Below are 576,716 nucleotides of genomic sequence, written 5' to 3'. Positions count from 1 at the left end.
GTAACTCCTTCCAAAACAAAGTCCCTATTCTTTAAAAAAAGAGAGCAAAATCTAGGCATACAACAGACATTTACAATGTCTAGCATCCAATCAAAAATTATGAGATATACAAAGAAATAGGAAAGGTGATCCCAAATAGGTGAAAACTGTTGATAGAAACAGAACAAGAAGGAAGGAAATGAGAGACTTCACATACAAGCATATTAAAACAGCTATTAAATGTGCTCAATATATTCAAAGGTTTAAAAAGGAAAACATGAATCTAAAGAGAAAAAAATGGAAAATTCAAAAAACAAAATGGAACTTCTAGAAATAAACAAAGAATATCCAAAATGATTTTTCTGTCACACTGAGAATGTGAATGAAGAAAATTTTACTGGCTAGGCTTAACAGCAGGTTAGACACTTCAAAAGAAAGAATCAGTGAACTTGACATCGCAGCAGAAACTGTCCAAACTGAAACAGAGAATAAAGAAGTTTGTAATGAACAGAGCTTCAGTGACTTACAGTACAATATCAAATGGTCTATCATACCTGTGATTGGAGTCCCAGAAGGAGAGGAGCAAGGTAATGAGTGGAAAATTTTTAATTTGAAATATTTTGATAAAAATTATAAACGTACAGATCCAAGAAGTCCAATAAACACCAAGCAGCATGAACACAAAGAAAACCGCATCAAGGCACTTCATAAGCACACTGCTGAAAACCAGTGATAGAAAACTTCACAGTCAGCCGTAGAAAAGGAGACACATTACATATCCAGGAACAGGATAATGATCTGCAAATTTCTTTGGAGAAAGTATGCAAGCACAATGAATGACATCTTTAAACTTCTTCGAGGTGTCAATTAAAAAAAAAAACTTCCAAAAACAAAGGAAAAATATTCAGAAAAGCAAAAACAATCACCAGCCAATCTGTATTATCAAGAGGTTAAAATATGTTCTGCAGGCAGAAGGAAATGTCAGATAGAAATCTGGATCTTCACAAATAAACGAAGAGCATCAGAAATGATAAAAATAAAACTTTAAAAAAACATTTCTAAATTTTTCAAAAGAAAATTGACAGTTTAAAATAATGTGCTGTGGGGTTTTTTACATATGTAAAAGGGAGAGATAACAAAAATAATACAAAGGATGGAAGAGGGGAAACGGAAGCACACCCTATACAGAATCTAAAGTGAAAAAGAAGTGGGATGATGGTATTTAAAGGTAGTCTACGGTAAATTAAAACGCATTTTATAAACCCTAGAACAAAGAGGGAGAAAATGAAGGTCAATACTTGAGATAAAATAGAATACTGAAGTATACTCGGGCAGGAAAAAAAGGACTGAAGAATAGGACAAATAGAAAACAAATAGCAAGTTGGTAGTTTTAAACACAACCGTGTGATAATTACATAAGAAGAAAATGACCTAAACATTCCAATTAAAAAGCCACATTGTCAAGCTGGATTTAATGAATTTATTTATTTGTTTGTTTGTTTGTTTTGAGACGGAGTCTAGCTTTGTCGCCAGGCTGGAGTGCAGTGGCGAAATCTCGGCTCACTGCAACCTCCGCCTTCAAGGATTCAAGCGATTCTCCTGCCTCAGCCTCCTAAGTAGCTGGGAATACAGGCATGCGCCACCATGCCCAGCTAATTTTTGTATTTTTAGTACAGACGGGGTTTCACCATGTTGGTCAGCCTGGCCTCGAACTCCTGACCTCAGGTGATCTGCCCACCTCTGCCTCCCAAAGTGCTGGGATTACAGGCTTGAGCCACCACGCCCGGCGAAGCTGGATTTTAAAAAGTAGATCCAATTCTGTGCTGCCTACAAAGATAGAGAATCCCACTTTTAAGAAAGATATAGGCTGGGCGCCGGTGACTCACGCCTGTAATCCCAGCACTTTTGGGAGCTGAGGAGGGTGGATCACCTGAGGTCAGGAGTTCGAGACCAGCCAGGCCAAAATGGTGAAATCCCGTCTCTACTAAAAAAGCAAAAATTAGCTGGGCGTTGTGGCAGGCGCCTGTAATCCCAGCTACTCCGGAGGGCTGAGGCAGGAGAATCGCTTGAACCCGGGAGGTGGAGGCTGCAGGGAGCTGAGGTCACGCCATTGCACTCCAGCCTGGGAAACAAAAGTGAGACACCATCTCGAAAAAAAAAAAAGGATACAGATACAGATAGATAGATTTAGAAATTAAAAGGATAAAATACATATAAACACATATCATGCAAACACTAATAGTAAGAAATCTGCAGTGGTTATTAAGATACAAACAAAGAAGACTTCAGAACAAAGAATATGACTAGGGATAAAGAAGGAAATCCGATGCCCAGGGTCCTGCTGCCCGATTGTGCACTACTGCAGCAATCCTGGGTGGTGTCCAGAGGCGAACATAATCAGAATTACCTGAAGGGCTTGGGAAATCACGGATTGCTGGGCCTCACCCCCAGACCCAGACTTTCTGATTCCTTAGGTCTGGATGGGGCCTGGGAGTCCGCATCTCTAAAAAGTTCCCAGGTGACCCGCTCATTCTACTGGCCTTTGGATCCACTCTAGAACCACTGGTTGACTGACCTCTTCTTCCTCTTCAAAATGGACATAAGCCTATCTTGAATGGATAGTGTAACAATTAGAAAGATAAAATAAGGGAATGAGGCGCTTGAAAGTGTAGATACTGATTTCCCTTGCGATTAATTGAGATTGAGATTGGGATTTGGGATAAAAGGAAGCCTAGGATTCTGCTTTAGCTAATCAGTCAACTTGGGAGGTGGGCAGGAAATAGAAGAGAAATCGATTTTGAGTGAAAACACTGAGCTCAGGTTTGGATTTGCTGAATTTTCAAGACAGTACTCATATATCTTTCTCACTTTTAAAAGCCTGTACGGTGGACATTGACTGGCTTAGACATTTTGCCAAGGTTTAATTTTGTGCCTTAAATGGGCACTTGGGAGCTTTGTAAAAATCAATGTGTTTGCTGGCCCCCATCGGGCCTCTGTGACCTCCGCGTTTGCATCCTATCTGGCCCGTGGGCTCTGAGAAGGAGCACGTGTGTGTAGGGCAAAGGTCCAGTCACTGGGACCAGGGATCTGAGCCACAAACGCGCCCCGTGTCCTTTGTGGCAGAGGTCGCTTGCAGATGGCAGATGAGGATGAGGCGCGCAGATCTTCCTGAAATACTTCCTAATCAATAGTCATGATGTTACGTTGTTCTCACAGAGGGAATTAATATTGGCCTCCTTCTCCACAAATCTTGCCAGCACTGCGTGAAATGTTTTCGTGGCTTCTCTATTCTCAAGGTTTCGTATTATTTTACCAAGTCGGAAAATAGACGGCGCTTACATGTTTTTTTCCTGAAAAGACGAGGACTGTGATCACTAAGATGTTTTTAAATCTCCAGCGCAGAAGCCTGCGGTGCCACAGGGACAAGGCCCAGAGAGCAGTCGCTCCGAGACCCCGGGCCGCGAGGGGTCCCCGCCTCCGCACGCGCCCTCCGCCCTCCCGGCCTCGCTCCTGGCGGAGTGTGGGCTTCGCCGGCCCCCGGTCCCCGTCGTTCAGCAACGTCGGGGCAGCCTTCGCCCTGTTAGTGGCGACGCGGCATCGCGAATTCGCACAGGTATTCCTCGTTTCTCCGCCGTTCCCCACCTTGGCAGGAGGCGTCCGAGGTGTCCCTTGGCGCAGGGCGGGAAGCACGCGTGCCCCAACGGCCCAGGCGCTGGCGCTCACCCCGGGGAGGTTATTGCCTGAGGCTTCAGGGAGCCCGCGCGGACCGCGGACCCGTCCCCCAGACCCCTCCCGCGACCCCAGCCCCGACCCGCCCCGCCCCCAGATCCCTCCAGTGATTTCCCCGGCCCCTCCCCCACCCCTCCCGTGACCCCGCCCAGTCCCCCAGACCCCGCCAGTGATCGCCGGCCCCGCCCCCCAGATCCCTCCCGCGACCCCCGCCCCGCCCCCCAATCCCTCCAGCGGTCCCGGTCCCGCATCGCAAGGCCCCTCAGTGGTCCTCCGGCCACGAGGGGTCTGGGCGGGCGGGCGCGGCGGGGTCGCGGTCCTTTGCTGGGGCAGGGGGCGTGGGCCCGAGTATGGGGCGGAGAGCGGGGGGCGCGGGCCCGGGCGGGGCCGGGGGCGGGGAGCGCGGAGCCCTGGCGCGGGAGCCCCGATGACGCAGCAGTGACGTCGGTGGCGGCGGGCGGGATTTCCCGGCCCCTCCCGGGCTCCGGGCGAGACCCCGCAGCGAAGTGGGCGCGGCCAGCGTGGAACGGGGGCGGGGAGGGTCGCAGGGTCGCCAGCTCCCCCCGCGCCTGGGCCCCCACGGCAAAGGGGGCCTAGCAGAAGCCCCCAGCGTCTGAAACTGGGGGAGGGTCCGCCCGCACCTCCAGGCCCTCGTGGTCGGGCCCTGCAGGGCGGGAGGCGCGGCGCGGGGCGGGGCCGGTGACGGGACGCGGAGACCCCGCGGGCGGCGGGAGGGGCTCGAGGCGCGCGTTTCACCCGAGCCCGGCCCGCGCCCCGATGCGGAGCGATGCCGCTTGGCCTGGCCGTGCCCCGCGAGCACGGCGCCGGAGACGAAGCCCGCGCGTGACCCCGCTCCCGGTAAGTAGGCGCCCGGCCCGCGCCCGAGGTGTCCGCGGGGAGAACCCAGCCCCGGTCCAGCCCGACGCGGAAGGGAAACTCGGGGAGAAAGTCTCCAGACCAGGGGAGACGGCTCTGGCGCCGGCGTCCTCACCCGCCAGCTGCTGCACGCGACACAAAGACCCGTGGTTCCCTCGGCCTCCTCTCCCGAGACCTCCCGCCGGGCCCCGGGGAAGCACGCGCGCGGGCGTGGACGGCCCCCTCGGAGCGCGTCCAGGGGCTCCCGGGCCTGGGGGCGCCCGGTCCCTCTAGCATGAGGCAGGCGGGGGCTAGGGCGTCCCCTCTTCCAAATATAGGTCACGGAGCGTTTGCTGTTCTCCCCGCGGGGATGTCCCCCGTGGAAAAGGACCTCAGTGGCGGGAGATGGCTTGGCTGGTTGGGCGTTTTCTTTGGGGAAATGTTTCTGGGGAGTGCCTGAGGAAGCCCTCCCGGCTCTCCAGCAGCCCGGACGCCGCGTCGAGAGCATTCGGGGTGACGACGGAGCCTCCGCCGCCGAGAGTGGTTTCCTCCCCTCCTTGATGGCGTCTGTCCCCGATGCTGGTGCTGAAATGTGCTGCGCTCGCCGCGCGCGCCCAGCAGCAACCGTGAAGCTTTGTTTGGCTTAATTTTTTTTAATTGCCTTGGAAATAACGCTAAACGGCGGGAGGGTGAGGTGGGGAGGAGGACAGAGCGTCATGGGGAAAGACTCCTTAATTTAGGATTTGCTTCATTTCGAGTATTTGGGGCCAAGGTGTAAGGAAACCCAAAAACGTGAAAGTTTGATTAAGTGATAAAGTGGGTGATGGACGCCGGGCCTCCCGCCGTCTCTCCAGCTCCCGCAGTTGCCGGGTCTCTCCTCTGCCCGTTGCCTCCAGGGACTAAAATTCTGGCACCGGGCCCGGTCCTCGCAGCCGGAGCAAAAGGCTGCCCAGGCTGCGCCCGTGTTCCCCATTAAAACGTGCCAGTCCTGTCGTCTGCTCAGGGGTGAGGTGTGCCGCTTCCCACAGTGGACAGGAAAATTGCCGTGGCGACTGCCTCACAGCAGCGAGGAGGACCTGGGGTCTGCGGCCGGTTTCTCGATTCCTTCCTCAACTCCTTTTCCTGATGTTTGTGTGCGGCGGGGGAGGGGAGCCCGCCGCCATCTGATCTGGCCCTGTTCCCTGCAGGAGGCAACTGTAAGGACAACTAAGTTGATAAATGGAAAGCCGTTTCCAGGCCCGGAGAAACAGACAGAGTACTTGTAAACTGGATTGTTTTTGAAATGTGGGGTTTGCTCAGTGACCGGTCAGGATAAGAGATGGCTGTGGCACTTAATAAATAGGTGTTAATGCAAATACAAGGTTTGCTGTGATGCCTTGCTTGTTAATGAGCAGCCTCAGCATGGGGTTATTTAGGCTGAAATGACTATTTAGGACAATGGACTTCCTGTTGGCTTCCATCCCCATGCACAACTGCAGTGCTCATATGCCTTAAAATAAAATGGCCTAACAACTGCCAAAAAAATTAGCCGGGTGCAGTGGCAGCCACCTGTAATCCTAGCTACTGGGGAGGCTGAGGCAGAAGAATCGCTTGAACCCTGGAGGTGGAGACTGCAGTGAGCCGAGATCATGCCACTGCACTCCAGCCTGGGTGACAGAGTGAGACTCTATCCCAATAAATAAATAAATAGGCCCAGGGAAGCCCGTGAAGGATGCGGGGCTGGCTGAGAAACAGCACAGCAAAAGGGTTATTCCTGGTAATCCCGTGATGGACTGGGCAACTGCCTTTGACATTTCTCATGCAAACTGTTGGTGGAGAAACCAGGAAAAAACAAGCATTTCCTAGATTCACTTTGCAGTTTTTAAAGCAAAAGTGACAGTCCCTGAAGCCCCTCAATAGTCAGTGCATTCTTTGAAATGGTAGAACATCAGGTGGGAACATCGCCTGTAATCCCAGAACTTTGGGAGGCTGAGGCAGGCAGATCCCTTGAGGTCAGGAGTCCCATCCTGGCCCGGCCAACATGATGAAACCTTATCTCTACTAAAAATACAAACAATTAGCCAGGCATGGTGGTGCACGCCTGTAATCCCAGCTACTTGGGAGGCTGAGGTACAAGAATCGCTTGAACCCGCGAGGCAGAGGTTGCAGTGAGCTGAGATCATGCCACTACACTCCAGCCTGAGCTACAGTGTGAGACTCTGTCTCAAAATAAATAAAGAACATGAGGTGGGAACATGGACCCGGACCCCTGGGGAAGCAAGTGCCACAGCTGTCTCAGGAGGGCAGGAACACCGTAGAATGTGTACAATGCCCCTCCCCCCAAGATCTACATGCTAATACCCACGCTTACCACACAGCTACTGCTTATGGAGAAAGCAAAGACTAAGGTCTGTAACCAACAACTTATTCTTTTATGTATAGCTGTATCTCACTATTTCACTATCACGTTTTTCTCAGTTTGTCTCAGTGTCTGCTTGGAGAGGGCAGAATGCCTCATCCTGTATGTCAGAAGATTGCCCTCTCTTCATGGAATTTTGAGGCAGTGACTAAAATATTACCTGATTTTTGTTCTCAGAACATCTTTTGAGCATATACTGCTATCTAATCTTGCTGGCTTTCCTTTTTTTCAATTTGGTATTTTTGTTTGTTTGTTTTTTTGAGACGGAGTTTCGCTCTTGTTACTCAGACTGGAGTGCAATGGCGCGATCTCAGCTCACCGCAACCTCCGCCTCCTGGGTTCAGGCAGTTCTCCTGCCTCAGCCTCCTGAGTAGCTGGGATTACAGGCACGCGCCACCATGCCCAGCTAATTTTTTGTATTTTTAGTAGAGACAGGTTTCACCATGTTGACCAGGATGGTCTCGATCTCTTGACCTCGTGATCCACCCACCTCGGCCTCCCAAAGTGCTGGGATTACTGGCATGAGCCACTGCGCCCGGCCCTTCAATTTGGTATTTTCATTCTTTGTAGGTATACTTAGGCATAGAGACTTGTATTATTTGGGTAGAGAGAGTATTTGTTTCTTTTTTAAAACAGGAAACCAAAATGTAACTTCTTTAATACAGTTTAATTGCCACATAAATATCCTATCAACAATGGTTAGCAAGGATATTTTAACGAAAGTCAGGAAACCTAAATGAGTATCAGGGGAAAAAAACAAGGAGATTACAGGCTAATACTACTGAAAGACTGTAAGAACTGGTTAAAAACATCTAAAGAATAAGCCAAAGACCGTTAAAAAAATGATCAAAAGTAAAAACGCAAATGAAATTTTCACTCTAGGAAACATTAAGAAATAGAGGCGAAAAAAGCTGCCAAAAGGAAGAATTACTGCAGAGAAAACAATGGGTGTCTGAAAAGAGATCAGTTCCGTGTGCCTGCTGGGGTGCTCCGAAGTCCTCTCATTGCCAAGGCGCTTCTGTTAGGCTGGGTGGAGCCTGGTGGGCAGTCAGGTTCCCTGCTGGAACTTGGCAGGCAGAATAACAGGTGCCATGCAGATAAGGGGAAGCGGGCTGTGTCGAAGACGAGGTGCTCATTGTGGAATGGGCCCTGGGGGCCCAGGAGGAGTGAGGAAGTCCATGGAGCTATGGAGGAACTGTTCATCTCCACGGCCCTGAGGTCTGTGGGCCACCAAAGCCCCAGTCTCCAAGGATCAGGTGCGGCAAGGAGCCCAGGTTAGTGAGCCACAAGGGGAAAGAAGGGCAGGCTTGGGCGGGACGTGTCAGGTGGATGATCTCTTTTGATCTTCACAGGATACCTGCCAAGTTTCTAATTTGCAAAAAGCAGCAGTGACTGCTTGTGCCCTCTCTGTCCAGGAGTGTTCTGCCAGTGAGTTTGGTGAGTGGTGGGAACCTTCCCCCCACCCCCAAGATGCAGTCTTGCTCTGTCACCCAGGCTGGAGTACAGTGGCGTGATCTTGGCTCACTGCAATCTCCGCCTCCCAGGTTCAAGCAATTATCCTGCCTCAGCCTCCTGAGTCTGGGATTACAAGCACGTGCCACCACACCCGGCTAATTTTGTATTTTTAGTAGAGGCGGGGTGAAACTGCCTGTTGTTCAGGCTGGTCTCGAACTCCTGACCTCATGATCCACCCACCTCAGCCTCCCAAAGTTCTGGGATTACAGGCGTGAGCCACCACCCCCAGCCAGGAATCTTTTTTAGCTGATGTAAGAAAACAATGCACAAATGACAAGTGAAAGTGACAGAGACACGTAGAAGAGAAGAAGGTGGAAGACTACAGAGAGACCCACACTCAGGCACTGCACACGGGCTCCGTTCCCAGGAGGATTTGTTTCTCTTGCTTCTTAGATTTCTCATACCGTTTCTCTCTGAGTTGCCAGGTTGGCTCTCTGTGGTGTGACATGTGTGCTCTGAGTCCATAAAAACAGCACTTTAAGTATCCCTCTGGGCCAGAGAGATTGTTTCTCCCCCAGCATCCCTGTGCACGAGGTGGGGCAACAGCCGTGCTCTGTGATACCAGCTGGCACTAACTGTGCCTTGATGCCTTTCTCATCAGCCCCCGGGCCTCCTCCCGGTGCTCCTGCCTAATGGACAGCTGTAAGGCCTTGTCTTCTGCCCCTCCCTATGAGCTCCAACAAAGAAAGAGAGGCAGGGCGATGGAATAGGAAGAAGGAAAGCATTTTTAACTCTTTTGAACATTCTTATTCAAGCACCTCTACAACTACAGCTGAAAAAGTGTTTCCATGTTCCCCCAAATTCCAGCACCCAAACTCACTCTTGTTTCTTCTGGTGTTCCACCACACAGATTGTAAAATCAAGAGATTTCTAGCAAGGCAGTGCCCGTGTATGAAGGCCCAAAGAGGATAGATGGACGGGCTTAGGTGGATGGGCTTAGGTGGACGGGCTTAGAGCAAGAGGCTGCTGAGATTGGGGTGGGAGGCAGGGCAGGGCAGGGAGGCTGCTGAGATTGGGATGGGAGGCAGGGCAGGACAGGGAGGCTGTTGAGATTGGGGTGGGAGGCAGGGCAGGGCAGGGAGGCTGTTGAGATTGGGGTGGGAGGCAGGACAGGGCAGGGCAGGGAGGCTGCTGAGGGCTGAGAGCGGGTTCTTCTCCATGGTGGCCCAGCAGGACTCTGGCTCAGGTCCAGACACTGATGAACAGGAAGAGCAGATGGGGTGGTCATGCCCCATGCTGGGACTCTGTCTTCCCAGAGGGTCAGGCTCTTGAAGGCCAGAGGCCAGCGGTCAGGCAGCAGTACAGGGAGTCATCAACACACCTTGGAAAGGCCTATGTGTTACCCTTCTACACACACATCCACGTGGGCCCTGGGGCTCTGGCGGCCCAAGGGAGAGAGGGCCCTCCTCATCGGTGGTCTTGGCCTTTCCATGGCTCCCTGTCTGTGTGAAGGTCCAGGTACACCCAACAACTGGCTTCCTCCTCCTGGCTGTCTCTCCAGCCGATCCAGGGAGCCATCTGCCTGCCCTGCGGCTCTGGGGTACCCGCCCTGCACATACCCTGGATGGAAATTTCCAGCAGGGCTTTTCCGCCGCCCCTAGCCTGTGGCCAACTAAACCAGCGTGAGTCAGTCCTTATTTGGCTTTAGTTTTCCTTCCGTAATCTTGGGAAAATTCTGTTTCTCTCTGTGCCCCAGTTAACTTTGCATATCGCCCGGAAGCTGCACCAGTCTAAAGGTGCTTGTTTATCCCCTGGTCAGCTGTGGGGCCACATGCGGGGTATTAGGGGCCGTAGCCTGGTTAAGGAGACCCAGTGACTTCAGTCTACAACGTGCGTGTGTTTGATGGTGTGTATGGGGGAAGAAGGTGTTAGCAGGATGTAGACACCACCAGGCTTCCTCGTGCATGAGGGCAGTGGTAAGCCTGGAATGTGGGCATGGAGGTGGCCAAGGGGGTCGCACGGTGGATGTGAGTAGAGAATCCCAAAATGTTGACCTCAAGGGAAATAAAGTGGAACTGGCAGTGGTGCTGACCCCTGAATTCTCTCTGGAACAGGGTGAGGTGCAGATCCAGGGTGAGGCCTTTGGCGTTCTCACACACTTCCTCCCACTGTGGCTGAATTTTTTTTTTTTCTTTTGAGACAGAGCCTTGCTCTGTTGACCAGGCTGGAGTGCAGTAGGGCGATCTCAGCTCACTGCAATATCTGCCTCCTGGGTTCAAGCGATTCTCCTGCCTCAGCCTCCCAAGTAGCTGGAACTACAGGTGTGCACCACCACGCCCGGCTAATTTTTGTGTTTTTAGTAGAGACGGGGTTTTACTATATTGGCCAGGATGGTCTCGAACTCCTGACCTTGTGATCCACCCAACTCACCCTCCCAATGCACTGGGATTATAGGCATGAGCCACTATGCCTGGCCGTGGCTGAATTTTTCTGATGGAGACAGAGTCACTGGTGTCTTCTGCTGACCTGGACCCCTGGGTGCCCAGGTCCCTGCCACCTACCCATCTCTGGAAGGCTATACCTGTCAACCTTTCAATAGGAGTTTGGCGTTTCACTGCCATTCTCCTCCACTTGGTTGACCTTGTCGAATTGTGCCTTTTGGGACTCTCTCGGGCAGACCTTTTTGTGTGTGCTCTGTCCACGCTGCAGCAAGTGTGCCTGCAGCCCCTGCTCTGCCGTTTCCCCGCCTTTTTGGGTTTGCTGTGCTCACTGATGGATGCCAGCGTCCTCTGAACAGGTTTCTCTTTAGACCCTCTCCTTGTGCTAGAGTTTGTTGCAGTCAATAGTGTCTGAAAGAAGCTGATTGCTGGTCTGAACCCAGGCACGTTTTTATTCAACAGAAATTTTTTTTTTGTCATAGATTTGCCATTCTACCTGATCCTCACCGTGGATCTTCATGGTGTTTTGAGCTTTGCTATCCATGACTGCTCCACGCCACATTCCTTTTCATTGCTGGATGCTGTGGAAGGACTTTTTCAACATAGATATATTGCTAGACACGATGGATGTGTTCATAAAAGCCTGTGTGTGAACCATACGTTTGTAAGGTGTTCACTGAGTACATGCGTGATAACCACCCGCAGTACACATATGCACTCGTGACAGACAGACAAATAATATATGGTCACACACTCCAGAATGCCCAGAACCTAGAGGGGGATGCATGTGTGAAAACAGCCCACCTTCCCTTGGTTAGTGCACAGAGAGTGGGAGCATTAGTTCTTCCTGAGAGCAGCGCAGAAAAGGAGTGACAGCAGAGGATGTGCCAGACAAATGAGAAAGCCTTTCCAAGTGGGGGGGAGGGGAGGCGGTTGGGCCAGAGTCATGAAAGAGAGGAGCAGAAAGAGCAGAAAGACTGATCAGAGCCCGGGAGTGAAGACGGGACTGACCGTGAAGAATGGGGAATCCAGGGCTGTGGTCCCGGCAGAAGCAGGATGCAGCAGGCCCCGCCTAGGCCCTCTGGCTGTGACTGGCGTGTAGCAAAGGACAGAGGCAGGAGGCAGGAGAGAGAGGGCAGGGAGATAACACCGGAGGGTGCCCTGGCCCCAGCGGCAGTTGGGGCAGCCGTCCGAATGGAAGTGGAGGGGCAGGGAGAGGCTGGTGTCTGGGATCCCAGACCGAGCCTTGATGGACGAGGGGTACTGTGTCCTGGTTTTGTGAATGAAGCTGGGCAAATAGAGAGAGGGTGTATGACTTGCCAAGTCAGGAGGTGACATCCAGGGGGCGTGTGCGTGCAGAGCTGAGCAGAGGTCTGGCTAGACCCAGGCTGGAGGATGGAGTTGTTGATACCCAGGTGAAGCCACACGGTGGACCAGATTGCCCGGGGTGATCCAAGGCGCAGTGACGAAGCCGGGAGGCCTACGCCTCAGACAACACACAGCAAGTTTAGGACAAAGCAAATATCCTTCTGTAAGAGGCACACCCTTTCCCACACAGACTTTCATGCACTGGATTTCTTTATAAGAGACCCTCCAGCCCCACCCTGCCCTCTCCCCGGCCCCGTGCCCATCCTGCCAGCCTCTGCCAAACCACAGCCAACCCGCCACCTCCTTGCCATCCTGGATGACTCACTCCTTCTGCATTGAAACAGTTGCGGTTCTGCCTCTTGTTTATGATTCCTTTGTCCCCCTGAGGCTTACGGATTGGCTTGGACACTGTTAGCACCGTCTCTTGCTGGGGGCCGCCGTCGGGAAATCGAAGTGTATCATCCTTCTGTGCGAGCGTCTCCATTCGAGAGGGAGTTTCTGTTCTGTTTTGCTCAGTCCTTCCGTCACTCTTTCCCACCCCAAGCGCCGGTGGTCTCGAGGCAGGAGGGCTGGCCCTGGCGCTGCTTCATGATAACCGCGGCCGCTCACCCACGACACCTGCACAGGGGCCAGGTTGACACCTGAGACACCTTCCCAGCCTCCTTCGGGTTCTTCCGCCCTGCGTTCTCCGCGGACCTCTGTGGTTAGCTACGAAGCGTCCCTGGGGTCTGGTTTTCTCTCCTTTTTCTCACAGTTCTTTTACTGTGTTTTGTTGCTTTTCCACGCTGTACTTTCGAAGCTCCAGGGCTAGGAAAATACAGGCAGTTCGTTTGGGAGATCTTAGCGGGGAAGCGAAAAATCCCCGTCCGCGTAGAAGTTCCATTATGGTGGAGGAATCAGACCAACGATAAGAAGTCAGAAAATCAAGAGTAGTTTAAACAAGTACATGAATAAATAAGCATTTAAGATATAGTAAGTGCATGAGAGAAAAATCAAACAAGGCTGGGAGGTGGAGAATGCCGGGGAAGGAGTGCTTCGTGTTTTAAATAGGCTGCTGGCGGGAGGATCTGCTGTGTTGATCGAAGGTGAAGGCGACCTCCCAAATGAACTTTCTGATGCACGGGGAGCCAGCAAAAATAGAAGCAGGTGAAAGTGTTGACGGATTCACAGATTATTTATTTATTTTTTTTTTAGATGGAGTCTCGCTGTGTCACCCAGGCTGTAGTGCAGTGGTGTGATCTTGGCTCACTGCAACCTGCGCTTCCCAGGTTCAAGTGATTCTCCTGCCCCAGCCTCCCTAGCAGCTGGGATTACAGGCATGTGCCACCACACCTGGCTAATTTTTGTGTTTTTAGTAGAGACGGGGTTTCGCCATGTTGGCCAGAACTCCACGTTGGTCTTGAACTCCTGACCTCAGGTGATCTGCCCACCTCAGCCTCCCAAAGTGCTGGGATCACAGGCATGAGCCACTGCGCCTAGCTGATTATTTATTTATTTATTTTTAGAGGCAGGGTCTTGCTCTGTTGCCCAGGCTGGAGTGCAGTGATATGATCATAGCTTATTGTAATCTTTAGCTCCCCGGCTCAAGTGAGCCTCCCACTTCAGTCTCCTAAGTAGCTGGGGCTGCAGGTACCTGCCACCATGCCAGGCTAAATTCTTTTAAAAAATTTTTGTAGAGGCCAGGCACGGTGACTCACACCTGTAATCCCAGCACTTTGGGAGGCCAAGGTGGGTGGATCACAAGCTCAGGAGATCGAGACCATCCTGGCCAACATGGTGAAACCCTGTCTCTACTAAAATACACACACACAAAAACTAGCCAGGCATTTTGGCGTGCACCTGCTACTCGGAAGGCTGAGGCAGAGGAATAACTGGAACCCAGGAGGCAGAGGTTGCAGTGAGCCGAGATCATGCCACTGCACTCCAATGTGGAGACAGAGCAAGACTTCCATCTCAAAAAAAAAAAGGTTGTAGAGATGGAGTCTCACTATGTTGCCCAGGCTGGTCTGGAACTCCTAGCCTCACGTGATCCTCCCACTTTGGCCTCCCAAAGTGCTGTAATTACAGGCATGAGCCACTGCACTCCGCCTACAGATTGATTTATGCCCAACTGCCTTCCTGACAGAATAAGTTTTTGGTTTCCCCTACTGCTCACCCCTAGCATATGAGAAAGCTGCATTAACCAAAAGCAGCATTTGGTTAATACAGTGTAACTTAAGGTAGAGGAAGAGACAGATTCTTTATTTTTATTTTTATTTTTTTGAGACAGAGTCTCACTCTGTCACCCAGGCTGGAGGGCAGTGACATGATCTTGGCTTGCTGCAACCTCCACCTCCTGGTTCAAGTGTTTCTCCAGCCTCAGTCTCCCAAGTAGCTGGGACTACAGGTGCCTGCCACCACGCCCAGCTAATTATTTTATGTTTAGTAGATACGGGGTTTCCCCATGTTGGCCAGGTTGGTCTCAAACTCCTGACGTTGGGTGATCCTCCCATCTCAGCCTCCCAAAGTGTAGGGATTACAGCCGTGAGCCACCACACCCAGCCGAGACAGATTCTTTTTGCAAAATGACACACAAGAGGTAGCCCCTTCTCACTCCAAAGTGGGCCTCTTCACAGTCTGGCTGTTTTGTGGGTGCTCCACCCAAGCAGGGACTGGGGCTGCTGGGCCCGTGACCTCTGACCTCCCAGGCGCCAAGCAGCCACAAAAGGGAGAGAGAGCTCTGGCCCACTGGGCAGTTTGACCCGTCCTAGAGCCCTGCAGCGGGTGGCGGCTCCGAGGGGCTGGAGCAGAGACCCTCAGGTATGAAGGTCTGGTGGGCTAAATGAAGTAGAGAGGCCGCCCTCAGCTCCACCCTGCTGGGATTCATGCGGGCTAGAAGACAGCTTGGCGAGGACTGTCTTATATATTCATCTTGATGTGTGGCCTGAGGTTCCTGGTGGGTTTGTTGAGTGATGCATGCATCGTTCCTTGTTTTACACACCTGTTTTGAGAACCATTTACTTGTATCACAGTCTGTCTGTAAAGCCTAGGGTAGATGCAGCCGTGGTTCCCAAACCTGGCTCCAGAAATTTTGGGTAGTTTTTAAAATATCACTTCGTGCCGGGTGCAGTGGCTCACGCCTTAATCCCAGCACTTTGGGATGCCAAGGCCAGCGGATCACCTGAGGTCAGGAGTTCAAGACCAGCCTGACCAACATGGAGAAACCCTGTCTCCACTAAAAATAGGAAAAATTAGCTGGGCATGGTGGGACATGCCTTTAATCCCAGGTCAGGAGGCTGAGGCAGGAGAATCGCTTGAACCCAGGAGGCGGAGGTTGTGGTAAGTGAGATCACGCCATTGCACTCCAGCCTGGACAACAGAAGCGAAACTCCATCTCAAAAAAATCACTTCTTGAGCCTCACACCCTGGACATTCTGACTTAGTGGGTCTGGACTAGGGTCTGGGAATTCATCTTTGAGTTTTGCAGCCACCAGATTTGAGAAGCATTGAACCAGATGATTTCTGAGGGTCCTTCCTGATATCTGATTCTCCCTAACCTGCCTAAGCATCCCTGGGCTCCTGTGTCCTGTGCCAGCCTCTCGCACTCCTAATGGGACTGTGAGGGTTTAACCACCATAAGCACAATGTGCCTGCGACACCAGGGCTCCTCCCCAGGCAGGACACCTGGATCTGTCCTCCCCTGGCTGGGGTAAGAGGGAGCCTGCTCTGTGGGGAAACCAGCTACCACCCCGAAGAACTGCCTCTGCCAGAGCACAAGACACCCCCATACAGACTCGCCCACCACTGCTTCCCTCCCGCAGGCAGCAACGGCAGCGCTGAGGTTCTGGGCATCCCAAAGGACACAGACCTACCTTCCCCGATTAGCCATCCAGGAGACATTTGACAGCTACTGTGTGCCATACCCTGGGGGTAGGAATGCAGAGATAAGTCAGAGGCCATCTCGGCTCCTGAGACATTTACAATCCAGTGAGGGAGACAGACGATTATAACAACACAGAATTAAGGACAACACCTACCTCAACACAGCAGGATACTAAGCCAGGCCCAGAAGGACAGGGAAGGCTTCTGGAAGGAATTCTCGTTATTTGGCCAGATGTAACCATTGACGCACAGCCAGTGCAAGGCAAAAGCCTCCCAGGCTGGGGGCTCCGTTTGAGCCAGTGATGCTGATTATGGCTCACACTATTTAAGTGCTTACTGCAGGCCGGGCTCTAAGTGTCTTATGCTGTATAAACTACTTATTCCTGATGACTACTGTGGTAGGCAGAATCACGGTCCCCAAAGAAGGCCACACTCTAATCCTTGGAACTTGTGGATCTGTTACCTTACACAGCAAAAAAGATTTCGCAGGTGTGATTAAGGGAAGGATCCTGAGGTGAGGAGATGATCCTGGAATACCTGGCGGGCCCAGTGTCGTCACTGTGATTCTCGTAAGAGGAAGATAGGAGCGTCCAAGAGAGAAGGTGGAGGACACTGCACGGCTGGCTTTAAAATTGTAGGAGGACCCATTACTGGGTATATACCCAAAGGATTATAAAACATTCTACTGTAAAGACACATGCGCACATATGTTTATTGCAGCACTATTCACAATAGCAAAGACTTGGAACCAACCCAAATACCTATCAATGGTAGACTGGATAAAGAAAATGTGATACATATACACCATGGAATACTATGCAGCTGTAAAAAAAGAATGAGATCACGTCCTTTGCAGGGACATGGATGAAGCTGGAAGCCATCATTCTCAGCAAACTAACACAGGAATAGAAAACCAAACACTGCATGTTCTCACTCATAAGTGGAAGATGAACAATGAGAACATATGGACACAGGGAGGGGAACATCACACACCGGGGCCTGTCGGGGGATGGGGGGTCAGGGAAGGGAGAACATTAGGGCAAATACCTAATGCATGTGGGGCTTAAAACCTAGATGATGGGTTGATTGGTGCAGCAAACCACCATGGCACATGCATACCTATGTAACAAACCTGCATGTTCAGCACATGTATCTCAGAACTTAAAGTGAAATTTTTTTAAAAAATGCAGGAGGAGCCACAAGCTAAGGAATGCAGATGGCTCTAGACACTGGAAAAAGCGGGAATACGGGCTCTCCCCAGAGCTTCCACCCACAGCCCTACTGGCACCTTGATTTTAGTCCATCGGGACCCATTCCAGACTTTTGAACCCAGAACTGTAAAATAATAAAATTGCTTGTTTTAAGCCATACTTTTATGGTAATGTGTTGTAGCAGCAATAGAAAACCAATACAGCCATTCCTCCATTTTTTTTTTTTTTTTGAGACAGTTTCACTCTTGTTGTCCAGGCTGGAGTGCAGTGCAATGGTATGATCCCAGATCACCACAACCTCCGCCTCCCAGGTTCAAGTGATTCATCTGCCTCAGCCTCCCGAGTAGCTGGGATTACAGGTGACCACCACCACACCCAGCTAATTTTGTATTTTAGTAGAGATGGGTTTCTCCATGTTGGTCAGGCAGATCTCAAACTCCCAACGTCAGGTGATCCACTTGCCTCGGCCTCCCAAAGGGCTGGGATTACAGGTTTGAGCCACTGTGCCCGTCTCATTTCTCATTTTGAAGGAAAGGAAATGGGAAGTGAAGGAAATTGCCCAAAGTTCCGGAGGTAGAAAGACTCCAGGGCCCGCACCTGCCCACTCAGCTCTCTTCTATTCCTTTTGCCTGGAAGGGATTTAAAAACAGCAGTCCAGCAGCTGGAGCTTATCCGGAGACCAGGAGCATTGGAAGATGAAGCTGGCCAGATGAGGAGGCAGGAGCCGGGGTCTGGAAAGCTCTTCCTGGCTGAGTGGAGGGAAGTGGCCTTTGCTGGCCACTGGCCTGGGGTCCATTTCGGTGGTCTGCTCAAGTCCGTGCTGGACTGCAAGTGCCACCGGAGCAGAGGCCAGCTCCTCGGGCCCAGCGCACCCACACCTGGCATCAGCTGCAGACTGAGCCGTGTGCCCATACAGACTGCGCTGCCTCTCTCCATTGTCAGATGGTTTAAAAGTACCACTCCGGCCAGGTAGTGAAGGGCAGACATCTGGTTAAGTGCCTGCAGCATCCTTATGCATCGAAAATTCAACTGTGTTCAAACATCTGTTTCTACCTCATCATTATTTTCCTTGTTCTAATTTGTTGTTGTTGTTGTTGTTGTTGTTGTTGTTGTTGTTGTTGAGACAGGGTCTTGCTCTGTCACCCAGGCTGGAGTGCAGTGGTGCAGTTTCGGCTCACTGCAATTTCCACCTCCCAGGTTCAAGTGATTCTCGTGCTTCAGCCTCCTGAGTAGCTGGGATTACAGGTGCGCACCACCACGCCCAGCTAATTTTTCTATTTTTCGTTGTTTTTTCATGGAGAGAGGGTTTCGCCATGTTGCCCAGGCTGGTCTTGAACTCCTGACCTCATGTGATCCTCCCGCCTTGCCCTCCCAAAGTGCTGGGATTGCAGGCGTGAGCCACCGTTCCCAGCCTCGTTCTAATTCTTTAATATAAAGCATCCCCCATGTTCCAGCGTTTGACTGAAATAAGTGGTCAGAGGAATTTTTAGGTAGTGTTTTAAGGTGGTTTTTTTTTTTTTTTAAATGGAGTTTCGCTCTTGTTTCCCAGGCTAGAGTGCAATGGCATAATCTTGGCTCATTGCAACCTTTGCTTCTCGGGTTCAAGTAATTCCCCTGCCTCAGCCTCCTGAGTAGCTGAGATTATAGGCATGCGCCACCATGCCCAGCTAATTTTGTATTTTTAGTAGAAACGGAGTTCTCCCCATGTTGGCTAGGCTGATCTCAAACTCTTAACTTCAGGTGATCCTCCCACCTCAACCTCCCAAAGTGCTGGGATTACAGGTATAAGCCACCACACCCACCTAAGTATTGTTTTTCTAAATAAAGGACACATAAGCATAACGTAAAACTACTCCCAATATGTCTGCTCAATTTATATTCCAAGTATTGTACAGGCTGTGCTTAGATTTTCAAAGGAGCAATCACTAGCATTTGATGAGCATTTTGCAGATTGCTAAAAGCATTCATGTACCCTGTCCACTTGATCTTTACAGAAATGCCAGGAGGCAGGGATCTTTATCCCCATTCTTGAATGAGGAGACTGTGGTTCAAAGGAGAGTCACCATCAGGCCGAGGTGCATAGCAGAGCAAGGATGGTACCCCAGGGCTTCCGCTCAAACCCCACACCGCTCCTGTTGCATCCTATTGCCTCTTAAGGGCAGCTGGGGTTGCGAGGAAAGACCCAAAAGGCACTTACAAGGAAATAGAGTCCCAGAATCCAGTTCAGATGTGTCCCTCCCAAGCACAGAAGTACCATGCTGGGGCATCCACATGCCACCGCCTGTCAGTATCGGGGACCCCACCCTGCTTTGGGGGTTCATCAGATCTCTGGTCCTAACATGAGACTGTTGTGTGGAGTAATTTGCTTGAGTGCGTGCTGGAGGCCCCATGGTGATAAGCAGGTCTCTGATGGGAGGCCTCAGCGTGTGTACCGTGCCCTGCATGGCCATGGCTTGCTGCAGCCACTGCTCCCCATGTGACAAAGATGAGGGGATGCAGGCCTGCTGCTCAGCGCCAGCTGCTTCCCTCTACATGGGTCTCCCTAGACCTTGTCCCAGGCCTCACCATGGGCCCCTGTGCCTTTGGGGCTGCCCTTTTCTGAGACCCCAAAGAGCCTTCCTCAAATAAAAGCTTGGGTGTCTAAAACTTGTTCCTGAGGAGGGTTTTCAGAACCCACTTTGGAAGTAAAAAGCAAAATTACTCTTTGCACCTTTTTTTTTTCTTTTTGAGATGGAGTCTCACTCTGTTGCCCAGGCTGGAGTGCAGTGGTGCAATCTTGGCTCACTGCAACCTTCGCCTCCTGGGTTCAAGCAGTTCTCCTGCCTCAACCTCCTGAGTAGCTAGGATTACAGGCTCACACCACCATGCCCAGCTAATTTTTGTATTTTTAGTAGAGATGGGGTTTCACCATGTTGGTCAGGCTGGTCTCAAACGCCTGACCTCAGGTGATCCACCCGCCTCGGCCTCCTAAAGTGCTGGGATTACAGGCGTGAGCCACCACACCTGGCCTGCATTTATATTTAATCATCCTCATTCCCCTTGAGACAGTGCGGATACCTCTGGCTGGTCAGAGGAGGGGCAGGTATGAGGAAGCATGGTGAAAACAGCCCAGCCCTGTCGGTCAGGATATTCTCCCTCCAAGGAGAGAGAGCCAGTTTCTCCCTACACTAGTCTGGGCTCACCTGTCCAGCGAGAGGAAGGTTCCTGACCATTACCTGGGTGTCACCTGGCAGTGCAGCAATACCAGGTTCTCAGCTACTAATTGGCTGGTTAAGGAGGTTAAGTTACCTTCCGTCTTCTGACCTTCGGCTTCCTCAAGGTGAAGGCTGGGGCTTCAGAGCCACTGCAAGGGGTGCCCAATCCAGGAAACCTGTGTAGAGTGATTGCAGACTGCCACGTGTCTGTATCCTGCTAATTAATTTGCAAGTGTGCATAGACGCCTTTCAGATTAATAAAAATGAATTTAAGGCCGGGTCTGGTGGCTCACACCTGTAATCCTAGCACTTTGGGAAGGCCGATGTGGGCGGATCACGAGGTCAGGAGTTCAAGACCAGCCTGACCAACATAGCAAAACCCTGTCTCTACTAAAAATTAAAAAAAAAAAAAAAAATTTAGCCAAGTGTGATGGCACACACATGTAGTCCCAGCTACTCAGGAGGCTGAGGCAGGAGAATCTCTTGAACCCAAGAGGCCGAGGTTGCAGTGAGGCAAGACCATGATTGTACAGACTGGGTGACAGACCAAGGCTCCATCTCAAAAAAAAAAAAAAAAGAAGAATTTAAATGTATTTACTGAATTAATCACAGCTTTGTCATGTTGTATCTTCTGAGTCAACAGATATTAAAAGTACAGCCATGTATTCGTCAGTTTTGTGTTGCTGTAAAGAAACACCTGAGACTCAGCAATTGATAAAGAGGTTCATTTAGCTCACAGTTCCGCACGTTGCACAGGCATGGCACCAGCATCTGCTTCTGGGGAGGCCTCAGGAGGGTTTTACTCATGGCAGAGGTGAAGAGGGAACAGGTATGTCACATGGCGAGAGAGGCAGCAAGAGAAATGGGAAGAGGTGCCGGGCTCTTTCTAAACCACCAGCTCTCCTGTGAACTAATAAAGGCAAAACTCACTTGCTACTATGGGAGGACACCAGGTCATTCATGGGGGATCCACACCCATGACCCAAACACCTCCCATCAGGCCCCGCCTCCATACATTAGGAATCACATTGCTTTTCTTTTCTTTTCTTTTTTTTAAGACAGAGTCTTGTTCTGCCAGCCAGGTTGGAGTTCAATGATCTCGGCTCACTGAAACCTCTGCCTCCCAGGTTTAAGCCATTCTCCTACCTTAGCCTCCCGAGTAGCTGGGATTACAGGCACCTGCCACCACACCCAGCTAATTTTTGTATTCTTAGTAGAGACAGGGTTTCACCATGTTGGCCAGGCTGGTCTCAAACTCCTGACCTTGTGATCTACCTGCCATGGCCTCCCAAAGTGCTAGGATTACAGGCATGAGCCACCACGCCCGACCAGGAATCACATTTCAACATGAGATTTGTAGGTGACAAATATCCAAACATATCAGTTTGATTAGACATAAGTCTGATTAGAAGGGATCTAACCTCTAAATGTTTAAAACTTTGTGCTTTAAAACCATTAGAACCATGGTTTGCAAAATCCTTCCATTTCTGGTACTCCATGGTTCCTTAACAATACCATATTCTGATACATTTTCTAAACCATAAATGTATTCACTGTCTATACCTGGTTTTGTATTGCCTTCCTCTGCCAGCTACTGACTTCAGAAAGGGAAGTATTTCTTTTTCTTTCTTTCTTTCTTTTTTTTTTTGAGACAGAGTTTTGCTCTGTCACCCAGGCTGGAGTGCAGTGGCACCATCTTGGCTCAATGCAACCTCTGCCTCCCAGGTTCAAGCAATTCTTCTGCCTCAGCCTCCCAAGTAGCTGAGGCTAATTTTTTTATAATTTTAGTAGAGACGGGGTTTCACCGTGTTAGGCGAGATGGTCTCGATCTCCTGACCTCATGATCCACCCACCTCGGCCTCCCAAAGTGCTGGGATTACAGGCTTGAGCCACTGCGCCCGGCCCAAAGGAAGTATTTCCAAACAGCCTTACTGTGGGGTCCTAATTAGGAACAAGAAGCCAGTCTGGTGGGAGCAAGAGAAATCAAAAAGAAAATACAGTTAAGCTATAACTCTGCATTTCTTCATGGTCCAGGACATGTAGCCCCCTGCGCAAATAACTCACGATCTTCCTGCACCCAGCTATCACCAAACCCTCGGCTGATAGACAAGTGTGAGTTAGTTCATCGCAGCCTTGACATCATCAGCACTGCACTTAGCCCTCTCCAGCGCGTAGAACAAGCTCCATCCTGTAAAAGCTCCAGCCGGCAGCCTTTGTCTCCTCCAGTCAGCTCTTCTCTTGCTGACTTGCTTGTTGCTTTCTTGCCACATACTTCCACGCTTTTGCTAATAAATCTGCGTTTCTTTACCTATGACCATCTTGGTAAATTCTTTTTACTGCCAGTGCCACTGGCCCCAGATAGTAACCACCCGTGACACAAGGGCATTGACTGGGAAGCTTTACAAAGGGTGAGTCTTCCTGGTGCAGAGATGGAGGGTAATTTGAGACTGGCTGATCCCTCACTTTCCCTGGAGAAGTGGAGACTGGTTAGTGATCAGTGACGCTAACTGTGCCACCCTGTAGGACCCCAATCTCAGCTTTCTCTGATTTTAAATTCTCATCTCCCACCATGAGCCTTTCTAGAACCAGAGCCTCATTTTTCTGCTTCTCACATTTGGATACTGGTCTTTTTATCCTTCCCTATATGCTTATAAAGACTGTCCATGAGCTGGGCCATGTGCACAGTTTTCCTGCTTTTTGGGGCCTTATCCTGGATTTTTCCCATCCAGGTGCATCTTCACTCATGACCAGGTGACTTCTGGTTGAGAGGAGAAATTGGCTGAGTGCAGTGGCTTACGCCTATAATCCCAGCACTTTGGGAGGCCCAAGTGGGAGGATTGCAAGAGGCCAAGGGTTTGAGGCCAGCCTGGGCAAGAAATTCTGTCTCTACAAAAAAATTTAAAAATTAGCTGGGCACACTGGCATGCCCCTGTAGTCCAAGCTGCTTGAGAGGCTGAGGCAAGAGGATCACTTGAGCCCAGGAGTTCAAGGCTGCAGTGAGCTGTGACTGCACCACTGTACTCCAGCATGGGCAACAGAGTGAGACCCTGTCTCAAAAATTTTTAAAAAAAAATTAAATTTTAAAATACAATAGAGAAATAACCAGAGCCAGCCTCCCTGGCAGACTGTCTTGCTCAGAGGGTTCTCAGCCCTGTCCCGCCATATGGTACATGAGAAGTCCTATCATTCCAGGTGCTTCACGTAGGGGTGCCAGCACAGAGGGCAGATCCTGTCATCTGCGGCTTTTTTGGCTGCTGGGAAGAAGTGGAACTTATCCCTGCTTGTCTCCATCCCGAGCCTGCCACTCATACCGCCAGCTCTGCTGCTCTGGGACGAGTCTCCACGAACAACCATATCGCAGGGATCAGCAGCAGGTGTCACTCGTTAAAACAACAACAACAACTGCGTCAGACTCGACATCATTTTTCCTGGAAAGTATCCAGATTATTTCCAGGCTTTTTAAATGAGTCCTATTTTTTCTTTCTTTTTTTTTTCTCACTGCTGCCAAAATACTCTCTTCCATGGATGGCGTATTTGAGCAGCAGACATCAGCCTATCTGCAAAGCCTGAATAGCCACCTTAGATCCTTTGAATGTATGGAACAGATGAGCGGCAGTGTCAGTGGGTGACAGCCTTCAAAATCAGATCTTCCTTCCTCTTTGAAAACAATTCTCTGAATAGTAATTCAGTCTTATCCATGCTTCTAATATAGAATGAAAACTATGGGACTACGTTTTTTCTTTTGCTTTTGTTTTTTCAGAATCAAGCCATTAAGTTGTTACTTAATCTCAACAAAGGCTGATGACAATGGCTAATATTCTATGAATTTGCCAAGTTGTCTGCTTGGTTTTGTTCACAGCTGAGGCATTTTACTTAATTCTAATCGTTTCGGGGCAGGAAGATGACAAACAGTTACAAAAGGGAAGAATAAAATGCAGAGAGAAAAACCTTGCTCAAAGTCATGCAAATAATTTTTAAAAATAGAAATAGGATTAAAAGCAAGTTTCCTGGCTTCTCATCCACTCTTCCTGTCTGAAAAATGCTTTTTCCAGTTGGTTAAACCACATCTCCAGAACCACTTCTCTGTTCATTCTTGTAAGGCAGATTTTCTAATTCAATTCTGGAAGCTCGTTTTGCAGCCTAGGTATTCAGTCTTTGCACACAGATGAAAAACATGTTGGCCAGGTGCAGTGGCTCATCCTGTAATCCCAGCACTTTGGGAGGCCAAGGCAGGAGGATCGCTTGAGCCCAGGAGTCAGAGACCAGCCTAAACAACCTAGTGAGACCCTGTCGCTACAAAAAATAAAATAACTAGCTGGGCGTGGTGCTGTGCGCCTGTAGTCCCAGCTCCTCGGTGGGGAGGCAGGAGGATCACTTGAGCCCAGGAGGAGTTTGAGGCTGCAGGGGCCTGCCACTGCACCCCAGCCTGGTTGACAGAGCAAGACCCTGTCTCTTAAAAAAAAGAAAGCAAGAAAAACATGTCAACTAAGCCTCTCCTTGCATGAAGTGCTGTTCAGCTGGGAAGCAGCGAGACTTATCACATAGCCCTCTGCTGCTGACCTCCCATGCCCGCCCAGGCTTGACTTAAACTCTGCTATTTGAGGTGTGCGCAGAAGGAAGTATTCTTGCTGTCTTGGTTAACTGAGAACTCATCCATGTATCGCCACTCATAGGAATTAGAAAAAAGTAGGACTGGGCATGGTGGCTCACACCTGTAATCCCAGTGCTTTGGGAAGCCAAGGCAGGCAGATCACCTGAGGTCAGGAGTTTGAGACCAGCCTGACCAACATGGAGAAACCCCATCTCTACTAAAAATAGAAAGTTAGCCAGGTGTGGTGGTGCATGCCTGTAATCCCAGCTACTCGGGAGGCTGAGGCAGGAGAATCCCAGCTACTCGGGAGGTGGAGATTGCGGTGAGCCAAGGTCGCGCCATTGCACTCCAGCCTAGGCAACAAGAGCAAAACTTCGTCTCAAAAAAAAAGACAAAAGGAAAAAGCTATGCTGGGCATGCAAACAGTGTTAATGCTTCTACTTTAACTGCCATTTGAGGGTCCAGGCACAGTGCCTCCTCTCATGACATCAGTGCCCATGAGTCCTCAGTGCTGCATACTCCAGGACAGTGGTTCCCAGGGGTTCCCAGTGGATACAGCAGCGTGTAACCAGCGTGGAAAGATCAATGTAGGCACATTAAAATTTTAGAGAGCTTATTCGAACAGAGGGTGATTCATTAATTGGGTAGCATCAAACTGCAAGAGGTTAGGGCTCCACTGAGGGATAAACATTTATAAGGTGTTCTTGGAAGCAAGACAAAGAAAAAATATTTGATCAGTTAAAGTGGAGAGTCTCAGCTGGGCGTGGTGGCTCACACTCTGGGAGGCCGAGGCTGGTGGATCACGAGGTCAGGAGTTTGAGACCAGCCTGACCAACATGGTGAAACCCCCTCTCTACTAAAAATACAAAAATTAGCTGGGTGTGGTGGCGCGTGCCTGTAATTCCGGCCACTCAGGAGGCTGAGGCAGGAGAATTGCTTGAACCAGGGAGGTGGAGGTTGCAGTGGGCTGAGATCATGCCACTGCACTCCAGCCTGGGCGACAGAGTAAGACTCTGTTTCAAAAAAAAAAAAAGTGGAGGTCTCTCGTTAGAAGTTAGCTGGTGGCTTGTGATTGGTTAGGCTTAGTTTCATTTTACTCTTGACATTGAGTTGGGTTTAGTTTGCTTAGGTCAGAACCCTAGGCAAAACAGCCGTCTCTGCCTCTGGCCACCCAATTAATTTTGTTCTAACATCAGCTACAGTAGTGTTGCAGAGCTTCTCCTCCACAGCCTGTGTCCCTTGAGTCTATGGGCCATGTGTCGAGGTTATTCTGAGCTGTGTCCACACTCCCGTGGTGGCTTTTCTGGTCATTCCTAGGGCAGCTTGAGCCATCAGGCAGGCCTTGTGTATGACAGGCAGCCCTGCTCCAGGGGCCTTGAATTGCTGTCTCAGGCTGTGCTGGCTGGCACTTTGCAAACTCTGTGCTCTCTTCAGAATTCCCGGGACGAACAAAACACCTGGCTTTGGCTGCTCAGCCTTGCTGACGGCATCTGATAAGAGATGACAGTGGCATTATCAGGCTGTTGGTCTTGATTATTCAAGTAGTTGAGCCATAGGCTGCTGTTTTCAGCAGCAAACATTCAAGTACTTAAGGCATTTGAAGATGTGTATCTGGCAGCCTTAAGGTGCTGACAATTTGCAGATCTTTCTGAAATAGTCCCATAAGACAATTCTTGAATATCTTGAATAAAGATGACCAGCCTCTTTCGTGAGAGTGTGTGTTTGGTGTATGTGAAGTTATGGGAAATGGAGGCTACTCGCGTTATGTTTTAACACACAGGGAAGGGTAAACGTGTGGCATCTCTACCCACCAACTCTAACCCCATTATAGTATTTTTTTTCAGATGGAATCTCACTCTGTCGCCCAGGCTGGAGCACAGTGGCACAATCTCAGCTCACTGCAACCTCCGTTCTCCTGCCTCAGCCTCCCCAGTTGCTGGGACTACTGGCACGTGCCACCACGCTTGGCTAATTTTTTTTTTTTTTTTTGTATTTTTAGTAGAGATGGGGTTTCACCGTGTTAGCCAGTATGGTCTTGATCTCCTGACCTCATGATCCACCTGCTTCGGCCTCCCAAAGTGCTGGGATTACAGGTGTGAATCACCACCCCCAGGTCCTATTATAGTATTTACCCTGGAAAAATTCTCATGCAAGAGACATGCTCATAACATCGTTGTACAAAACAAAATATTGGAAATAACTCATTGTCCATCAACATGAGAAAGGATAAGTAGAGGTGAATAATGCGCTGAGGACAATAAAAACCCGGAAGTGTCACAGAAATGAAGGAGAGTGCTCAGGTCCAGGGATCAAGGTGGCTGTTGAGCTCAAGAAGGCTTTGAGCTGGGCACCATGGCTCACACCTGTAATCCCAGCACTTTGGGAGGCTGAGATGGGCAGATTACCTGAGGCCAGGAGTTTGAGACCAGCCTGGCCAACATGGTGAAACCCCGTCTCTACTAAAAATATAAAAATCAGCAGAGCATGGTAGCATGCGCCTGTAATCCCAACTACAGTATGCTGAGGCAGAAGAATTGCTGAAACCTGGGAGGCAGAGGTTGCAGTGAGCTGAGATTGTGCCATTGCACTCCAGCCTCAGCAACAGAGGGAGACTCCATCTAAGAAAGGAGGAAGGAAGGGAGGGAGGGAGCGAGGCAGGCAGGCAGGCAGGCAGGAAGGAAGGAAGGAAGTAAAAAGACACTTAAAGAAAGAAAGCTTTGAGAGGCTGGTAGCCTCAGAATGAACCCTTGAAGATGGGCAGAGGTGGCTTTTCGCAAGAGTTGGGTGCTGAGTTAAGGAGGAGTGGAGTAAATAAAATAGCAGAAGCAAAAGCATGCAAGTAGAAAAGGTCTATGTCCCTGAGAGTAAAGGCAACTGCACTGAAATTATTTAATTTTTTATACCATATGGGAGAAGTTGGGACCAATTTTTTTGTTTCTTGTAATTGCATTTGACGTTTCAGAAGAATTATCCCAGCCTGGTGTGGTGGCTCACACCTGTAATCCCAGCACTTTGGGAAGCCAAAGTGGGGGGATGGCTTGAAGCCAGGTGGGCAGCAAAGCAAGCCCCTGTCTTTATAAAAAGAAAAAATATGTATGTATTTTAATTGGCGGGGCATGGTGGCAGGTGCCTGTGGTCTCAGCTACCCAGGAGGCTGAAGCGGGAAGATCTCTTGAGCCCAAGAGTTTGAGGCTGCAGTGAGCTGTGATCACACCCTTGCACTAGCCTAGGCAACAGAGTGAGACCCCATCTCAAAAAACAAACAAACAAAAATCAAGCAAGTGTTTGACTTTATCGCTTCCAAGGAGAACAAGTGCCAATTTTGCTCAGAGAGGAAACGCATGTCCATCTCCCAGGTCCTGCTCAGAACCAAAGGAAGCTGAAGACTCTGCAGACACAAAAGTGAAGCGAATGGCAACCCGTGAGAGGAAGCACAGAGAGAAAGGAGGCTGGGCTTGCTGCAGGGAAGCTGTTAGGGCCGCCGCCCTCACACCTGTAATCCCAGCACTTTGGGAGGCCAAGGTGGGTGGATCATGAGGTCAGGAGATCGAGACCATCCTGCCAACACGGTAAAATGCCGTCTCTACTGAAAATACAAAAAATTAGCTGGGCGTGGTGGTATGTGCCTGTAGTCCCAGCTATTAGAGAGGCTGAGACAGGAGAATCGCTTGAACCAGGAGGCGGAGGTTGCAGTGAGCCGAGATTGTGTCATTGCACTCAGCCTGGGCAACAGAGCAAGACTCTGTCTAAAAAAAAAAAAAGTGCCACCACCTAGTACCTACGGATGAAAGTGAATAGGGATGATGTGAGTGAGTTTCAATCCACACATTCGAATATGTGGGGAAAAGTGACTTTTCTAAATTTTTTAAAACTCGAATTGAAGCATGCATTATCCTGCCTGGTTGGCCTGCTTGGGGTTGCCTCAGTGTTTCCCCAGAACTGACGCAGGGCCAGGCATCTGTCCACTGGGTGACCGGTGGGACACCATCATCTGGGTGTGGGCTCTCTAGGCTGGTTGCTTTTGGTGGTCTTGGGTCCTGCTGGGGGCACAAAACTCTCCACAAGCCTGCCCATGACCTCCTCCACTTCAGGGCACTCAGTGGCCATTTTGTTCTAGGGTCTTGCAACCACCCCCCCACATCTCCTAACAAGGCTTCGTGGCCCCCAACCACCCCAGCTTGCAGACAGGGTCATTCTCTCGTCCTGGAGGCAACGCTCTTCTTCCTGCTTCTGGCCAAGACATTTTCCCCCCTATGCTCTGAATTCTTTCTCATCTCTGGAGTTTAGGCTTTTGGAAACAAAAGCCAGAAAGACTCTTGGGCCATGTCTGTGTTTTAACCCGTCACACCCATCCCTTCCTTGAGTGGGGAAGTATTGGTTGATATCACAAAATATTACCCCGTCTCATGCAGTTGAAACTAAGGAACTCGGTTTTCCTTTCCAAGAGTTCACTATACTCCAGTCTTCCTCTCAGATGAAGTTAACATCCCCGGAAGCTTGCAGTTTCCAACAATGTCCTGGGGAGAGGCCGTCATAACAGTCTGCCGCACAAGTTGAAAGCGCAGATTCACGCCGCGGCTGGTTCCTGCGTGCATCCGTGGTGATCAGAGCTGCCACCTCCTTACGGCCCCCATGCCGTGACAGACAGTTTTCTAAACTCTTCACCCACATGATCTCATTTAATCTAAAACTGTATCATGGGGTAAGTGCATGTTACCTATTCCACAGGTGTGAAACCCAAGCTTGGAGAGATTAGGCAACTTTCGGAAAGTCATGCTGCAGTGACACAGCCTCCCTTCAGCTCTGTTAGTAGCGACGGTGCATTTCTCCTCCTCTTGTTTATCATGAGAAAGTCTCTCAGTCCCAGAGACAGTTTCTGATTTGGGTTCTAAGTTGGTGTTCTTTTCTTTTTCTTTTTTTTTTTTTAAATCTGAGAGATGGAGTCTTGCTCTGTCACCCAGGCTGGAGTGCAGTATGGTGATCTCAGCTCACTGCAACCTCTGCCTTCTGGGTTCAAGCGATTCTCCTGCATCAGTCTCCCAAGTAGCTAGAATTACAGACGCCCACCACCATGCCCAGCTAATTTTTGTATTTTCAGTAGAGACAGGGTTTCACCATGTTGACCAGGCTGGTCTCGAACTCTTGACCTCAGGTGATCCACCCACCTTGGTCTCCCAAGGTGCTGGGATTACAGGCATGAGCCACCGCGCCCGGCCTGGTATTCTTTATGAAGCTGCTGTCTGCGCAGCAATGGTCCATGAAAAGGTCCTATCAGAGAGTGACAAATTTGCTTAGTAGACACTGGGGCGGGTAGGCCTGGACATTAGTGCAGCTGAGGTCTGAATACATCAGCAGGGCCAGAATTAGGTGAGAATTTAAAGAGGCGCTTGTTCGTGTCACATCATACATGCAAGGCCCTGAGATTGAACCTCTTTAAATTCTGTTCTAGGACCCTCACTAGCCTTCCTCTAGTCCAGGCCCTACCCTTGAGCTTTGTAAAGTTTGGGAAGGTCAAGAGAATGAGCAGACGAGACACAGATAGGGAGGAAACATTTGCAAGACATATCTGATTAATGCTGTTACCCAGAATACAAAAGAACTCAAAACTCAACAGTGAGAAAACAAAACAAAACAGAATCCTATTAAAGATGAGCAGAAGTTTTGCAAAGGCATCACACCAAAGAAGATACAAAGATGGCAAATAAGCATTTGAAAAGAAAGTCAACATCATGTCATTAGGAAAATGCAAATGAAAAGGAGGAAATAACTCTACACGCCATTTAGAATGACCAAAATCCAAAACCCTGAGATACCCAGTGCTGGCCAGGATATGGAGAAACAGACACTCTTGTTCATTGCTGTTGGGAATGCAAAATGCAACAGCCACTTTGGAAGATAGTTTGGCAGTTTCTTACAAAACGACACCTCCTTCCCATACGCTCCAACAGTTGCACTCCATGGAATTTTCCTGAGTTGAAAACTCATGTTCACACAAAAACCTGCACACAGATGTTTATAGCAGTTTTATTCATAATTGCCCAAACTCGGAAGCAACCAGGTTGTGCTTCAGTAGGTGAGTGAATAAACCGTGAAACATACAGACAATGGAATAGTATCCAGTACTAAAAAAGAAGAGCTGCCAAGTCATGACACGACCTGGAAGAGACTTAAATACCTATTGCTGAGTGAAAGAAATCAGTCTGAAAAGGCTACATACGGATTCCCAGTGTATCACGTCCTGGAAAGGCAGAGGTATGGACACAGTACAAAGATGGGTGGTGGCCAGCATTCGGATGAATAGGTGGGGCAGGAAACTCCTCTGTGTGACAGTGTAACAGTGAGCACATGTCATTAGACATCTGTCAAAGCCCATAGAATGCGCAGTGCCAAGAGCGAGCCCTGTTGTGAACTATGGACTTCAGGTGATAATGATGTGTCAGTGTTGGTGACTGAGGGTCACAAATGGACCACTCTGGTGCAGGATGTTCGTGGCGGAAGGCTGTGCCTGTTTGGGGACAGGAGATATATGGGAACTCTGTACTTTCTGCTCACCTTTGCTATGAACCTAAAACTGCTCTAAAAACTAATTTCTCTTAAATGCCTGGAAGTTTGCAAAAGAAGGCTGGGAAAATGGGGAAGGAAGAAATGTACTGTCCCAGGACAGGAGAAAGCAAGGGAAAGAGATATCATTCCTGTGGCTTTGTGTGGGTCACAGGGTTGGTCTACAAAGATGCCAATCATCATTCCTTCTTCCAATGCCTCAGAGCCCCTTTGCCATGCTGGGGCCCTGACCTGCTTCTGGCAAACCCTTCCTCATCAGCCTGGCACTGCCCGCATCCACCAGTGCCTCAGTGTGGGTCCTCAGCAGGCTCTGGTTCCTCCTTGGACCTACATTTGAGGTCAGCAGTTCCCCACATTCCAGAAAGTCAGCTGTGTGTTGCAGACTTCCCCACAAGCTGCAATTTACCGGCAGCCCTCTTCTCCCAGTTTTCAGGCGCCTGTTGGCAAATAGCACTCTTGGCCAAGCAAATAACCGGTTGGCCAAAGAGCTGGGAGAGGAAATAGTAGTGGAGCCAAGACAACAAGGAAATCTTCTCTGATCTTAGTGCTAAAAACCTCGGAGGAAGCAAATAAAATGGGAAGTAAATTTACACACACACGATGTAAGACAAAACCTTGATACTTCAGAACAAAGCCATCCTGTTGTTTTAAAAAGTTAATTCTTCAGGAATGTGAAAATGGTTTGCCCAAGGAATGTTTATAGAAAACTCATTCTTCTTGAATAATGCTAGGAGCTGGAATATGACAGCTTTTGTCATTTCTTCAGTTAAAAAATTAAATGGAAAACTCAAAATTATCATTTTCCTCTGTCACTTTCTGCTTTGTAAAAATAGCCTTTCTGTTGAAACAATGTCATGTCAAAATGGAATCAGTGGCCGGGCACAGTGGCTCACGCCTGTAATCCCAACACTTTGGGAGGCCAAGGTGGGCAGATCACCTGAGTTTAGGAGTTTGAGACCAGCCTGGCCAACATAGTGAAACCCTGTCTCTACTGAAAAAAAAAAAAATGCCAGGAGTGGTGGTGTGTGCCTGTAATCCCAGCTACTCAGGAAGCTGAGGCAGGAGAATCACTTGAACCCAGTAGGCAGAGGTTGCAGTGAGCCGAGTTCGCGCCACTGCACTCCAGCCTGGGAGACAGATCAAGACTCCGTCTCAGAAAAAAAAAAAAAAAAAAGGAATTGGCCATATGGCCATAGACTGAAGTACTAGATTATCTTTGAGAGGGCTGCTAGAGCCATGGTCTTCAGGCTTGTGTTTTTCATCTGTACTCTGGCCAGGCAAAAGCTCAGAGGATCCTCCATCTTTGGCTCACAGCATTTAAACATTGTGGAGTCTTTGTGTTATTGTGATTACTATTTTTAGATGTCCATTCTGTCTCTTTAGTAGAGAATCAGATAAATAATAGAAATAATCATTCTTCCATCAGCTTTCCGCAAGCTGGGCATGCAGCGATGTGCATGAAAGAGGAGGTCTTTCTCCTACCCGAGCTGCTGGTTGCTGGGGAGACAGACAGCACGATAAGGGCTCTGCTAGGGGCTGCTGTGATGGAGGCACCGCCCCCGACCCCCCTTCCCTGGCTCTGAATTTAAAAGGTGAAAGTGGTCAGGAAAGATCCCCTGGAGGTCAGGACAGCTGATGCAAGTTATGGGGGTGGAATAGGTGCCCAGCAGACAAGCGTTCTGGGCAGAGGGAGTCGCACAGAGAGCCTAGGATGGAGCAAGCCCTCCGCAGTCTGTCTCTTCTGCGGACTGCAGCAAAGACGCTGGAAAAACAGAAAAAGCAACTCCCTGAGGACTCAAAAAGCACACAAGAGCATGTGGATTTCAGAGGACAGGCAGAAGCCGAGAGATGACCTGTGTGGATGGGAGTTTCCTTTCTGTTTTCTCCTTATTCTTGTGGCTTTGCCCTGAGCGGGTGCAGGAGCAAAGCTGCAACCATGGTCGTGCAGGTAGCGAATGTTCTGATGGAAAATGACATGGCTGCCAGAGGAACTGGGGCAAGGGACCCCCGTGATCCTTTTTTTTTTTTCTTTTTCTCCTTTCTCTCACAGCTTTGCCCCAGGAATGGGTCCCAGTTCAGAATCGCACAGTGGTGACTGCACACAGGCTAAATCTCTAAGATAAGCCCTGTCTTTCTGGTCAGGGAAATAGGAAAAGGTACCCTTGTGAACTGGAGAGTACGGCAGAAACCCTGGAGAGGAGAGAAGGAAAGAAACGGATCATCTCATGCTTTTTTTTTTTTTTCTCACTCTTGTTGCCCAGGCTGGAGTGCAATGTTGTGATCTCGGCTCAACCACAACCACCGCCTCCCGGGTTCAAGAGATTCTCCTGCCTCAGCCCCCTGAGTAGCTGAGATTACAGGTGCCTGCCACAGCGCCCGGACAATTTTTGTATTTTTAGTAGAGACAGGGTTTCACCATGTTGGTCAGGCTGGTCTCAATCTCCTGGCCTCAAGTGATCTGCCAACCTTGGCCTCCCAAAGTGCTGGGATTACAGGTGTGAGCCACCACACCCGGCCTCATCTAACTCTTTTTATGAACCACAAAAGTTCAGCCTCACCCCTCAGCTGCATATGCTTAGCACAGAACCAAAGTAACATAGCAAAAGCAGCTTTGATAACACAATTAGGATTCATACTACTACTCATGTGTCTTGGAGTTGCAAAGACTAAAAATTAAGCTGAGATCAGAATCTAACCCCACCTAGTCTAACAGCACACTCCATCTCTTGACCTTGTGATCCGCTCTCCTTGGCCTCCCAGAGTGCTGGGATTACAGATGTGAGCCACCAAGCCGGGCCTGATGCTACTTTTAATGACTAAGAATAGACCATTTTTCTGTATAAGGAGATTGAAAACTCACTTGGTTACACATGGTGACTCACTCCTGTAATCCCAACACTTTGGGAAGCCAAGGTGGGAGGATCACTTTTGGTCAGGAGTTCAAGACCAGCCTGGCCAGCATGGTGAAACCCCGTCTCTACTAAAAATACAAAAATTAGCTGGGCTTGGTGGTGTGCACCTGTAATCCCAGCTACTCAGGAGGCTGAGGCAGGAGAATCTCTTGAACTCAGGAGGCGGAGGTTGCAGTGAGCCAAGACTGCGCCTCTGCACTCCAGCCTGGGCAACAGAGTGAGACTCCATCTAAAAAAACAAAACAAAACAAAAACCCTCAGGCACTGGCGATGAAGCAGTACTCCTGTCAATCATACACACGAATCAGTGTGTGAACACAGCCCCTGGGCTGGAACTGTGGGCACCACTAAGAAAGGCCTCTGGAGACGCTGGCTCCCCGCAGTGGCTAAAGAATCTCACGTTGTCCATATGATTGTAATAAATCAATTCACCTGGTGAGCCCTGCAGGCTAGCTCTCCTGGAAGCCAGAGTTCTGAGGCAAGGGCTCCACAGTGCCTGAGGCTGGCCCACAGTTTTACATTTTCTGGACAGAATTAGAGCAATTCATATTCATATTCAATTCAACATAGGATTCAACTTTTTGGGGGAAGGGAGGAAGTGGTAACCTGGACAGGGTGTTGAAAGCTCGTCTGTAGCATAATCATTAGGGTGGCCATTCTGCAAACATCTGCAGTGCCCCAAACAAAGCTCGTGACCTTACATTTCAGAGACCCCTGTTATTCATACTTCTATTTATAGAAGTAGCAAATCTTAAATTTCGCCTGCACTGATTCCATTTCTGATTACCCTTGTTTAAGCAGAGCATAAACTGCATTCCAATTCTACCCGTCAGCTTGTCACTGTGCAGACATCTCAACAAGGGGAGGAGAGCCTGTGCAGTCCCCTTCCAACACAGACGTCTGAAATATGCCCAGAATGTGCTTCTAGGGAGGCAGCTCCCAAGTATTTCTTTTCTTTTCTTTCTCTCTCTTTTTTTTTTTTTTTTTTTGAGACAGAGTCTCACTCTGTCACCCAGGCTGGAGTGCAGCGGCACAATCTCGGCTCACTGCAACCTCCATCTCAAGGATTCAAGTGATTTTCATGTCCCAGCCTCCCAAGTAGCTGGGACTACGGGTGCGCAGCAACACATCCAGCTAATTTTTGTATTTTTAGTAGAGACGAGTTTTTACCATGTTGGTCAGGCTGGTCTTGAACTCCTGACCTCAGGTGATCCACCCACCTTGGCCTCCCAAAGTGCTGGGATTGCACGCGTGAGCCACTGTGTCCGGCTTGCAAGTCTCTTAGAAGATAGGAGTGGGGAAGGGAAGTGGAAATCACAGCAAAACATAGTGTTTCCTTGTAGACTCTCTGACCCTCCATTCTGTCAGTGCTGACCTGAGAGAGGAGGTCCAGGCAGCCACATTACCTCCATCTTAGCTCACCTGGACAGCCATGGAACCCCCGGTGCTGCCCCCAAATCAATGCCCAGCATTCCAGTAGGAGCAGATGAGCATCATGACAAGACACAGAGCGTCCGTTTCACTTCCTCTCCCACTCCGGACGATCCTGGCCTCCCCTCTCACCCTGCTCAGATGAGAGGTTCTCTTTGAGAGAAATAATGGGCAACTGAGCAGACTTTGAAAACATGGGAGGGATTCCTGCATCTTGTCTGTAAGAAGAGGTGAACCCGTTTCAAAACTGGCCAGCTGGAGGTCCAGGATGCCCAGCTAGAGTCATGGGCCCCAGACTATGAATTCACCTCTTGATATTTCTAACCAAGTTATAACCACTGGCTCTGTTTTTGCTTTGTCGGGTAAAGAATTCAAAATCTTTCAGCACTGGACCAGGCGGGGTGGCTCACAGCTGAATTGCAGCACTTCAGGAGGCTGAGGCAGGCGGATCACCTGAGGTCAGGAGTTCAAGACCAGCCTGGCCAACATGGTGAAACCCCATCTCTACTAAAAAAAAAAAAATGGCAAATTAGCCAGGCCTGGGGTGGATGCCTGTAATTCCAGCTACCCAAGAGGCTGATATAGGATAATCGCTTGAAGCTGGAAGGTGGAGCTTTCAGTGAGCTGAGATCACAGCACTGCACTCTAGCCTGGGCGACAGAGTGAATATCCATCTCAAAAAAAACACAGAAAAATCTTTCAGCCCTGGTTCCAAGGGAAAGAAGGCAGGGTAATCAGAGAAAAAGGCTTGTCTTGTAAGCTGCATTCAGGTTCCAGAGTCATGGAGAGAAAAGGAGGTGAGGAGAGGGTGAGAGGTACTACCTGGGGACTGGTTACCAGGGACGCTTCTTCCTAGGATCAAGCATTTTAAACAGCACTGACATCTGAAGGCAGGAATACAGTCTGTGGAAGTTTTTCTGTTTTGTTTTGTTTTGTTTTTTGGTTTTTTGAGACAGAGTCTCACTCTGTCATCCAAGCTGGAGTGCAATGGCGCGATCTCGGCTCACTGCAACCTCCGCCTCCCAGGTTCAAGTGATTCTCCTGCCTCAGTCTCCTGAGTAGCTAGGACTACAAGCATGCGCCACAATGCCCAGCTAAAATTTGTAATTTTTTTAGTAGAGATGGGTTTCACCATGTTGGCCAGGCTGGTCTTGAACTCCTGACCTCAGGTGATCCGCCCCTCTGCGCCTTCCAAAGTGCTGGGATTACAGGCATGAGCCACAGCACCCAGCCTCTTGCAGTGCTTTTTTATCTTGACAGAGATGCATGGCCAGAATGAGAGAAAGAGGAAAACAGAAGTTTGGTAGGAATTTGAAACAGGAGCCTTATTCTAGCACTTTGAAAAGGCAACAGTAGGAGAGCAAGAAATTAGTCAAAAATGATAAAAACATTCAAGAAAGACGCAGGAACCAGCTTTAAGGGGTTCCCACTGGCCAAATCCAGAACAATTTATGCATCACAATAAATATTGATAGTAATGAATTGTTGCCTACTGAATAAAACAGAAAAGCTTGAGTGCCAATTGATAGCAACCAATAATTGAATATATTGAAAGTTTGATAAGGAACAAGTTTAGACAGTTTCAAGGTATCTTTCCAGAAGTTCTTATTCATCACAAATAAAAAGTAACTCTCCAGTGAAAACCCTTGGCAGACACCACCTTAATCACGTGATGACAATGAACATCATAATAGCCAAAAGATGGAAACAGCCCAAATGTCTATCAGCAGATGGGCAGATAAGCTAAATGTGGTGCACCTGCATAACGGAATACATTCAGCCATGAAAGGGAATGAAACACTGACACATGCTGCAACAGGCACGAACCCTGAGAACACTACGCTAAGTGAAAAAAGCTGGCCGGGTGCAGTGGTTCATGCTTATAATCCCAGCACTTTGGGAGGCTGAGGTAAGATGATCGCTTGGAGCCAGGAGTTCGAGACAAGCCTAGACAGCAAAGTGAGACTCCTGTCTCTATTTTTTTCTTAAAAATTGAGGGGTCAGGCACAGTGGCTCACACCTGTAATCCCAGCATTTTGGAAGGCCAAAGTGGGTGAACCACCTGAGGTCAAGTGCTACAAAAATAAGGCTGGATCATGCCTGTAATCCTAGCACTTTGGAAGGCTAAGGCAGGTGGATTGCATGAGCTCAAGAGTTTGAGACCAGCCTGGAGAACACGGTGAAAACCCGTCTTTACTAAAATACAAAAAAAAAAATCAGCTCAGTATAGCAGCATGCACCTGTAATCCCAGCTACTCAGGAAGCTGAGACAGGAGAATTGCTTGATCCAGGAGGCACAGGTTGCAGTGGGCTGAGATTGTGACATTGCACTCCAGCCTGGGTGACAGAGTGAGACTCCATCACAAAAAAAAAAAGAATACAAAAATTAGCTGGCGTGGTGGTGGGCATCTGTAATCCCAGCTACTCAGGAGTCTGAGGCAGGAGAATCACTTGAACCTGGGAGGCAGAGGTTGCAGTGAGCCGAGATCATGCGCCTGCACTCCAGCCTAGGCAACAGATCAAGACTGTCTCAAAAAAAAAAAATTAAGTAAAAAAGAAAACAAAGGAAGAATCCAGTCACAAAAGACTGCATATTTTGTGATTTTATTTATGTGAAATGTCCACAATAGGTGAGTCTGTAGAGACCGAAAGCAGACTGTTGGCTGCTAGGATCTGGGAGGACCGGGAAGTGGAGACAGCTGCTTCGTGGAATGAGGCTTTATTCTGAAGCTGTGGAAGTGCTTTGGAACTAAATAGGGGGGCGGTTGCACAACATTGTGAATGTACTAAATGTCACTGAGTTGTTCATTTTAAAATGATTAATTTTATCGTAAGTGAATTTACCTCAATACTTTTTTAATTCAAGCATTTTAATGTGAATTTGGTAATTTTTAAAAAGGAAATGGTCAGAGTAAAACGTAGGTGGCAGCAGCCTTTAGAAAGAGCATTTCCTGTAGCTGGTCCCGGAGGATGGAGCCACCTCGTCTTACTTGGACAACCTTGAAGTCCCACCTCAGAGTGGACCATAGTGAGGGGAGGGGGCTGGGCCCTGGGCTGGGCAGGAGAAACCCTCCAGGGGAGAGGCAGGGAAGCTGGCCTCACGGCAGCTGCTAGTGTGGCTCTGCTCTGAAGTCGGAGGCTGCACCCTAACCCCAGCAAGATGACTGAAAAACCGCGCTGATGGGATGGGATGAAAGAGAGTCAGGCTGGGAGGAGTGGATGGATGAGCTGCCGTGAACTCATTCGCCCTGATCAAAGCATGACCCACTAAATTCGTGCTGGTGGTTTTGTACTACAAAGTCTGTGAAGTACAATGCATATGCTTCAGATAATTCACGGAACCGGCTTGTCCGCATGGTTTCCGCTATAGATGGATACCTCCCAAGAGCAGGCCCCATGTTGCACCCAGCGGTGATGGCCAGCAGCCTCATTGAACAACACACTGTCCATCCGTGCTGCATCATCTGATGTCCGTGGTGACACCACAGCTCATCTGTCACTCTCCATTCAGCACCATTTTACTATTTGGTCTGTAAATAATCGTTTATTAGTTTTATTGGCACTAAAATCTTTTACCTCCACAAATCTGAAAAGTGCAAACTGAAGACCATAGAAAGAAACCTACTAGGCTGGGCACGGTGGCTCACGTCAGTAATCCCAGCACTTTGGGAGGCCGAGGCAGGTGGATTATTTGAGGTCAGGAGTTCAAGACCAGCCTGGCCAACATGGTGGACCCCATCTCTACTAAAAATACAAAAAAAAAGTAGCTGGGTGTGGTGGTACACATCTGTAATCCCAGCTACTCAGGAGGCTAAGGCAGGAGAATTGCTTGAACTCAGGAGGCGGAGGTTGCAGTGAACTGAGATCAATCCACTGCACTCCAGCTTGGGTGATGGAGTGAGACTCTGTCAATAACAACAACAAAAAAGGCTGGAAGTGGTGGCTTATGCCTGTAATCCCAGCACTTTGGGAGACCAAGGCAGGCGGATCGCCAGAGATCAGGAGTTCGAGACCGGCCTGGCCAATGTGGTGAAACCCCATCTCTACTTAAAAAAAAAAAAAAAAAAAATGCAAAAATTAGCTGGACATGGTGGTGGGTGCCTGTAATCCCAGCTACTCAGGAGACTGAGGTAGGAGAATTGCTTGAACCTGGGAGGCAGAGGTTGCAGTGAGCCAAGATCGCACCACTGCACTCCAGCCTGGGTGACAAGAGCAAGACTGTCAAAAAAAAAAAAGAAACAAAAGGGAGGGAGGGAGGGAAGAAGTGAGCACAGGACTTCCTCTTCCTCATGCTGCTTTCACCAAGGCTCTGCACCCAGCCCAGCCTTCTGACCCGTGCTCCCCCTTCCCGTGAGCCTCCCACAGCCAGGACTTCCACTGCTCCTGCAAGTCATGAGTTGCTCATCTCCATCTTCAGCCCAAACTCCCTGTGAGCTCCATCCCTATCTGTCCTCCTGTCTGCTGGCTGTGTTCTTTTCAGTCTGGCCCCATGTGAACTCACAGCACACCCTATTCCACTTTCTCTTTTCCTAAGTGCACTGAACAGCACAGCACTATCTCCCTGGTGGTCAGTCCAGATATGCCTTCCTTTCCCACATCCCACATGCCTGTAGTCCCAGCTACTCCAGAGGCTGAAGCAGGAGAACCGCTTGAACCTGGGAGGTGGAGGTTGCAGTGAGCCGGGATCACGCCACTGCACTCCAGCCTGGGTGACACAGCGAGACTCCATCTCAAAAAAAAAAAGGAATCATATTCCAGCTTCACCCACTTTCTCATTTATTCAGTGGCTTAGAATCACACGGTTTGCAGTGATTTGTTCTTGCAACTCTAGGAAGCTGAAACACGGCCCAGCCACGCCGTCTCTGAACTGCCTTTGCATCCCCTGTGCGGTGATCTGCCCACCTTGGTAGAGCTGCGATAAGACTTGAATGAATGAAAATGAATTCATTCTAGACTGTAGGGTTTACAGATTGTACAAACACACAGGGCATGGGTTCGTGTTCTTCCTAACAAGTTACTCAAACTGGACTACAGTGTTGTCTTGAATAACCCAACAGTTAGAAAGAATTAACATCGCACTCAGTGAGGGCTGATGTAAAGGCCTCAGGCCACAAGTAGGCTCCTAACATCTTCTCCTGTCAATTAAGATTTTTTGGTTTCTACCTGCAAGGCCAAAGCAATGGTCAGGGAGCATCTGGGTGGCCAAGGCAAGGGAGTGGATGGCGTGAAGGGTCCCGCGGAAGGTGGATCTAGTTTCTCTTTCTGTTGTTTATTCTGCACTAATTTGTCAAATGTCCTTAAGTATAACCGCTGGTTTGCCAACCTTCACTAATTTTCTTGACCTTAATAAGAACCAGATAAGGTGACAGGTGACCAGCAGGACCCAGCATCGTTCAGACCCCGTGTGCTCTTCCTAAGAAACTGTGGTTGTCTCTCAATTCTGTTACAACCCATGCCGTGCCCAAAGCTTCTAATCCCTGGACTTGTTTAACATCTGTATGGTTAGGTGTGATTAGATCAGCCAGATGCTATCAGGCAATCAGGATGTAAATTGAGTAATTGCGAACCATACTGTAAAACACATCAAGCTTGCCAAAGTGGTTGAAGTCGGAGTGGGGAAGAGTCATCCCCCTGGAGGGGGACTGTGTTCCGACCTCAGATGGAGCCCTGGGTGTCCGGGTGGGAGGGCACTTCATTCCCTGCACTCCCTTCAGGGGCCAGGACATTCAACTCTAGCATAGGGCAACTGAGAAACAGCAGAATTGGTCATGTGGTGCTAAAATGCCACCTCATACGTCCATGTGCACAGATAGAGAGACTGTGTCCTTTGCTGCCACAGTGATTACAACATCCAGGTGAATTAGGACTTCCCCTGCCTTTTATCATTATTATTTTTTTTATTGAGATGGAGTCTTGCTCTGTCCCCCAGGCTGGAGTGCAAGTGACATGATCTCGGCTCACTGCCACCTTCGCCTCCCAGACTCAAGTGATTCTCCTGCCTCCGCCTTCTAAGTAGCTGGGACTACAGGCACCTGCCACCACACCTGGCTAATTTTTGTATTTTTAGTAGAGACAGGGTTTCACTATGTTGGCCAGGAGGATCTTGAACTCCTGACCTTAAGTAATTTGACCACCTCTCAAAGTGCTGGGATTACAGGCGTGAGCCACCACGCCCGGCCCTCCCCTCCCTTTAGATCCCTGTGTGGATGGGAATGTGACCTCCGTTCTTGGGGGAACTCCAAGATGTCAACTCAGTGAAATAGTTGTGACAATTCAAAACCAATGTATCTGAAAGCTGAAAAGGGGGAAATCTGATCAATGCTCTCGCTGACCATTTGCTAGGAGAACCCAGCCTGAACTCTGGTGCAAAAGCAGTGCTATCTTGTGGCCTAGCATCTAACAGAATTCTAGGGTAAAATGTTAGACCCTAGAAGCAAACACAGTTTCACTAGCTGGAATCCTTGTTAGACTTGAGTGACTTATTATATTGAGTTTCCCAAATAGCAGCTCTTAAATGAGGATTTTTGACTCAGACTTAGCATTTTCAAGGCAGCCGTCCCCGTATACTAACCCCCGTTGAAGTACCATATCGGCTAATGAGAGGGAAAGCTGCTGCGACAGAGACCCAGAAACACAGTGAATTAAAGAGTGTGGAAATGTGTGGAAATGCATTTCACTTTTTCATACGAGCCCAGAAGTAAGAAGCCGGGCTAACAGGCCCGCTCAGCTCCAGCGGGGATTTGGGGACATGGGCTCCTTCCATTTTGTTTCTCTCTCTTCCTCAGGACCATGCTTCTCAGATTCTCTTGAGCATCAGAACCACCTGGAGGACTTGTTAAACCCTTCCCGCTCCCAGAGCTGCTGCTTTTTTTTTTTTTCCAGTCGGAGTCTCGCTGTGTCGCACAGGCTGGAGTGTAATGGCACGATCTTGGCTCACTGCAACCTCCGCCTCCTGGGTTCAAGCAATTCTCTGCCTCAGCCTCCTGAGTAGCTGGGATTACAGGCGCCTGCTACCACGCCTGACTAATTTTTGTATTTTTAGTAGAGACAGGGTTTCACCATCTTGGCCAGGCTGGTCTTGAACTCCTGACCTTGTGATCCACCTGCTCGGCCTCCCAAAGTGCTAGGATTACAGGCATGAGCCACTGCGCCCGGCAGAGCTTCTTTTTTCCTTTTTTGAGACGGAGTCTCGCTCTGCTGCCCAGGCTGGAGTGCAATGGCATGATCTCGGCTCACTGCAACCTCTACTTCCTGGGTTCAAGCAATTCTCCTGCCTCAGCCTCATAAGTAGCTGGGATTACAGGCACCTGTAAACATGCTGGGCTAATTTTTGTATTTTTAGTAGAAACAAGGTTTCACCATTGTTGGCCAGGCTGGTCTTGAACTTCTCAGACTTCAGGTTATCCACCCGCCTTGGCCTCCCAAAGTGCTGAGATTATAGGTGTGAGCCACCACGTCCGGCCCCAGAGCTTCTATTCAGTAGGTCTGAGTGGGCCCAAGCATTTCCATTTCTCACATGCTCCCAGGTGACATCAATGCTTCCGGTCCAGGGACCACACCTGGAGGCACCACTCAGGCCACTGTCCTCGTCTGCCCTTGTTAAAGTTAAGCTGCAGACACTTCCACGTGTGATGGGAAAGAGCTCAGAGGTCCCCAGATGGGATTTGAAAGCCCAGGCCTGGAAGCGGCACCCATATTTCCACTCATTCATCATTGCCATCTCTGTTAGCAAGACAGGAATCACAAAGCCACATGTAACTGCAAGCGACCCTGGGGAAAATCTAACCCAGGGCCACGTGCCCTACCACAATGACATCCCTGCGAGGGGAAGTGGGGCATGGATTCTGTGGACAACCAGCCCACATACACCAATGACAATATATACGATCATTGCTTCTTTATATATCTCCCTCTCAGCACCTGAGCTCTTTGAGGGCGAGCAAGTCTCATTCCTTTTTATGGTTTCAGAACCTATTATAGAAAGCAACTTAGATGCTAGAGTCCAGGTCACTTTCTTTGGTTATACACTGAGAGGCAGGCGCCTCCCTCGTAAGAATGCATTCATTAATCAGCGTGGTGATTCCAGCAGTCCATGGCACCCCTCACCAAACAGTAAGCTTTGTGAAAGCAGAGATCCTGCCTGTGCCTCAAAGCCTAGCACTATTTAGAGGCTTCTCTTTTAGATGATTTAATTAATTCTAATGGCCCCATCTCTCATCCATTGTTTAGAATGGATGAAACTCACCAACCTATCCCATACCCTAAGAAGGAGTTTTAGACACCTTCCCTGTATCATCACTATTTCTCAAAATAAGACAAGTTGTTGGGGCCATCAGTACATTTGTGTGACTCTGGGTCATTATCCTTCAGGGATAACCCAGGGAGCCAGTTTAGCTTCATTTAAGAATTGAAACGGCCAGGTATGGTGGCTCAAGTCTGTAATCCCAGCACTTTGGGAGGCCAAGGCCGGGGCGGGGGGTATCACTTGAGGTCAGGGGTTCAAGACCAGCCTGGGCAACAAAGTGAAACCCCCATCTCTACTAAAAAATGCAAAAGTTAGCCGGGCATGATGGCAGGTGCCTGTAATCCCAGCTACTCGGGAGGCTGAGGCAGGAGAATTGCTTGAACCTGGGAGGCAGAGGTTGCAGTGAGCCGAGATGGTGCCATTGTACTCCAGCCTAGGTGATAGACCAAGACTCACTCTCAAAAACAAAAACAAAAAAAGTATTGAAACAACAGCAGCCATGGGGAATTAAAGTCACTGCTGAAGCCTGAGTTTATTCTTTCATGCATACGAGAGTCACCTTTCTATGGACTAGCTACTGCATGCCGCCCTATCTTGGCAATGGGGGCACAGAAGCTAAGAAAACAAGGCCTTTGCCCTTGAGGGGCTCCCGGTCAGCTCATGGCCAGCCGGTGAGTCTTCTCACCACCTCACAAGGAAACACAGCAATTTGTTCAAAGATGAATATATTTTCTTTTGAGGGAAGAAAAGCTTTTGAAAACATCCTGGTAAAATTTACTGCAGCCCAGAGTGGTGGCTCGTGCCTGTAATCCAGTCCTTTGGGATGCCAAGGCGGGAGGATTCTTTGAGCCAGGAGTTCAAAGCCAGCCTGGGCAATACAGTGAGTTCCTGTCTGTACAAAAAATTTAAAAATTGGCTGCGTGTATTGCTAACTACTCCAGACGCTCAGGTTGGAGGATCACTTGAGCCTGAGAGATTAAGGCTGCGGTGAGCTTGATTGTACCACTGCACTCCGGCCTGGGTGACAGAGCAAGACCCTCTCTCTTAAAATAAAATAAAAAGCCAGGTGCCATGGCTCATGCCTGGGATTATTCAACACTTTGGAAGGCCAAGGCAGGCAAATCACTTGAGATCAGGGATTTGAGACCAGCCTGGCCAACATGTTGAAACCCCATATATACTAAAAATACAACAATTAGCTGGGCATGGTGGTACATGCCTATAATCCCAGCTACTTGAGTGGCTGAGGCAGGACAATCTCTTGAACCTGGGAGATGGAGGTTTCGGTGTGCTAAGATCGTGCCACTGCTTCACTCCAGCCTGGGCGACAGAGTGAGACTCTGTTTGTCTCAAAAAAAAAAAAAAAAAAAAAAAGCTTTCTTCAGCAACCAGATAAAGGAATCCAAGAGCTAAATGCCCATCAGCTCCAACAACCTGTGTTCTTTTGAGAAATAGTAATGATACCAGGGAAGGTGTCTGAAATCACTTCCTGGGGTAGGCTGGTGGGTTGACATCTAAAATACATTTCAAACATTGGTTGGAAGATGCTGTGCAAATGGCAAGCGGACAAGGAGAAGTTGATAGTGTCTTTTCTGAGGTGTGGCCTCTCAAAGAGCTTCTAGTTAGTAAGTCATCTAAAAGAGGACTCCAACAAGCTGATGGGGCTGTGAATGACGTTCAGGGTCAGGAGAACAGCAGCTCTGCTGTCCACCACTGTTAGGACGGACTCCTGTGTCTTCAGCCAGGCTCTTCCTCTTGGACCCTGTATAAGGCAGTACTGGGCCCCGCTGGTCTAGCTCAGAGCGTCTCAAACTCTAACGTATAACTGAATCACCTGGCTTAAAACACAGGTTTGCCTGGGTGAAATGAATGGCTCACACCTGTAATCCCAGCACTTTAGGAGGCTGAGGCAGGCGTTAATCCCTTGAGGTCAGGAGTTTGTTATCAGCGTGGTCAACGTGATAAAACCCTGTCTCTACTAAAAATACAAAATCAGCCGGGCGTGGTGGTGCATCCCTGCAATACCAGCTACTCAGGAAGCTGAGGCAGGAGAATCGCTTGAACCTGGGAGGTGCCGGTTGCAGTGAGCTGAGATCACGTGTCTGCACTCCAGCCTGGGCAACAGAGCGAGACCGTCTCAAAACAACAACAACAAAAAACCCTGCAGATTCAACTCAGTAGGTTTGGGGAGGACTGAGATTCTGTATTGCTAATGAGTTCCTGGGGATGCTGATGCTGGTGTCTCCCACCAGGCTGTGAGTAGCAGCATCCAGCCTCCCAGAGGCCCCCACCAGTCCTGTTGTGTGAGAGCCTGAGATCCCCAGGCTGACACACACCAGAGTGTGGGACCCTCCAGCTAGATGTAGACCTGAGCAGTGTGTCTCAAACATGGCTGCACATTGAAATCACCTGGGAAGGCCGGGTGTGGTGGCTCATGCCTGTAATCCCAGCACTTTGGGAGGCTGAGGTGGGCAGATCATGAGGTCAGGATATCGAGACCATCTTGGCCAATATGGTAAAATCCCATCTCTACTAACAATACAAAAATTAGCTGGGTGTGGTGGCAGGTACCTGTAGTCCCAGCTACTCAGGAGGCTGAGGCAGGAGAATCACTTGAACCAGGGAGGCGGAGGTTGCAGTGAGCCAAGATCATGCCACTGCACTCTAGGCTGACAACAAAATGAGACTCTGTCTCAAAAAAAAAAAATGTAAAAATTAGTCAGGCACAGTAGTGCATGCCCGTAGTCCCAGTTCCTTAGGAGGCTCAGGTGGGAGGATCGTTTGAACCCAGAAGTTCAAGGCTACAGTGAGCCACGATTGTGCGACTGCACTCCAGCCTGGGCAACAAAGTGAGACCTTATCTCAAAAAATAAATACAAAATAAAAAGAGAGAGCTTTCGAGTTGTCTGCTCTCTTCTGTGCCAAATGTCCTTTGGCTGAAATCAAATGTGTAATGTCTGTAAGTGTATTATGCATCAACAGGCTAACCATGGTTATCTCTGGGAAAAGGCATTATCATTGGTCTTTATTTGATATAATTTTCTTTATCTGCACGTTTTTCTATAATAGGTGTATATTTTTAGAAGAAGAAAACACACATGACCTGTTTCTATTTGGCACGGGTTTGGAAGTAGCTGGGTCTGCTTGTGTTGGGGGGCAGAGCAACTGGGCATGCTGGTTTGCGGGGGCCAGGGGAACAGTCTGGTGAGGCCTGGGGTGGCCTGTGGCCTTGAAGTTGTGTTCCCAGTCTGCCCTGTGCCAGATCTGAGGGTTCTCTGTCTGCCTTGAGCTCCCCATCTCCCCAAGGTCTGATATGGAGTCCCCAGGCTAGCGGGGAAGGCTGCTGAGCTTGAGGAGAGGCTAACTGTGTTATGGGGTGGGTGGGGGTTCTGGAGCAATGCCAGGGGGTCCCCATACCTCTAGACACATCTCTGGTTGTGCTTTCAGGTGACCTCAAAGCAGCAGCTCTGAATCTGCCTCTCATTTGACAACTGACCGCTGCTGCTGCCGCCAGCCTCTGTCTCCTGCCCAGGCCTGTCACGGGGCTGCCTCTCAGCAGGTAAGAGGGGGTGACTTACCCCGTGCAGGGGCAGAGGGAGAGCAGTGTCTTCGCCAGGAGCGTGTGTGGGGGCCTAGGTGACACTCAGCTCTCAGGATCCTTGATGGTGGGCAGGTCCTCAAAGCATCATTTTCTTCTAGCAACCATCGCTGTCCTGTCGCCTTCTCCCACCTCCATGGAAGAACACAGGGCCCTTAGAAACCTTTTGCCACCTCCCGTTATCCCCTGTGTGAGTGGATGTGCCCCTCCTGGGGGAGCAGGGGAGGAGAACGAGCCGAGAGCTGCTGGGCCTTGGCTGGGGAACCGTGCTCTATGAACAGAGCTGCTATTGTGGTGAGCGTCCTTGTTCAGCAAGGATGAGACGAGGTCGGCCACCTGCTCCCTCCCCACCCTCAGTTTAAGCTGCTGGGTCCCCTCAGCTTCAGGGCTCTGTCATCACTGGCAACAGCTGTCTTTCAGGCGTTGTCCGGGAAGGCCGGCTTCTGTACTCCGCTGACAGCTACTTATCCACAGCTCATGGACAGAAGTCATAGTTAGGGAGGATGGCCTCAAAGGCACAATGCCATCCATCTTCCAGAAATTCCAAATACTGTGCCCCAAGTCAAGTCTGATGAGAAGCACTGGGGAGGCGAGCGCCTTGCTTCTGTCTCCCAGCCCCAGCTTTGCATTTACTGAGTTGTGTGCCACAAGATGCAGCCCATCAGAATGTTACAGAGCACAGCCGGGCACAGGGGCTCACGCCTGTCATCCCAGCACTTTGGGAGGCTGAGGCAGGCGGATCACCTGAGGTCAGGAGTTCGAGACCATCCTGCCTAACATGGCGAAACCAAGTATCTACTAAATATCCAAAAAATTAGCAGGGGGTGGTAGTGCATGGCTATAATCCCAGCTACTCAGGAGGCTGAAGAGAAGAATCACTTGAACTCGGGAGGTGGAGATTACAGTGAGCACAGATCATACCACTGCTCTCCAGCCTGGGTAACGGAGCTAGACTCCATCTCAAAAAAATAAAAAAGAATGTTACAGAGCAAACTGAGATCTGCTTGCCCAGCGTGGTAAGACCAGATATCCACACTGAGTTTTTGCAGTGAGAGTAAGGAGGGTTTTTAGTGGATATGGGGTTTCACCATGTTGGCAAGGCTGGTATTGAACCCCTGATCTCGTTAGCCACCCACCTCAGCCTCCCAAAGTGCTGGGATTACAGGTGTGAGCCACCACGCCTGGCAAAAGGAGGGTTTTTAATTGCAAGGCACCAAGCAAGGAGGACCAGGCGGCTCATGCTCAAATCCTGATGAGTGGCTTGCAGGTAAGGGTTTTTTAAGTCAGAGGAAATTTTCAGGACAGCAGAAGTTACAGGTAGGATCGTAAAATCAACATATGGCGGTTACACACTGGTTTTGGCCTAAAAGGGCAGGATTTCTTGAAGCCAGGGCTTACAGGTCGTGGATAGATTGAAAGATCTTCTGATTTGCAATTAGTTAAGGAAGAGATGCTTTGTTTAAAATGGTTCTTTTTTTTGGTTTGTTTGTTTTTTGTTTTTAGACAGAGTCTTGCTCTGTTGCCAGGCTGGAGTACAGTGGCACAGTCTTGGCTCACTGCAACCTCTGCCTCCCAGGTTCAAGCAATTTTCCTGCCTCAGCCTCCCGACTACCTGGGACTACAGGCACATACCACCATGCCTGGCTAATTTTTTGTATTTTTAGTGGAAGCCAGGTTTCACCATGTTGGCCAGGATGGTCTCAATCTCCTGACCTCCTGATCAGGCCTCCCAAAGTGCTGGGATTACAGGCGTGAGCCACCACGCCCATTGGAGCCGTGAGCCGCTGTGGCCGTTAAGAAGGGTTCTGTCCTAATGGCCTTTCTGTGTTGACAGAGGGGCTGAGGTCCTCTGCTGAGGAGGGTCAGAGGCCATGAGGAAGAGATGAAGACTGGAAGAGGAAGATGAAAGAGGGGGAGATGATTTGGGGCAAGGGGTCCTATTGCTGGGTAGCTCTGAGGACCCCGTGAAGGCTGGAGTGTGGATGTCTGATGGACAGGGTTTGGGGGGCCTCTCCAGCAGCGCTGAGCAGCCCCTCAGTTAGTGTGGAGAGGGGAGGAGTTGGGTCCATACCGAGGTAGGGTTTAGCACCAGAGGAAAGGGCCAGACAGGCAGACGGCTCTTGGGAAACAGTGGTGGCAGCATTGGGTCATGCTGTGGAGGCTGAGTATGGAGCCAGGAGAGGAGGAAGCCACAGAGGAGGGGTTGAGGGAGAGGCTGGGGTCCGAGAACTCAGCCCCAGCTGGAGGCCAGGTCCAGGGGCCTGGGCTGCACGTGGCAGGCATGGGCTGGAGGGTGGGCACACACACAGGTTCTGAGAGGGAGACGTGGAGGGATGGAACCCTCAGAGGGGCCCCCACCTGCTTCTTTTGTCTCCTGGACACAACAAAGAAAGCACAGTGCGCTGGCGGGACCTTCCCATCGGCAGCCTCCAGCCAGAACTCTCCTCTGCAGGGAGGGCAGGACGGGCGGAAAATGGCCCTTCCTGGTGAACAGAGGAAGAATGAGGAAGGGCTGGGGGATCAGGGCCATGTACACACGACCCCGGAAGGAGCGAGGCGGGGCAGCTGCAGGGGCCTGATGGGGCCGAGGGTCGACTCTGCTGCTTCTGCTGGTAACATGAGCTGTGCCCTCCGCCACATGCCCTACCTGTGAGAATATCAATTTGTATCATTTTAACTTTGAGTTATGATTGATGCTTTACATACTCAAATTAATACAATAAAGTCCAACAATTGTGAGGTGGGGGAACAAACCTGAAACCGAAATAAAATATAAACAGAAGCAAACAAATAAAAGATGCTAGCCAGGGCTGCCTCCTACCTCATCTGTACCATTGGGACCTAGTGTCACTTGTGTTTCTGCTCACAGTGGCCTGTCCCCAGCTCTCAGGCTCTAGTGGTTAGGCTTCCTTTGAAGCAGATTCTCATTAGAGGGGGTAACAGTGACGTGGTAGCACGTGGTTTCTGTGAAACAGGTAGCATTACAGTGGTCTTAGTGATGGGGCATCAGTGTGTGTTGGGTTAGGGAGAATTTCTTCCGCCTCCCTCTAGAAAACAAATCTATGCTTGGGATAGAGGTGACAGAGAGAGAGTGTGTGTGTGTGTGTGTGTGTGTGTGTGTGTGTGTGTGTGTATGTGTGTGTGTATTGTTGAAAACAAACTCCCAACACAAAGTCTGTAAACTTTTTGGAAGTACAGCAAATTAAAATGAATAATAAAGCAATTTTCTTCACTAGAAACGTGTGCTTCGAGCCATAGATTGCTCGGAGAGGCCATTTGAGACACTCAGCTGGCTTCAAAGCTTTGAGTTTGGGTTCTGCATCCACAAATGTTGGCTGTGGGACCTTTGACTTAATTTCTCTGATTTTTGCACTTTCTTCATTTGCAAAACAGAAGTTAATATTGTCTCACCAACTCTATGGGCTGCTAGAGGAATGAATGAGCAAACATGTGAAAGTGATTGATGACTCACAAAGCACCATACAAATGTCCAAGCATGACTGATGGTCATGGTGGTGATGGTGGTGGCAGCGGTGGGGGTGATGGAGAAGTCACTCCGGAACCATCTGTTCTCTCCTCACTCTTCCCAGGACTGAGAAAGTTTTTCCAAACAAAAGCATCATGTTCTCTTACTCTAGTGAGGCATTTGTTTTATCCCAGGAGGGTTTTCTGCCAGATGCTGCCCATGCTCCCAGATGCTCCCTGGTTTGGAAACAGTGACCCTTGGAAAAGGAGCTCTTCTAACCCGTTAACTTTGGTTACTTCTAGGGGCAGTAGAATGAAAGAGGGCATGTCCAATAACAGCACCACTAGCATCTCCCAAGCCAGGAAAGCTGTGGAGCAGCTGAAGATGGAAGCCTGTATGGACAGGGTCAAGGTAAGCGTGCGTGCGTCAGCCCCACCCTCCACCCAAAGCTCAGCTCAAAACATCCCTCCTGCTTCCAAAGCAGGCTTGAGAGAGTTAACACGTCACCCAGCAGAGCATCCAGCCAACCTTGGCAGCTGTAACATTTACAAATGAGTGTTTGCTTCAGAGTTCTAAGCGTGCCCAAGGGTTCAAAGGATGCAGAATACACAGTGTGCATGAATTCCGTAAGGAGTCTCCAAAAATAGACTCATAATTCATCTCGGCTCTATTCAGCTCCGTTGTCATGCCAATAAGCAGGAAAGAGAGTTTAGCCATGATGTCAATCACTCTCTGCTGTGTGATACAGTGCCTTTGAGGTTCCACACCATCGGATATTTTGACAGGATTATTGTTGAGGGGGAGCTCTGAACCAGGCCTGGGTTTGTCAGATACTCCTTTGGGGAAAGTGAAGAAAGGCTCCAGACACCTCCCATCGTATTCATTTTGCTGATGGGTGCAGGTCTCTCCACGCTGGGAGGACTGAAGCCAGATGAAGTCACCTCTTCTCCAGATGCCACTCAGAGGGGAGCAGGAGGCTAGGCAAAGCGCGTGCTCTGAACGAGTCTGTGAATGTGGAGCTAACGAGCCACGTTTGTTAGCATGGCTCAACTGTAATAGAGTTGAAAGGAACCCCAACTCTGATATCAGCAAGCTGATGCCAGGAAGTTCAGTATGTCAGTGGGCTTGGGGAGCACAAATCAGGGGTCTCACTTGGGCATCTGGGATTCAACAAACAGAATCCATGGCAACGGGCGACTCCTGAAGCCTTCTCATGCTAGTGTGCGGTGGGATAGCACCAATACTCGCCTCTGTAAGGACAGTTATTCTTCACCCTGGAGCTCTGGGAGTACAGCCTCTCCAAGGAGGCAGAAAATATGCACAGAAAGTGCCAGGAGGGTGTATGAAGCAAGGAAGGAACACAGTGTGATGTAAGTTGGTCTCACCAGACCTATGTTACTGGAGCATCCTTGGTCTCTAGGCTAGAGGAGGGAGCAAGGTTGGCACCCAGAAAACAATTATAAGACAGAATGGGCCCCAGTAGCATAGAAAGGGGTGCTTCAGCAGTGCAGACAGGAAGAACAGCTGCTCAGAGGATGATGACTGTGGTGAAAGGCGTTCCTGGGCACCAGCTCTGCACTTGCAGAGTCCTGGGAGAGACATGTGAAGGCGATGCTCTCCTCTATATGGCTCAGAGACTTCTTGGAGTTGTGAGCTGTGGCTGGTTCTAAGCTGATGGTGGAGGAGGAAAGGCCAGTGTGAGCTCATCATGGCTCGTGTTGAACAGCTGGGCAGCTGGAGGAGCTGCAGGTGGTGCTGGGGAGAGAGCTTTGGGAGGAGGGTGCCATGCACACAGGTGCAGAAGCAGGAGCCGTGAGGTGACAGGTGTTTGAGATGAACCAACCTGTCAGCAATAGACGGAGTTGTCAGAGGTGAGGAGGTAGTTGAAGCTCTGAGTAATCAGGAGAGGCAAGGAGGGGTAGAAATCAGGTACAGAGCGGAGCAGACAGCAAAGGTCGGATTGGAGAGGCAAACACCAAGAAAATCAACAGAACTTGGAGAGTAAACATGGGAGGCACTAGGAAGAGAGAGGTTAGAACCCAACTGTCAAGCCCATGGCCAGAGGCCTGAAACAGGGGGCCCCAGTTTGGGCTATAAGACAGATCTGCTTTGCCCGGGAGTTCTTTTCTGGCAAGGAGGATAAATTCTGTAATAGCGTCTTCACCTGCCACAAACGCTGCCCCAGGAGCCCCTGTGGGCACCAGGTGTCCTCACGAATGAAGGCTTCTGCAAGAGTCATTTCGGCACACACACTGTCACTAAAGGAGGAAAGTCAAAGACAAATGAGTTACTGTATTAGTTCCTTCTCACATTGCTGTAAAGTAATACCTAAGACTGGGTAATTTGTAAAGAGGTTTAATTGGACCATGGTTCAGGTTCAGGTGGTCCAGGAAGCATGACGCTGGCATCTGCTTGGCTTCTTGGGGTGGGGTCGGGGGGGCCTCAGGAAACTTACAATCATGTCCGAAGGTGAAGGCTGAGCAGGCACATCTCACATAGCAGGAGCTAGAGAGAGAAGGGGAGGTGCTACACACTTTTAAACAACCAGATCTCTTGAGAACTCACTCACTGTCACAACGACAGTACCAAGGGGGATGGTATTGAACTCTTCATGAGAAACCACCCCCATGAGTCATGTGATCCAATCACTTCCCTCCAGGCCCCACCTCCAACACTCGGGATTACAATTCGACGTGAGCTTTGGGCAGGTACACAGATCCAAAGCATATCAGTTACTTAGGCGGTATTCAAAGGGATAGGCAGGCTGTACGTGGCGGCTCGCACCTGTAATCCCAGCACTTTGGGAGGCCAAGGCGGGTGAATCACCTGAGGTCAGCAGTTCAAGACCAGCCTAGCCAACATGGTAAAACCCCATCTCTACTAAAAAATACAAAATTAGCCCAATATGGTGGGGTGCACCTGTAATCCCAGCTACTCAGGAGGCTGAGGCAGGAGAATCACTTAAACCCAGGAGGTGGAGGTTGCAGTGAGCCAAGATCATGCCACTGCAGTTCAGCCGGGGCAACAGAGCAAGACCCCATCTCAAAAACCAGCAACAACAACAGCAAACGGCGTAGGCCGCCGTGTTGCCGTGCTGACTGTAATGGAAGCATGGCTGCGAGATTCCTCAGAGGGCCTGCCAGAGGCTAATTCAGATTCTGTGGTAATTCCACGGAGTAGTCCAGCGGCAGCTGTGTCAGATTTGGTTCAGAAACAGAGTTGGCAGAAACAGAATGTTATCACTGAAGAGAGAATCTAGGAACTGCGTCTGTCCCAAAGACGCATGGGCACACATGGGTGGTGGTGTTATGTTGTTTTTTTTTCTTGGGCAACGTTGAACATCTATTTTTTTAGTTGTGGTAAAATATATATAACACACAGTTTATCATTTTAACCATTGTTAAATGTACAATTCAATTCAGCAGTATTAGGTGCATTCACAGTATTATGCAACCATTGCTACCATCCATCTCTACACTTTCTCATCTTCCCAGACAGAAACTCTGTACCCATTCAGGGCCAGCTCCCCATTCGCCCTGCCCATCCCTGGCGATTCCCATTTGACCTTTTCCTCTGTGAATTTGACTACACTGGGTATCTCGTATAAGTGGGATCACACGGTATTTGTCCTTTTGTTCCTGGCTTATTTCACTGATTTTTCTCACAATCCAGCTATGTTGTAGCCTGTATCAGAACGTCATTCCTTTTCAGGGCTGAGTTATATTCCATTGTGTGGATAGTCCACATTTTGTTTATCCATTCATCCGTTGATGGACACTTGGGTTATCTCCACCTTTGGCCTGTTGTAAATATGCTGTTATGAACATAGGCATGCAAGTATCTGTTAGAACCCTTACTTTAGTTCTTTTGGGTACATACCCAGAAGTGGAATTGCTAGATCATATGGTAATTCTATGTTCAAACTTTTTACCTTTTGTGTGTGTGTGCATGTGTTTGTTTTGAGAGATGGAGTCTCACTCTGTCACCCAGGCTGGAGTGCAGTGGAGGGATCTCAGCTCACTGCAAACTCTGCTTCCTGGGTTCAAGCAATTCTCCCACCTCAGCTTCCCAAGTAGCTGGGATGACAGGCATACGCCACGACACCCAGCTAATTTTTGCATTTTTAATAGAGACGGGGTTTCATTATATGTTGGCCAGGCTGGTCTCAAACTCCTAACCTCAGGTGATCCGCCTGCCTCAGCCTCCCAAAGTGCTGGGACTGCAGGCATGAGCCACCGCACCCGGCCTTATGTTCAGCCTTTTCAGGAGCTGTCTCACTGTTTCCACAGAAGCTTCATCATGTCACATCATCACCAGCGGTGCACACGAATTCCAGCTTCTCCACATCCCGGCCAGCACTTGTTTTCTGTTGTTGTTGTTGTTTTTTTTTTTAATTAATGTATTTATTTTAATTGACAAGTAAAAATTAAATTCACTCACTGTCACAACAGTACCAAGGGGGATGGTGTATATTTATTGTGTACAGCGTGATATTTTGACATATGCATACATTTGGAATTCCCTTACATACTTAGTTTTTTGTGGTAAGGACACTTAAAATCTATTCTCTTAGGTTGGGCTTGGTGGCTCATGCCTGTAATCCCAGCACTTTGGGAGGCCGAGGCTGACAGATCACCTGAGGTTGGGAGTTTGAGACTAGCCTTATCAACATGGAGAAACCCCGTCTCTACTAAAAATATATAATTAGCTGGGCATGGTGGCTTATGCCTGTAATCCCAGCTCCTCAGGAGGCTAAGGCAGGAGAATCACTTGAACCCGGGAGGTGGAGGTTGCAGTGAGCCGAGATCATGCCATTGCACTCCATCCTGGGCAACAAGAGCGAAACTCCGTCTCAAAAAAAAAAAAAAAAAAAAAAGCCGGGCATGGTGGCATGTGCCTATAGTCCCAGCTACTTGGGAGGCCGAGGTGGGAGGATCGCTTGAGCCCAGGAGTTCTGGGCTGTAGTGCGCTATGCCGATCGAGTGTCCACACTAAGTTCGGCATCAGTAAGGAGCGGGGGACCACCAGGTTGCCTAAGGAGGGATGAACTGGCCCAGGTTGGAAACGGAGCAAGTCAAAGACTCCCATGCTGATCAGTAGTGGGATCACGCCTGTGAATAGCCATGCACTCCAGCCTGGCCAACATAGCGAGACCCCGTCTCCAAAAAAATTAAAAAATTGTAAAAACCCTATTATCTTAGCAATTTTCAAGTATACAATACATTGTTATTAATTGTAGTCACCATGATGTGCAACACATCTCTTTAATTTATTCCTTCTAACTGAAATTGTGTGTCCTTTGACCAGTATCTCCCTAATCTCACCACTCCACAGCCTCAGGTAGCCACCATTGTACAGTCTATTTCTGTAAATTTGACTTCTTTATACTCCACATATAAATGAGATCATGCAGTGTTTGTCCTGTGCCTGGTTTATTTCATTTAATATAATATCCTTCAGGGTTATCCATATTTTCGCAAATGACAAGATTTCCTTCTTTTTTAGGGCTCAGTAATATTCTGTTGTGTAAATATACCACATTTTCTTTATCCATTTTCGTTGATAGACACTTAGGTTGATTCCATAACTTGACTATTTTGACTAATGCTGCAATGAACACAGAAGCACAGATACTTCTTTGACATACTGATTTCATCTCCTCTGGTTATACCTAGTAGTGGGATTGCTGGATCATATGGTAGTTTTATTTTTAATTTTTGAAAAACTTCCACACTGTTTTCTAAAACGGCTGACTAATTTACATTCCTGCTAACAGCACGTCTGGGTTCCCTTTTCTCTAAACTCAGCAACGCTTGTTATCTTTTGTATTTTTCATAATGCCCTCCTAACAGGTGTGATGTGATATCTTGCTGTAGCTTTAATTTGTATTTCCCTGATGATCTAGTGATGTCTGTTTTTTTAAATAATAGTCATTCTAGTGAGTGTGAAGCTCACTCATGGTTTTCAGCCCTAGACATCCTTTGTTTCAGGGCACAGTGTGGCTTTGGAGAAAAATCTATGTGATGTGATGCTTGGCAAAAGAGGTGCATCTTGGTGTCAGCCAGACTGTAAGAATGTGGGAAGAAAGGGGAGCTCTCGCGGACAGTCCCAGTGACCTTATCAAGGGCCTTGAGGAGGGAAGAAAGAGGCAGTCACCAGAGAAAGGCAATGGCCTTTCTGGGATGGGTACGAGGTTACTGCCAGAGAGGGGGAAGGAAAAAGGGAGCCTGGGCAGTGAAGGACAGAGGGCAGCCCCAGGGAAGGAGGAGAGGAGCAGTCTGTAGAAGCCACTGAACTCACACACACTGTGCCAGAAACACCAGGGTCAAATGGAAACATTGAGAAGGGCCGGGCATGTTGGCTCACATCTGTAATCCTCGTGCTTTGGGAGGCCAGGGCGGGCAGATCACCAGGTCAAGAGTTTGAGACCAGCCTGACCAACATAGTGAAACTCCATCTCTACTAAAATTACAAAACTTAACCTGGGTGATGGCGTGTGCCTGTAGCCCCAGCTACTCGGGAGGCTGAGGCAAGAAAATCGCTCGAACCAGGAAGTTGGAAGTTGCAGTGAACCGAGATCATGCCACTGCATTCCAGCCTGGGCAACAGAGCAAGACTCGGTCTTAAAAAAAAAAAATGAAAACACTCAGATGGATTTTCCAAGGAAGAAGAAAAGGCCAGGCCCCTACTAACCACATGGTGAGAATGCAGAGCAGGTGAATGTGCACACGCAGGGGAACAGGCTGCATGGGGACCAGCTGGAGGGCCCATGGGAGGAATCATGGCAACTCCCAGGCCCATAGAGCTGGCTCCCAGGTGACAGCACGACAGATGGGGACCCAGAGAGGACATCCCAGGCGAGGGCAGGTGCCAGCAGGAAAATAAGGGAGTCCCCGGAATGGCATGGTGTATGGCCAACTACCAGGCCCACCGCCAGGCTCTGTAGCTTACTGTGCACAGGAGACCATCTAAGGAGGAAGGAAGGAGAAGATGGCATTTGCTGCCCCAGAAAATAAAGTGGAGGTCTGCCACTGGGAAGAGAAAGGAAAATATAACTGCATTAAGCAGTTCTGGGGTTGCAAAGGTAAGAAACAGTAATAGCGCCAACTCAGAGAGCTTTGCATGATTTGTGGAGGAAAATGTAGCTGAAATATTCATTATCGTCTTGAAGTTCTGTTTGTCCCCATTTGCACAAAAGCACAAGTGCAAATATAGATTTTTTTTTTAGTAGGGGATGTAGATCGAGGCTTTATACCACATAGCCCACAGCAAGACCTTAAACCCACACCCAGTGTGGTTCAGAGATCTCCTCCCTACCTCCATTCGTTTAATGTTTATTGAGAATCCCCTGCTGTTGGCCTTTCTCCCAAATTACCACGCCACCCCATGTGACTCTTTTCCATCTTGCCTAGAAGCACATCAAAGCATTTCCCAACAAAGATGTGTGTTCTTTGCAAACTCTTATCAGCAGCTAAAAACATGTAATGTTCTCTAGGTTGTCACAGGCCTGAGGATTCACCACAGAACCTGTATAGCCTCACAAAAAAGCACAAAGCTTAGAAAATAATACACAGATTTCTAAAAAAGAAATAGGCTGGGCACAGTGGCTCAGGCCTGTAATCCCAGAACTTTGGGAGGCCAAGGTGGGCGGATCACCTGAGGTCAGGAGTTTGAGACCAGCCTGACCAACATGGTGAAACCCTGTCTCTACTAAAAATACAAAAATTAACCAGGCGTGGTGGCAGGTGCCTGTACTCTCAGCTACTCGGGAGGCTGAGGCAGGAGAATCACTTGAACCTGGGAGGCGGAGGTTGCAGTGAGCCAGCCTGTAAGATAGAGCAAGACTCCATCTAAGAAAGAAAGAGAGGAAGGGAGGGAGGGAAGGAGGGAGGGGAAAAGAGAAAAAGAGCACATGAAAGATGAATTTTGGAAACTATATGGGTTCTCAGGGAAAGAATACCATCACAACCTTATTCTTTTTCTCACCCATTAGAAGTTCAAACAATGTAAAACTCTATTAGAAAACTACATATATGACATTGATGACTAAATAGAGAAAATCTGACAAGTGGTTATGGCAGGTCTGAGCTGAGCAAAGTGCAAGAGGCCTCACTGGAGAAAACAGTTCCTGAAGCCAGCCTGTGCAGCCACAATGCAGAGTTCAGCCTCTGGGAAGTGTTCTCCCATGCAGAGCTCCCAGGCGGGCTTCCACGCTGCCTTCCACTTGACCTCCCTCAGGGTACCCTGATTCTCCTGCCCCAGAGGAAAGGGAAATTGCAGACAATGGGGTCAACCCCATGACTGTGACTCAGGAGGCTCTGGGGTGGACAGACACCCTTGAGCAAGCCCAACTTTCAACCAGGGACCAGAAGCAACTGATGGAATGGCCAAGGAAAAGTGGCCAAGGAACATTATGCCCAGCCTCATTTGCCCTGGCAGGTAACTTCAACATTCATGGGATCGGTGTGCTCACCATTGCTACAAGGGCTGCCCTTAGGCTGGGATTAATTTTGTGAGCACAAGCTTTATTTGCTGAGTGTTGACAGATCAGTGTACTGTTGGGCCTGTGCTCTGTAGACTACTGGAAATATGAGTGCGGGAAGAGAATTTCAGGTGATGTTTAGGAGATCAGTCAAGGTGGTGGTAAAAATATTAAAGGAAAAATATTAATCTCAAACCCTTTTAGGAGGCCTAAAGGTTTTTTATACAGTTCTTGGCTGAAGGCAGCCCTGTCCCCTTAGTTAAATAAATTAAAGCAGAAACCAAGGAATTTGAGGAGTTTACCTAACTGTTTACTCATGTAGTCTTAAAACTAACAAGGGATTCTCCTGCCTTAGCCTCCTAGGTAGCTGGAATTACATGCCTGTGCCACCACACTCAGTTAATTTTTGTATTTCTAGTAGAGACAGGGTTTCACCATGTTGACCAGGGTGGTCTTGAACTCCTGACCTCAAATGATCCTCCCATCTTGGCCTCCCAAAGTGCTGAGATTAGGTACTTGTTTTAAAATTTTTGGAAAATGATGATGAGTATAAAAAGGATAATTGGAATGATCTATAATCGCTACCTTTTGATGTTTTTCCATCGATATGTTTTATATTTATTATAAAACTGTGGCCATAATGTACATTTATTACTTTTTTATAACCTGATTTATCACTGAACAGTATATTGTGATCATATATCCAGGCCGGGAGATAGTCTCCTAAAACGTCCTTTTTAATCTCTATTTTCCCCATCATCTGATGTACAGTAATTTATTTAACCGGTCTCCTATCCTTAGGCATTTCAGTTATTTCCAACTGTGAGTCTTATTTTTAGGGAAGCGCTGCAGCAAGCTGATAGATAAAATTTCCACGTCTGATTATTTCTTTAGGATAAATTCCTAGGGACTGAAAATGTCTTGGCCAAAAGAGATATATATATACTGTTAGGCACTACATAAAAAATGTTTTAGTCAATGACAGACTGCATATATGGCAGTGATCCCATAAGATTCTAGTACTGTATATTTTTTGGCCTGGCATGGTGGCTCATGCCTGTAATCCCAGCACTTTGGGAGGCCGAGGTGAGCAGATCACTTGAGGTCAGGAGTTGAAGACCAGCCTGGAAAACATGGCAAAACCCTGTCTTAACTAAACGTACAAAAATGAGCCGGGTGTGGTGGCACACCTGTAGTCCCAGCTTCTCAGGGGGCTGAGGCATGAGAATCACTTGAACCCAGGAGGCAGAGGTTGCAGTGAGCTGAAAACACACCACTGCACTCCAGCATGGGTGACAGAGCTAGACTCTGTCTCAAAAAAGAAAAAAACAAAACAATTCTGGTATTGTATTTTTACTGTACCTTTTCTATGTTTAGATACATAAATACTCACCATTGTGTTAGAATTGCCTGCAGTATTCAGTACAGTCACATTTCTGTAATCCCAGCACTTTGGGAGGCCAAGGCAGGAGGATCACTTGAGCTCAGGAATTTGAGACCAGGCTGGGCAACATAGTGAGACCCTATCTCTACTAAAAATTCAAGAAAGTTAGCTGGATGTGGTGCACACCTGTAGTCCCAGCTACTTGGGAGGCTGAGGTAGAAGAATTGCTTGAGCCCAGGAGTTCCCTGATTATGCCACTGCACTCCAGCCTGGATGAGAGAGTGAGACCCTGTCTCAAAATAATTAATTAATTAATTAAAATTTTAAAAGTGTGTAGCCTAGGAGCAATAGGCTATACCCTATTGTGTAACAGAATAGGCCATCTAGGTTTGTGGAAGTATACTCTATGATGTTCTTACAGTGGTGAAATTACCCCACAAGGCATTTATCAGAACACATCCCTGTCATTAAGCAACACATGACTGTGTACATAAGAAAGTGTTTGAATCGATATCAAATTTCCTTATGGAAAGGGATACCAATTTATATTTTTATCAGTAATGTATGTCTGTTTTCCCAAATTCTCCCCCAAAACACCATTCATTATGCCATACCAATTTAACAGATAATAATAATGGCCAACACTTACTGAGTATTCACTATGTGCTGTTCTGAGCAAGTCACATTAAATTCACTCAATTCTCATAGCAGTCCAATGAAGTGGATACTCATTATATAAAGGAGGAAACTGAGGTCTATAAAGATTAATTAACTTGCCTAAAATTCAGCAGCTGGCAAGTGGTGATAGCCCAGGGCTGGGAAATCAGGGAGTCTATCTCCATAGCCTTCACTCTCAGCCTTTATGTCATACCATCTCTTTATTGCTGACACCTCGTTATTTTAACATATATTTCATTGACTGTTACTGGGGTTAAACTAATTAATTCTTCTTTTGCTAATTGGCTATTCCTACCCTTTACCCAATTTTCTACAGTAGTATTGTAGAATTTTTTAAGGCTGGCACAGTGGCTCACACCTGTAATCCCAGCACTTTGGGAGGTCAAGGGAGGAGGATTGCCTGAACTCAGGAGTTTAAAACCAGCCTAGGCAATATGGTGAAAACCCATCTCTACTCCATATGTGTGTATATATATATATATATACACACACACACACACACACACAGAAAATGAGCCAGGTGTGGTGGCATGTACCTGTAATCCTAGCTGGAGGCTGAGGCGGGGTGATCACCCGAAGTCAATGTTAAAATGCATGCTCTGAATGAAGAGAGCCCCCAAAACAGGCTTTGTGTGAGCAACAAGGCTGTTTATTCAACCAGTGCAAGTGGGCTGAGTCCAGAAAGACAGTCAGTAGAGGGCGGTGGGATAGGAGTTGGCATTATAGGTTCAGGTAGGCAGTGGAAAGTTACAGGTTACAGTTCAGGGCGTTTTTTGCAAGCTGGGAAGAGGTCGTAGGGTCTGGAGTCACGAGGTTGACCAAGGTTGGTTACAAAGCCCAATTGCCTTATCAATTGAGGTGGGAATAAGGAACAATAGAAGAATGTCTCAAGTTAATTAGGTGCCACAGGGTGGATCATTTCTTCTCCTTTTGCGGTTTTCCAATTACTTCAGACTGGAACTTCAGTTCCAGGAACTTATCTGGAGTGTCCGTGCAGGTCACAGAGGTTACCATGGCGTCCATGGCGCCATCAGTCAAGCTTAAAAGACCTTACACTCAGGAGTTCAAGACTAGCTTGACCAACATGGTAAAACCCTGTCTCTACTAAAAATACAAAAATTAGCTGGGCATGGTGGCGTATGCCTGTAATTCCAGCTACTCTGGAGGCTAAGGCGAGAGAATTGCTTGAACCCAGAAGGCAGAGGTTGCGGTGAGCTGAGATGGCGCCATTGCACTCCAGCCTGGGTAACAAGAGCAAAACTCCATCTCAAAAAAAAAAAAAAAAGAAGAGCTGAAACTAATGAGTTGAAAAGGGAGGTAAAAAAGCTAAGGATAGAATTGGAGGGGGATGGGAGCACCATTGGAAAGAGCAGAGTGTCACACATGCTGTGGAAAACCGCAGGATCACCTAGAGCAGGCTTCAGAAAGGCACCCAGGAAACGAAACAGGTGGAGTGTCAGACTGGAGCAATTAGAAGGTGATAGAAATCCAGACTGACAACAGCATTCCCACATTTGTATTCGAATGTTCCTGGCAGAGAGAATAAATGGAATAGAAAATACTCAAGTATTTTCCGTAAAACAGCTTCATTAAATAAAAGAAGACCTGAATCTGCAGGTCCAAACTGTTTGCGATATTCCAGAAAAGAGTGTGAGAGAAATGATCAACACTGAGACACAAATACTGCTGAGGTACTTAATCTCAAAAGGAAAGAGTCACCTCCCCACCAAAAATCAGTCAATAGCAAAAAGCAAAACAAAAACAATACTACTAATAAAGAGCCCATTAAGAATCTAGGCAGAAGAGAGTGGACACGGTGGCTCATGCCTGTAATCCTAGAACTTTGGGAGGCTGAGGCGGGTGGATCATCTGAAGTCAGGAGTTCGAGATCAGCCTGACTAACATAGTGAAACCCTGTCTCTATGAAAAATACAAAAATTGGCTTGGGGTGGTGGCAGGCGCCTGTAATCCCAGGGAGGCTGAGTCAGGAGAATCACTTGAACCCTGGGGGAGCAGGTGGCAGTGAGCTGAGACAGCACCATTGCACTCCAGCCTGGGCAACAAGAGCAAAACTCCATCAAAAAAAAAAGAAGAATATAGGCAGAAGAAGCAGTCATTTAGGACAAATACCCCTAACTTTGATTACATTTTTTTTCTTTCTTTCTTTTTTTCTTTTTTAAGGCAGGGTCCCATTCTGTGGCCCAGGATGGAGTGCAGTGTTGCAATCTTGACTCATTGCAGCCTCCACCTCTCAGGCTCAAGCAATCCTCCCAACTCAGCCTCCCAAGTAGCTGGTACTACAGGTGTGAACCACCACACCCAGCCAGTACAAATTTTTGTACTTTTGTAGAGAACAGATTTTGCCATGTTGCTCAGACTGGTCTCCAACTCCTGAGCCCAAGCAGTCTGCCCGCCTTGGCCTCCCAGAGTGCTGGGATTACAGGCATGAGCCACCACACCCAGCCTGGATACATTCTTAATATGTGTTAGGTGCTTCAATTTTCACAACAGCCCTGAGATGTTGGTGCTATGTGTATCACATTGCACAGACAAGAAACCAGGCTCAGGCCAGGTGCAGTGGCTCACGCCTGTCATCCCAGTACTTCAGGAGGCCAAGGCAAGAGGATCACTTGAGGTCAGGAGTTTGAGACCAGCCTGGCCAACACGGTAAAACTCCGTCTCAACTAAAAATACAAAAATTAGCCGGGCATGGTGGTGAGCACGTAGTCCCAGCTACTTGGGAGGCTGAGGAAGGAAAATTGCTTGAACCCAGGAGGAGAAGGTTTCAGTGAGCCAGGATCACACCACTGCACTCCAGCCTGGACAACAGAGCAAGACTCCGTCTCAAAAAAGAAAAAAGGGGGCTGGGAGTGGTGGCTCACACCTGTAATCCCAGCACTTTGGGAGGCCAAGGCAGGTGGATCACAAGGTCAGAAGTTTAAGACCAGCCTGGCCAAGATGTTGGAACCCCGTCTCTACGAAAATACAAAATGTATCTGGGTGTGGTGGCGGGCACTGTAATCCCAGCTACTCGGGAGGCTGAGGCAGGAGAATTGCTTAAACCCCGGCGGGTGGAGTTTGCAGTGAGCCGAAATCGTGCCACTGCACTCCAGCCTAGGCAACAAGAGTGAAACTCTGTTTCAAAAAAAAAAAAAGAAAGAAAGAAAGAAAACAAGTCCAGAGTTGTCATTTAATGAAGAAATGATACAAACCCAGAACCTTGGGTACTATCATTACGCTACACTGCCTCACCCACAAAGAGGAAAATATCAATCTGGACAACACTTCACTGCAGTTCTGAAGTTGTCAGCCTAAGAAGAAACAGCGTCTACAACGAATCCTCTACCCAACCAAGTGGCCATTTATGTCCATGGCAACATAGATATACTCTCAATTATGCAACAATTTAAGTATAATGCAAACATGTGCTGCTTTTCTTTAGCAAACTTGTTTCATTTTATTCCATTGAATTTCACTAAAGGAGATACAGATGTGCATGATTATGTTAATTTACACATAATAATATACATTAAGATTATAAGAAAGCTTCTGAGAGAATTCTTGCTCAGTCAGAAGGTCCTCCCGAGCAGGGGCTGAGGGTCTTGCACGTGTCTGGACCCACACACGGAGTCATAGGAGGCATTGGTCACACCAAAGGATGGGCTTCATGTACTTGGAACAGCTCAGTCAAATATTTTAATACAGGGTCTGTTGCAGGTATGATGGCTAGGGCCAGCATCATGGGCACTAAAGGAATTTGCCAAGGCAGTCATAGTTTTTTTAAAAAAAAAAAAAAAAAAAGCAAATTTATTAGAAGGAAAGTATGTTGCAAGAACGCAATGGGCAGCACAGCAGAAAAGGAACCGTCTTCAAAGAGGCAGGGGCTGGAAGTTGTATAAGTTGTATAGGGTCATGCTGGAGGGGTTTCGTGCAGATAGAGTCCTGCTGCTGGGGCTGCGTGCAGAGTGAGTTATTTGGGAACAGGATGTCGTGCAAGCAGGCTGTTTGTGGTTAGCCACCTCCCAGAACAATTATTCGCCCCAACCTGGGACCCCTTCCTCATCGCTGCTTACTTATCAGGATTCCACAGGGCCCAAATCAGTATTATAGAAACAGGATCAGGTGAGACAATCCATGTGTCACCTATGAATAGACTCAAAAGAATTGGAAGTGAGGTCTTGAAGAGAGATCCGTACATCCATGTGACTAGCAGGTTATTCACAATAACCAAGGCATTGAAGCTATCTAAATGTCTATCGACAGACAAATGGGTAAACAAAATGTAGTATATACATACAACACAAAATTATTCAGCCTTTAAAAGGAAGGCAATTCAAACACATGCGACAACATGAATGAACCTTGAGGACATTATACTAAGAGAAACCAGCCACAAAAAAAGACAAAATATTGAATTCCACCTATATGAGGTACCTAGAGTAGTCAAATTCATAGATACAGAACAGAGAATGGTGATCTCCAGGGGCTGTGGGGAGGAGGGAATGGAGAGTTGTTTAATAGAGGCAGAGTTTCAGTTTTGCAAGTTCTGGAGAGGGATGGTACTAATAGTTGCACAAGAATGTGAATATACTTAATCTACTGAACTGCATACTTAAAAATAGTTAAGATGATATGTTTTATATCATGTATGTTTTTATAGAAATACACATATGTGTATATATGTACACATATATTTGTATAAACATATGGTCCTATAATTAAACATTTTTTATGCTGGGTGCAATGGCTTGTGTCTGTAATCCTGGCACTTTGGGACGCCAAGGTGGGAGAATTGCTTGGTCTCAGGAGTTTGAGACCAGTCTGGGAAACATAATGAGACCCCATCTCCACTAAAATTTTTTTTTAATTAGCTGGATATGGTGGTATGTGCCCACTCAGGAGGCTGAGGCAGGAGGATCACTTGAGCCCAGAAGACAGAGGCTGCATTGGGTTCCAATCACGTCATTGCACTCCAGCCAGGGCAACAGAGCAAGACTTTATTTCAATAATAATAATAATACCTTTTAAAAAAAAAACAGGCTGGGTACAGTGGCTCACACCTGTAATCCCAGCAATTTGGGAGGCCCAGGCAGGTTGATCATGAGGTCAGGTTTTCAAGACCAGCCTGATCAAAATGGAGAAACCCCATCTCTACTGAAAATACAACATTAGCTGAGCATGGTGGCACATGCCTGTAATCCCAGCTACTCAGGAGGAGGAGGGAGGAGAATTGCTTGAATCTGGGAGGCAGAAGTTGTGGTGAGCCAAGATCACGCCATTATACTCCAGCCTGGGCAACAAGAGTAAAACTCCATCTCAAAAAAAAAAAATGTTTTCAAGACGAAATTATCTCCAAATCCAGTTTCCATCACTATAGAGCATTTAGAACCAACAAGTCTTCATGCTGTTGGATCTGCTATGGCAGAGGACTTCATGTTCATCAGGATAAATATTAGCATCCCTCTGAGTCTGCATGGGATTGGGCTTGATGTATCCTTCAGAGCCCTTGTCAAGGCACCACTCATGCCCAGATCTTTTGTGCTGGCACCATTGCATTCTCACTAGATAGCACTGCCATTTTCCCCGGTCTCTCCTGTCTTTTAGGGCAGCGGTCCCCAACCTTTTTGGCACTAGGCACTGGTTTCATGGAAGACAGTTTTTCCACAGGCGGTAGGGGCTGGTTTGGGGATGATTCAAGCATGTTACATTTATTGCACACTTTACTGCTATAATTATTACATACTCACCATAATGTAGAATCAGTGGAAGCCCTAAGCTTGTTTTCCTGCAACTGGACAGGACAGGTGTTGGGAGACAGTGACAGATCATCAGGCATTAGATTCTCATAAGGAGCATGCAAGCTAGATCCCTCGCACGCACAGTTCACAACAGGTTTCACGCTCCTATGGAAGTCTAAGGCCTCGCTGATCTGAGGAGTCAGAGCTCAGGTGGTAATGCTTGCTTGCATGCCGCTCGCCTCCGCTCTGCAGCCTGGGTCCTAACAGGCCACGGACTGGTCCTGGTCCATGGCCACAGGGTTGGGGATCCCTGTTTTAGAGTACTGTTGAAAGACAGAACACCCACGATTTCACTCACCATAGAGACATTACTCTGAGTCATCACCCTCCAAACGTGATCTGCCTCAGAAATCTATCGCTGGGATCCAAATGGTCTTTGCCAGTTTATAATATTCAGTCCTAGCATTCTGCTTCATTCTTTATCAGCGTGATAGAGGCAGTCTTCGCAATTCTTACTCTTAATAGCCTTCGGATTTGGGCATCAGACAACTTTCTTACTCCATTGACTGAAGGTACCAAATGGTAAAAGGGACCTCTGTCCATCTGTGTCTGCTCATGGAATGCACACACATCAGTAGCAGCAGCAAAAACAACACAGTTCACCAGTGAGGCTGATGTCGAATTCCATGGGAATGACCGGGCAGTCTGCTGCCTTCAGCACTGCCTCGTCTTTCAAAAGTTCCACCCTGAGAGGCTGTCGAACGTAAGCAAACAGGCCGACAAAGAGCTTGCATCAGCCCATTGTGGTTGTTCTTTATTCCCAGGACCGCTGGGGTTCTTCTAGTCACTGCCACATTGTGTTTTTGTTTGTTTGTGTTTTGAGATGGAGTCACATTCTGTTGCCCAGGCTGGAGTGCAGTGGCACAGTCTCGGCTCACTGCAACCTCTGCCTCCCAGGTTCAAGTGATTCTCCTCCCTCAGCCTCCCGAGTAGCTGGGATTACAGGCACCCACCACCACCAAGCCCAGCTAACTTTTGTATTTTTAGTGGAAATGGGGTTTCATCATGCTGGCCATGCTGGTTTCAAACTCCTGACCTCAGGTGATCCGTCTGCCTTGGCCTCCCAAAGTGCTGGGATCATAGGCGTGCCACTGCACCCGGTCGACTGCCACGCTGTTTATTTAACCTCTGACTTGTTCAGAGACAACCTTCCTGTTCAGGATTCTTGCCAGCACCATGGCCCAGGTGGTCTCGTGCTTCCTCTGGACTCTGCGTGTACACATGTATAACATGGGATCCAGGCAGCTGACTGAATTGAAATAATTTCCACACCAGGATGGCATGGTATGAAAGAAAGTACAGTGGTTATTCAATCAATGTAAACTTAGAATTAAGAGTAACTATGGTGACCACTTTTACAAAATGCAATTTTTATCATTCTCCTCAGAAATCTATATGATGTAAAAATAAGTATTTGCCAGTAGTAGACTGCGACAATTCTAGAAAATACGTACATTAGGCCAGGTGCGGTGGCTCACACCTGTAATCCCAGCACTTTGGGAGGCCAAGGCGGGTGGATCATGAGGTCAGGAGTTTGAGACCAGCCTGACCAACATGGTGAAATCCCATCTCTACTAAAAATACAAAAATTAGCTGAGTGTGGTGGTGCACATCTGTGATACCAGCTACTCAGGAGGCTGAGGCAGGAGAATCGCTTGAACCTGGGAGGCGGAAGTTGCACTGAGCCTAGAGTGCACTACTGCACTCCAGCCTGGGTGACAGAGAGAGAAAAAAAAAAAAACTTACATTAAAATGGGGGAGGGAGAAAAGAGGAGGGTAGAAATATGGCAACCTGTAAGTCGAAGGATCTTTGTTACAAATAACAGAAGCTTACCCTGGCTGAGTAAATATAAATGAATTTATTTAGTTAGTTGGTTAGTTTCAACTTCAACTTTAGGCTCAGGGGTACATGTGCAAGTTTGTTATGTGGGTAAATTGCATGTCGTTGGGGTTTGGTGTACTAATGATTTCATCCCCCAGGTAGTCAGCAGAGTACCCAACAGGCAGTGTTTAAGCCCTTACCTTCCTCCCCATCTCACCCCTCAAGTAGGCCTTGGTGTCTCTTGTTCCCATCTTTGTGACCATGTGTACTCAATGTTTAGCTCCCACTTATAAATAAGAACACGTGGTATTTGGTTTTGTGTTCCTGCATTAATTCAATTAGGATAATGGCCACCATCTGTATTTATGTCACTGCAAAGGACACAATTTCATTCATTTTGATAGCTGCATCGTATTTCATAGTGTATATATACTACATTTTCTTTATCCAGTCCACGGTTGATGGGCATCTCAGTTGATTATAAAAGGAATTTATTAAAGGAGTTTTGAATAGCTTGTAAAATTGTTAGAAAGTCTAGAGAAGTGGGCTTAAGATTCATATTCAGGCCAGGTGCAGTGGCTCACACCTAAAATTCCAGCACTCTGGGAGCCCGAGGTGGGTGAATCATGAGGTCAGGAGTTCAAGATCAACCTGATCAATATGGTGAAACCCTGTCTCTACTAAAAATTCAAAAATTAGCCAGGCATGGTGGCATGCACGCACCTGTAGTCCCAGCTACTCAGGAGGCTAGGCAGCAGAATCGCTTGAACCCAGGAGGCAGAGGTTGCAGTGAGCCAAGATCATGCCACTGCACTCCAGCCTTGGCGACAGAGTGAGACTCTGTCTCAAAAAAAAAAACATTCATCTGGGAACAGCACTCAAAATAACACTGCAGAACAGTCTGAGGATGGAACTGCTGCAATCACCAGCCCGCACTACATGCTACAGTTTGAACCACTGTCACTCTGAGCCAGGAACTCAACCTTCTAGCCAGGGCTACTGCCACTGCCACCAGAACAAAAGCTCCTAATGTCTTCCCTCTCAGATCTTTCATCAAAGTCTGCCACATGTGTGTCAGATAGACAGAAACAAAGTCACACATGCCAAGCTGCAAAAGATTCTGGGAAGGTGAGTATTTAACATTTTCAGATCTATTAAAACAAATAATTGTTTCCCCACGGTAGGACTCATAAAGTAGATAATTCCGCCAACCAGAGAAGGGGGTTAGTTGCTGGAGGAAAACATGCATGATCAGTGTAGCCAATTTCCTCATATTTCATAGGGGTGAGTCAATAAATATAACTTCATTTCTGAAATTGATTAACATTATAAACATATTAAGGCTATAAAGATAAAATGCTTTTTTTTAAGACAGAGTCTCACTCTGTTGCCCAGGCTGGAATGCAGTAGAGCAATCTCTGCCCACTCCAACCTCTGCCTCCTGGGTTCAAGCAATCCCAGGTAAGCACCACCATGCCCAGCTAATTTTTGTATTTTTAGTAGAGATGGGGTTTCACTATTTGGTCAGGCTGGTTCAAACTCCTGATCTCAGGTGATTCACCTACCTCAGCCTCCTGAAGTGCTGGGATTACAGGCATGAGCCATCATGCCCAGCCTATACTTCTTAATTTCTGGAGGACCAGAAATAAAGACCATGGAACATAAACTAGAAAACAAAAAAGAATGTAAAAGTTTCAAAAAGCAAAATAAAGCAGGAACAATACCAGATATGTCTATCTTAATAATAACTGTTAAGTGGGAAAACTAATTTAGATTCTCAGATTTAACCTTTAGAAAGAATATATTTTGCATTAGACATAGACTTAAAATAAAGTGACTCAGGTTGAATGTAAAAGGATGGGCAAAAATATACCGGATATACTCAGTATGCAAAAGATGTATATGAGGAAAATTACAAAACTCTGAGGAAAGAAATCAAAGATCTAAATAAATGGAGAGATAGTCCATGCTCATGGATAAGAAGACTCGATACAGTTAAAATAGCAGTTTTTCCCAACTCAATCTATAGAGTCAATGTGATCCCAATAAAAATCCCAACAAATTTTCTTTCCTTCTTTCTTTCTCTTTTCTTTCTCTCTCTCTCTCTCTCTCTCTATCCTTTCATCTCATTTTGTTGCCCAGGCTGGAGCTTGGCTCACTGCAACCTCCGCCTCCCAGGTTCAAGCAATTCTACTGCTTCAGCCTCCTGAGTAGATTATAGGCACATGCCACCATGCCCAGCTAAGTTTTGTATTATTGGTAGAGATGGGTTTCACCATAATGGCCATGCTGGTCTTGAACTCCTGACCTCAAGTAATCCACCTGCCTCAACCTCCCAAAGTGCTGGGATTACAGGCATGAGCCACTGCATCTGGACCCACAGTCCCAGCAAATTTTATCTTATGGATATTGACAAAATGATTTTAAAGTTTATATAGAAAGGCAAAAGACCCAAAATAGCCAATAAAATACTGAAGGAGAAAAACAAAGTTGGAGGACTGACACTACCTGACTGAAAGACTTACTATAAAACTACAGTAATTAAGACAATGTGATATTGGCGAAAGAATAGACATGTAGATCAGTGGAACAGACTAGAGAGCCCAGAAATAGACCCATAAAAATATAGCCAACTTTTCCTTCCTTTTCACATACAAAGAAACAAAAACAAAAGAAAAAAATATATAGCCAACTGATCTTTGACAAAGGTGCAAAGCCAATACCATGAAGGAAAGTCTTTTCAACAAATACCACAAGAACAACTTAACATCCACGTGCCAAAAATGAATCTAGACACAGACCTTTTATATTTTATAAAAATTAAAATGAATTATAGACATAAATATAAAAGAGAACACTACTTATGTTTTAATTAGCTTGTGCTGCTGTTAACAGAATGCCACAGACTGGGTAATTTATGATGCACAGAAATTTATTAACTCATAGTTCTGGGGGCTGGGAAGGGGTTGCATCTGGTGAGGGGCTACTTCCGTGTTACCCCATGGCAGACGGCAGAAGGGCAAGGAGAGAGGCAGAGAGAGGCAAAAGGGGCCAAATCCATCCTTTTGAAAGGAGCCCATTCCCATGTTAACAGCATTAATTAATCCATTCATGAGGACAGAGCCCTGATCACCTAATAACTTCTCATTAGGCCTCACCTCCTAACATGGTTGCACTGTTTCCAGAACATGCTTTTGAGAGACAACACTTTCAAACCACAGCAATGTATAATGGCATCCATTTAGCCACAAACCCGCAGGTGTTGCCATTCTCATTTGTAGGAGTGAAAGCTGAGTGCCTGGAGTATCCATCTCGTCCAGGATGGTAAACTTGCAAAATGATGGAATTATGGCTTTCTTTTTGGAAATTTTGGGAATATCAAAACTGAGAGATAGTCAGAGGGGACAAACACGGACCTGTCGAAAGGGCTTGAAGTCAAGGTCCAGGGCGGATCTAGGTCAATCATATTCTAAACAAGTGAGGGCTTTGCTCTTCCTGTGCTGAAGGCTGTGTCAGAACTACACTTACTTAAGTTGATTTGATGATGTTACAAACTCTCCTTAAGCATCTTAGATTGAGCCCCCAATGTGCAATTAACTTTTGATGTGGAGAAGCCTATGCTGAAGGTAGTTAACAGTGGCTAGTCCACTCTTATGGACATTTGACTTAAAGATTCAAAGACAGACTCTATTGAATTATTCTTCTATTCATACATATTGCCCACTCTCCGCTCTCTGGTTTTCACCTTCAGGTATAACCTAACCCACTCTCAGCTTGATGTTGTCTGTGGCCTAGGACCCACCCACTGGGTGGAAGCCTCTCCCCACACAGGCCATTCACCAACAAGTGAGCATTGCCCGTATTGACCGGAACACTACAAAGTAGTTACTGGGATGCACTGAAAGCCATAATGTCAAAGCATCTAGCCCGGTGCGGTGGCTCACGCCTGTAATCCTAGCACTTTGGGAGGCCGAGGCGGGTAGTTGCCTAAGCTCAGGAGTTCGAGCCCAGCGTGAACAATTTGGTGAAACCCCATCTCTAATAAAAATACAAAAAATTAGCCAGGCATGGTGGTGTGTGCCTGTAGTCCTAGCTACTCAGGAGGCTGAGGCAGGAGAATTGCCTGAACCCAGGAGGCGGAGGCTGCAATGAACTAAGATGGTGCCACTGCACTCCAGCCTGGGCAACAGAGAGAGACTCTGTCTCCAAAAAAAAAAAAAGTAAGACAATATCTAGAGATTGCCCCTAGGAACTGGTGTGTGCGTCTCAAATGCTTCCCAATGTTAGGAGGAAAAAAAAAAAAGCACAAGAATTCACCCTGCAGTGCTTGCTGAGAATTTAGAGGGGAGGTATATACCTGTAATGTCCCGAGGATCCCGCTGAGGATAAGCAGTGTATGATGTCTTTTAGAGGAGTGCGCACCAAATTTGACCTTGTAAAATAGACCATTACACCATGCTGGCTGCAATCTGGCTGTGCCATTAACTGTAATCTTGCTTTGTTTTCTTGGGGTAGAAGGAGAAACAGACAAAGCCAACAAAGATGCTTTTAATTGATTCCCAGTAGTACTGTGAAATAGCCCAGGATTGCTTAGAAATAGGTGTGGGTCTCTGTACTTTAGATGGAAAGGATAAACGCAGTGGCTGTCACAGCCAGAATAATAATTATGTCATCTGTCTTGTCATGGAATGTGACTATAGTAATTGCAGCATTTTCTCCCATCATTGAAGCTTGTAATTATAGTGCAACTAACAGGATTATGTGCTAACTTGGGCTGTTTTAATCACCTCTTTTACTCTGAAATGTAATGGCAAAATTCCACAGTTGTTCCCAAGCTACCGATTCTTTTCAACATCTGTTATCTTGTAACTCTGACAGTTCAATACTAAGACGGGGAGGCACAGAGACGCTCCAGACATTTCATCACAGCAAACTTAAGGGAAAGCCGAATTCAGGCTTGATGAGAAAGCATACACAGTAAAGGAATTTTCAATTTTCTGCCAGATGTTAGATGTTTAATGGGATCTGGCGGTGTCTGCAACCCCTATTTGGTATGTGTTGAAGGAAACCTCCCACCATAAACATCAATCTAGGGCTGATTACCAGCACACTCCCTCTCAGTGGAGGGAGGAGGCTTAGATTAATTAATACCTGGATACTGAGCTATTTGTTGGGATGCCACCTTTCATGTGTCAGGCTCATTAAGACAGTCATTACCTATGTTTATCTTTTTAGATCACCTTATAATAAACTTCAGGGGTTACCCAAGCAACATACTTTGGTTATACAGATTATATAGGACTTTAGGCACTATGTGAAAAGAGGGGGTGATGAAGGTGGAAAACTCCCTTGACTATTTTGCTGTAAGATGACTTATACTCTATTAGACACAGCTGTGTGTGCATAAGTGGGCCGTTCTTCACAGAGTTACATTTCAGTAATTCAGAGTGCTGTAGTATAGTATAGCTTAGCTTCAAATTCTGGCTTCCTCTCTTTTTTTTTTTTTTTTTTTGAGACAGAATGTTGCTCTGTTGCCAGGCTGGAGTGCAGTGGTGTGATCTTGGCTCACTGCAACCTCCGACTCCCTGGTTCAAGTGATTCTCCTGCCTCAGCCTCCTGAGTAGCTGGGATTACAGGCACGTGCTACCATGCCCAGCTAATTTTTGTATTTTTAGTAGAGACAGGGTTTTACCAGGATGACCTTGATCTCCTGACCTTGTGATCTGCCCACCTTGGCCTCCCAAAGTGCTGGGATTTCAGGCGTGAGCCACCACACCCAGCCTGGCTTCCTCTCTTAATAGATGGGTGACCTTCTTAATCTTTGTGCCTCAGTTTCCTCATCTGTAAAGTGGTTTTAAGAATAGTACTTATGATGTATACTTGAAAATTGCTTGCCAGACACAGTGGCTCATGCTTGTAATCCCAGCACTTTGGGAGGCCAAGGTGGGTAGATCACCTGACGTCAGGAGTTCAAGACCAGGCTGCCCAACATGGTGAACCCTGTCTCTACCAAAAATTTAAAAATTAGCCAGGCATGGTGGCAAGAGCCTGTGATCCCAGCTACTCAGGAGGCTGAGGGAGGAACACTGCTTGCACCCAGAAGGCAGAGGTTGCAGTGAGCTGAGATTGCCCCACTGCACTCCAGCCTGAAGACAAAGTGAGACTCCATTTTCAAAAAAGAAAAAAAAAAAAAAGAAAATTGCTAAAAGAGTAAATTTTACATGTTTTTACCACAAAAAAAAAAAAGTATGTGAGGTAATGGATGTGTCAGTTAGCTTGATTTAGCCATGCTGTAATGTATACATGTCTAAAAACATCACGTTGTACACCATAAATATATTCCATTTTTATTTGTCAATTATAAATAAATAAATAGGAATTGTACTTTACTTTTAGAGAGACAAGGTCTTGCTCTGCCACCCAGGCTGGAGTGCAGTGGTGCAATCACAGCTCACTGTAGCCTTGACCTCCCAGAGTCAAGGCCATGTCCCTGCCTCAGCATCCTGAGTAGCTGGGACCACAGGTATGCACCAGTATGCCTGGCTAATTTTTCATTTTGTGGTAGAGTCTTGCTATGTTGCCCAGGCTAGAATCGTACTTATAGAAGAATTAAATGAAATAGTATATCTGATGCATTTAGCACAGTGCTGGCACCTGAAAAGCACTCAGTAAATGTAAATGTTAGCTACTGTTTGTATTATGGTTTTATACAGCTGCCTCCTGTGCTTGTTTAATATGGGTCGGCCACATGAGATGACCTATTCTGAATGTGCCAGGAAATTGTGTTTCTGGGCCAAGAAGTCCAGTGATTGCCCTCTGGAGAAAGAGGGCAGATTCACCAAGGTGTCCACGACTGTGTGGGAGTGGACAGGTTGTCAGACGCCCCTGTCTCCTTGCCTCTCATCATGGACCCACAGTGGCGTGCAAGTGTGCTTTTGTGACATTTCTGCACACATGGATTATTATAATGACTTCATCATGTTTGAGATCACAATGAGATCTTCTAGAGAGCAAAACTCTTGCCTTGTTCTTTCCCTTGCATCCTCTGAATTAGCTAAAGGGTAGATAGTGAATACTTCCTACCTGAATGAGATAACGAGGCTTATAGAAAATTCAGATGAAACTGGAGCATGTCCAAGAAAAATGAAGTAGCTGAGAAAAGTGAAAACTAGAAAACTGAAGAGGGCATGATAGTCAGATGAGACATTCTTTTTTTTTTTTTTTTGATGGAGTTTCACTCTTGTTGCCCAGGCTGGAGTACAGTGGCACAATCTCAGCTCACTGCTTGAACTCCCAGGTTTGAGTGATTCTCCTGCTTCAGCCTCCTAAGTGGCTGGGATTACAGGCATCTGCCACCACACCTGGCTAATTTTTTGTATTTTCAGTAAAGGCAGTGTTTCACCATGTTGGCCAGGCTGATCTCGAACTCCTGACCTCTGGTGATCCACCCACCTTGGCCTCCCAAAGTGCTGGGATTACAGGCATGAGCCACTGCACATGGGCAAGCCATTCTTAAATGGAGCTCCTGGAAGGGCTCACTGGAATCAGGGGCCCAGTCCTACCAAACCCAAGAGGACAGTGGCTCCTAGGGGAGGAAGGTGGTTGTTCCAGCATTGCAGCCCTTGTGTGTGTTGCCCAGGCAGCAGTGAAGACCACTGCCCAGGGGTTGCCAGAGAGGGCCACTGGATGAATTTAGTAGCTGTCCTAACATGGTGGCCATGAGGAAGACCCCAGACCCCAGCAATTTCTGCATCTCTGGGCATGATGAGAAACCAGAGTGGAAACTAAGGAGGTCATGACTCCAGCAGTTGGAGAGGGGCTCAGCTTTCCTTAGAAGGTGGCAGCAAGGGAGGGCTCAATCTCCTGGGCCTGATGGCCCGAGCTGCAGCACTCACCATGTGATTCCATTCACTTGTGTGCCATTGCAGTTCTCTGGGCCTCAGAGTCTGTTTCCCTAAACTTGTGCTCTAGCTCCTCATGATGGCTTCACAGGCCCCCCACAGGCTCAAGTTTCCCCTAGGCCTCACCCAAATTCCTATATGGGCATTCTGTAAAACACTGCAAACTTCAAACACTCCCATTCAACTCAACATACATACTTTTAGGATCTTAAATACTGACCATGATTCTATTAAAGGTAGAATCATAGACTTTTTAGAGCAAATGACACCTTAGAGCTCTCTAACGCTCCTGAATTTTACAAATGAGGGGCGTGAAGCTCAGAAAGGTTGAGCTACTTACCCAAGGTCACACAGCTGGCTTAGGGGCAGGGGTAGAACTAGAAGGCTGATGTTCCCAGGAATTCATTCCTGCATGCCACGTTCCTAACAAATGTAGGCTTTGTCAGTATCTAGACTGACTCATCTGCTCAACTTCAAGCTGGTTTCTGTGAGTGATGTGTTTAGTTGATTCATTGTATATCTCTGCTAGAATTATTTGTGGTCATTGCCAAAGTCTGGGCTGAAAAGCAGAAAATGTTGTAAAATGTTGAAAGATGAGCCGATTTTTAAAACTCAGAAGGGAATGTGTATGGCCTGTGTAGCTGGAGGCTTCTAAACACTTTTTTCTTCATCTATGGAACATTTTTTTATCATTCTGGGGAAGATTTAGACATTGAATATACTAGAAGGATTTCATTTGACTGCTGTGTACTTACCCCTGCCTGTAATCCTCTAATAAACACTCGCAGGCAGAACAGCCTAACTGGCAGGATAAGTTAACGCACAGGCCGTGTATTTGCCAAGCACATGACACAGACCATGAACAAAATAAGCTGGGAACTTCCTCTCCCTCTTAGTGAATGCTCGTCCGCACCCTGCCCTTTCCCACCCCTCTTCCTCTGGGCTTGAGCTTGGGAACAGTTTGATGCACAACTGCCATGTGCCCGTGGGCTTCAGGTAAGCCTGGAAAGAAATGGAGGGGAAAGATGTTTCTGGTCAGGAGCACCTCTCTCAGCAGGGGAGTAGCCACTCCAAGTTAAAACCTGTGTGCCGGCTGGGCACAGTGGCTCACGCCTGTAATCCCAGCACTTTGGGAGGCTGAGGCGGGCAGATCAACTGAGGTCAGGAGTTTGAGACTAGCCTGGCCAACGTGGTGAAACCCCATCTCCACTAAAAATATAAAACTTAGCTGGGCATGGTGGGTACCTATAATCCCAGCTACTCGGGAGGCTGAGGCAGGAGAATTGCTTGAACCCAGAAGATGGAGGTTGCAGTGAGCAGAGATTGCACCACTCCACTGCAGCCTGGGAAACAGAGCAAGACTCTGCCTCAAAAAATAAATAAATAAAAATAAAACATGTGTGCTTCTAAAACATAGCTAAATATGAGTTCTGTTGAAGAGGATGAAGTGTCTCTCTATGTGGGTCACAAGAATGGATTGCAATAAAGCAACTAATAATAATGTTGGAAATAGATGCTGAAACAAAGCATCTTTCAGCAACGCAATTTTTACTTTCTGGACTGCAGGAAGGATACCCTCACTGCCGTGAGAGTACAGTGAACAAAGGATAGCAGATATATTTATTCCTTACGCATTTGGGGTTGTGCTGACTGCTGTGTCTGATCTCCGTTGACTGGAACCAGACCTCACAATCTAAACTAAAACCCAATTGGCTAACAACTTAAAACTTTTCTAAACAGGTGAAAGCAATGGAGAGCCGGGACAAGCCTGTGAACATGTCCAGCACAGATATCTTGGTTAAAATACAAGGACATAGAATATACTATGTGCCTGTAAGCATGGCATGTCTAACAGCTACATAGGATAGGGCTTAACAACAAGTTATTAGCACACTTATGATTTATTCTTTAACAAGAAAGAAAACTTTAAAGAGGAACTTTTTTATTCCCCGCAAATAATAATAAATATGATCACTGGCTTGGCCCGGGGCTGCCTTCTGCTTTATTCTTCCAGAAATGGTTTAGCAAAGTCATCGTGAGACTGCTGTGCTGAGCGTCCACTCCGCACCTACTGGAGAGTGCAGCAAGCCTGTCTGGGCCTTCCTGCTGGCCCTCAGTCCTGTCTGCATGCTGACCTGCCATACGAGGGCAGCCTCCCTTGCTTGGAGGCACCCTTCGAACCAGTCTCCTGGATTTGCACAAACCCTCCCTCCAGCCTGGGCATGACCTTGTCGTAGGCTATGCACACAATATAGCCCATCCCAGGGCTTGCCCCTCTCTACGTGGACACCTCTTCCCTGGACCCACTCTGTGAAGGGGCCTTTAACCCAGCGCCTATGCTCTGTGTCCTCACAGGTCTCCCAGGCAGCTGCGGACCTCCTGGCATACTGTGAAGCTCACGTGCGAGAAGACCCTCTCATCATCCCAGTGCCTGCATCAGAAAACCCCTTTCGCGAGAAGAAGTTCTTTTGTACCATTCTCTAACCCTGTTGGTGATGAAATGCCTCCTTTTCTGACCGTCAAAGTCCCCTGTAGAGACCATGCATGCTCTAAGCCTTAGGGAGCGAGACCCACACCCATCCCTGCCCAGCCGAGGGTGTCTGGGGCCTGTCTTGTGTTTTCATCTGTTTTCTTCGTGGCATTCAATTTCTTTTTTTTTTTTTTTTTTTTAATTTTCGTGTTATTTTCGTTCTTGGGAAAGAAAATTAACACTTTTGTAGCCAAATAACAAATGTGCCATGTGAAAATAAGTCTGGACTTAAGAGTTTAAAATTTTTAAACATCAATTCCCAAATTTATATCACATTAATACATTTCAGTGGATAACTTATTAAAAAAAAACTATGCCTAAATATCCCTTATTTACAATATTCAGTATCAAATTACAGCATTTTGACCAACTGAAATATATAAAGTTTTTATCTCCTTTCCTGGAGAAAGCAGCTGCGGAAGTTCTCAATTCCCTGTTTTCCATCATCCTAGTAAAAAGACAACAACTCACAGGATTGGAATGGTTTTCTCTTCTTTTCTTTCCTTTTCTTTCTTTCTTTCTTTTCTTTTCTTTTTTTTTTTTTTTTTTTTGAGCAGGCTGGAGTGCAATGGCACAGTCTTGGCTCACTGCAACCTCTGCCTCCCGGGTTCAAGCGATTCTCCTGCCTCAGCCTCCCACATAGCTGGGATCACAGGCATAAGGCACTGTACCCAGCCTGGAATGGTTTTCTTAGCGTGTCCTCCCAGGGCCGTGGTGCCCAGAGCCCGGTGAATGTCCCTTATTTCCCATTGGGTGTGGATGGTCCTTCTACAAAGGTGGACGGTGGGGGACAGCAAAGCCAACTTGACTGCGAAAGTGCAGCATGCTGCTGATGTTCCGGAGCAGACCTGTGTGCGCAGTCTCCCCTCTCCAAATGCCGCCTCTCCCTGCTCCCTCCTCTTTTGGCTCATACTCAGTAGTTCCAGCATGGGCTGCATTAATATAAGAACCGGTTCTGGACACAGCACTGGGCCTGTTGGGGTTTTACTAGGGCAGCCCCTCCCCTGCAGGAGCAAGTCATGGTGACAGCAGCCTCCTGTGGGCTCCCCAGTCATCTGAGCATTGCTGTGCGTTAAGGTACTTAATCTTCTAACAATAAATACCATAAGAGTATGTCTATTTTATTTTACTTATTCATCTTTTTGAGATAGAGTCTTGCTCTGTCGCCCAGGCACTATCTCAACTCACAGCAACCTCCACCTCCCAGGTTCAAGTGATTCTCATGTCTCAGCCTCCCTAGTAGCTGGGATGACAAGCATGTGCCAACATGCCTGGCTCATTTTTATAGTTTTAGTAGAGACAGGGTTTCTCCATGTTGGCCAGGCTAGTCTCGAACTCCTGGCCTCAAGTGATCTGCCCACCTCAGCCTCCCAAAGTGTTGGGATTACAGGCGTGAGCCACCACACTTGGCCATATGCCAGGTTTAGAGTGAGGGGAAACTGAGGCACAAAGCGTTTATGTAGTTTGCCCAAGGTTACAGATGGTAAGCATGAAAACTGGGATTTGAGGGCAGGCAGTCTGGCCCCAGAGTTCCCTTAGCCCCCTGAACTGTGCTACCTTCCAGGTCTACCTGTTTGCAGGTAGGGAGACCCACAAACAATCTTAACTGCACACCATGAAGCAAATACCTTTGTTGCACCAACCCCCGGTCCACATCTTTGTTGCAGCAACCCATGGGGCACTTTGCTTCCCAGGTTCACCAGAAGGAAGCCGTATTCTGGCAGTTTAAGGAAGGGTGATTCATGGATGCCCCAGGGAAAGGCTAGACATCAATGAATTTGCTCTTGGATTGTCTGAGATCAACCTGAAGGCCCTATCTAAACCAAACTCATACGGCCCCTGATGAAAGAGGAGAATACACCGTGGGAGCAGAGAGCTCTTTGTCTAAGTTTGTTCTGTTCTGTTTATTTGGAAACTGCCTCGCTCCCTAGTTCTGACAGAGACTTGCTGTGTGATATTGGGCAGGCCATTGTGTGCCTGAAATGTTCCAACCTGCAAATTGGAGATAATGGTAATTATCCTGCCTTTCTGTCTGGGAGGAAACAGAGAGATGCTACATAGATGAAAGCTCTGATTATCATTTAAAACAAATAAATGTACTAAACGCCATGGTATAATATAGGGAAGAACATATGACTTCAAAGAGAGCATGGTTCTGTTGGATAAATAATATAAAATTGCCTGCAAAGAGGCAAATATAATTTCCAGATCAATTAATGACTTGCTGCCCTCATAAATGGATTTAGGACATTTTTATTCCTTGCTTCTTTTGTTAAAACCCATTCTTAGTTTCATTTTCAGCTCACTGATAATACCAGTGTTGTTAAAATGCCGTGTGCTCAAACTAGAGCAGAATTGTGTGATGGATGTGACGCTGAGACCTCAGATCCTTTGATAGTGCAGTTTATGAGCAGGATCTCATTATTCCGTGGTTCGTGTCAACATCATCAACCCGATGAAGCAAAGCCCAAGTCGGAAAAGCACATCAGAGAAGCCCAGAAAGCGAGGCAGCACAGGGCGCGCCAAAATGAGGTCAAGAAAAACACGCTGCTTTCCTCTTCCACCAAACCTTCTCCCCGTTGTTTTTACGTGTCCTGTCCCTCCAGATTCAGCCGCGCTTTTCCTTTTCCTCCTCTATTCCTTACCTTCCCCTAGGAGATGCCTTTCTGCCCTTTTACTGCACCTCTTTCTTCCAAACCTATGGCATTTGGGGGTGGGTCACCCTTCCTAGAGTGATCCTAAACCCAGCTTCCTCTTCTTTTTTTTTTTTTTTTTTTGAGACGGAGTTTCACTCTTGTTACTCAGGCTGGAGTGCAATGGTGCGATCTCGGCTCAGTGCAACCTCCGCCTCCTGGGTTCAGGCAATTCTCCTGCCTCAGCCTCCTGAGTAGCTGGGATTACAGGCGCGCGCCGCCATGCCCAGCTAATTTTTTTTGTATTTTTAGTAGAGATGGGGTTTCACCATGTTGACCAGGATGGTCTCGATCTCGTGACCTCGTGATCCACCCACCTCGGCTTCCCAAAGCGCTGGGATTACAGGCGTGAGCCACCGTGCCCAGCCTAGCTCCCTCTTCTTAGATGCAGGTTTCTGCACATGAGCTGTGAGAGCCACAGACATGTGACTGACCTCCCCCGCTCTGACAGTCAGTGGAAGATGAATGGAATAAAGCCTGCTTGCATTGTGGAGTGCAGCTGTGCGGACACTTGTCATTTCTGTGTTTTCAGCTTGACTTCCTATAGCAGGGACATCATGCCTTAGATGTAAACTGAGTGGTGTGCAGTACCCACCGTGGAAGCTGAAGAAGGGAGGTATTCCCTCTCTCTCAGGCACACCCCGCTTCCAGCCCCATACCAGTGGGGAAGTGGTCAGTGACCTGGGGTGGGCTACCTGGACCCCTGCTTGGGGCTGTGAGCCTGGAGAATGTGACACAGAAATGAAGGGATGCTGAGACTCATTTCAAGGAAGGCACCGTGGTCTGAGGTTGGTAGTCATCCAGTAAGGCAGGAGTCTAGGGCTGGCAGGCTGCAGGGATGGTGTGTCCGCTGGTAGCAACGTCCAGGGATGGCAAGGTCCTGGGAACGCCTCCGCTCCTTGGACTCGCTGAGCTGTCTCCGCCTCCATCTATCTTCCTACAGATCTCCTAGTTTTCTGTCAATTCCTTGAGCCAGCAAGCTCCATCCAGTACATTCCTTATTCTTTTATGAAATAGGCTGAGTTGGATGTAAATACATATGACCTAACAATTCCACCCCTAGGTGTATACCCAACAGAAATGTGTAGACGTATTCATCCAGAAAAACACTCTAAATGTTCACAGAAGCACTCTTCATAATAACCCAAAACGGGAAAGCACCCAAATGCCCATGTTGGCTGGATAAGCAACTTAGGGTATTTTCACACGATGGAATCCTAGCCTGCAATGAGAGTGAGCTGCAGCTCCACCCACAATTTGGTGTGTATTCACCAGCCTAGTGTGTACAAGATAAGGCAAAAATGCACCATAGGATTCCATTTATATAAAGTACAAAACCCAGCAAAACTCATCCATGCGGTTGCAAGTAGAGATCAGTATCCTGAGAGGATAGTAACCAGAAGGGGGCCTGAGGGGTGCTTCTGGGATGTTCTGTTTCTTGACCCAGTTGCCCGTTCCCTGGGTGCATTCCGTTTGTGAACATTCTTGGAGCTGTATACTTTTCATCTGGGCACTTTTCTATGTATATGCTATACTTCAATAAAAAGTTGGGTTTTGTGACTAGCAATCAAGAATCATACTTTTATTTTTTTCTTCTTTGGCACTTTGCTCAACTTTTTATTCCTCTTTAGATATGATTAACAGTACATTAATGACAACTCACATCATTAATGGGGCATTTGAAGAGCATGCTTGGCGTCATTTTGAAATACAGAATACGATCCTCAGCTATCTGGATGGAGAATAGGCCGTCAGCACCATGCAAGTGGGTCCCTGTGAACAGGATATGCAAATGCTGTGGAATTTGTGTCTTTTGAGAAAACAATGAGGTATCCCGTTGGGAGTTCCCACTTGATGACAGAGATGATGTCCTCTCAGGCTCTCCTGCCTTTTCTGACCATCAGGAATGGAGGGAGGAGATGGCCCACTGCAAAACCCTGTCATCAGACGCCATGGTGGGGGAGGGAGCTGCAGCACAGGCCCCAGGCGGCTCTTCTATGATACCTCTGAATGCAAGCTCAGGTCGCCCAGGTCGCCCAGCCCATAGGTATTAATACACTGGGACCGGAATTCCTTGCCTCTCTATTAATACGCTCCGGTATTAACACGCGGGGGCCATGCCTTGCTCCTTCCACTCGGCTCACATTTCTGGGGCTCTGGCCATGCTTCTGAACCTTCGATTGTCTCTGAGCATCTCTCAGGGTGTCTCCCTTGTTCTCAGCTACCAAGTAGCCTCTACCGTCACCCTGTGGCAGCTCTGACATGTTGAGTTCCAGGGTGATCACAGAGCAGCTTCACGCTGGGACTCCATGGCATGAGTCAAAAGGGCTTGCCTCTGATCCTGAGCTCCAGTCCCCATGGAATTCAACCACAAACCTGAATTGTCAGCAGCCCCCTGCTGCTGGGAGCCAGGGGAGGGAGCAAACCAAAGGGCAGAAGGAAGTTTGTTCTGGTGACTCTTCAGATTTGAGATGAAAATAGTAAGAGTGACGCTAACAAGCAACATTTGATCTGATGTTAGAGGCATGTGGACCAAAGCAGCTCCACCTTGAATAGGGGCTGGGTAAAATGAGGCTGAAACCTACTGGGCTGCATTCCCAGATGCTGATGGCATTCTAAGTCACAGGATGAGATAGGAGGTCAGCACAAAATACAGATCATAAAGACCTTGCTGATAAAACAGCTTGCAGTAAAGAAGGTGGCTAAATCCTACCAAAACCAACATGGCCACGAGAATGACCTCGGTCATCCTCACGGCTACACTCCCATCGGCGCCATGACAGTTTACAAATGCCATGGCAACATCAGGAAGTTACCCTATAAAGTCTGAAAAGGGGAGACATGAATAATCCACCCCTTGTTTAGCATATCATCAAGAAATAACCGTAACAATGGGCAGCCAGCAGCCCTCGGGGCTGCTCTGTCTATGGAGTAGCCATTCTTTTATTCCTTTACTTTCTTAATAAACTTGCTTTCACTTTGCACTGCGGACTAGCCCTGAATTCTCTCTTGCATGAGATCCAAGAAGCCTCTCTCGGTGTCTGGATTGGGACCCCTGTCCTGTAACACTGAGAAGAGCATGGATGATGGCAATGCATTAGACAGAATTATTCACACGTACATCTCCTCAGCTCTTCCGGGGATAAGACACCAGATCATGGGCAGGCTTTTTTTTGGTTTTTGTTTTTTTCTTGAGATGGGATTTTGCTCTGTTACGCAGGCCAGAGTGCAGTAATGCCATCACAGCTCACTGCAGCCTCGAGCTCCTGGTCTTAAGCGATCCTCCAGCCTTAGCCTCCTGAGTAGCTGGGACTACAGATGCATGCCACCATTCCAGGCTAATCATTTTTATTTTTATTCTTTTTATTTTTTTTGTAGAGACAGGTTCTCACCATGTTGCCTGGACTAGTCTCGAACTTCTGGGCTCAAGCAATCCTCCAACCTCTGCCTCCCAAAGCACTGAGATTACAGGTGGGAGCCACTGCACCCTGCCATGGGCTGTTTTCATGACAGATCAAAGGATGCCCTCTACCTCCCAGCTTCCAGCCACATCTCCTGGGTGGCACACTGCTCTGCCGTCTCCAGGATGTAGGCCCAGAGCAGCAGAGGTGGAGGATGCTTTTCATGTTTTTAGAGATGTGTGGACAAACCAGTGACACACTAGTACCATCCTGCATTCCATCTGGTTTCTAGGAAAACCCTCACAACTTGATTCAGTTTGAGCTATCCATAATTTCCTAACTTGTAAAATGTTCAAACCCACATATGATCATTAACCGCATGCTCGTATTGTAGCCACTTACTTCAGAGATGCCTCTAAGGCCCTGCCTGCCGTGACTCCCACTTACTCTCCAGGGTCACTTTCACACCTCACTACCCCTCAAAACCCAGTGCTCCGTGCTGGCCATGATTCAAGCTGACCTTACTAGCCATGCTCCCTGCTGCCACATGGCCTTTGCACCGGCAGCTTCCTCTGCCTGACACTCTCTCCCCACCTCTGGACTTATTTGGTAGATCTTGACTCAAGCATCACTGAAGACTCAAGCCTTCTCTGACCTCTCTGAGGTCAAATCTATCTTTAGGTTCTTATTCACTGTGAGGCTCTCCTCTGAAGCCCTTGTCACAGCTGCAGTTTTACATTTGCTAAGTGATGAGACTCAAAGAAGATCTGTCTCCCCCATGATGCCATGAGGCCTCTGAGGGCCAGGGGGGTTCTGGCTGTGAAAGGAAAAGAAATCTCCCCAAAATTAGTAAGCCAGAGGGAAAAGACAAGCTGGGAACTGTGTCTGGCAAACCTGCCTCCTGTTCTATTCCCAAATAAGATAGCTACTTACCCTCCCTCTCACAATTTGCCCACAAGGAAATTCTTTAAGGACAAAGGACGAGCAGAACTCAAAGTCATCCTCTACTCACGTGAGACAAATGCAAATCTGATTGCTTCCTTTGCCCTATTGTTTCACTAAGCCAGACTAAGTCATAAGGCATGTTGGTCATAAGTGACCAGCCTGACCAACATGGAGAAACCCCGTCTCTACTAAAAGTACAAAACTAGCTGGGCGTAGTGAAGCACGCCTGTAATCCCAGCTACTCAGGAGGCTGAGGCAAGAGAATCCCTTGAACCTGGGAGGCAGAGGTTGCAGTGAGCCGAGATCACGCCACTGCACTTCAGCCCGTGCAACAAGAGCGAAACACCATCTCAAAAAAAAAAAAAAAAAAAAACAAAGATAACCAAAAGGCTCTCCTGTCCTCCACACCCCATTTAAAGAGAAAATGCAGGGCCAGGTGCAGTGGCTCACACCTGTAATCCCAACACTTTGGGAGGCCAAGGCAAGCAGATCACTTGAGGTCAGGAGTTCGAGATCAGCCTGGCCAATATGGTGAAACCCTATCTCTAAGAAAAATACAAAAATTAGCCGGGCATGGTGGTGTGTGCTTGTAATCCGAGCTACTTGGGAGGCTGAGGCAGGAGAATCGCTTGAACCCAGGAGGCGGAGGTTGTAGTGAGCTGAGATTATGCTCACTGCACACTCTCTTTTCTATCTCTGATGGAATCTACAGCTCAACATTTTTTAAAGCCACAGGCTTTCATGGACTTAACATTACTATTGGATCAACATTTCTCACTATCTGCCCCTTCTGCCAATTAAAATTCCACTTTACATCCAGCTACCACTTTGGCTTTGAAGCCACTGCCCGATATTGACACTTCGTGGATGTAGTATGACTATTCTCATACGTCTCTATCTACCGATGAGGATTTGCTTTTTTAGTATAAACAGTACCGTTGACTTTCAATCAATTAGTTTCAGTAATATCCAAAAGAGAGTTATCAACCTGACACTAGCCCTAGTAACTGACACCTTACTGGCTCTATTACTAACAATAATTGCATTTTGGCTCCCACGACTTAATATTTATATGGAAAAACCCAGCCCCTCTGAATGTGGATTTGACCCTAAAATGCTTCCTAATAGCCGTCACATTCCTCCTCTTCGACTTAGAGATCACTCTACTACTCGCCCTGCCATGAGCCCTTCAACCAACCAACCTGACACTAATAATCACCACAGCCCTTATACTAGTTACCATTTTAATCCTAGGCTTGACCTATGAATGAGCCCAAAAAGGATTAGACTGAGTTTAATTGGTAAATAGTTTAAGTAAAAATAAATGATTTCCACTCACTAGATCATGGTAAACCATGTTTACCAAATGCCCTCTATTTTTATCAATATTATGTTAGCAGACACCATATGACTGCTAGGGATATTAGTCTATCGATCCCACCTAATGTCATCCCTATTATGCCTAGAAGGCATAATACTATCAATAGCTGGCCAGGTGCCGTGGCTCACGCCTGTAATCCCAGCACTTTAGGAGGCTGAGGTGGGTGGATCGCCTGAGGTTGAGAGTTCGAGACCAACCTGACCAACATGGAAAAACCCCATCTCTACTAAAAATACAAAAATTGGCCAGGTGTGGTGGCGCATGCCTGTAATCCCAGCTACTCAGGAGGTCGAGGCAGGAGAATTGCTTGAACCTGGAAGTCGGAGGTTGCAGTGAGCCAAATTGCACCATTGCACTCCAGCCTGGGCAACAAGAGAATTAGTCTCAAAAAAAAAATACTATCAGTAGTAATCATAAATACTCTTATAGCTTTAAACATACATTTATTTCACTCCAGCATCCATAATACCCATCATCCTCCTAGTATTTGCTGCCTGCAAAGCCACAGTGGGTCTTGCCTTACTTGTTTCAATCTCCAATACATATGGCCTAGATTACATACAAAAGCTAAATTTACTTCAATGCTAAAAATTATTATTCCAACAATCATACCATTACCAATGACATGATTCTCTAAAAATTCTATAATCTGAATCAACATGGTTATCCACAGCCTACTCATCAGCCTCATCAGCCTACTATTTTTTAACCAATTCAATGATAACTCATCCAACTTCTCATTAATTTTCTCTTCTGACCACCGACATCACCCCTTCTAATCTTAATATCCTGACTACTGCCTCTTACAGTTCTAGCAAGTCAATATCATCTGTCCAATGAATCACCCCCACGAAAAGAGCTCTGTATTTCTATATTGATTTCCCTACAGACTTCTAAAATCATAGCATTCACAGCCACAGAACTAATTATATTTTACATCCTCTTTGAAGCCACACTAGTTCCTACCCTAATTATCATCACCTGCTGAGGCAACCAACCCAACCACTTCAAGCTCATACTCCTTATTCTGCACACTAGTAAGATCCCTTCATCTACTTGTAACACTGGTTTATAGCCAAAGTACCTCAGGTTCACTAAATATGCTAATAATACTCACTACCCAACAGCTATTAGGCTCCTGATCCAATAATCTTATATGATTAGCATGTATTATAGCTTTCATAGTAAAAATACCTCTATATGGACTTCACTTATGACTCCCCAAAGCCCACGTAGAAGCCCTGTTGCCTGCTTCATAGTACTTGCAGCAGTACTCCTAAAGCTAGGTGGTTACAGTATAATACAACTTACTTTTTTTTGGAGTTTCACTCTTGTTGTCCAGGCTGGAGTGCAATGGCACAATCTTGGCTCACCGCAACCTCTGCCTCCCAGATTCAAGTGATTCTCCTGCCTCAGCCTCCCAAGAAGCTAGGATGACAGGTGGCTGCTACCACACCCAGCTAATTTTGTATTTTTAGTAGAAATAGGGTTTCACTGTTGGTCAGGCTAGTCTCGAACTCCTGATTTCAAGTGATCCACCTGCCTCAGCCTCCCAAAGTGCTGGGATTACAGGCATGAGCCACCATGCCCAGACTTTTTTTTTTTTTTTTGAGACGGAATCTCACTCTGTCACCAGGCTGGAGTGCAGTGGCAGGATCTTGGCTCACCGCAACCTCCAACTCCCTGGTTCAAGCAATTCTCCTGCCTCAGCCTCCCAAGTAGCTTGGACTACAGGTGCATGCCACCACGCCTGGCTACTTTTTATACTTTTAGTAGAGACAGGGTTTCATCATTTTGGCCAGGCTGGTCTGGAACTCCCAAACTCGTGATCCACCCGCCTTGGCCTCCCAAAGTGCTGGGATTACAGGCATGAGCCACCATGCCCAGCTCTTACATATTATATTAACAGTATTAGGCTGGGCGAGGTGGCTCACGCCTGTAATCCCAGCACTTTGTGAGACTGAGGTGGGAAGATCACCTGAGGTTGGGACTTCAAGACCAGCCTGTCCAACATGGTGAAACCCTGTTTCTACTAAAAATACAAAAAATTAGCTAGACATGGTGGTGCATGCCTGTAATCCCAGCTATCCGGGAGTCTAAGGCAGGAGAATCAAACTCAGGAGGCGGAGGTTGCAGTGAGCTGAGATCATGCCACTGCACTCCAGCCTGGGCAACAGAGTGAGATTCCGTCTCAAAAAAAAAACAGACAAAAAGAAAGTATTAAATCTTCCTTTACACAAGAAAATATGTTAATACTTTTACATCTTGTGCCTTATTTTCCTATTATCCTTAAATGCTAAAATTATTATGGGGTTTGCATGCTGTAGCTATAGTTTAACCAAAACATTAGATTGTGGATCTAAAAATAGACACCTGCAATTTCACGCCTACCGAGAAAGTATGCAAAAACTGCTAACTCATGCCCCCAAGCCTAACAACATGGCTTTCTCAATTTTTAAAGGATTAGAGTTGGTCTTAGAAACCAAAAACATTGGTGCAACTCCAAATACAAGTAACAAACATGTATTCTTCCACTGCAGTCACAGCCCTAATCCCCTTAATCTTACCAATTACTATTACCTTAGCCAACTCCCGCAGAAAAGGTTCATACCCAAATTATGTAAAAACATCTATGGCATGCACCTTCGTTATTAGCCTCATCCAACAACAATGTTTATACGCACAGACCAAGAAGTCATTATCTCAAACCAGCATTGAATGATGATCCAGACTCTCAAACTCTCACTAAGCTTCAAACTAGACTACTTCTCCACGATATTTATGCCAGTAGCACTATTCATTGCCTGATTTACTGTAGAATTCTCAATATGATACGTAAACTCAGACCCTAACATTAATCAATTCTTCAAATCTTACTTGTTTTCCTCATCACAATATTAATTCTGGTTACCGCCAACAACTTCTTTCAGCTCTTTATCGGATGGAAAGGTGTAGGAATCATGTCTTTCTTACTAATCAGCTGATGGTATGGCCAAGCAGATGCTATACAGCACCTCTCCAGGCAGTCCTATACAACCGCATTGGTAATATTGGCTTTATTTTAGCTATAGCATGATTTCCCCCTGTCCTCCAACACATGAGAATTTCAACAAACATTTATGCTTGACCCTATCCCCAACTCTCATTAATTAGCTTTCTCTTAGCAGTAGTAGGCAAGTCAGCTCAATTCGGCCTCCACCCTTGACTTTCACCTGCCATAGAAGGCTCAACCCCGCTCTCAGCTCTACGCCACTCCAGCACTGCGGTTGTAGCAGGAGTTTTCCTACTCATCCGCTCCTACCCTTTAATAGAAAATAATCGGGCCGGGCACAACCTCCGCCTCCTGGGTTCAAGCAATTCTCCTGCCTCAGCCTCCCGAGTAGCTGGGATTATAGGTGCCCACCACCACACCCGGCTAATTTGTGTAGTTTTAGTAGAGATGGGGTTTCACCATGTTGGTCAGCCTGGTCTCGAACTCCTGACCTCAGGTGATCGGCCTGCCTCAGCCTCCCAAAGTGTTTGGATTATAGGTGTCAGCCACTGCACCCCACCTTTATTACCTTTATTGCCACCTCCTTGACAGTTGTCTACAGTACCCATATTATTTTCTTCACTCTAATAGGGCAACCTTGCTTCACAACTCTCATTATTATTAACTAAAATAACCCCTTCCTAATCAACTCAATTAAACGCCTAACAATTGGCAGCATCTTCGCTGGATCCATCATCACCAACAGTATTATTCCCCCAAAACGACCACACCACCCCACCAGAAGCTCACAGCCCTAGGTGTGACCACCTTAGGCTTCTCGCTAGCAATGGAGCTTAATCTCATAGCCAATAACCTTAAACTAAAATACCCACTACAGACATTCAACTTCTCCAGTATACTAGGATTTTATTCAGCCATGATTCACTGTACAATCCCTCACTCAAGCCTATCCACAAGCCAAAATCTGGCTTCACTTCTACTAGACCTAATTTGACTAGAAAAGTCTATATCAAAGACCATTTCACAAACCCAAATTCCAGCGTCCATTACCGTATCTACTCAAAAAGGCCTAATTAAACTCTACCGTCTCTCTTTTTTTATTCCATCACTTTTAATCTACTCCTAATTATTTATTACCCCGAGTAATTTCAGTCACAACATAAATACTAACAAATAATCATCAACCAGCAACTACCACTAATCAACACCCATAACTATACAAGGCAGACACACCCACAGAATTTTCACGAAACAACCCACCCCTTGCCCTCAAAAATTATCTAACTCCAGCCAGGTGCAGTGGCTCATGCCTGTAATCCCAGTACTTTGGGAGGCCAAGGCAGGTGGATCACCTGAGGTTGGGAGTTTGAGACCAGCCCGATCAACGTAGAGAAACCCCGTGCCTACTAAAAATACAAAAGTATCAGGGCATGGCGGTGCATGCCTGTAGTCCCAGCTACTTGAGAGGCTGAGGTAGGAGAATCACTTGAACCCGGGAGACAGAGGTTGCAGTGAGCTGAGATTGCACCATTGCACCAGCCTGGGCAACAAGAGTGAAACTCCGTCTCAAAAATAATAATAAAATAAAAATTTTAAAAATCATCCAACTCTCTACACTATTAAAATCAGTTGTGACCCCCACCCCATCATGCTCAACTATTCACCAAACCAACACTAACTCCTGTAATAGTCCTAATGATAAAGCCCCTCGGATGTCAATACTCGACTCTCACGTTTCAGGATATTCCTCAGTAGCCATCACTGTGGTATAGCCAAAAAAACCATCATGCCACCCAAATAAATAAAAAAGACTATCAACCCCACAAAAGCCCCACCAAAATTCAGCACAATGCCACAACCTACAGCACCACTAATAATTAGCCCTAGGCCTCTATAAATAGGAGAAGGTTTCAAAGAGAAACCTACATACACTATAACCAAAAGGACACTTAATAAAAATATAGTATATGCCATTATTCCCATATGGACTATAACCATGACTAATGACATGAAAAATCATCATTGTACTTCAACCATAAGAACACTAGGCTGGGTGCGGTGGCTCACGCCTGTAATCCCAGCACTTTGGGAGGCTGAGGCGGGCAGATCACCTGAGGTCAAGAGTTCGAGACCATCCTGGCCAAAATGGTGAAACCCCGTCTCTACTAAAAATACAAAAATTAGCTGGGCATGGTGGCACATGCCTGTAGTCCCAGCTACTCGGGAGGCTGAGGCAGGAGAATTGCTTGAACTCAGGAGGTGGAGATTGCAGTGAGCTGAGATAGCAGTGAGCTGAGATCGCACCACTGCACTCTCCAGCCTGGGTGACAGAGCGAGACTCTGTCGCAAAAAAAAAAAAATCACTAATTTTTTTTTCAATAACCACAAAACACACTCACTAATAAAAATTATTAATTACTCATAATGTGCACTCCAGCCTGGGCGACAGAGTGAGACTCTGTCTCAAAACAAACAAACAAATGCAGTTACTAGTGAACCATGAAAGCACACTTTTGTTGTTGTTGTTGTTTTTCTGAGATAGGGTCTTGCTCTGTCTCCCAGGCTGGAGTGTGCACACTATTGACCTCATAGTATTGTTTTTTTTTTTTTTTTTTTTTTGAGACGGAGTTTCGCTCTTGATACCCAGGCTGGAGCGCAATGGCGCGATCTCGGCTCACCGCAATCTCTGCCTCCTGGGTTCAGGCAATTCTCCTGCCTCAGCCTCCTGAGTAGCTGGGATTACAGGCACGCGCCACTGTGCCCAGCTAATTTTTTTGTATTAGTAGAGACGGGGTTTCACCATGTTGACCAAGATGGTCTCGATCTCTTGACCTCGTGATCCACCCGCCTCGGCCTCCCAAAGTGCTGGGATTACAGGCTTGAGCCACCGCGCCCGGCCGACCTCATAGTATTGTTATACTTCCTTGCCCTTTAAAAATCAAAAAGCACCTGCACTCTGTAAATGCACCGCCATGCGGTGTAGCTGAGTACTGTTTAATTGTGGTAATTAAGGCCAGGGGAAGGCCACTGCTGCTAAGAAGTGAAAGAACAGCTCGAAGAGGAAAGAAGCATGGTCCCCTGAAGCACAAAGGTAACCTGGTCTGTTTAGTTCACACATGAGCCCTGTTATTAGGAGTAGGGAGTATCTGAAGTGTTTCCGTGAGAAAAAAGACCTATTATTACCACCGCCAGGTGCGCGTACAAGTATTCATTCTCTGCTTTTTCTTTCCAAATCATTTGGTAAAATTCTTATCACTTAGTACATTTTATTTCATCTTTTGTTTTTCAGTTAAATTAGACTTCATTCAATTTAATCTTACATATAAACCCATCCCTGGGGCAAAATAAAGGAACTAATTAGTTTGGATAAATCCAGTACTATGTAGCAGATGCCACTCTTCTTTACGTATTTATTTTTGCTTTGTTTTGTGTTTTTGAGACAGGGTCTCGCTCTGTCACCCAGACTGGAGTGCACGATCATGGCTCACTGCAGCCTGTACCTCCTGGTATTAGGCAGTCCTCCCACCTCAGCTTCCTGAATAGCTGGGACTACAGGCACACGCCACCATGCCTGACTAATTTTTCTATTTATTATAGAAATGAGGTCTTGCTATGTTGCCCAGGCTGGTTTCAAACTCCTGGGCTCAAGCGATCCTCCCACCTTGGCCACCCAAAGTGCTAAGATTACAGGCGTGAACCCCTGTGCCTGGCTTTTGATGCTGCTTTTCTAATACCTTTCACTTGGTCAAATAATTAATTGTTTCATCTTAGCCCTTACTGATACGTAACATTTGGAAGTGCAGATCCACATTGGCCCAGCTTCCTTTAGTTAGAAATTACAGCCGGGTGCGGTGGCTCACACCTGTAGTCCCAGCACTTTGGGAGGCCAAGGCAGGTAGATCACCTGAGGTCAGGAGTTCAAGAACAGCCTGGCCAACATGGTGAAACCCCATCTCCACTAAAAATACAAAAATTAACCGGGCATGGTGGTGCGTGCCTGTAATCCCAGCTACTTGGGAGGCTGAGGCAGAATTGCTTGAACTCAGGAGGCAGAGTTTGTAGTGAGCCAAGATTGCACCATTGCACTCCAGCCTGGGCGACAGAGTGAGACTCCCGTCTCAAAAAACAAACAAAAAAACAGAAACAAAAGGTATAGCGTCTCCTCAGACTTAAGAGCTGTCAAATTTGTCAATTTTTTTTTCCTCTGAGAGTTCATGATATTACACAATTTGCTTTTTCTTTTCCTTTTCTTACTGAAGCCTTCAGTTAAAGCAGTTCGAGTAGCCGTGACCCAGTTACTTTTGTTCAGGTACAGCCTGGGAGCGCTGGGTCCCCTTTCTGTTCTTTTTCCCCTCTTGGATTATTCTTCCTAAAAACGGATGATAGTGGTTGAAAACACAGGATCTGAATCAGGTTTTCTGGGTTCAAATCACAGTTCCCTCCATTTACAGATTGTGTGACTAGGAACTTGAGCAAGTGACTTGATTGGCTAGTGATTCAAGTCAACATCAGGAATGTTGCAAGCCTGAGGATGTTACCTTGGTAGCTTGAAAGTGGCTTTGGTTGGGAGTATTTACTGATTTGCTTGAAATTGACTTTGGTTGGGAATATTTACCAATTGTATGACCAGGAACTTGAGCAAATGACTTGTTTGGCTAGGGAATCAAACCAACATCAGGAATGTTGCAAGCCTGCTGATGTCATGTTGGTAGCTTGAAATTGACTTTGATTGGAAGTATTTACACCGTGGAAATTGGCAAATGCTGCAAATCAGTGCCTGCCCGATTCCCCAACCTAGGCATTACTATTTACCAGCACATCGAGTTTAGTTTCCTCATCTATAAAATGGGAGCAATAATAGTACCTGCCTTATGGAGAATTTTGTGATGGTTTCATTGGATATGGTAAATACTTAGTGCTTGTGAGCTGCTCTTAGTATTTCCCTCATTTTACAAGGTCCAGCATCTTTCTGTTTCATGTGCCCCATTCTCACACAGCTTCAAACACAGGACCAGCCAGATCTAGCACATGCCTTGGTAATAAACGTTTTTTGTTTTTTTTTTTAATTACTTAGTGGGGCTGGACGAGATGGCTCAAGCCTATAATTCCAGCACTTTGGGAGGCCAAGGTGGGCAGATCACGAGGTCAAGAGATCAAGACCATCCTGGCCAACATGGTGAAACCCCATCTTTACTAAAAATACAAAAATTAGCTGGGCATGGTGGTGTGCCCCTATAGTCCCAGCTACTCAGGAGGCTGAGGCAGGAGAATTGCTTGAACCCGGGAGGTGGAGGTTGCAGTGAGCCAAGATTGTGCCATTGCACTCCAGCCTGGCACCTGGCGACAGAGTGAGACTCTATCTCAAAAAAAAAAAAAAATTACTTAGCTGGATTACTTAGTCTTCAAACAACCAGCTCATAACTGGTAGGAAATGTGTGGTCTTATCTTGTTTCTAAGGTAGACATTGGTGACACATATGTTATAAAATTAGAATTCTTCTAAATCTAGCACTGATTGCTTTTGTTATACATATTTCATTTGGCTGGGTGTTAGAAAGAATTTCTACTTTGAGATTTCTATGATTTTTCTCCCGATTAAGGCAAAGACTGTATAGATAGTTTATTACGGCATTTGGTGGTTCAGGAAACAAACATGTTCTAAAAAGTTTAAATAGCTGTGTTGAAGTAAAACATGTGTCCCAAATTCACATGAATTATATGCAAGTTAATACTTTGGTGAGCAAATAAACTCTTGGTAATATATTGCTGTCAGCTGAGTGCTAAAAATATAATATATATTATAAATATCTGACAATTTATCATGAATGAGTTAATCACTTATGCGTATTTAAATATAAATATTATAATGGCAAAGCTTAAGTTCAATATTTTCTTAAATGAGTTCATTTACTCTCAATAGGTTTGGGGCCTTTATTTACTAATAAAATAGATTCATGATTACTGGAATATGTGTATTTTTTAAACATTTTTATTCTTTTGAGACAGGGTCTTGCTCTGGCACCCAGGCTGGAGTGTAGTGACATGATCATGGCTCACTGCAGCCTCAGACCCTTGGGCTCAATTGATCCTCCTACCTCAGCCTCCCAAGTAGCTGGGACTATAAGCACGTGCCATCATGCCAGTTATTTTTTTCTTTTTTGAAACAGAGTCTAACTCCGTTGCTGAGGCTGGAGTGCAGTGGCGCAATCTCAGCTCACTGCAACCTTCACCTTCCAGGTTCTGCAAACCAGAACACACAATAGGCAGGAGAGCTCAGGCCTAGGAGGTCCATGGCAGGAGCCTCACGAGCAGGAGAGGTGGTGGACTGTGGTCAGAAGGACATTACAGATGCTTAGACAGGGTGATGACCACTGCCTCCCACCTAGCTCAACTTCATCAGCAGGTACTTAACAATCATTTGTTAAATTAAATGTGTGTTTTTGTTCTGTTTTGTTTTGTTTTGAGACAGAATCTCCCTCTGTTGCCCAGGTTGGGGTGCAGTGGCACAATCTCAGCTCACTGCAACCTCCTCTGCCTCCCAGGTTCAAGCAATTCTCCTGCTTCAGCCTCCCGAGTAGCTGGGATTACAGGTGCCCTTCACCATGTCCAGCTAATTTTTGTATTTTTAGTAGAGACAGGGTTTCACCATGTTGGCCAGGCTGGTCTTGAACTCTTGACCTCAGGTGATCTGCCCACCTCAGCCTCCCAAAGTGCTGGATTACAGGCATGAGCCACTATGCCCATCCAAATTTAAAACCAGAATATTTTAATAAAATGTTTAAACAATTTGAATGTCAAGACATTATAAAGTCATAATATAATGATGTCAAAAGATGTGATAATCTGCACAACTGTGAGAAAGCTATGGGTTAGCTATTTGTGATGGATCAGTCACCCAGGTTGTGGGGGTAGGATTCGAAATGATAAGGGTGTTTTAGCATAATGGATTTTCAGCCATTACGGAGACATGGACTGAAGTGCTGAGTACGGAAGTGCAAAGATAATGGAGGTGTGATTAAGTCAATTCTGAACAACAAATGCAAACTCACGTCAAGGTTATATGATAGACATAAGACACAGGTTATGAATTCAGATTCAGATGTCTCACTCCCATTGCAACCTTCCAGCCTTCTAGCTTGTCGCTTGCATTATTCACCCCTCATCTTCATCCTCTCAGAGGCCTCCAGCACACTGATTCCTCTACTTCCTCCTGCACGCACAGCATTTCTTTTCCTCATTTCTCTCCCTGATCAAATTGGTCTATGACCCATCATTTCAATCTCCCTCTTGCCTTTCAAAGCTTAATGTTCTTCTTTCCCACCTCCTGTGCTGGTGAGCTGGGCTTGAAACCTTCATAAAACATTCTACCTTTTTCTCTTAAGATCTAGAACTTACATTCATTCTCTTACATTCTAGAACTCTCAAACCTGCCTTCCGGGTCATACATCCTCTTCAAAGCCTTCCTTAGCATTCCCAAATTCCATATGTTCCAGTAGCGGCTGGGCTTACTTTCATCATAGCGCTGATCATGCTGCCTGGGACCACCCCCCACTCGTCTTGACTTCCTTAGTCTTTCCTGCTGCATGGTACACTGGGCGACATTTGTGGGCAAGGAAATGGGAGAGGCAGGCCTAGGCATACAGACTTCTCTTCAGCCTCACCATGGTCCTGTTTGCCTTTAGAGAACCAAAACCTCTTTTGAGCAGAAGACAGAAGACTCCCCCAAGCCCAGTCTTATCCCCCCAAGCCTGTGGGCAGCTCAAGAGAAATTCAAGCAGAGAAAGCCATTGTGGCTCCTTCCCTCCTCCCGCCAAACCCTCCGCCTGCTCCAAAAGTGGCCTGGTGTGCACCTTGCAAAAGCTCATGTTTTTTCCCCTTGAATCATATCAGAGAGTAAAACAACGGATCAGGGAGAGGCCTTAAAGTCCTCCCTGAGGCCAATCAAGAAAATCTGTGTGAGTCTATTAATTTGTAGTTCAAGGCCGGGCACAGTGGCTCACACCTGTAATCCCAGCACTTTGGGAGTCCAAGACAAGAGGACTGCTTGAGACCAGGAGTTCAAGACCAGCCTGGGCAACAAAGCAAGACCCCATCTCTACAAAAAAGTAAAAAATTAGCTGGTTGTGGTGGCATGCACCTGTAGTCCCAGCTACCTGGGAGGCTGACATGAGAGGATCACTGAGCCCACGAGGTCGAGGCTCCAGTGAGCTATGATTACACCAACACACACCTGGGTGACAGAGTAAGACTGTCTCAAAAGAAATAGAAAACAATGTATGTAGCTCACAGTTCTTCAGGAAGCTGGTGTGGACCCTCTGCCTCTTTGTTTTGTTTTGTTTTTTGAGACGGAGTCTTGTTCTGTCACCCAGGCTGGAGTGCAGTAGCACAATCTTGGCCCACTGCAACTTCCACCTCCCAGGTTCAAGTGATTCTCCTACCTCAGCCTCCCAAGTAGCTGGGACTCCAGGCCTGCGCCACCACACCCGGCTAATTTTTGTATTGCCTCTGCCTCTTTGTAAATGTCATGCAATAAATATGTTACAGCAGGGAAGTTATTTTAATCGTCGTTTATTTTGTCAAATCATTAAGTGATTCGCCCACCTCGGCCTCCTAGAGTGCTGGGATTACAAGTATGAGCCACGGTGCCCAGCCTATAGTTTTTAAAAATGTTTATAATCTTCAATAGCAAGGTCCCCAAAAGTATACTGAAACTAGACTTGACTGAAAATTGACATTGCAGAGGCTGCCGTCCTTGTCGACCCTTACTGTCCCAGTCACTGTTCTCTGTCCGTTCTGACTGCATGCCCCTCTCCATTGCTCCCTGAGCTCACAGGATGCCAGTTCCTTGCATTTTATTAGCCTGGCCCTAACCTAGCACAGTCCCCTACCATAAGGTCAGGGAGCTATTTCGCTTCTCCCAGAAATGGCACGTTGTCCCCAATCCTTCCCTGTCCCTGTATCCATACCCTCTGCCATGTGATCTTGCAGCACCCCCCACTGGAGGTGCACCACCCAATGCTGGGCTCAGCCTATGCGTGGAAGTAACACCGTCCGGTGCTGAGCCTGGGCCTTATGAGGCCATGTGCTTTTGCTCAACCCTCCTGTGTGTCTGCTTCTCCCATGAGAAGGACTTGCCCTAGGTAGGAACTGTCCCTTCTGCATGGACCTCAGAATGAGACGAGCAAGACAGAGCCACCCCACCCACCCACAGTCTATATCAGTCACCCCAGCCAATTCCAGATGCATGATCAAGAATGAACACTGGGGCCCATGGCACACACCTATAATCCCAGCACTTTGAGAGGCTGAAGTGGGAGGATTGCTTGAGGCCAGGAGTTCCAGACCAGCCTGGGCAACATAGGAGACTTTGTCTCTAAAACAAACAAACAAAAAATAGCCCAGAGTGGTGGCGTGCCTGTAGTCCTAGCTAATCTGGAGGCTGAAGGGGGAGGATCACTTGAATCCAGAAGTTCGAGGCTGCAGTGAGCTATGATCATACCACCGTACTCCACACTCCAACCTGGGTAACACGGTGAGACTCTGTTTCAAAAAAAAAAAAAACAGTGTTGAGTGTCGGTCCTGTGATTTCATGTGGTTTGACACAGCAGGAGCTAATAACCCTCTTCACATTCTTCTTTCCTCTTGCTCACAGAGGAAAGGGAGTCTAACATTTTCTAAGGACCGACTACTGCTGAGTACTTTCACATATGGTGTTAGATTTTCTTTTTTCATCCTATGGGGTAGCATTCTGCAGACAAGGAAACTAAGGCTCAGGGAAATTAGGTAGCTTCTCTAAAGTCAAGATTTTAGTAAGTGACAGAGTTAGGATTCCAAACCAAGTCTTCCGGCTTTTTGCAAAACCCTATTTTCACTGCTGAATAGGTTATAAAGATCAGACGACGTCTCTAGGGTATCCAATTGCCATCTCCACTGAAGATAATTAAAGTTTTTGTTCCCAAACACTAGTTCATCAGGGGAAGGAGACATTCACCTCATTGTATATGAACCAGGAGGAAAAACTGTATATTAGTGTGTAGGAGTAGAATCTGGCCCCATCATCACAGAGGAAATGCCCCCTAATACTTACACCAACACGAATAATGAACCTTATGCATAATCAGCTATTTGGAATTGCCCTTTTATCTTTTAAGATCAAAATATCCTGTCCTCTGACTCAGAATGGCTCTAAGCTTTCCTTGCTGAATTAATGTAGCATCATTTTGAAAACATAATGTCATCCTCTCTGCTAGCATTTGAAATTAATTTATTATAAAACAGGCTCTGCAATTTGGCACAAGACTTCTGTACACACATTTTGGTCTAAAAGCTTTGCAGGAATTGCAATGGTGTGTCTTGAGCCAATATAAAAACAGTGCGGATTGTTAAAGGGAAGACAAACATGTGAGAGAAACTTTTTCTTCGATCTCCTAAAAGCAAGATCACATCTCAAAATACAGAATGAACAACGGAAACAAGATTTCAAAATCAGAGGAGAGGAGGGTACGAACAAATCTCTTCCTGTGTGCATAAACCCAAATCACCCTATTCAGCTGTGAAAAGAAATATTAAGGACCAATCCTTTTAGAAAGCTCTCAGATGAGTCAAAGTGAAAAAGTGTAGAATCTGTCCTTAAAAGGGATTTAGTATATACTCAAAGTGGGACTGGGGTGACTGAAGACAATTAAGCACTAACGAGAAAGAGACCAAATTTTAGTTAGGATTTTTAAAACTTGCTCATTAGAACAACCTATTTAATTATTATTATTACTATTATTATTATTTAGACGGAATCTTGCACTGTCACCCAGGCTGTAGTACAGTGGTGCGATCTCAGCTCACTGCAACCTCTGCCTCCCAGGTTCAATCGATTCTCCTGCCTCAGCCTCCCAAGTAGCTGGGATTACAGGCACCTGCCACCATGCCCAGCTAATTTTTTATATTTTTAGTAGAGACAAGATTTCACTATGTTATCCAGGCTGGTCTTGAACTCCTGACCTTGTGATCTGCCCACCTCAGCCTCCCAAAGTGCTGGGATTATGGCCACCCATTTTTTAAGAGTGTCTCTTTTAAACATGATGCGCTTTATGGAATCCTACTGCCCATTCCAATATGGAAAGCTCCTTTTGCCCATGTCACAGTGCAAATTACTTCATCATGTTGAATATACTCAGTGTCCCAAAAGGGTTTTCTTCCCAGTGTCATGGCGGCTTTCTTCCTTGATTACTGTCTAGATTATTTCTGCTCCTTCAAATTGACCTCTTTGCTTTCAATACACCTCACCTTAATTCATTTGACACACAGCCACTGGTCATTCTTGTCAGCAAGTCTGCTGTTAGGTGTGCAGGAGCTCTATGTGACAGGCTTTACTGTAATCAGACCCCTGGCGCACAACTCAAACAAAGTGGCATTTCCCTACCTACCCACTGAAACTGAGCCACATGGAGGGGCTGTGTGGCTGCCAGTCAGATGCATTAAGGCAACACGGGCAGGAGTTTCAAATGTGAGCCGCATATGAGAAGCCCAAGGGCAGTCTCTGAATACAGAACAAGATGATGGAGCCCGCTGGAGAGGAAGGGAGAGCAGTGATTTCTTATTTAGCAATGAGGTCTCCTGAGCAATCCTGGGAGACTAACTCATTGTTAATTTTTCTGTTTTACTATAATTATTTATAATTTTAGTAAATCATAAGTAATTTACTAAAGTAAATAATTATAAAAATGCAAATCTGGGTTTTGAATTCAAATTTGTCTGCTGGGCCTACAGAGAATAATTTGGTTCTGTTTTTTCTGTTACAAAGATTTCTGATTTTTAAATGTTATGACATTAGATTCTGCCAAGACTGCCTGAATAATGTGTACTCTCACTTTGCCAGTCTGAACTTCTAAAATTTTATATTTTTGGACATCTAAAGAAATCTTTGGGTTTCTTCTTAAAGAGAAATTAGATGGTAATGCCTGCAAACCTGCCAGTTCTTCTTTTCAGGGGGAAGCCTAGTTGTGTTTGTTCTTTGTGTACCTTCCCCCACTAGAATGGAAGCTCCTTGAAGACAAGAACCAAGCTTGTTTGATTCTCATTTGTAACCTTGATGGTGCCAGGCATGCATAGACACAGAGGAAATGTTTGTTAAAAGAATGAATGAATGAATGAATGCTATTCAACTCGGGCAAATTTTTGCAATGGGTAAACTTTGTTTCCATGGTGATATCATACCCCATTTCTTTCACTTCCAGTGGTCTTTATCATTTCCAGCACCCACCTCCCACTAGCTCTCCTCCCTATTCTCCTCTCTTTATATTTCTCAAACTCACTACAGACTTTAGCCATTGAAATGTTCAAGGACCAAGGAGTCAACCAGCTAATGAACGAAGTCATCTGTGATACTGGCAGAAAGCCAGACCTTCCCTTAGTAATAAGGGCATTTGAGGAAGTCTTATAGAGACAATGGATGCTTCTTATTTGTGATCTCATTAGTGACTCTAGTTTTGATCATGGCTGGCTGAAGGATATTTCTCAGCTACTATGATCTACTGTATGGAGTAGTCTCTTCCAGGACTCAGGCCACATTCCATGATATTTGATACGATTGATATTGCGGATTGCTTTTAGCGTTTCTTTTATGCCAACGTGGAGAGAAAGAGGAAACAAAGAAAGTAACCGGGTTCATTCAATGAAAAAGGCAGAGGACTCTCAGGAGAAGGAATCTGAATTCTAGCACTTATCCAAACATGCAAAGAACACCCTCTGTCCCCAGATTCCCTTCTAGGAAAACCGCTCTCTGTGTCAAGCAGTACCTAGAATATTGGATCTGAGGTGTGGAGTTGAAGAATTACTGAATTAAGGTATGTCCAAGGCTTTTTGGTTTTGTTGTTTTGTTTTTAAGCAATTATTAAAATTAGTATTTTTTCCTTAATCATTGGGATATATTTTCCAAAGGTTAAGGTTGCATACACTTAATTTTAATCTGGATGTCTTCATATTCATGTTTAAGGAAAAGAATGAAAATAACATGTATAGATTTTACCAATATGTTTTCTCATTTAATATTCAAAACAATCCACTGAAGTGCATCCTGTGAGTTTTATTTCACAGATTAAGAATCTGAGACCTAGAGATAAAGCATTTGCCATGCTCCAGGCCACATAGCTAATGAATGCAGATCTAAGTTTTGAACTCAAAGTTGTTTGCTGGACCTGCAGAGAATATTTTGATTCTGTTTTTCTCTCTTACAAAGATTTCTGAATTTTAAATTTTATGATGCTAGATTCTGCCAAGATTGTCTGAATAATGTGTGCTCTTTCACTTTACCATTCTGAACCTCCAAGACTTCTTAACTTCAGACATCTCTAGTCCTATAACAAGAAATTTGCTGTTATGTGTCATAGTTTATTTTATTTTATTTTGTTTTATTTTTAAGACATAGTCTCACTCTATTGCCCAGCAGGCTGGAATGTAGTGACGCGATCTCGGCTCACTGCAACCTCTGCCTCCTGAGGTTCAATTGATTCTCCTGCCTCAGCCTCCTGAGTATCTAGGATTACAAGCGTGTACCATTATGCCCAGCTAATTTTTGTCTTTGTTTTTAGAGATGGTGTTTTACAGGCTGATCTCGAACTCCTGACCTTAAGTGAGTTGCCTGCCTCAGCCTTCTAAAGTGCTGGGATTGCAGGTGTGAGTCACAGTGCCTGGCCTATAGTTTTTTTAAATGTTTATAATCTTCAATACAGACCCCCAAAGCCTATTGAAACTAGACTTGACTGAAAATTTACATACACAAATAAGAAATGTGTGCATATAGCAATGCATGTGCTAACATTGAAGTGATAGGCTGGGTGTGGTGGCTCATGCCTGTAATCCCAGCACTTTGGGAGGGCAAGGCAGGCAGATCATTTGAGGTCAGGAGTTCGAGACCAGCCTAGCCAACATGGTGAAACCCTGTCTCTACTAAAAAAAAAAATACAAAAATTAGCCAGGCATGGTGGCAGCACCTGTAATCCCAGCTACTCAGGAGGCTAAGGCAGGAAAATCTCTTGAACGCAGGAGGTGGAGGTTGCAGTGAGCCAAGATCATGCCATTGCGCTCTAGTCCAGGTGACAGAGCAAGACTCTGTCCCAAAAAAAAAAAGTGAAGTGATAAAATTAATGGAAATTATTCTGTATTAGGAAGAAGACAGAAGTTCATCGTTTTAAAGATAAATGACTCAGTTTGAAAATGCAACATATTTTATAATTACTCAAAAATTATTTTTTCTTTGAGAACCAAGAGATACTCTTTTTCATAAAAACCCATATGAATTTTCCCAAAGTAAATTCTAAGTTGAAATCGATTTTGAGTTTAAGCCTGTGGCAGTAAACTTTATCAATCTTAGTTGCCATCCAAAATCTCTAATTAAATTTTTCTTAAAAAAAAAAGAGGCAAAAAGAGGCAAGCTCTTTACTGCCACCTACCGTCAGAAAAAAATAGCCCGCTAAGTGTAAGGAAAAATGACTTGCACGGAAAACTTGAGGTATGACCATATGGTCTGGTTTGCAGATAGTTCCTGTTGCCTTGACATTTATCCACGTTGCCCTGCCCCCTTTTTCTCTCAAAACCCTGATTTGGATTATAAATTATATGGTTGTTACTGGCTCTTTCCATACATCATTTAAAATGCTCAAATTAGGCTTATCTCTCCCATCTAAATGCACACACACGCACTTCTTCAATCGGAGGCTTCTTCCCAGTTCCTATTCCTTCTTGTTCCGGTCTTCATGACCAAACTTCTCAAAATAGCAATGCAGACACAATTTCCACTTCATTACTTCTCATTCACTCCTCAACTCACAGTACTCTCCCTTCTGCCCTATTCCTTGAAACAGCTAGTTACTTGCCTGCTTTCAAATCAGCAGACACGTTTCTGCCTTTATTTTGCTTCATATGTTGGCAATAGGCGTGCGCCATAATGCCACGCTAATTTTTTTGTTTTGTTTTGTTTTTTTAAGAGACGGCATTTCACCATGTTGGCCAGGTTGTACACTGTTGTCTGCACTCTCTCTGCCATCTTACTTCTTGTCTTGGGTGACGCATCCTTTAGTTTGAGTTCTTGTCAATGTCCTTTATAATTTTCTCTTCCTCTGCTCACACCTAAACATTGGCATGTTGGCATCTCCATTCATCATCGCTCTACAGACTATGCCTGGGTAATCTCACCTATGTGTTCTACTGCAATCAACTTGCTAAAGATTCCCAAATTCATGCATTCACTCATTCATTCACATTCACATTCACATTCATTCATTCATTCATATTTATTGAATAAATATTTGTTCAATAAATATTTATGGAGCACCTACAAAATGCCAGTGACTTCTCCAGGTTCTGAGATATGTCAGGGAACAAAATGGAGGGGAGGAAAAGTTTCTGCCCTGTGTAGACAGTAAGACAATAAACTATAAACAAAATAAATAAGTAAATTGGACAGGAAGTTTAAGAGTGATAAGTGATACATGGCTGGGCGCGGTGGCTCACGCCTGTAATCCCAGCACTTTGGGAGGCCAAGGCGGGCGGATCACGAGGTCAGGAGTTCGGGACCAGCCTGACCAACATGGTGAAACCCTGTCTCTACTAAAAATAGAAAAATTAGCCAGGCATAGTGGTGTGCGCCTATAATCCCAGCTACTCAGGTGGCTGAGGCAAGAGAATCACTTGAACCCAGGAGGCAGAGGTTCCAGTGAGCCAAGATTGGGCCACTGCACTCCAGCCTGGGTGACTCCCTCTCAAAAAAAAAAAAAAAGAGAGAGAGAGAGAGAGATCAGTTATACAGAATACAGTAATAGAGATTTGGAGTGGTGGACGAAGGATTTTTAATGGAAGGGACAGGGACGGCCTCAAGGAAAAGGCGACATGTTAGTTGACTTGAAGGAGGAGAAGGAGTGAGCTATGAAAATATCTGGAAGAAGAGCAGCAGAAACAAAGTGCAAAGATTCCAAGGAAAGAATGCACTTGTCCTATTCACAGGGTGAAAAGGAGGCCAGGATGTTTCTGGAGCAAACTGAGTGAGAAAGAGGGGAATAGGGGCCGAGGTTAGAGGGGTGCAGGCCTGTAGATGAGAACAGCCTGCAGGCCACTGTAAAGACTCTGCTTTCCTTGTGAGAGAACTAGGGAGCCATTGCAGGGTTTTAGGTAGAGAAATGACATCATCTTAGTATTATTATTTTTTTTAGAAATGATGTTTCACCATGTTGGTCAGGCTGGTCTTGAAATCCTGACCTCGTGATCCACCCGCCTCTACCTCCCAAAGTGCTGGGATTATAGGCATGAGCCACCACGCCCGGCAGATATCATCTTATGTTTTAACAGAATCACCGTCTTGGGTCAGGTTTCCAGTGAAACATACTCTGAAACACAGGAGTTTACTGGGCCTGCTCTTGGGAACACCACTAAGGGAGTGAGGAAAGCAGAATTGGGCAGAGGGAGAAGACGGACTGTGACACAGTTGCAGCAGACGCCATGGGACGGCTCTTCAGTTATCCCAAATATTTACACCCCTCCTTAACTAGTCATTGGATGCAGGTTGTCTCTTGGGAGGAGCTGTACCCTTGGGCGAGGCAGCCACCTTCAGCCAAGGGCAATTCCCAGAGAGAGACATTAAATTGAGACTCCTTTGCAGTCAGCACTTTCCATCCTGAATTGCAGAGACGCACAACAGCATCTCTTAAGAGTCGGCCCCTGCACCCTCGGATAGATCAACTCCATATAGAAGCATCCAGGATCCCTCCATCTTCTGGTTGGCTCTTGGCTACTGCGGTTTGTCTCAAGACAAATGATACTCATCATCTCCTCTACTCCGCATGGTAGATTTTCCCCACCCCCAGTCAGTCTATTCGCCACGCAATAGCAATGTGAGTGATCCTGCTAACATATAAGTCAGATCATGTCACTTCTTTTTTTTTTTTTTTGAGATGGGGTCTCGCTCTGTCGTCCAGGCTGGAGTGCAGTGGCACAATCTTAGCTCACTGCAACCTCCGCTTCCCAGGTTCAAGAAATTCTCCTGCCTTAGTCTCCTGAGTAGCTGGGACTACAGGCGCCCGCCACCACACCCGGCTAATTTTTTTTTTTTTCAGTAGAGACAGGGTTTCACCATATGGGCCAAGCTGGAGATCATGTCACTATTTTTGCTTAAAACCCACCACATAGGCCGGGTGTAGTGGCTCATACCTGTAATCCCAGCACTTTGGGAGCTGAGGCAGGTGGATCATTTGAGGTCAGGAGTTCAAGACCAGCCTGGCCAACATGGTAAAACCCCGTCTCTACTAAAACACAAAATTAGCCGGCCTTGGTGGCACACGCCTGTAATCCCAGCTACTCGGTAGGATGAGACAGGAGAATCGCTTGAACCCGGGAGGCGGAGGTTGCAGTGAGCAGAGGTCGCGCCACTGCACTCCAGCCCAGGTGACAGAGCGAGACTCCGTCTCAAAATAACAAAATAAAACAAAAACCTGCCATGTAACTACTTCCCTTTCATTTCAGAGTAAAAACCAAAATCCTTATCATGATTTACATCACCTCCTTGCTAGAGACCACGTCATCCCCTATCACTCTCCTCACCACTCACTCTGTTCCTGTTACCCCAGCCTCCCTCCTTTCCTTGAGCACATTTTTGAAGTCTAGTTTGGCAGTGTCTATTTTACTACTCTTCATGGAGAAGCCCTGAACCTGAATTATCATCAAAATACAAGTCAAGATGCTTTTGGACTGAATGTTAATAATTCTATCTGCTAGTGTAAAATAGCTGTCTTCTGCAAAGATGATCTGGTAGTTACATCACATGCATTTAATTTAAAAGAATTCAGCTATTGGCTAAAAAAAGAAAGAAGTAATCATTAAATAGCACACTTTACTAGGGCAGCGTGTACCCACCCAAGGCAGAGTGCCAGTAGTCCTGAAAAGAACATCTGAATGATTTTAAGGTTTCCCAACTATTAACCACACACACAAAAAAAAAGAAAGTGAAATTTGTTGTTTAGGTGACTAAGTGAGATGATTTCCTTGAGGAAGAAAGTGAACAACTGAAGCCTGAAGAGAAACTTTAATGATAAAGAATTAGAGGGCCCGGCACACTGGCTCATGCCTGTAATTCCAGCACTTTGCGGGGCTGAGGTAAAAGGATGGCTTGAGGTCAGCAGTTCGAGACCAGCCTGGGCAGCATAGTGAGAGCTCATCACTACCAAATAAATAAATAAGAATTAGAGGAATAAAAAAAACTTCTACAGAATTACATATGCAAAAACATACATACTGTATATTTTAGGCTATTTAAGATATTTTCAAGGGCAATTTTTACTTCATTGATGATCAAATTGAGGTCAGTTCAAGACCAGCCTAGCCAACATAAAGAAAAGAGAACCAGCAAGAAGTGACCCTCATATGGAAGGGATGAGAAGGCACTTGGAAGTGTCATTAAGGGGCTGGGGTGAGGCCTAAGGCAAGAGATAGCCAGTGGGGAACTCTACTGGGGCACCATGGGAACAAGTTTATCTCATACCTAGTTTAAAAGTTTTCTGTCTGTATCTCCTCAGGTTAAAGCCTTTTAAAAGTCTGTTAAACACGACGGCCATGTCTTAGCTGTGATTTGGGGAATAAAGGGAGGCACTATGTCTGTGTTTGGGGTCAAAGCAGAAGGATCTGGGGCTGTGGCCTAGAGAAGTGGTTGTGAGTTGAAATGGTTGATAGAGAACACTAGAGCAGTCTGGAACAAGAGGTGGCAATGATGACCTTGTAGAAAACAGAACACGCCTCAGCACTTATAAATATTTAGAGACGGGACTAGAATTTCTGGAGTTACACAGGTTAAGGGAACAGATTGCATTCATGGGGATTGAAAAGGAGGTTGCTTCATCCCTTTCCATCACTGGAAAAGTAAAGGGTTTGGAAAAATTCAGAATATATATATACAAGAAGAAATATCTGGGCTATAGTGGCTAAGTCTGGAAAGAAAGATTGGGGTGGGCTAAAGGATTCTAACATTATATTTTTTGTTTGCATTTGTATTACATTACTTGTGTTTGTTATGATAACCATGCATTAGTTTTTTGTTAAACATAAGGTTTAGGGGAAAGTAGAATAACTATACAAATTATTGTAAAATTCATTAGAAATAGACCAGGCTCACGCCAGTAATCCCAGCACTCTGGGAGGCTGAGGGAGGTGGATCACCTGAGGTCAGGAGTTGAAGACCAGCCAGGCTAACATGACAAAACCCTGTCTCTACAAAAATACAAAAATTAGCCTGCTGTGGTGGTGCACTCCTGTAGTTCCAGCTACTCGAAAAGCTGAGCCAAGAGAACTGCTTGAAACTTAGAGGCCGAAGTTGCAGTAAGCCCAGACCTGGAGGACAGAGCGACACTCTATCTCAAAAAAAAAAAAAAAAAAAAAAGAAAGACTATATATGTGACAAATAAGAGTATTGAGAGGAAGAATTTCTCTCTGGATTACAAAATATTACACAACTACATTCACTAGAGTATTATGGTGCTGATGAAAGGACAGATGAATGCAAAGCTATGGCTTGGAAACAAATACTATTATGTTAAACAATTTTTTTTTTTTTTTGAGATGGAGTTTCTCTCTTGTTACCCAGGCTGGAGTGCAATGGCGCGATCTCGGCTCACTGCAACCTCCGCCTCCTGGGTTCAGGCAATTCTCCTGCCTCAGCCTCCTGAGTAGCTAGGATTACAGGTGTGCGCCACCACGCCCAGCTAATTTTTTGTATTTTTAGTAGAGACGGGGTTTCACCATGTTGACCAGGATGGTCTCGATCTCTTGACCTTGTGATCCACCCGCCTCGGCCTTCCAAAGTGCTGGGATTACAGGCGTGAGCCACCGCACCCAGCCTTATGTTAAACAATTTTAATAAATTGAGGTGATGTCATAAAGTAACAGGACAAATAATGGGCCAGGATAATCGTTAGCTATATGGAAAAAATTAATTAATTTTGAGATCCTTGCATTACATCGTATTCCAAAATACATTCCAGATGGATTGAAGTTAAATAAAACAAACAAGAATATTGACCAGATCTCGTGATCAGAAACACCCCAAAATATGGGGAAAAAATTAAATATTGATAATTTGAAATTATGAAAAATTTAAAGTGTTTTTGTCCTAGAAGTTATAAAATTAGAAGGCAAGAAAACTGAGGAAAAATAAAGAGCTTATACAAATGGATAAAAGGCAAGATACATGAATAATTCACAAAAGAACTAGAAACAGCTAATGAACATAAAAATACTCAATCTCATTAATGAAAAAAGTTTTGTCCTTTGAATTAGTAAAGATTTTTTTTAAATGAGGGTAAGTGGGATAAGAAAAACTTGCATATTGAAGGCAGACATACACATTGAAACAATGGCAGTATGAATAAGGAAGCTTAAAGATAATATCAGAAAAGGAAATTATCTGAAATGTGGGAAAAGTTTTGTGCACAGAAGCGGCAGTATTACTTATTACAGTGGAATAATGGAAACAACCAGTATGTCCAATAACACGGGACCAGATAAGAAGTTATAGTGCATTAGTCTTCATGCATGACCCAAAAGGAAAAAAAAAATAAATTATAGAATGGACAAATGATTAAAAGTTATATTTTCTGAGATTACTAATTAAATATAAGAATGCTTATAGGTTAGGTGAAAACAAGTGGATATAAATTATTTATAGTATGAATGCCAAATTTTTTTTAAATGAAAAAACTTTAAAAAAAAAAAAAGGTTGAATTGTATGTAGTATGACTTCTTATATTATTCTATGTTTTCTTTTTTTTTTATAGACAGGGTTTCGCCATGTTGGTCAGGCTAGTCTTGAACTCCCGACCTCAGATGATCCGCCCGCCTTGGCCTCCTAAGTGCTTGGATTACAGGTGTGAGCCACCACGCCCAGCCCGTATTCTATGTTTTCCAAAACATATTCCTTTTCATGATCATGTATTACTTTTGCAATCAGAAAAAGAATTGTTCTTTACAGCCTTCACAATCAAGTCCAAATTCCTTAGCATAGTCTGTGATTACAACCTGGCCTCTGCCTTCTGTTTACCTCATCATTGCCCTGTTCCTAACTTGCACTAAGGTCGTACCAATTGCTTACATTTCCCAAATTGCCATGTCATCACTAGCTAGGTTCATTTCTTTATTTACTTATTTTTTGCCCACAGTGCTCTTGAATGCCCTTCCTACTTTCTGGCCTTGTTAACTGGCCACTTTGATTTCAAGCCCCAGCCCTGTATTTTCAAGGGATAGCTTCATCTGGGGACTCTTGAGTAGAGTTAAATATAGTTGGCGTTCCATATCCCTGGGTACCACGTCTATGAATTCAACCAACCTCGAATTCAGGAAAAAAGCAAATTTGAATTTGCTGCATGCCATTGAATCCATGTGAAGTGATGGGTAGACATCATTATTAGGGGCCATGAGTAATTTAGAGATGATTTAGAGTATATGAGAGGATATGTGTACATTATATGCAAATATTATACCATTTTATATAAAGGACTTGAGCATCCATGAATTTTGGTATCCATAGAAGGTCCTAGAACCAATCCCTTATGAGTAGAGACAACTGTACCCCCTGCTTTGTGCTGCTCTAACATCCCATGCATTCCTTTCTCAGAGCACTTACCACATTGAATTGCCACTCTGGTTACCAACCACCCTAGTTTGTCTCTCCCTAATTCTAATTCTGTTCACTTGTTCCCACTTATATTACAAGCCCCTTGACTCCATGGACTGTTTATATCACTGCTGATTATTATTTCCATTATACATACTGTCACTCTTACCATTTTCTTTTTTTTTTCTTTTTTTTTTTGGAGACAAAGTCCCACTCTGCCACCCAGGCTGAGTGCTGTGGTGTGATCCTAGTTCCCTGTAACCTTGAATTCTGGGGCTTAAGTGATCGTCCTGCCTCAGCCTCCTGAGTAGTTGGAACTACAGACATATACCACCATGGAGACACCTAATTTTTAATTTTTTTTATAGAGATGAGGTCTTGCTATGTCGCCCAGGCTGGTCTTGAACTCCTGGACTCAAGTGGTCCTCCCATCTCAGCCTCCTAAAGTGCTGGGATTACAGGAGTGACTCTCTTGCAATCTTTTTTTTTTTTTCTCTTTTAATCTTAACTCACTTTAGTGATGAGATTATTAGGGGATAGTAGAAAACAGGTAAGCGGAAAGGTCACTGGTCCTATCAACAAGTACTATAGATAGCTCCCACTGTGATGTGATTTGAAGGATGTTAAAAAGTTATTTAAAATTATTTTGGTTACAAGACTGTCAGAGTGCCAGTGAAAAATTTCCCCTCTAGCTTTTTAAGTGAAACAACACCTTGATTATTTAATATATTAAGATGATTTTTGTTTATTCTTCCCTTTAGTGCTCTTTGTAACTTTGAACAGTTGTTTAAATACTGCTATTTAATATTGCAATCCATCTCATTTCAATCCCATACTCCCCTATCCTGCCCTACTTGTTATATTTTCCAAAGCACAAATCATCTTCTAACATGCTGGTTGAGTATATTTCTCTATTTCTATAGTCTGAGCCCTATTCCCCATCACCACAGGATAAGGATCTTTATTTTGTTCACCAGTATATCTAAAGTACCTACAAAAGTGCCTGGCACATAATAGATGCTTAATAAGTATTTGTCAAATGACTAGCTCTGCCAAAATGAGGGATGAGTCCTCTTTTTGGGACAAATCATTCTAATTATTCACAAAATGAAAATTTTACAATATCAACAGAGGCCATTTACTACCTTGCTTGAGGATAAAAATAGTATTCCCTTTCTGGCAACCAATTATCACCTTCTTGATTTTTTTTTTTTTTTTTTGAGACACAGTCTTATTCTGTTGCCCAGGCTGGAGAGTGCACTGGCACGATCTTGGCTCACTGCCTCCTGGGTTCAAGCGATTCTCCTGCCTCAGCTTCAGAGTAGCTGGGACTATGGATACCCACCACTAACTCCAGCTAATTTTTGTATTTTTAGTAGATGGAGTTTCGCCATGCTGGCCGGGCTGGTCTCAGACTCCCGCCCTCAAGTGATCTGCCCACCTCGGCCTCCCGAAGTGCTGGGATTACAGGTGTGAGCCACCATGCCAGCCCCTCTTGACAATTTCTTTAATTGAAATGTTGAAAACAAGTCAACAGGTCCGGCACAGTGGCTCACACCTGTGATCCCAGCACTTCAGGAGGCCGAGGTGGGTGGATCACCTGAGGTCAGGAGTCCGAGACCACCCTGGCCAACATGGTGAAATCCCATCTCTCCTTAAAATCAAAAATTAGCCAGGTGTGGTGGCCCATGACTGTAGTCCTAGCTACTCAGGAGTCTGAGGCAGGAGAATCGCTTGAACCAGGAGGTGGAGACTGCAGTGAGCCAAGATCATACAACTGCACTCCAGCCTGGGCAACAGAGCAAGACTCTGTCTCAAAAAATAAAAAATAAAAAAAGAAGTCAACATAGTGTCTAAACAAAGAAGAACTTCTACAATTAATTTCTAGATATTATATAGCCTCCTTCCTTACTGCAATGTGTACACAATGTCTGGGAAAGGGGCATTGCAGATCTTGGTGACATTTGTCCAAAAACCACAATAATTACATCCTTTTTATTTCCAGCTGTTTATAAGAAAAAAATAAGTATTCCTTCCTGTCTTCAGGGTCCATGAAGAGGGGCCCTACAGACTTTCGAAATTCTTAAAACAGTAGTGTTTCTCAAATTTGCACAGTACACTGCAGTAGTCAGCCTCTAAGATGGCCCCCAGTGATCCTTGCCTCCTGATATTCACATCCTTGTGTGGTCCCTCCAACAGTGAATCAGGGTTGCTCTGTGTGACTAACAGAGGAAAGAAGTCATGATATGTTTTCCAAAGCTTCATCATAAAAAGCACTGCAGAGTCTGCCATGTCAGTCAGTCACCTCAGAAGCACATTCTCCAGCCCCACTCAAACCTTCAGATGACTGCAGCCCCAGTTGACATCTACCTGCAACTTTATGAGACCCTTAACCAGAACTTAGCTCTCAAATTCTTGACCTACAGATATTGTGAGAGGTAACAAATGATTACTATTATTTTAAGAGTTTTTGGTTAATCTGATAGATAGCAACAGATAAATATACAAAACCCTTTTAAAGTAAAAACAAAGATTTCTGGCCCTTATGAGTTAAAATCATCTATATTCTTTTACTTAAACACAAACGTGGAATAAACTCCTTAGGCTTATAGCTTTTGTACAACTATCAAAGCAACCAGATGATCACATTAAAATATAATACAGCAAACAGGCTAGGCATGGTGGCTCACACCTGTAATCCCAGCACCTTGGGAGGTCAAGGTGGGCAGATCATGAGGTCAGGAGTTTAAGACCAGCCTGCCCAACCCCATCTCTACTAAAAATACAAAAATTAGCTAGGCGTGGTGGAACACACCTGTAATCTCAGCTACTTGGGAGACTGAAGCAGGTGAATCGCTTGAACCCAGGAGGCAGAGGTTGCAGTGAACTGACATCGTGCCACTGCACTCCACTCCTGAGCAACAGACTCCGTCTCAAAACAATATATAGATATAGATAAATTTTTTTTCAGCAAACAATATTATAAAACAAATAAGATGTAATTTCAACAGAGGATTGGTTTGCTGAAACTACTATGCCCCTCATTGAGACAATGGCAGGGCCTGGGGAGTCTACTGCTGACTCTTCAGTCAGTTACTCAAAGTATTTTTTTTCCTTAAGCCTGTTCGAGGTGAATCTTCTATCATCCAAGACTTTTTCTCAACAATACAGCCACATTCTGTTTCCACAACTTGTGGAACTTAAAAAAAAAAAAAAAAAAAAAAACCACGACCAGGTGCGGTGGCTCAAGCCTACAATCCCAACACTTTGGGAGGCCCAGGCGGGCGGATCACTTGAGGTCAGGAGCTCAAGACCAGCTTGGCCAACATGGTGAAACCTCATCTCTACTAAAAAAAAATACAAAAATTAGCTGGACGTGGTGGTGGGCACCTTTGTAATCCCAGCTACTCGAGAGGCTGAGGCAGAAGAATTGCTTGAACCGGGGAGGCGGAGGTTGCACTGAGCCCAGATCGCGCCACTGCACTCCAGCCTGGGCGACAGAGAGAGGCTCCGTCTGAAAAAACAAACAAAACAAAAACGCCCCATAGCCCAGCCGCTCGTTCTCACCCTTCTTTCCCATCCTCACCCCAGTGCCCTCACCGCCTGAGGTCCCTGCTTTCCCGCAGCCTCGGCGCGGGCCCGGAGGGCCAGGAGGTCTCCCGCTCAGGGCACAGCCGCACAACGCGGGGCTAGCATTCTGCCTGGAAGGCGCGCTGCGGCCGCCCTTCCCCAGGTCTCCGGAGCCCACGTTCTCCCAGCTCGCCCGGCTCCTGTTTCGCTACCAGCTCCAGTTTGAACCCGGAGCACGTGCAGTTCTATCCTATTTGGCCTATCGCCATCCTGCTCCAGTCTAGTGCCCCGCTCGCTGTCGCCCTGAGTTCCCAGAGCACAGAACCGGGCAAGGAGCCGAGAACCCACTGCACCAGAGCTAGTCCCTGATGTTTCACAGCCTCAGACGCGGGCACTCGGGCTTCCTCGCCCCGCGCTCTTCGGGCCAAGGAGACGTCAGCAGGATCCCACCATCCACAGCAAGCGAACAAGCGAGCACCCAGAACAAAGGAGCTCTGGGTGATTTCATACAAGAGCCGCTCAGATTTTCTTCAAATCCGAGGCAAACCGCAATCTCAGTCAGCGCATTTCCCTTCGTGGCTGGGGGAAGCCTCGGAACGCCGGGTAGCCGGCACTACCTCCCCTGGGCCGTAGGTGGCAGCAAATGTCAAGAGGAGATGCGCATGCTCTGTGTGGGACTTCGCGCTTTGCTTCCGCGGCTGCCGAGTGACGGAACGCATGCTTAGGATTATGGGAAATGTGGTTTTTAAACGTTAGCATCCCGCGGGCGCCCCCTGCCTGGGCCCGGAGCGGGACTTCAGCTCCCGGCCGGCCGGCGGGCGCGGGTGGGAAAGCGGGAGGAGAGGGCGGGGCGAGTGGGAGAAAAGGTGGGAGGAGCCGGTGGAAAAGCTGGGTGGAGAGGGCGGGGCTTCGGCCGGCCAAGCCGCCGCCGCTGCCGCCCGCGATCTGAGGAACCGGAGGAGCGGGCCGGGAGCTGCGAGGAGCTCCAGACGGCGCGGAGCGCGAGAGCGGGCGTGCTCGGAGTGGTCGCGCGGGCGTTCGCCGCCGCCCCTCAGTCTCCGCACTTGCAGGTCCCCTCCTTCTCTGCCGGGACGCGGGAGAGCCCGGTTCGCGGCGGGGGCGGCCAATGCGAAACTGGCTGGTGCTGCTGTGCCCGTGTGTGCTCGGGGCCGCGCTGCACCTCTGGCTGCGGCTGCGCTCCCCGCCGCCCGCCCGCGCCTCCGGGGCCGGCCCTGCAGGTGAGTTCCTGGGGCCAGGCGGGCCGGCGGCCGCTGGGGGCGAGAGGCCCGGCTCCGTGCCGCGAAGCTCCGCTGGGAATTGCTGGAGGGGGGGAAGGGCCAAACGCGACGGTCCCCAGACGAAACAAACGGCTCTTTTCATCCTTGGAGCGTTAACATCGGGCAAACTTGAGGGAGCTTTTCTCTTTTCGTGTCCCCGCGGCTTCTCACCTCCCCGTTTCCCGTCACGGCCGCAGAGCGGGTACCCGCAGCTGCAAGTGCTTCGCCCGTCCGCAGGCCTGGTCGGTGATGTCCGACGCCGCCCGCTTGCCCGGCGGGGGGAACCTCGTGTGCCCTTCAGCCTCCAGCGCCTGCTGCTTTGGAAGTTCGGGCTCTGAAGTTGGTTTCTTCCTCCCCAAGTTGTTGGTCTTTTCTCGGTCAAGACTCTGGGGTTTTAGTGCCATGGATAATGTGTGTGCGTGTTTTCAGAGGTAGCTGGGTTTTGCTTTTAAGGAATAACTTTGCTGGAAGAATATACTGTAGTTCGTATTCTTGGATCGTGATGTAAGTCGGTTAAACAAATCTAGACATGAAATAGGGCATGGCCGTGAATGGAGTTGTTCCTGTGAGTTTGGTTCGCATAGCCTGCTGATGCCGTTTATATGGAAATATCAAATTCTTTAACGATCATGTCCATTTGCTCTAAAACTTCATCTCTCTCAGGAATGAAACCTTTGTTCTTGTTTCGCGTCACAGCCTAATAGAATGCTTTACTCGCAGTGGGTGCCCAGTGGATTATTTCGTTAATGGGTTCCACCACCCTGAACACTACTTTAGGTTTCCCTATTTTGTCTTCTTCCTTAACTTGCCCTAGGACATAAAAGAAACCTAGAAAGCTCTTTTAAAGATAATATAATAGTTATTTTGTAACTATACTGGGACTTATTTTTTCCCCTTCTCTCTCTCCAAAACAGCTGTTTTCTTATCCAAAAGTTCTTAAAATTAGAATTATTTGCAGTTCAGCACTCTATGCCTTATAAGTAGAAAGTATTCAGCAATCCTCAAAACAGTCTCGGTTATATGAAATTATATTGAGGTTATTTTGCAAACAGTCTTTTCCTATTAGATCACCAGCTCTTTGAAAAGGGTTTGTGTGACCTGAATAGAATTAAACAGTATTTAAGTGATTTAATGAAAGTACGGTGTTACAGTATACTTAACCAGTTAACTGGTCAGGGTTTTGTTCAGTGTTGTTTTTTAGGTTTTTGTAAAGTGAACTGAGAAGAGAGTGCCATATATTAAAACTGCTTTGTAACATCTGTTTGTGTGTTACAGGTTTCTCTCTTTTGTTATATGAGTCAGCCCAGCTGGAATCTATTACAGAGCGTCTTTAGTATACTTATGACCTTAACGGTTGTTTAGGGTTCAGTAAAACAAAAACCCTGCCTTCAGAGTGAATTCTTAGTGGACTTGTTAGGCAGTCTTTTAGTTTGAGACAAATTTTTCCTACTCCCTTACTGCAGACGAAGGATGATACCTTTATTTGCCATCCAGTTAGACCAGGCTAGATTTAGGAAATGAAGAAGTAGACTATAGAAAAGGACAGGGTAATAATGTAGGTAAGAAGATCAATACTAGTTATGTGAATTTGGCTTTGAATGAGTACTGTGTATCTGGTCAGATAATAAGGTTTTGTTTTGTTTTTTTTTAAGTTCCTGGATACGTGTGCAGAATGTACAGGTTTGTTACATTGGTAAACGTGTGCCCTGGTGGATATTTTAATAATCTAAATTAAACATGACTCACCAGACGCAGTGGCTCACGCCTGTAATCCCAGCACTTTGGGAGGCCCTGGTGGGTGGAGCACCTGAAGTGAGGAGTTCAAGACCAGCCTGGCCAACATGGTAAAACCCTGTCTCTACTAAAAATACAAAAATGAGCTGTGTGTGGTGGTGCACACCTGTAATCCAGCTACTCGGGAGGCTGACGCAGGAGAATCACTTGAACCCGGAAGGCGGAGGTTGCAGTGAGCCGAGATCGTGCCATTGCACTCCAGCCTGGGCAACAACAGTGGAACTCAAAAAGATTCATTCATTCATTCATTCATTCAACATAACTGAGTCCTACCTTTCTTTTTTTTCCTTTTGGTACTTTCAAAACTAAAAGCGTGGAAGCATCTTAAATGCTAACATTTCCTATAGTTCCTTTACCATTGTGCTGTTACCATGTTTAAACTAAAATAGCTGCATGTGTTTACATTTTAACCCTTATACTTTAAGCCTAACAGGAGAGAAAAAACCCAAGATTTTGCTAAGTATTCTTTTCTTGAATTAATATTAAAAAAATTTTTTTTTTCTTCTTCTTTTGCTTTGTCTGTCTTCAGTCTCATTAAGTCATGGCAGTTTTTTTTTTAAAAGAGATTTACCTTCCCTGAATATTAAAAAAAAAAAAAAAAAGCTCTCTGGCTGGCAGTTGCTTCAGCAAATATTTGAGAGCCTACTGTGTGCCAGCTCCTGTTGTAGGTGTGGAATTAGAGCAGTAATCAAGCTAAACTCCCTGCCCTCAGGTAGTTTACAAATTAGAAGAGAAGACAGAGCATCAGGAAATAATTATAACTATCACAGCGGATGGTGATAAGTATGGTGAAAAAAGATAAAGCAGTGTTAAGAGATTAAAGAGATGGTTTTTAAATAGGTCATGGAAGTCCCTTCCATTCTGAAGAGATAACAGTTGAGGAGGGACCTAAATGAAGTGAGTGAGTACCAGAATCTGCAATTTTTGTTTTTGTTTTTGTTTTGTTTTGTTTGTTTGTTTTTGAGATGGAGTTTCGCTCTTGTTACCCAGGCTGGAGTGCAATGGCGCGATCTCGGCTCACCGCAACCTCCGCCTCCTGGGTTCAGGCAATTCTCCTGCCTCAGCTTCCAGAGTAGCTGGGATTGCAGGCATGTACCACCATGCTCAGCTAATTTTTTGTATTTTTTTTTAGTAGAGACAGGGTTTCACCATGTTGACCAGGATGGTCTCGATCTCTTGACCTCGTGATCCACCCGCCTCGGCCTCCCAAAGTGCTGGGATTACAGGCGTGAGCCAGCGCGCCCAGCCTGAGTCTGCAATTTTTTTTTTTTTTTGAGATGGAGTTTCGCTCTTGTTACCCAGGCTGGAGTGCAATGGCGCGATCTCGGCTCACCGCAACCTCCGCCTCCTGGGTTCAGGCAATTCTCCTGCCTCAGCCTCCTGAGCAGCTGGGATTACAGGCACGCGCCACCATGCCTAGCTGATTTTTTGTATTTTTAGTAGAGACGGGGTTTCACCATGTTGACCAGGATGGTCTCGATCTCTTGACCTCGTGATCCACCTGCCTTGGCCTCCCAAAGTGCTGGGATTACAGACGTGAGCCACCGCGCCCGGCCTGCAATTTTTTTAATGTGATGGCTTCCCTTAAACCAGTGAGGGAAAGCAACCAGTAAAGAGGAAGTGAAATCCAGCACACCTAAGAGTGACAGAGAAAAACAAAGGTGGAGATAACCATCAGACTGAGGAATCTAAACATAGGATATCTTGATGACAAAATACTTGTTTTGAGTAATGCCCTAAGTAGGAATTATTTAATGGTTAATTTAGAAAAACAGTGTGACAAAAGAAGGCATCTCTTTCTAGTGTATCTGGAAAGAAAGAAACCAAAAGAAAGCAGCATAGTCACTCAACAGATACATAGTCACTCAACATAGCTTCTATGCTGGATGCCTAGTCCCTGCTCTCAAGGTGCTGCTCATGGTGTCTAATGGAAACAGACATAGGGCAAGTAGAATATCAAAAAACAAATTGAGCTTGCTTTGTAATTTCGTTTGGGGCAGTTTCTTCCAAAATTATCCCTATATGCTAATCGTGTCTCTGTGCTTCACTTTCCTTATTTATAAAATGATGATCTCATAGACTTACTGTGACAATTCAATTAGTGAAACATGCAGAACAGTGCCCATTTCCTAGTAAACACGCCATAAGTTTTAGACAGGAGCAGCAGTCTGATGGCAGCTGATGCCTGTGCTAGTGTGGTGTTTTGGGAGGTGCCTTTGGTATTGTGTATGATAATAATTGTCCTTATTGTTAGATCTGTGATAGATTTCCTTTTTTTTTTTTGATACGGAGTATCACCCTGTCACCAGGCTGGAGTGCAGTGGCATAATCTCGGCCTACTGCAACCTCTGTCTCCCAGGTTCGGCTGCCTCAGCCTCCCAAGTAGCTGGGACTACAGCTACGCACCACCACACCCGGCTAATTTTTTGTATTTTAGCAGAGACGGGGTTTCACCATGTTAGCCAGGATGGTCTTGATCTCCTGACCTTGTGATCTGCCTGCCTCTGCCGCCCAAAGTACTGGGATTACAGGTGGGAGCCAAGGCGCCTGGCCTTTATTTTCAAGATTTGTATCAATTTGTGACTGATCTCTTCCAAAGCATGCATATGAGAGTGGAATTTTGGTTTGATTTTTAAGACTCTTGGGCTTATTTTGAGCAATCAATTTTGATATCAGCCTTCCTCAGACTTCTTTTTTTTTTTTATTTTGAGACATGGTTTTACTCTGTTGCCCAGGCTGGAGTGTAATGGCAAAATCTTGGCTAACTGAAACCTCTGCCTCCAGGTTCAAGCCATTCTCCTGCCTCAGCCTCCCGAGTAGCTGGGATTACAAGTGTGCACCACCACACCCAGCTAATTTTTGTATTATTAGTAGAGACTGGCCATGTTGGCCAGGCTGGTCTCGAATTTCTGACCTCAAGCGATCCACCTACCTCAGCCTCCTGAAGTGCTAGGATTATAGGCCTGAGCCACCACACTGGGCCCTCCCTTAGACTTTAATGTACTTTTGGATGTCTGCTCTCAGTGCAGAGTAAGGCAGGTTGCCAGACTCTCAGGACATATTACATATTAAAGAAAATAAACAGTCCTTAATGTAGGGTCTCAGAAAAAGACGATACCCCAAAGTAAGGCCTCAGAAGCAGCTCTCTCTAACCTGCTGCTGCTGTCCTCTCTCTGGCTTTGCGTGAGGCTAGCCATAGAAACTAAAATTCCTCTTCCCCAAAGCCAACCATAAAACGTAAAAATATTACTCTGACTACCCTCACCACCACCTTTCTATATAAAAATTACCTAGTCTACCTTCTTTGATTACAGGTTATAAGAACCTGGGTCCTATCCCATACCCAGAAGGAAAGAATATAATTCAGGACAAGAAGACTCCAGACAGACAGGCCTTGCTGGGTTTTCTCACTCTGTCTATTAACATTAGTTCTTACCCTTTCTGTCCAGTCTTACAACATAGCTGTCCATACTTTGTTGAACCTAAGCATAGGAATGGGCAGTTTCTCCTCTATCTTTGGGTCTTCATTCTGAAGGCTTCCATGTCATATAAAACTGATCAAATAAATTTATATACCTTTTCTCCTATTAATCAATCTCTTGTTAGTGATTTTCACTGAACCTTCAGAGGGAAAATGTTCCCTTGGTCCTTACATTACCATCAGGGAGCTTGCTTGGGATTTTGATTTATTCCTGACATTATGAAGATTTTGTTTACTACTGTATCTGTGCCATCTAGAACAATGAGTATAGGAGATGCTCTATCATTTGAATGACTAAATCAAGAGAATAAAATTGGTGCAGCTTGATATATTTTCACAAATTGATAACACCCAACTAATCACCACCCAAATTTTAAAAAAGAAAACTATCAATGCTTCAGAAGTCCCCTTCATGCTGTGTTCTGTTGCTGGCAGGGATGGTAACCAGTGGCAGAAATTTGACTACTTCTGTACTTTATATAAATGGAACCATCTAGTATGTACATAGTTCCTATAGCATGTTTATCTTAATATATTAATAGAATAATGTTTAATGATGCAATTAACATGTAATTTTAATGGCTGCATGGTATTCTGTCATACAGCTACACCATAATTTATTTAACAAGTTCCTTATTTATGCATTTAGGTAGCTTGCAGTCTTTCACTATTAATAGGTGACACTGTGATTAATAAAAATCTTTGAGTGTATCATTGATTATTTCTTTAGAATGAGTTCTTAGAATTGCTGGACAAAGTTATACCATTCTAAATTATTTGACATGTGTTGCCAAATTGCCCTGCAGAAGACTGTACCAAATTACATTCCTTCCAGCAATGAAAGAGAGTAGACACTTTCTTGAAATCACTAACATTTCCTTGAAGTACCCATCATTTAGTTATTTAAGAAGACATATGTCAGCTTAAATGTAGGAGAAAACTGGTATCTCGTTGCTCGGATTCAAACTTGATTCCTAGTGAAGGTGGACATTTTTTCCATAGGTTTGCTATTTACCTTTCTTCTTTTGTGAATTATCATGTCCTTCTGTATCATGTTTACTTCTTAGCACTTTTTTTCTGTTTCTAGACACCAGAATCAACTAGGCACTCTCTTCTTGTAGCATATAACAGGTGATAAGAGTTTAGAGCCAGGTTGGTAAGGGGAGCTAGGAATTTGAGCAACATTCTAACCCAAGTATTTATTATGCATCTACTTCGGGTTTTGTACTGTGTGACACAGTAGTCAGGAGTCTATTGAACTAATTTACATTAATGGTATGTGGTTAAAAAAACCTGTATTTCTGAAATTTGACTTTGGTATATCTGGAAGTAGTTCCCTAAAAGACCACAATATCCCGTGTTACTTCCCTTCTGCAAGAAAAAGAGAAATGCATGTAAAGTAAAGCAGTTGAACAGAAGCAGCTTAGACATGGATTAGAAGCAGGGAGGATTGACAGTAACAGAGAGGTAGAATAAGATCAAAAAGTAGTTTACATCCATAATCTGTGGGATTTTCACATGCCACATGTTTATCTTTGTATTTATTATTTTTAGAAAAATCTTGTTTGACAATAATATGGAGAAGTCAGGTAAAAGCCAGTTAGAATGCCCTTGTCCTGGTCCAGGTGAAAAAACAGACTTAACTAAGCAGCAGCTAGAATTAATGACAAAGGGGTAGATTTGAGAAATTTTCTTTTTTTTTTCTATTTCTTTCTTTCTTTCTTTCTTTCTTTTGAGATAAAGTTTTGCTCTTGTTGCCCAGGCTGGAGTGCAGTGGCATGATCTTGGCTCACCGCAACCTCTGCCTCCCGGCTTCAGCAATTCTCCTGCCTCAGCCTCCTGAGTAGCTGGGATTACAGGCATGTGCCAGCACGCCTGGCTAATGTTGTATTTTTAGTAGAGATGGGGTTTCTCCATGTTGGTCAGGCTGGTCTCGAACTCCCAACCTCAGGTGATCTACCTGACTTGGTCTCCCAAAGTGCTGGGATTACAGGCATGAGCCACCTCACCCAGCCTAGATTTGAGAAATTTTCATGAAGATTTTGAGTCTTTAATCAAGAAAATATTAAATTATGTTCTATGTAATCTATTTCTAAAAGATTTTCTTTGATTAACCATTAAAAATAAGGTAGTAAATGTTTGACATTAAAAGGGATGTTTAAGATATTTTGAAAATTTGCTTTTGTGCAGCATCCTTATTTTCTGATGATGTCAGATAAATGAGTCATTTAGATTAAATGTGATTTTTGCTCTACAGCTTTTAATCTTTTGAGATGAGACTTTGAAACAAATGAAATAGAATATCCAGAGACTTTTGTTGTATCAGTTTTCTCTAAGAAGCTGAAGCACAGGGATTTAAATAACTTTTTACTAAGGTAATACAAAATGTTGGCTGTGGAATCAATGTCAGAACTGGCTGGTCACCACTACCTTTGCCTCCTTCCTGACACTAGAATGTACTTAATATTTCTCTCTGAAAAAGGTGAGGAGTCATATTGTCAATTTTACATAATCATTTAAATTAGTCTCCAAATTCAGACACTCATTTAGAGTGAGTTCCAGCACTAGGTACAACTTACATCATACAGTTACGTATCTGAGAAAAAATGTTCTGGGCCATGAGTTGAAAAAAACTGATGTGTTAACCAGCATGTTCAGTGATCTGCTTATTGCTAATTCAGTTGCACTTGTATTATGGATAAAAAGATCAGAATTTAGACTCAGATAAGCTATATTAAGCTGTATAGCTATAGAATAGAACAGTGATAAAGAATGGAGTTAGATTGCCTGGGATTAAATCTTAGCCCAGCCATTTCCAAGCTGTTTGACTTATGGCAAGTTACTGAATTCTCTGTGTGTTTCATTTGTTCAACAAGTACCTACTTCATAGGCTTGTGAACATTAAATTATATTCTATATGTAGTGTGTTTCACAGATTAGGTGTTCAGTAAACATGGCCTATTAATAAGCTTACTCCGTGAAAATTTGAATTTATTTAAAAATAAATTCTGTCTTTATAAAAGAACTCACTTTAGTACGAGACTCATCATAGGGTGAAATAATAAATACCTCTATTCCATTTGGAATGGAACATTTTAAGAAATATATTTATTGTGGAAAATAAAGTACAGAAAAATTTCTGTATTATAGTATCATTAAAATTATCCTAGTAGAAAGATCTGTTTTTATTATTTGGGCCTTTTGAAAAAAAGATCAACGTGGTTTTGTTGTCTTTTAGACTGAATACTTAGATCCCCTGGTATATAAAAACATTGCATTTAATGTAGTAAAGATTCTGGGCTTCAATAATTTATTTTTGGAAACATTTTGGATCAGTTCCCACCACTGGAGAAAGAGATGAAATGGATACCTCATCAGAGCTATATATAAGCATGTAGCTCTCAGGCCTTAAAACTGGTGATGAAAAACAAGGGCAAAGTATATCTTTCTCTTCTGTCTGCTAAGGACTAGTTTTAGATGGAAATGTAATCCTGCCCATTAGACCTTATGACAATAAAAAATAAGCCGTTCAGAATGACTTGTTACTTTATTTTCTTACTAAAAATGTTGCTTTCCCCTCATTCTTTAGAATATTTAGTAAGTAGTAAAAGATTTAGTGGCCATAGAAAATTTCATTGACATAAATAAAGGTTGCATTACTTTCCAGTAGGGAAGTCCCTCAACTTCATCCCCTAAACGTAGTAACTAACATTAATGTAGGAGTTCGCTTTTCAAAGCAATTTTTTTTTAGTTGCCATTAAATGCCTCCTATATGCCTAATATCAAGCCAAGAACTTTATACATGTTATCTCATTTAACTTTTACAACAGCTTCATGAGAAGTATTATAACCATTTTGTAGTTAAGGAAACTGAAGTCAAGAAGCTAAGTAACATATAGCTAATATACAGAGAGCCCAGATTCTAACTGTGGCCTAAGTGACTCTTACTGCCTACTATTATATGTTTTTATGCTACATTGCGTTTTGAAACAGATTCTTACCACAAACATCTTGTTTGTTTGGAAGAATTTATATACTTATGTGAGCATGAATATGTACATATACATGAAAGACAAAAAGACTCTACACCAAAATGTTACTAGTGGTTATCTCTGGATAATGGGTTTATATGTGATTTAAATTTTTTTTTCATTGTATTTATCTGAATTTCCTACAAACATAAGCTTATTTTGTAATAAACTTATGATACCTATTGAACTCACAGTAATTGAGACATGACTTATTTCTGATTTATTGTTCTTATTCCTAGATCAGTTGGCCTTATTTCCTCACTGGAAATCTAGTCACTATGATGTGGTAGTTGGCGTGTTGTCAGCTCGCAATAACCATGAACTTCGAAACGTGATAAGAAACACGTGGCTGAGGCATTTGCTGCAGCATCCCACATTAAGTCAACGGTAGGTTTTCTGAGTTGTTACTTTGCCTGGTTTATTGAAATAAGGGTTCTGAAAAACCTAGCGAGGCATGGTGGTACATGCCTGTAGTCCCAGCTGCCTAGGAGGCTGAGGTGGAAGGATTGCTTGAGCCTGGGGAGTTGAGGCTGCAGTGAGCTGTAATTGTACCACTACATTCCAGCCTGCACGATGGGAGTGAGACCCTGCCTAACTTTAAAAAAAAAAAAAAAAGTTCTGAGAAACCTTATTTTGAATAGAAATGTTCATTCAGCTATGTGGCCTCTTCCTGGGAGAAATGGCAGTTTTATTTGCTTTTCTTCCATATAGTTTGGGCCAAAAGTAAATTTAACCAAGATTTTAAGAAGAGAGTATATTCATTGGTTAACATATGTAGTATTTAGATACCCAGTGTGGTTTGTTGTTTGCTTACTTTAATTTAGAATAGCAATTCTTAAAAGGTTCTATTCCAGAACATCTTAGACACTTGCACGTGTCTAAATATACTTTTCACTAACTTCACAGAGGTAAATTTAATTTTTTTCAGTTTTGTAGTATTTTTTACTTACATGATCTGCAGTATGTGTAATATGCCATGCTCTTTTTTCTGACTACCCTTCCAGAACTGAGCTTTGGTAATCCATCTCATGCTGACATTAAATAGCTCTCAGTTACTAGTTAGGGGTCCAAAGCCTTAGTCTGTTCCCAGCGAGACCCGCCTCTGAAGACTCTGTGGTGAGGAACTAGGGGAAGAAATGCATGGAAAGTTGACTTCTTTTTATGTGAAGACTCAGGTGATAAGCAGAGAAGGCCCTTTCAGGATTGAATTGCATTGGCACATTTGTGACTGAGTAGCTATACAAGCAAATTGCAGTTGTGAATTTTCTTTTCTTTCTTTCTTTTTCTTTTTCTTTTTTTTTTTGAGATGGAGTTTTGTTCTGTCACTCAGGCTGGAACGTAGTGTCACGATCTTGGCTCACTGCAACCTTCACTTCCCGAGTTCAAGCGATTCTCCTGCCTCAGCCTCCCAAGTAGCTGGGATTACAGGCACCTGCCACCTCGCCCAGCTAATTTTTATATTTTTAGTAGAGACAGGGTTTCACCATGTTAGCCAGGCTGGTCTCGAACTCCTGACCTCAGGGGATCCGCCTGCCTCGGCCTCCCAAAGTGCTGGGATTACAAGGGTGAGCCACTAAGCCCAGTCTAGTTGTGAATATTCTTGTCACTGGTAGTGCTTACTCACAGCAGCTTTCATTCCTTTTCAAGACAGGTTTCCTTAGTTCATGATTGCAATAATAATACAGCCTATTACACAGCAAATGAAAGACCTCAGAATCATTACTACTGTCAGAACCATGTCCAAAAGCTGTACTTTGTGTAGCCTTTCCCTGTTAGAAAAGAATGACTCCTCCACCAGTTGCTCAGACCAAAACCCTTGGTGTTATCCTGACTTTTCCTTTCATATACTGCATCTAGTCCATCAGCATACCTTCTAATGCTACTTAGACCATACCCAGAATCCGACTTCTCACCACCGTTACCACTACCATCTGATATAGGCCACCACTACTTCTCACCTGGGTTATTGCAGAAGCCCCCTACTCTGAGTTTACTGCTTCTACCTTTGACCCCCTACATTTTATTTTCCATACAGCAGTCAGAGTGATCCTTTTAAAATTACTGAAATTATGTCAGTTCTCTATTCATACCCCTCCATTGACCTCCTTTCTTGCTCAGAGTGAAACCACAAGTCTTTATTGTGGTCTTTGACCTTATCTACATCTACTTTCCCTATACTGGCCACCTTACTGTACTTTCATACACTAAAAGTGCTCCTGCCTCAGGCCCTTTGCATTTGCTCCTTCCTTTCTCACTAATGTCCTTGTCACTCACTTCCTTCAGGTCTCTGCTTAGATGTTACTCTAGCAGACAGCCCTATATTAAATAGTAGGTCAGCCCACCCCTGTCCTGTTTCTGTCTTCCTTTAGATGGCTTTAATTTTTTTTGTAACACTTATCACCAACTGGCATCTGTACTGTATTTAGTTGTCAAATTGTTTAGCTTTCTCCACTTGAATGTAGGTTTCATGAACACTGGGGCTTCAGGTTTTTTCACTGGGGTATTCCCAATACCTAAAACCTAGCTTGGTGCAGACTAAGGACTCAACAGCTATTGAATGAATGACTCAGAATTAAATGTAATGAGTAAAGTTAATATTTGGACATTCACTAATTTATTTGCCATCATAACAGTCTTGCTTTAAACCTGGTAAGCTTGATTTGTGTTATGAAAATGATTGGCTATTTCTATAAAAATAGGTATTAGGCAAAAACACCTTCCTGGGTTACAGTAATTTTGTGGATCTAGTAAGAATATCTAGTAAGATGGCTAAAAAACCGAATTTGGTACATACTTGCAATAATTTAGTTAGCAGATTTATTCATTTCTGTTTATATTTTTATTCCAAATGCTAGTTGTCTATGGAAGGTATTCTGCCTTAATTGGTTATTAGTAACAGAAAGTGTATTTCTGTGGTTATGGCATATTTTCCATTCTTGGATTTCTCCAAAGGAGCCAAACTCAACGCTAAGTACTTCTGTAAGCAGATAGTGTAGTATGTGTGGTAGAATACAAAGATAAATACAGTATAGCCTGAGTGTTTGGGAGGGGCTTGACATTTAGTAGAAGGAAATAGGTGTAATAGTGTAAATAAAGAGAGGAGAAGAGGAGGGAAGCATTTGACTGTGAGAGGCAGACAGTGAGCAGATCATGTAGAACCGGCATGCAGAGGGTTGAGTGGAAGGGTGAGACCTGTTGAGGCAAGGACTGCTGAGGGGCTGATCTGCAGAGGTGACCTTGAATATAGAAAATGGAGGAGGAGGCTAGGAAGATTGCTAGTGTTCTGACTTGGAGAATAGTGGAATCATCAATCAAAACAAAAATACTGCATGAGAAGAGCAGGATTCATGGGAAAGAAGCTCAGTTGTGGGTTTGTTGACTTTGAAGTTCCTGCAGGCAATGGTATACTGATAAAGATTTACTAACTGGCTCTCTGAGAAAAAGGATGCTTATATGTATATACATGTTTATTATACATTTTATTGACATAAAGGATATACAGCATGTAATTGACAGACTCTCCTATCTATGACCAACTTGTGGTTACAGTTAACAAAAGAGTGTAGTTCTGGCAAAAGTCTTTCTTTCAAGTAAACAGTGAAGACTAAAGTGACAACTAAGATATGTCAGCTTTATGCTTAGTCAATAAAGTCAGTGACTTCTATGCTGTATCAGGTAATAGTCTTTGAACACTGGAATCGTATTTCCTTGACTTATTTTCGTACTACTCACTATGTAATAGCTATAGATAGGCACATCACATTAAGCTTAATTTGCATTATCAACATTTTCTCTATACTCTCTTAAGTCTAGCCAACCAACAAAACAATAAACCAAACCCTTATCTGTATTATTTACCAGTTTCTATGGTGTGAATATTCCCACCATAGCCAATTCAAGGAACTAATGTGACATCACAGAGCACAGAGTGGGGGAAAGATAAGCAGTAGCATGCCATATATACTATTTCCACCATGTAGATAGATGTAGGAAATATAAATGACCTCAAGATCATAGATAATAGCAAAATGGAGTAAAACAATAAGTGATTGAGTATTTTCTTTGTTTTTAATATATATTTAATTTTAAATAAAGGCTATGTTTAATAACCATCTCACAAAATTTCTGAAAAGTTGACAGTTGGCTCTCAGAAGCCAGCAGGCAGACCAGGTGCGGTGGCTCATGCCTGTAATCCCAGCACTTTGGGAGGCCAAGGCGGGTGGATCACGAGGTCAAGAGATCGAGACCATCCTGGTCAACACGGTGAAACCCCGTCTCTACTAAAAATACAAAAAATTAGCTGGGCACGGTGGCACGTGCCTTTAATCCCAGCTATTCAGGAGGCTGAGGCAGGAGAATTGCCTGAACCCAGGAGGCGGAGGTTGCGGTGAGCCGAGATCGCGCCATTGCACTCCAGCCTGGGTAACAAGATCTCAAAAAAAAAAAAGAAGCCAGTAGGCTTCAGCAAACAGCTGTCTGTGGGCCATCTAGGTGAAGATGTCCAGTGAATTTACAGGTCCTTTACTTAGAACATGGGCCTAAACTAGAGTTACTAATTCAGGGCCGGGCACAGTGGTTCACACCTGTAATCCCAGCACTTTGGGAGGCCGAGGCAGGCAGATCGCTTGAGGCCAGGAGTTTGAGACCAGCCTGGCCAACGTGGTGACACCCCATCTCTACTAAAAATTTAAAAATTAGCCAGATGTGGTGGCACATGCCTGCAATCCCAGCTACTCAGGAGGCTGAGGCAGAATTGGTTGAACCTGGAAGACGGAGGCAGCAGAGAGCTGAGATTGTGCCACTGCACTCCAGCCTGGGTGACAGAGCGAGACTCTATCTCAAAAAAAAAAAAAAAAGAAAAAAGTAGAGTTACTAATTGAAGAATCATTCTCATGCTAGTTGAAGCCTTGGGAATAAATAGTACTGTCTAGGGAAAGGAAGTAAAAAAAAAAAAATGAGTAGATTGAGAAGAGACCCAAGAGCAGAGCCCTGGACTAATACCACTCTCAGTGGACAAGCTGAGGAGGAAGAACCAGTGAAGATGACTGAGCAGGCCACTGAAGGAAGGGAAGAGAGCATTTTAGGGAGATGGGCAGTTTTGAGCCATGGAGAAGCCAGGAGGGTAAGAGTTGAAGAATATCTATTGATTTTTAGCAGCAGCTCATTGGTTACGTTAGTGGTAATCTCAGTGGAAGTGGTGATGTTAAAGCTAAAACTCCTGTTTTATAAAATAAGTGGGAAGTAAGAAACAAGAGGCTGCAATTTTAATTTCTTTGTAGGACCTCAGTGTAAAGTGTGGTGGCAAGGAAGGATGGTAGGTGAAGAGAAATTAGAGTCAGGACTTTATCATGTTTATAATATAGAGGGAAGGAGCCACTTGTTTTAGAGGTAACCAGTGAACCAAAGTCTAGGAGAGAAGGGGATTTCCTCTTGGGTGGAAAGACCTAATCTTGAGCAAAAGGAACACCTTCTGAAATAGAAGAAGGCAAAAAAGGAAAATTTTAGGTACAGATATGTTTTTAGGTATGGGCATGAGAAGCTGACTTGACCATAGTTTGCTTTTAAATGATACGAACATGCTGGTAGCGAGGCCAGACGTATTCATACTTGCTTTAATATACCATTGCAATAAAGGATTCATGCATAAGTAACTTGGCAGTTAGCAACTTTTAGTTTGCTTGTTCCCCCATTTTGCTAGACTAGATGAATAAAGGTAGAGAATTAATCGTCATAAACACTTGTGTCTCAAAAGTAAAAGCTCTGAAATGGGCGTGAGGAAACGTGCATGTGCAAGGTGAAGATCAGTAACTGATGTTAATGCCAACACATCTCTCAGTGTGCTTGTGAAGTTCATAATAGGTGCTCATGGCTGTGAAGTGCCTGTGGAAGACAGGGAGGATCCTTATTCCTGTAAACTACTCAACATCACAAACCCAGGTAAGTCACCTTTTCCCTCCACTGCCATACACAAGCTTGATGTTCAGTAAAAGTTGCTAAGCTTGATGGTATGGAGTCTGTTTTGTTATTATTTTATTTTATTTACTTATGTTTTTTAAAGACAGGGTCTTGCTCTGTCACCTAGGCTGGCGTGCAGTGGCACAGTCATGGCTCACTGTAACCTCAAACTCCTGGGCTCAAGTGATCCTCCTGCCTCACCACCCTGCTAGGACTACAGGCGCGTGCCACAACACATGGCTAATTTTTAAATATTTGTAGAGATAGGGTCTCGCTGTCTTGCCTGGGCTGATCTTGAACTCCTGCCCTCAAAGGATCCACCAGCCTCAGCATCCCAAAGCACTGGGATTGCAGGCATGAGCCACCATTCCCTGGAGTCTGTTTTTAACAGACTAAAATGCCTTTCATCCAAATTTATGTTTTCATCTTTTTTTTTTTTTTTTAAGATGGAGTCTTGCTCTGTCACGTAGGCTAGCATGCACTGGCACCATCTTGGCTCACTGCAACCTCTTCCTCCTGGGTTCAAGCGATTCTCCTGCCTAAGCCTCCCGAGTAGCTGGGATTACAGGCATCTGCCACCACACCTGGCTAATTTTCGTATTTTTGGTAGAGATGGGCTTTCACCATCTTGGCCAGGCTGGTCTTGAACTCCTGACCTCACTGGAGTCAGCTAGGGAGATAGTCAGGTCTTGTGATCCACCCTCCTCAGCCTCCCAAAGTGCTGAGATTTACAGGTGTGAGCCACTGCACCTGGCCTGTTTCATCATTTTTGACAGATTGACTTGGGGTATCTGTAGAGATTCTTTACAGAATTGAAACTTCAGGATCCAGGAGACTTTATTTTTCAGTGTGATTCATATATATTTGTAAGTTCCTTATGCTAAGATAAATCCTGAATTACCAAATTTTGAACTTTTGGAAAACTGCTGATTTTACCAGTTAATTTATAATAACCTTGAAGAAACAAATATTGTGAATCAACTTTCTCTTAGAATTATTGTCTAGTTTATTTCTGTAAAAGAAACAAATAGTAAAAAAATTTAAAACACAAGTAACATTATTTATGCCTTAAAATTAAAAGTTTGTAAAAATTCTGGTGAGGATAAAGAAGGCTGCTCCAGCACTTTGGGACACCAGTGCAGGAGGAGGAGCCCAAGCCAGCCTGGGCAACATATTAAGTCCCCATGTCTGCAAAAAAAAAAAATTAGCAAAGGTTGGTTGCTCATGCCTGTAGTTCCAGCTGCTTAGGAGGCTGAGGTAGGAGGACTGCTTGAGCCTAGCAGTTTGAAGCTGCAGTAAGCTATGATCTGCTCACACTGCTGCACTCCAGCCTAAGGGACAGAGCAAGACGCTGTCTCAAAACCAAAGAAGAAAAAAACAACAAAGAAAGCTGATCCTAATTAGGTTCTCTGTGTGTCACTAGGGAACCAATTTTAGGAAGTTGATAAATTTATAACTCTGTGTTTATTAGTACTTCCTATTATGTTCAGCTGTGTTTCTAAGGGAGCTTAAACTTCTAAGTCTTAAATATGCTGATTAAGACTTCTGGCATTTTAAGGTTTGTTAAAACTGTGTAATTAAATAACACCTCACTTTTATAAGCAGGCTCCATGGCTCTAAATCCAAGCTCTGCCATTTCCTAGCTGTGTAACCTCCTCTGCCTCAGTTTTATCACCTGTAAACTTGGGATGAAAGAATCTTCCTCATGGGGATTGACATAAGGGTGAAATAAGTTGATAACATGTAATGTATTTAGAATAGGTCCTAGAAGGTGGAAGGTACTTAACATTATTTTAAAGAGCCTGCCATTTTATAAAGTTGGGTTTCAAACAGCTTTTTAAATAAATTGGACAATATATTCAGGTCTGTATTATAAAACAGGGGCTTCTTTCTTAGGATCTCTATGAATTCAGTTAACATTGTAAGCAAATTTTATGTATGAATTGTGTTCGGGGGAAAACGTCCTTTGGCTTTCACTGGAGTCTTAAAGGGATCATAAATCTTATAGAATGTTATATCACGTGATGATTCGGTATTCCTTCAACAAATTACAATTGAAAATCAAAATGAAACAAAAAGAAGCCCTTCACTTTTAAATTAACCATACTTTTATTATCTTAAGTGCTGTTATTTATTAAAAGTAAAGAAGTAGTTTTTTATTAATAGAACATTTTCATATATGTAATACCCCTAGGTTATGAATTTTTTAAATGTGTATATAACTAAGTTAACATTGAACCTAATCTTATCTTTTCAATGATCCAAAGGGCAGTTATGGTTATTTCAGTACCTGAAGGTTATGATAAGCATTACTCATATGACACTGTGGCTGTGGTAGAAGGTTTGGTTAATAGCACTGTAAAGTAACGGGATTTCCTGTGTCCACATAACTTGAAGCTCAAGGCACATTTGTTTTAGATAAGAAAATATCTAAAAATGCTATATTATAATGTGCTTCACATACTGCTTTTAATAAAGAGGTTTCTAATATGGATATCTTTTATTTACTGAATATCTTTTAAAAAATGGTATTGTTATCCATTATGTTGTAGTCTAGACTCTCCGGTTAATGCTTGCCTAGCCCATGACAAAAAACTGTATTCTCCCTTTTTTCCCCTCCTGCTCATGTCTCTAATGAGGTATGAGTCATCACGTTGCTTTAGTCCCATTTTACTGGGCATCTACTGAGTATAAAGAGTTTCTAGGAACTCTAATGTGGGCATCCAAATGATCTGCTAGAGTGTAGGAAGAAAATAGAAGTTTAGTTTTTTTTTGAGACAGGGTCTCGCTCTGTTGCCCAGGCTGGAGTGCAGTGGCACAATCTCAGGTCACTGCAACCTCTGCCTCCCAGGCTCAAGCAATTCTCATGCCTCAGCCTCCCAAGTAGCTGGGATTGCAGGTGCACACCACCACACCCAGCTAATTTTTGTATCTTTAGTAGAGACAGGGTTTTGCTGTGTTGCCCAGGCTTAGAATTTCTATTTATCTGAAAATAAGAAAATACAATCTTTATTAGTACTGAATATATAGATTCACCACAATATATGCATATAATTTATAAGTAAATGGCTGTGTGTACAAATTTTTTTAACTGATGGGGTTGTGTAGTCAGTAAAATTTGAAAACCACAGCTCTAAAAAATACAAAGAATTTTGATGATCTTTTAAAATAGGGTTTTATATTATTAAAGTAGCACTGATATTCTCTGCCATATTAACTGCTTTATTTAATGTATCCTAATTCATTTATGATAATTAGAAAATTTATTTCAAGACTGGGCACAGGGGCTCATGCCTGTAATTCCAGCACTTTGGGAAGCTGTGGTGGGAGGATTGCTTGATGTCAAGAGTTCAAGACCAGCCTGGGTAACATGATGAGACCCCCTCTCTACAAAAAATTAGCCAAGCCTGGTGGTGTGTGCCTGTGGTCCCAGCTACTCAGGAGGCTGAAACCGGAGGATCCCTTGAGCAAAGGAGGTCAAGACTGCAATAAACCATATCCATTCCACTGTACAGCAGCCTGGGTGACTGGATGACTGTCTCAAAAAAAAGAAATACATAAATGAAAGAAAAGAAATCATTTGAAAATAACTGTTATGGCACTGATTAGACAGCTGCTGGGGAGTGGAAAGAGGACTGACTTTGGAATCACTAAACCGGGCTTGATTCTTGGATCTGCCACTTTCTGTGACCTTAAGTGAATTGCTTAATCCCTTTGGGCCTCAGTTTCTTAATCTGTAAAGTGGAGATAATGCCACAACCACAGAGTAGTTGTGAAGATGTAAATGTGATAGGGAATGGTACATGGAAGGTGGTTCAGAACTGTGTTTGATACACTTATCTTTTATCAATGCTGTACAGGAAGAGTTTTTCAAACATTATTTGAAGTGACTTTAGTTGCTTATTTATACTGTGATAATTGCCTGACGTATCACATATATTTTAAATTGACTAATAAGGGCCAGGCGTGGTGGCTCATACCTGTAATCCCAGCACTTTGGGAGGCCAAAGCAGGCAGATCATGAGGTCAAGAGATCAAGACCATCCTGGCCAACATGGTGAAACCCCATCTCTATTAAAAAATACAAAAATTAGCCGGGCGCGGTGGCTCAAGCCTGTAATCCCAGCACTTTGGGAGGCCGAGGCGGGTGAATCACTAGGTCAAGAGATCGAGACCATCCTGGTCAACATGGTGAAACCCCGTCTCTACTAATACAAAAAATTAGCTGGGCATGGTGGCGCGTGCCTGTAATCCCAGCTACTCAGGAGGCTGAGGCAGGAGAATTGCCTGAACCCGGGAGGCGGAGGTTGCGGTGAGCCGAGATCGCGCCATTGCACTCCAGCCTGGGTAATGAGAGCGAAACTCCGTCTCAAAAAAAAAAAAAAAAAAAAAAATACAAAAATTAGCTGGGCGTGGTGGCATGCGCCTATAGTCCCAGCTACTCGGGAGGTCGAGGCAGGAGAATTGCTTGAACCAAGGAGGCGGAGGTTGCAGTGAGCCGAGATCGCACCACTGCACTCCAGCCTGGCGCCTGGTGACAAAGTGAGATGCTGTCTCAAAAAAAAAAAATTGCCTAACAAGAAGTAGGATTTTTGGAATTTGCAGAGTAAGACCAAACTTACTGATTATTTATGACTACAGTCAGTACTGTTTTTATTATTTCTATTTATCCAACCCTTCCAAATAGATGCCTTCCAGTTGACTTAAATTTAAATATCTCCTGTGACAGTTATACATGCACACATGTATGCAAAAAGCTATCGAAGTAGTTCTGATAATTAATTTACTTAGATGTAGCTGAAAACTTTATTTTTCAATTTCAAAGATGTTTATATAGAAGCAGCCATGTTTCTCAAGTATTTTTTAAAAATTCCTGCCATTTGTGAATTATATAGCAAATAATTACCTAGGTTTTGGCATTAAGTCCACTTCACTGTTTCCTACTAGTAAAACAAAGGATTCTATTTGTTCAATTATATAAACCTGTTCTCATTACTTAGTTTTGAATCAGGAAATTGAAGCTTTCAGTCTGTCCGAAGAGACTTCATCAGGGCTCTCTGAGGATCGAGTTGTCAGCGTGAGTTTCCGAGTTCTCTACCCCATCGTTATTACCAGTCTTGGAGTGTTCTATGATGCCAACAATGTGGGTTTCCAGAGGAACATCACCGTCAAACTTTATCAGGCAGAACAAGAGGTATGCACTGCTTTGTACAAGTTTTTTTCTCTTTTTTCTTTTTCAAAAACATCAACTTTTTCTTATGACATAGAGTAAGTAATTAGAAGACTATATAATTCTCTCTGGTTTAAGAGACTTTCCCCTTCCTTCCCCTATTGACTAAATACACTGTAATGTGATATAAGACTGGTTTGCGGATAGGCTATCTGTGAATAAGTGTGCTGTTGCTATATCTAGAAAAGAAGGAGTTGATAGAATAGAAATCTCCAACCTAAAATTCCCTAAAGCCTAGGGAATTTCAAAAGTTGGTAATGGATATAAAAAGTTTAGGACTGTTAGGATAAGTGAGTATTATTGTCTCTTTCTTCCCACTGTAAAAGTCCGTAATACAAGGCTAATAGCTGCTTCACATCTTTTTTGTAATAAGGATGTAGAGGGAATAAAAGTTTAAACCATTGAGGTTTCTCTGTTCCTGATACGTGGGGAAATCTGATTTGCTCACAGAGTATATCTGAAGGAGTAGCATGGAATTGTATTTGAAAGATCTGATTTTTAGTTTTTAACATGCAGAAAACTTGGAGGAATTATTCAGTAAACACCCCTATAGCCACTAACTATACATCTACAATAGTTAACATTTTTCTGTTTGGTTTATTACATATATATATATTCACTCATCAACCTATGTTTTTTTAAAATGTATTTCAGAGTAAGTTGCAGTCATCAGTACACTTCAAACCTAAACACTTCAGCATGCATATCATTAATTAGACTTTAATATTTGTTTATGGTTTTTAAAATTTACATACAGTGAAATGTGCATTCCCTTTTTTTTTTTTTTTTTTTGAGATGGAGTCTTGCTCTGTCACCCAGGCTTGAGTGCAGTGGCACAATCTTGGCTCACTGCAACCTCCACTTCCTGAGTTTGAGTGATTCTTTTGCCTCAGCCTCTCTAGTAGCTGGGACCACAAGTGGGTGCCACCATGCCTGGCTAATTGTTGTATTTTTAGTAGAGACAGAGTTTTACCATGTTAGCCAGGCTGGTCTCAAACTCCTGACCTAAGGTGATTGTACTGTATAAACTGGTATAACCCGAGTGGCTATCAAGATATGAAGCGCCGGGCGCGGTGGCTCACGCCTGTAATCCCAGCACTTTGGGAGGCCGAGGCGGGTGGATCACGAGGTCAAGAGATCGAGACCATCCTGGTCAACATGGTGAAACTCCGTCTCTACTAAAGATACAGAAAATTAGCTGGGCATGGTGGCGCATGCCTGTAGTCCCAGCTACTCGGGAGGCTGAGGCAGGAGAATTGCCTGAACCCAGGAGGCGGAGGTTGCGGTGAGCCGAGATTGCGCCATTGCACTCCAGCCTGGGTAACAAGAGCGAAACTCCGTCTCAAAAAAAAAAAGATATGAAGCATATCACGCTAGAAAATTGCCTCTTATTTCTTCATAGTCAGTTCCTTCCCCGTCTCCCAGAAGCAACCACTGTTCTGATTTTTTGTTTCACCATAGAGTAGTTCTGGGACTTCATATATAAGTGAAATCATATAGTAAATACTCTATTGGGTAAGGCTGCTTTCACTCAACATCATGTTTTTGAGACTTGTCCATGATATTATATGATTGGTGAATTTTTTTTTTTTTTTTTTTGAGACAGAGTCTCACTTTGTCACCCAGGATGGAGCGTAGTGGCATGATCTTGGCTCACTGCAGCCTCTGCCTCCCAGGTTCAAACAATTTTCCTGACTCAGCCTCCCAAGTAGCTAGGATTACAGGTGCATGCCTGGCTAATTGTTGTACTTTTAGTGAAGATGGAGTTTTGCCATGTTGGCCAGGCTGGTCTGGAACTCCTGACCTCAAGTGATCTGCCTTCCTTAGCCTCCCAAAGTGCTGGGATTTCAGGCGTGAGTCACTGCACCAGCCCTGGTGTGCTTTTTTTTTTTTTTTGATCTGTTTTATTCAGGGCTTGCAACATTTCTAGTATCTGTAAAATGTATGTCTTTTACCAAATTTGGGGGATTTTCAGCTATTAATGTCCAGAACCTTTTCTGACTTCACTCACTCTCTGCTCCTCCTGGAATTCTAATTACGTGTATGTTAGATCTTTTGGTATTGTCCTACAGATCACAGAGTGTTCATTTTAGTCAATGTTTTTTCTGTTTTTCAATGTAGATAACTTCTGTTAATCTGTATTCAAGTTTAGTGACTCTTCTGTCATCTCAAATCTGAAGTTAAGCCTATCCAATGAATTTTTATTTTAGATGTATTTTAAATATTACACTTTTTACTTCTTCAGTTTCCAATTAGTTCTTTTTTACTGTTTCTATTTCTCTAAAATTTCCTGTGTGTTCATTGTGTGAGCATGTTTTTCTCTACAGGTTTGACCATAGTTAGCAGCTTTAAAATCTATGTATCATTACTCTAAGTCATCTCAGCATCTGTCTTTATTGATTATCTTTTCTCTAAAATATGGGTGACATTTTTCTGTTTTATGTTTAGTATTTTGGGGGGTTTTTGGTTTGGGTTTGGTTGTTGTTTGACAGGCTCTCACGCTTTTGCCTGGGCTGGAGTGCAGTGGCACATTCACAGTTACTACAGCCTTGAACGCCTGGGTTCAAGCTCTCCTCCCCGCTCAGCCTCCTGAGTAGCTGGGACTACAGGTGTGTGCCACCATAACCAGCTACTTTTAAAATTTTTTGTAGAGACAGATCTCACCATGTTGCCCAGTCTGGTGTCAGAGTCTTAGCCTCAAGCATCCTCTTGCCTTGACTTCCCAAAGTGCTGGGATTACAGGTGTGAACTACCACGCTTGGCCCTTATCTTCGCCTTGCATCCTAGATACTGTAAATAATTCATTGTAGGAATTCTAGATCCTATTATATTCCTCAAAGAGTATTGATTTTTTTTGTTTGTTTGTTTTAGCAGGCAGTTAAATTGGCTGGACACAGACTCTAAACATTGTCTCGCTTGCAATGCAAAGCAGCTAAAATCTCTGTTCAGTTTACGTTTTGGCCTTAGGTGGGCTACTTGGGTTCTGCCTTGATTGTATATTTCATGAGTCAGCCACAGATGGGCAGAGTTAATATGAAGAATTTATGCCTCTCTCTCTGTGATCTTTTCTTTTCTGGGAGGTTCCCCCAACCCATTTTATAGACTGATGTGTTTGCCCCAACTCTGTCTTCTTAATTTTTCAAGAAGCAAGACTACAGATTTTCATTCAAATTTCTAGTTGCCCTAGAGTTATACCCTCAGACAGAGTCAAGAAGTGGACTAGGGAGGAGAAGCATATTTACAGCCTTTTCCTTCTTCCAAGTACTGTTTCTTCTCCAGTTTCTACCTGTTTTTTTGAATTCCAGTGCCTTTAAATAATTGTTTTTTATGATTCATCCAGAGTTCATAATTATACCTATCGGAGAATTGGTCTAATATTGCTGGAAGCAGAACTCTGTTCAGTTTTTTAAAATGTGTTATTAATGTTGATTATTAGCAATTAATACAGTAGTAGAGACTTACCAATAAATATACAAATAAATTGAGATGAAATTTCTTTTTTGTAATTTGCCCTGTTCTTCCTCTAAATAATCTGTCTGGTTTGTTTATGTGTTTATAGACATAAATACAACACAGAGGGAAGAGTAGGATTTCTACTGATGATACCAGCCATAATGATTATAGTGAGAAAAGATTTGTTGTTACTCAACTATAGGAATTCATATATGATTGTAGTTAATAGTTTCATTGATGCTGTAGATCAAATAGGTAACTGAAATAACTCAATGAGTATCACTGTTATCCTTATCTAGAAATTAGAATTTATCTTGAATTTTTTTTTGAAACAATTGTTTAATCATCTTTGTATGGCACAGTTTTAAAAAAACTATTAGCCAGGCACGGTGGCTCACGCCCCAGTATTTTGGGAGGCCAAGGCAGGTGGATTGCTTCAGCCCAGGAGTTTGAGACTAGCCTAGGAAACACAGTGAGACCTCGTTTCTACAAAAAAAAATTAAGAAAATAGGCAGTTGTGCTGGCATATTCCTGTAGTGCCAGCTACTTGGGAGGCTGAGGAGGGAGGATCACTTGAGCCCAGGAGGTTGAGGCTGCAGTACAGTGAGCCATGATCGCACCACTCACTCCAGTCTAGGTGACAGAGTGAGACTCTCTCAAAAAACAAAACTATTTGTACTGTGTGAGTTATCAATCAAGTAGCTTGGTTCAGACATAAAATATTTTGATCATGTTGATATAACTTTTAGTTGCCATATTTTTAGCCAGGGAGGAGTTAATCTTTGTCCTCAAGCAAGGACTAGTCTAAGTTGGATGCTAATGGGTTCATGGGTAGTCACAATGCAAAAAATATTCTTACACTGCATTGCAAAGAACTGGTGTTCATAAAAGAAATAGACAGTAATCTATTGAAATGTGCTTAATTTTGAACCCCTGCATGGTTTTAATAGCTTAACAGAAGATTCCCCTGTGGTAAGTTGGTCTATAAGAATAGGCATGAGAATGAGGAAATGTTACCTAGAGGAAATGAGAGGGTCCAAGCAAACCATAGACATATCGTTGTTTTTTTTTGAGATGGAATCTGGTTTGGTGGCCCAGGCTGGAGTGCAGTGGCGCAATCTCTGCTCACTGTAGCCTCCACCTCCCAGGTTCGAGTAATTCTTCTGCTTCAGCCTCCCAAGTAGCAGGTACCTGCTGCCACACCCAGCTAATTTTTGTATTTTTATTTTTATTATTTTTTTGAGAAGGAGTTTCACTGTTGTCACCCAGGCTGGAGTGCAATGGCGCAATCTTGGCTCACTGCAACCTCTGCCTCAAGGGTTCAAGCGATTCTCCTGCCTCAGCCTCCCAAGTAGCTGGGATTATAGGTACATACCACCATGCCTAGCTAATTTTTGTATATTTAGTAGAGATGACGTTTCACCATATTGGCCAGGATGGTCTTGATTTCCTGACCTTGTGATCAGCCCGCCTCAGCCTCCCAAAGTGCTGGAATTATAGGCATGAGCTACCGCACCCGGCCTAATTTTTATATTTTTAGTACAGATGGAGTTTCACATGTTGGCCAGGCTGTTCTGGAACTCCTGACCTCAAGTGATCTGGCTACCTCAGCCTCCCAAAGTGCTGGGATTACAGGCATGAGCCACCATGTCTAGCCCCAATCCTCTTTTATATTCCCTTTTTTGTTTTGTTTATATTTTCTTCTGAAGATTCTTTTTGAAGGGAGTTTCCTGAGTGCTTTTGTTCCAGTAGAAATCTGTGGTCTTTCCTTTCAGTCTTAACTTTTTGAAGGAGTTTTGACACTGTAATATGTTGGCTTAATTTAACAACACCCCTCACTTCCCTTAATACTTTTTCTTTCAAGGTGGGTTTTTTTTTTAAGGTTATGTGGATTATGTTTAGTATTTGAGAACTTCGTGACAACTTTGATTACCTGAAGTGTCATTATTTAATAACTATGACTGCACTAGAAAACCCAAATGATGCCAAAACCACAGTAGAACCATGTTAGTAACCATGGTTAGGGCCATTGTGAATTTAGCTAACCAGGATGAAAGGTGTTTGAAAACTTGTTGCATATGCAATGTATAATATGAGTTACTTTTTCTTGTCTTTTTCTCCCAATTTGTAGGAGGCCCTCTTCATTGCTCGCTTCAGTCCTCCGAGCTGTGGTGTGCAGGTGAACAAGCTGTGGTACAAGCCCGTGGAACAGTTCATCTTACCAGAGGTACAGGGTGGCATGAAAAGACTATAGGACCAATGCAGTCCTTCATAGGAGTGGGCATGTGCTTTCAGGGGCAGGCACTTGATATTCTGTTGTGCCAGGCAGCACTCCAGAGTGAGAGATGAAGGTCCCAACTGTGGATGTGCTAAAACATAGCACTCTGCATTCAAACCTCCTGAGGACTTCATGATACCTCAGGGGTTCCAAAACCACTTTTTGAAAAACGTTGCACGTTGCCGTAGTTTATTTAGTGGAGTTGAGAACTGCACAACTGTTTTAACGACAAAAGATAGTGTTAGTGCGGATTGATGGAAAGACCAGACAGAGAAACCATTTGGGTAAAATTAAACAGTTTGCTTATCTAAAGAATGAAAAGAAAAAAAGTTAGCTCAGAGGTGGAGCACGTTTCCAAGTTAAATAAAATTTCTCCAAAGGGCGAATAGTTGTGGATGATGGCCTGAAAATGTACCTGTCACCTCTGGGTCCAGTCTTAAGTAGATATGCACTAAAGCATGCCTCACCTGCCAGGTGCACTCATTAGTCCTAGAGTTAAACTACAGTGTGGTTGCAGAGTGGGACAGAATCAGGATCAGACATTATTCATCCATCAGCTTCAGTCTTTCTAGGCTTTTTTAGTCTAGACTGAGTACATTCCTGAACTCGGTGCTCTGGCACCACAATTGGGGTCAGTTTCCTAGACATCTCTGGGACTCACTTTAGATCACCTATAGAATTCATCCCACATCATCACAACTGAGTTAAGATGTAGTCTAGACAATTGACCGGCCCTAGTGACTAACCAAGAAACTTTTTCCTACATAGTCTGTGGGGTGCTATTCACAATTTGTTCAACAGTGGTAACCACACATTTTTATAACATACTATGGATCTCTGGAATTGAGTACACATAGTTGAAACTGTATGTTAATTCTGCCAATGTCAAAGGGATCTCCTTTTCATCTGTATATGAACTTCCATTTTAAAAACTTTTGAATACGCTACTCTCAGCATACTGCCTATGGGGTAGCCTCCTCCTCAAGAGAAGTCAAAAAATAAAAAATAAAACTTTTGAATAAAAGCCAAGCTAAAACGGGGGATGGAAAAAAAAATGCAGATAAGCTAAAGGAAAACAAGACTACTAGAATCTCGTCATTTGGAAATAATCATGTTTAACATTTTTGCTTCTGTGTGTATATAGTTACTAGGATTATGTCATTCATCCTACTTTATAATTTACTTAAACATATCAACATCTTTTGATATCATATGCGCATTATTTTTAATGGCTCTGTAGAATGACATTGTATGAAAGTATTGTCATTTAACTCTGTATTTGGGTATTGATATAGTTCCAATTTTTTGGTGTTATGAAAAGACTGTAGTAAATATCACTGCACCTCTGTTTTATGTGTATAACTGGTTATTTTCTTAGGATGAATTGTTGGGTCAAAGGGCATACACATTTTTAAGTCACATGATTCCTTCCTGGAGGGAAGTTTAGCAATTTGTATCAGTGTGAACAATTATTAGCAATATATGAGAGTGCCTGTTTCCCTATGTCCTTTTATTCTTTTTAATTTCACATATGAACTTTTTTCCTTTTTAAGTGCAGTATGTACCATGAAAGTTATCTTTTACTTTAAGAATAGTGGTTCATATCCAAGCTACATAGTGTTGGATCTCAGTTTTTGCAGGAAGCCATTCCTTTGGTTTGTTCATTCACATAAGGTACTTAACCTCACCATGTCTATTTCCTCCTCTGTAAGATCGTAAGATCAAAGTGCTACACCACCCATTTCAGATGGTTATTCTGAGGGGTAAATGATTTAACACATGTGCACTGCTTAGAACATGCTGCCACATGGTACACATTCAGTAAATCAATAGATTCTATCATTATCATTGCTACTCCTCATCTGGATTGGGGGGCCCTATTCTTTAAGAGCAGTATTTTTTTCACCAGGGGCAATTTGCCCTCCGCAGAGCAGTGATGGAGACACTTTCAGTTGTTAAAACTGGATGTGGGGTGATACTGGCATCTAGTTGATAAAGGGACAGGACTCTATTAAACATCTTGCAGCCACAGGACGCTCCCCCCCGCCCCCCTCCACCAGCAAAGAATTATCTGGCCCAAAATGTCATTGGTGCTGAGGTTGAGAAACTGTATTCCAGAGGAAAGTCACATGAAGTGGGGCAAAGAAGAAGAAAATAAACTTTAATACTTCAAGCTAATTGCAATTTTATGGAGTCTGCTCCATTATCTTGGTCAGCCTTATAGAAAGAATTGCAAAATTTGATTAGTTCATAAAAACATTACCTTCGCTTAGAATGTCCTTGTTCTTGGGAAATACATGCTGAAATATGTAAAGTTAAAAGGTCATGATATCTGCATTTTATTTTCAAGTGATCCAACAATCGAAAAGTATGTGTGTAGAGAGAGAAAAGGCAAATGTGGCAAAATGTGAACAACTGATGAGTCTGGGTGATTTGAATGGTAATTTGAACTATTCTATAGGTTTGAAGTTTTTCAAAATAAAAATTGTGTTGGGGGAGAGGGGTTTTTATTTTTGAGACAGGGTCTGGCTCTGCTGCTCAGGCAGAAGTCTAGTGGCATGATCATGTAGCTCACTGGAGCTTCAACCTCCTGGGCTTAGTTGATCCTCCTACCTCAACCTCCTGAATAGCTGGTTGGCACTACAGGCACCTGCCACCATGCCAAGCTAAAGTTTTTCTTTCTTTTTTTCTTTCTTTTTTTTTTTTTGAGATGGAGTTTTGCTCTGTCAGCTCACTGCAACCTCTGCTTCCCAGGTTTAAGTGATTCTCCTGCCCCAGCCTCCCAAGTAGCTGGGATTGCAGGCGTATGCCACCATACTTGGCTAATTTTTGTGTTTTTAGTAGAGATGAGGTTTCACCAGTTGGCCAGGCTGGTCTCAAACTCCTGACCCCAGGTCATCCACCTGACTTGGCGTCCCAAAGTGCTGGGATTATAGGCGTGAGCCACCGCGCCCGGCCTAAATTTTTTAGTGTGTCACTATGTTGCCAGGCTGGTCTCGAACTCTTAGCATCAAGCAATCCTCTCACCTCCCAAAGGTCTGGGATTATAGGCTTGAGCCACCACACCAGGTCTAGTTATTAAGAGTTTTAATGACTATAGCCTTGTGCTTTTTATTTCCCTTCAAGGTTTAAGCTAAATAGACTTTTGATTTTATTACTTTTGTTAATTTTGTATATATATATATTTTTTAAAAAACAAGCAGGCTAGGTGTGGTGGCTCAGGCCTGTCCTCCCTGCACTTTGGGAGGCCAAGGCAGGCAAATCATTGAGCCCAGGAATTTGAGACCAGCCTGCGCAACTTGGTGAAACCCAGCCCCTATTAAAACAACAAAAACAACCACACACACAGAAAAGCAAGCAATTATTTAATTGCTTGCTTTTTTTTAACCTCCCAGGTGGCTACACCTGGGAAGAGCTAAGATTATGGATGATTTTTATTTTCTTCTTTTTGTATATCTATCTTCTAAGTGTTCCATAATAAATATATATTAGCTTTATATAATAGAAAAAATAAACTTTTAGCAATTAAAAAAATTCTCTCTTGTTGTACAAAATTCTATTTTTGTTGAAAATATGTTTAATTTTAAATACTCTTCTTTGCTGCATCAAGGGTGATTGGGTTTATTCACTCGGAAAAATGATAGTGATGGTTTGCTGGCATATCAACAAAGAGTAATAGAAGAAAAACAGGTAGTGTATTCCATTTGAGAGAGGAAGTTCATCATCTTATTCCTCCACACTTGGAGATTGCCTGGAATCACATGTCAGCAGGATAGCTTGTCCAGTAAGCAGATTGCCTGTAAGGTTTTCATTGTGTAGTTCACTAAAGCATAACCCTCAGTGGGCGTCATAAGTTTAAGTGAAGACTACTGTGTGTTTCTCTTAAAATATTTATGTCTCCAATTTTATGTTTTCCTTAATACTACATTTGGAACCTGAAACTAATTTCAGTAAAAAGCAGACTATTTTTGTTCATCTGAGTCACTAGTGACATTATTGTTAGCATTATGGAGCATTATGGACACTTATATCCTTTTTTAAGTCAGAGTTTTACTCCTGTTGCCCAGGCTGGAGAGCAGTGGCACAGTCTCAGCTCCCGGCAACCTCCACCTCCTGGGTTCAAACGATTCTCCTGCCTTAGCCTCCGGAATAGCTGGGATTACAGGTGCCCGCCTCCACACCTGTCTTTTGTATTTTTAATAGAGACAGGTTTCACCACGTTGGCTAAGCTGGTTTCGAACTCCTGACCTTAGGTGATTCACCCGCCTTGGCCTCCCAAAGTTCTGAGATTACAGGCGTAAGCTGCTGCACCCAGCTTATATCCTTATTTTTTATGAAGGTTGAAATTCTTTAGACATAGTAATTTCTGTAATCCACAAGAAGTTGTTAATGTTTATAGGCACAGAAGTACTGTGTATATTTAAGCTACTTTGTTGTCTAGATGAGAAATTAGAAGTTTTATGCAAAAGAATTAATACATGAAATGAGTTACAGACCACTTGGCTTATATTATGGGAGAGATAATACATGATATCTCATTTTTCCAACCTGTACCTTGCTTTTTTCCTTTTATTTTGCTTTTTATGATCTTAGCAGGGAATTGCCATAAGCAAGTTGTTTTGCATCTTAAGAGATACCTGGCTTCATAACTGCCTTACATCAGATAAAAAAGTAGGAGAGCAGAGATGAGGAATAGAAATTAAACTGTGTTGTGGAGCAGAAACAGGTACAGGAGACAGGCGGAAGATACAGCTCCTTCCTTGCTTAGTAACAAAACAGCTGATAGGTTATGTAAGTTCCGCGAATAAGTCAAGATCATTTAGGGGGGACTAGGGAATTGTTCTGGTAATTACTCAATTATTCAATATTGTTGACATTCTTGTATCATGGCCTAATCACAGACAGAATGGAGTTGAGTGCCAGGAAGGACCCACTGTGAAGTAGCATGTCACATGTCTTGTCAATTGAATAGACAGTACAGAGAATTACTCTTTTTATCATCATCTTTTCTAGATTTGTAGTTTCAAGGTGAGGATTTTTATCTGGTCACTATACTTTTGGTATGATTCATTATTTCCTTTTTTGCTTTCCTCTCAAATATTAATCATTAGGATTTGCAACCTAGCCTTCTATTTTACTCATTCTTCTCAGGCAATTTCATTCATTACTGCCTGTATGCCGAAGGCTGTTAAATCTATAATTACAGCCTCACATCTCTTGTGAACTCCAGACATGCTTTGAACTGCCTGCTGAACTTCTCCACTTGAATGTTCTGTGGGCTTTCTAATGGTAACAGTGTCTCCATCCCACCCATTCTCATCTCATGTATTTTTAATCTTGGGCAACCATATCTCGTTTTCCTCAGTCACCTAAACCAGAATCTTGGGAGTTATCCTTACTCTCATATCCAGGTACTCACCAAGTCCTATCAATTCCTTATCCTAAGTATATACACTATCCGTCCTTCTAAACTTCATCACTATTAAAGTTTTAGAAGAAAATAGAGTATACCAAGGGCAAGAGGTGGTAGTTGCAAGGAGAAAGAGACATGATTAACACAAAGCAGCCTCACATGGTCAAGCATATTAGTCCATTTAGTGTTTCTACAAAGGAATACCTGAGGCTAGGTAATTTATAGAGAAAAGAGGTTTATTTGGCTTATGGGTCTGCAGGCTATACAAGAAGCATGGCAGCTGCACACAGTGGCTCATGCCTGTAATCCCAGCACTTTGGGAGGCTGAGGTGGGCAGATCCCTTCAGGTCAGGAGTTCAAGACCAGTCTGGCCAACATGATGAAACCCCATCTCTACTAAAAATACAAAAATTAGCTGGGCGTGGTGGGCATGCCTATAATCCCAGCTACTCAGGAGGCTGAGGCACAAAAATCACTTGAGTCCGGGAGATGGAGGTTGCAGTGAGAAGAGATTGTGCCACTGCACTCCAGCCTGGGCCACAGAGCAAGACTCCATCTTGAAAAAAAGAAAAGAAAGATGGCATCAGCATGTTTCTGGTGAGGGCCTCAGGAAGCTTCCACTCATGGTGGAAGGCGAAGGGGAGTAAGCAGTGTCACAAGGCGAGAGAGGGAACAAGAGAGAGATGCCAGGCTCTTTTAAACAACCAGCTCTCATAAACGCATAGAACAAGAACTCACTCATTACTGTAGGGGAGGAGCCAAACCATTCCTGAGGGATCAGCTCCCATCACTCAAACACCTCCCACTAGGCCCTACCTCTAGCACTGGGGGTCACATTTCAAATGAGATTTGGAGGGGCTGTGTATCCAAACTGTGTCATCAAAGGGTCTGGGACTTAGCAAGGTCCTAACACTGACCTTCCAGTTCACTTAGAGATGATCAGATTCATCATCTCTGAGAAATTACACATTCATGTATAAGTTCACAGAAAATCAGTGCATAAACCAAAATGTCAATTCATTCATCTTTAATGCTGTTGGCTCATTCAAGTGATTTCAATGCTCAGGTTCCGTATCTGGGAACCTCCTACCTAGTATGTCAAGGTACCTAAAAAGCTAAATCTGAACTGTGCTAGATTTGGGCATTGAACTTGATTACAACAGTGGAAGAGTGGGTGTTTTAGAGTGCTATTTTATCTAGGTAGAATGTGACCAAAATGCTTATCTTCCAATTACTGCATCTTTCTACACCTCGACATTGCTACCTTGCCAGAATTTTTCTCTTAACCCAACCTTCCTATAGTGGCCAGTTGATATGTTTTGATACATTGTCTTAAGATACTGATTTTACTAATTAAGCTTCAATCATGCTGTTCTTCCCAATTGTTAGAAATGTTGTTTCCTCTGGGGCCGGGCATGGTGGCACATGCCTGTAATCCCAGTACTTTAGGAGGCCGAGACAGGCAGATCACTAGAGGTCAGGAGTTCAAGACCAGCCTGACCAACATGGCAAAACCCTGTCTTTACTAAAAATACAAAAATTAGCCAGATGCAATGGCATGTGTCTGTAGTCCCAACTGCTCGGGAGGCAGAGGCAGGAGAATTGCTTGAACCCAGAGGCAGAGGTTGCAGTGAGCCAAGATCACATCACTGCACTCCAGCCTGGGCAACAGAGTGAGACTCATCTTGAAAAGAAACAAAAACGAGGCTGGGTGCAGTGGCTCACACCTGTAATCCCAGCACTTTGGGAGGATGAGGCAGGCGGATTGCCTGAGCTGAGAAGTTTGAGACCAGCCTGGGCAACACGGTGAAACCCTGTTTCTACTAAAAAAATACAAAAAATTAGCTGGCCGTGGCAGCGTGTGCTTGTAGTCCCAGCTACTTGGGAGGCTGAGGCAGGAGAATTGCTTGAACCCAGGAGGCAGAGGTTGCAGTGATCCGAGATTGTGCCACTGCACGCCAGCCTGGTCCACAGAGCGAGACTGTCTCCAAAAATAAAAATAAAAATAAAGAAATGTTTCCTCTTATGTAGGAATTTAATTTTCAGATTTGACCTCAAGTTTAAGAGAATGTTAAGGCCTACAGAAGAAATAGGATTGAAAAGAAAAAAATAAATCTTTCAAAAGAGAATTAAGGCCACCTACGGAACGTATAGAAACAATCCAGCCCCTTCAAAGATACGAAAATGGAATCTTTTTTTGTTTTTTTTTGAGATTGAGTCTCACTCTGTAGCCCAGGCTAGAGTGCAGTGGCGTGATTTTGACTCACTGCAACCTCTGCCTCCCAGGTCCTGGTTTGAGCAACTCTCCTGCCTCAGCCTCCCGAGTGGCTGGGATTATAGGAACATGCCACCATGCCCAGCTAATTTTTGTAATTTTAGTAGAGACAGGGTTTCACCATGTTGGCCAGACTGGTCTTGAACTCCTGACCTCGTGATCTGCCTGCTTCAGTCTCCCAAAGTGCTGGGATTACAGGCGTGAGCCACCATGCCCCGCCGAAAATGGAATCTTTTAAAGAAGAAGTTCAATTTCTGTGTGCCTTTTGATGATAATAAAGGTACTATTTTACTAAGCAAAGGCACTTCACCGTATATTTTATCACTTCCAAATAGTCCTTTGAGAATTGGTATCATTTTCTCTCTTTTAAAGATTAGGAAATCATGACACTGCTTTAAGGTATATCTGCAAGATCTGCTCTGAGAACCCCAGGGCCCCACACAGTGCATCGGAGTTTCACAGATAATGAAGATTAAGTATACATTACCTGAATAGAAAGTGATAAATTGCCTGAGGAATCCAGACTATTGGAATATTTTTACCTGTTTCGGTGGAGAAAAAAAGGATTATTTCTTTTAAAAAAAAAGAAAAAGTTTATATCACTCTGTATAGAGGGGAAAAAAGTTTACAAAACTACCCTAGCTTATCAGACAAATTTAATTTTGTGTGGTTTCCCTATAATGCTGGCTAAAGTGAGACATTATTGTACTTTATCTCTTAATTTTAACATATGAAAGTTTTTAGAGTATTAGAGCTGTATCTTGCATTTAATCCTCTATGTCATAGTCAATTCTAGTTGATTTTTAGTTCAACATTATTCAGCAGACGTTTTGAGTTTTCAGTTATGTCAGGCCGTGCTAGATGCTGAGGATGTTAGTGGTTGCTCCGAGAAGCTCTTTCCTGTGCTCCAGGTGCTTGTCTTCTAGTAGAGGCAGTTAGTTTAATAATAAGAAAATAAGAAATACCAGAGTGATAAATGGTATTAAGAAGATAAAACAGATTGATGTGATAGAAGTTGGGACTTGGAGCCTTCTGTAGGACATCTGGAGAAAGCCTCTCAGAGGAGAAGATTGTGGAACCTGAGACCCGAGCAGGACTAAGGAGCCAGGTGTGCACAGAATTAAAAATGAGATCATGGAGAAGTTAGAAGACATTAAGATTTCAGTGTATATCAGACCTTAGGACGGGGGCGGCATAGCTCTCTAAGCTCAGAATTGAATAGTAATAATCACAAATGAAAAGTTCATCAGATTTGCCAAGGAAAAATTTATGGACTTCTGAATTTCAAAAATAACATTAAGTAGCAAATGATAAACTATTTTAGCATATAAAATGTGCACAGGATTAAAATAGTTACTCTATTAAAAGCTTGCATAGTTGAATAAGAAAAATAGAAAACTCAGAGCCCAAATGGCAAAGCAGCATGATAAGGCATTTCTCAGAAGACAACATGCAATTCATAAACTTCACTAGGAATCAGAAATCCAACTAAATGATGCCAGGTGAGGCGGCTCATGCTTGCAATTCCAGCACTTTGGGAGGCTGAGGCCAAAGCTGGCAGATCACTTGAGGTCAGGAGTTCCAGACCATCCTGGCCAACATGGCAAAACCCCATCTCTACTAAATATATGAAATTTAACCTGGTGTGATGGTGAGCGCCTGTAATCCCAGCTACTCAGGAAGCTGAGGCAGGAGAATCGCTTGAACCCAGGGAGCAAAGGTGGTAGTTAGCCAAGATTGCACCATTGGACTCTAGCCTGGGTGCCAGCGCAAGGCTTTGTGTCAAAAAATAAAAAATCCAACTAAATGAGGAATCATTTTTTAAAAATCTAGTATATGGCTTGGTGCGGTGGCTCATGCCTGTAATCCAGCACTTTGGGAGGCTGAGGCAGGCGAATCAAGAGGTCAGGAGTTCGAGACCAGCCTGGCCAAGATGGTGAAACCCTGTCTCTACTAAAAATACAAAAACTTAGCTGGGCATAGTGGCAGGCACCTGTAATCCCAACTACTCAGGAGGCTGAGGCAGGAGAATTGCTTGAGCCTGGGAGGCGGAGGTTGCAGTAAGCCGAGATTGCATCACTGCACTCTAGCCCAGGCGACAGAGCGAGACTCTGTCTCAAAAAAAAAAAAAAAAAAAAAAAAAAAAAAAACACCTACTATAGTAGGTTAAACTTTTTTAAACTTTTTTGTTTTTTGAGACAGAAACTTGCCCTGTCACCCAGGCTGGAAGGTGTGATCTCAGCTCACTGCAACCTCCATCTCCCCTTGGGAGGAGATCTCCTGCCTTAGCCTCCTGAGTGAGTAGCTAGGATTACAGGGGTGCACCTCCATGCCTGGCTAATTTTTTATTTTTTATTTTATTTATTTATTTATTATTATTATTTTTTGAGACGGAGTTTCGCTCTTGTTACCCAGGCTGGAGTGCAATGGCGCGATCTTGGCTCACCGCAACCTCCGCCTCCTGGGTTCAAGCAATTCTCCTGTCTCAGCCTCCTGAGTAGCTGGGACTTCAGGCGTGTGTCACCATACCCGGCTAATTTTTTTTTTATTTTTAGGGACAGGGTTTCACCATGTTGGCCAAGCTAGTCTCAAACTCCTGACCTCATCATCTGCCTGCTTCAGCCTCCCAAAGTGCTGGGGTTGCAGGCATGAGCCACGGGCCAGGCCCTGAACTTTTCTTTTACCAATATCCCATACAAGGGAAAGTACAGTGCAATTGTCATCCTCATAAATTGCTGACAACCCTATAAATTAGTAAAAATTGCTTTCAAAAAGCAGTTGACAGTGTTTACCAAAATCCACAAAAAATACCTCTTTCTTTTCCCAGTAACTTCACCTCTGGGAATTTAAGTAAAAAACAAAATGTTACGGATAAATAAACATTTACACCAAAATATGTCTACATTAATTTAGTAGATACTTAGTAGATATTTTAGTAGACATTTAGTAGCAACCAAATGGGGAAAATGTTTGAGTAAATCAGGATGCATCTGCTCATTGGGATGTTACACACATCAGGAAGAATGGTTGTGACAGCTGCAACATCATATGGAAATGCTTTTGATACAATGGGAAATGGCAAACAGCAGCATGCAAAATTGTGCGTATACTCCTTGTAATTGGTTTTTTACATGTGCATGGAAAAAAATGGTCAATGTAAATGTTAACAATGGTATGCCAGAGCTGTGGGGTGAAAATTTTAAATGATATGTCTTGGGAAAAAATTTTCTCCAAAATCTTACCTAAAAACATACTTAAAATCTAAATAACAACAATAAGGAAAATGAATCACTATTCATCTTTTCACAAAAGAGCTTTGAAGGTACAATCGTGTGGGAAAGCCAAGACCTCCACGGCCTTGTGTCAAGAAATCTTCACAAAGTGACAGTGAATGATGGAGGGGGAGTTCTCAGAGTCATTACAGTAAGTCTTTTTTTTTAAGGTTTAATTACATACTTTAACTCTCTTTTTTTCTTTTTCTTTCTTTCTTTTTTTTTTTTAACTTCCTGTTGATTTGCATTCTTTAGCTCTTTTTAATACATAAATATGTTGTAAAATTTACTTTAGAGCCCAGGCAGCATGCAGCAATGATGACTCTTGTGTGTTTTACAACATATATAGTAGAAAATGTTGTTGACTCATCATGGTAAAGGGAAAAACTCAAATATGATTCTGTAACTCCAGCATTAGTGAGTTAACAGTTTTGCCTTAAGATTGGTGCATTTTGGCCAGGCGTGGTGGCTCACGCCTGTAATCCCAGCACTTTGGGAGGCTGAGGCGGGCGGATCACGAGGTCCGGAGTTTGAGACCAGCCTGACCAACATGGTGAAACCACATCTCTACTAAAAATACAAAAATTAGCCGGGCAGGGTGGCAGACACCTGTAATCCCAGCTACTCAGGAGGCTGAGGATTTTTTGTAGAGATGGGGTTTCACCATTTTCCTAAGCTGGTTGCAAACGCCTGAGGTCAAGTGATCCGCCCACCTAGACTTCCCAAAGTGCTGTGTTACAGGCATGAGCCACTGCACCCAGCCTATTTCTCAGTAATTTTTAAGTTAGCATTCTTTAAGAGCATTTGCTCAGTAGTAGTCAGAGTATTCACTATCTCACCTTGAAAATAAAATGTTAAAATATTATAGATAGCCGGGCATGGTGGCTCACACCAATAATCCCAGAATTTTAGGAGGCCAAGGTGTGCAGATCACTTGAGGCCAGGAGTTCAAGACCAGCATGGGCAACATAGCAAGACCCCATCTGTACTAAAAATACAAAAAATTAGCCGGGCATGTTGGCGCACGCCTGGAATCCCAGCTATGCAGGAAGCTGAGGCATGAGAATTGTTTGAACCTGTGAGGCAGAAGTTGCAGTGAGCTGAGATCATGCCACTGCACTCCAGCCTGGGTGGCAGAGTGAGACTCTGTCTCAAAAAAAAAAAAAAAAAATCAAAATACTACAGATACAAATATTGGAAAACAAGGCAGGGTGTGGTGTGGCTTATGCCTATAATCCCAGCACTTTCAGAGGCTGAGATGAGCAGATCACTTGAGGTCAGGAGTTTGGGACCAGCTTGGTACAACATGATGAAACCCTGTCTCTACTAAAAATACCAAAAAATTAGCCAGGCATGGTGGCACATGCCTATAATCCTAGCTACTCGGGAGTCTGAGGTGGGAGGATTGCTTGAACCCCAGAGATGGAGGTTGCAGTGAGCTGAGATCACACCACTGCATTTAAGCCTGGGCAACAGAGGGAGACTTCATCTCAAAAAAAAAAAAAAGAAAAAAAAGAAAGAAAAGATTGAGTACTTTCATTTATTTTGCTGGAGCAACCCTGAGATTTCTGACTCTCATATTTCTCATTCAGATTTGCTTTAAATTTAAAACAGTTTGACAGGTGAATTTCTCAGTATAAATGTAGGACAATAGAGAAGATGTATGAAGACTTAAAATGAACTTTAGTAAACAAGTGATGTGTATGGTGGAATCATAGACAACCTTTTATTCTCCTTGATCTCCAGTCTCATGATTAGGAATATACTTGGCATATAAATTCACAAGCTTAGTGATGTTATTAAATATTAACCTCATTGACAGGAATTAATTTCTGAGTTTGAAATGAATATTATGTGATATGTTATTACTCATTCAAAAAACATTTACTGCACACCTGTTCTAAGGCAGACACAATGGCAGGGTAAAATAGACATACTAGTGGCCCGCAGTGGAACTTACAGTCCAGTGAGGAAGAAAGACATTAAACAAATAGACCTATAAATTCATATGTAATTATACATTTAGATTTGTAGGCCATGTTTAGGATTTTATTCATGTTTAAGATTTAGGATTTATTATGACAGGTAAATTTAACATAGTAAATGTAGGAAAATAAAGATGGTGTTTACTTTAGTAAACAGACACACCACTTGTTTACTAATGTTCATTTTAAGTCTTATGAAAAAATTTTTATTTAAGATAGAAAGTTTTTTGGAATTTAATTATAACGTTTTTATTTCCTTTTGAATTTTCAAGGCAAATACCTTTATTATCTTGCCTCCTTTTCTATTTATGAAACTTTAAAATATCCAGCATATGCCAAAATTCTATAGTACTGGTTACACTAAAATAAGTTTACTTCTGAGTTGAGAGCTAGATTAAAATGTAGAGACTCAAATGATCTGCTGTGGGAGTAAAAATTATTATAGAGGGCTAAAGACAGCTTAAATAAGGCCGGGCACGATGGCTCACGCCTGTAATCCCGGCACTTTGAGAGGCCAAGACGGGCAGATCACGAGGTCAGCCTTGACCAACTTGGTGAAACCCCATCTCTTATTTTAAAAAAATAAATTAAATTAAATTAAAATATATATATATATATATATATTCAGTAGGGTTCCATTTGAGTATTTGGGACAGACTGTTGATTTTGAGCTTTTCTCTGCATGGTCACTTAACTTTAAAATGTGCCAAGATATATTTGAACTCATCAGAATTTTTAGTTTCCAAAAAATCAAAAGTAGTAATACATATTTTTTAAGTAGTGGGGTTGGGATGTAAAATAAATTGCTTTTTGTACTATTAAAGTAGCAAGTAACATAAAAATGATTCTGTGTAAGTTGCAGTTCTCAACACCTTAGGGACTGTTGGGTTTACCTTATCTTTAGTATTGTTATTAGATAACAAAAATAGTAGAATACCGTATGTCATCCTGATATTGTAAGTCTCTAGTGCACCAGCATCTCAGATGCATTTATCTGCTGCAAGTGGAGTCATATTATGACTTTTGTCAAATCGATTTTAAAATGTGATACATGTAATTTTAGTAACGAAACATTGAGTACACTTCTATTCTTATTCCTTTCAGGCCGGGGAGGGTGCATTGCCTCATGAATTCTTGGAAGGTGTGGAGGGAGTTGCAGGTGGTTTTATATATACTATTCAGGGTAAGTTGGCTGGTTGAAACATAAAAAGTACACTGAATCTCATACACTTAATCCTTGTACTTGATGTAAAAGGAGTCTTTTTTTTTTTTGTCATTTAAGAAACTTTATTCAGATAAAATTCACCCTTTTAAAGTGGTTAATTGAGTGGTTTCAGTGTATTCATAGAGTTCTACAACCTGCTCCATCTCCCAAAAGGAAACCCCACAACCCATTAGCAGTTAACTTATTCTTCCCTCCCTCACCTCCAACCCTAACAACTACTGATATACTTTCTCTGTTGATTTGCCTATTTTGAACATTTCACATAAATGGAAATGTACAGTATGTGCTCTGTGTGTCTAGTTTCTTTGATGTAACATGTTTTCTAGATCCAAGCATTGTGTATGTGTCATTCTTTTTTATGATGATATAATATTCCATATCATAGATAATACACTATTTCATTCATTAATTGATGGACATTTAGATTGCTTCTGCTTTTTTTAATATGAATAATTCTGTAGTAAACATGTAGGTGCAAGTTTTTGTGTGGTCATATGTTTCCATTTCTCTTAAATAGGAGTAGAAGTTCTGGGTCATATAGTTCTGTATTTAATCATTTGAGGCACTGCCAGATTGTTTTCTACAGCAGCAGCCCATTTTACATTTCCATAGTCAGTATATGAGGATTCTAGTTTCTCCAAATCCTTATCAACACTTACTATTGTCTGTTTTTTAACATATACCAATCCTAGTGGGTTTAATTGTTACTTCATTATGATTTTTATTTGTATTTCCATAATAACTAATGATGAGCATTTTTTCCATGTGCTTATTGGCCATTCGTATATCTTCCTTTTTTTGTTTTGTTTTTCTTTTTTTGAGACAGGACCTCACTCTGTTGCCCAGGCTAGAGTGCAGTGGCGTGATCACAGCTCACTGCAGCCTTGACCTCCCTGGGCTCAATGATTTTCCTATCTTAGCCTCCTGAATAGCTAGGACTACAGGTGCATACAACCATGCACAGCTAATTTTTAAATATTTTGTAGAGACCGAGTTCCGTCATACTGCTCAAGCTACACATTGTTAAAAGGGTGAATTATGGCCGGGCACGGTGGCTCACGCCTGTAATCCCAGCACTTTGGGAGGCCAAGGCGGGTGGATCACGAGGTCAAGAGATCGAGACCATCCTGATCAACATGGTGAAACCCCATCTCTACTAAAAATACAAAAAATTAGCTGGGCATGGTGGCGCGTGCCTGTAATCCCAGCTACTTAGGAGGCTGAGGCAGGAGAATTGCCTGAACCCAGGAGGCGGAGGTTGCGGTGAGCTGAGATCGCGCCATTGCACTCCAGCCTGGGTAACAAGAGCAAAACTCCGTCTCAAAAAAAAAAAAAGAAAAAGAAAAAAAAAAGGGTGAATTATTAGGGAGGGAGGGAGTGAGGGGTGGAGGAAGGGAAGGAATAAGAGAGGGGATAGAGATAGAGTCATTTGTATGTCTTTAGAGAAATATCTGTTCAGATCCTTTGCCCATTTATAAAATTAGAGTATTTTGTTATTGTTGAATTATAAGCGCTCTTTATGTATTCTGGATACAAGTCCCTTATCAGGTACATGCTTTGCAAATGGTGCCCTTTAACACACACGTTGTAAATTTTGCAGTCCAATTTTGTCATGTGTTTTTGCTGTCATATATAAGGAACCATTGTCTAATGTGAGGTTACAAAGATCTGTGCCTTTGTTTTACAGTTCCAAGAGTTTTATAGTTTTAGCACTTAAATGTAGGTCTTGGATCCACGTTCATTTTCATATATGGCATGAAATGGAGGTTTAGCTTCATTTTTTTTGCATGTAGATATCCAGTTGTCCTAGCACCCATTTGTTGAAAATCAGTGACTGTAAATATAAGGATTTATTTCTGGACTCTCTATTCCATTGCTCTATATGTCTGTGTACTACAGTGTCCTGATTATATAGCTTTTTAGTAAGATTTGAAATTGGGAAATGTGAATCCTCCAGCCTTGTTCTTTTTCAAGTTTGATTGGCTATTCTGGGTCTCTTGTACTTCCATGTGAATTTTATGATCAGCTTGTCAATTTGCACAAAAAAGAAAAAACCTAGCTGGACTGTTTTAAGGATTTGCATTCATGTATATATATATATATATATGTGTGTGTGTGTGTGTGTGTGTGTGTGTGTGTGTGTTATATTTTAATTTACTAGGTTTTGGGGGAGCAAGTGGTGTTTGATTTCATGAATAAATTATTTTTATTTTTTTTTAGTTTTTTTTAGTTTTTTTTTCCGAGACGGAGTCTTGCTCTGTCACCCAGGCTGAAATGCAGTGGTGCGATCTTGGCTCACTGCAACTTTTGCCTACCAGGTTCAAGAGATTCTCCTGCCTCAGGCTCTTGAGTAGCTGGGATTACAGATGTGCACCACCATGCTGGGCTAATTTTTGTATTTTTAGTAGAGACAGGGTTTCACCATGTTAGCCAGGCTGGTCTTGAACTTCTGACCTTGTGATCTATCTGCCTCAGCCTCCCAAAGTTCTGGGATTACAGGCATGAACCACCTCATCCAGTGAATAAGTTCTTTCGTGGTGATTTCTGAGATTTTGGTGTACCCATCACCCTACTGTAACCAACGTGTAGTCTTATCCCTACCCGCCTCCCACCCTTTCCCCACCAAGTCCCCAATATCCATTGTATGATTCTAACGCCTTTGAATTGCAAATTCTCCTGTTATAAACATGCATGTGCAAGTATCTTTTTTGTATAATGACTTACTTTCCTTTGGTAGATACCCAGTAATGGGATTGCTGGATCAAATGGTAGATCTACATTTAGTTATTTAAGGAATCTCCACACTGTTTTCCATAGTGGTTGTACTAGTTTACGTTCCCATCAGAGATTGCATTCTATCTGTAGATCAACCTGGGAAGCATTGCCATGTTAACAGTATTAAGTCACTGAACATCCATGTCTTATCAAATTTCCTTCAATCACGTTTGATTTTCAGTATAAAAGTCTTGAACTTATTTTGTTAAATTTATTCTTTTTTTTTTTTTTTTTTTTTTTTGAGACAGAGTCTCACACTGTCCCCCAGGCTGTAGTGCAGTGGTGCTATCTTGGCTCACTGCAATCTCCACCTCCTGGGTTCAAGCAATTCTCCTGCCTCAGCCTCCCGAGTAGCTGGGATTACAGTCATGTGCCACTACACGCAGCTCATTTCTTTTTATTTTTAGTAGAGACAGGGTTTCACCATGTTGGTCAGGACGGTCTCGATCTCTTGAAATTTATTCTTAAATGTTTGTCATCTTTTTGATGCTATTGTAAGTGGAATTGTTTTTCTAATTTTATTTCAAGCTTCTTGATTGTAAGTTCTAGAAATACAGTTGGTTTTGTGTATTGATCTGTGTGCTGCAATATTGCTGAACTGGTCCATGTATTATTTAATCATTGTATAGTTACCTTATGATTTTCTATATGCAAGGTCATTTCACCTATAAGAAGAAATAGTTTTGCTTCTTCCTTTTCAATCTGGATGCCTTTTATTTTTCTTATCTGATTGTCCTGGTTAAAACATATATGTTGAACAGAAGCGGTAAAAGCAGACGTCTTTTGTGTTCCTGACATAGTAATTTATACTCATATTTTTCAGATACATGCAGTTGAAACAAAATGTGTTGCTAGTCTATAAGGCTTATATTTCATTTCTGTGCTCCTGTTGTTACCAGCCATTTTCCTGTTACTACAATTTTATAACACTTTCCTTCAAGTGTTAAATTATTACACATGCCCCTTGACTTATGATGTTACATCCTGATGAACCCATCTTAAGTTAAAAATGTGTGTTGAAAATGCATTTTTTTAAATTGCATTTTAGGTTTTGGGGTACATGTGAAGAACATGCAAGATTGTTGCATAGGTACACACGTGGCAGTGTGATTTGCTGCCTTCCTCCCCTTCACCTATATCTGGCATTTCTCCCCATGCTCTCTCCCCAACTCCCCACCCCCCACTGTCCCTCCCCTATTTCCCCCCAACAGACCCCAGTGTGTAGTGCTCCCCTCCCTGTGTCCATGTGTTCTCATTGTTCAACACCCGCCTATGAGTGAGAACATGTGGTGTTTGATTTTGTGTTCTTGTGTCAGTTTGCTGAGAATGATGGTTTCCAGGTTCATCCATGTCCGTACAAAGGACACAAACTCATCGTTTTTGATGGCTGCATAATATTCCATGGTGTATATGTGCCACATTGAAAATGCATTTCATACACTTAGCCCACCGAATGTTATAGCTTAGCCTCACCTACCTTAAACTTGCTCAGAACACTAGCCTACAGTTGGGCAAAATCATCTAACAAAAAGCCTATTCCATAATAAGGGTTGAACATCTCTCATTAAATTAAATAGAATTAAAGACTGTAGTCACATGAGAGAATGGTTGCATGTGTACTCAAAGCATGGTTTTGGTGAACACATATTGTTTTTACATTATCAAAGTCAAAAAAGTATAAGTCTAAATAGGAGGTCATCTAGCCCTGTGTTTCTTTTTTTTTTTTTTTTTTACAATTAAAACCAGGGTAAACCCATATTTATTTACTAGCACTGTTAAAACATTACACAAAACACATTCAAGTGGCAAGTAATTATAATGCAAGTCCTTGCATGGCAATCCAAATTTATTGAACTACTGATGCTAAGTTATACAAAATTGCACCACTTTAATTAAGGCTTTTAGTTTACATTTGGCCACCGCAAAGTAGTTGTAACATTAGGTTGGTCAATTTAAATACTGTGGCTCCCTGTTGGATAGACACACAATCTTTACATCCAAACGTTAATGCATACAAAGCAACAAGGCATTGTTAAATAAAACAGCAATAGTTACTGCAAATTAGGCCTTGTGACCAATTACATATGATTAAAATTACTTCCCACATTCACATCCACAGTACTTGTCCACCATTTAACATCTCAACCAAAACGTTACACATGTGAAACAATCACTAACAGGCAAAAATACTAAACTTGTACATTTGGTATTGCAAATACACTTATGCATGAGCAAGCAAGGGATTCACAGTGAGACTCTACAGCTGCAGAAGCCTGAAAATGATTTACAAAAATTGTTAAATCATTAAAAAATTGTTTGAAAATATACACTTCTTGTTGTAGACCCCCACTGTACACACGACTATAAACATTGTTCCCTATGTAAACAAAAAAGGAAACATATAATAAGAGATTTGAAAAGTCTGGACATTTCCTTCCCAACAGATATTAAAAGCAACGTCTTTAATCTAAGACATTATACTGAAAGGACTATCATATTTTAAAGACAAGATCACTGTCTCCACAGGTTTTTTAAAAATTAAAAAAACTATATAGCTGTGTTAATCAAAGCGTTTATTTTGTACAATAATAATGACCTTGAATTTCTTAAAAAAAATTACAATAAGCTACAAGTATCAAAGAAGCGAAGATATCTGGAGTAGTCTATATAGGAGCTCTTTGGACTTTCTTTTATTATGCTAAAGTAGTGGTGCTTTTAGGATTTACATTATTGTACTCTCCAATACAAAGTATGGGGCATGTTAAAGTATACAGTACACCATTTTCATACATGTACAACTGGTGGATGAAGAACGTCTCTTAGCAGTAATACTGGATGTAGCCTCTGGTTTTACCAGCTATATACTCTAGGACTATTATATAAGTAAAAATCTCTCTTGTGATACTAGAAAGTGATTAGAATGTGCAAACTGATATAGTAGCTTTCATCCGCCTCTTAAAGGGTACCACCACAGCAAAGTCCATTTAAGATGTTGGTAGGTTTAACAAAGTTGGAATGCTGGCACTGTTGAATCGGGCAACAGTTCTTCAGACCTGGCTCAGAGCTACAATGCATTTAGTATATTAAGGCAGCTGACATGACAACTTTTTGCGAGCCTTCCCAGGCACTGGAGTGTTTCTGTTAATTTGCCCCACTAGGTCATAAAAGATCTCATTAACATTTATTTTTGATTTTGCAGAAGATTCTAAGAATGTATAGTTGTTCCACTGTCTTGCTAGATTTTGACCTTGTTCCTTCCCTACAACTCTTTCATCTTCCAAATCACACTTATTACCAAGAAGAATCACTGGAACATCATCAGTGTCTTTAACTCGAAGAATCTGTTCTCTCAGGTCTTGTAAATCGTTAAATGTGGACTGTGCCGTGATGGAATAAACTAATGCAAAGCCTTGCCCATTTTACATGTACCAATCCCTCATTGCTGTAAATTGTTCCGTTCCTGCAGTATCCAAGATTTCAAGCATACACTGTTGTGCATCTACTTCAACTTGCTTTCTGTAAGAATCTTCTATCGTAGGATCATATTTTTCAACAAAAATTCCTTGAACAAATTGTACAGTCAAAGCAGACTTTCCAACACCTCCTGAGCCAAGAACGACTAGCTTATACTCACGCATGATGCAAACTTGTCAAAACCTAGTACCTCTCACGCTGTCACCGGGTCCCTGCAGCCAGCGTCGCCCCGCGCTCCCTCCGGGTCGCTACTCTCAGTGCCGTGGCGGTCCTGCCACTGCCGCCGTCACCCAGCCCTGTGTTTCTTAAAGACTGGTCTTTGTTCTGTCTGTGATTTACCTGCATCAGGGTTGCAGCAGTGGCCATTAAAAATATCGATTCCTGGGAGCAGGGGAGAGGGAAAAAAAAAGATTCCTGGGCTCCACCCCAGACCTACTGAATCTTTAGGCTTAGGGCCCAGGAATCTGCATTTCAGCAAGCATTCCCAAGAATCACTGATTGAATCCAGCTCCATTTTCTACAGGTGAGACTGCTGTGGTCTAGAGACAGTAGAATTTGTCCAGTATCTCACAAGTCATGGCAGAGGCAGAAGTCAGATACAGGCCAACTCCCCACCTCATCCTTTCCATTTGCAGTGACAGAGTGCAGTGCTAAATTACATTTCATTTCCTTTGCCACCCTCAGCAGCTCACTTTCTTTATATTTTTCAGAATTTTTCTTTGAGACATTTTTAGAAAATCCTGACTTCTGCCACAGTGAAAGAATTGCCTTAAATCAGTAGGTTCCAGGGACAGTCCCTGCATGTACGTGACAAGTGACTCATTAACTTATGAAGTGGCAAATAAATTGTCTTTTAAGCACATTAATAATCATTTTTATTATGAAATATCATGGCTAAGCACAGTGGCTTTTGCCTATAATCCCAGAATGGGAGGCTGAAGCAAGAGGATCTCTTGAGCCCAGGAGTTTGAGACCAGCCTGGACAATATTGCAAGACCCCATCTCTACTAAAAACTTAAAAATTTGCCAGGTGTGGTGACAGGTGCCTGTAGTACCAGCCACTTGGGAAGCTGAGGTGGGAGGATCACTTGAACCCAGGAAGTTGAGGCTGCAGTGAGCTGTAATTGCACCACTGCATTCCAGCCTAGGTAATAGAACAAGACACTGTCTCCCCTCCGCCACCCCCACCAAGAAAAAAAAGGAAAAAAACAAAAAGAAGGTACCTCAATGTTTATATTTTTTCATATTTGCTTCTGATTTTTTTTTTTTTTTTTTTTTAAAGAAACAAAACATGCGTCCGGGCACGGTGGCTCACATCTATAATCACTTTGGGAGGCAGGTGGATCACTTGAGATCAGGAGTTCAAGACCAGCCTGATCAACATGGTGAAAACCCATCTCTACTAAAAATAAAAAACTAGCCGAATGCGGTGGCACATGCCTGTAATCCCAGCTACTTGGGAGGCTGAGGCAGAAGAATTGCTTCAACCCAGAAGGCAGGAGTTACAGTGAGCCAAGATCGTGCCATTGCACTCCAGCTGGGGCAACAAGAGTGAAACTCTGTCTCAAAAAAAAAGAAAGAAAGAAAACATGACTCGGCATGGTGGCTCATACCTTTAATCCCAGCACTTTGGGAGGCTGAGGTGGGTGGGTCATCTGAGGTTAGGAGTTCAAGACCAGCCTGGCCAACATGGCAAAACCCCACCTCTACTAAAAATACAAACTATTAGGCGTGGTGGCTGGTGCCTGTAATCCCAGCTACTCACGAGGGAGGCTGAGAGGAGAATCCCTAATCCCTGGAGGTGGAGATTACAGTGAGCCGAGATCATGCCACTGTACTCCAGTCTGGGTAACAGACTGAGACTCTGTCTCAAAAAAAAACCAAAAAACATATATGCCAGGTGTGGTGATTCATGCCTGTAATCCCAGCACTTTGGGAGGCGGAAGCAGGTGGATCACTTAAGGTCAGGAGTTTGAGACCAGCTGGCCAACATAGTGAAACCTCGTCTCTACTAAAAATACAGAAATTATCCAGGTGTGGTGGCACATGCTTTTAATCCCAGCTATCGGGAGGCTGAGGCAGGAGAATCACTTGCCGGGAGGTGGAGGTTGCAGTGAGCCGAGATCACACCACTGCATTCCAGCCTGGACAACAGAGTGAGACTCTGTCTCAAAAATATATATATTGTAGGTCTGATTGAAACCTTCCCCTTGTGGTTCTCCGCAGACACATTCCTCTTCCTTCTCCTCAAAGGTGCCACTTTCCTAAAATTCATGTGTACCCTTCCCATTCTTATTTTTCTACTTTCAACATATTTACATCTCTTTATTTGAGACAGTCTTGCTGTGTTGCCCAGTCTGGAATACAGTGGTGTAATCATAGCTCACTACAGCCTTGAACTCCTGGGCTCCAGGGATCCTCCTGCCTTGGCCTCTTGAGAAGCTGGGACCCGAGGCGTGCACCAGTATGCCTGGCTAATTTTTAAATTTTAGTTAGAGATGGGGTCTCCCTTTATTACCTAGAGTGATCTCAGACTCCTGGGCTTAAGCGATTCTCCTACCTCTACCTCCCAAAGGGCTGGGACATGATAAGCCACCACACCTGGACATGTCTTTAAATAACATAGTTTTGAATATTTTATAACTGATACCTATGGTATCATATTGGATATATCACTTGGCAGTTTTCACTCAACTTTATTTTTCCATGCCAATCCTTTTAACATGCAAGATCAGGTTAATTTTTTTAACTGCTATATTTCATTATGTGAATATACCACAACTTGGCTATTTTTCTTTTTTCTCTCAGTGGACATTTAGGTTGGTCCCATTTTTCTTCCACAATTACAAACAATGCTATAATTAATATCCTCATGACCATGTAAAATAACATTAGTAGGTATATATTTACAAGTGGCATCAACTGAGCCATAAGGTTTACACATTTTCAGCCTAAATATTGCCAAATTGCTCTCCAAAGTGGGAGCCTCCACCTAATTCTCCTACTGGCAGTGTATGAGAGTTCCTATTTCCCTACCTAAAGCTCCAAACAACTGTTTGTATTCTGTTAGGTTGCCTTGGGAAAAGAACTTTAGTGTATGTCATAAGTTCTCAGTGGTTAAGTATACAATAGCATTTTGCTCCAACTGTCAACTTTTCCTTTTTAGAAGGTGATACTCTCTTACACAACCTTCATTCTCGGCCTCAAAGACTTGTTGATCACACAAGGAATCTCCATGAGGAGGACGCATTACTGAAGGAGGAAAGCAGCATCTATGATGATATTGTTTTTGTGGATGTTACCGACACTTACCGTAATGTTCCTGCAAAATTATTGAACTTCTATAGATGGTAGGTTGTAAAAATGTTGGGTAGCTAGAAGTTGTTTTATTGTTAGTTTCTTTTTTGGTAGGGGGGTGTTAGGCTGGTCTTGAACTCTTGGGTGCAAGCAAACCTGCCTTAGCCTCCTGAGTAGCTGAGATTACAGACACATGCCACCGTGCCTGTCTTACCGTTCTTTTGCTATAGAGACAATTTATCAACTTCAAACTACTGAGATTTCAACAAACAAAAACCTAAGGCCACTGAGCACCTGGGATATGTATCCTGGCTCCTTGTGAAATCTGCACTTCTAAGATGCTGCCACTTTATTTTGATAAAGATCCATAATGTGATATTAACCTATCAAAAACATGGCAAAAGTTACCTGATCAAATGGTGGCTTATGCCTGCTGGCAGCACTTTGGAAAGCCAAGGCAGGCAGATACACTTGAGGTCAGGAGTCCGAGACCAGCCTGGCCAACATGGTAAAACCCCGTTTCTACTAAAAATACAAAAATTAGCTGGGTGTGGTGGCACATGCCTGTAATCCCAGCTGCTCAGGAGGCTGAGGCAGGAGTATCGCTTGAACTCGGAAGGCAGAGGTTGCAGTAAGCCAAGATCAGACCACTGCACCCCAGCCTGGGCAGCAAAGTGAGACTCTTGTCTCCAAAAAAAAAAAAAAAAAGCAGGCTGGGTGTGGCAGCTCACACATATCATCCCAAAGTGTGGGTGGACCACCTGAGGTCGGGAGTTCGAGACCAGCCTGGCCAACATGGAGAAACCTCATCTCTCCTAAAAATACAAAATTAGCCGGATGTGGTGGCACTTGCCATTACTAATCCCAGCTACTCAGGAGACTGAGGCAGGAGAATTGCTTGAACCCAGGAGTCGGAGGTTGCGGTGAGCCAAGATTGTGCCATTGCATTCCAGCCTGGGCAACAAGAGCAAAACTCCATCTCAAAAAAAAAAAAAAAAGTTGATTCATTTTGAGTCATTTCCACTTGCCTCGGTTGTCTCAAGCCAGCATTAGATGAAAATCAGTGAGTTTGGGAATGGTCCATTTTTAATTGTATTTATACCCACCTACCCAAATTCCCCAGTTATAGTCACAATCAGGTTACTGATAGGAATTTTCTTCTACTGAATATCCACCTTATATTTCCAGTCTTACTCCATCCATTTAAAAACTACTTGCCCTGATTCTAAAACTCTTAAATAGCTGGCTTACTGAAATTCCACAGCTCCCAGAGTCTATCACATTTACAATTTCCCGGACCTTCCAGTGTTTCTTGAAACTTACTTGTAATTCCTACTTCTATAACAATAACAGTAACAAAATATAATAATAGTAACTTATTTTATATTTATATGATATTAACATGTATAGTTATTAGTATGATTAGTTTACTCTAGAATCTCAGAGTTTTCTGTTGAGTCTCCTAATACTGTCTATCCTGACCATGGAACTAAAACCTTGAAACTATCTCTGATTAAATCAGTTTCATTTTTATTTTATTTTTTCACTTTTATTTTTTAAAACCTTATCTTGTTCCTTGGTGAGGCCCAGGGTCTGTTTCTTTTCTTCTCTGTTGCCCTAGGCAGAGTGGGAAGTTACCAAGAACAGTACTTTACAGATACGGTTCCCTGGTCCTGAGGGCTAGATGGTCTAAATGGTGTATGGAAGGTAGTTTTTCTTAGCTGGGGCAAATTATTTATTTTTATTTTTTTAATAGAAATGAGATCTTGCTCTGTTGGCCAGTCTGGTCTTGAACTCCTGGGCTCAGTCTTCCTGCCTCAGCCTACCAAAGTGCTGGGATTATAGGCATGAGCCACCATACATGGCCAGCTGGGGCAAATTAATGTAATTTGGGATTCATCCTGTGGATAGAGGGAAGAGATAAATGAGGGTTGAAATCTGGGTTTTTAGACAGCTATAGTAAGAAAAAGAACCTCCTTTTAATTCGGGGCCATAAATGAGAGTTTGAGAGCAATTGGAGGTAGGGCAGAGGTGAGGAATGAGCATGGAGGTCCAGAGGGTGGGGTGTCAGGACTGTGAGGTTCTAGGACTCCCTTTAGAGCAAGATATCCAAACGTGGAAGGAAGTATCTTAGCTTCTCCCTTAGTCTCTGCTGCCACTATTCTGGCATGCCACCTTCTCTCCCTGGATCGCTGCAGTAACCCTCAACAGGACTCTGATTTGGGACCTGTGTCCCCATAGCTGGCATTACCCATCTCCCTCCACACTGAAAATGAGTTTCATTATTTTTTCCTCTTTATTCAGTTATCAGTGACCTAAATATTCTTTTTATCATGAAAATTTATTTCTAATTAGCAAATAAATATGTATGCCTTCTGCTGTTAATTAGAAATAAACTTTAGAAACATGGAATAATGCTATTTGGTGTGGACCCATTCTTTGACCTAATGAAATTCTAAATTTATTGAGATTTCTGACATGACTGCCTCCCTAGCAAAACTGCATTTTTAAACAGAGGTACAGGGATTGTGAATGTGAAATGAAGGAGTCAATTTTGTCTTTAGTCACGATTCTATATTTCATGTCTAGATAAATGAAGTCATTCTTCTTTGCCTTCCAGAAGGTCATTATAATGGTTTAATTGCTGGAAGTTGTTTCCAAGGGAAAATATGTTTCAATGTAATGTCAGGTTTTTTTAAAGCCATAAAATATCTTTAGTATAAATAGCATTGGATGCGTCTTGTACAATGGTGTGCTGTGTGAGATGCCCAGGTGTAACACCTAATTCATTATCCTGGGCCTTTGTTATTAAGAACACATGGGGCGGGGCCAGGTGCCATGGCTCATGCCTGTAATCCTAGCACTTTGGGAGGCTGAGGCAGGCAGATCACCTGAGAGTTCAAGACCAGCCTGGCCAACATGGTGAAACCCCGTCTCTATTAAAAATACAAAAAAATTAGCTGGTTGTGGTGGCAGGTGCCTGTAGTCCCAGCTACTCGGGAGGCTGAGGCAGGAGAATCATTTGAACCCAGGAGGCAGAGGTTGCAGGGAGCCAGTTGCACCACTGCACTCCAGCCTGGACAACAAAAGCGAAACTCCATCTCAAAAAAAAAAAACACATGGAGAAGCGTTCAGACATTTAATAGATTTGGCAGCAGGACTTGAATGATGCCTAAGAAGCATTTGTTGAACATATATTCCACTTAAGCCAGATATTTTCCTTCATGCTTTTCCTTTACCTGTTAAAATCAGCTTAGTACTTCTCTGTGTTACACCACTTAGTAAATACCAAGTGATGGCCTTAGTTGATAACAGCAAAATTTTGTTAGAGCAGATGTTATCAACATTTGATGAATAACAAATACAGATAATAACAGATAGTTTTGAATGAAAGCGTCAGTGATGCCACTGCTTTGGTGTTGCTTTGTTTGGCTGTACTGACTTTCATATCCCTTTTGTGTCAACAGGACTGTGGAAACAACCAGCTTCAATTTGTTGCTGAAGACAGATGACGACTGTTACATAGACCTCGAAGCTGTATTTAATAGGATTGCCCAAAAGAATCTGGATGGGCCTAATTTTTGGTGGGGAAAGTAAGTTAACCATTCTCAGCCCATTGGCATTCATGTACTTGATCAAATGTAATTAATTAAGGATAAGATTTTAGGTTAATTATTTTTTCAAAAATGTGGTTGAGATATACAATTTCTTACTAGACTCCTGGGTTAATGTATATTTCATTACTCTAGGTCAGTCATTCTGGCTCACATCTGTAATCCCAGAGTTTTGGGAAAGCTGAGGTGGGAGGATCCCTTGAGGCCTTGAGTTCAAAACTAGCCTGAGCAACATTGCAAGACCTTGTCCCTACAAAAAATAAAAAAGATGGCATGAGCCTGTAGCCCCTAGCTACTTGGGAGGCTGAGACAGGTGAACCATGATTGTGCAACTGCACTCCAGCCTGGGCAACAGAGGAAGACCCTGTCTTAAAAATAATAATAAATTTTTTGTTACTGTACAATGAGAGGAAAATATTTTTTAAATGAAAAGCCTCAGGCTAATGTAGTAATGGAGGGAAAACAATGTGGCTTTTATTCTCATGCCAAAGAAATAAATGGTATTCACACGAGAAGCTACTGTGTATTTTGTTAGAATAAGTTTGTGACACATCTCTGAAACCATTTTCTTTGCTTCCTCAGGAGTATAATATGGATTAGTGATTGACTTTTTTTGTTTTCATATATACTAAAACACAGGGTGATCTTCTAGTACTTCTCATTCAGAAACTCTACAAATGCAACTCTGAGAAAATTTAACATACCAATCTTTTATCTACAACACGACTGGACAAATAATTCCTTTCCTTAGATTAAAAAAATTTTTTTTTCTTGGTATGAGGTAGAGATTTTAAAAAAAATTCTGGTGAGGCTCAATGGCTTATGCCTGTAATCCCAGCACTTTGGGAGGTCGAGGTGGGTGGATCAGCTGAAGTCAGGAGTTCAAGACCAGCCTGGCTAACGTGGTGAAACCCTGTCTCTACTAAAAATACAAAAAATTAGCTGGGCATGATGGCAGGTTCCTGTAATCCCAGCTACTTGGGAGGCTGAGGCAGAAAAATTGCTTGAACGCAGGAGGCGGAGGTTGTAGTGAGCCAAGATCACACCACTGCAAAGCAAGCACTCTAGCTATTTTCTTTCCTCGCTTCTACAAGCTTATTCCTTTGTAGTGATGATAAAGGAGTCAAGTGTAATAGTGGCAGGATATGTGTCAGACCAACACAAGAGGCCACATTATTTTCCATCTCAGTTTCAGACTGAATTGGGCAGTTGACCGAACTGGCAAGTGGCAGGAGTTGGAGTATCCCAGCCCCGCTTACCCTGCTTTTGCATGTGGGTCAGGGTATGTGATCTCCAAGGACATCGTCAAGTGGCTGGCAAGCAACTCGGGGAGGTTAAAGACCTATCAGGTAATTAAGAATTTCTTAGCTGGGCATGGTGGCTCTTGCCTGTAATCGCTGCATTTTTGGAAGGCTAAGGTGGGCAGATCACTTGAGCCCAGGAATTCAAGAGCAGCCTGGGTAACATAGCAATACTCCATCTCTATAATAAAAAAATTAAAAAAAATTAAGGAATCACCTCTCAAAGGTTAAGGATGCAACCCTATGTCCCTCAAATCTTGGCTTTAAATTCTATTCCTTAATCTTTTTTGAGCCTACTTACTATGTTTTCAGCCAGTATTTACTAGTATAGTCCCTGGAGACTGGGCACATGGCTCACACCTGTAATCCTAGCATTTTGGGAGGCTAAGGCAGGTGGATCACTTGAGGTTAGGAATTCGAAACCAGCCTGGCCGACATGGCAAACCCCATCTCTACTAAAAATACAAAAAATTAGCATAATGGTGCACACCTGTATTCCCAGCTACTTGGGAGGCTGAGACAGGAGAATCACATGAACCCGGGTAGGCAGAGGTTGCAGTGAGCCGAGATCAAACCACTACACACCACCCTGGCTGACGGAGACGCTGTCTCAAAAAAAAGTATAGTCCCTGGATGAATAGAAAGATTTTTATTCCTAAGGAGGAACCCAAAGTGCTTCCTGGAGGCTTAAGGTACATGAGAAAGATGGGCGATCTACTCGCGGTTTCATATCATTACCTTGTGGGGGTGCTTCATACTAAAGGCCACTAGCTTTGACTTTGTGTAAATCTACTTTTGCTATTTCATATTAGAATAATAACAGAGCAAAAAAGTAGAAAGGTGGTATATGATGGGAGTGGGCATGGTTTTGTCTTTACAAATAAAATGGCATTTAAAACTTTTACATTTAAACTTTGTGGGCCATGTATATAGGGTGAAGATGTAAGCATGGGCATCTGGATGGCAGCCATAGGACCTAAAAGATACCAGGTAAGTCTTTGGGAGTGGCCTTGGGATTCTTAAGAGTTGAGGAGGTGAGATTTCTGTATACAGGTTGAGTGTCCCTTATTCAAAATGCTTGGGACCAGAAGTATTTAGGATTTCAGAATTTTTTTGGATTTTAGAATAATTGCATTATACTTTCAAGTTCCACATCCCAAATCTGAAAATCTGAAATGCTTCAGTGAGCATTTCCTTTGAGTGTGTTGCTAGCTCTCAAAAAGTTTTGGGCTGGGCACAGTGGCACACACTTGTAATCCCAACACTTTGAGAGGCCAAGGTGGGCATGTCACTTGAGCCCAGGAGTTGAAGACCAACCTGGCCAACATGACGAAACCCCCATCTCTACAAAAAGTACAAAAAATTAGCTGGGCATGGCAGTGCCTGCCTGTGGTCCCAGCTACTCAGGAGGCTGAGGTAGGAGGATCACTCAAGCCTGGGAGGTCAAGGCTGCAGTGAGCAGTGACTGCACCACTGCACTCCCACTTGGGCAACAGAGTGAGAGGGACCCTGTCTCAAAAAGAAAGTTTTGGATTTTGGAGGATTTTAGATTTGAGATTTTTGGATTTGGAATTCAGCCTGTAATGTATATCACACCATGGACAGAAAGAATGAGGATCTTCTACCATAAGTTGATGCTGTTACTTTAATTCACAATAATCCACCTAGGTTATTCCTCATCCAGTATTTTTCTGAGTTTAAAGCAAAAGGAGGAATGAAAGTTTCCCTACCTACAAAGAATTCAGTTTCCATAGATGCAATCAGAAATTATTTGCAGCTTTAAAACTTAATGACAGAATCCACGAGCGTGGCAATCTAAGCATCCTTCAACCCTTCTGACCGATAAAAATAAGACACTGCATGAAATATAAGACATCATTTAAAACATAATATTGCTGAACCAGAAAAAAAAAAAAATGAATCTGCAGAGACCAAAACGGAAACTCAGAGCCCTGGGAAGAAAGCAAGCACAAAGGTGGCTTTTGCTTCAGAGATTTCTGTTGAGTTCTGGATGCTTGCAGCTTCCACTTTGGCCACCGAAGGTGCAGGGGACAGAAGGCACATGCAGTGTCTGTCAGTTAAGGGCTCTGCATAAGGCGGGGACCCCAGAGCAGCTCTCAGTCCAGGACAAGAAAGAAACCTACCTCTACATGGTCCATTTTGATAATCTGATTCCTTTGTTGTTACTTTCAGTCTCATCTTCGAATAGAATTCTTTTCTGTATCTGGTAATAGTGGGATCTGTAGTCTTTGCTGGGTCTGATTCTGCAGTTTGGTTTTTTTTGGTGACCGTGTCATGTCTTTGGAAACTGAATCCTATATTTAAAATGCATTTTTTTTTTTTTTTTTTTTTTTTTGAGACAGAATCTTGCTCTGTCACCCAGGCTAGAGTACAGTGGCCGTCTCAGCTCACTGCAACCTCTGCCTCCCCGGTTCAAGCGATTCTCCTGCCTTCTAAGGCAGTGTCCAGTCCCACCTGAGTAGCTGGGACTATAGGTGTGTGCCACCACGCCCAGCTGATTTTTGTATTTTTAGTAGAGATGGGTTTCACCATGTTGGCCAGGCTAGTCTCAATCTCTTGACCTTGTGTTCTGCCTACCTCAGCCTCCCGAAGTGCTGGGATTACAGGCATGAGTCACTGTGCCTGGCCTATTTCTATTTTTAGTAGAGACAGAGTGTCGCCGTGTTGGCCAGGCTGGTCTCGAACTCCTGACCTCAGCTGATCCGCCCACCTCGGCCTCCCAAAGTGCTGGGATTGCAGGCATGAGCTACCATGCCTGGCCTAAAATGCATTCTTACAAAGAGGATTTACATTTTTTTCTGCCATGCACCTGCAAGTACTGCTATCTATGAATACTTCAGATTTACGGTTTAGAACTGTTGGGCCTGCACAGACTGTCTACCAGCCCCAGACCCACCTAAGTGCAAGCTGTAGTTAGACGCTCAGGGGAGAGAGACCCCTTTCCATCCCACTGAGGGACAAGACTGAAACAGACAAGCTGAGTTTATTTTCTTATAAACTCCCTGAGGCTGTGGCCCTCAGGGATCCCAGCTCTGTCAGTCTCCACTTAGTCTCCTGTCCCTGGGCTTAGCCTTTCAAAAACCCAGGGATCAGCAGATACCTTCAAGGCACATGCTGACTCCACTTGCTCCTACCATGTGTTCTTTCACTGAGGAGTTCAGCCATGCTTTATAAAGGTTTTTAACTTTATCCAGCATTTTTGTGTTGTCTAACTGAATGAGTTTCTGTGTGTTCTGCTCTGTTGCTGGAAACAGAAGCCAATTTATGTGCTAGGAAATAGTCTAGTGGTTAAGAACTTGAGCTAGGGAGTCTTTTAATTCCTCCTCTTCATTTAGCAGCCCTGTGACCTTGAACAAGTGATTTAACTCTTTCTCAGTTGTAAGAGGGATATAATTCCTACCTTACAGCATTATTGTGAGAATTGAAACATTTACAAAGCACTTGGGTACAGTCTCCACATTACTGTAAGCGTTCCATCAGATTAACAGATGTTACTAATTCTGCCATAGAACCACCTTTAACTGCAAACATGAAACTCACTTGTGGTTTCTAAAATCTTTCATCACAGAATTGCATTTGATGACTCTTAATCCACACAGCGCCTTGCTTCTGTATGCCACAGCCACAGGACTGTGGGGCCTGGTGCTTTCCCAAATCAGGAGCTGCCACCCCCAAACCTCACCAGTTGGTCCACACATGGAGTTATCCTTGAAATAATGTCAGCATCATTAGAATACATAAAAGCTATCTATATGCATACTTTCTTAGGCTCTTCAAACAATTTCACAGCTCTCAGATCAGCTTCTGTTTGGTTTTTCAACAGGACAGCCTGTGGCTGTGTGAGAAGACTTGTGAGACAGGAATGCTGTCGTCTCCTCAGTATTCTCCGCAGGAACTGACAGAACTGTGGAAACTAAAGGAAATGTGCGGTGATCCTTGTCGATGTGAAACAAGATAACAGGCAAATCAGGGCAGGCAAATGATAATCTGATTGCAAGTGTGAGGAGGCCCAGGGTTTAGCAGTAGACTGTACTGTCTTTCAGGAGAGTTCTAGACCGGTACTTTTACCCAGAACCAGTGCGGTGTTTCTTAATGTTTGCACAAATTTCCTTCTTAAAAATCAACTGGTACTGTAGCATAAAAAAAGTTTTTATTCATATATGGGAAGATTATCAGAAAAATACCAAATTATTTTATAAAAGAAAAGAAAAAATATTTCTAAATCCTGATGCATCGTGACTAGTCATTTATCATTACCTATAATTTTTGGTTAAAACTTGGCCTAGTTCAGAAATCTGGAGTAGTAACTGAGTTTGAATTTCAACCTGGATTTTAGGATAGTTCTGTAGAGCTGAATTAGGATAATTAGACAAAAAGAACTCACAGGAATGCTGTATGATCATATAATCAAATATTTGAGCAATGGTCACTTATACCAAAGTTTGGGGTTTCTGGAAATGTCAAATTTTGTGGATCACTGAAGTGAGCAACTTGAACTTGAAAAGGAACCAATATGATTCTCAGCTCTGAACCTTGCTTTTAAAGAAGTTCATTCATATGGTAGACTAGTAACCAAATTTTCTTTCTGCCATCTAACATAAATCCTGAAGGTCAGAGTTTAGTACTCATATTTTTTACATGCTCAATTTTTGTGGGTATGAATAAAAGCAAAATACCTCTCAGGGTTTTAGTGCCATCAGGAAGGATATTTCTAAATTGTTGACATTTTGAAAGAATTTTGCTTTCCTCCTATCATTGCCTAATGTTTACCTAACATGAGTAACATTTCAATCCTCTGGTAATCTTCTACAGAAGAAGATACACTCAGCTTAGGTATAACTATAGGGAAAAGCATGTGATTAAGTACTCTTAAAAAAATAGTGCACCTGAGAAGAGAGATAATAGCATATGTGTCATACATTACATAGAGGATGTGTCTCCCTAAGTTTAAGGGACATTTCCCAAAATGACCAACCAAATCATTTTAGCAACCCTTTAAAATAGTAGTATCAATAGAGAATTCCATTAAAACTAGTCTTATGACAGACATTAACTGTGTTCAGATTTTATTAGGTAGCTAGTTTCTATTTAATATTTAAATCTTATAATGAAATGCAGTGATGAACTATAAAAATAAATATGAAATAAGATCAGAAAATCATTAGTAGGTTCAAAGCCTTTATTATAGCTATTATGTATTAGCCTAGAAATGGTCGCTTCCCAACAAAAAATACATCCATTGTTAAAATACAGCCCTTGTTATACTTAGGGCAAGTAGTAACCCACCTTTTTTTTTGACAGAATTGTTCCAGTGAATCATTTATTTCTGGTGAACCCCAGACATAAGCAGTGCAGTCTCTAAATTTTATTAGTTGGTTACCATCGCACTAACAGACAATCTCCATTTTCCACAGAATAAAACTGTAATGACTTTAGGTCATTTTCCAGCTCAATTTCTCTGCCCGGCTTCTAAAATTAGAACAAAGGTCGGAAAGGATGTGATTAAGACAGATCCGATAACGTATGTTATACATACTCTCCCCACCACCCCATCCTCAGGCAGTAGCTTACCCTTAATACCAAACAGATCTGTGGCCTCCATTTAGAATCAAACTGTTGCTATCTGGAGACAGTTTAATGTCATAGTATGGGGATTAAGCTTGACTTTGTATTTTGCTGAGCAACTTACCTCGGGACTTTCATAGGACAACAGAAGGTCTGATACCGGAACTTTGAGAAGACGTGACAGCAATCCCTTCACCTTTTGAATTGTCATGGAGCCTATCAAAAGACGAGAACAGTCCGTTAGTTCTCTCAGACGACAGTTACCTGTAAACTAGCTCATGTGATGAGACCACAGAGTCACTGCAATGATAGCTGTATCTGTCATTTTTCAGTGTCAGTTTACCCAAGTCAGTAATTAGGGGAAAGCCTGAGTCTTTCTACCACCTGTTCATTTGGGGAACTGTGGGAAATGGAGCCAACGGCCCTAAGTGCCCTTTGACAGTGCATTTCATACATTTCAGTAGAGAATTTCTTTCTTAATCTGAATAAACCAGACATGATACTCAGCACAGAATAATGGGAGTGAAATCAGTAAGTTTTCTTTTTGAACCTTTGTGATGACTTCCTTATGAATGACTGAGCAAACACTGGAATGGTACTCAGGTGTCCTGAGGACATCTCCCAACCTCTCTGGCCTGAGTTCCCCCTCTGTAAAATGAAGGTGCCAACTAAATGACCTACAAGGTCCCTTTCAGCGGGGCCATTCTGTCCTTACGTAATTTGTAACTGTGTTAAACATACATGGGAATGTAACTTCAGAGTAAACGCTTTGTTTTGTTCAGAATACACTATGAACTTCTTTCCAAAGATGGGTTGTGGTAAATAGTGGATATTTTGATTATGAGAAATACAGTTTCCTTGAAGCTTTAGCTGGAGATACAGCAATAGTGTGGTGTTCCTACAAATATCACAATGTATTCAAACATATTTTTCTATCAATCAGAAATCATTTTTGTAAAAGCTGTGTGTTTTTATGCAACTTGTGATAATAAATATTATCTTTATTTTAGAATAAAAACTGGCCTTTTTGTATGTAATGAATATAGTTCATAGAATTTATAATTTTAATTAACCAAATTTGCTCTTTCCTGTGTGAATATGTGATAGTGTAGTCTTTTCAAAAGATTTAGATGGACTGGCTTTCATTGTCTGGATGATGGTTAGAGAAGGGTTAACCACTGCACACCAGTGGGAAATAGCATACTCCTAACATGCCATTTCATGCCAGAAACAGAGTTTGGTCATAAAGCAATTCTAAGAAATCTGCCTGGCCTGCTCACGCTATAATCCCAGCACTTTGGGAGGCAGAGAGATCAAAGCCTAGGAATTCGAGTCCAGCCTGAGTAACACAAGGACACCGCATCTCTACAAAAACTACATTAGCCAGGCATAGTGATGTATGCCTCTAGTCCCAGCTACCTGGGAGGATCACTTGAGCCCAGGATGTCAAGGCTGCAGTGAGCCATGATCACACCACTGTACACCAGCCTGGGTAGCAAAGCGAGACCCTATTTCAAAAAAAAAAAAAACCTGCCTACTCACACTAGTTCTATGGAAGACAGTGGTAATTTATATGTAATAAATAGCATTACCATGTTTAATATAGTTAAGTAACATTCAGAAAATATGGAGATAGCTAATTATTTCTTTTCACCTGCTTATGACCACTGTTAAAAATTTGAGAGGTATACCTCTAGGCCTTCTTTTCTCTCTGTTTATATGGATGGTATAGGTTTTAAGCCAGGCACAGTGGCTCACGCTTGTAATCCCAGCACTTTGGGACACCGAGGCAGGTGGATCATCCGAGGTCAGGAGTTTGAGACCAGCCTGGCCAACATGGTGAAACCCTGTCTCCACTAAAAATTAAAAAATTAGCCAGGCACCTGTAATCCCAGCTGCTTGGGAGGCTGAGGCAGGAAGAGTTGCTTGAACCCAGAAGGCAAAGGTTGCAGTATACCGAGATCATACCACTGCACTCCAGCCTGGGCAACAGAATGAGACTCGGTCTCAAGAAAAAAAGATATATAGATTTTATAATATATTGACCTACTACATTTGTATTTCTTTATTACATGATGGTATAGCTTTTCATGCCATGTTCTCTAGACATACACTGCCCAATATGGCAGCCACATGTACTGAGCACCTGAAATGTGGCCAGTATGACTGAAGAATTGAATTTTTTATTTTATCTTAATGAATTTAAATAACCACGTGGTTATTGCAACCACCCTGGACGGCACAGCTCTAGACCCCCTTCATTCTCCTCAGTGATGTGTGACAGTGCCTTGTGTGCTGTGTGGTTCTACCAGAGTTTATTCACCATTCCCCCACCGGCAAGCATTTAGAGTCCTACTATCTTTACCATTACAAATGCTGCAAGAGAGAATGCTTGGTCGGAGCATATGTGTATTTTTAATTTTTTATAGTAATTTCTACATGACTTTACAAAAAGGGTATACTGCTTTTTCATGCCAGTTATTATTTTCTTTAATTTTTGCTCATCTAATGGAGTAAAAAACTGATACTGCAGTATTTTCTTTTTTTTGAGACAGGGTCTCACTCTGTCACCCAGGCCGGATTACAGTGGCTCAAACTACCAGTCCCGGCTCTCTTTGACTAGTCTGTCTCCACGGGCGCCTTTATTGGCAGTATTCAAATTTGAAAACAGAATAATTTAGAGAGACATCACTGATTCTAATCTAAGGCCTTCTGTAAGCAATACCATGATCAGCTTGATCTGACAGAAACTAATTTAAAAATCAATGTGAATTTACTGCACTGATGGGCAAACAAAGAAACCCAGTGTACCGGAGTCGTTTAGGCTGATGTGTATGTATTTCATTTATTTAAATCCTCGCTGCTCTAAATTTACCGTTTATATTTTAGCATTTAACTACGAATCAAGTTTAATCTTGAGAATTCACAGTATCATGGCATACTCAAAAATAGACTATAATTTTTCTTTTGAGGGGGAAAATTTAAGGTAAGTTATGTTGATCTAATTTGTTGACACAAGCGTATTTATTTTCCAAACAAAAGTAATTCAGTTCCAGTATCACAATTTTTTTTTAAGTTTTAGAGTAGTTTTCTCAAAGAAAACCATTTCAGGGTGTCCATTAAAAGAGCATTTGTGAATTGTTTTTTTTGCAGGGACTCCTGATCAGTCAGGAGCAGGAGGTAAGTAGAATGTAAGCAAAGTTACAAATCTCCCACAACAATTCAGTTCACCAGGACATACCTCTTCTCTTAAGGGATGATAAGCAGACCCCAAATCCAGTGCACAGTCTCCCTAGAAACAGCAGCAGGCTTGGGGAATGCTTCTGAAAGGCTATGCCATTCAAGCTCTCAGGCTTTCGTTAAAAATACAATTATAGGGAGTTGGGGAGAGATATCATGGGGAGAAATGCCAGATATAGGTGAAGGGGAGGAAGGCAGCAAATCACACTGCCACGTATGCACCTATGCAACAATCTTGCATGTTCTTCACATGTACCCCAAAACCTAAAATACAATAAAAAATAAAATAAACATAGATATTAAAAAAAAAAAACACAATTATAGGCCAAGCACAGTGGCTCATGCCTGTAATCCCATCACTTTGGGAGGCCAAGGCAGGCGGATTGCTTTGAACTCAGGAATTCGAGACTAGCCTGGGCAACACAGCGAAACTCCGTCTCTACAAAATACAAAAATTAGCAGAGCGTTGGTGGCTCGCACTTGTAGTCCCAGCTACAGGAGGCTGAGGCTGGAGAATTGCTTGAGCCTAGGAAGCAGAGGTTGCAGTGAGCTGAGATGGTGCCGCTGCACTCCAACCTGGGTGACAGAGTGAGGCCCTGTCTCAAAAAATTATTTTATATATATATATATGAGAAATAGATGTGTGTGTAATTACATGCAGGGGGCTTCCAATTTTAACAAAACTGTTTTCAGTTGATAAAGTTATGGGAGACCTGAACTTTTGGGGTTATTGGGGAGTGATATTAGCATGACTGATTGTATTTTAGAATATAAAAGACTAATAAAAACCTGTAAGCTCTAAGGTCCATACTTTGAGACATGAGTTAAAGGTTTTAATTTTAGCTGACTCATACCTAGGCTGATGATTCAGAAGTTTAAGGAAGAAAAAGATAGGCTCATTCTTCTTACCTGGCAGTTGTTTCTCTAGGACTTTCTGATCAAGTTGATGAGGGTATTTTATCTTCAGTGCTTTCAGAGAAACAATGAAAAAGACTAATTGATATCTACTATTACATGGTAACCACACACGTTAATATATGGCCAAATGATAGAGCTATTCAGTGCAAATTGGCAGGTCTAATCAATGTTTACAATTGTTTCTATTAATACTTCCATGAGGCTAGGCGCGGTGGCTCACACCTGTAATCCTACCACTTTGGGAGGCTAAGGTGGGCAGATCACAAGGTCAAGAGTTTAAGACCAGCCTGGCCAACATAGTGAAACCCTGTCTCTACTAAAATTACAAAAAAAATTAGCTGGGCATGGTGGCGCACGCCTGTAGTCCCAGCTACTCGGGAGGCTGAGGCAGTAGAATTGCTTGAACCCAGGAGGCGGAGGTTGCGGTGAGCCAAGATCGTGCCATTGCACTCCAGCCTGGGTAACAAGAGCGAAACTCCATCTCAAAAAAAAAAAGCAAAAAAAAGCCAGAACTGGTGGTAGGTTGCCATTGCACTTCAGCCTGGGCAACAGCGTGGGACTCCATCTCAAAACAAAGGAAAAAAACCCTCCATGAATTGCTAACAAAAATAGCTGGACCAACACTTTCCCTTTCCCCTCTTAGTACTTCTTTCCTGACAGTTTAGCTAGGTTTTCAAGTCACAAATTCACAAATCACAATTTGGTTCACAACTCCAATACCTCCCACATTTATTACAGTATTAAATGAGTTTAAAACAGGAGTTGTGGCTGGGTGCAGTGGCTCACACCTGTAATCCCAGCACTCTCAGAAGCCGAGGCGGGCGGATCACAAGGTCAGGAGTTCGAGACCATGGTGAAACCCCGTCTCTAATAAAAATACAAAAATTTAGCCAAGCATGGTGGTGGATGCCTGTAAAGCTACTCCAGAGGCTGAGGCAGGATAATGGCTTACACCCTGGGGGCAGAGGTTGCAGTTAGCTGAGATCCCACCATTGCACTCCAGCCTAGGCGACAAGAGCAAGACTCCGTCTCACAAAAACCAAAATAGTAAAAAAAAAAAAAAAAAAAAAAACCATAGGTGTTGCAAAAATGTTCAATATAAGAATTTAAATATGTTTTAAAGAATTCATTTCTGGCCAGACACAGTGGCTTATGCCTGTAATCCCAGCACTTTGGGAAGCCGAGGCAGGCAGATCATGAGGTCAAGAGATCAAGACTATGCTGGCCAACATGGTAAAACCCCGTATCTACTAAAAATAGAAAAATTAGCTGGGCATGGTGGTGGGCACCTGTAGTCCCAGCTACTTGGGAGGCTGAGGCAGGAAAATCGCTTGAACCCAGGAGGGGGAGGTTGCAATGAGCCGAGATAGCGCCACTGCACTCCAGCCTGGCGACAGAGGATACTCTCCAAAAAAAAAAAAAAAAAAGGCATTTAAACTCAAAGCATTTACTTAGGTACTTAGGGATACACACTACACACTTAAGAGAAACACTAACACATTGTCTGTTTCAGCATCTAAGGACTCGAATACAAATAAGTAATTTGGAATCTGAGATTCTTACTTAGTAGCTGGTTTTTGAGCATAAGTGGTTGTCTTTTGAGTTCTCCATCTTCAGGTGCACCATATTCTGTTTAAGAAATTAAAAGAGATGAGTGATAAACCAAAGGCCACTATAAGAAAAAAAAAGGATAGGTAAATGTGCAGAGAGCCTGTGCCTTTCCCAGGACACATCAAGCTCTCTTTATTCCACTTGATTTTTAGGAGTGATGGACAAGCACTTCCAAGGGCAGAATCCTCTATCTACCCAGAGCTGCAGACTCTGTAACTCATCTAGCTCATTGTTAATGACCAGTGAAATTCAACAAAAGACAATAAATGAAAAGCAACATGTTTACGTGTGTATTACATCGTTGTTCCTTAGAGACTGACAGTGTCCTGACTCAAACTAGCAAGAGAAGACTGCGTTCAAAAACTTCAAATGTCTTCTCCGAATGTCACCTTTGGAAACAGTTCTCTTTCTGCACTGAGAGAAACCTGGTCTGTACCTGAGACGCAATCCAGAAAACACCTTCACCAAGTTTCAACCAGACCGTGCAGTGCCAGGCTGGGCACTCAGTAACACACTGCAGCCCAGTTCCTCGGCCTGGGCCACAGCCTCCATAGGAGAGGACGAAAAGCTGTACGTCTTTCCTGCTCTAGGCCAAACAGCGACAAAATTTCTCTAAATCCCCTCACATATCTGTGCTTTTGTCTTCTAGCATTAGCAGTGAAATACTGAACAATACCTGCCTGGCTGCTTCAGGATCTTCCCTTGCTCACCCCCAAGTGATTCAGAATTCACCAAGCATGGCCAGGAAATTGGGCCAGCTAATGGAGTAATTTGAAAGTGATTCCCACAGGCAGCTCTTCATCCTTAAAGATACTGTTCAAGCCTAAAGCGTTTATACAGTGAGCTTCTTGCATTAAGAAATATAAAAAAAGGAAAATCACATAAAAGTGAAATGTGGAATAATAATGAAGTCAAAACAAAATGGAAAGTACATCATGGACAAAGACTCATGAATTCTTAGCTTCAAAGCCTGAAGAACGAGGCTGGAGGATTTAAGGAACCACCGTGCAGACCAAGTGCCAACCTTGGTAGAACAGGCAGTGAGCCCTCCGGACAAGAGAGCTTACTAAAGAACTACACTCATGCGAACTTTCCTGTTCTCTACAAACACCTGGGGGGCTTTAAAAAATACAGATGTTGGCTGGGCACCATGGCTCATGCCTGTAATCCCAGTACTTCAGGAGGCCAAGGTCGGCAGATCACGAGGTCAGGAGTTTGAGACCAGCCTGGCCAGCATGGTGAAACCCCATTTCTACTAAAAAAAAAAATACAAAAATTAGCCGGGCATGGTGGTATGGACCTGTAGTCCCAGCTACTTGAGAGGCTGAGGCAGGAGAATCACCTGAACCCAGGAGGCGGAGCTTGCAATGAGCCCAGATAGTGCCACTGCACTCCAGCCTGGGCAACAGAGTGAGATTCCATCTCAAAAAAAAAAAAAAAGAGTACCTTCCCACCAGGGGCAGTGGCTCATGCCTGTAATCCCAGCACTTTAAGAAGCCGAAGCAGGTGGATCACTTGAGGTCAGGAGTTCAAGACCAGCCTGGCCAATATGGTGAAACCCCATCTCTACTAAAAATACAAAGATTAGCCGAGCATGGTGGTGCACGCCCGAAATCCCTACTACTCGGGAGGCTGAAGCAGGAGAGTAACTTGAACCCAGGAGGCAGGGGTTGCAGTGAGCCAAGATCGCTCCAGCCTGGGTGACAGAGCAACACTCCATCTCTTAAAAATAAAAAACTGCTTCCCACTCCCCAAATGCAAATCTCTCCATTTCAAGAACCAGTTTCCTCCTACTGAAAGATACTGCTCTTGCCCTGCTGCACTTGCCCCAGGAAAGTGCCTACAGTCCAATTAGATGAGTATAAAAAGCCCACGAAAGGAAGAAGGGCAAAAACAACACTAAGAACCTCTTTTGATACCCAAGGAAAGAAATCCACCAGTGCATACACACGCACTCAGGCAGAGGAACTGGTATCTAGGATGGGCTGCGAGGAACTCTTCGCTGAGTCTGTTTTTGTCCAGGTCCTGATGTCCACCAGCCTTTTTCCACTCATTTCCAAAAGCTCTTCGGTAGTCAAGCTCAGCTCCCCACCTCTCCTCTGGGAGAATCTATGTTGATGTGACATAAATAAAAACAAGTCTATGAGAAAGCGTGCTTCTAACAAGTCCTTTGCATGTTGTGCCTTGACCTTCCTCCACTGCACATGCAGAGAATAATCAAATTGACAGGGACAAGACAAAATTATACTTTTCACCCTTTTTCAATTTTTGTTTATTTTGTTTATTTTTTTATTTTTTGAGAAGGAGTCTCGCTCTGTTGCCAGGCTGGAGTGCAGTGGCGCGATCTCGGCTCACTGCAACCTCTGCCTCCTGGGTTCAAGCAATTCTCCTGCCTCAGCCTCTGGAGTAGCTGGGATTACAGGCATGCACCACCATGCCCCGCTTATTTTTGTATTTTTAGTAGAGATGGGGTTCACCATGTTGGCCAGGATGGCATCAATTTCTTGTGATCCACCTGCCTTGGCCTCCCAAAGTGCTGGGATTACAGGCGTGAGCCACCACACTCAGCTAGTTTTCACCCTTCTTTTTAACATTGACAGAACTCAAGGGTTTATCAGAAAAGCAAAAATAATTTCAGTTTTAAACTTTAATTCATGAGAGTACTTGCATATAAGCCAGTTTCAGGACTACACCAGGTACCCTGGGTCACCTCCCTGAGGTCTGCCTGGAGGTGCCTGCCCTGGCGGAGCTGACTGACTCCCAGTGAATGCACAAACGTGCTGGCAAGGCCAAGGTGTGGCCTTCCCACTTTTATGGAGAAGAGTGGCTAAGCAGGAGAGGAGAAACAAGCTCTGTAGTCCTGTGTTCTTTCTGCCTACTTTCCCTGAGAAAATGAAGAAGGTGCCTGGTATTCGTCAAACGATAATGAATCAGGCCACAGGCAGCAGAGCAACAGGTTTTTCCTGCACTGATCTAAGTGGAAGACTCTCTCCTGAGGAGCTGGAAAAGAACCATTATTATGAAACTGCACAAGGTTCTTTTACGATTCCAAGGAAAGCTACCTATCACCCCCTTTACAATATTACAAAATAATCTTTTTACTTTTTTTTTTTTTTGAGACAGGGTCTTGCTGTGTTGCCCAGGCTGGAGTGTAGTGGTGTGATCTTGGCTCATTGCAGCCTCCACCTCCTGGGTTCTAGCAATTCTCCTGTTTTTGAGACAGGGTCTTGCTGTGTCGCCCAGGCTGGAGTGTAGTGGTGTGATCTTGGCTCATTGCAGCTTCCACCTCCTGGGTTCTAGCAATTCTCCTGCCTCGGCCTCCCAAGTAGTTGGGATTACAGGCATGTGCCACCACACCCAGCTAATTTTTGTATTTTTAGTAGACATGGGGTTTCACCATGTTGGCCAGGCTGGTCTCGAACTCCTGACCTCAGGTGATCCACCCGCCTCGACCTCCCAAAGTGCTGGGATTACACGTGCGAGCCACCATACTTGGCCTTATTTTTTTTTTTTTTAATGAAGACAATCTCACTCCATTGCCCAGGCTGGAGTACAGTGGCATGTTCACGGCTCACTGCAGCCTTGGCCTCCCAGACTCAGGTGATCCTCCCACCTCAGCCTTCTAAGTAGCTGGGACTATAGGTACTACAGACCTGTGCCACCATGCAGCTAATTTTTGTATTTTTTATAGAGACGGTGTTTCACCAGGTTGCCCAGGCTGGTCTCAAACTCCTGGACTCAAGCGATCAGCCTGCCTCAGCCTCCCAAAGTGCTGAGGTTACAGGCGTGAGCCACTGCGCCCAGCCTAAAATAATTTATTTTCTTGTCTAAAAAAACTAGTCATGGGCCAGGTGTGATGGCTCATGCCTGTAACCCCAGCACTTTGGGAGGCCGAGGTGGGTAGATCATGAGGTCAGGAGATTGAGACCATCCTGGCTAAAACCCTGTCTCTACTAAAAATACAAAACATTAGTTGGTCATGCTGGCCCCTGCCTGTAATCCCAGCTACTTGGGAGGCTGAGATACGAGAATCACTTGAATCCGGGAAGCAGAGGTTGTAGTGAGCCAAAATCACGCCACTGTACTCCAGCCTGGATGACAGAACAAGACTGTCTCAAAAAAAAAATTAATAAAAATAGATAAATAAATAAATTAATTAATAATTTTTTAAAAAGGTGATCGTGATGCCAGTGCTCACCTCACATTTGTTCAGGGTCTTCAGCTGGCCAATTTTGGCGATAATAAGCTGCCTCGTGGTCTGCGTATCTTTGTCGTCTTTGGTCAGGGGGTTTCTTAGGCAGGACAAAGCCCGCAGGCTTGGTAACTTGTCTAGCTCATTGAAAAAGGACCACTGAAACATAGCAAAAGAAAATAAATGAAAAGCAGTGTGTTTCATGCTACTTTTGCAGAAGTTTGAACCAGCAACAGGAAAGCAAGTGCTAGTTCTAATCTGAGGCAGGGAATTTCATCATGCACCAAGCAGCCCCCTCTAGAAGGCCCACATACTTTATTAAGTGTGCCATTTAAAATGACAGTCCACTTAAGTGTGAAGTGAACTAATTTCTTTCTTGGTATTTTTGGCTTTATATGAGGAGTTTCACACAGAGGAGGCTTTTTTTTTTTTTTTTTTTTTTGAGATGTAGTCTCACTCTATCACCAGGCTGGAGTGCAGTGGGACAATTTCGGCTCACTGCTCTCAGGTTCAAGCGATTCTCCTGCCTCCGCCTCCCAAGTAGCTGGGATTACAGGTGCCCACCACCACACCTGGCTAACTTTTATTTTCAGTAGAGACAGGGTTTCACCATGTTGGCCAGGATGGTCTCGATCTCCTGACCTTGAGATCCGCCCGCCTCGGCCTCTCAAAGTGCTGGGATTACAGGTGTGAGCCACCACGCCTGGCCTGGCATTTCTCTTTGATTTAAAATTTTTTTTTTTAGTTTTTTAGTAGAAGGAACCTACAAACTCTACCACTAGAGTGGAAAGAAGCAATAATGTGCAGTGCATACGCTGAAGAAGCTCTTACTTGTGATATCTGATTGTCATTTACTACAAGGTACTGCAAGGACGGGAACATGGATGTTTTGCACCCTATAAAAAGGAGAATTCAGTTACACAGTAGAAGTGAAGGAAGTAGCTAAAGTACGGGGGGTGAGGTGGAACTCTACTAATCTTACATACCAATTCCAGCATCCGGAAAATGTATTGAAGAAATTCCAATGTCAGAGAGGATTAATTGTTCTAACCTGAAATTTAAGATGTAAAATTTGATTACAAAAAACAATATAAAATGCTTTAGGGTATCAACCAGACTAGGGTCGTAAATTTTTTCCTATACCCTGGGTTTTTAATCCCATGTAAAATACTTAGAAACCATAAAGTCCAACTTAGGACAAGCAAAGTGAACTCTTGATACTACATTCTAATGATTCTACAGTCAAACTTAATGGTTCTCGAGTACCTACTCCTTCGTCAGGTGCTAAACGGCTTTCAGGAAAGAGACATGGTCTACTGGTGAGTTCAGTGAATGAAGACCGCTGGCATTATCACCAGGGTCAAATTATTCATTCTTCAAATTATCTGGTACAGACAGAGTCCACATTATACAGGGTTCACAAGTAAATTCTCTAAATGAATTCAAATGAAAAATTTCCCAAAGGGAATTACTCAGTTTAGAAATTCCATCATCATGATCACATTTCTATTGAGAAAGCATACAGAGCATACGAATATTCCTTCACTAAGAATTGACCGAACACTATTGTTATCAGGCATTTAGGGGTAAATTACCTGGGCAGGTGGGCTATCAGAAACAGCTGATTTTCATCAATTAATTGATTAGAGGAAAGGTCTAATAACTTGATTGTCTGGAGAACATCTGTTGGCCTGTATGGAAAATAAAATGTTTTTCACCATGAATTTATCTCTTGTTTTCAAAGATACGGCATTACCTGCATTTGGTGTGCTGGAGGGCTGGGAGTGAGAGGCAAGAGGATATGACTGTAAAAGGCACCCTGAGGGGTCCCCGTGGAGATGCACACATTCCCGGCTCCATCACTGGCACACCGAGCCCGTAATCCTGTATTATAGTTTTGTAACTTGTCACCAGTAGGGGAAGCTGGGTCATGGGTACAGAGGATTTCTGTGTATTATTTCTTATAAAACTTCATGTGAATCTACAATTATGTCAAAATAAAGTTTAATTTAAAAAACCTGCAGGCTGGGCGCAGTGGCTCACGTCTGTAATTCTAGAACTTTGGGAGGCCAAGGCAGGCAGATCACAAGGTCAGGAGTTCAAGACCAGCCTGGCCAACATGGTGAAACCCGTCTCTACTAAAAATACAAAAATTAGCTGGGTATGGTGGTGCACACCTGTAATACCAGCTACTCAGGAGGCTGAGGCAGGAGAATCACTTGAACACAGGAGGCGGAAGTTGCAGTGAGCCAAGATGGCACTATTACACTCCAGCCTGGGCAACAAGAGAAAATTCCATCTCAAAAAAAACAAACAAACTTGTATTTGCCTACATGATGAAACCCTTCTGTACACTAAAATCTTTAAGATGCTGAATCCTTTAATTCAGAATCTATTGTAAATTTTCCCAGTTAGGTTAATTTTACATAGTAACGAGAGGAAGATGAAGCAACATATTTAAGAGAACGAGCTTTTACAGAGAATTTGGTACAATGACCTTAAACAGATGATGCTAATTAAACATGTATTATTTAATCCTTATAGCATATCCTACAGAACTTCCATTTAGAAACAGCAAGTTAACACATTGATGCAACACTAAGATAACTCATGTCTTCACAAGTATTTAATTCTGATGAGTTTCCCTTGATTAGAACCAATTAGTGAAATTCTAATTTGCAAAGGCAATGAATAATAAGCATTTTTCCTAATTCTTGTTTGCAAATCCTTCTAAAAATTAAGGTAGATATAATACATGTATCTATTTATTCATAATGACTAAACGGGGACAGATGCCTTTAAGTAAGCCCTGTTACCTTTCGGAAATGAAAATCTGGTTAGACTCAAGGTAGAGTTCCTCAAGGCCTGGGCACCCCGCGGCACACCGCAGCACCTGGAAAAGAAACGAGGTTCAGGATCCGGTGGCCTCGGCTGGTTGTTTCTTCCCGGATGTTCACAGGAACCACCAGGAGGATTCAGCTCAGTTAACCATTTCAGCAAAAAAGTGCCTCGTAGACAGTTCGTAAGACTACATTTCAGGCCTGGAATGGTGGTGGAGGGATGGTAAATAAAACGGTAAAGGGTGCATTTTAATGCTGTGGGAGCACATACTGTGGGCACTTTGAGGCCTTGGAGGTAGATGTCAATGCATGGTTTAGGTTAAGCAGCTACGAGGTGGCACAGGAGATGCTAACTGCACATATTATGACATATTTTTTGTCTTTTTTTTTTTTTTGAGATGGAGTTTCACTCTTGTTGCCCAGGCTAGAGTGCAATGGCGTGACCTCGGCTCACTCCAACCTCCGCCTCCCAGGTGCAAGCTATTCTCCTGCCTCAGCCTCCCAAGTAGCTGGGATTACAGGCACCCACCACCACACCCAGCTAATTTTTTGTATTTCTAGTAGAGACAGGGTTTCTCCATGTTGGCCAGGCTGCTCTCAAACTCCTGACCTCAGGTGATCCACCCGCCTCGGCCTCCCAAAGTGCTGGGATTACAGGCGTGAGCCACCGTGCCCGGCCAACTGCACATATTATTATTTGATAGAATTTGCTTAATCAAAATAGGTAAATTGATGTTAAACACCTTTCCTCAATTCTAAATGCCAATCTGGGTTTGTAAAGGATATGCTAATCAGACAAAGTTTCTCAACAATTATTTCTTCTTTTATTATTTTTTTAATGATACATTTTTTTAAGTTTTCATTATATATTTATGACAAATATTCCACATCCATGATTCTCTCCAGTCAAAAGTTCTTGAGGCTGGGCACAGTGGCTCATGCCTGTAATCCTAGCACTTTGGGAGGCCAAGGCAGGCGGATCAGCAGGTCAGGAGTTCAAGACCAGCCTGGCCAACATAGTAAAACACGATCTCTACTAAAGATACAAAAATTAGGCCAGGCGCAGTGGCTTACGCCTGTAATCCCAGCACTTTGGGAGACCACAGTGGGTAGATCACGAGGTCAGGAGTTCAAGAGCAGCTTGGCCAAGATGGCGAAACTCCATCTCTATTAAAAATACAAAAATTAGCCTGGTGGTGGCAGGCACCTGCAATCCCAGCTACTCGGAGGCTAAGGCAGAGAACTGCTTGAACCCGGGAGGCAGAGGCTGCAGTGAGCCAAGATTGTGCCACTGCACTCCAGCCTGGCCGACAAAGACTCTGTTTCAAAAAAAAAAAAAAAAAATGCACAAATTAGCCAGGCATGGTGGCGCACACCTGTAGTCCCAGCTACTCGGGAGGCTGAGGCAGGAGAATCACTTGAACTCGGGAGGCAGAGGTTGTGGTAGGCCAAGATCGCACTACTGCACTCCAGCCTGGACAAGAGAGCAAGACTCCATCTCAAAAATATATATACATATAATAATAATATATAATATTTTATATACATACGGCATCTACAGGATCTATGTTGCCTAGGCTGGTCTTGAACTCCTGGCCTCAAGTGATTCTCCTGCCTGGGCCTCCCAAAGTGCTGGCTGGAATTATAGGCGAGAGCCACCATGCCCATCCTCATCAACTATTTCTAAATGTTCTCACTGGAACTTTTCTGCCATCTCCACCACCTGAATTTCTGTGTGCCCCTCCTGGTTTATTTGGAGGGTGTATGGGTGTTGCTTTGTTACCCAGGCTGGAGTGCAAAGGTGCAATCCTAGCTCACTGCAGCCTCAAATTCCTGGACTCAAATGATCCTCCCACCTCAGCCTCCCAAAGTGCTGGGATTGCAAGTAGGAGCCCCACTGCCTGGCCCTTCTTGTCTTCCAGCTACATGTACACCTGGAGAGGGAGTAAGCACCTCACAGAGGTGGAGCCCTAGGGAAGAGGCTCCATGGCCATGGGCATAGTAAGGGCACAAGGGGCCCACTTGTCTCTCATTGAGCGGCCTCTGTGGCACTTCCCGGGTGAACGTGGCTGGGAATGTATTCTACGCCCTTGCCTTGGTTCGACAGTGGAATGCTCTGGGTGTGTGAAGTCAGTACACCTCTGACAGGAAATAGTAGTGCCAGATATAAGTCCCAAATGCTGCTGTGCAAGGACCCACAAATCTACTTTTGAGCCCAGCTGTATAAAATGAACAGTGGATTCCAAGAGCTGAACTTCTAACAAGAAAAGGATGTGAAAACCTTTCTGCTGTTTGACTTCTGTTCTAAAAAAAAAAACTCACAGGAAAACTCAGGGAGCTAGTCAATAGCTAACACTAAGGTTTGTCAAAGCTCACATTTGTTGCATACCACAATGGAGCACCACTGTTTCTAAAGGCACCAGAACAAGTCAAAATGAGCAGAGGGAGGACATGGACGCCTAGATGGAGAACTCAGCTACAATGCTCCTTTATAAGGCAGTTTAAAGAATTCTGTTGGCCAGGCGCAGTGGCTCATGCCTGTAATCCCAGCACTTTGGGAGGCTGAGGCAGGCGGATCATGAGGTCAGGAAATCGAGACCATCCTGGCTAACACAGTGAAACACCATCTCTACTAAAAATACAAAAAAATTAGCCAGCTGTGGTGGCACATACCTGTAGTCCCAGCTACTCGGAAGGCTGAGGCAGGAGAATCGCTTGAACCCAGGAGGCAGAGGTTGCAGTGAGCCGAGATCACACCACTGCACTCCAGCCTGGGTGACAGAGCAAGACTCTGTCCCAAAAAAAAAAAAAAAAAAAAATTCTGTTACCTATTAATAGATATTAGGATGATTAATATGAAGACAGAGTTGTATGTCAATTCTTTATTAAACCAAAATTTTTTTTTGTTTGTTTTTTTGGAGATGGGAGTCTTGCTCTGTCACCCAGGCTGGAGTGCAGTGGTGCGATCTCAGCTCACTGCAACCTCCACCTCCCGAGTTCAAGCAATTCTGTCTCAGCCTCCCAAGTAGCTGGGATTACAAGTGCATGCTTGGCTAATTTTTGTATTTTAGTAGACACAGGGTTTCACCATGTTGGCCAGGCTGATATCAAACTCCTGACCTCATGTGATCTGCCTGCCTTAGCCTCACAAAGTGCCGGGATTACAGGCGTGAGCCACCACGCCCAACCTTAAACTTTTTTTTCAGACAGGGTCTGACTCTTGTTGCCCAGGCTCCCTGCAACCTCCGCCTCCCGGGTTCCAGCGATTCTCCTGCCTCAGCCACCCAAGTACCTAGGATTACAGGCATGCGCCACCACGCCCAAAGTTTTTGTATCTTAAGTAGAGACGGGGTTTCACCATGTTGGCCAAGCTGGTCTTGAACTCCTGATGTCAGGTGATCCACCCACTTCAGCCTCCCAAAGTGCTGGAATTACAGGCATGAGCCACCACGCCTAGCTAAACCAAACATTTTTAATTGCTTATTAATGTGTAATAAACCAAAGACAGACAATTACCTCAGCCCACGTTATTCCTGTTCGGTTGAGGACTAACACCTTCAGTGCAGAAAACGTTCCAGTTAGAGGTGCTGAACCAGAGGGAAATTTTAGTTTATTTTCACTGTGTAGAAAAAGAAGATACAATATACTTATTTCTATACAGTAAACCCAACTGAAATAGTCAGTAAAAGCAACAATTTGGGCTTCGATCTAAGGAGTTTGATTTGTTTCAACCTTAAAATGGAATTACATTAAAAAAATCACTTTTTTAATGATTCAAGTGAATCAAGACTACCTAATTTTTAACATTTACAACGTAAAACTTTTTGGTATCGGTTGTGTAAAGATGCTGTCACAGGATAAAGGCAGCTGTATGTGGCTGCAGCTTCGTAAACCCAAAACTCAGGCATCACTCTGCACATGGCAAAACAGTCCCCCATTCTCCAGTCTTACTGACACACTAAATCGTGGGCTAGAATTTTGCTTCTCTAAACATAGTCTGCCCTTTGGCTAGGAGGACGGGTAAAATCATTGCCCTTTAAATTCTTTCTTAAGAGCTCAATCTCAGAAAGTACTCAATCTTGACAGTCACTTTGCAAGAAGATATTATTAAAAAACACAAGCCCGGCCTGGTACAGTGGCTCACACCTGAAATCCCGGCACTTTGGGAGGCCGACGTGGTCAGATCATGAGGTCAAGAGATTGAGACCATCCTGGCCAACACAGTGAAACCCCATCTCTACTAAAATTAGCTGGACGTGGTGGTCCATGCCTGTAGTCCCAGCTACTCAAGAGGCTGAGGCAGGAGAATCGCTTGAACTTGGGAGGTGGAGGCTGCATTGAGCCAAGATCAAGCCACTGCACTCCAGCCTGGCAACAGAGTAAGACTACGTCTCAAAAAAAGAACAAAAAACCCCACTGTAAGGCTGGTTGTGTCGCAGGGAGCTCGGACACGCCCCCTACCCTCACCGGGAGCTCAGACACACCTCCCCCCTCCACCCCGAGAGCCCAGAAAAAAAGCCCAGTCAGGACCTACCTGATAGCATTTTGTCCCATCCAGGCCCCACTCCCTACCTACCATTCTGTCCTATCCAGGCCCCACTCCATGCCTGCCATTTTGTCTTCCTGCTTACCATTTTGTCCTATCTGGGCCCCACTCCCTGCCTACCATTTTGTCCTATCTGGGCCCCACTCCCTGCCATTTTGTTCCATCCGGGCCCCACTCCCCACCATTTTGTCTCACTCACCTTGGGCACAGCCAATCAAACGCCTCCACTCCCTATAAAACCCCGTGCCTGAGAGGAGTCCGCGTGACTTCTCCGGCCCTTCCTGTCGGACTGAAGAACCTCACCCGGGAGCCTGAATAAATTCCCTTGCATTGGATTATTTTTGTGCTGGCCTCAGTTTCTTCATTTTATCCTCAGTGAGAACAGACCTTACAGATGGTGCCGAAACCCGGGAAGGAGTTGTAAGACTCCTCTTGGGGGAAACTGACTCCTCCACGCAGAGCCGGACCGGGAAGCTGCCGTTTCACCACAAGGTAAGACTTCTGTTACCCACTACCCCACCTGCAGCTTTCAGGGAGTCCCTGTCCGAAAACTGCCGCACAGCGTCAGGGATTCTCATTGCCGTGGGGTCCGTGACCCCCGGCTTCCCTGCTGAGGGGTCCGTGACCCCCCGGCTTCCTTCCCCACAGGTCCATGACCCTGGCAGGCCTCCCGCCGCGAGTCCGTGACTCCAGCTTCCCTCCCTTCCTTCCCCACGGGTCCATGACCCTGGGAGGCCTCCCGCCGCGAGTCCGTGACTCCGGCTTCCTTCCCCATGAGTCCGTGACTCCAGTTTAGGACCTGAGTGTAAGAGGAGACGTCCCTACACTCTTGTTCTCTCCCCATGAGGGGTTTCTTAGGGTCAGGAATTTGAGGGAGACGTCCCCACTTTCCTGAATCCTCACCAGCAACCGAGGTGTTGGTACTCAGAAGCCCTGTTTAAGCAGCCCTACCTCACAGCAGAGTCAAACCCCTGGCTTATACCAAATTTGTTGTTTTAAATTAGCCCATTTGGCATAAAAGGCTCCCATTTTTAAAAAACTGTATTTTCGGCTTCTTTCTTTTTCTGTCTCTCTCTTAGCTTTCTCTCTTTCTCCCTCTCAAAATGGTGGCTGTACCATGCCCTTAAGATGGCGGCCACTTCTCGCTCTTAGCTTTCTCTTCCACCTAAGATGGCAGCAGCTTTCTATTAACTCTACTTTCTCCTGCTTTCTATTAATTCTACTTTCTCCCACTTTCTATTAACTCTACTTTCTCCCGCTTTCTATTAACTCTACTTTCTCCCGCTTTCTACTTTTAACTCTACCATCTCCCACTTTCTACTTTAACTCTATTTTTCTCCTTTTCTTCCTAATTCCGGAGTGAGTGAGTGAGTGAATTTATCTGTAGTCCCACGGCCTAACAGCTACGGGGCTTGTGTGGGCCTCAACCCGCAGTTCAACGGGGACGTGGCCAGGAAGGCATCAGACTGGTCTCCCATCTGGGGGGCACCCACCCTTTGTTTGTCAGTCTTGTATGTAGTGCTGTCTTTATTGTAGCCATGTGGCAGATAGCCCTGGCCACGTCTTTTTATGTTTTCTTCCTAATTATGATCATTGTAAACGTGCAGGCTTTCTGGTATCTTCGTTCCCAACCCACCCTCTGTTCCTCTTGCACCACTGCCCAGGTGCTTCTAGCCAAAGAAACCTCCTCTTCACCCTTAGCCCCTCCACCTTCCTTCTCTTCCTTTTCTGACCCTGATGCATCTGAGGAACTCTCCTTTCTGCTGGCCCAACCCAATAATCCTCTGCCTTATGACAAACCTCAAACCCCTTCAGCTCCTCCACCTCCTAATTACAACCTGGCCTCTCCTGTTAGTGCTCACACCTGCTCACATGGTGCTCCCAACGACGAGGCCTCCCTCCTTTGCCCCCTCTGCGAGGTGGCCGGAGCAGAGGGCATTGTCCGAGTGCACATTCCCTTCTCCCTCTCCGACCTATCGGCCATTGAGAAATGCCTAGGTTCTTTTTCCATCAACCCTACTGCTTACACCAAGGAATTCCATTACCTTACTCAGGCATATGATTTAACCTGGTATGACATGTTTGTAATCCTTTCCTCCACCCACACCCCAGACGAGCGTAACCAGATTTTTACAGCAGCCTGGGAACACGCTAATCAGGTACATCTGACTGATAACCAGATGCCAGTAGGTGCGGCAGCAGTCCCAGAGGCCGACCCTAATTGGGACTATCAGGACGGTCGAGATGGCCGCCGCCGCCGAGACCAGATGCTACAGTGCCTCCTGGCGGGCATGCAAAATGCAGCCCAAAAGGTAGTCAATTACGATAAGTTAAGGGAAATAACTAAGGGACCTGATGAAAACCCAGCCGTCTTCCTTGACCGCTTAACTAATGCTATGATCCTCCATACACGGCTGGATCCGGCCTCCTCAGTAGGAGCTACAGTCCTAGCCACCCATTTTATCTCCCAGTCGGCGGCTGATATAAGGAGAAAACTTAAAAAAGCTGAGGAGGGCCCCCAGACTCCCATGCGAGACCTGGTAAACATGGTATTTAAAGTTTTTAATGGCCGAGAGGATAAGGCTGAGGTCACCCGACAGGCCCACTTAAGGCAGAAGGTTGGCCTCCAAACCCAAGCTCTTGTAGCAGCCCTGAGGCCAGCAGCCCACCAAACATCTGGTGAGGGAGGTCCATCAAAACCCTTCCAAAATGTTTTAAGGGCCCCGCCCGGGTCCTGTTATAGATGTGGGCAAGAAAGACACTGGGCCCAGGAGTGCCCCTGTCCTCGGCCACCCCCTGGACCTTGCCCAAATTGCAAACGAACTGGACACTGGAAGGTTGATTGCCCGTCCCGGACCAAAGCCCACTCCCCGCAGCTCTATGTGGGGAGCAGGCCAGTCTGCAGGAGGCAGTCCCTTTACCTGAATTTCTTGGCCTTCTGGATGACTGATGCAGCCCGGACTCGAGGACTCCCATCACCCTTGCCCAGGGTAACGCTGCAGGTAGCGGGTAAATCCATTTCCTTCTTAGTGGACACAGGGGCTACCTACTCTGTATTACCTTCCTACTCAGGGCCTAGCATACTTTCCCAGGTCTTGGTCATGGGAGTCAATGGAAGGCTTTCCTATCCCAACCAAACCCCTTCCCTAACCTGTCTCCTCGAAGGACACTCCTTCTCTCACTCCTTTTTAATCATACCCTCATGCCCAGTTCCCTTGCTAGGAAGAGATAATTCTCCAGACTGTAGGGGCCACCCTCCAACTCACTAATCTCACATACACAAAGTCAAACCCCTCACATACACACCTCCTACTGTCTCTCCTAACTGAGACTACACCCTGTCTTAACCCTTTGCCTCAACCCCCTATCCCTCCCGATATAGTCAATCCCTTGGTGTGGGATACTTCCAAGCCTGTAGTGGCAAGACATCACACACCAGTTAAAATATTTCTCAAGAATCCTACTCACTTTCCCTCACGTCTGCAGTTTCCCATTTCAAAGACCCACCATCAGGGCCTGAAGCCCATCATCACTCGACTCCTAGCCCAGGGACTCCTTATACCCACCAGTTCCCCTTGTAACACTCCTATATTGCCAGTTCAAAAGCCGTCCGGTGACTATCGCTTGGTTCAGGACCTACGCCTTATCAACGAGGCGGTAGTACCCCTGAACCCGGTGGTCCCAAACCCATATACCTTGTTACCTAACATTCCCTCCAATACCTCCCACTTCACAGTTCTGGACCTCAAGGATGCCTTCTTTACCATCCCTCTACACCCTGAGTCGTATTTTCTCTTTGCCTTCACCTGGACTGATCCGGACACCAATTTGGCACAACAGCTTACCTGGACAGTTTTGCCCCAAGGATTCAGAGACAGTCCCCATATTTTTGGGCAGGCCTTGGCGGCTGATCTCAGCTCCTGCCCTCTCCAACCCAGTTTCCTCCTACAATATGTGGACGACCTTTTACTCTGTAGTCCCTCCCTCTCCCTGTCTCAACAGCATACAGCCACTCTTCTTAACTTTCTGGGATCTAAAGGATACCGAGTATCCCCTTCCAAAGCGCAGTTGTCAGTCACCTTGTTTACTTAGGCATATGCCTCACCCCTACAACCAAGAACCTGACAACAGACCGGAAAAAGGCACTCCCTTCATTACAGCCTCCAGAAACGGCAGACCAAATCCTCTCCTTTTTAGGGTTTGTAGGATTTTTCCGACATTGGATACCTAATTTTGCCTCTTTAGCTAAACCTCTGTATATAGCAGCTAAAGACACACCTACTGAACCCCTCTCTCACCCTGGAGTAGTAAAACAGGCTTTCAAAGCACTACAAACTGCCCTGTCCACGGCACCTCCGCTCCAGTTACCTGATCTCAATCGTCCCTTCCATTTGTTTACTGACGAAAAACAGGGAATTGCAGTTGAAGTCTTAACTCAGCCCCTAGGCCCTGTATATCGTCTAGTAGCCTACTTATCAAAGCAACTTGATCCCACGGTCAGAGGATGGCAGCCTTGCCTGTGGGCTTTGGGAGCGGCAACAGAACTCACTAAGGAATCCCTAAAACTTACCTTAGACCAGCGGATCTTGGTATTTTCTCCCCATCAGCTCACTGACCTTCTCTCTCATAAGTCTCTCGCACACCTAGGACCTTCCCGGTTACAAGAGTTTCACTTACTTTTCATTGAAAATCCTTCAGTTAGTCTTCATCCTTCTTCTCCACTCAATCCTGCTACTTTACTTCCCCTTCCATCCCACTCCCCTTCCCCAATTCATTCCTGTCCTGAACTAATAGAGGCATTTGCTAAGCCACGAGAGGGTCTTCCACTCCCCAGCCCCGACTTTACCTTGTATGTAGATGGGAGTTCAGTAATAATGGCCGAGGGACGGCAAAAAGCAGCCTATGTTGTAGTCACAGATTCAGCCACCCTTGAGGCACGCCAACTCCCTGATGGGATAACATCCCAAAAGGCAGAGCTCATCACCTTAACCCGAGCTCTCACACTAGCAAAAGGGAAATGGGCAAATATCTATACAGACTCCAAGTATGCTTTCCTTATTACTCATTGTCACTCTGCCCTTTGGAAAGAGCGAGGATTCCTTACCATAAAGAGGACCCCCCATAGTCAATGCCACCCATATCTCAAACCTCTTGTAAGTTCTGTTACTCCCCAAAGGGGTCACTGTCATCCACTGTCGGGGGCAGCGGGCCCAGCAGGATGCCGTTTCTCGGGGCAATGCAAGGGCAGATGCGGTAGCAAAGGCTCTAACCAGTACTAGACCGGCTCCCACTACAGTCCTGTTCCTTACCACAGCCACGTCACCAGTGTACACACCATCAGAAACATGGGACCTTATGTTAAGAGGTGGAACCAAGTCTGACCAGGGCTGGATCTTCCTAAATAATAAGATCTCCCTTCCATGGGAACAGGCTCCTAAAATTATTGCCGAAATCCACCAATCCTTACATATAGGGCCCAAAGCGTTACACCGCTTTGTGCAACCCCTCTTTTATTCACCAGGTTTGCAACAGACAATTGAGCAGGTACACAAAACATGTGTTACTTGCTCTAAGGTCTCAACTTAGGGAAGCTTGAGGCTACAGTTTCCTACCCACCAAATGCATGGCAACCTGTCGGCTCAGGATTGGCAAATTGATATCACCCATATGCCCACTCACAAATAACTTCGCTACCTCCTAACCTTTGTAGATATCTTTTCAGGTTGGATTGAAGCCTTTCCTACCTCTCGTGAAACAGCAGACACAGTACCCTCCATTCTTATTCAAGAGATCATCCCCCGCTTTGGCCTACCTGCCACCATCCAGACAGACAATGGTCCAGCATTCATAGCCCAGGTAGTCCAGCTGGTTGTCAAGTCTCTCAGCATCTCCTGGAAACTACACATCCCCTACCACCCTCAGTCATCGGGTAAGGTCGAACAGGCCCACGGCATTCTCAAAGACCATTTGGCCAAACTGACCATTGAGGTAAAACTTTCTTGGCCTACTCTCCTACCTCTTGCTCTAGCCCGGATCCGAGCCACCCCACGGGAACCAATGGGTCTTAGTCCCTTTGAGTTGCTGTACGGCCAACCTTTCCTGGTCTCTCATAATTTCCCGGTGCAACCACCTCCCCTAGCCACCTACCTTCCCTATCTATCTCTCCTCTGCCACTTACTCAGGGAGCACGCAGATTGTGCTCTCCCCGTTGTTCCAGGGCCTGGAGACTCGCACCCGGTAGCACTCCTTCAGCCAGGTGACAGTGTTCTCCTCCGGGAGCTCCAGCCAGGATCTCTGCAGCCCAGGTGGTCAGGACCCCACATCGTTATCCTGACCACCCCCACAGCTGCCAAGCTCCTGGGTCACACCCCATGGTATCATGTCCCGCCTTAAACTGGCACCGCAAAATGACCAGTGGAAATCCAAATCCCTGGGCCCCACTCGCCTTCGCCTCACCCGCTGCCCCTGCCCATCAACTCCTGATCTTTCTAATTCTCCTTGTAACATTTCTTCTAATATCTTCCCTTAAAGCCAGCCCCTACTATGTCTGGTGATTCTACTTGCAGGAATCCTGGAAACGAGGCCCCACCACTAGAACCCAATACAGCACTACAAGCTCATATGCAAGAAGTTGGACGTGTCCGACTCTTCAGTCGAGGTGCCAGCCGACTGACCTGTCCCCCTTACTTCACCTCTATTCAGCAGGAAGTAGTCAGGAAGAGCGGCACCCTCTATCATCAAAAGGTCGGAATGTAAGGCTGGTTGCGTCATGGGGAGCTCGGACACGCCTCCTTCCCTCACCGGGAGCTCAGACACACCTCCCCCCACCACCCCGGGAGCCCAGGAAAAAAAGCCCCGTCAGGACCTACCTGATAGCATTTTGTCCCATCCAGGCCCCACTCCCTACCTACCATTCTGTCCTATCCAGGCCCCACTCCGTGCCTGCCATTTTGTCTTCCTGCTTACCATTTTGTCCTATCTGGGCCCCACTCCCTGCCTACCATTTTGTCCTGTCTGGGCCCCACTCCCTGCCTACCATTTTGTCCTATCTGGGCCCCACTCCCTGCCATTTTGTTCCAACCGGGCCCCACTCCCCACCATTTTGTCTCACTCACCTTGGGCACAGCCAATCAAACGCCTCCACTCCCTATAAAACCCCGTGCCTGAGAGGAGTCTGCGTGACTTCTCCGGCCCTTCCTGTCGGACCGAAGAACCTCACCCGGGAGCCTGAATAAATTCCCTTGCATTGGATTATTTTCGTGCTGGCCTCAGTTTCTTCATTTTATCCTCAGAGAGAACAGACCTTACACCCACAAGCCCATTATTTCCAGAAGATGAGACACCATGGGTTGAATTACCCTCATTTGCTCTATTTGGGGGCACAACTCATTCAGGCCTGTCTACCTGCTATACTGTACACTCACCTATCTATGCAAAACTGGTTCAACTATGAAAGGGGAAGCCTAGGCCAGGTGCAGTGGCTCATGCCTGGAATCCTAGCACTTTGGGAGGCCAAGGTGGGCAGATAACCTAAGGTCAGGAGTTCGAGACCGTGTGTGTGTGTGTGTGTGTGTGTGTGTGTGTGTATGGCGTCCTTAAAGATTAAATGTGTCCTTAAATTTAGAAAAATTCAAGTAAAACAAAATCTGCCTGTGTAAAAATGTCAACTAGTGAAGGGGCCACACTGTCTGGGGTATGTACCTGGCATTCCTCTTCTCACGCCAGGAAAACTTAGGACAAGGACACGCTTGAGGAGTTCAGGAGCGGAGATTTAACAGGCAAGAGAGAGAAAAAGGAAAACAGCTCTCTCCCTAGTGAGAGAGGGAATTCCAAGAGGAAAAAGGCAAGCTGGCAGCAGATGCAGTTTAGAGTTCGGCTGGAGGAGACAGTGTCTGATTTACCGAGCGCTCACAGATTCCTTCCATCAGGCACGACGTTTCCACAGCGGGGAAGGCTGGTCACCCCACCCTAATCTTATTGTGTCAATGAACTTTCCCTTTGGCTGGCGCCATCTTGTCTGCTCCTTACTGTACACATGGCTGGAGAAGGGAAGAGGGAGCCGCCATCTTGAACGTGATTGGCACAACTGTCAGCATCTACGTCTGCAGCTAGATTTCTCAGGCTGCTCTTTGTTAGAAAGAAAAATAATTTGGGGCTGCTTTTCATTAAAAGGAAAACCTTACTGAGGATTTCCATACCCTCACTATCTGCTTGAGTAATTTCTTCTTAACACCTTGGATCAGCCGGTGGCAGCCTTAATCCTTCTGGCTCCTACCTCATTTCCACAGGGATGCTGGAAGGAAGCAAGGAGAGATGGGTTTAATTGTTCGTGAAATTCGGCAACCAGAAGTTCCTACCTGAGATTAAGGACTTCCAGATGTCTGAGCTGATCAGCAATGCGCATCACTTCATCCCATGACGACAACAGGTTTTTTGACAAATCAACATTTCTAATATCTAAAAGCACATGTTAAGAAACAGTAATTTCAAAAGATTCACAAAAGACATAAAAGTAGTTACTCTTCATTCCAGAGCATGAGCACTTTAACTTTTCATTTTATACCCTCTAGTCTGCTTGAAATTTTTTCAGGAGTATATAATACTTTTATCTTTTAAGTTATCCAAACTTTCACTGAGAAACCAAAAAGTTCATTGTCAGGCCGGGTGCAGTGGCTTATGCCTATAATCCCAGCACTTTAGGAAGCCAAGGTAGGTGGATCACCTGAGGTCAGAAGTTAAAAGACCAGCCTGGCCAACATGGCAAAACCCCGTCTCTACTAAAAATTCAAGGGTGTGGTGGCACGTGCTTGTAATTCTAGCTACTCAGAAGGTTGAGGCATGAGAATCTCTAGAGCCCAGGAAGCGGAGGTTGCAGTGAGCGGAGATTGTGCCACTGTACTCCAGCCTGGGGGACAGAGTGAGACTGTCTCAAAAAACTAAAAATAAATTAAAAGTTCATTGTCATAGATTCAAAACTTGAGACAAGCATCTACAATCAAATGAAAAGGAACCAAATGTCATAACGCTAAACCATCCTTGAGCCATCCATCAAAAGGAGAGGAGAAAAGCAGTGAGGGTAACTATGATTTCTTAAGCACCTGAGGTGTACAGGCAGGCCTTGCCCTCGGCACTGATGAGCAGCCACAAGCCTCACCCCAGCACATGACCTTCTACGGGGCACCATTACCATAGGAATCTCCAGATAAATAGCATCTACAGGGGAAAGAATAGTGGCCAACTTGGGACACGTGTTCAAAAGTGCATGACGTAGGAACTGAAAAGGTGTCTGGTAGCCTGGAGGCAGTTGTAATAGTATCACCCAACTGCTCGTGGTACAGGGATACAGAGAGGATAACACAGTAGGGCAGGAAAAGCAAAGCCGATGGGCAACACAAGTCGGGGTGAAGGGCGAGGTGCAGGAGCAGTGCCATCAGGAAGGGGCACAGCTTAGCCAGGTCCCTGCAGAGAAAGACAGAGAAGCTTGCAGCAGGACCAAGCCAACTAGTGGAGGAGGCTACACTCTTATCTGATATGTGTATGTGTGGAAATTATTCAGCGCACTCTTCTATTCTGCAAGTAATCATTTAGGGCCCGACAGACAAGGGACAACAGCAAAGGCCCTGGGGTGAGAAGGAGCTCAGCCTATGACAGGAACTGCCAGTACCTCTGCGACTGGAGCAGATGGGCTAGGGCTACTAGAAACGAGGTCACAAGGGACAAGGGGCCAGGCCATATCACAAAGGGCCTTGCAGGCCACTTCAAAGTCTTTGCTAGTCTCTGCTCCAAATGGGAGGTGTTGGAGGCTTTGGAGCAGCGAAAGATGACCTGGGTCTTTTAAAAAGCATTCTGCTTTGACTTGGATCTCTATTATGTAAAGAAAAAAAAAAGTAAAAGTCACTGTGCTGCTGAGTTGAGCACACACTGCAGGGAAGCAAAGGAGGGCAGGGAGTCTCCAGGAGGCGAGAGCAAACTAGCAGCACGAGAGCGCAAAACACGTCAGAGGGGGCATCTGACTCTGGAAGTGGAGCTCACAGAATTTCCCAATGGATTTAGGTGCAGGGCATGGGAGAAGGGGAGTGTCAAGGACAACTCCAAGATCTGTGGCCTGTGCAACTGGAACTGTCATTTACTACAAGGGAAAAGACTACAGGATGAGTAGGTATGAAGGGTCTTAGTTCTGACATGCTAAATCTGAGATGGTCATTAGATAGCCAGACAGAGGTATCAAAGCAGCAGCTTGAGACAGATGTGGAAGGGGGCAGGCCATGAAGGAGGGCCAGCCACACCCTAGAAGGTCTCCCAAGAAGCCAGGCCTCCCAAGTCTGAGCCTCGAGGTACATCCAATACTCTGCAACCAGAGAAATGTCCCACAGAAGCGACTGAGGAGGAGTGGCCAGCGACAGAAGAAGAGCTCTAAGATCCAGGCTGGGCACAGTGGCTCACGCCTGTAACCCCAGCACTTTGAGAGGCCGAGGCAAACAGATCACCTGAGGTCAGGAGTTTGAAACCAGCCTGGCCAACATGGTGAAACCCCATCTCTACTAAAAATACAAAAATCAGCCAAGCTACTCAGGGGACTGAGGCAGGTGAATCACTTGAACCCAGGAGGCAGAAGGTTGAGGTGAGACAAGATCGTGCCACTGCACTCCAGCCTGGGTAAAAGAGCGAGACTCCGTCTCCAAAAAAAAAAAGAAAGCTCTAAGATCCAGTAATAACAACAGCAGCAGCAAAAGCCCCCCCCCGCCACCGCCCCCCACCCCCCCACCGCCGCTGCTGTCGCTGCTAACCAGGCCCAGGTGCTATGCTGATTGCTGGGTGGTTTTCCTTTTTCACAGCAGAAGAAACAGTGACACAGCAGTCAAGGAGCTGTGTCACTGCATACAAATGAACAAGTGCGAATTTACACCCAAGTCAGCCTCGATCTAAAATCCATTTTATCCCACCCCATAATGCAACAGACAGTCATCAAACATAAATAAAACGCATGGAGAAAGTTTCTTTACAAACACCGGCATCACTCCAGAGCACTGGTTAGAAAGGAAACTGTTTTCAACAGGAACCAATTAGGAAGCTCTGCAAGAAGGTCGGGAACAAGGGAAGGACGCCAGAGAAGACGCGAAGAAAGGGATGACTCCAAACCCAGTCGCCAGCTACCTGTGCCCGAATCCTGCCAGCTGCCTGGACTACTACAGCTCAAGAGCTAACAATGGGGTCTACCCGCTTCAACAGTTGCATTTCAGCTGGTAATATGAGTAGCTACAGAATAGCCTCGATTTTGCTGTGGCCGTCGCATCCAACGGGAGAAGAATCAGTGCAGGCTGCCGAGAATTCCAGACCGGGCAAACATCCTGAGGTCCCCTCGGGCTCCTCCGCCGTCCTTGGGGACACACCTGCATGATCACTTCTGTAAACTGTCCTCTGCTCCTCCTCCTCGGGCTCCCCTCATCTGCCCTGGCTTCCTGACACCGCCTTACGCAGGCTGATGCACAGGGTGCTTTCCAGACCTGTGGGTGACACTTCGGCCACCCTGGGTTTCCATTAACCCTGCTAAATCGGCCGCTAGGCTGCTGAGGAAGGGTTTAAGACCAATCACTCTTCACTCTCTGCTGCTTCCCATTATGTAGCCTAGAGTTATAATTGTTTCTAAGGTCTGTGCAGAGCACACAGACCACCTACATCCTGAAATCAACCACAAAGAACAACAGCTGTCAATATGTGGTTGCCTCTCCCACACACGCCGTTCAAGGAGCTCCCATGGAAACACAGGTCTGGCTCCTGTGCACAGATTCAAATCCACAGTTCGTGCGGGAGGTGGCGGCTCATCCCTTCCCCTGGAAGTGCCCTGAGATTTGACATACCCGGGTCTGCAACGCTCCCACTGTTTTGAGTTCCGGTCGATTAAATGACCTCAAAGAGAGACCAACCTAAAGCAGGATAACTGGATTAAGCACCCAAAGCAATCCTTCCACTCTGGCGAGAATTCAATCGGGAACTGCAAGACATTCATCACTGTATGTGCAAATGCCAACCATAACTTGATTATCTCATGAAACCTCATTTCTTCGTGTCTTGGGGGACATTTTTCTCCAGAAAAGAGCAGGATAAACAAACATGCTGATTCTCCAGGACACTGCTGACAGCTCTGAGCAACCAAACAGCAAACATTCCCAAACCCATCTACTGGCCACATCTGTTCTTTTTTTTTGAGACAGAGTCTTGCTCTTGCTGCCCAGGCTGGAGTGCAGTGGCACGATCTCGGCTCACTGCAACCTCTGCCCCCCAGGTTCAAGCCATTCTCCTGCCCCAGCCTCCCAAGCAGCTGGAATAACAGGTGCCCACCACCACTCCCAGCTAATTTTTGTATTTTTAGTAGAGACAGGGTTTCACCATGGTGGCCGGGCTGGTCTTGAACTCCTGATTTGTGACCTCAGGTGATCCACCCACCTCAGCCTCCCAAAGTGCTAGGATTACAGGCATGAGCCACCACACCTGGCCTATTTTTTTTTTTTTTTTGAGACAGAGTGTTGCTCTGTCACCCAGGCTGGGGTACAGTGGTGTCACCTCAGCTCACTGCAATCTCTGCCTCCTGGGTTCCAGTGATTCTCTTGCCTCAGCCTCCTCCCGAGTAGCTGGGATTACAGGCACATGCCACCACGTCGAGCTAATTTTTTGTATTTTTAGTACAGACAGGGTTTCACCATGTTGGTCAGGCTGGTCTTGAACTGACCTCAGATGATTCACCCGCCTTGGCCTCCCAAAGTGCTGGAATTACAGGCATGAACCACTGCACACAGCCCGATTACCAATCCTCTGAAATGATTTGGGAATAGGCCAGGCTGAATACAAAATGCTCTAACACTTCTGTGGCATTAGCTCCTTAGCAAACTCTTTTTTTTTTTTTTTTGAGACAGAGTCTCACCCTGTCATCCAGGCTGGAGTGCAATGGCACAATCCCAGCTCACTGCAACCTCCACCTCCCAGGTTCAAGTGATTCTCCTGCCTCAGCCTCCCAAGTAGCTGGGATTACAGGTACACACCACCATGCTTGGCTAATTTTATTTTATTTTATTTTTGCAACTTTAGTAGAGATGGTGTTTCACCATGTTGGCCAGGCTGGTCTCAAACTCCTGACCTCGTGATCCCTCAGCCTCCCAAAGTGCTGGGATTACAAGTGTGAGCCACCGTGCCCAGCCATCCCTAGCAAACTCTTTTCTGCATCCACTTCAATTCCCCTAACTCCAGCTGCCTACCTCTGAAAATGACCACATATTTGCAGCACATTGGGGTCAACGGAGGAGGCTGCTCGGGGGCAGACACTGGACGTTGCAGCTACCACAGGTCCCAACAGATCCCCCAGGCTGTTTCCCCAAAGATAACTGAAACCTCAGACACACAGATTGGGAGAGTTCTGATCTAATTTCCTTCACTGCACTGTTGGGGCATTTTGCCAAAGAGAGCTATTAAACCTGGCAACTCTTCACTCAGGAAAAACTGATCAAAACTGTTATTTTTTGCAAAAATTATTATGTAGAGATCAGATAGACTTAATGAATTGGGAAAAGGCCTTTTGGTTTCCATGGGAAATTTCTTAATAGAAACAGGGTCTAGCTGTCACCCAGGCTGGAGTATAGTGGCATGATCATGGCTCATCACAGCCTCGAACTCCCGGGCTCAAGCAATCCTGCCACCTCAGCCTCCCAGTAGCCGAGATGACAGGCGCAAGCCACCATACCCAGTTTTGTTTTAATTTTTTTATAGAGACAAGGTCTCGCAACGTTCAAACTCCTGGCCTCAAGCGGTCCTCCAGTCTCAGCCTCCCAAAATGCTGGGATTACAGGCATGAGCCACCTTGTCCATCCTGGAAATTTTAACTTACCTCCTACATTTTTGCTGTCGGCAGAAAAGCAACATAAGACAAAAATAACACTAATAAGAGAAAGTAGAGAAAAGAGATTCCAAACTTTAGGAAGAGCCTGTTTTGGGGTATTAGAACAAACTGCATTCAGCTGCATGGAACCAGAACCAGAGTCTTTCCTACTAATAAGAACTGCATAAGGCCAGGCATGTGGCTCACACCTATAATCCCAGCACTTTGGGAGGCTGAGGTGGGTGAATCACCTGAGGTCAGGAGTTTGTGACCAGCCTGGCCAAATGGCAAAACCCCGTCTCTACTAAAAACACAAAAATTAGCTGGGCATGGTGGTGGGCACCTGTAATCCCAGCTACTAGGGAGGCTGAGGCAAGAGAATCACTTGAACCTGGGAGGCAGAGGTTACACTGTGCAGAGATCACGCCACAACAGTCCAGCCTGTCTCAAAAAAAAAAAAAAACACCTGCATGAGAAGGCAGACCAGGGCTGAAGCAGGGGCCCCGGGACACAGGAGCCCAGATTCCCTATCCTCTGCTCTCCCAATCTGTATCGGATGGCTTTCTTCATACTTAAAAGACAGCTGCCGAAACCCTGGGCATTCCATCTGCTCAAGACAGGCGGAAGAGTAAAGGCAACAGGCAAAAGGCAGAGGCCAACCAAGTGTGTTCCCTTTCTCTTTCTTTTTGTTTTTTGAGACAGAGTCTTGCTCTGTGGCGCACGCTAAAGTGCAGTAGGGCAATCTTGGCTTACTGTGACCTCTGACTCCCAGGTTAAAGCAATTCTCCTGCCTCAGCCTCCTGGAGTAGTTGGGATTATAGGTATGCACGACCACGCCCAGCTAATTTTTGTATTTTTAGTAGAGATGGGGTTTCACCACATTGTCCAGGATAGTCTTGATCTCCTGACCTTGTGATCCACCCGCCTTGGCCTCCAAAGTGCTGGGATTACAGGCGTGAGCCACCATGCCTGGCCAAGTGTGCCCCTTTCAAGGAGCCTGGTCTAGAAACTTCCACCACAGCTGAGGAAGTCATGCTGGAAACCTGCAAGCAAAGGGGTCTGGGAAGGTATATAATTTATCTGGGCCCCAACTGCACCAAGCAAAGCCGAACTGCATGACGAGGGACACTGTGAAGAGTGGAGATGGGTGGGCAGCTAGCAGTCTCTGGCACAGGCATCACATCCAAAGCCAGATTCCAGTAACAAGCTCTCGGTGAAAAGGATACTGGGACATGCCTCGGCAACTCCTCCTTTCTCACCAGCACAACTTACTGCACAGTTCCTCAGAGAAACTTCTTGCAACTTGCTCAGCTGACTGCATGAAAAACAGAATTCACATGGACACATAAGCATGTATGCTATCCACTGGCCCCTTAAAAAATTAAACAGCATTTCAGACATAAAAAAGAGTACCAAAAATAATATACAAATACCAGTAACCACCACCCAAATTAAGAAAAAAAGCATTACGAAAAAGATAAAAAGAGCACTACAAACATTACAAATGCAGCTGAAGTCCTCTGGGTCTCTCTCCATAACACAACTCTCCCTCTACTCCCCAGGGGTTACTTTTTTTTTTTTTTTAAGATGGAGTCTCGCTGTGTTGCCTAGGCTAGAGTGCAGTGGCATAATCTCAGCTCACTGCAACCTCTGCTTCCCAGGTTGAGGCGATTTTCCTGCCTCAGCCTCCAGAGTAGCTGGGTATACAGATGTGCACCACCATGCCTGGCTAATTTTTGTATTTTTAGTAGAGATGGGGGGTTTCACCATGTTGGCCAGGCTGATCTCGAACTCCTGACCTCAAGAGATTCACCCACCTCAGTCTCCCAAATCCCTGCTGGAATTACAGGCGTGAGCCACCGTGCCCGGCCTTCCCCAGGGGTAACTTTATACTACATTTGATGTTTATTTAATCTTAAGCATTTCTTAATATTTCTGCCATATATTTCCTTATCCCTAAACAAGTATAGCATTTTTGAATATTCTGAAACTTGATATAAATGACATTCTACTCTGCAGAGCCTTCTGCAGTTGACTTTTTCCTCAATAGTCTATTGTTCAGTGGCAAGGTCTCGCTACAGTGACACATGGCACTCCAGAACATTCCTCTTCACACCTTACAGTGTTTGTTATAGGAACAGACCACAGTGAATGGAGATACGCTTCTGGCATCTACGCACGTAGTGCAGAAGTACACGCTACAGAGTGCTTCTTACACTCACATGTAAAAGCCTCCCAAAGGTACGTCCTAGAGAGTGTGCCAGTTTCAGCATCACCAGGTATTTCTGGCAGCCATTTGTTACATATAGAGAATCTGTGTTTTCTATTCACGAAAAGAATCCAGCTCGGTGCAGTGGTTCACGCCTGTAATCCCAGTACTTTGGGAGGCCGAGGCGGGTGAATCACAAGGTCAGGACTTCAAGACCATCCTGGCCAACATGGTGAAAATCCTGTCTCTACTAAAAATACAAAAATTAGCTGGGCATGGTGGCGTGTGCCTGTAGTCCCAGCTAATCATGAAGCTGAGGCAGGAGAATCACCTGAACCGGAAGGCAGAGGTTACAGTGAGCTGAGATCACACCACTGCACTCCAGCCTGGGCGACAGAGCGAGACTCCATCTCAAAAAAAAGAAAGAATCCACATATATACCAGACTACCTGGGTTCAAATCCGAATTCCACCATCTCCTTTGGCTTTGGGCAAGTGATTAACAACTCCGTACCTCAGACTTCGTATCTTTAAAAGGCTGCGGCAGGCCGGGTGCGGTGGCTCAAGCCTGTAATCCCAGCACTTTGGGAGGCCAAGGCGGGTGGATCACGAGGTCAAGAGATCGAGACCATCCTGGTCAACATGGTGAAACCCCATCTCTACTAATACAAAAAATTCATCGGGCATGGTGGTGCATGCCTGTAATCCCAGCTACTCAGGAGGCTGAGGCAGGAGAATTGCCTGAACCCAGGAGGCAGAGGTTGCGGTGAGCCGAGATCGCGCCATTGCACTCCAGCTTGGGTAACAAGAGCGAAACTCCGTCTCAAAAAAATAAAAAATAAAAAATAAAAGGCTGCAGCATATGCAGAAGTTCACAGCAGCATTATTCGTAACAGCCAAGAGGTGGAAGCAACCCGTGCCCATACTGTCCTCAACAAATGAAAGGACAAACAAAACGCGGCATGCATATGCAATGCAATACTGTGTGAACTTAACAAAAAGGAAGGAAATTCTGACACACGCCACAATGTGGATGAACCTTGAGTGCATTATACTAGGTGACATAAGCCAGTCACAAAAGAACAAATACTTATGTGAGGTTCCAGAGTAGTCAAATTCATAGCGACAGAAAGTAGACGGGTGGTTGACTGAGGCTAATGGGAGAAGAAATTAGTAGTTAGTGTTTCAATAGACATAGAGTTTCAGTTTGGGATGATGAAAAAGTTCCAGGCTAGGCACAGTGGTTCGCACCTGTAATCCCAGCACTTCGGGAGGCCAAGTTGGGCAGATCACAAGGTGAGGAGTTCAAGACCAGCCTGACCAACATGGTGAAACCTCTTCTCCACCAAAAATACAAAAACCAGCCAGGCATGGTGGTGCACACCTGTTATCCCTGTAATACCAGCTACTCAGGAGGCTGAGGCAGGAGAATCATTTGAACCCAGGAAGTGGAGGCTGCAGTGAGCCGAGATCGTGCCATCGCACTGCAGGCTGGGCAACACGGAGAGAACGCCGACTCAAAGAGTAAAATAAAGTTCTGGACACTGGTTACACAACATGATGAATACAGTTAACACTGACTGTTAATTACAAATGGTTATGATAGGGAGATCCGGCTCCAGGCTCCCCTCCCACAACAGCATGGGAGCTGTCTCTCTTGCTTTCTAATAAATCGCTCTCCAGCAAAAAAAATAAATAAATAAAATAAAGGTTATGATAAATGTTATGCGTATTTTACTACCAATTTTTAAATGCTAAAATCATTTTAGCCAGTTAATATTTGTGCAGCTCTCAGAAGACTGTCTGACATACTGTAATTCACTTGATAAGTATTTATAAAAATAAAACCGGGCCAGGTGCAGTGGCTCACACCTGTAATCTCAACACTTTGGGAGGCTGAGGTGAGCAGATCACTTGAGGCCAGGAGTTTGGGACCAGCCTGGCCCACATGGTAAAACCTGATTTCTACAAAAAAAAAATATGAAAATTAGCTGGGCATGGTGGTGCACACCTGTAGTCCCAGCTGCTTGAGAGGCTAAGGCAGGAGAATCACTTGAACCTTGGAGGTGGAGGTTGCAGTGAGCCAAGATTGTGCCGCTGCACTCCAGCCTGGGCGACAGAATGATACCGTCTCAAAAAAAAAATTTTTTTTTAAACCTAACAACATTTGGGAGAAACACCAAGATGAAAATGCAAGGCATGAATTATTACAATCATGAAAATCTAGGGTACAAAAGGCAGCAGCAGAATTCATAGGTAGAGGGTCCCAAACTTTCTCAGGCCACAGGGCCATTGGGGTTTCAGTAATTTTTTCATGGTACTTAGGCCAGCTCCAATTAAGTATGTAGTTAGGGCAAAACAACTTAATCATTCCTTATGTCCTATTAACTCAGCGTCTGCTGGGCACTGCTCAACTTCCCACACCCTGGCATCAGACTGGACGCCACCAACTCCATTTCCTGTTCCACACTGATTTAAGAGATACTTGCTTTGTTATAAAGCAAATATTTTTATTGATGCATGATAGATGTACATAAATACATGCATTTTATTGCAGCAATCACCCAGAAGCCAGCTTTGTAGGCATATGACATCACAGAAAACTACAGGAATCTCACCAAACTACTTCAAACTGTAGTTTTCACTATGTCCAACAGATGTCGCTCCTTCCCTCTAAAATTTAAAATTGCCTGCCTTGCCAGGACAACTTGACAGAAAGCGTGAGGACTCAGATCTCAATCCAAACATCACTCCAGAGCCAAAGCCATCTCCAGGAGAAGCCATACATAATGGGTTTTTTTTAAACTTTGTTTTTGATTCCTTTATTGAATGTCTTTTCTTAGTGATATAATCTCAAAAATGCTGGATTTTATTGAGGAGATAAGACAATGGCTTAAAGTAGAGGTTTCAACTCCTAACAATAACAGCTATCATTAATTGCAGGATCTCATTTGTTATTCACAACAGCACTTGTATCTTAGGTTTTATGTTGTAATTGAAGAATCTGAGGTTTAGAAACAATAAGTAGCTACCTCTAACTTCTGTCAGTCAAAGGTGCCTTAGCTGGCATTTGAACCCAGCCTAACTCCAACAGTGGCGACATTCTACCAAGCTGTCTCATACTATTTACTAAGCTCCAGCCAACATACGAGATTGCTCCAGAATCTCTAAAATTTTACCTTTTCAATCAAGAAAGGCACTAATTATCAAACGCAACGATACCCAAAATGTAGGGTCATTTACAGAAAAATTCATGAGTTACATAGTCCTTCATAAACTAGGGGACAAAAATCTGTTTTCAATTTGTTAATATTCTTAGAGCCTGGCTGGGCACGGTGATTCATGCCTGTAATCCCAGCACTTCGGGAGGCCGAGGAGGCGGATCACAAGGTCAAGAGATGAGACCATCCTGGTCAATGTGGTGAAACCACGTCTCCACTAAAATACAAAAATTGGCTGGGCGTGGTGGCGCACGCCTGTAGTCCCAGCTACTCGGGAGGCTGAGGCAGGAGAATTGCTTGAACCCAGGAGGCGGAGGTTGCAGTGAGCCAAGATCACGCCACTGCACTCCAGCCTGGCGCCTGGTGACAGAGACTCTGTCTAAAAATATATATATATTCTTAGAGCCCATAATATTCTCTAAAAAGAGATTAGCCAATTAAAAAAAAAAATCTTCTTTTGGGTAAGAGATATTTAAATATTTGGTGTTTTTTTGTTTGTTCATCTGTTGAGACAAGGTCTCACTATGTCACCCGGGCTGGAGTGCAGTGATCATGGCTCACTGGAGCCTTGACCTCCAGGATTCAGGTGATCTTCCCACCTCAGCCTCCCAAATAGCTGGGACTATAGGCATGCACTACCACACCTAGTTAATTTTTGTATGTATATATGTATGTATTTATTTATTTGTAGAGACAGGGTTTTGCCATTTTGCCCAGGCTATTTGTATTTTAAATGGGAAAAAATATCTTCTTGCACTAACAGTAAAAAATAAAAAATAAAGGGAAGAACTCTAACCCTATGAAGCATATAGTTCTTTAAATCCAAGTAAATCAATAGGATAAACAGTAAAAACTGTTCATGATAGGTTTTTTTTGTCTTTGTTTTTGTGTTGAGACAGAGTCTCATCCTATCACCCAGGCTGGAGTGGAGCGGCACGATCTTGGCTCACTGCAACGTCCGCCTCCCAGGTTCAAATGATTCTCCTGCCTCAGCCTCCCAAGCATCTGGGACTACAGGCGTGTACCACCACACCCAGCTAACTTTTTGTGTTTTTAGTAGAGACAGGGCTCCACCATGTTGGCCAGACTAGTCTCAAATTCCTGGCTTTAAATAATCCTCCCACCTTGGCCTCCAAAAGTGCTAAGATTACAGGCGTGAGCCACTGCACCCAGCCCATTCATGATACTTATATCTAAGTGGTGGCATTAGTCATGATACTTTTTTGTTCAATTTGTAATTTCTATATTATCAACAATAAATGTATTTTCTTTCATAATTAAAGGAAGTCAATTTGTTCCTTTAAAACTCTTGATTTATTCTGAGATTTTTTTTTTGAGACAGAGTCTTGTTCTGTCACCCAGGCTGGAGTGCAATGGCACAATCTTGGCTCACTGCAACCTCTGCCTCCCGGGTTCAAGCAATTCTCCTGCCTCAGCCTCCTGAGTTGCTGGGATTACAGGCGCCCACCACCATGCCCGGCTAATTTTTAATATTTTTAGTAGACGAGGTTTCACCATGTTGGCCAGGCTGCTCTCAAACTGCTGACCTCGTAATCCACCCGCCTTGGCCTCCCAAAGTGCTGGGATTACAGGCGTGAGCCACTGCGCCCAGTCGAAATTTTTTTTAACGGGTGCCATGTATGCAAAAGAGTAGAGGTGCCAAGAAATGTATTTATTTTACTTTCAACATTGTCCTCATATGCGCTTTTATTAATAACAACAATAACAAAAGATAACAAGGAAATTTACTTTGGAAAAAACTATATCTTATTCTCTTTTTTTTTCTTTTAAAGACATGGTTTCACCATGTTGGTTAGGCTGGTCTTGAACTCCCGACCTCAGGTGATCCGCCCGCCTTGGCCTCCAAAGTGCTTGGATTACAGGCGTGAGCCACTACGCTGGGCCAATTCTTTTAGAGACTGAAAGAAAATATATTGCAGGCCTACAAGAGGCCATAAATTTATTCTCACAGTGGCCACCAGGGGTCCTCACCCAGCTACCTCATCCAAGTCACCACAGTAAGCTGCAAGGCCTGGTCAGTTCTTGTGCAGCCAGACTGGTTTTCTGTAAATATTAACTTTCTCTCTCTTTGATTCAAACAGTTCATAGAATGACTAGTAAGCCTCCTTGTACAATGTCACAATATATAGTTTCAGAGAAAAGAGAATGTTCTCATGCAGCAGTTTTAAAATGCATTATTTTAAGGCCGGGTGCAGTGACTCACACCTGTAATCCCAGTGCTTTGGGAAGCCAAGGTGGGAGGATCACTTGAGCCCAAGAGTTCAAGACCAGCCTGGGCAATAGAGCAAGATCCTGTCTGTATAAAAATAAAAATTGGCCAGGCTCGGTGGCTGATGCCTGTAATCCCAGCACTTTGGGAGGCCGAGGCGGGTGGATCAAGAGGTCAGGAGTTCAAGACCAGACTGGCCAATATGGTGAAACCCCGTCTCTACTAAAAAATACAAAAATTAGCTGGGCATGGTGGCTCGTGCCTGTAATCCCAGCTACTTGGGAGGCTGAGGTTGGAGAACTGCTTGAACTGGGACCTGGGAGGCAGAAGTTGCAGTGAGTGGAGATCACGCCACTGCACTCTTACCTGGGCTACAGAGCGAGACTCCATCTCAAAAAAAAAAAAAGAAAAATCCAAAAATATAAGATAAAATAAAATGCATTATTTAGAGCCCATATCCCAAAATTCTGAATCAGCAGATCTGGCATGGGACAAAGGATGCTGCATGTTTCACAACTCCCCAGGTGACGAAGCTGTGCAGCCAGAGGCAGAAACTACTCCCTACTATTAATAGATGGCACCGCTGGGCATGGTGGCTCACGCCTGTAATCCCAGCACTTTGGGAGGTCAAGGTGGGTGGATCAACTGAGTTGGGAGTTCGAGACCAGACTGACCAAAATGGAGAAACCCTGTCTCTACTAAAAATACAAATTTAGCGAGGTATGGTAGTGCATGCCTATAATCCCAGCTACTGGGGAGGGTGAGGCAGGAGAATCTCTTGAACCCAGGAGGCGGAGGTTATGGTGAGCCGAGATCGTGCCATTGCACTCCAGCCTGGGCAACAGCAGCAAAACTCTGCCTCGACAAAAAAAAAAATAGATGCCACCAGCACACTTCATGGCATAGGGAACAATTCAGACTGCTGTTTCCATTCCCAACTTACCATTACCATGAAATAGAAAAGAACACAAATGTCAGCCTTAGTTAGTCAACACAAGATAATATGATGTGAATATTAATAATGGACCAATAAATGTTTCGATTGCAAACTGGAAAAATCTACCAATCTTGTGCTAAAATAAAAATTTTTATTTCCCTAAATAATCCTTGGATTCCTCAGATTTTGAATCAGTTTCTGTGAAAAGTTTAAACCAGTTTAGAAAGCAAAGTCCTTAGCATCCACACAGTCATGGAATTTCAATTCTGAACCTTAATAAAACCACAAAAGTCAGCTCTGCCATTATAAATTCCACTTACCTTTGCTGTTTCATAATAGAGTCAAAACCAATAGTCTCCACAGGTTTATTTCCAATTGTAACAGTTTGTTCTTTTCCATCTTCCTGCAGTTCATCTTCTAATACATAGCGGTTTTTAACTGCAGTGAGAAAGTCTATTCCAAAATTTACCTTTTTCGGACGAATAAATGATCCTCCTGTTGGGTGCCTGGAAAAGAAGAGCAATGACACACAGAAAATATTACCCACCAAGAAAGGCCATAAATGCAATGTTCTGAAGGTCTTCAAAAATTTCTATATGCTAAAAAATCAAAATTAGCATGAAAGAGAATCTAATATACTAATATATAATCAGTATGATTCACCATAAAGGGTTATGAGATTATGCAAGCATGTTAAATCCATAAACAAACAAGTAATATAAAACTGACAGTTCACATTAGAAAAAACAGAAGTATTAAATCCATGGGGGTGGCCAGGCACAGCCACCTCCGTGAATTTTTATTTTCCTATTAAATAATAGAATTTTTATTTTTCTATTAAAAACACAAAAATTTTCTATTAAAATACAAAATTAGCCCAGCATGGTGACGCATGCACACCTGTAGTCCCGGCTACTAGGGAGGCTATCGGGAGAATCGCTTATCACTTGAACCGGGAGGTTGAGGTTGCAGTGAGCCGAGATTGTGCCACTGCACTCCAGCCTGGGCAACAGAGCAACACTCCATCTTTTACAAAAAAAAAAAAAAATTGTAGGTGAATTATATACAAAATTATTTATTTATTTATTTTTATTTTGGTAACAGAGCAAGACCTTCTCACTTAAAAAAAAGAAGAAACAGTGAACTCTATAAATTGCTCAAAATTGTGTTATAAACTCTATTTCGGCTTACCATCATTAATTTTTTTTTTTTTTTTTTTTTTTTGAGACAAAAATCTCCCTCTGTTGCCCAGGCTGGAGTGCAGTGGCTTAATCTTGACTCACTGCAACCTCTGCCTCCTGAGTTCAAGTATTTCTCCCACCTCAGCCTCTCAATTAGCTGAGACTACAGGCATGTTCCACTACACCCAGGCTAATTTTTGTATCTTTAGTAGAGACAGGGTTTCACCATGTGGCCAGGATGATCTTGAACTTCTGACCATAAGTGATCCTCCTGCCTTGGCCTCCCAAAGTGCTGTGATTACAAGCATGAGTCACCATGCCCAGCCTACTTTAAAGAAAAGGGGTCTCACTGTCACCTAGGCGAGTGCAGTGACACAATCATAACTAACTGCAGCCTCCAACTTCCGAGGCTCAGGCAATGCTCCCTCTTCAGCATCCCAAGTAGCTAAGACCATAGGCATAAGCAACCATGTTCAGCTAATGTTTTCTGTATTTTTTTTAAGAGACAACATCTTGGCTGGGTGCGGTGGCTCACGCCTATAATCCCAGCATTTTGGGCAGCCGAGGCGGGTGGATCACGAGGTCAAGAGATCGAGACCATCCTGGTCAACAAGGTGAAACTCCATCTCTACTAAAAATACAAAAATTAGCTGGGCATGGTGGTGCGTGCCTGTAGTCCCAGTTACTCGGGAGGCTGAGGCAGGAGAATTGCTTGAACCCAGGAGGCGGAGGTTGCGGTGAGCGGAGATCGCGCCATTGCACTCCAGCCTGGGTAACAAGAGCGAAACTCTGTCTCAAAAAAAAAAAAAAAGAGACAACAGCTTGCTATGTTGCCCAGGTGACAATCATTAACTCTTAAAAAAATCAGACCTTCTTAGAAGTCACCATAATTTTGGCCAGGCACAGTGGCTCATGCCTATAATCCCAGCACTCTGGGAGGCCGAGGCAGGTGGATCACCTGAGGTCAGGAGTTCAAGACTAGCATGACCAACATGGAGAAACCTTGTCTCTACTAAAAATACAAAATTAGCCAGATGTGGTACATGCCTGTAATGCCAGCTACTCAGGAGACTGAGGCAGGAGAATCACTTGAACCCGGGAGGTGGAGGTTGCAGTGAGCCAAGATTGCACCATTTTACACCAGCCTGGGCAACAAGATCGAAAGTCCATCACAAAAAAAAAAAAAAAAAAAAAAAGGTCATCATAATTTAAAAGGATGAAAACCACTATTTGTAATAAACTGTGTTAACATAAACATATATACAGTTTTTGCTAGGATGTGGGGTCACAGTGATGACCAGACTCTAAAAGGAATTTGTGATCCCAAAGAGTTAGAACCAATCCCCTGCCTGGGAAGAAGTGGCAGGAGGGAGTTAGAAACTTGGAGAGTGTGACCCAGGTGCAGTGGCTCATGCCTATAATCCCAGCACTTTGGGAGGCTGAGGCGGGGGGATCACCTATGGTGAGGAGTTTCAGATCAGCCTGGTCAACACGGTGAAACCCTGTCTCTATTAAAAATACAACCAGGCATGGTTTCAGGCACCTGTAATTCCAGCTACTTGGGAGTATGAGGCACGAAAATCACTTGAGCCCGGGAGGGGAAGGTTGCAATGAGCTGAGATCACACCATTGCACTCTAGCTGAGCGACAGAGGGAAACTGTATCTCAAAAAAAGGAAGAAAGAGAGAGAGAGAGAGCAAGAAAGAGGGAGGAAAGAAGGAAGGAAGGGAGGGAGGGAGGGGGAAGTGGGGAAGAGAGGAAGAGAGAAAAGAAAAGAGAAAGAAACTTGGAGAGTGTAGTGTCCTGGAAGCCAATGAAGAAAGTCTACAACCATGTCCAATGCTAAAACCAGGTCATGTAAGGTAATGGCTGAGGCCACTGAATCCAGCAACACGAACATAACCTTTCCCACAAGCAGTGTGGGTGGAGCAATAGGGCAAAGCCCAGTGTGGGTGAATCCCAAAGACTCGGAGGACAGTGAGCACAGCCTACCCTTGTCCTAGAGAGTTTTACTGGAAAGGGGAAAAGGTGGGGTGAATAGCCGAAGGGGCACAAGGGTCAAAGGAAGGACATTGTTTAAGACAGGAGAAAATATCCACCTTGTATGTTGATGAAATTAATTCAGTAGAATAGGGAGAAACTGATTATGCAGGAAATTAAATTCTCTTTTGTAGCAAAATTAAGTTCCATATTTCTCTCATGGCTTATACACACAAATCAGTGATTGTTTCCGTAAATTAAACAAATTTATTAACAATTTTAATATCTCTTAAATTAAGATCCTAGTTAACTGGCTGCTCTATGGAATAGCCATTCTTTATTCTTTTACTTTTTTTTTTTGAGATGGAGTTTCACTCTTGTTACCCAGGCTGGAGTGCAATGGCGCGATCTCGGCTCACCGCAACCTCTGCCTCCTGGGTTCAGGCAATTCTCCTGCCTCAGCCTCCCGAGTAGCTGGGATTACAGGCACACATCACCACGCCCAGCTAGTTTTTTGTATTTTTAGTAGAGACGGGGTTTCACCATGTTGACCAGGATGGTCTCGATCTCTTGACCTCGTGATCCACCCGCCTCGGCCTCCCAAAGTGCTGGGATTACAGGCTTGAGCCACCGCGCCCGGCCCTTTCCTTTACTTTCTTAATAAACTCGCTTTCACTTGAAGAATTCTCCTCACTTTTTTTTTTTTTTTTTTGAGACAGAGTTTCGGTCTGTTGCCCAGGCTGGAAGTGCAATGGCGCTATCTCAGCTCACTGCAACCTCTGCCTCCTCGGTTCAAGCGATTCTTCTGCCTCAGCTTCCTGAGCAGCTGGGATTACAGGCACCTGCCACCATGCCTGGCTAATTTTTGTATTTTTAGTAGAGACAGGGTATCACCATGCTGGCCAGGCTGGTCTCAAACTCTCGACCTCAGGTGATCCACTGCCTTGGCGTCCCAAAGTGCTGGGATTATAGGCGTGAGCCACCGTGCTGGCCCCCTCGAAGTTTTTCCTTTGCAAGATCCAAGTACCCTCTCTTGGAGTCTGGATCAAGACCCCTTTCAGGTAACATATTTCTGGCAAACCACAGAAAGGATGATACTGAGGAGACCCACCCCACCACACAAAGGAAACAGACTGCAGCACTGATTGGCTGACCTTAGGACACAAGTGGAAAAACTGGTTATTTTGCCAAGGCTTTAACTGGAATGGCGTGCGTTCCTTTCAGGAATTAAACTTAACTTATAGCGCCAATAAAAGCCCTTTGGGAAAACTGGCCTCATTCCTTGTTTACACAGTTCCTGACCTGTGTTCCACAGGCCTATGGAACACAAGAGAATGATCCCACTTATTCCTGCGAACCAACTAGTGATCTCTGGCTGCTGCTCAGAAGAAACAAGAGAGATGAGTAATGCTAAAATCTGGATCAATATTCTAATTCTGGGCACATATTGGAATTGGCTAGCGACTCATTAGCTTGATTTCAACAATTGCCTAGTTCATGGAAAACCTGCTAATTTAGTTTACTTGGGATAATTTTACTTTGTTTACTGTTATGTAATATATTGCTGTCATTATACTCTTTGTGTAGCAACGCAGGATAATCTTACTAAATGTTTTCTTAAACTGAATACTTAGGAATCTTCCATATATTACCTTTTGTCAGAATTCAAGAGTTAAGAATGGCCTTCACCATACCAACGCTTTCTAACTGAGCTCCTCTCTAACCTGAATGCAAGAGACCCAACAGGAAGGAATATCATCACCCCTGTTCAGCATAAAGAAGTTACAGAAGATGGATCTTCATCCCTCTGCAACCCTTAGGATTAAGGGTTCGCTTGTAAAAGGAATGGGGGAAATACGTCAGAGACGTTTGAACCAGAGCAACTCCATCTTGAATAGGGGCTGGGTAAAACAAGGCTGAGACGTACCAGGCTGCATTTCAGATGGTTACCCATTCTAAGTCTCAGGATGAGATAGGGGGTCGGTACAAGATACCGATCATTAAAGACCTTGCTAATAAAACAACATGCAGTAAAGAAGTCGGCTAAAACCCACTAGAACCAAGATGGCAACAAGAGTGGCCTCGGGTTCATCCTCACTGCTACACTCTCACCAGTGCCATGATAGTTTACAAATGCCACGGCAACATCCGATTACCCTTGATAGTCTTAAAAGTTTTAGGGAGGCACGAATAATCCACCCCTGGTTTAGCATATAATCAAGAAATAACCATAAAAATGGGCAACCAGCAGCCCTCCAGACTGTTCTGCCTATGGAGTAGCCATCAGTTATTCCTTTATTATTATTATTTTTGGAGACGGAGTCTCACTCTGTTGCCAAGGCTGGAGTGCAGTGTTTTGATCTCAGCTCACTGCAACCTCCGCCTCCTGGGTTCAGGCAATTCTCCTGCCTCAGCCTCCCAAGTAGCTGGGAGTACAGGCATGCAACACCACACCTGGCTAATTATTGTATTTTTAGTAGAGACGGGGTTGCACCATATTGGCCCAGGCTAATCTTGAACTCTTGAACTCAGGTTATCCACCTGCCTTGGCCTCTCAAAGTGCTGGAATTACAGGCGTGAGCCACCGCACCCAGCCCCTTTACTCTCTTAAAACTTGTTTTCTCGGCCCGGCGCGGTGGCTCACGCCTGTAATCCCAACACTTTGGGAGGCCGAGGCAGGTGGATCACGAGGTCAACAGATCGAGACCATCCTGGTCAACATGGTGAAACCCTGTCTCTACTAAAAATACAAAAAAAAATTAGCTGGGCATGGTGGCGCGTGCCCGTAATCCCAGCTACACAGGAGGCTGAGGCAGGAGAACTGCCTGAACCCAGGAGGCGGAGGCTGCGGTGAGCCGAGATCGCGCCATTGCACTCCAGCCTCAAAAAAAAGACGGAGCGAAACTCCGTCTCAAAAAAAAAAACCTGTTTTCCCCTTAAAGAAAAAAAAAAATCTTAGTTAACACATATGTCCCCAAAACCGGGGTGGGCCAGGCGCAGTGGCTGACACCTGTAATCCCAGCACTTTGGGAGGCTGAGGTAAGTAGATAATGAGGTCAGGAGTTCAAGACTATCCTGGCCAAGATGGTGAAACTGCATCTCTACTAAAATTACCAAAAATCCGTCAGGTGTGGTGGCAGGCGCCTATAATCCCAGCCACTCGGGAGGCTAAGGCAGAGAATTGCTTGAACCCAGGAAGTGGAGGTTGCAGTTAACCGAGATTTTGCCACTGCCCTCCAGCCTGGGTGATAGAGCAAGACTCTGTCTCAAAAAGAAAAAAAACACAGGGGTAGGGATGGGGGAACAGGGGTGGAGGCACACAAACACAAACCGGAGTTCAGTTCCTGGCTGCATTACTTACTAGCTACGTGACCTCAGGCAGCTGAATTTATACCTCAGCCTAAATTACCTCAGCTTTAAAGCCCTCTCAAATGAGGTTATTTATAAGGACTAAATAAGCCATCTACTTTATTGCCTGGCACAAACACTAACTGCCCTTTATGTACAGTTATTGCATCTGATATAATACTACTAAAAATAAACTGGCCAGGTGTGGCAGCTCACTTCAGGAAGCCAAGGCTGAAGGATCTCTAGAGGCCAGCAGTTTGAGACCAGCCTGGGCAACATAATGAGACCTTGTTTCTACAAAAAAAAAATAAAAAAAAAATTACACATTAGCCAGACACGGTGGTGTGCACCTGTAGTCCCAGCTACTCAGGAGGCTGAGGCAAGAAGATCACTTGAGTCTAGAAGTTAAAAACTATAGTGAGCTAGGATTGCCACTCCAGTCTGGGCAATACAATGAGACCCTGTCTCAAAAACAAAACAACAAAATCCCAGATATTTTGAAATACTAAGATAACTCAAATGCCATACTCTCTAAACCTAACCAATGGCTCTCAAACTTGTTCAGACAAGCTCCTGACCATATCGATACCATCAATAATGACATAATTTTATCATGAGTAATTTACTAGCAGAAAACATAGTTATAAATATATACAAGATAAGGTCACATAAATCTCAGGTATAAAGTTGTTACCTCTTTCCATTATCTACTGCTGCATAAAAACTCCCCAAGGGACCGTGACTTAAAATATTAAGGTGATATTTCTTTTTTCTTTTTTTGGAGATAGAGTCTCACTCTGTCGCCCAGGCTAGAGTGCAATGGCATATCAGCTCACTGCAACCTCCACCTCCCAGGTTCAAGCGATTCTCCTGCCTCAGCCTCCTGAGTGTCTGGGAATGCAGGCGCGCGCCACCACGTCCCACTAATTTTTGTATTTTTAGTAGAGATGGGGTTTTACCATGTTGGTAAGGCTGGTCTTGAACTCTTGACTTTGTGATCCGCCCACCTTGGCCTCTCAAAGTGCTAGGATTAGAGGCGTGAGCCACCACGCCTGGCCTAAGGTGATACTTCTTATAGTTCTGTGGGTAGGTTTTGCCGAGCTGAATTGTTCTGATTCATGTGGTGTCAGCTGGAGTCACCCACATGACTGCATTCAGTTGGTAGCTAGCTGAGGCTGAACCATCCAAGATGGCTCAACTCAGATTATCGGCACCTGGGTGGAGGTAGCTGGAATGGCTAGAGTCTGCATGGACCCCCGTTCCCAACAGGGTTAGACTTCTCAGGTGGTGACTGGCTTCTAAGAAAGTGAAAACAGAAACTGCAAGGCCTCTGAAAGGCTAATCCCAGAACTACTGGCACAATATCACTGCACTTACTTACCAGAGCAGAGTCTAGGGCCAGCCTAGACTCAGAGAAAAAGGAAATAGACTCCACTTCTTCATGGGAGAAGCAGCATGCATGAATAAGGATGGGAAGCATTACTGGCAGCCATCTTTGGTGACAATATGCCACCAAAAAATGGATGCCACATTGGGCAAGCTTAGATGTGTCCACCTAGCCACCCAGGTCCAGCAGTCTCACCTCCGTGAACATAAGAAGGCTAAGTTCAGGGGAAGGCATGCTAATGTGGGCTCAAAGGACAGTGTGGCCTGGCCTAGGTGAAAGATCTTAGCATCCCCCACCACAGAACTTGCCATCTGGATTCACACAGGCCACATCAATGCAGCAGAGACAACCACACCTGAACTCCTTCAAGTCACAGATTTCAAAGTAGGGAGGAACAAAATGATCATTTATTAAATTTGTGAGCAAATACTTCCAAGATACACAGTATGCAGCAATAGCTAACTGAGACAGATGGGGAAAGTGGATTGTTATTTTCATAACCTCTTATCAAAATTCAACATTATCTTTTTTTTTTTTTGAGATGGAGTTTCGCTCTTGTTACCCAGGCTGGAGTGCAATGGCACGATCTCGGCTCACCGCAACCTCCGCCTCCTGGGTTCAGGCAATTCTCCTGCCTCAGCCTCCTGAGTAGCTGGGATTACAGGCACGCGCCACCATGCTCAGCTAATTTTTTGTATTTTTAGTAGAGACGGGGTTTCACCATGTTGACCAGGATGGTCTCGATCTCTTGACCTCGTGATCCACCTGCCTCGGCCTCCCAAAGTGCTGGGATTACAGGTTTGAGCCACCACGCCCGGCCTTCAACATTATCTTTACTCGTAAATTCAGGCAAGAAACTAGAGTAAGATTTACAGCATTTTGTCACCAATGGAAACCAAAGACATTTTCCTATTGCTTTACACTTGTTCCAGGTATTTAAAAGGTCACATATTCTCATCATCGCTCCAAAATTTAATAGTTATTAGACCCATTGGTAGATCATTTAATGTTATTTAATAAAGACATATATTAGTGTATCCATTTTTCCCATGCACATTCTATGTATATATCAATTTAAAAAAATTTTTTTGATTACTATATTTAATGTAACTGATTTCCTTTGTATTTTATTTCTGCTTTTAAAGTATCATTTTGTGCCTGCCAAAAGGATCCATAGCACAGAAAAAGCCCCTGATCTTGAGTATATTCTGAAAAGATGTACAATCTGAGCTGGGTCTTTAGGATGAATGAGCAGGAGTTTGGTGAAGAAAAAAAAAAGCAGTGGTATTTTTGTCCTATCATAGGCATCAAACAGGATCCTGCATAAAAATACCTACAAAAACAAAAAGTAGCAGAGCAAAAGCAGTGCCACTGAAAATAAAACATTTGTAAAACCTGTAACATTTTAAATAAAGTTTTACGGTTTCAACAGAGGTGCTTCTCTGGAGGAAATTAAAAAGATCACTTCTAGGTTATCTCCTTTTTGTATTTACATTTTTGGTAGAGATAGTATGTTGACCAGGCTGATCTCAAACTCCTGGCCCAAGTGATCCTTCTGCCTAGGCCTCCCACAGTACGGGGATTACAGGCTTGAGCCCTGTGCCTGGACTCCTTTACTAGTATGGCAACATATAAATAGATCTTGTGTTCACTAACAATTAAATATTAAACACTTTATGTGTAAGAAGGTGAAATAAATCCTCAGGCATGTTACTATATGTTAGAAAAATAGTTCCAGGGCCGGGCGCGGTGGCTCACGCCTGTAATCCCAGCACTTTGGGAGGCCGAGGTGGGTGGATCACGAGGTCAAGAGATCGAGACCATCCTGGTCAACATGGTGAAACCCCGTCTCCACTAAAAATACAAAAAATTAGCTGGGCGTGGTGGCGCGTGCCTGTAATCCCAGCTACTCAGGAGGCTGAGGCAGGAGAATTGCCTGAACCCAGGAGGCGGAGGTTGCGGTGAGCCGAGATCGCGCCATTGCACTCCAGCCTGGGTAACAAGAGCGAAACTCGGTCTCAAAAAAAGAAAAGAAAAATAGTTCCAGACAATTTGTTTCGTTTTGTTTTTTTGAGACAGAGTTTCGCTCTTGTTGCCCAGGCTGGAGTGCAATGGGGCAACCTTGGCTCACCACAACCTCCGCCTCCCGGATTCAAGTGATTCTCTTGCCTCCCGAGTAGCTGGGATTACAGGCATCTGTCACCACACCCGGCTAATTTTGTATTTTTAGTAGAGACGGGGTTTCTCCATGTTGGCCAGGCTGGTCTCAAACTCCCGACCTCAGGTGATTCGCCTGCCTCGGGCTTCCAAAGTGCTGGGATCTCAGGCGTGAGTTACTGCATTGGGCCAACTGTTTGTTTGCTTGCTTATATAACCTTAATCTATGTAAATGTGTACAAACAAGTTTTGCATCTAATAAACCATTTCTAGAGTCTTGTTAATAAAATAGATTTTGCTTTATAAAACAGTGAAACCTGAAATTTTAGTGAAATTAATTTCATACTGAAATGAAATTTATGAAATAGTATTGGTTTTCCTTAGAGGAGTAACATGGGGGTGGTGGAACTAGAAATAGAAAAATTTATTTTTCGGCCGGGCGCGGTGGCTCAAGCCTGTAATCCCAGCACTTTGGGAGGCCGAGGCGGGTGGATCACGAGGTCGAGAGATCGAGACCATCCTGGTCAACATTGTGAAACCCCGTCTCTATTAATACAAAAAAATTAGCTGGGCACGGTGGCGCGTGCCTGTAATCCCAGCTACTCAGGAGGCTGAGGCAGGAGAATTGCCTGAACCCAGGAGGCGGAGGTTGCGGTGAGCCGAGATCGCGCCATTGCACTCCAGCCTGGGTAACAAGAGCGAGACTCCGTCTCAAAAAAAAAAAAAAAAAAAAAAAAAAAAAAAAAGAAAAATTTATTTTTCAAACATTATGTGATTTCAGTGAAAAAGTGTAAGAGCTCAACTAATACATTTCTAATAATGATAAACGAGAAAACAATGCAAAACACAAATACCATGGTTTGCATCTCTGTCCTAAATTTACACTTTTTAAAACAGTGGTAAAAAAAAGAAGTCATGAAGAGATCTTTATTACTGTTGCGTTTAGCTGCAGGCAGATGAAAGGAGAGTTAGGAATGGTGTTAGTAGTTGCAAAGCAGACGCTATGCCCTTTGCAGATCAGACTAACACTAAAGATCAATATTTTCTGGGACATTTCCAGTAGGTTTCTCAGGAAACAAAACAGCCTTAAAAAATAATGAAAAATCCTGGCTGAATGGGTGTCCATTGATAACAACAAATCTCTAAGAAGTAAACTGTAACAATCTATATAGATTCCACTGAGATTCTAGATTAACGTATTAAGAAACGGTATCCAAGCCGGGCGCGGTGGCTCAAGCCTGTAATCCCAGCACTTTGGGAGGCCGAGGCGGGTGGATCACGAGGTCAAGAGATCGAGACCATCCTGGTCAACATGGTGAAACCCCGTCTCTACTAATACAAAAAATTAGCTGGGCATGGTGGCGCGTGCCTGTAATCCCAGCTACTCAGGAGGTTGAGGCAGGAGAATTGCCTGAACTCAGGAGGCGGAGGTTGTGGTGAGCCGAGATCGCGCCATTGCACTCCAGCCTGGGTAACGAGCGAAACTCCGTCTCAAAAAAAAAAAAAAAAAAAAAAAAAGAAACGGTATCCAAACCCTGAAATTCTGAACTATGTCTAAAGAGAAAAACGTTGGTGAGGATGAGAATACAGGAGAGGTGTCCAAAAATGTTTCTCTTGGAAGCATTTGGACTGTTCAGGTTCCTTCTTCCTTCTGCCCACCAATACACATGTTGCTGGCAAAATCATCATCCTGACCCATGGCCTTTATGGAAACAGGATGTGCTCATAAAACTCTGTTATCAAGATTCATTCTGTCCTATGTCCCCAGAAGAATTGCCAGATAAAATTAAAGATGTTCAGTTAAACTTGTATTTCAGATAAATAGTAAGTCATTTTCAAGTAAGTATGCCCCCCTGCAATATCGCATACTTATACTAAAAAAAAAAAAAAATGGGCCCAGCGTGGTAGCTCACACCTGTAATCCCAGCACTCTGGGAGGCCGAGGCAGGTGGAACACCTGAGGTCAGGAGTTGGAAACTAGCCTGGCCAACAGGTAAAACTGTGTCTAAAAAAGAAAAAAAATTTTTTTAAAAAGAAAAAAAACTGATTTGCTGTTTATCTGAAATCCAAAGTTCACTATGTATTTGGTATTTTTCTTTGCTGAATCTGGCAACACTACACAAAGGTAAAGGGTCCCCAACAGACTCCCAAACTTCCATAGTAAGCTCTTTCTTATTGGAGCTTTGGATACAAGCTACTGGAAAAGGCCAGGTCTCTGGGGAGTTTCTAATAAATGTTGATCTTGATACCCTGTTTGTTTCAGGAATGTTTAGTGTTTGGCAAGGTTGCATAACTAAATGTTCATCATGAGAAGAGAACTCTTAGCTTTCCTGCAATGCTCAGTGCTATCATATCTAAAGAGCTGACCCACTGAGGTGGTTTTCCCATGAGAAAAACAGTGTAGTAGATAAGCATCTTGCTGTAGACTGGTTTTTTTGTTTCTCTAACAAGCTGAATTTAATATTCATCTTGACTGCTTTTGTGTTGACACAATTATAATTCTGCTCGGATTCAAGACAGGCTTTCAAAAATGAAGCAGAGCTACGACCTTTTTTTTTTTTTTTTTTTTTTGAGACGGAGTTTCGCTCTTGATACCCAGGCTGGAGTGCAATGGCGCGATCTCGGCTCACCGCAACCTCCGCCTCCTGGGTTCAGGCAATTCTCCTGCCTCAGCCTCCTGAGTAGCTGGGATTACAAGCACGCACCACCGTGCCCAGCTAATTTTTTGTATTAGTAGAGACGGGGTTTCACCATGTTGACCGGGATGGTCTCGATCTCTTGACCTCGTGATCCACCCGCCTCGGCCTCCCAAAGTGCTGGGATTACAGGCTTGAGCCACCGTGCCCGGCCAGAGCTACGACCTTTTTAAACAGAGATGCACCCTGTCCATATACTATCATCACACTTCCTGATTAAAAAAGAAAAAAACCTTCCAACACTTTACACCATACCAAGAGAATATTTTATACCAATCCATTAATGCTCATCCAAGAGCCTCAAAACACTTTACAACAGGCTTATGACACACAAAAGAAGACTAAATCAAGGGCTTTTTTAATTTTTGTGGGTACATACAGTATTTTAATACAGGCATACCACGTGTAACAACCACATCAGGGTGAATGGGGTGTCTGTAACCTCAAACATTTACCCTTTCTTTCTAGCGCTTTATTTCTTAAATTGTCAAGCATCCACTTCCTAAGATGTCCACTATCACAGACACAGGCTGGAACAGCACGTCCTCTCTGACGCCAGGTATTAAAGTCAGATTCTGCTCCCTAGTGCTAAAGAAATGTTCCATTTTAAGATCGATTTCCCACCAGAAAAGAGAAATCCTATCATTGCTTGGAAACAGAACAACTGAAATAAAAGGTGAGTGGGTAGAATACTGATACGTCCAGTTCTGTTCAGAGCATACTCTGTAGTTAAGGTTGAAAAAAAATGAAAATCACTCTGCTCTCTAGGGATTAGAGAGGACTTCAAAATTACTTACCATATTTGAACCCCTCAACTCCCCCAAAAGACAAGAAGTGGAGAGCAGCGGTACCTAGGAAAACACGGGTGACTGTGCACAGCCATAAATCTTGTGAAAGTTGATTACAGAAACTGGGTCATTCTTGTCATACCCAACTAATTCAGAGTCAAGGGGCCAAGGGGAAAAAGCACTCAGGGCACCATAGCACCTGCTCCAAGAATTAAGTTTTCTATAAGCCCAGCTGCTGAAACTGCCTGTTGAAACCTGATGCCGGTTTTTATTTAATAGCGACTAAAACAATCTGCCCCGATTCTAATTTTACCCACCACTGTCACTCACCAATCAGAGCTTGCTAGCCAGCTCTCCAAAACTTTACTAGTGCCAATGAACTTCCTTTCAGAATATGTAACATTTCTCCTTTTAATAAAATGTACTAGGCCGGGCATGGTGGGTCACACCTGTAATCCCAGAACTTTGGGAGGCCAAGGAGGGAGGATCACTTGAGCCAAGGAGTTTGAGATCAGCCTGGGCAACATAGGGAGACCCCACCTCTATTAAAAAAAAAATCAAAAAATGAGGTGGGAGAACTGCTTGAGTGCAGGAGGCTGAGGCTGTAATGAGCCATGATTCTGCCACTGCACTACAAGTGCACAGAACAAGACCCTGCCTCAAAAGAAAAAAGGCAGCGGGGGGCGGGGATGAGGTGTAGTCAATCACACCTGTAATCCCAGCAATTTGGGAGGCCGAGGTGGGCAGCAGATAACCTAAGGATGGGAGCTCAAGACCAGCCTAACCAACATGGAGAAACCCTGTCTCTACTAAAAATACAAAATTAGCCAGGCTTGGTGGTGCATGCCTGTAATCCAAGCCACTCAGGAGGCTGAGGCAGGAGAATCACCTGAACCCAAGAGAGGAGGTTGTGGTGAGTCACTGCACTCCAGCCTGGACAAGAAGAGCAAAACTCGGGTTTCAAAAAAAAAAAAAAAAAGGCCAGGTGTGGTGGCTCATGCTTGTAATCCCAGCACTTTGGGAGGCCAAGGCAGGCGGATCACAAGGTCAGGAGTTCGAGAACAGCCTGGCTAATATAGTGAAACCCATCTCTACTAAAAATGCAAAAATTGGCGGGGTATGGTGGCAGGCGCCTGTAGTCCCAGCAACTCAGGAGGCTGAGGCAGGAGAATCGCTTGAACCCGGGAGGCAGAGGTTGCAGTGAGCTGAGATCAGGTAACTGCACTCCAGCCGAGGCAACAGAGCAAGACTCCATCTCAAAAAAAAAAAAAAAAACATACCCCCTTTTCTGTGTTCTTTGGACATACCAAAGACATCTAGTCTACGTGTATGCCCTGAGCTGCAATTCTTACTTCCCAAATAAAATGTTACCTTTAGAGATTCATCTGTACATTTTATTTTGGACACTGTAAACCACTATTAATTGCTAATGTTACAAATATTAATTATGGGTATATAGCTCAGGAGATTACTGTATTTACCTTAGGTTACAAAAGAGATCAGAGAGAAACTAAAAAATGACATGAAATCATCAAATTCTAAAGGACAATTCTTGTAGTCTAGACCAGTGGTTTTCTACCACCTCAGACCCAATGGTATCTTTTGTACTGCCCCATAAATACCCTGGAATGGAATTCACAGATAGCAATACCTACCCATAGAATTTTTTATTATTATTATTTTTTTTTTTTTGAGACAGAGTCTTGCTCTTGTGGCCCAGGCTGGAGTGCAATAACACAATCTCAGCTCACTGCCACCTCTGCCTGCAGGGTTCAAGCGATTCTCCTGCCTCAGCCTCCCAAGTAGCTGGGATTACAGGAGCCTGCCACCATGCCTGGCTAAGTTGTGTATCTTTAGTAGATACGCGGTTTCGCCATGTTGGCCAAGCTAGTCTCAAACTCCTGACCTCGCGATCCAGCCGCCTCAGCCTCCCAAAGTGCTGGGATTACAGGTGTGAGCCACCACATCCGGCCCCATATAATTTTTTAATGTCAACAAAGTGCCTATTTAAATTTTAAAAAGAGTAATTTATAATAAGATATTATGTATTTCAATTAAATAAATGTTTAGAGATGACAACACAACACTAGAAGACATAATGAAGTAAGCAGATATTCCAAAGGTAAGAATCCGAATACAGGCACCTGGGCATGGTGGCTCACACCTGTAATTTCAGCACTTTGGGAGGCTGAGGTGGGCAGATCACAAGGTCAGGAGTTCAAGACCAGTCTGGTCAACATAATGAAGTCCCAACTCTACTAAAATTACAAAAAATTAGCCAAGCATAGTGGCAGACGCCTGTAATCCCAGCTACTTGGGAGGCTGAGGCAGCAGAATCTCTTGAACCAGAGAGGCAGAGATTGTAGTGAACCAAGATCATGCCACTGAGACTCTGTCTCAAAAAAAAAAAAAAAAGAATTCGAATATAGGCATGCACCACATAATGATATGTAGGTCAGCAACAAACCGAATATACTAAGGTGGTCCCATAATCACACTGGAGCTGAAAAATTCCTATCTCCTAGTGAAGTTGTAGCCATCTTAATGCTGTAGTGCAACATGTTACTTGTGTTTGTGGTGATACTGGTATAAACAAGCCTACTGTGCTGTCAGTCACATAAAAGTATAGCACATTCAATTACGTACAGCACATATTTGATAATAATAAATGGTGATGTTACTAGTTTAAGTGTTTACTATACTATACTTTTTATCATCATTTTAGAGGTATGTCTTCTGTTTTTCTTTTTTTTTTTTGGAGACATAGTTTCACTCTGCCAACCAAGCTGGGGTGCAATGGTGTGATCTCGGCTCACTGCAAACCTCCAGGTTTAAGTGATTCTTGTGTCTCAACCTTCTGAGAAGCTGGGATTACAGGCATGCGCCACCATGCCCGGCTAATTTTTTTTATTTTTGGAGCGATTGGGTTTCACCATGTTGGCCAGGCTGGTCTCAAAACTCTTGACCTCAGGTGATCCTCCTGCCTTGGCCTCCCAAAGTGCTGGGATTACAGGTGTGAGCCACAGAGTCCAGCCAACTCCTTGTATTTAAAAAAAAAAAAAAAAAAGTTAATTGTAAACCAGCCTCACGCAGGTCCCTCAGAAGGTATTCTGGAAGAAGGCATTGTTATTGTGAGAGATGATGGCCGGGTGAGGTAGCTCAGGCCGGGCACAGTGGCTCTCACATTTGTAATCCCAGAACTTTGAGCCAGATCACCTGAGGTGAGGAGTTCAAGACCAGCCTGGCCAACATGATGAAACCCTGTCTCTACTAAAAATACAAAAATCAGAGTCTCAGCTACTCAGGAGGCTGAGACAGGAGAACTGCTTGAACCCAGGAGGTGTAGGTTGCAGTGAGCCGAGATTGCACCACTGCACTCCAGCCTGAGTGATAGAGTAAGACTCCATCTCAAAAAAAAAAAAAAGAAAGAAAAAAAAGAAATGACAGCTTTATGCATGTTATATGGCCCCTGAAGACCTTCCAGTGGGACAAGGTGTGGAAGTGGGAGACAGTGATACTGTGGTCTGGACTGTATGCCTAGGTTAATGTGTGTTGGTGTCTGTTTTTAACAAAAAAGTTTAAAAGGTAAAAAAAATATATATATTTTAAAAATAGAAAATCGCTTATAAAATAAAGTGTAGGGCCGGGCACGGTGGCTCAAGCCTGTAATCCCAGCACTTTGGGAGGCCGAGGCGGGTGGATCACGAGGTCAAGAGATCGAGACCATCCTGGTCAACATGGTGAAACCCCGTCTCTACTAATACAAAAAATTAGCTGGGCATGGTGGCGCGTGCCTGTAATCCCAGCTACTCAGGAGGCTGAGGCAGGAGAATTGCCTGAACCCAGGAGGCGGAGGTTGCGGTGAGTCGAGATTGTGCCATTGCGCTCCAGCCTGGGTAACGAGCGAAACTCCGTCTCAAAAAAAAAAAAAAAAATGTGTACAGCTGTACAAAGTGTTGATGTTTGAAGATATACTGATGTTTTAAGTTATTACAATTGAGTGAAAAATTTTAAAAATTTAAAAGTTGGCTGGATGCGGTGGTTCACACCCGTAATCCCAACACTTTCGGAGGCCAAGGCGGGTGATCACTTGAGCTCAGGAGTTCAAGACCAGCCTGCCCAACATGGAGAAACCCTGTCTCTATTGAAAATACAAAACTTACCTGTGTGTCATGATACATGCCCACAATCCCAGCTACTTAGGAGACTGAGGCACAAGAATCCCTTGAGCCCAGAAGGTGGAGGCTGAGGTCAGCCAGCCAAGATAAAACTACTGAATTCCATCCTGGGCAACAGAGCAAGACTCTGTCTAAAAAAAAAAAAAAAAAAAAATGCAAAGCACAGTGGCTCACTCCTGTAATCCCAGCACTTTGGGAGGCTGAAGCAGGTGGATCACAAGGTCAGGAATTTGTAACCAGCCTGGCCAACATGGTGAAATCCTGTCTCTACTAAAAACACAAAAATCAGCTGGGTGTTGGTGGCACACACCTGTAATCCCAGCTACTTTGAAGGCTGAGGCAGGACAATCACTGGAACCTGGGCAGCTGCAGTGAGCCAAGATCGAGCCACTGCACTCCAGCCTGGGCAACAGAGCAAGACTCCATCTCAAAAAAGAAAAATTTAAGTTTATAAAATAAAAAAACTACAGGAAACTAAGGTCAATTTGTTATTAAAGGAAGAAAAAACAGCTGGGCACAGTGGCTCACGCCTATAATTCCAGCAGTTTGGAAGGCCAAGGCGAGTGGATCACCTGAGGTAGAGGAGTTCAAGACTGGCCTGACCAACATGAAGAAACTCCATGTCTACTAAAAATACAAAAGTTAGCCGGACATGGTGGCGCATGCCTGTAACCCAGCTACTTGGGAGACTGAGGCGAGAATTGCTTAAACCCGGGAGTCGGAGGTTGCAGTGAGCTGAGATCGCGCCATTGCACTCCAGCCTGGGCAACAAGAGTGAAACTGTCTCAAAAAAAAAAAGAAAGGAAAACTTCTTTTTAAGTTTAGTGTAGCCTAAGGATATAGTGTTTATAAAGTCTACAGTAGGGTACAAGAGTGTCCTAACCTTCACATTCACTCACCACTCACACACTCACCCAGAGCAACTTCCAGTCCTACAAGGTCCATTCACACTAAGGGCCCTATGCAGGTGTACCATTTTCTATCTTTTTTTTTTTTTTTTTTTAAAGATGAGATCTCATTGTGTTGCCTAGGCTGGTGTTGAAACTCCCAGGCGTAAGCAATCCTAATGACTCAGCTTCCCAAGTAGCTGGTACGTGGGATGGACACGTACCATCCCACACTGCTTAATTTTTTTTATCTTTTATACTGTATTTTTACTGTACCTTTTCTATGTTTAAATATTTACCACTGCGTTACAATTGCCTGCAGTATTCAGCACAGTAACATGATGTACAGGTTCATAGCCTCAGAGCAATAGGCTATGCCATACAGTAGCCTAGGCATGTAGTAGGCTATGATGTTCACACAAAGACGAAACCACCTAACAGGCATTTCTCAGAAGACATCCCCTTCATTAAGCAATGCATGACTACACTAAGTCAATATCCCTGAACCAAGGCCTCCCATCAGCATTTCAGGACAAATCCTGCATCAACCAGGACTTGAAGAAATTCTTGATTTTTATGCTCAGAGTAACCAAGACTTTGAAAATATCACTGTATCCAGGGACCATGAGGGCCCGTGAAATTATGGACAATCTGGGCAAGCTTTTAGAAGAAGGAAGTAGGCTGGTGTAAGTTCCAAATAAAAAGTCCTTTTGCTGGGCGTGGTGGCTCACGCCTGTAATCCCAGCACTTTGGGAGGCCAAGATGGGCAGATTGCCTGAGATCAGTTCGAGACCGGTCTGGTCCACATGGTGAAACCTCATCTCTACTGAAAATACAAAAAAATTAGTCAGACATGGCAGCGTGTACCTGTAATTCCCACTACTCGGGAGGCTGAAGCAGGGGAATTGCTTGAACCAGGGAGGTAGAGGTTGCAGTGAGCAGAGATCGTGCTACTGCACTCCAGCCCGGGCAACAGAGCGAGACTCTGTCTCCAAAACAAAAGTCCTTTCACTGGAGGGTTTTCGAGGTGATCCTGGTCCAGGTACCTAAGGAATCTGTGAACCTGGCTAAAATATTTCTTCCTAAACTCATAACCTGTTCCTATAATCCTCAAGTAAGTCTTGACAGATTCAGAGCTGGCAAGTCTGCAAGCATAGCTGGCTTTTTTTTGCCCAGGCTGGAGTGCAGAGGCATGATCTTGGCTCACTGCAACCTCCACCTCCCAGGTTCAAGTGATTCTCCTGCCTCAGCCTCCCAAGTAGAGTAGCTGGGATTACAGGCGCCTGCCACCACACCCGGCTAATTTTTATATTTTTGGTAGAGACAGGGTTTCGCCATGTTGGCCAGGCTGGTCTCAAACTCCTGACCTCAGGTGATCCAGCCCACCTCAGCCTCCCAAAATGCTGGGATTACAAGCCACCGCACCCAGCCATAGCTGGCCTTTTAAGAACATCCTGACTTTCTAAAATTATGGAATAGTAGACCAGGAGATATGCTATGTGGTTATCTAATTGTGATCCTCATTTTAAAGGTAAGTTTGTCTTGTTCGAGGACCATCATAAAGACTATTAAAAGCAGGACTGGCGCAGTGGCTCATACCTGTAATCCCAGCACTTTGAGAGGCCAAGGTAGGAAGATCGCTTGAGACCAGCCTGGGCAACATAGCGAAATTTCATCTCTATAAATTTATTTTTTTTATTAGCTGGGTGTGCTGGTGCATGCCGTGGTCCCAGCTACTCAGGAGGCTGAGGCAGGAAGATCACTTAAGCCTAGGAGTTCAGGGTGACAGTGAGCCATGATCATGCTACTGCATTCCAGTCTGAGCGACAGAGTGAGATACTGTCTCAAAAATAAACAAATAAATAAACCAACCAAACAAACAAGATTGTTATAAACAAATTAGAGGCCTCCTGATTTCTAGGGCAATACTGTCTTCACTGAACCACACTTAAGAAAAAACAGCTTACTAGAGAAAGATCCTTTTGAGAACTTGAAAACTAATAAAAATCAATAACAAAAATTTAGAAGACAGGCTCTGCCTGAAGGCTCCCCAGCACCCTTTTCAGAGCTTCACACAGTTTTTCTGATATTAGGTGATCGAAAATATTAATAGACATGCAGGCAGGGCACGGTGGCTCACGCCTGAAATCCCAGCACTTTGGGAGGCTGAAGCGGGTGGATCACCTGAGGTCAGGAGTTTGAGACCAGCCTGACCAACATGCAGAAACCCATCTCTACTAAAACTACAAAATTAGCCAGGCATAGTGATGGATGCCTGTAATCCCAGCTACTCGGGAGGTTGAGGCAGGAGAATTACTTCAACCCAGGAGGCAGAGATCGTGCCATTGCACTCCAGCCTGGGCAACAAGAGTAAAACTCCGTCTCAAAAAAAAAAAAAAAAAAAATGCAATGTAACGTGTAACTCTTCCTATGAGAAGAATTTTTTTAAGAGTGGCTTAGTATTCCACTATTCAGATATTCTATATTTTGTGTAATCAATTCCTTCTTACTGGATATCTAAGCTATTTCTCTTTTCTATTATTCACTTACTGGATTGTAAATTGGTAATGAGCTAGAAAGCTTTACATTCATCCAATTTAAAGGACTGTCAAAAAACAATAAAGGACAAGAAAGCAATGCCACCCATAAGGTCATCAGAATTTTTCTTAAAAAGGGAAACATTCTACAAACAGCAATTACACCACAAATAAAATAACTGCCTTTTTAGAATACAACAAATTCTATAATATAACTATTCCATGAGCCAACCGTTTCTTCCTCTCCGTCTCTCCTTATTCAACTATTAGATATAATCTTGACTAAATGGCCATGCTGATTCATAATGAAAAGTTACCTGCATTTAAAATACACAGTCCCTTCGTGGCTCCCATCATGCTTTCCTCTCTCGGGATTGTCCCATTCTACTCCTAACCAGGGTCCTAGCAGAACAAGAAAAACCAAATGAGTAACAGATGATGATACATTTTTCTGCAAGCAAATACCAAGAAACAATGGAAACCATATCACACAGACACCACGTGAGGAGGACGAGATGTCTTTGGGAATTGACAAGTTAGCCTAACACTCAGGACTTCAATCAGCAAACAAGGCCGGGCGCGGTGGCTCAAGCCTGTAATCCCAGCACTTTGGGAGGCCGAGGCGGGTGGATCACGAGGTCAAGAGATCGAGACCATCCTGGTCAACATGGTGAAACCCCGTCTCTACTAATACAAAAAATTAGCTGGGCATGGTGGCGCGTGCCTGTAATCCTAGCTACTCAGGAGGCTGAGGCAGGAGAATTGCCTGAACCCAGGAGGCGGAGGTTGCGGTGAGCCAAGATCGCGCCATTGCACTCCAGCCTGGGTAACAAGAGCGAAACTCCGTGTCAAAAAAAAAAAAAAAAAAAAAAATCAGCAAACAAAATAGCATGTCTGGGTGAAAAAGCCAACAAAAACCACCACTGCAGAAAACAAAAAAGGTTCAAATTTATTGAGCACACTGAACAAGATTGACCCTTAAAGACATTACGCTAAGAGAAATAAGCCACCACAAAAGGACAAACACCGTATTCCACCTATATGAGATTCCCAGGGTAGTTACCACTAAGCTGTACATTCAAAACTGGTTCAGATGATAAATTTGACGTTACGTGTATTTTACCACAATTTAAAATTTTAAATTAACAAGTGGTTAAAATGGCAAACTTTATGTTATATATGTAGCCACAATAAAAATTTCAAAAAAAAGAAAGAAAAATAATTTTTTCCTTCAATTTCAGCAAAGAAAAACCCAATGAAGGTAGTCTTTAAGGAAAAAGAAAATGATCCCAGATAGAAGCCTAAAGATATGGAGGGGGGATCTGGGGGGAGATAAAAGGCAAGAAAAGAGTAAATATATGGCTAAATTTAAATTCATACAGACAATATAAATAAGTTCTTTGGGTTTAAAATAAACATAGGTTAAAATATCACACATTAGGTGGGCGTGGTGGCGCATGCCTGCAATCCCAGCTACTCAAGAGTATGAGGCAGGAGAATTGCCTGAACCCAGGATGAGGAGGTTGCAGTGAGCCGAGATCACACCACTGCACTCTAGCATGGGCTAGAGAGTGAGGCACTCAGTCTCAAAAAAAAGAAAGAAAAAGGAAAAAAAAAAAAAGAAAAATTAGCCCAGATTGGTGGTGGGCACCTGTAATCCCAGCTACTGAGGAGGCTGAGGCAGAAGAATCTCTTGAACCCAGGAAGCGGAGGTTGCAGTGAGTCAAGATTGATCATGCACTGCACTCCAGCATGGGCAACAGGGCAAGACTCTGTCTCAAAAACAAAAAACAAAAAACAAAAACCCAGTATGAATAAGAAAGTAGACAGAGGTGGTATAAGGGCAGGCCTACCTACCTTACCAGTCAGATCCCAGGATGTGGTGTAATCCAGTGTAATCCAGATTTTTGCTTTCTACATCCACGGTGAACAAACACTGATAGCCTCAATTTGGAAATTCCAAATGCATGAAAGACTGAACCAGACACTAGCGGACAGGTTTATTAATTTACAGTGATAAATAAAGCTGTCACATAAACCTGATTACTCTGGTCACCCTACTTTGTTTCTTATTCTCTATGGACTCAAGCCACATGAAAAGCCAATCATAATCAGGACCAACTTCACTGACATCACAAGAATTTAAAGTAATTAATCTGGCCCGGTGCAGTGGCTCACACCTGTAATTCCAGAACTTTGGGAGGCCAAGATGGGCGGATCATGAAGTCAGGAGATCCAGACCATCCTAATACAGTGAAACCCCATCTCTACTAAAAATACTAAAATTAGTCAGGCGTGGTGGCACGCACCTGTAGTCCCAGCTACTCGGGAGCCTGAGGAAAGAGAATCACTTGAACCCAGGAGGTGGAGGTTGAGTGAGCCGAGATCAAACCACTGCACTCCAGCCTGGATGACAAAGCGAGACTCCATCTCAAATACATAAATAAATAAATAAATAATCCATCACAAAGGTTCTGCACAGCAAAAGAAACAACCAACAAAGTGAAGAGACAACTCACAGAATGGGAGAAAATTTTTGCAAGCTACTCATCTGATAAGGGATTAATAACCAGACTATTATAAGGAGCTCAAACAATTCAATAGGTAAAACATTTAATAATCCAATTAAGAAATGGGCAAAAGGCTGGGCTCAGTGGTTCATGCCTATAATCCCAGCACTTTGGAAGGCTGAGGCCGGTGGATCACCCAAGGTCAGGAGTTCGAGATCAGCCTGGCCAACTTGGTGAAATCCTGTCTCTACTAAAAATACAAAAAATTAGCCAGGTGTGGTGGCAGGCGCCTGTAATCCCAGCTACTGGGGAGGCTGAGGCAGAAGAATTCCTTGAACCCAGGAGGTGGAGGTTGCAGTGAGCCAAGATCTGCACTCCAGCCTGGGCAACTGAGTTTAAAAAAAAAAAAGTAATGGGCAAAAGAGCTGAATAGACATTTCTCTTGTACAGAAGACACACAAATGGGAGGCAGGTATATGAAAGAGTGCTAAACATCACTGATCAGAGAAATGCAAATCAAAACTACAATGAGATATCACATCAACCCAGTTAAAAGGGCTTTTATCCAAAAGACAAGCTATAACAAATTCTGGAGAAAAGGGAACCCTCACACTTCATTAGTGGGAATGTAAATTAGTACAACCACCATGGAGAACAGTTTGGAGATTTCTCAAAAAACTAAAAATAGAACTGCTTTATGTTCCAGCAATCCCACTGCTAGTTATACCCAAAAGAAAGGAAACCAGTAAAGAGACATCTGCACTCCCATGTTTACTGCAGCACTATTCACAATAGCCAAGGCTCGGAATCAGCCTAAGTGTCCATCAACAGATGAATGGATAAATCAACACATACACAATAAAGTACTATCCAGCCTTAAAAAAGAATGAGATTCTATCATTTGCAACAACATGGATGGAAATGGAGGTCATTATGTTAAGCGAAATAAGCCAAGCACAGAGACAAACCTCGCATGTTCTCTTATTTGTAGGAGCTAAAAAATAAAAACAATTGAACTCATGGAGATAGAGAGTAGAATGGGGCTGGGTGCAGTGGCTGACCCCTGTAATCCCAGCACTTTGGGAGGCCAAGGCAGGCAGATCACCTGAGGTCAGGTGATTTGTTTTCTTTTTTTTTTTTTTTTTTTCTTTCTTCAGACAGAGTTTCAATACCAGGAAAGAAAAAACCCTTGTGATATTAAGTATTTGTTAAAGACTTCCACCACCTCCATGAAGGCAGAGTCCACATGTATCTTGTTCAATGGCTTTCATCAAACCTTATTGCACATCAGAATGCCCTGGAGGGGCAGCTCTGTCTATGGAGTAGCCATTCTTTTACTCCTTTACTTTCCTAATAAACTTGTTTTCACCTTACAGAATTGCCCTGAATTCTTTCTTGCATGAGATCCAAGAACCCTCTCTTGGAGTCTGGATTGAGACCCTTTTCCTGTAACAACTTTCTGGTGACCACTGAAGGCACTATAGTGTGGAAATCCCTGATCCAAAGGCTAAGTTTAGGTAAGTGGTAGGGTCTGGTAACGTGTTTCTAGTGAACTACGGAAGGGATGATACTGAAGAAACCCCCTGACACAAAGGAAATAGACTGCAGCACTGATTGGCCGACTTGGGAACCAAGAAAACTTTGCTTTTGAGCTATTTCCAGCTTTCAACAATTGAGTAGGCGGGCACAATGGCTCACTGTAATCCCAGCACTTTGGGAGGCCAAGGCAGGCAGATCACCTGAGATCAGGAGTTCAAGACCAGCCTGGCCAACATGGTGAGACCCAGTTCCTACAAAAAATACAAAGATTAGCCAGGCATAGTGACAGGTGCCCAACTACTCCAGAGGCTGAGGCTGGAGAACTGCTTGAATCCAGGCGGCAAAGGTTGCAGTGAGTCACGATCACACCACTGTACTCCAACCTGAGTGACAAGAGGAAACCTCTTTCTCAAAAAAAAAAAAAAAAAACTGAGTGAAGTATACTCCTGTAAACAAAATTTGAAGCATATTTGTTTCCTCTACCTGACTTCTCCAGAATTTGGAAACTATTTGTAAGTATTCTTAATTTATGACAATATAGTTACTTGCATAAGCGCAATAAGAATCTGCTTTTTTTTTTTTTTTTTTTTTTTTTGAGACGGAGTCTTCCTCAAGACTAGAGTGCAGTGGTACACTCTCGGCTTACTGCAACCTCCACCTCCCAGGTTCAAGCAATTCTCCTACCTCAGCCTCCTGAGTAGCTAGGATACAGGTGTGCACGCTTGGCTAATTATTTGTATTTTTAGTAGACACGGGATTTTACCATGTTAGCAAGCTGATCTCAAACCTCTGACCTCAGGTGATCCACCCGTCTTAGCCTCCCAAAGTGCTGGAATTACAGGCGTGAGCCACTGTGCCTGGCGAAGAATCTGTTTACTTTTGTAACAGGACACAATTGAAAAAACTGCTTATTTTACCAAGGCTTTAACTGGAATGACAAGCTTCCCTTTAAGGAATCAAACTTGACTTGCAAAGCCAATAACAGCCCCTTGGGGAAATATCTCACACCTTGTCTCCACAGTCTCTATACAGGGTTCCTGACCTGTGGTAAGTAAAAAATGTCACTTTCTCACAGGCCCAGGAGCCCCAATTATCTTGGGAGGCCAAGAGGGGAGGAATTTACTCAGCTGATAGATATTTAATGGTACAAACCCATGGCTAGGCTTGGTTTTAAAAAAGTCTTGCCCTTCCAAATAACAAAGGGGAAAAAAAAAATCTTGCCTGGTGCAGTAGCTCACACCTGTAATCCCAGCACTTTGGGAGGCCAAGGCAGGCAGATCACCTGAGATCAGGAGTTCAAGACAAACCTGGCCAACATGGTGAAACCACGTCTCTACTAAATATACAAAAAAAATTAGCTGGGTGTGGTGGCAAATGCCTGTAATCCCAGTTATTCAGGAGGCTGAGGCAGGAGAATTGCTTGAACCTGGGAGACAGAGGTTGCAGTGAGCCGAGATTGTGCCACTGGATTCCAGCCTGGGCAACACAGCAGGACTGTGGGGCTATGTCTCCAAAAAAAAAGTCTTATCTGAGGTTCTTTCTATGGAACAGAGTTCATCAAAGCCCACTTAAAAAAAGCTTATGTGAAAAATAATTATTCTTTTTTTTTTTTTGAGACAGTTTTGCTCTTGTTGCCCAGGCTGGAGTACAGTGGCACAATCTCAGCTCACTGCAACCTCCACCTTCTGGTTGCAAGTGATTCTCCCGCCTCAACCTCCCAAGTAGCTGGGATTATAGGGGCCCACCACCACGCCCAGCTAATTTTTGTATTTTTAGTAGAGACGGGGTTTCACCATGTGGCCGGGCTGGTCTCAAACTCCTGACCTTGTGATCTGCCTGCCTCAGCTTTCCATAGTTCTGGGATTATAGGTGTGAGTCAGCATGCCTGGCCCAGATATCGCCTTTTGTGAGAACTCAAGAGTTATGAATGGGGCCAGGTGCAGTGGCTCGTGCCTATAATCCCAACACTTGTAGGGAGGCTGAGGCGGGTAGATCACCTGAGGTCAGGAGTTCAAGACCAGCCTAGCCAACATGGTAAAACCCCATCTCTACAAAAAAATACAAAAATTAGCTGGGGACTAGCCAGGCATGGCAGCATACACCTATAATCCGAGCTACTCAGGAAGCAGAGGCAGAAGAATTACTTGAACCTGGGAGGCAGAGATTGCAGCGAGCCCATATCCTGCCACTGCACTCCAGCCTGGGCAACAGAGGGAGACTCCATCTCAAAAAAAGTCATGAATGGCTCTTACCATACTAATGATTTCTGACTGAGCTCCTAATAGGAATATCATTGTCCGTTTTCAGCCTGAAGAAGTTACAGAAGATGGATCTTCATCCCTCTGCAACCTTTAGGATTAAGGGTTCTCTTATAAAAGGGAGGGGGGAAATGTCAGAGTTGTATGAACCAGAGCAACTCCATCTCAAATAGGAGCTAGGTAAAATAAGGCTGAGACCTACTAGGCTGCATTCCCAGACAGTTAAGGCATTCTAAGTCACGGGATATGATAGGAGGTTGGCACAAGGTACAGGTAACAAAGACCTTGCTGATAAAACAGATTGCAGTAAAGAAGCCAGCAAAACCCACCAAAACCAAGATGGCGATGAGCAGCGACCTCTGGTCGTCCTCACTACTACACTCACACCAGCATCATAACAGTTTACAAATGTCATAGCAACAGCAGGAAGTTACCCTGTATGATCTAAAAAGGGGAGGCATGAACAATCTACTCCTTGTCTAGCGCATCAAGAAATAACCATGAAAATGGGCAACTAGCAGCCCTTAGGACTGCTCTGTCTATGGAGCAGCCATTCTTTTATTCCTTTACTTTCCTAATAAACTTGCTTTTACTTTAAAAAGAAAAAAAAGAATCCCCTGGAGGGCTTTTAAAATACAAATTCCTGGGTCCCACCACCACAGTTTCTGATTCTTGGTGAGGCCCAAGAACCAGCATTACTAACAACTAACCACATGATGCTGACACTGGCCAAGGACCACACTTTGAGAACGTGTGGTCTAAATCTATCACCAAGGCCCCTGTACCGATTCAGGCCAATTGTAATACATAGAAAACAGTCAGATTTGTGTTGACTAAGACTTATGACTAAGTCTACTACATTATTATTTACTCTATAAACCAGAAATTAACAACCAAAATGGAGAACAATTAAACTATATATACTATACTAATGTAATCAGAAAGAAATACAAGCAAAATAATGCTGTAGAAACATAAATTTATACCAAAAAATAAGTTTAAAAAAGGTAACAAAAATTGTATATCAATTTAAACTGTATTAGACACCTACACATATGGATTAATAACAAAAGAAATTTCAAAAAAATTACTTGAGTTGAAGGTTGTGAGGTTAAGACTTCCAGCTGTTTAAAGTTTCCTCAGAAGATATTTTAAGTTTCATTTTATAAAGATAGCAACACTAAATAATTAAATGGCATATAATTAAACAAAATCATAGATACCACAGGATACTGTCACTCAAATAAAACTGGATACAGGAGGCATCTGTAAATTGGTTAATTTCCTCAAATTTGTGGTATAAAGTGCTATTGAGAAGCCTACACTGAAACAGCTGCAAAATACACACACACACACACACACACACACACACACACACACACACAATAATTACTTACCTGCCACAGGAGGGACAACACCAGCAAAACGTACTGTTGCATGTTCTCCGTTAACTTCAACTCTTCGACCAATGACATCCAATGTCAACGTGTCACTCATTATAATATATCCAGAATCCAAAATATAAGATCTAGGAAGAAAAATACAACACTGATAAGAACTTAATAAAATTCCTTTAAAGGATTTTTTTTTTTTTTTTTTTGAGACAGACTCTTGCTCTGTCACCCAGGCTGGAGTGCAGTGGTACAATCTTGGCTCACTGCAACCCCCACCTCTTAGAGTCGAGATTCTTGTGCCTCAGCCACCGAGTAGCTGGGACCACAGATGTGTGTCACCACAATTAGCCCAGCTAATTTTTGTATTTGCAGTAGAGAAGGGGTTTTGCCATGTTGCCCAGGATGGTCCCCAACTCCTGTTGAGCAGAGATCACACCATTGCACTCCAGCCTGGGCAACAGAGCGAGACTTTGTCTCAAAAAAAAAAAAAAATTATAATTAGGCCAAGCATGGTGGCTCATACCTATAATCCCAGCACTCTGGGAGGCCAAGGCTGGCAGATTGCTTGAGCCCAGGAGTTGGACAGCAGCCTGGACAACATGGTAAAACCCTATCTCTACAAAAAAGTACAAAAATTAGCCAGGCATGGTGGCACATGCCTGCAGTCCCAGCTGAGGTGGGAGAATGGCTCGAACCAGCGAGACGGAGGTTGCAGTGAGCCGAGATCGAGACACTACACTCTAAGCAGGGCAAAAGAGCCAGACCTATCTCAAACAAAAAGATTTAAAACAGGCTGGGTACAGGGATTAACACCTGTAATTCCAGAAATTTGGAAGGCCGAGGCAGGCAGATCACCTGAGTTCAAGAGTTCAAGACTAGCCTGGCTAACATGGTAAAACCCCATCTCTACTAAATATAGAAAATTAGCTGGGCATGGTGGCACATGCCTGTCTGTAATCTCAGCTACTTGAGAGGCTGAGGTAGGAGAATCGCTTCAACCTGGGAGGTGGAGATTGCAGTGAGCTGTGATCATGCCATCGCACTCCAGCCTGGGCAACAAGAAAGAAACACTGTCTCAAAAAATAAATAAAAAAAAGAAAACAAAACTAAAAATTATGATCAGATTCAATTCAGTATGCTGAGCAAAATTAAAAATTAAAATACAAAAATTAGGCCGGGTGTGGTGGCTCAAGCCTGTAATCCCAGTACTTTGGGAGGCCGAGGCGGGTGGATCACGAGGTCAAGAGATCGAGACCATCCTGGTCAATATGGTGAAACCCCGTCTCTACTAAAAATACAAAAATTAGCTGGGCATGGTGGCGCATGCCTGTAGTCCCAGCTACTCGGGAGGCTGAGGCAGGAGAATTGCTTGAACCCAGGAGGCGGAGGTTGCAGTGAGCTGAGATCGCGCCATTGCACTCCAGCCTGGGTAACAAGAGCGAAACTCCGTCTCAAAAAAAAAGAAAAAAAGAAAAATCACCTGAGCCCAGGAAGTCGAGGCTGCAGTGAGCCCCGAGCACACCACTGTACTCCAGTCTGAGCAACTGAACGAGACCCTGTTGTGCAAAAAATATGAAAAAAGGCCAGGCGTAGTGGCTCATGCCTATAATCTCAGCACTTTAGGAGTCTCAGGCAGGCGGATCACTTGAGGTCAGAAGTTGGAGACTAGCCTGGCCAATGTGGTAAAACCCTGTCTCTAAATATATAAAAATTAGCTGGGCATGGTGGCGGACACCTGTAATCACAGCTACTCGGGAGGCTGTAGCAAGAGAATTACTTGAACCAAGTGGGTGGATGATGTAGTGAGCGGAGATGCTTCCACCACACTCTAGCCTGGGTGACAAGAGCAAAACTCCATCTAAAAAAAGGGGGGGGGGAGGGGCCAGGCACAGTGGCTTATGCCTGTAATCTCAGCACTTTGAGAGGCTGAGGTGGGTGGATCACCTGAGGTCAGGAATTTGAGACCAGTCTGACCAATATGGTGAAACCCTGTCTCTACTAAAAATACAAAAATTAGCTGGGCTGTGGTGGCACGCATCTATAATCCCAGCTACTCAGGAGGCTGAGGTGGGAAAATCACTTGAACCCGGGAGGCAGAGGTTGCAGTGAGCCGAGATCGTGCCACTGTACTCCAGCCTGGATGACAGAGGGAGACTCTGTCTCAAAAAAAAAAAAAAAGGTGGGGGGAGGAAGACAAGAAGGGAGGAATAAAGCATAGAAAATACAAAGTGTAGAAGATGGTGCAAAAACCCCAAATTCATTCAGTCAACAATTATATTATGGAGTGTCTGTTAAAAGCCAGATACTATTTTAGGCAATTGGAATATAATAGTAATGGATTTTACAAGGAAGTACAATAAGAGATCTTTAAAAAAAAAAAAAAAAAAAAAGGCTAGGCACAGTGGCTCATGTCTGTAATTCCAGCACTTTGGGAGGCCAAAGCAGGTGGATCACGAGGTCAGGAGTTCAAGATCAGCCTGGCCAACATGGTAAAACCCTGTCTCTACTAAAAATACAAAAATCAGCTGGGCATGGTGGCGGGTGCCTGTAATCCCAGCTACTCGGGTGGCTGAGGCAGAGAATTGCTTGAACCCAGGAGGCAGAGGTTGCAATGAGCAGAGATCACACCACTGCACTCCAGCCTGGGCAACAGAGTGAGACTCTGCCTCAAAAAAAAAAAAAAAAAAAAGGGAATAAAGCAGTAAACAAAACATAAAAACACTTTCCCTAATAAACCCTCTATGCCAGTGACAGAAAACATAATAACCCAGATAAATGACTATCACATGGTATGTCATATGATAAGCACAAGGATAATGAGTGCAATGGATATGTTAAAGATGACAGTGGCTTGTCAGAGAAGGCCTCCCTGAGAAGGTAATAGTCCCCAAAATATGAGAGAGGTAAAGAACTGAACCATGTGGACATATGAGGGAAAGGAATACCACGTAAAAATATCCTGAGACTAGGATGTGCTTGAGGAGGCCACAGAGTGGAGCAAACAGGAGATTAGAACAAGATGAGATCAGAAACGAAGCAGAGCCACGCTATATAAAACTTCATATGAATAATCCACTCTAAAGACTTTGGCTTTTACTCTGGGTGAAATGTGTAGTCCTTGGAGGATTTTTGAAAAGAAAGACATAAATCTGATTTTTTCTTTTTTTGAGACAGAGTCTCACTCTTATCACCCAGGCTGGAGTGCAGTGTGCGATCTTGGCTCACTGCAACTTCCGCCTCCCAAGTTCAAGCTATTCTCCTGTCTCAGCCTCTGGAGTAGCTGGGATTACAGGCCCCCGCCACCACGCCTGGCTTATTTTTGTACTTTTCGCAGAGACCAGGTTTTGCCATGGTTTTTAGAAGGATCAATCGAGAAGCTGTGAAACAAACAGACTGAAAGAGGAAAGAGCAGAAACTGCTGCAGTAATTCAAGTGAGACACAATGTAACTTGAACAAGTGAAGGTGATGAGAAGAGCTTGGGAGTGTGGACAGATTTTGAAGGTGGAGAGTCCATAGGATTTGCTGATATATATGAAAGAGATTAATCAGGGATGACACCAAAGATTTTGATCCGAACCAATATTACAATAGTAACAATGAATGTAAGTCCAACAAACCTGCCACTTAAAAGGCAGGCTGGGCCGGGCATGCTGGCTCACACCTGTAATCCCAGCTCTTTTGGAGGCCAATGCAGGTGGATCACCTAAGGTTAGGAGTTTGAAACCAGTCTGGCCAACACGGCAAAATTAAAAAAAAAAAAAAAAAAAATTAACAGCGTGGTGTTGCATGCCTGTCATCCCAGCTACTCAAGAGGCTGAGGTTGGAGAATTGCTTGCACCTGGCAGGCAGAGCGGTTGCAATGAGCTGAGATTGGGTCACTGCACACCAGCCTGGGCAACAGAGCAAGACTCTGTCTCCAAAAAAAAAAAAAAAGAAAGGCTATCCACTTAGATTTAAAAAACAAAAAAACAAAAAAAAAACCCCAGGGATATGCTGCTTACAACAGCACATAAATTATGAGCATACAAACAAGTTAAAACTTTAAAAGATGAAAAACGTTATAAAACAAATATCAAAAGTCAGTGGCCATGGCTTTATTAATGCCAGACAAAAGAGAAGTCCTCTCTCTTCATCTCCACCTCCACTAACTTTCTCTAACAGTTTGGCAATTTGTTAACCCTGTCTTCCCGCCAAGACTGCTTCTCTGAGGATAAAGCTATCATACAAGCATTTGGATCCACCCACAACTTAGAACAGTCCCCATTTGGTAGTAAACACGAAGTAAAAATAGTTACTTTAGGCCAGGCGCGGTGGCTCACACCTCTAATCCCAGCACTTTGGGAGGCCGAGGCGGGCAGATCACCTGACGTCAGCAGTTCGAGAGCAGCCTGGCCAACATGGAGAAACTCCGTCTTTACTAAAAATACAAGAATTAGACGGGCGTGGTGACTCATGCCTGTAGTTCTAGTTACTCGGGAGGCTGAGGCAGGAGAATCACTTGAACCCGGGAGGCAAAGGTTGCAGTGAGCCAAGATCGTGCCACTGCACTCCAGCCTGAGCAACAAAGCAAGACTCTGTCTCAAAATAACAAACAAAAAAATAGTTGCTTTAAGTGCTCTCCACCTACTTAACGTTATTTCTCCGTCATAACCAATATTAAGTGATTCGGAACGACGGGGCTGTTCCTCTAAGAGGACACCTTGTAAAAGGTGTTGGTCGCCTGTATCATATTCACCTCTTCCAAAGTGACATGCCAATTCTCCGAGAGAAGCTTAAAATGCAAGGGATCACGTCCGGCTACTCCTAAATAAAGCCTTCCAGGAGGAGAGGGTTGGTCCCAACCCAGCCAGCTGGCCCGCCTCCCGGCACACACGCACTCGCCTTCGCACTCCGGGCCGGCACAACTGGGTTGGGTCAAAGTGGCAGGGAGCAGGCAACGCCCGGCTCTGGCAATCTGGGAAGATTCCAGGAACGGAATAAAGAAAAGGCCGAGAGCACTGCAGGGAGACTCACCGGCCAGGAACGCTCGTTCCGGAAGCTCCCCGAACCTTTGAAACTTACCTGCGCGCGGAGAGCCCAGATGTTCTGAGCCGCGGAACCTCCGGCACACTGTCCAGCAGAAAAGCTTTAAGCTCTGGCCGGAAGTGCGGTAGAAAGGCCGGAAGTCCCGCCTCTACGGAAGTGAGCTACGGCCACTGGAGCATAGACGTGAAAGTCAGCGACAACGTTGGAGGCAAGTGGCCTCTTACCCCAAGCCCCGCCTCTGAGCGGGGGTCCAAGCGATTTCCCATTGCTGAAAGCTGGGATGGCAGAGCAACCCAGGGAACGCGCGTGTTCCTGTTTACTAGGTACCACGGAAGTGAGTTAAATCCCGTAAAAGATTCAGTTTCGACCGGGCGCGGTGGCTGAGGCCTGTAGTCCCAGCTACTCGGGAGGCTGAGGCAGGAGAATCGCTTGAATCCGGGAGGCAGAGGTTGCAGTGGCCTGAGCTAAGATCATGCCACTGCACTCCAGCCTGGGCAACAGAGCGAGACTCCGTCTCAAAAAAATAAAAAATGTAAAAAGTACTGACTTCAGAATAGCACAGGAGGCAGATTTGAGCTGGACTCCTGTCTCTTTGTTGGCTGACTCACAATAACGCTTATTGCTTGAACCCAGGAGGCAGGGGCAGCAGTGAGCCGAGATCATGCCACTGCAATCCAGCTGGGGCAAGAGAGCCAGACCCTGTCTCAAGAAAGTTTTTTATTGACTCAAAATTTCACCCAAGCGGCCAGGCACAGTGGCTCACGCCTGTAATCCCCACACCTTCGGAGGCCAAGGTGGGAGGCTCACTTGAGCCCAGGAGTTGGAGACCAGCCTGGGCAACATAGAGACCCGTTCTCTACCAATGTGTGTATATACATATATATATACATGCCAGGCATGGTGGTGTGAGCCTGTAGTCCCAGCTACTTAGGTGGCTGAAGAGAGAGGATCACTTGAGCTTGGAAGGTCGAGGCTGCAGTGAGTTGTGATCATGCCACTGCACTCCAGCCTGGTCGAAAAACTGAGACCCTGTCTCAAAATGAAAATAAATGAGATGATTGACCATACTAAGGGTTGATAAGGGTATGGAGGAACTGGAGCACTCATACTGTTTGGCTCTCTCATGTTGTTGGGAATGTGACTTGACACAAACATTCTGGAAAACAGCTTGGCTTTTTTTTTTTTTTTTTTTTTTGAGGTGGAGTCTCGCTCTGTTGCCCAGGCTGGAGTGCAATGATGCAGTCTTGGCTCACTACAACCTCCACCTCTTGGATTCAAATGATTCTCCGGCCTCAGCCTCCGGAGTAGCTGGGACTACAGGTACGTGCCACCACATCCGGCTAATTTTTAGCATAGACGGAGTTTCACTTTGTTGACCAGGCTGTTCTCGAACTCCTGACCTCCTGATCCAGCAGCCTTAGCCTCTGAAAGTGCTGGGATTGCAGGTGTGAGCCACGGCTCTGGCCTGCTTGGCTTTTAAATTAGGCACATTTCTTGAGGCACTCACCTCGCAGGCTGTAGCCCCCACTCCTTGCAGTCCCGTTCATCCTCCTGCTCACTTCCTTGGTGTGCTGCTCCTCCTGGCGCTGCGCCTCCTCCATGGTGTCCGCCTGCTTCTTGGCCCGCGGGACGCCTTTCAGTGGCATCAAGTACAAGTCGCTGCACCTGCGCAGTCAAAGCCAGGCTCAGGTGTTTCTTGAACCCGGCTGGGGCGGAGGCAGCACGTGCTCAGAACCTGCCAGGGGCTGGCCAAAGCAGCCTGAGACCACCCAGCCCCAGCTAGTGGGGAGGGCACAGCTGCAGCTTCTAAAAGCCCCACAAGACCAGGCACCATGGCTCACACCTGTAATCCCAGCACTTTGAGAGGTCAAGGCAGGTCTATTATCAGAGGACAGGAGTTCAAGACCTGCCTGGCCAACATGGTAAAACCTGGTTTCTACTAACAAAAGTTAGTTGGACCTGGTGATGCATGCCTGTAATCTCAGCTACTTGGGAGGCTGAGGTAGGAGAATCGCTTGAATCTGGGAGATGGAAGTTGCAGTGAACTGAGATCATGCCACTGCACTCCATCCTAGGTGACAGAGTGTGACCCTGTCTCAAAAAAACATAATAAAAAGTCCAGACGTGCCGGCTTATGTCTGTAATCCCAGCACTTTGGGAGGCCAAGGTGGGTGATCGCTTGAGGTCAGGAGTTCAAGACCAGCCTGGCCAACATGGTAAAACACTGTCTCTACTAAAAATACAAAAATTAGTCAGGTATGACCGGGCGCGATGGTTCACACCTGTAATCCAAGCACTTTGGAGACCAAGGTGGGTGAATCACCTGAGGTCGGGAGTTCAAGACCAGCCTGACCAACATGGTGAAACCCAGTCTTAAAAAAAAAAAAAATTAGTCGGGTATGGTGGCACCTGTCTGCAATTTCAGCTATTCAGGAGGCTGAGGTGGGAGAATTGCTTGAACCTGGGGGGGCGGAGGTTGCAGTAAGCCAATATCACACCACTGCACTCCAGCCTGAGTGACAGAGTGAGACTCCGCCTCAAAAACTAAAAATAAAAATAAAAGGCCGGGCACGGTGGCTCACGCCTGTAATCCCAGCACTTTGGGAGGCCGAGGCAGGCGGATCACAAGGCTAGGAGTTCAAGACCAGCCTGGCCAATATAGTGAAACCCTGTCTCTACTAAAATATAAAAATTAGCTGGGTGTGGTGGCATGCAGCTGTAGTCCCAGCTACTTGGGAGGCTGAGGCAGGAGAATCACTTGAACCTGGGAGGTGGGGTTGCAGTGAGCCAAGATCAGGCCACTGCACTCCAGCCTGGGTAACAGAGCGAGATTCCATCCCCAAAAAAATTAAGTAAGTAAATAAATAAATCTACACAGATCAAACAGGAGCTGGTTGAGGACTATGAGACCCCCTAGAGCCCAGTGCTCCCAGCTTGCAGCCCTCATCCCCTTCTTAAGGTGGTAGTGGTGCCCAACCATGCCAATCAGTAGGCCAAGTGAGCAGGTATGAGTGGGTGGGCCTGGAAGGGGGGATACGAAGAGGTGACAGAGAGTAGAACAGGAGGGGCCTTCCAGATTGGCGACAATCTGGAAGCTGCTAAGAGCCTGTCTGTCACCAGCAGAGAAAGATCAGATCCTGTGCAGGCTGCAAAGTCCTTGAGTTGTAGGAAAGTCGAGGCATCAACCACTCAGGCATGGAGCAGGAAGGCTTTGGGGTGCAAGATAAGGCAGGGAGAGGGGCCCTGGCCTTAAGACTTTTTTTTTTTTTTTAAAGATGGAGTTTCGCTCTTGTTACCCAGGCTGGAGTACAATGGCTGGATCTCGGCTCACCGCAACCTCCGCCTCCCAGGTTCAAGCAATTCTCCTGCCTCAGCCTCCCAAGTAGCTGGGACTACAGGCGCGCGCCACCATGCCCAGCTAATTTTTGTATTTTTAGTAGAGACGGGGTTTCACCATGTTGACCAGGATGGTCTCAATCATCTCTTAACCTTGTGATCCACCCGCCTCGGCCTCCCAAAGTGCTGGGATTATAGGCATGAGCCACCGCGCCCGGCCCTTAAGACTTTTTAAGGAAGTTTTTTCCAGAGGAAATTAAAACAACCAGGCATCTGTTTATAAATCCCTTTCACTGCATTAATTGTTCAAAAAACACCACATAGGGCGGGCGTGGTGGCACATGCCTGTAATTTCAGCACTTTGGGAGGTCAAGGCAGGAGGATGACTGGAGGCCAGGAGTTCAAGACCAGCCCAGGCAACAAAATGCAAAACCTCAGCTCTACAAAAATAGAAATAAAAAAAGTAGCCTGTTGCTCCTGCATGTGCCTGTTGTCCCAGCTCCAGGCACGTAGGCCGAGGTGAGAGGATCGCTTGAGCGAAGGAGTTCAAGGCTTCAGTGAGCCATGATCACACCACTGCTCTCCAGCCTGGGTGACAGAGCAAGACCCTGTCTCAATAAAAAATAAAATAAAAAACACCACATAGGGTCAGGCGCAGTGGCTCACGCTTTAATCCCAGCACTTTGGGAGGCCAAGGCAGGCGGATCACAAGATGAGGAGTTCAAGACCAGCCTGGCCAATATGGTGAAATCCCGTCTCTACAAAAATACAAAAATCAGCTGGGCGTGGTGGCATGCACCTATAATTCCAGCTACTCAGGGGGCTGAGGCATCGCTTGAACCTGGGAGGTGGAGGTTGCAGTGAACCAAGAGTCTCACTGCACTCCAGCCTGGGTGACAGAGTGAGACTCCGTCTCAAAAAATAAATAAATAAAAAATAAAAACACCACATAGGCCAGATGTGATGGCTTACACCCATAATCCCAGCACTTTGGGAGGCTAAGGCAGGCAGATCACCTGGGTCAGGAGTTCAAGACCAGCCTGATAATCATGGAGAAAACCCGTCTCCACTAAAAATACAAAATTAACAGGGTGTGGTGGCATGTGCCTGTAATCCCAGTTACTTGGGAGGCTGAGGCAGGAAAGTCGCTTGAACTAGGGAGGTAGAGGTTACAGTGAGCCACGATTGCGCCATTGCACTCCAGTCTGGACGACAAGAGTGAAACTCCATCTCAAAAAAAACCTCTGTCCCAAACAAAAACAAAAACAAACCACCACATAAACACAAGGCCCCCCGTGCCACTCTCTCGCCCCTTTGTAACTCCCCTTCCAGGCCCACCCTCTCATACCCACTCACTTGGCTGACTGACTGGCATGGCTGGGCAGGGCTACCTCCTTAGGAGGAAGTGGGGGCTGCAGGCTGGGAGCACTGTGCTCTTAGGGGTCTCATATTCCTCAGCAAGCTCCTGTTGATCCATCTGGTGCTTAGGGGTAACCCTGAGGCAGGGGCTACAGGTGGTAGTGACAGAGATGACACCTGAGGGCTTGCAGGTGGCAGGTCCCACAGTGGGCAAGGCTGGCTTGAAGGTCTGCTGGTGGCAAGGTGCCTGAGTAACCCAATGGGGTCCCATTCACCATGTTGGCCAGGTTGGTCTTGAACTCCTGACTTCAAGTGATCCTTCTGTGTCATCCTCCCAAAGTGTTGGGATTACAGGCATGAGTCACCATGCCCAGCTGCTGATGCATTGTTGAGGGTGCTTGGGCAGATGGGGGAGGCAGGTTTGGTGCCACATGGGGGAAGGTGGCTCGTGGTGAAACAGAGGATAGGTTCCTATCACCCATTGGAATGTTAGACATCTTTGTTGGGGGAGTACCACCAATCCCAGAGCTTGATACTGAAAAGGGGGTAGCGCATTCGTGGTTTTGCTTATTCCCACCTGGGACCCCCACAGATGAGGCAGCCCCTAACCCTTGGGACCCACTGGTGGTCCAGACACAATTCCCCCACCAGCCACCCCACCAGGGTAGAACTGTGGGTAAGAGTGAGGGACCCCAGGAGGGGTCAAGCTGGTTTTGAACTCTTGGGCTCAAGCGATCCTCCCACTTCAGCCTCCCTAAGTGTTAGGATTACAGGCATGAGCCACCGTGCCTGGCCAGTAATTTTATTTGTGATAAACCCCAAAGAGGAAACAATTCAAATGTCTATCAACAGATGAATGAATAAATTGTAGTATATTCATAGATGGAATATTCCTCCACAATAAAAGGGAGTGAATGGTTGATCTATGCAACAACATGTATGAATCTCGAAATAATTATGCTAAGTATAAAAAAACAAGGGCCAGGCATGGTGGCTCACATCTGTAATCCCAGCACTTTGGGAGGCCAAGGCAGGCAGATCACTTGAGGTCAGGAGTTCAAGACCAGCCTGGTCAATATGGTGAAACCCTGTCTCTACTAAAAATACAAAAATCAGCCAGGTGTTGTGGCATGCGCCTGTAGCTCCAGCTACTCGGGAGGCTAGGGCAGGAGCATTCCTTGAACCTGGGAGGTGGAGGTTGCAGTGAGCCAAGATCATGTCATTGTACCCCAGTATGGGCGTCACAGCGAGACTCCATCTCAAAACAAACAAACAAAAACAAAACAAATGACAAACACTGAGAGGTTATTTTGGATGAGTTGTGAAACTGAAAGGGGTGAATGGGATGACTAGTGGTTTTTTCTGTGTTGGGCTGTTCTTGTGTTGCTATAAAGAAATACTTGGGCAGCCTCAGGGGTTCATACCTGAAATCCCAGCACTTTGGGAGGTCAAGGCGGGCAGATCACCTAAGGTCAGGAGTTCGACACCAGCCTGGCCAACATGACGAAACCCCGTCTCTACTAAAAATACAAAAATTAGCCGGGTGTGATGGCGCGCGTCTGTAATCCCAGGTACTCAGGAGACTGAGGCAGGAGAATGGCTTGAACCAAGGAGGCAGAGGTTGCAGTGAGCTGAGATCATACCACTGCACTCCAGCCTAGGTGACTGAACAAGACTCCATCTCAAAAAAATAAAAAATAAATATAAAATAAATACTTAAGGCTGGGTAATTTATAAAGAAAAGAGATTTAATTGGCTCATGGTTCTGGACAGTACACAAAGCATGGTGCTGGCATATGCCTCTGGTGAGGGCCTCAGCAAGCTTACGATTATGGCGGAGGGCAAAGTGGGAGCAGGCGTGTCACACGGCAAGAGCCAGAGCAAGAGAAGCTAGTATGGAGGTGCCACATACTTTTAAATAACGATCTTCCATGAACCGACTGAGGGAGAACTAACTTATCACCAAGAGGATGATGTCAAACTATTAATGAGGGATCTACCCCTATGATAGAATCACTCCCACTAGGCTCTACCTCCAACACTGGGGATTATATTTCAACATGAGATTTGGAGGGAACAAATATCCAAACCCTATCACCCTTCATTTTTGCCTCTAAAGTCTGGAACCTGTGGCTTCCTCCACCTTATCTCAGCCCTCCTGAAAATCTTCTGAACTCTCACCTGTTTGCTGTAACTTCCTTGATCACAAACACAAGAGTTAAACTCACTACAACCCAAACCTCTTCTGCATTCTTTTTCATTTTTGTTTTGGAGACCGAGTCTCACTCTGTTGCCCAGGCTGGAGTGCAGTGGCGCAATCTTGGCTCACTGCAACCTCCGCCTTCCAGGTTCAAGCGATTCTCCTGCCTCAGCCTCCTTAGTAGCTGGGATTACAGGCCTGCGCCAGCACGCGTAATTTTTGTATTTTTAGTAGAGATGGGTTTTTGGTGTGTTGGCCAGGCTGGTTTCGAATTCCTGAGCTCAAAGCGATCGGCTGGCCTTGGCCTCCCAAAGCGCTGGGATTGCAGGCGTGAGCTGTCACACCTAGCCTTCCGCATTCTATTGTTTCACCTTTTTGTATTGTTCAGTAGATCTACAGAGTGTTCTGCAGGCAGTTAAGTTAGAAAATGGTGAGGAAATAACTCCAATCTCCATATCTCTTTCTTTGGCATGACTGAAGTCAGAGTTGGGGTGGGGTTAGACTGGACTTGTCCCCATCAATTTCAGCATATTTTCATCCAATGTACAGACAGCTGCTCCTACCTTTTCATACTCTCTTCCTTACCACTGCCAGAATGAAACAAAACAAAAACAAATCTATACACCCTTGAGACAGATTTCAAGGTGACCCCATGACCCCTGCCTCCTGGTATTTAGCCCCTGTATAATCCCTTTTCCTTGAGTGTGACATGGTCCATGACTTGCTTCTAACCAATGGACCATGACAAAAATGATGGGATGTCATTTCTATGATTACATTTTTCTAAGACTGAAGGCTGTCTTGCTAGCTGTCTGGTACTACAGCCTGCCTCTCTCTCTCTGTGTCTGTGTCTCTCTTCCTCTCTTCCTGGCTTCAAAGAAGCAATCTACTATGAATCCTGCAACTGAAAGCAAATGAATTATATCAAGCCATGGGAGCCTGAAATTGGATCCTCCCCTAGAAGAGCCTCTGAGGAGAACCTAGCCCTGGCTAGCACCGGGATTGCAGCCTGTGACTCTGAAGCAGAGAACCCAGTTCTGCCTCCCTCTTCTATTTTGAAGGGCAGTCTCGCAGTCTGCATTTTAGTCTCTCCTTCCTTTTTTTTTTTTTGAGATGGAGTCTCACTCTGTCGCACAGGCTGGAGTGCAATGGCATGATTTTGGCTCACTGCAACCTCTGCTTCCTGGGCTCCAGAGATTCACCTGCCTCAGCCTACCTAGTAGCTGGGATTACAGGCATCTACCATCATGCCCGGCTAATATTTGTATTTTTTATAGAGACAGAGTTTCATCATGTTGGCCATGCTGGTCTTGAACTCCTGACCTCAGGTGATACACCTGCCTCAGCCTCCAAAGTGCTGGGATTGCAGGCGTGAGCCACCACATCCAGCCATAGCTGGCCTCTTTTTTTTTTTTTTTTTTTTGAGATGGAGTTTTGCTCTTGTTGCCTAGGCTGGAGTGCAATGGCATGATCTTGGTTCAATGCAACCTCTGCCACCCTGGTTCAAGCAATTCTCTTGCCTCAGCCTCCTGAGTGGCTGGGACTACAGGAGGCCACCACCACACCCAGCTAATTTTTGTATTTTAGTAGAGATGGGGTTTCACTATATTGGTCAGGGTGGTCTCAAACTCCTGACCTTGTGATCCGCCCACCTCAGCCTCCCAAAGAGCCGGGATTATAGGCGTTAGCCACCGTGCCTGGCTTTTTTTTTTTTTTTTTTTGTTAAAGACAGGGTCTTGCTTTGTTACCTAGGCTGGAGTGCAGTGGCACAATCATCGCTCACTGGAGCCTCAACCTCCTGGGCTCAAGTGATCCTCCCACCAATAGCTGGGACCACAGGCACACGCCACCACGCTTGGCTAATTTTTTATTTTTTGTAGAGCAGGGGACTTGCTGTGTTGCCAGGGCTGGTCTTGAACTCCTGGCCTCAATCCTCCCACCTTGGCCTCCCAAAGTGCTGGTATTGCAGTTGTAAACTCCTATGTGTGGCCTCCCAATTTTAAGATTATGTGATTAGAAACCTTGTTTCCTGCAGCCTGAATTCCTCTTTACCATATAACCTAACACCTTCTATTCCCAGGTTCTGGAGATTAGAATGTAGACATCTTTAGGGGGTCATTATTCTGCCTACCACATACTTCTGCTGAATCTGTCGTATCCCTTGTCAGCAAAACTTCTCTACATAATCTTAGCTGTGGCTTTATCTCCACTGCATTCAGCAATTAGTGGTCTGTATTCCAGAAATTTTTTTCTGTTTCTTTTTTTGAGACAGAGTTTCACTCTTGTTGCCCAGACTGGAGTATAATGGTGCGATCTCGGCTCACTGCAATCTCCGCCTCCCGGTTCAAGCAATTCTCCTGCCTCAGATTCCCGAGTAGCTGGGATTACAGGCATGTGCCACCATGCCCAGATAATTTTGTATTTTTAGTAGAGACAGGGTTTCTCCATGTTGGTCAGGCTGGCCTCCAACTCCCAACCTCAGGTGATCCACCCGCCTCAGGCTCCCAAAGTGCTGGGATTACAGGCATGAGCCACCACACCCGGCCTTCTAGGAGATTTAAGAGGTGGCCAGGTGCATCTCATCTCTGGGTCACAGAAGTCATTGGCAGGTTTATTTAATTATTTATTTAGAGACAGAGGCTCACTGTGTTGCCCAGGCTAGAGTGCAGTGGTGTGATCTCAGCTCACTGCAACCTTCATCTCTTGGGTTCAAGCCATTCTTGTGCCTCAGCCTCCAGGGTAGCTGGGATTACAGGTGTGTGCCACCACACCTGGCTATTTTTTTTTTTTTTTGAAGAAAGAAAGAGAGAAAGAAAAAAAAAAGAATGAAGGAGAGGAAGAAAAAGGAAGAGAAAGAGGGAGAGAGAATGGGAGTATTGCTTTATTGCCCAGGCTAGAATGAAGTCTAAAAATGGGAATTGAAAACCTCTTTTGCCGGGCACGGTGGCTCACACCTGTAATCCCAGCACATTGGGAGGCCGAGGCGGGTGGATCACAAGGTCAAGAGATCGAGACCATCCTGGTCAATATGGTGAAACCCTGTATCTACTAAAAATACAAAAAAATTAGCTGGGCACGGTAGCGCGTGCCTGTAATCCCAGCCTCTCAGGAGGCTGAGGCGGGAGAATTGCTTGAACCCAGGAGGCGGAGGTTGCGGTGAGCCGAGATCGTGCCATTGCACTCCAGCCTGGGTAACAAGAGCGAAACTGCGTCTCAAAAAAAAAAAAAAAGAGAAAACCTCTTTTATGCCAATAATTGTGCTTAACAATGGAGACAGGAAGGAATAAGGGAAGAAAATAACAAGCAGCCAACTAATATTTCATTTAAACCTATGAAATACGATGCAATTACTGATGAGTGATTTACTTCCAATTATATAGTCACTTTTAGAATAGGTGTGATATGATACTAATAAGAATGTATGTTTTATGTATTTGAAGTGGAGAGTTCTATAAATGTTTATTAAGTTTACTTATTCCAGGTCTGAGTTCAAGTCCTAGATATCCTTGTTAATTTTATGTCTTGTTGATCTGTCTAGTATTGACAATGTGATGTTACAGTCTCCCACTATTATTGTGTGGGAGGCTAAGTCTCTTTATAAGTCTTTAAGAACTTGTCTTATGTATCTGGGTGCTCCTGTATTGGGTGCGTATATATTTAGGATCGTTAGCTCTTCTTATTGCATTGATCCTTTTACCATTATGTAATGTCCTTCTTTGCATCTTTAGATCTTTGTTGCTTTAAAGCCTATTTTATCAGAGGCGAGACTTGCAACTCCTGCCTTTTATTTATTTATTTTTGCTCTCCATTTGGTTGGTAAATCTTCCTCCATCCCTTTGTTTTGAGCCTTTGTGTATCGTTGCATGTGAGATGGATCTGGATGCAGCATACCGATGGGTTTTGGCTTTTTCCTGTCTGTATCTTTTGATTGGGGGATGTAGTCGATTTAAATTTAAAATAATAATATATGTGAGTTTAATACTGCCATTTGATGCTAGCTGGCTGTTTTGCCCATTAGTTGATATAAATTCTTCATTATGTTAATGTCCTTTACTTTTTGATAGATTTTTGGAAAGGCTGATACTGGTTGTTCCTTTATACGTGTAGTGCTTCTTTCAAAAGCTCTTGTAAAGCAGGCCTGGTGGTGGTGAAATCTCTAAGTACTTGCTTGTTCGCAAAAGATTTTATTTTTCCTTCGCTTATGAAGCTTAATTTGGCTGGATATGAAATTCTGGGTTGAAAGTTATTTTCTTTAAGGATGTTGAATATTGGCCCCCACTCTTTTCTGGCTTGTAGGGTTTCTGCTGAGAGATCTACTGTAAGTCTGATAGGCTTCCCTTTGTGGGTAACCTGACCTTTCTCTCTGGCTGCCCTTAGTATTTTCTCCTTCATTTCAACTGTAATGAATCTGACGATTATGTGCCTTGGGGTTGGTCTTCTTGAGGAATATCTTTGTGGTGTTCTGTGTATTACCTGGAGTTGAATATTGTCCTGCCTTACTAGGTTGGGAAAGTTTTCCTGAATAATATCCTGAAGAGTATTTTCCAACTTGGATTCATTCTCTTTGTCACATTCAGGTACACCCATCAAACGTAGATTAGGTCTTTTCACATAGTCCCATATTTCTTGGAGACTTTGCTCATTCCTTTTTATCGTTTTTTCTCTAATCGTCTTCTCGTTTTATTAAGTTGGTCTTCGACCTCTGATATCCTTTCTTCTGCTTGACCAATTCGACTGTTAACACTTGTGCTTACTTCACAAAGTTCTCGTGTTGTTTTTCAGCTCCATTAATTCACTTATATTCCTCTCTAAATTGTCTATTCTTGTTAGCATTTCGTCAAACCTTTTTTCAAAGTTCTTAGTTTCTTTGCATTGGGTTAGAACAAGTTCTTTTAATTCACAGAAGTTTCTTATCATCCACCTTCTGAAGCCTACTTCTGTTAATGGAACACACTCTTTCTCCATCAGGCCTTGTTCTGTAGCTGATGAGGAACTGTGATCCCCTGTAGAGGGAGAGGTATTCTGATTTTGAGTATTCTCTACCTTTTTAGGCTGGTTTCTTCCCTTCATTATAAATTTATCCATCTATCATCTTTGTAATTACTGACTTTCTAATTAGGTCTCTGAGTGGACGTCCAACTTGTTGATTCCCAGCGCTGAAATCTGAGCAATCCACTGCGCCAGCCAAAACAGCAGTGCTAAGATTGATGGTGCTCTTCTGCCCAGGAATCTCCAGTCTGGCTCCCGGGGGTCTCCGCCGTGCTGAGGCGCCGGCAAAACTGTGGCGCCGGCCACAAGAGTTGCGCTGGCGACCTGTGGGGCTCCTCCGCTGGGAATCTCCTGGTCCATGAGCAACAAAAATTTGTCTGAAAGTGTGGCGTCCTCTTGTTCTCTGCGCTTTCACTGGGAGCTACAATCCCAAGCTGCTAGTGATCAGCCATCTTGGATCTCTCTCCCGACACTTGGCTATTTTTAGTAGAGATGGGGTTTCTCCATGTTGGTCAGGCTGGTCTCATACTTCCAACCTCAGGTGATCCACCTGCTTCGGCCTCCCAAAGTGCTGGGATTACAGGTGTGAGCCACTGTGCCTGGCAAGTATACTTCTTATATATTAAGTAAAACAAAAAGTAATCTAGGTCAACAGTAGAGGTCCAAGAATATTGTTTTTCTTTTAAAGGACGTGCTACATTATTCAAAGTGGAAAAATACTGCCATGAATCCATGTTAAAGAGATGTTTTCCAGCTGCCTTACTATGAAGTCAGCACCTCACCATCAGAGTGCAATGGGTTTGTAAGGCATAACAAAAACACCTTGTATTGAGTCAGTCATAGCGTTTGAAGGACTTTAGTTAACCAAAGGCCATATTTAAGTTTTGCTTTGTAAGGTCTCTATTAAATCCTTAGCTAAGATCATTCTCTTACTCATTTTCTATCTGGGTAAAGGGAATTAGTTTTGTTTTAGTTACATTGTTATTTATTACAGACTTTTTTTTTTTTTTTGAGACAGAGTCTCATCATTCTATTGCCCAGGCTAGAGTGCAGTGCCGAAATCACAGCTCACTGCAACCTGTCTCTGGGATTCAAGCAATTCTCCTGCCTCAGCCTCTGGAGTAGCTCAACTACAGGTGTGTGCCTCCATGCCTGGCTAATTTTTGATTTTTAGTAGAAACAGGGTTTCACCATCTTGGCCAAGTTGATCTTGAACTCCTGATCTCGTGATCCACCCACCTCGGCCTCCCAAAGTACTGGGATTACAGGTGTGAGGCACCATACCTGGCCTATTACAGACATTTTGATTTGGAGGTTTTCAGCAAGAAATTACAACTTCAAGTTAGAGATACGGCACATTTAATGAGTGGCTGGGGAAACATTTAAGACATATTATGAACACAGGCATGAATATGAGAACTTGTAGGATATCTTTTTTTTTTTTTTTTTTTTTTTTTTGAGACGGAGTTTCACTCGTTACCCAGGCTGAAGTGCAATGGCGCGATCTCGGCTCACCGCAACCTCCGCCTCCTGGGTTCAGGCAATTCTCCTGCCTCAGCCTCCTGAGTAGCTGGGATTACAGGCACGCGCCACCATGCCCAGCTAATTTTTTGTATTAGTAGAGACGGGGTTTCACCATGTTGACCAGGATGGTCTTGAATTCTTGACCTTGTGATCCACCCGCCTCGGCCTCCCAAAGTGCTGGGATTACAGGCTTGAGCCACCGCGCCCGGCCTTTTTTTTTTTTTGAGACAGAGTCTCATTCCATCTCTCAGGCTGGAGTGCAGTGGCGCAATCTCAGCTCACTGCAACCTCACCTCCTGGGTTCAAGTGATTCTCCTGCCTCAGCATCCTGAGTAGCTGGGGCTATAGGCATGTGCCACCACACTTGGCTAATTTTTGTATTTTTAGTAGAGATGGAGTTTTGCCATGTTGGCCAGGCTGGTCACAAACTCCTGATCTCAAGTGATTCACCTGATAGGCACAGGCAGGAGCAACCTGCTAATTTTTTTATTTCTATTTTTTGTAGAGATGAGGTTTCACCATGTTGCCTAGGCTGGTCTTGAACTCCTGGCCTCCAGTGATCTTTCTGCCTCGGCCTCCCAAAGTGCTGGGATTACAGGCTGGAGCCACTGTGGCTGGCTGGATATCTTAAGAATGGATAGATAGGGTTAGGTGAAGTAAAGGCTATTAAGGCATGGTGGGAGATAAGATGGGAAGCAGACTAGAGAGAGCTTTGACTCTGAAAGCTAAAGTGTCCTATAAAGGATTTTTGAACAGAGGTACACAACATAAAAGCAATAATATTAATCTGGCAGTTATGTGCAAGATGGGCTGAAAGGACAGATCCAGTAAGTCAGGCAACATGAATTGTCCATATATGCGATGATATTCCAATCCAGCTGGGAATTATTGGTGTCATCTTTGATTGGTTGCAGCAGTCACTAGCTAAATAATATATTCCTATTGGAGCCATGACGTAACACAGGAAACTGCATCAAATTCTTCCAACTTCCTCATTGATACTCATAGGTGACTTGCAGTCTCAATAAATTGAGAATTTCCTCCAATATTAATGACATTCTCATGGTGCTGAATCCTCTCTTTGCTTCCTCTGAACTATCAAAGTTTATATTCAGATTTTTTCCTAATTGGTATAACTGTCTTAAATTTTATATACTTTATCTTTAGTGCTATTGCATTTATAGAATGCTACAATTTTTTTTTTTTTTTGAGACGGAGTCTTGCTCTGTCACCCAGGCTGGAGTTCAGTGGCGTGACCTCGGCTCACTGCAACCTCCACCTCCTGGGTTTAAGCAATTCTCCTGCCTCAGCCTCCCAAGCACCTGGGACTACAATTTTTGTATTTTTAGTAAAGATGGGGTTTCACTGTTAGCCAGGATGGTCTCGATCTCCTGACCTTGTGATCTGTCTGCCTTGGCCTCCCAAAGTGCTGGGATTACAGGTGTGAGCCACCGTGCCCAGCCTTACTTATTTTTGAGATGGAGTCTCTCTCTGTTGCCCAGGCTGGAGGCGTACAGTGGCATCTTGGCTCACTGCAACCTCCACCTTCTGGGTTCAAGTGATTCTCACATCTCAGCCTCCAGAGTAGCTGGGATTACAGGTATGTACCACTATGCCCCGCTAACTTTTGTTTTTGTAGAGATGAGGTTTCACTATGTTGGCCAGGTTGGTCTTGAAGTCCTGACCTCAAGTGATCTACCCACCTCGGTCTCCCAAAGTCTTGGGATCACAGGCATGAGCCACTACGCCTGGCCTAAATGCTAATTTTACTTGAGTCTCACTCTGTAGTTCAGGCTGGAGTGCAGTGGCCCAATCTCAGCTCACTGCAAACTCAGCCTCCTGGGTTCAAGCGATTCTTCTGCCTCAGCTTCCAGAGTAGCTGAGACTACAGGTGCTCTCCACGACACACAGTTAATTTTCGTATTTTCAGTAGATACAGGGTTTCACCGTATTGGCCAGGCTGGTCTTGAACTCCTGACCTTGTGATCTGCCTGGCTCGTCCTCTCAAAGTGCTGGGATTACAGGTGTGAGCCACCATGCTGGGCCAGTTCACTTTCTATTCACAGCTTTTTGAGCCTTAATTGGCTAAGTTTCAGGGTTCAATAAATTGAACAAACGTAAAAAATTATTGTACTTTCATTTTTGTTATCAAACATAAATGTGTTTTCGTAAAAACATTAGAAAATCTATTAAGAGGCTGGGCGTGGTGGCTCATGCCTGTAATCCCAGCATTTTGGGAGGCCGAGGTGGGTGGATCATCTGAGGTCAGTAGTTTGACAACAGCCTGGCCAATGTGGTGAAACCCTGTCTCTACTAACAATACAAAAAAAATTTGCTGGGTGTTGTGGCAGGCATCTGTAATCCCAGCTACTCGGGAGACTGAGGCAGAAAAATCACTTGAACCCGAGAGGCGGGTGGATGTTGGAGTGATGAGATCACGCCATTGCACTCCAGCCTGGGCAACAAGAGTGAAACTCCGTCTCAAAAAAAAATGTCCCCAATCCAATGTCAAGCATTTCTGTCACTGACAAAGGCAAGATAAAAATGACAAATGAATAATGAAGAGCATCATGTCAAAATTAATTTGACAGGCAAGGAACAAATCTACTTAAACAATTTTTATACTTAAAAGGTAGATATTTTGTTTCTACAGATTTTAAAAAGTTTTTTAAAAGTAGGGGTTCATAAAGTTCAAATTTCCATACATCAATATCCATGATTTTAAGGGGCTTCTAACTATTAAAATGGGAGATTTAAACTATTTCAAAAGTTAATAAAAATAGCACCCAACTTTTCAAAGGTTTATGTTGAATGCTTGGGTGGGGATTTCTCATACAAGTATATGGTAAGTAGATCCTAAATAACATACTATAGAACCAATCAAGCAAAATATGTTTTTGTTTTTTGTTAATGTTTTTCTTTCTCAATGCTGCTCCTTCTGTAGCAAAATATATTTCTAAGGGAAACATAAACTTTTTTTTTGGGATATCAACTATTTATATATTGAAATCAGTATTTTTTTGGTGTGTGTCCTGCCTCTTGGGCCACAGGTAACTTCAGTGGCTGGGGTCTAGAAATTATACAACATGGGTAACACGGTCAGGGTTAAGGCACTAAAAAGCTAAGTAGTGCTTGATAGTATGCTTTTGGTTACTCTTCAGTCAGGCACTCTCAGGCTAACCTTTCTTTCATTTAATCAGGGAGATTAAAGATGCCTACTCCTTTTCCATTCTAGCACCTATTATCTTCAAGCGGGGTAGTGATGTGGGTGAGAAGGAAAAGGGCATTTTCCCATACTTTTGTACTTAAGGTAAGAAAACAACCCTTTTAAGATTGTCACTATCAATGATGGGGAATTATAATAAGGTTCAAAGGCTCCCTTCTAAAATACCCATACACTCTTTTTCTACTTCCCAATTGGACAGGCAATGCTGTACCCAGATATTAACCAGTTTGGGGCACACAAATGTTGTATTACAAGGGAGAAAAAAAGAATTAAAACTAGCATGTGAATTTCATCAAGCAAAGACACGCTGGTTAAAAAGCAAAATCTGTGGGGTGGAGAGGAAGGAAAAAAGGAAAATGTAAGAAAAAGGACGGGAGTGCTGTTTATCATTATCAGCCTTTTCACAGAAAACTTCAGTAAGAGGGTTTCCAGGGAAGACAGTGAGATAGTCTTAGCAGCAGTGTTTAGCAAAAAAAGAAATTTGAGGTCTTTGGACCAGCTAGCTAAAAGAAACTGGCTTGGAACTGCCCAGATAGTACAGTTAGAAAGTATATAGATAAAAATTCCTGGAAGCGAGTCTTTTTTATTGACAGAATAAACACAACATTGATGGTAGTAGGGCAGAGTTGGTGACAATGTCCTCCCACTGTAATTATGATGTTCAAATGAGACCTACATAACTGTGGCTTCTTTTGATTCTTCCGACTTTTGATTATCTGCATAGAGGTTTTTCTAAATTGAAACAGAATCACTTGCATCACCCCTACTCACCTATTTACTCAGTTTTTGGGGAATAACAGCTTGGACCAACATTTTTAAAAGGTGATAGCCTACAAGACAAAAAAATGATTAACTAAAATAAGCTATGAGGCCCAATCGAGAATGGCTTAACATTATTCATTTTCTTCTCTGAACATCTTACTTAAGTGCTTTATTAGGGCTACTAGCTCAGGGTTCCCACCACGTGCATCAATCTGTTTATAGGCTTTAGATTCAAGCTCTTTAAGAGTATTACGAGTGTACTCAAAAGAGCCTACATCCTCAAGATAATGTACACAGTACTTTTTAATATCTATGTTTTCTGTTCTCTGGCGCAAGATATTCTGCACCTGGGTGCTTTCAGGCCTCGACCAAATAGCATGAATAGTAGGAAATGAAAACTTTCCCTCCGTTAGATCTTCACAAAAACTTTTGTTTTCACTATATTCTTTGGAGTGTAGATTAGCATAATCATCCCTAATTTGGAAAAAGAGCCCAAGTGTATTAAGTAGTGGTTTTAAATCTTCTTTGTAATCAGAGAACAACTGCATGAGACCTACTGCTAATCCAAACAGTCCACCTGTTTTCTGCAGCACCATAGCTTTATATTCTTCTTCAGTGGGACAAGTGTAATTATCCCTCCAGTAAATATCTAGGCCTTGTCCCTGATGGAGTTCCAAAAGTTGGGAGGTAAAAAGCTTCACTGCATCTGGGTGATCAAGGGTTAAGACTTTCTCCAAGCCGAGGAAATATACATAATTGGCAGAATTGATGACAGATGGGATTCCATAGATGCTGTGGGCCACTGGAAAGCCACGTCGGAGTTTTGAGTTGTCTTCAATATCATCGATGAGTAAACTGGCATTATGCAACATTTCTGTCACTTCAATAATAATCTAAAAAGAATTGAAAATTTCACTTATTTGAACTATTCAAAACTTACATTATCAGTTTAATTAATAGATTATTAAAGTCTCAGGTGTGTTAATTTTCACAACTAATAAATATTTAGCAACCTCAATACAAAATAATACCTTGCATGATCACTAAATTCAATCAAGAACTAGCTGTATTTTTATGTGACAGCTATTAATTTCTTGGGGGTAATGAGATTAGAGTTGCCTAATACCTGTAGCTTGTCCTCTGGAACTTTCAGCCAATGATTAAATGCCTGTGAAAGTTTGGTCCTCACTTGTTTACCTGCAATTTAAAAATAAAATGCGACAATGAGTATTTTAACTACAAGAAACACATTCAAAAACTGCCTTTAAATTGATCAGACTTGGTAAATCCAGCCCCATCAATCCATTACATACTGCACAGCTTCCCTTGCATTGCTCAACACTCAATTCTCAACCACTATGAAAACTGTATCATAAAGTGCTCAGCTTTCTAAAATTAGGGCAGGCACGGGAGATTCTAAAGCACTTTAGTCGCTTACTAGTCCACTCTTTTCATCTGAACTGGAATAAACAATTTTAAAGTAGGATAGGCTTTTAGAATTATGACCTAATTTATTCTTTTTGAAAAGGAAGCTAGTTTGCTTTGAGACAGTCTTATTTATGACAGGTTCTTATTTGAGACAGTCTTATTTATTTATTTATTTATGACAAGAATCTTCTTTATTTATTTGAGACAGAGTCTTAACTCTGTTGCCCAGGCTGGAGTGCAGTGGCGTGACAGTGGCTCACTGCAAGCTCCGCCTCCTGGGTTCATCCTCCCGAGTAGCTGGGATTACAGGCACACACCACCATGTGTGGCTAATTTTTTTGTATTTTTAGTAGAGATGGGGGTTTTGCCATGTTGGCCAGGCTGGTCTTCAACTTCTGACCTCAGGTGATCCACCCGCCTCGGCCTCCCAAAGTGTAGGGATTACAGGCATGAGCCATTTCGCCTGGCCAATTTTTTGTATTTTTAATAGAGATAGGGGTTTTACCATGTTGGCCAGGCTGGTTTCAAACTCCTGACCTCAAGTCATCCACCTGCCTTGGCCTCCCAAAGGGCTGGGATTACAGGTGTGAGCCACTGCACCTGGCCTATTATTTTTGAGACAGGGTATTGTGTCACCCATGCTGGGGTGCAGTGGCACAATCACAGCTCACTGCAGCCTTGATCTCCTAGGCTAAAGCCTCCTGAAGTAGCTGGGACTACAAGCCACCATGTCTGGCTAATTTCATTTTTATTTATTTTTTGTAGAGGCAGGGTTTCGCCATGTTGCCCAGGCTTGTCTCACATTCCTGGGTTCAAAAGCAATCTGCCCCACTTGGCCTCCCAAAGAGATGGGGTGTACCTGGCCTGTATCACTTAAACACATTTTTTTTTTTTAAGACAAGGTTTCACCATATTGGTCAGGCTGGTCTCGAACTCCTGACCTCAGGTGATCCGCCCGCCTCAGCCTCCCAAAGTGCTGGGATTATAGGCGTAAGCCACTGCGCCCAGCTCATTAAACACATTTTTTGAAGATGAAAAACAGAGCCTCAATGTGGAGTCTCATTTTACTTCTTAATGTTATATAGAAAACAGTACATACATGGCTTAATTTTGAGGTACTATAGTTTTAATATTTTTCCCCCTCTGATGACATGCTAGTGTTTAGCCTGATACTTTTAATTTTCCTTTATTTTTTTTTTATCTTTTTGAAACAGGGTCTCCCTCTGTCACCCAGGTTGGAATGCAGTGGTGTGATCTTGGCTTATTGTAGCCTCAACCTCCCAGGTTCAGGTGATCGTCCCACCTCAGTTCCCCCAGGTAGTTGGGACTACAGGCTTGTGTCACCATGCCTGGCTAATTTTTTGCATTTTCAGTAGAGACAGGGTTTTGCCATGTTGCTCAGGCTGGTCTCGAACTCCTGAGATTAAGCCATCTGCCCACCTTGGTCTCCCAAAGTGCTGGGATTACAGGTATGAGCCACCTGGCCTGGCTAAGTTTCCAAATAATTTCTAATACTGAGGCTAATCACAGAGATCTCTCAAAATTAAAAGATTGCTGCTTCCTCTTTAAACATTACTGTCTCTCTTTTTGGAGCCCTTCTTCCATTGCCAACTTCATCTCTCCCTAATCCCACCCTTCACCTCATCTAGGGCCCTACACTAGGGCAAATAAATAAACATAAGCATAAGATGACAGCAAGAGTCAAGAATCTAAAAGTAAACATCATTTTCTTTACTAATTCCAGAAAATCCTTTTCTCCATTTCTGTCTTTCCTTCACTCGTTTGACGCATTGACATTAGCAGGCGAGTCTCTATTAGGGTCTGCCAAAATAAAAATGACACAGGAGCTAGCATTCTTTTGATTTTTATCCTTGCCAGGCTCATGAAGAACAGAGATGCACACATTACCATAGAAGTGTGGTCATAAAGAAAGGTGTGTACTTATAGCACAGAAATTAAAACATGTCGATTGAGATTCAATTGAAAGCATCATTAGAGTTTAGTCACATTATGGGCTAAATAGGTTTTTATGCTTGTCAAATAATTTACCAACTTTTATATTATTTCTTCTTTTTTTAAAAATGTTTAAAATTGAGAGGGGGACTTGTTATGTTGCCCAAGGTGGTCTCAAACTTTTGGTCTCAAGCAATCTTGCCTTGGCCTCTCAAAGTGCTAGGAATACAGGTGTGGACCACACCTGTATATTATTTCTATGAGAAATAATATCCTAAGTTATACGTAATTGGTTTATAAATTATTTTTTATTACAAGAATCCCTGCATATTATATTCATGAGTTTCTGCTTATCATTTCCATACAAGTTTTTAAAAAAGCAAAATAAAACAAAAACACACATATACACATGAGGTAGGAAGCCATGTCCAGGTGAGACACCCTTATACAGGAATAAAGTGGGCTATGCGGCTGGGTGCGGTGGCTCATGCCTGTAATTCCAGCAATTTGGGAGGCAGAGGCGGGCGGATCACAAAGTAGGAGTTTGAGACCAGCCTGGCCAAAATCATGAAACACCATCACTACTGAAAATACAAAAATTAGCCAGGCATGGTGGTGGGCACCTGTAGTCCCAGCTACTTGGGAGGCTGAGGCAGGAGAATCACTTGAACCTGGGAGGCGGAGGTTGTGGTGAGCCAAGACGGTGCCATTGCACTCTAGCCTGGGTGACAAAGCAAGACTCTGTCTCAAAAAAAAAAAAAGGTAGGCTATGCTTCCAAATACTGTGATTTTAGTCACATTATTATTTGGCTCTCAAAGGAACTAGTAGTATAAGAAATATGGTGTATGTGAGAGTTACTGGAAAACAGACTTAGAAGGTAAACTTGAACATAGATGGTAAGTAAAGTGTTCTATTGTTAAACAAAGTTGCATAACTTCCTCTAATATCTAAACAGTGGGGGATTTGAATGCGTAATATCCATAAAGAATAAAACCTCCAATGAGATAACAAAATGTTTTAAGTATTTTTATTTTTTTAATTAATTTTTATTGTATTTTTATTTTTTAAGGTATGTTAAATAATTGGATATTTTCTAAAGGGTGCCTTCAAAAATTACCTTTCTTTTTAAGAAACGGGGTCTCACTATGTTGCCCGAGCTGGAGTGCAGTGGCTATTCACAGGTGTGATCATTGTGCACTACAGCCTTAAACTCCTGGGCTCAAGCCATCCTCCTGCCTCAGTCTCCTGAGTAGATGTGACAACAGGTGTACATCACTGCACCTGGCAAAAATGACCTTTTAATAATGAAAAATTATAAAGTTCTATAGATCATTTTTCTCATATGTATCACCTTAAATAGAAAATCTCAACACCTAGCAAGTCTAACCTTTTCCATTTGCTAACATTTGAATGACCACTATTGTATGAAATGACCCTATACTGACTACAACTGAAGTATTACCTGGTAACTGAAGTAAGTATTTATAGGGTTCTAGAAGAATTCTTTGGACTGTTTCTTGAGTCTTCTCCATTGGATTTAAACTTCAAAGCTAATCTGTCAAAAAGGAGAAACATAAAGATCACATGAAACTAATCATCTTTGAGTGTCAAACTGCAAAGGAATTTGTATTTCAAGGTGTTTGTGAAAAGACACACATCCAGTTTGGTTTAAAAAGAATATTCTATTGCCAGGTGTGGTGGCTCACGCCTGTAATCCCAGCACTTTCGGAGGGTGAGGTGCGTGGATTGCGACGTCAGGAGTTTCAGACCAGCCTGGCCAGCATGGTGAAACCCCGTCTCTACTAAAAATACAAAAATTAGCCAGGCATGGTGGTGTGCGCCTGTAGTCCCAGCTACTCAAGAGGCTGAGAGAGGAGAATTGCTTAAACCCAGAAGGCAGAGGTTGCAGTGAGCCAAGATTGTGTCACTGCACTCCACCCTGGGCAACAAAGCAAGACTCTGAAAAAAACAAACAAACAAAAAACACAAAAAAGAAGATTCTACATGTATGAAGCCTTTGAAACATGTTAAGTGAAAGAAGCCTACATATTGTATGATTCCATTTCTATGAAACGGTCAGAATAGGCCATCTACAGAGACACAAAGTAGATTAGTGGCTAGGAATAGGGACTAATTGCTAAGGAGGTACAGGGTTTCTTTTTTGGGGGGATCAAAATGTTATAAAATTAAATTGTGGTGATGGTTGCACAACTCTGTGAATATATTAAAAACTGCTGAAATGTACACTTTAAATGGGTGGCATGTAAATTATATCTCAATTAGAAAATTCTTTTTTTTTTTTTGAGATGGAGTTTCGCTCTTGTTACCCAGGCTGGAGTGCAATGGCGCCATCTCGGCTCACCGCAACCTCCGCCCCCTGGGTTCAGGCAATTCTCCTGCCTCAGCCTCCTGAGTAGCTGGGATTACAGGCACACACCACCATGCCCAGCTAATTTTTTGTATTTTTAGTAGAGACAGGGTTTCACCATGTTGACCAGGATGGTCTTGATCTCTTGACCTCGTGATCCACCCGCCTTGGCCTCCCAATGTGCTGGGATTACAGGCGTGAGCCACCGCGCCCGGCAGAAAATTCTTCATTCAACTGATTACATTGGTCAAAGTGTTCTCTTGGTTTTTAAGTTGTTTTCTGAGTCACCTAACTTATATTAGGCCTTCTCTATTTTAACCAACCATGAAAAGTTCACTTTGTTGATGATCCAAATGTCAAAACAAATCCAAAGAATTGGAAAGATACCTCTATATTTAACTGATTACACCAATTAGTAAACATATCCTTTTTTAAATGAGCATTAAGATGGGTATGTTTTATGCATTTAAAACTTAAAGGGATTCTCTCCTTCTCTCTAGTAGTTTCTCTACAATCAATCCATTTCAGAGATTCTGATTTAATATATGCATTAACTTAAACGCAATTATATTTATTAAACATATTCCCCTTTATATTGAAATCTGCCTTATTTCAATATTTCCTAGAATATCACTCATGGTCTTCCAAGGATCTCCCTGTACTGCTGAATCTCTACTTTGTTTCTTTGTAAATATCTATTTCTATTTTTACTTGTCCTCATATTAGGAATCTTTTTCTAATTGCTCTAGCATCTTTGGCACATTTTGGTAAGTTTATTACTTTTGTCCTCTTTCTTTTGCTTCTTGGGACTATGACTTAGTCTCTAGGATCATGAGCCCGCTTCTAACCAACTTTTGGCTTCACTGCAGATAGAACAAAAAGGCTAAATGTAGCATGGCATCTAATGGCAGTTCGTGGTTAGGGCTGTTCAATGACTTGCAGATCATTGAATTTTGGAATTGGAAGGCACTTTAGAAAGTTATCTCGGTATGCTAGAAGATAAAGCATAAGAATATATTTGCTTGAGTGAGGGCCACTTTTTTGAATGAAGAAAATACAGATGAGTTCATGTACTTTGTGTTATTCTGATTACTCAAAGAATTATTCTGACTCAAAAATTATTCTGACTCACTAAGTCTGGGTCAGAGACTTAGAAATCTTCAATTTTAACATGCATCTTGAATGATTCTGATACAGCTGCTTGAGAATGTTAGGGGAACTGGAAGTAGGCTGCTTACATGGTAACAGACTACAACACAACTAAGGGAGTGTGCTACTACTAACAGTGAGGATGTGTTCTTTCTTTTCTTTTCTTTTGAGACGGAGTCTTGCTCTGTTGCCGAGGCTGGAGTGCAGTGGTGCAATCTTGGCTCACTGCAACCTCTGCCTCCTGGGTTCAAGCAATTTTCCTGCCTCAGCCTCCCGGGTTCAAGCAGTTCTCCTGCAAGCCTCCTGACTAGCTGGGATGACAGGTGCTTGCCACCATGCCCAGCTAATTTTTGTATTTTAGTAGAGACGGGGATTCACCAGTGTTCTTTGATTTCTAAATTTGCCCTAGTACTTCATAATGTTAAGTAATAAAACTCATCTGTTATAGCCCAGTCACTTGATACTATGGTCTCATCACTGACATTCTCAGGGGTAAGGCAATTCTAGTTCTGTAACTTCTTGCTGGCATTAAATTAAAAAACGTAAAATATACTTAGCAGAATCTGACTTTTTTTGGATTTATATTATAAATCAATTCACAAAACTTTTGCACATATTTCAGTAAACACGCTGATTCATACACATGCAGCCAAGCAAATCTGAAGATCCTGAGTAAATACCGATGACGTGCCACAAAAGTAAAACTTCCAACATCTTGCATTTGTGTGTTTATTGCAGCACTATTCATAATAGCAAAGATATGAAATCAACCTAAGTGTCCATCAGCAGATGACTGAATAAAGAAAATGTGGCATATATACAATTAATTGTCACTCAGCCAATAAAAAAAATGAAATCATGTCATTTGCAGCAAAATGGATAGCCCTTACCTTAATAACAAGTCAGACATAGAAAGACAAATAGTACATCTTCTCACTTATAAATGGGAGCTAAATGATATGTATACATGGACATAGAGTCTGGAATGATAGACAATGGAGATTCCAAAGGGTGAGAAGGTGGGAGGGAGGTGGATGATGAGAGATTATTTAATGGTACAATGTTCGATATATGGGTGATGGACACCCTAAAAGTCCTGACTTCACTACTATGCAATCTATGCATGTGATAAAACTATACTTGCACCCCATAAATTTATACAAGTAAAAATAAACAAAACCCCCCAAACCAAAATCTAATTCTTAGTGCTAGCATTCTACTTTTCCAGCACAATTATGAGTGTAGAAGTGCTGAGACTACCTAATCTGGTGACAATCAGGAATTTAATGTTCCTGTTTTGTAGAGGTCAATGAATACAAGGGTAAAAGGGTTTGAACCACATCGTCTCTGTCATGTAGTTGTTTTTCTGCTGTGGAATGAGATGTGTAATATGGAAATAAGAGAAAAGAATAAAACTTCTACATTATGTATGCATTGTTAGGCAGTTGGTAGGCACATAATGGATGGCTGAAATAATAACACACACATAAAACTATCAACTGTGCAAGCACTTTGATGCTTCCCCATAGTGTAAACCATCTTATGGGTCACAGGAACCTTTTGAGAATATGAAAGCTATGAATCTTCTAAAAAAAAAAAGTGTATGTGCTAATACTAGTATAGTAGGTGCTAATACTAGTGTAGTGCTAATATTAGCACTGTGTATGTGCTAATACGCTCCAACAAGAATGTATGCACAGCCAAGACTTACATATAACTTCTCAGGGATCATGTAGTCCCTGAATCCTTTACATGCACCTCAGATTAAGATCCTCAGCTATGGAATATCTTTACCCTTCAATGCCAAGCAGACAAATACTCATGTTTGTGTTATAGTAAGCTAAGACATAAATTCCACGAGCTTAACTATTTATTGAAGGCAGATTACAAATGAAAATTAAAGCATGAAACTGGTGTATAGTTGAGGTTACTCTTCAGGATGGAAAAGCATATTGTTTGTAGTCTGTTCTTGATTATCTATATGAAACAATCATAAAAAATCAGCACTCCACCAAAAGAAATCATTTTAACAACATGAATTCAAAGAGAACCATCCCATAAAAAAAATTTCTACACCCACCTTGACTAGCAATTAATACCAAACACATCACAAGGAAAAAAAGGCTCATAATCAAATAAGCAAAATAATCAAAAAACTTATAAGATTTGATCTCTAACATGGTACCTTATTATCAGGGATTAAAGAAAGAAGATGCAAAGCAGGAAGAATAATGGCTTAGGTAAAAGATTATTGAACACCATTAAAGGTAGAATTTAAAAAGCATCTCATATACTTCTCTATTTAAATATTAGTACCTATCTTTTCTCAACTAGGTTGGGAGCAACAATCATGTTTGTATCTTTTCTCACAGACTCCACAACACATTTGACTGAACTTAAAAAATCAATGAGATCCACTTTCAGAATTCCCTTTTTTGTTGGGATCTCTAACAGGTGTACCTGTTGCACAGAAATCAGAGGTAATCTTTGTTTCAATTCTTAGAGCTTTGTGGTTATTTTTCAACTTAAAACACTAATTATGCTTTTTTTTAAAAAAAGTATTTTTCCTTTGCTCACTTACAGATGCTTAAGAATACTCACTTAACAAGTCAATTTCCTTTCCCAGAGGATGTTTACATACAAGTATTTTTAGTGGTATGAAAACATAACCTCAATTTTTCTAGGTATCAACAACCAATTTGCCTTGTGTCTTCTTAAGAGTCTGAGGGATTCTACCCACTATGGCATATACTCTTACCCACCTTTGTTTTTCTTTTAAGTCAAAGGATTTCCCAATTTATCACAGCTGGAATTTTCAGCTATCATGTACTAAACTTGAATGTAAAGAGGCAATAGTGTGTGTTACATGAACTCTATAGTTTCCTTTTAGAGTGAATAAACTACAGAATACCTCAGAGTCTGAATTCTCTTTCAAAATTAAAAAGCTGCCAGAAATTCGGTCAAAGAGTGAATCCATAAAGATTAATACAAACACTTCATTCTTTTCACCATGTGAACTACTACTGCAATAGCCTCCTCCTCCGACTCCCTGCATTTGCCTCTTTAACTCTTTTTTCCGCTTCCTCTGCTCTTCAGCCAGGAATGACATAGCAATCTGAGTCATCTCTCCCTTCTGACTGAGATTCCTTGGAAGATATCCCACTGCTATTAGGACAAAACAAAACTCCTTTGAAAAGCCTATAAGCTTTCACACTCCCTCCGACCCCACCTCTCCGGGGTCAGTTCTTCATACTGGAAAAGCCCACTTCGGCCACAAGGCTTTCCGACAAATTAGTCTTTTTGTTTGGAATGTCTTTTCCTTTTCTCTTTCCTTAGTTAACGTTATCCTGCTAGCCCTTCAGCTCTCAGCTCGATCCTCACTTGCTCAAGAAAGCCTTCCCATCCTTCCCTAAATAAGCCAAATTCCCTAGTTCACATTCTCCTATCACCGTGGAACTATACTGTGGAACTGTCACTGCGGTAATTCATTGTTTTGTTCAGCGTCTGTCCGTCTCGCCAGGTGCAAGTTTGCGAAGGCAGAGGCAACCCCAGTGTTTTCCACATGGTCGGCGCTCAACATCCGTGAAGAAATGAAAGCGCCTTCTAACGCACTAGACGATGAAACCAAGGCACACAACCTTGCGTATAAAAAGTGAACAACCCATACAAACGGTTTTTCTTTATAAAGAGAAGGGCCTGGCTTTAGAATGGCTTAACAGAGACATACAAATGTGAAGCGCATACTGAATCCTTCCACTCAAACTCTGGGAGAGAGCGATGGATCTGAAAGAAGCTGCCTGATATAAACAGTGAATGTGAATCACTTCGAGGCTGATTTTCCACAGCGGCTGGGCAGAGAGCTGCAAACATTTACAGTGCTAGCACAGAGACCGGAGCGGGGAGAAACGGTGAGGCTTCTCCTTCCTCCTCGCTCAGATGCCCCCTTCCGCCCCACTTGGCCACCCCTTCCTCCTCCCCGCCTCAAGCGAGGGGATGGAAAATTCATATACAATCCGGTTCAGCATCCGGGTCCTCACCCTCCTTTCTTTCTTTCCTCTCCGCCCCGCCTCCCAGCCTCCCCCGCCCTCCTTCCCATCCGGGTTCCCCCGGGCCGCCACCACTGCCGCTCACGGTTCAACGATGATATCACGACTGTGACGCCGCCGGTCCGGGAGTAGCAGCTCCCTGCATCAACTTCCTACTTTATAGTGTGGACATAGGCTCTTCCCGTTGCCTACATGAATCCCTCCCACTACTTCACCACAGAACTCTCCACCCTCCTCAGCCGCCAGCGACACCGCATTACTCGGTGCAAGAAAATGCGCCATCCCGGTCACACTGCGCAGGCGTCGTTGCCGCCTCCCCACTCCTCTGTTGCCCCGCCCCTTTCACCTCCCCCAGCTCCGGGCTCACTTAGGCGCGGGGCATTGCGGGCCTTGCAGTTCTCGTGGACGAGGATTTACGCGTTGGCCCAAGAGACTGGACTCCATTTCCCAAGAAGCTTTGAGGCATAACTTTCTGTTTCCATAGAACTGATGGGAAAATGGCGTCGTTGTTTGTATCAAGGGACCAATAAAAACAGTGTATAGGTGGGTCCTAAAGAACTTTAACCAATCCGAGGTCGTCTAAGAGGCCATCCGGGAAAAAGGTAGGGGAGGGGGGAAAAAATCTAGGGGAGGGGAGAAAGGAGGCGGGGGGGACCTCGAGTGGGGGGGAAGCGATGTTTGCCCGTCAGTCGAGTCCGGAGTGAGGAGCTCGGTCGCCGGAGCGGAGGGAGAGTCTTGAGCTTCAGCTTGCCGCCGCCACGGCCACCGCCTGGACCTTTGCCCGGAGAGAGCTGCAGAGGGTCCATCGCCGCCGTCCTCTGGAGGGCAGCGCGATTGGGGGCCCGGACCTCCAGTCCGGGAGGGATTTTTCGTCGTCCCCCTCCCCCCAGCCAGGGAGCCCGAGCGGCCGCCAAACAAAGGTACCAGTCGCCGCCGCGGGAGGAGGAGAAGCCGGAGCCTCTGCCTCAGCAGCCGCTGGACCTGCCGCCCTTCTTCCCCATCTCTCCCCCGGGCCTGCTGGTTTTGGGGGGGAGGAGGAGAGAGAGGACTCTGGACGTGCCAGGGTCAGATCTCGCCTCGGAGGAAGGTAGGGACATTATCTGGGGCTTTCGTGGTCTCCTAAGGGGGTTCCTTTTGGGAGTCTCTGGGCCCAGCCGAGGAGCAGAGGAAGATCGCGGTGGGGTCCCTGCAGCGCCCTTATTCGGGGCCTCGGCCTCCCAGGAGCCCCCACCACTCGCACTCGCAGTGTCCGAGCCGCCCCCTGGCTGGGCGGCCGCACACTCAGCGGTTTAGCGGCCGCGGTGGGGGGCCCGGGCAGGGTAGGGGCCGTTCCGCCTTCGGGGCCCTCGGCCCTCACGTTGTCCCCGCGGCGGGGCCAGATGTTGATCCCGCTCCCACTTGTCGGGTCTGCGCCCTGAACGGGACGTGGACAGAGGCTCTGCGGCGGGCCGGTCCTGTCCGCGGCCCACAGGCCCTCCTGGCTCCTCGGCGGCCCCCGGCTGGCCTCCCGCTCCGACTCGGCCCGTGGGGGCGCGGACTCGCTCTGGCGGGCGCCGAGGCCCTCGGGGAGAGCGGCCGGCCTTGCGCCGGACGCCGGGCTTGTTGTGAGTTTCTTCTCTGACAGAAATGGCGTCATTGTCGTAGACGGGAAACTCCGTCGGGTCTCGACAATGGGGACGGGAAGCTGCCGAGCTGTGTAGGTGGCCGGGTTTGCGGGGATGGCGGGGCCAGAGGGAGCCCCGAGTCGGCGTGTGATGGTTCGGGGCTGGCGCCCTGGTGCGGCTCTTTCTTCGGGGTTCGGGTGTTGCTGGGTTCCTTCTCTCCGCCTCCACCAGTGCAGAGGGGTGCCTGTGGTGTTGACTGGGTGTCTTTTGTTTCCCCTCCAGGTGCAGGTGAACCTGGTGTTTTAGGGGATATCTCGGTCCCAGAGTCATCATGAAGGTAAGATTGCCAGCAGAAAATGAATCTCTAGGGTTATCGAATTCAGGAAGTAGGGGATTTGGACGAGGTCGTCGTGTGGGGCTTCCGAGTTTTGCAGAGGAAGGTCTGTTTGATGGCTTGGTGACCAAGCCCTTCCCCAGAAAGACATCGGGGTCAGCTCTAGGGCTTTGCTGTGGAGTTGGAGGCAGTTATAGGTTATCTCAACTGAAGATCTTTCTCCCATGTTGAACGCCTCTTTTTGTAGGGAATGAGAAGAATAACGGTATGAATTAAAGTGTTTTAAAAGGTAAAATAAAAAGCAGGTCAGGTAATCTGACTCTAGAAACTGAACTGTATTGTGGTTCTATCAGTTACACTGATGAAAGAAAATCTCATTTATTATGTAAACAGTACTGTAAAATTTTAGCAGAAAACTCTGACTAGTCACAAAAATAATCTTAATTGAAAGATTTTAAAAGAGAATTTTGGTGATCTTTTCACAGTTGAGAGATAGCAGTTGTTTCTTGCATTTCCAAGGACTTGGGGTTATATAGTTTATTTTTCTTTATTGATCTGGTTGGTCTGCAAATAAGTTAGAGGCTCTTTTGCATTGTGATGTGTGGAAAACTGATGGCCACCTTCCTCTTAGGTGTAATCATGTTAACTGAGTGGAGAATAGGATCAAACAACTTGCTTAATTGTTGGAAGAAACGATAACGATAAAAGTACAGGTTTTTTTGTTGTTGTTGTTACTTTAGAGAATATGTATATGAATGCTGTCTCCTTTTTTTTTTTTTTTAGCACATGCTAGAATAAAACCTTAGATTTTTGAAAAGTCTAGATTCAACTGGTGGAACTTAGACACTAGCTTGTATTTTTTTCATCCATTGCAAATTCAGAAGTGCTTGAAAAGTAGAGTGTATTCACAGGTGTAGAAATGCAACAAAGAGCATGTTAGAATATAAAGGTTGTCTACTTGTGACAGTTCCTTTGAACTATTTAAAAAATATTTCACTTGTCCTCAGAATCAAGACTGCTTTGACACTACTGTATCCAAATTAAGATTTGTAATACTTGTGTTTATAGAAGAAAGAAAAAGCTGTGGCTACTTAAATCTTGATCTACTATACACAGTAATTAAGTTTAGTCCAGTTTTTTTAAAGTTTTCTCTTTTTGAGTTTGAGATTCTGCAAACTACCTCAAACAGTTTATGCCTATCTCCCTTTCGTGTAAATGAAAACAGCATAGTGATGTTTCAGGAATGAATCCCTTTTATTAGTCACAAATCATAGCTGTAACTCTCGGGACCTGTGTAAAACAGTGAAAAGTGCATTTATTAGGTAACTCATACATGCATCTTGATGTTGGATGAGAATTTCTTAAGAAAAGTTTTGGGTTGAATAATATAGAATAAGTTCAGAAGCTGAATAAATAAAAGGTTTAGTTTGGAGCAAATGCAATCTGGCACAGGTCCCAGTGTTGTAGTGCCTGTCACTTCTTAGGTGCTCTGTAAATGTTTGGTTAAAAGAAATGTAGTTAAGTTGAAAGTCTTTGAGATTAGAATTTGTTTTCTTCCTTTCATTTCCTTGGGTTTTTTTTTTTTTTTTAACTAGTCTGTTTAAAAAAATGAAAGTATGTTGGAAACTTTAGCCTTAAAAGTTTCCTGGTAATTCTAGCCAAATGCAAATTTTTTGGTATCATTTTAGAACTACTAATTTTAATTGCTCAGCATTTCCATTCTTACTGCCTTTTTAAAAAAGATACTTTTAATGTTAAAAGAAAAAAGAGTTACTAAAATAAATTTCTAACTTTGTATAAGAACTTCCTTTTATTATAAGTATAGCAAATCTTAGAGAATCTGCTAGTAATCATTAGTACTAAAAACTTAGCTTGTTTCTTGCAGGTTTATTTCTTGTGTGATAAAAGATGAGAAGCTTCTTGTAATTTGTATTTTGCTTTAGGAAAAATTGCAATTCAGAATTTATTTAATGTTGATTATATTAGGCTTAACTTTTCTTTCTTTTTCTATGTTTCCTAATTTCTTTCTTTCTTTTTCATTTTCTTTTTGAAACGGAGTCTCTCACTCTTTTGCCTTGCCTGGCGGGTTCTGAAACTTCCGCCTCTTGGGCTCAAATGATCCTCCCACCTCAGCCTCCTGAGTAGCGAGGACTAACGGCACACCTGGCTAATTCTTGTATTTTTTGTAGAGATGAGGTTTTGCCATGTTGCCCAGGCTGGTTGGTATTGGACTCCTAAGCTCAAGTGATTCACCCACCTCAGCCTCCCAAAGTGCTAGGATTACAGGGGAGAGTCACCATGCCACTGTAATTTCTGTATTACAGTGATCATTGAGCTAGAAAAGGTTTTATACCATTTATTGGATTTTACCAAACATATTCGTACTTTGTAGCAAGCTTTTAAATTTGAATTGTCTGTTATATTAACAACAGATCTATAAATTTTATTAACTGACAGTTTATTGAGGTGATTGAAGGACTATGTAGTAATACTTTTCAGTTGTTTTAAAGTTTCAAAAAAAATGCTGTTTTAAGTGTTACATGTTTTAGCAGTTTTCCTGTGTACTACATTTGAGAATTTATGTAAATAAATACATTCCCATTACTGACTAATATATGCTATCATGTAATATTTTTCCAGTGTGTTTTTGAGGAACACGATTTGTAGTACAAAAGGAAATTGTGCTGTAGTATAGAGCATGATGTTGGTGTTAAGTTGAATTTATTTTTCATGCACTTGATAGACTTTTAAAAATCAGTGGTACCGGCTGGGTGCGGTCACTCATGCCTGTAATCGCAGCACTTTGGGAGGCCAAGTCGGGAGGATCACCTGAGGTCAGGATTTCAAGACCAGCCTGGCTAACATGGTGAAACCCCTTCTCAACTAAAAATACAGAATTAGCTGGGCATTACACGCCTGTAATCCCAGCTACTTGGAAGGCAGAGGTAGGAGAAGCACTTGAACCCGGGAGGCAGAGGTTGCAGTGAGCTGAGATCACGCCACTGCACTCCAGCCTGGGCGAAAAAAGTGAAACTCTGTTTCAAAAAAAAAAAGTAAATAAATAAATAGATAAAATAAAAATCAGTGGTACCACATTATCACAAGATAGTAGCTTATTAAAGTTTGTAAATAATTCCAAGACTTACATGTCAGGTTGATATTTTACTTTTTTTTTTAACTAAAATTTTTTTTTCTGCATCTATATTGTACATGTTATCAACATCTCTTATCGCATAGCAGTAAATTTTCAATTAAAATGGGCTGGACATACCAGAATCTTTAGAGGATAAGTGATTTAGATACTTAAACCTTGCTGGGCACGGTGGCTCATGCTTGTAATCCCAGCACTTTGGGAGGCTAAGGTGGGTGGATCACTTGAGGTCAGGAGTTTGAGAGCACCCTGGCCAAAATGGTGAAACTCTATCTCTACTAAAAGTGCAAAAAAATTAGCTAGGGGTGGTGGTGCATGCCTGTATTCCCAGCTACTCAGGAGGCTCAGGAAGGAGGATCAATTGGACCCAGGAGGTGGAGGTTGCCATGAATTAAGATGGTACCATTGCACTCTAGCTTGGGTGACAGGGAGACTCCATCTCAGGAAAAAAAAAAGGATGGTTATACTTAGAATCTGTATAGATTGACTTTTTCAGATATACTTTTCTTTCTTCAACAATGACTGGCTTTTGCCACGTAGAAATAATGGATTGTTTATAAATTCCCTCTTTTAATGCCCTGTGTGTGTGTACATGTTCTCCCTCTCTCCCCTTTCTACTGTTCCTTCTCTCCCTATCCACTCTTGTCAGTTCCTTCCCCTCTTTCCCTTTTTTCTTTCCCTGTATCGTTTCTTCCTTCCTCCTCTTCCTTCTGTCCCATCCCTCCTTCATAAATCATTCATTTAACAACAGCCTCTTCCATGTATCAGGTAATACGGAATGAAGGTGGGTAGGGTATCTGACCTGCTTTTGAGGAGCTCACCGTGTAGTAGAAGATGCAGATAAATAAAGCAAAACTCACAGCATATTGATTTATAAGAGTATTCCAACATAAAATAATTGTAGGAAATGCTATGGGAGGATAGGAGAGGACATCTAAATCAGAGAGCTATGGAAAGTTTTCTGGTGGAGTTGACGTCTAAGCTGATTGTGAAGGCTTTTGCTAGGCAAAGATGGGAAGAAGAGAGTTTTTCAGGCCGGGCGCGGTGGCTCAAGCCTGTAATCCCAGCACTTTGGGAGGCCGAGGCGGGTGGATCACGAGGTCAAGAATTCAAGACCATCCTGGTCAACATGGTGAAACCCCGTCTCTATTAATACAAAAAAATTAGCTGGGCACGGTGGCGCGTGCCTGTAATCCCAGCTACTCAGGAGGCTGAGGCAGGAGAATTGCCTGAACCCAGGAGGCGGAGGTTGCAGTGAGCCGAGATCGCGCCATTGCACTCCAGCCTGGGTAACAAGAGCGAGACTCCGTCTCAAAAAAAAAAAAAAAGAAGAGAGTTTTTCAGATAGAGGATAACATACTGGAAAATGAACAAAACAAGGTCAAGTTATCTGGAAACTGTAAGTTGAAAATTTTTTTGGCTGGGTGTGGTGGCTCATGCCTGTAATCCTAACACTTTGGGAGGCTGAGGCAGGTGGATCACCTGAGTTCTAGACCAGCCTTGCCAAGAGGGTGAAACCCCGTCTCTACTAAAAATACAAAATTAGCAGGGCATGGCGCCACACACCTGTAATCCCAGCTATCAGGGAGGCTGAGGCAGAAGAATTCTTGAACATGGGAGGTGTAGGTTATAGTGAGCCGAGATCATGCCATTGCACTCCAGCCTGGGTGACAAGGGGGAAACTCTTTTTGAAAAGTATATGGAACCATTGAAAGTTTTTTTTTTTTTTAAGATGAAGTTTTGTTCTTGTTGCCCAGGGTGGAGTGCAATGGCGCAATCTCGGGCTCACCACAATCTCCGCCTCCTGGGTTCAAGCAATTCTTCTGCCTTGGCCTCCTGAGTAGCTGGGATTACAGGCATCCGCCACCAACCTGGCTAATTTTTGTGTTTTTAGTGGAGATGGGGTTTCACCATGTTGGCCAGGCTGGTCTTGAACTCCAGAACTTAGATGATCCACCCGACTCGGCCTCCAAAAGTGCTGGGATTACAAGTGTGAGCCACCACACCTGGCCTGAAAGTTTAAGGAGTAATGATACCGTATTTGCATCGTAATCACTTTGGTAGTACTGTAGTGAATACATCAAAAGGGAGGGTTGGTGCGGCAGTGGCTCACACCTGTAATCCCAGAACTTTGGGAGGCTGAGTTGGGTAGATCACGAGGTCAGGTGTTCAAGACCAGCCTGACCAATATGGTAAAACCCTGTCTCTACTAAAAATAAAAAAATTAGCAGGATGTGGTGGCATGCGCCTATAGTCTAGCTACTCAGGAGGCAGAGGCAAGAGAATCGCTTGAACCCAGGAGGAGGAGGTTGCAGTCAGCCGAGATCGTGCCACTGCACTCAAGCCTGGGTGACAGAGCAAGACTCTGTCACCTAAAAAAGGGAGTGCTGAGGCCAGGTGTGGTGGCTTATGCATGTAATCCAAGCGTTTTGGGAGGCCTAGGTGGGCGGATCACCTGAGGTCAGGAGTTTGAGACCAGTCTGACCAACATGGTAAAACCCTGTCTCTACTAAAAATATAAAATTAACTGGGCATGGTGGTGCATGCCTGTAATTCCAGCTACACGGGAGGCTGAGACATGAGAACTGCTTGAACCAGGAGGTGAAGGTTGCAGTGAGCTGAGATCAGGCCACTGCAAAAAAGGGGGAGAACTGAATATAAAAATGGAAATTCCAGATAAGAAGTCCAAGTAGAAAATGAATAAGGGCCTGAACTAATGCAGTGGGAGGGGAACAGAGATGATAGATCTGAGACTTTAAGAAGTAGAATTTAGGACCTAGTAACTCGTCCTGGGGTAGGAGGAAGATGGAGGTTTTTGTTTTAGGAAATTAGATAGATGTTACTGTCATTTGAAGCATTCTGTCACTGGACATGCTAGTTAAGATGTAAGAGTAAGAGAGTAGGTAGGGTGAAGTCAGAAGCTTGGTTAATCTGGTGTGAACGTTAACCTTGTAACTATGATATTTGAAGGAATTTAAGATCCATAATATGGCAACTTTTGTGCTATAAATTTGTGGTCCTTTTGATGAACAGGTAATCTTGTAAAATACTTGTTTTCTGTCCAAATTGCTAATCTTTGTTTACTGTAATTAAAAAAAATACTAGATGAGTACATATGTCTCTGATGAATGTGTTTTTGCCAAGTCAGCCAGTGAATTCAGTCATTGAACACATCGTGTACCTTCCTTGTGCCAGACATTGTTCTGAGTTTTGAGGATGCAGCAGTGAATAGAACAAGGTTCTTAACCTCATGGAATTTACTTTCTACTATGGTGGACACACACTAAGAAAAAAATAGTAGTAAGTGCTATGAAGAGAAATCATACAGAATCAGAATAAGAGGTTAGAGTGTCAGAGGGTGGGTTACTTTAGGTGATAATAGAGGGCCTTTTCTTTTCTTTTTTTTTGAGATGGAGTTTCAATCTTGTTGCCCAAGCTGGAGTGCAATGGCACGATCTCAGCTCACTGCAACCTTCACCTCCTGGGTTCAAGCGATTCTCCTGCCTCAGCCTCCCAAGTAGCTGGGATTACAGGCGTACACCATCACGCCTAGCTAATTTTTTGTATTTTTGGTAGAAATGGGGTTTCACCGTGTTAGCCAGGCTGATCTCAAACTCCTGACCTTGTGATCCGCCTGCTGTGGCCTCCCAAAGTGTTGGGATTACAGGTGTGAGCTACTGTGCCCGACCCCTCCCTCCTTTTAAAAAAGGATTTTTGTTGTAATTAGTTGGTAGATGGGATTATTGGAACTGAGTATGACCATGAAGGGATTATCAACTCTTAGCCTTCCTATATTAGTGAGCAGTGAACATTGAGTTGAGCAGTCCTTTCACTCGTTTTTGTTTTCAATTTTAAAAAACGAGATATAATTCACATACCATAAAATTTACCCTTTTATTTATTTTTTTGAGACATGGCCTCAGTCTGTTGCCCAGGTATGAGTGCAGTGGCACAGTCACATCTCATTGCACCCTGGGTCTTCAGTGGGCTCTTGTGATCCTGCTTCAGCCTCCCAAGTAGGTGTGCGTCACCATGCCCAGCTAATTTTTAAATTTTTTGTGGAGGTCTCACTGTGTTGCCCAGGCTGGTGTTGAACTCCTGTGCTCAAATGATCCCCCTCTCTTAGCCTCCCAAAGTGTAGGAATTACAGGCATGAGCCTGTGCACCTCACCAAATTTACCCTTTTAAAGTGTTCATAAATTTCTAGTATTTTCACAAGCTTGTGCATCCATCAAATACTATCTTTTGAAAAGTTTTTTGTTGTTAAATTTTTTGTGTTTGTTTTTTAGAGCCTTTCTGTGTTACCTAGGCTGGCCTTTAACTCTTCGGTTCAAGTGATTTTCTCCCCCTCAACTTCCTTAGTAACTGAGACTACAGGCATATGCTACTATCCCCAGCTATCCATCACTACTGTTTAACTCCAGAACATTTCCAAATTCCCAGAAAGAAACTTATTACCCATTAGCAGTCATTCACTGTTCTCCCTTTCTTCTACCCCTCTAATAACTAGTAACTAATCTAAATTTTCTTTCTTTTTTTTTTTTTTTTTTAGAAGATACCTCATTCTGTCACCCAGACTGGGGTGCAGTGGCGTGACCATAGCTCACTGCATTCTCGACCTCCTGGGTTCAAGCGATCTTCTTGCCTCCAACTCCCAAGTAGATGGGATTATGGGTGTGCACCACCATGCCCAACAAATTTTTGAATTTTTTGTAGTAGCGAGGTCTCACTATGTTTTCTAGGCTGTTCTGGAACTCCTGAGCTCAAGTGATCCTTTTATGTTAGCCCCCAAAATGCTGGGATTATAGGCTTGAGACACTGAGCCTGGCTTTTACTTTGTCTGTAAGGATTTGTGTATTCTGGACATTTTCTATAAATGGAATCCTATAGTACATATGTGGCCTTTTGTGTCTGATTTCTTTTACTTCCCATAAGTGAAAGAAGTAACACTTGTTGGCTGGGTGCGGCGGCTCATGCCTGTAATCGCAGCACTTTAGGAGGCCATGGTGGGTGGATCACGAGGTCAGGAGTTCAAGACCAGCCTGGTCAAGATGGTGAAACCCCAAAAATACAAAAATTAAATAGGTGTGGTGGCGGGCTCCTATAATTCCAACCACAAGAGGCTGAGGCAGAGAATTGCTTGAACCCAGGAGGCAGAGGTTGCAGTAAGCTGAGATTTGCATCACTGCACTCCAGCCTGGGGGACAAGAACGAGACTCTGTTTCAAAAAAAAAAGAGCAAATGTTAATACTATCCTCCTTTTTATTGCTGAATAATACTCCGTCTTATGATGATACCACATCTTGTCAGTCTACTTATTTGGAGGACATGTGGGTTATTTCTGCTTTTTGTTTATTGTGAATAATGCTGCTATGAGCATTTGTATATAAGTTTTCATGTGAACATGTATTTTTAATTCTCTTGGGTCCTGGGTGTGGACCTTTCAGTTTTTAGGGTACTAATATTACCTATGTGATAACCTGTAGAGTGCTGAGTGTTTAACTTCGTGTATTTTGTGTTATGGCAAGTGGCCACCAAGGAGTCGAACATTTAAAAAAATTAATTCAATATTTATTGAAGACTTACTATGTGTTGGCCTCTGTTCTAGCCAGTTAGAATATATCAGGGAACAAAACAGATAGAAATTCCTGGCTCTGTGGATCTCTTAGGAGCACAGGAAACTCTGAATTTAAGATTTCCATAGAAAATAATGTGCTTTTAGAAATCTGATCATTTTCATTCTAAAATTGGAGATAACATTCAGGTTTGGGGAAGAAAAAATGAGTTTGTGGAAGTATATCAGATTACTAGAAAATAAAAAGTAGATCTATTAAGTCAGTATAGACAAATAAACCAGTCTTCATGTTCACCTTGCCATACTGGGTCATATTTTAGGCTGGCTAATAGAAGCAAATGACATAATGAAAGAGTCAAAAAGAGAAAAGTTTTAAAACAACACTTGCCTTACTCTGAGCATAGTTTCCCCTTTCCTTAATTAATACTGGCTCGTATATTACTCAGAAAGTCCAAGTGTAGGCTTCAGAGGAGAGGAGCCATAGCTTTCATCAGATTCTTTTTTTATTTTATTGTTTTTTTTTGAGACAGAGTCTCACTCTGTTGCCAGGCTGGAGTGCAGCGGTGTGATCTCAGCTCACTGCAGCCTTCACCTCCCGGGTTCAAGCGATTCTCCTGCCTCAGCCTCCCGAGTAGCCGGGACTGACAGGCACGCGCCACCATACCCGACTAATTTTTTTTTTAGTAGTAGTACAGACAGGGTTTCACCATTTTGGCCAGGATGGTCTTGATCTCCTGACATCGTGATCCGCCCGCCTCGTCCTCCCAAAGTGCTGGGATTACAGGCTTGAGCCACAGCACCTGGCCTTTCATCAGATTCTTGATGGAACCCACAATACAAATCTTAAGAAATACAGCTCTGGCCATGTGTGATGGCTCAAGCCTATAATCCCAGCACTTTGGGAGGCTGAGGCAGGTGGATCACCTGAGGTTAGGAGTACAAGACCAGCCTTGCCAACATGGTGAAACCCCTTCTCTACTAAAAATACAAAAATTAGCTGGGTGCGGTGGCAGGCACCTGTAATCCTAGCTAATCGGGAGGCTGAGGCAGGAGAATTGCTTGAACCGGGATGGCAAAGGTTGCTGTGAGCCACAATTGTGCTACTGCACTCCTGCCTAAGACCGTCTCAAAAAATAAATAAATAAATAAAACCACAGCCCTGTGGTATCATTTGTTGACTGATCTGCCGCTAATCTTTTTAATAGGGATAGTTGTTTGTACGTCCTTATACTTTTACCATTAAAGAAAAAGGAATCAAGTAGTCACTTTTCATTTTATTTTCTAATTTACTTTTGCTTAAATAATTGCAGAATCAGAAGAAAGTTTTTGTTGTTTCTGAAATGTTAACATTTAGGTGAAATGCTTAATTAGGTTGAATATCACTTAGCTGAAATGCTTGGGACCAGAAATATTTGCGATTTTTTTCAGATTTTGGAATATTTGCATTTGTATACTTAGGAATTGAACATCCCAAATCTGAAAATCCAAAATGTTCCAGTGAGCATTTCCCTTTGATGTTATGTGAGCACTCAAAAGGTTTCAGTTTTCGTAGCATTTCTGATTTTTTGTGTTTTACGTATATAAATGTATATGTATATATATAGTTTTTTTTTTAAAGATGAAGTCTCACTCTGTTGCCCAGGCTGGAGTGCAGTGGCGCGATCTTGGCTCATTGTAACCTCTGCCTCCCACATTCAAGTGATCTTCTGTCTCAGCCCCTCCAATAGCTAATTTTTGTATTTTTTAGTAGAGATGGGGTTTTACCATATTGGCCGGGCTGATCTCGAACTCCTGACCTCAGGTGATCCACCCACCTTGACCTCCTAAAGTGCTGAGATTGCAGGTGTGAGCACGGTGCCCAGCCAATTTACATTTTTGGATTAGGGATGCTCAGTGTGAATTGCTTGAAATGTTTAACTTTTTGAATTCCTAAAAAGAATTTTTTTTTTTGGATGTATAACTAGCCTTTGATGCATGGAAACATTTCATAAAATAATTTTCTAAGGTTACCCTGGGAATCTGGAATTATAGTTTATAGCAAATTGGGTATTATTAAATTAATTTATGAGATCCAAGTCTTGGTATGTTGCATAGACTGGTCTCGAACTCCTAGGCTTGATTCTTCTGCCTCAGCCTCTCTAGTAGCTGGAACTGTAAGTGAACACCACCATGGCACATTGGATATTATTTATGAAACTGTTTATTACAAATGTTAATATATGCTTACTCTTACCTTTTGCATATTCAGTTATTTATCCTAATGGGGTTATCTAAGGCAAGGATAGTATCTATGAATAATCAGATATACTTAGCTTTAGGATACAGTTAAACATAAGTATAGAATTCAACATCCCTGTAACTAATGTCATTGTCTTTCCAGATTAATGTTAGTGTTGATAGTAGGGTGGTAGAAGAAGCTAATTCTCTGGGCCATTATTGCTGATTTATAAGGAAGAAAATAGGGCATATCATTTTTAAGTTACAAATGTACCTGTCATCAATTAAGAGGATAATAATTTGGCATATAGGTTTATACTATTAAAATATATCAGATTACTTACACTCTATCTTGTACAGTGGGGCAGATATTTTATTTTTTTTGGAGACAGAGTCTGGCTCTGCAGCCCAGGTTGGAGCACAGTGGCACCATTATATCTCACTGCAGCCTCCAACTCCTGGGCTCAAGTGATTCTCCCACCTCAGCCTTTTAAGTAGCTGAGACTACAAGTGCACACCACCGTGCCTTGCTAAATTGTTTTTGTATTTTTGGTAGAGACAGGTCTCCCTATCTTGCTCAGGCTGGTCTTGAACTCTTGAGCTCAGGTGATCCTCCCACCTTGGCCTCCCACAATGTTGGGGTTACAGATGTGAGCCACCAAGCCTGGCCTGGACAATGGGACAGATACTTTATATATTACACACACACACACACACACACACACACACACACACACACGTAGACTTTTCTCATTTTAGCCATTTTCCCCTAGTTTATAGATAAATTTTTGGCAATGTGACTTAACTCTAGAATATCTGAAATCCTATATAAAGGTTATATTAATGCTGTCTGCTAATTGATAACCTCTTGATTTCAGGTCATACTTGCTTATGAGAACATAGTCATTGATAATTTTAATTGAACGTCATACTTTAACAATGCACTTACTTCAGTAGCAGAAATGAAGATTATAAACTAAAATCTTTGAGCAAATAGCATTTAAAGAAAGGATTTACTTTGTATTGATAGTCAAAATAATATGTATACTGAAATATATATAAATATGTATTTATAAACATATTTTACTGATAGTAAAATGTTATGCATATTAAATTATGTGTCACTTAAGATAATTTGTATATAAATTATATTTAAGTGTAAACCAGATTTCTTTGTTCCAGGAAATCTGCTCTTGTTTATAACCTTTCTTTTTCTGCTACTTAGTGATGCAGAAGCTTTTCTTGGTAAATATACTTGTCCTCTTTCTTAATATACTGCTTGAATATGACTGTGAAAACTCTTTGTTTAGTCAAAATGCCCAATAAACATTGTAGCTTCATGATTAAGAGCATATGGCTTGGAAAGTCAGCGCTCTTATTTCCAGTCCTGTCTCTGTCCTTTACTTGGCTGCAGAGGTTTGGGTAAAGTTACTGTTACTGAAATGAAAGTAAACATCAATTTCATTTTTTGTAAAATAAGAATAATAGCTACCTTGTGACGTTTTGTAAATATAAAATGAAATACCATATTTAAAATGCTTTGCACTGTGCTTGGCATAGTTCTGAGCATAACTGCTACATGGCAATTATATTATTAGTAGAAGCCTGTCTTTTTTTTTTTTTTTCTTTTTTTAATAAGCTGATAGAGTAAGGATTCTTTTAAAATCAAGACTACTTGGGATTGAATTGCCACTTCTGTTTACCAGATTGTGGGGAGTTTTTCTTAAACTTTATAAGAAGACTGATGTCCTCATCTAATATGGAATGCTTACAGTATTTACCTCATGGGATTGTTTGGGGTGACTAAATATAATAGGATTTACCACATAGTAAGTTCTCAGTACATTGTAGCTATTATTATTTGTTCAATAGAAAGAATGTGTAGATTCTTGTGAGTTTAAGTAGGCTTTCAGGGAGATAGAGTGACTCTAGTCTTTTAAAAGTTAATTTTGAAGTTGCAATTTTGTGATTAAGACTTAAATCTATTACGTTTGTCCTTTTGAAATCCTTAGAAACAGAATGTTTAGTGGAAAGTGAAAACCAGATTTCATTATTGTAAGAACTCTTTGCTCTCATTTCTAACCTTTATTTTCCTAGCACTTACTGATACACAAGCTTCTCTTAGTAAATATGATCCCTCTCTCTCTCCTAATTTGCTGCCGTCTTTCCTTTTAAGGGAAAAGTAAAGTTTACTTCCAAGCCTAGAGAATTGTTATTGGAGTAGGTGAACCACTGGAGATACTTTTAAAATAATTATTATTATTATTATTATTTATTTTTATTTTTGAGATGGAGTCTCACTCTGTTGCCCAGGCTGGAGTGCAGTGGCGCAATCTAGGCTCACTGCAACTTCCGCCTCCCGAGTTCAAGCGATTCTCCTGCCTCAGCCTTCTGAGTAGCTGGGATTATAGTTGCGTGCCACCACGCCCAGCTAATTTTTGTGTTTTTAGTAGAGACGGGGTTTCACCATGTTGGTCAGGCTGGTCTCCAACTCCTGACCTTATGATCCGCCCGCCTTGGCCTCCCAAAGTGCTGGGATTACAGGTGTGGGCCACTGCACCTGGCCTGGAGATACATATTTTCTGGGTAAGCATCTACCTATATAGCCTTGCTTATGTACAGGAAAATATTTTTTCTTTTCATGATAAGAACACTGTTCTGATATGGTATAGTCAGTCACCTGAAGCTGATCTACCATGGACAGCCTAGGGGTGTAAGGTGAATGAGTGTAGGAGCCCTGCTTAGCCTGCCTGAAGACAGAGGAGCCACTATTGCTGTCAAAGTTAAGTCAAGCAGCTTGGCTTATGCCTATTTCAGAATTAAAAAAAAAAAATTCAATTTAGATAGGCACAGTGGCTCACATCTGTAATCCCTGCACTTTGGGAGGCTGAGACAGTTGGATCACTTGAGGTCAGGAGTTCTAGACCCGCCTGGCCAACATGTTGAAATCCTGTCTCTACTAAAAATACAAAATTAGCTAGGCATGATGGTGTGCACCTGTTGGGGAGGCTGCAGCAGGAGAATCTCTTGAACCTGGGAAGCGGAAATTGCAGTGAGCCGAGATTGTGCCACTGCACCCCAATCTAGGCGACAAAATGAGACTCCGTGTAAAAAATTCAAGTTTTTATATTTCCAGTTTTTTTTTTTTTTTTTTTTTTTGAGAGGGAGTTTCGCTCTTGTTACCCAGGCTGGAGTGCAATGGCACGATCTCGGCTCACTGCAACCTCCGTCTCCTGGGTTCAAGCAATTCTCCTGCCTCAGCCTCCCGAGTAGCTGGGACTACAGGCCTGTGCCACCATGCTTAGCTAATTTTTTGTATTTTAGTACAGACGGGATTTCATCATGTTGCCCAGGGTGGTCTCAAACTCCTGAGCTCAGGTGATCGTCCGCCTTGGCCTCTCAAAGTGCTAGTCTTACAGGCGTGAGGCCACATGGCCAGCCCCATTTATGTTTTTAAAATCTTAATATTCCTTGCTGAAAGTGTTTTTTTTTTTTTTTTTTTAAAGCAAGTCAGAACTTTTGACATTTAGTAAGTCACCTATTTGTGCTTTGCTCTAACTTGGAGAAATATTTTTCTAAACTAGTTCTACTACTAGCAAAATTAAAGACATTTTTAGGCTGGGTGTGGTGGCTCATGCCTGTAATCCCAGGACTTTGGGAGGCCAAGGCGGGCAGGTCATGAGGTCTGGAAAGCAGACCATCTGGCCAACACGGTGAAATCCTGTCTCTACTAGAAATGCAAAAAATTAGCTGGGCATGGTGGTGGGCGCCTGTAATCCTAGCTACTTGGGAGGCTGAGGCAGGAGCATTGCTAGAACCTGGGAGGCGGAGGTTGCAGTGAGCTGAGGTCACGCCACAGCACTCCAGCCTGAGCCACAGAGCAAGACTCCGTCTCAAAAAAAAATAAAATAAATAAATTTTTATTATGAAAGCAATAAAGATTTTCTCTAAACATTAAAAATTACACCCTAGTATGCAGTGAACAGTAAAGTCTTCCTGTTGGTAACTTGCTTCAACAGTTTTGGGGTATATTCTTCCATACCTTTTTTTCTTTGCATTTATGAATTTGACATGAGTATTTAATAATTTTGTTAGGTTTGACTCTATTCAAGTGGGCTTAGAGTATGCATATTGTTCAGAACTTTTCTTTCTTTCTTTTTTTTTTTTTTTTTAAGATGGAGTCTCACTCTGTTGCCCGACTGGAGTGCAGTGGTGTGATCTCGGCTCGCTGAAACTTCTGCCTCCTGGGTTCAAGCGATTCTCCTGAATAGCCTCCTGAGTAGCTGGGACTACAGCAGGTGCCTGCCACCACACCCAGCTCATTTTTGTATTTTTAGTAGAGACAGGGTTTCACCATATTGGTCAGGATCTCGATCTCTTGACCTCATGATCTGCTGACCTCAGCCTCCCAAAGTGTTGGGTTTATAAGCGTGAACCACTGCGCCCGTCCCATAATTTTCTTTTGCATTCCTCTATAACAGTACATATTATTCAAGTCTCTGTCATTCTTTTTGATGGCTTTAATAAGATTTTATTTGCATTCATATGTTATCTTTTCTACAGCCAAATGATTTATGTAGGGCACTGGTATGTTTTTTTAAGTTTTGCAGATATGTAGCAGTGTTTAGCATTCAGTAGGTTTTTTTTTTATTTTTGAGACAGAGTCTCGCTCTGTTGCCCAGGCTAGAGTGCAGTGGCGCGATCTCAGCTAATTGCAACCTCTGCCACTGAGGTTCAAGAGATTCTTATGACTCCGCCTCCCAAGTAGCTGGGGCTACAGTCAGGTGCGATCATGCCCAGCTAATTTTTGTATGTTTAGTAGAGACAGGTTTATGCCGTATTGGCCAGGCTGGTTTTGAACTCCTGACCTCAAGTGATCCTCCTGCCTCTCCCACCCAAAGTGTTAGAATTACAGGTGTAAGCCACTGTGCCTGGCCTTCAGTAAGTATTTTTAACTTACTTGGATGCCTAGTACTAGTAGGTGGCAAATGGTCCCAATACCTATTATATATACAAAGCTTCTCGTAGTCCTATGAATTACTATTATTATTATTATTATTATTGTTGTTGTTTTGAGATAGGGTCTTGCTGTATCACCCAAGCTAGAGTGCGTGGTACAATCACGGCTCACTGTAGCCTTGACCTCCTGGGCTCAAGCGATCCTCCCACCTCAGCCTCCCAAGTAGCTGGGACTACAGGCGTGGGTCACCATCGGCTGATTTTTTAGTGCTTTATAGAGATAGGGTCTCACCATGTTTCCCAGGCTGGTCTTGAACTCTTGCCTTATGTATTACTGCAGCTATCAACTATTAAATATCATTGCATCACATTGTTGCTAAATGGTAGTCTATGAGGATTAGTGAGGGAGCATCCCTGTGCTATAGGACTGGTTCTATAAAAGCTTATGCTGTTCTTTGGGATCCCTATTAGCATTGATTATACAGGTTAATTTTGAGGGCCGGATGCGGTGGCTCATACTTGTAATCCTAGCACTTTGGTAGGCTGAGATAGGCGGATTACTTGAACCCAGGAGTTTGAGACCAGCATGGACAATGTGGCAAAACCCTGTCACTACAAAAACATTTAAAAATAGCCAGGATGGCTAGGCACGGTGGCTCATGCCTGTGATCTCAGCACTTTGGGAGGCCGAGGCGGGCGGATTATCTGAGATCAGGAGTTTGAGACCAGCCTGACCAACACAGAGAGAAACCCTGTCTCTACTGGAAATACAAAATTAGCTGGGCATGGCGGTGCATGCCTGTAATCCCAGCTACTTGGGAGGCTGAGGCAGGAGAATCGCTTGAACCCGGGAGGCAGAGGTTGCAGTGAGCCAAGATCATGCCATTGTCCTCCAGCCTGGGCAACAAGAGCTAAACTCTGTCTCAAAAAAAAACAAGCCAGGAGTGGTAGACTGTGACTGTAGTTCCAGCTACTCAGAAATCTGAGGCTGGGAGGATGCTTGAACCCAGGATGTCAAGGCTGCAGTGGAGCTTTGATTGACGCCACTGTACTCTAGCCTGGGTGACAGAGCAAGACCTGTTTTAAGCAAAAACAAAATAAAAAACAGGTTAATTTTGGGATGGATCACTATAGGAAGTGTCCCCAGCAGATGGTCAAAGCCAGAATATATAGTTTATAAGGAGTTCTTTAACACTACAGCTATATGGCACATTATGGTTTTTTTTGTTTTTTTTTTTAGATGGAGTCTTGCTCTGTCATCCAAGCTGGAGTGCAGTGGCATGATCTCAGCTCATTGCAACCTCCGCCTCCTGGGTTTAAGCGATTCTCCTGCCTCAGCTTCCTGAGTAGCTGGGATTACAGGCACGCGCCACCACGCTCGGCTAATTTTAGTATTTTTAGTTGAGATGGGGTTTCATCATGTTGGTCAGGCTGGTCTCCAACTCCTGACCTTGTAATCTGCCTGCCTTGACCTCCCAAAGTGCTGGGATTACAGGTGTGAGCTACCCTGCCCAGCCCTATGTTTTTAAAGTACCCTAGTCATTAGTTATATCTAATAACATCCCTTTGAGGCAGGTCAGCAGCATTTTCCTTTTTTATGGTTGAAGAAGCAGATGTAAAGATGTTGAGTGATTTGCCCACAGGTGCACACATTAAACTGATCACAGAGCCTGTTCTTTTGTTAGTAAACTGAACCATGCTGCCTCTCTACTGGTTATTACAAACAAGTAATAAAGTTGTTGCCATTTAGTGACTTTTTGATGGCTTTATTGAATAGTGAGTGTAGTTTACAAACCTTTTGCCTACTTCCTTTGTTGAAAAAAGTTTTAAAGTTAGAATTTACTTGTATCATGGTAGGAAACATTTTTATGTAAATTTCCCTGTTCTCTTAAAAATAAGAAGAAATCAGACTGGGCACAGTGGCTCACGCTTGTAATCCCAGCACTTTGGGAGGCTGAGGTGGGTGGATCACTTGCAGTGAGGAGTTCGTGACTAGCCTGGCCAGCGTGGCTAAACCCTGTCTCTACTAAAAATACTAAAATTAGCGGTGCATGGTAGCATGTGCCTGTGGTCCCAGCTACTCTGGAGGCTGAGACAGGAGAATTGCCTGAATCCAGGAGGAGGAGGTTGCAGTGAGCCAAGATCGGGCAACTGTGCTCTGTCGCCCTCCAAAAAGAAAAAGAAAATTTAGAAGAAATCATATGAGAAAACATAAAAATGAACTACAGTGGACTTAGTTCTTCTGGGAGAACCTTTGCTAGTTTGAAAATTAGTGTCAAGCTGGACATACGGCGTGTACCTGGAATTCCAGCTACTTGAGAGGCTGAGACAGGAGGATCGCTGGAGCCCAGGAGCTGGGTGATGGCACCACTGGATTCCTGCCTGGGCAACAGAGCAAGAATGTCTCTAAAAGAAAATAAAATTAGTACTATAGATTAGAAAATTAGAGGCTTTGTACAAAGCTTTGAAGAGTTAATATTTTTAAGTAGGAGAAAAATGAATCCTCTGGTTGTATTGCCATAAGTAATTTTGAGTTTGAAACACTATGGCCCATATAACCTGAAGAGACTTTAAAAGGTCATTTGACCCCTTGAGTTTAGACCCTATCTCTTCTGCCAAGTGACAACACAGAATATTATCTAGCTCAAAAAAGTTTTTTTTTTTTTTGTTTTTGAGATGGAGTCTCACCCTGTCCCCCCAAGCCGGCACGATCTCAGCTCACTGCAACCTCTGCCTCCTGGGTTCTAGTGATTCTCCTGCCTCAGCCTCTCCAGTAGCTGGGATTACAGGCGCCCGCCACCACATCCAGCTAATTTTTGTATTTTCAGTAGAGACAGGGTTTCACCATGTTGGTCAGGCAGGTCTTGAACTCCCAACATCAGTTGATCCACTCGCCTCAACCTCCCAAAGTGCTGGAATTACAGGCATGAGCCACCATGCCCGGAACTCAAAAAAGTTTTTACAATCTGGGTAGCTTCTCTGTCTATCTCTCTCTTTTTTTTTTTTTTCGACTGAAGAATCTTAAGGACAGTCCATGGGCCGGGCGCGGTGGCTCAAGCCTGTAATCCCAGCACTTTGGGAGGCCGAGGCGGGTGGATCACGAGGTCAAGAGATCGAGACCATCCTGGTCAACATGGTGAAACCCCGTCTCTACTAATAGAAAAAAATTAGCTGGGCATGGTGGCGCGTGCCTGTAATCCCAGCTACTCAGGAGGCTGAGGCAGGAGAATTGCCTGAACCCAGGAAGCGGAGGTTGCGGTGAGCCGAGATCGTGCCATTGCACTCCAGCCTGGGTAACAACAGCGAAACTCCGTCTCAAAAAAAAAAAAAAAAAAAAAGGACAGTCCATCTTCTCTTAAATTGCAAGTTTACTTTGTCCATTTGAAACATTTTCTTTTTTTTTATAAAGAGGGTCTAGGTCTGTCACTTAGACTGAAATATAGCAGTGTGATCATAGTTAACTGTAGCCATGAACTGTTCGGCTCAAGGGATCTTCCCACCTCAGCCTCTTGAGTAGCTAGGAATACAGGCACGTAGCACCACACTCAGCTAAGTTTTTTATTTTTTCATAATGATATGCCTCACTATGTTCCCATGTTGGTCTTGAACTCTTGGTCTCAAGTGACTCTCCCTCCTTTGCCTCACAAAGCACTGGGATTACAGATGTCAGCCACTGCACCCAACCAGAAATTTTCTGTTTACTTCTATGGACTTAATTTTGTTTAATCCCATTTCCCTCTACCCATTATAATTTTTTTCTCTTTAATTTCTATGTGCAAGTTTTTTCTCTCACAGTTGAAAAACATTCCAATTGTAAGTCTTTCTGCATTGATGGAGGTAGTGAAGGAGGGTTCAAGTAATTTACAACTATTGTAAAAAGATTTTATTTGGCATGGTACAGTGTCTAATGCCTGTAATCCCAGTACTTTGGGAAGCCGAGGCGAGCAGATCACTTGAGGCCAGGAGTTTGAGACCAGCCTGCCCAACATGGCAAAACCCCGTCTCTATCAAATATACAAAAAAATTAGCCAGGCGCGATGGTGCGCAACTGAAATCCCAGCTGTTCGGGAAGCTGAGGCATGAGAATCACTTGAACCCAGGAAGAGAATGTTGTAGTGAGCCGAGGTCATGCCACTGCACTCCAGCCTAAGCAACAGAGGGAGAGATTCTGTCTTTAAAAAAACAACAAAACAGGATTTTATTTAGGGGATCACACAGAATGCTAAAATTGTGTATTCACATTTGGAATGTTAAGACAGATGCAACCGGGCATGGTGGCTCACACCTGTAATCCCAGCACTTTGAAAGATCGAGGCAGGCAGACCACTTGAGGTCAGGTGTTCAAAACCAGCCTGGCCAATGTGTTGAAACCCTGTCTCTACTAAAAATACAAAAATTAGCTGGGTGGGGTGGCGCGTGCCTGTAGTCCCAGCTACTTGGGAGGCTGAGGCAAGAGAATCACTTGAACCGAGGAGGCGGGGGTTGCAGTGAGCTGAGATCACGCCACTGCACTCCAGCCTGGCGACAGAGCAACACTCCATCTCAAAAAAAAAAAAAGGATGCTTTGATATGATATATTGTAAATCTGTGGTAATAAAGAATAGTTAATCCTCATATACGTTAGTAATTAGCACAATCCTATTTTTTGTAGGCATGTAATTGCTGAATTTATCTTTTATTGCTAAAGTAACATCCCATTTATCTCAAACTGTCATCAGTCTTGTGTTCTGAAATAGTATTAAAATATTTATCACACCAGCCTCTGTCCTTGCCATCATGTTCTTTATGCCATAATTATTATCATCATTGTTTTTGTTATTATCATTTGATAATTTTGCCACTGCTTATTTAATATTTACTATGTGTCAGTCTTTTTTTACATTATATATATTTTTCTTATTCGAAGGTAATTTCTTGCTCTGTTGCCTGGGCAAGAATGTAGTAGCGTGATCATGGCTCACTGTAACCTTGACCTTCTGGGCCCAGGTGATCTTCCCACCTTAGACTCCTAATTAGCTGGGACTATAGGTGCCCACCACCATGCCTGGCTAATTTCTAACTTTTTTTGTAGAGACAAGGTCTCACTATGTTGCCTAGGCTGGTCTTGAACTCCCAGGTTCCAGTGATCCTCCTGCCTTGTCTTCCCAAAGTGCTGGGATTGTAGGTGTGAGTCACTGTGCCTGGCCCATTTAAAATTTTAATTCTCTAAATATTTTGAGAGGTACATATAGATATTTTTATTTTACAGCTGAAAAACTAAGGTAGAGAGATTATGTAACTTACCTAAGGTCATGCCACTAGTAAGTGGCATAGCGAGGATTTAAACCAAAACTACTCCAAACCAGAGCTCTTACTCATACTAATGCTGTTCTGCCTCTTATTTAATATATATTTTTACTTGGATATCTACTTTTCTTAGTACACAGAACACTTAGAAGTACCAAATACTGTGTGAGTTGTTAGTTGTGAGTAAAATTTATGTGTGTATGTGTGTACCGAGAGGGAGGAGTTTTGTACAAATCCGGAAGTTAGAGATCTGATGGGAGTCTCACTGGGCATTTGTTCTGCAGGCTCTAGGGAGAGTTGGTTTCCTTGCCTTTTCCAGCTTCTAGAGGCTGTACTTCCTCTTTTACCTTTGGTCTTGCTCTCCTATTTTCGCAGGCTAGTATCTTCAAATTTGTCTCTGACACTACCTCTCCTGCCTCCCTCTTTCACTTATAAGTATTCATGTTTACATTGGGCTCACCCAGATAATGCAGGCTAATCTCCCCCTTTCAGGGTCAACTAATTAGCAACTCTAATTCCATCAGCAACTTTAAATTTCCCCTTGATAAATAACATAATATTTTTACTTGTTTTAGAGATTCGAATGTGGTCATTTTTGGGGGAGGAGGTGTGCATTCTGCCTACCATGGTTTCCTTAGTGTTGCAAAATGATTTAGCCTTTTGGGCCTCACTGTAAAATGAGATTAATATTTACTATTTACTGCAAAGGAATTTAATGAAGATGGAAATTATATGCTAATACAGACAGACCATGCATAGAATACATTTAATTAGCATATGCTTTCTGCTTGATCTTATCTGCTAGGTAGTTGCTTGAGGTGATAGGTAGTTTCCAAGGTAACCACTAGGTTTGATAAACTCCAGTTTGAATGCTTGACTTTTTTTTTTTTTTTTTTTGAGACAGAGTTTCGCTCTTGTTACCCAGGCTGGAGTGCAATGGCGCGATCTCGGCTCACCACAACCTCTGCCTCCCAGGTTCAGGCAATTCTCCTGCCTCAGCCTCCTGAGTAGCTGGGATTACAGGCACGCACCACCATGCCCAGCTAATTCTTTTGTATTTTTAGTAGAGACAGGGTTTCACCAGAATGCCTGGCTTTTCTAAAGGCAGATGTTTGTTTAGAATTCAGCCTTTCTAGACCTTTGCATGATGAGGATAGTGATGGTTTACAGCACAATGGTGGAAAAACAGATGAGTGCTCCTTAACTCTAATTTGTTTTATGATTTGAATCTGTCTTTATCTGTAAGATACAGTTCACTTTTTAAGTAGGCAGCTTTTCTGTTTAATATGATTTTCCAAAAGATTGCTATAGAAAATAATTAAAAGGGACCTTGAGTAATTGCACTTTTAAATCACACTTAAATTGTTTTGTATGTGCTAAGATGGTGTTTTTTGAAGTTAATGTTGTCATTTTTTTTTTTTTTTTTTCCCTGGGGCAGGGTCTCCCTCTGTTGTCCAGGCTGGAGTGCTGTAGTGTGATCTTGGCTCACTGCAACCTCCACCTTCTGGGCTCAAGTGATCCTCCCACCTCAGCCTTCCGAGTAGCTGAGACATCAGGTGTGCGCCACCACACCTGGTGAATGTTTATATTATAGAGACAGGGTTTCACCATGTTGCCTTGCTGTTCTCAAATTCCTGGACTCAAGCAGTCTGTTCACCTCAACCTCCCAAAGTGCTGTGATTACAGGCATGAACCACTGTGCCTGGCCTAGGCAATTTACTTCTTTGAGTTTTATTTTCAGCATCTGAGAAATGTTGCTAATAACATTTACTTCATTGCTTGCTTTGCTATTAAATATGATGATTCGTGTAAAATACTTGTGTTTGGTTTATATGTGCCAAAAAATAATACCTGTAATATATTGTAGGGTCAGGGATAAACTGCTTTACCAAATGTCTTCAAATGACTAATTTCTAATAATTTAGAATATGTATTTAATGTAGGTAGTGTGCATTGCATTATGATAAAATAGAGTGCTTATAACCTGTATACCTAATTTTTGGAAGTCAAATTCATATAGCTTTGGTTAATCTTTGTTCTTTTTATATTTTATTATTATATTTTAGACAGGGTCTTGCATTGTTCTGCAGGCTGCAGTACAGTGGCATGGTAATAGCTCATTGCAGCCTCAAACTCCTGGGCTCAAGTGATCCTCCCACTTTAGCATCCCAAGTATTAAATAGCTGACATTACAGACATGCGCCATCATGCCTATGTTTCTTATTTTTTGTAGAGATGGGATCTCACTATGTTGCCAACTTCTGGCCTCAAATGATCCACCTGTCTTGGCCTCCCAAAGTGCTGGGATTACAGGAATGAGCTACTGTCTCCAGCCTAATCTTTGTTTTTGGAGTCAATTTGTGTAGGCTTTGTTTTTTGCTGTTTTTTTTTTTCACCCCTAGTATTTAATTGAAAAAACGAAATGGCTTTTAGAACCACTGAAAAATATTTGTTTTAGGGGCAGTGTCTTTAGATAACATAAAATTCAGGAATATAAATTTTGGGTGGAAGATAGTACAGCCTCATTGGTTAAGAATGTAAACTTTCAAATCAAACTGTTTGAATTCTAATCCTGGCACTATTACTTACTGCCTTGTGATGCTAAGCAAATAATATAACCTTCCGTGATGCTTAATTTTTAGTCTTGTCTGAAATGAGGACAATGATAAAACCTACCTCCTACTTCGGAAGGTTTGAATGAGGAAATCCATGTAAAGCATTTAGCATGGCATATATTAAGTGATCCACAGCTGTTACTGTTATTAGGAATGACAAATAAGAGAAAGGATAAGCAGTGGGCAGGTAATCCAGTGCTAGCATGTGCTGTTTAGAGCAGTGTTATCAATAGGAGTATAATGCAAGCCATGTGTGATTTTAAGTTTTATAATAGCTGTATTAAGCAAATAAAAAGAAACAGGTGTTGAAATTTATTATAATAATGTTTAATTTAACCCGGCATATCTAAAACATTCTTATTTCAACATGTAGTGATATCAAAATTACTGAGATATTTTACATTTTTTCCATACGGTGTCTTTGAAATCTGGTTTATATTTATACCTATAGCATATCTTAGTTTGGATACTAAATTGCCTGTGCGCCCTGCCTCTGCCTTCTTTCCCCTCTTCCCCCGTCTCTCCTTCCTTCCTTCCCTCCCTATCCCTTTTTCTCCCCCCACCCCCTTTTTTTTTTTTGAGACAGAGTCAGCCAGGGACGGTGGCTTACGCTTGTAATACCAGCACTTTGGGAAGCTGAGGTTGGCAGATCACTTGAACCCAGGAGTTTGAGACCAGGCTGGGCAACATGGTGAAACCCTGATTCTACTAAAAATATAAAAGAATTAGTTAGGCATGGTGGTGGGCACCTGTGGTCCCAGCTAATCCAGGAACTGAGGTGGGAGGATTGCTTCAGCCTAGAAAGTGGAGAGAGGTTGCAGTGAGCTGAGTTTGCACCACTGCACTCTAGCCTGGACTACAGCAAGGCCACCCTGTCTCGAAACAAAACAAAACAAAACAAAACAAAAAAACAGGGTCTCAGTCCTGCTGGCTGAAGTACAGTGGCATGATCACAGCTCACTGCAACCTTGACTTTCTGGGATCTGGCGATCCTCCTACCTCAGCCTTCCAAGTAATTAAGACTACAGGTGTGTGCCAACACGCTTGGCTAATTTTTTGTGTTTTTTATGGAGACAGGGATTTGCCTTGTTGCCCAGGCTGGTCTCAAACTCCTGGACTCAAGCGCTCCCTGCTTGGTCTCCCAAAGTGCTCAGATGACAGATGTGAGCCACCACACTGGGCACTAAATTTTCAGCAGAGATACTTACTCTGTATTTAGATTTAATAAAATTTACAGTAGAAAAAGTAGATTCATTTATTCAGGTTGTTCTAAACATACATAGAAGTTTTCAAATAACTGACTTGAGTATTTTAAAGTTAAAATTAATTAAAATTAAATATGATTACAAATTGAGTTTTTCTGTAGTAGCCACATTCAAGTGCTCGGTAGCACATGTGACTGGTGGCTCCTGATTGGACTGCATAGGGTTTGGAGGCTGTCCACCCTGTCTCCGTTCTCTCCTGTTCTTCCCCATGCTTCTGCTCAGAGTTGTCTTATGGTGCTTGTGATTTTGTACTTTCTGTAAGAAAGTTCTTCTTGCTTAGATAAGGTTTTGCTGTCTTCATTTTAATAGCAGTATATTCTTGTTGAATATTGACATTTTTTAATGTACAGAGAATAAATTTTTTTCTTTCACTTTTCTTTGAATGTATTTTCTTTTAAAATAGTTGATTTTTCCAATAATTTAAATTTATTTTGTTTAACAATACTCTATATAAATCTATATATTCAGTAGATATTGTGTCTATCATGTGCCAGGTACTTTTTTTGTTGTTAAAATTACAGTTAGGGCTAGACATGGTGGCACATGCCTATAATCCCAGCACTCAAGAAGGTGAAGGGTCTCACCCTAGGAGGAAGCCAAGGAATTTGAGACCAGCCTGAGTGACACAAGGAGACCCCATCTCTACAAAAAATAAGGAATAAAAAAAATTAGCCAGGCATGGTGGCAGATGCCTGTGGTCTGAGCTACTTGGGAGGTTGAGGTGGAAGGATTGCTTGAGGCCAGGAGGGCGAAGCTGCAGTGAACTATGTGCCGGTGTGCTCCAGCCTTGGCAACAGAATGAGACCCTGTCTCAAAATAGAAAATTACATTTATTATTATTATTTGAGATGGAGTCTCTGTCTGTTGCCCAGGCTGGAGTGCAGTGGCGCAAGCATAGCTCACTGCAACCTCTGCCTCTGGATTTCAATCAATTCTCCTGCCTCAGCCTCTGAAGTAGCTGGGAATATAGGCGCCTGGCACCATGCTGGCTAATTTTTAATATTTTTAGTAGAGATGGGGTTTCACCATGTTGACCAGGCTGGTCTCAAACTCCTGGCCTCAGGTGATCCACCTGCCTCGGCCTCCCGAAGTGCTGGGATTACAGGTGTGAGTCACTACTCCTGGTGATATTTATCTATTTATATATGAAACTTTATATATATAGTCCATTTATTGTTTATTTCATTTGATCAAGAACATGTACAGACTATCTAAAACATATTCTATATGTATTTATCTAGAACATAAGTCTGTACATATTTAAGGAAATGCCATGAATGAAACTTGTTCATAAACAATTTAAGCCAAATGCCCTAGAGATTTGTTTGCATTTGAAAATATTTAAAATAGGGATATGATGGGAGGAGAAAACATTTATCATTGAAGAATAATACTGGCTGGGTACAGTGGCTCATACCTGTAATCCCAGCACTTTGGGAGGCTGAGATGGGAAGATTGATCCCAGGAGTTCAAGACCAGCCTGGGAAACATAATGAGACCCTATCTCTATATTTAAAAAAAAACTAAAAAATGTATTGTTGTAGTTCCTTTTTTTCTCCTTGCAAGGCATCTTTAATGTAGAATAGGCTAAATATAGTAATAATAAAAAAGATAAAGTTTATTGAGTACGAATTTGTATGTGTTATGTCATCTTCTAAGCACAGATATCTCATTTAATCTTCATAACAGCACTGTGAGAATACTTTTATTTTCCCTGTTTACAGATAAGGAAAATGGGGACCAGAGAAAGTCATAGAGCATAGATTTGAACTCAATTCTGACTCCAGAGTCTGTTTTTCTTTTCTTTTTTCTTTTGAGACAGAGTCTCACTCTGTTGCCCAGGCTGGAATGCAGTGGCGTGATCTTGGCTCACTACAGCCTTCGCCTCCTGGGTTCAAGCGATTCTTGTGCCTTACCCTCCTGAGTAGCTGGGATTACAGGTGCCTGCCACCACGCCTGGCTAAATTTTATATTTTTCTGAAAGACATGGGTTTTGCCATGTTGGCCAGGCTGGTCTCAAACTCCTGACCTCTAGTGGTTTGTGTCCCTCAGCCTCCCAAAGTGCCGGGATTACTCACCATGCCTGGCCTAGAGCCTTTTTTTCTAACAGTCATACCACTTACTTGTTGCTGGATAGAATGAAAAAGCAAATGGAAGTACTTCTCCCCACCAGTAGTTTTTCTGGGTTTCTTTTATGGGGGAGCTAGAGTAGAGTAACATGAGGGGAGAGGGGCAATGTTTCAGCAACCCATTTGGATATTTGAGAACAGGACTAAATACTTAAATTCCTTCTGTAACAATAAAAAGATACCCAGTAATAAAGCCACATTCTTTTTTAGTTCTGTATTCTTTGCATCATACATTTAAACACTGGTTGCTTCTAAATGAAGCTTTAGAATCCTTTGTAAGATAGTACTACTGCTCAGGCAGCTAACCACCAATGGATAAGAATTATGAATTCAAACTCTAGTGTAGACCAACCCCTTCATTTGGATCTCTGAGCTCATAGTCCAGAGTTCTTTTCCAGAGAACTGCTCTACTTTTAAAAACTACTGCCAGGATTCAGATCTCAAATGATGACATTAAATACTGATAGGCAAGAAGCATTTGTTTCTATGAGTAAGTAACTCCCTGATGTATTAGAGTCTGGTGTTAATTTTTGACTAGGCTGAACTCTTAGCATTTGTCACTTCTTCAGGTATTAAACCTTCAGATGATTTTAAAAACACAGTTTATCCCTTAGGAAAACACCAAAAAGCTTCTCATATACATGAACTTGTATTAGGGTCACACTTTACGGTGGCTCTAGAAAGTACAATGAGAGACTTAAAATAAGACTGCTTTTTTTTTTTTTTTTTTTTTTTTTTAGAGACACGAAGTCTCACTTTGTTGTCTAGGCTGGCTTGGAACTCCTGGATTCAAGCCATCCTCTTGCCTCCACTTCCTGAGTAGCTTTACAGGATGATTACAGGTGTATGCCACTGTGCTGGGCTAGTATGCCACTGTGCTGGGCTAAGACTGCAGTTTTTAATGAATGAAATGCCTCTGTGCATGGTTTGAAGCAGCTTTTATGGCAAATATTAACAGTGTGGTTTGGTTTCCCCATCTCTGTGCCCCTCAGATTAGAACTTAAATTGTTCTGATTGTAGTATTAACTGTGATTAGGTGTTGATGAAAAAGATATGGGGTTCTAATTAAGTAAAATGAAGATCTCAAATAAAATTGAAGTAGAATGAAATGCTATAACTATGTAAATACAGTTCTGCTTAATAAATATTTAACTGTGGTTAGGCATGGTGACTTTATAATGCTGATAGTCATTTTCATATATACAGATATAATGTGATATAGTAATTGATTTTTAGATTAAATATATGGGTTGAAATATAACATTTTTTAATTTTTGGAAAATTTAGTGGTGTTAATTCTGGAGACTAGTAAAAATAAATGAATAAAGACCAATATACTTCAGGGTAACAGACATGCTGGTGATAATAGCTTTAAAATTTTACTATGGAAATTTACAACATGCAAAAATGAAGTTCATTGATATTTTACATTTTCATTGCCTGGCCTCACCAGTTGCCAATATGTTGCCATCTTGATATTATCTGTTTCGCTCTGCTGCTCCTCTTCTCTCCTTTCTCCCTCACCATGTAGCATTTTAAATAAAATCCCAGATATCATTTCACCCATATGTGTTTCAGTATATATCTCTGACACACTTGGACTTTCAAAGTACAAACATCATGCATTTGTCACAACTAATAACATTAATACCTTAATGGCATCTGGTAGTAAGAACATGTTCAAATTTACCTGTCTCAAAAATGTCTTTTACAATTTGTTTGTTTACATTAGGACCCAATTAAAGTCTTTACATTGCGGATGGAAGATAGAGTTCTAACTGGTCTCTTAAATCTCCTCCCCTTTCATGCCTTTTATTTGATGAGGAAACTGTGTTGTTTAACCTGTAGAATTTCCCACATTCTGTTTGACTGGTTACATGTTTGTGGTTTGGTTTAACCTCTGTAATTTCCTGTAAACTGATCATCAGTTCTGGAGAGTTGTTTTTGGTGAACATTCATTATAAGAAGTGCTATATTCTTTGTTTCTTACGATCATGAGGCCCATAAATGCTAGGCTGGTTCACTTTCAGTATTGCCAGGATTGGTCAGTGGTTTTAGATGTTGTTGGCCTGATGTATCTTTTATAAAGTTTTTATCAACTTTCATGCAAAGGTTTTAGCAGCATCTGAGGATTGTTGACTAGATCCATTATATAAGGATTACAAAATGGTGGTTTTTGAATTATATCACTCCTACATTTATTAGTTGAAATTCTTCTATAAAGAAAACTTTTATTTCATGTATTTAATGTCTTTAAAATCTAGAAATGCAGGTTGTAAAAATTTAATTTCTCTGCTATCTCGTTTTGCTGGTTTTGATAGAGTGAGACCCTGTCTTGAAAAAAAGAGATGAATAAATTATGAATTCATACTGATATTTCCAATTTTCATGAAAAATTACAGAGGTTTTATTTAACTTATTTTATTATTTATTTATTTTAGGATGAAAAATATGTCTATTTAGAGTTAGCCAGCTGGGCTCAGTTTAGATGATCCCAGTTTTGTTGGCAATATCATCATAGTCAGGAACCAGTAGAATATGTGCCTTCTTTCCATCAGTCCTGATCAGGGTGTTGATCTTGGCCATGTCATTGCCACAGAGCTTTTTCTCAGCCTGTTTGATATGGTGTTTGTTGGCCTTGATGTCCACAATGAACACAAGAATGTTGTTGACTTTCTGTTTTTTTTTTTTTTTCATGGTTGACTCAGTGGTCAGGGGAAACTTGATAGCATAGTGGTCAAACTTGTTTCCCCTGGACTGGGCCACTCTTCCAAGGATATTTGGGCTGCCTCCAGAACAGCAGCAGTGGCTTGGGCTGTTGTTAGGTGGGTGAGGTGAAGATAATTCTTTTTTGTGTGGCTGTGGATACTTTTCCGCACTGCTGTTTTGGCCTTCAAAGCCTTTGGTTTGACTTCGCCATTGCGAGAGCAGGGGCTTCCCTCTTTGCCTATGATGCCATCTTGGTGAATACAGCCATGTAACTTCTTTAATATTTATATATATATATATTTTTAATTGAGATGGAGTTTTGCATTGTCACCCAGGCTGGAGTGCAATGAAGCGGTCTCTGCTCACTGCAACCTCTGCCTCCTAGGTTCAAGCAATTCTCCTGCCTCAGCCTCCCAAGTAGCCAGGATTACAGACATGTGCCACCATGCCTGGCTAATTTTTATATTATTGTTAGAGACCAGGTTTCACCATGTTAGCCAGACTGGTCTCGAACTCCTGACCTCAAATGATCTGCCTCAGCATCCCAAGGTGGTGGGATTACAGGCATGAACCACCACACCCAGCCTATATCATGTTTTATCTTATACTAAAAAATTTGGTTCCTAACAACATTAATATTATATTATACATATAACATATATTAGCTTTGAGATAACAATATTGTAATGTAGTTTGTGATTCCTTTGTCTGTTTATTTTTGTCCTTAGGCTGTATTCCAGTAGGGATGTAAGCTCAGAATGCTTTTTAAATAAAAATAAAATTTTTGTAAATATTAATATTTAAGATACTTGAAATAATAATTCTCTGTGTATTTATGTCAGCAGTTGAAAATAGAATATTTACTTCAGTTTGGTTTTGTTTTCTAAGGAGCGCTTTTTCCTTTTCAATTTCTTTGATGTAAAATATTTACATGGTTTCAAAATGCAGAGCATATTTTTACAAATCTGTGGCTGGGCACCGTGGCTCACTCCTGTAATCTCAGCACTTTGGGAGACCAAGGTGGGCAGATAACTTGAGGTCAGGAGTTCAAGACCAGCTCGGCCAACATGGCGAAACCCTGTCTCTATAAAAATAAAAAAATTAGCCAGGTGTGGTAGCAAGCACCTGTAATCCCAGCTATTTGGGAGGCTTGAACCCCTGGGTTCAAGCAGAAGAATTGCTTGAGCCCAGGAGGTGGAGGTTTCAGTGAGCTGAGAAAAAAAAAAAAGGATGCGGCCGGGCGCGGTGGCTCAAGCCTGTAATCCCAGCACTTTGGGAGGCCGAGGCGGGTGGATCACGAGGTCAAGAGATCGAGACCATCCTGGTCACCATGGTGAAACCCCGTCTCTACTAATACAAAAAATTAGCTGGGCACGGTGGCGCGTGCCTGTAATCCCAGCTACTCAGGAGGCTGAGGCAGGAGAATTGCCTGAACACAGGAGGCGGAGATTGCGGTGAGCCGAGATCGCGCCATTGCGCTCCAGCCTGGGTATCAAGAGCGAAACTCCGTCTCAAAAAAAAAAAAAAAAAAAAAAAAAAAAAAAAAAAAAAAAGGATGCTACTGATTTATATATCATTATTCTGCCCATATCCTATCAGTAACTAAAGAAGTTTTATTTTGTTGTATGTTTTAACTTAAAATTTAATTTATGCTTACATGAATCTTTAAAGGTTCAGATGTGAAAGTCCATTGTAAATTTTCCACATGGCCAGATGGTTACTAGATGTCAGTAAATAGTTCTTGTTTGGCCGGGCGCGGTTGCTCACGCCAGTAATCCCAGCACTTTGGGAGGCCAAGGCGGGCGGATCACAGGGTCAAGAGATCGAGACCATCCTGGCTAACACGGTGAAACCTCGTCTTTAAAAAAAAAGTTCTTGTTTATATATTGCATTTTAGAATTTTAAATATTTTACTGGGTTTTGAGCATATTGTATGTCATTAGAAGGCAAATGAATCTATAATTTTAGAAACTAAGGTTATGATGTGTGCAGATAATCAGTTTTACTCCTTGTAGTCCACCCCCTCCAATCAGTTAATGAATATTTAAAGATAATTTTACAGGCTGATACATTGAAATTTCTGACGTAGAGTCAGACTTCCAGATTATGTTGCTCAAATTTGCCAAACTAGGCATTTTTCTGGTGGAGGAGAAAGGAATCTTTTCCTAAAAGTCTGATGTATATATATATTTTGCTTAATGCCTAGTTACCATGGAAATAGATGTTAGAATCAGCTCTTAAGTAGGTAGGTAGTGACAAACTGGCTGTACTGTTGAATTGGGTTGGTAGACTTTATTTGGCCCTTTTCTTGCTTTCATCCTTCTACCTTCTCTTTCATTATTTTCTTTTGGTTTCTATGCTTTTTAGAATATTCTGTATAGTTAAACCCAAACTTGACTTAACCTAGGTTTGGGCAACAGTTTGCTTTTGCTTACAGTTTATACTATCTATAGGTAGACATTTTACCTCACATTTACTATATTTTACCTCACATTTAATTGTGAGGTAATTTATATATAATTGTACTGACTTGGAACATCAACTGTTAGTGCTTCTAATAAAAGGTCTGGAAAGACCTTTAACAAGTTAATGGTGATTGTAGGGGGTGACAGTATAGAAAATGTTTAATGTCTACTTTATGGAGTTATGATGTTGGGTTTTTAAAATGAACATGTACTACTATAAAGCTTTTTACTTGAAAAAGTTTGTGTTAATGATCAGTATTTAAAATACAGTAAAAAGTAAGAGAGAAAAAGCGGAAATCCTCTCTTACAGCATATTTGTTTTTGGCCTTAACTTTGACATTTAATTGTGTGATGCTGATTTTTAGTTACTGTACTTAGGTACTGAGGATAGCAGTCCCTATGTCATAGTGTTGCTGAGATTAAATGAGATGACTAAAGCATCATGCTTGGCACAAGGGGAGCGATCAATAAAATAGGAGCTCTGGTTTTTGTGGATCTTCGATTTACTGCCTTGTAGATTTTGGAAGGAGTAGTATAGCTATACAGGTATGAGGAATGTGTTGTGGAGTCTTAGAAGAAAGACCTAGCTACATATTCATGCGAATCCACAACCTTCCCTTGGAGCATTCTTCTTCACTATGTAGTTCTACTTCAGCTTTTCTCTTCTGTCAGTATATTTCTAGTCATTTCCAGCTTTCTGCTCATCAGAGACTTTGGGGTCCATGTTGTACCTATTCTGTTACTGTTCCTTAAAAGTAGATGTATATCTTTATCTTGTTAGTAGTAACCAAAAAAGTTAAATTTCAAGTTTTATGCATATTCTGGATAAGTTTACTTTACCCAAACTTTAATTTGGTCATGTGATTGAAAAAAAGATTTTTTTGGGCCACATTTTCCAGATATCACTGTAGATGGAAAATTTGGAATTTCTTTTTTTTTCTGTTTCGAGACAGAGTCTCACTCTGTCACCCAGGCTGGAGTGCAGTGGCGTGAACTCGGCTTTCTACAACCCCCGCCTTCCGGGTTCAAGTGTTCCTCCTGCCTCAGCCTCCCAAGTAGCTGGGATTACAGGCATGTGCCACCACGACTGGCTAATTTTTTTGTATTTTTAGTAGAGATGGAGTTTCACCATGTTTGCCAGGCTGGTGTTGAACTCTTGAACTCAAATGATCCACCTGCGTTAGACTCCCAAAGTGCTGGGATTATAGGCATGAGCCACAGCACCAGGTCAAAACTTGGAATCTTTTTTTTCCCCTCTCTTTATTATTATTATTATTTTACTTTTTTTCATTTTTTAAAATTGTTTCTTTATTTTTTTAACTTTTTTCATTTATTTTATTTTTCATTTTTTCTCTTATTTTTTGTTTTATTTGTTTTTACTTTTTTTCCTCCTCTTATTTATTTATTTATTTATTTATTTTACTTTAAAACTTAGAATCTTTAAGAGCCTTTATTAATTTATAAATCAGTAACGTTGGAATTGAATATTTGAAACTGGAACTGTTCCTGAAATATTGAGGATTGAAGGTTTCTTTGGGCACAATTCTTCACAAAGGCAAACTCTTGGGGACAATCAGGATGATTGCAAAATTATGTGAAATATAATATGTAACAAAATGAAGAAGCAGACAACTTAAAAGGTGTATCTGTATTATTAAAGTCCAAATATCTATTCTAGTTTAATTTTTTGAATATTAAAACATATGGCTGAAAAGTTTTTAAAAATACCTATGAAGGAATATAGTAAAAACCCTTTGATCCTACCTTTTCCCGCTATTTGTTGAATTTCCTTTCTTTTTGCACGGACAACCGTTGCTTTTTGTGTATTGTTTCCACACGTAGAAAAACAAACACAAGTTTGCTGTCTTACTCCCCTACCCTTTACTTTCAGCTTTTAAATTATACGTACTGTTCTTCACTTTTAAATTTTGTCACTTAACACATCTAGGAGATGTTTCCGTTATTAATACATAGAGAATTCCCTCCTTTGTGAGTTTTTGGGTTGCTGTTTTTGAGATAGTCTCACTCTGTCACCCAGGCTAAAGTGCAGTGGTGTGATCTCTGCTCACTGTGACTTTTGCCTCCTGGGTTCAAGCAATCCTCCCACCTCAGCCTTCCAGGTAGCTGGGATCACAGTCATGTCCCACCACACCTAGCTAATTTTTGTATTTTTCAGTAGAGACGGGGTTTTGCAATGTTGGCCAGGCTGGTCTCAAACTCCTGGCCTCAAGTAATCTGCCTACCTCAGCCTCTGGAAGTGCTGGGATTACAGGTGTGAGCCACAACACCTAGCCTTGTATGTTCTTTTTAACAACCTTTATTGAAGTATAACTTGCACACCAAAAAAATTAAGCCATTGAAAGTGTAAAACTAAGGAATTTTAAATTCATGTTTAATTAACATTTTATTTTCTTTTTTTTAGAAACACATTCTTTGTCGCTCAGGCAGGAGTGGAGTAGCATGATCATAGCTCAGTATTACCTCAAACTCCTGGGCTCAGGCGATCCTCCCACCTCAGCCTCCTTAGTAGGTGGGACTACAGGCATGTGCTACCATGCCCAGCTAATTTTTAAAAAATGGTTTTTTTTTGTACAGACACAGTATCACTATGTTGCCTAGGCTGTTCTTGAACTCCTCTTCTCAAGAGATACTGCTACTTGGCCTCCTGAAGCTCTGGGATTACAGGTGTGAGCCCCCACACCTATAAAGGAATTTTTTATAAATGTCTAGGGTTGCACACCCATCACTATAGTCCAGTTTAAGAACATTTCTGTAATCCTTAGAAAGCTATCTCCTCTTCCCTGTCCTTCATGCCCATCTCCAGCTGCAGACAACCAGTTTCCTCATTTGTTTTTGCAGTTCTGTATAAGACAGATATATAAGATTTACAATGTAACAATTTATTTAGCCGTATCCTTATTTTTGGACATTTAGGTTGTTTTTGATCTTTTGCTTTTACAAGCAGGTCTGAGATGAGGTAACTTTGTACATATATTGTTTCATACATCTGGAAGAGAATCTGTAAGATTAATTTCCAAAAGTAGGGTTACTGATTAAAGCACATGTGCTTTTTTTTTTTCTTTCGAGATGATATATCATTCTGTCACCCAGGATAGTGTGATCTCTGCTCACTGCAACCCCTGCCCCCCGGGTTCCAGTAATTCTCCTGCCTCAGTCTCCCGAGAAGCTGGGATTACAGGCACGCCAGCATGCCCCAGTAATTTTCGTTTTTTTTTTTTTTTTTTTTTTTTTTGAGGCGGAGTTTCACTCTTGTTACCCAGGCTGGAGTGCAATGGCGTGATCTCGGCTCACCACAACCTCCGCCTCCTGGGTTCAGGCAATTCTCCTGCCTCAGCCTCCTGAGTAGCTGGGATTACAGGCACGCGCCACCATGCCCAGCTAATTTTTTTTTTGTATTAGTAGAGACGGGGTTTCACCATGTTGACCAGGATGGTCTCGATCTCTTGACCTCATGATCCACCCGCCTTAATTTTTGTATTTTTAGAGGAGACGGGTGTCACCATGTTGGCCAAGTTGGTCTTGAACTCCTGACCTCAAGTGATCTGCCTGCCCTGCATTTTTTAATTTTTATAATCCTTTTTTCCCATATATATTATACAGATTTACATTCTCCCTAGCACTTTGAGGGCTAATGTTTTCCCATACCTTACCTGCTTACCTGCCAGGTACATCACCAGACTTCTGAATTTCTGAATTTTTGCCAATCTGATAGTGAAAAATGGTGTGGGGTTTTTTTTGTTGTTGTTGTTGTTTGTTTTAAATAGAGCCGTGCTCTATCATTCAGGCTGGAGGGAGTGCAGTGGTGTGATCTGGGCACACTGCAACCTCCACCTCCCAGGTTCAAGCAGTTTTTCTGCCTTAGCCTCCCAAGTAGTTGGGACTACAGGTACATGCGAAAAATGGTGTTTTGAAGTAGTTTTTATTTAGTAGGTTTTACATCAAATTTATGAATGAGTATGAGCATCTTTTCAAATGTTTGAGTCCATTGTAATTCTTTTTATATGAACTATCCTTCTATGTCATATGCCTATTTTTCTGTTGAATGGTTGGCCTTTTTTTTTTGAGGCTCTAGAATTTCCTTCTGTCCCCCAGGCTGAAGTGCAGTGGTGCAATCATGGCTTACTGCAGCCTTGACCTCCCAGGCTCAAGTAATCCTCCCACCTCAGCCTGCTAAGTAGCTAGGACTACAGATACATGCTACCGTGCCGGCTAATTTTTGAATTTTTTAAATAGAGATAGGGTCTCACTGTGTTGCCCAGGCTGGTCTCGAACTCCTGGGCCCAAGCAAATCACCCACCTCAGCCTCCTAAGTGTTGGGACTACAGGCCTGAGCCACTTCGCCTGGCAGGAATGGTTGGTCTTTTTTAAACATTACTGATTTTAGATGTTCTTTATATATGAGAGATAAACTCTTTAGAGATATGAATTACAAATAACTTTTTTTAGAGTTTGTCATATTTTGATTTGTTTGTGTATTTTTTGGCTATCAAGCATTTTTTTTTAATGGTTAAATTTATCAATATTTTCTTTTATAGCTCCTGAACTTTGAGTTAATTTACTATTTAAAGTAAGTCATACATTGAATTCCCTTCCAGGATTGTAATTTATTTTGTCACTTTGAATTTAGCCAGACTTTTAGCCAGACCTACTGACTTTCATCTGTGATGAGTAACTTTGAACATATGTTATCTCACACATGTGCAAGTATATCTGCTGGATGATTTGGCGGTTTATTCCTAGGGCCAGGATTATGTGTGTTTTTAATTTTGGTAATTATTGTCAAATTAAATAAATGTATCAAAAGTTTTAAGACTGTTAAGATACTGCATTGCTAATAACTGGTGTAGAAATTAATGGTAATTTCAGTTCAAGATGCCAGATTGTTAAACTTCTCCAGGATTAGAAAAGCTTTGGTTGAAAATAGAACATTCAACTGTAAATAAGAGTATTTTCATTATGTATTGGCCTTCAAGGCACCAGAATTATACTTTAGAAATTCCTTGGGAGAATTTGGGTTATGTCTTAAAGTAAAAAATGTTCATGTTCTTTGTGCTGCCTTTTGATACCTACCCAGAAGCAGCCCATGTACAGTTGCACAAGGAAGTTGGCATGGATATGTTTGTTGCAGCCTTCTTTTTAATAGTGAAAAGCAGAAAACCACTTCATAACACCAATAGACGGCAAGCTAAATAACCATGGCAAATTCCTACAATGGTTATAGCACAAAAATAATTTGACAGTTTGTGTTTACTGATGTGGAAAGAGCTCTAAAACATTTTTTGAATGAAAGAAAAGTTGAAAGACAGTATATTAAATGTATTACCAATTATGTAAAAATAGATTTACAGAAATCTTATTATATATGGATACATGTACATGTATGTAAGTGAAGGTCTGGAAAAAACCTGAAAGACCATGTGCCAAAATGATAGTGATTGTCAATGGGAAGGGTTTGGGATTGGGTGTAGTAATTTAGGACTTACATTAATTTTTTTTTTTTTTTTTTGAGACAGAGTCTCACTCTGTTGCCCAGGCTGGAGTGCAATGGTGCGATCTTGGCTCACTGCAGCCTCTCCCTGCTGAGTTCAAGCAGTTCTCCTGCTTCAGTGTCCCGAGTAGCTGGGACTACAGGTGTGCGTCACCACCCCCAGCTAATTTTTTTTTTTTTTTTTTTTTTTTTGAGACAGAGTCTTGCTCTGTTGCCAGGAGCCAGGCTGGAGCGCAGTGGTGCGATCTCGGTTCACTGTAACCTCTGCCTCCCGGGTTCAAGCAGTTCTCCTGCCTCAGCCTCCCAAGTAGCTAGACTATAGGCACACGCCAGCACGCCCAGCTAATTTTTATATTTTTTTTAGTAGAGACGGGGTTTCACCATGTTGGCCAGGATGGTCTTGATCCTTGTGATCCGCCCGCCTCGGCCTCCCAAAGTGCTGGGATTACAGGCATGAGCCACCGTGCCCATTTTTGTATTTTTTTTTTTTAGTAGAGGTGGGGTTTCACCATGTTGGCCAGGATGGTCTTGATCTTCTGACCTTGTGATCCGCCTGCCTTGGCCTCCCAAAGTGCTGGGATTACAGGCGTGAGCCACTGTGCCCGGTCACATTAATGTTTTATTATTTTTACAAGGATAATATGCTCATAGATTGCACAACTAAAAGCCAATTTAAAATTTATGCTGGAAAAAATATGTTGTTTTTATACATAGGTTCCTGTAAATGCAGAGAAAGACTGGGAGAATAGCCTAAATAAGGAGACAGTAGTTATGTTCATGAGGGATGTGGGAACAGAGAAGGTAAAAGACACTGGCTTTTTGTATCCTTCTGTGTTTTTATACTTTTATAACGCAAATGAATTCATGTATTAACTTGTATGCTGAAGAAAGGACTAAATTCGGCGATAACTCCGCAGGCGCGGACAAGAACGGTCTTTTCCTAGGATCCGGCAAGATGGCAGAGGTAGCGCAGAAGAAGCAGACCTTCCGGAAGTTCACCTACCGCGGCGTGGACCTGGACCAGCTGCTGGACATGTCCTATGAGCAGCTGATGCAGCTGTACAGTGCGCGCCAGCGGCGGCGGCAGAATCGGGGCCTTCGGCGGAAGCAACACTGGCTGCTGAAGCGCCTGCGCAAGGCCAAGAAGGAGGTGCCGCCCATGGAGAAGCCGGAAGTGGTGAAGACGCACCTACGAGACATGATCATCCTGCCCGAGATGGTGGGCAGCATGGTGGGCGTCTACAACGGCAAGACTTTCAACCAGGTGGAGATCAAGCCGGAGATGATCGGCCACTGCCTGGGCGAGTTCTCCATCACCTACAAGCCCGTGAAGCACGGCTGGCCGGGCATCGGGGTCACTCACTCGTCCCGCTTCATCCCCCTCAAGTAGTGGCTCTGCTAATAAAGGCACGCAGATCTCCATCCAAAAAAAAAAAAAAAAAAGAAAGAAAGGACTAAATTCTTGAGGACCAGGAATTCATATAAGAATATGTCATTTTGTCAAGCTCATTTAACAATACTTAGTGAAAATAGTAGCTGCCCATTGATTCACTGGGTGGAGAATAAAGGTGTCAACAGAAATAGTTTACTAACTTGCTGATAATTAGGCATTAATTTGCCTGATGTGATGCATGTTTTTATTACTTTAGGGCAAGGAATCTACTTAGTTATAAAAATAAGCAGATTCTTTCTCATATGCCATTATGAACACTAGTAGTTTCTGGTACATTCAAGACAGTACACACAATGAGACTGTTCTTGACCCGTAGCCTCACCTGGTATTTCCTTTTGTCTTCTGCTTTGTTACTACAACCTCCGCTGCAGTTTAGATGTCTCTTTAGTTCTCTTTTCTTTGTTTACTAGTCTGGGATCAGATCTGTTCTTTTTATTTTAACTTTTATTTATTTATTTTTTTAAAGACAGGGTTTCACCATGTTGGTCAGGCTGGTCTTGAACTCCCGACCTCAGGTGATCCGCCCACCTTGGCCTCCAAAGTGCTTGGATTACAGGCGTGAGCCACCATGCCTGGCCAGATCTGTTCTTATGAAATGGAAGTCAGCGGTGAGGAGTAAAGGGGCAAACAAAAAGTTATTTTTTCTGAGAGCCTCTGTTGTCCAGGCTAGAGTGCAGTGACATGATCTCAGCTTACTGCAGCCTCCGCCTCTTGAGTTCAAGTGATTCTCCTGCCTCAACGTCCTGAGTAACTGGGACTACAGGTGTGTGCCACCACACCTGGCTAATGTATTTTTGGTAGAGACAGGTTATCACCATGTTGGCCAGGCTGGTCTCTAACTCCTATCCTCAAATGATTCACCTGCCTTAGCCTCCCAAAGTGCTGGGATTACAGGCATGAGCCACAGTGCCTGGCCGGTAGGTAAAATTTTAAATCCCTTTATTCAGTCAGTCACTAAATGTGAGGATGTCTTTACCCAGATTTTCTCTCTCCATCCCAGCATTAGTGTAAGCCATCTTATCTCATTCTAGATTTGGCAGCAGATTTCTAACTGATCTGTCTGATTCAGTCTTGTATTCTTGGAGTCTGTTTTTTTTACATTGCAGCCACAGTGCTCTAAGACAAATCAGATAATGTAACTCTTGTTTATAAAGCTTTGTAGTGGTTCTTCTGTTGCTGTCAGGTCATGCTTCTCCCCGACTATGGTCATTAATAATTGTAGCTTTCTTTTTTTTTTTCTTGAGACAGAGTCTCACTCTGTTGCCAGGCTGGAATGTAGTGGTGCGATCTTGGCTCACTGCAACCTCAACCGGGAGGCAGAGATTCAAGCAATTCTCTTGCCTCAGCCTCCTGAGTATCTGGGATTACAGGCGCCCACCACCATGCCTGGCTAATTTTTGTATTTTTAGTAGAAATGGGGTTTTACCATGTTGGTCAGGCTGGTCTCGAACTCTTGACCTTGTGATCCACGTGCCTCAGCCTCCCAAAGTTCTGGGATTACAGGCATGAGCCACCACGCCCGGCCATAACTGTAGCTTTCTATATTGTCAACTTTCCTCATGTACTGTAGTTCTCCAGAATCTATATTGTTTCTCATTTCAACCCATCTGAATTCTTTTCTTAAAATACCAGTCATCCTTGAGGTATCCTTCGCTGACGTCCTAAGACGCATGCTTCTTCATGCTCCTCTTGTATAGAACCTGACCATAGTAGTTATCTTCATATAGTAATTTAACTGTTTAACTGATTCCTCCACTTCAGTCCATGAAAACAAAGACTGAGTGTTAAATCAAGTCTCTGGTTCCTAACCAGTACCCTGATATGTTATCTGCTTTAGGTCAAATGTATGAATGAGGCTGGGTGCAATGGCTCACGTCTTTAATCTCAGCACTTGGGGAGGCCAAGGTGGGAGGATCACTTGACTCCAGGAGTTTGAGACCAGCCTGGGTAACATAGTGAGACCTTGTCTCTACAAATAATCAGAAATTAGCTGGTCATTGTGGTGCATGCCTGTAGTCCAGCTGCTTGGGAGGCTGAAGCAGGGTAATTGCTTGAGCCCAGGAAATTAAGGCTGCAGTGAGCCATAGCACTCAGCTTGAGTAACAGAGGGAGACCTTATCTAAAAAAAAAACTCCAAAACCAAAAACAAATGTATGAATGAGTTGTTAACGCAGTCATTTTTTCTCTCGTATCATTTTTTTCTCTTGTTCTTTCCCTTCCTAGTAATTAATAGGTTGTCATTCAATTTGAAAAACACTTGTATAAGGAATCCTGATTTACTAGTTAGAACTCTCAGAATGAAAACTCTCTGCCGGATTGCTCTAAGTATTTAGTTATTTTTTATTCTGTTGTTAATGATACTGTTTTAAAATTCAGTTTCTGGTTGTTTGTTGTTAATGTATAGGAATCTTACTGATTTCTCTATATTGTGTATCCTGTGATCTTGCTAAAAACCACCTATTGGTTACAATAGCTTTTTTGTAGATTCCTTCGGATTTCCTTGGCAGTGGATCATGTTGACAGTAAAGGCAGCTATTATTCTTCATGTCCAGTTTAAATGTCTTTTCTTCTTGGTTGCATTGGCTAGGGTCTCCAAAACAATGCAGAATAGAAGTGGTGAGGTCGATATCCCTGTCTTATTCTTAATTGTAAGGAAAAGCAGTCTTTCACCATTAAGTGTAATGTTAGTTGCAGATTTTTCATGGATGCCTTTTGTCAGATTGAGGAAGTTTCTTTCTGTTCCTAGTTTGCTAAGAGGTTACATCAGGAGAGGATTATGGATTTTGTATTAATAAAATGCATTTTCTGTGTATATCTAGATCTTTTTAAAAAATTTGTCAATAGGTTAATTATACTGATTGACTTCTGAATTTTAGAATAATCCTCAATTTCTACAATAAGCTGCACTTGATATATTATCTTTTAAAGCATATTGTTGGATTCTACATGCTAGAATTTTATTTAGAATTTTTGAACTGGGCGTGGTAGGTCACACCTCTAATCCCAGCACTTTGTCTTGGAAGGGTGAAGCAGGTGGATTGCTTAAGTCCAGGAGTCTAAGACTAGCCTGGGCAAAATGACAAAACCCTGTCTCTACAGAAAAAAAAAAAATTAGCTGGGTTTGGTGGTCTGCACCTGTGGTCCCAGCTACTTGGGAGGCTGAGGTGGGAAGATCACTTGAGCCTAGGAGTTGGAGGTTGCGGTGAGCCAAGATTGCACCACAGAACTCTAGCCTGACTGATAGAACAAGACCCTGTCTCCAAAAAAAGAAAAAAAAGGAATTGTTTGCATTTGTGCTCATGAGGAATATTGGTCTGTAGAGATGTGGTTTTTCTATGTTGTCCAAGCTGGTCTGGAACTCCCGGACTCAAGCAATCCTCTCATCTTGGCCTCCCAAAGTGTTGGGATTACAAGTATAAGCCACCTGTAGTTTTGTTTTCTCATAATGTCATTATGTATCAGAATAATGCTGGCTTTGTAGAATGAGTTGGGAAGAATTCCAAATTTTAACTTTAGAGATGGTGTCTTGTTATGTTGCTTAGGCTCTTCTGGAACTCCTGGGCCCAAGGTGTCCTCCCATGTTAGCCTTCCAAGTGGCTGGAATTATAGCCGTGAGCCACTGTGTCTACCGATTTTTAGTTGAAATCATAGGCCATAAGCAGGTTATGATTTTAAAGTTACATTTGTAATATAAATGTAACAGACAAAAGCCAGTGAAGTATATGTAATTAAATTTCTCTGATCAATTCATCACATTGCATCATCAATTTTATTGGATACTTGACAAGTAGATAATTTAGGCCTTGAGGAATTTTTTTTTCCCCTTGGAGACGGAGTCTCGCTCTGTCGCTGAGGCTGGAGTGCAGTGGCGTAATCTCGGCTCACTGCAACATCTGCCTCCCAGGTTCAAGCAGTTCTCCTGCCTCAGCCTCCCAAGTAGCTGAGATTATAGGTGCCCACCACCACGCCTGGCTAATTTTTGTATTTTTAATAGAGACAGGGTTTCACATGTTGGCCAGGCTGGTCTCGAACTCCTGATCTTCTGTGATTCGCCTGTCTCAGCCTCCCAAAGTGCTGGGATTTCAGGTGTGAGCCACTGTGCCCGCCCTGGCCTTGAAGATTTAATGGTGATTCATTTTAAATGTAGAATCAGGCCGGTTGTGGTGGCTTAGGCCTGTAATCCCAACACTTTGGGAGATCAAGGCAGGCAGATCACTTGAGGCCAGGAGTTTGAGACTAGTCTGGCCAACATAGCGAAACCCCATCTCTACTAAAGAAAAAAAAAAAAAGATTAGCTGGCTGTGGTGGTACATGACTGTAATCCCAGCTACTCGGGAGGCTGAGGCATGAGAATCATTTGAACTGGGAGGCGGAGGTTGCAGTGAGCTGAGATTGCGCCATTGCACTCCAGCCTGAGCAACACAGTGAGACGGTCTCAATAAATAAATAAATAAAGGGTGTATTTAATTTTTTAGTTTAGGGTCTAAGTTGACTTTTTCTTGTTTCCTTTTTTTTTTTTTTTAAAGACGGGGTTTCACCATGTTGGTCAGGCTGGTCTTGAACTCCCAACCTCAGGTTATCCGCACCTTGGCCTCCAAAGTGCTTGAATTACAGGCGTGAGCCACCACGCCTGGCTAGTTGACTTTTTCTTAAAAGTCTCGGCAAGAAATCTTAAAATTGACTGTCTTAAGTAAATGTTAAATAATGGGACTTAATATTAATAATTTTATAATTTAATAATGAACATAAAGCATTTTACTTGATTTTTAGCATTTTCTGGAAAAACTCATGGTAGAAAGTATGGAAAATCCAGAAAATCAGGTAGGAAAAAGATCACTCATAATTCAGACTTTATAGAGGTAACTACTATTAACACTTTAGTATGTACTTTCAAACCTTCACCAGTGGATTTCTCAAAACAGAATTTGTAGTAACTTTTTTTCAACATTTTAAACATTAGCTTCTGAATTGGTAGATAAGTTTAATTTATGTTGGTTTAAGATAGGTTTTTTTTAGAGAGTGTTAGGTTGTTACTACCTGATAAGGCAGTTATGGTATGACATGTAGATTTAAACTCTTTTCCTGCCTCCAGTGAATTATGTCCTTAAAATCACTTAAAGCTCCACCTCTCTTTGCTCTTTTATACTAGTGGGTAATAATACTTTTTTATTTATCTACATAATTGTTTTTGTGATAAAAATGAATGTGTTTTAAAAGATATATAAAACTTCTTATTTGTTATAAAATTAAATAATACCTAATGTAGTAAGTATTTCCATGTCTGGTTAAATCTGATTTAAGTTGCCTTTAAGTATTCCTGTTTTCCCTTTGTCTCATTTTAATTAGATAACTTTTATGAAAAATCAGGGTACAAAAGGGGTTCTTAAACTTTTTTGGGTCTGTTCAGAGCACAGGCTTTATTGTGTAGATACATCATCTCTGAAAATTCTTGTAGAGTCTTCAGAAATCCACAGAAACAATTTTATGGCTTCCAGGTTAAAATTTTCCATATTTATAATAGTTTTCACCCATTGTCCATAGCACCTTGATTTACCTACTTGTGCTTCCAAAATTTTGACACACTCATACAACTAATTTTTGCATTGACTAAATTTGCCTTGACTGTTATCCCAAAGCCTACCAAAAAGAAGGTTGCTTTGAGTCGATTATATCCAGTGAAGTAGTCTTAAGCAGAAAATGTTACTTTTTATGAGTTAGAGACAGTGCTGAACGATAAAATCAATGCATTTCTCAAGAAGATCTTGAGTTTCCTAGACCATGTAAAAACTTTGAATCTTGGCTGGGTGCGGTGGCTCTCACCTGTAATCCCAGCACTTTGGGAGGCTGAGGCAGGCGGATCACGAGGTCAGGAGATCGAGACCATCCTGGCCAACATGGTAAAACCTCGTCTTTACTAAAAATACAAAATATATTAGCTGGGTGTGGTGGTGCATGCCTGTAATCCCAGCTACTTGGAAGCCTGAGGCAGGAGAATCGCTTAAACCAGGGAGTCAGAGGTTGCAAGTAGCCAAGATTGCGCCACTTCACTTCAGCCTGGCAACAGAGTGAAACTCCGTCTCAAACAAACAAACAAAAAACAACTAAACTTTGAATCATGAGGATATATTAAATAAAACTGTAAATAGTTTTCATACAATATCACAGGGCTAAGGGATGACCAGGTAATAATAGGTTAACCAGGACTCACTGAAGACATTGTTAGATACCATTATATGCTTTAGTAGTGATTGTGTTTTTGATGATTTTGATTTCTTAAATATGCCACTATGTTCTCGCATTTTACTGTTTTTGTTTATTTCATAGCAGATTCCCCTTCTGAATCATGGTGTATATTCCTAGGCTGGTATTTTATCCAAAATAGGAAAGTTTTAGAGATCATTTTGTATCTGAGAAGTATTTCCTTATTGATAATATTTTGGTATCTAATATAAGTAATGTGATAATTTCTTTTAATTTTTGTATTTCTGATTTTTTCAGCGTTTCTTCTTGGTCTTTTGAATGCTATAAAAAGTAGGTTTTTAAAAATACATTCACCAACCTCCCTAGAATTGCATGAGAGTATCTCTTGGCATTGTTAAATAAGTAACTCCTGCTCACTTTGGTGGTGTTGTTTTCTTTCTTTCTTTTTTCTTTTCTTTTTTTTTTTTTTTGAAGCAGGATGTCGGTCTGTCACTCAGGCTAAAGTGCAGAGGCATGATAACAACTCACTGTAGCCTTACCTCCTGGGCTCAAATGATCCTTCTATAGGCGTGGGCCACTGTGTTCAGCTGTATTTTGAGACGGAATCTCATTCTGTTGCCCAGGCTGGAATGCAGTTGCACGATCTCGGCACACTGTAACCTCTGCCTCCTGGATTCAAGAGATTCTCGTGCCTCAGTCTCCCATGTAGCTGGGACTACAGGCGTGTACCATCATGCCCAATTAATTTTTGTATTCTTAGTAGAGACAAGGTTTCACCATGTTGGCCAGGCTGGTCTTGAACTCCTGACCTCACGTGAGCCACCCGCTTCAGCCTCCGAAAGTTCTGGGAGTACAGGTATGAGCCGCTACACCCAGCCTTTGTTTTTATTTTTAGCAGAAGCCGAGTCTCCCTGTGTTGCTCAAGCTGATCTTGAACTGGACTCAAGTGATCCACCTGCCTCAACCTCCCAAAAGTGCTGGGATTATAGGCTGAGCCATCACACCCAGCCCTCCTGCTCACTTTAAAGCATGTGTATAGAGTTGCTGTGGTGAGAAGCCACCTTGATGGCAAGTTTGTAAACTGTAGAGTGGGTGGCTTTTCACTTGGGATTCACATTTGAAACCACTTTTTTTCTGTTATCTTTTAATATATAAAATAATCAGAAGTTACTCAGGAGTCTTTTTTTTCGTTTTTAGGTATATGATTTAATTTTTGAATTATGAATTGGCACTCACACAATATTAAGAATTTCCTTCCAAAAATGTGCTCGGATCAACACAAGGCCTCTCTGTCCATTATCCCCTGAACCATGTTTTCTTTGCTTACACCTTTATCCCCTCTGCTGCACCAGTCCTTCCCGCCAGCTGGACTGGAAGCCTGGCAACTCCCTATGTTGCAGGGTCTCGCTTGTGTAACCAAGTGGGCTCCGCAGCTGACAGCAGACCCACCCCACACCCCTGCTGTCAAGCAGTGAGCAAGGAGTCAGTGTATTGGTCATGTTTACAGCTGTGATTTATTACAAGAGGATACAAAGCATAATCAGCAAAAGGAAAAGAGATATATGGGGTGAAGTCTGGAGGAAACCAGGTGCAGATTTCTCCCAGTAGAGTTACACAAGGCACACATAATCCCCTAACCAAGAATTGTGACAACACATATGCAGTGTTGGAACCGAGAAGCTCCTTAAAACTCAGCGTTCAGAATTTTTATTTGGAGCTGGTCACATAGGTACTGCATGCCTGGCACATACCAAATTCCAGACTCTGATAATGAAAGCATAAGCAATATTGTTTGTAAATACAGTTCAGACACATCCTTAGCACTTGGTGCTAGGAACTCTCCCTAATTCCAGGTTCCTGTGAGTTCTCAGCCAAGGGCCAACTTTGCAAGCAGCCCTTTCTAAGGAAAGCCGTCTCAGGTCTGCTGTTAACTTTTTTTCTGCATAGAATATTCGCTTTTTCTTTATTAAATTTTTAGTTGTTAGCATTGATTATTTTATCTCAAATGCTGATCTCTTTGCCAGAATCTTCTCAAAGCAACTTTTTAATAATAGATTATTTTAAATTGGTCTGCTTTTATGACCATATTTTATTTTGTGTGTACATTACATTGTTTTCATTATCACATCCTGACATCTTTCAAGTCTTTAATGACTTCTGAAATTTCCAGAAGGCTTTCAGTTGTTGGTTCCTAGAATACCTCATACTACATGGTTCAGGAAATCAAATGGAGATTCTGTTAGTTGCTGAGCATATCTATTACAAATATCTACTTAAGACTTAGAGGAAAAAAAAAAAGACTTACAAGAATGAACTCTAGGTCAATGTTTCTGTCTGCAGAGGTGCATCAGAGTCTCCCGGATGGTTTGTTAAGACACAATACAGGCCGGGCATGGTGGCTCATGCCTGTAATCCCAGCACTTTGGGAAGCTGAGGTGGGTAGACCACGAAGTCAGGACACTGAGACCGTCCTGGCCAAAATAGTGAAACCCCATCTCTATTAAATACAAAAAATTAGCCAGGAGTGGTGCCTCACACCTGTAATCCCAGCTACTCAGGAGGCTGAGGCAGGGGAATCACTTGAACGTGGGAGGTAGAGGTTGCAATGAGCTGAAATTGCTCCACTGCACTCCAGCCTGGTGACAGAGTGAGACTCCATCTCAAAAAAAAAGACACAAAGTGGTGTTTCCCTCTAGGAGAGTTTCTAATTGAGAATGTCTGGAGTGGTGCCTGAGAATTTGCATTTCTAACAAATTCCCAAGTGTTGGCTGGGTGCAGTATGCACTTTGTTGTAATCCCAGCACTTTGGGAGGCTGAAGTGGGTGGACCACTTCAACCTGGGAGGTTGAGGCTGCAGTGAGTTAGGATCTCAGGTCAGTACTCCATCCTGGGTGACAGAGTGAGACCCTGTCTCAAAAAGGCAAATTTTCATATGTTGCTGATGCTGTTGGTCCTGGGAGCATACTTGAAAACCACTTTTCTAGTTTATAATACAATCCACGAACTTATGTAAACAAGAAATATGTAATCTGTAAAATTCCCGTGAACAAGCCTACCAAATGCAATGTGCCGAAAGTCATGGGACAGTTGAACACTTCATTGTCAACCCTCCCATGTTGTGCCACTGCCACTTTTCCCTCAGGATGTGTGTGTTTGCAAGGTGTGTTGCTCCTGTAGATCAACATAAGAAATACTAGTAAAGTTTATTTCTTACCTATTTTTAAGGTAAGTAAATTAACTGCTCTCTATTTGTTGTATGTGCTCAGTGAATCTTCCTCATATCACCTGGAATTTATCATCTCCCTTGGGTAATTATAGCCTAGTAGATTCTCTCTTCAGCATAAGGGAAATGTCAGACTATTTTAAGGGATTTATTGGCTTTTCTATCCCACAGGGAATGCTTATAGGAGGGGATGCCATAGAAATGTTTTTCATAATCTCAGTGGAGATCAGAAAATCCCAGTGAAGCAGAGCTTAAACTGGAGGCTAGGTGGGCATGGTTAATACATTTAGGTAGCAGAGCAGGTTTGATAATAAAATTCTGAAAATGTTTGCATGTGCATTGAGATCCTTAGGTAGATAAATAACCTAATAACTTATTTGATTGGTCTAATTTTTTTGAAGGAAAATTTGTATTGTTTTAATTATTTTTATGTACAGAAAACTCAACAGCATACATTTAACCCAGTTTAGTGGCAGGTTCTTTAGTCTTTGCTTTTTCAAGCTTGACGATGTGAGCCACAGACTTGGGACCCAGGACATTGCCTCCCCAGCGATGGTGGATCTCATTGTATCTGTCATTGTAATTGGTCCTGATAGCTTCTACCAGCTTAGCCAAACCCACCTTTGTCTTCCAAGTTAACCTGTATGAAGGCGACAGTGGTGCAGGTCTTTCTGTTGACTAGATGTCCCAGTCTTGCCTTCCCCTTGATAATGCAGTAAGGGACTCCAATTTTACAACACAGGGCAGGCAAGAAGACAACCAGCTCAATCGGATCCACATCGTGTGCAGTCACAACCAGCTGAGCTTTCTTGTTCTCCACCAAGGTGGTGGTGATGTTTACTCCTGCTTGAAGGACAGGTGGTCTCTTAGTGGGGACAGCCCCTTTGCCAGCAGCTTTCTTCTTGACCTGTGCCAACAGCCTCTGCTTCTTCTCTTGCTTTGTCTCTGGTCTGTACTTGTGGGCCAGCTTAAGTAGCTGAGTAGCTGTTTGGTGGTCCAGGGCCTGGGTGAACTGGTTAATTGCAGGAGGCACTTTTAGCCGCTTACAGAGGATGGCTCTCTGCCACTGCAACCTGATATAGCGGGGCCATTTCACAAAGCGGGTGAAGTCTCTTTTGGTCTGGATGTCCTGTCCAATGCCAAAATTCTTAGGCCTTTTCTCAAACGGGATTCACCACTTTCTTGGCCTCCTGCTTCTTCAACACAGCAGGGGCTGGAGCCACCTTCTTCCCCTAGACCTTCTTTCCTTTTGGCATCTTGGGTGGTGGGCGGGAGGCGGTATAATTTTTTAAAACTCCAGATCTGATGATAATCTAATATAAACTATCTTATTGAGATTGAGTCTGTTTAGTTCTGAGAGCCCATTGAAAGAAGGCAAGATTGCGTATCCTGGAAGGCCTGTTACATATCCCTGTGTATAGCATGACCCTTTCTACTTGCTTTTGCTAATGATACTTTGTGTGTGTACATTTACTTAAATAGCTGTACAGTGGGATAGGGGAATAATACTCAGGTCTTAAAATGTGATATTGGCTCTGACTTAGCCATTAATTTCTGGTGACTCAAAAGAATACCACTGTGACCTAGCATTAAGAGTAGGTGCATATGGAGAATCAAGAAATAGCATTTTGATAGAGTTTTGACTTAAATATGTTTCTTTACACTCATCTTGAAATTGTTGCTTATGGTCCTAAGTAAATAGTTGGAATAGATATCCTCAGCAACTAATAGAATCTCCATTTAATGTGAGGTAGGATGGAAGGAATGGCCAAGAAAAGCCATTTAGTGCCACCATTAAAATCCTGAAAGAGGTCGGGCACAGTGGCTCACGCCTGTAATCCCAGCACTTTGGGAGGCCGAGGCGGGCAGATCATGAGGTCAGGAGTTCGAGACCAGCCGGGCCAACATGGTAAAACTCCATCTCTGCTAAAAAAAAAAAAAAAAAAAAAATACAATAATTAGCTGGGCTTGGTGGTGCATACCTGTAATCCCAGCTATTTGGGAGGCTGAGACAGGAGAATTGCTTGAACTGGGACCCAAGAGGCAGAGGTTGCAGTGAGCTGAGATCGTGCCACTGCACTCCAGCCTGGGTGACAGAGCAAGACTCCGTTTCAAAAAAAAAAAAATTTAAAAGAAAATAAAACCACCAAAAAAAATTAAATTAAAAAAAGATTAAAAAAAAGAAAAAGAAAAAAATCAGTAAAATCCTGAAGGATACTGGGAAGGGTCATCAGGAGAAAAATGTAAAACAAAACCAACAGAACACGCAACAGACACACACACACACACACACAATGTCTCATTTAGATTATTGTTAAATAATGTTAAAAATGGTCTCATTTACATTGTTTGTTGTTGTTGTTTGTTTTGTTTTTGTGAGCCAGAGTCGTTCTCTGTTGCCAGGCTGGAGTGCAGTGGTGCGATCTTGGCTCACTGCAGCCGCCTCCTTCTGGATTCAAGCAATTCTCCTGCCTCAGCATCCTGAGTAGCTGGGATTACAGGCACATGCCACCACGCCCAGATAATTTTTGTATTTTTAGTAGAGACAGGGTTTCACCGTGTTGGCCAGGATGGTCTCGATCTCTTGACCTCGTGATCCACCCGCCTCAGTTTCCCGAAGTACTGGGATTACAGGTGTGAGCTACCGCACCTGGCCTTTGCAATTCTTTTTTTTTTTGAGATGGAGTTTCGCTCTTGTCCAGGCTGGAGTGCAGTTGTGTGATCTTAGCTCACAGCAACCTCTGCCTCCTGGGTTTAAGCAGATTCTCCTGCTTCAGTCTACCGAGTAGCTGGGATTACAGGCATGTGCCCAGCTCATTTTTTGTATTTTTAGTAGAGGTGGGGTTTCTCCATGTTGGTCAGGCTGGTCTCGAACTCCCAACCTCAGGTGATCCACTCGCCCTCACCCTCCCAAAGTGCTGGGATTACAGGCGTGAGCCATCGCGCCTGGCTTTGCATTAGTTTTAAGGCAAAAATAATTAGTTTTGCACCAATCTAGTATCATTTCCGTTTCTGCAGTTGCTTTTTATGTTTTACAACCAAAGTTCATAGTGAGTTGTTGCAGGTTTAATTATAAAACAACAGAGTTAACGTAAGTGATAACGTTCCTACCTCATGAGGCAACACTGATCTGTCTAGCAAAGGTTTTGTACTAGTTTACATAGAGAAAAGTGGTGGGACAATTGATTCATTACCCTGTGCTCAATATTAAAAGCATGCTAGTCCAAAGTAGTCTGTGCCATGTTTGCATTTTGAGTGTGTAGTTGTAGCAGAATATCATTCATCATATTGAATTAATGTTATTTGAATTTCATTGATTTTGTTGGTTTGTGGAATTTAGTTTGCAGATTAGGTGTTTTTTTGTTTTTTGAGACGGAGTTTCGCTCTTGTTACCCAGGCTGGAGTGCAATGGCACGATCTCGGCTCACCGCAACCTCCGCCTCCTGGGTTCGGGCAATTCTCCTGCCTCAGCCTCCTGAGTAGCTGGGATTACAGGCACGCACCACCATGCCCAGCTAATTTTTTGTATTTTTAGTAGAGATGGGGTTTCACCATGTTGACCAGGATGGTCTCGATCTCTTGACCTTGTGATCCACCCGCCTCGGCCTCCCAAAGTGCTGGGATTACAGGCGTGAGCCACCGCGCCCGGCCAGATTTGGTTTTATACTTGTACAGTTCTGTAAAAGTAAAGAATTCTTAGCTACTGTATTATTATATTTTATCAGATACAAGGCATACATTTTCTACACTTTAGCATTTATGAAATTAGGATGCATTTAGCCATCAATTGATGGTATGTTTTAGTTTAATTGGCAGCTTTTTTCTTTCTTAGGGGTAAGTGTGATTTACAATTAATGACTTAAATTAGATGAAATATGGTAGCTTTATGTTAGTATGAATTTCAGTAACATAAAAATAAATCATCATCTCTTTAAGGGCAAGAGAATTTTCTTTACGTTTAAGAACAGCTATGTAAGCTGAGTGCAGTGGCTCATACCTGTAGTCTCAGCACTTTGAGAGGCCAAAAGGGGTGGATTATCTCAGGTCAGGAGTTCGAGACCAGCCTGGCCAACATGGTGAAATCCTGCCTCTACTGAAAATACACATACAAAAAGTTAGCCAGGTCGGGTGGCGCATGCCTGTAGTCCCAGTTACTTGGGAGGCTGAGACAGGAGAATCACTTGAACTTGGGAGGTGGAAGTTGCAGTGAGCCAAGATCGCACCATTGCACTCCAGCTTGTAAATATTACTGCCAGGAACTTGAGATTTCAGAAAACATTTCTCTAGAGTATCTGGAGAATCACCTGGCCAAAAGAAATTGCCACTTGTGGATATTTGCTGCCAGTGCCCCTATCATTCCTCTCTGTCGTCCTGTACTCATAAGCTTAGCTGCTCATACCTATTCTTGAACTGCTTCTGTCACTAATTTCTGCATCATCTGATTGTTAAATACAAATTCTGCTTTTAAGAAAGTGTTAATAATAACAAAGCAGACATTCATTTATATTGAGTGCTTATATGATTTTATATGTAACAGGTCACATTTGTGTGGTGTGTATTTAATATATAAATTTATATATTAATAGTAATTTGTATTTAATTATAAGAATATGTAATAAATGTGTAATATAAAAGTAAACATATATTCATTTTTTTACCATGATCAACTATACAGATGTGAAGCTATGCTCAGAGAAGTTAAATAAGTTTTCCCAAGGATGATATAGCTATTAAGTTAGGAACCTAAAGTTTGATCTTAGATATTGATCCCAGAGCACATACTTCTTAATATAAAGTATTTTTAATGTATAAATAATCAACTTAAGAGGCATCTCATTTAGCAGGGCTTAACTAATATCTAATCTTTTTGTGTTCACAATTATTTAATTAATTTCTTCTATATATAGGTGCTATTCCAGGACCAAGGCATTCAAAGGTGAATAAGACACTGTTTCTGCCTTAGGTAGCTCAGTCTAGAGGACAGATAGGAATCATTAAAATACGGTATAAAATGGTCACTTTTACAAAATGTTGGTATATTTGGGAAAAGGAAAGTCAGTATATAGTGTTAATATCAATGAGTATTTAGCATTGGTTACCCTAGCCCTTTTTTTTTTTTAAATCAAACTCTTATATATTTTCCAGATGCTATCTCTTTAGTGACTTGTTATATTAAAAAATGTTCTACTTATTGCCTTCTTATCTATGCCCATAGTTAATACAAACATGAAACATGCCAGATACATTAAACTATAACAATGCCAGTTTCTGTTTCTCTTTGTATTCTGATTTTTTAACTGGCTGAATCCTCCACTAGGCTCCTCTAATTTCCAGATCATGAAAATTTAAGTATTTTCTGAGAGTGATGTTACTCCAAAGAAGATTCATTTGCATTTGAATGTGGTTGTGATCTCACTGGCAAGATGACAAATAAAATTAACCTCTTCTCAGGGCAGAGTAGCCTTGCTGTGTTACATGAGAAGCTCCTTTGCTTTTTTGATACTTAGAACAGTGCCTTAAATACAGTAGGCATTTAATAATGTCTGTCCTGATTTCTCTCTCACCTGTTTGCCGAGGCAGAAAATTCTAGTTAGAATATTTCTTTGGAGTTATTCCAATTCCCAGGAATATGCGGATACTCTTCTGTTAATATCTGCGACTATGCAGATATCCCTCTGGTTACTAGATGTGGATCTAAAATTTACTTATAAGTAACTTGTGGTTTTGTCTCCTAAAGTAACTTAAATTTTAAGAGTAAGACCATGTAAAAACATAAAAATAAACTTTAAAAATTTTTAAGAAGAATATTAAGAAATAGAGATAGTTTTGAGTTTTAAAATATACAATAACTCTTACAGTCCAGCAAAAGAAAAAATGAGTATCTCAGAAAGATAGGGTAAAGAATATAAATAGATAATTAATAGAAAAATATGCAAAAGCCCAATAAATATATATTACTTTATATAATAATTTATTTTCAAATAATTCCAAATTTGCTGTATAAATTATTCATGCAATCTTCTTCACCAGACTGGCCAATTGTTAACATTCTATGTCATTTGTATGTATCACAGAGATACATACAAATCTTTCTCTGTGTATGGAAGAGAGATATATACATAGATTTGTATGTATATATCTGTATATATATATAAACACACGTATGAGTATGTACTCATTATCATTATCTTTGAACTTTTTAAGAGCAAGCTTAAAACACGATGTTCTGTCACCCGTAGTACTCCAGTGTGTAATTCCTAAGAAATAGAACACTGTTTTACTTACCCTGCATCCGACGTTCCAAATCAGGCAGTCATTGGTACAGCGATATCATTCGTATCCACAGACCCTCGCTTTCAGATTTCATCAAATCTCCTAATTATGTCCTTTTCCTTTCTGGGCCATGGTTCTATCCAGGGACACAAGTTGCATTTGGTTGTCATGTCGCTTCAGACTACTTAAATCTAAGACTATTCTCTGTATTTCCCTAAATACAGCTTTTCTTGTATTTCATGTTCTTTAGAGTTTTAAGAATTACAAACCCTACATTCTGTAGAATAACTTCAACTTTGGTCTGTCTGCTTTTTCTCATTTCCGGTTACTTTTGGCAGGTATACTACAGAAAGATTGCTCTTTTGATACAACAGAAAGGTTGCTTTTTTGTTCCCAGTACATAACATCACACAGTTAAACCATTAAAAATAATTCAGTAATATTCAAAAATGATGCAGACATTTTGTTTATCAAACCCACTCATCAGCTTAGCATCTATTGCCAGCTCTCTGAATCAACCACCTTTATGATGGTTGCCAAACATTGATTCTCTATCAATTCTGTTACAGTTATTAACATTTTACTATAAAGAAGAGCTTTCTCTTTTCTACATATTAAAGCATTCATTCATTCATTTTTGTCAGTATGGACTCATGGATTTCATTTTTACTGAATGCATTGTAATTTGTTATCAATTTTTAAAACTGAGGTAAAATTAATTTACTGTGGAATACACAGATGTTAAGTTGATCAATTTGACATACATACATATCCCTAAGGAGATAATAGAACAAATAGTATTTATTTTAATGCTCAAACTTTCCACCATTTGGCCAGTAAGAGGAAAACCCCTACAAGTGCTTCCTGTGTCCCTTTGAAATGTCCCTATCATTAATTGCACCATTTTTTACTTTCTGACATAAGGTGTTTCAGATTCTTCTTGTACTTTTGTCTGTCCAACCTTGAAATCAGCCATTTTTCTAAGGATTCTAATTCCTTTTACTGGAGAGAGTAATTTAGAAATCAAGATGTGGGCTGGGTGCATTGGATCATACCTGTAGTCCCAGCCTTTGGAAGGCCAAGGTCACCTGAGGTCAGAAGTTCGAGACAAGTCTGACCAACTTGGTGAAACCCTGTCTCTACTAAAAAATACAAAAATTAGCCAGGCCTGGTGGCAGATGCCTGTAATTCCAGCTACTCGGGAGACTGAGGCAGGAGAATTGCTTGAACCCTGGAGGCAGAGGTTGCAGTGAGCTGAGATCGTGCTACTGCACTCCAGCCTGGGCAACAGAGCAAGACTGCATATCAAAAACAAAAAAGATAGAAAGAGAGAGAGAGAGAGAGAGAGAGAGAGAGAGAGAGAGAGAGAGAGAGAGAGAAAGTTGCAGGCTATTGCTTTTTGTTGTTGTTGTTTCTGGGCTGTCTGTTGGTTGTTTTTAGTACTTTCTTGTTAGAGCTAGGAAAATATAGGGACACACACACATCTATAAGAGCTCATTTATTTTTCTGTGTGTGTGTGTGTGTGTGTGTATATATATATATATATATAACCATGAACTCAAACCAAATTTCTAATTCCAGTTCAATATTTAGACTTCTTTATAGTCTGCCCCCTTCCTTCCATTTTAACTTCTTTGGCAGTGGGAAACATGGCCCCCACTATATTCAATGTATTGACTTATTTGATTAGTCAGTTTACTTATTTGGTCAGGGTAATGGATCTTCCAGCCTTGCTGCTCATCTTGTTCCTGTTCAGCTCTCACCCATGTCCCCAGCCTCCTCTTCACTGCTTTGTATATTCAGCATCTGTCCTTGTGCCTCTTCAACCCTTACCCCTTCACAAACCCATGTCCTTAGTGCCACTAGAAAAGGGAGAGAAGAAATGGCCTCAGAGAATATTTTGAAGTTACATTCCTCAATGTATTCATTTTTTTCTCTCTCCCCACAAATTGTATATTTTAAGCTTGGTTTTTAAATGCTATACCCTTTGGTATATAAATGTGAGTATATTTTCTTCATTCATTTTTTAGAAATTATCTCCACTATTTTGTTTATTGGGATTGTTATATATAAAATAGGCTGTTTTCATAGATTTATTGTCACATGGTGTGTGTTTAAGTACATTTATTACTGTTGTGTTTTATTTTGGAGACAGAGTCTTGTTGTCAACCCGGCTGGAGTGCCATGTTGCAATCACGGTTCACTGCAGCCTCAACTTTCTGAGCTCTAGCAATCCTCCTACCTCAGCCTCCCAAGTAGCTGGGACCACAGGCACATCCCACTACACCTGGCTAATTTTTGTATTTCTGGTAGAGATGAGTTTCACCCTGTTACCCAGGCTGGTCATGAACTCCTGAGCTCAAGCAATCCACCCACCTCGGCCTCCCGGAATGCTGAGATTGCAGATATGAGCCACTGCACTCAGCCTACTGATGGTTTTTATGATCATATTTGATAGTCTTGTTTTCTGATTCTTCTGGCTACATTGGCACTGTAACCAATTTGAATGCCTTACTTTTTTTTTTTTAGACAGAGTCTTGCTCTGTCGCCAGGTGCCAGGCTGGAGTGCAGTGGCGCGATCTCGGCTCACTGCAACCTCCGCCTCCCGGGTTCAAGCAGTTCTCCTGCCTCAGCCTCCCGAGCAGCTGGGACTACAGGCACACGCCACCATGCCCAACTAATTTTTGTATTTTTTAGTAGAGACGGGGTTTCACCATGTTGGCCAGGATGGTCTCGATCTCTTGACCTCATGATCCGCCCGCCTCGGCCTCCCAAAGTGCTGGGATTACAGGCGTGAGCCACTGTGCCCGGCCCCATGAATGCCTTACTTTTTAAAAGAAACTACCTCAATAAAATGTCATCTATCATGTTTTGCTTTTTAAAAAAATCTCAAATGAATATTTTCTAGTCATTGTCAATGTTAGGCAGCCATTTGAAAAATTGATTTAACTATTGCCTTTCTAAAACTTAATTTATGTATTTGATGTGCTGCAGCCCAGAGACACATTAGAGATTATTGTTGATTCATTTGTGCACTTCTCTGCTTCCTTGGTATTTTGGCATCTTGAAGGATTATTATCCACTAATAACTAATTTTAAAATTGCTTATGCTTTTTAGTGTTCCCATGGAATTCAGTGGTTTTTAGGAGCCAGTTAAGACATTTGGTAGACTGGTTAGAAAAATAATTATTTAAGCAATGCGGATAACTGTGAGGTAGCTGTTGCCTTGACAACCAGAAAACTGTTCTGTTTGCTAAACAAAGGGATGGTAATTTAGTAGTTTAATTTCCTTTTTGACATGGAGGTGCTACATAAAAACATCTTATTTTAGCCTCTGAGATGATCCATATTATTGATCAGAATTAGAGAAGCAGAGCAAAAAGAAAAGGCAAGAGTAGTTTTTTTGTTTTTCTTTTTTTTGGCTACATATAGATAGACATTCATATTTATCAGGGTTGGTGTTGGTCAAAAGAACTTTAGTTAACCTGCCAAGATAATTCTTAGTATGTCTCTAAATTGGACCAAAGTAAATTAGCCTCAAAATACTGGTGTAATCTTGGTACACTAAGGGTTGTGATACACTTTGTTATGGAGCATCTCCACAAAGATTTAAAATTTTCTTTCTGCTGGAGTTCAACATGATTACTATATGTCTGAATTGAATAAGGGAGAAACTATTTTAAAGGAACCCCGCTTCTCCCACATGTATACACAGTTACACTGCCATCTGCTCTGTTTATTTGGTGATTTTTTTGTGACTTAACCCATTTGTATATAGACTTAAATATTTTTTTTTAAACAATTGCCTCCCAGGTTGTATAAGTAAAAATAATAGCCTTTATTTGGCACGTGTGTGTTGGACTCTCTTCTAAGCATTTTATGTGTACCATCTTACTCCTCATTGTTGTGAGAGAACTGTTATTTTATGCTGAGGCACTTAGCTAGGTGGCTTAGCCCAAGGTCACCTCACTACTAAGGGATAGATTTGAACCTAGGCATCTAATTTAAGAATGTATGCTTTTTTTTTTTTTGAGTCAAGGTCTCATTGTCACCCAGGCTGGAGTGCAGTGGCACAATCTCTGCTCACTGCAACCTCAGCCTCTTGGGCTCAAGTGGTCTTCCCACCTTAGCCTCCCTCGTAGCCAGGACTATAAGCAGGTGCCGCCATGCTTGGCTGATTTTTGTGTTTTTAGTAGAAACAGGGTTTTGCCATGTTGCCCAGTCTGGTCTCGAACTCCTGAGCTCAGGCAACCCTCCCACTTAGGCCTCCCAAAGTTCTGGGATTACAGGTGTGAGCCACTGTTCTTGCCCTAGGAACCTACGCTCAAATTACTGTATTATACTGACTTTTTTCATGTAGAGGCTTGCTCTGTTGCCTGGGTTGGAGTGGTGCAATCTCGGGTCACTGCAACCTCTGCTTAGTGGGTTCAAGTAATTCTCCTTCAGCCTCCTGAGTAGCTAGGATTATAGGCTTGGACCACCATGCCTAAGTTTTGTATTTTTAGTAGAGACCGAGTTTCACCATGTTGGGCCAGCTGGTCCTGAACTCCTGACATCATGATCTGCCTGCCTCAGCCTCCCAGTGCTGGGATTACAGGCATGAGCCACTGTGCCCAGCCTAAAATGCTTTTTTTTTTTTTTTTTTTTTGAGACAAAGTTTCACTCTTTTTTGCCCAGGCTGAAGTGCAATGGCACGGTATCGGCTCACTGCAACCTCCGCCTCCTGGGTTCAAACGATTCTCCTGCCTCAGCCTCCCGAGTAGCTGGGATTACAGGCGCCGGCCACCACTCACAGGTAATTTTATATATTTTAAGTAGAGATGGGGTTTCACCATGTTGGCCAGGCTAGTCTTGAACTCCTGACCTTCAGGTGATCCACCTGCCTCGGCCTCCCAAAGTGCTGGGATTATAGGCATGAGCCACTACACCCAGCCAAAATGTGATTTTGCCCTTCAAATATTAAGAAGAAATAAGGAAGGGAACCACATCTGAATTTGCATTGATAAAATGACTTGTTTGTCCACATCAGGTGTTTCATAATATTAATTATAAGTTGCAACTGACTACTTCAGACATCACAACTGGGTGCTTTCTAATATTGACCCTATTTTTTTGATGTAGCAGCTGAAGCTTAGAGAGGTTCGGTAGCCTACAAAAACTCATACAGTTGGTTTAAGGAGTAGAGCTTTTATTAGGACCTTGCCTTTCAGCTTTGAAAGCCTGTGCTATTAATCAGTCTGCTCTATTACCTCATGTTAAACTAATGATAGAGTGATACCTTATGCCAAGCAAAAATTACATACTCAAATCTGACCATCTCGGTTATGGATTTGATTTGGGTTTCTGTGGAAAGTCTCATTCATATTTTGCTTGGCAATTTAAAATAGTTTGATAGTTTCACTTCTAGATGATTATATATGTCTCAAAGAATCCCATTCTGACCACCATTGTAATGCCAATGCTTTGATATAGGCTTGCTAAACAATTATGTGTAAAATTCAAATTATTGTGCTAAATGAGAATTTAGGAACAGAAAAGTAACTTACCTAACATGATGTATAATAAATAGAGGCGGCAGCAGTAAGATCAAACCACAGATCAATGCTTTTTCTGTGCTGTTTCTAATTAACACTGCTCTAATAATGTATTTCAGTTGTAGCAGTTTTTATTAGACTTTGGTTTCCCTCTGCAATTCTTTCTAAAGCATTTTCTTTGTATGCCTTCTAATTCCTTTTCATATGGTCTAGCATGGAGGGGAGAAAATACTACCCTTTATTTTATTTTATTTTATTTTTGAGACGGAGTTTCGCTCTTGTTACCCAGGCTGGAGTGCAATGGCACGATCTCAGCTCACCGCAACCTCTGCCTCCTGGGTTCAGGCAATTCTCCTGCCTCAGCCTCCTGAGTAGCTGGGATTACAGGCACGCGCCACCGCGCCCAGCTAATTTTTTGTATTTTTAGTAGAGACGGGGTTTCACCATGTTGACCAGGATGGTCTCGATCTCATGACCTCATGATCCACCCGCCTCGGCCTCCCAAAGTGTTGGGATTACAGGCGTGAGCCACCGCGCCCAGCCAATACTACCCTTTAAAAGAATAATTTGCTGCACAATAATTTGAAGTGATTAGTACCCTTCTTCTGTCAACATGGGTTTTTATGTTGTTGAAGATGTGGAATGGGCTTAATTTGGGGGGAACCCCTCTCGCAAATTCAGCTTTAATAAATTTGCCCAATAAGCAAATCTACAGTTTGCTGTAGTTGAAATGTTGCTAGTGTCTGTGAATGTTAAAAGAATATGCAAATGGGTTTCTGAATACTAATACTCTAAAGATGTTACTATTCTGTACCCTTTTTTTGTTCAGAATTCTCTATTAAAAATTTAAAAATATGTCAATTCCTAAATATATGTTCCTCAGTAGGTACAAATGTGCAAATTTTTCATAATTTCAGGTTCCTCATCAGTTTTCATTTATTTTTAACTATATTATTTGTCTCTGAAAATAAAATTTTACTGGCTAATAGGGCAGAATGTGTTAATAAAGGAGGCTGCAAATTGTGGAAAGTTATGAGCCTGTGGTCATGAAGACTGCCCTACCATTTGGGTTTTTATAGCGGTAATACTCAGTACCAATTGAATCACAAAGTGAATGGAAATTTCCTTCAATTTTTTTTTCTCTCTTTAAAAAATTTTTAAAAATACTTGATTAACAAGTAAAGCTTGAACATTGTACAACATGATGAATTGATATACATGTGCATTTTATGGTTAGCACAGTTAAATTAACACATGGCCAGGTCCCGTGGCTCACACCTGTAATCCCAGCACTTTGGGAGGCCGAGGCAAGCGGATCTTGAGATCAGGAGTTTGAGATCAGCCTGGCCGACATATAGAAACCCCATCTCTACTGAAAATACAAAAAAATTAGCCGAGTGTGGTGGTGGGCGCCTGTCATCCCAGCTACTTGGGAGGCTGAGGCAGGAGAATTGCTTGAACTGGGGAGGCGGAGGTTGCAGTGAGCTGAGATCATGTCATTGCATTCCAGCCCAGGCAACAGTGCGAGACTCCATCTTAAAAAAAAAAAAAAAAATTAAACACATTAATTATCACTTATGCTGTGCATTATATTCCCATCCTTATAATATATATATTTTTTTTTTTTAAATAATTGAGACGGGATCTTGCTGTGTTGCTTGGGCTGATTTCAAACTCCTGGGCCATCCCCCTGCCTCAGCCTCTCAGATTGTTGAGATTACAGGCGTGAGCCACAATGTGTGGCCATTTTTATTATTTTTGAGTGAAGTGCTTTGAGTCTTTTTTCATATCCTTGCTAAAATTAAGTCACTAGTATGTCTGGAATTTAATCATAATTTTGGCCAGGAAAAAAGATATTTTAAGAGACCTACGAGAGGTAGGTAAAATAGAAATGCATTTATTCACTAGGTACAGCAGCAATATAAAGTTATCAAGTTGTTAATAATATAAAAAAATTAAAAAGTTTTAGTGTAGAAATGATTATCTTTCTATAAGGGTATATTCCTGTTATAGGAATGAACTGATGAATAGGCATTTTCCTAGGTCAATTAATTATATACTTGATATGTTTTGAGTTTACTTTTTTGTTTTGTTTTGTTTGTTTTTTTGAGACGGAGTCTTACTCTGTCTCTCAGGCTGGAGTGTAGTGGTGCGATCTCGGCTCACTGAAATCTCTGCCTCCCAGGTTCAAGCGGTTCTCTGCCTTAGCCTCCCAAGTAGCTGGGATTGCAGATGCCTGCCACCATACTCAGCTAATTTTTTGTATTTTTAGTAGAGATGGGGTTTCATGATCTTGGCCAGGCTGGGATCGAACTCCTAACCTCTTGATCCATCTGCTTCATCTTCCCAAAGTGTTGGGATTACAGACGTGAGCCAGTGCACCCGGCCGAGTTCTTTTTATGAAATACATGGAATGTGAAGCAATGGCCATTGTGGAGGTCTGATATAAATGTGGGCACTTCTATTATAGCACTAGAATATCTTTTTTTCCCTTTTTCTTTGGGAAATAGATTACTCTGTTGATAGCTATAACTTTTAGGGGATAATTTTATTTTAAAATTAAATGAAATTGATTCTTTCATTATTTGTTACTGATAACAGCATTTTCCACTTTACATTCTGAGGAATTTCTGTAGGATGTTAATAGATGTCAACAGAAAAGAAAGAGTTTTTTGGACAATAGATTCGGAAATGCTGAGTTAAAATGTAATCATTTTCTCTATTAGCCGAGTGTGGTAGTGGGCGCCTGTCATCCCAGCTACTTGGGAGGCTGAGGCAGGAGAAACCTCTATATAGGTTTCTCAGATCTTTTAGCTTACATTTAGGAATCTCTAAAGTTCAGGCAGAGAAGTAATCAATTCATTTTTTTATTTTCCCCCAACTCATACCTCCTTTCCTTTTGGTAGAATGTCCTGGGATGTTAGTACTTTTTTTTTTTTTTTGAGACGGAGTTTTGCTCTTGTTAGCCAGGCTGGAGTGCAATGGCGCGATCTCGGCTAACTGCAACCTCTGCCTCCTGGGTTCAGTCAATTCTCCTGCCTCAGCCTCCCGAGTAGCTGGGACTACAGGCGTGCGCCACCATGCCCAGCTAATTTTTGTATTTTTAGTAGAGACAGGGTTTCACCATGTTGACCAGGATGGTCTCGATCTCTTGACCTCGTGATCCACCCGTCTCGGCCTTCCAAAGTGTTAGGATTACAGGCGTTAGCCACCGCGCCCAGCTGGGATGTTAGTACTTCTTATGAAGCACTTTGAAAAAAGTTACTTGCATGATTTTCCTTTGGCTATGGAATTAATATAAGCAGAACTCCTAGGAATAAAGATAGAGAAATGTACCTGATTATAAAACATGAGAGCAGCTATTAAAAACTAAGTCACAACTGAGGAAACATAACTATTACTTAAGGTAGAAGTAGAAGAATAAACATCCAGTGAACCCCTCCTATTATAGCATTTTGGCTTCAGAGTTTTATTTGAGACTTTCCAGATTGGATTTCTTCATAATAGTTTTTACCAATAGTTTAAATATACTTACTTTTCTCCCTTGTAGGCTATACTACGTTATTTTTTGTTTGCTTTTTTGAGACAAGGTGTCACTGTCTTGCCCAGGCTAGAGTTCAGTGGCATGATCACAGTTCACTCCAGTCTCTACCTGTTGGGGTCAAGCAATCCTCTCACTTCAGTCTTAACAAGTAGCTAGTAGTACAGGCATGGCACCACAGCCAGCTAGTTTTTTTTTTTTTTTTTTTTAATTTTTGTAGAGATGAGATCTCCCTATGTCGCTCAGGTGGTCTCAAACTCCTGGGCTCAAGTAAGCCTTCAGCCTTGGCCTCCCAGTGTGCTGGGATTATAGGCATGAGCCACCACACCAGGCCCTATATTACCTTAGACTTTTCTAGGTAGAGATACAACAGAGTTATTCTGAATTTGGGTAACTGGCAATATGGAGCCTAAATATTAGAAGAGTTTTTTGTTTGTTTATTTTATTTCCTCCAGCATTTGAGCTTTAAAGATCTGCCTTCTGGTCAATGGATCCTTTACTTTAAATGGCCATAGAATAAATAAATATTTGAATGAATGGGTGACTGAGGGGGTATACTTGTGAGTGAGCTAATTCATATCATGGACCATATATATTTAATAGAAATAAAATACCCTTATATTTTACATGATGTACATTTAAATAGGCTTTATGATAAATATTTCACTTTTTAAGTTTATAGTATTTTATAGATTGGTCTTGTTAACAAATACATTCCACATTAATTACTGTTATAGCTTAACAGGATTAGGGTCACTATCCTGAGGTCTGATTGTGGGAAAGAATTAGAGAATTTATATCTAATTATATTTCTTTGCATTTTTAGGCCCTTGATGAGCCTCCCTATTTGACAGTGGGCACTGATGTGAGTGCTAAATACAGAGGAGCCTTTTGTGAAGCCAAGATCAAGACAGCAAAAAGACTTGTCAAAGTCAAGGTACAGTATTTATAGATTTTGTAAGTTATATGTTCAGCATTTGATATTTAAACTATTCCGTGAGTGTATTTAAGAATTATTTTTCTGCAAAATAAGTTTCTAGGAGTGAAAGTTGTAAAAATACCTCAAAACAAAGCATTTTTTGTTATTTTAAAAGTATTCTAATGGGAATGAATTTAGATTATCACAGTTGGTATTTTGAATGCCATTTCACTATAGATGTCGTAATGTTTGTATAGTGTTTTAGTTCTGGAGGAGGAACTCAGAAGTCATCTAGTTTAATTGCTTCAATTTATTACAAGAAACATGAGGCTCACAGAGGGTTAGTGATTTCTCCAAGGCCATTATACCAATTCATGGCAGAATTGGAACTACCATAGTTTACGAATTTAAGTCATTTCCCCTACCATTTCAGCCATAACATTGGACTATGACTTGTAATTGATGGTGCCTTAGGTAACAGTGAAATAAGGTACATGTAGTTGTTGACTCCTTATGCTTTGTGTTTTCTTGAAACATCTTTCTAAAGTACTTGAGTTTTATCTTAATGTAGAAAAAGGAATGTAATTGCTTCCATTTTAATAAATTATCAGCACTGAAAAATACCGAATGAGTAAACTTGAATGTAGATATTTATTCATTTGTCAATAATTTATTGAGTAACAAACCATTTGCAGGGAACTTTTTGGTGGGAAGGAAGATGGGGATATTAGGATGAGACTGACCCTGATCTGTCCTCAAGGAATTTATGATCCAGATTAGCCATACCTTTCAAACCATTGGTTTTTATTTCACCAATTAAATAGGCTATAGAGGTGTTGTACTTCTATGTAAGATATCAGTCTCTTCTAGAGCTTTTACTATGCCTATATCCCTTATGTGTGGATATTTTGAAAAAGCTACCTTGGTGATTCTAATTTGTACTCCTGGTTGAGAACCATTTTGATAAGGCCTTTAAATTAACTATAAACTGTTAGGATGCTAGTCGCGGCCCAGCCTACCTTCAGTTTCCACATGCTTGGTGGTTGGTGCTTTTATAGTACGCATTACCTGTTCTGGCTTTACACACTAGTATTCCCTGAGCACTGTTTTTTGCCAGTACTGTCCTATAGATAAAGAGAAAACCTTCCACCTATTTATCTAATCTGTCTATCTATCTGTCATCTATCTGTTTCTATTTCAGAACTACCGGTAGCACATGTATCACCTTTGTGTGAAGTAGACAAAAGCCCTCTCTCCTGGTGGAAAGCCTCCTTAGCGGAACTTGGCATACAGATAGCAACTTTGTGCCAGTTAGAAAAGACATTCTCTTTGGACAGCTGTGTCACTCTAGGACCCATGCTTTGGCCCACAAAGCAAAGGCTGGGTTTCAGCCCGAACTTGCATTCTTAGCTGCACATTTCCTATGTAATGAATGAACCAGGAAAATGACATGTGGCAGTCCTGCCATTTCTTGCTGTAAAGGAAAGGAACAAAACTCTTACCAGACTCTATTGATAGCACAGAGTACCTTGTGCCTTATAAGTAATGAATATCTAAAGCTTACTTTTAATTTTTTTGGCTGCCCTAAACATCTGTTTCTATGGAGGTAGTGTCCATTAAAACACATACACAAGGAAAAAGAAATTGTTTTTAGTTCAGTGATTTTTGTCAGCAGATATGTGGATATATTTCTTTTTTTTTTTTTTTGAGACGGAATTTCACTCGTTACCCAGGCTGGAGTGCAATGGCGCGATCTCGGCTCACCGCAACCTCCACCTCCTGGGTTCAGGCAATTCTCCTGCCTCAGCCTCCTGAGTAGCTGGGATTACAGGCATGCGCCACCGTGCCCAGCTAATTTTTTGTATTAGTAGAGATGGGGTTTCACCATGTTGACCAGGATGGTCTCGATCTCTTGACCTCGTGATCCACCCGCCTCGGCCTCCCAAAGTGCTGGGATTACAGGCTTGAGGTGGATATATTTCTTAATATGTTTGACGGTGATTCAAAGTTTAGTATATCTTCAACAGATTTGTTTATATGTTGTCACTACCTGTTTTGATTTATTGAATGTTTATTATGTGCTAAGCTCTGTCTGAAGGTGAAACTCTGGTGTTAAGACCTAGTCCCCATCTATAAGTAGCTTATAGTTTAAGTGAAGGGCACAGATACCTAAACACGTGATTTAAATAAAGTGTGATAGTGCTTTTGTATGACACAGAAATGCCTGGATGCTGTGGGTATAAGGCATCTCCTTTCATAACTGGTTTGTGAGCGAGCCTGCCTGTTACCTAAAATAATTATCACATATATCTGATAAAGACCATGTTAATGATTTAATCCTTTTAAGAACTTTTACCTTATATAGGGAAAACAACTGTTTTGTGTACTGAGTAGTTGAAGCTGTCTTGTTTTTCACCAGCTAATTAAATACTTAAATTTGAAGTCAGTATTTTAACTTACTCTTTTCTCATCTGGTTTCCCATTCTCTGATTTCTGTAATGATATAAATTCTGGAGCTAGACTGCATGCATTTGAATATCAGCTCTACCATGTCTAGTTCTTTGATCTTGGACCAGGTACTTAGACTTTCTGTTTCTCAGTTTTCTTTCTCTTTTTTTCTTTTGAGACGGAGTCTCACTCTGTCCCCCAGGCCGGAGTGCAGTGACGCAGTCTCGGCTCACTGCAGCCTCCAGGTTCAAGCGATTCTCCTGCCTCAGCCTCTGGAGTAGCTGGGATTACAGGCATGTGCCACCATGCCCAGCTAATTTTTTGTATTTTTAGTAGAGATGAGGATTCATCAGGTTAGCCAGGCTGGTCCCGATCTCCTAACCTCAGGTATTTTACCTGCCTCAGCCTCTCAAAGTACTGGGATTACAGGCATGAGCCACCACACTCAGCCTGTTTCTCAGTTTTCTTATCAACAAAATGGGAACAATCATACCTACCTAATAGGGTTTTCGTGAAGATTAAATGTTTGGTACTTGAGGCTGAAGCTCAGATTTCAGTAAGTGTTTGCTGCTACTGTTTATTGTTAAGGTAGGCCTTCACAAAATGATACAATAACTAATAGCCTAAAATCCCCATATCTTTCTTTCTCATCTTTTAGGAAAAGCAATTTGACGACTAAATTAATAGCTGATAGTATTGAAATAAAGAATGATATGTGGGACTGGGTGCGGTGGCTTACGCCTGTCATCCCAGCGCTCTGGGAGATGAAGGTGGGTGGACCGATTGAGGTTAGGAGTTCGAGACCAGTCTAGCCAACGTGGTGAAACCCCGTCTCTGCCAAAAGTATAAAAATTAGTCGGCCTAGTGGTAGGTGCCTGTAATGCTAGCTACACAAGAGGCTGAGGCAGGAGAATCAATTGAACCTGGGAGGTGGAGGTTGCAGTGAGCCAGGATCACACTTCTGCACTCCAGCCTGGGTGTCAAAGTGAGACTCCATCTCAGAAAAAGAAAAAAGTTAAAAGAAAAAGAATGATATGTGGAACATCTAGTGATTTAGATATGCTATCATTGATTATTTTTGAAAACTGAGATACAGTCTGGGCAGTTGTCTGTTTAAATAATTTTTTAGTTAATCTAAGGGATTGAGATGTTGTATAAACTAGGCAGCTATTTTTCATTTCTTTGAATACAAATGAATAGTTGGCACATTGATGAGCTTGTGTTGCTTGGTTTATTTTTGGTGGCTAATTAAACTTATAATCTTTAGGTGACATTTAGACATGATTCTTCAACAGTGGAAGTTCAGGATGACCACATAAAGGGCCCACTGAAGGTAATTCATTGTTAATTCTAATGAATGTTTGGAAAACCATAATTACACTTTGTAATTTTCTTTTAATTCATTGGCTGTTTTGTTATTGAGTTGATAAACTCAATATGTAATTTTTTCTAAAAAGAGGAATAGAAAAAATAGATTTAATCTCAGCAACTCAGGAGGCTGAGGCCAGAGGATCACTTGAGGCCCGGAGTTCAAGGTTGCAATGAGTTATGATTGTGCACACTGCACTTGGGGACAGCCTCAGATGCTGCCTCTTAAAAAAATGATTTAATATTAAATAATAACTGATATGGTAGTAGAAGCAAACAGTTTATTCAGATGATCACCAAGGAAGCACTGATCTGTTTTAATTCCACCATATTTCCATACTAAAATGATGGATTTTCCAAAAGTAATAGATGATGAACTAGGGATTAGTGATGTCAGTTCCATGATGATCTGAAAAGTGAGAAACTTAGAAAACAAAAAATCAGAGCTCTTCTTTGGAGCAGCTACTGGAACTGGGAAGTGAAATATTTTACGAGTCATCAGCCTTCATACTGACAGCTGGAGAGTTTTATTTATTTGCATTCATTTTTCCTCATTGGCAAGTGAAATAAATGCTGCTTTACTTTTGCCAGTGAGCAAGCTGAAAGAGAATGTGTGGGTAAACCACTATGTGCTCTTTGGCTGGTTTAGGGCCAAAAGGAAACCCCAGAGTAATTTTTAAATTGTCCCTGTCCTTCCTGAGGTTCCTTCAAAGAAGAGTGGAAATGCAGGGCAAGGACAGTCAGTTTCACAGATGGTGGTACTCACAGTGTAATCTACTGACCCTGGGGGTCACCAGGACTCTTTTGGGGGATTGTTAAGTGTAAAACTTTTCATAATAGAACTTAGATATTATTTGCCTTTTTTTAGTACATTAACATTTTCACTGATGGTACAGAAATATTGATGGGTAAAACTGCTGGCACTTTTTTTTTTTTGAGACGGTGTCTCACTCTGTTGCTGCAGCTGGAGTGCAGTGGCATGATCTCCACTCACTGCAACCTCCACCTCCCAGATTCAAGTAATTCTCCTGCCTCAGCCTCCCGAGGAGCTGGGATTACAGTTGCCTGCCGCCACGCCTAGCTAATTTTTGTATTTTTGGTAGAGACAGGGTTTCACCATGTTGGCCAGGCTGGTCTCAAACTCCTGACCTCAAGTGATCTGTCCGCCTCGGGCCTTCTGAAGTGCTGTGATTACCGGTGTGAGCCACCGCACCTGGCCAACTGCTGGCTCTTTTAAATCAAGACAGTAATCATTTTATTCTTCACCGTCTTACATTTAGTTGAAACAAAACAAACCGAGGTTTTGGTTTGCTCATTTATCTTTTAAAAGTTTTTCTAACATGTTAAAAATACTTTAGGTAGGAGCTATTGTGGAAGTGAAGAATCTTGATGGTGCGTATCAGGAAGCTGTTATCAATAAACTAACAGATGCGAGTTGGTACACTGTAGGTAAGAAAATAAATTTTCTTTAAAAATGTATGTTTAGTTACACTAAGAAAACTTAATACAAATAAAATGGAATTTCTTGGATTCTCTGCCTCCCTTCATACTCTAGATATTATTACTGTTACTGGTTAACTTTCCAGATCTTTTAAAAATTTATTTCCAAAGTGTATACATGTGTGTATATGACAAAATTTGAAATTATGTAATGTATACATTATGCAATTAGAATTCTAGCTTCTTTTTACTTCAAAGTATATCTTAGAGAAATTTTTTTCCCTATCTTATTTTTAAGTTTATAGTTCAGTAATGTTAAGGATATTCATGTTGTTTTATAGTAGAAATTTCTTTTAACTGTATATATATGTGGCTCCCATCAGAAAACAAAGTAGTGTAGTATATTTTATAATAGTTGATGTGCTAATTTATTTTTTCTTACTGATGATGTTGCCAGTTTTTTTACTATTACAATAAATGCTGGATTGAATGTCTTTTGTGCATGCACATTTATCCTAGTACTTTTTTAGTGTATATACTGAGAAATAGAGGATAAAGAAATATACACTCTTAAGACTTTAGTAGTTAACAAAAACTGCCTTCCTAAAAGACATTGTTGGTTTTCTCAATCCTTGTCAGATTTTGTTTGTTTGTTTTCTTTTACTATTCAAAGCAAATCCTTGTCAGATTTTGTCACTTTTAAAAAAATTTTTGCTAATTTGGACATAAAGTAGTATCTCAGTTTTGTTTTAATATGCCCCTCACATGATTACTAGTGAGATTGAACTTTTCATATGTTTATTGAAAGGAACATAATTTCATTTGTGTTTTTTCTGCTTTGAGTAGCTGGCTCTTTTATTCTTTCCTTTTTTCTCTTGAGATGATTTATCTTTTTCTTTTCTTTTTTTTTTTTTTTTTGAGACGGAGTTTCGCTCTTGTTACCCAGGCCGTAGTGCAATGACGCGATCTCGGCTCACCGCAACCTCCGCCTCCTGGGTTCAGGCAATTCTCCTGCCTCAGCCTCCTGATTTATCTTTTTCTTATTATTTTTAGGATATGTGTTCTTCATATATTTTGGATTAATCATTTATTTCAGTTACAAATATTTTTCTCCTGTTGCTTTATTCTTATCTCTGCTTTTAATTTTCATGTAGTTAGTTTTTGTGTGGTCACCTTTTATGATTTTAGTTTCGAATCTTAAGAAAGCCTTCCATTGGTGTTATAAATCTGTTTTCTAATGTATTCTTCAAATTTTTAATTTTTTTTTGTTTTACAAATAGATTTTGATTTCACCTACAGTAGTATATATTTTTTCTGACATTCTGAAATAATGATTAAAAATTATTTTTCCTAGATTGATAGGCATTTATCCCAGTATTATTTATTAAAGGTAACAACTTTTACCATTTAATGACCTCAGAAATTAAAGCAAACACCTAGTAAAATGTCTTTGGTGATATCAGAGTTTGATAGAACTTTCAGATTGAGTTTTCTTTATACATTTTTGGTGTGAGAATAAAACCTGGTGAAAATAGAGGGAAAATTACTTGATTTTGAGACATAAGGAAATATTTGACTTCATGTAAGTGAGAAGACTGAGCAATTCTGTGTAGTAAGTCTAGATGGTGATCAGTTGTAATAGCCTGCTACTAAATGTGGCATTTGTGTATTTTAGTTACATCATTTAAAAGATGTACTGAAAACTATCCAGTCTCACATAATGTAAGTTGTTATATAACATATAAGAATCTCATTTTAGTTCAGTCAGCAAGGAAAGGGTATTGCCTTTCTTTTAATCATTAATCACTTCTCAATAAATGTGAGATACTGTTGAGCATCAGAAACGAAAAAAAGAAAAAAATCTAACTTTAGTAAGTAGGCAGAAACTGTAATTTCTGAAATCGAGGTCTGGTAACATTATTTAAAACAGAGGTACTCTCTTTCCATGATTTCTAAGGAATGTAGTATGTCCCCAAATTATGTACATCACAAATTTATGCATATAATAAAAGTATTCATACATTTTCTGTCTATTAACTTATGGTGGTTTTGCTGGGATGTTTTAAGAACTTCATTTTTATTAAAAATTTTCCCCTGCTTTATTGAGATTTAATTGACAAAATTATATAAATGTGTATATAACATGATGGTTTCATGTGCAAATATATTGTGAAATAATTAGTGCAACCAGGTTGCTTAACATTTCCATCACCTTTTAGTCAACATTTTAGTATTTTAAGTCAGTCGTTTTCAAGTGGGGATGAATTTACTCCCCAGGAAACATTTGGCAATGTTTAGAGACATTTTAGTTTGTCACACCTGGGAAGTGGGTGTTACTGGCATCTAGTGGGTAGAGGTCAGGAGTGCTGCTAAGTATCCTGCAGTACACAGGACAGGCCAACCACAACAGAATTTTCTAGCACACTATGTCACAAGTGACAGTGCTAAGGATAAGAAACCCTACTTTAAATCATGAAAATACAGTTATTTTTAAAAGGGGCAGACTGCATAAATTTGTAATCTTTCTCTTTCTTAGGTAAATCTGTCAATATCTGTCAGTAGGAAAACTTGGCTTTTTTTTTTTTAACCATCTTGAGAAGAGTTAATAGTATTTAAATGGTTTCCTCTTGAAATACCAACTTCTCATTTTTATTTGGTATGTCCTGTTTTAGGGAAGATGTTTTCATTTATATATATTTTCTTTTTCACTAGAAATTGAAAAAGTTACTTTAATAACTCTGTATTTGAAGTTACGCACTAGAAAACATAAAATGTGAATTGAATTCCAAATGTAGTCTTAGAGAATAGATCTGTTTGCACCCAGAAAATCATAATACATATCATCTCATTAATTCTTGAAAAAATCCTTCAGTAGCTTCCATTTTTACCCCCTCTCATAGTTTTCGATGATGGAGATGAGAAGACACTGAGACGATCTTCACTGTGCCTGAAAGGAGAGAGGCATTTTGCTGAAAGTGAAGTAAGTCGTCATTTAACAAATGAACATGTCTTAATGTTTTTTATTGGGAGGAGTAAATTTTTGCCTTCTTTACTCAGTCAACGTACTTACTACTGAGGAAAGTTCATTAATACCACCATCATGATGTAATCTGTGAAGCCTATTTAATAAGGCCCTTTGTTTGAGCACCAGGTTGTCTTCTTTTTTGTCTATGTAAAGTGTTTTAGTATTTGTCCACAGAGAAAATACAATGGGCTTTAATTATTTCTTTAGGAAACTTTTAAATAGACTTAAAATTTGTAAATGACTGTAGAAAACAGATTTCTGATTTATAATCTACTTGGTCCTTGTCATAGTTAAAGGATATATAGATACAACAAGCAGTCTTTATTTTAACTCCCGCTACTGCTATTAGCTAATATTGTTAAAGCTTCTCTTCTTGCCTGACTGCCCTTCCCAAAATTGTCCCTTCCATTTCTTATCATCCTGTTAGATTGATTTATCTCTTATTCCCTAACATCAAAATATGAGTACATACTTAATTTGTTATTGTCTGTCTTCCTCACTAGAACGTGTCACAGGGGCAGGGACTTTGTATATCTTCTTCACGGCTTTGTTCCTAGTTCCTATAACAGTGCCTAACACAAGAGTATGAACTTCTTAAGTGCTAGTTGGATAAGCTGCTTATAATTGCCAGGGACTTTGCTAAGTGCTTTACATATTACTGTATTTGCAACAGTATGAAGTAGTAACTATTATTATCCCCAACTTTCAGATTAGAAATGGATAGCCAGAGCTGGTTTTCTTACCAGCACTTTCTAGCACCGAAGCCATGTCCTTAAGTTGAAAGATGTTACTAAGAAAAGAAGGTTCACAAAGTTTTGTAACTAACTCATTTGCAATTGGGAATTTAAAAGATAGACATTGCTCTAAATGATGTTATGTTCTCTAGTCCAGTCTACAAATACTAATTGATGCACAGTGTGACTGAACTATTTCTTTTTTCTAGTCACTATTTAGAATAGTGTTTCTTTGGGGATATTTTAATATTATCAAACTATTAGACTTTATGGGTTTTTTTTGTTTTGAACATTTTTTGCTTCTCATTGATTGAATTCCCACTTAAATTTAGGATTTGGGACATAGTCTCTGTATTATAATTCCAGCCTATCCATTTAGTCTCATATTCAACCACTTCCCTGTACTTCTGCCTTATTAGACTACTTGGTATCTTCAGACTATGGTCCGTACTTTCCGTTATTGACTCATATTGAGCCCTACTCCTTTCCTCTTGTTGGAATCTCACTTGTGTTGACGGTCACCATAGATGCTTTCTCCTCCATAATGTCTTTCATGAGCTCTCTACCCATATTGGATCTCTTTATCCTTCCTTTTGCACTTCTCTTGCTTATTCTTGTTTTAGGGTCTTTTTTTACTTTTCTCATTTTCATTGTAAGATTTTAGGCTGTTTTAGGGGAATATCCTTTTTTTCCTCACTTGATAGGCCCCCCTTTACCTAGCAATTTCTTTATAAAAGCCTTCAATAAGTCTGTGTGGAATAAACTGTCAAGGTTTACATAGAGTAATACAGACAGCTTTGGGGCAAGTATAGTGATGAAGTACAGAATTCTCCCTGAGTTTGTAGAATTATTGTAATTTTATTTCCCTATCATTAGTCAGTGGGTAGGAGGACTTAAAGATGTGGGTTTTTTCCTGTTAAGTGAAGGTCCTGATTTTATTTTTTTAGTCTAGAGAAATAGCCAAAATATTAATTTTTTTTAAACCAGGAGAATTTTTTTTTCTTTTTTTCTCAGGTAGCCACAAGCTCTGAAATATAACCAGGAGAATTTTAAATTGGAATGATTCATAAGACAGTTGTAGGTTAAATGCTGAAGGTAATGTGAACAAGTGGCTATGTAGCTTTCATATCTTCAGGGAGGTTTACTTTTAGTGTGTCTGTGCAGGTGTGTACTTTTATTTATGTTTTGCTAGAAGGAAGTTAGAGTACTGCTGTATGATTTTTTAACTCCTTTTCCGTGTGCCAGCAGCTGTATAGTGCAAAGTTCCAGGACACAAGGGTAAGCCATGTAAACATGGAACTTATTCTTGAGTACTTACCACCTGTTGGAGGAGAAAAAGTATTAATCAAATAATCAAACATTTTTTTTTTTTTTTTTTTTTTTTTTTTGAGACAGAGTTTCGCTCTTGATACCCAGGCTGGAGCGCAATGGCGCGATCTCGGCTCACCGCAATCTCCGCCTCCTGGGTTCAGGCAATTCTCCTGCCTCAGCCTCCTGAGTAGCTGGGATTACAGGCACGCGCCACCGTGCCCAGCTAATTTTTTGTATTAGTAGAGACGGGGTTTCACCAGTTGACCAAGATGGTCTCGATCTCTTGACCTCGTGATCCACCCGCCTCGGCCTCCCATAATCAAACATTTTAAAATTTAAGTGTTTTAAGCCCTATGAAGATGTTGTCCAGAGTGTTCCCAATAGGGGAATTTAATCTACTATCTGTATGTTCTTTTCTCTTTATTTGGTATTTTTCATATTGTTTTAAAAGTTTTAATTTTTTTGAAAGACTGTTCAGAATATTAATAAGTAGTAGTCACAACATTGTCTTTGAGAGAAAAGCCATTTCATACTGGTAGTATTTTGGGTCACCAATCCCATTTCATAAATACTGAAATTCAAGATTTTCATGGAAAGAGATCACAGTAGCACTTCAGTCAGTTTAAACTCCAACACTGAAGCCATTGGTTTTAGCCATAATCAGCTTAGTGAGTATGTTACCTACTGCCTGACATCTGTAGGATAGCTTAGGTATTTTTTTCCTCTTCTCTCTTCTCTTCTCTTCTCTTCTTTCTCGATGGAGTCTCACTCTGTTGCTCTGGCTGGAGTGCAGTGGTGCAATATTGACTCACTGCAACCTCTGCCTCCCGGGTTCAAGCAATTCCCCTGCCTCAGCCTCCTGAGTAGCTGGGACTACAGGCGCACACCACCATGCCCAGTTAATTTTTTGTATTTTAGTAGAGACTGGGTTTCACCATCGTGGCTAGGATGGTCTCGATCTCCAGACCTCATAATCCACCCGCCTCGGTCTCCCAAAGTGCTGGGATTATAGGCGTGAGCCACCATGCTCGGCCAGTTTAGGTATTTCTAAAGACCATTCATACTTTGAGTATTATACAAAAGTAGATTGATCATCTGGTATTCTATTTTATTTATTTATTTATTTTTTAAAACAGCCTTGCTCTGTCACCCAGGCTAGAGTGCAGTGGCATGATCTTGGCTTACTGTAACTTTTACCTCCCAGATTCAAGCAATTCTCATGAATTGCTTGATTCATGAGAAGTGGTTGAGGAAGTGGTTGAATATGAGACTAAAGGGATAGGCTGGAATTATAATACAGAGAGCTTGTCCCAAATTCTAAATTTAAGTGGGAATCCAATCATTAAGAGAAGCAAAAAATTTGAACCTCCCAGGTTCAAGCCTCTTGAGTAGCTTGGACTACAGGCGTGCCACCATGCCCGACTAATTTTTGTATTTTTAGTAGAGACGGAGTTTTGCCATGTTGGCCAGGCTGCTCTCGAACTCCTAGCCTCAAGTGATCTACCTGCCTTGGCCTCCCAAAGCGCTGGGATTATAGGCGTGAGTCACCGTGCCTGGCCAATTATGTGGTATTCTTTCTTTGTATTTATTACGTGCAATTGAAAAATCTAGAGAAGTTTAGATAAAATACCAATTCCGTATTTTCTGCAGTCCATTTTAGGTAACAGGTCATAGACATTTTCTCCTTAGGCCTATGGAGTTTTCTTTTTTTTTTTTTTTTTTTTTTTTTGAGGCGGAGTTTCGCTCTTGATACCCAGGCTGGAGTGCAATGGCGCGATCTCGGCTCACCGCAACCTCCGCCTCCTGGGTTCAGGCAATTCTCCTGCCTCAGCCTCCTGAGTAGCTGGGATTACAGGCACGCGCCACCATGCCCAGCTAATTTTTTGTATTAGTAGAGACGGGGTTTCACCATGTTGACCAGGATGGTCTCGATCTCTTGACCTCGTGATCCACCCGCCTCGGCCTCCCAAAGTGCTGGGATTACAGGCTTGAGCCACCGCGCCCGGCGGCCTATGGAGTTTTCTTTGTGCCTTTAATACAGCTTTCAGGAGCCTCTGGTTTTTGCTCTTTAGATATGAGATGGGACAAATTCTACACTCCCCCACCCCCAGGTCTTTTCAGTCCTTTGAAATAATCATGCTCCTGCTCTTCTGGACATTGATTGAGGCCGGGGACAGAGATATTACTTCTTATGTTTCTTATTATTATGTACTAGGGAGAGACTATGGTCTTTTATTTGAAAATGACTGTGTGTGATTCTTAAATAAGTCTTTAGAAATTTTCTTTCCAGTGACAAGTGAAATGACTAACAGATACTTAAAATAGAAATCACAGTGTGTAACAGAAATCTCTCTCTCTCTTTTATTTTATTTTTTTGCTTTCAAGAGAGCAACCTTAATTTTTTCTCGGGAGAGGATGCATTTAATCCATCTGTTTGCTTGGCAGAAAGTGAATCCAGATTAATTTATTTTTCCTGTTTACCAAATATAGCCATTTAGTAATGCTCTATAGTGATACAGTATTACCAGAGTAATATTTCAGATTACTTGAGTTTCAGACAGCTTTTGCCTCCAAATAATGTTTTCTTTTTTGTAAGATGAAGTTTTGCTCTTGTTGCCCAGGGTGGAGTGCAATGGCGTGATCTTGGTGCTCCACAACTTCTGCCTCCCAGGTTCAAGCGATTCTCCTGGGTCAGCCTTCCAAGTAGCTGGGATTACAGGCATGCTGCCACCATGCCCGTCTGATTCTGTATTTTTAGTAGAGATGAGATTTCTCCATGTTGGTCAGGCTTGTTTCGAATTCCTGACCTCAGGTGATCTCCCACCTTGGCCTCCCAAAGTGGTGGGATTACAGGCATGAGCCACTGCACCTGGCCCAAATAAAATTTTTGAAATCCTTGATTTAAGGTTCCTTAAGACAGGGTCAGGTTCTGTACGAAATAAATTTGAAAGATTAGATTTTTTTTGCCATATGAGAGTTATGAAAGTAATGATTTTTGTCTGTCTTTTGAAGGAACCAATCTTTAGTTAATCCTTTATGACTAGAACCTTTTTTCTGTATTACATTCTTGATTGTTAGATACATATATCTATGTACCGTAAATACATTTACATATATTCTAATGAATTATGTGGAAAAGGTTGTTAATATGGTTCATCTGTTCACAGTTTAGTTCATCGTTGTTATAACAAAATTGTCTCAATATAAAAAAAGTTAAATATTTATTTTTAAATATTACATAGTTTAGATGCCTGCTCTTAATTCTAAGTTAATGGATACTCTTTCTTACACCACTCTGGTTTGTAACTTTAAGAAGCCTCTTTGTCCTAAGTAGTTCCTCACTCTCATTTTCATCTAGACAGTTTTCTTGGGAATCTCTAGTTGCTCTGATGTTTGTGAAATTATTTATAAGATTGTAAGATTCTTTTTAGGATGAGGAAAAGAATAACAACTGTGGAAAATCTTAAATGAAGAAAACGTAGGAAAGGAAAAAATGTAGAAACTTTATCTTTACATTTTATTTAAAAAAGGTTTCTTGCAGAAAATGTTTGCAGAGTAATAACTTACTCTGAGGCTTTTTGTTCATGCAATTCATGCTTTATCTTCATAATTAATTTTGTTTCTGTAACTTACTAAGAATTTATTTTGGCCGGATGTGGTGGCTCACACCTGTAATCCCAGCACTTTGGGAGGCCAAGGCGGGTGGATCACCTGAGGTCAGGAGTTGAAGACTAGCCTGGCCAACATGGTGAAACCCTGTCTTAAAATAAAAAAAAATAAAAAAAGAATTTTATTTTCTGGATTATGATTGCCTATGTACAAGTTAAAATTGGAGCTGCAGTTAGCTTTAACCTAGAAGTTAGGTCCTTACAAATAGATTTCTTAACACTCACATCTGTCTTTCCATGGAGGTGTATTTGTTTTGTATTTTAATCATCCTTAGATGCCTATCAGCCTTCAAATAGGTGATGAATCATCTAGAGAGAGCAGATAAATTTCACTTTTTTTTTAGTAATGAGCTCATTCATCTTTATTCCAATATCTTTGAAACTAGAATTTTCTATCTTTAGGAAAGCTGTGTTTTAGCTTCCCTGGGGAAGGGGGAGAGTTTAATCTCAAAATCTGAGCATATTCTTAAATTGATTTGGTTTAAAACAAAGAAAGCAGTTGCAAAGTGGTAATTTTTTGATGGGTTTATGTTCTTACCCACAGACATTAGACCAGCTCCCACTCACGAACCCTGAGCATTTTGGCACTCCAGTCATAGGAAAGAAAACAAATAGAGGAAGAAGATCAAATCATATGTAAGTCCATTTTCATAACTGTTAGTTGAACCTGAATTCATTTCTCCTAGTATTGTTTATAGTTATTTTAAGATTGTAATTTGCAAAATGCTAACCAGATCTAATAGAAATTTCAGACTCCTCAGCATGGGTGATTGAGGTTCTTCATGCTCAGCCAACCTTAACAGCTGTATCTGCCTTCAGTTTCTCTTTGCATGTTATCTTGATGCTGTAGTCAAAATGGAACCAGTCAATAACTCCTGAATACATCACTTGTTTTCTAACATTATGCTTTTATTCATGCTATTTTTTTTGGTCTCCATGCCTCCCTTCCCCTTCACTGTCTTGTCCATGCCTTAATTGTCAAGAAAAATACGTAAACCTTTATATGAAGCATTTTGTGCCTCCCCACACTTTCCTTGAAACCAGACATGTTTCTCTCCCCTGTAAACCCAATTCTCTAGCATAGTATGAACTGTGGAGCCAGTTGATTTGGGTTTGGATCCTGGGTCTGCCACTTCCTTGCTGTGTGATCTTAGGAAGGTTACTTAATCTTTTCATATCTCAATTCTTATCTATAAAATTGAGATAATAATATAACCTGTCATTTAGAGTTGTTGTGAAAATAAGTGAATTCATATCCTTAAAGTTTTTATATAGTAAATGTTATGTAAGAACTAATCAACATCATATACTGACATGAAAAACTCATGATGAAATACCAGTATGTAATATAATTTCATTTACATATGAAAATGTGTTTACATGTATATATAAAAATTCTGCTTCCTGGTGTTTATGTCTGACAAGTAAGACTGGTTCTTGCTGCATTATTCAAACTTAAAAAATTTCTACATTATTTTTTATGTATATTATAGGAAAAGGTCTTATTTGTCAGTAAGTTTTTTTGATTTTGAAAAGATTGAAAAGAAAAAATATTTAGACATATTTTTACGATTTTACACACATCATCCTAAAGTGGAAAAATAAGTTTAAAAATGAATTTATTGCACAATATCGCTTAATATTGACCTGCCAATTTGACTAAAAATTATGATCTGTTAAAAAGTCAGTTATTTTTTATTTTTTCCTCTATCGTTCCCCAACTGTTCGATGTTTCTTAGTTGATGTGTCGGTTTTGTGAATTTGAGCATAAAGCATGCATTTGTTGCTGAATAAGTTGATCTTTGCTTTCTAAAGACTCCAGCAAACAATCTAAGGTAGTGATTGTCCTGTGGAGAATCTCTATGTGTAATGAGAGATTTGCTGTTGAGATTGTGTTACACACGTGCAAAGTATGAATGCAGACAAAAGGTTGAGAATTACTAGTGTAGGAATGAAGACCTGCTCCATCTGTAATCTTGTTTTGCTTGCTCTTCCTTCCCCCTCTCTACCATGGTTGGTCATTCTCACTGCCAAGGAACCTGACAATGTTACTCTTGCTTGGCATTTTAAGCCTTGGTGTGTAAGCATTACAGACAATTACTAGTTTGAAATGCCCATCTCCTTAATTACATTTCCTCAAAGTTTTTTCTCCCCTTTCTTCAGAGTGATTTTCTGCAACAAAGTCTTAAACCTGGATCTTAAAGGCATTCATCTTCCATTACACCATTGAAAAAAGTCTTTGCTGTGGTCTCAGATTGCCATTTAAAGTGCATTTTTATGCAAAGATATATTACGTTATCTCTTCTTAGGATTCCCAGGACTTCGTTGTTGGGAGTGATATATCACCAAATTTGTTTTCTTTTAGCAGCTGTTAATCCACGCATTAATCTACCCTTAGTTATTCCAAAATTGATTACTTATAACATCTTCCATTAAATTGAGTTTCACTGTATTCTGCCTTTAATCCTAATAAGTTCAAGTATTTTCTGTTTTTAATGATTATCATCCTCTAGCTTAATTTTTTTTTAAAGCAAGTTACTGATTCTTTTAATCAATGTATTACTGGATTGAGTTTTCTCCTTAAAATTTACCCGTTGTTTGCAGCGGTTGTGTTTAAGTGATCCAGAAGAATAGAATACCTGAAATTATGGAAATACTTGTTTGTCCCTCTCCTCTTCATGTTGTTTTCCAATAATCTGGAAAGGTTATGTGCAACTGCTGCAATAGGAAAGCAGTCTTTTTTCCCTTTTTGCTGTTACTTTTTTCCACTTCAGAAAAAGGATATAGCATAAGGTTTACAATGATTCTTGTTAATAAGGGATTATTAATGGGTATAGATTTTACCCAGTAACAGTGCTAAGATTTACCCAATACCTGGTTTATACTTGCTATTTAAATATAGGCCTGCAGATCTGAACACATTTTAAAATAAGTTTATAATTCACATATCATAAAATTTACTGTTACATGTTTTAATCTGTAGATTTTTATCCAATAATTCACTGTTTTAAAAGCATGCAGTTTAGTGGATTTTAGTATATTCATAAAATTGTGTAACTATCATCACTATCTGATTCCAGAAGATCTTTTTATTTTGCTGCTTTATTTTAATATGAGAATTTGATTCATTTCCTTCTTGATAAAAATGGAGGAAAAAATTAAAACCTTTTTATAGTTGTGTACATAGGTTCTGTGTGTTTTAATGTCTAAGAACCTATATACATTGTCAGTCTTCTAGATACTAAAAGAGCATTTCAGTTTGCAAAGTTTGAAACCGAGTAAACTGATTTGCTTAAAATAAAAAAAGAATGAGAATTGTGTGTACTAGCTCAGTTTGTATCATTATTTGGTATTTCTTGGCCCATGTCTTGTCTAAAGTTCATCTTTCTTGATTTACAGCTAATTTAGAGTTAATACTGAAGTGTGATCACCTTTAAGTGATCGGCTGTTGGAGTATTATGGTAAAAATTTCCATATAATTAGCTTTGATTTTAGTAACATCATCAGATTTTATTTTTTAGAGACAGTGCATTATTTTGTTGTAGCTCTGCAAATACTTTGCCACCAAAGAAACAGCAATATCAGAGATGAATAAAAACCAAGCAGACTCTCCGCTTGCTCTGTCTTTGCTCCTGTGACATATTTTGGATGCTTATTAATTTTAGTTTGTTAGTTTATTGAGTACCGGTCTTATGTAAACAGTTTTCTGGCTAAGCTCCTCTAAAAGGAAAAGTTAAAGCGCTTCATGTGTAATAGTATGGTTTGCACTGATTGTATACATTTTGTGATTTTAGAATAAAAATCAGAATTACCATAGTAAAAAAAAAAAAATATTTTTACTTCATTTATTTTATCAACAAGTATTTCTTGACCATCTATACTGTGCCAAGCATTGTTCGAGTACTTGAGATATATCAGTAAACAAAAAAATTACTTAAAAAATCTTTAACTTTAGAGCTTACATTCTCTCAGGGGAGGAGATAGCGAATTAAACATTTGGTTCATATACTTGGTGTGGAAAAAGAATAAATGTAAGAAATAAGTAAATTATATAAAATTTAATGTATGATAAAAGTGAGTTCCTTGGAAATAAAAGGAAGAGCAAGATGAAAAGAGGTAGATGGGCAGGGGTTGTACATTTGAATAAGGTGGAACAAAATCTTGAGTAGGTGACGGGGGAAGAGGCATCTAGTCTAAAAGTGGGAATGGTTTTAGACAGGAACTTCGAGATTTAATATGTAAGGTGGATGGATACTTCAGCTAGCTGAACAAAGGTGTTTTGTTTTTCGTTTTTATATATTGTGAAATCTGAAGTCTTAACACTGGTTAAGTCTTAAGAAAGAAGTTACAGTTTTTTTTTTTTTTTTTTTTTTTTGAGACGGAGTCTCGCTCTTGTTACCCAGGCTGGAGTGCAATGGCGCGATCTCGGCTCACCGCAACCTCCGCCTCCTGGGTTCAGGCAATTCTCCTGCCTCAGCCTCCTGAGTAGCTGGGATTACAGGCACGCGCCACCGTGCCCAGCTAATTTTTTTTTTTGTATTAATAGAGACGGGGTTTCACAATGTTGACCAGGATGGTCTCGATCTCTCGACCTCGTGATCCACCCGCCTCGGCCTCCCAAAGTGCTGGGATTACAGGCTTGAGCCACCGCGCCCGGCCTGAAGTTACAGTTTTTACAGTGATGCAGATAACTTTGTTAGTTAAATAAAGCCCCGTTTTCCTCTATGTTTTACAGATTTTGATATGTTATCTCTGACACTGTAGCTTTCTAGTGGCTAGTGATAATAAATAGTGTTCATAAACCCCTAACTGAGTGAGTTTTCTGTGGCTGCTTTGATAAAGCAGTAATTATGATTTTAAGTTTGGTTGTATTCTGTAGTCATTAGAGAGTAAAAAGATAAAAGTCATTGCTCTTGAAAAGCTCTTCTAAATCAAGTAGAAGAAATCAGACTTGTGAGGCCTGTCATTACTGACTGAAGCTATATGCCTATGTATAGGGTCTTATGCTCCATTAATATAAAGGTATGTTGGGTTTTCCTATTAACCTACTTTCTAAGTAGAGATTAAACTTCTTTAAGTGCCACTGAAGTACAGTACTTTTTTTTTTAACCTGGTTATCCGGTTTCTATGGAAGAATTTTTTTTTTTTTTTTCTGAGACAGAGTCTCACTCTGTCGCCCAGGCTGGGGTGCAGTGGCGTAATCTCGGCTCACCACAACCTCCACCTCCCAGGTTCAAGCGATTTTCCTGCCTCAGTCTCCTGAGTAGCTGGGATTACAGGCACCCACCACCATACCTAGCTAATTTTTGTATTTTTAGTAGAGACAAGGTTTCACCATTTTGGCCAGGCTGCTGGTCTTGAACTCCTGACCTTAGCCTCCCAAAGTATTGGCATTACAGGTGTAAGTCACTACGGCCAGCCAAAGTCCAATACTTCTATTCAGTAGCAGACTTTGAAGATTTGCTTTGTTTCTGCCAGCAAACAATTTTTAAGTAATTTGATGATTGAAATCAAGGAGATGATATTCCCATGTCACTTTAAAATGATAAATTTTTTTTTGATTGAATTTTGCTCTTATTGCCCAGGCTAGAGTGCAATGGCACGATCTTGACTCACCTCAACCTCCGCCTTCCAGGTTCAAGCGATTCTTCTGCCTCAGCCTCCCAGGTATCTGGGATTACAGTCATGTGCCACAACGAGGGGGTTTCTCCATGTTGGTCAGGCTGGTCTCGAACTCCAGACCTCAGGTGATTCTCCTGCCTCGGCCTCCCGAAGTGCTGAGATTACAGGCGTGAGCCACCTCGCCCGGCACTTAATGTTATCGTAAGAGTTTTTACTTTGTTGGCTGGGCCAGTGGCTCATGCCCGTAATCCCAGCACTTTGCAAGGCCAAGGTGGGTGGATAGTGAGGTCAGAAGATTGAGACCATCCTGGCCAACATGGTGAAACCCCTTCTCTACTGAAAATACAAAAAGCTGGGCCTGGTGGCACAGGCCTATAATTCCAGCTACTTGGGAGGCTGAGGCAGGAGAATCACTTGAGCCCTGGAGGCAGAGGTGTGGTGAGCCGAGATGGCCCCACTCTTCTCCAGCCTGGTGACAGAGCTAGACTCCGTCCTCCCCCCCCCAAAAAAAAAAAGTTTTTATAAACCACAGTGCTTCCATTATTCATGTTATAAATAAATAAATAAAAAGAAATGAAATGAAAAAGTTTTTACTTTGTTTGTATTGGAATAAAAAATACAAAGGCGTGACGGATACATTGTTATACTTTTGGAATGGCATCAAAGATAAATTCAGGCTATACTAGATCATATACCAAATAGGTAAATCATGTTTAAAGTTTTTAAATAGATTAACCTGTGAGTTTAAATTTTTTGGTCAGTGAAATTGATCGTTGTGAACTATCTGAAAAATACTTTTATCTTTGTAGGTATTCAATAATAGCCATTCTAAAAATAACCTATGTTGTTGTCTATCAAACATTTCCTAGGGTCTACACTCATTCTGGGCATTTTCTTTAGTGCTGATTCTTTATTAAAAACAGATTCAAACTGGGAATTGCTTTTTGTTTTGTTTTCCTTTTTACTCCACTTTCCTCAAATGTCAAATTGATGGTTTCAGATACTTACTTTTTCATCTGACAGTTACCATCTTTCTAATTTACTAGTCCAATATTTAATGTTACTGAAAGGATTTTTTGCTTTTCTTTCTCTCTCTCTCTCTTTCTTTCTCTCTTTCTCTCTTTCTCTCTCTCTCTCTTTCCATTTTTCGTCTGTCTTTCTGTCTGTCTTTCTTTCTTTTTTTTGAGATGGAGTCTCACTATGTCCCCAGGCCGGAATGCAGTGGCGCAGTCTTGGCTCACTGCAACCTCCATCTCCTGGGTTCAGGCAATTCTTCTGCCTCAGCCTCCCGAGTAGCTGGGACTACAGGTATGCGCCACCATGCCTGGTTAATTTGTTGTTGTTGTTGTTTTTTGTTTTTTGAGACGTAGTCTTGCTCTGTCCCCAGGCTGGAGTGCAGAGGCGCAATCTTGGCTCACTGCAACCTCTGCCTCCTGGGTTCAAGCAATTCTTCAACCTCAGCCTCCCGAGTAGCTGGGACTACAGGCGCGCACCACCACGCCCAGCTATTTTTTTTTTGTATTTTTATTAGAGACAGGGTTTCACCATGTTGGCCAGGATGGTCTCGATCTCTTGACCTTGTGATCCGCCCACCTCGGGCTCCCAAAGTGCTGGGATTATAGGCGTGAGCCACCGTGCCCAGCCCGGCTAATTTATTTATTTATTTATTTTTAGTAGAGATGGGGTTTCACCATCTTGGCCAGACTGGTCTCAAACTCCTGACCTCATGATTCATCTGCCTCGGCCTCCCAAAGTACTGGGATTACAGGCATGAGCCACCTCACCCGGCCTTGCTTTTATTTTAATTTTGAAAGTTTTTAACATCATACAAAACAAGCTTATTGGACATTTTATGAATACCTAATTTGTGTATATTTGTTGTTAAGGATAGCACTCACCAGTGCTATCTGATTGCCTCCTCTTGCCACCCTAACCTCAGTTAATAAAGGTCTGGTCTTCTACCTTTTAAAATTACCTTTCTACTGGAGATACAGAATTACTATTTCCAGAATTCCTTTAATTTGAGATTAGGATTGCGTATATTTCAGTGTAGTACTGGGATGTTTAATAATCACCTTTTTGAGGATTTGGGAACCGGTTATTTGTCCTGATCTTCTTCCTTAATTTTTTACAGTAGCACTAAATAAACCAGAAATATTTTTAGGAAAATGATGTGCTTTCCTCTCATGATAAACTCTTGCTATTATTTTTTAGAGAAATTTAGAAATGATTTAAAATTTAAATTATCCATTTTGCAGGTCTTAGGAAATGTCGTAAGAGTTTGGGAATACCTATGTTCATCATGGGCATGCTTATTCTTCATGAGGATAAACGGAAATATTTTATTTTTTTCTCTCCCTAGACCAGAGGAAGAGTCTTCATCATCCTCCAGTGATGAAGATGAGGATGATAGGAAACAGATTGATGAGCTACTAGGCAAAGTTGTATGTGTAGATTACATTAGTTTGGATAAAAAGAAAGCACTATGGTTTCCTGCATTGGTGAGTAGCTTCAATGTAAAAGAGTTTAATTTCCAACTTTATAAATTTATGAAGAAAACAATGGATTTTGTTTCTTATGTTTTTCATAGGTACAAAATGAGGAAATGTTTTTACCATCATTTACTTCACACTAAGCTTACTTTCAAAGTTGTCATTGAATACAAAGAACTCTTGAATTCATTCAGGAAAGGCAAAATCTTAATAATCTTAGAGGTTAGCTGTGTGGGAGTTGAATTCTCTCTCTCTTTTGGTAGAAAATTTATTATGTAAACTTTTAAAACTCCTAAGTCCACCTAGGTCTAGATTGCAAAAGAACAACAGAATCTTGGTTGACAAGGGTAACTAGACATTTTCCTCATGCTTACTGAGTCAGGGTGTCTGCATCCTTGATCTTAATCTTGCCTTTTAGGTACTCCCTATATAATCATGACTGTAATTATACATTACCCCACTCTTCAGTTTTCTCTACAATAGATTTTTTAATCTACCTACTTTTTAATGCTTTTCTCTCCAAAAGATTGCAACTCCTTAGATTCCAGGTCGAATATTTTGCATTTTTCCTTTGCTTTCTCATGTTGCCTTTTTGTGATTCTGAGTAGGTACTCAAGCTTTATAATCAGGAGTATCCTCATGATTGTCCCAAGTTCTTGTATCTCAGACTGTTATGACAGGTGACAGAAAGCCTTTTGAGCTTTTCTTTCTGTTTTTCATAACCGCTAGCTTCTTTAGCAAGTTGGAAGGGCCATGTACAGACCATGTTCTTTGACTTTTACAAAGGGAACATATACGAACATCTTTTACAGACAAAACTAGGATGCTTTTCAAGTAATCTTTTGGTAGACAAAATAATTTGTAGCTCTTAAAGCAAATAGAGATTCAACTAATAATTAGCTATCATACTTTAAGATTTAACTCTGTGGCAGTAAGAATGCAATTTTTTCTGGACTGAATATGATTGGATAGGTCACTTAAAGTTTTAAATTTCAAGTAGGAGACTGAAATTAATAATCAGCATCTCTTATTTTTGGCCAGGTTGGGTGGCTCATGCCTGTAATCCCAGCACTTGGGGAGGCTGAGGCAGTCGGATCCCCTCAGGTCAGGAGTTCGAGATTAGCCTGGCCAACAGGGCAAAATCCATCTTTACTAAAAACAAAAAATTAGCTGGGTGTGGTGGTTGCACCTGTAGTCCCAGCTACTTGGGAGGCTGAGGCAGGAGAACAGCTTGAATCCAGGAGATGGAGGTTGCAGTGAGCAGAGATCGCGCCACTGTACTCCAGCCTGGGCAACAGAGTGAGATTCTGTCTTAAAAAAAAAAAATTTTTTTTTTTTTAAGAGTTCAAGATAATTCCAGGTTCAAGCGATTCTCCTGCCTCAGCATCCCGAGTAGCTGGGATTATAGGCATGCGCCACCATGCCCAGCTAATTTTTTTGTATTTTTAGTAGAGATAGAGTTTTGCCCTGTTAGCCATGATGGTCTCGATCTCCGGACCTCGATACCTGCGTACCTCGGTCTCCCAAGATGCTGGGATTACAGGCATGAGCCACCATGCCCAGCCCTAAAATTTTGATATGTCTGAAGTGTCATTGCCTATGATGATTTTATCTGAAGACCATTGAATCATTTGTATCAAATAGTAGGATCCACTTTTTTTTTTTTTTTTTTTTTGGAGACAGAGCCTGTACCCAGGTTGGAGTGCACTGGTGCAATCCTGGCTCACTGCAGCCTTGACCTCCTGGGCTAAAGCAATTCTCCCACCTCATTCTCCTGAGTAGCTCAGACCACAGGTGGCACACCACCACACGTGGCTAAATTTTAAATATTTTGTAAATACGAAGTCTCCCTATGCTGCCTAGACTAGTCTTGAACTTCTGGCCTCAAGTGATCCTCCTACCTTGGCCTCTGAGATTACAGGTGTGAGCCAATGAGCCTGGCCCTCATCTTTTACAGATATGTCCTCCCCCAACTTTATATTTAATAAGCTATAAACTGAATATCTGTTGATAAAGTAAAGACACTTTGAAAGTACTATTCTCCTCATGCCTGACAACTAATTTGTTGTCAAATATCAAGAGGCAGAATGGGTCAAAAATTATTCTCAGTCTCTGTTCTGTATATTCTCACTCCCTTACTACAAATAATTAGCCAAATTCTCTTCTAATGCTTTTTCCCCTTCTGTTAATGGCATTTATTTAATAAAATGTTTCTGTTCTCAAGACTATGCAACACATTTGTTAAATATGCATTCATCATATACCAAGTTCTGTTCAAAATATTTTACAAGGATAGATTCATTTAGTGATGTAGAAGTTTTTTGCTCTTGTGATTGATAAACTTTTCTCAACAATTTGTGGTTGAGAATCTGCTGACCCTTTATTCCCATCCTCTCATTTTCCTATTCATTGACTAACAGTCTCAGAGACTTAGAAATGGGATTAAAACACTGTTCTTTGTTTATATGTATTTGTATGAAAACTTATGTCCATAATACATATAAACTCTTTTGTATATTTGTGGTTTTCATGCTAAACTAGGTAACCATGGTCTTAAATGAAAAAGAAATAATAGAAGTATCTTTTTTTGTACTGTTTTCTACACGTGATGTCCATTTATCTACCCTTTTTAGTGAACATGTTTTATTTATTTATCTCTACTGCTTAGTTTGGTGTTTGGCACAAATTATCCAATAAATGTAGCTCTTGTAATGATAATGAAAAATGAGGATAATTATTTGTTTTAATAAATATACATATTTTATTTTTTTTTTCTTTTTTTTTTTTTTTGAGACGGAGTTTCGCTCTTGATACCCAGGCTGGAGTGCAATGGCGCGATCTCGGCTCACCGCAACCTCCGCCTCCTGGGTTCAGGCAATTCTCCTGCCTCAGCCTCCTGAGTAGCTGGGATTACAGGCACGCGCCACCGTGCCCAGCCAATTTTTTGTATTAGTAGAGACGGGGTTTCACCATGTTGACCAGGATGGTCTCGATCTCTTGACCTCGTGATCCACCCGCCTCGGCCTCCCAAAGTGCTGGGATTACAGGCTTGAGCCACCGCGCCCGGCCAAATATACATATTTTATAATACCTTTGTACCTCCCTGCGTATTCATCCAACATTTAGTGTATATCTCTATGTTCAAGAATTGTGGCCGGGCGCGGTGGCTCAAGCCTGTAATCCCAGCACTTTGGGAGGCCGAGGCGGGTGGATCACGAGGTCAAGAGATCGAGACCATCCTGGTTAACATGGTGAAACCCCGTCTCTACTAATACAAAAAAAAAAAATTAGCTGGGCACGGTGGTGCGTGCCTGTAATCCCAGCTACTCAGGAGGCTGAGGCAGGAGAATTGCCTGAACACAGGAGGCGGAGATTGCGGTGAGCCGAGATGGCGCCATTGCGCTCCAGCCTGGGTATCAAGAGCGAAACTCCGTCTCAAAAAAAAAAAAAAAAAAAAAAAAAAAAAAGAATTGTGCTGCCACCTATTATGAAATAGGTATTATTATTTATCCCCATTTAGAGATAAGGAAACTGAGTATTAGCAGAGTTAAGGTAGTTGCCACACTTTGGGTTAATTATTAAGCTGAAAAAAAGTGTTGGTGTATGCAATTATTTCTTTCTTTCTAAAGCACTAAGATTCTTTGTGAGAATTTCTTTTGAAAGTATGTTTTAAGGCCAGCCGTGGTGGCTTGAGCCTGTAATCCCAGCACTTTGGGAGGCCAAGGCAGGCAGATTGTCTGAGCTCAGGAGTTTAAGACCAGCCTGGGCAATATAGTGAAACCCTGGCTTTACTAAAATACAAAAATTAGCTGGGCATGGTGGTGGGCACCTATTATCCCAGCTACTTGGCTGGGGCAAGAGAATTGCCTGAACTTGGGAGGCAGAGGTTGCAGTGAGCTGAGACCGTGCCACTGCACCCCAACCTGGGTGACAGAGCAAGACCCCGTCTCAAAAATACACACATACACACACACACACACACACACACACACACACACACACACACCTGTTTTATAAGTCTTTTTCTCGACAGGAACATTAAATGTTTTCATTACTAGTTTTTCGAGTTACTAATCTCAGCTTCTCACACCATAACTAAATAATTTTCTTGGTGAAAATAAAAATATTTAAGGATTTTTAATATTGAAAGGTTAGTAATCTGTTTAGTCATCCGTTTCATTGTTGTTTTTAAATTCTTAAAATTATTGATATATGTTATCCCCTCCCAAATTTGAGATCTGTTGGGACAGTAATGGATAATTTTTGGTAACTAGAGTGAAAAATTATGTTTTAAATCAACCAATCTTGATATAATCACACAAATAATATTTGTGTTTCCAATTTTTAAATTATTTTTATAAATCGAGTAAATTCAAAGTGTTCCAGTAACATCATAAGAAAACAATTGGCTGGGTCTTAAGAAAAAATTAGCTGAGTCTGGTGGCATGTGCCTATAGTCCCAGCTACTTGGGAGACTAAGGTGGGAGGATTGATTGAGTGCTGGGAGGTCAAGACTGCAATGAGTTGTGATCATGCCACTGCACAGAGTGAGTCCCTTTCTCAAAAAAAAAAAAAGGAAACAACTGTATAGTCCCAGGAACTATAAACAACTACCATGCACTGAGGATTTACCCTGACTAGGACTGTGCTAAGCTTATTAATATAAGTAGTCTTGTTTAATCCTAATTGAAACTGAAGAATAAGTGATATTTACCTTCATTTTAAGAGGGGGAAATCTTAGATTTCATGGCTCATACAGTTCTCCTTTTCAGTTTTATTCACCAAGTTCTTTTCTTCTAATCACCCTTTCAAGTTGTAATTCGGGATTCAGAATGTATCCCTGTATTTTCTTTAGGGTGATCTCATCCCCTTTTAAAGCTTCACTTGCAGAGATAACAAAGAGATAATCAAAATAACCGAGAAAGTAGCATACATAGGCAAATGGGATAAGTGCATGTTGTTGTTCCTGCGGCAGAACTGACAGTGAGCCTACTTACACACCAGTGTCATCACTGGCCAAAGCTATCACATGTGCAGTTTTCAAAATCCTTAGCTCATCAGCGAAGAATAATGAGTGGATTTGGCTCATGGGCCTCAAGTTTTAGATCACTGCTACTTGGGCTGTGGACTCCCCAATTTACATCCTTGAGTCCAGACCTCTGTGCTCTGCTCCAGACCTGGTTTCTCTGTTCACTCTCTTCACTTGGATGTCTTTTTGCCACCTCAAAACTTAATAGGCCCAAAACTTCTGTTACTATCCCTTCTTTCATGCACAAACTTGGCCATTTTTCACAGTGAATAACCCTGATCTACCCATTTGCACAAGGCAGAAAACTAAGTGTCCTCTTCTTGTTCATCTTTCTACTTCCCTAATTATCTCAGATATTCTCATTTCTTTAATTTGCCATTGCCACCACTTTACATCCAAGCCACCACCTCTCACTCAGTTGATCCCAGTAGCTTAGTCTCTGAACAGTTGCCTTTGTGTGGTCCATTTTCTTCATAACAGCCAAAGTAGATTTTTAAAAGGAAAATCTATAATGACACTGTCTGGTTTCAGACTCTTTCAATAAAGATGTTAGATTTTATCCTAAGAATTAATATGGCATACAAAGCTCTGGAGATTCTGGACCCTTGTTTTTCTCTTAGCCATGATGTAGCCCTTCAGTTAAGGATCTAGCTCTACGTTTTTTTCTCTTTTTGACTAGAACTTCATCCACAGCTTCAGCCTAGTCATAGCTGTACTTATGCTTTCAATGCCATGCCTATGCCAAAAAATCTAGATTATCCAGGCAGCTGGAAGGATGTAGGATACCAATTTAAAATTACTTGTGCATGCTCCCACATGTGTGTGTACCTATTTACCCTCAAACTAAAATGAGTTTTTAAAATTCAAGCTTACACTATTTTTTAAAAGGATTTAAATAGTAAGTACTTACATAACTCTCTATAAATGTTCTTTTAGTTATAATAGCTTCACACTTTTTCTTAAAAGGTGGTTTGTCCTGATTGTAGTGATGAGATTGCTGTAAAAAAGGACAATATTCTTGTTCGATCTTTCAAAGATGGAAAATTGTAAGTATAATTTACTTGATTTGAAAAACCATTTTATAAATATATGCTGTTGTTTTTAGAATTAGGATGTTAAATGATGAATTAGTTATTTCCAATGACCTTAGGCTTTTTTTTCATCATACAGAATGTTTCAAAGAGTGACTGTATTTCATACTACCTTAATGTGTAGTAGTCTTATAGTATGTTTTTCCTTACTCATTTTTTTAATCTTTTCCAAACTAGACACCAACTACTGTCTAATTTGTCAACATTTGTCCCCATAATAGCTGGTTATTTGAGACAGATTTGCCATATCTAACATATTTAATACTTTATTGATTTTTTTTTTGAGACAGAGCCGCACTCTGTCACCCAGGCTGGAGTACAACGGCATGGTCTCAGCTCACTACAACCTCCACCTCCAGGGTTGAAGCGATTCTCCTACCTCAGCCTCCCAGGTAGCTGGGACTACAGGCTCAGGCTACAACACCCAGCTGATTTTTGTATTTTTATTAGAAATGGGGTTTCACTATGTTGGCCAGGCTTGCCTCAGATACCTGACCTCGTGATCTGCCTGCCTTGGCCTCCCAAAGTGCTAGGATTATAGGCATGAGCCACTGTGTCCGGCCTCTTGATGTATTTATTGACATTACTTCCTTAGAGTTTGTTCTTTATAGTCTAATTAGGACTTTCTGATACTTCTACTAGTTATATCTAATGGTTGTAGTGATACCAGTTGGATAATACTCAACTTTTGCAGGAGTCTGAGGATTAAAATGGGTTACTTGTAGATGGATGGTGTTAAGAAAGTGATTTATTATTTTTCTTTAAGAATTATATGACTAGAGAAGCCAGATATTTTATGGAGTTGTATTGGGTATAAATACCTTAAACGGGTCATCATGTTTTAAAATTTGATATTTTAGTTTTCAAGTTCTGAAAAGGTATTTTTATTTTTAATTAGTTAATTTATTTTATTTTTAATTTTTTTTAGAGAGGGTCTCCTCTTGTTACCCAGACTGGAGTGCAGTGACATGATGATGGCTCACTGCAGCCATGACCCTTTGGGCTTAGGTGATCCTTTCACCTCAGCCTCTCTTGAGTAGCTGGGACTACACCTGGCTGTTTTTGTATTTTTTGTAGAGATAGGGTTTCACCGTGTTGGCCAGGCTGGTCTTGAACTCCTGGGCTCAAGTGATCTAGGTGCCTTGGCCTCCCAAAGTGCTGAGATTACAGGCGTGACCCTCTGTACCCAGTCTGAAAAGTTAGCTTTAAAAACAATATGTAGGCCGGGCATGGTGGCTCACACCTGTAATCCCTTTGGGAGGCCTAGGTGGGTGGATCATGAGGTCAGGAGTTCGAGATCAGCCTGGCCATCATGGTGAAACCCCGTCTCTATTAAAAATACAGAAATTAGCCGGGCATTGTGGTGGGCACCTGTAATTCCAGCTACTTGGGAGGCTGAGGCAGAAGAACCGCTTGAACCCGGGAGGCAGAGGTTGCTGTGAGCTGAGATTGTGCCATTGCACTCCAGCCTTGGTGACAAAAGCAAGGCTCTGTGTCCAGAAAAAAGAAACAAAACAAAACAATATGTAGAACCAACTTTAACAAAATTGAGATAATCAGAGAAGTTTGAACACTGAATTGAATACTGATGTGATATTAAATTGGGGTAGGGAAAGGGGAAAATGTTAGAGGGCACAAACTTTTATTCGTAAGATGAATAAAACGTACAGGGTCTGATGTACAGCATGGCAGCTGTAGTACTCTGGTAGCCTCCCAAGTAGCTAGGACTACAGATGTGTGCCACCATGCCCAGCTATTTTTTGTAGAGGGGTTTGTTGCCATGTTACCTAAGCTGGTCTTGAACTCCTGAGCTCAAGTAATCTGCCCACTTTGGCCTCCCAGAGTGTTGAGATTACAGTTGTGAGCCACCGTGTCCAACCTTTATTTATTTTATATATATATATGTTTTGAGACTGAATTTCACTCTTGTTGCCCAGGCTGGAGTGCAGTGGCATGATCTCAGCTCACTGCAATCTCCATTTCCTGGATTCAAGCAATTCTCATATCTCAGCCTCCCGAGTAGCTGGGATTACAGGCATGCACCACCATGCCCAGCTAATTTTTGTATTTTTAGTAGGGACGGGGTTTCATCATATTGGTCAGGCTAGTCTTGTACTCCTGACCTCAGGTGATCCAACCACCTCAGCTTCCCAAAGTGCTGGGATTACAGGCGTGAGCCACTGCACTGGGCTTAACCTTTATTTTTTAAGAGATAGGATCTTGCTCTGTTGCCTACACTAGAGTGCAGTGGCATGATCATAGCTCACTGTAACCTCACACTGGGTTTCCAGCTCAGTTCCCTGTCTCAGCCTCCCAAGTAGTGGGACTACAGGCCCAAGCCACCATGACTCCTGGCTAAGTTTTTTACTGTTTCTGTTTTTGTTTTTTAAGTTTTTCTGTGGAGACTGGATCTGGCTATGTTACTCATCCTGATCTTGAACTCTTGGCATGGAGCAGTCCTTCCACCTTGACCTCCCAAAATGTTGGAATTACAGGCACAAATCACCATGCCTGGCCCCAAATATTTTATCATTAAATTGCTATAAATAGTTTTTGGCCAGGCATGGTAGCTCATACCTGTAATCCCAGCACTTTGGGAGGCCAAGGCGGGTGGATCACTTGAGGTCAGGAGTTAGAGACCGACCTGGCCAACATAGTGAAACGCCATCTCTACTAAAAATACAAAAATTAGCTGGGTGGTCGTGGCATGTGCCTATAATCCCAGTTACTTGGGAGGCTAAGGCAGGAGAATCACTTGAGCCTGGGAGGTGGAGGTTGTGATGAGCTGAGATCATGCCACTGCACTTCAGTATGGGCAACAGAGTGAGACCCTGTCTGGGGGAAAAAAAAAGTTTTTAGTGTTGCATTTAGGCAGGGGACTCTTTGGTATTTGGGAACATGTTGGTGTTTATAAAATATCTCTTATGGTAGGATCCTTCTGTAGATGATTACATATTTTAACATCCTGTATCATGTTATTTCTGACTTGCTGCTCTGTGTTCAATCACTTTTATTGTAAATGTCAGTATTCCCATATTTTCAGTACCTTTCTGTGATATATAATCATCTGGATTCTTAATTAATCTTAGTCATATTTTTGGTTTTTTTCTTCTTTTTATAATTAAAAAAATAATATAGTACTTCAGTTCCAAGAAAAGATGTCCATGAAATTACTAGTGACACTGCACCAAAGCCTGATCCTATATTAAAACAAGGTAAGGATAATCTTGGAATAAATTACAAGTGCTGTAAAAGATGTTTTTGAAGATTAAAATATTTTTTGCTGTTTAAAAATTTTTAAAAAATTATGTCCTTATGGTTATATTTGGTTCCTTGTGACCTGTATTTTTGTAAACACATGTGACTTTTGTTTTATAAGTTTTCTTATTTTTTGGAAATGAAGTCTTGCTCTGTTACCCAGACTGGAGTGCATTGTTGCAGTCTCAGTTCACTGCAACCTCCGTCCCCCGGGTTCAAGCAATTCTTCTACCTAAGCCTCCCAAGTAACTGGGACTACAGGCGCACGCCTCCATGCCCAGCTCATTTTTTGTATTTTAGTAGAGATGGGGTTTCACCATGTTAACCAGGCTGGTCTTGAACTCCTGAGCTCAGGCAATCTGCCCACCTCGGCCTCCCAAAGTGCTAGGATTACCGGTGTGCCGTAAGTTTTTTTTTTTTCTTCTTTTTATAACTTATAGTTACGCACAATAATCTAAAATAATGGGAGAGAACTGTATCGTCAGCTATTACTATAATCTGGCTTTGCCTGGTAAATAAATAATTAGTTTCTGGGAATGTTAGAAAAAGGAATCTAAGTAACTTCTTTTTTCTTTTTTTTTGAGACGGAGTCTCACTCTTGCCCAGGCTGCAGTGCAGTGGTGCAATCTCGGATCACTGCAATCTTCACCTCCCAGGTTCAAGCAGTTCTCCTGCCTCAGTCTCCCAAGTCGCTGGGACTATAGGCACCCACCACTACACTCGGCTAATTTTTGTGATTTTAGCAGAGACAGGGTTGCACCATGTTGGCCAGACTGGTCTGACCTCAAGTAATCTGCCCACCATGGCCTCCCAAAGTACTGGGATTACAGGTGTGAGCCATCGAGCCTGGCTAAGGAATCAAAGCAATTTTGATTTGGTATTTCTCACTAATGAATGTACATCCTTAACCACAAGGCCCCAGTAGTTTTATTTGAGGAATATGTGGTAATTATATCTGTCACTTGGTTTTTTGGCACTGTAAATAGTTGTCTTCTCTTTGCCCTTATTCAGTAATATGCTATGTAGATTAGTTAAAATCATCAAGATTTTTTGGTTTATAGTTTATTCCCATATAGTGTAAAATGAGAATAATTGTGTCTAATTTTAGTTTAAGCTAATTGTTACCATAGTTTTAATTAAAGTTTAACTGAAAATGTAAAAATCATATATGGTCAATTTTCAGGTATTATATGTTTATTTTAATGGCTCTATGCCTGGTATTGATACTGTTTGATAATTGTTGCATAAAATGTTACATGGTTTTCTGTATTAAAGGTTTTTACTAGAGAAGCTTAATTTTCGTTTAAAGAATAAAACTACTTTTATTTATTTGAACTTAAATAATCTTTTAATGGTAGCAGTTTTGCCATCTATAAAATGACTTCCTAATACATAGGATGGATAGGATTAAATATATTGCTACATTTAAAAACACTTAACACAATTTCTGGTATATAGCAAACAATAAATGTCAGTGGTATTAGCACAGTGGTTTTTATTTCTTTATCATGTTTAATACTTTTTGAGAAAACAATTGTCTTAATTTCTTCAGTTCACATAGCTTATGGTCTGTGTCCAGCCTTTGAACAGGCACTTGAATTTCACAAAAGTAGAACTATTCCTGCTAACTGGAAGACTGAATTGAAAGAAGATAGCTCTAGCAGTGAAGCAGAGGAAGAAGAGGAGGAGGAAGATGATGAAAAAGAAAAGGAGGATAATAGCAGTGAAGAAGAGGTGTGTGAAAACAGTTGATTCCTTTTAAAATTATAAATAACAGTTGGGTTTCCCTTATGGGTTAGGATTTGTCATGAAGTCATTAATCACAGTATTTTTAGTATGAGAAATCTTTCATAATAAATTTGTATTTGTGATACTCATAATCAGATAGTTTACTTGGTTACTTCAAAATAGATGTATGATCTTATGAAATTAAAAATATTGTCTGATTGTCCTAATAACCTCAAAAAGATGTCTTAATCTTGCCATGCTTTTGGCTTATGAGATGGTTAAGAAAGTACACCGCTAGGCCAGGCATGGTGGCTCATGCCCATAATCCCAGCATTTTGGGAGGCCAAGGCAGGTGGATTGCTTGAGCTCTGGAGTTGAAGACCAGACTGGGTAATACAGTGAAACCCCATCTCAAGAAAAATAAAAATAAATAGCAGGGCATGTCAGTGCACATCTGTAGTCCCGGCTACTAAGGAGGCTGTGTTAGGAGGATGGTCTGAGCCCTGGAGGTGGAGGTTGCAGTGAGCTGTGAATTTGCCACTGCCTTCCATCCTAAGTGACAGAGTGAGACCCTGTCTTATTAAAAAAAAAAAAAAAAAGAACCTACCTACCTAATACTTTAAAATGCTTTTCTTTACCATGTAGACAGTTGTCACCTCATGAAATGTTTACATCTCCATATTTTATTGATTTACCCAGAAAAGTATAAAACATAATACTTAAAAGAAAAATCTGGCTGGGTGTGGTGGCTTATGCCTGTAATCCCAGCACTTTGGGAGGCCAAGGCAGGCAGATCACGAGGTCAGGAGTTCAAGACCAGCCTGGCCAACATGGTGAAATCCGTCTCTACTAAAAGTAGAAAACAACTAGCCGGGCATGGTGGTGGGTACCTGTAATCCCAGCTACTCAGGAGGCTGAGGCAGGAGAATTCATTTGAACCCAGGAGGCTTCAAGAGAAGCAGAGGTTGTGGTGAGCCGAGATCGTGCCATTGCATTCTAGCCCGGGTGACAGTGCGAGACTCCATCTTAAAAGAAAAATCAGCACAAGAGTAAAGATTAATATCTCTTTGAGTCAGAGAATCTTGAATCATTTTATCTAATACAAAGGAGTAGATAGTTCTAATTAGATCATAAATAAGACATCTGAATTTATATGGATCAAAGAGCTTAAATTTTAGATTTTATTGTAACTGATGCTTTAGGTCTGGCAGTGACAGGGTACTCTTTAATGCTCTTTAATGGTTTGCTAAACAGCTTCGTAAAAGCTACTTTTACTTTGTAAAAGTGAGTGGTGCAGATAGTGAAAGCTACTATATTTGACCATGAAATGAAATTTATTTAATGTGTTTAGTAAATTTGTTTGTCAATATGTAATATTTTAGATAAGTTATGAAATTCTGCCTTTTAACTATAGTAAACTATTAATGAAATAAGATTGTTTGGTAGATTACATTTTAGGGTATAGTGATCTGTAATGATAGTGTGTAATGTAGAAATTTCCCCGCTTCAGTCTTCTCCCTGACTGCTTTCTTTTTAAATTGCTAAAATAAGCAATCATTCCCTTGCTGCTAAAAACCTCCCGAGTAGCTTTTTGTCACTGTAAAAGTCAAGCTTCAATATAGAATCTCCTTTATAGTCCAATTCCTGCCTCGATTTTTTCTCATCACTTCCCTTTCTATGCCCTCTATAGCAATATTAAATTGTATGTTTTGTTGCTACTCACCTCTGCATATACTAGTGCCTCTGTAGGCACCACCTTTTCCTTCTCCTCCTTCCTTAGCCAGCATCGCACATTCCTGTTCAGTTTTCAGAACCCTACTTACATTGCCATCTCTGTAAAGAGAAACCTGTGAACCATCATCTCCCTCCTATCAGAAAAGCATCACTTGGTTTGCTAGTCTAAACTACTACCGCTCCTGGCTAGGCATGGTGGCTCACACTTGTAATCCCAGCACTTCGGGAGGCCGAGGTGGGTGGATCACCTGAGGTCAGGAGTTTGAGACCAGCCTGACCAACATGTTGAAACCCCATCTCTACTAGAAATACAAAAATTAGCCGGGCATGGTGGCGCACGCCTGTAATCCCAGCTACTTGGGAGGTTGAGGCAGGAGAATCGCTTGAACCCGGGAGGTGGAGGTTCCAGTGAGCTGAGATTGTACCACTACACTCCAGCCTGAGCGACAGAGCAAGACTGTCTCAAAAACAACAACAACAACAAAACAAAAACTACTACTGCTTCTTATACATATTTTCGTTATTTATACACACACACGCGCATGCACACACACACATATTTCTTTATATTTATTGTCTATTTTTTCTCCCCACAAATCTGTAAGTTCCTTAAAGTTAGGAATGCTGTCTTATTCATATTCATACTTAAAGTGTCTGTCATAGTGTGTAAAATATAACAAATGATCAATAGCTACCAAACCTTTTGGTACTTAGATTAGTGTTTTCGCAAAAGCAGATATGCAGTACAGTTTAAACATTTTCTTGAGTTAAATACAAGTTTACCTTAAACGTTTTTGGAATAGAAATAAATTGGGCTGTTTATTAAATATTGTACCATGGGAACATTTACGATAACATCTAAAAAATAGATGTCCTTAGATTTTTGACCACTTTACCAAAACCTGAATGTGTGGAGTGTGTTTAAATTGAGAAATACAGATTTCATTAGCAAATTAATGGTTGTCATTTATTTTTCTCTTCCCAGTTAGAAAACCTAATAGTTTATTAACATGGGCTTTAAAAAAAAATTACCTTTCTTTGTTGTACTAGCTTTTAAAATAAAAAGGCGATCTCGCTAAAGCAGTGACATTAGGCACATGATTTTCCAAATTTAAAAATGCTATGTTTTGATTTATTTAGATTACCAGTTGAATATCCTGACTTTTACTATTAGAAATACGTATATTTAAGCCAGGGTAACTGTAAAGCCTACCTGTGTATTTGGAATAATTTTCTCTGCAGTTACTCCTAATCATGTTCTGTAATGGCAGGCTCCATAGCTTATTTTTCTTTTATTTGATTCAGCACCTAGCATAGTGCCTACACTTACAGGTGCTAATTGTTTGTTGAATGGATGAAAGTCATTGAATCGGTGAGTTCCTCAATCTTACCTACTACCCTGCTCCTTGCAGGTTGCTTCAGGACCAGCTCCCTACTGCCACAGCCCTTGGCCACAGCAGCAAGAAGCTAGTCCCTCCCTTGTAATTGATAAATCGGGGAACTATTTTATTACTTGAAGATTTCCCTAAGTCTGAATCTTCAGGTATTGTAGATCAAGTTTGTTCCCCACTTTACTGATTATATAAGCTTGAAGTATATACAGTGGGGCTGTATACAATGAAGGATACTTGTAGTTATAACTAATGGGACCCATACTTGTATAGTTCCTGGAAGAGCAATAATAGAGTTAGTTTTGATGTTCAACCCTGACCCAATTTTACATAAGTGAGAATAGGTCTTGAGCCTGTGACCCTGATTTGAAAAATAGATCTCAAATATGATTTTTTAAAACAAACATGAAAAATCTTGCTAGTCCCATTTCTCATATGAGAATTTTTACTGTGGGGATTCTAACTATTGAGATACTTTTTAAGACATATTCATTCCTCTATAAAACGTAAAATGTCTAGACTTAACCTGGTTTTGAACAGCTTAGTGTTAAAGAATAATTTTGATTAGGTAAAAAGCCTTTGAAATATTTTAATGAATGTTAGTCTTTGCTGTTCATAAGAAATCTGCTTGTATTATTAAAATGCTTAATTGAAGAAAATAATATTCTTCTGTGATTAAAATCAGGAAGAAATAGAACCATTTCCAGAAGAAAGGGAGAACTTTCTTCAGCAGTTGTACAAATTTATGGAAGATAGAGGTGAGTATTTTTTATTTATCCTTAACATAGTGGGTTTTAGACAGATAATTAGTATCTTAAAAATAAGAATAGAATTTTGTTTACTGAACTTTTTGTCACCAGTAATTATGGCTGTCTTTTTGACTCTGTTATCGCCAGCACCTAGCAAAGCACCTGTTATGTAACAAGTAGAATGAGGAATATGACAGTATTTTGATAGATATTGTGGCTATGGACACATAAATGCACTTACTGTGTCCTGCCAATCCCCTTACCTATCTATGGGGCCCTAAAGAACAGTAGCAAAATAGGAATTAAGCCAGAAATGAAAAAGAAATGTGACAAAGTCTCAAAGTGAGCCTTGGCTCAGCTTATTGAATTTGCCAGAAGCTGCTAAGGCCTGCAAGGATTGAAGGAAGAAGAATAACTTAGGTTAATGACCTCACCCTTCAGTAAGCATGATGCTGCTACTCTCTAGCCTATCTTCTTGGTCAGAGTCTACTTTCTTCTTTTCTGGGAAGATGCTTATAAGGGAGTAAGGAGAGGCTTCCTAGTTAGAAGAGAAGGGCAATATAAATGATTATTGTTTGGAAATGCCACAATACTCTGGGAATTAAATGTTTTCTAAATCCCTGATTGTAATGCTAATGATTAGAAACTGGCTCTGTTTGTCAGTTTTTTGTTCTCATAAATGATAATGCCTAACACAATATAAGTATCTTTTCATTTTTCAATATAAAATGTCTTTGATTCTTTTATTATTTCTTTATATGAATGGAGAGCTAGCCTAAGAAGTATGTTGTTTTATAGGCTTTTGTATAAGATAAATGAAAAAGCAAAGAAAATGAATAAAATCTAATACTAGAGAAGAGTGAAAAAATATGATTAAGCTAGTCATGTATTTTGTAGAAATGGCCGTATGAGTCAGTGTACCACTACCCTATCATCTCCTCTACTATTTTCTAATGGTTTGTTTGATTTAGTGTCTTTGCCTTGCATGTTTTTGTGTTAGAATGGAAAAAACAAACAAACAGACATGTAGCTTTACTCTGGAATCATTGTTTAGAGTAGTAGTAGATTGGTAAAATACAAAGAAAATGCCATAAAAGTAACTCTCATTGGGAAGCAGTTGTCCAGTATTTATTTTCTTGCTCATCAGAGGGAAGAAAGTAAATGAAAATAAAAGGTTTCAAAAATCTGGTAATGTGCAAAAATTTTAAAGTGGCCATGGGCTTGTTTATGTGTAGATATCATGTCTTTGATTAACAAGAGAATTTCTCATGTACATTGCACTATAAATACTCCATGGTATTATTTGAATCTTTTGAAATTTTAAATTAAAAATGTAGTATGGATCTAATATAGTTTGTGTTTTCTATACCAGGTACACCTATTAACAAACGACCTGTACTTGGATATCGAAATTTGAATCTCTTCAAGTTATTCAGACTTGTACACAAACTTGGAGGATTTGATAATGTGAGTATCGTTGTCAAACTGAAACATCTTTTTCATGTAACATGTTTTCTCAGGTATCTGCCATCTCTGAAATTGTTTTTCTAAACCAAAAAAAAGTTTTTCAGTAAAGACCAAAGAAGAAAAGAAAGTACAGCTTAGAAAGGTAGAACTAGCCTCCTCAGACAAAATTTAAATTTTAACGATTTTTTTAGTCCCGGCATGGTGGCTCACACCTGCAATCCCAACACTTTGGGAGGCCCAGGCGGGTGGATCACTTGAGTTCAAGAACAGCCTGGCCAACATGACAAAACCCTGTCTCTACAAAAAATACAAAAATCAGCCGGGTGTGATAATGCACACTTGTAATCCAAGCTACATGAGAGGCTGAGGCACAGGAATTGCTTGAACCCAGAAGGTGGAGATTGCAGTGAGCCAAGACTGCACCATTGCATTGCACTCACCTGGGTGACAGAATGAGATTCTGTCTCAAAGAAAAAAAAAATATTTTTTTAATATGACCTTTCTGATTACTATTAAATTGATCAAACTTTCAGAAAGCACCTTTTTATATCTGAGTCACAGCACAGCCTATTGGTAGAAAACCTTCCTGTGTCTCTTTTTCACTAGACGGTATGCTCCTTAAGATCAGGAATCTGTCTTAATAGCCTTTATATTCTTAATCCCTTTACGAATAAAGGGATTAAGCCAGGAAATGTTTGTTGAACTGATTTGAAGAAATAAGATTGACAGTGATATACAGTACATATCCAATTGAGAATATTCTGTGGAATAAAATACAAATTTCTATAGAACTGCTTTCATTTATTAGTTTATATATTTTATGAGAAATAATAAATCCTTTAAAAATGCTTGTCTCCATTTATTTTTAATTTTGATTAAGAGCCTGAATATTTTTGTATTTTCTATAACTGGGTTTATTTAAAAGTCAAATGGGGCCGGGCTCGGTGGCTCACGCCTGTAATCCCAGCACTTTGGGAGGCCGAGGCGGGTCAAGAGATCGAGACCATCCTGGTCAACATGGTGAAACCCCGTCTCTACCAAAAATACAAAAAATTAGCTGGGCATGGTGGTGCGTGCCTGTAATCCCAGCTACTCAGGAGGCTGAGGCAGGAGGATTGCCTGAACCCAGGAGGCGGAGGTTGCGGTGAGCCGAGATCGCGCCATTGCACTCCAGCCTGGGTAATGAGCGAAACTCCGTCTCAAAAAAAAAAAAAAAAAAAAAAGTCAAATGGGGCCAGTTATGCCTGTAATCTTAGCACTTTGGGAGGCTGAGGTCAAAGGATTCCTGCAGCCCAGGAGTTTGAGACCTTCCTGGGCAGCATGGTGAGACTCCATCTCTAAAAAAAAAAAGGTTTTTAATTAGCCAAGTGTGTTGCTGTATGACTACTGTCCCAGCTACTTGGGATGGTGATGCAGCAGGATCCCTTGAGCCCAGAAGTTAGGGGCTGCAGTGAGCTCTGTACCACTGCTGCTGCACTCTAGCCTAGGCAATAGAATGGGATCCAGTTCCCCTCCCCCGCAAAAAAGTCAAATGGCCTAATATTTCAACATTTGTAATTCTGTGATATTTGTCAGAGTACTAAAACCCTTACTTGTAAACCAAATTTAGAATTTATCAAGATTTTTTAAAAATTCTTTTGAGACTAGGACCAATAATTAAAAATGTATACTCATATATACTGTGTCTATCAAAATGTTATTACATTAACACCTTTTAATTTGGGAGTTATGTTTCACTTTGTCCATTAGATTGAAAGTGGAGCTGTTTGGAAACAAGTCTACCAAGATCTTGGAATCCCTGTCTTAAATTCAGCTGCAGGATACAATGTTAAATGTGCTTATAAAAAGTAAGTTCGTATAATTGATATGATTATCTTCAGTATTTTTACCTAGAAAGCAGGAGGAAAGTTACTTTATAAGTGAGGCTAATTAATTCTTCAGAGACATCAGAAAATTTTACTAGTCATTCTGTCATAGCATTTTCTAAAGTATATTCTATGAATACTAGATTTATGAGAAATTCTGTGAAGAAAGTTTTTGTGGCTAAGTACATTTGTCAAGTACTGCATAGAGGTTAAAAAGCTAATATCCTAAAGTCAAGTAAATCTACATTTGAATCCTAGTTCTGCCAGTTAGCTGTTTATGCCCTTGGGCCAGTTATTTATTCTCCGAAGCCTGTTTCTTCATTTGTAAAATGGGATGCTTGGCTGAGCATGGTGGCTCACACCTGTAATTCTAGCACTTTGGGAGGTCTAGGCAGGAGGATAACTTGAGGTCAGGAGTTTGAGACCAGCCTGGCCAACATGGCAAAACCCTGTTTCCACTAACAATACAAAAATTAGCCAGGCATAGTGGCTCATGCCTGTAGTCCCAGCTACTCAGGAGGCACTGAGGCAGGATAATTGCTTGAACTCAGGAGAACAGAGGTTGCAGTGTGTTGAGATCACACCACTGCACTTCAGCCTGGGCAACAGAGTAAGACTCTGTCTTAAAAAAAAGCGGGATGGCAAAGGGATGCAGCTGCTTGCCCCAGGATTACCATAATGACCAAGTGAGATTTACTAAGGGGTCCAGCCTCACACATAAGAAATGTGCAACAAATAGATGCTATTGCTAATACTTTTAATATCTGTTATTGTTAAGAGTCTGAGCACAGTTTTTTAAATGATTTTTTGACAAAATTTTTTATTTGCATTGAAAAGATCAGAAAGAACTGGAATAAATTAGAATGTTAATATGGCTCAATATCTGAGAGTTTAGACAAAAGAAATGAATACACATTAAAAATAACTCTATAGTTATATTTTGAAATGTTTTCATCAAATGTAATTTCTCTTCATGTTTCCAGATATTTATATGGTTTTGAGGAGTACTGTAGATCAGCCAACATTGAATTTCAGATGGCATTGCCAGAGAAAATTGTTAACAAGCAATGTAAGGAGTGTGAAAATGTAAAAGAAGTAAAAGTGAAGGAAGAAAATGAAACAGAGATCAAAGATATAAAGATTGAGGAGGAGAGAAATACAATACCAAAAGAGGAAAAACCTGTTGAGGATGAAATTGAAAGAAAGGAAAATATTAAACCTTCTCTGGTAAATTAGATATTGTTAATTGTCCTTTGCCTTCTTTGGTATATTTTTTACATCCGCTGTAAAGTTCGAAAATCAATATACTGTATATTATTATTCTTCATTGTTTGTTTATTTTCTTCATTAAGTGCTACTTTTATATAATTTTTATTATAACTTCATAATTGCTGTTAGCTATTTTTGTCTAGTGCTTTAAAAATAGCAGAGGTTTCTTAAAAGTAATTTACAACTTTCAATATTAGCATTAGTTGATACCTCCTGTTGCTAAGAGAAATCATGGATGTAGGTTGAAAACTTTTACTTTTGTCGGTTTCTTTCCTCTGATCTTTTTCTAGGGAAGTAAAAAGAATTTATTAGAATCTATACCTACACATTCTGATCAGGAAAAAGAAGTTAACATTAAAAAGCCAGAAGAAAATGAAAATCTGGACGACAAAGATGATGACACAACTAGGGTAGATGAATCCCTCAACATAAAGGTAGAAGCTGAGGAAGAAAAAGCAAAATCTGGGTAAGAAAATTGTTTTTGGTTATGATGCATTTTGGCTTGTTAGATTCTTATCATTTGTTCTTTATATGTGTATATGTATGAATATGATTGACAAAATATTAAATAATAGAGTGGCGTTTATTAATTAAATAGCATTAACTTCCTTCAGAGACCCTACTGATACAAATTTGTAGAAAAAGATCATACTTTTGATCCATTCTTCTTGCTCTCATCATGGAAATTTATAAAAGTTTTAGCTAGAGCACAGTATTTTTAGGTCTGCTAAATGACTTGATAATATAAACTTGGGGCTATATCTGTGTTTTATAGATTGTATGTTGGCTATAGACTCTAAGAGTTGTGTTTTTTTCCTAAGCAAAAAGCAACAGTAGAAGAATACTAAGGTTTTAAAAGGCCAAAAATTGTTATGTTCTATTTTATGTGATAGTATCATTTATTTGTTCTAGTCACTTTGGAATGATGAATTATTTGACAGTATAATTCATGCACTGCTGGTGGACCCCTGTATTTTATAGATAATCTTTGGCATTGAATCTTTTTTGTGAGCCTTAAAAAACATCTCTGTTAGTGTCTCATTTAAATAAGTACAGTGAATTTAAAAAAATATATATTTAGCAGGCCAGTTGCAGTGGTTCACACCTGTAATCCCAGCACTTTGAGAGGCCAAGGCGGGTGGATCACTTATGTCAAGAGTTCAAGACCAGCCTGGCCAATATGGTGAAACCGTGTCCCTACTAAAAATACAAAAAAAGTCAGGTGGGGTGGGTAGCACATCTGTAATCCCAGCTACTTGGGAGGCTGAGGCGGGAGAATCTCTCTTGAACCCGGGAGGCAGAGGTTGCAGTGAGCTAAGATTGTACCACTGCACTGTAGCCTGGGGGACATAGTGAGACTCTGGCTAAAAAAAAAAAAAATTTTTTTTTTTTTGTTTATCTCCACAGTGTGCAGACAAACAGGGAAGAGGGGAAGAAAAAGGGGGGCATTATATGAATATAGTAAAAAGCATTTGTTTATTATACTTTGTTGTAGTTTTGTGTATAAAAATATATATCTGAAATATGCCTTACTGCTCTTGGAGACTATTTCAAGTATTAAGAAACTTAGTAAAGATTTCAGCCTTTTGTCTCAAGTCTTTGATTGATCAGCGTTCTGAAATTGTGATGGTACCATACAGACAAACATGGAAGAAAAAAAATCCTGGGTTAGAAGAATGTACTAGAAGTGTTTGTCAGAAGAATGTACTAAAAGTGTTTGTCGTTTATACTTTGTTACATGTCTATATGTATAAGTGTATATTTAAAGTACTTCCACAATAGATCATTTTGATAAACTTAATAAGGATTCAGCTTTTTACCTAAAAATCTGATTTTTAAATCTGCAGGTGTTTCTGGAACATCTGCAGTTTGCAAGGCACTGTGATAAATATGTATTTTTTTCTTTGTTACTTTTTTTTTAAGTTGGTGTTTCTGCTTATTTTATAGAACGAACTGTATTTTGTAGGTTTTTAGTAACTCTTTTAACTATATATGGATTTTTTGTACTATAGATATTTATTAGTATATGCATACCTCAAACTAAAATTTTCCTGATGTGACTGCCCTAGTTTGGTAGATATTCTTTAGAAACATTACAGTTGGGACTGTTTATACAGTAGTCCCTGCTTTTCCACAGTTTCAGTTACCTGTGGTCAACTGTGTGGTCTGAAAAACAGGTGAGTACAGTGCTGTAAAACACTTTGAGAAAGTGAGACAAGGCCACATTCACATAACTGTTACTACATCGTATTATAATTGTTTTATGTTATTAGTTATTATCTCATGGCTTGGCCTAATTAATAAATTAAACTTTATCAGAGGTATGTATGTATAGGAAAAAACATAGTATATATAAGGTTTGGTACTATCCACGGTTTCAGGCATCCCCTGGGGATCTTGGAATGTATCCCCTGCAGATGAGAGGGGCTTACTGTAATTGATTTTTTAGTTCGATTAGATAATTGCAGGGGAAAATTTTACAATGATAAATAATTAACATATAGGTATTTCTCTGGCATATAAACTTTCTCTAAGTAAAAGGCTACTTCCAAGAATGTTCAGTGTCCTTCCTCCATTGTCCAGATGTGGGAAATTGAAGAAGTTGATATGTGTAAAATATCTAGTTCAGTGCCTTGACCATAGCAGATACTTCATACACTAGCTTTTTTAAAAATTTTGTTTCATTGTAAAGAATGTAACATCAAGTTGGGAAGATTTGGTATTTCTTTGTGAATTCAGATGAAAATCCTTGCTGATACATTTTGTTTCCCAAGATATTCTTCTCTAAAATATGACTAGCTTAAATGTGTATGTGTATGTGTGTATGTGAGTGCATGTATGTTAATATATGCATCAGCTTAATTTTTTAACCTGTATGTTGGTTGCATTTTATACTTTCAGAGGCTCTCTTTCTTGGCATTCTGTGTTCTATCTGGTTTAGCACATTAGTCTTGAATTTGCCACTGAAGTCTTAGAGGAGTACAGTAGTATTCCATGGTTGATTGCCAGTAATTATATTGTTTTCTTCTTTATACTTCAGTGTATTATTAAAGTGAATTTCATTTGGTTTGTGTCTGAGAGTAATATTAAATGTATATTTTTAATTTTTCAATTTTGATTGCTTGATTTTGTTAATACAGAAATATTGGGTTTCTGTTCTAGATTAAATGAAAATTTGCCCGGGCTACTACTTAAAGTATAATTGTGCTTACTATTGATATTTAGGATTGTTTGTACTCATCAACTCAGTGTATTCTGTGACGTAAGATACAGCTTAGGAGTTTGTCGTCATTTTTAAAAATTTATAATTTCGATTCTATATCTTACTTTTATATGATGATTCTGAGGTACATGATAAATCTCTTTTATTGTGGCCACAATAAAATATACTTTTTTTCCCCAATATGCAAAGTAGAGTCTTATGACTTAGGCAGGTATTCTTTCAAAAAAAATTGTTTTAAAGTACTATATAAAATAAAATTCCTCATAATTGTCATTGATAATGCAGTTTCTGTTAATTTTTTAGATATTTTAGCCTTACTAAAATTATTTTTTCATAATAGAAATATTAAGGTGTTTTCAATAACATTGTTAATATTTTAATCTCAGGCTGGGTGTGGTGGCTCACGCCTGTAATCTCAGCACTTTGGGAGGCCCAGGCAGGTGGATCACCTGAGGTCAGGAGTTTGAGACCAGCCTGGCCAACATGGTGAAACCCTCGTTTCTACTAAAAATACAACAAATTAGCCGAGCGTGGTAGCGTGTGGTCCCAGCTATTCGGTAAGCTGAAGCAGGAGAATTGATTGAACCTGCGAGGCGGAGGTTGCAGTGAGCTGAGATCGTGCCACGGTACCCTAATCTGGGTGACAGAGTGAAACTGTTTCAAAAACTATGTGTGTGTATATATATATACATATTACACACACACACACACATATATATATACATATATATATATGTCTGGGCACGGTGACTAACGCCTGTAATCCCAGCACTTTGGGAGGCCGAGGCAGGCAGATCATCCAAGGTCAAGAGTTCAAGACCAACCTGGCCAACATGGTGAAACCCTGTCTCTACTAAAAATAAAAAATTAGCCAGGTGTGGTGGCACATACCTGTAGTCCCAGCTACTCGTGAAGCTAAGGCAGGATAATTGCTTGAACCATGGAGGCGGAAGTTGCAGTGAGCTTAGATTGCGCCATTGCACTCCAGCCTGAGTGACAGAGTGAGACTCCGTCTCCAAAAAATACACACACACACGCGCACACACACACACATATGTATATATTTATGTCAGATTATAGCTGGTTTCATGAAGGTTTTAGTTAAGTACCTATGTATTTGACTGTAATGGAATCTTTAAAATAGGAATAAATCTTGAGAATTTTTGAGGAATTTGTGATATAGTTCAGACAAAATTGATACATTTGATAATTTCATGAACTTGGACTTACTTACACAGGTCCATTAAACATCTCCCCAACACTCCTGACCCACTATACAAAAGGAAAAGGAGAATCAAAAAGCATTATAGTGCTGCTTATATCACTATTTGTAGATGATTTTTATTGCCTATATAATTACATAATTAGGAATGGTACAGTATATTTTCCCAAAAAAGTTGCATATAGGAGTGTAAAACTGAAATTTTCAGTGGAGGAAGTTTTTTTTTTTTTAATATAAATATTATATTCATCAGGTGGGTGCAGTGACTCATGCCTGTAATCCCCGCACTTTGGAAGGCCGAGGTGTGAAGATTGCTTGAGCCCAGGAGTTCAAGACCAGCCTGAACAACATAATGAGACCCCTGTCTCTATAAAAATAAAAAATAAAAATTCTCTGGGTGTGGTGGTGTGTGCCTGTAGCCCCCGCTACTTGGGACGCTGAGGTGGGAGGATCATTTGAGCACAGAAAGTCAAGACCACAGTGAGCCGTGATCAGGTCACTGCACTCCAGTCTGGATGACAGAGCAAGACCCTGTCTCCAAGGGGGGAAAGTGTGTGTGTGTGTGTGTGTGTGTGTGTGTGTGTGTGTGTGTTGTAATATACGTATATATAATTAATCTTAATGTATAATATAGCATACATTATTTTAGTATATAACATATCCATTTTATATATAATTAATTTTTAAAGCTTAAATGCTAAACTGTTAGTTCTGCCTTACGATGTTTAATCATTTGTTAGCCATAAAGTGATGGAGTATAAGTACAGACATACAGAACAGCAGATAAAAACAGACTAAATGTAGCCTTGCATTTCATACTGAAGTTATTTTGTTTTTTGTTTTTTTTAATAAATCTAGTGTTTGTAGGCTGGGCGTGGTGGCTCACACCTGTAATCCCAGCACTTTGGGAGGCCGAGGCGGGTGGATCACCAGAGGTCAAGAGTTAAGACCAGCCTGACCAACATGGAGAAACCCTGTCTCTACTAAAAATACAAAAATTAGCTGGTGTGGTGGCGTGCGCCTGTAATCCCATCTACTCAGAAGGCTGAGGCAGAATAATGACTTGAACCCAGGAGGTGGAGGTTGCAGTGAGCCGAGAGCACACCACTGCACTCCAGTCTGGGCGACAACGGCAAGACTCCATCTGAAAAGTAAAATTAAAAAAATCTAGTGTTTGGAAAGATTTATAATTGAAGATTTTCTCTAAGTTGTTGAATATAGATCTGTGGTTAATATAAAAAGGTTATAAATGCTCAGTTTTATAAAGTACATGGTACTAAGAAGATAAAAATGGATGTAAGGCTGGGTGTGGTGGCTCATGCCTATAATCCCAGTACTTTGGGAGGCCAAGGCGGGCGGATCACCTGAGGTGAGGAGTTTGAGACCAGCCTGGCTAACATGGTGAAACCTTGTTTCTACGAAAAATACGAAAAAGATTAGCTGGGCACGGTAGCGGGCGCCTGTAATCCCAGCTACTCAGGAGGCTGAGGCAAGAGAATCGCTTGAAATCGGTAGGCAGAGGTTGCAGTGAGCCGAGATCATGCCATTGTACTCCAGCCTGGATGGCAAGAGTGAGACTTTGTCTCAAAGGAAAAAAAAAAATGAATGTAATACTCTTTTTATAATAGTTTGGCTTTTAGTTTCATATATTTGTAATTGGCCTCTCATCTGTCTATTTCTTTGGAACACCATAGTTGAGAAGATGTGTAGATGTTACTGAATCTCTGGTAAAGAGAATAGAAATTGTGTTGAAGTTTAAAGAATAGAAAGAACAAACCTGATAAGATATTGATAGTACATTATTAGAATATTTTTGTTTAAGTTAAAATAGTATTTCAGTTATTATAATGTTCAAAAATTTGGTTGGAGCATGTTTTAAAGTTATTAAGACTGCAATCTGCTAGTAAAAATTTCTGTTTTAAACATCCTGAGGCCCCCAGCTTGAGTGACAGAGCAAGATTCTGTCTCTAAAACAAAACAAACATCTTGAGGCTGAAAATATTTGAATGAAGAATAATTTTTAGTCATAAAATGGCAATGAAGTATAATGAATTTTTTTGTCACTTAAGATGTAAAACACTTTTAATAAAATATGAAAAAATTGTTAGAGTTGACTATACTTGCTTCTTGCTGTTCGGCACAAATTCTGTTCTTCTGACTTTTGGAAATTTTCTTTTACTGCACTTATTTATTAATCTTCATTTTCTCTAAATGTGTCTTTCTGTAACCTTGATTGTCTTACACAGTTTTAGTTTTTAATACTAAATTGAAACTCAGAGAATTTCATACGCGAGGAACCTGCTTTTCCCGGAACAATCACAGCCACAACTTTTATCAATATATGTGGTTTGGAACTGAAAAACTTATGAAGTGTCTTTTATTAACTCTGCAATTTTTTAAACCTTTCAAGAGATGAAACGAATAAAGACGAAGATGAAGATGATGAAGAAGCAGAAGAGGAGGAGGAGGAGGAGGAAGAAGAAGAAGAGGATGAAGATGATGATGACAACAATGAGGAAGAGGAGTTTGAATGCTATCCACCAGGCATGAAAGTCCAAGTGCGGTATGGACGAGGGAAAAATCAAAAAATGTATGAAGCTAGTATTAAAGATTCTGATGTCGAAGGTGGAGAGGTCCTTTACTTGGTGCATTACTGCGGATGGAATGTGAGGTAACTTGAGTTTTAGCTAGTGATTATTACCTAAAAACAATTATAAAATACTTTTCTATTTAAAAATTTAAGTAACAGGTTACAGATTTATTAGTATTCTAATTGAGGTCATAGTACCTTATTAAAAATACGTAGTTTTTAGCATGTAAATACCTCACTTAGTGACTTACTAATTAATGTTTTTAGTACTTAGAAGATACCCTTAGTGTCTAGAAAACTGAGGTCTACACACTTATTTTTATGTACTACATGTAGATTAGTAGACAAAACATTGATGAAATGATAAAAAAAATTTGTTGAAAAGATAAAAGAGATCAGAACTTCTGGACATCTACAAGCCAATTACAGGCTGCTTGCTCACTTGCATTTTAAACTACATTGCCACAGTAACCTCTCTTTTTATATTCTTAAGTCATTTCTTTCCTTCTGTAGTCAGGGTTTAAAAGTTGGGATTTCCTAGGAAACATTAGCTATTTCAAGAAAGCCTTATCTCCTCATTAACAGCTATTGCATTACAACTTTATTCAGACATCTCAGAAATTTATTAGTATCTTTGGAAAAATATGGTTGAAAATGTAAGCAGGCCTGCTTCACTAAAATAGAATGTACTTTTTGATTGCTACTAACCTAGGGCACTGAAAGGCAGGCCTGAAATTTGGTCTTAAGTTGTGTTCAATGAGTTAAGCTTTCTTGATAGATAAATTTTATTTGCCTTTCCAAAGAAATTTTGTATTTTGATTTTATCCAAAATTGGCAAGCCAGTTTTGGTATCTGTTCATTTAGTTATCTTTTAAGAATAATTTATTTTGGAATATTTGATATTATATTTGAAATACAGCCTATCATACAGTTAGATACCTGGAAAAATTAACCATAGAAGTCTTAAGTTGTGGGTTCATGGTGTACCTAGTGTCTTCAAGGAGGAATACAGCTTTCATGCTTTATACTTAAAATTATATTCTGTGGTTTGGGAAGTTATTAGGAAGGCATCATCTCAAATTCTGTGTTCGAGTGTTGCAAATAAAATTTTGATTCTTTTTAATCACTTCCCACATTGCCCTTTCCCTAAAGAAAATCACTTCTGAGAATTTTGAGGCTATTCTTACTGAGTTTTCATTCTACTTTCACATACATATAAATGTACTCATAGAAAATATATAGCATTCTTACATGCATGTGTTTTAAATAAATTATACAAAATTCTGTTTTATTTTTTGTTGTCCCGTTGTGTAATAGGAAGATCATGGTCTAATCTGATTACCTTTCTTATTTTGAGAAAAGTACAATTCTGATCCATTCTGATGCTTGGAATAAAATAGCAAATAGCAATTTAAGTCATGAGGAAGTATTCAGCAGTTTTGTTTTGGGCTCATTCTTTATTCTTTCTAGTCAAGATACAGTTACAGATGTTAAGAATAATTATCATCAGTGCTTAGATGTGATGGTTATTCAGAAGCATAAGTTTTTCCAGATACCTCTTTAACACACTGTACACAATTTATCCTTTCACCTGTTGGTTCTTTTTTCTTTTATTGTAGACAGAGTCTAGTTCTGTTGCCCAGGCTGGAATTTAGTGGCACGATCTTGGCTCACTGCAACCTCCACCTCTCGGACTCAAGTGATTCTTGTGCCTCAGCCTCTTGAGTAGCTAGGATTACAGGTGTACGCCATCGCACCCAGCTGGTTTTTGTATTTTTAGTAGACACGGGGTTTCGCCATGTTGGCCAGGCCGGTCTTGAACTCCTGAGCTCAGGTGATCTGTCTTGGCCTCCCAAAGTGCTGGGATTACAGGCATCAACTGTTGGTTCTTATGCAGCCTTTATGGTACTTGATTTTCCTCACCTGAAGGCCTGGCTATCAATAACTATATTCCAAAGAAGATACTTGAGATCTCAGATATAGCTACCACAAAAATATTTTGCCCAATTTTGGACTTCTAGTCATTTTGATCTTACTAAATTATATTATTGAAATATAAATGTAGAGGGAGTTCTACTTCTGCCTAGGATATAAATGTAAATGTAGAATATGTTGGTTTAAAATTAGGAAGAAAAAAGCTAGATGTGGTGTTGCATGCCTTGTAGTACCAGCTACTGAGGTGGGAGAATCGCTTGAGCCCAGGAGCTATGATCGTGCTACTGTACTCCAGCCTGACTGACAGAATGAGACCCCATCTCTTAAGTTAAAAAGAAATTTAGGAAGAAATACTTGAATCAGCAAAAATGAATAGTTACTAAAGTAATGCCCACAAGATAGAGTCACAACACCTTTTACCTCTGTTTTCGAGTCTTCTAATTATTATGCTAGTTTACATGTAGAAGCAGTTTTTCCTTGTGGCCTTTATGAAGTCTTTGAAATTTATGAATGGATAGAATTTAGGTGTCTCTAACTTTGACTATAATAAAGGCTTATTATCTATTAATTGGCTCATTAAACAAAAGAGGCTTAGTAGATTAAAATAATTCAGTCTACTCATGAAACTGTTTTACAATTAAGATACAGCATTGTTTTGTTAGGATTGACTAAAAGGAAGAGAATTCCAGGAGTATTTGGATTTTAGACGGTAGGAAGAGGCCAGGGTGGTGGCTCATGCCTGTAATCCCAGCACTTTAGGAGGCCGAGGTGGGTGGATCACAAGGTCAGGAGCTTCAGACCACTCTAAAAATACAAAAATTAGCTGGGCATGGAGGCACGCGCCTGTAATCCCAGTTACTCAGGAGGCCGAGGTAGGAGAATTGCTTGAACCTGGGAGGCGGAGGTTGCTGTGAGCCAAGATTGTGCCACTACATTTCAGCCTGGGCAACAGAGCAAGACTCCGTCTCAAAAAAAAAAAAAGGGAAAGAATTTAAATTGAGGCATTCAGGTTTTTAATAATATAGGGAGGAAAATGGGACCTAGGACAACAAGACATGCTTGTGTTGCTGTGAGGGTTGCCAGCTGTTTCTTACAACTCAAGTGCCTGTATGCTATGAACTTTGAAAAGAAGGAAACTTAACATCTTGATGAAGACCTGTTGGATGGATCTCTATATACTCCAACATCATGGAGAAAACAAATGTACTTCAGTAGATTAAGCAGTTAATCTTCTTAGAGTTAATATAACAGTATTTTTATTTCTATCTGCAATAATCAGAGTCTTATTGATAAATAAGCAATCATTTTCATTTTTGCTGCTCCTCCAGTTCTGATGCTAATCTAATAAGGACTGCAACAAATTCTCATCAGCTCTATGATTGTTTTTCTTTTCAGCTTGATCTCTAAATTTATACTTTATACAACAGATGTGAAATTAGAAATGAGGATTTGTGCGTGGAGTTTCATGAAAATAGTTTTAAGTGGCAATCATTCATGACGAGCAATTTGGGAAATTTGTGTAGAATTATTTCCATGTGTGTTTTTTTAATAATCTGAAACATGTTTCAGATAACATGTATCAGAAACATGTATTTCAGATAGTTCAGTTTTATCTGAAACATGTATTTTAGATTAAAAAAAAGAGACAGGATCTTGCTCTGTCCCCCAGGCTGGAGTGCAGTGGTGCGATCATGGCTCTGCAGCCTCCACTTCTTGTTCTCAAGTGATTCTCCCACCTCAGACTCTGGAATAGGTGGGACTATAGGTGTGCATCACCAAACCTGGCTAATTTTTTATTTTTTATAGAGATGGGGTCTCACTGTGTTGCCAAGCTGGTTTCAGACTCCTGGGCTCAAGCAGTCCTCCTGCCTTGGCCACCAAAAGTGCTGAGATTATAGACAAGAGCCAGTGCTCCTGGCCATGAAACATGTTTTTCTAGGAAAGAGATTTTCTCAAATAATGTAAAAGTATCTGTCTTACTGTTTAAAACACTATTTTTAGGTCAGGCATGGTAGCTCACAACTGTAATCCCAGCACTTTAGGATGCCTAGGTGGGTGGATTACCTGAGGTCAGGCATTTGAAACCAGCCTGGCCAACATGGCGAAACCTCGTCTCTACTAAAAATACAAAAATTAGCCGAATGTGGTGGCAGGAGCCTGTAATCCCATCTACTTGGGAGGCTGAGGCACGAGAATTGCTTGAACCTGGGACACAGAGGTTGCAGTGTGCCGAGATCATGCCATTGCAGTCCAGCCTGGGTGACAGAGCAAGACTCTGTCTCAAAACAAAAAACGACTATTTTTTTTGTTGTTAATTTTTTACATTTTTTCTAAAATGGTGGTTTTTTTTTTGTGTGTATATATATATATATACACATGCACACACATATAATTTTTTCTTTTTGAGATGGAATTTCACTCTTGTCACCCAGGGTGTGGAGTGCAGTGGCACAATCTCTGCTCACTGCAACCTTCGCCTCCCCAGTTCAAGCAGCAATTTCCCCTGCCTTAGCCTCCCAAGTAGCTGGGATTACAGGTGTGCGCCACCACGCCCAGCAAATTTTTATATTTTTAGTAGAGACAGGGTTTCACCATGTTGGCCAGACTGTTTTCGAATGCCTGACCTCAGGTGATCCACCCACCTTGGCCTCCCAAAATGCTGAGATTACAGGTGTGAGCCACTGTGCCCAACCTGTATAAATCTTTAATATAATTTTCATGTAAGTCCCTATTTCACAGCTGAAAATGTTGATTTTTTTTTACACAATGGTTAACACTGGGCAAGTTTATTTTCTTGTATCGTGATGAAAAAAGTCATTCTTTAACATATTTACACCAAATTTACTGGAAAGGGCTTGAACTATTTTACCCTAACCACAAATAGTATAATACTGCTACATTATTTTTCTGATGCAGTGACAATATCTAAAAAACTATGTCTAACACTATATTATTTACTGTGTCACCAAGCACTAGGAATATTTGGCGTATTCTCATAAATTATTTTTTAAACTCTTCTAAAAATAATTCAATTTAGAAAAATGAGAAAAATATATAAAAGTAAAAAGATAAAATTATTAATATTGTAGCGTGTTCTCTTTTAGTCTTTTTAAAATGTCTCCATACATTTAAAACATTTTAGTTCTACTTAAGTAGTTTTGAATAGTAGGTTCTCTGTTATATTCATTTTAACTTTTCTTAGTGATGTTAATATTTTATAGAAATTCTTAGTGTAATTATCTAATTGATCCTTTTGGGACACTAAGTTTCTAAGTTGTGTCAAATATGGGATTGATTTTTGAAAGTAAGGTTACACATTGAAATTAACATGTCATAAACTGGTTGAGTGTGTTGGATTTCCTTGTTTAGTAACAACTGAGTGAAACTAGACTAATTGGCGTGGAATTTAAAATACATCAATATTTTATTATAATATATCAATACTGATTGAATTTTCTCCACTCATTTTCAACTTGGCTTTCTATAATCAAAGAGTTGCAAATTTAGTTAGAGAATAATTTTTTCTATGTTGAGGATCACAAGCTGCATTAATGGGAACCCAGAAGTGAAAGAGACACTGTAAAATTTCAACCGTAAAACTCTTAAATAAATCACAATGATTCTAGTTCATGTTACCAGTTATAGAGAACTGAAAACAAGATAAATTATGCTAAATATATTATTTGAAATTAAAAATGTGTTAAATTTAAAAAATATTTTCTCCAAGCAAATTAAATCCTTCTAGGAGGGAATGAGTTAGGGGTTGAAGAAACCTGGGAAAAGGCTTTCACAAATGAATGGGTTCAGTTCTCCTTTTTGCCATCATTCAGTTGCTTTTTATCAAATTTGTATTTTTTTATTTTCCAAACATAAGTTGAATATCTACTGTGTGCCAAGTATATGCTTGTCACCAAAGATATCAAGAAGTGGACCTTATTAAGGTATTCATAGTCCAGACAGGACATTTAACCCCAGCAAAATTGATAGTCCATTGATCCTCCCACCCCTTACCTCTCCACCCTACTAATGCCCTCTGTCTTCTCTTACTGCTTACATTCCCTAGTCATTCATTATTATAATCACTGCTTTTGACTTCAGCTCTTCTTTTGCTCTCCTTTTTTTTTTTTTTTTTGTACTCATCTGACAAAACCACATGAACCTTGATGAAATCTAACTCTCCTGCTCCTTGCCTGCACCTGTGCGGCCAATCCTGGTTGGAGTAAAGCAAGCAACCACAGTGACTGTTCTTATTTTAAATTCATAACTGTGAACCTCAAGTGGGTCCTTAATTCTTTATGTCCTTCTTCCATTCACTCTCCTACTTTCTTAGAAGACTATTTCATACTGCTGCTGATCTCTTCACATCCCCAAAATCTCTTCCCTATTCTCATTTTCAGCTGGTGAGACCTTGCTTTGTAAGTACTGGGAAATAGAAACAAGAAAAACTTTTCTGCAGACTTCGTTATATCTGCCTACCTACCTGCATTTGCTGCCACGTTGTGTGTTTTCATCTTTAGCCACAGATATATAATCATGCTACTGTCTGAAGCCAGTCTTCTAATAACCATTCCTTCTTGCCTGATCAAAGACATGGCCCATTTTCTTACTCTGTTCTGTCGTTCCCACTATTTACAGATCTGTGCTTATTTCTCCTATCTCAAGAAAAACCTTTTCTGGAGCCTGCCTTCTCCTACTGTGACATTTTGCTCCATTTCCATTCAGCAGAATTATTTGAAAGTTATCTACACTTGATTCAGTTTCTCTCCTTTTTCTGTGTAAATCCATTCTTACCAGCCTTTTGTTCGCTGTCTTCACAGCTGTGCTTACCAGGAACACTAGTGACCCTTTGTAGGTAAATTCCTCCTGCTTTTCTTGCTCTCTTATGTGCCTTATTGGTGGCATTACAGTCAGTTGATCACTCCTTCCATGATATACTTTGCTTGGGCTCCAGCTACAACCAGTTTTCTTGTTTATTTTCCTTCCTTTCTCAAAATTAAGAAACTATTCCTCAATTATCTTTGGTCTCTTCCTCATCTTTATACATTTTCTCTCTTTTAATTGTTCCTCTGTTTATTTCTGATATCCATTTAACCCTTTTTTGGTTTCTGTTCCTATTTTTCCAATCCTAACTTGAGTCACATTTCTGATAATGAATTTTTCTAAGTTATTTTTCTGAGCCAAAGGATCCTGGAATACAACTTTCCCCTAGGACTCTGAGTAAATTCTTTCAGCTCTCTTCTCCCTCCTGTTTTTTTTTTTTTTTTCTTAATTGTTCAAGCTTTCTACATCAGGGCCATATTAATTATTATAAACATGAACTTCATTTTAAAATATGAAAAAAATTGTCATTTCATATCTATTCCCCTAATATCCCTTACCACATCTAGAAATGTATGCATTCGGCATATGGTAAGTACTAAATGAACATGGACTAAATTGGACCTCCTGACAACAAAATGGAAGTAGAGCAGAAGTTAGACTCCAAATAAAAGCCACTGGTTTTTTAAAGGGATACCTATAATAGAGGATTGGGTCAGATATAGCTTGATCCTCTCACTGGAGCTGCTTCTCAACTCATTAATATATAACTCTGTTTCACTTTCTGTGGAACTGTCAAACTTTTCCCAGAGACTACACCATTTTACATTCTCAACAGCAATGTTAGGGTTCCAGTTTCTCTGCATCCTTGTCAACACTTGTTATTCTCTGTTTAAGAAAATTTGGAGATTATAGCCATTTAGTGAATGTGAAGTAGTATCTCATTGTGGTTGTGACTTGCATTTTCCTAATGACTACAGTTGAGCATTTTTCATGTACTTATTAGCCATTTGTATATCTTCTTTGGAGGAACGTTCCTTCAAATCCTTGTCGTTTTTGAATTGGTCAGTTGTTTTGTTGTTGTTGGATTGTAGTTCTTCATATATTCTAGATATTAATCTCTTATCAGATATATGATTTGCAAATGTTTATTTCTTTTGTTGCCTTTGCTTATGATGCTATATCCAAGGAAACATTGCCAAATCCAGTGTTCTGAAATTTTTCCTGTATATTTTCTTCTAAGAACTTTATAGTTTTAGCTGTAATGCTTACACCTTTGATCTAATTTGAGTTCATATTTGTATATGATATAGGTGACATCTTTGGGTCACGTAAAGAGACCATCTCTTAGCAAACAAAATGGAGTCGAGACTGAGAGACTGGAAGGAATTTGATTAGAAATATTCATTTTCTGTGACTTTTTATCTTTTTTTTTTTTTTTTTTTGGTGACGGAGTCTTGCTCTGTTGCCCAGGCTGGAGTGCAGTGATCCAGTCTTGGCTCACTGCAACCTGCCTCAGCCTCCTGAATAGCTGGGACTACAGGTACCCACCACTACACCCGGCTAATTTTTGTATTTTTAGTAGAGATGAGATTTCACCACGTTGGCCAGGCTGGTCTGAAACTCCTGACCTTATGATCCGTCCGCCTCAGCCTCCCAAAGTGTCTATTCTTAGTCTCATTTTGTCCTTTAAAATTTTTTAATGTCTCTTTTCAGCTTAATTTCTTTGTTCTTTCCTGCTCTAAAATGTTTTGTGTCCTTCATTTTATTTCTTTTTTCTTTCACTTCCATGTAATCTGATCCCTGCTGTACTTCCATTGTGTATGCCATTGGATTTAGGAATATTGAAATAGAGTACAAAGTTGTTCTAATCTTCTTTGAAATAATTGTCCTGGTAATGATAGAAAGCAAGGTACCATGGGAAATTGTCTGCCTTGTTTCTATCATACAGAAAGAAGTTAGAGGCCTATAAAAAGACCATTTGACAATGGTTTCCGTACCTGTAAATTTGTTTTAGAAGAGAGCGACTTTTCATTTAACCATAGTTTTTGGGTAAAAAAGAACGTAAACATTTCCTTCATGAAAAAAATTAATTCAATTATGTGTTGTTCTCAAATGGGTTTTTAGAGGTTTACTAAACTTGGACCTATTTCATTCAGTAGTTTTGTAGATTGGCAAGTACATTGGTATTTTTGTTTAAGTGTGCACAAAAAACTAATTCCATAAATTTATCAAATATTAACAAAGTATACTCTTGGGGAATTTAAAAAACTTAGCATCTTTGTTACAGTATGCAGTTAATGCCATAGTTAACCATTTGTAGTTGTTTTTGTAAGTGTTGGTAAAATGCCCTCTTAGTGTTCCTATTATTACATATTACATCTGCCTAAAGACCTGTACTTCTGTTTTATTTTCTAGAGTTAAATTGCTTAAGAAAACCTGTTGATATAATTACTATACCATTCTGTTGAGCCGTCTATGTCAAATCTTAAATATGACTATGCTATAATATTTATGGTTCTATCATTCTGCCGTTATATTCTTAAGTATGAGGAATACCATTTCTGTCTCTCTGATGTAGATTTAACTGTTATATTAAGTAGAAATATGAAATGTTCATAGCATACTTAGGAATTTTATTTTTGAATAATATATGACATTTTTGTCTCACTTTATTATAGGTACATGATTAAAAGCATTAAATTGTGATCAGTTATTATTTTCATAAATATTGGTTTAGATATTCAATCAGATTAAAATACATATAAACTGAGATTATATAAAATTCATAAAGTAGGTAAATATTGATAAAATTGCTTATGAAGTTTATAATTAATAATAACTAACACTGCTTTTCATCATGACTTGCTGTTTTTTCCTATTATTTTGTCATACTTGTATTTATTTAATTCAGGAGGGGAAATCCCTTTCCTAAGACAGTACAAATTTCTGCTTTATATGTGTAGTTTTTAAAAACCAAATAAGTTAATTATATGACATATATTAACTTTTTTGTTTATAGAGAGGCAAGATATAAAATACATATTGTGCAACAATTATTAAGTGACTCTATTCAATGTAGAAAACAAAATATAGATGATTTTAACATTTTACTTAAATTAATGATTGGTTATTAGATTTTTATCTTATAATCTGTATACATATTTCAAAGAGTAGAGTTTTAAGTATTACAGTAATTTGATTTTACTTATAAAGTTATTTTTTAAATACCTTGATTCTGCATGCTATTTATTTTTAAATCTCTCAGACTGTGCCTTTTAGTTATATATTAACTATATGTTGATAATATTTATTTTTAAATTGGGTTTAAGAAGAACCAAAAGCTGAATTGATATGGGCATGTTAACCATTTCGGTAGTATGTCTGGTTGACTAACATTCTTTTTCGTTTTTATTATTACAAAATGATTTCTTATGTAATTTGCCAGTGCATCCATACAAAAGTCATAAAGCTTTCTTTTTAGAATTCCTATTTTTCTCTGGTGAGAGCAAGTATGCTATGGTCTCTGAATGGTATCTTTTAGCTTTGTATGAATATTTTAAAACATTTTAAAAATCAAATATCTGTGTGATGGCTTCTTTCAGAAAGTTTCAGAAGGTTTGTATTAACAATTTGTTGTTACTGTTTAGTGTTGTCTTCTCTGTTAAATTGTAAGCTCCTTGCAGGCAAGAGCTGTGTTTGTTGATTCATTGCTGAGTACCCAGTGCCTAGTGCAGGCTCTGTTACACAGTAGGTACCTAAGAGGTGTTTGTCAAATTAATACATTACAGTCTTGGAATCTCATATAATTTTTCATTCTACAGCTGGGCGTGGTGGCTCACGCCTGTTTTCCCAGCACTTTGGGAGGCCCAGGTGGGTGGATAACCTGAGGTCAGGAGTTCGAGACCAGCCTGGCCAACATGGGGAAATCCCATCTCTACTAAAAATACAAAAATTAGCTGGATGTAGTGGTGCACACCTGTAATCCCAGCTGCTTAGGAGGCTGAGGCATGAGAATTGCTTGAACCCAGGAGTCAGAGGTTGCAGTGAGCCAAGATCTCGCCATTGCACTCCAGCCAGGGCAACAGAGCAGGATTCCGTCTCAAAAAAAAATTCATTCTTCATTTTGTATAGGTCAGGGAACATACTAGATCTTCAGAAGTTAAATGAGTTTATCATGCATGTGTTCTTTTATGTTTGGTTAGTTGAATGTTAAGTGATCTCAATACAAATATTCTTAGACAAGTCATGTATATACTTTCAAAATATTTTCCTTAGTACTTTAGATAAATATTAAATAAGATACTTGTTTAGATTCTGTTTGTAGAATTAATTGTATTGATTGTACCGATAACTGAATTGAAAACGTGTGGGCTAATTGCTGTCTTAATTTTTCAACTCTGTTTATTTTTAATATTTGTTTTAATACTTTTTGCTTGTTTCAATATTTCTTTGTAAATGGAAGCATTTAGTAATTCTCTTTCCCTTGTGGCCTGCAAAATTAATTTATTTCCTGTTATCGTGAAAAGGCCGATTATGATCTTCCAATTATGATTCCTAAAGGTTAAGACCAGTTAAAGCCAGGATAGTTCATATACAATCCAGTCTACCTGGATTTTCAGACATTTTCGGAAAACTCTATTGCTTGAATCTAAAGTTGCAAGACAAGTTATTTTATTTCATGTTATGTTATTGAGACAGAGTCTTGCTCTGTCACGCAGGCTGGAGTGCATTGGTACAATCTTGGCACAGTGCATCCTCTGCCTTCTGGGTTCAAGTGATTCTCCTGCCTCAGCCTCTTGAGTAGGTAGGATTACAAGCATGCACCACCATGACCAGTTAATTTTTGTATTTTTAGTAGAGACAGAGTTTCGCCATGTTGACCAGGCTGGTCTTGAACTCCTGACCTCAGTTGATCCGCCTGCTTCAGCCTCCCAGAGTGCTGGGATTACAGGTGTGAGTCACCACACCCAGCCACTTTAATTTATTTTTAGGCCAACCACTAAGGTTAAGTTTCTCTCCTAGTTTTCCAGCTATATTATCACTAAACATGATAGCTGAAGGTATAATGAACCTGCTATTCTTAGAGAAAAATCTAGCTATTTAGCAGTAAGGTGGTTTCTTGGAAGATCTTTTGCTCGTAATTGCTATTATAATATTAGCATTCTTCCTACACAGGAGAGACTCTATCAGAATGTGATCTTTAATATGTTGATTTCTTGTATGATACTTAAAGCAGAGTCATGAATATTGGAGAGCCCCTGTACAGGGATGGCCAGTATAGCTGAGAGAAGAACACAGTGTCAGTAGTATTTGGGGATGTCTAAGAAAAAGACTAGAAGCATTTTATTTTTTTTGAGACAGGGTCTCACTCTGTCACCCAGGCTAGAGTGCAGTGGCACAATCACTGCAGTTGTTCACTGCAGCCTCAACCTCCCAGGCTTAATCAGTCCTCCCACCTCAGCCATCGGTATAGCTGGGACTACAGGCATGCGCCACCATGCCCAGCTAATTTTTGTATTTTTATGTAGAGACAGAGTTTCACCATGTTGTCCAGGCTGGTCTGGAAGCATTTTAAAACCAAAAGGTTTGTATTCAACTTACTTATTAAGATTATTATATTCCACCAGATGTGGTGGCTAACGCCTATAAATCCATCACTTTGGGAGGCTGAGGTTGTCAAATCACTAGAGCCCAGGAGTTGGAGACCAGCCTGAGCAGCATAGTGAAACCCTCTCTCTACAAAATACAAAAGAATTACCTGGGTATGGTGGTGCGTGCCTGGAGTCCCAGCTATTGAGGAGTCTGAGGTGGGACAATCGATTAAGCCTGGGAGATCAGGTCTGCAGTGAGCCAGGATTGTGCTACTGCACTCCAGCCTGGGCAACAGAGACTCTGTAGCAAAAGGTAAAAAAAAAGATTCTCGTATTCTTTAAGATTGTACTTTCAGGGATGAATAGATCTGTCTTACTTGACATGGTACCCCAAGGAGAAATTGAGAAATATTTTATGGCCTTCTATTTCTTAGCTACAGTTTCACTCTTTGCCACTTCCTTTCCAGTTACTTTATTTTATTTATTTATTTTTTTGAGACAGAATCTCGCTGTGTCGCCCAGGCTAGAGTGCAGTGGTGCAATCTTGGCTTACTGCAACCTCTGCCTCCCTGGTTCAAGAGATTCTCCTGCCTTAGCCTCCCAAGTAGTTGGGACTGCAGGCGTGCGCCACCACACCTAGTTAATTGTTTTTGTATTTTTAGTAGAGACTGGGTTTGACTGTGTTGGCCAGGCTGGTCTTAACTCTTGACCTTGTGATCTACCCACCTTGGCCTCCGAAATTGCTGGAATGACAGGTGTGAGCCACCGCTCCCGGCCTATTTTAATTTTTTATGATACTCAAGATGTGTGAACTTGAGCTAAAATTTTCCATTTTCTATCTGCATTGACTATTTTCTTATCTATTATGTCTAAGGTAAATTTGGTGTTGTCTCTTTTTAATATATACTAAATATAGTGTATTTTTTATTACAATTCAAGGTGAGATTGAAAATAAATATATACTGTATTTTTTAAAGTCTAAATTTATATAGAAGAAACAGGATTAACTGTAGCTTTGTTTTATAGTTCTGAAGTAAACTTTCTTCTTTCAAGTCTGTGCTTCCTTGGTAAGGAATGAGAAATCTTGACCTACTAATATTGCTTTCTTAAATTAATTGGCACCAGTAATTTTGCCAGTCTGGTTCTTTCTTATATAATTTTAATGTCTGTAGGAAATGTGGGATTTTTGTGTAGAGTTTTTCCCCACATTAATTTTTTTTTTTTTTGAGATGGAGTCTTGCTCTGTCACCCAGCTGTGGTGTGATGTCAGGTCACTGCAACCTCCACTTCCCAGGTCCAAGTGATTCTTCTGCCTCAGCCTCTCAAGTAGCTTGGATTACAGGTGCACACCACCATGCCCAGCTAATTTTTATTTTTGGGAGAGACAGGGTTTCACCATGTTGGCCAGGCTGGTCTCAAACTTCTGGCCTCAGGTGACCTGCCTGCCTCAGCCTCCCAAAGTGCTGGGATTACAGGCATGAACCACCATGCCCGGCCTCCCCACATGAATTTGTGTTTTTTTTCTTCTATTCTTTGAAATTATCCTATAGAGAAAATTAGAAGGAATACTTAAGTAATACTCTAATGGGTAATTACATATACAGAAGGAACATTTATTTTTAAAAACAATGATCACTTATAGTTACTTAATTTTCTGACCATCTTTATTTTTCTTATAAGATGGATCAGACAATGAAAATGCCATTTAAAATCTCATTAGGTTTTGAAATACTTGTCTGCCAATATGTTTGTATCAGTGGTCTCAGCCTTTATTTGGTAAGGACATTTGTAATTTGAAAAAGCTTCCTCAGCCAAAATTCTCATACGTTCTGTTTACTTTTTCTTCCTCTTCACAGTCACTGGTCTCTTACTCTTCCCTATGTTTACTCCAGAGGCCTGGAATGCCCTCTTCCATTATTTTAGTTTTAGAATCGTTTAACAGGTAGTCCATTTCCTCCTCTTCTCTAATTCTCCACAGGACTGGTTTTTGGCAAGCACTCTAATTCACTTTATTTATTTATTTATTTATTTATTTATTTTTCTGTGTTTTTTTTTGTTTTTTTTTGTTTACTTCTCTAATTCACTTTCATTGTTGGAATTTCTTAACTTGTGAAATAAAGTCACTGATAAATTTTTAAGATATGCTCTCGTTCTAAAATTATTAGTTTTGATAACAGTAACAGTATTGTATAACTGTATTTTATACAAGGAGAGCCTAACTGGCCAGGTAAAGAAAAATCCAAAAAAATTAGTGTCAAAACCAGGGAATACTTGAATAAACAAACAAAAGCACTAAGAAAGTAGAATAGAAAGAAGCTAAGTAACAAAAGTTATAATATTAGTTAATGCTTATAGATCTGTAAGTTAGATCTATAACTATAATAATGTAATATTATACATCATGTTTCCTGTTAGAATAATTATATTATTACCCTATAGGAATTTTTTTAAGGAATTTGTTAAAGCCATACAGAATATTCCATTAGTTAAAATTAATTAATATTAAAATTAAACAGAATAGAAAGTCCATACTGTTTAATTACTACTGTTTAAATATTTTAGAACTATTTATATAGTTTGTTTCGTCTAATTGCAGAATTTATGTTATGTGTGTGTCCTGCTTGCTCCAACACACTTTTGACATCTAAACTTACAACTTAAACATTTTTCTGGCAACCAGTCCTCTTGTACCATCCTTCTTTTATAATTGAGTAGATGAGAACATGATTACCATATAGTATTTACAGAGTGTAGGTAGTGGGCCCCAGCCTGTACCATACCAACCATCTATCATTTTATTATTTATGTGTATGTTCTTCCCACCTTGTTCTTAAGAGAATTTAAGCAATATGCATTATCTCTGAGTAATAAAGGAATCTTTCTTTATCATAGTGTAATGCTTTACCCATGAGGCAATAACCGTTTTTCCTTGTTTGATGTGTTTGGTGATCCATGTGAAATATACAGATGTACAATATTATGTATGTATTCATAAATTGAAAACTACTGTTTTACTATAATTCAAAATATAATTGATATCAAAATCCAGCTTGAATTGAGTAGGATTTTTTATTGATAGGAAAAAATGTCTGGTATAAGACTAGCTACAGAACAGATAGCCTTTGGTTAAGAAAGGTAAAACATGATTATATCTTGGTTTAGCTTACATTAATGTTATGTGCAGCCATCATGAACTGACTTCAGTTTATCTCATAAAAATTTAGAAAGCTGGTTTTGTTTTCTTTTAAAAACAAAGTTGATATCTTGACTTATTTTCATAACTGTTCTAATAGAGCAACTTCTAGGAATTCACATTGAAATTTACAGAGGATGAAGGTGTTTTCTTTTCATTTTTCACCATGCTCCCAATTTTGGAAGGAAGTAAATTGCTTTCTTAAGCCTTATACAATTCTTGGTATTAATAGGAAAGATAAAAGTACTGCAACTACATAGATTTTATATATTTATATATAGGTAGATAGATTTCTATACCAAATAATAGCTAGATAGTACCAAGTGTAAGTACCAAAAAGAGTGTGTTTAGTAGAAGAATACTTGCTTTAAAGCTTTTCAAAGTACTTACCATATATTTGTACTTAACCTGTACTTACCATATGTTTCCACCAAAAAAAATACATGGTATGTACCATTTTTTAAAATTATTTTTAAATCGTAGTCTTATTTTATACAGATATGACTAAACCTTAGGTTGAGAATGAGTTGATGAGGGCCACATAACTAGTGAGCAGGCATTATGTTAAGGCTGCCCTAAAGCTCATTCCATTCCCTCTTATTCTTATTATGACCCTCAGCATCTTCAAGCATACAAACAGAATCCCTGGCATGGGGAAGAATCCTCAGCTTCTCTGTAGCCAGTAGTTTGTACGAGCAGAATAACTGCCGGGGAGTTTGCTGCAGATACTTTCCAGGCCTGCGCTAGACTAAGAATATAATTTATTAGTCAAGTAATGACTCAAGTCATTTACTTCTTGATTTGGGAACTTTGTTACTTTTTTTAATGCTTCTAACAATGAAGACATTTAAATTTAAAAGCTCATTTTCAGGTGTTCATGTTCTAGAATTAAAAATGGCAGTGAGTTTTCTGTTTTCTATGAGAAATGTGTGTAACTTTGAACACAAAAAGAGAATGTCAATTCATTTTTAATGTTTACTTCTTCTTGCTGTCATACTTCTTGAATGAAGAATGAATAAATTGTCATTTTTTCTTTTGCTTTAAACAAATAGTTTTATTGCAGTTAATAGTAACTTACACCATATGAAATTGTGAAGACTATCAGCATTGAATCAAGAGGCCATCACAGCTGTCAACTCAGCTGTCTGTATATGTAGGAAGCATTTCAGAATACTGCAAATCTTTGCAGAGTAATGGTTTTCTAGTATTTTATGAGCAAGCATTTTTTTTCTAGTTGATTTTTCATTGTCCGTATGTTATAATAGGGTACTTTTCTATTACACAATGCCATTTAAAACTGAAGCTATTATCTTAGCTTCCTGATGTGTCTAGAGAAAAATTGCCTACCTGCTGCTTAAGAACAAAACAAAGTAAAAAAAAAATGTAGAAAATACTGCGATTTATCCTAATACTTCTGTACAGATTCAGTTTCTCCTTGTTGTAGCAGAGTAAGCAGTGCTAGCTGAGGAATCATGAGATGATGCTCTCTAGCCTGGCTCAGCCAGTAACTAACTTTATATTCATGGACATGTTATTACATCCCTCTCTTTGGGCCTTGGTAGCTTACTCTTCAGGAAGCTGAGATGATTTCCAAGGTCATTTCCCTTCTAAAATGTTATGATTCTGTATGTGAGTTTCTCTTTAATATGGCATAGGTTATTTCTGTGGTGTATATTATACATATTTATATTAATTTCCTTTAATTTTAGATACGATGAATGGATTAAAGCAGATAAAATAGTAAGACCTGCTGATAAAAATGTGCCAAAGATAAAGCATCGGAAGAAAATAAAGGTAAGTGCTTGTTTTTACTATACACTATTATCTCTGAAAAAGAAGTTTTCTGGCCAGGCGTGGTGGCTCATGCCTGTAATCCCAGCACTTTTAGGAGGCTGAGGTGGGTGGATCATGAGGTCAGGAGTTCAAGACCAGCCTGACCAACATGGTGAAACCCTGCCTCTACGAAAAATATAAAAATTAGCTGGATGCAGTAGCACATGTCTGTAGTTTACTCAGGAGGCTGAGGCAGGAGAATTGCTTGAACCTAGGAGGCAGAGGATGGAGTGAGCCAAGATCGTGCCATTGCACTCCAGCCTGGGCAACAGGGCGAGACTCCGCCTCAAAAAAAAAAATTTTCCTCCTAATGATGCAATTAAATGTGTTAGTCTTAGTGTTACACTTCTTGAAATAGCACATTTTTCAAATGCTAGATTTGTATATAATTAATTTTGTCAGGTTAGGGAAAGCATTTTAGAAACAGTACTGAATAACTTTTGAGACTTATTCAGTCCCAACGTTATATAAAGCCACTCAACCAGATTTTATTTATCCATTTCTGCCCTTCCCTTCCCCTTTGGTTCCCAACCAGGAGCCATAAGGCAGTGTGGCTTGGAGACACAGGTTATTATAATAGCTGTAAACCATTATAAGGAAGAAAAGGCTATCTGGCAACTCCTTTTTCTCTTCATCTTTATCTGATTATGGTTAGTGGCTTAGAATATATTCACAAAATTTTTTTTTTTTTTGAGACGGAGTCTCGCTCTGTCACCCAGGCTGGAGTACAGTGGTGCAATCTCAGCTCACTGCAACCTCTGCCTCCCAGTTCAAGTGATTCTCATGCCTCAGACTCCCGAGTAGCTGGGATTACTGGCACGCACCACCACACCTGGCAAATTTTTTATTTTTAGTAGAGATGAGGTTTTACCACGTTGGCCAGGCTGATCTTGAACTCCTGACCTTTGGTGATCCGCCCGCCTCAGCCTCCCAAAGTGCTGGGATGATAGGCATGAGCCACTGCGCCCAGCCCCACAGGATCCTATTAACCATACAAATACCATGTGGATTTACTTATGAGTGCATATGGAAAATTAATGTTACTTTTATGTATGATAGAGTTACTTTTATTCATTCTATGACTAAATTTTTCTAAATGTTTGATTAGCAAGTAAACCATTAACTAGGCTTTATAATATTTTTTGTCTTCTTAATGGCTGTTACGTACTTTAAATAGTACATGTAGTTGAGGTGCTTAGTAGTTCTTTTGAGATTCAGTCTTCATATTCGAAGTGCATTTCTATTTCTGCTAAGTGAATTTCCATTTCTGCTAAATGATTCCTTAGTGGTCCCAGATAATGAAAGCTTCCCCGTAAAGTGGTCATTCTTTTTGCACTATAAAATTGGGTCTATGTTTTAAATTTTTCAGTGTGGCAACCCACTAACTACAACTCAAGACTTCTCAAACACCTTTTCATTTCCCTCCTTTACAGGAATATATGAAATTTATGCTGCATTTAGTATTGTTTTTAGGCACTGAAAGAATCCCATTGGGGGTAGGGGGACTAAAAAATGCCAATGTCTTTACACAAAGCAGGTTTTAGAATAGCATTTGTAAGGTGGAGGATAGGGTGAAGGATGGGGTGGGAACACTAATATTAGACTATTACTTAAGGAATTCTTTCTGGGTATTTGTCTCTATTCAGTTCTTGATCCCTCTGCCTACATATTAAAACTCATGGTTATGAGGGAAGAGGCATGTGAATTTTGAAAAGGCTTCCTAGGTAATATTTTGATATTGTACATCCCCCTTTCACTGTATTTCATCTTACTCTGGAGGCTACTATTGTTGAGGCTGCCCTCTGACACCCATTAAAAGCCATATTTGAACTTGAACTTGGGTAGACTATTTTTGCCTTCAGCATGCATGGTAGATTATGACTTGGGATAAATTATGAAGTAGAGAAAAGGCTAGCAATAGGAGGAAAATTGGAACAATACAAATCATTGATTGGCTGTGGTAGTCTACCTACATATTATTCCTTTTCAGTATGTTCTGAGAATTAATCTCAGATCCCTTAGGCAATGGATCTCACTCTTGAACACATTTCAGAATCACTTGGAGGACTACTTAAAACTCAAATTGCTTGGTCCGATCCTGGGCGTTTCTGATTCAGTAGATCTGAGTTTGTTTCAAGGAGTTTGCATTTCTAAGAAGTTCCCAAGAGATGCTAATATTATTGGGCCAGGGACCACACTTGGAGAACCACTACCCTTAGCCATCTGTTATATGTAAGGAATTAACTTATCTTCTATGCATCTGGAATGATACTAGATATGTACCATCCTTAGGAGAATCAGTCTCACTCAAAATTTATAGTGTATACTGCTAACTCATCCTTCATAGAGCGAGCTTATTTTTCCTGTAAATCAAAATAATCCCCCCTCTCCCCGAGATGGAGTCTCACTCTGTTGATCAGGCTGGAGTGCAGTGGTGCAATCTTGGTTAACTACAACCTCCGCCTCCCAGGTTCAAGCGATTTTTGTGCCTCAGCCTCCTGGGTAGCTGGAATTACAGGCATCCACCATCATGCCCAGCTAATTTTTTGTATTTTTAGTAGAGAGAGGCTTTGCCCTGTTGGTCAGGCTGATCTTGATCTCCAGACCTCTGGTGATTCACCCGCCTGGGCCTCCCAAAGTGTTGGGATTACAGGCATGAGCCACTGTGCCCAGCCAAATCAAAATATTTTTTAAGAGTAGTTCTGCTCATTTTTAAACAAATAATTCGGGAAAATTTCTCATTTTTTCCTAAAACATTAATATGTCACTGAGGTAGGAAGGTGCCCCCTGAGTTGACTTTACAAAAGTACTTGGAATTTTGTCATTCCCAACCCACATATAATGAGAAAGTTAGAGATTTTAAAATGACCAGGTTGAAATTGTTTCCTTTTTTAGTTAGTATTTAATTTAAACCTGTTGTGATTTTAATTCTGAAGAATTTGTAACACCAATTATTGGCAAGTTGTAATAGGTTTGCTAGTCCTAATCCCCTATCTTATTGCTAATTTGATTCCCACTATTAAAGTATAAATACAGAACCTTTTTGCTCATCCTATAGTATTTTGTTAAGTAGCTTTAAAAATCTTTGGCTGTTTTGAGGGGCTTCTTATATTCTTTCTTTTTATGTTAAGTATTTAATAGCATATTCTGTAACTTTGAGTTAAAAATGGATATTAACATTGTTTCTAATAAATGCCTCATGATAAATTTGTTTGACACGAGATACTTTTTTTCCTTAACCTAGAGTAAATTAGACAAAGAAAAAGACAAAGATGAAAAATACTCTCCAAAAAACTGTAAACTTCGACGCTTGTCCAAACCACCATTTCAGACAAATCCATCTCCTGAAATGGTATCAAAACTGGATCTTGCTGATGCCAAAAACTCCGATACTGCTCATATTAAATCCATAGAAATTACTTCGATCCTTAATGGACTTCAAGGTAAACCTAACAGTCATTCTGTTGCATGCAAGTATTTGATTTTAGTTTATATGAGTCAAATCCTATAAAGGTAATTCAGTGACATCACCAACTACTATTTTTTCGATCAGAATTTTGTTTGCTCTATTATTACAGGTTGTGTATCTCTTAACTAAAATTCCTGGAACCAGAAATGTTTTGGATTTCAGATTTTTTTTTTGGATTTTGGAATATTTGCATTAAACTTACCCATTCCACAAGCCAAATCTGAAAATTCTAAATCTGAAATGCTCCAATGAGCATTTCCTTTGAGAATCATGTCAGCACTTAAAAAGTTTCAGATTTTGGAGTCTTTTGGATGTTTAACCTGTACTTGAAATAAATTCAGCTATTTATTGAGGCCTGGAAATTTTTGCGATTAGTAGATCCAAAGGCACTATAAAATTTTGGTTAACATTTAATATTCAGCTTTTAGTATTATTACCTTTTTAAACCTTTTCAGTACCTCCTTTCTGTTGCAGTGTAAAGCACAGTTTGTGTTATATAACATCAGACCATAAAAGTATACCAGCAAGTTATTGTAAAGGACACCAAACTTTGTTTGTCCTGATTATGACTATTATGATCTCTCTTTTTTGAGACAGGGTCTGACTCTGTAGCCTAGGTTGGAGTGCAGTGGTGCAATCTCAGCTCACTTCACCCTCAACCTCCTGGGCACTAAAGATCCTCACATCTCAGCCTCCCAAGGAGCTGGGTCTGCAGGCACGTGCCATCATGCCTGGCTAGTATTTATATTTTTTCTAGAGACAGGGTTTCACCCTGTTGACCAGGCTGGTCTTTAGCTGCTGAGCTCAAGCAGTCTGCCTGTCTTGACCTCCCAGAGTGCTAGCATTACAGAGAAGAGCCACTGCACCTGGACGTGACCTCTTTTATGATGGTATTATTGCTTAGTATTTAAGACAGAAGGAAGTATAGATAATAAAAGCAATGAGGATCGAAGGGGGAGATTTATTAAATCTGACTAGCAGGGAAAGGAACATATCTCATCTATGAGATAAAAGAATATATCTCCATAAAAATATATTAACATTTCTCATAAAAGAGGTTTCATTTTTACTTATTTTGAAAGTAATAGAAGCTAGTTAACTGTCTCTTATTGTAGATGTGTGTTTCCATTAACTCATTATTTTATAAACCAAATATTGTACAATATTTTTGTTAGTTTACTCACCACTGTACTAATGAGGGTAATATTTAAAAATTGATTTTTAAAAAAATTTCCAATGTATTTGACATGAGAATAGTACATGGAAAATACATGTATAGTTTAAAAAACAGTAATAATATGGATACTAGTATGTCTCCACAGTAGCAATCAAATACTATTTACTTAAAAACATGTAGTGTATCTCCTCCCAGAAGTAATTATACTCTGGACTTTTGTGTAATCCTTGCTTTACTTTTCTTCAGAATTGAATTATCGATCTTTATATTCCTAAGTAATTTTTATTTTACTTCATTTTTTTTAGGTTGTTAGGCTGGTCTCAAACTCCTGGACTCAAGCAATCCAATCCACCTACCTCAGCCTCCCAAAGTGTTAGGATTATAGACGTGAGCCACCACACCTAGCCTGTTTTTTAGTTTTTTAAAAACTGAGTAACAGCTGGGTGCGGTGGCTCACACCTGTAATCCCAGCACATTGGGAGGCCGAGGTGGGTGGATCATGAGGTCAGGAGTTCGAAAACAGCCTTACCAATTTGGTGAACCCTCATCTCTACTAAAAAATACAAAAATTAGGTGTGTGTGATGGCATGCGCCTATACTTTCAGCTACTGGGGAAGCTGAGTCAGGAGAATTGCTGGAACCTGGGAGGTGGAGGTTGCAGTGAGCCAAGATCACGCTACTGCACTCCTGCCTGGGCAACAGAGCAAGACTTGGTCTCAAAAAATAAAAGAAACTTAGTAACAAGCATAAGCGTAGCTTTATTAGAAGGCTCAGATGAAGGCTTTCTCAGAATGTTTCCTGAATAGAGATTCTGAGTCATACTCTGATTTCAGGTTTAACTTCTCTGAGAGTTTACAAAAACCCCTCTAGAGAATTCAGTTGAACAAGGTCATAAGCCAGTTCTGGTAAACATAGGGCTCCACTACAGTTAGAATATCTGACACACTCAGCTGGGCACAGTGGCTCATCATGCCTGTAATCCCAGCACTTTGGAAGGCTGAGGCAGTTGGATAACCTGAGGTCAGGAGTTTGAGACCAGCATGGCCAACATGGTGAAACCCCATCTCTACTAAAAAAAATACAAAAAATTAACCAGGTATGGTGGTGGGTTCCTGTAATCCTAGTTACTTAAGAGGCTAAGGCAGGAGAATCACTTGAACCCTAGAGGTGGAGATTGTAGTGAGCTGAGATCACGCTATTGCACTCCAGCCTGGGCAACAAGAGTGAAACTCCATCTTACAAGAAAAAAAAAAAAAGCCGGGCGCAGTGGCTCACGCCTGTAATCCTAGCACTTTGGGAGGCTGAGGCGGGTGGATCACCTGAGGTCAGGAGTTCAAGACCAGCCTGACCAATATGGTGAAACCCCATCTTTAAAAAAAAAAGAATATCTGACACGTTCACAGTGGATGTCATGCAGGCGTGTGCTCAGTCATAGTAGTAGACTACTCTGTATATTCTCATTCTAGGCTTATGGCGATTTACACCCGTTTTTCACAAGTAGGTCAGAATGTTTCTGCTGGATAAAATGATGTCATTAGCTGATCTAGGTAGTGGCACGTAAGACATGGAAGGGAGAGCTGGAATTTCATTGACACATAGTTGAAACAAGATAAATACAGATTTTAAAATCCAGTCTGGTTCACTGAGGCATTCAAAGACTACACAGAGGCAGCCAGGTAGCTTAGTGATAATAGCCTGCAGTATGACTTTCTGTGGAAATAGCGCTGCTCTAGTCTGGACTGGTTTCCCTCTACATCTGTTGCGCAGCTGTTTTCCTAGGGAGATCCCATTGTAGGGATCTCCTTTAATGTAGTTCTTGTATTTCTTTGTTTTTGGTATCTCAGGTTTCTTCCCACCCTCATACTTTCATTTTGGTGGAGCACATTCTCTAGTAGCTTCTTAAGAACAAGTGCATGAGAGAAAATTTTCAGAGATTGGCTGTATTTAAATATCTGTATTTATTTTTGCAAATATCTTTATTCATAGTTTGGCTGGGTTGGAAGTTTTTCCTTCAGTATTTTATTGGCAGTGTTGAATTGCTTTTTGCTTCCATTGTTGCTTCTGTGAAGTCCGGAGCTCTTCCAATTCCTGATTCTTTGTGTGTAACTTGTTTTATTTTTTGCTTTTTCCTCTCTGGAATCTTTTTCTTTTCTTTTCTTTTCTTTTCTTTTTTGAGATGGAGCCTCACTCTGTTGCCCAGGCTGGAGTGCAGTGGCACAATCTCGGCTCACTGCAACCTCTGCCTCCTAGGTTCAAGTAATTCTCCTGCCTCAGCCTCCCCAGTAGCTGGGATTACAGGTACCTGGCACTACACCTGGCTAATTTTTGTATTTTTAGTAGAGATGGGGTTTTGCCATGTTGGCCAGGCTGGTCTCGAACTCCTGACCTCAAGTGATCCACCCACTTCAGCCTCCCGAAGTGCTGGGATTATAGGCGAGAGTCACCATGCCCGGCTAGGAATCTTGAATCTTTGTTTTTAATATCCTAAAGTTTCACTCTGAAATACATCTACACAAGGCCAAAGCAAGGAACAGATATCTCCATAGTACATTTTTTCTCTTTCTTTGGCCTTGTGTGGATATGTTTTCATCCCCTGTGGTGTGTACTTGCTAGACTCTTTAGAACTAGCATCTTGTGTCTTTCTATTCTAGGCAGTTTTCTTGAATGATTTTGTTGATTATTTCCCCTCCTGTACTTTACTGTTCTCTTTTTAATTTTAAATTCATTATTATTATTTTAACAAATAAATTATTTTTGAGATGAGGTGTCACTGTGTTGCTCAGGCTGGTCTCAATCTCCTGAGTTCAAGTGATCTTCCTTTCTCAGCTTCCCGAAGTGCTAGGATTACAGGCATGAGCCACTGCTCCTGCCTTCCCAGATTTTTTCTTTAATTGCAACAGGGTTTCACTATGTTCAGTCCTGTTCTCACACTTCTGGGCTCAAGCAGTCCTCCTGCCTCAGCCTCCAAGTTAGCTGAGTAGCTGGAGTTACAGGTGCATGACACTGCACTTGGCTATTATCTTTCTTTGGCTAGCCATTATTTGATATTGTACCTTCTGTAATATGCTCTAATATGCTCACCTTTTAATTTCTTGCTTTTTATTTATTTTTGTCTTTTTCCTCTAATATCTTTGAAATTCTATCTGCTTTGTCTTTTAATCCTTTTGTTGACTTTTTGCTGTAATGTTTAATTTTTCAATGAATATTTTAATTTTTGATTTAAACTAGTTTAATTTTTTTTAAGAGCTCTATTTTCTGTGTGTTTTCGTACCACTCTGTTCTTGTAGGTGGACATAAAACCTTTCTGATTTTGATCTTTCGAAGAATTTTATAATTTTTTTGTTCTTTTTTTTTTCTTTGCATGGTCAATTACCTCTCATTTCCTTTTTTTGGTTTTGTTGTTGTTGTAAGCTTTTCCCTATTAAGAATTTTTTTCCTTTCTGTCTTAGGATTATGAAGGAAAGACTAAACTGATTTGGAAATTGCCACCATATGATTGGGACTTGTTGACCTTAAGTTTAACTGTTGGGTGATCTGTTTGGCCATTTTTTAGGGAATTCATAATATGAAGTCTATAGGTATTTTTATCTTAGACTAATTGGCTTCCAGAGAAAAGGGTTCCAATCTCTTGACTGAAGGGTAAGAGAATGGTTTCCAGTATTCTAGGATCTAGTTGAAGAACAGAGTGGTTTGGGAGATTTTTAGTGTTTAGTATAGATATGTTTATGAATCCCCCAGATTTCAGTATTACATCTGTACCTGTGCCTTCAACAGTTGTTAGCATCTCCCAGGCTAGGAGCCCTCTCTTACCATCTACAGAGAATAAAGCTCTAGAAGGGCAGTCACCTTGCAACCTGAAATGAGGTGGGGATCTAGGCATCTAAGTACTTTTCAGTCTTCACCCAGTGCTTCTTGTATGAGGCTCCCCTCTGCCCTTTTTTATTTTCGTACGCTCTAGGGCAGTCAGTAATTTTTTTTTTTTTTTTTTTTTTTGATAGAGTCTTGCTCTATAGCCCAGCTTGGAGTGCAGTGGCGCAATCTTGGCTCACTGCATCCTCCGCCTCCCAGGTCCTGATTCAAGCAATTCTCCTACCTCAGCCTCCCAAGTAGCTGGGATTACAGGCACGAGCCACCATGCCCAGTTAATTTTTGTATTTTTTAGTAGAGACAGGGTTTCACCATGTTGGCCAGTCTGATCTTGAACTCCTGACCTCGTGATCCACTGCAGTCAGTAATTATTGAGGGTTCTATGAGAAACTGGGTTGGTTCTTGGCTTTCCTCACTGCTGGTATGAGGTTTATCTGCCTTTGGTGTCCATTCATTCATTTATCTGCTTTCTGACTTGCAAATTGTGTTGCTTTTCTCTCCTATTTCCCCCAACTTTTGTAGGTTTATATCATTTCAGAAATTGAATTTATATACCATATATATGACATATGAGTGTGTGTGCATATATATACACACACATACATATAACATATATAAAATGTCCAAAAACAACATATATATACTATATATGTAATATACAGTCACATGTGTGCAATTTTTTTACAGATGGTATCATTAACATATTATTAACTGTTTTTCCCCCCACTTAGTAGTATAACTTACAAATCTTTCCGAATCAGCACATCCATATCTACTGAACAGATATATCATAATTTATGTAATTAGTTCCTGACAAAAAGACATTTTAGTTATTTCCCATATTTTTCCTATTACGGACAATTCAACAGTCAGCATCATATTTGCATACTTGTAACATAAGTGTTCTCTTCATATTTTCTCTTTTCCTCAGTGAATTTTATTTTTGGCCCCAGGTCAAATTGAAGACATTTCAAATATTTCCAGTTAATTAATGATCATCATATGAATGCATATTTGCATGTATATGTATACATAATAATGTGATGCCCCTTGTGAGTATAGAACACAGACAGCTAAGATTCTATCCTCTTGGCCTGAGATGGGTTGGGAACAAAACTAGACGTAGAATGGTAGTTGGAGTTCTGTGGAGAAATTGAATGTTTCTGGAGAATAATCTTCCACATTCTGGCAGTGGAAATCCCCTAGAGTAAAGGAGATCCCGGATGAATCAAATAAAGCCTATCAGTTAGTAAATCCTACCAATAGTAGTCCCAGTCAAGTTTTAGTAGGCCATTCTTAATCATCTCCTGTTAATCTCAAAGAACCTACAGTATCTATAAAACAAGAATAAACTGGGCGCAGTGGCTCACCTCTGTAATCCCAGCATTTTGGGAAGCCACGGTGGGTGGGTGGATTACTTGAGGTCGGGGGTTCAAGACCAACCTGATCAACATGGAGAAACCCTGTCTCTACTAAAAATACAAAAAAATTAGCCAGGTGTGGTGGTGCATGCCTGTAGTTTCAGCTACTCGGGAGACTGACGCAGGAGAATTGCTTGAACTTGGGAGGCAGAGGTTGTGGTAAGCCAAGATTGCCCCATTGTACTCTAGCCTGGGCAACAAGAGTGAAAACTCCACCAAAAAAAAAAAGAGAGAAGAGCTGGGCACAGTGGCTCACGCCTGTAATCTCAGCACTTTGAGAGGCTGAGGTAGGTAGATCACCTGAGGTCAGGAGTTCAAGACCAGCCTGGCCAACATGGTGAAACCCCATCTCTACTTAAAATACAAAAATTAGCTGGTTGGCTGGGTGCAGTGGCTCACGCTTGTAATCCCAGCACTTTGGGAGGCTGAGGTGGGTGGATCTCCTGAGATCAGGAGTTCAAGACCAGGCTGGCCAACATGGCGAAACCCTGTCTCTACTATAAATTATAAATAAATAAATAAATAAGCTAAGTGTGGTGGCACATGCCTGTAGTTCCCAACTACTTAGGAGGCTGAGGCAGGAGAATCGCTTGAATCCAGGAGTCGGAGGTTGCAATGAGTGGAGATTGCACCATTGCACACCAGCCTGGGCGACAAGAGTGAAACTCCCATCTCAAAAAACAAACAAACAAAAAAATCACACCAAGAATAAGACGCAGTGAAAAAGGAACAAAGAACACAAGAGGCCGGGCACGGTGGCTCAAGCCTGTAATCCCAGCACTTTGGGAGGCCGAGGCGGGCGGATCACGAGGTCAAGAGATCGAGACCAATCCTGGTCAACATGGTGAAACCCCGTCTCTACTAAAAATACAAAAAATTAGCTGGGCATAGTGGCGCGTGCCTGTAATCCCAGCTACTCAGGAGGCTGAGGCAGGAGAATTGCCTGAACCCAGGAGGCGGAGGTTGCGGTGAGCTGAGATCGCGCCATTGCACTCCAGCCTGGGTAACAAGAGCGAAACTCCGTCTCAAAACACAAGAAAGACTTGTAGTTAAAAATCTAAATTAGAGCTGGTTACAGTGGCTTACGCCTGTAATCTGAGCACTTTGGGAGGCCAGGGTGGGCAGATCATGAGGTCAGGAGTTTGAGACCAGCCTGGCCAACATGGTGAAACCCCGTCTCTACTAAAAATAGAAAAATTAGCCAGGCATGGTGATGCACGCCTGTAATCCCAGCTACTTAGGAGGCTGAGGCAGGAGAATAGCTTGAACCTGGGAGGCAGAGTTTTTTTTTTTTGTTTTTTTTTTTTTTGCCAAGTCTCTTTTATTTTCTACTTGATATTATTTAGCAGTATCACATGTTTTCCACACCCATAGATTCTGTTATGTGTTTTTCCTCAAGTTGCTTTCAAAAGTCCACACATCAAGTCTTCCCTGCCATTCTTCTGCTTTAGGGTGAACAGGGTAATAGGGTTGTTAGTAGGTTGGGGAGGGTCTGTTTGGTAATTCAGCTTCTCAAATCTGACTTGAACTTCCAGAGGAAATTCATCTCAATCCACTGGGATTCACAGTGAGCCAAGATTGAGCCATTGCACTCCAGTCTGGGTGACAGAGCAAGACTCCATCTAAAAAAAAATATCGAAATTAGGCTGGACACAGTGGCTCACTGTATAATCCTGGCAGTTCGGGAGGCCGAGGCAGGTGGATCACCTGAGGTTAGGAGATTGAGACCAGCCTGACCAATAAGGTGAAACCCCGTCTCTACTAAAAATACAAAAATTAGCCAGGCATGTGCCTGTAGTCCCAGCTACTTGGGAGGCTGAGACAGGAGAATTGCTTGAACCCGGGAGGCAGAGGTCTCAGTGAGCCAAGACCGCACCACTGCACTCCAGCCTGGGTGACAGAACTAGACTCTGTTTCAAAAAAATATTTAGTAGAGCATTAAGAATTTAAATTGGAGGAAATCTTCAGAAAGCATAAAAAAGCAGCATAAGAAAACTTGTTTAGAAAAAAATAAGTGACATAGAATATTAATCTAGGAAGAGGGAACTATGAAAATAGGAGAGAGGCTGGTCGCAGTGGCTCACGCCTCTAATCTGAACATTTTGGGAGGCCAAGGCAGCCGGATTATGAGGTCGGGAGATCAAGACCATCCTGGCCAACATGGTGAAACTCTGTCTCTACTAAAATACAAAAAATTAGCCGGGCATGGTGGTGCATGCCTGTAGTCCCAGCTACTCAAGAAGCTGAGGCAGGGGAATAGCTTGAACCTGGGACATGGAGGTTACAAGTGAGCCGACATTGCGCCACTGCACTCCAGCCTGGTGACAGAGCAATACTCTTTCAAAAAAAAAAAAAGAAAACAGAGGAGAGGAAATAATAACTAAAAGAAGAAAAATTCCAGAACAGACACAAATCTTTAAATTGAAACTGCTCACTAAGTACCTAGTCATACCATAGTACCTTATTATGAAATTATAATATATCAAGAATGGGCTGGGCTCAGTGGCTCACGCCTGTAATCCCAGCACTTTGGGAGGCTGAGGTGAGTGGATCACCTGAGGTCAGGAGTTTAAGACCAGCCTGGCCAACATCGTGAAACCTTATCTTTAAAAAGAAAATAAAATACCAAGAATGAAAAAATCACCACAAAGGAATGAGAGCCCAAATGAAAGTTATGGTTTGTAACCCCTTAAGTAAAGAAGCAGTACATTCAGAATTCTGAAGGAAACAAGTTTTAACCTAGTATTCTGTGCCTTGTTAAACTCTCAATCAATGAAGTTTGAGGGTAAGGATGTAACTACTCAATGATGAGCGGTAATACAGATAAGATAACCAAGGAACAAAAAGATGTGAGATTCAGTTAACAGTGGATGTAGCTGAAGAGAAAGTGGTGAAGAGGATTCCCAGGATAACAGCTGTTAGAGCAGACCCAGAGAGATACCACCCAGATGCTGGTGCAGAAAATAGGTCTCTAGGGTACAGAGATTGGATGAATAAGGGGAAATTAGATACAATGTTTGATTTAATGAAATAAAATAATGTGAAAGACATACAAGGGAAGATATATCATGCAGAAAAGTAGTTGGAAACTCTTGGAAAAATAAAATGCTGTATAAGAAAGGAAGTCTATCAAATGTACTACTTATTTCTGCAGGGAACCACATATATATATATGTTACAAATACTATATTGTGAAAACAAAAGATAGCTATATATAGAAAGGATGGTAGAGGGGAGATGTGTGTGTTGATAAGAAAGAATCCTCATTGCTCATAGAGGATAAATTTTATAAATAAAATAACAGGCCAGGCACAGAGGCTCACGCCTATAATCCCACTGCTTTGGGAGACTGAGGTGAGCAGATCACTTGAGGTTAAGAGTTCGAGATCAACTTGGCTAAAATGATGAGACTCCATGTCTACTAAAAATGCGAAAATTAGCTGGGTGTGGTGGCGCTGTGCCTGTAGTCCCAGCTACTTGGAAGGCTGAGGCAGGAGAATTGCTTGCCTGGGAGGAGGAGGAGGTTGCAGTGAGCTGAGATCACACCACTGCATTCCAGCCTGGTGACAGACTAAGACTCCATCACACACACACACACACACACACAAATAAATAAAACAAATAGCATATTATTAATAGTAAGAGATGACTATAACTATCAGACGTTAACACTGGAGTGGGAGAAGAGATTTTTCTTCTCCTGTTGATTTTTCATCATGAGTCTAAATTTGTTATTAACAATGTTTTGATAATATTAAAAATACAGCCATGCAGAAACATTGTAAAGATGAAATGTTTTAGCAATCTTAGTTATATCAGTTATGTTTTACATTTAACACATTTAGCTAAAGAACATGCATGGATTTCTCAGTAGAGGGCTGTAGTTAAGACTGTAAGTTCTGGAGTTAAATGACTTAGATTTAACTGCTTTTGGGGGTAGATTAACCTCTAACCCCCAGTATCCTTTTTTGTTTTGTTGTGTTTTTTGTTTTTCTTATTTATTTAAAACCCCAGTCTCTTGAACTATAAAGTGAGGCTGATAAGAACATGTATCTCATGGGGTTATTGTGAGAATTGAATAGATGATCTGTTCAAAGCATATCAAAGTAACCAGTATGTACTAAGTTCTCAGGAAATATTATCCTAAAATAATAAAATGATTTATTAGCATGAACACACTGAAGCATAATTTTATATAATTTTATATGTTAGCAGTTACTTAATTATATCTATTCTTTAAAACATTATGGAAATCCATTGTTTACAGAATTCTTGGATATTCATTATTACATTGAAAAATGAAGCTGGTCAGGTATGGTGGCTTACACCTGTAATCCCAGCACTTTGGAAGGCCAGGTGGGTAGATGGCTTGAGCACGAGTTCAAGACCAGCCTTGGCAACATGGCAAGACCCTTTCTCTACAGAAAATACAAAAATTAGCCAGGTGTGACACAATTGTAGCCCCAGTTGCTTGGGAGGCTGAGGTGGGAGGATCACTTGAGCCCAGGAGGTTGAGGCTGCAGTGAGCCATGATAGCATCTGATAGACAGAGTGAGACCCTGTCTTAAAAAAAAAAAAAAAAAAAAGAGAGAGAAAGAAAGAAAAATGAGGCCAGGTGCAGTAGTAGCTTGTTCCCATGATCCCAGCTACACAGGAGTGCAAGGGTGGGAGGATCTCTTGAGCCTAGGAGTTTGAGACTGAAGTGTGCTGTGATTGTGCCACTACACTCCAGCTTGGATGACAGAGTGAGACCCCGTCTCTGATAAAAAGAAGAATGAAGGCTATCATTTTATTAGAATATAAACTTGGAGGTAGTACAATCTGGGATTATATCCTGACTCCGCTATTTTCTTAGACATATTATGAGAAAAATATATTCATATAAACTTGCAGACGCTTTTTTCTTTTTTATAATCAGCTTTATTGAAGTATAATTTACATAAAATTGATGACTTTTGTGTTTAAAATTTGATGGATTTTGATAAAAGTATACAGTGTTTAAAAAAAAAAGTATACAGTGTTAAAACCACCACTGTGATCATAATAGAACATTTCCATCATTGGAAGAGCCTCTTAACCTCTTTGAAACCCAATTTCTTTGCTTTGCATGTAACATAGAGATACAAGTCAGCAACCTAGGGTAGCTGTATACACAGGAGCTAAAATATAGTCTCTGGCGCATAGAAGACATTGTTAGTGTTCTTATACTCATCATTTTTTTTCTTTTATTTTCTAGCTTCTGAAAGTTCTGCAGAAGACAGTGAGCAGGAAGATGACAGAGGTGCTCAGGTCATAGATAATAATGGCAAAGAGGAATCTAAGATTGATCATTTGACCCACACCAGAAATGATCTTATTTCAAAAGAGGAACAGAACAATTCATCTTTGCTAGAAGAAAACAAAGTTCATGCAGATTTGGTAACATCTAAACCAGTGTCAAAATCTCCAGAAAGATTAAGGAAAGATATAGAAGTATTATCTGAAGATACTGATTATGAAGAAGATGAAGTCACAAAAAAGAGAAAAGATGTCAAGAAGGACACAACAGATAAATCTTCAAAACCACAAATAAAACGTGGCAAAAGAAGGTATTGCAATACAGAAGAGTGTTTAAAAACTGGATCACCTGGCAAAAAGGAAGAGAAGGCCAAGAACAAAGAATCACTTTGCATGGAAAACAGTAGCAACAGCTCTTCAGATGAAGATGAAGAAGAAAAATCAAAAGCAAAGATGACACCAACTAAGAAATACAATGGTTTGGAGGAAAAAAGAAAATCTCTACGAACAACTGGTTTCTATTCAGGATTTTCAGAAGTGGCAGAAAAAAGGATAAAACTTTTAAATAACTCTGATGAAAGACTTCAGAACAGCAGGGCCAAAGATCGAAAAGATGTCTGGTCAAGTATTCAGGGACAGTGGCCTAAAAAGACACTGAAAGAGCTTTTTTCAGACTCTGATACTGAGGCTGCAGCTTCTCCACCCCATCCTGCCCCAGAGGAGGGGGCGGCAGAGGAGTCACTACAGACTGTGGCTGAAGAGGAGAGTTGTTCACCCAGTGTAGAGCTAGATAAACCACCTCCAGTCAGTGTCGATAGTAAGCCTATTGAAGAAAAAACAGTAGAGGTCAATGACAGAAAAGCAGAATTTCCAAGTAGTGGCAGTAATTCAGTGCTAAATACCCCTCCTACTACACCTGAATCGCCTTCATCAGTCACTGTAACAGAAGGCAGCCGGCAGCAGTCTTCTGTAACAGTATCAGAACCACTGGCTCCAAACCAAGAAGAGGTTCGAAGTATCAAGAGTGAAACTGATAGCACAATTGAGGTGGATAGTGTTGCCGGGGAGCTCCAAGACCTCCAGTCTGAAGGGAATAGCTCGCCAGCAGGTTTTGATGCCAGTGTGAGCTCAAGCAGTAGTACTCAACCAGAACCAGAACATCCTGAAAAAGGTGAGAAGGAAAATGTATATGTTGACTTATTTTAGGATTTCCCCTCTTAAAGTTTCAGTGATTTCATAGTCTCTTGTTATAACGTGAGGCAAATAAGTGTATTTGTGTGAAGATGGTAAAAATGGAAATTTTAAAGGTAATTTGAATAATGAATAGTGGAATGCATTTAAAAGTTTCAGAAGGCTTTAATGTGCTTTGCTTGAGCCATCCTTGACATTTTATTGTGGAGCAGAACACATGCTAAAAATTGCACCCAGGCCCAGACCCAAACCTGTTTTGAGAATTCATTATATGCAGTGGTTGACTATATGGCATGAGCAGCTTAAATATATTTCTGTAACATTGTTTTTGCAATTGTAATGTGCAGTTTCTCACGAACATTTTGATTTATTGACAGACCCCTCCACCCTTAACCAAATACTGTATGTAGGGGTTTGGAGCAACCAACTGTCCAGGCACTGCTTTCCTCAGACAACCGTGTCAAACTGATTTTCAAGCCTGACTAACTTGTGTGAGTTTGTAAAGGAATTTGATGCTTTCTTAGATGCATAGCTTCCAAATTGAAGGACCAATATGTACTTTAATAACCTACAGTAATACTTTTTTGATTTTCCGTGAAGTTGTTAAAAGTGGAAATTCAAATCAGTACCATCCCAAAGTATTAGTGCCTTTCAATGGTGCCATAGCCATACTTCTGTCATCATTTTTCTTATAAACCACTTCATTCAGGTATCTTTAAATCAGTATGCTCTAGGCTGACACTTGGCTTTGAAATACACTTTTCCATTGTAAAGACAGAGCACTAGGATATGTTTTTTATATACCATATAAGATTTTAGTGTGCTAGCTTTAGGTTTTTAGCAAAGCTTTAAAGATAAATGGTCTAGATCAAATTACTTAATTCTGTTTTCTCAGGAATCTTGACTTAAAACATTTCTTTTTTAAAATAAAAAATATACTTGCAATTAAACTGAAATGTTCTTTTTTTTTTTCACATTTACAAATATAACTACTGTGATGTTATCTGTGCCATACTATCTCATGGAACTGAATTATCCAGGCATGACTAATCTTCACAATGAAAGAATCCTTTATTTCACAATGTTAGATAAGCTTTCAGCAGTAAGATTTTATTGGCCAGGTGTGGTCACACACGCCTGTAATCCCAGCAATTTGGAAGGTCAAGGCAGGTGGATCGCTTGATTTCAGGAGTTCAAGACCAGCCTGGACAACATGGCAAAACCCCGTCTCTACCAAAAATACAAAAATTAGCCAGCCACGGTGGCACATGCCTGTAGTCCCAGTTACCTTGAGGGTTGAGGTGGAAGGATCACTTGAGCCTGGAAAGGCTGCAGTGAGCCAAGATCATGCCTCTGCACTCCAGCCTGGGAGATAAAAACAAGACCCTGTCTCAAAAAAAAAAAAAGAGGAAAAAAAAACAGATTTTATTGTTACAGTTTTTAAGAGGTTGTATCCTCATTATGTTTCTAGTAGCTTAAAAAAGATTAAAATTAACGACAGAGAGATATCTTTTCTGCTAATAAGACTAAGTCAGCACTGCCCTTTTGAATCTTAATATTGACTAGGTTAATAATTATGGAATTTGAAAGCTACTTCTAAATTTAGGGTAATTTATATCTCTTTAGAATTTTTTTTTTTTTTTGAGACCGAGTTTTGCTCTTGTTGCACAGGCTGGAAGGCAATGGTGCAATCTCGGCTCCCTGCAACCTCTGCCTCCTGGGTTCAAGAGATTGTGCCTCAGCCTGCCGAATATCTGGGATTAACGCCCACCTAATTTTTTGTATTTTTTTAGTAGGGACAGGGTTTCACCATGTTGGCCAGGCTGGTCTCGAATTCCTGACCTCAGGTGATCCACCCACCTCACCTCTCAAAGTGCTGGAATTACAGGCGTGAGCCACCTTCCCTGGCCAGAAATAAATTCTTAAGCACCTGTTTCACATGGCCACATTTTAATAAATTTGTTTACTATGAATATTGGAGAATCCCCACTATATCACAAGTTAAAATGTAAGTTTTACTATTTAGATGTAGTTTTTTTCCTGATTTCTCTACATTGAAGGTTTTTATTTCTTAGTGTCTGAACACTTTTGAATTAAACTCTCTTGGAGAGAAACCTGACAATTATGATTCTGTGCTTCAGTATGGTCAATATCTAAGCGACTTTCTTTGTGTTTCACTTAAATTGTTATATTAAAATGACATTAGGTGGGTTCACATACTTGGTGTAAAAAATAAAAAAGAAAGAAATATTAAAAATTTAAGAAGGTATTAGGAAAGTTATAAGTAAGATCATATGACGCATTTAAAAAAAAAACTAGGAAGTTGCAGACAGTTAATTACCTGTCCTGTTTTTGACCAAAAAAGTTAGGTTTTATACACAGAAGGTTGATTTAGTGTCTGACATTGGAACTGAATGGAGATAGTACTTTATTAGTCTCTGGGGGAAAAGGCTTATTTTATATAGTCTGAGAGATAACACATAAATTAGAAATAAAACAGATGCTAAGGACCAAATGAGTAGTATAGAAAAATGCTACAGTTCAGAGTAGCGATTCATCAGTGAAGCCTGGAACATTAGGGAAGGTCTTAGTGAGGATGTAGGACTTGGGCTAGTCCTTGAAGAAAAGGGAGACATTTATTTGTAATGTTTTGCAATAATTTCCCACCAAGAAGATGAGACTTTTTTTAGAACTACTATGTTGGATTTGTAAATGGTATACATGTTAACCAACCAGTGCCCTGGGAGCTTAGTTATTCTTGAAATAAGTTGGTAAAAAAAAACCAACTATGAATTACTGCTAAAATTTACCCCATTAATATCATTATATCATTTAAACATTATATTAATATGATTATAAGATATAACATCATCATTAACATTTTAACCTGTAATTAAGTCTTAATATTTGCTTTTATTGAATCTTAACAAATTTCAGTTTTTGTTTGCAGCATATACTTGTTTCTTAATTTCTAGGCTCATAAACTCCCAGTACTGTATTAAGGACTATTTTCAATTTATATCTGATGTTTTAAAGAAGGATGCGCATACTTTATTTGCCTTTTTAAAACCCCTGACTTTTATTATGTCCAAGAATTGAGTTTCATTAATGACAGTTTTTTTTTAAATTTTAGTAATTTCTGTGACAATTTATAAATGTCATAAAGAATATGTAGTTTTGGATTGTTCTATGCTTCTGAAATGTGGAATTAATTTATACCTAGGGAATGTTGGATGTTATTTTGTGTTTCTTAATTTCTTTCCCATCATAGCCTGTACAGGTCAGAAAAGAGTGAAAGATGCTCAGGGAGGTGGAAGTTCATCAAAAAAGCAGAAAAGAAGCCATAAAGCAACAGTGGTAAACAACAAAAAGAAGGGAAAAGGCAGTAAGTGTGACATCTCTAATTTTTAAAATATAAAAATAATAGCTGTTAATTTTTCCCCCAGTAAGAAAATGGTTCAGGATATGGGATAGTACACTATTTTGATTTTGTCTGTACACTCAAAAAAAGTCACACAGATACTGTAAGTCTACTTGCTTAGAAAAAACAACAACAACACAGGTTTTCTGATCTTAGATAAATTCTAGTTTTAAGCAAGTTGGTATTATTCAGCGGTAGTATTGATTACTGATGAAAAATCAAGTAATCTGTTTTTTAAATAATAGCCAGTATACTATTAACATCAACATATCTGTTACCTTTGTGTTTCACAGTTCTTTTTACTTGCTATAAAATGTATCACACATTGTGAAATGTTTCAATTTTTATATGTTATTTTTATTACAGTGAAATTGATTGTTTAGTAATTCTTCAAGGCAAAATCAGCATAGAAGTATAACAAACAAGATAACTTTAGAACTATAATTCCAACAACTCCAGTCTACGACATTTATCTTTCATACTCAATATTACGTGACCTGAGAGTAGCTACAAACAATACTTTTTGCTAAGTATGCTCCAACTTTAGCAATGACTCCATTCGTCAATCCACAGAGAATATATATACTGTATTTCTTCTGAGGGCTGCACATTTTATCTCTCTTTTGTAGACAAAGTAAGAAGCAGAAAATATGTAAAGAATTTTTTTTCAGGTGCCCCACACTGACCTCCTGCTGCTCTTCCAGGAGACTCCTACCACCTCCACTGCCTGACCTTTGCTAGCAGCCGGCTTGGCTGCACTTCAGTGCAGAAAAGGGTTATTCGGCCAGCTCCCCGAGGTTCTGCTGAGCCCATATGACTTCCAGGCGGTGAATATGGCGTCCCTGGGGCCCCGGGCGGCTGTGCTCAGCAAGGCCATGAAAGCCAGGCTGAGACAGTCCACTGCATAGAGTGGGGCCAAGCCTTGGGTGGCTTAGCTAGGAGTTGCCAGGGGTTCCAGAGCAGCAGTGGGGGAGCTGGGAGGGAATTTGTGTATATGTGTCAACAAGTGGTGGAGTTTCTTTATTCCCAGAATTTCACAGTGGGAGGAATTACTGCTATCTACCTTTACTATTTGGAATACTTTCTGGCTTTGAGAGTCTAACTCTTCTTTTTTTTTTTTTTTTTTTTTTTGGTGACTGTTGTTAAATGAAAAATCAATACATATATGCCAAATCAGTCAGTCATCAATTGTTTGGTGTAACTGGTAGGATATTTAAAGTGTTTTTTCTTTCACTGTGATGTTTTTGTCTTCAGGAGTTTACTATTTAAATGACATTTCCTAGGAGAGCTCATCTTCAATAAGCTATTTAGTATATTCATATAATACAGAGATACAGTGTTTTCCCATTTTACTTACTGGGCTTCTGCCATGATAAATCAGAATGAGTTAACCATTCTCAGAGAATAATTTAGTAACATGAATTAATTCTGATGGAATCTAAAGTAATACTTTGTATCCAGAAAGAGGTTATCTATGGAAATACTAATCCCATCACCTGTTCACATGGTAAGCTGTCAAGGTTAAGTATTTCCATTTTAGTACTGAAGTGTAATTCACAATAGCAGTTGTAACATAATTGTTACACAGACTTCTGAATCGTTCAAAAAATACTGAATATTTCATTAGGGTGAAATTAATTATTTTAGTCAACCCACAGCATAGGAGTTATTTAAAAATAATTTCGTTATACACAGCAAAATTTAGAGTTTATTCCCAAGGAGTTCTTTATTGAATATGATGATTGTGCATCATTATTTGTTTGTGGCCAAAGGAGTAGGAAAGTGTTACATATACCCAATGTTACATATTCATTGTAGAAGTTTCTACAAGTAATCATTTTAAAAGATGTTATATTTTACTTTATATATTAATATAATAGAGTAAAAAGCCATTCAGATGATTACTGTATATTTAACAGTCAAGCATAATGAAAGATTAGTGTGAGTGATTTTAAAATATATATGTATTATTGGCAGTTCAGGTAAGAAGAGTTTTTTTGTTTTTTGTTTTTTGTTTTCCCTAAGATGCTGCTGCATTTGTATGTGATTTTGCAGGTTTATAGGCAGGTTGTTTTCTGTAGTAGTAAATTCTAATGGTTAATTTAAAATTATCTATTAAAATCTGTGGCAAATTTATTGTTGCATTTTTATTAAATCTTTTTTTTCTCTTTCAGCAAATAGTAGTGATAGTGAAGAACTTTCAGCTGGTGAAAGTATAACTAAGAGTCAGCCAGTCAAATCAGTTTCCACTGGAATGAAGTCTCATAGTACCAAATCTCCTGCAAGGATGCAGTCTCCAGGAAAATGTGGAAAGAATGGTGATAAGGATCCAGACCTCAAGGAACCCAGCAATCGATTACCCAAAGTTTACAAATGGAGTTTTCAGATGTGTAAGTGACATGTTAAATTGACAAGCATACAAACTTCATCCCAGAAACTCTTTTTGTTTTGTTTTGTTTTGTTTTTTGAGACGGTGTCTCGCTCTGTCACTAGGCTGGGGTGCAGTTGCACCATCTCGGCTCACTGCAGTTTCCACCTCCCTGGTTCAAGCCATTCTCCTGCCTGAGTCTCCCGAGTAGCTGAGATTACAGGTGCAAACCACCACACCCAGCTATTTTTTTTTTTTTTTTTTTTTGGTATTTTTAGTAGAGATAGGGTTTTACCATGTTGGCCAGGATGGTCTTGAACTCCTGACCTCAGGTGATCCACTTGCCTTGGCCTCCTAAAGTACTGGGATTTCAGGCATGAGCCACTGCACTCACTCCAATCCTAGTAACTCTTCATGCCAGTACTCTGAAAAAGAGGCTATACCAGACTTAATAGATGTACTAATGAATTGCAGTGTATAGATCTTATTTGGAGTCTGATTTAAATAAATAAATTACTAAAAGAAAAATTTTAAGGCAATTGAGGCAAGTGCCAGCACTGACCAGATATTTCTGATATGATATCTGTAATTTGATTTAAAATTATCTGGTGTTGGGGTTAGGATTGGATACGGGTGCAGATAATACAAGCTTTGCCATAAATTTATGATTACTAAAGCTGGATGATGATTTCTATCCTCTCTATACTTTTGTATATTTGAGAAACCTTCATAAATCTTCATTTGGAAAAAAAAAGGTGTTTATATATATATTTTAAATCAAGACAAGATCTCACTGTCTTGGCCAGGCTAGTCTTGAACTCCTGAGCTCAAGTGATCCTCCCATCTCAGCCTCCCAAAGTGCTAGGATTGCAGGTGTCAGCCACCACACCCAGCCAATATGTATATTTCTTGATACTATAGAGTTTCTCACACAAGAAAATAACTCAAGTATTCTTAAGAGATTGAAGATTGCTTTAGAGCTTTTTAAAATTTCCTTCCAATTTAAACGTTACACACATACTTTTATAAAAAACCTAAAAAATAAAAAGAGAACAGAAGAGAAAAAAAATTATCAATAATCCTGTTACTTAAAAAGTGTGCACAATTTAGCATTTCAGTGTCTTTCCAGGTGTTTTCATTTTGTTTTGTTTTGTTTCTGTGTTTTTAGATGGAGTCTCACTCTGTTGCCCAGGCTGGAGTGCAATGGCATGATCTTGGCTCACTAACCTCCACTTCCTGGGTTCAAGCGATTCTCCTGCCCCAGTGTTCTGAGCAGCTGGGATTACAGGTTCCCACCACCACGCCCAGCTAATTTTTGTATTTTTACTAGAGATGGGATTTCACCTTGTTGGCCAGGTATCAAACTCCTGACCTCGTGATCTGCCTGCCTTGGCCTCCCAAAGTGCTGGGATTACAGGTCTGAGCTACTGTGCCTGGCCCCAGTTTTATTTTTAAGTGTGATTTTTTTTTTTTTATTATGGTGATACTATATATGGATGTGGATATTTTAGCATACATATTTAGATCTTAAGGTCTTTAATTCTGTACATATTCATTCATTTAACAAATATTTTGCATTTATTATGTGCCAGGCATTGTTCTAAGCTAGGAAAAAAACTTGGAAAACAAATATTTTAGGAGCCTTAGTTTTTTTAGTGTATCTACCTCAACCTTATTGAACAACCATGCTCTATGTTCTCTCCTTTATATATTAAACGTTTTTTCAAAAATACTTATTAAATTAATGAAAGCTTTAAATTTACAGCGGACCTGGAAAATATGACAAGTGCTGAACGCATCACAATTCTTCAAGAAAAACTTCAAGAAATCAGAAAACATTATCTGTCATTAAAATCAGAAGTTGCTTCCATTGATCGGAGGAGAAAGCGTTTAAAGAAGAAAGAGAGAGAAAGTAAGTATTTTTACTTTATTTTATTTATTTACTTTTTTTGAGACTGAGTCTCATTCTTGTCACCCAGGCTGGAGTGCAATGGCGCGATCTCGGCTTACTACAACCTCGACCTACTGGGTTCAAGCGATTCCCCTACCTCAGCCTCTCACGTAGCTGGGATTACAGGCATGCGCCACCAAGCCCGGCTAATTTTGTATTTTTTTTAGTAGAGACAGGGTTTCGCCCTGTTGATCAGGCTGATCTTGAACTCCTGAACTCAGATGATCCACCTGCCTCGGCTTCCCAAAGTGCTAAGATTACAGGTGTGAGCCACTGTGCCCAGCCAGTATTTTTACTTTATTTAAACATAAACCAGAATTTCTCACTCTGCAGTTAGACAGACATGAGTTTAATCTGTCTTCAGGCAAATTCTTTAATTTCTTTGTCTTATTTTCCTCATCTCTAAAGTGAAATAAATATCCCAAAAAATTATTTCAGATCATAATATTTACTTTCATAGAGTTTGTACTTTACCAAAAACATCCTAATAAGATAATTTCAGGTAGTGAAAGCACCTTGAAGAAAACAAAATGATGATACAACAGTGATTGGATGGGTTACATGAATGACAAGAGGAAATGAGATAAATTAAAATCTGGGAGTCTGGCCAGGCGTGGTGGCTCACACCTGTAATCCCAGCACTTTGGGAGGCTGAGGCAGGTGGATCACGAGGTCAAAAGATTGAGACCATCCTGGCCAACATGGTGAAACCCCGTCTTTACTAAAAATAGAAAAATTAGCTGGGTGTGATGGCTTGCCCCTGTAGTTCCAGCTACACAGGAGGCTGAGGCAGGAGAATTGCTTGAACCCAGGAGGCGGAGGTTGCAGTGAGCCGAGATCACGCCACTGCACTCTAGCCAGGCGCCTGGCAACAGAGTGAGACACTGTCTCAAAAAAAAAAAAAAATCTGGGAGTCAAGAGTTGTTGTATTTTGCTTGGTCTGCCACAACAAAATACCACAGACTGGGTGACTTAAACAGCAGAAGTTCATTTTCCCAGTTTTAGGACTGAAAGTCCAAAATCTAGGTGCCAGCAGGTTTGTTTTCTCCTAGGCCTGTCTTGATTGGCTTGCAGACGGCTGCCACCGTGCTGTGTTCACAGTTCACATGGCCTTGGTGCATAGAGAGACCTTAGAAGAGACCTCTCTTCCAAAGACACAAGGTTTTTTATATTAGGGTGCCACCCTTACGACATTAATTACCTCCCTTTCTGCAAATGCAGTTTCATTGGGAGTTAGGGCTTCAATACAAAATTTTTGGGGGGACACGATTCAATCTATAACAGATGTCCGAGGCAGAGAGAACAGCAAGTGTCCCTAATATGGGGTTTCTCAAACTTGGCACTAATTGACATTTTGGGCCAGGTGATTCTTTGCTGTGTAGGGCTATCCTATGCATTATAGGATGTTTAGCAGCATTTCTGGCCACTACCCATTAGATGCCAGTAACACCCTGTGATTGTTTCAACCAAAAATAACTCCAGACATTGGCAGATACCTCCAGGGCTGGGGGCAAAATCACCCAGAATCACGGCTCTAAGTTGGGAATGCACTCGGTAACTTTCAGGAACAAAGGAAAACCACTGTGGTGTTAAAAGTGGTAGAAGTATCAGCCAGCTAAGCAGGGGGCTAAATACATGTGATGCCTTGCAGTCCAGGATAAGGAATTTAAATTTTATTCGAAGAGAAATGGACAACTATTAGAAAGTTTTGTTTTTGTTGTTGTTATTGGGTTTTTTTGTTTTGTTTTTGAGACGTTCTTCCACGCTTAAGTACAGTGGCACGATCTCAGCTCATTGCAACCTCCGCCTCCTAGGTTCAAGTGATTCTCCTACCTCAACTTCCTGAGTAGCTGGGATTACAGGTATGCACCACCATGCTTAGCTAAAATTTGCATTTTTAGTAGAGACGAGGTTTCACCATGCTGGCCAGGCTGAACTAGAACTCCTGATTTCAGGTGATCCATCCACCTCAGCCTCCCAAAGTGCTAGGATTACAGATGTGAACCATAGCGCCCAGTCTATCAGAAAGTTTTAAATGCAGGCATGGTATGATTGATTGATTGATAGATGGATGAATGGATTGGTTTTGAGATGTATTCTCACTCTGTGGCCCAAGCTGGAGTGTAGTGGCGCGATCTCGGCTCACTACAACCTCCACCTCCCAGGTTCAAGTGATTCTCCTCCCTCAGCCTCCTGAGTAGCTGGGACTATAGGCACGTGCCACTGTGACCAGCTAATTTTTGTATTTTTATTTATTTATTTATTTATTTATTTTTTAAAGACGGGGGTTTCACCATGTTGGTCAGGCTGGTCTTGAACTCCCGACCTCAGGTGATCCGCCCGCCTTGGCCTCCAAAGTGCTTGGATTACAGACGTGAGCCACTGCGCCCGGCCAATTTTTGTATTTTTAGTAGAGACGGGGTTTCACTATGTTGGCCAGGCTGGTCTTGAACTCTTGACCTCGTGAATCCACCCACCTTGATCTCCCAAAGTGCTGGGATTATAGGCGTCAGCCACTGCACCTGGCCAGCATGATTTACTTAAAATTTTTTGAAGATCACTGTCTGCCATGTGGAAAGCAGACTCTATAGGGGCAATGGTGAAAGCCATGTGGCATATAGGAAGCCCATTACAGTAATTCAGGAAGGTGCTGGATAGTGACTTCTACCATAAGGATGGAGAGCAGTTCATGTTGAATTAACAGCACTTGCAGATGCATTGGATGTGATGGATGAAGGAAAGATGGGCTAGGTTTTTGGCTAGAACAACTAGCTGCATGGTGCCATTTTGGAAATGAGGCTGACCTAGAGAAGATGATATGTAGATTAGGGAGCACTGACAAGGTTTCGGTGTTCTGTTTTAGTCATGTTAAGTTCTCAAATGCCTATTAGGCATCCAAGTGGAGATGTCAGGTAGACAGTGGGATGTATAAGTTTATAGCTCAGGGAAGAAGTCAGGACTGAAGTTACACCTTTAAAGTCAATGGCATATCTATGGTGTAGTAGTTATTACAAGTGGTTTTTAAAGCCCTAATACTTGAGTAGATCACCTAGAAAAGAAATGTGGATAGAAAAGAAAAGAAAGCAAGCTGGAACAAGTTGACTTTTAGAGGTAGGGCTGAGAAAAACAACCAGGACTTGAGGAGGAATAACCCCAAATGAGGAAAGAGGAAACAAAGAGAGGATGGCCAAGAAAATTAAGTGTTTGTGAAGGAGTGGAGTAAAAGCTGTGTGACATGCTGCTGAAACTCCAGGGAAGTAGTCAGTGGGCTTGACAATGCAGGAGTCATTGGTCGCCTTTTCAAGAGCATTTTCAGTAAGATCTGCAGATAAAATCTGGATTAAATGTAGCTGAGGGTGGAGGAACGGTTGAGAAGTAGAGACAGTGACCCTAGAGAAATCTTGAGTCTTGTTATGAAGGGAAGCAAAGAAATGGGACAATAGAGATGGGAAGAGACAGTGTCACATACTGTAAGAGTGTGACTTTGCCTTCCTGTCCCTCTTTTGCCATTGTTACTGTCCTCTGAAGCACTTTGATTTTCATTTCCTTTTTCTTTACACAACTTTTCTACTTATCTCTTCTGCTGTCATAATATTCTTTAAGTCTCTCCACCTTATTTTGTATATGCTTTTTGATTTGAAGGTGGGTGAAAGTCAGTGTGTCTGAGATACAGAGTATTTGAAAAGAGACTAAATGTTTGGGCAGGGCGTGGTGGCTCACACCTATAGTCCCAACACTTTGGGAAGCCAAGGTGAGTGGATCACGAGGTCAGGAGTTCAAGACCAGCCTGGCCAACATGGTGAAACCCTATCTCTACTAAAAATACAAAAATTAGCCAGACATAGTGGCAGGTGCCTGTAATCCCACCTACTCAGAAGCCTGAGGCAGGAGAATCGCTTGAACCGAGGAGGTAGAGGTTGCAGTGAGCCAAGTTCATGCGAACTGCACTCCAGCCTGGGCAACAGAGCGAGAGAAAAAAAATTTCTTTTTTCTCTCTCAAAAAAGAAATTAAATGTTTATATAATATGTAAAATATATACATGTATAATATACGAAGTACCTGCAGAAGCATTCTGTCAAAGAAGGGGATCTGAGTTTCATGTATTTGATGTCATGTTACCATTTTAAAAGAATAAAAAATCATAGTTAACACAGTGACCTTTTACATGCTTTTACTAGAGCTCTTCACCCTTAGGTAACTAAAGCCTTTTTATATAGGAGTTTTCTATATAATAAGACATCTATTGGCTCGTTGCAGTGGCTCACACCTGTAATCCCAGCACTTTGGGAGGCAGAGGTGGGTAGATCACCTGAGGTCGGGAGTTCTTGACCAGCCTGACGAGCATGGTGGAATCCTATCTCTGCTAAATAAAAGAAACTTAGCTGGGCATGATGGCGCATCCCTGTAATCCCAGCTACTTGGGAGGCCGAGGCAGGAGAATTGCTTGAACCTGGAGGTGAAGGTTGCAGTGAGCCAAGATTGTGCCATTGCACTCTAGCCTGGGCAACAAGAGCTAAACTCCGTCTCAAAAAAAAAGAAAAAAAAATCTATCCAGAAACTCCTTCTAAGCAGTGTTTTGTAGATATGGTTACCACAAATTCTTTCTAATGGTTGATTTTGCTAAATAGAGCCTATCTAGGGAGTTAGTATTAAAAGTAAGTTCGTAAATACTATTTGAAGAAAAATCCATAGAAAAATGCTTACCCTAGTTACCAAAGAAATGCAAATCAAATAGGGTATCATTCTTACCAAAAAAATTAAAACTAAAACCAATGCAGGGACAATGTAGTGAAATTTATATCTTTATAGGTTATAAATTATATAGTAGACTACTACTCAACTTCATAAAGAAAAAGATCTGTGTGTACTGATATGGAATAATTTCTTAAAATATATTGTTAAATTGGGGCCGGGCGCAGTGGCTCATGCCTGTAATCCCAGCACTTTGGGAGGCCAAGGCGGGCAGATCACCTGAGGTCAGGACTTCGAGACCAGCCTGGCCAACATAGTGAAAACCCCATCTCTACTAAAAATGCAAAAATTAGCCGGGCATGGTAGCAGGCACCTGTAGTCCCAGCTACTTGGGAGGATGAGGCAGGAGAATCGCTTGAACCCAGGAGGTGGAGGTTGCGATGAACCAAGATGGTGCCACTGCACTCCAGCCTAGACAAGAGTCAGACTCCATCCCCAAAAAAATTTTTTAAAAATGTATATAAACATTGTTAAATTAAAAAAGAAGACACTGAACTGTGCTTTCACTTGTGTTTTTAAAGGTGTGCTATATCTACATATTTTAAATTTGCATATCATCTCTCTAGATTCTAGAGATAAAATTCCTGTAGAACAGGGATTGCAAAAATTTTCTGTAAAGAGACAATAAATATGTTAGGCTTTGTGGGCCATATGGTCTTTGTAGAAACTACTCATCTCTGCCATGGTAAGTGTGAAATCTCTCATAGGCAAGATGTAAACAAATGGGCGTGGCTATGTCTGTGTTCTAATAGAATTTTCTTTCCAAAGACAAGTAAGCCAGATTTGCCCCTGGGGCAGTTGTCAGCCTTTCATCTAGATTTTAAAAAATGTGAAGAAACTGGTAATAGTGGGGAGGGGAATTTGAGTGATTAGGAGGTTCCTAGAAGAGAAGGAAATTTACTTTTCTACCTTATTACCCTTGTGCTGAATGAACTTTTAAAATCTGTGCATGTACGGCTGGGCGCAGTGGCTCACGCCTGTAATACCAGCACTTTGGAAGCCTGAAGTGGGTGGATCACACGATCAGGAGATCGAGACCATCCTGGCCAACATGGTGAAACCCCCATCTATACTAAAAATACAAAAATTAGCTGGGCATGGTGGAACATGCCTGTAATCCCAGCTACTCGGGAGGCTAAGGCAAGAGAATTGTTTGAATCAGGGAGTCGGAGGTTGTAGTGAGCCGAGATTACGCCACTGCACTCCAGCCTGGCAACAGAGGGAGACTCCATCTAAAAAAAAAGAAAAATCTGTGCGTATATTTATTTAAAAATATTATTTTACGAACATTAATTTATAACAATGAGAGAGGCCAGGTGAGGTGGCTCATGCCTGTAATCCCAGCACTTTGGGAGGCCAAAGCTGGCAGATCATGAGGTCAGGAGTATAGACCAGCCTGGCCAACGTAGTGAAACCCTCTCTCTACTAAAAAAAAATACAAAAAATTATCCAGGTGTGGTGGTGGGCGCCTCTAATCCCAGCTACCCAAGAGGCTGAGGCAGGAGAATCGCTTGAACCCAGAGGCTGAGATTGCAGTGAGCCAAGATTGCACTACAGCACTTCAGCCCGGGCGACAGTTCGAGACTCTGTCTCAAAAAAAAAAATTATTTTATGAACACTAATTTATAACAATGAGAGAGGCCAGATGTGGTGGCTCACTCCTGTAATCCCAGCACTTTGGGAGGCCCAGGTGGGCAAATCACCTGAGGTCAGGAGTTCGAGACTAGCCCGGCCAACATGGCAAAACCCCATCTCTACTAAAAATATGACATTAGCTGGGCATAGTGGTGTGCACCTGTAGTCCCAGCTACTTGGGAGACTGAGACAGGAGAATCACTTGAACCCAGGAGGTGGAGGTTGCAGTGAGCTGAGGTCGTGCCACTGCAGTCCAGCCAGGGTGACAGAGCAAGACTCCATGTGAAAAAAACAAAGAAACAATGAGCGAATTTCTCTGAGGAAAATAACTAATGTGTTATTTGCTTTGTAAACTTAGTGGAGGAGAATGCAGCAGTTGAGCTATGTACTGTTTTGATCCAACTTGAAGAAGCAATTAAGCCTCCGATTCTTGTCACCATTTATATTACAAGAAAACTCCCAAGTACAGAAAGATGGAGGGATTAGGAGGGGAAAACAGATTTTTGGATGGATTGCAGATTTTTCCTGTTTTGATATTTGTTTATTTAAAAAAGTGTATTCTATGTTTTTTCTGTATCTTGTAGACTAGGCAGTTTTTTCGCCTCTTTGATCTACTGAGGAGCCTTCCCTGGTTTGTCCTTTTCATTACTTCTGTAGTTGGGCACTGTCTAGCTACATGAGCTATACACTGGCTTTTCCTCTCTTTACATCGTGGTACTGTGAGAACTGAGCACTGTTGTTGTAAGCTAAATGATTTTGGAGAATACAACAGAATTTTAGTTCAGAGGACTAGTATTTTCTATTGTTAGACATGAATTTTTATTAAGCTCTCGGTTTGGTCTCCCTTTTCCTTAGGTGCTGCTACATCCTCATCCTCTTCTTCACCTTCATCCAGTTCCATAACAGCTGCTGTTATGTTAACTTTAGCTGAACCGTCAATGTCCAGCGCATCACAAAATGGAATGTCAGTTGAGTGCAGGTGACAGCAGGACTTGCTAAAGCACTTTGCACTTAATGGCTGTTAAGGGCCACTTTTTTTTTTATACTGCACAGTGGCACAAAAAAATATCAGACAAGCACTATTTTATATTTAAAAATTGTTTCTTGACAAGCTGACTTGGCACTTAAGTGCACTTTTTTATGAAGAAAAAGTACAATGAACTGCTTTTCCTCAAGCAATAATTGTTTCCAACTTGTCTGGGAATTGTGTGTCTGGTAACTTGAAGGCCTTCCACTGTGGCAAATGGAGGCTTTTCACTGCCTGTAGAGACAATACAGTAAGCATAGTTAAGGGGTGGGCCAGAACATGTTAAGATAACTTACTGTATATGTATTCCCTTGTATTTTGTTAAAGCTGGAACATTTGATATTTTTCCATTTATTTATGAAAAAATATGAACCTATTTTCATTTGTACAAGGTAATTGTTTTTTAAAGCAAGTCACCGTAGGGTGGCTTTAATTGTATAAGTCAAGCACATGTAATAAATTCAAAACCTGCAGTTAACAGGATATTAGACATCAATCCTGGTAACCAAATATTAAAGATTCTCTTTAAAAAAGACTGAACATGTTTACAGGTTTGAATTAGGCTAAAAGGTCTTGCAGTGGCTTTTCATGCCCCTTCAAATTGGAATGGAACTACTGTACTTTGCCATTTTTCTATAAATCAGTATTTTTTTTTAATTTTGATATAATTGTGTGAAAAAAGAAAATGGCTAATAAACTGTATTAAATCTTAAACAATGTATAAAGATTGTACTTAGCCAGTTCAAAGTGTATATTTATTCATAATGAATTATAACAGTTATATTTTTGTGTTTTCTTGTAAATGTTTCTTTTCCCTTAAATACAGATAATTCATTTGTATTGCTTATTTTATTATGAGCTACAACAAAAGGACTTCAGGAACAAGTAATGTATTAGTATGGTTCAAGATTGTTGATATTAACTGTCTCAAAAGGATGGTGGTTATTTTAAATATAAATAGCTAATGGAGGTGGTAGGCCTATAAAATTAAATGCCTTGTATAAAATCCAAAATGAATGCAAAATTGTTTTCACTTGTATTGACTTTATGTTGTATGATTCCAATCTCTGTTGTTTGGCACTTGTATTTAATTCTTCACCTTTGTAAGACATTTGTATATTGCGGATGTGTTCATTCAAGCTATTTAATACCTGGCACTGTTAATACACAGTACTTTATTGTACAGACTGTTTTACTGTTTTAATTGTAGTTCTGTGTACTTCTTTTGGATGGGGCTGGCATGTTTTATTTGTTTTCTGGCAATACGACGTGAGAATTTCAAAGCGTTTTGTTGTAGATGCTAACGTGTCAGAATCCTTTACATTCAACTTTTCTAAGAAAAGCATTTTCAGTCTTGTAGTGTGTGCTTACAGTAACTAATTTTGTTGAAAATGGTTTCAAGTTATTCAAATTTGTACAGGACTGTAAAGATTTGTTGACAGCAAAATGTTGAAGAAAAAGCTTATAGAATAAAAGCTATAAAGTATATATTAGGATCTGCAAACAATGAAGAATTATGTAATATATTGTACAAATGTAAGCAAAGGCTCTGAAATAAAATGCCATAGTTTGTGAATCCTTGATTTTTGTTTCTAAAAGATTTAGTAATTTTAGTTCATTTCTATACATGATGACTTGACTGGAACATGCATATCCAGCATGTATTATCACAGGGGATTAATTGATATACAAAAAAGGGAAGATTCTACCTATAAAAATTAAAAGTTCATTAACTAGATAAGGAAAGTATTAGGCATTCTTTTTTTTTTTTTTTTGAGACAGAGTCTTGTTTCGTCGCCAGACGCCTGGCTGGAGTACAGTGGCGCAATCTCGGCTCACTGCAACCTCCACCTCCTGGGTTCAAGCAGTTCTCCTCCCTCAGCCTCCCGAGTAGCTGGGACTACAAGCGTGCGCCACCACGCCCAGCTAATTTTTGTATTTTTAGTAGAGACAGGGTTTCACCATGTTGGTCAGGATGGTCTCGATCTCTTGACCTCATGATCCGCCCACCTCAGCCTCCCAAAGTGCTGGGATTATAGGCGTGAGCCACCGCGCCCGGCCCCTCTTTTTCCTTTTTTGACATAGAGCCTCGCTCTGTCACCCAGGCTGCAGTGCAGTGCTGCAATCTTGGCTCACTGCAACCTCTCAGGTTCAAGCAATTTTCCTGCCTTAGCCTGCCGAGTAGCTGGGATTATAGGTGCCTTCCACCACGCCCAGCTAATTTTTGTATTTTTAATGGAGACAGAGTTTCACCATACAGGCTGGTCTTGAACTCCTGACCTCAGGTGATCCACCCGTCTCAGCCTCCCAGAGTGCTGGGATTACAGACATGAGCCACCGTGCCTGGCCTAGGCATTCTTTTATCTTTGCATACACTATTTTGCTTGAGTCTGAATTTAAATATTTTTCTTATCACTTGGAGAACTGTCCAAATTAGAAAATAAAGTTTTTTTTTATTATTATTTAACACTTGAAACCATTACCAGCAGCTTTTTAAAATTTTAATTTAGTTGGACCCTCCTGGGTCTTTTATACTTCAGTGTGTTCTGTTGGACATTGGAATCATCTGGGCATTGTTAAGAGTATATTCAGTATTCAGACCCCACTCGCTGACAGTTGGGTAGTACCTGGATGTTGATCTTTAATTTTTAAAGGTCTCCAGTGATACATGCATCTGGGTTGAGAAACACTGCTTTGCCACAAACTTTTTTTTTTTTTTTTTTTGAGACGGAGTTTCGCTCATTACCCAGGCTGGAGTGCAATGGCGCGATCTCGGCTCACCGCAACCTCCGCCTCCTGGGTTCAGGCAATTCTCCTGCCTCAGCCTCCTGAGTAGCTGGGATTACAGGCACGCGCCACCGTGCCCGGCTAATTTTTTGTATTTTTAGTAGTGACGGGGTTTCACCATGTTGACCAGGATGGTCTCGATCTCTTGACCTCGTGATCCGCCCGCCTCGGCCTCCCAAAGTGCTGGGATTACAGGCTTGAGCCACCGCGCCCGGCCGCCACAAACTTTTAAAAATCCATAATCTAGTTTTTTGGCCCCGTGTATTGACTTTCCACCAAAAAAAAAAAAAACAAAAAAAAACCTTCCTTTAATACAAAGAGAAAGGAATAAACTTAAGGCCTAGAAAGCTCAAACACCTATTTTTTAACGCTTCTTTGTGGTGGCCCTATAGTTTCAGAAAAATTAGTTTAAGGGATGAGCTTTTAAATCTATGGAACAGTGTTTCCCAAAATGAATTCCTAGAATACTGGTCTGAGGAAATGCTCTGGGAATTTATAACCAAAAATATTTTGGAAAGTCTATGTATAGCACATTCTTAGTCATAGTGTTTGCATATTAAAAACTTTTGAGGACTGTGAAGAAATACCTGTCTAAATAACTTCCTTTACCTTATTGTTTTCAATCTTACCTGTTTTTTAGTTTTTTTTTTTCTTTTTTTTTTGAGATGGAGTCTTGCTGTGTTGCCCAGACTGGAGTGTAATGGCACACAGCTCACTGCAACCTCCACCTCTCAGGTTCAAGCGATTCTCCTGCCTCAGCCTCCTGAGTAGCTAGGATTACAGGCGAGCCACATCATGCCTGGCTAATTTTTGTATTTTAGTAGAGACGGTTTCATCATGTTGGTCAGCTGGTCTCAAACTCCTGACCTTGTGATCTGCCCATCTCAGCCTTCTAAAGTGCTGGATTACAGACATGAGCCACCGAGCCCAGCCAAGGAACTTTTAATATCATGTACTGAGTATGTTACAGAAACAGTGCTAGGTAGGGGAATTATTCCAAATTTTGTTGGAGTTGAGATTTATACCTTTGGGCCTCTCTGTCTTGCCTGCCTTCTTTGTCCTACCTCCTAGCTTGTTAAGAGGGTTTGAGAATTTTATTGCATTAGTAGAATTTGACCTATGCCTACTCCTCGTCATGTAAACTACACTTTACTAAGTTAGTTTACAATTAACACATTAAGGTGGTATGTTTCTTTTTTTTTTGAGATGGACTTGCTCTGTCACCAAGGCTGGAGTGCAGTGGCACTGCAACCGCCACCTCCCAGGTTCAAGCAGTTCTCCTGCCTCAGCCTCCTGAGTAGCTGGGACTACAGGCATGTGCCACCAAGCCCAGCTAATTTTTTGCATTTTTAGTGTAGACCAGGTTTCACTGTGTTAGCCAGGATGGTCTTGAGCCACCTCGCCCCACCATGTCCTTATATTTTAAAAAATCTCAAAGAGGTCAGTGATCTCTAAATAGTTATAAACAGCACTGAATGGCAATAAAGATAATTTTAAAACTATTTCCAACCACAGCTTCTTTCACACTGTTTTCTTCTGTAAGTATCTGCTACCTGGTCTGGTGCGGTGGCTCATGCCTGTAATTACAGCACTTTGGGAGGCCTAGGTGGGTGGATCACCTACAGTTAGGGGTTCAAGACCAGCCTAACCAACATGGAAAAACGCTCTCTACTAAAAATACAAAATTAGCCAGGCGTGGTGGTGTCTGCCTGTAATTTCAGCTATTTGAGAGGCTGAGGCAGGAGAATCACTTGAACTGGGGAGGCAGAGGTTGCAATAAGCTGAGATCTTGCCATTGCATTCCAGCCTGGGCAACGAGTGAAACACTGTCTCAAAAAAAAAAAAAAAGTATCTGCTACCTTTCGTTCTTTGTGAGTCCATTTTGCCACCATTCTTCCTCTAATCTTCCTGAGGAATAGTTTCCTGGTTTGGTTGTGGAAGTAATATAAAACAAAATTAAGTACTAAACTGTAGTCAGGGAGAACAAGTGCATGAGTTGAAAGGTGGCAGTGCACGAGCATACAAGAGTCAATGACTGATGGTGCCAGGAAAGAGCTGCAAACCTTAAATCAACATATAAAGGAGAGTCACTTGGAACTCTTTGCCATGTAGGCAAGAGTGGAGGGAAAGCGTCTGAGAGGCCAGATAGGGTAAGACTGCAATCCTCCGGAGAGGAGGCAATTACTGGAATAATGTTAGGAGTGGAGACAGAAGGAATGGGATTGATTGGAAAACAGGAAAAGTGAATAGAATTTCTTCATTGGATTGTATAAGACAGACATTTGAGTTTTATCACATGCATGTATGGATGTTTTCTTCATCTTTGTGAAATATCAGAAGATCAAGATTATGGACAACCAAAATAAGGGGCCCAGTAATCAAAATTCAGGGCCAATCAGTTGAATATTGTGTTTTTCTCATAAACTTATCTGAAGGGGGCAGTAAAAGTCACATATGTTCCCAGTCAACTTGTGTGGAGCAGCTTTCAAAAAGCAAGGCTGTCCCTAAAAGACTCAAAGTCAAATCCTGACGGGATGTGGTGGCTTACGCCTCTCCCAACACTTTGGGAGGCCAAGGCAGGAGGACTGCTCAAGCTCAGGAGTTCAAGACAAGCCTGGGCAACTTAGTGAGACTCCCACTTCTATTAAAAAAAAAAAAAAAAAAAAGGCCAGGTGCAGTGGTTCACGCCTGCAATCCCAGCACTTTGGGAGGCCGAGGCAGGTAGATCACAAAGTCAGGAGTTTGAGACCAGCCTGGCCAACACGGTGAAACCCCATCTCTACTAAAACAAAAACAAAAATTAGCTGGACATGGTGGCATGCGCCTGTAATCCCAGCTACCCAGGAGGCTGAGGCAGGAAAATTGCTTGAACCTGGGAGGCAGAGGTTGCAGTGAGCTATCACCATTGCACTCTAGCCTGGGTGACAGAGCAAGACTCCATCTCAAAAAAGAAAAAGAAAAAAACTGGGTGTGGTGCTGCCACCCGCAGTTCCAGCTACTCCGTGGTGGGAGGATGGCTTGAGCCCAGGAGGTCAAGGCTGCAGTGACCCTTGATCTCACCACTACACTCCAGCCTGGGTGACAGAGCAAGACCTTGTCTCAAGAAAATAAAAAACAAAGTCAAATCCTATTTTCACCCTAACTATTCAATGATTTAACTAGTAATCTTTCATTACTCTAAAAGTCAATTTAACAAATATTCACTAGGTACAGTTAATAGAGAGACAGCATATACCATGAATAAAACATAATCCTTAATGTCTTGCCTTTACATCTAGAGACTGTAAATAACACTAAGGCAAAAAAAAAAAAAAAAAAAAAAGGATTATAGTAAGTACGATGGGGACTTGGGAAAAGATAATATCCCTATTGTAAATAGCAAAGAAATTTTTTTTTCTTTTGAGACAGGGTCTCTTTCTGTCGCCCAGGCTGGAGTGCAGCGGTGCCATCACAGCTCACTGCAGACTTGACCTTCCAGGGCTCAAGGGATCCTCCTGCCTCAGCCTCTGAAAGTGCTGGGACTACAGGCACTGAGCGCGAGGGTGCCCACCTAATTTTTTTGTTTTCTGTAGAGAGGAAGTCTCACTAGATTGACCATGCTGGTTTCAAACTCCTGTCCTAAAGCAATCCTCGCGCCTCAGCCTCCCAGTGTGCTGGGATTACAGGCGTGAGCCACCGCTCCTGGCCGCAAAGAACTGTTCTTAAGTTAGACAGTTATCTGAGCTAGGCCTTGAAGGATGGGCATTATTTTGCAGAAGGGGAAAGGGGAGGGCAATTACAACAGAGGGGATAGGAATAACAAGAGGCGGTGGGGAAAGCAGGCTATAATGTCAGGGGCTGGAGGGAGATGAGTCTGGGAGGAGGGGCTGAGAACACCTTGAATGCAAGCATCTGCTTTTCCTGGTAGAACAACAGCAGGGCCACATTGCATCTTTCGAATTGTATGTTGATGTGATTCGTTAGAGCTGTGGTCTCCAACTATTTGTTTTCAACTTTATTTTGGGATAATGTCATATTTCAGAAAAGTTGCAAGAAGAGTACAAAGAACTCTGTATTCTTCACTGCGATTAGCCAATTGTAAACACTCCATTGCGTTCACCCCAACCGCATTTCTTGCCAAACCTCCCTCCTTCCTTTTCTTGTTTTTTTATTTGTTTGTTTGTTTGTTTGAGATGGAGTTTCGCTCTGGCACCCAGGCTGGAGTGCAATGGCGCCATCTCGGCTCACCGCAACCTCCGCCTCCCGAGTTCAAGCAGTTCTCCTACCTCAGGCTCCAGAGTAGCTGGAATTACCGGCAACCGCCACCACGCCCGGTTAATTTTTAGTAGAGACGGGGTTGCTCCATGTTGGTCAGGCTGATCTCGAACTCCCGACCTCAGGTAATCCGCCCGCCTCGGCATCCCAAAATGCTGGGATTACAGGCGTAAGCCACTGCGCCTGACCCCTCCATCCTTTTCAACAAGTCAGTATTGTACGTGCTTCTCCCTCGGCTTGGGTTGACGCCCCGCTCCTAGCCTGGCTGATTTTTCACACTGCAGGCTTGAACCACTCCTGGAGGACGTCCTTCACTCCCAAAATGAGGTTTCTCTGAAACGACGAGGATCACCAAACGAAGGGGACAAACCGGCCCTCGGCCTGAGCACCTCCCTCCACCGCCTAGCGTCCCCAGAAGGAAAGGAGAGGAGGGGGCGTGGCCCCAAAGCGGAAGTGCCCGAAACCCGGAAGTGCGAGCTCCCGCGCCGCTGCCATCTGGGAGGCTTCGAAGTCAGAATGGCTTTGGAAGGGAAGAACAAACGGAAGAGAAAAAGAAGTGTCGAACAGGGGTGAGTGGCGCGCGACACGAGTAGCTGGGCAGGGTTATTGTACGTTCCCTCGTGCTGGAGAAGCGTGGGGTGGGGCGGGGCGGGGCTGAATTCTGGCGTCCGTTTCTAGAGAGAACCCTGAAGTCTGCGTTCGCGGGAGTCCGCCGGAAGACTACCAGGTTGGACAGGTCGCCAGTAGCTTATTCTGCGGCGAGCGCCCTTCCAGAGGTGGCACCGGTCGGCTGGCGTCCGTCTTCAGCTCTTTGGAGCCTCAGGTTCAACCTGTGTACGTGCCTGTGCCTAAAGTAAGTCACTGGGCTTTCTCTCCGAATGGCTCCTTAGAACCACTCACAAAACTAGCTGCTGCCGGGCGCGGTGGCTCACGCCTGTAATCCCAGCACTTTGGGAGGCTGAGGCGGGTGGATCACGAGGTCAAGAGATCGAGACCATCCTGGTCAACATGGTGAAACCCCCATCTCTACTAAAAATACAAAAAATTAGCTGGGCATGGTGGCGCGTGCCTGTAATCCCAGCTACTCAGGAGGCTGAGGCAGGAGAATTGCCTGAACCCAGGAGGTGGAGGTTGCGGTAAGCCGAGATCACGCCATTGCACTCCAGCCTGGGTAACAAGAGCGAAACTCCGTCTCAAAAAAATAAATAAATAAATAAAAATAAAACTAGCTGCTTACCGCGTAAAGCGTGATTTCTGAAGAGGGCAGACAGGATTCATTTTAAGCAACCTTTCATGACTCTTACATACCGGTGAGAGAGAAGAGATGCTCATTTTAAAAGTCCACTATTTTATGTCTTAGGGTCAGAATTCTAAAAGGATAGGGTCTCAAATACAACTTCGAACTTTTGAAAAGGAAACCACCAAAAAAAGGAAACGGAATGAGGAGGAAGAAAGTGCTTCCCCGACTGAAAGACCACTTTTGCAGGAACCTGCAAAAAAAGTGAAAGCGAAGAAGAAACACACTAATGCAGAAAAAAAGTTGGCAAACAGGTTGGTAAAATCCTCTTACTTGATGTTAAACTAAATAGTGAAGAAGTCAACATTCCTATACCTGCAATATTCGTCTTCGTTTTCTCATTTCATATTTCTGTTACTTCCAAAACTTTTATGGACAATCTAGTGCATACAGAAGAGTTGAAAAGGCTAAGGAACCCCATGTACTCAGCGTCAGCAATTACTCATATTTGAGGCCGGGCGCGGTGGCTCACGCCTGTAATCCAAGCACTTTGGGGGCCAAGGCGGGTGGATCACCTGAGGTTGAGAGTTCAAGACCAGCTTGACCAACATGGTGAAACCCCGTCTTTAAAAAAAAAAAAAATTATTCGTATTTGGTCAGCCATTTTTATTTTTACCCCACTCACATACCTTCTCATTATTTGTTTTTGTTTGTTTGTTTTGAGATGAAGTCTCGCTGCAATGCCCAGGCTGGAGTGGAGTGCAGTGGCGTCTCGGCTCACTGCAACCTCCACTTTCCAGGTTCAAGCCTTGGCCTCCGAGTAACTGGGACTACAGGCGCGGGCCACCACTCCCGGCTAATTTTTGTATTTTTAGTCGAGATGGGGTTTCACCTTCTTGGCCAGGCTGGTCTGGAGCTCCTGACCTCAAGCTATCCACCCGTCTCGAGCTCCCAAAGTGTTTGGATTACAGGCATGAGCCACGGCGCCCAGCCACCTCCCATTATTTGGAAGCAAAACGAAAACTTAGATTTCATCTGTAAATATTTCAGCATGTGTATAAAAGATGAGTTTGGTTTGCCTTTTAAAATACATGTATTTTTTTTTTTTTACTATTGTCTGGTTTCTTTTGTTTGTTTGTTTTATCCCAGAACAGAGACAGAAGAGTTTGATGATCTGAAACTTATTCAGAGACCCAGTTTCGCCATTAACATTTTCTTTCTTTTTTTGTGAGACAAGGTCTGGCTCTATCGCCCAGGCTGGAGTGGAGTGGTGTGATCGGGGCTCACTGCAACTTTTGCCTCCCAGGCTCAATCCAGCCTCCCGCCTCAGCCTCCTGAGTAGCTTGGACTACAGGCATGCACCACCACCACCAGCTAATTTTTGTTTTGTTTTTTTTTTTTTTTGAGACAGAGTTTCACTCTTGTTACCCAGGCTGGAGTGCAATGGCACAATCTCGGCTAACCGCAACCTCCGCCTCCTGGGTTCAAGCAATTCTCCTGCCTCAGCCTTCTGAGTAGCTGGGACTACAGGCGCGTGCCACCATGCCCAGCTAATTTTTGTATTTTTTAGTAGAGACGGGGTTTCACCATGTTGATCAGGATGATCTCGATCTCTTGACCTCGTGATCCACCCGCCTCGGCCTCCCAAAGTGCTGTGATTATAGGCGTGAGCCACCGCGCCCAGCCCTAATTTTTGTATTTTTTGTAGAGACGGGATTTTGCCATGTCACCCAGGCTGGTCGAAAACCCCTGGACTCAAGTGATCCAGCCAGTATTTTTTATTTTTTTTTTCAAACAACAGAGACAGGGTCTTACTGTGTTGCCCAGGCTGGTCCTGAACTCCTGGGCTCAAACCATCCTCCTGCGTCTGCCTCCCAAAGTGCTAGGATTACAGGCATGACCCACCATATCTGGCCGACATAACATTGTTTAACAGTATATTTGAATCAAGTTACAAATAGTGATCCCATCACATGTACCTAGTTAACAGTCTTCATTCCACTCTTGTTTACCACTCTCCTCAAGCCCCTTATTTGCTTTTCCCTTTTCTCCTTTCAACTGAAGACATTTTTACCAGTTCTGGAGCTGGTTAATCATTAACAATTGGGAACTGCTTTTCGTCCTCCTATTTAGGCTTAATGCATCTGTATAGCCTTGTTTCTTCCCCTCTGTTAGAGAAAGATGTCTTCCTTCTTGTCCAAGATTAACTCAACCTCTTGGATACTGTGTACCACGTGCCTGTGCTTCTGCCTCCTTAGGGATTGTGCCATCAGATCCATCCACTTTCTTATCTTTCCCTTATCCCTCTTTTTTTTTTGAGACAGAGTTTGGCTCTTGTCACCCAGGCTGGAGTGCAATGGTACAATCTCAGCTCACTGCAACTTCCGCCTCTCAGGTTCAAGCTATTCTCCTGCCTCAGCCTCCTGAGTAGCTAGAATAACAGGCATCTGCCACTATGCTCAGCTAATTTTTGTATTTTTTTTTAGTAGAGATGGGGTTTCACCATGTTGGCCAGGCTAGTCTCAAACTCCTGACCTCAGGTGATCCACCCGCCTCAGCCTTCCAAAGTGCTGGGATTACAGGCATGAGCCACTGTGCCCGGCCCTTATCCCTCTTTCCACTATATGGACATCCTCAAGATTCTAATCTTTAAAAAGGACATTCCTCCCCAACTGTCAAGAAAATCCATGTAATTGAGTGTCTGTTTGCTGCCGTTCCCACAGTCCTTCCCTTCATAGGCTAGCTTTTAGAAAAAGTAGTCTGTTCTCGTATTTCTCCCTTTTTTTCATCTATTCGCCCTTCCATGCACTTGCAGTCTGCGTTTTATTCTCTGTCCTTACTGTGCCTCTGAAGCAGTGTTCACTGAGGTTACCCTGACCTCTCTGACATATTTAATGATTAGCGCCCCTTTTGTCTTATGAGTCCTCTGTTACATTTCATGTGGCTGCTTTTCTTGTTGAAGCTACTAGATTCTCTGAGAGAAGTATCTTCTGATCCTCCTCTTGCCAATTCTTTCTTGGTGTTACTGTGGTATCTTTTCCTGTGACTACTCTTTAAATGTGCATTTCCCTCAAGGGGTCTTATTCTTGGTCATATTCTCATGACCCTTTGTCACCCTGTGTTGTGGGCAGTATCTCTTGTGCCTACCCTGATCACTCTCCTGATCTCCAGACTTGTATGTTTGTTTGCCTACTGGTGTTTGCACCTCTTTATTCCATATGTACCTCCAGGTGAGAATGCTCCAGGGTGAGCTCATCATTCTCATCAGACCTGTTCCTTGGCATGAACGCTACCACTAGCCTTCTCATTGCCTAAGTTAGTGGCCTGACAGCCATCCTGTCCTCTTTCCTTTCCTTGCTTAGCTAATCAGTTGCCAAGTCCTGATGATGCTGTTTTTTATTTATCTCTTTAATCTGTCTTTTCCTCTTCACCTCCTTCCCTGCTCTGGTCCGTCTGTTGTCTTCTCAGATACACGCTGTTGTAACCGTCTCCTTACTGGTCTCTCTTCTCCAACTTTATACCCCTTCTAATTATCTTCCACTCTTTTGCCCAAATGATCTTTTGTAGGTGCTCTCATAGTCGTCAGTGTTTCCTCGTCTTCAGTAGGATAAAATCTAAGCACTTTTGTGTAATATTGAAGGTCTTCCTGACCTGGTTCCCACCTTACCATATGGTCTCATTTCCTTTCACTCCTGCTAGGTACTTTATATACTGTAGTGAGGAAAACACCAGACATGGACCCTGTCCTCAGGGGAGGAGTAATAACAGTCTGCTTTTATTGGACTGTGTGCCAGACACTGATTTCCTGCTCTGAGAAGCTTTTCTTATTTATGTTATGTTTGCATACCATGTATTATAGCTGCTACCATTTTATTGTGAACTGGCTCTGTCTCTTCACTGGACTATTGGAGGCCTTTGATTGTTTCTTTATCTTTGTATCCTCAGCCTAGAACTGAGTAGGCACCTGGTAAGTATTTGCTGATGAGTGAGTCATTTTTATGATTCTTAGTTGCTCTTCTCTCCCCTCACTCCTTAATATCCTTTAGTTCTCTTTCTGATTGATGCTCAGACCTTGCTTATCTGTATCCACCAATACTTTATATTTTGCCTACCATTTCACAGTTTACTTTTGGTAAGAGTCCTTTAAATGTTACAGAAGTGTTAGAAGTAGGGAATCTGGTTGGTTTTTCCTATCGCCCATATTGCTTGTACAAAGTAAGTATTCTGCTGGCATATTAACCGTTTTAGACTCTCAGGAAGTGCGATAGGTTCCCTAAAGGTCTAGAGTAGAAAATGAAATTAGGCATTGATAGAGTGTAAACTAAATCTCCAAGAGCTCTAAGTGAATCAGCTTTTGTTTAGATGAACTTGCTGCTGCCCTTGCCTGGCAGTTTTAATGTGTTCAAAAATTGAGCTTCACTTTTTCTTGCTGGGTGCAGTGGCTCACACCTGTAATCCTAGCACTTTGGGAGGCTGAGGTGGGCCAATGACTTGAGCTCAGGAGTTCAAGACCAGCCTGGGCAACATAGCAAAACCCTGTCTCTACAAAAAAATATAAAAGGCTGGGTGCGGTGGCTCACACCTGTAGTCCCAGCACTTCGGGAGGCTGAGGTTGGCAGATCACTTGAGGTCAGGAGTTCCAGATCAGCCTGGCCAACATGGTGAAACCCCGTCTCTACTAAAAACTAAAAAAATTAGCCAGGCATGGTGGTGGGCGCCTGTAATCCCAGCTACTTGGGAGACTGAGGCAGGAGAATCACTTGAACCCAGGAGACAGAGGTTGCAGTGAGCTGAGATTGTGCCATTGCACTGCAGCCTAGGTGACAGAGTGAAACGCCGTCTCAAAAAAAATAAAATAAAATTAGCCAGGCATAGCAGCATGCGCCTGTGGTCCCAGCTACTTTGGAGGCTGAGGTGGGTGGATTGAATTTTTTTTCTAAAAATACCAGTCAGTATCTAGATAATGCTGCTCTAAAAATTTTGATATATTTGTGAGTGGTAAATTAGGAAAATCCAGAAGACATTGGCAAATATTTCTAATCAGAGCTGTGCTTTGTCAAATACTAGACCTAACTTGCATGACTCTTACAGCTTCTTTTGTTTTATTTTTTGCCTTAAAAAGGGAAAGTGCTCTAACGAGTGCTGATTTAGAAGAAGAAATTCACCAGAAACAAGGGCAGAAAAGGAAAAAGTCTCATTCTGGTGTTAAAGTAGCAGATAGAAAAGTACTTGATGATGTAGATGACACAGTTGTAAGTCAAAGAAGGAAAATTCAGATCAACCAAGAAGAAGAGAGATTAAAGAATGAGAGAACTGTGTTTGTCGGAAATTTGCCTGTTACATGTGATAAGAAGGTGAGTTTGTATATTGTAAAAGTTAGAAGATAATAACAACTTTGTTAATTCTTCCTTTGTTGAATAAACATTCAATAATAAGTCATGGATATAACTTCACTGTAAATAATTACAGAAATCATGCTAATATAAATGGATTCCAATATCCACCCCCTCCTTTCCATTCCTGTAGTCTCTGCCCTACCTAATTCAGGCTTTTGTAGATTATATTTGAATATTGCAGTGACCGCCTGCCTGGTTTTTTCTTTTCAGCCTTATCTCCTGTTATATGCCACTCCATGTAACATAAGCTCCATATGTTTAAAGATATTTTTCTTTTTTCTTTTCTTTTTCAAGACAGGTTCTCACTGTCACATAGGCTGGAGTATAGTGGCATGATCATTGCTCACTGCAGCCTCAAACTCCTGGACTCAAGTGATCTTGCTGCCTCAGCCTCCCGAGTAGCTGGGACTCCAGGTGCAGACCACCATGCCTAGCTAATTTTTGTTTTGTTTTGTTTTTTTAATTTTTGTATTTTTTTTTTTTGTGGAGACAGAGTACTTGCTATGTCGCCTACGCTGGTCTCAAACTCCTGGGCTCAAGCAATCTGTCCTCCTCAGCCTCCCATGGTGCTGGGACTTCAGGCATGAGCCATTGGGCCCGATCTTTTTTCATCACTCTATCTCTGACACCTGAATTGGTGCCTTGTGCATAGTAAATATGTGTTGTTTAAAGAATGAAGATACCCTGAGTTTCTTCCATGGTGTGAGGATCACTGAAGCAAAACCTGCTTGGCTTCTGCTTGTTCATGTTAGTAACTGTTGCAATCCTTGGCTCAGCATCCTGCTCATATTTTGAAGGACAAGTTAAATTCTACTTCATTAAAAACAGTAGAAAACTTCTGTTTGAGGCCAGGCATGGTGGCTAATGCCTGTAATCCCAGCACTCTGGAAGGCCAAGGCGGGTGGATCCCTTGAGACTGGGAGTTCGAGACCTGCCTGGCCAACATGGTGAAACCCATTCTCTACTAAAAGTTCAAAACATTAGCTGGGTATGGTGACACATGCCTGTAATCCCAGCTATTTTGGAGGCTGAGGCAGGAGAATCACTTGAACCCGGGAAGGGGAGGTTACAGGAGCCAAGATCGTGCCACTGCACTCCAGCCTAGTTGACAGAGTGAGTGAGATTCCATCTCAAAAAAAAAAAAAATTGGGCCGGGCGCGGTAGCTCATGCCTATAATCCCAGCACTTTGGGAGGCCGAGGTGGGTGGATCACGAGGTCAAGAGATCGAGACCATCCTGGTCAACATGGTGAAACCCCGTCTCTACTAAAAATACAAAAAATTAGCTGGGCATGGTGGCACGCGCTTGTAGTCCCAGCTACTCGGGAGGCTGAGGCAGGAGAATTGCTTGAACCCAGGAGGCGGAGGTTGCGGTGAGCCGAGATGGCGCCATTGCACTCCAGCCTGGGTAACAAGAGCGAAACTCCATCTCAAAAAAAAAAAAAAATGTATTCAAGTTTCTTCCTGGTTTAAACCAATGTGAAAGTATGAGAGAATCTATGGAAGTTATAAGTCTACCCTTAATTTACATGTGATAAAGGTTATAAAAGATTGAAAGCAAAGCATTATACATCTAATGGATACTAATATGAGCTTGAATTGTATTTTTTTGTTTTTGTTTTTGAGACGGAGTCTCACAAGTTTCAGTAAAAGTTTTTTGTTCATCCAGCTGAATAGTCACCTGCTTTTCCTGAAATGTTCTTTAAAAAGTAGGCCAGGTGCTGTGGCTCGTGCCTGTAATTGTAGCACTTTGGGAGGTTGAGGCAGGTGGATCACCTGAGGTCTGGAGTTCAAGACCAGACTGGCCAACATGGCGAAACCCCATCTCTACTAAAAGCACAAAAATTAGCCGGGCATGATTGTGCGTGCCTCTAATCCCAGGTACTTGGGAGACTGATGCAGGAGAATCGCTTGAACCAGTGGGGCAGAGGTTGCAGTAAGCCCAGATTGAGCCACTGCACTCCAACCTGGGTGAAAGAGCAAGACTCCATCTCGGAACAAAACAAAACAAAACCAGCAGTAAAGATTATCAGACAGTTTTACTTATTCCTTTTTGTAGCACTTACTTGATGTTCTGAGGGCGAGCTAACATGTATGTATTTTTTTTTAATTTTAGAAGCTGAAGTCGTTTTTTAAAGAGTATGGACAAATAGAATCTGTACGATTTCGTTCTCTGGTATGTTTTATTCCCCCTTAAAATTACATAATATTAAAATTTGTTGCATTTAAATCAGATTAACTTTTTGCTGTTAGTGAGATGGAGGTTACACGTCTATCCTTAATTTACATGTGATAAAGGTTATAAAAGATTGAAAGCAAAGCATTATACATCCAATGGATACTAATACGAGCTTGAATTGTGTTTTCTTTTTTCACATTAATCTTTTGAATCAATAGGTAGAGTTGCTCTAATTACCTATTGCTGACTCTTGAACTTTGTTAAATAATATAGTGAATTTATCTAATTTATCTAGTAAATGATAAAGGTAGTGAATTTAGCTAATAAAATGATACTTTCGCTTTGAAAGCCTGCAATGTATTTTGGAGGGTGGATGGGTGACTTATGTGCTGTGTCAACAGAATAGGCTAAAAAGTTAATACTGATTAGCATTGCTGGAATCCTAGGCATTCTCATCCTGTGTCCCATAATATGCATTTAGCATGGGAGATGGGTATGATTGCTGCAAACAGTCCTTGTTCTCCGAGCACAGACAAAGTATTTAAGTCAATTTAATGTTAAAACTTTATAGAAGTCAGTTGGATTTTACCAGCTCAGCACTCTGGACCACTTATAGCCACATTCTTTGGAGCAGGAAATAAGTATAATTTATCCTTCATTTTCCCATTCATTTTTTTTTTAACTGCATAGGCATAGTTGACATCCCATAGCCTATATTTTTGGACACTATTACATAATTAATGTATGTTGGAATATAGGAAATGTTTATTATTATTATTTTTTAAGACAGAGTCTCGCTCTGTCTGTTGCCTAGGCTGGAGTACAGTGGAGCTCCCTGTACCCTTTGCCTCCTGGCTTTAAGCAGTTCTCATGCATCAGCCTCCCAAGTAGCTGGGATTACAGGCGTGCACTATCAACGCCCAGCTAATTTTTGTATTTTTAGTCGAGACAGGGTTTCACCATGTTATCGAGGCTGGTCTCAAACTCCCGACCTCAGGTGATTTGCCTGCCTCAGGCTTCCAAAGTGCTGGGATTACAGGTGTGAGCCACCGTGCCTGGCCTATTCCATGTTTCTAGTTGCTCCTTCTCGTGTGATTCTCTAGAATCGAATTTCTCAACCTCCATACAGTTGACATTTTGGGCTGGATAATTCTTTGTTGTTGGAGGCTGCCCTGTGTATTATAGGATGTTTAGTAACATCCATGGTCTTTACCCACTAGATGCTAGTAGCACCCCCTTCACATCAGTTGAACAATGAAAATATCTTCAGGCATTGCCAAATGTTAGAGAAGGCAAAACTGCCCACTTCCATACAAGTGGACAGTACCCAAAGTTTTGACAGTTCCAGTAATTTCTGTTAGGATGTTAATTTCCCACTTCTATCACACGTCTTTTTGCCTGCTCTTCTAAGTTCTGTTTCCCCGTATCAGACCTTTGGGTGACGCATTATCCTGGGTGTCTTGCCAGCACCATGATTTCAGTATGTCTGCTTACCTCCATCTATTCTCACCCCAACCCTATGCTGCCTACTGATTTTTGTATAGTATTTAGTGGCACCCAGGCTGCAGGTTTTGTGGTTGCCTTTGACTCTTCATTGGCACACTCATGCTGGTGTTTGCCATCTCTGCCTGTTTTTCAACTGTGATTTCATCCTAATATGAGTCATTTCTTTCTGTTTTCCTTGTCCTACCTAAGTTCTCATTACATCCTGTCAGAATAGTCACGGAAGCCTATTATAGTTCCTACCTTCAGTCTTCCTCTAATTTGTCCAACAAAACACTATCAACTCAATCTTTCTGAAGCTCTTCTTCCCAGAACCCTTGCCCCTTCCCCCGCCCTGCATTAATGTCACCCCCTCCACACACAGCCCCCCAGGTTCTCCCACACATACCTCACTGGGCCTGCTATTGCCTTCTCCCCTTTGGGGAGCTTGCCCTGGTTCTCCCAGTCTCTAGGCTATCAGTGTGTCCCGGCTATGTGCTCTGTAGCACCCATCCTTCATTAATGTACGTAGTACACTCTACTGAAATTGCTGTTTGCCTCCTCCACCAGACTGTAAGCTGTGATTACAGATACTCTGTCTTACTTCTTCTTGGGTTACCAGCACCTGTGCATTGTGTTAATTATTCTCACTGTCAGTGAAATACATCTTAATTCTTAGCCTGACAGTTCTCCAGTGTGGCCCCGCCCATCCTGTGTTCCTCCACACATGGGTTTTCTCACCTTTGTCCCTTTGCCAGTCCGTTTGTTTTGCATGGAATCCATCCTTAAGGTACCATTTTTGCCTATGAAAGTACTATTTTCAGTATGCATCTAAAATGTCCCTTCTTAAAGGCTTTTCTGATACTTTATATCATTAAATGATATTTTCCCCTTTATATTATTCTTTTACTTTATTGCCTTGTGTTATACTTACTCATTAATATCTTCAATGACAGGATGTAGGCCAGGTGCAGTGGCTCATGCCTGTAACGCAGCACTTTGGGAGGCCAAGGCAAATCACTTGAGTTCAGAAGTTTGAGGCCTGCCTGGCCAACATGGCAAAACGCTGTTTCTACTAAAAATACAAAAACTAGCTGGGCATTGGGGCGGGCACCTGTAATCCCAGATACTCGGGAGGCTGAGGTGGTAGAATCGCTTGAATCTGGGAGGCAAAGGTTGCAGCGAGCTGAGATTATGCCACTACAGCCTGGGTGACAAAGTGAGGCTCTGTCTCAAAAACCAACAAACAAAAAGATACAAAAGCAAACAAATAACAGGATGTAGACCCTGTGTAGAAGGCACCCACTAAATGTGTTTTGATGATGTCATTTACATGTTGATTATTCATTCACATGTTGATTACTCATTTGGACATTTGTTTCTTTTTTGAGATAGAATCTCACTCTGTCGCCTAGGCTGGAGTGCGTGGCACGATCTCGGCTTATTTCAACCTTCATCTCCCGGGTTCAAGCGATTCTCCTGCCTCAGCTTCCCAAATAGCTGGGATTACAGGCACCTGCCACTCTACCCAGCTAATTTTTGTGTTTTTACTACAGATGGAGTTTCACCATCTTGTTCTACCATCTTGTTCAGGCTGGTCTTGAACTCCTGGCCTCGTGATCCACCCACCTTGGCCTCCCAAAGTGCTGGGATTACAGGCGTGAGCCACTGTGCCCAGCCTCATTTGGACATTTCTATGTCTTGTACTGTTTTTGTTTTTTTGAGATTTGAGAGTTTGAATATGTTAGCAATTTGAGCAAGACAAACTGCAAACAGAAGAAATAGCTAAAATTTCTTAGTTTTACTATGTAAACTATCAGGTTACTGAGAAAGAAAATAAGTTTTCCAGAAAAGATTTATAATAACTGCCCTAAATGGCATTTGCATTCGAGATGCTCCTAGATTGTGAACTTGCAGGGTTGGTATCTTTTATGTTGTCTTATGTTATTCGTCAGTTTAGTTAGACATACCAAAAATTGTATTTGAGCCAGGCACGGTGGCTCACGCCTGTAATCCCAGCACTTTCGGAGGCTGAGGAGGTTAGATCACGAGGTCAGGAGTTCAAGAGCAGTCTGACCAACATGGTGAAATCCTGTCTCTACTAAAAATACAAAAATTAGCTGGGCATGGTGGTGCACGCCTGTAATCCCAGCTACTCGGGAGGCTGAGGCGGGAGAATCATTTGAACCTGGGAGGCGGAGGTTGCAGTGAGCTGAGATCACTCCACCTCACTCTGCCTGGGTACCAGAGTGAGACTCCATCTCAAAATAAATAAATAAATAAATAAATAAAATAAAATTGTATCAGAATACACGATAAAATGTTAATTTATAAAGTTATTTTTCCTTAAATTTTTCATGTGTGTTTCACGGTCAGTGTCTCTTCCTGGCGTCCTCCCTGTTTGAGTCATCTGACACAGTTTAAGAGCCCACATCTTAACTTTTGTCTTGGTTTTTGTTAAATCTGCATATGATGCTGTCGTTGGAAAAGCTTATCCTAAGCCACGAGCTTCATTTTATATAACATTAGGATGATTATTTTTTATTTATTTCCCTAGAATGTCTTTGATCACAGTATACTGGAGTTGGATATCTAGACTTCAGTTAAAATATTAATTTGAAGTAATATTTTAAATATTGTCTTTAATATTTTTTTTTTCTCTTAAAAGATTCCAGCAGAGGGAACTCTATCCAAAAAGCTGGCAGCAATAAAGTAAGTCTATAATTAGAGGAAGGAAGTCACCTTAAACTCTCTTCCTTTTTGGCTATAAAGTGAGACCAGTTCTTAACAATTTAATAGATTTTATTAATATATTTGGATAATAGAGCATGCTTAACTGTTTTCTTTCTGTATTTAAGAGCCTTTAAATTTGTCACGTTTTTCTTCAATCCATAATGTAAATTATAGAGTTGTAGAAAGTATTACTAGAAAATGAGCCATGAGAAATTTCAAGAATGTTTTTAGTGTTTGGAAAAGAATGTAAAGCTTCATGCCTAAATTTTCTTATACAGATTACAAATGCTATATTTCTGTGTTTTTCCAGAGATAATTCATGTTTGCTTGTGTTGTCGCCTGGGTGTACTGCCAGCCTGTAACCACTTGTTCTCTGAGGGTTTTGGACCATACTGGTAGTGGCTTGTTTCCAATGCTCAGGGGATGTTTTTGTTCCTCATTCAGTGTCAAGAATGAAACATATAAGTCTCCTTGTTCACCCTTCCATATGGAAGACTTATTTTTTATTTAGCTTCAGTTTTGTTTTTTTTTTAAATCAGTCTCCGTTGAGACTGTCAAAAATTGCCAGTGCTGACTGTATTGCAGGTCGTCACATTGGGGTATTGGGAAAAGTTTTCAATTAGCAATAATCGTGCCTTGGATAAACCTCATTGGCTACAATACTGCCACTGCGCAAAGCTGTTAGCTTCAGTTTTATGTGGGTTTCCTGTTAGTCTCACATCTTGGGTGTTTTTTCTCTTAATGGTACATGAAATGATGAAGTTTATAAGCAGAGATTTCTTTATATTAGATAAAACATAATACGCTTTAGAAACATTTCTGGGAATCCTGTTCTATCAAACTTTTGTATTGCAACAGTCCCTTTGGACATATTGGTGACTTCGTGTCAATTTTCATTCTTATTTTAGAGTTATTTGGCCGACCAGGTCTTCACCGGGTTTTCCTCTTACCTGTCACAGTGCCAGGTGTATGGTTAAGACTTAATAAATACATACTGATTCTCACAGTGTTTGCCGAGGTAACCAAAGATGCAGGTCCTCCTAGATACCAGGTATTGTTCAGTGCTGTGGAGGATAGAAACCTTAATAAGATATAACCCTTCTTTCTGAGTCATACAAACTTTTTATTTCTGTATGAAGTTGAAACCCAGGAGCCTAAATTTGAACAGAAACAGAGGTTCCGACAGGTGTATGTACAAGTACTATTGAGGAACTTTGGTGGGATGTGTCAGAAAATTGGAATTTGCATACCATATCATCAGCTTCCCCTCCAGCCCTATCTCTTTTTTTTTGTTCGGTTTATTTTTTAACATACAAGATTATGCTCTGTCACCCAGGCTGGAGTGTAGTGTCAAGATCTTAGCTCACTGAAGCCTTAAACTTTTGGGCTCAAGTGATGCTCCCATCTCAGCATCCCAAGTAGCTGGAACTATACCTGGCTAATGTATTTTATTTTATTTTATTGTAGAGACAGAGTCTCACTGTGTTTCTCAGGCTAGTCCTGAACTCCTGACTTCAAGAAATCCTCCTGCCTTAGTCTTCTAAAGTAGTGGGATTACAGGTGTGAGCCACTGCTTTTTTGTTGTTTTTAAGTTAAAATTTAATTATGGCCTTGTGTGGTGGATCACAACTGTTATCCCAGCACTTTGGGAAGCTGAGGTGGGCAGATCACTTGAGGTCAGGAGTTCCAGACCAGCCTGACCAACATGGCAAAACACTGTCCCTACTAAAAACAGAAAAAGTAGTGGGGCATGGTGGCACATGCCTGTATTCCCAGCTACTTGGGAGGCTGAGGCAAGAGAATCGCTTAAATCTAGGAGACGAAGGTTGCAGTGAGCCAAGATCGTGCCACTGCACTCCAGCCTGGGTGACAGAATGAGACTCTGCCTCAAAATAAATAAATAAATAAAACTTAATTATACACCTTTTCTCTAGTCAGCCAATTCCCTACTCTAGGCAGATGTTTTTAGTTTCTTGAGTAAGCTTCTAGAGACATGTTATGCATTTACAAACTGATATGCATACGTTTTCTTATTCTCATATAAAACTTTTTAACTCAATGATATTCAACATATACACTACTCCACACCTTCCCTTTTTCTACTTGGTACAACTTGGAGATCTGTTTGTATTGGTGTGAAAGTGATTAATTTTAGAGCATTTTTAAAAATGCTCTTTTTCTTAGAGTATTCTCTAAGGTGTGCCTTAATTTATTTTATCAAATCTCACATTGATGGACATAAAGTTTTTTCCCAGTCTCATGGCCATTACAAATAATACCAGATGACTTGAGCCCAGGACCAGCCTAGGCAAGATGGCAAAACCCCATCTCTACAAAAAATTAGCTGGGCATGATGGCATGCACTGTAGTCCCAGCTACTTGGGAATCAGATGAAGGAACACCTGAGCCCAGGAGGTGGAGGAGCTGTGATTGTGCCACTGTACTCCAGCCTTGGTGATAGAGTGAGACCCTGTCTTTAAAAAAAAAAAAAAAAAAAAAACACGTGTTGTAATACTTTAGCTGGGCATGGTGGCACGTGTCTGTAGTCCCAGCTACTTGGGAGGCTGATGTGGGATGATGACTTGAGCCCAGGAATTTGAGGCTGCAGTGAACCACTGCACTGTAGCATGAGCAGCAGAGCAAGATCCTGTCTCTCAAACAGACCAAATAAATAATGTTGGAGTAAATGAGTGACCTGGTACTTAGGTAATTTTGCACATAAGCTAAACTTATCTGTAGGATAAACTTCAGCAGTGGCATTGCTCAGTCAGAAGGGTATTTGCATTCATAATTTTGACTGCTGTCTCATAGAGTTTGCAGCCTATTTATATTTCCACATTTTTACCAACAGTAAAGTTTTTTACTTTACAAAAACAGTATTTTGGCCAGGGAAGGTGGCTTGTGCCTGTAATCCCAGCACTTTGGGATGCTGAGGTAGGTAGATTGCTTGAGCCTAAGAGTTTGAGATCAGCCTGGGCAACATGAGGAGACCCCCTCTCTATAAAGAAATACAACAATTAGGATGGGCAAGGTGGCTCACACCTGTAATCCCAGCACTTTGGGAGCACCAGATGGGTGGATCACCTGAGGTCAGGAGTTCAGGAGTTCAAGACCAGCCTAGCCAACATGGTGAAACCCTATCTCTACTAAAAATACAAAAATTAGCCAGCTATGGTGGTGGGCTTCTGTAATCCCAGCTACTCTGGAGGCTGAGGCAGGGGAATTGCTTGAACCCAGGAGACAGAGGTTGTAGTGAGCCAAGATCGTGCCATTGCACTCCAGCCTGGGCGACAAGAGCAAAACTTCATCTCAAAAAAAAAAAAAGAAATGCAAAAATTAGCTGGGGAAGGTGGTGCACACCTGTAGTCCAGCTACTCTGGGGACTGAGGTGGGAGGATCACTTGAGCCTGGAGAGTGGAGGCTGCAGTGAGCCATGATTGCACCACTACACTCCAGCCTGGATGACAGAGTGAGACCCTATCTCAAAAAGAAAATTAAAAGTATGTTTTTCAGCTTTTTGATTATTGGAAACCTGATAGGTAAGTGTGGTATTTCTTTTCTTTTTTTCTTTCCTTGAGATGGAGTCTTGCTCTGTCACCAGGCTGGAGTGCAGTGGCACGATCTCGGCTCACTGCAACTCCACTTCCCAGGTTCAAGCGATTCTTTTGCCTCAGCCTCCTGAGTAGCTGGAACTACAGGCAAGCGCCACCTCGCCCAGCTAATTTTTGTATTTTTAGTAGAGATGGGGTTTCACCATTTTGGCCAGGCTTATCTCGAACTCCTCACCTTGTAATCTGCCCACCTTGGCCTCCCAAAGTGTTAGGATTACAGGCGTGAGCCACCTCGCCTGGCTGTGCTTTCTTTTGTTTGAGTTGTTAGTCATACTGATCTGTGGAATGTTAACAAAATCAGCCTTTTGTGACATGAGTTATGAATATTTTTTCTCTATTTGTCATTTGCTTTTTATTTTATTTTTGAGAGATAAAGTCTTACTTTGTTCTCCAGCAGAAGTGCAGTGACTCAATCACAGCCCACTATAACCTGGAATTCCTGGGCTCAAGTAATCTTTCTGCCTCAGTCTCCGGAGTAGCTGGGACTATAGGTGCATACCACCACACCCCAACTTGTTAGCATTTTGATTTGGCTTATGGGAAATTTTGCCATGTAAAACTTGTTTTCTTTTTCTTATAGCCAAAATTTTTAAAAACTTTTTTTTAACTTTGTTAAAGCTACCTCTAGTAAACTGCACATATTTGACATGTCCAATTTAATTATGATTTTGACATATGTAGGCAATCTTGAAATCACTGCCATAGCCCAGATACTGAACATTATCACCTCAAGTTTCTTCCTGACCCTTTGCAATATGTCCCCCTACCTCTGTCCTCAGGCAGCCACTCACTTGCTTTCTGTCTCTATGGGCTAGTTTGCCTTTTCCAGAATTTTATGTAAGTGGAGTCATCATACAGGATGTACTCTTGTCTAACTTGCTCAGCATAGTGATTTTGAGGTTTGTTTTTTTTTGGGGGTGGATTGGTGAGGGTAGGGGGGTACAGGGTCATGTGCTGTTGCCCAGGCTGGAGTTTAGTGGCACAATCATGGCTCACAGCAGCGTTGTTCACCCGGGCTCAAGCAGTTCTCCTAAATAGCTGGGACTACAGGTGCTCACCACCATGCCAGGCTGATTTTTAAAGTTTTTAGTAGAGCCAAGGTGTCCCTATTGTTGCCAAGCTGGTCCGGAACTCCTGAGCTCAAGCAGCTCTCCTGCCTTTGCCTCCCAAAGTGTTGGAATTACAGGCTTGAGCCACTGTGCCCTTCTGAGATTTGTTCTTATTATTGCAATGCATTGGTAATTTATTCGATTGTATTGCACTCATAATCCATTGTATGGCAGTACCATTTGTTTATCCATTCACCATTTTATTTTATTTTGTTATCTTATCTCCACTTGAAGTGAGTCTCTTGACTCAGCCTCCTGATTAATTGGGATTACAGACACACACCACCATGCCTGGCTAATTACTTTGTATTTTTAGTAGAGATGGGGTTTTGCCATGTTGGCCAGGTTGGTCTCGAACTCCTGAATCTGCCTGTCTTGGCCTGCCAAAGTTCTGGGATTACAGGCATGAGCCACCACGCCCAGCCTCATTCACTAGTTTTAGAACATTCAGGTTATTTCAGCCTTTGGCTACTATGCGTAAAAATGCTAAAAATACTTGGGTGCAGATCATTTCTCTTGAGAAGCTGCCTGGTTGGATTCCCGGATTTTATGGTATATTTTCACTTCCTAGGAAGCTGCAAAATGTTTTCCAAAGTGCTTGTACCATTTTACATTTCTATCAACTATAGATAAGAATGTCAGTTCCTCACCAGCACTTGGCATTGTCATTTAATTTTAGCCATTCTAGAAGTTTGTCAGCCACAGTGACTAAAGATGTTAAGCATCTTATGTGCTTACTATTTGTGTCTATTCTTTGGTGAAATGTTGGTACAAAAATTTTGCCCATTTTTTTAGTGACTTTTAAATTATTTTTATACAATTGTAAGGAGTTCTTTATATATTATAGATATAATACTTTTTCCTGCTCTGTGTGTTTGAGATACTTTGCTCCCATTTGTGGCTTTTTTAGAGACGTCTTAGTCTTGTCCTTTTTTTTTTGAGATGCCTTGCTCTGTCATCAGGCTGGAGTGCAGTGGCGCAATTCAGTTCACTGCAACCTCTGCCTCCTGGGTTCAAGCAATTCTTCTGCCTCAGCCTCCCCGGTTGCTGGGACTATAAGCGCCTGGCTCCATGCCCGGCTAATTTTTGTATTTTTAGTAGAGACAGGTTTTTACCACATTGGCCAGGCTGGTCTGGAAGTCCTTACCACCTTGGCCTCCCAAAGTGCTGGGATTACAGGTGTGAACCACCGGGCATGGCCAGAGGTGTGTCTTAAAGATTGAAAGGTTTAAGTTTTCTTGAAGATCTCATTTACAGAGTGCTGTTGTTGGCCAGGCAGCTCACACCTGTAATCCCAGCACTTTGGGAGGCCAAGGTGGTAAGGACTTCCAGACCAGCCTGGCCAATGTGGTAAAAACCTGTCTCTACTAAAAATACAAAAATTAGCCGGGTGTGGTGGCACACACCTGTAGTCCCAGCTACTCGGGAGGCTGAGGCAGGCGAATCGCTTGGACCTGGGAGGTGGAGGCTGTAGTGAGCTGAGATCATGCCACTGCACTCCAGCCTGGGCTACAAGAGTGAAATTCCATCTCAAAAAAAAAGGAGGGGAGAGGGTGCTGTTTGTCAGTTGGCTTGATAGTCTGGTGGGAGTGGGTGCAGCAGGGTCTCTGCTGTCCTGTTTTAGTGTTTTTGTGTCTCAGGAGTGCACCTGATCAGTGCCTCTTTCCTGGGGCAGCCAAGCTGTGCCAAATGCCTTGTACCTTTGGTGGGAATTGTTGAGAGGATGTTTCCCACCTCTCCCCCAGTAGCTGGACTCCTCCCTTCCTCCGGCTGTAGGGGTCTTCTCTGTGCCCTGTAGTGACAGGGTTTGCCATTCTTCCCCTAGCAGCTTAGCCTTCTCCTCAATCGGGAGAATCCAGGTGGGGCTTTGTGCCTTTTCCACACTTTGTCCATTCCCTTCTCCAGGCCTGCAGCACCCATGGCTGCGATCTCAGTCTTTCCCACTGAGTGGAGGCCAATGGGGCAGATCCTAGGGTTGGGTGCACACTCCTGCGTCAGCGACCTCCAGGGCTTCTGTTTCAGGCCCAGCTCTGGGGTTTTAGTGAGATCATGGTTTGCATCTTTCCTGCTTGTCTGGTGCCCAGCATTTTGCCCCTGTGCTTGGCCACCATAGAGCCAGTAGAGCCAGTCCTTCCTCTGTCTCCCCTTGGAGGGAGCGGGCCTGTCCTTAGCTTCCAGGCTGCTGGGTTTCCCTGAGACTTCAGCTGTCTGATGGCTGTGACAAAAGTTATGATGCTGTGGGTTATGTGGTTTCTTCTTACTGGTAAGGGCAGGAGTGATGTACTTTCTGGCTTCCTACATTCTAGGTGGAAGCGGAACTCCAACATGTATTCCTGGGGATACACTAGGATGTGTTGGATTTGGATGTTGTCAGCAGCTGCGTGCTGTGTGAAGGAGCAGGGCTCTGGAGTCAGCTAGACTCGGTTTCAGTCCTTGGCCAGCCACTTGCCGTCACAGTCATGTACCTCTTTCGGTCTCAGCTTCCGGATTCATAAACTCAGAAAAAACACTTATGTTGGAGATGAGAGATTAAATGAAATACATAAAATGTCTAGCTGCGTGTCTGGTATATGTTAGGCATTCAATAAATCACAGCTGGTTTAATCAATACAAAAGTGCTAGTGTAGTGTTTCCTTACGGAACGCCATGCGTCATGTCAGTCACTGCTTTCCAGGGCCTTTCTTGATGGTACTCAGTTGTATAGTAGCATTTTTCTTACTTCATAACAGTAGGTGGATGTCTTCAGGGAAGATCCGTGTTCATTACTAGGTCCTTTTTGCTAACTTATCACATCCAAATTATATCACCATTTTGCAAATCTAGTGAATTAATGAGTTTAGGCGTTGAGTAGTACCAGCTGCAGTCATTCACAAAAGAGTAAAAACCAGTCATAACATGTCTCCCTTGAAAGAACACAACACCTACTGACAGTCCTGACAAAGGGGTCAACTCTGAGTCTGATCCCACCTTTGGATGCAGCTGTCAGTTTACAAGAAATATAGGGGACAAAGGTTTATGTTGAACTACCTGATAAGCTTGCACTCGCAAAATCCAGGCTGTGGAGAATTCTGCAGGCCAAACAGTGAGATAAAGAGATGCAGGGAAAATTCTGTAAATTAAACAAGATTCAAAAGACATATTAAGTCAAAAGAATAGACAAGACCAAAGTATGATATCTAAGACGCTTGGCTAATAAAACCACAAAGATATGCAGGGAAGTAGTTCCTATAAAAATGGGAATGGTGGTTGTCTTTGGAGGGAAGGAAGAGCTGCACCTGGAAAGGGCCACAGAGAGGCTTCTGAGTGGGCTGTGAGGCATGTTGAGCTGTTGTTAATTCGCTCAGCTATACGTGGTTTGTGCACTCTTCTATATGGGTGTTTTATTTTACAGTAAAGAGGAAAACTCACGTCTTTCACAACTGTTTATTTGTGTGTTATGTACGGAGCTGCAGTTAAGATGTTTTTAGTCCTTGTAAGGTTCTCAGGGATTCACATACATGGTCCATCTGTTTTTTCATGGTTATGACTCCTAAGAAAGTGTGGGTTGTGTCTCCACCAATATCTTCATAAGTTGTGTGTTATTTTTGAGTTATTACTAAATATTTATTCAAAGAGATGAAATTTCCACCCAGGAATTCTTGTCATGTGTGTTAAGAGTTGAAAAGAAGCTGGATTTTTTCTAGTAACTTTGAGGCTAACAAACTTTACCTTGTCTCTCTCTCTTTTTCTTTTCTTTTTTTTTTTTTTTGGTGTAGACGTAAAATTCATCCTGATCAGAAAAATATTAATGCCTATGTTGTGTTTAAGGATGAGAATGCTGCCACACAAGCATTGAAAAGGTAGTTTTATCCCTGAGGTTTGAACAGAATAGTTGTCCTATAAGTATGTATGAATGTATGAGGGTGTTTTTTTTTTTTTTTGAGATGGAGACTTGCTCTGTTGCCCAGGCTGGAGTGCAGTGGTGTGATCTTGGCTCACTGCAACCTCCACCTCCCAGGTTCAAGCGATTCTCCTGCCTCAGCCTCCCAAGTAGCTGGGATTACAGGCATGTACCACCATGACTGGCTAAATTTTGTGTTTTTAGTAGAGATCGGGTTTCACCATATTGGTCAGGCTGGTCTCGAACTCATGACCTCATGATCTGCCTGCTTTGGGCTCCCAAAGTGCTGGAATTACAGGTGTGAGCCACCAGTCCTGGCCTGAGTACTTTTTTTATTCTTTGGTTTCACTTTAGCATAGATGTTTTAGTAATTGAGTGCTCATTTTTAACAACCATTTTCCCTTTGTATTTATAATATAGAAATGGAGCCCAAATTGCAGATGGATTTCGTATTAGAGTTGATCTCGCATCTGAGACCTCATCTGTAAGTAGTACTTGATTTGTTTAAAGAATGATTGCTTTGTAGAGAGAAATCTTTCCTTCTAGGCTTTTCCTCAAAGGGGCTGGAATCAGCAGTGTGAGGGAAGCTCAGAAGGAAACAGCCTAGTCCTCTGTGGCTAGAGTTGATGGCAAGAGAGGCACAAGGACTGAGGTCAACATTAGCTTCAAAAACATAGTCCTAGCTGGGCACAGTGGCTCATACCTATGATCCTAACATTTTGGGAGGCCAAGGTGGGAGGATCACTGGAGCCAGGAGTTCAAGAACAGCCTGGGCAATGTAGCAAGACACCACCTTTACAAAAAAAAAAAATTAGGCAAATGTGTGGTGCACGCCAATAGTCCCAGCTACTCATAAGGCTGAGGTTGGAGGATCACCTGAGCCTGGGAGTTTGAGGCTGCAGTGAGCTGTGATGGTGCCACTGCATTCCAGCCTGGCAAACAGAGGGAGACCGTTTCTTAAAAAGACATGAAAACATAGTCCTCTTCCATTTGAAGTATGTCCCCTGCCCCACCATTAGCTCAAATAATTATAATTAGGTCAAAAGGTACATTAGACATCATCTGGTCTAACACTTTAGTTTGTAGACCGAGGTCTCGAAAGTTCAATGATTCATTAGACAGTTTTTAATACATACTCTGTCAGAGATACAGTTCTAAGACAGAGTCTCAACTTCCCAGGCGCTGACAGTATACAGTACAAAGCGTCAGAGCGATGGGTCGTGTCACTGTGGTATAAGTACTGTTGTTAATGAGCAGGATGATTTGTCAGCTCAGGGTTGGGTTGCTTGACTTGGGGATGTGCCAGCAAGAAGGGACAAGGAAGGTTTCCAGGGGAGTAAATGTCATAATAGTCTTGAAAGATGAGGAGATAGAACTTAACCTGTGGAGAAGTGGGGGGAAAAAAAGAAAAAGAAGAGTAGGCTTATGTAGACCAAAAATGTTGTAAAGGTTGAGGGCTATGTCTGGGCAGAAATAAACAGTATAAATGGCAAGGAAAGAAACTAATTTGCTCAGAGGATGGCAAGAGCTTGATATGGTTATTAGGTGGGTGGAATGTGTAAGAGTTGCTCTTGGACAAATAGAGGCCAAATCATGAAGACCTCGTCTACCTCGCTTCTAAACTCAGAGTGACATGACCAGATTTGGATTTGGTAGAGGTGCCTAGAAATGAATGAAGGGCAGTTATAATTGTTCACCCACAGAAACATAAGAGTACATTTCTGTCGATATCAAAGCAACTTAGTGGGGAAATGACAGCGACCTGGATGAAAGCCCTGGCTTGACTTGGAGACCTAGTACAGGGTCAACAAACTGTGCTTGAGAGCCAAGCCCACCTGCTGCCTTTTTTTTGTTAATAAAGTTTTCTTTTGACACACAGCCACACCTATTTGTTTGTGTATTATCTATGGGCTGTTCTCAAGGTATAATGGCAGAGTTGAGTAGTTTTAACAGATTCTACATGGCCTGCAAAGCCTATAATATTTGCTGTCTGGCCCTTTACAAAAAGTTTGCATGCCTCCAATATAGCAAGCTCTTCCCAAGCACTACCGTGTGTCAGTGCCAGCTGTGAACAAAAAGCCACTCCCTCCTCTGGTACCCACACACAGTCCAGCAGGGAAGGCAAAAGAAATAGAATCAAAGAACAGTTGTGTGGTTAAATTAGAAGGGGTGACCTGTCAGATATAGGGGGAAGGAGGGACAGGGAAGATTTTGATGACTTCCATTTTCTGGTCTAATGAGTGATTTTTATTAACTGTCTTTGTGTTTCAGAGAGACAAGAGATCGGTTTTTGTAGGGAATCTCCCTTACAGTAAGTTTATTTAAACAAAGTACCGTTAATATTACTAAATAAATAACAAGGAAATAAGAACTGAGTAGTAACGTAATGTTTTGATGTAAGACTAATTTTAAAGCATGCAGTGTGCTTGCCGTGGCAGCACATGGACTAAAAAGTATGCAGTGTAATGACTTATTTTCATGGGACCATGCTGAACTAGCTGTATTATTAAACATCTCCATTTTTCTGAGGAGCTTCCAAGTCTTAACTTCCATTTTGGTTGAATTTGTTTTCAGAAGTTGAAGCATCTGCCGTTGAGAAGCACTTCCTGGACTGTGGAAGTATCATGGCTGTGAGGATTGTGAGAGACCAAGTTACAGGCATTGGCAAAGGGTTTGGCTATGTGCTCTTTGAGGTATGGGAGATTATTGTCACTGTCCTTTGAAGTGCCCTGGAGGCATTGACACTGCTGTGTGTCATCAAGACATAACTTTCACTTCCATTCTCAAATTCCATCTTAAGAAAACTGGGCTGGGCGCAGTGACTCAACGCCTGTAATCCCAGCACCTTGGGAGGCTGAGACAGGTGGATCTCTTGAGCTCAGGAGTTCGAGAGCAGCCTGGCCCACATGGTAAAACCTCGTCTCTACTAAAGATACAAAAGTTATTCAGGTGTGGTGGCAGGTGCCTGTAATCCCAGCTGCTCAGGAGGCTGAGTCAGGAGAATCACTTGAACCTAGGAGTGGAGGTTGCAGTGAGCTGAGATCGCACCACTGCACTCCAGCCTGGGCCACAGAGCAAGACTTCTTCTCAAAACAAAATGAAAACAAGAAAACTGAATTTATAACCTGCCATAATATATTGCTATAACTGCACCTATCCAAAAGATGTCCTAGTTCTTTCTTTATACTAGTTGAATGTTTCAGATATTGGATATTAGAAGGACTAAATCATTAAATCTCGTCCACCTTCTCTACAACAGAGTAAATAATTGACATTCAGGTATAAGAAAGTTTTATTCTTTGTACAAAATTAGTAATATTTAGTTCATTAATTTTTTTTTTAATGGATGAGAGGTTTATACATTGCCCATGCTGGCCTTGAACGCCTGACCTCACCTCCTTATGCACCAGGACAACTGGCCTGAGCCACCGTGGCTCCCTAGTTCATTAATTTTTAACCAGTGTTTCATGCCTGACAATATTAAGTAGTAAATATATAGGTCGAGCATGTTGACTCATGACTGTAATCCCAGCACTTTGGGGGCGCTGAAACAAGACGATTGATTAAGGCGGGGACTTTAAGAACAGCGTGAGCAACATAGGTAGACACCATCTCTACAATAAAATATATAAGTAAGGCTGGGTCAGTGGCTTACGCCTGTAATCCCAGCACTTTGGAAGGCTAAGGCAGTTAGACCACTTGAGTCCAGGAGTTCAGGACTAGCCTGGGCAATGTGGCGAAATCCCGCCTCTACAAAAAAAAAAAATACAAAAATCAGCCGGGCATGGTGATGCATGCCTGTAGTACCAGTTCCTTGCAGGGCTGAGGCAGGAGGATCACCTGAGCCTTGGGAGGTCAAGGCTGCAGTGAGCCATCCAACCTGCATGGCAGAGTGAGACCCTGTCAGTAAATAAATAATAAATAAATAAATAAATAAATGGTCACGGTGGCCGACACCTGTGGTCCTATCTACTCAGGAGGCTGAGGCTGGACGATTGCTTAAGATTGTACCACTGCACTCCAGCCAAAGTGCCAGAGTGAGACCCTATCTCAAAACAAACAAGAAAGAACCTGTTGTCATCCCCTGGTATCCACGGCATATTGGTTCTAGGATCCGTGTCATATAGCAAACAATGTATATATCTGCAGAAGCTCAAGTCCCTTATATAAAATGGCATATTTACACAAATAGATATTGTTATATATATACAAAATAAATATTTTTTAATTGTCATATTATTTGTTTTCAAGTATTTTCCATTTGCGATTGGTTGAATTATCTGATACTGAACTCCTGGATTTGGGGACCTGACTGTACATACTTTGGGATGTCATAAATTTTTCTTCCCTCAGTAATAACCCATTAGTACACTTCCTTTCAGTTTTTCCTTGTGCTGCCATTTTTATAGTTGAACTTCTCTGTGAATATAAAATTGTGTTTACATCCTATTTTATGTTATTTTCTATTACGTAAGCATGTTCCATTGAGTGATGTAACAGAATCTATACTGTCATTTCTCTCATGTTGGACTATGATAGAATTCTCTGTTTTTCCCTGTAATAATGAAATTGCAGTAGTTACATGTTTTTTTGTTTTTGAAACAGTCTCACTCTGTTGCCGAGGCTGGAGTGCTATGGCACGATCTCAGCTCACTGCAGCCTCTGCCTCCCAGGCTCTAGCGATCCTCCCATCTCAGTTTCCCGAGTAGCTAGGACTACAGGTGTGTGCCACCATGCCTGGCTAATTTTTGTATTTTTTTGTAGAGACAGGATTTCACCGTGTTTCTCAGGCTGGTCTTGAACTCCGAGTGAGCGCAAGCAATCTATGCACCTTGGCCTCCCAAAGTGCTAGGATTATAGGTGTGAGCCACCCTGCTTGGCCTGGTTATGTTTTTCTCCCCAAAGTTTGCTTGAATTGTAGATTACTTCTTTAAGATCGATCCCCAGTAGGATATTACTAGATTAAGATGTGTTACCATTTTGAAAACTTGAGAAATGGTGAGAATTGCCTGGTAGCTTTTTTAGAAAGATTGTCACAGCTTTTGTTGCCATTGTTACTATCTTGTAGTTATCTTACTGATTCTCTGCTCCCTGTCTTCTATTACTTGATAAGCTTCTAAAGCCCTTTAACAAACATCTTATGGATATTCAGGGTTGTAAGCATTAATGGCTCTATATTAGAATAGAAGTATATTACTTGGAATATTCTCCGGAAAAAAAAAAAAAGAATAGAAGTATAACAGAATTTTGGATCTAAATGGAACCCTAGAGGGTATCTAGTCCAACATCTCAGGTACTGTAATGAAGAGTTCCCTGCCCTCTGGTCACCTAATGCAGTGGGGTTTGACAGAAAGATAGCTGTGAGAAGGAGGTTTATTGGTTTAAAATATTGTATGTGATTAATCTAGTGTAGAACCTCATTTTACAATGAAAAAATGAAGCTTATAGCATTGTGACTTAGCTGAACATTTCACAAGGCAGCTTGAGTGCTTCGTGGGGAAACACTAGTGAGGAGCGTGGTGGGAGACTTGAAGCATGGCAGCTGATACACCTGGGATTGGATGGGGATTATCTGTGCAAACTTGAATGTTGTTCTCATCAGTTACAGTCACACTTCACTGGTTTCTTTGCAGATGGGTTTCTGGTAGAAATTAATGTATTGTGTTTTCTTTTTATTTGCAGAATACAGATGCTGTTCATCTTGCTCTGAAATTAAATAATTCTGAACTAATGGGAAGAAAACTCAGAGTCATGCGTTCTGTTAATAAAGAAAAATTAAAACAACAAAATTCAAATCCACGATTGAAGAATGTCAGTAAACCTAAGCAGGGACTTAATTTTACTTCTAAAAATGCAGAAGGACATTCTAAAAGCTTATTTATTGGAGAGAAAGCTGTTCTCATTAAAAAGAAGAAGAAAGGACAGAAGAAAAGTAGATGCACTAAGAAGCAGAGGAAACAGAAATAACCAGGAGCTGCTTTTTCTTTTCCTGCTGAGTTGCTAATAAAAGTGCTATTATCTCCTAATCATGTGTCGAGTTGTATAATTTTTTACGGATGGTATATACGAAATGTGGAGACCTCCGCATTCTCAGTTTATTCACATTGTAATACTACCTTTACCTTTGAAGGGTTTGTCTTTTTTTTGAGACAGAGTTGTGCTCTTGTTGCCCAGGCTGGAGTGCAGTGGTGCGATCTCAGGTCACAGCAACCTCCACCTCCCAGGTTCAAGCGCTTCTCCTGCCTCAGCCTGCTGAGAGTAGCTGGGATTACAGGCACCTGCCACCATACCCAGCTAATTTTTTGTATTTTTAGTAGAGACAGGGTTTTACCATGTTGGCCAGGCTGGTCCGGAACTCCTGACGTCAGGTGATCCACCTGCCTTGGCCCCCCAAGGTGCTGGGATTGCAGGCGTGAGCCACCACATCTGGGCCTTCCTTTTCTTTCTCGTGCCTGTTAAACCTCTGCTCTTATACTCCACATGTGCCTGTGTCCTTGATTTCCTTGGCATGAGGAAACGAACCTTGGGTATTGCCCCAAATGACATCACTTCAGTATCTCACTTTGTTGCCCAGGCTGGTCTCAAATTGCTGGACTCAAGCGATCCTCCCAGTGTGCCAGGATTATAGGAATGAATAACCAGTCAATTCTAATGGGTTAGAGCTCTCAGGAGCTGGGGACAAAGGCCAGCCAAATCCTTTATTACACAACCTGCTGTCACTAGAAAAGGGTCTGGATCCAGACCTCAACAGAGGGTTCTTGCATCTTGCCTAAGAAAGAATTTGGGCCAGTCCACAGAGTAAAGTGAAAACAAGTTTATTAAAAAAAAAAGTAAAGAAAGCTGGGCATGGTGGCTCACACCTGTAATCCCAACACTTTGGGAGGTTGAGGCAGGTGGATCACCAGAGGGCAGGAGCTCAAGACCAGCCTGGCCAATATGGTCAAACCCTGCCTCTACTAAAAATACAAGAATTAGCCAGGCGTGGTGGCACGAACCTGTAATCCCAGCTACTGGGGAGGCTGAGGCAGGGGAATTGCTTGAACCCAGGAGACAGAGGTCGTAGTGAGCTGAGATTGTGCCACTGCACTCTAGCCTGGGTGACAGAGTAAGGCTCCATCTCAAAAAAAAAAAAAAGGCCTGGCGCAGTGGCTCATGCCTGCAATCCCAACACTTTGGAAGGCCGAAGCGGGCAGATTGTGGGGTCAGGAGTTTGAGTCCAGCCTGATCAACATGGTGAAACCCCGTCTCTACTAAAAATACAAAAATCAGCGGGGTGTGGTGGTGCATACCTGTAATGCCAGCCACTCAGGAGGCTGAGGCAGGAGAATCATTTGAACCTGGGAGGCAGAGGTTGCGGTGAGCCGAGATAGCGCCACTGCACTCCAGCCTGGGTGACAGAGCAAGACTCTGTCTAAAAAAAAAAAGTGAAAGAAGGGCTACTTCATAGAGTGGAGCATACCCAAAAGCAAGAGAAGGAACATGTCCACCTTAGGTACAATGCTTGTTTATAACTCAGTAAAAAAAGAATGGGGAACATATGTGCTACTACAAGAACTTGTGACAAAGGATTGGTTTTTTTGTGTTTGTTTTGAGACAAGGTCTCTCACACTCTGTCACCCAGCTTGGAATGTAGTGGTGCAATCATAACTCACTGCAGCCTCGACCTCCTGGAATCAAGGGATTTGCCCCCCTCATCCCCTGTGTAGTTGGGACCACAGGTGTGCGCCATCACACCCGGCTAATTTTAAAATTTTTTTGTAGAGATAGGGTCTCTCCATGTTGCCCAGGCTGGTGTTGAACTCTTGGGCTCAAGCTCTCCGCCCATCTGGGCCTCCCAAATTACTGGGATTACAGGTGTGAGACACTGCACCCCGTCTTTGTCAAAGGACTGCTAATTCTGTGTAACTACTGTCTACTGCAAGAATCGATACTATCCTTAAAGTTAAACTAAGAATTCTTTTGTTCTTAAGATAACGGGACATCAGGACATTTCCTGGGTCTGTTAGGTAAACATTATTAACTTGTTCCCTTCTCTGTAAATAATATATATATATATAGTATATATAATATATACACGGTTTTGTCAGACTGTCTTAACTTTGATCTATATATATCATATATACATGTACATATATAATATGTATCATCTATATACATATATGTACATATATATTTTAAACAGTCCCGGTCTGTTACCAAGGCTGGAGTGCAGTGGTGCAATCTCGGCTCACTGCAAACTCCGCCTCCTGGTTCAAGCGATTCTCCGGCCTCAGCCTCCAGAGTAGCTGAGATTACAGGCGCCCGCCACCATGGCCAGCTAATTTTTGTATTTTTAGTAAAGACGGGTTTCACCATGTTGCCCAGGCTGGTCTCGAACTCCTGGCCTTGAGTGATCTGCCCGCCTCAGTCTCCCAAAGTACTGAGATTACAGGTGTGAGCCACCGTGCCTGGCCTGATCATGTATATGTTTTCATGTGGCTGTAACACAATTCACGTTTTCTATTTTTTCCTTCAATTTCTTGTGTATATTTTTCAAAAAATTGCTCCGTTTAATTTTATTCCAGTCATAATAAAATGAAGCTATTCTGTAACTTTCTTTTGAAATGGAACCACTACGCACAATGGATTGTGGCGACTTGAAAAGCAAGTAAGTACAGTTTAATTTAAACTGACAGCCTGCCTGTGTTATACAAGATGAAGCATTCGCAGTCTGGGACCCTGCATCTTTGTCAGAAACAATTCTGTCAGCTAGTCTTGTGAGTACGTGCACACCAGCAACGCGCCCGTCTCTTCACAGCACTGTTGGTGCGTCTGAAGAAAAGTGCGTGGTCACGTGCAAATATTCCCGATTCCAACGCGTATACCCAGCGGCGCCCGGGAGACGCTGGCGTGGCCCACTGCGCATGCGCAGGAACCAGGCTTGGGGCCTCTGCTCAGGCATTGCCGCGGACGACCTCGGGGTCCTTACTTGATTCGGACCGGAAGTGGCGTGTGCGTGGCCTTTCGGAGTCCCTGGCCCGCGGGCGTGTGGTGTGAGCTGAGCCCCCTGCTCTGAGGGTTTGTGGCCCACGGCTCCTTCGCGGTCCCTGCCGCCATCGCTCACACTCCGCGTTGTAGAGAAGATGGTGGGTCGGAACAGTGCCATCGCCGCTGGTGTATGTGGGGCCCTTTTCATCGGGTACTGCATCTACTTCGACCGCAAAAGACGAAGTGACCCCAACTTTAAGAACAGGCTTCGAGAACGTGAGTGGGTCCCCTCTCCCCTGGCCGGTCCCGCTGCCTCCGGCCGCGGCCTTCCATAGGAGGGTTGTGCCAACTTGAAAAGCAAGGGGTCCTTACCGCCCACCTGCCTGTGGGTCACGCAGGGTGACCGCGTGGTGCGGCTGGCAAGAGGAGATGGCGCTGGCTGCGCCGCTCCCGGGGCTCCAGTGCCCCGCAGGAATTCCCTCCATTTTGGAGGAAGGATTTTTCCCATTTTGTTTTCCCCAAACACTTGAGTCGTGCATATGCACTCTAATTTGTGTTACAGTTTCGGGTGTGTGTAGCGTGGAGAGGAGGTTGTCTCTCTTTGTCGTTCATCTTTTTAAGCCTCTACTCCTAACTCAAAAGTCGTGCATTTTGTTGCGGATTTTAGCGTGAGGCTAAATCCGCATGCTCAGTGCGGTATCATTGTTGCACTCTTTTTTTTTTAAGACGGAGTCTTGCTCTGTCGCTCAGGCTGGAGTGCAGTGGCGCGATCTCGGCTCACTGCCACCTCCGCCTCCCGGGTTCAAGCTATTTTCATGCCTCAGCCTCCCAAGTAGCTGGGATTACAGGCGGCCGCCACCACGCCCGGCTAATCTTTTGTATTTAGTAGAGACGGGTGGTCAGGCTGGTCTCGAACTCCTGACTTCAGATGATCCGCTCGCCTCGGCCTCCAACGTGGTGGGATTACAGGCGTGAGCCACCGCGCCCCGCTCATTGTTGCATTCTTAAACCCTCTTGGTAGCTTCGCTCTAGGGTGCTTCCAAGTTATGAGTGAATGCTATAGAAATTGCAGGGGAGTCCAAAGGGCTGCGCTTCTCCCGTGGCTCAGTCTTATTTCATACCTGCGACATCTTTGAAGAGAGGTCTACCAGAGGGGAATCGTGTCATGAAAACCGTTGTGATCCATCTTGAATTTTGGGAGAATCTTCATTCGCATCACTGAAGAGCAAATTTATTGCAATGAGAAATATTTTTGTAGCTTGATTGTTCAGCCAAAGCAGTTTTTGAAATTAAAATTGTTACATAAGTTACTAAAGCCAGAAAGTACAAAGAAGGGATTGCTGTTTACTTAAGTAACTGTGGTTATTTAATTCAGCTATACCAAGTCATTTCAGGTGTTCAATAGCCATGTGTGGGCAGTGACTCCAGCGCTGATCTTACTAGTGCTCAGAATCAGACATCTGATTCTGATGTTGGGTAGTTTTAGTACTGTTCTTCACACATGGTAATTGATGAATGCTAGAGATTTTTTTATGAGTAGAATTATTTTGCTGTTTGATGTTTTTGTTATCAAGTAAAATTTATTTAATCTCGCAGCCTGTTTAATGGTAACTGTGGCCCTGCGTGGTGGCTCACGCCTGTAATCTCAACACTTGGGGAGGCCGAGGCGGGCGGATCACCTGAGGTCAGGAGTTCGAGGCCAGTGAGGCAAAATCCCATCTCCACTAAAAATAGAAAAATTAGCTGGGCGTGGTGGCATGTGCCTGTAGTCCCAGCTGCTTGGGAGACTGAGGCAGAATTGCTGGAACGTGGAAGGCGTAGGCTGCAGTGAGCAGAGATTGCACCACTCTACTCCCTAGTGGAGACAGAGCAAGATTCTGTCTCCAGAATATATATATGTATATGTAATCAGCCAGTCACGCAATTTTATACACACACACACACAACTTATGACTAAATTTCACTTCCCTGGGTTTCATGATCAGTTTTTTTTGTGTGTGTTTTCTTTTTTTAATTTCCTGTGAGAAGGAATTTGTTTCATCATGATCAGTTTTGTCATTTTCCCTTAATTCTGGTTTAGTAAATTGTGTTTCTCAGTGTTGATCCTATAAACTTGGCATGTTCATTTCTGAGGTGCTGGGGTTTTTTTTTGTTTCTTTGTTTTTTTGAGACAGAGTCTCGCTCTGTCGCCCAGGCTGGAGTGCAGTGGTGTGATCTCAGCTCACTGCAACCTCCGCCTTCCGGGTTCAAACAATTCTGCCTCAGCCTCCCGAGTAGCTGGGACTACAGGTACATGTCACCACACCCGGCTAATTTTTTGTATTTTTAGTAGAGATGGCATTTCACCATGTTGACCAGGCTGGTCTCTCTTTTTTTTTCTTTTTTTTTGAGATGAAGTCTCACTCTGTCACCCAAGCTGGAGTGCAGTGATGCAATCTCGACTCCCTGCAACCTCCACCTCCCAGGTTAAAGCGATTCTCCTGCCTCAACCTCCTAAGTAGCTGGGACTACAGGCGCATGCCATCATGCCCAGCTAATTTTTGTACTTTTAGTAGAGGCAGGGTTTTGCTATGTTGGCCAGGCTGGTCTCGAACTCCTGACCTTGTTATCCACCAGACATGGCCTCCCAGAGTGCTGGGATTACAGGCATGAGCCACTGTGCCCAGCCGTACTTCTTTTAGTGTTATTGTGAGGATTCAGTAACATTAGTATTAGTAGAGACAGGGTTTCTCCATATTGGTCTCAGCTCGCTGCAACCACCCCCTCCCAGGTTCAAGCGATTCTCCTGCCTCAGCCTCCCGAGTAGCTGGGACTACAAGTGTGAGTCACCATGCCTGACTAATTTTTGTATTTTTAGTAGAGGCAGGGTTTCACCATGTTGACCAAGTTGGTCTTGAGCTCCTGACCTCAGGTGATCCGCCCACCTCAGCCTCCCAAAATGCTGGGATTACAGGTGTGAGCCACTGCGCCTGGCTGGTAACACTCATTATTTTCTGCCTTAAGAGAACAAAAACCCATAAGCAAATGGAGGGTCGAATTATGTTCTTTGTTCTTTTTCCCCACAGTTAATTGTGCCATGATGAACACTTAGGCAAGGTAGTTAGAAAAATTGGCCGTCTTCAAATTAATACATAAGATCAATTTTAATGCATATTTTCTGTTGAAACAGCTAGAATTGTATTTAAGCCTTACAGTGGTAGCACTCTATTATGGGAGACGAGTTGGTGTCTGATGCTGGTGTGATTAAATCCAGTGTATAAGGGTTGAATAAGAAAAGGTGCCTTGACCATAGTAAATTAACCACCTGTCTGCAGGTAGGCAGACCTCTTTACTCATGCACTGAGACTTGGATTTGTAGAGTGCTTTAGGGTTTTCAGAGGACATTTTGCTTGTTTCATGGCTTTCCTCATTGTAGTCCTGTACTGTGAGGCAGACCTTATCCTCTGAGTGAGAGATTTGCCCAAGATCACCCAGCTAATAAGTATTGGAGCCTTACATTTTCTAAACTATGTCAGTAAAGACTCTCATCTTTTTTTTTTCTTTTTTTTTAACCCCACAAAAACCTAGTGTCTAAGTAGTTAAGACTCTCTATGTCACTGGTAGGTTTTAGTGATTATCACTTAAGGTGTAGTCCTCCCTTGAATGATTAGTTCCAGAACTTTCCTGGATACCAAAATCTGAGGATGCTCAGGTACCTTTTATTTAATACTATGCTCAGGTACCATATTTAATACTGTGCTCAGGTAGTATTTTCATATAGCCACCATGTGCCTCTGTACACTTTAGATTATCTCTGGATTACTTATAATACCTAATATGATGTACATGCTATGTAAATAGGTTAACAATTTTTTTTTAATCCTCAAATTTTTTTAAGGATGCCAGTTAGTTTTCAACATTTAATAAAGATATAATCTGGCATATTTCAGTAATAAAACTTCCTAATACTAGTCCCCTAATTCTTGCCCTTGTTACATGTCCTCTGGTTGGAGGGGGGGACTTGATCTGCTTATTGTAATTACTTTAGAAATCCAGCTGTTGGAGTGATCTCCATCTTGTGAATTGCTAGATCTTCTACACCAAAGGGCAGGAGAATGCTCCTGTCCAGTGTCACATTGCCTACAGCTCATTGACCAGAACTGTTCATATGGCTTTGATAGATCACAAGGCCAGGGTGGGATAGATTCCTAGACTTAGAAATGTTTTACAAGTGGAATTAATGACTGCCACAACAATTAGAATTCTTTTGATTCCCATTTTTATAATGACAAAATGAAAATATAACATTACATTTCTTGTAGGAAGAAAGAAACAGAAGCTTGCCAAGGAGAGAGCTGGGCTTTCCAAGGTAATGGTCTGGTTTCTGTTTAAATTATGTATTTTCTAGAAATATTATTTTAAAATCTGTAACTGGAAATGTAATTAAAATGTAATTGGAAAAAGCTAGTTGATGCTGGACATTGCTTTTTTATTTTAAAATACAGCTTATTGGGGGTGGAGGAGAAGTGGGTTAAAATTAAAATAAAATACAGCTTATTTTTAGGAGTAAGTGAATAATATAGTTCCACTGCAAATTATCCAGTCCTTTATTATTTCTTTTGTTGGCCATAATAACAAACAGCCTATTGTATGATGTCGAACTCCTGATAATTAAGGGACAAGATAATGGTTTCAAGACATTTGCTCCAAAAGATGTAAAGTTCTTAATCAGCTGCTTCAAAGTGATACAGTAAAAAAACTTAAGATTTAATTTTTCTTGCTCCAACTTCCTTTAAAAGAACCATGGGTTATTATTTCAAAAGTTATTCGAGATTACTCAGGCCCACTGATCCAGAATCCCAGTGTCCTGACAGATTTTTGCCTTGTTGGAGTACACACTACGGATATAAAACTTGTAATTTTATTGGCTGGGCGTGGTGGCTCACACCTGTAATCCTAGTACTTTGGGCTGCTGAGGCAGGCGGATCACAAGGTTAGGAGTTCGAGACCAGCCTGACCAGCATGGTGAAACCCTGTCTCTACTAAAAATACAAAAATTAGCCAGGCCTAGTGGTGTGCACCTGTAATTCCAGCTACTCAGGAGGCTGAGGCAGGAGAATCGCTTGGACCCAAGAGGCAGAGCTTGCAGTGAGCTGAGATCACGCCATGGCACTCCAGTTTGGGCTACATAGCGAGACTCCGTCTAAAAAACACACACACACATAAATAATTTTTCTTTTCGGCCGGGCGTGGTGGCTCACACCTGTAATCCCAGCACTTTGGGAGGCTGAGGCAGGTGGATCACGAGGTCAAGAGATCGAGACCATCCTGGTCAACATGGTGAAACCCCGTCTCTACTAAAAATACAAAAAATTATCTGGGCATGGTGGCACGTGCCTGTAATCCCAGCTACTCAAGAGGCTGAGGCAGGAGAATTGCCTGAACCCAGGAGGCAGAGGTTGTGGTGAGCCGATATCACGCCATTGCACTCCAGCCTGGGTAACGAGAGCGAAACTCCGTCTCAAAAATAATAATAATAATAATAATTTATCTTTTCATAGATCCTGAGTTCTTGATTATTTTTAATGACTATGTAGGTCTATATTTTTGGTAGAGACGAGGTTTTACTATGTCGGCCAGGATGGTCTTGATCTCCTGATCTCGTGATCCACCTGCCTTGCCTCCCAAAGTGCTGGGATTACAGGTGTGAGCCACCGTGCTCAGCCAGTCGTTTTTTTTTTCAGCATGTTGAGGCAAGGAAAAATTAAGTCACCCAATATTTTTTGTTATTTTGAAACAGTTGTGTAAACATAGCCAGTGGACTGGACATGGTAATAGTGAAGTGAAAATGGGAGGGAACTACTTTGTTGTTCTAATAGGTTCAGACTACCTTTCTGAAATGTGTAATATGTTTATTATGCTTTTGCTAACTTTTTCTTTCTAAGGGCGTAGGAAAATAGATTGAGACATGCACCGGTATGTATTTTTAGATTCAGGAATAGAATTAAATTCTTGCTATATGCTGAGATAGTTCATAAAAGATGTCTCCACTCAGAAATTTAAATCTTTTCACTTATGTTGGCTAATAAGAATATATACAAGCTGGGCGTGATGGCTTATGCCTGTAATCCTAGCACTTTTAATTTTTAATTTTAATTTTTTTTGAAACGGGGTCTCACCCTGTCACCCAGACTGGAGTGCAGTAGTGGTGCAATCACAGCTCACTGTAGTGTTCACCTCCTGGATTCAAGCAATCCTGCCTTAGTAGCTGGACTACAGGCATGCATCGCCATGCCCAGCTAATTTTTAATCTTTTTGTAGAGAGAGGCTGAGGTAGTAGGATCACTTAAACCTGAGAGGTGAAGGCACTGAGCTGTGATCACACTACTGCACGACAGCCTGGGTGACAGAGTGAAACCCTGTCTAAAAAAACAGTCTTTTAGATGCATGTAAAATCTAGGCTGAGCGGTGGCTCATACCTGTAATCCTAGCACTTTGGGAGGTCAAGATGGGTGGATCATCTGAGGTCAGTTCAAGACCAGCCTGGCCAACGTTGCAAAACCCCATTTCTACTAAAAATACAATAATTAGCTGGGCATGGTGGTGAGTGCCTGTAATCCCAGCTACTCAGAAGGCTGAGGCAGGAGAATTGTTTGAACCCGGGAGGTGGAGGTGGCAGTGAGCTGGGATTGTGCCACTCTACTCCAGCCTGGGTGACAGCACTAGACTCTGTCTCAAAAATGTACTGGAAAAAAAACAAAAACAAAAACAAAAAAATCTATATAAAATAATGTTGAATTAGGAGGACAAATTGATTACAGTTAGATAAAAATCTACAATAATGGCAGTCAAAACATAGTGTAAATATTAAAGTGCGTAGATGGTATAGATAGATTTTGCACTCTTTTCTCTTTACATCCGAGTTAGAGCTTTCTAAGAATTACTCAAATACAAATTTAATAAGTTTTTTCTTTTATTCATTTGAGTGCAGATAAACTCTTAATTTCTACAGGTGTTGTTCAGGAGTAAATTTCTTCTGGCCTTCTTTAGAGTGAGTGACTTGGTTTTTGTTGTTTTGTTGATACCTGGTTATACCCCTGGCATAATTGTGGTGTCAGTTATTAAATGTTTTATTTCCAGTTACCTGACCTTAAAGATGCTGAAGCTGTTCAGAAATTCTTCCTTGAAGAAATACAACTTGGTGAAGAATTACTAGCTCAAGGTAATAGTTATTGAAAAGCTAAGGAACTAGGTAGAATTTCTCACACTAATGTAAATTTATGATGATAAGGGGCTTTGTTTTTGTAGTTTGGATATTCAAAAAGGTACTCCAAATATCTCAAGACAAGTTTTTAGGAACTTAATAATTGGAAGATTATTTTGTGTAAGGCTGGCTCTACAAAGAAATATTCCTTGTGGGATATTGTTGTCCATAATATATTTTAAGTGAGTTTTAGGTTTTCTTATTATATGATATAGAAGATACAGTAAGTTTTTACAAATAAAGTTTGGTTCTGTTACTCTGAAGTAGTTTCTAATGTATAGCCATAGTGCAATATATAAATAGTAACTGAAGGAATATACTCCTCAACTCCTTCATCTAATCTTCAGGTCTTTTCCAGTATTTATAGGAAGGAATGGCTAATGTAAGGTCCCAGAGAAGGTTAATTTACCTAATCAAGGTCACACGGTGAGTTCATGACCCCTTATTTCAGAACCAACTTGTTATCTGATTCAGAATTTAGCCTTTTCGTTACATTGTACTTCATTTATTTCATCAACAGTGTTAAGAAGTTTCTAAAAATTATTCTATCTTTAAAGTTCAACTATGTAATTTAAATTATCAAATTGACTCACGTGAGAACCATAATTTACTCAGGCATTAATCTTCAATAGTAGATTTGAAGTAGTTACTATCATAAATAAAACTGCTATCAAATATTAATTTTTAAATGTGTTTGCTGTATCAATAGATTTAGATAGAATTGAACTGCATGATGTGGGGCATTTGTGTGTGAATGGGTTTTTTGTTTTTTTTTTTCTTTTATGGGAAGAATTTAATTTATTTAAAATGGTGGCAACTAACTTTTTATCATGTCCACCCTTTGCCAAGAAATACTTTTTGGATATAAATAGAATTGCTCAATTAAATTGACCTAAAGAGTCACAGTACTCGAATTGCTGACAGACTCGGAAAGATTAAAAATCAGTGAGTAGGGACAGGCACAGTGACTCCTGCCAGTAATCCCAGCACTTTGGAAAGCTGAGGCAGGAGGATTGCTGGAAGCCAGGAGTTTGAGACCAGCATAGAAGTGAGACCCTCATCTCTACAGTGAATGAGAAAATAAGCCAGGTGCAGTAGTATGCACCTGTAGTCCCAGCTACTCAGAGACTGAAGTAGGATCCCTTGAACCTGGGAGTTTGAGGCTCCATTGAGCCATGATAGTGCCATTGCGTTCCAGCCTAGGCAACAGAGTGAGATGCTGTCTCTTAAAAACTGTATACGTAAAATCTGTAACTGCAGAGGAGTACAAGATAGGTGCCAATCAGGAAACATGTCCAGGTGTTCTACAGGCATCACACTTCAGTTTCTCCAGCAATTCTAGAGAGAGGACACAGGCATTGGGGAAAGGGAGAGCATTCCCCCTCAGTGCTAAAGCAGTGCTTCATACTGAGTTGCACTGTTCCTTGTGTCATATAACACTGGGTTTGATCTTCCTATGCTGTGTGATAGATGGATTTTATGATCTTGGTGCTGTTGTATTAACAAAATTTACCACTTACGATCTGGCTATCCGGTCAGCAAAAGTTGTAGCAACATTTGCTTTGCACAGGAAGGGAGAGCTCTAGATGACAGGATCACTGCAACTGAGGTTATGTCAATGTACCCTCTTCAGCATTGTTGCAAAATCTGCAGAAAAGGTAATCGACAGTGCAAGTTTAGAAGAGATTTAATTATGGTGTGTATTCACAAGCAGGAACTGAGCCAATCTTTTGATTACTACAGCTCTAAACTGACGGTCAGTGGAGCACTGCAACCCTCGGGTGGATCTCTTGTGATGTGTATCACTACATCATTTCAATACCTGGGAAAGGAATTGGCCACCATCAAGCAAGATGGTGCCTGCAATGATCTACATAATTGGAGTATCCCAAAACATACGTAGATGGGACAGTCATAGTCCTCACACTGGCAGTGGAGATTCACCTGTTTCTGATGACGGTCGAGAGTTCAGAAAGCTCTTGGGAACCTTTACTTATACTCAGGTGCCATCAATTACCCCGCAGTACTCAAAATTTTACCCAAAATGTTTCTCAGTCTTTCCACAGCAGCCAGTTGGTAGAACAAAAACATATACCGTCATATACCAGATTTAAGAGCCTGGAAAGAACACCAGAGTGACTGTCCTGATACCCAGGCTTGCCGTCAGCTGACAGGGTCAAGTGCATTGGGTATGGTGGTAGAGATACTCCCTAAGGCATACTTAATATCCTCAGCTTGCTGGGGAAAAATTAGTAAGGTTGATTTGAAATTGTTTTCTCTCTCTTTATTTTATTTTATATTTTGAAATGGAGTTTCACTCTGTCACCTGAAGTACATGGAGTGCAGTGGTGAGATCTTGGCTCACTGCAACCTCCGCCTCCCAGGTTCAAGTGATTCTCCTGCCTCAACCTCCTCAGTAGCTGGGATTACAGGCATGCGCCACAACGCCTGGCTAATTTTTTTAATGTTTTTGGTAGAGATAGGGTTTGACCATGTTGGTCAGGCTGGTCTCGAGTGCCTGAACTCAAGTGATCTGCCTGCCTTGGCCTCCCAAAGTATTGGGATTATAGGCATGAGCCCATTCATACTCTTTAAGATCAATTAACTGTGAATTTATATCATGGAAAATTGTTTGGTAAATAAAAAGAAAAATTAGTAAAAAATGATCTTAATGGTATTAAGAACTGCAAAAGGTCTGAGCTATTTATTTACTTACTTATTTGAGACAGAGTCTCACTATTTTTATTTATTATTTATTTGAGATGGAGTCTCACTCTGTCAACCAGGCAGGAGTGCAATGGCTTGATCTCGGCTCACTGCAACCTTCACCTCCCAGGTTCAAGCGATTCTCATTCCTCAGCCTCCCAAGTAGCTAGGATTACAGGTGTGCATCACCATGCCCAGCTAATTTTTGTATTTTTAGTAGAGGCAGTGTTTCACCATGTTGGCCATGCTGATCTTGAACTCCTGACCTCAGGTGAGCCACCATGCCTGGCCAGGTCTGAGATTTACCTTACTTGCATGGTAACAAGTATAGTCTGCCCCAGTTTCATGGATGCTGGCAGAAGACGTGAGACCACTGGGCTAGAGACAAAGGATAGCTTGTTATTCACTGCAGTAACAGTAACAAGGTTACTGGCGTTTGTACTGGTTCCCCAGGCCGCAGTTCCTATAGGCAATGCAGAAGGTGAGGTGACACCTGCACATGTAGCGGGTTGCATACAGGAGAGGAACCCTGAAGTTAAGGAAACTAAATTTTTATGATGAGCAGTAACATATGCCCCTTTCCCTACATATAGGTAATGTTGCAAACCTGCCTTTGCTCCAGAGGGAGGCATTATATATTCTGAGGTTGTTCACTGTATAAACATCCTTGGGAAGATAATTTGGAGCAAAGGCAGTGAATGTTTCTGCTCAGAAGTGCAGAAATGTGAGAGACTTGTGGAGAATTGTCCCTTTGCTTGTATTGTTATTTTTTAAAAATAGATGTAACGGAGTTATTTTTATGGAATGCACATTAAGATATTTTCTCTCGCAGAACCTCCTATATAAAAGACTGCTTAATTTAAAATATTTAACAGCATAATTTTGGTCAAATAATTTGGGACAGTTTTTTGGAGTTTTATTTAAAGTGGAATTAGGGCAGAGTGCGGTGGCTCATGCCTATAATTTCAGCACATTGGGAGGCCGAGGCAGGAGGATTACTTGAGTCCAGGAGTTTGAGACCAGTCTGGGCAACATAGTGAGACCACCATGTCTACAAAAAAAAAATAAGCAAAATTAGCCTGGTATGGTGGCACACACCTATTGTCCTAGCTACTTGGAAGGCTGAGGTGGGACGATTACTTGAGGCCAGGAAGTTGAAGCTGCAGTGAGCCAAGATTGTACCATTGTACTCCATCCTGCATGACAGAGGGAGAGCCTGTCTTAAAAGGAGCACATAGGCTGGGCGCGGTGGCTCACGCCTATAATCCCAGCACTTTGGGAGGCTGAGGCAGGTGGATCACGAGGTCAAGAGATCGAGACCATCCTGGTCAACAAGGTGAAACCCCGTCTCTACTAAAAATACAAAAATTAGTTGGGCATGGTGGTGCGCACCTATAGTCCCAGCTACTCGGGAGGCTGAGGCAGGATAATTGCTTGAACCCAGGAGGCAGAGGTTGTGGTGAGCCGAGATCATGCCATTGCACTCCAGTCTGGGTAGCAAGAGTGAAACTCCGTCTCAAAAAAAAAAAAAAAAAAAAAAAAGGAGCACATAGCAGATACTTAATATTTGTTGGATTAAGTGAACTTTGAAAAACCGTAAGCCTTAAGTATTTTTTTCTTTCAAAAGTATGTGTCTGTTAAAGGAAATTCATAAATGAGAAGAAAATAATCCCTCCCACTCAGTGTTAATCATGACTTTATTTGTCCTGTCATACTTCATTAGTATGACCATTTTTCCTACTAGTATCACTTAAAATTTTGTTTTCCTCCCATGTGATACCATTCAGATAGTACAAAGGGTTGGCTTAATGTAAAATTGGGTCTTCTTTCCACCTCAGGCTCCAGTCTTCTAGTTGTCTGTTACAGAAAAGTACTATTTGATTGTTAGCAATTGTCTATGTAGTCTTTCAGAAATATTCCAAGCATGTAAATAGTAATATGCATTGACATTTTTTATGCCTCGATTTCCCCCTTCTGTATGTATGTTTCAAACACTTCCATATCAGTACATGTAGTCTGACTCATTCTTGTTAGTGGTTTCATAATGTTTATTGATTTGAATGCACTATAGGTTATTTCAAGTATTTTACTTGCCTAGTGTTTTTGGTTGGCATCATTTGGAAGATAGTGTGTCAAGTTAATTTTTGGCAAAGGCCAAGGCTTTTCAAGTTACATGTAATTTTATGTAAATCTTACAGGGGAATATGAGAAGGGAGTAGACCATCTGACGAATGCAATTGCTGTGTGTGGACAGCCACAGCAGTTACTGCAGGTCTTACAGCAAACTCTTCCACCACCAGTGTTCCAGATGCTTCTGACTAAGCTCCCAACAATTAGTCAGGTAAGGAATTGAAATGTTATGACATAAAAGTGAGTAGGATTTTGAATCGAATAATTAGCGACATTTTAAAATGAGCCTGGTGAACATGATGAAATAAACTCATCTGTATGATGAAAACAATATGGGAGATGTCAGTGCTTGACGTTTTCTTCCCTAATGGCAAACATCCAGATGACTGGGCATCAGGTCTAGCGATTGTGCCCTGGAGGTGGATCAGTAAGTGTGTGTCTTGATGATAAGTCTCAGGTCTTCATATTCAAATGTCCAAATTCAGGTCACTCTTGGCTACTTTGTACGTCTAGCTTTCTGCATACTCTTCTAGGAGACCATGCGTTCAGTCAGGTGATCTGACAAATGACCCTAGATAGCTGTAGCCTAGACATGAGGGTATGCGAGAGCATGGATTCCCTCTGACCTCACTTGTGTGAAGGCACAGTGCCTCTGCTTCTGCTGAGGTGTGCTTTGAGTTTGGAGCTATTCGATGACATCCCCAAATCCCCACTCAAAAATGCAAAATACCATTAATATACTGTAAAAGATTAGTTTATGTGTAAATTAGGAGTTAATTAAAAATTCTGTTCATTTTGAGTTCTTTTCAAGGCACCCAAATGATTCTGCTTTTTGGAATAATGTGTCTATTACATGTGTTGATTTCCCAAGTTGGTGTGATTAAAAACAGTGAGTGGTGATAGGAAGTATTTACAGAACTTTATAATTAGTAACTGGTTAATTTTTCAAACTGATTTTTACTCAGTTGAATTGGAAAAAGACTGGAAAGAAAGTAAAGGTCCTAATGATTTGAGGGAACGAGTTGAAAAACCAAGGACTTGGTCTAAATTGTTTTTATTTCGACTAATGGGGTTCTAGTTCTAGAGGATTCCTACCGGCATTGTCAGTTGAATATCATATGCTATTTGAAAGGCAGCAGAGCATAGTACTTTTGGAAAATTGGCCTGAGGGCAATATCTTTTGTAATATTTGTGAATTCATTATGAAGCCTAATTCCTTTCTATAAAAATGGCCTGCCTTCTTTACTCAGTTATCCCATGTTATCTGGAAATATCTTCAGAATGCTAATTTGAGAGTACTCTATTCCTTCTTCATTAGCCTGTGAGCATTTCTGTGCTAAAAAGGGGACATACTTGGAGCACAAAATGATCTGTAAAACAGTAATTAGTGTTCTGAGTTTGCCGGGGAGTGAAGAGAGATCTTAAATTGTTTTTGGTTTTAGTTACATAATTGACTAATGTTATGTATGATGGCTGGCTACGGTGGCACTGGCCGGGCATGGTGGCACAAGTCTGTGGTCCCAGCTACTCAGGAGGCTGTGGTGGGAAGAATCGCTTGAGCCCAGGAGGCAGAGGTTGCATGCAGTGAGCTGAGATCGTGCTACTGCACTCCAACCTGGGTGACAGAGACCCCATCTGAATTAAAAATACATATAATGTAATGCTCTGCCTCCTTTGTTAACTTGGCGTTTGAAGTGGGACTGAGAGTAGTATGAACATTGTTTTCTTGGCTGCTGACAGTGTGTAAAGTGTTACATTTTGAATTAAATGCAGAGTGGGTGAACTTTACCAAGATTGGATTCTTTGACTGCAAAGAGCATTTTATGTTGAACTTAGAATCCTGATTCAATGCTTATGACACTTAAAAAAATTATTTTTTCTCTTTCAGAGAATTGTAAGTGCTCAGAGCTTGGCTGAAGATGACGTGGAATGAGAAATAAATGTCAACCTAATAAAATCTTAGTTAAAAATATTTTAAAAATTCTTGGTAGTTGAGCAGCTCTGGGGGAATAAGGGCAAATAATGCTTATTATGAACTACACTGAAATCTACCAAAGTTAATGTTTACTTTGTGTAGATCCGTTTGTCTATTTTATTTATTTTTCCCAGTGAAAAGTGTATTTTGATAGAGAGCTTGTCATTTTATAAATACACTATGAGTTACTGAAATATCACGGATTTTGTTTATTCCTGAAACATAGTTAAACTGTATATATGACATGGCTTATGTTAAAAATACCCAGTGCTCAGTTTTGGAGGATAGGAGAAACTGAAGGATGAAGAATGTACACTTTTTAAATTTTAGCTCATACATTTTGCTGTAAATCTGGAAATTTGATAGACTTGATTGTGTTTGTGAAAACTGAGCATTAAAGTTTTTGAGTGATCATTTTTCATTTAATTTCTGAGACATAAATATGTGAGGTGTGCTGCTGTGCTGTGTTAATTCCATTCCCTTTCTGTGTATCAGTCTTGAAATGTTTTGTTTAAATCAGTGGGCTTAATGTGTTCTGGGTATTTATCTCCTTGTATTTTAAATATACGTAGTTGCAGATAGCACCGGGAATTAGATCTATGTACACGCCTAACCTAGCCTCGTGAGCTTCGCCAGTTCATGTGTGCTCACTTTCCTTTGTTACATGAGAGAATGCGACTGCTGACCACTGAAGTGTCCCTTTCAGCTTCTGGTTCAGTGGGTTCTGTTGAGCATCTTTAAATCCACCTTAACCTGAGGAATGTATGTGGGCAACCAGGCCTTGCGTTTTTTTATATTCTGAATTTTGCATGCTTGCCTGACTTAGTATTTCCAAATTGATCTTCTTTTTAATGATGTAACTATCTATTGTTGATTTTCACTGAAATTACATGATTCTGTCACTACTCTGTAAATTAATCTGAAACTTTTAAGGTAACTGGGATGATTTGCTTGTAAAAGTGTTTTTGGCCTTCTGCTTTTATCTTCAATGTACCTCCTTAATCCGACTTCAACTTGATTAATTTATCTTGTGAAATGATGAGAGTAAGTTGCAACCCTGTGACTGAAAACTTGAAAAGGGTGGAGCAGGTGGGACCTCTTGTTCTCAAATAGTGACATATTCTCCATAGTCAGAGATTCCGTTTCGGAACTGAGTAAGGATCCTTGGTACTTGGTGGCATCTGTTGAACTGAATAGCATTTCTCATTGTAAAGATTGCCTTTATTCTGTCTAAAAGTCTGTGGAGAGATCCCAAAGACGTCCTGTGTACTAGGTATTTTATTTTGGTTTACTTACAAACTCTTAATCGTTCCTCATCTTGGGTTTTTGTGGTGTAGTGGAAAGAGAAACAGTTCTAGTTTCTGCCTCTAATTAGCCGCACAGCCTTGAGCAAGTCACATTTCATCTCTGAACTTACCTCTACTATTAGATTAGGTGACTCACATTTAAGGACTTTTCTCGGGTATCTTGAGGATTTGTGATCCTGAACCCTTAAACTGCTTTTTTGGTGATGCAGGATGTTTTTTGGTGCAGGGAGGGGGGTTGGCCAGTAGAAACATGCCAGTCAGTTTTACTAGTGGGATCCCGTATCCAAAGCAGCGTAGTGGTGATTGGTCAGTGATTAACCAGGCAGCTAAGAAGTCTTAGGCACCAGTCCAGACATATATAGGAGGAGCAGTTAGAGGGAGAGCACGGGTGGGAAAGGGAGCAAGCAGCTGACAGCTCAGCAAGGAAAGAAAGAATGGGCTCAGAAAGGAGGGCCGGCTGGAGGAGTGATGGGCAGCTCAGGTTTGGGGAGGGCAGAAACACCATTTCCTTGGGAACTGGAGTGCAGTATGACCTGGCTCTGAACATACTGGCTTTGCTGTAATGCTTGAAAAGGCAACGATGCCTTCATTTTATAGCTCATTAAGCCAAGTACATTTTCTTATTTAAATGACAACTTTGGTGCTTTAAAATGAAGTACCACTTTTTAAAGCTAGCTGTGTCAAAAAAAAAAATCAGCGTTTTCTTTCTCTCAGAAATGTAATTGTCAAACACTATCCGTTCCCACTTTAAGTTTTACAGGGTGATAGAATCAGGTCATCGTGATGCTAGCCAAATGGTTCTCAGCAAGTGAGAACGAAAAAAACCCACATTTCAATGGAGTAATAAACAGCTTGAATGTTTCCATGTGCTAATGTTGCACACTTATGAAAAACAAAAACTTTGGAAATGGAAAATAATGTATTAGTGCAACAGTTGACATGCTTCTTTGGGCAAAGATACATTGTTTTGTTTCACAGTTTGTACTTAAAGGACATTTAAAACAACTTACTGGCTGTAGCAATGCTGGCCTGTTGACTGATAACTAGAACTTCGTTCTTACGTAAAGTGTGTAAAACCTAGTAAAGCGTGCATAGTAGGCAGTCAGTAAATATTTGGTTTATTTTACCATCTTCCTGCCTGCCATCCTGACTTGATTAAATCAACCTGTGGACCAGAATGTTAATGAGATGTTACTGCAGAAGAGATTGAGAAAATTGGTATATCATGCAAATAACATACAGAATCTTTTTGTAACGTTAAAAGTTGCAGTTTTATTATTGCTTGTGCCTCAACTGTTTAAGTGAATATTAAAGGGCTTGGAGAAAACTTTGGCTTGGTGTGTGTTTGCAGAAGTGAACTCTGCTGAATTTGATGACTTTAAAGCTGTGGGGTTTTTCTTGTTAATGTCCCTTTGAGGGTGTCTAGAGCCGCTTCTCTGCCAGGAGAATGCACATTTGCCTAAGATTCCACGTGAAGAACAACTGCTGTAGCGTCAGTACCCGAGTAGTGGTGGTCCAGCTTCGGGAGATAGCAGTCACCTGAAGGCCCGTTAAAACAGATTTGTGAGAGGAGCTCAATGGTGATGTTGGTGACGTGCGAATCAGCCTTGTTAGAGAAACTAGCTGTGTTAAGGTTACAGAATATGTAGGTTAGCACTGTAAGAAGCAGTTAATTGGTGGCAGAATGTGATAGTTGAGAATACCTAGTATTCTATGCCACTGATAATGATCTGAAGTATACAAATCAGATCAGATCTATGGGAATTTATAATTTTGCTCTAACATAAAATTCTCTTTGCTATCTCCAAAGTTATTAATAGTAAAAGTAATGCTTTGGAGAGGGTATGCCCTAGCCTCCTCAGCTCCTGCCACAGACTACTCAGGTAAGCAGGACTGGGTGTGTTGGAAAGGCTGAGTTGAAGAGCAGATTGACACAAGAAGGCTGAAATGAACTTTGGGTAGAGCAGGAGTGTCCAATCTTTCTGCTTCCCTAGGCCACACTGGAAGAAGAAATTGTCTTGGGCCACACATAAAATCACTAACACTAATAATAGCTGACGAGCTAAAAAAAAAAAATGCAGAAAAATCTCATAGTGTTTCGAAAGCTTATGAATTTGTGTTGGGCCACTTTCAAAGCCATCCTGGGCCGCGGGTTGGACAAGCTTAGGCTAGAGCCAGAGGCCATGGGAGACACGACTCAGGACAGGGAGTAGGGCCTCTACCAGAACTTAAGCCAGGTGCCGCGGTCATCTGTAATCCTCAGCACTGGGTATGCTGAGGGGTGGGAGGGTCACCTGAGGCTAGGAGTTCCAGAACTTCTTGGACACATAGAAGACACATCTCTTTTCTCTCTCTCTTGCCCAGGCTGGAGTGCCTCCCACATTCGTTCAAGTGATTCTCATGCCTCAGCCTGTGGTGCCTGGCTAGTTTTTCTATTTTTCATAGAGACAGGGTTTCACCATGTTGGTGAGGCTGGTCTTGAACTCCTGGCCTCAAGTGATCCACCCTTCTCGGCCTCCTAAAGTGTTGGCATTATAGGCATAAGCCACCCTGCCCAGCCAGAAGACCCCATCTCAACAAAAATTTGAAAAAATTGGCTGGATGTAGGGCATACCTGTAGTTCTAGCCACTGAAGAGACTGAGGTGGGAGGATCACTTGGGCCCAGGAGTTCAAGGCTGCAGTGAGGTGTGATGGCAGCACTATACTCTAGCCTGGGCAACAGAGTGAGACCCTGTCTTGTTAAGAGAAAGACAAACTTGCTCCTGTTTTATCTAGAATTAGTTTCCCCTGGTGTCTCCATTCTTCCTGGGTGATTCTCCCTCTGCCGTCAGCAGCCACCTGTAGCTGATGACTTCCTCCTGCCCCACTTCTTTCCAGCCTCACTGCCACTGTTTTAGGTTACCTAGAGTTACTGCAAGTCTCATCTCCAGTCCACTCAGTTGCCTGAGGAATTGCTCTGAAACATCATATCCCTTGTATGGTATCCGAGGCCCTCATAATCTGGCCTGATGAACTCCAATCTCACCTCACGTAACATCTTCCCCCAAATGTGATTTCCCCTTCAGCTGTGCTGTCTCGCCTTGGGTCTCCCTATGCTTTGGGCCAGGCACTGTGCTTATCACCCCAGATAGCTGGATAAACAAAATAGCCCCTGATTTTACCATCTCATCGAGAGACTCTTAATGTAGCCAGCCCAGGTCTGGTGTTCTGTGCCCCATGTTGGAGATGCCAGGATTTCCGCCCCTAGGATATTCCTATGGCATTTACCAAGGTCTACTGTCACTTCCTGGTGACTTGTCCATCTTTCCCACTAGACAGCTCCCAAAACATGTCTTACTGACCATCTGATTCTAAAGCATAGAGCACAATTAAATGCTTTGTAAATAATGAATGGAAATACAAATGAACAAAAATAGTATGGACATTTTTCACCGTAAAATTGAAAAGATTGGGCCAGGTGTGGTGGCTGATGCCTGTAATCCCAGCACTTTGGGAGGCCGAGGTGAGTGGATCACGAGGTCAGCAGTACAAGACCAGGCTGGCCAAGGTGGTGAAACCCCATCTACTAAAAAAAAAAAAAAAATTAGCCAGGCGTGGTGGCAGCACCTGTAATCTCAGCTACTCAGGAGGCTGAGATAGAGATTGCTTAAACCCGGGAGGCGGAGGTTGCAGTGAGCCAAAATCATGCCACTGTACTCCAGCCTTGGCAACAGAGTGAGACTCTGTCTCAAAAAAGAAAAAAAGTAAAAGATTCTTTGGGATTACACATGTGAGGTAAGTGGAAGGAAAAAAACATTGTGAGGAGTAATCTTATTTTAAAAGCCACTGAACTCCCTTGATTATTAGAAATACTGGAAGTTTGAGAACAGGAGAAGGGAAGGGATCTATTTAGCTTTCTTCAAATTTCTTGACAGCCTCCTAACCTAACAACAAAATGCCAAAAAAAAAAAAAAAAAAAAAGCAAACCTGGTAGCCACTGAAGAACATTCATAAAGGTTTTCTGTTTCGTTTTTTGAGACGGTCTGCTCTGTTGCCAGGCTGGAGTGCAGTCGTACAAGCTTGGCTCACTGCAACCTCCTCCCAGGTTCAAGCGATTCTACTTCTGTCTCCCAAGTAGCTGAGATTAGAGGTGCACACCACCATGCCCCGTTAATTTATTCTGTATTTTTAGTAGGGACAGGCTTTCACCATATTGGACAGGCTGGTCTTGAACTCCTAACCTCAAGTGATCTGCCCTTCTCAGCCTCCCAAACTGCTGGGATTACAGGCGTGAGCCACCTCACCCGGCCTGTTTTTAAGTGGTGTGGTGGTATACACCTATAATCCCACGTGGGAGGACCACTTGAGCCCAGCAGTTTTGAGGTCAGCGTGGGCAACAGTATGACCATCTCTTAAAAAAAAGAAAAAGAAAAAAAATTCATTCTGAGATGGGCTTTTTGAAAAAACCCAAAAACATAATTTGGAGTAATTCTGAACCACCCTTTCATGGAAACTTGCCAAATACAGGGGTGACTTGGGTGTCATAACAGTTCATCATTTAAGGGTGCTCTGTGGTTCCGTCTATACTCCGCTTTTCCCAATCCCTTTAAAAGGACAGGATTGTTTTGTTTCTTACCTTTCCCTTGAGCTAGATGAACTACAGACCAGCAGTCCAGGTTGGCAGCTTGTTCAGAACTTCAACGACTTGGGATTTAGTCTACTTTCAAAGATGATAGATTTAAAAAATTCACTTATATTCAGAAAAAGTGGCCTGGCGCAGTGGCCTCTTTTTAATCTCAGCACGTTTAATCTCAGCAGTTTGGGAGGCCAAGGCAAGTGTCCTGGGATCAGGAGTTCGAGATCAGCCTGGCCAACATGGTGAAACCCAGTTTCTACTAATATTACAAAATTAGCTGAGTGAGGTGGCACATGCCTGTAGTCCCAGCTACTTGGGAGGCTGAGGCAGGAGAATCGTTTGAACCTGGGAGGCGGAGGTTGCAGTGAGCCAAGATTGCACCACTGCATTCCAACCTGCGCTACAAGAGTAAACCTCCGTCCCAAAATGAAAACAATACAAAAAGGAAAAAAAAAGATGCTGCTAAAATAACCATGTCTTTACTGAATGTTTGATGGCAGAAGAGAAGACTTTTGAAATCTCTAGCTTCTCAGATACTGTTAGACATTCTTAGCTCAATTTAAACACTATCACTAAATAGAAAAATATGGGAGTGACTCTAGTTTGAGTAATAGCTATTGTGCTTTGAATTCTGACTCATTTGCTGACTGACTTTGGGTAATTACTTGGGTACTTGATTGCTTAGAACTTACTTTCTTGAGAGAGAGATCCAAGATGGCTGATCACTAGCAGCTCGGGCACGTAGCTCCCAGTGAAAGCGCAGAGAACGAGAGGACGCCACACTTTCAGACAAATATTTGTTGCTCACGGACCAGGAGATTCCCAGCAGAGAAGCCCCACGTGTCGCCAGGGTGACTCTTGTGGCCGGCGCGGCGGTTTTGCTGGTGCCTTAGCGCGCCAGTTTTTGGTGCAGAGTCCGGATATTCCCGGGCAGAAAAGCACCATCAATCTTAACACCGCTATTTTGGCCGGCGCAGTGGACTGCTCAGATTTCGGCGCTGGGAATCAACAAGTTGGACGTCTGCTCAGAGACCTAGTTAGAAAGTCGGTAATTACAAAGACAACAGACGGATAAATATATAATGAAGGGAAGAAATCAGCGTAAAAAGGCAGAGAATACTCAAAATCAGAATGCCTCTCCCTCTACAGGGGATCGCAATTCCTCATCAGTAACGGAACAAGGCTTAATAGATTACGAGTGTGTTCCAACAACAGAAGCAGGCTTCAAAACGTGGGTGATAAGAAACTTCTGTGAATTAAAAGAACTTGTTCTAACCCAATGCAAAGAAACTAAGAACCTTGAAAAAAGGTTTGACGAAATGTTAACGAGAACGGACAATTTAGAGAGGAATATAAGTGAATTGATGGAGCTGAAAAACACAACATGAGAACTTCGCGAAGCATGCACAAGTTTAAACAGTCGAATTGATCAAGTAGAAGAAAGGACATCAGAAGTCGAGAACCAGCTCAGTGAAATGAAACGAGAAGACAAGATTGGAGAAAAAAGGATGAAAAGGAATGAGCAAAGTCTTCAGGAAATATGGGACTATGTGAAAAGACCTAATTTACGTTTGATAGGTGTACCTGAATGTGATGAAGAGAAAGAATCCAAGTTGGAAAATACTCTTCAGGATATCATTCAGGAAAACTTTCCCAACCTGGCAAGGCAGGGTAATATTCAACTCCAGGTAATACAGAGAACACCACAAAGATATTCTTCAAGAAGACCAACCCCAAGGCACATAATTGCCAGATTTATTAGGGTTGAAATGAAGGAGAAAATACTAAGGGCAGCCAGAGAGAAAGGTCAGGTTACCCATAAAGGGAAACCTACCAGACTTAGAGCAGATCTCTCAGCAGAAACCCTACAAGCCAGAAAAGAGTGGGGACCAATATTTAACATCCTTAAAGAAAAGAACTTTCAACCCAGAATTTCCTATCCAGCCAAACTAAGTTTTACAATCGAAGGAAAAATTAAATCCTTTGTGAACAAACAAGTACTTAGAGAGTTCACCACCACCAGGCCTGCTTTACAAGAGCTTCTGAAAGAAGCACTATACATATAAAGGAACAACCAATATCAGCCTTTCCAAAAATATATCAAAAAGAAAAGAACATTAACACAACGAAAAATTTACACTAACTAATGGGCAAAACAGCCAGCTAGCATCAAATGCTAGTATTAAAGTTATATATATTCTAATCGGATAAAAAGCCAAAACCCATTGGGATGCTGCATCCAGACCCATCTCACATGCAACGATACACAAAGACTCAAAACAAAGAGAAGGAGGAAGATTTATCAACCAATCAGGGAGTAAAAATAAACAAATAAATAAAAAGCAGGAGATGCAATTCTCACCTCTGATAAAGTAGACTTTAAAGTAACAAAGAACAAAAGAGGCAAAGAAGGACATTACATAATGGCAAAAGGATCAATGTAACAAGAATAGCTAACGATTTTATAGATCAACGAGACAGAAAATTAACAAGGATATCCAGGACTTGAACTCAGACCCGGAACAAATAAACTTAATAAACATTTATAGAACTCTCCACTTCAAATACATAAAACATACATTACCACCTCACACCTATTCCATAAGTGACTACATAATTGGAAGTAAATCACTCCTCAGTAATCGCATAGCATTTCATAGGTTTAAATGAAATATTGGTTGGCTGCTCGTTTGTTATTTTCTTCCCTTATTCCTTCCTGTCTACATCAAGTATAATTATTGGTATAAAAGAGGTTTTCAATACCCATTACTAAACTGCATTCTAGCCTGGGCAAGAAAGCAATACTCCCATTCTCTCTCTCTCTTTCTCTTCCTTTTTCCTCCTCTTCTTTATTCTTTTTCTTTCTTTCAAAAAAAAAAAAAAAGAACTTACTTTCTTTTCTTTTTTCTTTCTTTTTTTTTTGAGATAGAGTCTTACTCTGTTGCCCAGTCTGGAGTTCAGTGGCGCGATCTCAGCTCACTGCAACATCAGCCTCCCAGGTTCAAGCAATTCTCTCTCAGCTTCCCAAGTAGCTGGCACTACAGGCGCGTGCCACCATGCCCAGCTCATTTTTATGTTTTTGTAGAGACAGGGTTTCACCATGTTGGCCAGGCTGGTCTCGAACTCACAACCTTATGTGATCCGCCCTTCTTGGCCTCCCAAAGTCCTGGGATTACAGGCATGAGCCACCGTGCCTGGTTTTTTAAACTGTGTTTGTTCATTGCTGTATCTTCAGCACACAGAATGGTTTGTAACAAGAGATAGACACCTCAGTAAAAGCCAGATGCGGGATGGTATTAGTAAAACCTGTCAGACAGTTGCGCCGACATGAAATACAATAAGGGCACATCTCAGTTATACTCCCCACCCACGGCCTCCCTCTCCCACAGCAGAGAAACAATAGTGAGTTTCTTCCTCAGAGAGAGACTTGAGGTATGTGATAAAAGACAAGTCCAAGAAACCGTGAAGCCAGCCTTGCAGACGCCAGCCCTAGAACAACCCTACGATTTCCCAGCGCAAATAATTTACTCCCACCTTCTCATCAAGAGAAAGTACCTCCTCTGATCTGTTTTCAAAAGAGGCTGGGTGGGTGTAATTATAGTTAATACTTATCTACGGAGCCATTGCCCCTGATACACACACACACACACACACTCTCACACACACTCTTGAGCACACACTCTTTGCCCCTGACACACACACCCTTGAGTTGTCAGCCTCAGACTTCCATTTCTAGCACCTGTAAGCTGGTCATGTTCTGTGCATTGTAATGTGTCACCATGAAACAGAAGAGACATACCAGGTGAGTGCTCCCTCTCTCTCTCTTTCAATCTCTCTCTCTCTCTCCCTCTCTCTCTGTGTGTGTGTGTGTGTGTGTGTGTGTGTGTGTGTGTGTGTGTATCCGTTACCTGAAAATGATTTAAAGCTACTAACCGGGCCCCATGGAAATTCAGTCTCGTTGCATAGGGCTCCAGGCAACCGAGGTATTGGATACTAGACCCAGTTTTGGTTTCTTTGATAATCAAAAACCAGTGAAGTGTGTGTAAAGTAACATTTCTTACAAAAATAGCTTCCTCCCTTCTCTCAATATGGCATCAGCTTTTTCAATACATTGGCAAAGTGGATCCATCCACTGTTCTGGGTCCTGGCTGTGCGACTGATCGCCTTTGTCAGCTGGGGGAAGACTCAGGGTGACTTCAGCCAGGAGGACTGTGGAGTGGACAGCCGGCACCGCCCAATCCCCTTTCCCTTGTCCTAAGCTGGCCTGGAGAAGTAGGGTTTGCTCTGTCTGCACCGCGTGCGCCGCGAGTGTTTTCATCAGGGCTGCAGCAGGCGCGAAGGAGCGCGCTGGAGCCCTCTGGTGGCGGTCCTCGGGAGCGCCCGCGCCGTGCCCCTCCCCGCGGCCTCCGGGAGCCTCGGGCCCCAGCGCCACTGTGATTCTGACAACTACAGCGATCTTCACAGCGAAATGAAAATGCTCCGATTATTTGTTTAGGAATCAAACGATTCCTCTTGGAAGATGTGCCAGGATGACATTTTGTGAAGTCCGGTTTCGGGTCTTCGTGAATTAAAATTCTAGATGGGAACCTACCAGACAAGAGAAGGTAACAGAGAAGGATAGTTGAAAGGACTTCTGACTGTCCAAGAAGAGACACAATTCCAGGTTAATCTTCAGAGTGAGTCAAAGCAGGGTAAGGATGATCTTTTTCTACGAAAGGCAAAGAAGAAAATGTGGCAGAGGGTTTCTTCAACTCCTTACCTTCTCGGTTCTGTGGAATCACCTTGCAAAAATAGAGGGGCAGCTATGGAGTGGGGGAACGAACACGGTTTTTAGAAGCCGGGGCTTGGGGTTTGAGTTCTAAATGTGCCACGCACTGGGGAACTTAACTTCTTTGAGCTCAGTTGCCTCATTTCTGAAGGGCATGAGAATATCTCCTTATAAGGGGGGTTTAGGCTGGGTGCCTTGGGCTCACGCCTGTAATCCCAGCACTTGAGGAGGCTGAAGCGGGCGGATTGCTCAAGCCCAGGGGTTCAAGACCCGCCTGGGCAACATAGGGAGACCCCCATCTCTATGAAAAATAAAAAAAATAGCTGAGCATGGTGGGCAGCACCTGTAGTCCCAGCTACTAGGGATGCTGAAGTGGGAAGATGGCTCGAGCCAGGCGTTTGAGTCTTCAGTGAGCTGTGATCTCACCACTGCACTCCAGCCTGGGCATCAGAGTGAGAACTTGTCTCAAGAGAAAAAAAAGAGAGAGAGAGTTCAAACTCCAACACCGCCACCAGGGACTGTATGTACGTCCATAGCCATCGCCTTTCCCCGGTTGCCATGGATGACCTGTATGACCTGCTCGCATTTCTCAGCCCGCTCCTGGGGTCCCATTCTTTCTGGGTCATCATGGATATTGCTCCAGCAATTCTTTCTCTCTCTTCTGCTTCATCAGTTTCACCTCTGTAACTAGACATTTCCATTAGCACAAGGACATGGTGGGTTTTTTTCCCTATCTTATAGAAGGCCTAGGCCTGGCACAGTGACTTATGCCTATAATCCCAGCACTTTGGGAGGCCGAGGCGAGCAGATCACCTGAAGTCGGGAGTTTGAGACCATCTGATCAACATGGAGAAACCCCGTCTCTACTAAAAATACAAAATTAGCTGGGCAGGGTGGCACATACCTGTAATCCCAGCTACTCGGGAGGCTGAGGCAGGAGAACTGCTTGAACCCAGGAGGCGGAGGTTGCGGTGAGGCGAGATCGCACCATTGCACTCTAGCCTGGGCAACAGAGCAAGACTTCCATCTCAAAAAAAAAAAAGTCTCTTGACCCCACCTCCCCTGCAGGCAGCACTGATTTCTCTCCTCACGGAGCAAAACGTCTCTACTGTCCATGCTTGCTGTCTCCACCTCTCTCTCTCTCCTGTGACCAACTTTATCCAACTTTTGTTCCACCCACTCACTGGGGCTGCTTTTCCCGAGGAAGCCAATGGCCTCTACAGTGCTGAATTCTGGGATTCGTTCCCAAAGCACTGGGATCCAGGTGTGGAGTCACTGCGCCCAGCCTATCTGGGGAAATTTAAATGTGCCTGGGCATTAAACAATGTTGAAAATCACATTAATTGTATTATTTTTCATTGTGATTCTACATGATTATGTTTCAACTGTGATTATGAATTAAAATAACCATTTTAGGCCGAGTGCGGTGGCTCACGCTTGTAGTCCCAGCACTTTGGAAGGCTGAGGCGGGTGGATCACGAGGTCAGGAGTTCCGAGACCAGCCTGACCAACATGGTGAAACCCTGTCTCTACTAAAAATACAAAAATTAGCCATGCGTGGTGGTGCGTGCCTATAATCCCAGCACTTTGGGAGGCTGAGGTGTGTGGATAACGAGGTCAGGAGATCGAGACCAGCCTGGCCAACATGGTGAACATCTGTCTCTACTAAAATACAAAAAATTATCTGGGTGTGGTGATGTACGCCTGTAGTCCCAGCTACTCAGGAGGCCAAGGCAGGGGAATTGCTTGAACCCGTAAGGCGGAGGCTGCAGTGAGCCAAGATCATGCCACTGCACTCCAGCCTGGTGACACAGCAAGACTCCATCTCAAAATAAATAAATAAATAAAAATTTAAAAATACAGTCAAACAAAAAGTGCTGTTGGTTGGAAGACACCTGTCCCACCATGGCTGCCCACCCAGCTGGAGCCCCAGGGACTGCTGGCAGGTCAGGTCCCTACGGCTCACGCCAGCTCGGTCACTTCCCCAGACTCCAGGCAAGAAAGCATCACCAGCAGCCTGTTGGGAACGGCACTACCTCCACGCGGCTCTTGCTTCTGAAAGATAAAGGGCACACCTGAAATGCCAGCTGCTCCCCTGAGATAGGCAGCTCACTCAGCCAGCTCAGCTGTTCTAGGAAAAAGGTGTTTGATTCTGGGCCGAGGCCAGAATAGGGAGTGTCTCCTTGTACTATGCTGCTGGCTTCCTGGAGGACAGATTTATGGCTTTTGAATGTGGGAGGAGAAAAAAAATCCTTAAATCTAAGTCAAAGTCTGCTAGAATTACTCTCTACAGCTAAACAGAAATGAGCTACAAACTCTCCCGTCGTGCGGCTTAAATGGAGACACTTGTGAAGGGATCTGATTTTGGGTTACTGACATGCTCGAAGGTGCTCACGAATGGTGTTTTTTTTTTTCCCCTGTCTTCAATGTAAATTTTAGGAACAGTAAGTTCATTTTGATCATTATCTCTAGGTTATGGGGTTATGGGTGGATTCTCCTCACTTCTACTTCTCCTGTGTTTCTTACATATTCGGCCATAACCACGTACTCTTCATAGAGTGAGAGAAAGCAAAGTAAGGTGTTTTGTCCATGCTTGTAGACCCAGGCGAACTGAGCAGAAGGGACTTTGTTGTTTGACAGCAGGGTGGGCTTCAGGTACAGCTGGACCTGGGGGTCCCAATGATGAACGTGGATCTGGGTTCTTTCTCTGTCTTCTCCCGCAGGTCTCACCTCTTGATTGGGCTGTATTTTTGGGCAGATGCTTCCCCCCTGGTCCCCATACAGATGTAGTAGCTTCAGACTCACATCCTTCCAATGTCAAGTCTGGTGGGAACAATTTCTACCCCCTGATTCCTGGCAAACTGTTCTTTGCATCTCTTTGACTCCAATTGGCTCATATATCCGCCTAAAAATCGAGCACTGTGGCAAGGGAGCTGGCATAACTGCTTGACTCACGCCTGTGTCACATGTGTCACTACTGAGATGGAGTTGGAACCCTCTGTCCCAAGCACACAGGCTAAGTGTAGGAGAAGGATGGTTTCCTGGAGGGAATTCAGTGTCGTTGTCAAAACAGGGGGACTAGATAGGCAGCAAGAAAACCACGAATGCTCAGTCTTCCCACCTACTTCCAGAAAGGATTTGCAGTCATGCAGGGAGGAGAAACTCAGGCTAAGGAAAACTGCTATAATTAACCCAGAATTTAGCTCCGAGCTTCCCAGCAGCCAAGGCAAAGGGGAAAGGCTTGCTCACAGAATGCTAACCCACCAGGATTAAACAGGAAGAATCAATACCTCTGAAAAAATTTCCTATGATTCCAAGTCTCAGTAGAGGCTGCTTCCTACTTCTACTTTTTTCTATCCTTCTCAATATCTCCTTCCTTCCTTCCTTCCTTCCTTCCTTCCTTCCTCCCTCCCTCCCTCCCTTCCCTCCCTCCCTCCTTCCCTCCCTCCCTCCACCTCTCTCTCTCTCTCTCTCTCTTTCTTTTGACAGAGTCTCATTCTGTTGCCCAGGCTGGAGTGCAGTGGCGTGATCTTGGCTCACTGCAACCTTTACCTCCTAGGTTCAAGCGATTCTCCTGCCTCCTGAGTAGCTGGGACTACAGGCACACACCACCATTCCTGGCTAATTTTTGTAATTTTAGTAGAGATGGGGTTTCACCATATTAGTCAGGCTGGTCTTGAACTCCTGACCTCAGGTGATCCACCTGCCTCAGCCTCTCAAAGTGCTGAGATTACAGGTGTGAGCCACTATGCCTGACCTTTTTTTTTTTTTTTAGTTGGAGTTTCACTCTAGTTGCCAGGCTAGAGTGCAACGGCACGATCTTGGCTCACTGCAACCTCCCCCTCCCAGGTTCAAAAGATTCTCTTGCCTTAGCCTCCCAAGTAGCTGAGATTACAGGTGTGCGCCACCATGCCTAGCTAATTTTGTATTTCTTTTTTAGTAGAGATGGGGTTTCACCATGTTGGTCAGACTGGTCTCAATCTCCTGACCTCAAGTGATCTACCTCAGCCTCCTAAAGTGCTGGGATTACAGGCATGAGCCACTGTGCCTGGCCTTCCTTCTCAAGAGTCTCAATATTTCTTAGTTTTCATTTTTTTCGTCTCATGGACAATCTTCATTCCCTTTTGTTCTCATGTCACTGAGATGAGTCCTTGTCCACTGTCTCTGTCTAGAGCCACCATGTGGCCTGCCTACCTCTCTTCACAGTTGGATGGGGAGCCATCGGAACTTCCAGGGCTTGAACTAGCTCTGTGAGAACATGCTATTATATGCTCCTGGAGGGACGTGGTTAAACTTAAAGGAGGTTCAGAATTCATTGCCAGGGCTGGGCGCGGTGGCTCACGCCTGTAATCCCAGCACTTTGGGAGGCTGAGGCAGGAGAATCGCTTGAACCCTTGAGGAATAGGTTGCAGTGAGCCAAGATTGCGCCATTGCACTCCAGCCTGGGTGACAAGAGTGAAACTCCTTCTCAAAAAAAAAAAAAAACTATCTGCTACCTTCTCCCTGATTTTGGGACTAGCACCCCAATTTAGCTTTGGAGAACCATCCATCCAGTCCCCACTCCACATGGAGCCAGTGGTGGGATGAAAGTCACTATGCCTGGAACCCACCCAAGCCAACTCCTGTTCCAGAGACCATTCCTTCTCTTTTCTTCCTGTTTCCTCCCCCCCTCCCTTTCTTCCCTCCTTTCCTCCTCCTTCCTCCCTCCCTAGAGTTTGGTGTCACCAGAGAGCCCTGATCCCACAGATGCACAATCCATGGGGCTCTGTCTCGCTGAAACAGGCTGTCCCTCTCCATTGCGCAGCCTTAATTATTTCAGTCTTTTTTTTTTTTTTTTGAGATGGAGTCTCACACTGTCGCCCAGGCTGGAGTGCAGTGGTGCGATCTTGGCTCACTGCAACCTCTGCCTCCTGGGTTCAAACGATTCTCCTGCCTCAGCCTCCGGAGTAGCTGGGATTACAGGCATGCACCACCACATCTGCTCCAGCACTTCCCACTCATTATGGGGCTCTTCGGAGAGGGCGAGAGGGAGAGACGGAGGATGCAGGTCTCCGTGAAAGATCACGGCTTCTCTGGAACAACAGGTTAAGCTGTGTGTGTGACAGTTAACTTTATGTGTCAACTGGGAGGGTGTTTTTGCATGAGATCAACATTACAGTCAGGCACGGTGGTGCACACCTGTAATCCTGGCTACTTGGGCAGCTGAGGTGGGAGGATTGCTTGAGGCCAAGAATTTGAGGCTGCATTGAACTATGATTGTGCCACTGCACTCCAGCCTGAGCAACATAGCAGGACCTTATTTTATATATACATATACATATATATGTATATATATTTTGAGATGGAGTCTTGCTCTATTGCCCCTGCTGGAGTTCAGTGGCACGATCTCAGCTCACTGCAACTTCCGCCTCCCGGGTTCAAGCGATTTTCCTGCCTCAGCCTCCTGAGTAGCTGGGATTATGGGTACTCGCCACCATGCTTGGCTTTTTGTATTTTTAGTAGGGACTGGGTTTCATCATGTTGGTCAGGCTGGTCTTGAACTCCTGACATCATGATCTGCCTGCCTCAGCTTCCCAAAGTGCTGGGATTACAGGCATGAGCCATCGCGCCCAGCCTCATTTTATATTTAAAAAAAAAAAGTCCCAAAACATTGGTGAACTCCGAGTAAAGCAGAGGCCCTCCCTAATGTCGGTGGGCCTCATCCAATCAGCTGAAGGTCTGACTAGAACAAAAAGACTGGCCTTCCTAAGCCAGGGGGCCTCTCTGCGCCTTCCGCTCTCCTGGGTCTCACCCTGCTAGCCTCCTGTGGAGTTAGGACCTGCCAGCCTCCACAATCACATGAGCCCACTCCTCAGCGTGAATATCTTCCCCTCTCTTCACACATCCTGTTGGTTCTGTTTCCCTGGAGAACTCTGACTAACACAGCTGACCTGGCTCCCGCTGACCCTGGCTCATTTGCGCCTGATCTTAGACTTTCCGTCAAGGGGCCCTCATAGATCAATAGCTCCAATCTCCCAGGAAACCCCTCTACCAAAAACACGTGCTGCTCGGCCTGGCTCGCAGCACCTTCGTGGTGTGTTTGGGCGCCATCTAGTGCCTAGCGCAGGCCCTGCACTGTCCCAGCCTCCCTGCTTCCCTTAAATCACTATCATCACTGGTTTAATCCCCGAAGCACATATTAGTAGAACTCCATATTCGTGTGCACCAGTCGCTGTTTTGTTCACTCAACAAACATTTAGTGAAGGCTTGTTTATGCACAAGGCATTGCCACAGATGCAAAGACCGCACAGCTGGTGGCTTCCCCTCGCGGAGCTCACAGACCGGCTGGAGACAGGGAATACGTGCAGATTACAGTCAGGTGAGAGCGGGGCTATGAGAAAAGCAAGGAGCTCAGGAGCTAAGGGTGCGAGCAACCGGGCCTGCGGCGAGGGCCACTGTCGATGCTAAGAGCATGGGGGCCTGTGGGGAGGGCCACTGCGTTCCAGGCATGGAGTGGGCTCTGGACACAGAGGGGTGACGGTCGCTTCCTGTAGCAGCATCCAGCCTGCTGGGGCCTCCTCTCCCCTGCTTGCATTCGGATTGCGCCCTAGGACAATTAGTGCCGGTCCCCAGGCCACAGCACCCGGAATGACTTCCTAGCATCTGCCAGGGTGTGGCAGTGGTTCTTCAAAGATCAGGCTCTGCGCTTGGAAGCCCCAGCGAGACTCTTGTGCTGCAGCTCTGGAGGGCTGCCTCGCTGGGAAGGAACGGGGACGTCCTGCCAGGGATCAAGGTAAGAGTGGGGGTGTGGCCGGAGCCCTGCTTGCTTCCTGGTGCCCAGGGCCTGACCTCTCACCCCTCGCTCTGGGGAGAATTGATAAGGAGGAAGCAGGGGGAGGCCTTTAGGTTCCTGTACCCCTGGTGTCTGGGCCTCCTGCCCTGTACGGACCACCAGCGCTTCCCCACTCCCCCATGGGACTACTGTTAGCACGGTCCTGCTGGGCTCACACGTGCTCAGGGAGTGGCCTGGAGACTCAGGTGCTCCTTCTGGGGGGTTTGACTTTGCTGGGGAAACCACTGTAAGCCAATAGTAATGACCACTCCTTGTGAGCCTACTGTGTGCTCGGTGCTGAGTGCTGTTACCTAAGTCACCTCTAATCTTTTTTTTTTTTTTTTTTTTGAGATAGAGTTTCACTCTTGTTGCCCAGGCTGGAGTGCAATGGCTCAATCTTGGCTCACTGTAACCTCCTCCTCCTGGGTTCAAGCGATTCTCCTGCTTCAGCCTCCCGAGTAGCTGGGACTACAGGCATGCCCCACCATGCCCGGATAATTTTGTATTTTTAGTAGAGACCAGGTTTCACCATGTTGGCCAGGCTGGTCTCAAACTCCAGACCTCAGGTGATCTGCCTGCTTCGGCCTCCCAAAGTCCTGGATTTACAAGCATGAACCATCACGCCCGGCCAGTCACCTGGAACCCTTCTAAGCCTTTCTAGGTGGTGGTCTTGTTTCGCACGGATGTGGCAATTGGCTCAGAGGGCTGAGGTCATTAACAGAAGTGGGGCCAGGTGTGGTGGCTCAGGCTTATAATCCCAGCACTCTGGGAGGTCAAGGCAGGTGGATCCCTTGAGGCCAGGAGTTTGACACTAGCCTGGCCAACATGGTGAAACACCGACTCTACTAAAAATATGAAAATTAGCCAGGCATGGTGACTCACACTTGTAGCCCCAGCTACTTGGGAGGCTGAGGCAGGAGAATTGCATGAACCTGGGAGCCAGAGGTTGCAGTGAGCCGAGATCATACCACTGCACTCCAGCCTGGATGACAGAGCGAAACTCCATCTCAAAAAACAAACAAATGAAGATCCCCAGCAGAATGGGCATGGAGCAGACCGACGTCTGTCTGGTTCCAAGTCCCGGTCCTCATACATCCCTCCCTGCTCCCCAAGCAGGTGGTTGTGGTGGGTGGGAGAAGGCAGGGGGCTTTCCTTGTGAGCTTATGGGTTCTCTCTTTCTTTCTCTTTTGAGATAGGGTCTGTAAGACCGATTGCCTCGCCGGGAGCTCGGACGAACACCCCCACACCCTTTTTTCCCCCCCGAAAGCTCGGACAAGCTCAGGCATGTTTCCTTCTCCCTTTCTCACACAGCCTGGCTTTCCCTTAAAGAACCCAGTATGCAAGCAGGGTCTTGTGAATAGCAGTCAAGTCTTTCTAGCCAATAGCAGCCAAGTAATTCTAACCAATAGCAGCCAAGTCCTGTATGCAAACAAAGGCTTGTAACCTTACCCAATAGTAGTCCTGCTCTCCCACAACCATTCGAGCTCCTTCACTCCCTATAAAACCCCATGTCTGAGAGGAGTCCGTGCGACTTCTCCGGCCCCTCCTGTCGGACCGCAGAACCTCTCCCGGGAGCCTGAATAAATTCTTTCATATTGGATCTTCTTGTGTTGGCCTCAGTTTCTTCCTTTTAAACTCGGCAAGAACCCAAGAACAAACCTTACAGGGTCTTGCTCTGTTACCCAGGCTGGAGGGCAGGGGTGCCATCATAGATTGTTACAACATACAACTCCTGGGCTCAAGTGATCCTCCCACCTCAGCCTCTGGAGTAGCTGGGATTACAGGCATACATCACCATGCCCTGCTAATTTTTAGATTTTTTGTAGAGATGAGATCTTGCTATGTTGTCCAGGCTGGTCTTGAACTCCTGGCTTCAAACAGTCCTCCCACCTTGACCTTTGAAGTGCTGGGATTACAGGTGTGAGCTACTGTGCCTGTATCACATCTCTTTTTGTTTGTCTGTTTGTGACAGAGTCTTGCTTTTGTCACCCAGGCTGGAGTGCAATGGCACGATCTTGGCTCACTACAACCTCCGCCTCCCAGGTTCAAGTCATTCTCCTGCTTTGGCTTTCTGAGTAGCTGGGATAACAGCCACCATGTCCAGCTAATTTTTGTATTTTTAGTGGAGATGGGGTTTCACCATATTGGTCAGGGTGGTCTTGAACTCCTGACCTCAGGTGATCCACCGCCTCGGCCTCCCAAAGTGCTGGGATTACAGGTGTGAGCCACCTCGCCTGACCGCGTCTCTCTTTAGAGACCTCTCCACCCTGGGGGCAGGTCTGGGACAGACCTGAGTCTCGTCCCTAGGGCAGGGGCCTGTGCCCACCTCGTCTACCCATTCCTTTGACAGACTCTGACTCCATGCCAGACATGGAGGCCTAACCCGGGTTGAAGGCGACCCAGGATTCTTCTTTCTGAGAATCACAGAATCTTGCCATCCAAGGAAGACGGCACCATTATCCAGCCCTCATTTGACATTCGCAGGTGAGGAGACTATGGTCAGGGAGGTTGGGGTGCCCAGCCCTGGTTTCCTGCCGTGGGGTGCACCACTGTCATTGTCCCCCGATGACACTGTGGCATCTGGAATGCCGCCTTTGAGCTGTACTGCTGCCTTCCTGTGTCTATTCCTAAGCTCTACCTAAGGCTTCTCACAGAGTTTCCAAAATTGTGGACGATTGTGCAACACAGTCTCCCCGGCAGGGGCCACATGGGCCATGGGAATGGAGTGGCGTCTGGTCTTCAGTGTGGGAGCTTCCTGGTTACAGGAGCCTCCTCTTAGCAAGTCAGAGCTGCGTGTATCTTCGATGCTCAGGTCCAGCTGGTATAGCAGCGCTTCCTATTCCTCAGAACCTCTGGCGAATCAGACAGCAGGTCCTTGATAAAATCAGTAACACGTGCCCCAGCTCTCCCCGCTGGGACTGCAGTAAATCTTCACATTTTTGCCACATCACTGCTTCTCTGACAGCTCAAGATGTTTTTCTGCTTCTGAGGATCCCTTTATGAAAAGCCTTGGAGCCCCGGACATGTTAAGCAGCGCTCCCTCTGGCCTCCCTGCCTTGCCATTTTCCCAGCTTGGCTTCTGCCTCTCCTCCGTGTCTCCCAGAAGCTTTCCACATCATTCATTCTGACATTTGAAAGTTTCCAAGCTTGTTCTGAAACGCCACAAACACTGCCATTGTTATATGCCGGGCTTGGAATGCTGAGAATCCCAGGACGCTGGGGACGGGGCCTCTCGCCTTGCAGGGGAGCTGAGCCACTGAGCTGGGCCTGGGGATGTGAGCTGAGCACGAAGGCTGCTCCTGTTCCTCTGCGGCCCACCCAGGCCCCGTGGCTGCTGGCTGCCTGGCCTTCTTCCACTCCTGCTGCACCAGGCCCTGGTTCTGGGCTCCCCACGCTCACGCCAGCCACCCCATTTATTAAGAAAACCACCATCTTTCCTGCATTGCACGGTTTCTTCTGCTTGGAGACAGGTCTGCTTGTGACAGGTTCTCTAGTTTTCTTTTCTTTCTTCTTTTTTTTTTTTTTTTTTTGAGACAGAGTCTCACTCTATTGCCCAGGCTGGAGTGCAATGGCATGGTCTCAGCTCACTGCAACCTCCACCTCCAGGGTTCAAGTGATTCTTCTGCCTCAGCCTCTTGAGTAGCTGGGACTACAGGCACGTGCCACCACAGCCGGATAATTTTTGTATTTTTAGTAGAGATGGGGTTTCACTATGTTGGCCAGGCTGGTTTTGAACTCCTGACCTTGTGATCTACCTGCCTCAGTCTCCCAAAGTGCTGGGATTACAGGCCTGAGCCACAGCGCCCGGTCAGGTTCTCTAGTTTTCAGGAGAGGATGTCAGAGAAGACAAACCTTGAAGTGTCTGGATGTTGGGTGTCCAGCCATGAGGTCTGTCTTCCTACAGTTTTTTTTTTTTTTTTTTTTTTGAGATGGAGTCTTGCTCTGTCACCCAGGCTGTAGTACAGTGGTGCAGTTTCGGCTCACTGCAACCTCTGACTCCAGGGTTCAAGCGATTCTCCTGCCTCAGCCTCCCAAGTAGCTGTGATTACAGGCACCCACCACCATGCCCAGTTAATTTTTGTTTATTTGTTTGTTTTGAGACGCAGTCACACTCTGTCACCAGGCTGGAGTGCAAAGCCGTGATCTTGGCTCATGGCAACTTCCACCTCCCGGGCTCAAGCGGTTCTCTTGCATCAGCCTCCTGAGTAGCTGGGACTACAGGTGTGTCCATGCCCAGCTAATTTTTTTTAGTAGAGACAAGGTTTCATCATTTTGGCTAGGATGGTCTCGATATCTTGACCTTGTGATCCACCCGCCTCGGCCTCCCATAGTGCTGGGATTATAGGCCTGAGCCACCGCACCCAGCCAATTTTTGTATTTTTAGCACAGACGGGTTTTCACCGTGTTGGCCAGGCTGATCTTGAACTCCTGACCTCAGGAGATTCCCCCCTCCTCTCAAAGTACTGTGTTTACAGGTGTGAGTCACTGTGTCTGGCCACATTTTTGTATTTTTAGTAGAGATGGTGTTTCGCCATGTTGGCCAGGCTGGTCTCGAACTCCCAAAGTGCTGGGGTTACAGGTGTGAGCCACTGTGCCTGGGCTATCTCCCTACAGTTCTTATGCTGACTGAAGTGCTGTTTTCATTAAGATTCATATCCAGTTGGCTTTGGCCACAGGTGCTATTTTTGCAAGCGTGCAGCGCTCTTGCAGGCTGCTGGGACCTGCTGGCATCTGACGTGCCGCCTTCCAGCTGTGCCGCTGCCTTTCTGGGTCTCTTTCTAAGCTCTGCACTGTTCTCTTCACAAAGTGGGCACCTCCTAGTTTCCAACACTCTGAACGATGGTGCAAACCCGGCTGTACTCCAGATCTTCTGTGGGACACCACAGTCCAATTCTGCGTTAGCTGCACGGGAAGCAGCAAGACACCCTGACTTCATTTTTACTCGTTGTTCCCAGACTTTTGGACTCGTCGGCTAGAACACGGAAAGCAACAGGGTGGACATAGGTAACCAAGTTTTATTTTGCCTAGTGAAGACACAAACAAAACCAAACAAAACGACGCCTACAATCACAGGCGCTCTCATGTCCCACAACAAAGCACATTTTAATGCCAGAAAAGTAGGAGGAAGAGCATAAAATCAGAGAGAAAGACAGCGTTTGCCAGGAAAGGACAGATCTCAAGCTGACGGTTTCACTGCGGAGGGATGAAAACATGGCCAAGGCCCAGCCACTGTTAGCAAGCCAGCGTTTCCTTTATTATTTATTTATTTTATTTTTAATCTTTTTTAGTAGAGACGGGGTTTCACTATGTTGGCCAGACTGGTCTCGAACTCCTGACCTCGTGATCCGCCCACCTCAACCTCCCAAAGTGCTGGGATTGCAGATGTGAGCCACCATGCCCGGCTTCATTTATTATTTATTTATTTTTAGAGATAGGGTCTCACTGTGTTGCCAGGCTGGGGTGCAGTGGTACCATCATCTCACTGCAGCCTCAAATTCCTGGGCACTAGTGATCCTCGTGCCTCAGCCTCCCGAGTAGCTAGGACTACAGGCATGCACCACCACACCCAGCTAATTTTTTTTTTTTTTTGAGACGGAATCTCACTCTGTCACCCAGGCTGGAGTGCAGTGGTATGATCTCAGCTCACTGCAACTTCCATCTCCTGGATTCAAGCAATTCTCCTGCCTTAGCCTCCCGAGTAGCTGGGACTACAGGTGCGTGCCACCACCCGGCTAAGTTTTTGGATTTTTAGTAGAGACGGGGTTTCACCATATTAGCCAGGAAGGTTTCAATCTCCTGACCTTGTGGTCCACTTGCCTCGGCCTCCCAAAGTGCTGGGATTACAGGCATGAGCCACCGCGCTTGGTCACACACCCAGCTAATTTTTAAGTTGTTTGTAGAGATGGGATCTCACTATGTTGGCCAGGCTGGTCTTGAACTCCTGGCCTCAAGCAATCCTCCCATCTTGGCCTCCCAAAGTGCTGGGATTACAGACATGAGCCACCTCACTCAGCTGAGCCAGCATTTCTGAATCACGGGTCTGTGCTACTGCACCTCAAACTTTAACGTGTGCATAAATGTCCTGGGGAGTCTTGCTAAGAGTAGATTCTGAATCCTTAGGCCTATACTGGACCTGGGACTCTGCCTTTTCACAGCCTCCCAGGGGAGTCTGGTGCTGCTGTTCCTAGCTCCGTGCTCTGAACACAGAGCTCTACTCTACACGATACCAAAAGCAATCTTGTGGTTCCGTCATGTGAACGAAGAAAAAAGATTAGGTAAAATGATTATTTTGTGTCCTGAAAACAAAAAAAATCGTATTTCAACTAGGTTCTCTGCTATTTCATACACATGGCCAGAGCTGACCGAGACTGCCACTGTACTGTTTGGGGTTAAGGGTGGCAATGACTGAGGACCGTCTTAACCCCTTGTGCCTGCAAGGCTGGTGAGTGCTGGACAGCCCCCAGCCTCCAGCTCCAAGGCCAGGACTAGCTTGACCAGAAGTGATCAGGGGTTTCACAGCCGGCTTCCTATACTCTACTGATCTAACAGCCACCCACACCCCCTCACCCACTGCCCCCAAGAAACTCAAAACCCAATAAAACAAAAGCCAGGTCTGGCTGGGATAGCAGTACTCCCTGTTCCTCAAAATCCTCTGGCGAATCAGACAGTGGGTCCTTGATAAAGGACCTCGATGTGTATTGGAAGTCAAATGTGGCAGGCAGGGCCCAGGGCAGAGCAGTACTCTGAGGAGAGGAAGCCGTGATGGCTCAGCCTTAGACTTTCCTACCGTCCTGCCAGCATCCAGCCTGCTGCTGAAATCCCAGGCACACACAATGACGTGCAGGTGTACTGGGGTGCGTCTGTATGTGTGTGTGTGTGCTGCGTTGGGTTGAGGAGTGAGAAACAGAAGGGGCGGAGCAAATGGTTGTGTGAGAGCCTTGGCAGGCTGTTTTGACTGACACCCGCAGTGAGAGGTATGTTTTTGTGGTTTATAAATTTTAATTTCATTTTTTTTTTGAGATAAGGTATCACTTAGTTGCCTAGGCTGGAGTGCAATGGCGCAATCAGGGCCCACTGCAGACTTAATCTCCCAGGCTCAAGTGATCCTACTACCTTGGCCTCCCAAGTAGCTGGGATTATAGGCACACAATATCACTCGTGGCTAATTAAAAATTTTCTTGGCTGGGCAAGGTGGCTCACACCTGTAAACCCAGCACTTTGGGAGGCCAAGGAGGGCAGATCACAAGGTCAGAAGTTTGAGACAACCTGGCTAATATAGTGAAGCCCTGTCTCCACTAAAAATACAAAAATTAGCTAGGTGTGGTGGTGCACGCCTGTAGTCACAGCTACTGGGGAGGCTGAGGCAGGAGAATCACCTGAACCCAGGAGGCAGAGGTTGCAGTGAGCTGAGATTGTGCCATTGCACTTCAGCCTGGGTGACAGAACGAGACTCAGTCTCAAAAAAAACAAATTTCTTTTTGTAGAGTCGAGGTCTCACTATGTTGCCCAGGCTGGTCTCAAGCCCCCAGGCTCAAGTGATTCTCCCGCCTCAGCCTCCCAAAGTGTTAGGATTACAGGTGTGAGTCATCTGCCTGGCTGAGGGACACGTTTGACATCTTTACTCAGCACACACACTTACAGGGCTGATATCTGTTTTTACAAAACAATACTTAGTTTTATTGCATGTGAAATATTCTAATTAAAAAGAAATTTTAGGCTAGGCATGGTGGCTCATACCTGTAATCCCAGCACTTTGGGAGGCTGAAGTGGGTGGATCACTTGAGGTCAGGAGTTCGAGACCAGCCTGGCCACCTGGCAAAGCCCTGTCTCTACAAAAATACAAAAAAATTAGCTGGGTGTGGTGGTAGGCACCAGTAATCCCAGCTACTTGGGAGACTGAGGCAGGAGAATCACTTTAACCTGGGAGGTGGAGGTTGCATTGAGCCAAGATTGCACCACTGCACTCCAGCTTAGGTGACAGAGCAAGACTCTGTCTCAAAAAAGAAGAAGGGCCGGGCGCGGTGGTTCACGCCTGTAATCCCAGCACTTTGGGAGGCCGAGGCGGGTGGATCACGAGGTCAAGAGATCGAGACCATCCCAGTCAACATGGTGAAACCCCGTCTCTACTAAAAATACAAACAATTAGCTGGGCATGGTGGCGCGTGCCTGTAATCCCAGCTACTCAGGAAGCTGAGGCAGGAGAATTGCCTGAACCCGGGAGGCGGAGGTTGCGGTGAGCCGAGATCGCGCCATTGCACTCCAGCCTGGGTAACAAGAGCAAAACTCCGTCTCAAAAAAAAAAAAAAAAAGAAGAATAATAATAAAAATCTAGGCCGGGCGCGGTGGCTCAAGCCTGTAATCCCAGCACTTTGGGAGGCCGAGGCGGGTGGATCACTAGGTCAAGAGATCGAGACCATCCTGGTCAACATGGTGAAACCCCGTCTCTACTAATACAAAAAATTAGCTGGGCACAGTGGCGCGTGCCTGTAATCCCAGCTACTCAGGAGGCTGAGGCAGGAGAATTGCCTGAACCCAGGAAGCGGAGATTGCGGTGAGCCGAGATCGCGCCATTGCGCTCCACCCTGGGTATCAAGAGCGAAACTCCGTCTCAAAAAAAAAAAAAAAAATCTAAAATGCTGGTTCTGATCCATTAAATTAATTTCAGGGCCCACTACTGGGCTGTGACCCAAAGTGTGACGAATGCAAATTTGGAGGCCTTTTCTCATACTGAGAATATGTGAGTCTTTGATCTGTTACTGGAGGAACTCAGGTGTCCTCAAATCTAAGAAATTTAATTTATAAAATACACACTTAAAATTATCATTTCTTCAAATTCTACCCTGGAAGCTCTTAGTGAAGGGATTTTTGTCATCTGTTTCTTTGATAAATCTCAGAGCATCTAAAAAACATTAAAAATGAAGTTGGGCACAGTGGCTCATGCCTGTAATCCCATCACTTTGGGAGGCCAGGGTGAGAGGATCACGAGATCAGGAGTTCGAGACCAGCCTGACCAACATGGTTAAACCTGACTCTACTAAAAATGCAAAAATTAGCAGGGTGTGGTGGCGCTTGCCTGTAATCTCAGCTACTCAGGAGGGTGAGGCAGGAGAATTGCTTGAACCTGGGAGGCGGAGGTTGCAGTGAGCTGAGATCATACCACTGTACTCCAGCCTGGGCAACAGAATGAGACTCTGAAAAAAAAAAAAGATTAAGTGGACAAATGAGTGAATTAGCCTATCTACAAATATTTAAGTCCTTAGATGGAAGTTTTCAGTACAAATTTCTTTTTTTTTTTTTGAGATGGAGTTTTGCTCTTGTTGCCCAGGCTGGAGTACAATGGCATGATCTCAGCTCACTGCGACCTCTGCCTCCTAGGTTCAAGTGATTCTCCTGTCTCAGTCTCCCAAGTAGCTGGGATTACATGCATGTACCACCACACCCGGCTAATTTTGTATTTTTAGTAGAGATGGGGTTTCTCCATGTTGGTCAGACTGGTCTTGAACTCCCAACCTCAGGTGATCCACCTGCCTCGGCCTCCCAAAGTGCTGGGATTACAGGTGTGAGCCACTGTGCCCGGCCTAGGATAAATAAATTTCAAGAAAAACACTAGATGTTATTGGTAGGTATAGTCCAAGTAGATATGAATAATAAAATATTTTTGAAATTAAAATTTATAGTATTATTGGTAGTTATAGTCCAAGATGTTTCTGAAAATTAATTTTATAGCAACAGGAAAACATGAATAATTTATAAACAACTTTTGAATATTTACTGAGTCATATGCTATGCTGTATTGAACATTTTATTTTTTTTTTTTTTTTTTTTTTTTTTTTTTTTTTTTTTTTTTTTTTTTTGAGACGGAGTTTCGCTCTTGATACCCAGGCTGGAGTGCAATGGCGCGATCTCGGCTCACCGCAACCTCCGCCTCCTGGGTTCAGGCAATTCTCCTGCCTCAGCCTCCTGAGTAGCTGGGATTACAGGCACGCGCCACCGTGCCCAGCTAATTTTTTGTATTAGTAGAGACGGGGTTTCACCATGTTGACCAGGATGGTCTCGATCTCTTGACCTCGTGATCCACCCGCCTCGGCCTCCCAAAGTGCTGGGATTACAGGCTTGAGCCACCGCGCCCGGCCGAACATTTTATTTTTAATTTAAATTTTTTCTGTTTTTTTTTTTTTTTTTTAGACAGGATCTCACTGTCACCCAGGTTGGAGTGCAGTGACCTGATCAAGGCTCACTGCAACCTCAGCCTTCCGGACTCCAGCTATCCTCCTACCTCAGCTTCCCGAGTAGCTGGGATTACAGGTGCGTGCCACCACGCCTGGCTAATTTTTGAATTTTTGGTAAAGACAGGGTTTCACTATGTTGCCCAGGCTGGTCTCGAACTCCTGACCTCAGGTGATCTGTCCGCCTTGGCCTCCCAAAGTGTTGGGATTACGGGTGTGAAGCACCACACCCAGCCAGATTATTTTGTCTAGTAGTTTTTAAGCTTTTAAAAGAGACCCTTTAAAATCAGCATAGGGAAAATGGGGGAAATTTCCAGGAGAATAAGCTGCGCCACAGCAGAGCGCAGCCGGGAGAGCAGGGCTGGTGCTGCGGCTGCGGATCCGGTAGTCCAAGATAGCTGCCCCCGGCGGCCGCCTCACCGTCCGCTGGACAACATGCTCTTGTTCAGTCTCTAATGGAGACTGACTTTAACCCAGTAAGACTTAATTTCAAATTGTATAAAGGGAGAATCAGAAGTCAGATTCACTACTCTGGGGCAGGTGTCCCTCTCTTATAAAATCAACAGAAGTCTGGGCTTGGGATCATGACGTATGAACATGGTGTTAGGTAGGAACTGTCCCCCATGCCCGTCAACTCTGTGGGCACAGGGGACAGTTGTGAGAGCCATGGCAGGGCAGATCCCTCCAAAAGCACCTACAACACTGCAGAACACCTTGCTCAAATACAATCTTACCTAAATGCAAAACTTGAAAGAAGGATGAATGAGGAGCTGTTCGGGTAGCGGGGCCAAAGTCCACCCAGTTAGCCCCTCTCTTCCCCTGGGGTCTGAGGAGCTGTGGTTTTGAAAACCATGGATCTGGCCCAGCACAGTGGCTCACACCTGTAATCCCAGCACTTTGGGAGGCCGAGGCTGATGGATCACCTGAGGTCAGGAGTTCAAGACCAGCTTGGCCAACATGGTGAAACCCTGTCTCTACTAAAAATACAAAAGTTAGCTGAGCATGGTGGAGAATCGCTTGAACCCAGGAGGTGGAGGTTGCAGTAAGCCGAGATCGTGCCACTGCACTCCAGCCTGGGTGACAGAGCAAGACTCCATCTCAGAAAAAAAAAAAAAAAAGGAAAGAAAACTATTGATCTTGTTCTTGCCTCTGTCTTTACGCCTGAGAAAAAGGAGGCTCAGAGAGTGAGGCCACCTCCTCAGAGGTGCACAGCCACTTAGTGTCAGTGCTTGGACCCACCCTAGGTGCCTGGACTCCTTCTGGAATGTTCTCCCTCCTCCTTGTCCACCGCCTCCTCATTTGCAGTTATCCAGACAAAGAACTGCTGAGAATGTCTTTTGTTTATTTTGAGACGGAGTCTTGCTCCGTTGCTCAAGCTGAAGTACAGTGGCGTGATCTCGGCTCACTGCAGCCTCCACCTCCCGAGTTCAAGCAATTCTCCTGCCTCAGCCTCCCCAGTAGCTGGGATTATAGGTGTGCACCACCACCTGGCTTGCTTGCTTATTTATTTATTTATTTGAGATGGAGTCTCCCTCTGTTGCCCAGGCTGGAGTGCAGTGGTGCGATCTTGGCTCACTGCAACCTCCGCTTCCTGGGTTCAAGTGATTCTCCTGCCTCAGCTTCCCAAGTAGCTGGGATTACAAGCATGCACCACCACTCCTAGCTAATTTTTGTATTTTTAGTAGAGACGGGGTTTCACCATGTTGGCCAGGCTGGTCTCGAACTCCTGACCTCAAGTGATCCACCTGCCTTGGCCACCCAAAGTGCTGGGTTTACAGTTGTAAGCCACCGTGCGGGGCCTTGTATATCTTAGGTGAATAGATTCTGATTTGTAGAATTCAAAAAAGAAAGTGAGTGAAGTAAGTGAAATAATAAGTCTAGCTTGGCGGATCCTATGAGCCTTCCCTCTGGTGTCCTGGCCACAGCTAGTTTTGCCCAGCACCCTTTTGTCCTCTGCTGTCCTTTGAACATCAGGCTTGCCGTGGTGGCTGACCACGTCTCAGGTTGAAAATGTGCTTTGGCGCCTCTTACAGGACAATGATGTTTGTCCCACTGCATCCCAGCTAAGTGCCTTTTGGGAACTTTGTAAACTTGATTGCCCATATCCAAAAAGGTGCTCGAGCATTATACCTACAATTGGGGACACACCTTGCCCACCTCCTTGCAGATCGGTCTAGGGAAAGGTGTTTGGCTACCTGCCTGGGAGGCTGAAGACTGGCCCTTGCCACAGGCAGGGTGCTGAGAGCTGCCCCTCAGCCCAGCCCCCTGCTCCTCTGCCGAGGGGTCAGCTGGGGCTGCCTGGAAGCGCTGCCCTGCGCCTGCTCCTCAAGCCGCTTGATGGCACTGTTAGAACTGGAGAAAAGGGACGGCTTCCCTGAAACAGTTTCTTCTGTTCTGGATGGGCTCCAAACTGTCATTTCCACCCACCTCCTTCCAAACCGAACAGAACAAAGTCACTTCACAGTCCGCTGCTGCCGCTCTGCTCCCTGCTCCTGCCCTGCCATCTTTTCCCTTGCTGGGTTCAAAGATTTCCCAGCCCCTGTGCCCTCTTTCCCGCGCTCATGCACCCAGCCTTCCATTCTGTTTCTCTGGAGCTTAATCATTCTGTGTGTTTTGGGGGCCTCTGGGGTGCCAGGCACTCTGCAGGCGGAGAGAAGGCAGGAAAAGCTTGTAAGAACCCGGGAATCTAAGAGAAAGCAGAAGTGCCTGGCATCCTTCTGGCCATATGACTTGTTTTCTAGAAGAAAGAAGAAAATAGCACCAGGAAAAGGTGCTTGGGAGGAAAGGAAGGAATGTGCAGAGAGGGTAGGAAACGGGGTATTTCGGGTGGAATCTTGGCATTAGGTTGCAGGGCTTAAAGGCGTCTGTTCTTGGCTTCCCAGCTGCCACTGTGGCTAAATCCCTGTCCTCAGGGTCAAGGGTGGGTGGAGGCGTGGTCCGAAGGGACCCTGCCTTCGTCTACTTGGTTCGGCCTCTTCTGGTTTTCAGTCCTGTCTCTGTCTCTCTGTCTCTCTGTCTCTCTCTCTCTGTCTCTCTGTCTCTGTCTCCCACAGCCCCCCATCTCCCCCGCCCCGCCGTAGCTCTGTCACCCAGGTTGGAGTGCAGTGACACCATCATAACTCACTGCAACCTTAAACTCCTGGGCTCAAGCGGCCCTCCTGCCAGGAGTTTACTACTGATTGGCACATGCCATTACACCTGGCTAATAGTTTTTTGTAGGGATGGGGTCTCACTAGCTTGTCCAGGCTGGTAACTTCTGGGTTCAAGCCAGATCCTCTCACCTCAGTCTCTCAAAGTGCTGGGATTACAGGCATGAGCCACCACACCTGGCCTCTCTTTTATTTTTATTTTTTGTGTTAGTGGAGGAGGAAGACTGAGTCTTGCTTTGTCACCCAGGCTGGAGTACAATGGCAGGATCTCGGACCACTGCAACCTCCATCTCCAGAGTTCAAATGATTCTCCTGCCTCAGCCTCCTGAGTAGCTGGAATTACAGGCACGTCCCACCATGCCCAGCTAATTTTTGTATTTTTAGTAGAGAAGGGGTTTCACTATGTTGGCCAGGCTGGTCTTGAATTCCTGACCTCAGGTGATCCACCTGCCTCAGCCTCCCAAAGTGTTGGGATTATAGGCGTGAGCTACTGTGCCTGGCCCTCTCTTTTTTATTTTTATTTTTGAAATAGAGTCTCTCTCTGTCACCCAGGCTGGAGTGCAGTGGCATGATCTCGGCTCACTGCAACCTCCACCTCCTGGGTTCAAATGATTCTCCTGCCTCAGCCTCCTGAGTAGCTGGGATCATAAGCATGCACCACCATGCCCAGCTAATTTTTGTATTTTTTGTAGAGAAGGGTTTCACCATGTTGGCCAGGCTGTTCTCGAATTCCTGACCTCAGGTGATCCACTGCCTCGGCCTCCAAAAGTGCTGGGATTACAGGCATGAGCCACTGCACCCAGCCCTCTTTTTTTTTTTTTTTTTTTTTTACACAGAGTCTGGCTCCGTCACCCAGGCTGGAGTGCAGTGGTGGTATCTCAGTTCAGTCAACCTCCACCTCCTGAGTTCAAGCAATTCTCCTGCCTCAGCCTCCCGAGTAGCTGGCATTACAGGCATCTGCCACCACACCCAGCTAATGTTTGTATTTTATAGAGATAGAGTTTCACCACATTGGCCAGGCTGGTCTCCAACTCCTGACCTCAAGCAATCCACCCACCTTGGCCTCCCAAAGTGCTCGGATTATAGGTGTGAGCCACCACGCCCGGCCCTTTTATTAAACAAATCAATTTTATTGTGTATACTTAAGGTATACAATGTGATGTTATGAGGTGGATGTGCATATAGTAAAACAGTTACTAGAGTGGAGCAAGTGACCTCAGCCGTCATCTCTCATAGTTCCCCGTTTTTCCCTCTGTGGCGAGAGCAGCTACAATCAGCTATAATCTACTCATTTAGCAAAGATGCTGGTGGCATTACACTAGTAACTGGCTGCGTCTTCACACTGTACCTTCCGGCGTTCCACTTGTTCATCCTGCACAGCTGCTACTTTGTGTCCTTCCACATTCACCTCCCCGTTTCCTCCCCCGTCGCCGACACCATAACACTGTTATTCTCCATCTCTGTGTATTCGACTTTTTAAATGAAAGATTCCACCTGTAAGCGAGGCCCTGCAGTATTTGTCTTTCTGTGTCTGGCTTATTTCGCTCAGCATAATATCCTCCCTATCCTCCCTCCATGTTCATTCATGTTGTGGATCTCTACTTTTGTGTGTGTGTGTGACGGAGTCTTGCTCTGGTGCCCAGGCTGGAGTGCAGTGGTGTGATCTCGGGTCACTGCAACCTCTGCCTCCTGGGTTCCAGAGATTCTCGTACTTCAGCCTCCTGAGTAGCTGGGATTACAGGCATGCACCACCACCCCTGGCTAATTTTTGTATTTTTAGCAGAGATGGGGTTTCACCATGTTGCCCAGGCTGGTCTTGAACTCCTGGCCTTAAGTGATCTGCCTGCCTTAGCCTCCCAAAGTGCTGGGATTACAAGTGTGAGCCACCATGCCCGTTTTTTTTTTCTTTATTTCTTTCCTTCCTTCTTTCTTTCTCCTTCCTCCCTTCCTCCCTTCCTTCCTCCCTTCCTCCCTCCCTCTCTCCTTCCTTCCCTCACTCTCTTTCCTCTCTTCCTTCATTCTTTCTTTCCCCATGCCTGTTGAGTGCACACATTTTGTTTCTTTTTTTTTTTTTTTTGAGTCTTGTTTTGTCACCAGGTGCCAGGCTGGAGTGCAATGGCGCGATCTCGGCTCACCGCAACCTCCACCTCCTGGGTTCAAGCAATTCTCCTGCCTCAGCCTCCTGAATAGCTGAGACTACAGGCATGTGCCACCACACCCAGCTAATTTTTGTATTGTAGTAGAGACGGGGTTTCACCATGTTGGTCAGGATGGTCTCTATCTCTTTACCTCGTGATCCGCCAGCCTCGGCCTCCCAAAGTGCTGAGATTACAGGCGTGAGCCACCGTGCCCGGCCATTTTATTTATTCATTTGTCCATTACTGGACACCTAGGTTGCTTCCCTATCTAGGCTGTTGTGAGCATGGAATGCAGCTGCCTCTTCTAGGTGGTGATTTTTCTCTTTTGGGTATATACTAAGAAGGAAGATTGCTGGATCATGGGTAGTTCTACTTTTAATTTCTTTAGGTGGTTCCCAGTTCGTGCTGCCACTTCCTTTTCCTTGGAGAGATGAGTAGGAGACAGTCTGAGGATACCCATGAGCTGGAAGAGAGCCCCGCTGCCCACAGCTTGCACCCTAAACCCCAGGCTCCACAGCTTTCCGCCCCACTTGCCTCCCGTGGCTTCCCTTCCTCCAGAGGAAGGAGAAAATGGGAGGGATTTGCTATGAGAAAAGCATTTTCCCCAAACAATTACCAGGAAATACTGTCTCGACTGATATTCCTGACCTGTGCTGCCCTCTTGGCAGAGTTACTGGAAGGCTTATTACACCTCGCAAATGCTGACGGGGCACAGTTCTCAGGCGGAATGGCCCATTTGGTGCAGCCCCAAGGCATCTTGGTTGTCCCTAACAGGTGCCAGGTGTGCTCTCCACACCCCTCTGTTGGCCAACCTTGACCTTGAGCAGGGCCCCGGCCCTCCCAGCCTGCTTGCTGGTGGGAGACCATTCTCTGCTGACTCAGGCCCAAACGGGGGCAGGTGCATGCCTTCCACCCCATGAGTAACACCGGCTTTTCATCTTCAAAGGGCCTTCCCAAGATTAACCAATTAGTCATCCCAGGAGAGCTACAAAGCAGGTTATTACTGTCTTGATGAAGCCCGTGGTGGAGGAGGGAAGCAAGTGGAGTCCCCACCCCAGGCCAGTGAGAAAACTGGCAGAGGAGCTGACAGCCACGCGGATTGCCCGGGGTGTTGGGGTAGGGGGTGAACTGAAGGCGGGTAAAGTGGAGGCTGGAGCTTCTCACTGGTCGGGGCAGGAGAGACCAAGGGAGCATGTGGGGAAGGCCTGGAGAGGCTGAGGCCGATGGAAAAGGGCATATTACTGAAACCACAGCCAGTGGATGAAGAGACAGTTTGGCCTAAACGGACTCACGGAGGCCTCTATCCTATGTTCTTTTTTTTTAATTAAATTTTTTTTACTTTTTTTTTTTTTTTAAAGAGATGGGGTTTCACCATGTTTGCCAGGCTGGTCTCGAACTCCTGAACTCAGGTGATCTGCCCACTTTTGGCCTCCCAAAGTGCTGGGATTACAGGCGTGAGCCACCGTGCCCGGCTCCCTATGTTCTAAAGAATTCAGAAAACTGCTGCGGATTGTGCCTGGATCACTCTGCATCTCAGAGCACCCAGATATTTGTGAAATGAGTCTGGAACACTTTCCTTTTTGTATCTGTGTGAGGATTTTGATGGACTAAAAATGACCATAATACAAGTCATTCAAGCTCGTTGCAAATAAAAAGTGTGCTGTGGAAGCTGAGAAGAGGAAGAGGTGGCGCTGTCTGGTTGACTCCGAGCCACAGGCATGTCCCCTTCAATGCAGAAAGGTAGAGGGTTTTGAAAGGCAAATCCAAGTGCTGGTGACAGAGTGAGAACTGAAGCACCTTCTGGAAGCCAGGCAGCAGAGCGAGCCTTCGGTCAGTGCTGCCTGCAGCTACTTTTTATAAACTTGGCATAAATATGTGCTTGGGAACGCCAGGACAGTTTGTCTGGAAAATATTTTCTACCTTTAGAAACACACACACAACACACACAACACACATAACACACATGCATATGACACACATGCACGTGACACAACACATGTGCACAGAAATACACCACACATGTACATACCACACACACAAAACACAAAACACAACACATGCACACAACACACATGCACACGACACACATACATGTACACAATATACACACATCACACATGCACACACAACACATGCACATGGCACATGCATGTACACAACAGCACATATAACCCATGCACACAACACGCATGCACACATAACACATAACACATGCACACAATACACACACATGCACACATAACACACATGCACATAACACATACACATAGCACACAATGCACACACCACACATATATACATATATAACACACATACATACTCATAGACAACACGTACAACACACATAACATACACAGCACATAACATAACACACATACACACATACACATAATGCACATACAAAACACACATGCACACACATAACACAACACACACATACACAGAACACACATGCACACACACAACACACATACACACATAGCACACACAACACACACATACATAATACACATACAGGCAATGCATGCAACACACACAACACACATACATGACACATGCACACACATAACACATACACATAACACACACACACATGCACACACACGCTCAGAAACAACAGAAGCCGAGCCTGATTCGGAGTGGCTTCTCTCGTGTTTTTTTCCATTACTTCCTCAGTTCATTTTTCTGCTGCCAATTTTAGAAGGCTATAAGTCATAGTTGTTGTTAAACTTTGTCAGTTAAAATGTAACTCTAAGAACAAAGTCATGTGAGCCGCTGTAGTCAGATGGCTTTTGGAGAGACGTCACAGCGGGAGGCATGCCTTCTTGTGCTCTGTGATGGCCGCGCTAGCCGTGTGTCTCTGGGCATTTTCTGGTGTGCGTTACACGCTGTGCGCACAGGGCAGTCCTGACTCTCTGGGGCCCTGGGCTCAGCATTTATGCTGCGGCTTAAGAGGGCCACCTAGCAGAAGAAAGGAGGTGTGATGAGTGGAACAGTCAACATTTACTCTGTGTGACCCGGGAATTGAGTGTGGTGTCATTGAGGGTGATGTGTTACAAGTTCCTCACTTCTATTTCTCCTAGAACTGACTGGATCTACTTTCTCATAAACCTTGACCCAGCAGAGGTCAGAAATTAAGAGGCCCAAAGGGAGTGCCTGGCTTGGTTTGAGGCTGAAACAGCACAACTTCCTCACCCCGACCTGGGAGACTGGAAAAGCCAGGAAGGGCAAACAGTCTCTGTGCTTGGAGAACTCCAAGCTGTACTGTTTGGTTTGCTGTGAGACTGGAAGCCTTTCGAGGGCAGGGCTCTGTGTTTTTCCTGAGGAGTCCTAGTGCTAAGACAGGGCCGGGCACACAATGAGCCAATAGGCCTTTACAAATGCTTGTGCCTGGCTGGGTGCGGTGGCTCACGCCTATAATCCCGGCACTTTGGGAGGCCGAGGCAGGTGGATCACCTGAGGTTGGGAGTTCGAGACCAGCCTGACCAACATGGAGAAACACCGTCTCTACTAAAAATACAAAATTAGCCTGGCGTGGTGGCACATGCCTGTAATCCCAGCTACTCGGGAGGCTGAGGCAGGAGAATTGTTTGAACCTGGGAGGTGGAATTTGTGGTAAGCCAAGATCGTGCCATTGCACTCCAGCCTGGGCAACAAGAGTGAAACTCCATCTCAAAAAAAAAAAAAAAAAAAAAAAAAAGCTTGTGCCTTAAACCACGATGGAAGACGAGACACCAGCAGGTCTGCCAAAGTACAGCCTTCGGTTTGGTAAGGCAGCGGGAGGCCCCTCCTCTTTCCAGCCCTCCTTTTCTGCTTGCTCCTCTGCCTGCTGTTCTTCCTCGTCTCATTGTCCACTTGAGAAAAGCTTGGGGTTTTTAAGGGGAACGGAAAAGCCAGAGTGGGAAAAGGGAGGCTTTCTCAGTGACCAGGTCCTCCCACTTTGAGGCTGGGTGCAATCTTTATGAGGCAAAACTGGAATTTGGACCATTACTCTGAAAACTAGAGCATTGCTTCCATCTGTGATCTGATCAGGGAATTATGGGCAGAGCTGATCGGTCTGATGCCAACCTCTGCCCTTGATGCTCAAGCTACTTTCAGGATGAAGCCCTGCTGTTTCTGCTGTGGAGTCTCCACTTGTTGGAAGTTCACTCGTACCCCATCTGCTGCATGTTGGGGGGACGCTCCCTATACACACCGTCCAGTGCCTCAACAGGAAGTGCAAGGGCCACCTCACTGCCCAGGTACCAGGCCCTCCAGGCCAGTGTTTTGTGAATTTGGAAGGGTTTGTGGCACTGGTTTTGAAATGACCCATGTTGGGTTCTGCTGGCATGCTCAGCGTTGCCATGTTTCTCTTTCGGGCCTTCTTTCTTGCTTCAGAACAAAAGTTTTTTTTTTGTTTTTGTTTTTTTGTTTTTTGTTTTGTTTTATTTTTAGATGGAGTTTGGATCTCTTGCCCAGGCTGGAGTGTGGTGACACAATCTTGGCTCACTGCAACCTCTGCCTCCCGGGTTCAAGAGATTCTCCTGCCTCAGCCTCCCAAGTAGCTGGGATTACAGGTGCCTGCCACCGTGCCTGGATTTTATTTATTTATTTGTGTATTTATTTTTATATTTATTTTTATAGTTTTTAGTAGAGATGGGGTTCACCACGTTGGCCAGGCTGGTTTAGAACTCCTGACCTCAAGTGATCCACCTGCCTCAGCCTCCCAAAGTGCTGGGATTACAGGTGTGAGCCACCACGCCTGGCTTTTCTTTTCTTTCTTTCTTTCTTTTTTTTTTAATCTCTTCTGTAAATACATACTTCAAAGCTACTGTGCTCAGGGCACTGTGCCCAGTGCTGGGTACCTTAGTGAACAAGACAAGTAAGTCTCTGTCTTCATGGAGTTTTCATTCTAATGGAGAGTGACAGACACAGGCCAACTCACCCTGCAAATGACTTTTGCTTACACTGATGACTGCAGCCATGAAGGAATGGTCAGATTGCTAAGAAGGCGTACAGCAGGGAGGCTGACTTAGCCTGTGGGAATGGGTAGAGGGCCCCTGGGATTGCCGCCTCACCTCTCTGGACCTTACCTGTGAAATAGACGTGCCATCATTTGCTTCATAGGGCGACCGTGAGTAACGGGTAAAATAATGCCTGAGAAAAAGCACTTTGACTCACGCTGGCTGCCCTCATAATTCTTTCCTAATAAAATCTTTAGTGACCAGTCTCCCAGATCTACTTTTTCTCTTCTCTTTTGGATAACGTGATCTCATAATTCAACCTTGCCTGGACAAACAGAAAAACCCATTCTGAATTCCAAACTGGCTTTAGAAAACATTTTCTTGGAGGGTGGTGGGAAGTGGGGTGGGGTTTTGGGAAGGGACACTCTCCCGGGTCCTTGGTCGCTGTCTTGTTGCCAATGCCAGTTCCCCTGCAGATGGCTTGTGAAGGGCGTGCGTGGGGGGGCACGCTCTGGTCCTCATGCCCTGGGTGCCGCCCACCTGAGACTGCCTGTCCTCTGGCCACAGCTCCCCAATACTCTGTCTATGGGGAAGGATTTTAAAGACTCAGGAAGTGAACTCATTTAAAAAAATGTCCTCCCCCTACTTTTCCAAAACAGTGCAAGCTTCCTGGAAGAAAGCAAACAAAACAAGTGTGACTGTTTAAAAAATGATTGGAAAACCCGTTCTGAAGAGTGTGAGTGTGCGTGGTCTCCTGGGCGGATGTGTCACCGCTGGTTGGGCTGTTCCCTTTTTGGCTTACTCCCGGTGTCTGTGTGAAGAGGAGGCAGGGCTGCCCACGCAGTCTTATCAGAGGAGGCAGCTGATGTCGGAGTGGGGCCTGGGGACCGGCTCCCCTCAAACAACTGCGGGCCCCTCGCCCTTGTGGACCTCAAACACACAGACAGACACGGATGCGAGTCCACATGTGTGTGTGAGGCCGAGTCCAGCTGAAATTAGTACAATGACCTAATCGCCGCCAAAGCGCGGACGACTTCTGCTCTGCGTGTGGGTGACTATTTTGGGTTTCTAGGTGTTCGCATGTGATTTGTGGCATTCGCAGTGTTGTTATTAATAAACCGTTGGCTGTGTGGAGGCTGAGGATGAAGCCTTTTCATTTCAGCCATCTGGTCAGAATGCTTCTCCTTTGATGAGGGAAAAACGTTTGCTGTGTTTCAACTGGAACGCTGCCTCCCAATTAAGGTGACAGCACATCGCTGAGTCGCCCTGTCTTTGCAGGAAGAGCCAGCCCAGGCTCTAAATGCCAGCTCTGTCCGGGAGGGAGAATGCCTTTCCTATTGATTGTGGTTTGCTATGCAGCTCAGGCTCTGGCTTGAAGGGGCGCTGGGCCAGGAAAGCCAGCGTGCGCTGTTTACCGGGTGGGCCTGCTTGGCACTCAGGTTTTCCATTGTCAGCGGTGACAGTGCTGCTCCAGACGCCCTCAGGAGACGTTCCTCGGCTTTCATAACAACGAAGGACTTTTTTTTTCTGACTCATCTTTAGAAGATTTCCCCCCCTTTCATTTGAAAGTAAATATAATTAGTAACAGGCAGACATACTGTATATAGCCAGCCCTGCCTATGCGAGAGAGTTATAATTAAACATGCATGCTGTCTGCTGCTCGCTGTCTGCTAAAGGCCTGGCTGAAGTCACCTGTAGGGAGAGGGGTTTATCTTGAAGCAGCAGCCTGGGGTGGATGCTGCAGAAAGAGAGGAGAGACCGGTCCTGCCTTTAAGTCCAACGTCCAGTCCGAAGCTAAGACTGAACTATTGACCAAAGGGCAGGTGTGCCCGTCAGCCCTCGGCCTGCCTTCACCTTGGTCTTTCTCCATTCTCAACCTTGGGCAGCCCTGGGTGACTCTGCGGGGTCAGGGCGGGAGTTGGCCCCTCTTGGGGACAGAGTGATGGCGGCCAACTATGGTTGTCATAGTAACGAGGTGGCTGCTGCCACTGCTGTTGGCTCAGAGGGCACCTGCCTGCCTGCAGGTTATGATCTGCCCTCCCTGGGCTGAGGCACCAAGACCACTTGCCTTTGTTCCCAGCTCCCTGCCTGGGATGCTGGCAGCCAGATCTCAGCCCCGCCCTGCATGGCAGGAGCTCAGGTAGGTTATCCCCAGGTGACCCTCGGCTCTTCTTCCTGGCGAAGGGCAGGCTGGGTGTTTGCAGGCCACCCAGGCCCATAGAGAGCTCAGATTCTGCCGAAACCAGTGGCTCAGGCAGCCCCCGGAACACGCACACCATGTGGGCAGATTGTGAGATCACCGCAAGGCCACCAGGCTTGGTGACACAGGTTCGGAGACATGGGAGAAGCCGCTGTGCCTCCCGCCCCTCCGGTGGGTGCGGCAGTCCCCGGATGACTAGTTGGCGTGGCCCTTCCTTGGCCTGGATGGAAGGCAGCAGGCGTCATCTGAGCCACAGGCACCTTTCCCCAAGTTGCTCAAAGTGTTTTCCGAGCAAACAGTTGTTTCATAACACCCGTGAGAAGTAGGTGGGGTGACAAAGCATTCTTTGTCCCTGTCTTGCAGATGGGGAAATTGAAAAGCCTGCCGGTCCTGGTGTGAGGCCAAGAGAGGGAGAAGGTGCTCTCCTGCCCGGGGCTCTGGGCGTGGAGCGCCAGGGCCAACTCGTGCCCTGTCACCAACACCTGTGGAAAGTGGGGCAGCCCCAGCAGAGAAGGAGGCCAGAAGTGGGAGAGGCCCAGGGCTTCTCCCCGAGCACAGAAGGCCAGAGATGCCATGGCAGGAGCTTGTCCGTGGGTCCCGCTGTCCGAGGTGTTGAAACTGGCCGTTGGCAACTCAGGAGGTGTCGGTGCTCTCTCCTGCTCAGCTTGCTTGAAGTTGCTGGACTCTTGGAGGGGGCCACGGATGCTTTTTGAGCACCCTGTTCTGGCCCAGGAATTGTTCCGTTCCAGTGGTCCTGGCTTTATGGTGCTTGTGGGAGACAGTCACACATAAAATTAAGGAGCAATCATTTCAGAGAGTGACATGCCGTAAGGACAATAAAAATGCATAATGGGACAGAGATTGGCTGGAGGGGAGGGTACGAGGAGGAACAACTTTTTAATTTCATTTAATTTAATTTTATTTTTTAGACGGAGTCTTGCTCTGTTGCCCAGGCTGGAGTGCAGTGGCACCATCTTGGCTCACTGCAACCTGTGCCTCCTGGGTTCAGCAATTCTCCTGCCTCAGCCTCCTGAGTGGCTGGGATTACAGGCATCCACCACCATGCCCGGCTAATTTTTGTATTTTTAGTAGTGACAGGGTTTCACCTGTTGGTTAGGCTGATCTCAAACTCCTGACTTCAGGTGATTCACCCACCTCAGCCTCTCAAAGTGCTGGGATTATAGGCGTGAGCCACTGCACCCGGTGCCTGGCTAATTTTTAAAAATGATTTTGTAGAAATGGGGCTTTGCCATGTTGCCCAAGCTGGTCTTGAACTCCTGAGCTCAAAGGATCCTCTCACCTGAGCTTCCCCAAAGTGCTGGGATTACAGACAGGAACCACTGTGCCTGGCTGAGCAACAGTTTTAGATAGGGGATCAGAGAAGGCATCCGCACAAGCCATTCCCCAAAGGGCAGAAGGAGCCAGATCAGGGGACCGGCATTCAGGGGGAGGAAACACCTGGGACAAAAGCCGGGAGAGGGGAATGAGGGTGGCCCGTCCAAAGCTTGGATGCTGGCGAGAGAGGGTGTGACGGCGGTGAGCAGGGCTGTGGTCCTGTAGGGAGGACCTTGTTGGTTGTGGGGCCGTGTGTAATTCCGGATGTTAGGAGAGGTGATACACAATTCAGGATTTCTTTGGAAGGTGGTGCTGGCATTCTTTTCTTATTGATTGGATGTGGGGCACGAAGAGGGATGAGTTAAGGACAGTCTCTAGGTGTTTGCTGGAGGTGGAGGATGGAGCTGCTGATTGCGATGGGGAAGGCTGGGGAAGACCACGTGTAGAGGGAAGTGAAGAGGGTGGCCTTAAGCATGGCAGGCTGGAGGGCCTACTTCTCAGTGGCTGTGAGCGGAGCCTGGGCATCTGCATTTCTTAATCTCTCCCTCTCGGATCATGGAGAAGAAAAGGGAGAGGAATGAGCTGCACTTTTGTTTTGCTTTGTTTTTAGACAGAGTCTCGCTCTGTCGCCCAGGCTGTAATGCAGTGGCGCGATCCCTGCTCACGGCAACCTCTGCCTCCTGGGTTCAAGCAATGCTCCTGCCTCAGCCTCCCGAGTAGCTGGGACTACAGGCATGCACCACCATGCCTGGCTAGGTTTTTGTATTTTTAGTAGAGACAGGGTTTCACCATATTGGTCAGGCTGGTCTCGAACTCTTGACCTCAAGTAATCCACCCGCTTCAGCCTCCCAAAGTGCTAGGGTTACAGGTGTGAGCCACCACGCCAGGCCTACACTTGCTTTTCAATTTGCCCAAGCCTCCCAGGGCTCACACCTTGTGATTTTCTTTCTTTTTTTTTGAGATGGAGTCTCGCTCTGTCACCCAGGCTGGAGTGCAGTGGCATGATTTGGCTCACTGCAGCCTCCGCCTCCCGGGTTCCAGGGACTCTTGTGTCTCAGCCTCACACATAGCTGGGATTACATGCATGCGCCACCACACCTGGCTAATTTTTGTATTTTTGGTAGAGTTGGGGTTTCACCATGTTGGCCAGGCTGGTCTTGAACTCCTGACTTCAGATGATCCGCCCACCTGGGCCTCCCAAAGTGCTGGGATTACAGGTGTGAGCCACTGTGCTTGGCCTAAACCCCATGATTTTCTTTTTCTTTTTCTTTTTTTTTAAGAGATGCGTTTTCACCATGTTGGCCGGGATGGTCTTGATCTCCTGACCTCGTGATCCACCCACCTCTGCCTCCCAAAGTGCTGGGATTACAGGCGTGAGCCACCATGCCCGGCCAACCCCATAATTTTCAATGATAAGACTCCTGCTCCCAGAGCTGGAGGAGGCCTGCTAATGGTGCTTTGCCATCGAGGAAAGGAGACCAGCTGGGGTTGGTGCATGGGGTGCAGAGAACACCCTGCTGCCAACTGGCCTTCTGTCCCTTCCTATCCAGCCCCCTGCCATTCACATCAGATCCTCGGGGATTTGGCGATTTGCCCTTGAACATCATTATTAGCCTGATCTTTTTTTTTTTTTTTTTTTAGACAGAGTCTCGTTCTTGTCATCCAGGCTGGAGTGTAGTGGCATGATCTCCGCTCACTCTAATCTCCGCCTCCTGAGTTCAAGCAATTCTCCTGCCTCAGCCTCACCAGTAGCTGGGATTAGAGGTGCCTGCCACCATGCCTGGCTAATTTTTGTATTTTTAGTAGAGATGGGGTTTCACCACGTTGGCCAGGCTGGTCTCGAACTCCTGAGTTTGTGATCCACCTGCCTTGGCCTCTCAAAATGCTGGGGTTACAGGCAAGAGCCACTGCACCTGTCCATTATTAGCCTGATCTTATTACCTGTGGATGAGGAAGAACCTAAGTCCTGCCTCTCTTTTGTTTGATAAAATGGAATGGTAAAAGTTTAGCAATTTATTCTAAAAAGAGGCATTTTGAAAGGCATGGGCCCATGTGAGCAGCAAGAGCTGTCGATCAAAGGGAGTTCTACTAGGCAGGAGGGCAGGGATTCTTTTTGGCCATTAACTTGGCATGCAGCTTTGAAAAACTTGCTAATTCTTCCTTTAGTATATGCATTGGAAGCTGTAAGATGACTTGCATCAGTGAAAATGGCCTGAGCCCACTGGTTGTTTGGTTTGTTTGTTTTTAGATGGAGTCTGGCTCTGTTGCCCAAGCTGGAGTGCAGTAGTGTGATCTCAGCTCACTGCAACCTCCACCTCTCAGGTTCAAGTGATTCTCCTGCCTCAGCCTCCCAAGTAGCTGGGACTACCCGAGTCCGAGTCCACTGTTGAACCCGCCTACTGTATCTCATTGCGGCCTCAACTCACAGCCATTAATGAAACTGTAGCTTCCAATCCCAAGTCTCCAACCAATGATTCTGCGGCAGAGGATGCACTGTACATACATCTATGGACATTTCTTGGCATCTTATTACAATGTGGCGTGGGGCTTGTTTCTGAGATTTTACACAGGAAGCTTACTTACTTACATATAGGTTGAGCGTCCCAAACCAAAAATCCCAAATCGGAAATGCTCCAAAAATGGAAACCGTTTGAACATCAGCCTGATGCTCAAAGGAAATGTTCATTGGAGCATTTTGGATTTTTGATTTTTGATTTTTGGATTTGGGATGCTCGACTGATAAGTATATTATGCAAATATTCGAAAATTCAAAAAAATGAAAACTCCAAAACACTGTGATTCCCAAGGTATTTATTTATTCTTTTTAAAAAGTTTCCTCTTTTGCCCAGGCTGAAGTGCAGTGGTGCGATCTCGGCCCACTGCAACCTCAACCTCCTGGGTTCAAGTGATTCTCGTGCCTCAACCACCTGAGTGGCTGGGATTACAGATATGCACCACCACGCCCAGCTACTTTTTGTATTTTTAGTAGAGATGGGGTTTTGCCATGTTGCCCAGGCTGGTCTTGAATTCCTGGCCTTAAGTGATTCTCCCACCTGGGCCTCCCAAATTGCTGGATTCCAGGCATGAGCCGCCGTCCTCTGCCCCAAGAATTTTTTTTTTTTTTTAATTTTTATTTTGAGACAGAGTTTCACTGTTATTGCCCGGGCTGGAGTGCAATGGTGCAATCTCGGCTCACTGCAAACTCCGCCTCCCAGATGCAAGTGATTGTAATGCATCAGCCTCCCGAGTAGCTGGGATTACAGGCGTGCACCACCACATCCAGCTAATTCTGTATTTTTAGTAGAGACAGGGTTTCATCATGTTGGTCAGGATAGTCTTGAACTTTTAACCTCAAGTGATCCACCCGCCTCGGCCTCTCAAAGTTCTGGGATTACAGGCGTGAGCCACTGTGCCCGGCTGCCCCCAAGCATTCTCAATGAGAAGGATACTCAACCTGTACTAAAAACATTGCATTATGTAGTTGTCTTTCCATGTCCCAGAAATGGGTTCAGGGACATCATTTCTACCCCTCATAGAAATGACCGTCTTTACGTGTCTGAGCGTGGTGACCCATGCCTGTAACCCCAGCACTTTGGAAGGTTGAGGCAGGAGGATCCCTTGAGCTCAGGAGTTTGAGACCAGCCTGGGTAGCACAATACAACCCCATTTCTACAGAAAATACAATTCTATCGCGTCTCAGCCTTTTGGCTAAAATCAAGGGCAAAAAATAAAATTATTAGCCAGGTGTGCTGGCATGCACCTGCAGTCCCAGCTACTCAGGAGGCTGTGGCTTCAGTGAACCGTGATTGTGCCACTGCACTCCAGCCTGAGTGACAGAGCAAGACCCTGTCTCAACAAACAAACAAACAAACAAACAAACAAACTCACTCCTTGGGTAATGACCCAGAGGTCACCCATCGTGACCGATTTTTCCATGGGACTGAACCACTGTCATTTGTATGGTGCTTTATAACAGCTGACAAAGGGCTTCCAGTCATTTTCTCATTTGCTTTTCCCCAGTGCCCATATTATTATTGGTGATGTATAGAAGCAGAAGCTAAGAGAGGTTAAGTCATTTGTCCAGAGTCACACAGCAAGGGGAGACCTGCACCTGAGCCCCAGTCCTTGGCCTCTGCTCTCACACTTTCCCAAGTCCCTGTGGTGGGGACTTTGGTGGCAGCAGGCCAAGGCAGTTCCGGGCACCTGGGCTGATTGTGTGACAGTGAGTTTGGTAAGCCAAGCCTGGGAGGTGTTTGCAATCCCCTGAGCTGGCTCCTGGGAATGCGGTCGGTACCGTGCAGGGCTGTGTTGCAACGTGACTAATGGATGAGAAGGTTGAGGAGGAAAGCCATTACTTCACCAATGTGAATCAAGGTCATTAGTCACCTCGGGAAGCACGCGGAGCTGCGACGTTCAGGAGGGAGGCACGCTGCTCCTGAGCCAAGCCACGGTGTGGCCTGGCACTGGTCCCATGCAGCAGGGAGGAGGGGAGCTTCTGGAAGTAAGGATGAGCCGGGCTGCCAGGCCTAGGACCCTGGCCATGTGTGCATCAGCCCCTCCCGAGAAAAAGGGCCCAAGTTCTATGTGGGGTCATGAGTGGAGCAATGGTGCAGTTCCCAGGAGGTGTCAGCAGGAGCTGACTGGTCACCATCTCTGGTGGCGGTCTCCTGGGGACGGTGACCGGAGGATCAGCAGCCTCTGACCCCTGGTGTCACCTGAGGAAATCAGGCCAATCATGAGCCACCAGAATGTCCTCTCCCTAGTGTAGCAAGCCATATTTGCTGCCTTTCTGGGAGAGTTCGAAGCAAGCCACCTTGGTGGGTTCTTTTCAAAGTTCTCTGCCTCAGAGGAGGAAGCCCCATGGGTGGAGGCTGGGTCTGAGGCCATCCTGCTCTGGGCCAGAGAGTGCCTGTGTCTGAGGATCGCGGACAAGCCTCGTCTGACTGAGCCTTCCATTTCACACCGGCAGCCTGAATCCCCCAGCACGGCTTGCTTTCAGGCTCCCCTCCCCAGGGGCCCGGCCCTGAAATGTGCTTGTCCTTCATCCCTCAGCTCTGTGTCCCTTCCTCAGAGAGGAAGAAGCTAGCCCCTTCCCAGTGTTCGGGTTCTCCGAGGCCCTTATTATTTGCAGGATGCATCTGGCCTATTTATTTGCTTGCTTGCTTCTGGTGTCTTCTCTTACTGAAAGGTAAGTTAGGTGGGAGATGGAATCAGGCCAGCTTTCGTTCACCGTTACATCCTGCACACCTTTCTTTTTTGATATGTTTACTTATTTTAGAGTTGGAGTCTTTCTCTTCACTGAGGCTGGAGTGCAGTGGCACAATCATAGCTCGCTGCAGCCTCAAACTTCTGGACTTGAGTGATCCTCCTGCTTCAGCCTCCTGAGTAACTAAGACTACAGGTGTGCATCATCACCATGCTTGGCTAATTTAACAAAATAGTTTTAAGAGAAAAGTTAGTTGTTTTAATACAAAAGTTATGGCACGTGGTAGTGTGAACCTGCAGTGCCAGCCACTGAGGAGGCTGAGGTGGGAGGACCACTTGAGCCCAGGAGATTGAGTCTGCAGTGAGCTGAGATTGCACCACTGCATTCCAGCCTGGCAACAGAGTAAGACCTTGTCTTAAAAAAAAATTTTTTTTTTTGGTAAACATGGGGTCTCACTATATTGCTCAGGCTGGTCTTGAACTCCTGGGCTCAAGGGATCGTTCCACCTCAGTCTCCAGTGTCACTGGGATTACAGGTGTGAGCCACTGAGCCTGGTTCCCCTCAAAACTTTCTGTGGAGCCCGGCACCAGGGAAACCCAATATCTATCCTTTGAATGAATGAATGAATGAATGAATGAATGAATGAAAGGAAGTGAATGAAGAGGAGGTGGGGGTTAGAAGGGGCATGTTTTAGATGAGTAGATACCATGCAAAGGCCCTCCTGGGTGCCATCACCAGTGCGGGGCAGCCCATGAGCCCCTGGAGGGAGGTCTCCCTGACATCCTGTCAACTCAGCCTGGGGCCAAGCAGGAGTCACATCAGGGCTGGGTCATTATCTGATGAATGAGTGGGTTGTGTGGATGAGTAAACAGGGACTGACCCAGAGGTCAGGTGTAATTCAGCCTCAGAAACTGCATGTGTCAATAGGAACTGAAGGGCCCAGGAATGTGTTTTCTGTTGATGTCAACTTGCTGCAAAGGACCACACCTGCTTCTCGGTCCAGGAACGTGGGAAAGGGAAAGGCATGGTTTGTTTTGGTGGAGATGGAGGAGCTGGTAACAGTGGAGGAATGCCCTTCTTCTGATTCAGAGCGGGGAGGTGCTCTGGGCCCCTGCCACTGCCTGAGGACTTCGGATAAGTCAGGCCATGGCCCCCAGCCCTTCCCTGCCAGACGCCCTGGTAGATGGCTTGTTCTGACAAGTACGTGCTTTCTGGATGGAACAGCCTCCCTTTTGTCCAAACCCTTCCTTTGAATTTAAAACACACAAAGAACCTTTCGAAGAGGAAAGGAATGGGATCAGGAAGAGGAGGCTGTATCTTGTTTGGACACTCAAGCCCTCAGCTCCTGCCCAGAGAGTTTCCGTAATTTGCTCCCACACCACGTCATCCCTTTCGGCGCCCAGCTGGGTGTTGTGGCAACCGTGGCTTCATCCTTCTGGGAAGTCAGGGTTGCGTTCCCTTGAGTCTTCTCCCCTTCCTCTCCCCAGCTGTTGGTTGTCCTGACAAGAGGACATGGCATTTGAGCAGTAGCTTCTGGTGCCCAGACTGAAGCCCCACCCAGGCACCCTGACGTGACCATGGGAACGTTCCCGGCACAGCAAGCAGCACTCCTGAGAGGCGCAGCCTCCATGCTCCTTGTCGATTTCAGTTTGAACTCCACAGTTTGTGTGACTCATTGAGGGGTTTGGTTTGGCTCTCGCTGATGAGTCTGTCATCAATGGCAGGTGACATGCTTGTCCTCTCCTCCCCTTGAGTCCTCTTTCTTGTCCCAGGGCTTCTGGTGGCGAGATTTGACCTCCTCTTCATAAGCAGTGTGAGGGCTACTGTGCTGCCCACTGGCCCAAGATCTGGTATTGTCTTTGCAGTGGGTATGCTCATTCCCTTGTAATGTGCCCCGCAGTGTAAGCCCAGGGGGGCCATGAGACAGGGAACCCATGTCTGTTTCTCCATTTGGTGTAGAATGCCGGTGGGTGTTTGCCAGACAGGGCCTATCATGTGGGCCCTACACCTGTTCACACACCTGCCATTTTCTTTCAGAATCCTGTTCCCAGTGAGAAATGGGTTTAAAAGTCCAGAGCTGTGTTCTATCCACTTTGGATCTGACCTACATTCCAATGCTCTTGTAAGTCTCCAGTTGGTCAAATGAGCAGTTTGATCCCTTGATCCTTCAAAATACTGGATATATTTATTTTTTCTTGCCTCTTGATCTTTCAAGCTTGAAATTTCTCGGCACATAAAAGTCTTCAAAATGCCCTCAAACTTCTGTCTCCAAAGGCAGTTTTTTTTCACTTTTTCATTCTGTTGTAGAGATAGTCTCACTATGTTGCCTTAGCTGGTCTTGAACTCCTGGCCTCAAGTGATCCTCCCGCCTTGGCTTCCTGAAGTGCTGGGATTGCAGGTGTGAGCCGCTGTGCCCAGCCTCCAAAGGCATTTTTACCTGGCTCTGTACAGTGGGAGCTGCTTCTCTATCTGGAGGTTGAAGTTTGTGTCAGGTTCTTGAGTTTGTAAGAATAGGATATGAAAGCAGAAAGCTTTTTAATCAGATGAGCAGCTATCTATGTTATGTTTTCACAGACTTTGGTTATTCTAAGTAGGGCTAGTAAAAGTCTTCATAGTATTTGACATTTCATGTATTTATCAGCTGAAACTTATTGTTTTCATGGTTTTGCGGAATCTCAGTGAAATAATTCAGTGTTGTCAGATGCCAGGGAATCTTTTCTTCCCCCCAGCATTTGCTGTATAATCAATAAATGTATATACCATATGGAAAGGTATGATCAGAGTCCACTTAGAATTAGTTTATTTCTCTAAAGATGCTTTTACCTTAGCCGGGTGTAGTGGTGTGCACTTGTAGTCCCAGCTACTTGGGAGGCTGAGGTGGGAGGATTGCTTGGGCCTGGGAGTTCGAGGCTGCAGTGAGCCATAATTGCACCGCTGCGTTTCAGCCTTGGCCACAGACCCTGTCTCCAAAAAAACCTTTTTTTTTTTTTTTTTGAGATGGAGTCTAGCTCTGTCACCCAGGTTGGAATGTAGTGGTGCAATCTGGGCCCACTGCAACCTCCACCTCCTGAGTTCAAGTGATTCTCCTGCCTCAGCCTCCTGAGTAGCTGGGATTGCAGCCACGCACTACCATCTGCTGCTAATTTTTTTGTATTTTTAGTAGCTACTAGGTTTCACCATGTTAGCCAGGCTGGTCTCGAACTCCTGACCTCAGGTGATCCACCCACATTGACCTCTCAGAGTGCTTGGATTACAGGTGTGAGCTACCTGGCCAGGCCAGAAAAAAACAAAACAAAACAAAACAACAACTCTTATCTGGTCATTTGAAAAACAACCTAATGACTTAGGCAACTTTCGTTAAGCTTATTTTCATGAGGGAGAACAAAACACAGTTCGCAACTTCTTGTCCCGCTCCGTCCCTACGTCCCTCATTACCTCCCCTCCTGTCGTCTTTCACATCTTCCTCCAGCAGCTGAGAACAGCGCCCCTTCCTATTTGAGGCTGGCCTGTCCGTGCACACCCTTGGCCTCGCATCAGTGGAGGATCGTCCATCCCTTGCCTGTGCTAGAAACTCCATGGCTCTATTCCATGAGCCTGCCTCTTGTTCTCCCCATTCTTCTTAGTTAACTGCACCAGCTTGGGAGTAGCCTACATGCTCCATCTTCATTCCCTTACCCCATCCACTCCATAGTCTACCATCCCCTTGCTGAGGTTACTTACCTGTCCTCTTTCCTCTACACTCTATTCCACATTCTCTTGTCCAGGTGCACATTGATACCTACACCTGACTGTCCTACAGATAACTTGAGTTCAAGATGATGAGGAAAAAACTCACCATCTTACTCTATATGTCTGCCTGTCTTTCATGTGGGATAAGGGTGCTGTGATTTGCCAACTTGTCCAAGACAGAACATCTGGATGTCATTCTTGATCTTTATTTTTAATTTTCATTTTTTGAGATGGAGTTTCGCTCTTGTTGCCCAGGCTGGAGTGCAGCGGCGTTATCTCGGCTCACTGCAACCTCTGCCTCCCGGGTTCAAGCAATTCTCCTGCCTCAGCCTCCTGAGTAGCTGGGATTTAAGACGCCCGCCACCACATCTACCTAATGTTTTGTATTTTTAATAGAGATGGGGTTTCACCATGTTGGCCAGGCTGGTCTCAAACTCCTCACCTCCGATGATCCACCCACCTCAGCCTCCCAAAATTCTGGGATTACAAGTGTGAGCTGCTGCACCCAGCCTGGATGTCATTCTTGACTCCGTTTCGCTGCCACAGTCTATCACTGAGTTTACCTTTTCAAATTGTCCTGTCAGTGCCCCCTCCACCACTCCGCCGCCCAGGAGCTTGGGCCCAGGCCCACATCTCTGCTGCTTAGACGATCTATCAGCAGCTGATCTACCAGTCTCCTTGCTTTAGCCTTTCTCCTTCTAAACTCTCTGGACACTGTGGCCAGAGTGCCCATCTAAAGTGAATATATGACCATGCACTCTTTTGCTTAAGTGCTTCCATGGCTCCTAATTGGTGATAGGTCACATTCAAGTTCTTAGCAAGGCATGCAATGCTGGCTCCATGATCTGTCTCCCTCTCATTTCCTGCTATGATGTGATCGAGCAATCCTGAGCAATTTGCATTCTCCAGCATCTGCATGCTGGTCATGTCTCCTGCCTTGATCTGCACGGTTCCTTGGCCAGGGATAACTCTGCTTCTTACCCGCCTGACAGCTCCATTCTTGCTGCAAAATGCTCACCTGATATCACTATGGCTGCAAAGCTTCCGCAACTTCTTCCCTAAGAAAGACGCAGTTGCACTTTTTTTTCTTTTTTGAGACTGAGTCTTGCTCTGTGGCCCAGGCTCAAGTGCAGTGGCATGATCTTGGCTCACTGCAGGCTCTGCCTCCCAGCTTCAAGCAATTCTCCTGCCTCAGCCTCCCAAGTAGCTGGGACTACAGGTGTGCGCCACCTGCCAGGATGGTTTTGATCTCCTGATCTCGTGATCTACCTGCCTCGGCCTCCTAAAGTGCTGAGATTACAGGTGTGAGCTACAGTGCCGAGCCCAGTTACCCTTTTTTGACTTATGTGTGTCTCCTCTCATTTTCCCTATCTTTATTGCCATAATTTGTTTTTCTGCTGCTCTCACTTACTGGATGGAAACATCCTGAGAGCAGAAAGTGTTTTGGTACAACTCAGTTTCTAGCACAGAGCATAGCACATAGTAGACCCTCAATAAATGGTGGCAGTGAGCCCTCCAATATTCCAGGTAAGTACAAAGAAGCCTGGTTATTTGGGCCTCTTCATGGCTAATGATGGTCAAAGAGAAAAATCGGGCAGAAATCCAAGACTTCTTTCCCCTTTTTCTTTTCTTTTTTTTTTGAGACAGAGTCTGGAGACTGGCTGGAGTGCAATGGCGCCATCTCGGCTCACTTCAACCTCCGCCTCCCAGGTTCAAGCGATTCTCCTGCCTCAGCCTCCTGAGTAGCTGGGACTACAGGCGCCTGCCACCACGCCCAGATAATTTTTGTATTTTCAGTAGAGATGGGGTTTCACCATGTTGGCCAGGCTGCTCTCGAACTCCTGACCTCATGATCTGCCTGCCTCGGCCTCCTAAGTGCTGGGATTACAGGTGTGGGCCCCCTTTTCTAGGCAGCTGACTGTGCCTACGTTTCCTTTTGTGGTCAAAACATCAGAGCTTGAGAATTGGCTTTGTCATTTCCTGACCCTCTGAGTTTCATTTTGCCAAAGGACAAGATCCTAGAGGATAATGCTGCCTTGAGCATTCTGTGGCCCTCAAGGCTCCAGGGCCCTCGTCATACCCACCATCTCTCAGCGGTGTGCCCAAGTGTGGCATGTGCAAGTGTGTGCAGTGTGCCCTGTTTACAAAGGCAAACCAAGGTGTCCAGAATGCCGTTTCAGTTGGCCATGGCTAGAGGCATTTGCAGCGGTGTTTCTTTATTGCGGCGATGGCTGACAAAGTAAATTGTGGCTGGGCGTGGTGGCTCATGCCTGTAATCCCAGCACTTTGGGAGGCCGAGGAGAGCAGATCACCAGGTTAAGAGATCGAGACCATCCTGGCCAACGTGGTGAAACCCCGCCTCTACTAAAAATACAAAAATTAGCTGGGCGTTGTGGCACGCGCCTGTAGTCCCAGCTACTTGGGAGGCTGCAGCAGGAGAACTGCTTGAACCCGGGAGGTGGAGGTTGCAGTGAGTCAAGATCATGCCACTGCACTCCAGCTTGGTGACTAAGCGAGACTTTGTCTCAAAAAAAAAAAAAAAAAAAAAAAAAGAAAGAAAATTGCATTGTTTTGGGGATGTTTCAGGGAGGACATTTGACACAGCTACAAAGTTTAGCCTTCCAAGTGGTCTCCATTTTGGGCCAGTGCATTGGTTGGCAACTCCTGGGTGGAGTTGGGGTTACTGGGGAAAGAAAGGGGAGGTTCTGTAGGAGGATCAGTGTCCAAGAGGACTGAGTGGAAGAGCTGCAGAGCCAGCCGGTTGCCCTTCTGTGCTGCTCCAGGTGAGAACTGCCATCATCACACACCAGGAAGCCTGATCATGGCTGTTAGCAGGGGCACAGGCCAACAGATGTATCAGCAACTTGAGATGGCGTGGCACCTGCTGTGCAGCCCAGAGTGGGCGTGCATGTGGAGAAAGGGACTTGGACCCCGTGCGGCTGCGGGCCTCCACAGTACCTGTTGGGGCCGGGGCTGGTCTTGAGTAACCCCTGCATGGACTTTACCCTGAAGCTGGTTTGTGTAACTCCTGTAGTTAGCTAACTAGGTTAGTCGTTGCTGACACCCTCCTGAGTCCTCAACCTTTTTTTATTTTTCCAGGACGATCTCTATAAACAGGTCATACAATATGCCAAGTTTTGTGCCAAATTCCTCTGTGGATATTTGACTCCATTTTGCATATTCAGGTGGCTCCAAGACGGGCCACTTTCTCTTGCTGAGAGTCTTCACCTAGGGGTGATTTCTCCGGTGGCTGCAGCCTTCCCCCACCCCCTCCCTGGCTTTACTTAAGGGATAGACTTGAGTCTATGTGTTATTTTGTCCATGTGTTATTTTGTCCACCCATGTATACCTTTATTCACTCCCTCCTGCCCCAAATGTTATTGAGCATCGACCAAGCCAGGTACTCTGCAAAGTGTATCAATCTGAGGCTCCATCCTCATGCTGAAGAGCTTGTGAGCTAAGCACTACTAAAGGAGTTCCGGCTGCACTCGGTGGCTCATGCCTGTAATCCCAGCACTTTGGGAGGCCGAGGAGAGCAGATCACCAGGTTAAGAGATCGAGACCATCCTGGCCAACGTGGTGAAACCCTGTCTGTACTAAAAATACAAAAATTAGCTGGGCATGGTGGCGTGTGCCTGTAGTCCCAGCTACTCAGGAGGCTGAGGCAGGAGAATCACTTGAATCCAGGAGGTGGAGGTTGCAGTGAGCCGAGATCGTGTCACTGCACTCCAGCATGGCAATAGAGCAACACTCTGTCTCAAAAAAAAAAAAAAAAAAAAAAAAGGAGTTCCTGTATGAACAAAATCCTGGCGTCCTACACACAGTTATTGATCTAGAGTTGCTCAGCATCCTTCATAGAGAAAATGCAGTGATGCAGTCATATCCAATCTGTCATCAATAAATATGTGGTACTTATTATGCTTTCTTTATATTCAATATCATCAGGATCATTCAGAACAGGTGCTACCTAGATTTAAGACTCTTGGTGCCATCATTATAATCAAAAGTTTCTAACGACAGCCCACACATGCTAATGCAAGCATAATAATATTAGTGCTTTTGGTTAAAACATGGCTCAGTGAAAGATTTCTGCAGGCCACACGTAGTATGCACGTGGAACTTTCTTTCTAAACCCTCTTTGAGTAGCGCAGTGAAATGAGAATACCGTAATAAAGGTTATGTGCAGAGTGGAAACCTAACCCAGGGGTTTCTCCCACGATATACCTCACCTGGGTAAACACACATTTGCATATCAATGCATGGATTACAGACTTCCTTTTCTGAGAACAAGAAGGTACCCTGTTACCCGCACAGGGGACCAACAGCCAGTAGCTTTCAAGTCCCATGCAATCTGAGAACAGAGGACTCAGGTCTTCAGAGCCCCAGAGGCCAGTCCGCTAGAGCAATCTCTCTCTTCTTTCTCTTAGTGCGCAGGGATCCTGTTTTGTAACTCGCCCAGCCTTCAGAGATGGCCTCTGCAGGAGCCAGCCAGATTCTGAAATTGCATTTGGAGCCAGTCATTGTAAAAAGGCTGGTTCTTGGAGGCGGAGAGAGGTGGCTTTGATAGTTATTGATGAGCTCACCAGGTAGGAACGAGACTTTTCAAACTGGCCAAATTAAATCCCAGGCCTTGAGCTTGGGGCCTGGGATTTGCTGCTGCTGCCTTGCAAGGAGCGGGTGGGCGGGCTCTGAGAGTATCAGATGCGCAAAGTGCAGGTGAACAGGTAACCAGATCGGAGATCTCTGCAGGTGCCCTGAGGCTGGGAAACAGTGCTGCTGGGGTGGAGAGACAGCCTGCAACGTGGTGTCCCTCTCGCCTGAAGCAGCCAACAGGTTAACCCAGGCCTGTTCCTGCAGGACTGACATGTGCTGGTTCCAGTCGATGAAAGCAGATGCAAATCAGTGCAATTTCCTCTGCAGCGGTAATTAACCCATAGGAACCTTGCTGGAGCAGGTAGTTCCAGGAGAATGGCACAGGAGATGTTGGAGAGAGATTAGCGTTTTTCAGCTCTCATTGCAGTGATTTGCACTGCATTTCAGAGTGTGTTCAGTTCCAACTCATTACCATAAAAAAAACCCTCACAAATTAAATTGCTAGGCAGGGGGGATTGACTTTGTTTAGGTAGATAGAGAGCCTGGGATGCTAGTGGGCCTTGATGGAAAGTGTGTCCTCAGTTTCCTGATTGGGCATAGGAGGACCTCGGCCTCTCTAACCTCTAGAACCCATCCAACTGGCAGCCTACCATTCTGTTTGCTTTTTTTTTTTTTTGAGACAGAGTTTCGCTCTTGTTACCCAGGCTGGAGTGCAATGGTGCAATCTCGGCTCACCGCAACCTCCGCCTCCTGGGTTCAGGCAATTCTCCTGCCTCATCCTCCTGAGTAGCTGGGATTACAGGCACACGCCACTATGCCTAGCTAATTTTTTGTGTTTTTAGTAGAGACGGGGTTTCACCATGTTGACCGGGATGGTCTCGATCTCTTGACCTCGTTATCCACCCGCCTCGGCCTCCCAAAGTGCTGGGATTACAGGCTTGAGTCACCTCACCCAGCTCTGTTTGCTTTTTTAAAATTTTTTATTTGAAATGAAGTCTTGCTCTGTCACCCAGGCTGGAGTGTAGTGGCACGAGCTCAGCTTAAACAATTCTCCTGCCTCATCCTCCCGAGTAGCTGGGATTACAGGCACACACCATCATGCCAGGCTAATTTTTATTTTTTTTTAGTAGAGACGGGATTTCCTCATGTTGGCCAGGTTGATCTTGAACTGCTGATCTTGTGATCTTCCCGTCTCGGCCTCCCAAAGTGCTGGGATTACAGATGTGAGCCGCTGCGCCTGGCTGTTTGCGTTTATGAATTGGAGGGCTGCCCGGGTCCAGGGAAGCCACTGTTCATCTGCCTAAGCTGTAGCTGTTGGATGACATGGGATCCTCATCTCAAGTTGCTTCAAGGACAGGACCACTTTTGTGGGCCCCTCTGTACGTGGGCAGTCCTTCCATGATGACAGCTGCCCTGTCATAATGAGATTACTTTGGAGGGTGTATGTGGCCCAGGGACTGTGTACTCTCAGCAGGCAGGCCCTGTTTTGGTCATTTTGTATCCCAGCATCTAGCACAAGGTGCTCATGACTCAAGACCTGCTTACGTAAAGGGTGGGGGGATGAACATAAGGAAGAATGTTCCCCAGAAACCCTTCCTTACACCGGAACTGATTCCCACCTGTCCTCAGCTTGAGTCATTTTCTCTAGCTCCTTCTTATTTCTGTCAGACACTTGGATACATTTTTTTTTTTTTGAGACAGAGTTTTGTTCTTTCGCCCAGGCTGGAGTTCAGTGGCGTGATCTTGGCTCACTGCAACCTCCACTTCTGGTTTTAAGCAATTCTCCTGCCTCAGCCTCCCAAGTAGCTGGGATTACAGGCATCTGCCACCACGCCTGGCTGATTTTTGTATTTTTAGTAGAGAAGGGGTTTCACCATGTTGGCCAGGCTGCTCTCAAACTCCTGACCTTGTGATCCGCCTGCCTTGGCCTCCCAAAGTTCTGGGATTACAGGAGTGAGCTACTACGCCCGGCCTTGGATACATTTTTAATTGGTTCTTGACATCCTACCCCTGAATATCAGTGAGAGAAATCACAGTCATGATCTACATTGAATTGACCGGGTCATCCAGACAGAGAGCGGGGATGGCTTATCTCCTATGGCAGTGGTGTCATGAGCCAGCCTAGAGGCCTCAGTTTACCCAAATGCACCAGGATCCCTTGAGAATCTGTGCCCTTTCCCTCCTTGGAGGGGATGCTTGGAAGGGGTCAATCTGAGGCCTTTGCTTTCATGAAGGGCCCTGGGACCCACAGCCAGGCTTCTAGAAATCTAGAATTGACCCTGGTTTCCAGAATGACCAGTTTGCATTTCCTTTCTCTGCACAAGGAGGCGAATTTCTTGGGGGTCTTCTAGGTGTGAGTGTGTATGAATACATCAAGGTGTCTAAAAATACAAGAACAGATGCTAAATATGAGCATGTTTGCCTTGAAGCTGCCCTGAAATTGAGTTTTACAGGAAAAATGTATTAAAATAGTTCTTAAAAACTTGGAGCTCTTAAATGTTTCTATTTCTGGAGGGTCGGGGATGGGGATAACTGTCTCCCCTCCCTCCCTCCTTCCCTTCCCGTCCCTTCCCTACCCTTTCCTTCCTTCCATTCCCTTTTCCTTCCTGCCTTCCTTCCTTCCTGCCTTCCTTCCCTCCTTCCTTCCTCTTTCTTCCTTCATCTTTCTTTCCTTTTCTTTCTCCCTCCCTCCCTCCTTCCTTTTTTCTTTCTCTCTTTCTTTTTCTTTCTTTCTTCTTTCTTTTCTTTTTTCTTTCTCTCTCGCTTTCTTCATTTCTTTCTTTCTCTTTCTTTCTTTCTTTTCTTTTCTTTCCTCTCTCTCTCTCTCTATAAACATGGTGAAACCCTGTCTCTACTAAAAATACAAAAATTAGCCGGGTGTGGTGGAGGATGCTTGTAATCCCAGCTACTCAGGAGACTGAGGCAGAAGAATTGCTTGAGCCCGGGAGGCAGAGATTGCAGTGAGCAGAGATCGCACCATTGCACTCCAGCCTGATGCAGGCTGGGAGTGGTGGCTCATGCCTATAATCTCAACACTTTGAGAGGCTGAGGTAGGTGGATCACCTGAGGTCAGGAGTTCGAGACCAGCCTGGCCAACATGGCAAAACCCTGTCTCTACTAAAAATACAAAAATTAGCCAGGCATGGTGGCAGGTGCCTGTAATCCCAGCTACTTGGGAGGCTGAGGTAGGAGAATCACTTGAACCTGGGAGGCAGAGGTTGAAGTGAGCTGCGATCATGCCACTGCACTCCAGTCTGGGAGACAGAGCGAGACTCCATCTCAAAAAAAAAAAAGAAAAAGTTAAATGCAGTTACATTAGGAGACCCCTTTGAGCCAGATGGTGAGCACAAATGGAGCTGCTGGTGAGCACAAATGGAGCTGCTGGTTCCAACACTGAGGGGCAGTTCCTGGCTATGAGGGTATCATCCAGACAACCCACAATATACTTTTTTTTTTTTTTTGAGATGGAGTCTTGCTTTGTCACCGGGCTGGAGTGCAGTGGCGCGATCTTGGCTCACTGCAACCTCCACCTCGTGGTACACAACCTGCTTCTGACCTTTTAGACCTTGCTAGACTGCTTGCCTTCCTTCTCATTTCCACTGCCACCGCCAGCAGCTAGCTTTCTCTTCGGGGCCATTTTCACACAGCAAAGCAAATGTGTAACCCTTTATGTGTATTATTGTGTATACAAAAAGGACCAGAGTGTAGCAAGGCTTTGGGGAGGGGAAGAGGCTGGGTGGTTGGTCAGGTTCACCCTCTAGCTGTGTAGCTTCTGTCTTTTGCCTGATTCCAGTGGGGCCACAGCTGAATGACAAACTTGCACACTTGTCAGTGACTCTGTCAGCAGAGCCTAGGTTATGCTGTAGTAATAAGCAAGCCCCAAATCTCAGTGGCTTAAAAAAGCAAAGGATTTTCTCACTGGTGATGCACAGCTAGTGCAGGTCAGCAGGGGGCGCTGGTCATAGCAGGGACCCAGGTGGTTGGAGGCTCCATCTTGACTCATTCTTCTATGATTCCGGGGTGGGACTAAAGAGAAAGCGATGAATCACACCCTGGCTCTTAACACCTCCATCTGTGAGTGACACTTCTGCCAGCATCTCATTGGCCAAGCCTTGTCTCATGGCCACACCTTACTTTGAAGGGAACAGGAAAGTAAGTACACGCCTACCACGTGCCCAACAAAAGAACAGAAGGGAAGAAGAGAAGTGGAATATTTGTTCTTTTATTTATTTATTCTTTGAGACAGGGTCTCACTTTGCTGCTCAGGGGCTGGAGTGCAGTGGCTTGATCATAACTCACTGCAGCCTTGAACTCCTGGGCTCAAGTGATCCTCCCATCTCAGCCTCCTGTGTAGCTAGGTCTACAGGGGCACGCCACCATGCCAGGCTAATTTTTAAACATTTTAAAAATAGAGATGGGGTCTTGCTGTGTTGCCCAGCCTGGCCTCAAACTTTTTTTTTATAGCTAGTCAGGTGTGATTGTCGGGAGAGACAATGTTAAATCAGCTTAACAATAACACTCAGACCAACTAAGTCTCCAACTTCTGGCCTCAAACAAACCTCCTGTCTTGGACTCCCAAAGGGCTGAAATTATAGGCCTGAACCACCATGTCTGGCCATATTTATTCTTAAAAAAACCCAACTCTTGATGGAATTTTAATTGATGTATACTAAAATATGCATATTTAAAGGCTACAGTTTGATAAGCTCGACACACGCATATACCCATGAAGCCACCACCACCACAATCACCATAACGAAGGTTCCATCACTGCTGGAAGTGTCCTTGGGTCCCTTTGCCATCTCCCCACCCATGACATCCCTACTCCTCATTCCCCAGACACCCACTGATCTGCTTTCTGCTTCTGTATAGATTACTTTGCATTTTCTAGAATTTGATATAAATGGAATCACACAGCATGTTCTCATTTGGTCTGGCTTCTTTCACTCAGCATAATTATTTTGAGATTCATCCATGTAGAAGAGGAATATTTGTGATATCTACCACAGCAGACTTTTGAATTAATGGACTTTATTCTTTCCAACAAGATAACCGATGTGGGTTGAATTCTATCCCTCTCCACCCGCAATTCACATGTTGAAGTCTTAATCCCTTGTACCTAAAAATGTGACCCTGTTTGGAGATGGGGGTCTTTATTTTTATTTTATTTTATTTATATATATATTTTGAGATGGAGTCTCGCTCTGTTGCCAGACTGGAGTGCAGTGGTGTGATCTCAGCTCACTGCAACTTCCGTCTCCTGGGTTCAAGTGATTCTCCTGCCTCAGCCTCCTGGGTAGCTGGGATTACCAGCCAGGCATGCACCACCACGCCTGGCTAATTTTTGTATTTTTAGTAGAGTCAGGATTTCACCATGTTGGCCAGGCTGATCTCAAACTCCTAACCTCAAGTGATCTGCCCCCCTCAACCTCCGGAAGTGCTGGGATTACAGATGTGAGCCAACGTGCCCGGCCTGGAGTTGGGGTCTTCAAAGAGGTAACTAAATTACAATGAGATTGTGAGGGTAGGTCCTAAACCAACATGATGAGTGTCCTTATAGGAAGGGGACATTTGGACTCAGACAGCTCTGAAGGGAGAACTCCACATGAACATGAAGACCTGCACACCGAGGAGAGGCTGGAACAGATCTGTCCTTCATAGCCTCGGAAGGAACCGATCTGCCGGCACCTTGACCTCAAATTCCCGCCTCCAGAACTGGGCAACAAGGCATTTCTGTTGTTGAAGCCACTCAGGCTTCGGCAGTTGGTTATGGCAGCCTAGCAAAAGAACGCAGTCACTTTGATTTCCAAGGGAAGCAGAGTTAAATGAGATCCCTCAAGAGGTCTTCCTGCAATATTTGGGATGTGTCTACGTGTGCGTGGCCAGGGCCATCTGCACGGGATCAGCGTGCGGAGCTGGCAGGCACCTCTGTGTCATGAGCGCAGACATCCTGCATCACTCCTTAGGCATCCAGGGAAGGAAGCAGATACAATGAAGCTCTTTACGCTCCAAGTTCCGTTTCTTCTTTGGAATGCTCGAAGGCTTCCTAGCTGTTCCAGGTTCAGGCCTGGTTTTCAAGAGGCTGCAGGCAGGAGCGGGAAAGGTGGCTGAAGGCTGTCCTGAGTGTCTCCAAGCCCCTCAGAGAACACGCTGGTGGCTCACGCCTGTAGTCCCAGCACTTTGGGAGTCCGAGGAAGGCGGATCAGGAGGTCAGGAGATGGAGACCATCCTGGCCAACATGGTGAAACTCCATCTCTATTAAAAATACAAAAAAATTAGCTGGGCATGGTGGCACATGCTTGTAGTCCCAGCAATGTTGGAGGCTGAGGCAGGAGAATTGCTCGAACCTAGGAAGTGGAGATCGCAGTGAGCCAAGATCGCGCCTCTGCACTACAGCCTGGGCGACAGTGTGAGACTCCGTCTCAAAAAAAAAAAAAAGGAAACATGCTGGGTGCATTAGAAACTGTCCTTGTGCTGCCTGCAGCAGTTGCCACGTCACTGAAGAATGGTGGCAAAGCCCAAATGGAAAAGGAGGCTTCTGTATGTGTGTCTTCCAACCCAAAAGAACAGAAAGCCAGGTCCCTCATTGTCCCCTGACCTGTGATCTAGACAGTGTTCCTCCCTCCCTCCTGCTGAAGGCCCTGAAGACCACGTGACATCGCCTGCCACCGTGGGATTCTCACAGTCCCCTGGTCCCCACCTCCCGGCACCACCTGTGGAAGGGTCCTGACAGGTGTGGTGGGAGAACAAAGCGTCATTCTAAGGGTGGGGAATTTCACTCAGCGGCAAACGTTTGTTGCGTGTCAGCTTTGTCTCAGACACCATACAATATGCCTTTATGTTTATTCCATTTTATCCTTGTGACAATCCTGTGAAATAGGAATTCCCATGTCCACTTAAGAGATGAGGAAACCGAAGCTCGGAGGGACAGGGGACACACAACTGGGGAGCGGCCGAGCTGGTTCTTTGGCATCAAGGGGAGTATGTAGGAATCCCTAGTATGCTACTGGGAGGTCCAGACACTCAAACGTGAACTTGATTTTCTCCCTAGAGAACAACCAGATTTAGCAAATAAGAGGGTACGATGTTTAAATTTGAATAGAATTTCATATAAACAATGAAAAGTTTTTTTTTTTTGAGACAAGGTCTCGCTCTGTTGTCCAGTCTAGCGTGCAATGGGGGGATCACAGCTCACTGCAGCCTCCACCTCTTGCGCTCAAGTTATCCTCCCACCTCAGCCTCCCAAGAAGCTAGAACTACAGGTGTGCACCACCATGCCCGGCTAATTATTTTATTTTATTTTCGTAGAGATGGAGTCTCACTATGTTGCCCAGGCTGGTCTCAAACCCCTGTGCTTAAGCAATCCTCCCACGTTGACCTCCCAAAGGGCTAGGATCATAGGTGTTAGACACTATGTCTGGCCAACAAATACATATTTTTTGGGTGTATGTTTCATGCAATATTTGGGATGTACTTATACTAAACAGATATTCACTGTTTGTCTGAAGTGTCCTGACCTGGCAGCACTGCTTCTGGGTGAAGCTTGTAGTGGGTTTAATGCTGAAGGAGCCGTCATTTGCTGAGGCTGGGATGGGATTCAGCTCTGCTCATGAACTCTGCGGGCTCTCCAGAACTTTCTGAAATCAGCCTCACCATCCACAGCTGTGGTTACCAGAACCATCAACCTGAGGAGAATCAGCTCTTCCACACCAAGCCCTGAAGACCACATGGCAGAGTGAACTGGAGCTAGGTGCTAGCAGGCCCCTTAGGCGGGGCACGCACCTCTCAGTGTCCCGTGTCCTCATTGTTCCCTGTGGCCCATGCCCCCATTGTTCTCTGTGGCCATATTCATTCCACTTGACTTACTTTTATCCTCTGTCCAGCTCCTCGTTGGCATTTTCTTTTTCTTCTTTTCTTTTCGAGACAGAGTCTCGCTCTGTCACCCAGGCTAGAGTGCAGTGGCTCAATCTCGGCTCACTGCAACCTCCACCTCCCAGGTTCAAGTGATTCTCCTGCCTCAGCCTTCCAAGTAGCTGGGATTACAGGCACCTGCCACCAGGATCAGCTAATTTTTGTATTTTTAGCAGAGACGGGGTTTCACCATGTTGGCGAGGCTGGTCTCAAACTCCTGACCTCAAGTTATCCACCTGCCTTGGCCTTCCAAAGTGCTGGAATTACAGGCATTAGCCACCATGCCCAGCAGGCATTGAGTTTTCAACTCTTCATCTACACCATATGTCAGAGCATCTCCTTTTTCTTGCAAAGGCAGCAAAAAATACCCCGAGGCTTCAATTACTTACCCTCCTCTATTTCTATCTTATTCCCTCTCCCTCCCTGTCATCATTTTCAGGCACCGATGCCCATGCATAGGTTGTAGGAATCAACTTGTACGTGGCTGGGAGGTACAGACACTCAAATGGGAATTTGCTTCTCTCCCTAGAGAGCTACGAGATTTAGCAAATAAAAAGGCAAGAGTTGCAGTTAAATTTGAATTGGATTTCATATAAACAATGAATACGTATGAATACTTTTTTCTTTTGAGACAGGGTCTTGCTCTGTTGTCCAGGCTAGAATGCAGTGGCAGGATTATAGCTCGCTGCAGCCTCCGTCTCTTGGGCTCAACCCTCCCCCATGGCTCAGCCTGCCTCATCCTTGTCCCCCAACCTGTAATCTGGATGGTTCACCAGGCGCCCAGCCCCTGTGTTCCTCCCTCCCACTGAAGACCCTGAAGAACGTGTGACGTCGCCTGCCAGTCCTTGTACATGGCACGTGGCCGCCTTCAACACATCTCCAAGAAGCCCTCACTGAGAAGCTCTCTGGTGCACACAGAAAATCACGTTGCAATTTAGTTGAATTTCTTCATTGTACAGGAAAAGAAATGGAAAATGTGACTCTCAAGGATTACACACAACTAAAACTGTGTGAAACTGTGATGAGTACCCAGGCAACAGGGAAGTGGGAACTTCTCACCAAGCCATGCGCCAGGATCCAGCCTCAACGCTCTGCACTTCTCCAGGGTGGAACAGCACCATGTGCCTAATGAGTTCTTCTCTGACTGATTGATTGATTGATTACTAAAACACTCAGCGCTCCTGGCAAAGCAGTTCTTACTCTGTTGAACAAATTATCTTTATGCACTGCAGTCTCTTGAGCTTAGATGAAGGCAAGCTCACTGTAATCTTCAGATTGTTTAGCGATGTCTTGGAATCACTGGATATGAGAAAATATCCAGGCATGTGGAAGAGGAAGGGGGAAAAAAGCAGGATGTGGAGGCACTGTGTTAGTGGATTTCAACTCTATTTTCTAATCTGAACCAGGGGTAGGCAAACCACTGCCTTGTAGGCCACATCTGGCCAGTGACCTGTTTTATCATTGATTGATTGATTGATGGGGACTTGTCTTGCTCTGTCACCCCGGCTGGAGTGGAGTGGCTCGATGATTGCTCACTGTAGCCTCGAACTCTTGGATTCAAGCCGTCCTCCCATCTCAGCCTCCCAAGTAGCTAGGACTACAGGTGTGTACTGTAATGCCTGGCTAATATATATGTGTGTGTGTGTATATATATATACACACACACACACATATATACATACATATATATTTTGGTAGAGATGGTGTCTTGCTGTTGCCCAGGCTGGTCTTGAACTCCTGGCCCCAAGCCATCCTCTGGCCTCGGCCTCCCAAGGCACTGGGATTACAAGTGTGAGCTACCACACCTGGCCATGTGGTCTGTTTTTATAAATAAAGTTTTATTGGAACACAATCATGCTCACTTGATTATATATGTCTGTAGCTGCTTTTGTGCTACAATGGCAGAGTTGAGCAGTTGCAACAGAAACCTTATTGCCTGCCATGCCTGGAATATTTACTATCTGGCTCTTTACAGAAAAAGTTTTCTGACCTCTGACCCATGCGACATTCCTCCAGGGTAGATATTATTATTCCCACTTAAAGAGGGGAAATGACACTTAGGTAGATTGCCCAAGTTCACCACCCAAAGGGTAGATGTGGAATTCTGCTATTTGATTCCAAAACCCATCATCATTTGACCAAATGTCCACAAAATAATGTCCAAACTCTCTAGCATGAACCACACCCATTTGTCCACTTCCTCTCTCCCCTGTGCCCATCAGGCTGGCCATTTCGGACTCCTGGTTGATTTCCAAACATGTGCAACTTTAGGTGTCTGTATCTTTGTAAATGATAACTCCTGGCCGGGTGTAGTGGCTCACGCCTGTAATCTCAGCATTTGGGAGGCCAAGGCGGGCGGATCACCTGAGGTCAGGAGTTCAAGACCAGCCTGGCCAACATGGTGAAACCCTGTCTTAAAAATAATAATAATAATAATAATACCTCCTTTTCATGAAATCTTCTGCCCTCCTTCTTTATAAGTCCTTCAGGATGCATGTAAAAACTATACCTTATCTGACTTTGTCAGAAAGAAATAATGAGAGCCAACATTCTGGAGTATTTCCTTTGAGCCATGGATTAGACTGATCACTTTGCTGTATGTTATATTTAATTTTTCTTTTTTTTTTTTTTTGAGATGCAGTTTTGCTCTGTCACCCAGGCTGGAGTGCAGTGGCACGATTTCGGTTCACTGCAACCTCTGCCTCCGGGTTCAGGCAATTCTCCATCCTCAGTCTCCCGAGTGGCTGAGACTACAGGCACGTGCCACCACATCCAGCTAATTTTTGTTATTTTAGTAGAGACCAGGTTTTACCATGTTGGCCAGGCTGATCTCGAACTCTAGACCTCAGGTGATCTGCCCACCTTGGCTTCTCAAAGTGCTGAGATTACAGGCGTGAGCCACCATACCTGGCCTTATATTTAATTTTTAAATGACAATCCTATGAGGTAGGCACTGATAGTCTCATTTTGAGGGGCCATAAATAGGTTTTGAGAGGTTAAGGAACTTGGCCAAGGTCTTAGAGCCAGGAAGGTTTGGATTCAGGACTTGGCTCCGTCTGTCAAATGCAGAGTCTGAGCTGTTACCTCTAAGTGATGGTACAGCCTCCCTGTCTCCGCTCAGGTGACTCCTATAGGCCTGACTTTATAGCACTCGCTCAGCCTGGTGTGACAGTGTCTGTCTCCTGGAGGCCAGGAGCCCCTGGCACGCAGCCAGCATGCCCCATTTATAACTGTAGCCCAGCACATAGAAGGGACCCAAGAGAATGACAGCAACGTTGACTTTGCCATTTCAACCCTGAGCCTATTTTATTGTTCTATTCGTATTACCTGGGGGACACAATTTCCCCACATTCCTTTCTGTTGGTGCCACCACCTCTGCACCTCCGTGTGCTGCTGACCTGCCAAGCCCGCGCCCAGCTCAGCACTCGGATTTTATGTGGTCTCTCAGTATGGTTTCCTTTATCAGCATTTCAAAAAGCTTTTGTGTTTTATCCATAATTGATTAAAGGTTTGTAGCTGTGAATAAAAGATTGATTAAAAGTAACAACAGCAAAACAACTCTTGCTTTTCTCCACCATCTGCCTTTCCCCAGAGGAGTCTCCCACCTCCAGGACCCGGTCCTTGATGTGATTCACACAACCTCACAAGTTATCCTTAGATCCAAGGAAGGGAGGTGTAGGGAACGATGGTCACTTGCTGATACTTACTGATATTGCAACGTCAGCAATCAGAATACCATCTGGACTTTATCTGCGGTTGGCGTGTTTCATTTTGCATTTGATGTGATGGGTGCTGGGATTTGGACAGGCCAAAACTCCCACCCTCACGTTACTCAGTGGACTCAGAAATGACCTCACCTGCAACAGGCACCGTGATTAGCAAGGTGAGGGGAGGGGCCAGACCTCAGCCCAGGAGTGGGGCTCAGGGCAGGCCCCCAGGGGGAAGCAATGGCAGCAGCAGTAGCAGGGGCTTGGTGTCCCGCTCAGAGAAGTGGTAGCGCCAGCAGCAGGATTCACACTCCCGTCCCTGGTAGCAAGCTCTGCTCTCTGCCAGCCCTGACTTTCTTTTCCTTTTTTTTTTTTTTTGAGACAGAGTCTCGCTCTGTCACCCAGGCTGGAGTGCAGTGGCTCACTGCAACCACCGTATCCTGGGTTTAAGCAATTCTCCTGCTTCGGTCACCTGAGTAGTTGGGATTACAGGTGCCCACCACCAAGCCTAATTTTTGTACTTTCAGTATAGACGAGAGTTCACCATGTTGGCCAGGCTGGTCTCGAACTGCTGACCTCAAGTGATCTGCCTCCCAAAGTGCTGGGATTACAGGTGTGACCCACTGCTCATGGCCACATGTTCACAGCTTCTATTTGAAGGATCTTAAAACCACAGGGAGTGCAGCAGCGCACACCAGCCCTCTCCCACCTCCATTCCCACTCACTCACATTCCTTTCCTTATGCCCAAATCACTGGCTTAGTCAGAAAGACTATTCTATCCTGAGACTAAACAAAGGAAAAGGATACAGAGTCCCCTGGCCTCTGTTGCCTTGCATTTTAATAGAGGCTTCAAGTAACAATTACCTAGGGGATGTGTCTGAGCGGCACTATGGAAAGGGGGAGGATTATCTATCAGCTTGACAAATGAGACATCTCTCAGGACTTCTGGAGGAGAACCAGCTCCGTGCTGCAGGAGCCATGGGGAGCTGGGCTTTACTCCCAGGGCCTCATCCTGGATGCTGGAAGGAACCAAAAGGTTCAGGATAGAGTCAGGGGCCCGGCTGCCAGTGCAGGGCAGGCCATGTGACCATCGACATTGTCACCATGGACACTAGCCAGGTGCAGCCCTGGGAAGGAGTTTGTTTTCTCTTCCTGGGGTGTTGCTGCTCTGCTGGGAGACCCGAGGCAAGAGGAGTCCATCCTGGGTGTACAGTACCTGCCCTGTCTTCCTCACAGAGGAGAGTGCCATGAGACAAAGCAGCATCGCGCATAAGCCTGTGTTTCCAAGTTTATCAGAGCCCCAGCTGTGTGGTGTAGACTCCATCGCCTTGAGGCTCAGGAGAACCGGCAAGCATGTAATACCCTGGGCTGGGTCCCAGCTGACCACGATCTCTGTTTCTGGCATCTTTTTTGCAAGTCTCCCCTTGGGTTTTTTTTTTTTTTTTAAGACGGGAGTTTCACTCTTGTCACCTAGGCTGTGCAGTGGTGCGATCTCGGCTCACTGCAAACTCTACCTCCTGGGTTCAAGTGATTCTCATGCCTCAGCCTCCCGAGTAGCTGGGATTACAGGCATGCGCCACCACGCCCAGCTAATTTTTGTATTTTTGGTAGCGACAGGGTTTCACAATGTTGGCCAGGCTGGTCTCGAACTCCTGACTTCAGGTGATCTGCCTGCCTCGGCCTCCCAAAGTGCTGGGATTATAGGCATGAGCCACCATGCCTGGCCATTTTTTTTTTTTTTTTTTTTTTTTTGAGATGTAGTCTCACTCGGTCACCCAGGCCAGAGTGCAATGGCATGATGTCGGCTCACTGCAACCTCTGCTTCCTGGGTTCAAGCGATTCTCGTGTCTCAGCCTCCCAAGTAGCGGGGATTAGAGACATGAGCCACCATGCCTGGCTAATATTTTTGTATTTTTAGTAGAGTCAGGGTTTCACCATGTTGACCAGGCTTGTCTCGAACTCCTGACTTCAGGTGATCCACCTGCTTTGGCCTCCCAAAGTTACTGGGATTACAGGCATGAGCCATCGCACCCAGCTCCCGTTCGTTTTGATGTGGATGCCTTGTGCTTTTTCCTCAGTCTTCCTGGCCCCAGTGATCACAGGGGTTGTGAATTATGGATGCAGCAGCAACTGTTTTTAATCTCCCATGAAACAAAACCAGTGTGTCTTCTGCCCCTGGGGCTGCGGGTGAGGAAGGGATGGCAGCCACTGCGATATGGCTGCCTCAGGCTGACGTCAATGCGAGTCATTCCAGGACAGAGGCTCCACTCAGGAAGCTTAAAAGTGATACTGAAAACAGATTTGCATGTTTTCCTTTCACGGGAACTTGGCTACTTTCAGTTCCACTGAGATGTTTTCACCAGCCTTTGTGCAGCCGGTATGTGGAGCAAGCACAGCCTGCGATGCAATTGGAAGCTGGCTGGAGCTTTTGTCCTGTGTTGCCCCTTTAAAGTTTATTCAGCCGGATTCATGTTCCCAGCCCCTGGCAGGCTTGCACTTTTCTGCTCCTCTTAGGAAATACTCTGTCTGATGGTTGCTTTCAATGGGGGGCGGGGGCGAACAGCCTCAATTTGGAATTTCAATGTCCAGGCCAAGATATTAGTCAAAACTTGAAACCATTCTTCTCCCTGCTCCAGCTGAGGCTGCCTAGGGCTGGAAGCCTGCATGGGAAAGGGGTGAGGCTGGCTTCTGTCCTCTCCTGTGGCTCCTTGCACCCCTTCTTCCAAGGTTGGAGCTGGGTGAGGGGTTTAGGGATCAGGACAGCTCTCACCTGAGTAGGTGCATGGGAGCTGGCTGTGCCGCCTTTGGGCCTGGCTGTGGTTGAAAGCTGCTCTGTCTCCTAGCGGGGCTCCTCTGCGGGGCTGTACTTCCCAGACTCTCTTCTTGGTGACCGTTTGAGACTCTTTGCTTTAGTCCCTTGGGTTTACCTCGAGTTTTTTGCTGCTGCTGGGGTTTCCGCCCCTCCAGGCGGTTTTATTGATCAGGCCTCTAGCAGGCTCCACGCCGGTTCCCTCTCCGTGTGGCTTCGGCTGCTTCTGACCCTCCTGTGTGGCTTGCCCTGACAAGCTCTGGGAGGGAGGCCAAGCTCAACCCAGTGCTGGCTCCTGGTTTTGGCATCAAGCAGGCAGGGCCAGATGTGGTGGCTCATGCCTATAAACTCAGCACTTCGGGAAGCTGAGGCACAAGGATCACTTCAGGCTAAGAGTTCAAGGCCAGCAACATGGTGAGACCCCATGTCATTACAAAAAAAACTATTATTATTTTTGAGGCTTGAGCCACTGCACGGGGTCCATACACACAAAAATTTATTTAAAAAACCAGGCAAGGCCAGGTGGCACCAGGCAGTGGCTCCTGCCTGAAATCCCAGCACTTTGGGAGGCTGAGGCCGGTGGATCACCCGAGGTCAGGAGTTCAAGACCAGCCTGACCAACATTGCGAAGCCCTGTCTCTACTAAAAATACAAAATTAGCTGGGCGTGGTGGCACATGCCTGTAATCCCAGCTACTTGGGAGGCTGGGGCAGAAGAACTGCTTGAACCCGGGAGGCGGAAGTTGCAGTGAGCCAAGATTGTGCCATTGCACTCCAGCCTGGGCAATAAGAGTGAAACTCCATCTCAAAAACATAAAATAAAATAAAATAAAAAATAAATAAAAAACCGAAAAAAGTAGGCAGTAGTCATCCTGTACATTAATTCCCTGTGGTTCTCTAACAAATTATGACAAATTATGGCTTAATACAGAAATTTATTCTTTTGCAGTTCTGTGGGACCGATGTCTGAAACCAGGCTGAAATCAAGGGTGGGCACAGCCCTGCTCCCTCTGTGGTTGTCGGGAGAATCCCCCTTTGCGGCTTCCAGCTTGTGGTGTCTGCTGACAACCCTTGGCCGGCGGCTGCATCACTCAGTACCCCCCTCAGCGTCACATCACCATCTCCTCTGCGTTGGGCAAACGTCCCTTTGCCTCCCTCTTCTAGGGAAACAGGTAATTGCATTGAGGGCTCATATAATCTCATTTAGGGCTAATCCCGGATAATCTTCCCATCTTGAGATCCTTAATTTAATTGCATTGGCAAAGACCCTCTTTCTGAATAAGGCCACATTTATAGGTTCCAGGGATTAGACCTGACACAGTTGGGGCTTTCACCAGCTTCCTGCAGCCTGATGCCCACTCTCTGGATTTCTTGGATGATTAGGGCTCTGGCCTTCTCTGCCCTCAGCGAGAGAGAGTCCCAGGTGAGCTCTCTGAGAAGCTTTGTGGAAAGCCCTGAATTTGAGGTGAGAGAAGGCCCTCACTTCCCCTCAAGAAGCATAGCTTTGGCCGGGCACGGTGGCTCACGCCTGCAATCCCAGCACTTTGGGAGGCCGAGGTGGGCAGATCACCTGAGATCAGGAGTTCGAGACCAGCCTGGCCAACATGGTGAAACCCTGTCTCTACTAAAAATACAAAATTAGCAGGGCATGATGGTGTATGCCTGTAATCTCAGATACTCAGGAGGCTGAGGCAGGAGATTCACTTGAACCTGAGAGGCGGAGATTTTGATGAGCTGAGATCACGCCATTACACTCCAGCCTGGGCAATAAGAGCAAAAAAAAAAAAAAAAGGAGCGTAGCTTTCTCTATAGAGACACCCCTCAGGCAATCTTCTCTTCAAAATCTTGGCTCTCAGTTGGCCCACTCTTTATATTTTTTGGGGGGAGTGGTGGTGAGAAGGCTCACAGATTGTGGATCAGGTTGGAACTAGTTTCTATCCCATTGAAAGTAGCTTGGAACCCAAAGCGTCACTTTGAACATCCTGCTACCTTTGCTGTGGAATTTATCGTGGTTGATGTTGTCCAGGGCTGTGGGCTCTAAGTCTCTACAACTGTGAGGTGCTGAAATCCAGCCCACATTCTGCCTGACAAGCCTGGTGCCCCAGGTGTGGGGTGCCTCATTTGTGGGAGCATGGGCCCCTTTTGTGAGTTCACACGCCACATAGAGGGGCTGCCTGTGGTTCTCTCTGGGCTCTCCTCTGGGCGCTGACCTCATCCCCTTCTCACGCAGCCCAAGGACCTGCTGGTGGGTGGCTGGTGATGCAGACGCTGCAGCGTGACCACGGAACGTTAGTGATGAATGATGCAAACTCACTTCAGCCTCTGTATTTTCAGCTTGCGACTGCCGTGCTGACATAGCAATCTCCTACTCTGTGGGTTAGCAGATTGTCATTCAATAAGGAGTCAATACTTGTGTGAACCAAGCAGCGATGGACAAGCTGGTTTAGAAAGAAAATGTACTTTCACCTTGCAAAATGTGGTCCAGCTTTTAGAAAAAAAAAAGAAAGAAAGAAGAAAACAAGAAACAGATTTGTTTGGAAGGTTCCAGAATGTTCAGATAATAAATCCTTTTATCTTCCTCTTCTACCTTAGCAGCGAAGACAAGTGGCCTGTCTGTTGACTGCCAAAATAGGGAATGAAAAATCAGAAGACCTGGCTACATTCTAAAGACATGGGTGTGCTGGTTCACAGGAAACCCATTTGTTTGCTGGGTTATCTGTGAAAACTGCAGTTCATAGAAGAAACTGACAAATTTCAGTAAAGATATCATTCAAAGTGACAAAGTCATCACAGGGCAAGATTGCTTAGGGATCTATCAGTATGCCTTGATTATTTTTTTCTTTACTGAAACATTTCTACCCCCTGCTTTGCCACTCCCAAACCTCCACCAATGACTTGAAAGAAAATTTGCTGCTTCTTGTATTCACTCCCAACTCGTCTGACTTTTAATTCTTGGGACCATTAATGTCACTGGCTCAGGTGAGTGAGCCTAAGTTTGTCTTACACCCATAGTCCTGGGGGAGCTGGGGAATATTTGGGACAGCCTTGGGGGCCAGGGTTTCTCTAGGATTATCAGCCTGAAGACTGTTCCCTGCAAGGGCTGCTGTCACAAAGTACCACAGACTGGAGGGCTTCAATAACAGAAACTTAATCTCTCCTATTCCTGGGGACAGGAAGTCCAAGATCAAGGTGTCAGCAGGGTTGGCTCCCCCTGCGGCCTCTCTCCTTGGCTTCTGGATGGTCCTGTTCACCCTGTGTCTCCATGTGGTCGTCCCTGTGTGTGTCTGTTTTTTTTTTTTTGAGATGGAGTCTTGCTCTGTCATCCAGGCTGCAGTGCAATGGTGTGATCTTGGCTCGCTGCAACCTCTGCCTCCCAGGTTCAAGCAATTCTCCTGCCTCAGCCTCCCGAGTAGCTGGGATTACAGTCGCGTGCCACCACACCTGGCTAATTTTTGTATTTTTAGTAGAGACGAGGTTCCGCTATGTTGACCAGGCTGGTCTCAAACTCCTGACCTCAGGTAATCCACCCTCCCAATGCCCAGCGGGGCTGGCCCATGTGAATTTCTTCAGTCAGCTCCTGTACCCTCTGGTTGACAGCTGGACTAGGCCAGTGGGGAGCCCTGCTAGGAGACTGGAGGAAAGGAGGATGGTGTGCTCACTTCAGGCTGGTTATATTTTTTGAGACATGGCAACTTTTCTCAAAGTTGCTTACTCTAACCATTCTCTCTTCTGAGGTCTGGTAACCTCTCTCTTCCCTGGTTCCTCTCCTGAGAACAAGAGCCCTGTTGTTCCCCTTCAACCACAGGTTGTAGATAAATCTTCTCCAAACTATCCTATTTCATTACAATTTTTTAATCTTGGGAAGAGATGACCACACCCACCTCCTCCCCTGGAATCCAGCCCCAGCCTGGACCAGGGCTGCTGAGTTCACAGCACGGTTTCCCCTCTGGAATTCATAAGTTGAAGCTCTAACCCCCAGCACCTCAGAATGTGTATTTGGAGACAGGATCTTAAAGACAGAATGCAATTTAAATGAGGCCATGAGGGTACATCCTAATTCAACATGACTGGTGTCTGTATTAGAAGAGGAGATTAGGACACCCACACACAGAGAAGGCAAGTGAAGCCTCAGAATGGGGGCAGCCATCTGCAAGCCAAGAAGAAGACCTCAGAAGGAAGCACCCCTGCAGTCTCCTCGGTCTCAGAATCCAGCCTCCAGAAATCTGAAGAAACAAATTCCTGTAGATCAAGCCTCACAGTCGTGGCACCTGCTATATAAGCTAGTTTCCTCCTTTCCCAAAGTGCTGGGATTACAGGCCTGAGCTACCACACCTGCCCCCCGCCACAGCTGATTTTTGTATCCTGATTTGGTGTCCAGGAATCTTGTTATACCCTTATTAACTCTAATAATAAGGTATGTACATTATTTAGGGGAATTCCTTTGTAGACGTTGTAACATCTGCAATATTAACAGTTTGTCTCTTCTTAAAGCTCCTTTTAGGTCTTCTTGCCTTACTGCATTGTCTGACTTCCTCTAAGACCCCTAGCATAATGTTGAAAGGAGTGGGGTTATCAGGCATCCTTATCTTGTTGAAGGCTCAGAGGCGAAGTCTTCAACGTTTCAGTTTCTGATGTTTGCTGTAGGCTTCTTTTGTTTTGGTAGATTTCCTTTATCAGGTTAAGGAAATTTGTGTCTAGTCCTAGTTTACTAAGAATTGTTTTTTTCTAATCATGAATGGATGTTGAATCCTGGGGAACATCTTCCTTACATCTATAGGAATAACCAAGATTTCTTTCTCCTTTAATTTGTTAAAGGAGAAAAATTTGTTTAATTAGTTAATTTGTTTTTTTAAAGTTATAGCAGGCTGGGTGTGGTTGCTCACACCTGTAATCCCAGCACTTTGGGAGGCCAAGGCAGGCAAATCATTTGAGGTCAGGAATTCAAAACCAGCCTGGCCAACATGGTAAAGCCCTGTCTCTACTAAAAGCATTTTTAAAAAATTAGCCAGGTGTGGTGGCGGGCACCTGTAATCCCAGTTACATGGGAGGCTGAGGCAAGAGAATTGCTTGAACCTGGGAGGTGAAGATTGCAGTGAGCTGAGATTGTGCCATTGCACTCCAGTCTGGGCAACAAAAGCGAACCTCCACCTCAAAAAAAAAAAAAAATGGTTAAAGCGAACTTGCACTTTACAATGTAATCTGTCCCAGCTGTTCCATATTAGATTTTTTATACATTGCTAGATTTAACTTGGTAATTTTAAAAAAGAATTTCAGTCTAAATTTATGAGCAGGTTTGGCCTGCAATTTGGAGATCTTCCCTTTGCCTTCCAGATGTGCCCGCTCCTCTTACTCCACCTTGTCCAATGCCCAGTGGGGCTGGCCCATGTGAATTTCTTCAGTTAGCTCCTGGACCCTCTGGTTGACAGCTGGTCTAGGCCAGTGGGGAGCCCTGCTAGGAGACTGGAGGAAGGGAGGACGGTGTGCTCACTTCAGGCTGGTTATATTTTTTGAGACATGGCAACTTTTCTCAAAGTTGCTTACTCTAACCACTTTCTCTTCTGAGGTCTGGTAAGCTCTCTTTTCCCTGGCTCCTCTTCCAAGAACAAGAGCCCTGTTGTTCCCCTTCAACCACACGTTGTAAATAAATCTTCTCCAAACTATCCTATTTCATTACAATTTTTTAATCTTGTTTTTTAAGAGACAGGGATCTCACTATGTTGGCCAGGCTGGTCTCAAACTCCTGGCCCCAACTATCCTCCTGCCTTGGCCTCCTAGGTAACTGGGATTACAGCTGCAAGCCACTGTGCCTGACCCAGATTATCCTATTTCAATGTATTATTTCTGTTGGTATGGTCACTGATGCAGCTTATAACTTCTCTTTCTTATCATATTATTTTTCGGTTTCACAATCAAGACTATGATAGCTTCACAAAAGGGGTTGGAGACTGTCTCTTCTCTATCTATACTCTGGAATGGTATTTGTTTCTTGGTAGCACAGGTTAAAACCTTAGGATCTGTTGGGCCTTTAGTGTTGCATCTCGGCCATTTTTTTTTGAGATGGAGTTTCACTTTTCTTGCCCAGGCTGGAGTGCAATGGCTCGATTTAGGCTCACCATAACCTTTGCCTCCCAGGTTCAAGTGACTCTCCTGCCTCAGCCTCCCGAGTAGCTGGGATTACAGGCATGCGCCACCACACTCGGCTAATTTTGTATTTTTAGTACAGACAGGGTTTCTCCATGTTGGTCAAGCTGGTCTCAAACTCCCGACCTCAGGTGATCTGCCCGCCTCGGCCTCCCGAAGTGCTGGGATTACAGGTGTGAGCCAACGTGCCTGGCGTATCTGGGCCTTTAGTGTTGCATCTAAAAAGTGATCACCAACTCCAAGGTCATCTAGATTTTCTCCTATGTTATCTTCTAGGAATTTTATAGTTGTGCATTTGTGCACTTTACATGTAGACCTATGATTCATTTTGAGGTTTTTTTTTTTTGTTTGAGACATAGAGTCTTGCTTTGTTGTCCAGGCTGGGGTGCAGTGGCGCCATCTTGGCTCACTGTAACCTCTGCCTCCCGGGTTCAAGAATTCTCCTGTCTCAGCCTCCTGAGTAGCTGGGACTGCAGGCATGTGCCACCATACCTGACTAATTTTTGTATTTTTAGTGCAGACGTGGTTTCATCATGTTGGTCGGGCTGGTCTTGAACTCCTGACCTCAGGTGATCTGCCCACCTCAGCCTCCTGAAGTGTTGGGATTACAGGCGTGAGCCACTGTGCCTGGCCCATTTTGAGTTAATTTTTGGGAAGCCTGTGAGGCCTGTATATAGATGCATTTTTTTTTTTTTGCATGTGGATATCCAGTTGTTCCAGCACCATTTGTTGAACAGACTACTGCTTCCTCCATTGTATTGCCTTTGCTCCTTTGTGAAAGATCCGTTGACTACATTTATGCACGTATATTTCCGGCTTATCTATCCTGTTTCACTGATGTATTTATGTACTCTCTTCCCAATATCTCGCTGTCTTGATTACTGTAACTTTACCGTAAGTCTTGAAGTTGGGTAGTGCTTGTTCTCCAACTTCACTCTTTCCCTTTCCTATTGTGTTGGCTATTTTGCATCTTTTGCCTCTCCATATATATTTTATTTATTTATTTATTTATTTTTTGAGATGGAGTCTCGCTCTTGCTGCCCAAGCTGGAGTGCAGTGGCGGGATCTCTGTTCACTGCAACCTCTGCCTCTTGGGTTCAAGTGATTCTCCTGCCTCAGCCTTCCGAGTAGCTGGGATTATAGGTGCGCACCACCATGCCCAGCTAATTTTTGTATTTTTAGTAGAGACGATGTTGGCCAGGCTGGTCTCGAACTCCTGACCTCAAGTGATTCACCAGCCTTGGCCTCCCAAAGTGCTGGGATTACAGGCGTGAGCCACCATGCCTGGCTCTATCATTTCTTTTCTTCTGTTTACTTCAGAATTAACTTGCTCTTTTTTTCTAGTTTTCTAAAATGGAAGCTTAGATTATTGATTTTAGATCTTTCTTCTATTCTAACATGTAATCAAGGCTATAAATCTTCCCCTATGCACTGCTTTTGCTGCATCCCAAAAATTTTGATGAGTCACATTTTCATCTTTATTTAGCTCAAAATATTTTTATTTCTCTTGAGATTATTTTCAATTAATTTTAATTTTTTAAAAAGTGATAGATAAAATTGTGTGTATTTATCGTGTATAACATGATGTTTTAAAACATATATATTTTTCAAAATATATATAACATATTTCAATATATTTTATTTCTCACTATATATATTCCACTATACACATATAGTGGAATGGCTAAATCTGGCTAATTAACATATATATTATCTTACAAAGTTATTTTTGCAATGAGAACACTTAACATCTACTTCCTTCACATTTTCTTTTTTTTTTTGCATTGTTTTGGCAGAGCCAAAACATGACTCCAGCCAAAGACACATTTTCAAGAATACGATACATTGTTATTAACTGTAGTCACCAGGTTGTACAACAGATCTCTTGAATTTATTTCTCCTAACTGAAATTCGGTATCCTTTGACCAACTTCCTCCCTACACCCCCATCTCTCTTGAGATTTCTTCTCTGAGCCATGTGTTATGTAAAAGTGTGGTATTTAATCTCCAAGTATTTTGAACATTTCCAGCTTTCTTTCCATGATTGATTTTTAGTTAGATTCCATTTTAGTGTGAGAGCATTTTACAATTTTTGATTTTAAAAATTGTTAAGGTGTGTTTTATGGTCCAGGATAGGATCTATCTTGGTGAATGTTCCATGTGAACTTGAGAAGAATGTGTGTTGTGTTGTGCTGGAATCAAGAAGTTGATTGATGTCAATTACAGCCATATGACTGATGCTGTTATTGAATTCCACTATGTCATTATATTTTCTGCCTGCTGAGTTTGTCCATTTCTCATAGAAGGTGTTGAAGCCTCCACCTATAATAGTAGATTTATCTATTTCTCTTTGCAATTCTGTCAGTTTTTGTCTCATATATTTTGATGCTGTTGTTAGGTGCATACACATTAAGAATTATTATGTTTTCTCGGAGAATTGACCCCTTTATCATCATGCAATGCTTCTCTTTATCCCGGATAACTTTCCTTGCTCTGATATCTGCTCTGTCTGACGTTAATATACCTACCCGTTTTCTTTTAATTAGCGTTAACATGGTGTATTTTTCTTCATCCTTTTGTTTAATTGATTTCCTGTAGTTTGAACATATTATGCCTAGCATAGTTTGTTTTGTTTTGTTTTGTTTTTTGGTATTTATCCAGGTTGGTGTTCTCTGAGTTTCCTAGATCTGTGGTTTTGTGTCTGACATTAATTTGGGAAATAAATATTCTCAGTAATTACTGTTCAAATGTTTCTTCTTCTTCTACTCCTTCTTCTCTCCTCCTCCTCCTTTTCTTCTTCTTCTCCTTCTTCTTCTTTCTCCCTCTCCCTCTCCCCCTCCCCTTTCCTCTCCCCCCTCCCTCCCCCTTCTTCTCCTCCTCCTTCTTCTTCTTTTGAGACAGAGTTTCCTCTGTCACCCAGGCTGGAGTGCGGAGGAGCAGCTTGGCTTGCTGTAACCTCTGCCTTCTGGGCTCAAGTGATCCTCCCACCTCAGCCTCCTGAGTAGCTGGGATTACAGGTGTGTGCCACCACTCCCGGCTAATTTTTTGTAATTTTTGTAGAGATGGTGTTTCACCATGTTGACCAGGCTGGTTTGTTGAACTCCTGAGCTCAAACAATCTGCCCATCTTGGCCTCCTGAAGAACTGGGATTATAGGTGTGAGGCACTGTGCCCAGCCTCAAATGTTTCTTCTGTTTTTTTCTCTCTTTCCTCTCCTTCTGGTATTCCTATTATGTGTATGTTCCATCTTTTGTAGTTGTACAACAGTTCTAGGATAATCTTTTGTTTTTTAGTCTTCTTTTCTTTGATTTTTCTTTCTTTCTTTCTTTCTTTTTTGAGACAGCCTCTTGCTCTGTCACCCAGGCTGGAGTGTAGTGGCATGATCTCAGCTCACTGCAACCTCCACCTCCCCGGGGTCAAGCGATTCTCCTACCTCAGCCTCCTGAATAGCTGGGATTATAGGTGAACGCCACCATGCCCAACTAATTTTTGTATTTTCACCATGTTGGCCAGGCTGGTCTCGAACTCCTGACCTCAGGTAATACGCCCACCTCAGCATCCCAAAGTGCTGGGATTACATGCGTGAGCCACCATGCTGAGCCTTACCCTGTGAAATTATTCTTCAAAAATGAAGAAAAAAATAGAGACTTTTTTTTCCCTTTGAGATGGAGTCTTGCTCTATCACTCAGGTTGAAGTTCAGTGGCATGATATCAGCTCACTGCATCCTCTGCCTCTGGGATTCAAGCAATTCTCTTGCCTCAGCCTCCTGAGTAGTTGAGAGCATGTGCCACCATACCTGCCTAAGTTTTTGTATTTTTAGTCGAGACGGGGTTTCTCTATGTTGGCCAGGCTGGTCTTGAACTCCTGGCCTCAAGTGATTCACCCACCTTGACCTCCCAAAGTACTGGGATTACAGGCGTGAGCCACCATGCCCACCCAAAATAAAGACTTTCTCAGACAAGGAAAACTTAACCAAAGTTGTTGCCAGTAGACCTGCCTTGCAAGAATGATAAGTACTTCAGAGAAAAAGAAATTGATATGAATTAGAAACTGGAATCTACAAAAAAGTATGAGAATTGGAGAAGAAAAAAGTAAAAGTAAAATAAAAATTTTTATTTTTCTTATTCATAATTGATCTAACAGTTAACAGTTTGTTTAAAATAATAATAGCTGTCTGCTGTCATAATAAAATGCCATAGACAGAGGTTTAAACAATAGAATTTATTTTTTCTCAGTTCTGGAGCCTGGAAGTCTGAGATCAAGGTGCCAGCATGCTCAGTGTCTGGGGAGGGCCCTCTTTCTGGCTTGCAAATGGCCACCTCCTCCCTCTGTCTTCACATGGCAGACAAAACAAAAGAAAGCTCCCGTTGTCTCTTCTTATAAGGGCACTAATACCATTAGACCAGAGCTCTGGCCTCATGACCATCTCTAGTCCTAATTACTTGGCAAAGGCCCAGTCTCCAAATTCTATCACTTTGGAGATTAGGGCTTCAGCATATGAATTTGGGAGGAACACAAACATACCTGTGGTCCCAGCTACTTGGGAGGCTGAGGTGGAAGGATTGCTTGAGCAGAGGAGGTTG

The 576,716-nt window shown here is 43.1% G+C and overlaps 8 protein-coding genes, 2 non-coding genes and 1 pseudogene across 18 annotated transcripts; 7 read left to right on the top strand and 4 right to left on the bottom strand.

Moving 5' to 3' along the window:
- Positions 1-46,325: 46,325 nt before the first annotated feature.
- Positions 46,326-82,581, top strand: GNG4 (G protein subunit gamma 4). The gene is made up of 4 exons (XM_064383619.1): positions 46,326-46,405; positions 47,676-47,787; positions 51,595-51,703; positions 79,713-82,581. The coding sequence occupies exons 3-4, from the start codon at positions 51,605-51,607 to the stop codon at positions 79,839-79,841; spliced, it is 228 nt and encodes a 75-aa protein (XP_064239689.1). The 5' UTR covers positions 46,326-46,405; positions 47,676-47,787; positions 51,595-51,604; the 3' UTR covers positions 79,842-82,581.
- A 35,053-nt stretch (positions 82,582-117,634) lies between these two features.
- B3GALNT2 (beta-1,3-N-acetylgalactosaminyltransferase 2) lies at positions 117,635-179,292 on the top strand. The gene is made up of 12 exons (XM_021677354.2): positions 117,635-117,746; positions 127,331-127,478; positions 132,928-133,028; positions 138,047-138,240; positions 143,861-143,956; positions 155,008-155,118; positions 158,057-158,135; positions 167,593-167,776; positions 171,191-171,316; positions 172,527-172,686; positions 173,572-173,628; positions 176,483-179,292. Exons 1-12 carry the CDS (start codon positions 117,635-117,637, stop codon positions 176,615-176,617), a joined length of 1,503 nt encoding a protein of 500 aa, XP_021533029.1. The 3' UTR covers positions 176,618-179,292.
- Positions 162,781-165,278, bottom strand: LOC105722389 (ras-related protein Rap-1b-like; annotated as a pseudogene).
- TBCE (tubulin folding cofactor E) lies at positions 177,825-252,020 on the bottom strand. The gene is made up of 17 exons (XM_012459887.2): positions 251,937-252,020; positions 246,878-247,008; positions 239,491-239,575; positions 218,355-218,540; positions 210,665-210,753; positions 203,929-204,028; positions 194,542-194,644; positions 191,002-191,078; positions 189,781-189,876; positions 189,172-189,236; positions 189,017-189,081; positions 188,192-188,344; positions 185,949-186,102; positions 183,946-184,011; positions 182,374-182,433; positions 178,349-178,440; positions 177,825-178,128 (listed from the first exon to the last, which is right to left on the bottom strand). The coding sequence occupies exons 2-17, from the start codon at positions 246,975-246,977 to the stop codon at positions 178,036-178,038; spliced, it is 1,584 nt and encodes a 527-aa protein (XP_012315310.1). The 5' UTR covers positions 246,978-247,008; positions 251,937-252,020; the 3' UTR covers positions 177,825-178,035.
- Positions 252,021-269,097: 17,077 nt separating this feature from the next.
- Positions 269,098-280,545, bottom strand: GGPS1 (geranylgeranyl diphosphate synthase 1). Its single transcript, XM_012459886.2, has 4 exons — positions 280,327-280,545; positions 274,141-274,233; positions 270,423-270,493; positions 269,098-270,189 (listed from the first exon to the last, which is right to left on the bottom strand). Exons 2-4 carry the CDS (start codon positions 274,208-274,210, stop codon positions 269,428-269,430), a joined length of 903 nt encoding a protein of 300 aa, XP_012315309.1. The 5' UTR covers positions 274,211-274,233; positions 280,327-280,545; the 3' UTR covers positions 269,098-269,427.
- Positions 280,546-280,912: 367 nt separating this feature from the next.
- On the top strand, positions 280,913-446,440 carry ARID4B (AT-rich interaction domain 4B). 6 transcript variants are annotated; one of them, XM_012459882.2, is made up of 24 exons: positions 280,913-281,328; positions 282,128-282,182; positions 347,111-347,221; positions 350,919-350,984; positions 352,378-352,468; positions 355,360-355,439; positions 361,742-361,833; positions 369,182-369,320; positions 375,307-375,386; positions 378,570-378,646; positions 380,269-380,423; positions 384,228-384,300; positions 385,664-385,758; positions 387,508-387,605; positions 388,607-388,850; positions 389,183-389,358; positions 395,748-396,008; positions 413,177-413,261; positions 416,545-416,743; positions 428,471-429,682; positions 432,974-433,087; positions 435,298-435,513; positions 437,257-437,403; positions 444,686-446,440. In XM_012459882.2, exons 2-24 carry the CDS (start codon positions 282,177-282,179, stop codon positions 444,811-444,813), a joined length of 3,945 nt encoding a protein of 1,314 aa, XP_012315305.1. In that variant the 5' UTR covers positions 280,913-281,328; positions 282,128-282,176; the 3' UTR covers positions 444,814-446,440. The 6 variants fall into 6 exon arrangements, with proteins under 6 accessions (XP_012315305.1, XP_012315306.1, XP_012315304.1 ...); XM_012459883.2 differs by having other exon boundaries at positions 380,242-380,423; positions 395,748-395,900; XM_012459881.2 differs by having other exon boundaries at positions 380,242-380,423.
- Positions 320,552-321,510, top strand: LOC105722384 (small ribosomal subunit protein uS19-like). Its single transcript, XM_064383472.1, has one exon. The coding sequence runs from the start codon at positions 320,916-320,918 to the stop codon at positions 321,447-321,449; it is 534 nt and encodes a 177-aa protein (XP_064239542.1). The 5' UTR covers positions 320,552-320,915; the 3' UTR covers positions 321,450-321,510.
- Positions 446,441-452,357: 5,917 nt separating the features above from the next.
- On the top strand, positions 452,358-479,550 carry RBM34 (RNA binding motif protein 34). Of its 4 annotated transcripts, none has more exons than XM_064383617.1 (11): positions 452,358-452,467; positions 452,577-452,751; positions 453,313-453,449; positions 458,258-458,489; positions 460,647-460,706; positions 464,860-464,903; positions 473,400-473,483; positions 473,945-474,008; positions 475,796-475,835; positions 476,102-476,217; positions 479,207-479,550. In XM_064383617.1, exons 1-11 carry the CDS (start codon positions 452,415-452,417, stop codon positions 479,489-479,491), a joined length of 1,290 nt encoding a protein of 429 aa, XP_064239687.1. In that variant the 5' UTR covers positions 452,358-452,414; the 3' UTR covers positions 479,492-479,550. The 4 variants fall into 4 exon arrangements, with proteins under 4 accessions (XP_064239687.1, XP_012315301.1, XP_012315303.1 ...); XM_012459878.3 differs by having other exon boundaries at positions 476,099-476,217; XM_012459880.3 differs by having other exon boundaries at positions 453,259-453,449; positions 476,099-476,217.
- LOC135277623 (U4 spliceosomal RNA) lies at positions 465,464-465,604 on the bottom strand. The gene has a single exon (XR_010345234.1). It is a non-coding gene; the product is annotated as a U4 spliceosomal RNA (small nuclear RNA).
- A 2,946-nt stretch (positions 479,551-482,496) lies between the features above and the next one.
- Positions 482,497-499,179, top strand: TOMM20 (translocase of outer mitochondrial membrane 20). Its single transcript, XM_021677355.2, has 5 exons — positions 482,497-482,767; positions 486,793-486,839; positions 489,611-489,692; positions 494,639-494,781; positions 496,459-499,179. The coding sequence occupies exons 1-5, from the start codon at positions 482,647-482,649 to the stop codon at positions 496,501-496,503; spliced, it is 438 nt and encodes a 145-aa protein (XP_021533030.1). The 5' UTR covers positions 482,497-482,646; the 3' UTR covers positions 496,504-499,179.
- LOC135277654 (small nucleolar RNA SNORA14) lies at positions 483,488-483,623 on the top strand. The gene has a single exon (XR_010345260.1). It is a non-coding gene; the product is annotated as a small nucleolar RNA SNORA14 (small nucleolar RNA).
- Positions 499,180-576,716: the final 77,537 nt, after the last annotated feature.

This window comes from Aotus nancymaae, unplaced genomic scaffold (assembly GCF_030222135.1).
Source record: "Aotus nancymaae isolate 86718 unplaced genomic scaffold, 86718_ANA_hifiasm-v0.15.2.pri h1tg000032l_0, whole genome shotgun sequence".
In the NCBI taxonomy this organism is placed as follows: Eukaryota; Metazoa; Chordata; class Mammalia; order Primates; family Aotidae; genus Aotus; species Aotus nancymaae.
This window is presented reverse-complemented; position numbering and strand designations above follow the sequence as displayed.

What these genes read in the sequence shown, in the direction of transcription:
- RBM34 (XM_012459880.3), top strand. Translation starts at nt 452,415, where the DNA reads ATGGCTTTGGAAGGGAAGAACAAACGGAAGAGAAAAAGAAGTGTCGAA. An exon ending in GAAAAAAAGTTGGCAAACAG is followed by an intron (nt 453,450 to 458,257) that starts GTTGGTAAAATC and finishes TGCCTTAAAAAG; the next exon opens with GGAAAGTGCTCTAACGAGTG. An exon ending in CTGTACGATTTCGTTCTCTG is followed by an intron (nt 460,707 to 464,859) that starts GTATGTTTTATT and finishes TTCTCTTAAAAG; the next exon opens with ATTCCAGCAGAGGGAACTCT.
- ARID4B (XM_012459881.2), top strand. An exon ending in TCTTTCAAAGATGGAAAATT is followed by an intron (nt 375,387 to 378,569) that starts GTAAGTATAATT and finishes AAAATAATATAG; the next exon opens with TACTTCAGTTCCAAGAAAAG. An exon ending in GAAGAAAAAGCAAAATCTGG is followed by an intron (nt 389,359 to 395,747) that starts GTAAGAAAATTG and finishes AAACCTTTCAAG; the next exon opens with AGATGAAACGAATAAAGACG.
- TOMM20 (XM_021677355.2), top strand. Translation starts at nt 482,647, where the DNA reads ATGGTGGGTCGGAACAGTGCCATCGCCGCTGGTGTATGTGGGGCCCTT. An exon ending in TAAGAACAGGCTTCGAGAAC is followed by an intron (nt 482,768 to 486,792) that starts GTGAGTGGGTCC and finishes CATTTCTTGTAG; the next exon opens with GAAGAAAGAAACAGAAGCTT. An exon ending in TGAAGAATTACTAGCTCAAG is followed by an intron (nt 489,693 to 494,638) that starts GTAATAGTTATT and finishes TAAATCTTACAG; the next exon opens with GGGAATATGAGAAGGGAGTA.
- TBCE (XM_012459887.2), bottom strand. Translation starts at nt 246,977, where the DNA reads ATGAGTGACACGTTGACATTGGATGTCATTGGTCGAAGAGTTGAAGTT. An exon ending in CCTAGAGAAACAACTGCCAG is followed by an intron (nt 178,441 to 182,373) that starts GTAAGAAGAATG and finishes GTCTTTTGATAG; the next exon opens with GCTCCATGACAATTCAAAAG. An exon ending in TGTCCTATGAAAGTCCCGAG is followed by an intron (nt 178,129 to 178,348) that starts GTAAGTTGCTCA and finishes TTCTAATTTTAG; the next exon opens with AAGCCGGGCAGAGAAATTGA.
- GNG4 (XM_064383619.1), top strand. Translation starts at nt 51,605, where the DNA reads ATGAAAGAGGGCATGTCCAATAACAGCACCACTAGCATCTCCCAAGCC. An exon ending in CCTGTATGGACAGGGTCAAG is followed by an intron (nt 51,704 to 79,712) that starts GTAAGCGTGCGT and finishes GTGTCCTCACAG; the next exon opens with GTCTCCCAGGCAGCTGCGGA.
- GGPS1 (XM_012459886.2), bottom strand. Translation starts at nt 274,210, where the DNA reads ATGGAGAAGACTCAAGAAACAGTCCAAAGAATTCTTCTAGAACCCTAT. An exon ending in ATACTTACTTCAGTTACCAG is followed by an intron (nt 270,494 to 274,140) that starts GTAATACTTCAG and finishes TTTAAATTGCAG; the next exon opens with GTAAACAAGTGAGGACCAAA. An exon ending in TTCCAGAGGACAAGCTACAG is followed by an intron (nt 270,190 to 270,422) that starts GTATTAGGCAAC and finishes AATTCTTTTTAG; the next exon opens with ATTATTATTGAAGTGACAGA.
- B3GALNT2 (XM_021677354.2), top strand. Translation starts at nt 117,635, where the DNA reads ATGCGAAACTGGCTGGTGCTGCTGTGCCCGTGTGTGCTCGGGGCCGCG. An exon ending in CATCCCACATTAAGTCAACG is followed by an intron (nt 127,479 to 132,927) that starts GTAGGTTTTCTG and finishes CACATCTCTCAG; the next exon opens with TGTGCTTGTGAAGTTCATAA. An exon ending in AACAGTTCATCTTACCAGAG is followed by an intron (nt 143,957 to 155,007) that starts GTACAGGGTGGC and finishes TTTTCACAAAAG; the next exon opens with AGCTTTGAAGGTACAATCGT.
- LOC105722384 (XM_064383472.1), top strand. Translation starts at nt 320,916, where the DNA reads ATGAATTCATGTATTAACTTGTATGCTGAAGAAAGGACTAAATTCGGC.